Raw genomic sequence first — 576,716 nt, 5'->3', positions numbered from 1 at the left:
GAGTATCCTCTTTTAATGTGATGCAATACTTTAGAACATTTTTGAGGTTTTGGCTAGTGATCATTATATGGAATGATATTGCCTGGGGGTGGGGGGGGGGGGCAGTGCTTCGCATATATTGTATATAAGGATCTCACAGGCTCAGTGATGTAATGAGATTTATATTTCTCAGAAGCTTTATAGAATTATGTAACTTTTATATATAGAATTTATAGAATTATATAACTTTTATTACAGGCTATGTCTTAAACTCAACTAGTTTATGAAAAGATGAAGCTTTTAGCTGCCAGGTGTTTTGTCAAATTTTCCTGTCAGCTCTAACTGTGGCCTTTATCTGGAACCTAGTTATCTTCTCGGGTTACTGTCCATAGCAGCTCACTTCACCACTTGCACTGGCAACTCATTCCACACTCTCACCACCCTCTGAGTGAAGAAGCTTCCCTTCATGTTCCCCTTAAACTTTTCATTTTTCACCCTTAACCCATGACCTCCAGTTGTAGTCCCACACAATCTTAGTGGAAAAAGCCTGCTCAAATTTACCCTATCTATACTGCACATAACTATGATTACGCTTATCAAATCTCCTCTCAATCTTCTACATTCCAAGGAATAAATTCTTAACCTATTCGGTCCTTCCTTATAACTCAGGTCCTTCTGTCTCAGCAACGTTCTTATAAATTTTCTCCGTACTCCTTCAACTTTATTTACATCTTTCCTGTAGGTAGGTGTCCAAAACTGCGCACCATACACCAAATTAAGCCTCACCAAAGTCTTACACAACATCATCAACATAACATCTCATCTCCTGCACTCAATACTTTGGCTTAAATTTGCTGATCCAGTTAACCACATTATCATCCAGCTCACTGATATCGATTACAAACAACAACAGACCAAGCACCGTTCACTGCAGCACTCCGCTAGTAACAGTCTTCCAGTCAGAAAGACAACCATTTACTACCATTCTCTGGCTTCTCCCACAAAGCCAATGTCCAATCCAATTTACTATTTCGTCCTGAATGCTGAACAACTGAAGCTTATTGACCTCCCTCCCATATGGTACATTGTCAAATGCTTTGCTAAAGTCCAAGTAGACAACATCCATTGCTTGCCTTCACCACCTTTTCTGCTAATTTCCTTGAAAAACTCTATAAGATTGGTTAAAAACAATGTACCATGCTCGAAGCCATGCTGACTATTCCTCATCAGTCCATGTCTATCTAAATACTTACATCTCCAGTCCTTTGGAATACATTCCAATAACTTTCTCACTACTCATGTCAGGCTCACTAGCCTATAATTTCCTGGTTTATTTTAGAGCCTTTCTTAAACAATGGAACAATGTTCCCTCTAAGGTGTGCATGTGTGCGCGTGCACACCTCTTTTAAATGAGACCAAGATTAGGGGTGTAGTGGACAGCGAGTCTAACAGAGCTTGCAGCTGGATCTGGTTCTGCTGGTAAAATTGGTTGATTTAAACTGCGCACAAAAGATTGTCACCCTCTACCTTGTTGGCATGTTCAGTATCTTTCACAATCGTACACAATCACATTTCCTTTTCCTGTATCTGATGCGGACAGTGTTGACAACGTGGAGTTTGCAATGATTTGTCTGCAGATTTTAGAACTGGCTTACTTATACTGTCTTTATTGAAGAACCTGTTCAGTGCATGCATGTTGTTTTCAAAGAGCTAAAAATTGTACAGCACAAGATTTTTGCAAACACTTGTCATTTACAAATTAGAGGGAACATTACAGTGGAACATTATTAGCTATCTTCCATTCCTTTTGTACCTCACCTATCATGGCCCCTTCTTGAATATTGGGATTAGAGTAGATAACCTGTTAGTTCAAAACTCCAGTAAATCTGTACAAAAGCTGGAAAATTAGAAATACAATCTGCATAGAGAACAAATTTATTCACATTAGGTACTTAATCATTTTGTCCCAATTGTGGAAATAAATTCTTATCACTATGACAAATTCACCAATCAGGTATTGTCAGATATCTTCCCATTTCAGGCCTCACTAGCATACAGCACTGATAGCAATCCTGAGATCATAACCCTGGAGGTCGTACCCTTTAACTTAGCACTTAGCTCCGTGAGCTCACTTTGCAGAACCTTGCCACTCTTCCTACCTATGTCATTGCTTCCTACATGGATCACGACCTCTGGCTGCTCACCCTCTCACTTAAGAGTGCTGAGGACTTGATCCAAGATGTCCTGAACCCTGGCACCTGAAAGGCAACTTGCCATCCAAGAATCTCATTCTCATCCACAAAACTAACTAACAAATCCTCTATCACCATAGCCTGCCTCTTTTCCCCACTTCCCTTCCGAGTCCCAGTGCCCGACTCAGTGCCGGAGACAAGACCACTACGACTTTGCTCTGGTTGGTCATCTCCTCCAACAATATCCAAACCTGCTGTTGAGGGGGATGGCCACGGGGGTACTTTGCACTGGCTCCTTAACCCTTTTCCTCCTTTGACTGTCACCCAGTCTCTTGTGTTTTTTGACTTCTCCAGTGCGAGAAGGCTGTGTCCTGCACCTTCTGTGCAACTACATCTCCAATGCATTCAACACCATCCGCCCTGCTCTGCTGGGTGAGAAGCTGACAGTGATGCAGGTGGATGCTTCCCTGGTGTCATGGATTATTGATTACCTGACTGGCAGACCACAGTACGTGCGCTTGCAACACTGTGTGTCAGACAGAGTGGTCAGCAGCACTGGGGCTCCACAGGGGACTGTCCTGTCTCCCTTTCTTTTCACCATCTGCACCTCGGACTTCAACTACTACACAGAGTCTTGCCATCTTCAGAAGTTTTCTGATGACTCTGCCATAGTTGGACGCATCAGCAAGGGAGATGAGGCTGAGTACAGGGCTACGGTGGGAAACTTTGTCACATGGTGTGAGCAGAATCATCTGCAGCTTAATGTGAAAAAGACTAAGGAGCTGGTGGTGGACCTGAGGAGGGCTAAGGCACCGGTGACCCCTGTTTCCATCCAAGGGGTCAGTGCGGACATGATGGAGGATTACAAATACCTGGGGATATGAATTGACAATAAACTGGACTGGTCAAAGAACACTGAAGCTGTCTACAAGAAGGGTCAGAGCCGTCTCTATTTCCTGAGGAGACTGAGGTCCTTTAACATCTGCCGGACGATGCTGAGGATGTTCTACGAGTCTGTGGTGGCCAGTGCTATCATGTTTGCTGTTGTGTGCTGGGGCAGCAGGCTGAGGGTAGCAGACACCAACAGAATCAACAAACTTATTCGTAAGGCCAGTGATGTTGTTGGGTTGGAACTGGACTCTCTGACGGTGGTGTCTGAAAAGAGGATGCTGTCCAAGTTGCATGCCATCTTGGACAATTACTCCCATCCACTCTATTATGTACTGGTTAGGCACAGGAGTACATTCAGCCAGAGACTCATTCCACCGAGATGTAACACTGAGCGTCATAGGAAGTCATTCCTGCCTGTGGCCATCAAACTTTACAACTCCTCCCTCGGAGTGTCAGACACCCTGAGCCAATAGGCTGGTCTTGGACTTATTTCCACTTGGCATAATTTACCTATTATTATTTAATTATTTATGGCTTTATATTGCTATATTTCTACACTATTCTTGGTTGGTGGAGCTGTAATGAAACCCAATTTCCCTCAGGATCTATAAAGTATGTCTGTCTGTCTGTGTCCTGCACCTTTTATGTAACTACATCTCCATATCACCTCCCAGTCTCCTGAATGAACTGAGTTCATCCAGTTCCAGATCCAACTCCTTAATGTGGAATGTTAGAAGCTTGCACTCTGATACACATCTTGCAGGTGAAGTTGTCAGACACTGGAGGTTTCTCTTCCTTCCCACATCCTGTAAGAGGAGCATTCAGCTATCCTGCCTATTGTTCTAACTAGGCAAATATAAAGGAAGAATCAATAAATAAACTAGGAAAAAATCTACTTACGGCTTTTTTGCTTCTCTCACAAAAACCCCTCCTCGTTGAAGGCTGGAAAACCTAAAGTCTCAAATAACCACTTTAACAATGTCCACTCCAACAATGTCTGCTCCACTTGTCCATCTTATTTTTGTATGTTCTTGCCAATCACTCCCGATTGCTGATTGGCCACTGTTAAAAAACCAAACTGCCGCAAAATCAATGTCTTATGTATTCATTTGGCGAACCTGAGTGAACTACATCTTCTCACACTTCCGATCTCTGATCTGTCACTGCTCAAAAAGTAATACAAGTTCAGAAAGCTTGTCCATTCGGTATTACTTCTTTGCAATGGTTAGTCACTTATTGCTGAGTGAATGCTACACTGTTGATGACACATTTCATCACTTTGCTGGTAATTGAGAGTGCACTGACTGGCCAGGAGCTAGCCGGATTAGATTAATCCTATCTTTCTGTAGGCAGGACAGAGCCTTGTGATTTTCCATGTGGTGATGGGAAATGCCAGCATTGTAACTGTACTGGAATACATTGGTTAGAGGTGTAACCAGTTCTGGAGCTGAGGACCTCCATGGTACAACAAGGGTAATATCTTCTCTATTTTTGTTGTGTTTTTGTTCATATAGTCGTAGGATCATATGATCACACAGCACAGAAACAGACCTTCCAAAACACTGAGTTTGCACCAACTATCTTGCCGTAATTTACAGTAATCCTACCCCAACTCATTTCACCCTCCCCACATTCCCACCAACTTCTCCTACAGTATACCACTGATCTACAGGCAAAAGGAATTTGCACTGCTAAATTAACTAAACAACCCACACATTTTATAACGCGCAAAGAATCTGGAGCACATCAAGGAAGCGCACTCAATCACAGGGAAAAGTGAAAACTCCACACTAGCAACATCGGAGTTCTGGACTCAGCCTGAGTCACTGGGATTATGAGGCAGCAGCTCTTCTGGTTGCACCACTCTTCAGCTCAGTTCTCAGCCAGTATTTGTTATCACCTCACGTGAACTGAATTGGCTGGAGACTGGATTTTATAATGGAACAAATTCAGGAAGACTGTCAGATAAATCATTCACTTGGCACTTACAGTTAAACTTGTATAAGCTTTCTACTTTGGCTGTCCATTGATTTTCGATAATGACTCAGGCCTGGGCACAGTTGTATGGAAGACGTGCGGTTGCTCATGCTGCAAGTCACCCCTGTCCATGGCACTGATGTTGTCCAAGGGAAGGGCATCAGGACCCATACAGCTTGGCACCAGTGTCGTCGCAGGGCAATGTGTGGTTAAGTGCCTTGCTCAAGGATACAACACGTCACCTCAGTTAAGGCTCGAACTAGCGACCTTCAGATAACTAGACCAATGTCTTAAACACTTGGCCACACGCCACACTTATCTCATGCTGGGTTCTGCTCTAGTTCAAGATTCTAATTTCCAAGTATCTTCTCTTTCTATTTAGACTACAAGACCATAAGATACAGGAGTAGAATTGGGCCATTTAGCCCATTGAGTTTGCACCACCATTTCATCATGGCTGATGCATTTTGCTCACAGTCCCATTTCTCCTGCCTTCTCCCTGTATCCCTTTATGCCCTGACTAATCAAGTATCTGGTAATCTCTGCCTTAAATATATCCAATGACTTGGGCACCACAGCTGCCAGTGGCAAAGAATCATCCAAGTCATTGGCATATAACATAAAAAGAAGTAGTCCCAGCACAGTTTGTTGTCAACACCACTAGTCACTGGTAGCCAATCAGAAAAGATTCCTATTCATTTCTATTCTCTAATTACACTAGTATCATTCCTGTTATAACTTGAGCTCTTAACTTGTTAAGCAGCCTCATGTGTTGCACCTTGTCAAAGGAATTCTGAAAATCCAAGTAGACAACATCCACCAATGCCTCTCTCCTTTGTCCATTCTGCTTGTTAATTTTTCAAAAAATTCTAACCAATTTGTCAGGCAAGATTTTCCTTTTAGGAAACCATGTTGACTTTGGCCTATTTTATCATATGCTTCCAAGTACCCCAAAACCACATCCTTAACAATCAACTCCAACATCTTCCCAACCATTGGCCTATAATTTTCTTTCTTCTGCCTCTCTCCCTTCTTGAAGATTGGAGTGACATTCACAATTTTACAGTACTCCTGGACTATGCCAGAATCCATTGACTCTTGAAAGATCATTACTAATGCCTCCTCAATTTCTTCAGCCCCCTCTTTCAGAACATTGGGGTGTAGACCATATGATCCACATGACTTATCTACCTTCAGAACTTTCAGTTTTCCAATCACCTTCTCCCTAGTAATGGCAGCGTCACACAATTCTGCCCTCTGACACTCTTGAACCTCTGACATACAACTACTGTCTTCCACAGTGAAGACTGATGCAAAATACTTATTCAGTTCATCTGCCATTTCCTTGTCCACATTATTACTTCTTCAGCATCATTCTCCAATAGGCCAATATCTACTCTCACCTCTCTTTTACACTTTATATACCTGAAGAAACTTTTTGTATCCTCTTTAATATTATTAATATTATATTATTAAATAAAAGTTTCCCAATCCTCTAACTTCCCACTAATTTTTGCTCTATTATATGCCCTGTTTGTGGCTTTTCTGTTGGCTTTGACTTACCTTATCAGCCACGGTTGAGTCATCCTTTCTTTAGAATGCTTCTTATTCGTTGGGATGTATCTATTAAGTCCTTCCGAATTGTTTCCAGAAATTCCAGCCTTTGGTGCTCTGCCATCATCCCTGCTAGTGTTCTGTTCCAATCAATTATGGCCAGCTGTCTCTCATGCCTCTGTAATTCTCTTTACTCCATTGTAATCTTATTACATCTGACTTCAGCTTCTTTCTCAAATGCCCGGTGAATTCTATCAAATTATGATCACTAACACATGAAAGTCTACAGATGCTGGAAATCCAAAGCACCCCACACAAAATGCTGAAAGGAGTCAGCAGGTCAGGCAGCATCTGTAGAAATGAACAGATGTTTTGGCCAGAAACCCTTCTTCAGGGCTGGTTATTATGATCACTGCTCTTTATGTTTCCATTATCTTAAGCTCGCTAATCAATTCCAGTTCATAATACAACACCCAATCCAGAATAGCTGGATTGGATACTGTTGAGTGGGGTGACCTACCAGGAGAGCTGCTCCAATCAGCTCTCTGGAATTGAGTCTGGTGCTGCAGCTCAGAAGAGAGCAGGGTTGAAGAGGACTACCCTGGTGATGGGAGATTTGATAGTCAGAGGAATAGAGACAAGATTCTGAGGGTGCAATAGAGATATCCGGACTGACTGACACCAACTTACTGCCCTCTACTGTGCCTATTGTCTTGTTTATTGTTTATTATAATGCCTGCACTGTTCTGTGCACTTTATGCAGTCTTGGGTAAGTCTGTAGTCTAGTGTAGTTTTTTTCTGTGTTGTTTTTACGTAGTTCAGTGTAGTTTTTGTACAGTTTCATGTAGCACCATGGTTCTGAAAAATGTTGTCTCATTTTTACTGTGTACTGTACCAGCAGTTATGGTCAAAATGACAATAAAAAGTGACCTGACTTGACTTAAATTGTTCGCGACCATTCATGCCTCTACGTGGCAGTGCTGCAGGTATTTGAACTGATCTATTCGGTGTAAGATTGCATAGCTCTGTCTAGTGCATGCTGTTTCAGATGTTAAATCCTGCTTTGAAGCTTGGCACATTTAGATATGCCTGCTTTTGCTCCTGGAAGACACCCTGTACTCTTCGTCCAACAAGGTTGATTCCTTGGCTTGAAAGCAATGGCAGAGTGAAGGAAATACTAAGCCCTGAGGTTGTGCTGGTGTATATAACTGATGGTCCACAGTTCTGCCAGTTTTAAGATGCTAGATCTATTTTTAGTCTATCCCAGCTGACACTATTGTAGTGCCTCATGTTGATGAAAGAGGAGCCCAGTGTGAAGGAAGACAATGTATTCACAAGGAGAATGCTACTCTAATTTCTGCCAGTGATTGACAGATCTCACTGGCAAATTTGTGAGGATAAAGTCAAGTTGGTTTATTCCTCAAAGTAATTTGCATACTCCCCGCTGCAGACCTAATTTAGTAGCTACATCCTGATGGACTCTACCAGCTCAGTCAATAGTGATGCAGTGAATCTGCTCATAGTGATGGGGTCCCAGAGTACACTCTGTGTTCTTGTATCTTCCATGTATTGTTCAGCATGGAGGAACAACATGAAGAACAAGCGGAGGGACAGAGCATTCAACAATATGGCAATCTTTTACGTTTTTTTTTTGTCTTGAAGGTGTTTCTGGAATTGTTGGAGTCTGCGATTTGCAGCTTAGGGAACGTTTAGGAGATCCAACATTTTGCTGTCTCAGAGGATTCCAGCAGGCAGCAAGCATGAGCCTTGTGGTGAGGAGGCTGCAGAAAGGGGCACAAGCCAATATTTGAATCCATTGCACTGATTAAAGCTTCCATTTTTCTCCGATTAAGGCAACAAGGAGGATTGAAACATCCAGGTGGAGGGTGGGTGCCGACTTCCTGCCTTCTGATCATTGGTAAGATCACTCTGCTGCCGGAGGGGGGAGCCTGTGTGGCCAGTCACTGTGCCCAGAGGATGTTACCAAGATTTTCTGCACCTATGGATTTGGACTACAGGCTATGCACTTTTTTTCAGGCTTATAGGTTTTTATATTCTGTGTTTTCACCCATTCTTTCTAGTTTCTTTGTGCAGGGGAGGGGGTTCTGGAGGTCCTGTTCTGTTCTTGTTGTTTTTTTTTGTGTGGGAAGAGGAGTATTGAATATTATTGTTGAGTTTCATGCCAGGGGGAGGAGGAGTTGGAGGTTGATGATTATTTTGCCATTGTTTTTTTGTGCATGGGGCCTGGTGAGTTTGCTATTTCTCTTTGAACTGACTTCCATGGTTTTTCCTGGTTTTGTGGCTATCTGGAGAAGAGGAATCTCAGAGGTGTTTACTGCATGCACAATTTGATAACAAATGAACATTTGAACCTTTAAAACTTTGAATCAAGAGGAAGGTTATTTCTCCATGTTTGGCCTGAAGCCAATAGACTTCAAAGGGTCTGGAATGGATGCTGAAGATCTCCAGAGATAAGCCTTTTCAATATAATAGTGTGCATTTTCACAAATTAAATGGCGGAGGCGTTTTACGCTTAAGAAAAGCCGTAGCAACTCATTTATTGAACACTAAAAATTGGACACAAAGTGCATTGAAAGTCCTTTACATAATTATCTTATCACATCAGAGCAGCCTCTTATAGTGAATCCCAATCCGATGTCCCAAGCGATTCAGTACGCTTCCACCCGACACGCACCCCACCACAGCTTGGATGAGTTGCCCACCTCGGGTCTTGTTTTCCATGGGTGGGCAAATCGCAGATGCCTCTGGCTCGTGGTCAAGGTCATGTTATGATGGCAGGGGCATGGTAGCAGATTCCTCCAAATCTTGGTGGGCTGGTTTCAGGCAATCCACCAAGACACATTCACTCTTTTTTCTAATGTAGAAGTCTTTTTTTCCATTCCAAAACATGAAATGGAACATCATAAGGGGCCCTTAAGGGGTTGTTGGTGTGCATCATGATCCATGAGAACAAACGAGGCAGAATACAGGTCAATAGGAACTCAGGTGTGCTCTACACCATGCTGGGGGTAGAGGTAGGTGCAGAGTAATTGTATTTACTCAGAAGCGTGGATCCCTGTTGGGAGGCCAACCAGACGATCATGGCGTCAGGAATAACTCGTAATAACTCATAATGGCTGCCATATACCAATTAAGGCACGGATCGAAACAGAGGAACACAGAAAATCTACAACACAATACAGGCCCTTTGGCCCACAAAGTGGGCCGAACATGTCCTTACCTTAGAAATTACCTAGTTTTAACCATAGCCCTCTATTTTTCAAAGCTCCATTTACCTATCCAGGAATCTCTTAAAAGACCCTATCATATCCACCTCCCCCACTGTCACTGGCAGATCATTCCACGCACTCACACTCTCTGCATAAAAACTTACCCCTAACATCTGCTCTGTACTTAATTCCAGGCACCTTAAAACTGCCCTCTCATGTTAGCCATTTCATCCCTGGGAAAAAGCCTCTGACTATCCACACGATCAATGCCACTCATCATCTTATACCCCTCCATCAGGTCACCTTTCATCCTCCATCGCTCCAAGGGGAAAAGGCCAAGTTCACTCTGCCTATTCTCAAAAGACATGCTCCCCGATCTAGGCAACATCTTTGTAAATCTCCTCTGCACCCTTTCTATAGTTTCCACATCGTTCCTATAGTGAGGCAACCAGAACTGAGCACAATACTCCAAGTGGGGTCTGACCAGGGTCCTACATAGCTGTAACATTACCTCTCGGCTCTTAAACTCAATACCACGATTGATGAAGGCCAATGCACCTTATGCCTTCTTAACCACAGAGTCAACCTGTGCAGCAGCTTTGAATGTCCTGTGAACACGGACACCAAGATCCCTCTGATCCTCCACACTGCCAAGAGTCTTACCAGTAATACTATATTCTGCCAACATATTTGACCTACCAAAATGAACCACTTCACACACATCTGGGTTAAACTCCATCTGCCACTTCTCAGCCCAGTTTTGCATACTATCAATATCCCTCTGTAACCTCTGACAGCCCTCCACACTATCCACAACACCTCCAACCTTTGTGTCATCAGCAAATTTACTAACCCATCCCTCTACTTCCTCATCCAGGTCATTTATAAAAATCATGAAGAGCAAGGGTCCCAGAACAGATCCCTGAGGCACACCACTGTTCACTGACCTCCATGCAGAATATGACCTGTCTACAACCACACTTTGCCTTCTGCGGGCCAGCCATTTCTGGATCCTTAAAGCAAGGTCCCCTTGGATCCCTTATTTTATTTTCTCAATAAATCTTGCATGGGGTACCTTATCAAATGCCTTGCTGAAATCCATATACACTACATCGACTGCTCTACCTTCATCAATGTGTTTAGTCACATCCTCAAAAAATTCAATCAGGCTTGTAAGGCACGACCTGCCTTTGACAAAGCCATGCTGACTATTCCTAATCATATTATACCTCTCCAAATGTTCATAAACCCTGCCTCTCAGGATCTTCTCCATCAACTTACCAACCACAGAAGTAAGACTCACTGGTATATAACTTCCTGGGCTATCTCTATTACTCTTCTTGAATAAGGGAACAACATCTACAACCCTCCAATCCTCTAGAACCTCTCCTGTACTCATTGATGATGCAAAGATCATCACCAGAGGCTCAGCAATTTCTTCCCTCGCATCCCACAGTAGCCTGGGGTACATCTCATCCAGTCCCAGTGACTTATCCAACTTGATGCTTTCCAAAAGCTCCAGCACATCCTCTTCCTTAATATCTACATGCTCAAGCTTTTCAGTACACTGTAAGTCATCCCTACAATTGCCAAGATCCTTTTCCGTGGTGAATGCTGAAGCAAAGCATCCATTAAGTACATCTACTATCTCCTCCGGTTCCATCTACACTTTTCCACTTTCACACTTGATTGGTCCTATTCTCTTACATCTTATCCTCTTGCTCTTCACATACTTGAAGAGTGCCTTGGGGTTTTCTTTAATCCTGTCTGCCAAGGCCTTCTCATAGCCCCTTCTGACTCTCCTGATTTCATTCTTAAGCTCCTCCCTGCTTGCCTTATAATCTTCTAGATCTCTATCATTACCTAGTTTTTTCAACCTTTCAGAAGCTCTTCTTTTCTTCTTGACTAGATTTACAACAGCCTTTGTACACCACAGTTGCTGTACCCTACCATCCTTTTCCTGTCTCATTGGAACATATCTACGCAGAACTCCATGTAAATATCCCCTGAATATTTGCCACATTTCTTCTGTACGTTTCCCTGTGAACATCTGTTTCCAATTTATGCTTCCAAGTTCCTGCCTGATAGCCTGATATTTCCCCTTACTCCAATTAAATGCTTTCTTAACTTGTCTGTTCCTATCCCTCTCCAATGCTATAGTAAAGGAGATAGAATAGTTATCACTATCTCCAAAATGCTCTCCCATTGAGAGACCTGACACCTGACCAGGTTCATTTCCCAATAACAGATCAAGTACAGCCTCTCCTCTTGTAGGCTTATCTACATACTGTGTCGAGAAACCTTCCTGAACACACCTAACAAACGCCACCCCATCTAAACCCCTCACTCTAGGGAGATGCCAATCGATATTTGGGAAATTAACATCTCCCACCACAACAACCCTGTTATTATTACACTGGCCTCACACACACACGTCCTGTCTAAACCCCTCACTCTAGGGAGATGCCAATCGATATTTGGGAAATTAAAATCTCCCACCACAACAACCCTGTTATTATTACACTGGCCTCACACACACACGTCCTGTCTGTATTAAACTCAGGCAACCTACCTCGCCTCGATCCATTATCACCAAAGCCCTGTTGAGCCAAAGCCTTCCTACTGTGTCTCCCTCTACTCCTTCAACTGCTCTGTTAAGCTTTCTCTTTTTAAACTCTTCTTGCTGATCTCACTGGCTGATGTCCACTTGCTTGTGCAGTTGTGCCCCGATTAAGTGACTGCAGGTCCTCTTTTGGAGCTGTTCTGAGCCCCAGCAGGGCCCATGGGAGATGATCGTTCCAACACTTATCTGTCTGGGAAGCCCCTAGAGCAGCCTTTCAGGAGCAGTGACAGGCCATTGGCCTGCAGGTGATACGCCATGGGGTGATGTAGCTTAACTCGAGGTTCTGGACCATTGCAGCCCAGAGGTAAGGTATACATTGGGGACCGTGGTCAGGGGAAATATCAGATGGGGTGCCAAACCAAGAAACCCAAGAGCTGATGAATGCCTGAGCCACATCTACAGCAGCTGTTGATGCTAGAGGGATAACCTCTGGCCACCTGGTGGTATGGTTCCCCATGGTAAGGAGGTGCAGGAAACCATGGGGGGGGGGGGGGGAAAGAGGACCAACAAGGTCCACATCGACATGGTCAAACCATCGCTCAGAGACCTCAGTAAGCACCAATGGTACCTGGACAGAATGATGAATTTTTGAATGCTGGCATTCCAATCTCACATGTCTTTTCAAAGGCAGTGCCACACAAACTTCAGTGCAAACAGCCTGGATGTGAGAGGCTACATCTGGAGTTAAAAACAGTCTGCCTCCAGTTTGCAGGCACTACAAGACAAGGGTGACCAGCTGAGACATCGCACAGGAGAGAAACCCCAGTTTCCCTGAACCTAACGTCAGCCAACCGCAGGCCTGTGACTGTTGTTCAGTAAGCCTGGGCCTCTGGGTCAGTAGCTTAGTCAGCTGCTATGCCGGCGTAGTCAACTCCTATGTATATGGCCTCAATGGCTGGCCGTGAGAGGCCATTAGCCATGGCGTGTGTAGCCTCCTTTAGTTGACTGTGGGTACTGTTCCTCTGGTAGTCACTGAAAGTGGGTGCAAGCCATTTCAGAGCTGATATGGAGATCTGTCTGTTGCCCATGCAGTGCGACCCCCCTCTCCATGCTGATGACAGGTCCAAAGGAACGACGAACGTCGATACAGTTTGGTGCCAGCAGCGTCGCAGGAGTTGCCGTGCCGGTGATGGGCACAGCAGTCAGCTGCCTTTGGGTCTCCAACTCTGGATTTTTCCTTGGGGTTTACTCCCAAAGCCTTTCCCATGAGCGGGTACAGCTGCAAGGCAGCGGAGGTTTGAAATCAGAAGTTTTCCCTCTCCTAGATGAGCTACCATCCATGGTTAACGAGCCCCATCTGCCCGGAGCAACTGGTTTTAAGGCGCCAGTGGCCCACCTTTACCCCTTCTCCTGTCAGTGAAAACAGTTTCGCTGGGCATAAGAACTATGCCACATGTGAAGGCCAGAAGTTGGACTTGTTAGTCAGAGGCTGTTTGAGATACATGCCATGAAGAGCATTTGTTTAACAGTGGGAGCTTGTCCCCACTACAAGGGGGCATTATAGTACCCCTTGATATATTGTATATCAATTATGAACTTTGATACATGGGCCAGCTGGCATTGCTGCTGTGCAGACCAAGGATGTGATATTTTGCCCATCACGTGCACAAGGGGTTGGTGGTCAACGAACGCTGTGAAATTACGACCCTCTGGAAGAAAATGAAAATGGCAGACAGCCAGATAGAGACCGAGAAGCTCATGGTCAAAGGTGCTGTACTTCCTTTCAGGGGGACATAGCTCCCGGCTGAAGAAGGTGAGCAAATGCCACACGCCTCTGACCAACCGTTCGCGCACAGAATAGTCTGAAGTATCAGTAGTGATCGCTAAATGTGCATTGACAGTAGGCTTGTACTGGAAAAGAGCTTGTTTGGTATTATCAAATACCCTGGTCATGACTAATCAAGCACCTAACTAGGGGCATTGCCTTTAAGTGCACTATACAGGGGAAGCATAAGCTCAGATGCTTGTGGAATGAACTGTTGTTAGAAATTCACCAAGCCTAGAACTTCCTGTAGTTTTTTTTTAGTAGTGTAGGGTGGAGGGAAATCCATAATAGCAGTTACGTTACACTGAGTTACCTAATCCCAGTTAGGCCAATAGCTGAAACATTGGATAAGTCCCTAAACTTCCTGTTTAAAGCAACTGGGGTTTTACCAGGTTCCTGCAATTTAATGATCCTAATCAAAAGTGGTGACCAGTGGTGCCTATGGGATAATATCTCCAACAATCAGCCCGCATCTTCCAGAGCAGGGGTTCTCAAACTTTTGTATGCCATGGACCAATACCATTAAGCCAGGATTCTGTGGACCCCAAGTTGGCAATTCCTGCTCAAAAGAAAGGAAGAACAAAATTGTCAAGAGATTCACAAGTTCCAGAAAGCTGTGAAATAAAATATATTGCTTATTTCCACTGAAAGGCTTTATGTTATACAATATCCGATTAATTTAAGCCCGAAAAACTTTGGTTATCCATGATAATTAGGCTTTTCCAACTGCACTCGCATTGCTTTTTGGCAAAACCCACATTGATTTCAGAGACCTAGATGTATCTACAAAGCAATGCCACTATACTGTCATTGGTGCCAGTAGATAATCATTTTCATTTATTCAAATAAAATGAGATTAATATCATGCGCTACCAGTCAGCAGACTGCTTTACTGTTTCTTAGAATTCTGAGTATCTACACAATGGAAAAATTATTGGTCAATGTTAACAAAGGCAAGAAAAACTCATCTGCTATTAAATCGGCAGCAGGATAACAATATGTTGAAATATTTGCAGTTGTTTGCTGTTAGTTACTCCTCTGGGCACCATCCTTAATTAGTGAAAAAGATGAGTAAAAGTGGGAATGGGACAGTTTATAGATCTGAGAAAGCAATAGCAGAGTAATTTAATTTTCCAGATGAAGATTGCACAATGACAGAGTTAAACCTCCAAGTGTCTGATGATCCTAATTTGCTGTTTTTGTACCATAGCAACAGGAGATGTGAGAACCCAGAAAGCTGAAATCTTGTGAAAGGAATCAATGATCAAAAGCAGCCTATGATAAGAATTTTTTTTTAAATCTTAGATATCTGCTAATCTAATTCATTTTACAACTGTAAGCTGTGTCTGGAGACAGACAAGCTGTGTTGTTTCTAAGTGTGATGTAATACCCTTAAGTTGTCTGGCAGGAGTGCAATTTGGTTCATTTGGTGGTAGGCCCAGAGTGCTCTTAGCAACAGTATGACTCATCAATAAAACGTCTCCTAGCAATTATCATAGCAAAGGCAATGCAGAACGCCCACATTTCCTTTCTAACACTCATAAAAAGATTGTAACCTATCTGTGGAATTACTACCCAAATCTATTTAGTTTTTTTGGATGTATATATACCTCTGTTAATCTATAATTGCAGGATATAAATAGTAATGTTGATAAAAGTGGTGACTTATTGAAATTTAAATCAAACAGCATATTTTCAGCAACTTAAGTGAGCCAGTCAAATACTTCCATTAATTAAAACTGCTCTGTGAGAATTGCTATGATGATGCAGCCATTATATATACTACTACTATTACAGTACTAGAAAACTGGTTTCTTTTGGTTATTGATGGAGTAATTCATCAAGTGTACACTACTATCTCTTTTTGATTGACCATAAATCAGTGTAGACACCTTGTGCAGATGGACTGTCTTCACACAATGCTTTCAACGATTGCATCTTCCAAATCTTCATTTTCATTGTGACGTTCAAGATGATTGTCATCACCTTCAAATTCTTCATAGTTCCTAACCTGTTGAAGCTGTGGATTTGTTTCCTTTTCATTGACAACCATTTCTGGCATATCTCCAAGCCTTAATGCTTGAAACCGCAGTAAGCAAACCAGTTACATAATGTCTTACTGCTTATTCTCACCAACTATCAGTGACAAATAAATCACCATTTTTGAACACAAGCACACACAAATGATTCTATTTAAAAATTGTTTGCTCTAAGCACAGTGTAGTGTCTAATGGCCATGCAAGTGCACATGACTGAAACTAGTTAGAAACTACTCGACAACAAGCTCCTGCCAAATTAAGCGGCATAGTGTCCCACACAAATGAAGAGAATCCTGGCTATTTTCTCAATTAGATTTTGTTCTTTAATAGTTGTTCCAAATAAGCAGCTGCCTCAAATTAACTGATGGGCAAATTAACCAGAATCCACTTTACTTGCATGTTAAAATGCGGGAAGTGTGCAAAGAGTGAAGACAGAAATCTTAGCTTTTATGTCACAGTCTACTCTTCTTAGTGCCCAGATACTCACATAACAAAATGGTGCTTGTGTAAGATTCTGCTAGGATTGATGTAAATTAAACCCCATCTTTAGAAGAACTAGTATCATCAGTGGGAGGGAAGAATAGAAAGGATAAAATTTATTCTACCAACATCAAAAAATTGTCAGCACAGACATGATGGTAATTTGGAATTTTGACCTAACAGCCACATATTTATATGCTATCAACCTAACCAATGATAAAGCCAGGACACCATTAGTACATTAGTAACTAATCAATTGAAGTTTCAGAATATATAGGAATATCAATGTAAATCAAGATCTTATAGTGTTCAATCTATCATAGAATTGTCTCAAGAAATATCACTGTATTTACCTTTGAAAAAAATGAATGTAGCTTTGTGAAATAGCTAGTAATACAAAATGTGAAAGACCATTTAGTTAGGCTCATAGGTTTGTCAATAACAGAGAGGTTATTAACCAGCATTCTATTATTATTGAGAGGTCCGAATGAAATCCAGTATCGTATACTGTGAAGTCAGGGTACCATTTGTACATTAGTAATTATTGCTTCTTCATATGAAAGGGTATTCTCACAGTAGTGAAAAACTGGAGGAAAAGCAGGAAATGCTGAAATTAAAAAATTGGCCTTTATTATTGGATGAAATAATAGTTACATGCTGCTAATAAACCTTAGAATCTCTGAAAGTCAGAATTAGAAGCGAAGTAACGGGAGAGACATGTGCACACTTAAGCTTCACTTGTTGCAAGCAACTGAATGAGTACTGTAGGTTCTGAGAAAGCAGATGTTTATAGTAAAGCAAAAAAAAATCTTAATGGAATTTGCTGGACGTTCTTTAAAAGAAGGAAAGTATCTGTATTTCAGTGGGCTAATTTGGAATGGAAAGCTCAGATGTGATAGGATTGTTCCAGCATTTTTAGCCTGAAAGAAAAGCCAAAGAAAAAGAAAGGATTCCTCACTTGAGCAAGCTGTCTAACTGCCCGAGGCAGCCAAGACTGTCTCTAAATTAAGGCTTGCTTTGGATACAGAGCATGGAATCCGGTCAAAAAGATTTGCTACCATGGAGATCTGACATAAAGCCTGCTTAAAGATTTAAATTGGAAATTTAAATGTTTCTTTTATCCTGGGGTTGGCAAGGGGATGGGGAAGAGGGTGGCCTTTCACCTCTCGCATGTCTACTGGTGGAATGGAACAGTTAAACTATGGCACAATTATAAAATCAAAATATACATGTAATAATCACTATTTGAATGAACAATGGAGACAAGGCAGAAAAATATCAAATCTTTTTAAGTTTGGACTAATCAAGACTTGGGAGAATTTGTCTTAAACACAAGATGCTGGAATTCCAGAGAAATATACACAGAATGCTAGAGGATATTAGCCGATCAGGCAGCATTTATGAAGAGGAATAAACAGTCAATATTTCGGGCTGAAACTCTGTCTAAGACTTTGTCTTTGTTCACTGGGTCTGACTTAACAACACAATATCCAATCAATCCCCAACTAAAGGAATTGCCATTCTGCCCATTGTGCATTTAGAACTTCTTTGAAAGAGCACTCCAGCTGGCCTGTCACCCTGTTGTTTCCTCATCATTTTTCAAATGTTTCCTTTTCAAGTATTTATTTAATTCTCTTAGAAGCTGCCATCAAATCTGCTTCCACTGTCCTTATAAGTGGCTACAGAAAGAACGTTATCCTCATTTCTCATTCATTATTATTTTTGTCAACTATCTTAAATCGATGTTCTTTGAGTTACAAGCCTCCAATAGAAGACATTGCTCTCCATATACTTTAAATCAAATATCGACACAGAGATACCAGAAATTTGTAAATCCAGCCATTTTTAGTTGACTAATTAATTTTAGTGTACTTCAGTACAATTTCACATATTGACCAAAAGCTTCTGCTTTTGGCCACGCTGTACAATCTAAACGGAATTCACAATCAAATCATGTTTATTTTAAGAAGCTTATTCTCCATGATCTTCCATGTAATCTCATAGGCAATTCAGCAAGTACAAAATCTATCATTAAACCTAATCACTTGAGCAGAATTTTGTAGCAAAAGTACTCCTTGATTTGGTTAAGATGGCTAAGAATACAGTTATATTAATACAACTCAAAATGGATTTATTATAGTGAAAATAATCAGTAGACTCATTCACCAAGCATGATAAATTTGGTTTTTTAGTAACTGTGAATGACTCAAAAAAATTCTAGATTTTAATTATCTCAAAATAAAAATAAGCACATTTAGTTTGCATCTTCCTGCATTTACACATTTAAATAAAGTAAATTAACTATAAGTGCAAGTTGGTACAATTAGTGGAAAATAGCAATGGCAATTAAGCCATTTTCCCACCTTCTTACTCTGACTTCTCATCTTTTTTTTTCCAATCTTGATGAAGGGTCTCAGCCCAAAACATTGACTGTTTACTCTTTTCCATAGATGCTGTCTGACCTGCTATGTTCCTCCAGCATTTTGTGTGGATTGATTAGATTTCCAGTGTCTGCAGATTTTCTCACATTTGTGATTGCAATCAACTTGATTGGAGTGGTGGGCCACAATATTATGGAATTCAGGTGTTTGATCTTAAATTCTGCATTGGTTTGCCCAATAAATCTAAGACTCTTGTCACCACAAAATGCTGCATAAACTATGGTTATACTACATGATTAGAAGCAGAGTATATTACACTTTTATTCATTTTGCCTTGTAAGAAAATGAGCATTTTCTGGTTAGTAGTAGCATTTTCATTGCTATCATCAAGGAGGAAGTACGGGAGCCTGAAGGCGCACACTCAACGTTTCAGGAACAGCTTCTTCCCCTCTGACATCAGATTTCTGAATTGACAATGAACCCATGAACACTATCTCATTATTTTACTTTACTTTTGCTCTCCTTTTGCACTACTCATTTATTTCTAGAAATATACTTCTTATTGTACTACATTGTTTTTTATGATTATCATTATGTATTGCAATGTATTGCTTCCACAAGACAACAAATTTCATAACACATGCCAATGATAGTAAACCCCATTCTGATTCTGATTCTGAACCTCAAATCTCATTCATTACGAAAAGCAAAGAGGAATCAACAATGCTGCTGATCAGGAAGCAGATTATAAAACAGCATGAGAGTTCAATACAAAAAGGAAGTGTAAAATACAAAAAGAAAAGCCTCAGGGACACAGGATCAATTTCCACCCATTTTGGCACAAAACATACATAAATATTATTTTATGATGTTATAATGGAGCTGTCACAATTTCAGTTTGAAGTCATACCCATCAAGAAATAGCATGAAGGAATCATTTGTGCATGTGATGCCACTGTCACTGTGGCCAGTGATTGCTTCTTTATTACAACTGGTACCAATGCAAAGAATGTCAAGCAGTAACTATATTTTTCACACCCTCAAACAAGGAGCAAACTGCTTCATGCCACCAATTGAAAATGAGTATATCTGCTATGTCATCAATGCCCTTTATGTGTTAGGCACACTGATCACTGGTCTTTTTATTTAACAGACCATTTGTATGTGTGAGTGCCTGCAGATGTTTCTCTGTATGGAGATCTTTGAGAATCAGTGCTGTTTAGGGCCCTGATATACACATGTGGAAACAATTAAAGAAAAGAGAGAGTAGGGAAAAGGGGATTTTGTGCAGCCATAATGGAGATATGTATGTCCCCCTTCCTCAGTGCCTTCCATGGCAGCCTTTCGTATAATTACTTCAGATGCCAAGGAGAGGGTTCTTAAGAGTCAGCCATCTTCCCATAACCACCAGTAATAAAGCAACAGCTGTAATTTCTGTAATCACTTGTTGTTGAGCACCCTTCTGTGTACTTTTAACATAACAGGGTGTAAAAATACCCAAACATTGTTTTCATATAAAAGGTAAACTTCATCACATTGACATTTTTTGGTGTTACCAGATTGAACTTTCAGCTCACCAGATCTTACATTTAGCACACCAAAAGTGGGTGAAGTCCAATTCAAGCTAATATCTCTTAAAGTAGATAAGATTTGATTCCAAAGATTTGCAGAATAGTTTTAAACCACTCATCTTTTCCTTTTGTTAATAAATGTATTCAGTAACTTACTGTTATTCACATACATATCAAGATCACAGCTAATGATACCTTGTATCAGGTAAAATACATATCTCAATGCAGCTTGAACCATAGAAATGTTGCAAAGGTTTGATGGCTTTGTGATTGATCATGATACTGATGGATAACACTTAAATATGAACATCTGGAATACAATACACATGAAAGTTAAACAGCAGGATTGTCAAATAAAAAGTTTTTGCACCTGCCTATAATATGATCAACTTTTCTTTCTTCAGTTTCAGACTTAGATTTACTTATCACACGTACATCAAAACATATAGTGAAATGAGTCACTTGCGTTAACTACCAGCATACCTAAGGATGTGCTGGAGGCAGGGCACGAGTGTAGCCATACTTTCCATATCAGTGTTGTTCAACACAACAGAACACAACACACTACACAGAGCAACACAAGCAGTAGCAACAGCAAAGCAAGCCCCTTTTCCACCCTCTCAGCCCTCACACGCATCGGCCTCCAAACCCTTGCCAGGCCATCTCTAGTCCTTGGCTCCAGAGTCTTAAATTCACCAACACTGGGCCTCCAGCCTCCAGTCTCTGGTCTGGTCTTGCCCTCTACTTCCAGACTCACTGATGTTGGTCTTCAACCTTTCAGGATTCCAGACTCCCAGAGCTTTGGATTTTGACTTTGCCGACCTCTGGGTACAGACCCCAGAACTCAGCAGTCATGGGTTTGACCTTGGGGCCTTGACCTCAAGGCTCATCAATCATGGGTTTGATCTTTAAACTTCAACCAACAACCTCTGGGATACTTCATGATTATTATTCCCAAATATTTGGTTTCTTCCTCAATGGATATTCTTCCCATAAAGAGATTTAATAGCTATTATGCCATTTGGAAGATATTTAGAGTACTCTATTGCTAAGTTGGAAAGGAATATTTAACAATCTCGCTTTACATGGTCTTTAAGGAGAAAGTGACCATAATAACAGAATTTTTTATTAAGATAAAGAATGGAATAATGGACATGATCAGGGATCCTGAAACTGAACAAACAAAACTTCAAAGCTACAAGGCATGAGTTAGCTACAATAGATTGGTGAAATTTATCAACTGGGGACAGTAGGGATGCAATTGATGATATTTCAAAGATATATATGTGATTTACAATGATTTATTCCTGTCTGGACAAAAGTAAGTCAAAAGGGGAGCTCATCGGTGACCTACAAGGAAATAGAGAATAATATGACTTCCAAGGAGGAGACATAATATTCCTGGTAAAATTGGCAGTGTGAGGCTGTGAGTTATAGGTACTGAAGATAAGTGTAGGTTCCCTGCATTCCCAAATTGGGGAAAGCATAATTAGGAACAGAGAACAATTAAACACCTGTTTTGGTTCTATTTTTACAGAGGAAGGCACAAGTTATCCCTGGGATGTATCAGACAGCTAGGGATCTGGAAATGAAGAAGTTGAAAGAAAACAGTATAGAAATACTGGGATCTATTATAAAAGATGTACCAGAGCAGTAGAGCACAGGTACAAGTGCTTTGGCCTGCGATGTTGCACTGAATTATGTAAACTAATAACACCTAATTAAGCTGATATGTTCTGCCCACACATGGCCCTTATCCTTCCATTCTCTGCATAGTCATGTACTCTCTGAGAGTCTCATTAACGCCTGCATAGCATCTACCTCCACCACCAACTCTGGCAGTGCACTCCAGGCTCTCATCACTCTCTGTGTAATGAAACTTGCCCCACACATCCCCTTTGAACTTACCCCCTCTCACATTCAATGCATACTCCTACTATTAGACATTATAATCCTAACAACTGAGAATATACAAAGCATTAATGGGAAATCTTGCTTCACAAATCTAATGGAGTATTTTGAAAATGCAACTGGCATAATAAACATGGTAGAACCTGCGAACGTGCTTTATTTGGACTTTCATAAAACTTTAGTAAGGATCCACATAAGAGGTTAGTGTGCATGATTAATATATGTCGAATTGATGTAATATATTGGCATGGACTGAGAATTGGTTGACATTTAGGAAATAAACTGTAGGAATAAACAAGCATTTTTTTCTGGTGGCAGACGGTGACTAATAGGGTGGTGCTTGGGCACCAGCTATTTTCAAGGTATGTCAATGATCTGGAATGAGGGAACTAAATGTAACATGTACAAGTTTGCAGATGATATGAAGCTAAGAGTGGAATGGGAGCTGTGACGAGGAAACAAAGGAGCTCCAACGTGACCTAGACAAATTAAGGGAATGGGCAAATGCATGGCAGGAACAGTTTAATGTGGATAAATGTGAACTCCCTGGGCAGTGCACAGCAGTAAGAAAAGTTGAAGATATGTTGGCCTTTGTTGCAAGAGGGTTTGAGAGCTGCAGCTTGATGAAATTGTATCTGGGTTTTTTGTGTTCAATTTTGGTCTCCTTATCTGAAAAATGCTGTTCTTGGCATAGAGGGAGTGCAACAAGGCTTATAGATTGTTTTCTGGGGATAGGAGGACTAATATGGAAGGAGAACTTGGGTCAACAAAAGCAAGGTGATATTGCTGAGGCTTTATAAGTATTTGTCAGACCCCACTTGGAGCATTGTGAGCAGTTTTGACTCCTTATCTTAGAAAAGATATGCTGGTATTTGAGAGTGTCCAGCAGAGGCTCATGAGAATTATATTGGGAATGAAAGAGTTAACATATGAGGAGTGTTTTATGGCTCTTGGCTTGTACTGTTTGGAGTTTAGAAGAATGAGGTGGTGGGGGAGAGAATCTCATTGAAATCTATTGAATATTGGAAGGCCTATATAGGATTGGATGTGGAAAGGATGATTCCTATAGTATGGGAGTCCAGAGGACACAGGCCTTGGAATTAAGGGACGTCCATTTAGAACAGAGATGAGGAAAAAAATTTCTTTAGCTAGAGGGTGGTGAATCTGTGCAATTCATTTCATTAGGTATACTGAACATGGAGGTTTATAGGTTCTTGATTAATTGGGGCATCTAAGGTTATGGGAAGAAGGTTGGAGAATGGGGTTAAGAAGGATAATAAATCAGCCATGATGGAATGGTGCAGCAGACTTGATGAGCTGAAAGGCCTAATTTTGCTCCCATGTCTTATAGTCTTATGGTCTAATTAAATTGATGTTCACTGGAGTTAGGAAGAATGTGAAGGGATTTAATCAAAATCATAAAATGTTAACAGGATGAGACAGACTACATACAGCAGGATCTTTCTGATAGCAGGATGGTTAACCTTCACTGCTTCCTATGTAGAGAATTCCATATTTTTTCACCCTCTAGATGAAGGAATATCTCCTGCTCTTGGTTCTAAATGAACCAGAGGTCAAGATGTCAGGATGCACTTAGAACCAAGACCAGAAGCTATTTCTTTAACCATAGGATGGGAAATCTGCAGAATTCTCCAGCACAGAAAGCTGTACAGGCCAAGTCGTGGAGTATTCCCTAGAGAGAATGAGATATATTTTTAAAGCTAAAGAATCAGTGGATAATGGTGAAGAGGGTGAGTTTGATGGATATTCATTGTTCCAGACCAAAGAAAGCCCGTTCTTCTCTGTCAAGCTCAGCTTTCTAAACACTGGCAGCTGACACATCTGAAGATCAAAGTATTGTTTATTGAATAAGTTAAACTTCCAACTAATATTATTTGTTTAGCTTCTTGTTGAGAGTGGGAACCAGTCTTCAATTCTTAATCTAAGTAGAAAGGAGTAATTGGTTTGAAGTTAAAAGGGCAGTTTTTCAAGCAAGCACGGCCTATAAAACAGACTTGTTAGGTCCACAGCACCTGGTCTAACTGCTCAAGAGATGAGATGGAAGACAATGGGATATGTTAATTGGGTTTGATTCAAAACAACTAATGTTACTTAATTCAAGGAAGTTTGCAGATCAGATTGATATTACTACTTTGAACATCAATAGCTAATCTGTTGACAGTTGGAAGGTTTGTATGCTCTGAAGTGTCAGGTTCAGTGCATTCATTATGGGTACCTGGAACTCCAGAAGCTTTTCGATCACTTGAATTAAAAGGTATCTGAAGAAAATATCACATGTGTCTGAAGCCACTCTACTGGCAGAGAAGTAGTATAAAAAAAAGAGAGCAGTTCAGGTTTTTTAGGATTGGTCCAGGAACAAGAAAAATGATAGATACTAGAATCCATTCATCTGTCTTCAATTTATGTGATAGATATCTGGTTTGTCTGCAGCTCATGGGTATGTACTTCTAGTTTATAGGAATTGTACCTGTGTTTCGGAAATCCTTTGTGTTTTAGAAATGGTTTGTGATTTGGAAGTTTTTAAAAAATAAAGAGTTTTAAATGTGTTTTTAAGAATATTATTTGGATTCAAATGTATATCACTGAAAATAAATGAACTGTGTTCAAACTGCTTTATTAGCTGGAAGTATCTCTCCCTTGGTGGGTATTTGCAGCTAAACTCACTGTGGAGAATAAACAGGGAAATTGTCTAGCTTTTGAAGAGCAGGTGGTTGCAAAACAAACACAAAGAAATCTGCAGATGCTGGAAATCCAAGCAACACACAAAAAATGCTGGAGAAAATCAGCAGGCCAGGCAGCATCTATAGAAAAGAGTACAGTCGACATTTCAGGCTGAGACCCTTCAACAGGACCCTTACAGTATGATCCCCTTTAGTGAGGGTTCCTGTAGCTATCCATATCAGATAGGACTTAAAGCTTTGCTTGAGATTAGAACTTTGTGTTCAATACCATCACAGATTGAATTGAATGATGAATTATGTTCTTGCTGAAGGTGGGGCAGGTTCAAGGGGCTGAATGGCCTCCTCATCGTATTTTCTGCATGTTAAAAAAAATTACTTTTAACTATGCACAAATAGTCGCTATCTTCCACTGATCTTTGCAAAGAATTGCCAAATGCTTCCAGTTATTGGAGATTGGCCAATAGGATCAATATATTATCCACAGATCAAAAAGATACTTTTAAAAAATATTTTTCTTAACATTGTCACGATTATAATATTGTTCAGATGACCTCTGCTAGGTTACACTTCATTCTGTATTCTTTTTTACTATCCAGTTACTTAGGTAAACAAATAGCTGCTAGGCAACAATGTAACATCAGTGTCATTATTCCACATTGCTCCCAAGATGCCTGAAGAAAATCACAGCCTCCGCTTTTGGTGGAGATGAAAGTTCTTGTGGTTTAAGCTACATTTTTCGTCTGTGAAAAACTTTGTTAAAGAACTCCCCCAGACTTTGGCCTATTGGGTGATCTGTGACTCAGTCCATCAAGTCAGAATGAAGCCAGTTACTGAACAAAATACAAGAAGCAGCCAAACTGTGTAAGCCCTTTAGCCCTTCAAACCAGCTGTCTGCCTTATGGCCTTTAATACTCAGTGCATGCTTCTCACAATGGGAAATATTGTTCTTCTTGACTTCTATTAATGGCTAGAACTTAAACCTATGAATGTAAATAAATACCAGCTATTTTAATTACTTTGGATTGGCAAAAAATCCATTAATCAAGTCACTGCTGCATCTTCTGTTGGCAGACAGATTTGTTGAATCAGTAACTGCTCCATTAAGAAAAAAGGCTTTCAAGCACCTACATTAATAAAGGAAGTGATTCAACAGGCTGCAGTTCATCAGGTTAAGGTTACCTTCATTACATATTTGTCCACACTAAAAATACCTTCTTTCCCAATTATAGCCACATAGTATGTCTTCCAGTAAATATGTTTTTGGATACAAAACACAAAGTTCCAATACAACTCTATCTACCGCAGACATTACCACATACAACATTCATTCCACTACAGTATAATAACGAAGTTAAGAATACTAGGCTAATTTTAATGCCAAGATGAAGAGAAAAAACTGGTTGGTAGTGGCTGATCCATTAATTAAGCAACCTTCAAGAGGCACATTTGTGATTCATAAATGAATGTGATCTTATGGCATAAGGTTTAAGGAGATAAAATTCTGTAAGAATAACACCCAGCTCTACCTCACTGGTGTATAAAGGTTTGCCAAGGACTTTTACATGAAGTCAATCCCCTTCTGATATTTGAAGAAACTCTTGGATATGTTACACTAAATAAAAGCCTTATGTCATATATGTGTGTGTCCTTTTTACAGAATAGTTAGGAAGTACGTTCTCTTTGTCAGTTTTCCTTTAAATTTCATCTAGCGTGATCTTTAATAAAAAGATTGATTTACCATATATTTCATTAGCTGTTGTTTCTGTTTTCTAACCCTCAGGATGGATCTCTCTAAGCACCTCTCCTCTATTACACACTATTAACAGAATCCATATTGACAAATGATATACTATGGTGATTCAACAACTTGTGATGTTTACATTCTCAATTTATTATTATTATATCATGGTCACTACTGCAAAAGCACCAGAATCAAAATCAGATTTATGATCACTGGCATGTCATGAAATTTATTGATTGTTTTACAGTGGCACTACAGTGCAAGATATAAAAAATTACTATAAAGTACAAATTATTGGCAGGTCATTGTTCTGTCTTCTGCAGGTCCAGTTTCAAAAATAAACTGCCATTCCAATTCAGACCATAAAACAGGAGCAGAATTTGGCCAATTGGCCCATCAAGTCTGCTCTGCCATTTCATCATGGCTGATCTATTTTCCCTCTCAGTCCCAAACTCCTGCCTTCTCTTCATATCACTTCATGTACTGTCTAATCAACCTCTGCCTTAAATATACATAAATGGCCTCATCAGCTGCCTGTGGCAAAGAATTCCACAAATTCGCCAACCTCTGGCTAAGTAAATTCCTCCTCATCTCTGTTCCAAAAGGACACCCCTCTATTCTAAGGCTGTATCCTCTGATCTTAGCCTCTCCCACCAAAGGAAACATCCTCTCCACATCCACTTTATCAAGGCCTTTAAGGTAGAAATTCTTCCAAACAATCATGACTTTAACATAGAACCATAGACTCTGTTTCTATCTAAGACATGGTATTTCAAACCATCATCACTAAAGAATTTATAAAGCACTTTATAATGTTATAATTATTGAAAACAAATATTTGGGAATCTGCTAAGGTGAACTACATTGTGATGAAGTGTGGACCATACCTAGGTTGCTAAGTTTATTTTTTTCCTTTCATAAAGCTTTGAAATGAAGAGGCCTCAAGCCTACAAAATGAGCTCTGAACAAATGACACCACTACTCTCCTCAAGGGATGTAATTATAATTATGTACATGTCTGCTGATGAATCACCCCTGTGCAGTGCAAGGAAATGAGTTTAAATCTTCCAGTAGGATCATTGATTTCAAACGCTGAAGTCTAATCTTAATACAGAATAATTCCCAAAGAAGAACATTGTGAAAACTGTAACAAGAAGGCCAAATTGAACTATAATCTGTGGTGCCCAAAACCTGCAAAATGTCCTGGTGAGATCTATGAAGGCCATTGTGAGAGAGAAAAGGCAAATCAGTTTGAAGTTAGAAACACTATTGAATGCACAACAGCTGTGACAGAGTTTACAGGCTATGATTTCCTATAAGGCAAAACCTAACAACATAAGTGGCATTTTACTCACTGATGAAATCAACATCTTTTATGCACACTTTGAAAAGGAGAATTAACTCTCTACCTGTGAGAATCACCATAGCAACTGGTGCCCTTGTGATCTATGTCTCAGAGGCCAACATGAGAACATCCTTCAGAGGGGTGAACTCCTGCAGACTGTCAAGCCTCAATGGTGTACCTGGCAGGGTACCGAAAATCTGTGCAAACCAACTTGCTGAAGTATTCAGAGATATCTCAACCTCTCACTGCTGCAGTCAGATGTTTCCATCTGATTTAAAAGGGCAGCAATTGTAGTGGTGCCCAAGGAGAGTAAGGTGAGCTCCCTCAATGACTGTCACCTACTACCATTCTCATCTACTGTGATGAAGTGCTTTGAGAGGTTGGTAATGCCTATAATTAACTCCCACCTGAGCAAGGACCTGAACTCACTGCCATTTGCCTACCACCGCAACAGGTCTAATGCAGACACAATCAGACTGGCTTTCCACACAGCTCTGGAGCACCTGGAGAAGAACAGTACTTACATCAATTGCTGTTTATTGATTATATTGAACACCATCATCCTCTCACGACAAATCAAGAAGATTCAAAACCTGGACCCCTGCACTTCCCTCGGCATCTGGATCCTTGACTTCCTCATTGGGAAACCACAGTCAGTATAGATCAGTGACAACAACTCCTGCTCATTGACAATCAACACATGCACACCTCTAGGATATGTGCTTAGCCCACTTTTCTACTCTCTCTACACCTGTGACAGCTCAAACACCATCTGTAAAATTTGCCACTGTTGTTGGCAGAATCTGAGATGGCGATGAGGAAGTATATAGGACTGAGATAGAGAGAGATTGGAAAGTTGAGTAATGTCACAACAACAGCCTCGGACTCAAAACCTTTGTTGTGGACTTGAGAAACGGAAGCTGGGAGAATGCACACCAGCACTCAGTGAGGGGTGAATGTTAGAAAGGGTGAAGAGCTTTAAGTTCCTGGCCATCTCAGAGGATTTATCCTTGGCTCATCATGCTGATGCAATTATGAAGAAGGCAGGCCAGTGGCTATACTTCATTAGGAGTTTGAAGAGATTTGGTATATCACCAAAGATTATTGCAAATGGTACGTAATTTGACCACTAACTTCCTTCAGGGGCAATCATATTTAGTCCCTATGATTTATGGAATCATTTTGTTTAAAGTAGCTTTTTGTCACCAATCTCATAACATTGTGTGTGTAGCTGATTCCCCCCACCCCACCCGTATATTGTTTCAATGGCTCTACTTCAGAGGCTCAAGTACCAGTGATAAAATTACAGTAGTGATATATCGAAAGATCCAGAAAGGCATACTATAAATGCATATTCTTTTATGTAATTTGCACAGGTAGATTGTGAATCAAGAATTTAGCAGTTCCACTGGTCTGAAAGTGTCAAATTATTTGTTTAATTTGCCACTTCATTCCTTTTGACAATGCACTTGGGAGCAAACACCACAATAAACTCAAGCATGTAGTTACCTTTCACTTTTGAAAGCAATAATTGGCTCAAGGTGCCAGATGGATTGCCATGGACAGGGAGAAAGCTGCACAAGTAATTTTAAGCTGTAACCTGTGAAAAGTGTAATGGAATCCCTTATTCAAAGTTTACTCACTGGACTTGGTGTGGTTTCATCTTTGTGATCATTAAAAATGTTTAAGATAAAGCCAGATGCAACTTCCTTACATTTTTTTCATTTACTAAAAGGATTGAGAGTTTTACTTAAACTAAAGAGTCAGAACAACAAATCTTCTCATCTTACTGTAGTGAGGCGCTCACTTATGACGTAGTGCCATGATGATGTAAGCCATTCACATACTTTTACATATAATCCATAATGAATTTATTTAACCAAACAGAATGCTTAATCAATCAATATATTCACAATATTACTCAAATATTGCAGAAATATTTAATACACAACATGCCTCCTTGATTAGCTATAAACTTCAATCCAAATTAGAATGCATATCAACTTATAAAGATATATACACAGTGTACTATATGATAGAACTACTATACAGACATCCATAGTATAGCAAATTTAAATAGTCCCATTCAGGTTAAAAGACCTTGAAGGATAACATCTTTCTTGACAGGATGGGAGGCGCTCACTCTGCTTGGCAGCTGAGAATTGTGGTGTGAAACAATCTCAGATTCAGAGGCCTTCATAGGTGGTTGTAGGAGTTGACTCTGGGACTGGAGGAAGTGATTCTGACAGCTCTGGACACCTTTCTTCTCCAATAATTGACTTTGAATTCCTCAACTGATCAATGTGTCATATCCAGGTTACATCAGACATAATCTTCACTGTGCAGGAGAGTGGTCCATTTCTGTCCTTAATCTTTCCAAGTATCCACTATCAGTAGTCCCTCTCCAGGACTGTTTATGCAGGAGTTAAGCATTGAACCTCCTCATTTGTTAATCTGTGCATACTTTGGAGCAGAATTAGACCATTCAGTCCCTTGAGTCTGTTCTACAATTTCATCATGGCTGATCTTGGATCCCATTCAACTCCATACACCAGCCCCTTTACCATATCTCTTGATGCCCTGACTAATCAGGAATCTATCAACTTCTAATTTGAATATGCCAATGGATTTGGCCTGTACCACAGTCTGTGGTAGAGCATTCCACAGATTCACCACTCTTGGGCTAAAAAATTCCTCCTTTCTTCTGTTGTAAAAGGTCACCCCTCAATTTTGAAGTTATGCCTTCTAGTTCTGGATACACCCAACAGAGGAAACATCCTCTCCACATCCACCTTATCTAGTCCTATCTACATTCGGTAGGTTTCAATGAGGTCCCCATGCATTCTTCTAAATTCCAGTGAGTACAGGCCCAAAGCTGCCAAACACCCCTTCACTCCTGGTATCACACTTGTGAACCTTCTCTGGACTCTCTCCAATTGACAATACTCCAAGTGCTGCTTGACTAGTGTCTTATAAGGCTTCAGCATTATCTTCTTTTTTTAATATTCTATTCCCTTGAAATAAATGCGAACAATGCATTGCCTTCTTTACCACAGACTCAACCTGTAAATCAATCTTCTGAGAGTCTTGCAAGAGGACTCCTAAGTTCCTTTGCACCTCTGATGCTTGAATTTTCTCCCAATCGGATAATGGTCCACAATATTGTTCCTATTACCAAAATGCATTATCATACATTTCCCAAAACTGTATTCCATCTGCCACATTTTTGCCTACTCTTCCAATTTGTCTAAGTCCTGCTACAATCACATTGCTTCTTCAACACTACCTTTACCTCCAACTATCTTTGTCTCATTCATAAACTTTGCCACAAGTTCCATTATCCAAGTTATTGACAAACAATGTGAAAAGCAGTGGTCCCAATACTGACCCCTGAGAACACCACTAGTCATTGGCAGCGAACCAGAAAAAGCTGTTTTTATTCCCATTTGCTGTTTTCTCCCTCTCAGCTATTCCTCTATCCATGCCAGTGCCTTTCCTGGAAGTACATCAGATTTTATCTTGTTAAGCAGCCCCATGTGAGGCACCTGATGAAATATCTTCTGAAAATCTAAATAAATGACATCCACTACCTCTCCTTTGTCCATCCTGCTTGTTACTTTCTCAAAGAATTCTAACAGATTTGTCAGGCAAGATTTCCCTTGACAGAAACCATCCTGACTGACTTACTTTATCATTAGTCTCCAAGTACCCCAAAACCTCGTCCTTAATAATGGACTTCAACACTTTCACAACCACTGAGATTAGGCTAACTGGATTATAATTTCCTCTCTTTTGTCCTCCTCCCTTCTTAGAGTGGAGTGACATTTGCAATTTTCCTGCACTCCAGAATCATGCCAGAATCAAGTGATTCTTGAAAGATCATGACCAATGCATCCATTATCTCTTCAGCAACCTCTTTCAGGAATCTGGGATGTAGTCCATCTGGTCCACATGACTTATCCACCTTAAGGCCTTTCAGTTGCCTAGCACTTTTTCTTTTGTAATAGCAATGGCACTTGCTCCTGCTCCCTGACCTCAGCATACACCTAGTGTCTTCCAGAGTAAAGAGAGAAGCAAAGTACTTTAAATTCATCTGTCATTTCTTTGCCCCCATTAATACCTCATCAGCATCATTTTCCAATGGTCCAATATCAACTCTCACCTCTTTACTCTCTTTACTCTCACTTCTTTATATAACTGAAAAAAAAAATTTGGTATCCTCCTTTATATTATTAGCTAGTTTGTTCTCATATTTCATCTTTTCCCTTCTTATAGCTTTTTTAGTTGCTGCTTGTTGGATTTTAAAAGCTTCCCAATCATTCAAGCTCCCACTCACTTTTGCTATCTTATATGCCCTTTCCTTGGCTTTTATGTAGTCTTTAACTTCCCTTGTCAGCAAAGGTTGCCAAGCCCTGCCATTTGAGAACTTTTTCTTCTGTGGAACATATCTATCCTGCACATTGTGGATTTTCCCGGAAACATCAGCCACTACTCTTCTGCTGTCATCCCCGCCAATATCCCCTTTCAATCCACCTGGGCAAGCTCCTCTCTCATCTTCCATAGACATTTCCTGATTTGCTGAGCTCCTCCAGCATTTTGTGTGTGATGCCCAGGAATAGATCCCTGCAGTGTCCTACTAGGTATACAGTAGCTTGCCAGCCTTGGTAAAAAAAAAATCTGTTGAATCCCACTTTTTGCTTTCCTGTCTGCAACTAAATTTCAATTCATTTCAATATATTGCCTTTAATTCCATTTGCTCAAGACTTATTAATGAATCTCCTGTGTGGGCCTTAATAAAAGCCTTCTGAAAATCTAATAACACATCCAAGAGCACTCATTTATCTAAACTACTAGTTATATTCTCAAAGTACTGCAATACATAGGACAAATGTGATTTTCCTTTCATAAATTTATGGCAACTTGGCTCAAATCTATCATTCTTTACTAGGTGTTCCGTCATTCCACCCTCTATTATATTCCTACATTTTCATTACTCACCCTTAGGCAGTTTTTGAAGATCAAGGATGATTTGTCACTTACTAGTTTTGTGAGTTATATAATTTATAATGAGAACAATATACAAACATGACCTACTGTGTTGGGTTGTTGATTAGATAGTGAAGTGATTTTCTCCTTCAGACTCACCTTCTCTTGAAATCATCTTTTTATTAGTTCCTCAATATCTCTCGACCTTTGGTGCTCTGGTATTCCTGATAGATATTTTGTGACTCCTTCCATGAAGGCAGATACATATTCACCTGTTCCCTCTGCAATTTTCCCCAAGCATCTTGGTGACATTTATTCCTCATACATTTTCACCAGGTCAGGTTATACTGTCCAGCCTGATGGCTGCCCCCCACCCTCACCATTGCTGATAACAATTTCCCCATGCCCGCACTAAATTCCTGCACTCATGCCACTCCCAACCGAGACTTTGAAGTCACAGCCATTCTGCAGAGCTAAGTAGAGGCTATTCTATGAAAATCTACCAGGAACAGAGAAAGCCAAGGCCTGTTCACCATATCCTCTAATGGCTTTCCAATAGTTTGTCCTGTTGGAAGATTGTTTCATAGTTTTCAAAAATCAATAACCAAGACAGACAGCTGCAGTTCAAAATATATAATAAATTGTAAAACTAACGATAAGATTTATTTGCTTTCTGTGATAATGCTGTGTCCAGTACTGTATAAAATAAAATACTCAATAAATATTTTGCTCTGGGAAAATGTGGTACTGTAATTTGTCAGTACAAAAGGTATTTGTGTTTCACATGCTTCCTCCTGCACAATGCATGGATAAGCTCCCTAACAATACAAACAGGAAGAAAAACAACCGATCTCAGTGTTTAAGAGAACAAATGACTCACCAAGAAATAGAAAACAAACTTTATGGCTAAATGATGCATTAGGGCGCCAGACTAATTGCTATTCCTGATCTGGTAAAAACCTCAGCAGTGTGCGACAACATAGACAGTCCACAGAAAAGATTAAACCCATGTCACTGGCTTCTTTACATATGAAAATTTGTGTCTTTCTTTGCAGATTACTGTTTGGCATCAAGAGATGCTAAGATTTTATTTCTTGGGTTACTCTTCGGGGGGGGGGAGGCATCAGCATTTTTAGACTTTTTAATGGAGAGCTAGTATTATTGATTGCATTATCAGACCTGCTGTTGGGCATTGAGGAATTTGTAAGACACCACAACAGATTTTTCTTGGTAAAATATCCCAAGGAAATTTACACTACAAATCAAAATTTGACTATAAGCAGACTGGGGACATACTTAGATAAGAGACCACAGGTTTGGTCAACGAAAATGTTTTCATGGAATGTTTAAAGAAGTAGAGATAGCAAGAAGTGAGATTTAAGGAGGGAATTCCAGTGATTGTGGTTGGTGCAGCTACAGCCACAAATGCCGGTGATATGTGAAGGAAATCTTTGTGTAAGAAGAAACATGGGCAATGGTCTTAGTTATTGTGGTGGAGTGAAAAACAGAGATAGGGAAGAGTAAGGCCATGGAGAGAACTGAAGGTAAGGAATTTATATCTCTGTGTTGAAGAATTTATTATCTCTTCATAAAGGCTATTCTGTCAAGTGTGTTAGCACTTACACTAAAAGACTTGCTACTACAGTACTAAGGACTGCTAAGGTTACAAAAATAGATTTTCAGTTGAGATTTAGTGGCAATCTGCCTTCTATTTCGAGCCAACAAATCACAACTCGCTCTAAGCTGCGTTCTACTGGCATGGTGGCTCAGATGTTTCCACAGATAATTGCTGGCTTTTATCAGCTGTGATGTCAAATTACTGGCTGAGCTCCATTGGTGGACTCCAAAACTGAAGTAGAAACCCATTGAAATTCCCCAGTTGATGATAGAACACATGCTATAAGATCCCGTGCCACTCTACATTAAATCCATGAACCCATATACTTGAAAGAGAGTTACGCAGCTGCAAGGAAGAAAGATAAACAAATAAGAAAATGTTGTTATTATAAGTTGAGTATTCATCTGAATTATAATTATTTTTATGAAGGCAAACAGATTAGTTTAGTTGGAAATTGATTACTTACTTAATTAAGCACAATATTTACGGAGTGAAGGGCCTATTTCTGTCCTGTACTGTTCTGTAATCTATGTTGTTTATCAAATGCTGTATTTTAGTTGAAACAATACATGTTACTGTAGACAACAATTTGAAATTAAATAATATATTTTACTTGGTAAAATATCCTAAGGGACTTCATTGTACAAATCAAAGTAAACCACACTCAAACTGGAGAAATACCTAGCCAAGATATTAAATGTATATCATTTCATTTATAATAGTTGTAATGAGTCAGGGGAAATCAGGAATATTGACAAAAGGTCAGACTTGGGGATGGGCTTGCCACCTGGTAGTGTCTGGAAATATAGAGGAGGTTTGACCCAAAAGCAGAGTAATGCAGACAATTTAGTGGTAAATTGTATTTTATTAATAAACTGCAAAATAACAAGTCATGAGGGGCCAGAAAACAAGAAAGAATAGATACATAATACGACAAAACAATAAAATAATTGAAGGTGAGGAGTAACTGGTTGAGGCTTCTGGTTTGTTGAGTGAACAAGGATTGTGGGTGAGAGATAGTTTTAAATAGGTTGCAGGTGATGCTCTGGAAACGAGTGGCAGGGGACTCCTGTTAGTTTGTGGAGACCAGGATGTGTCTGCTGTGCAGGCCTGTCAAGTATAAATGTCCACTGGAGCTTTATGAGAAAGATTTATTCTGACTCATTGCATGACTCAAAATTAGAGGCTATTCATGACCTCAATTTTAATCTGCAGAAGTATCCAGTCCAACAAAATAAAATTTCCAAACCTGGAGCAGGAAATCTCAGCAGAATGGGGAACATGGGATATTGGGCTCCACCCTAGGTCAATATCTGACTTCCCAGCAAATAGTCTCCTTCATCTTTATTCTGTGCTACCAGATGCTACATGGGTAATAAGAAGATAGATAAATAACAACAGATACAGGTCATTGATACTTCATTATTAATTGAGAAATAAGCAAAATACTTAGTCAAAGTCAAAGTTCTGTTTATTGTCATATGCACAAATACATGTTTGCACAAGCACAATGAATTACTTACTAGTACAATCATCAGAGGCATAAAATTCACAAAAAAAACATAAACTGAACATAACTTATATAAAATTACATAAGAAAGGACTCGAAAAAAATCATGAAGTCCATTGTATTTACAAATTACTTCGGAGTTCAAAAACTATTGTAACTAAGGTGATTCTAATTGATCTATGAACATTTCACTCAAACCCAAGAGGATAACTGAAGAGGATGTCTCCATGAGAAACCTATGGTGTGGCACTGAGGACTGTCTACTGGAAACTGGGTACAAGACATCAGTAGACTGTTCATTTTCGATCTTAAAGATCTGTCTCCTTGGCACATGATGATAACTGTCCTAAACTGATAGATGGTATTAATTGAATTAAGTATTTGTGCACACATTACTAGAAGACAGATCAAACTTTCATTTGATGTTTATCCATTCAATTTTTTTTGGATACTTTTTGGTTGGGAACAAAATGGGTGGTACTGACTACTAGTCATTTCAGGGACAAGCTTGTTAAAATTTGGGTGGGTTTGTTTATTATTTCAACAATGGAAACACTGCTCCATTTTAAGAAGTCATTACATTCTTACAGTACTACATCACAACTATAAAATAGAATGACAGACTGAGTGTACGGCCGTGGCTTAGTGGTAGCACTCTTCCCTCTGAGTCAGACATTTGTGGGTTGGTGGTATCTCATGCCAGAGACACAAGCATGCAATCCAGTATGCACAGTGTTTAGAGAACGATGCGATGCCAAAGGTACAGTTTTTTGGATAAGGTGTTAAATCATAGCCCCAACTGTTTTCAGAGGTGGATATAAAAACTGCAGTAATAATAAAACTCAATTTTGATGACGTATAGGTGAATTTTTGCTGGTGTTCTGTCAATACTTCTCTCTCAACCAACCTCAAAAAATCAGGTCATCAGGTAATCACCACTTCTTAAAATTTTTTTGTTGGAGTTTGCATCAAAAGCATTTCAGATGTCTCTATTTACTATGGAGGAGGTCATGGAAACTAGGAAATTCAGGGATGAGAGCAGCAATGACCTGAAAGATTTCAAAATTACATTAAAAGAAATTCTGCCAGGCTGTAGCTACATAAGAATGATAAATCCCCAAAGCCTGATTAAATGTGTACAGCAGGTTGTGGTTGGCCAAGGAAGAAATTGCTGGGGCCCTAACAAAGATTTGTCTATCTTCTTAGCCAGTGGTTGATGCACCATCAATAACTCTTGGAGACGGGAGGCAAACGACAGGCTTTTATTAGCTGCAAGAGACCACCACACAACATCCTGGAGACTGAGGGGGGACCAGTGCCTCCAACCACCTTTATACAGGGGTCTGTGGGAGGAGCCACAGGAGCAGTCAGCAGGGGGGGGCGTGTCCAGACAGGTATATGTAGTTCACCACATTCACCCTGCCTTTGTTTTAAAAGAGAGTCCCCATGGGGCGAAGTTTCTTATAATTATATTTACAGGTTAAGTCTATCAGGCGGTCGAGTCTGTCGCTGCGATCTACGTAGCACCGGCAGTGATTGTACAGGTGCCGGTGGTGATTGCACCGGAGATGGTGGTTGTGCTGGCTCCGGCCTGACTTGAGGTGTCAGCCCATTAGGTGTCGGTAATCCTGCATGTGTGTGTGAAGCGCCCGGTAAGGGAGTGTCGTGAGGAGTCTGTGTAGGGCCTGGTGTGCGAGGTGTCTCGTAGGTATACACCTCGGTGGGTACAGGGTTCATAGTCACCGTGGAGTGTTCGGGGTAGGGGTCTGGTGCTCCTGCAGGCGCCAGGTTGCGGACGGAGACCGTGTCCTCCCGCCCATCAGGTAAGACCATGTAGGCATACTGGGGGTTCGCATGAAGTAGGTGAACCCTCTCGACCATCGGGGAGTATTTATTGCTCCTTGCATGTTTCCGGAGCAGCACTGGCCCTGGGGACGTCAGCCAAACCCGTAGGGTGGTCCCAGTGGCAGACTTCCTAGGAAAAGAAGAGTCGCTTATGAGGGGTGGCATTGGTGGACGTGCATAACAGGGAGCGGATGGAGTGGAGTGCCTCGGGGAGGACCTCCTGCCAGTGAGAGACCGGCAATCCCTTTGACTTAAGGGCAAAGAGTGTGGGCTTCCACACTGTGGCATTCTCCCTCTCCACCTGTTCAGTTCCCCGGAGATTATAACTCGTGGTCTGACTAGTAGCAATACCCCTAGCCAGCAGGTACTGGGGCAGCTCATCACTCATAAAGGAGGACCCTCTATCACTGTGGATATAGCAGGGATATCCGAACAGAGTGAAGAGCTGGCACAGGGCTTTTATGACAGACGTGGCAGTGGTGTCGGGGCAGGGGATGGAAAAGGGGAACCGTGAGTACTCGTCGATTATGTTGAGGAAGTAGACATTGCAGTTGGTGGAGGGAAGGGGGCCCTTAAAGTCGATACTCAGTCACTCAAAGTGGCGGGTGGCCTTAAGTTGTGCCTTTTCCGGACGGTAGAAGTGCGGTTTGCACTCAGCGCAGACTTGGCAGGCCCTGGTCAGCGTCCTGATGTGCACAAGGGAGTAAGGCAGGTTCCGGGCTTTCACAAAATGGTAAAATCAGGTGACCCCCAGTGGCAAAGATCTGCGTGGAGGGCCTATAGCCGGTCGAGCTGCGTACTGGCACACGCTCCCCAGGATAGGGCATCAGGGGGCTCATTGAGCCTTCCAGGCCGGTACAGGATATCATAGTTGTAGGTGGAGAGTTCCATTCTCCACCGCAAAATTTTATCATTTTTGATTTTGCCCCGCTGTTGGTTGCTAAACATGAATGCAACTGAGCGCTGGTCAGTCAGCAAGGTGAACCTTTTGCCGGCGAGATAGTGCCTCCAGTGCCTAATAGCTTCCACTATGGCCTGGGCTTCTTTCTCCACCGCGGAGTGCTGAATTTCAGGGCCCTGAAGGGTACGAGAGAAGAATGCTACCAGCCTTCCTGCCTGATTGAGGGTAGCAGCCAGCACGAAGTCAGAGGCATCACTCTCTACTTGGAAGGGAATGGTCTCGTCCACCGCATGCATCGTTGCTTTGGCAATGTCCCCTTTAATGCAGCTGAAGGCCGCGCCCTCGGCTGAGAGGGGAAATGCGGTGGACTTGACTGGGGGTGGGCCTTGTCTGCGTAGTGAGGGACCCATTGGGCGTAATAGGAAAAGAAGTCCAGGCACCTTTTGAGGGCTCTGAGGGTGGTGGGAAGAGGGAGTTCCAACAGGGGGCGCATATGGTCGGGGTCAGGGCCAATGACCCCGTTCTCCACGACATACCCAAGAAGAGCAAGTCGGGTGGTTCCAAACACATACTTGTCCCTGTTATAGGTAAGGTTAAGAGCTTTGACCGCTTGGAAAAATCGTTGGAGATTGGTGTCATGATCCTGCCAGTCATGACTGCAGATGGTGATGTTATCCAGATATGGGAACGTGGCTTTCAGTTGGCATTGGTCCACCATCCGGTCCATTTCCCTCTGGAAGACAGAGACACCATTCATGACACCGAAGGGGACGCGCAGGAAGCGATAGAGCCTGCCGCCCGCCTCGAAGGCGGTGTAGGGGCGGTCCTCCGGGTGGATGGGGAGCTGATGGTAAGTGGATTTCAGGTCTATGGTTGAGTAGACCTTGTACTGAGCTATCTGACTGACCATATCCGCCATGCGGGGTAGGGGATACGCGTCAAGCTGCGTGAACCTATTGATGGTCTGGCTATAGTCCATGACCATCCTATTTTTCTGCCCTGTCCGAACAATGACCACATTGGCCATCTAAGGGCTTGTGCTTGGCTCAATGATCCCCTCCCTGAGCAGCAGCTGCACCTCTGACTGAATGAAGGCCCGGTCCCCCGCGCTGTACCTCCTGCTTTTGGTTGCCACAGGTTTACAGTCGGGGGTCAAGTTGGCGAACAGCGGTGGGGGAGGGATCTTGAGGGTGGAGAGGCTGCAAGTGGTGTCGGTAGCGCGGCTGTTGGCATGGTGCTGGGTGGGATGGGCGGGTTGGTGTGTGTGGTCAGTAGCGGGGTATATGACGAAGTCCCACAAAACTGAGGATTTCTGACAGTGATTGGTGGGAGGGGCCCGTCATACTCCATTGTCACATTTTTCAGGTGGCTCTGGAAGTCGAGCCCCAATAGCACAGGGGCACACAGTTGAGGCATGACCAGTAACGCAAAGTCCCGATATTCTGTGCCCTGCACCACCAATGTCGTTACACAACCCACCCCCCCCAGATGTCTGTGGAATGCGATCCAGAAGCCATGGTGACCCTCTGGCTTACTGGCTGTGTCACGAGTCCACAGCGTTGCACCGTGTCCGGGTGAATAAAACTCTCAGTGCTGCCCGTGTCAAACAGGCAGCTAGTCCTGTGCCCCTCCACCAGGATGTCCATCATTGACCTTGCAAGCTGGTGTGGAGCGCTTTGGTCAAGGGTTATGGAGGCCAGAGTTAAACCGCTGTCTTGGTGTCTGGTAAGCACCCGTGGGTCAGAGGCGGGGCGAGGTGGCACCGACAAAGATGGCTGCCCCCATGCCTCACACGAGGCGGACAGGCAAGATGGTGACCCCCATGCCTCGCACGCGGCGCTGCTCGACTGCGCTCGTGGTTTAGACTTATAGGCCTTGGCGAAATGGCCTTTCTTTCCGCAGCTGGAACAGGTAGCTTCTCGGGCCGGGTAGTGTTTTCGGGTGTGCTTTTCGAGTCCGCAGAAGTAACACTGCACGGACTTGTGACTGGCAGCAGCCGTGGTCAATTCACCGGAGGGTTGCGGGGTCTGCGGTGTCCACAGGGCCGGCGGGAGATTGCGCAGCTGGACAGTGTCAGCGTTGTGCAGAGCAGCCTCCAGCGTGTTGGCCAGCTCGATCGCCGACTGTAAGGTAAGATCGGCGTTTTCCAGCAGCCGCTGGTGCACGTACACTGACCTGATCCCCGTAACGAAGGCGTCTCGTACCAGGAGCTCCGCATGCTGTTCCGCCATCAGACCCCTGCAGTCACAGGCCTGCACGAGTGTCTGTAGGGCCCGGATGAACTCAGCGCTCGACTCTCCGGCCCGCTGCCGCCGTGTCGCTAAGCGAGGTCTTGTGTAGACGTTGTTCACCGGCCGCAGCTACTGTCTTTTGAGGGCGTCCAGTGCCCCTTGGTAGGTCGGCAGGTCTCTGATGAGGGCGTATACCCGCGGGCTGTCTCTGGAGAGCAGAACTCTATGCATGATAGCAGGCTCAGTCACGGGAGTCTCCTCCAGGTACGATTGGAAGCATGAAAGCCAGAGTTCAAAGGCAATGGCTGCTTCGGGAGCTTGGGGATCAATGTCCAATCTATCCGGTTGTAAAATGCTCTCCATGTTTTAAAATTGCAGCTAATACAGGGGTCTGTGGGAGGAGCCACAGGAGCAGTCAGCAGAGGAGCGTGTCCAGACGGGTATATGTAGTTCACCACAGTGGTGATGACCAGAAAACTGAAGGCTGACTTATGTTGTAACTTTATTTAAGAAGGGCTACAAGGAAAAGCCAGGGAATTACATGCCAGTGAACAATAGTGGGTAAATTGCTGGAGGGAATTCTGAAAGACAGGATCTATTTGCATTTGGAAAGGCAAGGACTGACTTGGGCTGGTCAGCATGGCTTTGTGCATGGCAAATCATGTCTCACAAATTTGAGTGAGTTTTCTTGAAAAGGTGACCAAGAGGAATGATAAGGGCAGAATGGTAGACATTACCTACATGGACTTCCGTAAGGCTTTTGCCAGGGTTCTGTATGGTAAGCTGGTCAATCAGACAAGTTCACAGAAGATCCAAATTAACTTGGTTGAAAGAATGATTGGGTGGTAGTTGAGAGTTGTTTTTGGATTAGTGGTATGTGACAAATGATATGCTTCAGGGATTGGTTCCTTGTGGTTGATCTTATGCATTAACAATTTGAATGCGCATGAAGGTGGCATGATTAGTAAGTTTGCGGGATGACATCAAAATTGCTGGTGTGATCTACAATGAAGAATGTTGTTTATTTTTATTTTGATTTTTTGTGTAGCTACAGCACAAAACAGACACTTCTGCCACAATGAGCCACACTGGCCAGCGGCCTTCCTATTTAAAACTAGCCTAATAACAGCACAACTTACAATGACCAATTGACCTACCAACCTGTATGTCTTTGGGCTGTGAGAGGAAACTGAAAGACCAGGAGGAAACTCACACAGTCGCAAGGAGAATGTTCAAACTCTTTACAGAGAGTGCCGGAATTGAACTCTGAACTTTGATGCTCCAAGCTGTAGTAGTGTCACACTAACTGCTACGTTACCATGGTGCCGAATCCTGTTTAAGTTTACAACAGGAAATAGATCAATTAGAGCAAAGAAACAGCAGATGGACTTTAACTCAGATGAGTGAGATAAGTGCAATATGATGAATTGTGGGAAGTTAAACTAGTGCAAGACATGCATAGTGAATGACAAGATCTGTTGTGGGGGGGCATGGGTGTGGTTTGTTACAAAACAGGAGGATCTAGGGGTACCAGCCAACACAGGCAGACAAGATAGTGAAGAAGGCACATGGCATGCTTGCCTTTATTGGCATTGGACAAGGCACTGAATATGAGTTTAAGTGTGATATACAAGATGTTGGTGAGACCACACCTGGACTACGGTGTGCTGTTTTGGTTGCTGTACTATAGGAGTTGCCCCCAACTACAGCAGCTTCTGGGATTTAGACGCTCAAACTCCCCAGTGTACATCAAGCTGACCTGGCACCCTTTAAGGGTTCAAGATGGTCCTACTAATTGGTAATCATGTTTTGAGTGCAAAGGATTAAGTACTTAAGGAACACCCGAACAGTGGTTTGGTGCTTAATCAGAACCCTAGAAGTGAAATCACTTAGCATTTGTTTTGTGCTCTGATCTAGTTGGATACTGTGTCTCGAACCTTCTGACACCCCAGCATTGGGTCCAATCCATCTTCGTTAAGGATTCGCATCACAGTAACAATATGATTATTTGAGAGACAGTGCAGAAAAATTGCAGGAGGATCTTACTCAAACAGCTGAGCTTAACTTATGAGGAGATACTGAAGAGGCCTGGCCTATTTACAGACAAAAGTACATGCATTTAAAGTGAGAGGGGCAAAGTTTGACGGAGATGGGCGGAGCAAGTTTTTTTATACAGAGAATTGTTCTGCTGCTGGGGAGAGCGGTCGAAGCAGGAATGTAGTGGCATTTAAGAGGCTGTTAGAATACTGATGAATAAGAAGGGAATTCAGGGATATAGATCATGTACATGCAGAAGAGAATTATTTAAACTTGACCACGTTTGTCAGAGACATTGTAGGCTGGAGAGCCTGTTCCAGAGCTGTACTGTTCTGTGGTCTACAAAGGAGGCTGAAGGGCGACCATATAGTAGTTATAAAAGAATGAGCCCACGAGAGGATCAGCTGTGCTGGATTGGGTGTTGTGCAATGATCTGGAGATGATAAGAGAGCTTAAGGTTAAGGAACCCTTAGGGAACAGTGATCACAATATGATCGAGTTCATTTTGAAATTTGATAAGGAGAAACTAAAATCCAATGTGTCGGTATTTCAGTGGAATAAAGGAAATTACAATGTTGTGAAAGGGGAACTGGCCAAAGTTGACTGGAAAGGGACACTAGCAGAAAGGACAGCAGAGCAGCAGTGGCTGGAGACTCTGTGAAAAATGAGGGAAGTGCAAGAAAGATATATTCCAAATAAGAAGAAATTTTCGAGTGGAAGAAAGACCCTACTGTGGCTGATAAGTGAAGTCAGAGCCAAAGTAAAAGCAAAAGGGAGGGTATACAAGGAAGCCAAAGCTAGTGCAAAGATAGAGGATTGGGAAACTTTTAAAAACTTGTAGAAGGAAACTAAGAAGGTCATTAGGAAGGAAAAGATGAATTATGAAAGGAATCTGGTGACTTATATCAAAGAAGATACTAAAAGCTTTTTTAAGTATATATATTGCAATGAAAGACACAGACGGCCGAGGAATTGAATGCATATTTTACATCAGTCTTCACAGTGGAAGACGGTCTGCAGTATACTGGACATTTGAGAGTGTCAGGGCAGTGAAGTTAGTACAGTGAAAATTACGACTGAGAAGTTGCTCAGGAAGCTTAATGGTGGATAAATCTCCTGGGCCTGATGGAATGCACCCTCGGGTTCTGAAAGAAGTAACTGGAGAGATTGCGGAGGCATTAACGATGATCTTTCAAAATCAATAGATTCTCGCATTGTACCGGGTGGCTAGAAAATTGCAAATGTTACTTCACAATTTAAGAAGGGTGGGAGGCAGCAGAAAGGAAACTATAGACCTGTTAGCCTGACATCAGTGGTTGGGAAGTTGTTGGAATCGATTGTTAGGGATGAGATTACAGAGTACCTGGAGGCACATGACAAGATAGGCCAAAACCAGCATGGTTTCCTGAAAGGAAAATCTTGCCTGACTAACCTACTGAAATTTTTTGAGGAAATTACAAGCAAAGTAGATGCAGTAGATGTGGTATACTTGGATTTTCAGAATGCCTTTGACAAGGTGCTACACATGAGGCTATTTAGCATGATAAGAGCCCATGGAATTACAGGGAAGTTACTAGCATGGGTAGAGCATTGGCTGATCAGCAGAACACAGTGGGAATAAGGGACCCCAGTCTGACTGACTGCCAGTTACCAGCGGAGTTCCACAGGGGTTGGTGTTGGGACCACTGCTTTTTACGATGTATGTCAATGATTTGGACTATGGGATTAATGGATTTGTGGCTAAATTTGCCAATGATACAAAGATAGCTGGAGGAGCGGGTAGTGTTAAGGAAATAGAGAGCCTGCAGTGAGACTTAGATAGTTTAGGTGAAAGGGCAAAGAAGTGGCAAATGAAATACAATGTTGGAAAGTGTATGGTCATACACTTTGGTGGAAGAAACAAACAGGCAGACTATTATTTAGATGGGGAGAGAATTCAAAATGCAGATATCCAAAGAGAATTCAGAGGTTGAGTCGATGGTGAAGAAGGCAAATGCAACGTTGGCATTCATTTCTAGAGGTATAGAACATAAGAGTTGGGATGTGATGTTGAGGCTCTATAAGGCATTGTGAGTCCACACTTGGAGTATTGTGTGCAGTTTTGGGATCCTTATTTTAGAAAGGATATACTGACATTGGAGAAGGTTCAGAGAAGATTCACGAGAATGATTCCAGGAATGAAAGGGTTACCATATGAGGAACGTCTGGCAGCTCTTGGGCTGTATTCCCTGGAGTTCAGGAGAATGAGGGGGAACTCATAGAAACATCCTGTATGTTAAAAGACCTGAACAAATTAGATATGACAAAGTTATTTCCCATGGTAGGGGAGTCTAGGACAAGAGAGCATGACTTCAGGATTGAAGGACGTCCATTTAGAACAGATGCAGAGAAATTACTTTAGTCAAAGGGTGGTAAGTCTGTGGAATTCATTGCCACAAGCAGCTGTGGAGGCCAAGTCATTGGGTGTATTTAAGATAGAGATTAGTCAGGACATCAAAGGGTATGGGGAGAAGGCTGGGGAGTGAGGATGACTGGAAGAATTAGATTAGCCCATGATTGAATGTTGGAACAGACTCGATAGGCCAAATGGTCTACTTCTGCTCCAATATCTTATGGTCTTATACAGGTGGATGGTCACAGCCTTTTTCTCTAAAACTAAAGGTCATGGCTTTATTTAGAAGAGAAAGATTTATAGGGGAACTAAAGGGCATGTTCATCACCCAGAGGGTGGAAGAATCTGCCAAAGCTCTGGTAAAGACATTTAAAGGACATTGGGACAGTTTGTGGATTGGTATGTTTTACAGGGAAATGGGCCAAATATAGGTAAATATAACCAACTTGCTCAAGAAAGCCCCTTGGGCAGCATGGGAGAGTTGGGCCGAAGGGCTTCTTTCCATATGACTCGATGACATGTTTAAGGACCTGTTTCTGTCTGAATAGTCCATACCACACACAAATTGCCTGAAAGTAGCATTCAAATGCAATTTGTACACACTGGATGTCTCCTCTCATGTATAGTCAGTATTATGTATTCAAAGGCCTTTCACACACAGGGCACAGAAGCAAAGTTGCAAACTAGATGAAGCAAGTACATCTGAACGTTCCCTGAGGTGTTGGAATTATTGGCCAATAACTTAGGAAATGAACAAACAATAATTTTGGAGGTAAGATAGAAAGAGCACTGTATGATATAATGATGTTTGAAATATAGACGTAATATGTTTCAAGTGAAGTTCTTCTCTATACCATAATTCTTAAACAACTTATCTCTTTGGAAATTCTACTCCTAAGGATGTTTCTGTCTGATTTTCATTTATAGCCATATTTTGCATCACAGCACCGGAACTTCTTTTGTACTTTGGCATTTAAAGTGTCTATGGCCTATTGATATGTGTAAATGAGAAGAGAGAGCCAGAGAAGTAGACCAAGCATCCAGACACCACTTTCAGGAAATTCATTTGTACGTGATATAGTAAACAATGTTTTCACCTGTTTATTATTGATAGCTTATAACTAACATGGGTACCTTATAATGGATATCGGAAATAATAGGCTAAAATGTTTCGTCTCACTTCTCACTCATTGGAAGAACAGTACCATGGAGCTAGAAACCCAGAGGGAATGCTGGTAGTGACTATTTTCCAGAAACTCATCCTGTGATTTCCAGTAACGATGTGTGCAATAGTAGTGCAATGCTTAGGCAAGAGACTGCAGATGCTAGAATCTGTGGCAATAAGCAATCTGCTGGAGGAAGACAATGAGTCAAGCAGCTTGTGTGGAGAGGAAAGGACTGTCAATCTTCCAGCTCAGAACCCTTCATCAGCCCTGAGAGTGGAAAGGGGAGACAGCCAAAATAAAGAGGAGAGGTGGAGTGTTAAGAAAAAGGCCAGAGTTGACTAGTGGACTTAGGAGGTGTGAAGAAAGAAAGACAGGTGAAGCCTGGGCAGGGAGAGGGAGGGGTAGAGTTGGGAAGCCAAGACAGGTGGTTGGCAGGCGGAAGCAGACAAGGAAATTGGGAGGCAAATGGACCAGGTGGCAGGAGGGGAGAACGAAGGTGGGTACAGCTAGGAAGGTAAAAATTGGATCCATTTGGAAAGAGGTGAACAGCAGATGAAACCAGAATTAAATGAAGAAAAACCAGGACCAGAGTGTGAAATATGTGGGGAATGAGTGGATGGAAACAGGCAGGGAAAGTAGGTGAATTGGGTAATGTGAGATTAGACGAGGGTATGGAAAGGGATAGGATGATCAGAAATGAATTGGTGAAGGTTACCTGGAAGTAGAAAATTCAATGTTCATACCATTGGGTTGTAGACTACCCAGGCAGAACATGAGGTGTTGTTTCTTTGGTTTATGCTGATTCTCATTCTGGGAGTGAAGAAGGATGAGGATGGAGAAGTCAGCTTGAGAATGGGAAGAGGTATTGGAGCTTAGACATCAGGATGGCCATTATGGAGAGAACACAGATACTCTATAGATCAATTGCCTGGTCTGTGCTTGGTCTTGATAATGTAAAGTTTTTGGAACAGAGATTGTTCCACGTAGCCAAGAAAAAAGGCAGACATACCTAGGGGCCATTGATAAACCTCTGATTTGTAGTAAATGAGAGATTTGTTCAGGTTAAAAACATATTCATACGGGTATATGAGAGAGTTGGTGGAGGGGAACTGATTGTACTTTTAATACAGAAAGAAGCTGGGGTCTTTAAGACCTTCCTGGTTGGGGGAGTGATAAATGGAGGTGTATAAAGACTGGACATCCATTGAAGATGAGACAGGGGGACAGGGATTTGGAAGCTGTAAAAATGGTGAAGGGGATGTGAGATTCCCTGGATGTAGGTGGGAAAGACTGGTCAAGGGGAGTCTGTCTAGACTCCAAGTATAAGGAGATAATTTCAGTCGGGCAGGAGCAAGCAGAAGCAATGTACCTACCAGGATATTCCTGTTTGTAGATCTTTAGTAAGACATGATTTGGGAATAATCAGGCTGGAGTGTGCGATCAGGGTAACTCTTAATGGAATTAGATCTATGACAGTGTCCTGGTGTTCATTGCTGGGTTACGGTCCAGGAGTAGGTGTAAGGGGTTATCTGCCATTATGCTTTTGTGAAGTAGAGGTAAGCTTGGCAAACTGTAAAGGCACTGCTCTTGACTGTGGGAGCAGTGTGAAGTGAACGGAGGGCTTTGTCTTCAGAGGTGGTGAAGTTTGAGTGGGTGAGGGGAGAGGAGAATTTGAGCTGGTTGATGTCATGATGGCAATTAGAGATGAAAAGGTCAGGAGAGAGTAAAATGCTTGAAACCTTGGAACCATGAGAAGGGAATATTGGTGAAGATGTGTACTCTTTGTCAAAGATCAAAGTATAGAGGTGGAGTCGACAAAGGAAGAGCTCAACATCATGATGAATCTGGAGTGTTGAGATGTGGATGGGGGGCTGCCAAGGTAAGGCATCAGAGAGGGGCATGATGTGGAAGAGCAAAGATCCATCAAAGGTAGGAGCTGGGGCATAGGAAGAAGAGGGAGAAGAGGGTAATGAGAGAGGGTCTTGTAGGGTGAGGTAAGGGAAAGGGAGCTTAGGTGAAAGAGGAGGGAGGAAGAGGGAAGTGTGGTGTAGGGGCTGTGAATGGGAATACAAAGACAGAGTACAATTCTATTTCATTTTAGCATTGTAACAGAAATTACAGTGCTGTCAATCCAAAATGAAAACTACTGTTGTGGGTCATTTAGCAGCACACCAAACATTTGAGTGTGGCTTTAAATAGTCAAGACCTACACTGATTAATCACAGTTTTACTATTTAAAAGCACACTTATACTTCATTCTTTGCCTGTCTGCTCTGTGGCACTCTGGTTACTGGCTGCTTATTCTAGAGACCATCTATCAACACAGAGCATTTATGCCCCTCTGCTGACATTTATGATTTAAAAATATTTACCAAGACTGCTTTCCTGGTGTTACCACTACTGCTGTGTGACATTAGTGCAGAAACATTGGGGAAACACCACTCTGGGACAGGATCCACACAGGGGTTAAAACTCGGGAGTACTCATCATCAAACATCTATCCTACCTTGATTTACAGGAAACCACAGTCACAGCCAGAGTTAGTTCTCGTTCTCTCTCTCACTCTCACTCTCTCTCTCTCACTCTCACACACATTCTCTCCTTATGTTGAAACAACATGCAAAAAGGTTTTTCAATGCAGCCCATTTGAAAAAAAAATCATGTAGTGCACTATAGTCTTTCAGTGATGAAGTATCTTTGTTGTTAGCTGAAATTATTAATTATTTGCAGCAACAAATAAGAGGAGATGCTTAGACATGCAACATTGCTGAGAGTAAAAGGTCTAGCCTATAATTTGGTACGGTATGAGCACTGTTGTCCTTCTCTGCAGTTCCCAAAGTAGGCATGCTCCAACAGGATATGATTTTCTCATGTGTTTATTTCTTAACATGCAATAGACTAAGGTGATCTTTAGTTGCATTTAGAAACCATAATGTCAGTGAAAGTTTGTGCAGGTATCTTGATTAAAATAGTCCCAGTTGTATCTGTTTCATGCCTTCTCAGCAGGAATAATGAGCTGAATGCATACCCAGAAGATTATGATCTCCCTCAGCTCTGTCCTCATATACGAATTACCCATTCCAACAACCATCAGTCTGTAGATCCTCTCCTCCAGATTCAATAAGTAGGTTGGACGGCTGGGGGGGTGGGGCGGGGATGTGCACACACACAGGTTTAACTATTTATGTGCATTAATGAGGGATTAAAGAGATCAGGAAAAGGCGTTTCATGTAGGTGAGTGAGTTTGAAGGTGTGAATTAATCCATGAGTATCTGGTGAATTCATGAAGGGGAATGAGGATGGTGGTTTGAAGATATGCGTGTTTGGGATGGAAGGAAAGCTGGCACTACAGTGCTGCTGAGCTGTTACTGTAAAGACTGTAGACAGTATTAGGAAGTTTATTCTAGGTCAGTGCAATATGTGACTTGGAGGACTCATGTAAACAATTGGTCTGCTGTTCTTGGTGGCTTACACTGAACAACGATCTCCCTTGCTGCCTCCTTCTCACTCTGATCTGCTGGCAGGCAACTGCAACATCGAAGAGGACCAGTGCAAGAATGACAAGGCAGGTCCAACACCTGCAGGTTCCCCTCCAAGTCACATGCCGTGTTTCCTGGATTTAAGTCTTGGAAGCAAAAGCAGTGTGTAAACCATTGAGAGTTCATATTAAGTTTATGTTGATTTCATTTTTGAGGACTATAACAGGCATCTCACAGAGGAGCCGAATCTAATTAACAATTTCCTGATTTCTATAGAAACATAGAAAACCTACAGCACAATACAGGCCCTTCAGCCCACAAAGTTGTGCCGACCATGTCCCTACCTTAGAAATTACTAGTTACCTATGTTTATCTTCCCATGTTCACAAACTACACATTATTGAGAGATATCCACAGTAGTGACAATTTTGTTATCACTACAGCTGCAAGTGTCAAGACAAAGTCATAAATGTTGTTTGAACTTTACTTAATTAGTCTGACCTCCAGCACTGCCATCATGCTTAATATAAATAAGAGGTTCCCAAACCTTTACATGCCATGGACAAATACCATTAAGCAAGGAGAAGGTGGACCTCAGGTTGGGAACCCTGGATATAAATACAAAAAAAAATCTGTTGCATTTCTAAGCATCAGACTGATTTTGAAAAGTCAAGCATGAGCTGGAACACAGAGCCCAGGCCGAAAGCCTATCACCACAGTGAGGTATGACCCACTGCTTGGACAATTAAACGCCAGGCCAGACAGACTGAAGAGGCAGGGTGTCAGGACTGGAGGTGAGGGTCGAGGTTGGTTCTGCTCTGTGACGCTTAGTCCACTTTCCTTGGCACTGAGGCTAAGGCTGTCTCATGCTGTGGCTTCTCCAGGCTTAGTGTCTGTGAGCAGTGATTTGCCCCACTGTGTGATGAACTAGGACTGAGGCTACTGGCCTACTCCAGGCTTTGGATTTACGGACTCAATCTCATTCTGAATGCTCGTGCTTGTTTTATTGTTTGCAAGGTTTGTTTTTTTCACTCTCTCTGCAGATTGGGTGTTGGTCTTTTTTTTTAACTGAGTTCTTTCGAGTTTCTTGCTAAGTGGCTACCTGTAAGCAGACAAATCTCAGGGTTGTATCATTTATACATACATTGAAATTAAATGTACTTTGAATCTTTAGATTTTGTATCTGTATTTTTCACCCACTTATATCAACAGAAAATAATCCAATAACACAATTTCCTTATCCCAATGCAGTAAAATGAAATTTCAGATTAGTAGGTTGAACTTAAAGTTCATTGTTACTTGAACTCAAGTTTTAAAAGGCAAATTTCCATCCTCCCTTGTAAAATTCAACATTTAATAATAAGGTTATGACAGGAAGTGGTGATCATAATATGATTGAATTCATACTGCAAATAGAGAAGGAGAAGCATATGTCACATGTATTAGTATCCCAATGGAATAAAGGGAATTACAGAGGCATGAGAGAGGAGCTTGCCCAGGTGGATTCACCAGGGAGATACTGTAAGGGATGACAGCAGAGCAGGAATGGCTGAAGTTTCTGGTAATAGTTCACAAGGCACAGAATGGATATGTCCCACAGAAGAAATTCTCAAATGGCAGGGCTAGGCAACTGTGTCTGACGAGGGAAGTTAGGGACTGCTTAAAAGCCAAGGAAAGGTCATATAAGGTAGCAAAAGTGAGTGGTAATTTGGATAATTGGGAAGCTTTTAAGATCCAACAAAAGGCAACTAAAAAAGCTATAAGAAGGGAAAAGATGAAATATGAGGGCAAACTAGCCAATAATAAAGAAGGATACTAAAAGATTTTTCATTTACATAAAGAGTAAAATGGAGGTGAGAGTTGATATTGGACCATGGGAACATGATGCTGGTAAGGTAATAATGGGGGCAAAGAAATGACAGATGAACTTAATGGGTACTTTGCATCTGTTTTCACTGTGGAAGAAAGTAGCAGTGTGCTAGAGGTCCATGAAAGTCAGGGTGCAGGAAAGAGTGCCATTACTATTACAAAGGAAAACAGCACGCGGCTTACTGAAAGGTCTTAAACTGGATAAGTCACCTGAACCAGATAGACTACATCCCAGAGTGCTGAGAAAGGCTGCTGAAGAGATAATGGGTGCATTGGTCATGATCTTTCAAGAATTACTTGATTCTGGCATGGTCCTGGAGGACTGGAAGATTGAAAATGTCACCCCACTCTTTAAGAAGGGAGGAAGGCAAAAGAAATTATAGGCCAGTTAGCTTAACCTCAGTGGTTGAGAAAGTGTTGGAGTTTCGGGGTTCTTGGAGACTAATGATCAAGTAAGTCAAAGTTAGCATGGTTTCTGTGAAAGCAAATCTTGCCTGACAAGTCTGTTAGAGTGCTTCAAGGAAGTAACAAGCAGGGTGAACAAAGGAGAGGCAGTGGAAATAATTTACTTGGATTTTCAGAAGGCATTTGATAAGGTGCCACACTTTTGGCTGCTTAACAAGATGTTACAGGAAATATACTGGCGTAGATAAAGGAATGGCTAACAGGCAGGAGACAGTGAGTGGGAATAAAGGGGGCCTTTTTCTGGTTGGCTGCTAGTGACTAGTGGTGTTCCTCAGAGGTCAGTATCGGGACCAGTACTTTTCACATTGTTTGTCAATGTTTTAGATAATGGAATTGAATGCTTTTTGGCAAAGTTTGCGGATGATACAAAGGTAGGTGGAGGGGTAGGTAGTGCTGAGAAAGCAAAGTGATTGCAGCAAGACAAACAAATTGGAAGAATGGGCAAAAATGTGGCAGATGGAATACAGTGTTGGGAAATGTATGATAATGTACTTTGGTAAAAGAAACAATAGTGTGCACTATAATCTAAATAGGGAGAAGGTTCAAACATCAGAGATGCAGTGGGACTTAGGAGTCCCTGTGCAAGACTCCCAGAAGATTAACTTACAGGTTGATTCTGTGATGAAGAAGGCAAAAGCAATGTTGGCATTTACTTCAAGAGGAATAGAATATAAAAGCAAGGAGATTATGCTGAGGCTTTATAAGACAGTTTTGGGTCCCATATCTCAGAAAGGATGTGTTGTCATTAGAGAGAGTCCAGAGGAGATTCACAAGTATGATTCTGGGAATTAAGGGGTTAACATGTTTGGTCCCTATTTGGCCTGTATTCACTAGAATTTAGAAGAAAGCATGAGGATCTAATTGAAACCTACTGAATGCTGAAAGGATTAGAGAGGGTGGATGTGGAGAGGATGTTTACTATGGTGGGGGTATCCAGAACTAGAGGGCAGAGCCTCAAAGTTCAGGGGTGACATTTTAGAATAGAGGATTTTTATTAGCCAAAAAGTTGTGAATCTGTGGAATGCTCTGCCACAGACTGCAATGGAAATCAAGTCTGCAGGTATACTAAAGGCAGAAGTTGATAGTTTCCTGATCGGTCAAGGCATCAAAGGATATGGAAAGACGCAGGTGTAATGGGGTTGAGTGGGATCCGGGATCAGCCATGATGGAATGGCAGAGCAGACTTGATGGGCTGAATGGCCTAATTCTGCTCTTATATCTTATGATCTTATGTACTAAGACTATAATCAAATGTATTTTCTTCTGGCGATTAATATTTCTAAAAAATAAAGAAAAACAATTCAGCCAAAAAGTCAAGCTTTTTTGTTTTTTTTATTGATAAATTGCACAAATCTAAGCATGGCAATGCAAAATGTTACTACAATTAGCATTAAAATACAAAAGTAAATGATTTTATACCTTGCTTAAAGAATAAGTGTCTATTTAATCAGATGCATTTAACCCCTTCTGTGCTGGTTCTTAGTTTTTTTAGAAAATCTTAACGAATATATTTCTTTACATGATATACTATATATATATGTGTGTGTGTATGTTTTTGTGTGGGGGGGGGGAGGCATTAATTAATTAATTAATTGCACTAATTCAAATCCAACACTGAAGGGATTATAAAGAGACAGGAATATAAGCAATTAAGTATAAACAATGGTTTAGGATCAGAAGTATGAAATAAAAATATTAAAAAACATCTACAGTAATTTTCTAAAATAAAGATAACAACATCATGCTTTTGAAAACAAGAATAGATAATGAGAACTTTTTGGATATAAAACTATGCAGCAGAAATTTTTACATTACAAAAAATATAGTGCTGTCTTTAGAGAAGTTCTACATTCAAAAGGAATATACAGTATTGCTCTTAATCAATGGCATTACATTTAACAGTGCAAATCATTACTTTATCACATTCTTTCTGCTATTACACGTGGACCTCTATGAGTCAACTTTCCGTCGTTGACCTTTGTTAAGAACTTTGTTGGCTCAAAATCTACTTTGCTTGTTAGATCCTTAGCAAAAAATAAACAGATTTTTCTTTGAAATCTTTTACTTTACAAAGACCTTTGAAAAACAGGGTTGATATTTTTGGCATCCAGTTCTTTAATTTTTGTTTCAGTACAATGACAGGAAGGCGCTGTGGCAAACCATTTAGACAACTGAGGAAAGATGCTGTTTCCTAGTGTACAAACATAGCCACGGTAAACTAATACAAAATGTCCCTGCTTGTCAGTTTCTAAGTACATGCCATCTGCAGCCCTGATCATTTTTAAGGGCTGAATACTGCTGATGGAGGGATCCTGTGCATCACCAAAAACAGAATTGAAGGACTTGATAAAATAGAGCAATTAAAAAATTCAGTTGGAGATGACAATGTTCTAAAGCAAGATATTGTTCTGTAATAAACTGTACATAAATTACATAACACATACAAGAAACTGACTCAGTTAAACATTTTTCATTTAAATCAAATACCATCTTTCAACATGTATTTAAAAAATTGTTACAAGATGAATTTATAAACAAGAATTGAGCTATATTGTGCACTTTGAATGACCCAATAACACTTAACAGTATAAAAAATTCAAATATGGCAATGAATGCCATGTAAGAAACCTGGGGCCAATTTTATAAAACAAAATGTACATTGACCACTAAGTCTTGGAATCACAAAAGTAAATACAGAACTTCAAAAATGTATTAACTCAAGCTAATTTGTAAAATCTTTATAAGATTTCATTCTTGTAAATGTACACTGGATTGTGTATTTTTAACCTGCCTTTCTAATTTATATCTGTTATTGTCCTGTTACAAATGTGCTTATTTGCAGAAATGGGAATAATTTAAAAATATGAACAATTTGAGGTCAACAAAATAGAATTTGTTTTAAATTTACACAGATTTTATGAAGTTATGATACATTTTTTCATGTGTAATAGTTTCAATTTTGAATATGTATGAATCAGGTTACTAATGTAATTTATAAAAGAATTTACTGGTAGGAACATTCTTTCATCATTATTTTAACTCTGATATGAAATAAGAGATGGAGATTAAATGTAGATAATCAGGCAACAGCAAACTTAAAAGCAAAAAGTAGGAGTTGTGTTCTGTCTGATGTTCTTAAGTAATAAGCAGGAAAAATAACTTTAAAGTAGATTCTGTGACACAGATTTAATCAATGAACTAACTATCCTTTGATAGTAAATACATACGACTTTTGAAAGGGGAAAGAACATATTGTGTCTACAATGTAATATTAGAAGATGCCATCCCTATCTCTATATTCCATCACATTTAAAGACTTCTCATTTCAGATCCCTACATTAACAGATATTTATATCAGTTGGCAATATTCATGCTTGGTTGCATAATGCATGAAACACTGTCTAACAAACTATTTATAATTTGCTACTATGGAATGAAAATATGGTAAAAAGCATTCAGGATTTAAGCAAGCTAAATATAAGTTTATAACAAAACTAAAATAAGTTCATCTACATAAAAACCACAATTGGGCTTTCTACATTCAATACATCAATAAAACAATAAAACATTGATATTGATACTAAAGTTTACTGTACCTATTTATAAAGCAAATGAACATATGGTAAGATAATTTCTTATGATGTACCAGACTACAAACCAGTCCTGCTCTGAGGGTCTTCTCATAATAATTGCTTTTATATAGAACCAGAACACCTATGAATCTTTTCATAGTTTATCAAGTTGAAGGATATGAAAAGCCCTTTTTATATGGGAAGTGTGAAAAGTGAAACATTATGACACCCAAGTAATTTCCCATCTCCCATCTAATTTCATTTGACTTATAGTACCATAACATTGATAATACTTTGTAGCCCCACAAGGTGGCAGTTAGCAATAACAAGTTAATATTTATAATATTTAAATCTACTTCTGCCATGCATTTTCCGATGCCATCAATTGGGATTACATCTGACAGGCATAGCTCCAATTATGCAAGAAGTATTAGGAAAATTTTAGTAGCACGGATACAGAGACCTTCCCATTCATCAGGAGGAATATCTAATGTTCTTGTAACCTTGGGTGATCTGTGGTTTGCCACAACGAAGTGGGTCACTGGATTTATAAGTTTGGACACCAGTATGCCATCAGAGATATTCCAAACATTAAATGGTAACAGTCCTGTAAATTCAATAATAATTAATACTAAATTCTTAATCTTTATGCACATAACAGTCCACCTTTTCTTCAGGGAATTGCATTTGACTCTATTCCTGCTTTATTGTCTATTCATTAATAATTCTCATCCTCCACTGTAACAGAATTTTGTTCTAGATTAGAACATGGGTGTCAGGATATCTATCCCAAGAGTGATGTGCAGACTTGAATGCCTCAAGATGTGCATCACCCAATTAGTTGAGGGCAAAAGACTGGTTAAAGCTTTATTAATTAAAATCAACTGTATATCCAACTAAAATGGCTACAAAATGAACAATCCTGATACTGTGTAATCACTGACTAGTTATCAGGATAAAATTGCAACTATATGTCCTAGAATTTTAAAAAAATTATAATAATTTGATAACATGTAACTTGCTTTATACAGGCAGACTGTGTTGTGTCTTTCAGCAAGGCCGATTAAGGCATAAACGGTGGAATTTCACCTTGGCAGTAGAGAAGTTTGTATTCTGACCACAGTATTAAAAAAAATTAACAAACAACATGTACACCAGATATGTTGACATACATTTTGAGCTATCTTGATTCCTTTTGAAAACATAGTAAATGGCTTCATTCTTAGATTTAAAAGAATGGTAGAATCATTTGTAATCTAAAACTGCTATGGTATCATTACTTGACATAGCAAGAAGTCGTTCGTTATATGTGTATGTGGTTGAAATATTATGCTTTATAATGGGAAAACAAGTTATACACAAAAAACCGCCTTTTCAAAGCTTGAGATATTAAAAAATAGATCTTCAATGATCAAAGGTATTGCTTAAATAAATCAACATGCATTAGTTATTAGTATTAGTTATTCTTGAATTCTACCTTTGCCTTAACTTTGTCTTCTGAGGTTGTTTTATGTCAAAGTTATACTAACAGCATTCCAGAATATGTCAGAAAGAAACACTGAACTTCAACAGGGCATATTGATTCTAGTTATACTCTTTAAACTACTGGACATAAAATAACTTACATAGTTTGATAGAAACTTTATGCTCCTGCAGGTCATTTATCAGTTACCCAATATTCAATGCAGATCGTCAATTTTTGCACACAATTTAGAGTTGCAGCCTGGTAGATACAATTTAAAATGTATTTTATCTGAGATGTTAGAGTGGCATTGATGCACATTCCTACAGTTAAACTGCTTTTTCATACCAGAACTTTTCATTTTGACTTCTGTGAAAATAATTGCAAAGATACTTGTCACCTTTGTAGTTAAAGAAGATAATGAGAAGAGCTTAAAAATAGCTCAAAGTTCTAGTGGACTGGTCTGAAGTTCAGTCCTTTGAAAATTTGAGAGGAAATGGGTGTGATCTAAATGAAGAAAATTGTACAAGTATAAACTGAATATACAGTTATTGACCCCAATAAATACACTGAATGAATGGAAACAATGATGAAAATTTGCTAAGCTGAAATTCACAAGGTGAAAATTCCCATAGTGATTAGTCAGAGAAACCAACTCCTTGCCAGCATATTGTTCTGTTCAGCTGAATATGAACCTTACAGCTGACCTATTGACACACCATGGGTACCACTAGAAGTGCAGAAAGATTCCAAGCTTATGCAAGGAAGTGTCCGTTGTAAATCTGCTGTGTCTATGACTGGCTTCGCACAATGACTGCAGAAAGATCTTTTCTTATAATTTCATTAACTGCAAAAGAAAAAGAAATAAGGTGAGCATATTAAATTCCTTGGCCAGATGCAGAGTATCAAATTATGAAATTCACAAATTTTGTATATTAGATAAAAACAAATATAACATTGCAATGCCTCTACAGTCTTGACAACCACCTCTTTCAGAACCCTGGGGTATAGTCCATTTAGTCCAGATGACTTAACTACTTTCAGACCTTTCAGCTTCCCAAGCACCTTCTCCTTAGTAATAGCAGCTAAGTTCACTTCCGTCCCAACAATCTTGAATTTCTGGTACACTGCTAAGGGAGACTGACTCAAAATATTTATTAAGTTTGTCCACCATTTCCAGCAGTTCAATATCCACTCTCATCTCTCTTTTACTCTTTATATACCTGAAAAGACTTCTGGAATCCTCTTTTATATTTTTGGCCATCCTATCTTCATATCTCACTTTTATTTCTCTCCTGGTGCTCTCTTAGTTGCCTGCTGTTAGCTTTTAAAAGCTTCCCAATCCTTTAATTTTTGCTATATTTTATGCTTTCTCTTTTCCTTTTATGCTTCTTTGACTTCCCTTGACATCATTTAGAGATCATGCACATGTCTAAATCTCCTCCAAGAAAGCGTGGTGTCAAAGTAAATGGTGATATGATAAAATTCCTAAACTCACAAACTCAATCTGTTAAATAAAAAACACAATTCCAGGTAGATAACCAGAAGCAACAGACAATAAATTCATAAGGAACACTGGCACCTGCATAACAATTGGGAAGTGGTGTTTTATGAAAAACATGCATTTTCCACATGTTGAACACAACTCTCCAGTTATTGTATTGGGTCAGATTGTGGGCTGAAAACCACAATAAAAGCAAACCTGTTTACTCATCACTGTCTAAATAAAGTCACAGCTCAGATTTTGGCTAGAAACTTACAATATTTTGTATCAAACGTGACCATCAGGAATTAAGAGAATCAATAACCACAATGGAAAATGAATTAACTTTTTTCAAAATTCAGAAAAAACAAGGCCCCATCTACTATATTTTTGTTGATAGTTAATTCCATATAGAGTATGCCATTATTACAACTTCATTGATCCACCTTGAACTTCAAATATTTGCCAACACTATAATTGTAAAACAGAGAAACACAGAGTGGCCATTTACAGTATGACTCAGAAGGTAGTGAGTGAAAGTTTGGTGTTCCATTTTGTCTAGCTCAGAGTTCAGTGTGTTTTTTCTATAACTTCCTGCCCTTTGTGCTTTGAGTATATGGAAAGTTTGCTTGCCCCCTCAATCTATTAATAACCTGAAGATGAAAAACGTGGGTGAAAGTTCTCAGATGGTCTTATTTCTTCACCCGCAGTAGGTAAACATACACAGCCACTGAGACCTATTTTCAGCTCAATACATTTTGGTATTGGGGAGCTTCAAAGAAATTGTGTGAATTTTCTGGTACAAGTTTTTCAAAACTTTCATGAATTCAAGTGGACTCTACACACTTAAAAGATTTACAAAATATTGTGGGGCAGATGTATGTGCTTGTTGTGGAAGTGCAATTTCAACTTTTAAATAAAAGTTCAATAAATGGAATTATTGACATTTCAATCCATGATTTATCAACAGAATTACACTCTTCTTGTGGGAGGTTAGAATTCACTAGGATAGTATAAAGTTTCTGTTAATGTTATAGGAAACATCAATTTATTTGTGTGACGAGATTTTCAAAAATACATTTTTATGTGGGGCCTTTTGAAAAAATATACATAGAATATACAGGATAATGAGTGTCTGCACACCTTCAGGAAAGACACGTACTTTGTTATCTCACTTTAACTGTTGACATACCATTGTGTTAATTGAGAGGAGTTTGCTATTGTGATGTTTGTTTGGAGTCTCTGTTTTTGTTAGTCGCCTTCCTAAAAATTAATAGAAAGAATAACCCATAGGTATTGTGTCAACCAAGAATAGCTTGAATGAATGATTGCAATGGAATAATTATTTCTTCTTCACTCAGAGGGTGGTGCAAGTGTGGTACAAGCTGCCAACAGAAGGGAGGTCAATTATAACATTCCAGAGAAATTTGGATAGTACATGGGTAAGAGAGGTATGCAGGGTGATAGTCTGGATGCATATAGATGGGACTAGGCAGAAGACCAGGTTGGCACAGACTAGGTGGGCTGAAGGGACTGCTCTGGGCTCCATAACTATTAGATTAAGTTTCAGTTGTGTTGTTTCAAAATGTATTACTGCCTATTGTGGTAAAATGTTAAATAGTAGTACCAGTGTGTCTGGTACTTGATACAAAATGGTACTTTTGACTCTTGATACAAAATGAATATCATCGACTTCAACAGAATTAAATTTCAGAGGAAGCATACTATTGACACATCTACTTTGCTGCATGTGGATAATCTTTCGAGGCACAGATTGATTGCCTATTTATAGAAGAGATGCTGTGGTCTTTGCTTCTGTAGCAACATGGATACTGTCAGCAAAACCTTCTTATTTTGCCTAGGGATTCATAGTTGCCTTTTAAGTCACTAAACATACGCGTGTCAAAGTATCCAATTTTCTCTTATCTCAATTCTCCATTCATTAAACCAGCTGAAGTAAGCAAAAGAATCTTTTCCTTTCAAAATTCTGTATGTGCAGAGTCCTCAAACTTAGCCAAGGTTTATGACAGAAGTCAGGTGCTTCCTGCCAACAGGAAAATTAGAGGATGATTCACTTATAAGGTCTATAGTGCTGCCTGTCCTCATTTATTAATGGTCTTGGCAAAGGCAATGGAACATCAAAACAATTTACAATGTTCTAAGTAGATAACATCATTCAGTAAACAGTTATGGATAGGCCCAATCGTGCAAACACATTTTCTATATTGTCAAAATAATTATGAATTCATCACAGCATAGAGTCAGGCTCTCAATCACTAACTCAGTGCATTCATACAAATTGTCCTTGAGACTTTACACCAGAAATCAAAGGCTCAGCAAAAATGTCAGGATCCAGCTAATATCTGGAACCCAGCAGAAAACAGCATTGTTCTGGGATGCCTCTAGCTTTTTTGAACATCCATACCAAAAAGTCAACCTACTCTTTGGAAGGATATCTTCTCACGTACAAAGAACCAGATCCATGGTTCTCCATGCCAGACATCCTAGCTTCTTTGAAAAGTACCCCAAAAGGTCAGTTTCAGGGTTTATTTATCTGGCAATAGATTTGGAGGATTTTGTTGAGAGAACTTTGGCTGTAAGTCTCCAATGGTTTGCTGCGCCTGTTTTTTGTCTATGTTACTGAGTTATACAGAAGGACAGGGATCATTGTTGCTTCATAGACCATGAGCATTCTGGCATGTTTAAAGTCTTGATCTTTGAATTTTCCTTTTCTCAGACAATAAAAGCTGTACTGATGTACCAGAGATAGCAGTAAACTTCATCACTGATAAAGATCTTCACTGATGAGTGACTCCTAAGATATGGGAAGTTTTACTTAGAAGTGAAGTTAACAGGCCAGAGGAGTAGAGAGTTAAGCTCAAATTAACAGAAGGATCTTTGAGTGTGGATCCATGGACAGAGATTAATTGAAAGATTGTTGTAGATTGATAGAAGAAGCAATCCAGGGAAACTGATCGAGAGGTCCAGTTGCCAAACTGGTAGAGAATTGTTAATAGAGGGTGTCAATAATCAGGATGACTGAGGTTGGACGAGAGAAGACCAATCCTGGGGAATGGTGGTGTGGGAGGTAGGTGAATGGCAGATCAATCATTTTGAAATGAGTCAGGAGATTGGCAGTTGATGTAAGGAGTGAGTTGTTTGCAAATGGGGAATTACTCACAATGTTGGATGATGATGTTCGAGGTCAGGTTGGGTGTGGGAGGGAGGGGTTGTATACGTGTGTGAAAGAAGGAGGCCAAGTACAGGGTGGGGGGGGGGGCAAGAGAACCATGTCTCCAAAACAACCTCATGGTTTGCATGTATATTTTTACAATCCACATGATCAGCAAAGGCTTAATCACGGGAATCATGGCGGTGGAAAATTAAAAAGAAAAAGAAAGAAAAATGAAACTGGGAGAGGAAATGAAAATGAGTGAGAAAGAGAGTTAGGCAATACGAATCATTGTAATGGGAAAGTCTGAGGATCACGAGAGATTAGATTACTGGAAAATGAGTTGAATGGTTTAAGAAAGAGATGGAAATAGGTGAGTCAGAAAAAAGTGCAGATAAAAGAGAATATCTATTTTAAGTATGGAGGCATTGCCGGCATCACTGACATTTTCTATCCAGCTCTGATTCGCCGAGAACAAGAGAAGGCTGGGGCAAGATGGTAGGTGACATCCCCTCCTTGAACCACAATTCTTTATAATGATTTGTTCAATTAAGTAGCTTGCTAGCGTAGAAAGGGAACTGGAATCACATTCACACGGGACTGGATCAGAAGAACAAGTTAGCATCCTGACACAATATTACTGAACTAGCTGGGTTTCATGTACACAGTTGGATCACTTTATATTCCCTATGAGCCATAATGAACTATAACCTTGCTTCCCTGAGTTGCTTATTCAATAGAGTAACCACTATATGGGAAGGGAGAGAGAAGAAATGAAAAGGTATGTGTTAATTGAAAGGTGAGGATTGAAAGAGAAAAGGTTGAATAAAAATTGTAAGCAATGCATTTTGAACATTGTATTGATGGAACAGGTTTGAGATACATTGCTCACACCATTCTGTTAGTAATTTAGCAAACATTTTGTATACACAGTAACAAAAAAACAATGTATTTTTGCTCCTATGGCACTTCTTTTCTAAGTTTGCAATGTCACTCCGACTAATCTGATGCAACAATCGCTCACTTGGGTAAGTATTCACATGCATCATTTCTAAACAAAAACAAACAAAAACTCCTTCCTTAGAAGTGAGTTTATCATTTGAAATTCAAGCAAACATGTCATTTATATCAGCCCTACAGTAGCAAAATGCAATTGTCAAATCCTATGCAAAAACATTATAGCTAATTATAGTTATTTGCACCAGTTGTTCACAATTTTCTGCTGATGAGATTAAGCTGTACAAACACTACTTTTTTTCTTGATTACTGTGTATTTCTTGTAAAGCAATGAATCCAGCAGTAAAATCATGAGTTTATCAGTGACTGCATGAGGGGAGCTTGTCTTAGTCTGAATATCTGTACAGCTTCAGTTTTGTCATCCACTCTGTTTCTTTCTGCAATATATCTTCATTATCTAAAGTACTATAAATAGTCCTAAACTTGCTGTGGCTCTATTTGAAGCATGCTCTTCAAGTCTGCTCTAGGCCTTTCAATATTTGCTAGGTTTCAAAGAGATTCTCCCCTCATTCTTCTAAGCTCCAGCTTGTAAGGAGCCATCAAATACTCCTCATATGTTAACCCTTTCAGTATCTCTTCACAAACTCTACCTCAACAAATCATGATATATGAGCCACCATACCTGCTCATACATTGCATATCTCCTTGTTTCTGCTGCCTCTCAGGGTGTCTCCTTACTCCAATCCTCTCATTTATTTCCTTATAACCTACTCTCTTACACATGATCATGGCACATGGCAAATTGTCTTATAAATGGAAATGCTTTTGAACTTCAGGATTTTGACCCTTTAAATAGCTGATTTCTCTCAGTAATGAAAAATTGGAATGAGTAAATATGTTGCTTTGGCAAATTTTACACCTGAACATGACATTATAGCAACAAACAATCTGCTGAAAGAACTCAATGGGTCGAACCTCATCTGTTGGAGAAAAGGAATTGTCAATGCATCAGGTCAAAAGCTTGTTTAGCATTGCTCTTCCTCTTGTCCTGGAAGGTACACAGACATTTGAATGATAGGAAATTTATCTCATGGTGTTAGAGTAGAAGTTAGTTTTTATTTCATCCAATACATGTTCTATAATTTCTTTTGCTCTCAACAGCGATCTGGAGATGGAAATAAATGATAGTGATACACTTTCCTAAAAAACTATATCTATTTCGAATCAGAGAAAATGGCGTATGATGTGTTTTATGAAAATATGAAGCTCAGAAGTAATACAGGATAGTGACTCCAAAGCATGTTTTAATGGTTCACTACACAAAAACACAGAGGCCTTGTTTGTCTTTGTAGGTCATGTGAATAGATTATATTCTCAATGCTCCCACACAAATTTTAAATTTGTGATCCCATATATTTGCATATTAAGTTGCACCAAGAATTACAGAGTTGTACAGTATAGAAGGAAGCCAGTCAAGTATGTGTCAACTCCTAGCAATCCCATTAATCCTAAAGACCTGTTGTTTTCCCATAATGCTGTATGTTATCCTCTTACTAACCAATCAAATTCCCTTTTTAGAGCCCAAATGACTGTTTCCTCAATCCCTATAGCCAGTGAGTTTCAGATTATAAATAAATACACTTGGCATAAAAAATATTTTACCTCACAGCTTCTTTCAGTCTATTGGTTATAACTTTAAATTTGTAACACTGACCTTAACCATTTTCTTATAAGGATCTACCCCTTAATAATAATGATCAGAGAAGCACAGAGAGAATGTGTAATTACTGAAAAAATACCTTTATTTTCTCAACTAAACAGCACAATTTGCCAGCAACTCACTAACAGAAATAGCTTTCCACTATATACGCTATCAAAATCAGCCATGACTTTGTTCACCACCATAAAATTTCATCTCAGTTTTTTTTTCCTCCCAGACAAACACCACCAGCTTCTTCAGTCTAACTTAAAGCTAAGACTTCACATCCCTGGAACTAGTTTAATAAAACATTTCTGACATTTTCACATCTTCCCTGATGTTAAGTGTGCCAAATTGCTAGCAGCATCCAGTTATAGTTTAATCAGCCTTTGATATAAGCTCAATATAACTTCTTTGCTCTTACACTTTCTTCCTCTATGAACCCCAGGTTCCAAACATATAATAATATCAGGGAAAAAGATATGAAATATCAGTGCATGTAAAATTCAAAGCTGGAATACCAGTACTAAAGGGGTATGAGTGGTTCTTGGTCCTCACTGTGGATAAGCCTATTTTAGAGAAAACAGTAACTTTCATGCTGTAGCAAGCACGCTTGATGTGAGGCCTAATGTGGTAGTTTTGTGGTAAGGCTCCTTACTTAGTGTAGCAGTGCAGAGGGCTCCTTTTAAGTTCACTTCTTGTTTTTTCTAACTGGTCTTGTAATTTTACACCAAATACTGGTTTACAGAATACCAGATGGAACTTTATTTTCACTGACAGAATTTTAAAACAGTTGCTACTATTTCCTTACTGTTGTCCTGCATCAAGCATGAAATTATTTTGACAGGGATTGTGCAAAATAATAGAGAACTCATGTGAAATCACAGAAGTGGTGAATTAAAAACAATGAAGCTCTCCAACTTATTTCCTCATCTATAGCTTCCCAAAGGCTCAGAGAATTTTAAAATGGCAACAGTTTCACATAATCATTCACAGAGTGTAAACAGCATTTAAAAGCAACATCAATTATTTTTAGCATCATGGTGTTTTTAGCAAATACATAATTTATCTGAATGCTTCACCAGTTACTTTAAATTGTACAATAATGCTGAAAGTCAAAACTTGACATGAGACTTCCTGTACTGTTGGTTGGGGAAAGGGATCTTTTGCTTATCAGTCTCTTATCTGATGTAGATAGATTCTGCCTAAACTTTAAAAAAAAATCAGTATAGATTTGTGATGCAAGCATGCATAATCCAAAACAAGATGTTAGATAAGGACTTACCCTTCACTACAATGACCGACTGCACTAACTTTTAAAATGCTGTTTTAATTTTAGGAACTTTCCACTTCTGTGGCTACAGATTGCCAGAACTATTCTATAAATATTCAGCCTGCTTCGTTTAGTAATTAATGGTTGGCTTAGATGTAGACTCTGTTCTGCTGTAATTGCTACAACAATATCTCCCAGGTAGATCATCAACATATTTTTCAGATATAAAGCTTCTAATCTTTAACTGCTGTCAACTGCAACAAACAAAAGGATTGAAAACTTGGACAGTGTTAAGTAGTTGATTACAGTGTTCCTTCTCTGTTTGATATAAAATTGATAAACCAGAACTTTGTCAGATATGATACTAAAATGAACCAAAGAACCTGAGACTGAAATACATTTCATGCCTGAGCCAGCTTGTTGTAGAAAACCAATTAAGTTCAATGTTCATGAATAAGCAAAAAAATTAAAATACTTCATCCCTCGTTATTTAAATATTTACAAACAATGAAATATTATCACTCCTGCATTTGCATCACTATCATTAAATTTGAATGTAATGCAGGCTTTAAGAAATCATGCAAATCTAGAAATCCATTTGGATCCAGTTAACACGATTTCATCATTTGGTTTGTTACATTTTGGGCCAAGAGAATGATTTTGCCTACCTTAATAAAGTAAAAGCTACATACTCAACCCTTAAGGAGGAACAATTAATCAAAGAACAGTAATCACCTCTTTGGCTGGGGTTGCAAAGAAAGGAGAGCAAGCAAACTGTTTTCCCTTCTTTCTCAAGGGAATAATTACCTGGAAACTGGAGTAGAGGAAATTTACTTAGGCCTGTTTCGTAGGCTCTAATTCCACTAAGTGAGCAATTTCAGGAGCATTTTGTCGTGTCTGCACATATTTTCTGGTGAAATGCTATCCAATGGATTGGATACTTCCTGGCTCTATTTACCCTAATGCCAATACTACCTCCTTGTTGTATGTTGAACACGTAATGTCATCTACAATGCACTGAGCCGCTTTTGTTCAGTGGAAGAAATTAAATCAAAAAGCCAAGGTTTATGACTTGTGTTAGTAACACACAGTTTCCCAAAGAGCACATCACAATGAAAACAGTGTTACAAAGGGTCATCATGGGAAATCATCATAAAGACGTCACTCTCAGTTAATGAAAATTGTTTGCCATGCTTCGAGAATATGGTATTGCAGCCCTTTGATTCAGCCCTAGTCTCCTAATTATTACCCCTCTAGGGTCCATCTGGTCTGATCATGGCTCTCAGTTCCCATTGCCCGATCACAGGTATCCTTTTGCTTAGGTGATGTACCTAATAAAGTCGGCCAGTCCAGTTTCTGTTCCATTCTACCTTTCTTCCCAAAATCCCCACTCTCCATCTCAGTTTCCTATCTTTTCATGCAGCATCCCACTCAAGCAGTTGAGAAGCAGAGGCTTTAAGGGTATGTAAATAGTTTTCTTTTGGTTGCTCTAGTGGTGAAATTGTTTTGAGAATCTATTCAAGGGTTGAATATTTTCATCTGTCAGTCATATGTTCTCTCCTAGAGCAACCACAGGCCGGACAGCAGTGCAAACCATTTTGAAAATTGACACTGGTATCTGGTTCAAATTTTTGAGTTTTTTTGTTTCACAGTTAAATTGAAGATCTTCATATCTTTGTTGCCTATAAAATTTGCTTAAATTAGGAACTGAAACTAAAATTCCCACAGATAATTTAAATTGGGTTCAGACCCAGCAGTAGTCTTTCTATTAATATTTCATCATCATTCACCACCACAATGGTTTTAAATGTCAATATTCTATTCAGTTTGATTCTGGGCAAGCAATGCCATGGCAGCACCCTCTACTGAGTTCTTGCTACTGCATACACCTGCTGTGCCATAGGAACACTATTCTTACATCTTTCTTATGGAATTCTGCTGGCAACAACAACCCCATTGTCTTAAGAGGCTGGAAGGCTTAATATTTGTTTTTTTTTGTGCTGAGGTTTGGAACAATATATTTATATTATTTCTTTAGCTAAAAGAAGTTCTAAACTAGAAAGTTTCACTTGTATTTACCAACCTGAAAATAGGGAACAGCAACTTAAAGGTTGCAGAGAAGTAAAGGAAGCAGGCTCCTCTCATAATATACTGAATTAAGCTTTTTGAGTGTTCTTTTGGCAAAACACATCACCCTTGTACTAAATAGACAATAATTAATGGCTATAAATTCTAAATTCTAGATGGGTGCAGTAGAGGGTGTCAATGAAACTCCAGATCACTGATAAGCATTTGCAAATGTTCATTGTCCCTAATGCTTGAGGTTAAGCATTAGGACTCAACAGATGTGAGCTTAATAGAAGATTGTCTGATAGTGGGGAAGGGACATGCTAAAGGATGTGAAGTAAGTCAATAGGGCATTCAGTCCAATGTTGCAATAGAAAAATTTGAATTGTTCTGGAATTGCTGACCAAGGGGTTTCATCGCAATACCTAAAAGAAGCATTGCTGGGGATATTGTATTATTCTCTGCAACCGGTTGTGGAAATCACATCAGGGATGCAATGATGACTCATGCCCAGTACTGCCCAACTGAATTTCCAAAGTGACACAAAATCTCCTGGAAATGGTTATTATTGAAGTTCATTCTGGAAAAAGTTAATTTCCAATTACATAACACAAAAAATCGTTATGTAACTGAATTTCTAGGCATATATTCAATCCAATGTCTGTGCTGAATAACCCTTAAAATTGGGTTGGTGCATCCAGGCTCAGGAAGCAAAGCTAAAAAGCAAAACGTTTTCACCACTGATTGCTATCTGGTGGCTTGTGCTATGAAGCATGTGGATGAGGAGAGAACTAGTTTTGGCTTGATGCAACTCTGGTTCTTGAAACCTCAGCATTTATTATCAAGGCTGACAAAGAATGACCATTTGGCTGAAGAACAGAGAAAATGATGAAACTGAGAACATCTCTAATTAAAAGAAAAGTTTCATATTAAGGGAATTTTTAAATTTAAACCTAAAGAAAGCCAGCACCTATCACTCACTATCAAAACCTTCTTATTTACCTAGCATTGAAAATGATTAAGTTGTTAAGCAAATAGAATAATTCATATCATATGCGTTGTCGTTATCATCTGAACCCTTAGTGCCGAGGTGGCACATGGGGCCTCCACAAGGGTCTTCCATTTCTGCCGGTCTTTCGCTCTGCTGCTCGCTGCTACTCAGTTCATGCCTACTTCATTCAGTTCTGCTTCCACAGATCTTCGCCACGTCACTTTGGGCCTGCCCCTACTTCACTTTCCCTGAGGGGTCCACCTTAGTGCTACTTTTGCTAGTTGATCACTTGGTATTCTCAGTACATGGCCCAGCCAGCTCCATCGTCTTCTTTTCACACAAACTAAGATTGATTCCACATTACAAGATGTAAGCAAGTCTTGGTTTTTGATTTTCTCAGGCCAGAAGATCTTCTTGATACGTCGCAGACATTTTGTCTGGAATGTGTCAAGTTTCTTGCAGATGTCTTTCGTTATCTTTCAACATTCACTTCCATAAAGTAGCACACTTAGGACGTTGCACATATGCACAACATTCTAAAACCAATGGCTATTATCTACTTCTTTAAAGCTAAAAAAATTATTTAGAAGTCAGACAACAATTATAAATCCTGAGCAACACTCACCACAATTGATCAAGGAAGGAAGATAGCATGCCAGAAAGAAATAAAGCAAAAAAGCAAATAAAGCAACAAAAGCACTTACACTGCTTTGCAATTATGACATAGTGTCCTACAAAATAATGAGAGAAGGTTCTTGAAATCGGAGTTTGGAAGACTATGTGCGGCCAATTGCAGACAACAAAATTTATCTCCATATTTATTAACACAGTTCGGTAAAACAGAAGAAAAAGTATGTTAAATACTTTTTTTCTACCTGTAATAAAAATGTAAGTGTGAAGTGAGAAAAGGCCATTTGTTCCATCACAGCTGTTGTCTTCATAGAATCATACTGTTTACTGCATCTCAGACTGCCCTATTTAATTCTGTGAGGTAAATGATTTGCCTAATTTGTATATATGATACAAAACGTATGTATCAAATGCACAAGCATTGCCTAGAACATACAGAACACAAACAGACCATTCATCCCAACCAGTCCAGCCTAAAATGTATGCTTTACAAGTCTTATTTTCCCCATGAGAATCTACTATACCTTCCGTATCTAATATGGTTCAAAGTAAGACTATTGGCAAAAGTACATATGCATTACCATGTACAGTACTGCCCTATGATTTATTCTCCTGCAGGCATTCACAATAACTACAAAGAAACACAATAGAATCCCTGAGAAAACACAAGTAACAAAGACGGACAAACAACCAATGTGCAAAAGGCAACAAACTATACAAATACAAAATTTAAAAAAAAATAAATAAGTAGTACAAAATGAGAAAATGGGGTATAGAGTCCTTCAACGTGAGTTCACAGATTGTGGAAGCAGTTCAGTGTTGGGTGAATAAAGTTGATTGAAGTTATCCACTCTGGTTGAGGGATAATAACTATTCTTGAACCTAGTGGTGTGGGACCTGAGGCTCCTGTACTTCCATCCTGATGGCAGTAGTAAGAAGAGAGCATTGTCTAGATAGTGAGGTCCATGATGGTGGATACTGCTTTCCTGTGACAGTATTTTGTGTAGGTGTGCTCATTAGGGGTGGGCTTTACCTGTAATGGACTGGGCTGTGTCCATTACTTTTTGCAGGATTTTCCATTCAAGGGCATTGGTGTTTCTATATCAGACTGTAATGTAACCATTTGGTATGTTCTCCCCTGTTTGTAGTGGCAGTTGCTATACATGCTAGACCCAGGACAACTCCTCTGAAATGATAATGTTGATGAACTTAGGATTGCTGACCTTCTCCACCTCTGATCTTCTATTGAGGACTGGCTCATGAATCTCGGGTTTCCTTCTCCTGAAGTCAACAGTCCGTTCCTTGATCTTGCTAACAGTGAGTGAGAGATTGTTATTGTTGCACCACTCAGCCAGATTTTCAGTCTCCCTCCTATATGCTGATTCATCAGTGCCTTTGATTCGGCAAACAACAGAGAAATCAACAGCAAATCTAAATATGACACCGGAGCTGTACTTAGCCTCACAGTTAAAAGTATAACGTGAGTAGAGTAGGGGGCTAAGCACACAGCTTTGTGGTACTCCTGTAGTGATAGAGATTATGGAGGAGATGTTGTTGCCAACGCAAATTGATTGGGGTCTGCAAGTGAGGAAATTGAAGATCTAGTTGCACAAGAAGGTATGGAGGTCTGGGTCTTGAAGCATATTGAGTCATTTTGAGGGGGTGATAGTGTTGAGTGCAGAGCTGTAATCAATGAAGAGCATTATGATATATGATGTATGCAAAGAGGCCATTGAGTGTAGGTTCATGGTCATGCAGCTATAAACCATCCATTTCATGGCTCAACATGTTGTGCGTTCAGAGATGCTCTTCTGTATAACATTGTTGTAAAGTTTAGTAGTTATTTGAGTTATTATTGCATTCCTGTCAGCTTGAACCAGTCTGGCCTTTCTCCTCTGACCTCATTAACAAGACATTTTTGCCCACAGGGTGTTTTTGTAAAACTTTAGAGAATGTTGTGTGTAAAAATCCCAGGAGTTCGGTAGTTTCTGATACTCAGATCACCCTGTCTGGCACCAACAATCGTTCCATAGTCAAAGTCACTTAGATTACATATCTTCCCCCATTGTGATGTTTGGGCTGAACAACAGCTGAACTCTTGACCACATCTGCATGCTTTTATGCATTAAATTACAGATACCTGATTGGTTGATGAGATATTTGCAATAACGAGTAGATCTGCCTAATAAAGTGGCCACTGAGTGTATCAACACAACCCTCCAATCTTGTCTCCTTTATATGCTTATTTAGTTTTCCTTTAAAATGATACAATTTACTGTACATCAGCTGTGGTAGTGACTTGCTGTGCAAAAAAGTTTCTTCTACACCCCGTCTCGTTTTTGTGTGGCAATCTTTCATTGATTTTTTAGTGTTTGTTATTCTAATTCCAATTACATCTTAAATCATCTTCAATAGCTTACTATTTGTTTCTGATGATTAAGTCATCAAACACAGATGTAAATCTGATGTTTTGTTTCCTGAAATCAGTACAACAGTACTTGAATAAGCCTGCATTTGGAACAAAAATATGAAATAAATACTTCAAGCTGATAAAGTAGTTGCAGATGTCCTCCTCAATCCTTTTAAATAATACTGTACTCTGTTTAGAGGAGAGTGTGCATTTGTGTACGTGCATACATATGTCTATTTGTGTTCACTCATGTGCACCCCTTAAATCTTTTTACGATACTTGATTTACAACTCAGTTTCACAGACTTCTTAGTATAACTAAAACAAGTTACTACAAGTGTTACATTACATTTCAAAAACAGCAGCATCAGACAGCATGAGAAAGGAAAACCACAAAGTGTTAATGTGTCACATTGGCTTATTCGAATTTTATGATCATACACCGGCAATTTGGCTGATTGGAGAGAAAGTCAGTCGCTCTTTCCTGAAATAGCTTTCAGATGAACAGTAATGAGGGTCATATGACAAATACTTGCCATTAATGCAGCCTTTCATTCTCTGCAGCACAGGGAGCCAAAGAGTGGTATTATATTGCTTAGCAACATGACTAACAACCGTTTCAACCACTGTTGCAATGTTTTTGTTTACATTTTTGCATCAGTCTAACTTTACAGAGAGTTACAGTATACAGCAGCGTAGTTTAGAGTGTCTCCTGTGCAGCTGTGTTTCCTGCTCATGGTAGAGTGTTGACATCCCTAGGTAATGAATGAGGAGGAGGCAGAGTTATGCATTCTTCTTTCTCTCTGAAAGCCTGTTAATTTGCCATCTCAATATTACTTAACAATTTGGATCTCTCACTATATGGTTCTCCTTCCCATTTCAACTTTCTGATCTCATTCTTTCACTTAAAGCTTCTTTGCAGTTTGAAATAACATCTTGACTGGTTTCCTCTTGATTTCAGGAAGACAAGACAGTGAAGGTGAAGGGCCTCTCATTCAGTTGCACATTTGTTTGCCAGAGGTGAAGTGATTTTGCTTTGTTAAATGCCTCAGGTTATTTAGATACTAACCATTTTGACAGTATATTGGCATACCAAAGAAGGACCCACTGGAAGGGTCGAATACTAGGCTGACTCCACAGCCTACAAAGAGCTGTCCTTGGCAGCTATGTTTATAATAAGAAGCATTATGGAAGTTATTTTTTACTTCCCATCTGGGGTCGGAATATCAATACAGGGGTCATCATAGTTTTGGCTCTTTGCAGAGCTCTGAGCTGATCACTGGAGCATCACTGGTGCCACCACCCACTCTAACAATGGTTTGTACATGACTTCAAGGAAGAGGGAGAATGGACTTCAAGGAAGAAAAGAACCATACATAGAACCATAGAACATTACAGCACAGAAACAGGCCTTTTGGCCCTTCTTGGCTGTGCCGAACCATTTTTCTGCCTAGTCCCACTGACCTGCACCTGGACCATGACCCTCCATACACCTCTCATCCATGTTCCAGTCCAAGTTTTTCTTAAATGTTAAAAATGAGCTTGCATTTACCACTTCATCTGGTAGCTCATTCCATACTCCTTATATACATAAGAATTCATCAAGGAATTCAAAGCCATGTTGTATTGTAAGGCACCATTATGGAATTTTACAGTCAAAATATGTCAGAAATGCTATGCTACTCAGTTCCCAGTCAAAACCCTGGTGTTTGCACAAGTGCTAAGTGATGTCCATATACTTTGTTCCAAAAAGGTGTTTCAGTTGAAAGGTACAGTACTCTTGAACACTATCTGCTAGCAGATTGGGGAATTTGGGAAATGTTCACATCTTCTGCTTGCAGTTTACTTGTGGACAGGAGAAACCTCTCTACTTGCAAAGAAAAGTTTTCTGTCCTCAACATAAACAAAAGATGGTGTGGTTAATGACACTTCCTGATTTTTTTTTAAATTTCGGAAGTGACTACAGCCAAGAATTAGCCGCACCACTTACTCTTCAGAGCAGCTTTATACCCATTCAAGACAAAGACAAGCTTACACTATTGAATCTCTTCTCCAAAAGTTAAAAAGTTTGCCAAATCTGAGTGAGTTAGTTACTTGTGCTAAAAGAAGTAAATTTTGCAGTGGTGCACAATTTTATAAAGAAATACTGAGCCAGTGAGATTAACTGGATGGAACCATTTGCCATTTATCAAAGCACCATTGTCCATTGTTAACTACTCCTTCTCTTGGAAGCTATGTTTTATTTTATGAAGGGTATGATTCAGGCAAATTTTGAACAGAGAGATTGAAAATTTGGGCAGTGCTCACTTCTGCCATGTTTATACTTCCTATTGATTCCAAAAAGATGGGGGCAGTGGGGATTGATGAAGTGATGGAGGGGAACAAGTTTCTAGGGCAATACATGGAGGGAATTTCAGAAGTCTATAAGACCATAAGACATAGGAGCATATTAAAGCCATTTGGCCTATTGATCCTGCTCTTCCATTCAATTATGGCTGAGAGAGTATAATATCCCTCTCAACTCCATTCTCCTACTTTCTTTCTGTAACGTTTTATATTCTTACTAATCAAGAACCTATTAACTTCCATTTAAAATATACCTAATGGCTTGGTCTCCTCAGCCTTCTGTGGCAGTGAATTCCACAGATTCACCAACCCCTGGCTAAAAATGTTCCTCTTCATCTCTGTTCTAAAGGGACATCCTTGTAATTCCTACCAATTACATTTGATTACAAATAGTTCCAAATCTATAAGCTTTCTGCAATGGGACAGCATTAGGTCTCCAAAAAGTGCTGCTCAAGAAACAGCAGGAAAGAATGGACAGCTGTACCCTCAATACAATAGTAATGAGCACCAGATCCAGTAAAGCTGTCCCAGTAAAGTACATGCATTGGTGCCAAAGCTAATATTTAAGTGAATTTTCTTTCAGGTTTGTTTCATAGCCAATGCAGAAAGAGAATGCTAGGTGTGTTAATTCCAAGGCATAAATTTGTGGGTTCAATTTCCAGACCAGTCAGTTGACTAAATAAACTAGGCAAGAACCCAGTGAAGCTGTAAGGGAATACAGTACTGTTAAGACTAATGAGATAATAAATCAAGGCCTTGTCAACTTCTTTAGATGGGCGAAGAAATACATGAGAACTGTATCCTATGATTCAGTTTTAAAGAGGTGAAGACAAGAAATGGTATGCTATCTGGCTGTTATTATATTCCTGCTTGAGAGAGCTTGTTGTGTCTCAATTATGGCAACAGAGTAGTGACTAATTTAAATGCATTTAATTGACAGTAAAGCACCTTGGGATATATTGAGACTGTAAGTCATAGACAAATAAATGCTAGCTAGGATACTAGGAATAAATCTATTGGTCCTCTTCTAAATAAGACGCGGGATTTATGACCACGAGGCAAGGGTTAAATTCCCATTCAAAGGATTGCATATCTGACAGTCTCTTCAATGCTGTTCTGGCATTTAGGCCTGTCAAATGTGTTCAGTCCTGAGTACTGGGTTTTGAATTGAGAAACTACAAATATATAAAAGAATTGCCTACCAACTAAGCCGCATTTGACACTGAGCTGACATATCAATAGTGGTAGTATGTTTACAACAGGCTTTGGAAGAAATAGAAACTAAAAATAGCCAGACTAATTACCAGCTGATTGGAAATAGACCAGATAGAAGGCAACTCTTTGACTTCTTGCAAGCTTCAGCCAGCTACTTTTATCAACACATTGAAGAAGTCCAAGTGAATAGAATAGACTTAAAACTGTAAAAAGCATTCATCCAGGTTAAAATATTTATAGTACTGGAGGGATTAAAACTTGGCCATTCATGTTGTCAAGCCAGTAGCACAATTTAAGCATGGTTGATTTTTATCCACATATGATCGACATACCTTTATAACTAAATAAAAATTTGTTGCTCGGCTAAGAAAATTTTCAATACATAGAGCATCAATAATTTTTTTATTGCAAAGTGAATTCCTAATGTTTTCCACATTTATGTGGAGAAGGTGATTCCTGATTTCATTTCAACTTGACCTAAATTTAATTTTAAGTTTACACCTTCCTATCTGAGCCTTCTAGCCAAAGAAAATAGTCTCACCATATCTACTCTGTTCAAAACATAATAAATTTAGAACTAATAATTTAACTGATTCCATTCAGCTGTCCCTGGCTCTCCACCCCCTCATTGGAATATCTATTCCCACTGCAGCTGTTTACCATCCTATTTTCAATCCTGGACACATCCCCATGGCACCAACAACATTCCCAGCTTTCAACCATTTGATTTTTCTCTGATTGATTTACTTACTGAACATGTACAACATTTCTGCGAAACCACAGTCTTATAATACTTGAGTTGAGCGTTACCTGATTATTTGCTGTTGTGAATTAATTATTGACACGTTATTCCAGAGAATTGTGAACTTAATTAGACAGCAGTTAAGTCTGGTGCTGATTTGCTGTGGGTTTGCTGGCACACTCCCACCAATTCCATAAGCAAATTGCTGAGCAAAACCATATGTCCAGAGTTAATATGAAGCACAAAATGTCGCCAGACATTAAGCCAGGATTTTCAGTTTGAAATCTCTCAGCTCTATAAGAAATGAGTAAAATTAAAACAGGAACAGGACCCAAAAGGTAAAAGTTGCTTTGCTCAACTTACACCCAAAGCAAGTTTTAAGCCCTAAAGAGGTGAAAATGAGAGTAACCATTAGCACTTCACAGCTGAGGTCCTGATTTTCTTCAGTTTATTTTGCATCTTTCTTTATTTTATTCTCTTACAATGAATGTCTGTCAATTATTAATGCAGTCAGTGAGATTGCCTCTCACCTCATTTGGCAGAAGTGGGTGATTTCTTGCTGCCAATGAAACTCAAGCCTCTGCTGGGCACACCCGAATCTGACAGGAAACTAATTAATTTATGCAGTGTTCAGGATCTGTTTGGTGGACCATCCAATTAGTAAACTGGCCGATCAAGAGGAATAGGTCCCAAAATGCTGAGTCCATCATTAGATAGATAAGGCGAGCTAGATTCTACAAGAATAATGTGGGATACTCTGCTCAGCTTTCCTCCTTTGCTATGTACTTCCACTCACTTTGAATCTGACAAACCATGCCAATTTGCACAACGGCGCTGGTTCACATCAAACTATTGACCCGCTCCCAGATCCTCAGGTGCACCCTCAAAATGGATAGGGTATTCCACTGGAGTGACTAGGCGCAAACTTTGCAGGCTTTGATCTCTTAGCCTTCCTTCCAATTCACAAAATCGATGCAAATTTTCATAAGTGTAATTCCCTGCCGTTTGACAATTCATAAATTATTTATTGTGGCCATTTTTCACAGCTGTGGAAATTTATGATAATGTTGTACTGCCATGAACTTGAACTGAAAAAGGGATGAAAATGAAGCAAACACACTCAGATGATTACAAGCGATGTGAAAGACTGGCTGCACTGACACATACCAATTCCTAACTTGGTTACCACCTTACCTGATGCTGAAAACAACAAATTGGGATACATGGAGAAATCTGCTATGTACAAAAAGTCCTCTGTGTATAACATATTTACTTGGACAAAACATTTAGCGGCTCAAGAGTGATGACTAGATGAATGAGCAAAGGCGGTCCATTGAAATTGACTCATATCCTGCTTGAAGTCACCTTTAGCCCCAGTAAATAAATATCAAAGCACAATTTGCTTTTATTCATTTACTTCTGTTTAATTTCAGGAATCTGCTGCAAGTGTTTCTGGAATTAACCGCAACTTACCTTACAATGCCAAAATGGCAAAGTCCTTCAGCCAGCAGAAAAATAGATCATGAAACATAGTAAACTGGAGGAGTTTATGGAGGCACTTCCAGGGTGTGTATGACATGTTGAGTGAAGACTGCCGCTGAATAAGGAACAGAGAATAATGGGAGACATAGGAGGCTAAGGTCTGATTCATGGAAACAATATGTTGACATCTAGTCTAGAGAAGACTACAAATAAGGGACAGCTAAAGTTACATGGGATTCACCAAATGGAAAATGTCATAGTGTGTTTGGGCAGGAAGGCCAATGTGAAGCATATAAGTGATAAGTAAATAAAGTATTCTGGATATTTGCTGATAAACTGGGTAAACCAGTGCCATTTATTTTGGTTCTGATCATGCAAACCTTGAGTGTATCCACATTAGATCACACTTGCAATCATCTCCACGTGGATTCTCAATCAATGTCTCTGTGGTATCAGACATTGATTGTTTTCATAGCTGAACATGTGCTGTCTAGTACCCTACTGCAAAGTTAGGCTAAGGAGTTTAGCAGACACAAGCCTGATTAGATTTGTGCCATTTGGAGTAAGAGAAGTCTAACGTATGAGATGAGGTGGAAGGATGGAGATTGGGTGGAGTGGCAGGTGGGTATGAGTGAGTGGTGTGAAATGTGGCAGGGTAGGGGCCAGACGGTTTGACCCAACAGTGCCCACTGGCTGACAGATCACAGGAGCTGGAAGTTGGCCCATTGCTGGGAAATTGAGGGAAGTGGCTGGAGGCTAGCTCAGTCATGTGGGAGCTGGAGGTGGGAGGGAGCTGGAGGTTGATCCTGGTGCAGGATTGGAATTCAGCAATGGCCCGGACATCACTTGGCAGGAACTAGGGGTGGGAGAAAAGAAATTGGGGTCAGCAGCAAATTGTAAGCAGGGTTGAGGAAATTGCTGTGTCAGAGAACTGCAGATCAGGATGGGAGAAGGGTTTATTAGTGAAATCTGGAGGTCACAGAGTGATCAGGAGGGTGTGTTGATTATGGGAGTGGAACCAAAAGATTACCAAAAGGTAATTTACGTACCGCACAGGCTCTCAATTTGGTACTCCGAAATGCCAAATTCCCAGGACAATGTGAACCAAGTTTAACCTTATTCAAAAGGAGGGCACTGCGAGGGGAATAACCTCACCTCCCATGCCCTTGATTCCTTGATGCAGAAATCGCATCAGCCTCAGAAACATCATTAACAGCACAAAGGGTCTAGCTTAATTTTTGTCTAATTGGTGCAGTACAATCTGAAAATATTCAATATCATCTTTCAAACAAAAAAAAATGTTAGTTTCATTGGAAGATACCACAAAATGCAATAGAAGTTCTAGTCAAATATGTTTCACAAACTCCTGTTTCATGAGTGTGTATGAGGCTGCACTGACAAGACCCTCCCTCAGCTCCAAGTCACTCTTTCTGCTCCCTTGCATTAACTGGCTCTTCTTTTGCGAGTAGCTTACTTGTATGTTTTGTACAGCCAATTCATTTGTGAAAAACATTGTTCTTCTTCCTTAAATACTATTTTGGACATGGTGAAACAACATTCTAACAGATTCTCTGCCTTTTTTAAATTTGGAAAGTCCAATGAAGAAATAGTCTAATTTGAACAAAAAAAAATCCTTGGCAGCAAGCTCTAAATACTCAACATAGTAGCAGATGCACATTAATTCTGAATTTACTGAAGCTGAATTACAGATTCATTTCAGTATTACATTTGGTACACCATTATCACAGTTTATCATCCTCCTGTACCTTACTTATTCCACTATGCTACTTTAACTTAGTCTCATTATATTCATACACACGTAACTAAGCCGTATATAGGAACTATCCAGTTTTAAAGAAGTAGCATTCCATTAAAGAAAATCCACATTGTCTTAGTTGAAAATTTTTCATTATGCCTGGACTACCATAAAATTTACTTTGACAGTGAATGATAACTATAAGCCCAGAAAAATATATATTAAAAAATCTTTAAGTTTTAAGATTTAATACAATGACATTTTTAAGCAGCATAGACATTAAGAATTCTTTAGACTTTGAAGACAGGCCCTGTTTCAATTTTCTCCAGTGAGTGAGAATGAGGGCTTTCTTGCACTGTTTAAGAGACAGTAATAGTTTCCTGAGTAAAATGAAACTAAGAGGAGATATGTTAACGTTAACAGCAAAAAGTACCTTTGTCAGTTGAAAGTTTTCAGTATGAATACTATGAGATATTACACATGAATCCCTCCCCCACTGTAATCAGTAACACTTAATAGTTGGATGTTGAATCTGATACCCATTTTAAACTCTTTCTATATGTCAAGCAATTGCACACGATTCATTAGTTTAAAATATTTCCTTTATAGCAATAACTGCAACTTGTAATTCAATCTATCAAATAAATATAAGTAGACTGTAGGCACTTCCAAGAAATTTGAGCTCCCTGGCCAACCAGGTTAAAATTTTATAGCATGGAATCCAATCCCAAAAATTACCAGATATTACTTTATTTATTTTAGCAAAAAAAAAGTTATAAATTGAATTGTAAAGCATTTTAAGGTGTGAGTGAACAGAGAGGAATTAGGGGTCAAATATGGGGAGTGCATGAAAATTGTCAATCATGTGCTAACTGTTCAATAGCATGTGTATGCTACTGTACTCTGAAATACGCTTCTGCTGAAATCAATACATCTGAGAACAGCATATTACATACTCAGCATGTCTAACTGAAGAGTTTCTACCTCATAATTCCATGAACTTGTAGGCATGATTGACAAAGCCATGAAAAGCTCAAGACATTTTGGATTTTACAGGGAGGCATTAACCTGCTCTTTAGACTGGAGTCAAGTTATGTTGAAGAGTCTGTAGAAAACTTGAGAAAACCTGAAAACACATTTTTCCTGCATGTCCTGCAGAATTTACCTGCTAAGCCTCTCTATATGGGATTCCCCAACAGGAGCCAGTTCATTTAAAGGGAAGGTGGCCTTTGAGTAGAATAGTAATGACCAGGATTTGTGTGTGCAGGCAAGGTCATGATAGGGCAAAGGGAGCAGATGGTGTTTGTGAAGGAAGAAGTTGGCTCAATGATCATGTTGTCATGGGCAAGAGGTTATCTGTAAATTTGTTAGGCCTGGGAAATCCAAATCCCAGGAAACCTGGCTGCCATGGTCAAAATAAAAAGGTATTAAAATTAAGGCAGATCCCATTATATACGATTTAAATAACTACTTCTCTCCTATGGTCAGACTGACTTTCTCTCGACCCACAGTCTATGAACCACAGAATTTTGTTTTTGCTACAGATTATAGAGATTTCAACCTATCACATGCTGCAAATTCAACCACTTTTAGGAGATAACAGCAGAAAAGTAATTAAGTTAACGTACAAAAAAGTTGTTGGAAAATAAACTATAGCCTAAGAGCTATTTGTGTTCATAAAAGCTTTCACTAGCATACTGCCATTGACAGTAATCAGAGAGAAAATGAAGAAGAGGAATTTCTTTACTCGGTGTGGTGCTGCAGGACACAAAACTCAGCCACATGGTGTAACTTAGACAGAGATCGTTGCCTTTCAAAACAAAACTGTTCCAAATTTAATAAATCTCATAAATAACTGCCAATGCTATCATGCTTGTTCATTAACACTATCATACTGACTAGATTATACTTAATATATAAATGTAGAACCAGAAATTACCTCAAGTTCAAATCTATGAACTGCAAATGCCATTCTGCATTCCATATTTGTGAGCTGTAACAATCCATATTATATATAAGCCTATAAACTGGATTGGGCCAAAGTCAAAGTAAAGCAAATGCTTTTGGACATAAGATTGGTTGCACCTTCAGGATATTTTCTTAGACATTAAAATTGTCAGCTTGAGAATTTATTTTTGTGCTATCTTTCTGAGTAATTTCATTGGGATTCAGTCACATGAAGGGAGAAAATGGAGTCCAATGTACAATCTTGTTTACAATTACAGCTTATTAAAAATAAATTTGCTTTAGCATTATAACTGGTTGACAACTGATTCCAATCACATCAACTTTCATTCATTCATGATATTTAGAATAAGTTATATTTAGACACCAGCTTATCCCCAAAAATATTGATTCATAATTCCATAACTTACAAAAGTCAGCAGGAAAGTCCCTTCAGACTTTTCAATCCAATTGATACAAATCAATTTATTAGCCTCATTTGACCTTAAGATCCAGGAAGTCTATTCTTTTTTGAAAGATGATGGTGTTTATTCCGATCAGTTTTGCTTGCAACATAATTATGTCTCCAACTGCCTATATGTACTTTTCCTTCAAGCATAATAATGCACACATTACCTACTATAATCCACTTACCTGATCACTACTGCGTATAATGAGACAACAAAGTTACACAGCTTTAGACCCCTGTATGATTGAGACCCCTGTACGAAAGTCTAATTTCTGTCAACACAACATTATTTGCGAATTATAATGAAGCAACGTTGATTTCCATCACTTCCTAAATGTTCAGCAGTTACATAATTAAAATGATGAAAGCCAGACTCAAGCCACCACAAATAATGTTTCGAGGGAGGTGGGAAGGTGTTGGGAGACCAGCTTCCAAGAAGCAATCCAGTAATAATAACTTGCCATTAAGACTGCTTTGTCTCAGAGTTTCAGATTTAACGGCCGTGGGCAGGGTTTGACAGGAAACCCAGCGGATGGCGGTAGACAGCACAGCAAGGTTTAGCAGGCAAGTTCCTTTCCTTCAGTGTTACCTCCAGAATTGGCTGCAACCTCAACCCACCGTCTACGGGCAATCATAGTCTGTCAGATTGTGTGCCATTGTTCCCTATGGTTTTGTTTCTCACTCTTGAGACATGGCTTGTAGTATCTCTGGGAAAAGGGGAGAAAAGGATAAAAACATTGTCTTTATGCACATTAGAGCTCCTATGTACAGGCTTCCCAGAAGCTGTCATGGCAACACTCCATACAACCCTGGCTATGTTTCCATCAGCCAGCAAATATCAGGCCCTGTTCATTTCTCTTTTAATATTCCCTGTCCCTGAACATATTGTGGCTATGTTGCTATTTGACTGAAAGCACACAGCAATGCTGGACACGTGGGTGGTGTCTGCATGTTTTCAGGTACTCTGCGACATTTGTTACTGTGCGTCAGTTGCTGTGGTTTGAGAATTTTCCAGTACCAGAGCAAAATGCTGACAGTGCAAACACAACTATCACTGAACAACTTGCCTGTTGTCATCCGCTCTCTGTAAAAAGCCCTTGCCTTTGACTGGATTTTGATAGGCTACAAGTCACTATAAAGACATACATTTTCAAAGGTGCATATAAAGGAAAGTTTACCTTTCTGTCACAAGTGATTCACAGTGGAAATATTATCTATATTCTTGGCCAGCTGAGATTTATTCCAATTCCAGTTTCAACGACAAAAGGTTGGCCGCATGCCTTTAAGCTAATTCTGTCACTGATGCATCTTATCAAACGAATGAACTGAATGACTCCAGAATTGTATTGTTGCTTTAAGGTAAAAGTGCAGCTGTAGTGTACCTACCGACCTCAGATCTGCCTGTCTGTGGTTTTGGCTGCCAAATGCAGTAGACGGTTCTACACGAGTGCTTACACACACGTGCAGAACCTCCAAATCCACCAGTTCAATAAACTGAGCACACAGACAGCATTGTGCACACTCTCATGATACTTAAGTAAACTCTGAGCAACATTCTTCAGATAAATCTTCAAATGAAGTACTCCTGGCATGAGAACATGTCTGAAAGAGCTGCATATTTGGAATTTGCGTGTGCAGTGCCCGTCATTTCCCATTTATTCATTTCAGCAGCAAATTGGAAGGGGATTTCGCATTGTACCCTCTTATCAATGAGATATTCTAAGACAGGATCAAAGATTAAAATGATCACCACTGAGTCAGGAGTGTTCAATATGCTCCTTGAACATTTTGCAAACAAGATATGATGTCTTGTTACCCTCCATGTTGGTCAACTCCTGTAATCTGACTACTATTACTAGGCAGTGTTCTCACTCAAAGCGTAGCTTGGTATTAATAGGCTGCAACTTTCGACATTCTATATATATAAAAACAGAGTATGCAGTTTTCAGCATACACCTTTTTTTTTGCTTTTCACTTTGCATCTTTTTTGTTTTGAATTGTGTAATAATTTGAGCAAACTGGTTAGTTGCATTAAAAGGTGTGATTCAACAAAATGCAGACTTCCTGTTTCCTGTGAGCCACTCTGACAGCCCAAAAAGAAAATCAAAGTTTCATTTTATTGAGAAGATGCACCATTTTGGTGATAAAGAAATCATCTAGTTCCTGCTTTTGCAAGACCGAAAAAAAAATCAGAACTTTAGGTTTCTGTGCAGCTGCCTGTTGAGCCTTTTCGTTGTCACATATAAACATCCGTCCATGTCAAATGTTGATATCTTTGTAAAGATTTGGAAAATGCACACCCAAAAGCAAAGAACATCAGCCTCTGAATAAACAGCAACTTAGATAAGCTTGTTACCTTTTGGATACAAAAATTCCATTCAGCTGTGACTCATAGTAAATTCAGGAGCAACTATGTGAGAATTATGGGCTATGGGAAGTCTCAGTGAAAGCATTAACTTATCATTCACGATGCATTTGACAGATTGTGAACTGGGTAGAAATGTAATCCCCTTGGTTGCTATTTAGTGTTCTCCAGTCATCACAACAGAACCCTTTCCTTTTTGGCAAGTATATTATAAGAATCAGCACTCACTAAATAGAAACTCCAATGTGGATTTCATTAAGGAATAAAACACAAAACTGCTGAGTGTCAAAAGCTGAGGACAACCTGTAAACCAAGCCCTCACTATTTTTACTTTTAGTTGAAGAAAATGATCAAAAGTTTGAAATTTTGGCACTACAGTAGTGAATAATCAGTACAGCAGATAGCTGTGCACAGCAGTATACAGGAGCTGTTTATAGGGAGGGAAGCCTTGTTAAACCAATACAACAACCTGCCATGCGTGTTTAATTTTTTCCATTAACTTTTACCACTGCAAATGCTCTGTTTTTAGGTGATCAGATTATTTAGAGGCAAACAGCTGAAAACAGGATGGGGAGGGTGTTGTGGGGAGGTGTGGGAGTGGTGTTCTAACTTGCCAGATTGGCAGAGTTTCTGGTATGGAAAGGAATGCTCTCAAAGGTCCCCCGGCAGAATAAGAGCACGGTAAGCCAGCAAACCCTGCCAGAAATAACAAACAAAACGGCTTTCCCCATCCTGCCCGAGCAGCCAGCTCCAGAGCATTACAACAGTTGCCATAGAGCTTACTTTGCTATCATAACAAATTTGATATGTCCAGTTATAAAAGAGTGCACTGTATTTTGCAGACATGAAAATTTAATTTTTGTTGTTTTTTCACACTGCAGGCTTACTTCTGTCTGGGTGCTACAGACAGGGACTCCCTGAGTTAAAGCTGCTGTTTCCTTTCTTTCACCTCAAGTAAACTATTTCTGCTTCCAATCCCAAATGTTACCACAAATTATGTCCCCTGAATGTAATCACATCTCAGGTGAATGCTCAAAATCATTCTATGATACATTAATAAAACGTTTGTCCTACTTCTTTGTCAGGAATCAAATCTTCTCTACATACCTTATTAAAGTGCTCCAGCCTTTTGAAGAAGTCCCATGGAGTTTCTGTAAAAAAAACTCAGTTTCACTGGTGCAACTTAATTTGGTTGGCCCTCATATCAAAATTTGGTTGATTTCTATAAAAGATAATAACTTTCTTTATCAATTATCCCAACAACAATTAATCCAGTGCTTTCCCGTCGTACATGACAAATAAACTTTTCTCGGGCTTCCAGCCAGGTACAAGTATCAATTATAACCAACATTTCAATGACAAATTCTGCCACCCCAATGAAGATGGCAGAGCTTGTCATCGAATCGATGCCTGTACTCAGCTGGAAGCCTAAGAAAAGTTTATTCAACAATTAATCCATTATGAGAATGCCAGAATACCTAAATGGGAACATTTCCTCATCTTGTCCACATGGCCAATAAAGCAGGACCTTCTTTAGAGAATATAAATTAGGCCAGTTACGTACATATTGCAACCTGTGTGAAATACACTCTACGGACTTTAATTAGAGGTGTGGCCTTGATTGATTTACAAGTGGACGCAACTAGTTTGAAAGCTCCAATTTGGTAAAAAGCTGCATTAAATTCATTATCATAGATAAAGTATTTTGTCATTTGAAAAGTTAAACCTATAAGTGAATGAGATGTGAAGAGTCAAACCTTCAATCAGTGCTAAATGATAAAGGTGGCTTATGTTCACTTTAACAGCATAATGCCTTGCCCAGAGCAATATTCCCTCAGATTTTTTTACAGCTGCATGGACCTACTATTGCTCCGAGTAGGATATTCTTTCATGGCATGAAAACTATGTGGAACTTTAAATGACTTGTTGGTAATATTCATACTATGAATATCACAAATGAAAATAGAAATATCACATACTTTTATTATATTTATTAATTGAAGGTATAATGAAATCTAGTAAAACAGAGAAAATCTTTTGTGTTTTGTAAATATTTTCTAGCTGTGTCCAATTCTAGCTGCACACAACAAAGGCTACGTGCGCAGGAGCATTTTAGCAACTGCGTGGACATGCACTCACGCAACTTATAGGGAACTGTGGAGCCATCTAGCTTCATACAGCTGTCCATTCATTGATCATGGTTGGTCTGCTCTTGCAATAAGTATCTTGATATTCCTATCCAGAAAAAGATTAATAACTTCAATTGGCACACCACATTGAGGGGGGTGTATCAGATAACACCTACCACCGAGTGACAAAGTATTTGCTGATTCGGTCAGATCTAAGTTGTAGATTCAGTATTCTTATTTTGATTTCCTATACTAAAACAAATAATCTCAAGATCTTCCTTACTAATTTTCAGTTTAACTCCCCATCCATAGTTCTAATAAATCCTGAAAACCAGGTCTGCCTTTTTACTTGAAAGCAAAATTTCTCACTTTGCATTCCATCTTCTTAAGTTGTATGCCAATATTACTGTGCAGTGCTTTCCAGAAGCTCTCAAATCTACTTCCACAATTAATAGGGCCCGGATTTTTATTATGTAGCATACCATTTATCAGTACTACATGAAACAAGTTTACTGCAACGTGAAAGAGTGCCTGCCTCACAGTGAGTTCCATATGGTCAAACATGCACAGTAGCATCAACTGTGAAGGGTAAGTTTATAGATTATATGATTTGTTTGGCTTAGGGATAATGTGGCCTACTCATGTAGAAGCAAGACATCTGAGGTTTAATTTTGTGTCTTTGAGGAAATCTGCTGGCATGTTCTGATATTGGGAATCTCCCCCACTACAAGCTCTTCTCCAGATCCTCCAACATCACTGTCCCTTCCTCTCCTTCAGCCTTACTGTATTCTCAACTCATTGCAATGCCCCCGATTGTTGGCCCAGGTGCCTGTACCTCTCCAATCGCTGGTTAGAGGTTCTACAATGCTGCAAAATCTCAAACATGACTTACACAACCCCTCGACTTGTATCTGCACCCTTCACAATATGACCGTTGCTGAGTGACTCCCTACAACTAGCCATGTTATAAAGGCTGATTTCTATTTCTTCCCTTCCACTGATCGCTAGCTTGGCAATGTCCCATTAATCTGATCACCGTTAATAGCTAAGATCACCAAGCCAACCCTTGCCAACTACCAACAGCCATTTATCAATGCTATTCATTCCCAATAACCTGATTCTTTAAATTCTGATTCCTCATCTAAAGCCTCAGTCCTCCATGAGATTCCATTATACCCATGACATGAACCAAGGCTCATGACTTACATAACCTTTTAATAGTGGGTCTTAGTGGGCAGAAGTTGAGCAAGTTGTATTCTTCTACCTAATATATAGTAGAACTTTCCTAAAGTATTTTGATTGTCACACTGTGAACCATGATTATGGGCCAGATAACTTTTAGGCCTTAGTCACTTGTCATTATGAAATGACTACAATTATTATTTATAATATGTTCATTCCATACAAAGGAAGGCATTTCTGACAGTTTCTTTTGATAACAAGAATCTAGGACCTGGCCACTGTGTACCTTGAGCAGAAGCTTGATCTGAGTTTAGAAAGGAACATTATCCTTACAGAGTAACTGAATCAAAAGATAGAAACAGATCTCTAGCAGGTTGAAAGGAGCTGAATGTCACTAAAGCTGCTTGCCAGCCCCTATTAAAGAGGTCACATGGTATTTTGGCCGAAGAAACAGCTCACGAATAGCACCTGGTCTGTGGTAACACACACAAAATATGAGGAACTCAGCAAGTCAGGCAGCATCAATATGCCCATCTTATCCCATTAAATTCCATCAGCCATTTCTCACCCCATTTTTACAACTAGTTCAGTTCCCACAATTGGGATCAGTCCTCACTGTCCACTACACCCCCAATCCTCTTGTTACTCACAAATTTGCTGATCTAGTTTACCGCATTATCACTCAAATCATTGATACAGATGACAAACAAAAACAAATCTAGCACCAAGTTCTGCAGACTAGTCACAGACCTCCAGTCAGAGAGGCTGCCATCTACTGCCAGTGTCTGGCTTCTCCTGTGAAGCCAATGTTAAATCCAGTTTTGTCTTATCCTAAATGCCAAGCCAACGAACCTTCTTGCCCAGTCTCCCAGACAAGACCTTGACAAAGGCCTTGCTAAAATCCATGTATATAACATCTACTGCCTTTCTTTCCTCAACATACCTGGCAACCTCCTCGAAAAATTCTGTAAGACGGGTTAGACATGAACTATCATGCACAAAGCCATATTGACTCTCCTTAATTAGGCTTTCTCTATACAAATACTTACATAACCTGTCCATTCGAATACCTTCCAATAATTTACAAACTATTGATGTCAGACTCACTGGTCTATAACTTCCTGGTTTATCCTGAAAGTATTTTTTGAACAATGGGACAACATTAGTTATCTTCCAGTTCTCTAGCACCTCACCCATGGTTAAGAACATGTTATATACCTTGGCCAGGGTCCCTCTGATTTCTGCACAAGCCTCATACAAGGTCTGAGGGATTTATTAACCCTAATTTGCCTTAAGTTATTTGCAAATTAATTAGTAATGCCTGGTCTTTTTGTGTTATGCAAAATCATTCAGAAAATACCATGCATACATAAGCACAATTGGAACGGGGAATTGATTCCATGTTTTTCACAAGCATGCTGTTCCAAACATGAATGCAGTTGGGTATGGGGCAATGATGTCCAAAAGTATATCATGCATACTTAAGCAACACACAACGCTGGACGATCTCAGCAGGTCAGGCAGCATCTATAGAGGGAAGTAGGAAGTTGATGCTTTGGGTGAAGACCCTTTATCAGCACTGCTGCCTTCCCTCTCTCAAGCATAATTGACATTGGTGCAATGAAAAATGAAAGCACACAAACACTGATGAAACTGTGGGCCTCAAGTAGAAAAGCAGGAGGATAAAGTCCTGCTTGAATGTAATATAAAACACTTTCCTATTTAATCCACTGCAAGCTAAATGCCATGAAAGCTATCCATTGAAATTCCTAGGAGGGGCCAGATATCTATAGTCAGAAGTAAACACTTATCTTTGGGTCTGGGATCACAGGTATACTTTTCTTGGTTGCCTGCTCTTGCTGCCAAAAAAGCCCAGTTGTTCATCAGCGAGATGGGGGTGCTCACCGTGTCTCCTGGTCTTGAGCAAGTCATTTTAACCCCACAACTCGAAGGTCCAGTTCTTGAGATAACTACTTCTTTAAGTACTTCTCTCTGATAAGATCTCACTCTTACTCTTCATATAGGAAGTGTGAAATTTTGAACTGCTTGTATTATACATAAAGCCATTCAGCTTTAAAACAAAAAAAAAGACCAATAATTTCCCAGTGAACAGGTTACCGCCTTGGCTCAGAAATGAAAACCACTTCATGAAAAACATGCTCCTTTATCAAATAAAACACAGATCAAATTGGTTAACAAAATCTTTACATTTTTCAACAGGACAAGGGAAAAGAGTCGAACTTCATAATACACACAAGAAAATCTGCAGATGCTGGAAATCCAAAGCAACATTAAAAAATGCTGGAGAAACTCAGACGAAGAGCAAATTTCATTACAAAAGTATAATTTGGAAAAGCAGCTAATGTGAATATAGTCATATACGTCCAATTATATTAAAGGAATTTCAGGTTAAAAAAAACATGGGGAATGCAGATAGAAGATTTTTTCTTGCTGAGTAGATACTGGGGAAATGGCATAATTCATGGCTTAAAGGATGTAAGCCACAGAAGATATTTTTGTAAACTTAGCTATGGTTTTGTGGAATCTCCCAGAGATTCTTATCAAGGTTGCATTTAGCTTAGTGTTCCACAGTGAGGGCCAGAACTTGAGGTGGTAAGTCAAAGGTTGAAAGATTTCACAGTTTTATCAAGTAAGGCAGAATGAATGTCATCCATTCAGATATTAAGAGAGCCTTAAAGTATATTTCAGAGCAAATCACATATTTGCAGGCTGCCAAATTAAAATGACCCGAAGCAGCAGCTCTGATGGAAATGATCGCATATTCCTGTTTCAGCTTTCTACAGCTGAGAACCACAATTGCATCTAATGTCTGTACAATTCATAATGACGTTTTTATGCCACTAAACAATCTAGCACTAAGCTAAACTGACAGAAATAGACTGGACTGTGGTCGGCAGACTGTCCCCTTAAGAAGTCAGTGGAAACGAGGCTGTCACACTAGGCTAATGGTGCACTTGAAAAAAAATGAGACTTACGACTCCCAATACAAACTATCTTGCTGGCAAATGTACAGTCTCCGGTAAATAAAATTGAAAATCTCTGAAGATACTGTATCAGTGGGATAATTGGACCACTTGCCTATTTTGTTTCATAGAATCTTGGTTAACCCCTTCCATTCTGGACACAGCAATTCAGATTGAGGGGTTCAAAACACACTGCCAAGATAGGACTGCTGAGTCTTTTAAAGCCAAAGGCAGCGGTTTGCTTCATGATCTAATTCCTTGTGGTATACAAGCATGGTGGTTCTGTCCCAGTCTTGCTCAACAGACCTAGAACACCTTGCAATCAAGTTCTGTTCATTTTACCTGCCGTGGGATGATCATTTTGGAGGTGGTTTACATCCCACCACAGGCCACTGTCAAATAGGCCCTGGACACTAGACATGATCAATAGACATAAAACTACACATCCTGATTCTTTTCCCATCATTTAACCAGACCAGCTTGAAAAAGTCTCTAAGTAATTACTACCACCAAATCACTTGTAGCACCAGAAGAACCAACACACTGGACCACTGTTACATCACCATCAAGTGTGTTGACTGTGCCATCCCACGCCCACACTTCGGGAAGTCTGATCACCTGCCTGTACTTCTTCTCCTGAGTATAGGCAGAGACTGAAGACTGCAGCACCAGTAGTGGGGACTAAGAAGGTATGGACAAGTGAGGCCCAGGAGCTCTTACAAGACTGCTTTGAATCACTGGAGTGGACTGTATTCAGGGATTCATCACAGCTGTCGCCGACTTCACTAAAACCTGTGTGAATGAGCGTGTGCCTACGAGAACATACTATGTATACTCAAATCAAAAGCTGTGAATGAACCAGAGGGTTCGTAGTCTGCTAAGAGCTAGATCTGTGGCATTTAAGTCTGATGACCCAGGTCTGTTCAAGAAGACCAGGTATGACCAGGTGAATCCTCAAAAGCCAGCAGGCCCCAGTGGAGTACCTGGTAAGGCTCTGAAAACTTGTGCCAACCACTTGGTGGGAGTGCTCAAAGATGTTTTCCATCTCTCACTGCTACAATCAGAAGTTCCCACCAGAAGGGCAACAGTTATACCAGTACTCAAGAAGAGTAGTGTTAGCTATCATAATGACTATCAGCCAGTAGTGCTCACATCTATGGTGATGAAATGGTTTGAGAGGTTGGAAATGGCTAGAATCAACTCCTGTCTCAGCAAGGACCTGGACCATTTAAATTTACCTATCGTCACAACAGGTCTACAGTGGATGCAATCTCATTGGCTCTCCACACAGCTTTGGATCACCTAGATACAAATACCTATGTCAGGAAGCTGTTCATTGACAATGGCTCAGCATTTAGCACCGTCATTCCCACTGTCCTGATCGATAAGCTACAGAAACTAGGCCACTCTGCAACTGGGAAGACCACAAACTTGGTAATAACATCTCCACCTCAGTGACAATCAACACTGGTGCACCTCAGGAATGTGTGCTTTGCTCACTGTTCTACTCTCTCTACCCCCATGACTGTGTGACTAGGCACAGCTCAAATGCCATCAATAAATTTGCTGATGATATTGTTGGTAGAATCTCAGATGGTGATGAGGGGGCGTAAAGGAGCGAGATATACCAGGTAGTTGAGCATTGTCACAGCACAACCTTGCACACAGCATCAGTAAGACTAAAGACCTCATGGACTTCAGAAAGGGTAAGATGAGGGAACACACAGAAATCTTTATACAGGGAGCAGAAGTGGAGAGAGGGTGAGCAATTTCAAATTCCTGGATGTTAATATCTCTGAGAACTTAAGCTGATGTCAGCATATTGATACAGCTATAAAGAAGGCAAGACAGCATTTATGTGTCATTAGGAGTCTCAGGAGATTTAAAAAGTTACCTAAAACAATCTAAAGTTTCTACAGATGTACCATGTAAATCATTCTGTCTGGCTGCATCACCATCTGGTATGGGGGATGGGGTGCTACTGCATAGTATCGAATTAAGCTGCATGGAGTGGTAAAATTAGTCAGCTCCATAATGGGTACTAGCTTCCACAGTATCCGGGACAACTTCAAGGAGCAGTGCCCCCATCACCCAGGACATGCCCTCTTCTCACTGTTACCATCAGAATAGATGTACTCAGTGGCTCTTTCTCTCTGCCATCTGATTTCTGAATGGACATAGAAACCATGAACACTACCTCACTACTTTTTATTTATGTTTTTGCACAACTTATTTAACTATTTGATATACATGCATATACTTACTGCCATTCATTTCCTTTTCTTATATTATCATGTATTGCATTGTACTGCTGCTGCAAAGTTAACAAATTTCACGACACATACAAGTGATATTAAACCTGATTTTGGTCATTTAAAAAGCAAAGATCACATTAAAGGTAGGTCTTTGTTCTATAACTTATTGATATAGTCAGACTAAAAACAAGCTGTTAAAAGGAAAAAAGAGACCAGCATGGAGACCTAAGAAACAGACCTCTAGTATTAGTAATTTTTATCAACATATGGATTAAAAGCTGTGGAAAAGATCCTCCCCCCTGCCAAAAGTAAAGATCAGAGTTGGTGGAAGACTGGTGTAAAGCTTTTAATGTTTAAGAACATCTACAGTAGATAATGCAATAATAACTCTAGAGAAAAATTTTGCATTGGGAAACCTTGCAAGAAGTAGAACAAGCAAGGAAATTTGGAATACCAAGAAGTTAAACCTTATTGATAGTGTAATTCTAAAACCAATAGAATAATAGTGTAAAAAGTTTGTTTCTGAGAATAAACACATGCATATACTGCTTACAGTGTCTTTACTGAAAATAATTTGAGACTAATTCTAAAAAGTTAACATCAATATATGTATTTAAAATATTATTGAAAACTTTTAAAATTTTGTCTCAACTGTTTGAACTCCCAGTGCAAAAGAAAATGACAATTGCTCTGGATAATTGTGACATGATAGTGAAGTGAAAGGATTTCTGTAAATTAACTGTAAGATTATCAAAATCAGTTAATTTATATTACCGGACCAAGAATAGGATATGGGGAATCAAATGACATAACTTGTGAAATAGAAATGAATGCATCCTTTGTATGGGATCACTGCAATTAAAATAATATCACAAGATAAGGCCAAATAAAGACTGGATTCATGTAACCCTAACACAATTTTAACTTCTTAAAAGATGGGTAGACATTTATGGAAATATTTCTGAAATTCTCAGTAAAGATGTATTTTGCTTATAAATAAAAACTCTACAAGAAAGATGATAGATTTATAAATTTCTAAGCAAGTTAAGGATGGTATCAAATAGCAAAAAATAATGGTAGACGGTATTTTGAGGATTACACAGACTAGAAAACTGAAAATTTTAAAAACCTGCAAAGGATGATGTAGAAAGAGTAAAGAAAGAATAAGATGAAGAAGAAGGTAAAGAAGAGGGTCTCAAATATGAAAATGGGAGACAATTGGAACAACTAATTTCTATCTGTCTTCTATCACTAAAAACATTCTGCTTACAATAAAAATATAGAGGGAAATGGAAGGAAGTACTTAAAACAACCATTACTGACAGAGCAAGCTACAACGAAACTAGGGACTTAAAGGACGTAGGACTAGAGTGCAGGCCTTCAGCTAGGAAACTAATGGTCTTACTTTCCAGGACCTAAAGACCTGCATCCTAGGATCTTAACATGAGTGGGTGTGGAGTTAATGGATAGATTGCTCTTGGTTTTCCAAGCTTCCCTTGATTCCAGAAAGGTGCCAATAAATTGGTACATGCAAATGTTATGTCCTGCAAGCAGGAAGCCATGGGTTAGTTAATGTAACATACACATTGGAAAAAGTGCTAGGCTCCATTATTAGGGAAGTACAGTAACAGCAGGACAATTAAAAAATCATAAGCAAGATAGTTTTATGAAAGAGAAATAGTGTTTATCAAATTTATTAGAGTTCTTGCGGAAGGTAACAAACAAGATAGATATAGGAGATAGTGTGATTTAGATTTCCAAAAGGCGTTCGATAAGACGTCACATCAAGTTTATTGCAAAAGGCTGCTTTGTGGGTTTTTCATGATCGTGGAATGTCAATTGTCTAACAACAGGAAACAGAAAATCAAGGTAAAAAAATGTCCTGGTATAACCAATGGGGTGCATTGGGGATCAGTGCTGAAGCTTCAGCAGTTAAGTCTATAGAAGTGGAACTAAATTTATCATAGCCAGATTTGCTGATGATAGAAAATTAGATGTGAAACCATATTGTGAAGAAGATGCAGAGTGTCTGGAAAAGGATTTTCGATTATATTAATCAAATAGGTGTAAATTTAGCAAATGAACTACAATGTAGGGAAAATTAAGGAATTCATTTTTGATAGGAAGAGAAAATACATCTGTCCAGATGCCATTGTACAGAGCGATTTCTATTTTGAAATCTAGCCAAAATAAGCCCTGAAAATGGGGCACTGCAGATTTAAGTGCATGTACTATTACAATAAAACAGTAAGATTTACCTTCTTCTGTATACTAGCATTACCACAAGTCTTGTCAGACTATAAAACCCTAGGACCCTTGTAGTCAGCTTTACCACAAAAGCTTTAGTGGGATAATAACAAACTGTATAAAGTTCTTTGAACAGTGCCCAGATACAATACCACTTTGATCATTGGTCCAAGGAGAGAAGAAAAATGGCACTTTTAGTATCAATCTGTGGGCAATAATTATGCATAAACTATGCAAAGAAGTTTTCAATAATTTTTTGAAAAATTCCAGAATACAGTGGATTAAACCACTAGAAGTTTCAATACTCACTTTAACAAGCTATGCAATTTTAGTAAGGTGAAGTTAGAGGGTATGGAACGTATTAAAAATTCTCCTCCAAAAGAATATTTTGCAGTTATTTGGTAATTTTTAAAAGGGCATTTCTGCAATGATATAGGATTTGTAGACAAAGATAACAGAAAGAATCTTAGCCTCGTATGACTCCATTTTTATACCACTTCTAGGCAATCGTGAGCAGTGGATGTACTTAAAGTAGGTAAAAATAACATCCAATGACTCTCCCCAATTCCTTCCTCTTCCCAGTATGGCAATGACAAGACTCTTAACAATGAACTGGAGCTCAGAGAATAAAGGCAAATACTGGTATGTTTCACAATAAATTCACAAATCTCCCTCAGAAGATTTCACAAATCATTGGTAAAAGCCTGGAATTTATTTTTCTAGTTAGATCTTACATACATGATTAGAAATAACAAAGGATGGAAACATTTTACTTTCTATTACTACATGAAGAGCACAATGCAAATTTAAACCTGTTGCAAAATCATTTGCATTCCATCAAAAAAACATAAAGCTTATGGAAATTAAATAAAAATTATAAAATGTAAACAACATTTCCTTTACTCAATATGTCTATTGCATTATACTTAAAAGTAAATGTAGTAAATTATTTGAGATAAAGTAGTAATACTGCAGAATTCTTGACAACACAGAATCCTAATTTTATATAAGGTGCATGGATCAGACACCTTAAAGTTGAATTTAATGTTATAATTATTATCTCGTTGGCACGCAGCCAAGTGGTTAAGGTACTGGTCGAGTGATCTGAAGGTCGCTAGTTTGAGCCTCAGCTAAGGCAGCGTTTTTTGTGTCCTTGAGCAAGGCACTTAGCCACACACTGGTGCCAAGCTGTATCGGCCCCTTCCCTTCCGTCGGGCAACATTGGTGGCATGGAGAGGGGAGACTTGCAGCATGGGCAACTGCTGGTCTTCCATACAACCCTGCCCAGGCCTGCGCCCAGGAAACTTTCCAAGGCGCAAATCCCTGGTCTCTCGAGACTAATGTATGCCTATTATTAATTATTACCTCTCTATACAAAACAACTGCAAAATAAATAACTGTATCAGAGTAGAATGGCAGAATGGCAAAGACGCTATACTATTATCCAGAGGCCTAGAAAATTAATCTAGAAAGTTCAAAATCTACAGATTAGACTTTAGTTTAAATTATTAAGAAAATTTGAAAATGATGCTCAGCAATAATGATTGTGAAACTACTTGTTTGTCCTGAATTCTTCTGTGGATCACTGATTGCTATCAGGAATGAAATTGCTTTGCCCTTACCCATTCTAGTCTAGATGTGATTCCAGTTCTACAGTGAAGTGAGGGTAAATCTCAGCTGTCCTCCACAATGGCCACAAAAAAAGACCACTTAGGGATAGCCTATAAATGTGGCCATGCTAGGATATCCACATCCTGTGAACAAGTGATAGCCGAACTAAACTGGTGCACAAAGGTGTCATCAACCATCTTATGGAAACTACATAGGGCAAAGACCACAGCAGACTCAAGAGTCAATATTCAAGGTGGCTTAATATCATTTCCAGTACATAAGTGTAAAGGAGAATGAAATAATAGTTATTCCAAATCCAGTGCACCACAAAATGAAAGACAATAAGCTAAAGATAAAATTAATTAAAAACACAATAAACATAAATACATAAGATAGTTTCTATACATAGCTTCAGATATGTACATAAAGTGACACTAGATGTATCTGTACATGAGGTGACTCTGACAGGAAATGGTCAAGTAGTGGTGGAGAGGAGGGTGTGGGTTAGTGGGTGGAAGTATCGATCAGCCTCACTGCTTGGGGAAAGTGACTGTTTTTGAGTCTGGTGGTCCTGGTGGTCCTGGTGTGGATGCCATGTAGCCTCCTCCCTGATGGGAGTGGGACAAACAGTCCATGAGCAGGAATGGTGAGATCCTTTGTGCTACTCATGGCCTTTTTCTGACACTTTTCTGCATAAGTGTGCTAGTTGGCAGGTAGGCTGGTGCCGGTGATGTACAGGGCAGTTTTGACTACCTGTTATAAAGCTTTCCTGCCTGCCACAGTGCCGTTTCCATACTATGCAGTGCTGCAGCACATTGGGATGCTCTCTACTGCACATCTGTAGAAGGACGTGAGCACAGATACGCGTAGCCCGTCTCTGTTCAGCCTCCTCAGGAAGTGAAGGCATTGTTGAGCTTTCCTGACTGTGTAGAGAGTGCTCTGGGACAATGAGAGGTTGTGTGAGAGGTGCACTCACAGGAGTTTGAACCCTACGACTGCCTGTCATCGGCGAACTTGACAACATGACTACTCAGACGTTTGGCTGTGTAGTCAAGTGTGAGCAGTGGGTGCTGTGACGGACTCACTACATAGCCCTGTGTTGCGGATGATGGGAAGGAAGGAACAGCTGTGCATCCTGACTATCTGAGGTCCATTGGTTAGAAGTCCAATACCCACCCAGCTGCTCAGTGGCGAATTTAGATGGAGGACTATGAGTTTGCTCATCAAGGTCTGTGGGACAATCATACCAAAATCCAGAGATAGCACTCTGACATAAGTGTCCTTGTTCCCTTGGTTTGTCAGGGCCTAGTTCATGACAGATCCTATGGCATCTGTGGTAGAGTGGCAGGAATGGAGATTCTGATATGCACTATTACTCTATTTAAAGCACTTCATGATAATCAATGTCAGTGCCATTGGGTGGTGGTCATTTAGTTCTGAAGTTGAAGGGTCCTGTGGACAGGGATGATGGTGGCAGGTTTAAGGCATGTGAGGACAGCAGCCTGGATGAGTGAAAATGTCCGTGAAGACACAGTGAACTGGTGTGCACACTCAGTCTGGGATGTTGTCTGGCCTAGCCCTCTTATGGGGGTTGACTCTCTGCAGAGTCCTTCTCATGTCTGCTGCCATTGGAGACAGTGGCTGCTTACCTGGGGGGAGGGTTGATTTTGTGGCTGGTGTTCTGTTGCATACCTCAAAGCGTGCATAGAAGTGATTTTGAATGTCTGGGAGGGATGCATCACTGGTACAATCGATGCTGTTTCTCCTTGCATAGTCAGTAACGATGCCCAGCCACATACACCGACGACCGGTGTTCCTGAATTCTTTGTGCATAAGTGGTCTTTCCTCTCTTGATGCCTAAAATGAGCTTTCTCACGGCTGCTCTGAGTACTGGTATGTCTGCAGATTTGAAGGTAGCATCCCAGGCTCTTAGTAGGGAGCACAGCTCTGCGTCAGGCAGGGATTCTAGCTGAGTTGTGAGATGACTGTGGTTGAGGTACAAGCATCATCTAATCACCTACAGATGTAGTCATTGACAGAGGCATCTTCATCAATGTTTGAGTCATTTTCATTTATAGAAGCATTTGTGTATATTTACCAGTTAATCCAGTCAAAACAGTCCTGAGGCAGAGATTGCCTCAATAGGCCATACACTGATGGCCTCTTGACTCGTTTCTTCACAGCTCGATATGCTGTGATTAACATCATGGAGATGTGGTCAGAGAGGCCAAGATAAGGGTGTGGGATGACTTTGTAAGTGCTGTATCTGTTTATATACTGCAAACATGTAAAATTACGTAAATTAACGATCCCTGATGTGACATTGATGCCTCACTCCCAGCTCTTGGCAGACTCATCTCTCTATTTTCATTTCATATCCATAAGCACTGCAGTGAGTTCCCTCAATTATAACACCATTTCTGGCTTTAGACCTCAGTACAAGGTGTTGCAATGTTTGTCAGGTCCCTGCTCTCTGCGCTTTGCACTCTTACCTGGACAGCCTGCTCTGCCACTGTGTTTTCCCTTTCCCTTTCCTGAGTTCCAGCAACAATCCTCTTCCTGCTACTTGCTCCTTCATCACTTTTCATTTAAATAAGATTCAGATGCTGAATGACCAAGGACTGAGATTTAGCCAGGAAAAACATTTTACATTGCTGTTAACATCACCACCACTTGCTCCTCTCTCCCATTACCTCTGGATTAAAACTGCACCCTATGCTTTAGATTACAGGTTTTTTGATGCTCGGTCTGCAGAGAATTAGTTTTCATAGAGCAGGGTTTGAAAACCTTCAAATCCTGTACCATTGAAACGAGTGCATTGTAAGCAAGATCAAGTCACTTCAATGGATGAACTACGTGAGGCAGAAATATTGTAATTGTATTGAAAGGTGCTGCATTCATTTTATTTGTAATCATGTTGAACAACATTTGGTTTCATGAAATGTGTGCTTACATTATGACATTTAGCAAGATTTACTTTCCCAGAGGTAATGTCTGAACTTTCTAAGCAAGGAAGAAAATCCAGAAGAGCATAAAAGCAACAAGAGAGAAGACACAGGTCTAACTCTCTAGAAACCAATGCATTTAACTGAGCTAACACTGCGGATGGTGAGTTTAAAGCCCATTCAAAAATAGCAACCCAATTTTATGAAACTTAGTAAAGTGCCTTCATTTAGCAACAGAAAATAAAATATCTTTATCTTTTGGAAAATCTAGCTCTATAAAGATATAGGTAGTAAGGTTCCACTTGGCACCCAAAGTTATATTTTCACAGTGCTTGATAACTGAATTACATTGTTTTACTATGTTAAAACTGCACAATGAAACTGGAACATGAATTTTTTTACAGAAATACAATGTGCTACATTTTAACTCTCAATTTGTCGTTCAACATCAGTCTGAAATAGGTTCTCAAATGTAGCACGGAACTAAAAATCACAACTGTACATGATCTGAGGCCAAGCCAGTTGTGCCTTATTAATTTATAAATTAATGCTTTATGTATAACTTATTTATAAAGGAAGATTTATAAAGAGATCTTTCGATGCAACTTCCTTTAGTATTTATTGAAGATAAAATTTCCCATGTTGCACATTAATCACTATACTCTCACAGAAAAGCAGTAGCTGTTCTACTGTGATCTAAGCATCAGGACCTGCATCATGTTGTAAATTCTAGGATCTTATGAATGAAACAATTACTGAACATTGGTTGTTAGTGTAAAATATTGCAAATAGAAGCAGTAGTGCTTTTATTTTCCCTTTTGCAAAATGTGCTTTTGCAATAATATTCCTCTCCACAGCGGTTTCAGAGTCCCATAGGAGCCTAGATATTTTGGTAAATAAACTTTGAGAAATAAAGTGTATTTTTACCGGCCATTTAACTTTATTGAAATGTAGTCTATAATACATGCAACATAACATGTTTGTGTCTTTTTAATTCCAGTGGCTGGTTAATGAGTTGCTAAGAGGGGCAAGTTATGTTGGGTTCATTGCTGCTGAATAGTTTTAGAATTAAACAAAACTATTTTTTTAACTTTTAGCTAACAACTTTAATTCTCTTTATTCTTCTCTCAAGTCATTAGTTCATTTGTAAATGTTATTTATTGTCTCCATGGATATACAAATGTGTAGATTAAGAACATACAGCTGAGATTAATTGCTGTATTAAAATATCAATAATTTAAACAATACTTCTTACAAAAATGTCTGTGTGTTTTATTTCTTTGCCCAGTTACTTTGCCTTAAACATTGGAAATGTATCCAGAGAAATTAACTTTGAACAGAAAGAATAAATCCACCTGTTAAGAACATGTTGGATAATCTACTGCAATTTATAACATCTCAGTACTTCAATCTACCTCACTATGACAATAATTGGAACAGATATTCAGAAGGATCAACACGTTTTACTTCAAGTGGCACAAATTCACATACCAAGTTATTAAAAAATGGATGCTTTATTACATCCAAACTTTTTGTCTTCAAGGATAGAGATCTGCTTGGGTTTAAAATTAAAATCCAAGCCAACTCTGATCCAGCCACGGATAATGTGAATTTAGCCTGAAGATGTATAACCTTTTTATAGTTGGGGCTCCAATGGGGAACTAGGGTCTAAATATAGTACTGAGCCTTTGTAAGTTTGTTGGTAAACAGCTGATCTGAGGCTGTAGATTTAAATATTTTTGACACCCAACCCAATCTGAACCCTATGTTGTCATACTCCATTTGGTTCTAGTCAACAAACCAGTTCACTTCCTCTTTTTGGATTTTTTTTAAGATATATGCTATGGGCCAAATCTGGCTGAGATTTTAATTTTAAACCCAAGCAGATCTCACTGCTGAGGCAGTACTGTATCAGTGTTTTTTCATTAAAGCTCGGACTCACTGGGCTCATTCTACATGATACCCTAGCCATGATATGAAAAGATTTTCATTCAGTTGGAATGAGCTGGAGCCGAGATCCCAAAATATTAGATGTCACTAGCATCTGCTGATGCTGGAAATCCAAAGCAACACACACAAAATGCCGAGGAACTTGGCAGATCAGGCAGCATCTATGGAAGAGTAGACAGTCGATGATTTGGGCCTAAACACTTCTTCATGTCACTCTATTTGAACCACTATGGGACCTATAATATTTCAAAAGACTCCACTACACTATGCTGACAGATATTGGACATATTCTATAATATTGACTCAAGGAGTACATAGGCTGGCATAAACATGAACTCCTGACACCTCCCCTGTTATTACTGAGGGTTAGGTAGCAACTTCTGCTCCCGTCCTCTTGCATTCATTTAACACATTGGGACTAATGTTCTTCAGTACTGGTACACTTCCACTGTTGTCACTAACTTGCGCAATAATTATCTGTTATCACTCTAGCTTCTTCTTCCAGTTTTCTTCCTTTGTGTTCTTGCAAGAAATACAATACTATAAAGTTATTTATTCAAAGGGAAGATACAAATTATTTGAGATAATTTTATCCAAATACTGTAATGGTGTTTGATTTTGGCAGAAACTCTTAATAGTGGACACTCCAAAAGAGTATCAGCATTCTCCATATCTTCACCATAATATAAAGATAAGCAATAAAGAAATGGAAACAGATGTCCCTTTAAACCTTTACTGCCACTCAGTGGCATTATGGCTGATTTGATCTTGGCTTCAGCTCCACTTTCCTCTGAATCTTAATTCTTCTATCATCATCTACAACCTTTGGATGGGACAGCCTGCAGGGTGAGCATTAGGCATGCAGAGTGAAAAATTTGTTGCCCACCGGAACTTATGCACTCAAAGAAAGTGCCTAATATTTCTCGGCACAGGGATTTATATTTATGTTTGAGCTGGGGTTTATCTTTTTCAACTTGGAATGCTGGTTAAGCTTGTGGAGTCAAACTTAGGGTGTAATGTCCAATGTTGCAACTTTAAGGAGGTATTCACAGCTCAGACTGCTTCTATGTCAGCTTGGGCTGTTGCCTTGGTGGAATGGCAAGGCTTCCATGGATCACAAAACCATTCATTCTCTCTTTTGGGATAGCTGGATTTGTCTGCTTATCCTGCCTGCGGGCTGGATTATTACCACCCATGTCAAAATGCCAGGACTTCTTGCCTCAGATCTCCTCCAAAAGAATCTATAACCTTCTCCAGGAAATCATTGGGCCTTCATCGGTAGCATAACAATGGCAGAAACACATAGAAGATAGTCATTAAGTGAATACAAAATGTGAATAATACTGTGATATATAACATAAATTATAGACTTGGTTTACAAGCTTTATATTGTAGGGTTTTGTTTTTGCATCTTGGCCAAGCAGTGACAGAGATGTGGTGAAGGGCATTTAAATTGTGGTTTTAGGTGAGTTTTTGGATGTGTTCTTCAAGGACAGCCCAGAAAGAAAAGTATAACCTACACATCCTTTTGCCTTCCTTGGTATCTACTCCATTCTTCTCTTTTACTATCTCTCCTGCACATCATCCTCTAGCATTTGCTCCTCAGTTACCAATAACTCAGTAAAATTAGAGCCTGCATGCAGCAAATTACCAGGAATCTTGACACCTGCTTTGCAGTGTGTGGTCGAGAAACAAGGCTCCAGAATGACAATGGTCTGCTTCAGAACGTTTGGTTGTGCAATTTGCTTTTCACTGTATTTTTACCCATGTATAGATTACACAAGAGTTACTTCATCAGTGATAACTCATCACTTTCCGTTATGCCTTGCTGCTACCAGTCTAGTTGGACCAGCCAACTGCCACTGAGTAAAACTATTAATAGGATGGAAAACTATTAATAAAATGACTTGGGAAACCAGTGTAAGAACAGTGGAAATTTGCTTGCTGATCCTTCATCCTAATGACTTGCTTCTCCATTCTCTGTTTTGGCATACAATTTATTCTCCTCTATCTTAGGTTTCTGCTTAATAGCTGGGTTTCCAATTGAAAGGTAAGATTGAAAAGAGCAATTAGAAAGCCAATTGCTTGCAAGAGGAAGAGCAGAATTATTTTTTTCTTATCTAAGTTGTTATGAGGATATATAGAAACATAACTTTCTGTACTTAGCATACTTTGCTCCACATTCTTAACTGGCAAAAGCAGCAAAAAAGGATTAAAATCAGAAATGTGCCCACAACACTCACAAATATGTTTCTTACTACAATTCATATATCATCAATGCAAATTCCATTAAAAACATGTCCACATTGCATGATTTCTCTCCATGGATGTTGTAAGAATATGCGCACTGCAACCTTATTTATCTCATTCAATGTAATAAAATTTATAATAAGCATGCAAGCTGTAATGATCATCTTCTGAGTAACATCTGAGCACTTGTGTTACCAAGTTGCTATCTGTGGGTATAAATAATCACCTAAGATGTGACCATACTGTCACCTCTCAACATTGAAATCTCTTGTGAAGTAATAGCTTATCCTTCTCAGGTGGAATATTTCAGTGAAGTTTAAGCTTTGCTACAAATGAAATTTCAATCATTAATAAGGAGTGGTTTAATACAATGAACGTTATACAGTATGCTAACACAATGAGATCTGATTTTTGCATACATCTGCCACAGAAGTAATAGGCTTACTATTCACATAAGGTTTGTATTATGAGTGACTATGTAACATGTGAGCACCACGCTTGTCTGACTTTGCTATATTTCTGCTGCACAATTCTAGCTAACACAAGCTGTGCAGGGAACCTATGAGTTATAGTGGAGGTGGGGAGTTGGGGTGTGGTTGCAGTTGATTCCTAGAAAATGGTCTGTCTATGTAGCAATTTTCCACAACACTAAACCACATAATCTACACATGCATCAAGAAATGTGAAAATGTGAATTGAAAATAAAATATGTTCATTTATTTACTTTCTTTCATTTAAATTTTGTAAGAGACGATTTTTATACCATATGCAAGACTGTTTTGTAATTATTTTGAATTCTGTGATGGCGAATTTCTATTACCCATAATGAGTGAATTGCCTTTATACATAGAGTTGAGAACATAGAATGGTATAGCACAGGAGAAGGTTCTGCAACCCATGCTGCTGTGCTAGCCTAATTAAACAAATCCTTTCTGTCCACACAAAGTCCATATCCCTCCATTCTCTGCAAGTTTATATGTTTCACTAAGAGCCTCTTATACCCCTTGATTTTCATTTGCCTCCACTACCACACTAGGCAGCACATTCCAGGCACCCACAAGTATCTGCATGTAAAACTTTCTTGCACAGCTCCCAACTTACCCTCTCTCACCTTATACATATGCCCTATAGTATTAGCCATTGCAATCCTGGGAAAAGGATACTGGCTGATTATTATCTGCCTCTTACTAATTTATAAATGTCAATCACCTCTCCCCTCTGCTTCGACCTCTCCAGAAAAAGCAACGTTTTACTGCGGTGGTCACACCTAAAGTACCGACTTCAGATGGAAGGGTGGCTTTCAGAATATTTAAGGGCAATAGACAGTCAGTGCAGGATCCACACCACCCAAGGCAATTCACCTCAACAAGTTTACCCTTTTGGGTACTGCTAGGGGGTGGGGAGAGTGATCTATCAGTGCTTAGTCTGTGGAACTGTGGCTGGCTCTTAGTGGGGAAGGTTAAAATCAGGCAATAGTCAATAGTGGTAGGTGACTCAATAGTTAGTGGGACAGACGGAAGACGTTGTGATCATGAAAGAGATACCAGAATGGCGTGTGGTCTTCCAACTGTTAAAGTTGAAGATGTTTCAGAGCAATTGCAGAGTATTCTTTGAGGAGGATGAGTAGCCAGAGGTTGTGCTGCATATAGGCATCGAGATTTTGGTAGAAAGGGAATAAGTGGTCCTGTGCAGTTACTATAGGAAAGCTGAAAAGTAGGACCTTGAAGGTGAGAAATCTTTGGATTACTCCAGTGCCACATCCTAGTTAGGGCAGGAATTGAAAGATAGACCAGATAAATAAATGGCTGAGGAACAGGTGCAGGAATTTTTGGTTTTTGGATCATTGGTACCTCTTCTGGGGCAGGGGTGACCTGTACAAGAGGAATGGTTTGCACCCTAACTGACAAGGAACCTATATCCTGGGTGGGAGCTTCCCTAATGCTGCTTAGGAGGGTTTTAGGTTAGCTTGGCAAGGGAGCACTAGATCAGAAAATGGAGGGATTAAGAGGAAGATAAATATCATGACCAGTAAAACCAGGCAGAAGCAAGGTCATAAACATGCGATAGATATGTGTATTTTAAAGCTAAGAGTATTATGGGTAAGGGTGATGAATTTGGTCAGCCGGGTGAACTTGCAGTGGGAGAACAGTTAGGGAATCATGACTACAACTCCTAAATCTTAAGATAGATCTGGATAAGGATAAGGAAGGACCTTGTAGGAGAGAATTAAATTGGAGCAAGTCATGTTATGCAAGTACTAGGCAGTAACTAGGGAGAGTTAATTTGGGACAGCTATTTCTGGGCAAGTCCACATCTGACGTGTGGAGCTTGTTTAAAGACCAACTGCACAGAGTACAGGACGGGTATGTTCCAATAAGAAGGAACGACACAGACAGCAATGTAATTGAACCTTGGATGTCAAGAGAGGTGGTGTATTTAGTCAAGAAGGAAAACAAAATGCATGTAAGGTTTGGGAAGGCAATATTAAACAGAGCCCATGTGGATTATAAACAAGCCAGAAATAAGCTCAAAAATAGAATTAAGAAAGGCAGGAGAGGGCACGTCAAGTTCTTGCCAAGTGGGATTAGAGAGAATCCCATGGCATTTTACACATATATCAAGAGCAAGAGGATAGATAGGAATTGGGTAGGTCCACTTATGGATAAAGATTGAACATGTGTTTGGAGGCAGAGGAAGTGGATGAGGTCCAAAATGAGTACTTTGCATAATAATTTACCAATGAGAAGGATGTGGAGGATAAGTGCTGTACTGTTCTATGTTTTATGTTCAATTTTAGCCTAAGTTTGTCCAACCTCACCTCATAGTACATGCCCTCTTATCCAGGCAGCATCCTAGTAAACCTTTTCTGCACCCTCTCCAAAGCCTCCACATACTTCTTGTAATAATAATAGGTAACAAATATCCATTATTAACACTAGAATTTTTAAACTGCCTATTTTTATTTGTTCCTTCCGGTCGGATCACAGATGAGTGCCTCAGACTGCTTTTCTTTGTTTTTCATAATGATTAATCTAAAAAGGAAAATTGAAAAGCAAGAAAAATACAGAAGTGGTATTCTGAAATATAACTAGAAAATGCTGGATGTTTTTAGCAGTTCTGATGAAAAATCAACAACCTGAAAAATTAACTGTGCTTCTCTTTCCTTCGATGCTGCTTGACCTTAAAGCATTTCATCGTTTTGTTTTTTGTTTTTATTTTAATCTAGAATTTGCTTACAACTGAAGAAATGGTTTGATAGTTATTTTGAAGTCAATAGTTGCATAACATACTGTATATCTACTGTCAATTTCACATATTACACTGATAGGATGCTTTGGAAATTCTTCCCCATTGATTCCCCTCCATTGGACATTTTGTTGGTACTACTACAGTCTCGTGGTTCCATTTCTAACTACGTAATTGTGCCTGAAGCATTTTTTAATAATGGAGCCCCTTCTGGCACCTGTACTATTGTATTTGGACATTCCCTTGCCCATCTCCTCTGCCATATTGTCACTTGTTGTATATTAGTATCATCACTTATATAGTCTAATCTGATAAAATCCAGCTGTTCTCTCTTGACACTTTCTCTGCTCCTTTTATTATATTCAATGGCATTAAGTCCCGGCTAAACTGCAACTTCCTCCAGCTAAATCATAGTAATATCAAAGCCATTGTATTTTCCCTCTCTACTCCACAACTAATTGAACTTCCCTTCCAGGACACTGCTTCAAGCTGGCTAATGCTGATTGTAACCTCAGTGACTTAATCAGAGATAACTTTCAGACCCAGTTCATGATCTTCACTATGTCTGCTTCCTTCCTCTCTCGCCTCCACGTTAGTCCCATCCACCACTGAAATTCTCATCCATGCTTTTGTCACCACCACGCCGACTGAGTCCAGTGTTGTTTTTTGTCAGTCCAACATCTTGCATTTTATATCGGTGTTTGTCAATCTTCTCTGCTTGGTCATATTTACTAACGTAGAGCCAGTCCAAAGTTGTGCAGTTTTTTATTGAAGCAGATTACACAACATAGAAGAGTTAAAATTGCATCTGAGAGCTCTTTTGTTATCCTGTGATTGGATGAGTCATTTGGAGCACAAAAGGGCTTAACTCAGTGTAAGTATACAGCGTGTATCCTGGTTTCACTTGAATACAACTGGAAAAGTAGGCCAACTAAATCAAGGAAGGTTAATTCTCCTGAGTATAGTTCAGTCCTTTCAGCAAACAATACACCATGAGAGGAGCAGAAGGGAACACGACAGTTACTTGATGTTTCCATTGATCAGATTACTTCCTGACGATGATTCAAACAACGGTCTTCGTATCAATGGTAGCTGGAGCTCAAGGAAAGGTTCCAATGCCTTTAGTAGATAAGGGTTATGTGACAATTCACAACGAAAAATTAGTAAGAAAGTGAAAAGCAGCTTAACAATAAATTGACTGGAGGTGTGCAAATTATGTGCAAACAGAACTTGCTGCTATGCCAAATTCAACCAACATTTTAACTAGTCTAGCTTGGCACAAGCAAAACCAGGGCATAGATTGAATGCCCTATTTTCACCCGAGCAAACAAGACTAATATAAAAGAGAAATAAATGCGAAGTACCTGTGCATCACTCCAGTTAGGTTGTTATTGTATGGAGAGTCTATTAAATGGAGACTAGAGTCTGAATAGACTGAGAAATGCTGAGAATGGAGGAATTCAGCCAAAAGTACTTGGGATGAATCCAATAAGAAGCAAGTTAAATCCAGTATGGTTTTTTTTTGCCAGTAACCAACCTAACTCATCAAATGATTCCTTGGTTGAGATATTGCAATTTTCAGAAAAGTGTAGCATGTAGGAATTGTGACAGCTAAATGGCTTCCAGGAATCTGGGAATTAAAAAGCTCTCTATTATTCTTGGTGAGCATGTTTGTTGAGGATAAAGGTGCCTGGCTCCGGCTGACCACATGAAAGGCTCATCTGCTTGCAATTCTAAGTCAGCTTTGCACTAACATTTTGCTAAATAATGTAAATAAGATTTTATACTTTACTGTATCTGGAAGTTATATAATCATCTAAGGTTTCATAACCACACCCAATATTGTCCTCACCTGACAGCTACACAAAAGCACAGGAATAAAAAATAGATGGGACTTCAACTGATAATATTCTATACGTCAGAAGTTTAGGCACTTTGAGGGAATGCATTGTTCAAACTTAACACTTTGTAAATGATAAACTAACACAATAGAGCTTTCTTGTTATTCTCAACTACTTATAAGACAGCAAATCTAGCACGGAGAATCTTTTACGTTTCTAAAACTTTCCAGCAGAAGTTTTTGCCTTGAATGATTTTTTTTCTTTTATCTTTGAACTGTGTTATAAGCAAACCTTCCAATGTTTATATTTCATGTTTTCAGATTCTTTCATATGAGCTTCATGTACCTAATAAAACTGAATGTGTTTATGTATTTTAGTTAGTATTATCAAAGACTGAACACACACATCAGTTAAAAATATAATGCCTAAATGGCTAGACATAACACTGTTTTAGAACACAAGCCCCAGATTGATGAATTTATACAAATGCCAATTGCGGGGACTCAAAGAAGGATACTTAGAGTGAGCACAACTGATTATATTCTTTCAGTGCCACATATGGGAAGCTATATTAGGTTCTACCAGCAAGGGCTTAGCTGAGATCATAATCACCTACCACTGAATATTTCACACATGCTGGCAGTTTACTCAATGGTGTAGTTCAAAATAATTCTCCAGTTAATTTCATTTGAATTGGAAAGGTCAGGGTAAAATAACAAAACAACCAACTGTTTACTTACCTTCAAGCTTCTCAATACAGTTGTGTAAAGTCACAAATTAGTTTGTGGATATTGTAAATATAGATAAGGCACAACTCATTAAAAGGCAAGCACGGCTCTAAGGTAGGACTGACATATTTTATGCTATGAACATTGCACTACCATGACAAAAAAGGTAATATTTTGCTCTGAAAATTTCAGCCTCCGTAATTAAGTTCTGAATCTAACTGTGGCAAACTTTTTTGGTAGCTTTTTTTTCTCATTTCAAAATTAAGTCATTTTAAGCAGTCTTATTCAGTTCAAGTGAGAAGGTGTCGCAATGAAGGGGGAAAATATTATATATTCATGTTAGAAATGTTTCAAATATAAGGAAAGCTGATCTGGAAATTTAAATATAACCAAGCAGGTTGGAGGAGGCATCATCCTGTGATTAAGACATAAGCTACATTTCAGAAATGTGTAGTGAGCATTTTGCCTCACACTTAATCTTTTCACATCTTTGCTGAAAGCTGACAATTACCAAAAAAGACTGCAGAGATGGACTCAGTTTCCTAGCCTGGTAATACTGATATCACTCATCTTTACTGAGAATAAAATACTTGAACAGAATCTGTCTTCATCAAGGTACTTAAAGAATATTATTTATACTTTTATTATTATTAACTCTAGGGGTGGGTGATGATTTAGACAGGTCACGTCTTTAGTTACATCAATGTCTTTAAAACAAGAACTGGTGCTTACCATCATCCAGGTATGCCTGGTCCAGGTTCTGTGGTTCCTGCTTCACTGTGACTCCAATACTTGTAGTTTCTTTCTCCTGTTGATCCATTATCAATGTTGCAAGCTGACTTGGTGAGGGCCTGTTTTTGGAAGCCTTCTGGATTGTATTGGATGGTTGGTGCTGTTGTTGAATCACAGCAGGATATTGATTTGGACTATTTTTTTGCACATGATGTACTGGCTGTGGTGTAGTGGATCGCACAATAGGCACGTGGGCATCATTCTCTGAATACACTTGTTGCTGGTAATCCTGGTGGCTGTTGTATCTCAAAGGCTGGCTAGTAGGTGAATGATGAATCATTGATGATAATTGCTGATGGGTTGGGGAATGTTGTATCATGGATGACTGATGGCTGGTTGGAGAATTTTGGATCATGGAAGAAGCCTCACGGTTGTTTGGGGAATGATGAATTATCAGAGAAGATTGATTGGTAGGAGATTGGTGCAGCATTGAAGACTGGGCAGGTGACCCAGTATGTACCAACACAGATCTGTGTGCATCTGAAATTACGGGAATTGAAGGCACCATTACAGCAGAGGGTTGATAGCCAAGATGATTTGGACTGCCACCTTTAGATCTCTGATAGACTGCTCCAATTGGATTCTGCTGCTGATATTTAGAATCATGTGGAGAGAATCCAGAACGACAGGAAGTCATGCTCTCCCCAAGACATGAAGTAGGGTTAGTGACCATAACAGGGGTCATGACCTGCTGTGTATAATAAAATGGAGACATGGTTCCATGATGTACAGCACTGCAGAATATGGCACCCTTACACTCATCAATAGGTTCTGTTTTAATGACAGGCACTGAAAAAAATACACAAGAAACATAGTTAGCCTTGATATCATTAACATACTTAGCTTCCAAACAATCAGTAGTCTACAACATTCACTTAATATTTGGTTTCTCAAAACCAAAATATTTGCTTACATTCATCTATATCGGGCAGCAGAACTGAGTGAAGTTGCCATTACTAGAGAGAAGGTGCTTGGGAAATTGTAAAGTCTGAAGTTAGATGAGTCAGCTGGACCACATGGTCGAAGCCCCAGGGTTCTGAAGGTAGTGGCTGAAGAGACTGTGGTGGCATGAGTAACGATCTTTCAAGAATCAATTGATTGTAGCATGGAGGACTGGAAAATTGCAAATGTCACTCCACTTTTCAGGAAGAGAGAGAGGCAGAAGTAAGGAAATGATAGACCAGTTTGTCTGACCTCAGTGGTTCGGAAGATGTTGGAGTTGTTTGTTAAGGATGTGGTTTCAGAGTACTTGGTAACATATGACATAATAGGCAAAGGTCGGCATGGCTTCTTCAAGGGAAAAAACTTAACTGACAAATCTGTTGGAATTATTTGAAGAAGTAACAAGCAGGATAGGCAAAAAAAGAATCTGATGTGTACTTGCATTTTCAGGAGGCCTTTGACACAGTGCAACATGTGAGGCTGTTAGACAAACTAAGAGCCCATGGTATTACAGTAAAGAAACTAGCATGGGTAGAGCATTAGCTGATTGGCTGGAGACAAAGAGTGAGAATAAAGGGAGTTTTTTCTGGTTGACTGCTCCTGACCATTGGTGTTCCACAGGGGTCTGTGTTGGGACTGCTTCTTTTTACTTTCTACGTCAATGATTTGGATGAAGGAATTAATGGCTTTGTGGCCAAGTCTGTGGATGATATGAAGGTAGGTGGAAGGACATATAGTGTTGAGGAAACAGAGGTTACAGAAGGACTTAGACAGATCAGAGGAATGGGCAATGAATTGGCAGATGGAACCAGGTTTTGGAAAGTGTGTGGTCGTGCACTTTGGTAGAAGAAATAAACTATTCTCTGAATGGAGAGAAAATTCAAAAATCTGAGGTGAAATACTAATTTGTAGTTTGAGTCAGTGGTGAGTAAGGCAAATACAATGTTAGCATTCATTTCAAGAGGACTAGAATATAAAAGTAAGTATATAATGTTGAGGCTTTATAAAGCATTGGTGAAGCCCCACTTGGAGCAGTTTTGGGCCCCTTTATCTTGGAAAGGATTGCTTACATTGGAGAGGGTTCCATAGACGTTCACAAAAATAATTCTGGGATGGAAAGGCTTATCACACAAGGAGCGTTTGATGGCTCTGGGCCTGTACTCAGTGGCATTCAGAAGAATGAGTGGTGTCCTCATTAAAACCCATTAAATGTTGAAAAGCTTCAACAGAGTGGATGTGGAGAGAATGTTTCCTATGGTGGGGGAGTCTAAGAACAGTGGACACAGCCTCAGAATAGAGGGACACGCAATATGAGTGGAGATGGGGAGGAATTTCTTTAGCCAGAAAGTGGTGAATCTGTGTAATTTGTTGCTACAGATGGCTGTGGAGATCAAATCATTGGGTATATTTAAGGCAGATTCTTAATTAGTCTGGGCATGAAGGGATACAGGGTTAATGTACGTGATTGGGGCTGAGAAGGAAATGGATCAGTCATGATGAAATGATGGAGCAGACTCAATGGGCCAAATAGCCTAATTCTGCTCCTATATCTTATGGTCCTATATGGATAAGTGTGTAAAAGGCAAAGGAGACAAGGAGAAAGAATAAACATGAGGGGAGGAGATGACTTTCATGGTACCTGATGGTCATTTGTGGTTTTAATTTGGAACCAGAAAGAACAACCCTTCATTTCCAGCCTCCATGTTCAGCTACACATTTCTTTTATAATTTCCTTTTATGCTGGACATATGCAGTGTTTTTGTCTTGAATCACTACATGGAAGACCAGTTTCCAGATAACAGCTGGCCAAGTTCTGCCTCTGGTCAGGACAACCCAGCTGTGCATCAGGTCACTTACACAGGTCATCTGCTTTTTTTTTCCAACTGGAAGTATACTTGCGTCTGCTATGAATATAATCCCAAGCACTTTTATCTTTAATTACACTAATATTGGAGGCAGTGTATTTTACTTATGATATGATGATGAAATAGTTATTTCCCCATCGTGCTTACTGTCTGTAACATGGGAAAACAGTTTTCAATTTATAAAACAAGAGGTTTCACCTAAAGTATTAAGAGATTAATTTGTCATGTGCATATATTACTTCCAAGTTTAGAATACTCCTTTTTCATGATCAGTGAAAAGTAATAATACAATCCTTTCTTTAAGAACTCTCAGATTCAGACTGTAGGATTAAATAATGGATATTTGGTTTTGGCGATAAAAATTCTGTGATCATCCAGTGGGAGTATACTGGTGGAAGGAACACACCAGTTCACAGCCACCCACCCACCCAGGTATCTCATCAGACATCTCTTGCCCCACCAGTCAGAATCCACAGAACCAGACTGGAAACAAGTTCATCCTCATTCCTGAGATACAGTCCAAGTATTAAATTCCTCTCAAGTATGCAAGTATCATAAAATCTATAGCTAACTGTGCTTAGCTTCAAACTGCACAGTCCTGGTCACTTCCATAAATGATCTTTTGGTTACTTTGGCATTCTCGTGTACTTTCTTTTCTGCAAAGAAGTCTGGGATAAGAAGTTGGAAGTCAGTAGGTTGCCTTGGGTTCTGGTTTTTTTCTGCCCTCTGTAGAAACCTTTTCATAGTTTTAAATAGTAGTACTGGATTGCAATATAAGAACTCACATAATATATTTTACTCTCAGCTTTGTTATTTATTAAAAGGCAAGAACAGAAATGTATAATGCTGATGATGCATAATGTATGTACAGTTGTATGACAAAATGTTAACCAGTTGTGGTGTTGAGCTACTAGTCTGTATTCTGTATTCAGCTATAGTAGAAATGTCTGTATAAATGCAGTATCCCTGTTGTAATGTCTGTATAAAAGTATTCTTCTGCTTCTTGTAGTATTTCTAACAATGTGAACAAAAAGCCTCACTTTCTTTAAATGTTCCAACCATTTCAAAAGTTCAACTTCCAAAGTTCAAAGTAAATTTAATATCAAAGTACACATATGTCACCCCAAGGTTCATTTTATTGTGGGCATACTCAATAAATCCATAACAGAATAATAATAACCGTAATAGAATCAATGAAAGACTGCACCAACTTGAACATTCAACAACTGTACAAATACAAAAAGAAGTAATAATAATAAATAATAAGCAATAAATAATGAGGACATAAGATGAAAAGTCGTTGAAAGTGAGCCACTTGAGAACATCTTCAGTAATAGGGCAAGTGACATTGAGTGAAGTTATCAGTATGTCTCCAATTCATTCACTAAGATACTGGAGGGTAGCCAGTTAATTGAATGAACAAACAAAGGCCACTTTGTTTATAAAAGAAATTACTTTGCACAATGTAGTATTTCCCTTAAGCGTGGCTATTTCCTTCAGGCAGGCACCTCTCTACAGAGGTGGACAGTTTTTGGAAAATTCTATTCTAAACATTTACCACATGCTAAATTCTTAAAATGGTACATCCCAGTATTATATTAGTCACATATGCTACAGTATTGAGTTGTCCTGATGCACATTATTGCTGTTTTATAAACCGACAAGGGGATTATTTTCCTTTTTGTCCAGTGGAAGCCAGAAAGGCTTCCTATTTCACCCAACCGATTTAATGCTGATTGAAATTAAGTATTATTATGGGTTGCTATGCACGAAACTTTATGGAATAGATGTCCACAGACATCCTCCAAGTTATTTACCTGTTGGAAGATATGTAAATATTTGTGGTTGGCTTCTCTTCCTTTTCCCGTTAACAACACAGAAGGTTACTTTGGCTGGTGTGCGAATATGCTGGTTCCGATAACGTGGAATTTCAACAAAGAGCAAATTCTAAACAGAAAGAAACACAAAATAAAAATATTGTGATTATGTGGTGCCTTTCTCACATATCCCTGTGGCATTATGGAACTGCAAAAGACAACAATTAGAGTTATGTTTTAAAACATCGAACATAGAAATCTACAGCATATTATAGGCCCTTCAGCCCACAATATTGTGCTGACCATGTGACCTGCTCTAAAAACTCCTTAAAATTACCCTACCTCTATTTTTCTAAGTTCCAGGTACCTACCTGAGAGTCTCTTAAAAGACCCTGTTATATCTGCCTCCACAACTGTTGTTGGCAGTGCATTCCACGCACCCACCACTCTCTGTGTGAAAAACTTACCCCTGACAGACCCTCTGAACCTAAGCCTTAGGCTATCCACGCGATCAATGCCTCTCATCATCTTATATCATGTCACTTCTCATCTTCTCATCTATCGTCACTCCAAGGAGGAAAAGCCAAACTCACTCAACCTATTCTCATAAGGCACACTTTCCAATCTAGGCAACATCTTTGTAAGTCTCCCTCTGCACTCTTTCTGTAGTATCCATATCCTTCCCATAGTGAGGTGACCAGAACTGAATGTTTTATTGCATCTCTCAGCTGCCACATTTTTAGCAGATTCTTTCCATAGAGTGAAGTCAATGAATCAGAAAGGTGGAAGCTGAGTCGATAATCCTTACACATCCATCTAATATTGGGGACAAAGTGATTTGATTTCTTGGGATTTAGAAGTCAGAACATCAGATTCATGCACTTTATTCTCATTATCACTGAATTGATAAGGTTGTGAGACTGATGTTCCACCATCTTAAGAATTGATAGTGTAAGTGTTCAAGAAGATTGAGAAATTTTCTTTATAAAAATTCATAATGCTTAAAAACGCTTAACTTCAAAAAGCATCTGACTCTTAAGCAAGAGAACAATTTTTGGATGGACTAAATTATATTCATATTTTCCTTCATTTTCCACTATAAGAAAGCTTTGTTAATGGTGTAACAGGTGAAGATAAAACAAATTTATTCCATAATAGAATGGGCTAGTGCTTTATCATTTCTGATACTTTTCTTTCAGTTCACGTTTCTCAGCTGCAATTAGCATAACTTAAGCCATCTTTCCACTATTAAAGTTTTCTGGAAAATCTGCAGATGGGGAATCACTCATGAAAAGCACATCTGACTCTAAAGCATGTTTTCATCTTCATACTCACCGACTGGCTTTTGTCTTTATCTACTGTTGCCTCTACCTCCCATATCTGTTGTCCTTCTGAAAGAAATAGTTGAGCACAATTGAGAATGAATAATTACAACAAAAAAAATGTTCATTAAAAATATTACTATTTCTCTATTTCCCCAACTCAACGTCCAGTGCTGTTCTTGGACATCTGGTGACCACATCAAAATGAACTTACGACATATTGTAAAAATGGATTTATGCTTTGACCAGTTGTCTGTGTAACTGATGTCCCCTCTGCACCTTGTGGTGCATTGAGTGGCAATCTTGCCGCTTCTTTAGCATTCTGTCTGTTTTTTGCAATGCCGAATTGCTAGCTTGACGCTCAACCCAGCACTAATGAATAGCGTACAAGGAGCTGGCTGGATTCGAAGCCGGGGCCATTTGTCTAAAATTCCGGTGCTGATGCATCACCAGCCAATAATCAGTGTGATTACATGACTTAAATGCAATTTCATAATATTCCAAGTGTATTAAGTCTGCATAATATATACCTTGCATTCATACAGAAGCTTAGTTCCCATCATTGCCGACCGCTCGCCCAGTTAACCTTAACAGTATCAGTTAATGGGAAGACTAAGTATCAAAATGATAAGCGAAGGAGAATAATGGATTTTTTTACAAAGATAATCTTGTATTTTCCTCCATAGATTCCAGTGATTTAGAAAACATTACACTAGGCTCAAAGCATCAGTGTGTTAAAAAAAAAACTTTGGTGATAACATCCTTCCACATCCTTAGTGCATCTTAACAGTATTATCCAACAGCCTGTACTCATATAATGAAAGTGGCTTGCATAAAGCTCTTTCTAAAAAGGTATGAACACCTAATATTGTCTAAGTTTAATAATATATTTTGCATTTTCATATGGAAGGTCAAAGATGAATGTTGTCCATACAGTATATACTATGCAATACCACCCCAAAATAAATAGTAAATTAATTGCTTAAGATTAATCTCTGCCAAGTCACTTTATAAAAATGATTCTGCACTGAAACAGGCAGAAACTCTACATAAAGGTATCAGCATTATTCAGTGATCTACATCTAATTTGGAATCAGAAGATACTGCTGAGGTTGTACCGCGTGGTAGTATTCTGCATTACTACAGAAACGAAATGAAACTTTGCAAGACTGTCATCACAGTGATCCAAGTGCACTACTAGTGGGACCCACTCTGTTTGATTGATTGAGGGTTGTGTGTAATGGTAGAGGAAAGGACAGATGAAAAATTACATCCAACAATGGCTGAAAGGAGCTATCTGCTCTTATAGGAAAGTGCATTCTAGATATAGTCTAGGAGTTTAGGAAATTGTTTGAAAAATTGATAGGAAGAAGTTCAGACAGATTATCCAGATGTCACATTGCAGGGTCTCATTTAGAATTGGACGGAAGAGAGATTTCATTGGCCCAAATTTTCAGAAAGCTGGTGAAAAGAGGAGGTCAATATTTGGAGCTGGGGAATGAGCTCATGTTTGACCATTGCTGGAGTGGACTTGGAGGTGATTTGAAATGGCAGAACCAAAGCGAAGCAGAGTCAAGGTGTTGGGGTCCAGTCCAGAGGGTGATGGATGACTGGCTGCTTGGCCGACTTAAGCCCCAGGCCAGTTTGGAAATGTCAGGTATGGGCCAAATCGAACTGACAGGGCCCAGGCCCAAGAATGTATTGATGCAGCAGGGCCTGGGTCCTAGAGCAAGGAACGACCTGAGGTTTGACTGATTTAAACATTGGACCAGATTGAAAAGGTCAGGTTGTCAGGAGGTGAGGGACGGTCTAGTATTAGCTCACAGCTTCACGGGGTTTATTCATCTCTGCACTGATCTGAGACTGTGGCCTACAATTAACGAGCTCTTGGATTAGGTTTGGCTGGCTTCGTGGCTGCGTACTCACTTTTGTGAACTTCAGTTCTGAATGTTATCTGCTTACTTTTATTGTTTGCATGATTTGTGTTCTTTCTGCACTTTCAGTGTTTGACAGTCTTTTTTGTAATGGGTATCTTTGTTTAGAGGCTGCCTGTAAGGAGATAAATCTCAAGGTTGTATACAGTATATGTACTTCGAAAATAAATGTATGTTGAACTTTGAAATGCAAGAAATTCAAGCACCTTAACAGCAGCTAAAGTGAAAATATAATCCTTATATTCTCTATCAACACCTCCTGCCCTATTACTTGCACTACTTCCACCTACTTTCTACTTCCTCTCTCCTGCTCTACAAACCTTACATGATACTAAGACCATAAGACATAGGAGCTTTCAGTAAGCCTGTGGTGAACTATGTGCCTGTCTGGACACGCCCCCTTCTGACTGCTCCTGTGGCTCCTCCCACAGGCCCCTGTATAAAGGCGATTCAGGTCTAATCCTCTGCCTCATTCTCCAGGATGTAATATGATGGTCACTCACTGCTGGTTCCTTCTTCAGTCAATAAAAGCCGATATCTTGCCTTACGTCTCAGAGTGAGTTATTGATGGTGCATCAAAGCCATATGACCCATCATGGAATTGCTTGTACGTATTGTACAGATTATTTTCATAGGGATTCTGAACGGACCTGATTTTCCCAATCTAGGTGCATATTAAAATCCCCCATTGTTTATTCCTGAAAGACAGAGATAACTTGCTTTTGCAGATGCGTCCCCTTCTGCAAGTATAAACTCAGTTGTAATTATTGCTTTCCACTTTAGATATTGGAGACAAAATAACATGAGAACTTAAGAAATAGGAGCATGAGAGAGCCATCTGGCCCATTGAGCCTGCTCCTCCATTCAATCAGATCGTGGCTGAACCAGCCAAAAGACCCAATGTTCTGCTGTGTTACACTTAACTGCCTTATCCCATTTCTAGGTAACTATTTAGAGGATATAAACTGTAATTTCTTTGGTGAATAGATTTCTGTACTTTTAATCTCTAAGAAAGGTTACCTCAATTTACAATACATTCTGGCACTTGGCTGAAATAGAAAGCCAAGTCTTTCTGAAGCAACACATCAATTATTGAAATATTGCATTGAAGTTAGTTCTAACCCTTTTTATAAAAAGATGACTCATTTCAAATTATACACAACATGCTGTATATTTTAAGAAACTGCAATTAATTGAGCAGTTTGGGATTTTTGGAAATGCAACGCTTGATTTATTATTTGGCTACAAACAATTTTATTTAACGAGTACCAAACTCTGAGTGCAACCATTCAACGTTCAAATGAAATCTCTATTTTTATGTTCCTATTTGGGAAGTCTCCAAGCACAAGGCTGATCTTGTGAACCTCCTCGTGTATCTCGCAGCCATGTGGGTGGTTGCAGGCCCACCCCGCTAAGTTCAGCATTTGTAGCATGTAATTTTGTGGGGCAAAATGAGGCTGAAACAAGGATAAACACAAGCCTTATTAACATTGTTTAACTATGAAAACTAAGTCCATGTTCCACATTAATCTCACCCCTATAAAATGAGCACATTAGATGCCCTCTGATCTAGACTACTTGAGTAGACTGCTTATAAGCACACCACAGTTTCAGCTGTTCACTGAAAGTACTTGCAGTTGCAGTATGCTCCATATATTATTTGGTTTTGCTTTGCAGTCTACCACATTTTTGTTATTACCCTCTTCATTAACTTTTATCTTAATTCTTTACTGTTACTGAGATTAAAATCAATTGCTTAGACAAGGGTGAGAGTTGCAAAGAGCGTCAGCACAATGCAGCTCATAGAGGTTTACAGCATCGAAGGCCAGTCAGTAATAATTTGTGCACTAGCTCTTTCATGCAGCCGTTCAGATACACGCTTTAGTCTTCTTTCCTTTCCTCTTCACCTTTTTTATGTTCAAGAGTGTTTTCAATATCCCCATTAAAAGGCAATGTCTTCTCTATTAGCTAGTTTTAATTATTAAATATTCTAAGAACTTTCCATTAAATTAAATTTTTCTCTCTCCCTTGCCTCATTCAATCATTATTAATTTTAAATTGGTGACTACCCCTCAACATGGATTCCTCAATCATCAGAAATACAATTTTCCCAAACTACTCAACTTAATCTTTTTCCATTTTTTCCATCCAAATCATGTCAATTTTTAGCGTTGTGCCAGAGAAGCAATGTTTTGGATCTAATTCCTAGTCAAGGCTGCTAAGAACCCCAGGTCTGGAATCTATTACCACTGTCATTCTACTATCCTTATAGTTTACAGTTTTCTTCACTGGGCATAGGTAATGCCTCCAAAATGTCTTTTGTTAGTTTAGACATATTCCAATGAAAATGCAGTAGCCATGTTGCACAAGTATCATACTCCAATGATTTTTTTTTTAATTTTCTTGCATAAAGCTATGGTTTCTTGATCAGGAAGCTATCTGATACTCTCTACTGGCAATTATCCTTCAATTGGTACAAAGCCAAAAATTAGTAAAATCACTGCATGCAACTTGTTGGAAAAATACTTTAGATGATCTGCTTATTTTAAATCAGTGCAACACGTATCTTACTTCGCATCTGTGGAACACATTCAGTACATTTGCCTCATTAGATTTATAAACACTTAATTAAGCGCGATGAATATTTGAAAAGAACAAAATAATAAGAATGTAATACAAATAATACAATGTAAACGTTATTAATTAAAAGATAAAGTTTCACTAAGACATGTCCTCTCTCATTATCCTTTTATCTCGAAATGCAGCATATCAAAGAAAGATGCTACTTAGTTTCCTGTAAAAATAACTAATTAAAATAATTAATTCAGTTCATTTCAGCCTAGATTGTAACAGATGAATACCTGGATAAGGCTGGTTACCTGACTCAAACACAACTTTATTAAATGAGTTTGGTTTCAGTAAAGAGGGTATGAGAAAAGTATTTAGTACTTCCTAATCACCAGAAGAATTGCTGTCTCCCTTTAATCATCTTCTAAACCAGGGCTTCCGAACCTTTTTTATGCCAAGGACAAATACCATTATGCAAGGGATCCGTAGATCCCAGGTTGGGAGCCCCTGCTCTAAACTGTGCAAGGCATTTTACCCTGAGACTGTTCAATGCTGATAATGGGTAATAAGAATTACTACTCTCAAGCACTGGTGTCTTTGAAAGTGATAAAACAAGAAAATAATTGAAAGGTAAATGAAAATTTATTAGGAACAAGTGAAGCTTCTGAAAAAATACATATGGCATTATACAAGTAAAATTGCCATTAATGTAGACTGTATTCATATTAATATTTGATTAATTCAAATCTTTAAAAATAACCTTTGCTGGCAATTTACAGCTGGCTTGATCATTCTCCAAATTATAAGCAGTTCTTTGTCCAGTGTTGCTATGAACACAGAAACGACACAGTACAATAGATTCCATTAATATGGATAATCTACTTTCTTACTCATCAGGATCAATACTCAAATCATAGTGTACTGAATGGAACCACTTTTGTCTACTTAAAACTATAATTCACCTTAACATTATTGGAAGACTTTAGTGTGTCCTTGTGCAGTCACTACATTCGCAGTAGCTAAATTCTGGTACACTCCATTGTGCTTAAGGATAGCATCCAGATAAAGGTGGATTACAAATGAAATCTCAAAGCGGGACATGTAGTAAAATGAAACCATTAAATTGTAGCCAAATACAAAGCTCAGCAAAATATAAATTCTGTCCTGCATAAATAGTCAGCTCCAGTTTTAGAAAACACTCAATGATTCAATCTACACACCATTTGCTTCTTAAGGAAGTAGCCTAACTCCAAGTTCACAGTCACAGTTTAAGAATGTTGGGAACTATCACACAACAGTGTAAATCTGGATAACGTACTAATGATAAAACATTTTTTCATAACCAATGTACTAAAGATGCCTATCTCTATGACTGACTCCAGAGAACATTTTGAATTTAGATCTGTATCCTTTAGTCTGCTACATGTGGATAAGTCTTTATGTGTCAAGCAAATTTGAGACTTAATACTGCATGCTTGTTTGTCCTGTGCGAGTGTTACTCCCTGTTCATTATTGCTAAGACAGATTTAAAACTCTCACAGCATTGAGTACTGTATAATGTGACAGTCACAACATCTTTAACTCTACTTTTGCCCTTTTCACTCCTTTACTTTGATTTCTTTTCTCTATTCCATTAGTCTACTTTTTTTCTTTTTTGCTTTGCAATATTGAGCTGCGCAAGCAACAGGTAGGAATACCACTGCAAGGCCTAGCGGGCATGTGGATTACAGGCTAAGTTTCAGAAGCCATTCTATCTACATCCGTGAAGTGCAGCTGGTAAGGTGGTGCCACGCAAGTCCATTTCCTCAGTTTAAAACTTGATCTGTGATGTTGCCCATGTGGAGTTTGCATGTTCTTCCTGGAATTGTGGGGATTTCCTTAGCATGGACTTGGTGGTTGAAAGAGCACTGTCTTGTATCACTGTATGACTCCAAAGTTACTCTGTGTTGGTCCTCTGCAAAGTTTCTGGGACACGAGCACAACCGCATTCAGTATCAACAAGAGAGTGTGAAGCTTTGTAATGACTGCACTGAATGTATCAAAACTAAAGCTCTCCAAACTTTCCTTTACTTCCAGAGCTGAGGATAATGAGGATTCAACACCAAAAGGGGGAGGCCTGTAGCATAGTGGCTAGCATAATGGCATTACAGCACCAGCGACATGGGTTCAATTCTGCCGCTGTCTCTAAGGACTTTCTTCCCATGATGGTGTTGGCTCCCTCCAGGTCCTCTGGTTTGCTCCCACTTTCCAAAGATGTACAGGCTGGTAGATTAGTTGGTCGCATGAGTGTAATTGGGGACTTGTTGGGCTGGAAGGGCCTGTTACCATGGTGTATGTCTAAAATAAATAAGCATCCACTGTGCAAAAAAACATACGTAACACTTACAGATGAAGATGAAGTGGAATTTGGATTTTCTGGCTTACACAGTGAAAACACAAAATAAATTAATGTCTATTATTGATTTAAATTAAATTGTTACATATACTAACAAATCCTCTTTCTGAAGAGAATCGCACAACATTCACCAGCTCCCACTGTGAATGAACCTTGGAAATCAAGGACACTGCAGTTTCTACCTGGAAGAATGTAGTGAGTGAAAGTCAAATGTAGCCTGCTTTACCCTGTTTAACACACACACAGACAAGGAGCCTGCTGATCTCCTGCTCGAAATTCAAGCCAAAGTTTTTTAAAACAACCTTTCACATCATCCGATTTGAGTGGGGAACTAAATTCAGCCTTGTCTAGGGTTTGGAACATTTGGTTTTAGACTAATTGTCTTTTAGTGGATTTAATTTTATGCAAGCATTAAAGCTCTTTCATTTGCTCCACAGAAGTTTGGATTACCCTGCATTCCAATATCATTTCATTGACCTCATTTACTGGTAATCCAGTGTAGAAGAAAGCAGCATGAATTCTAAACTCAGCAGCCATCCAAAAACTAGTAAGGTTGTTAATGGAGCCCATGAGAAATATAGTATAACAAGTTTTCTTAACATTGTAGTAAAAAGGGAGTTGGCAAAAAAATGGCCCTGGTTTGCATTATTAATAATGATGTATTAAGAAGCATAGGTAGGCATGTATTGACTACCGATATATCTAGAGTAGTCCTAACACACTGACAGAAAAACCAGGCTTCTGTTTATAGTCACAAGAGACCTTTTACTTAACAATCTCTCATTCCCTAATCACAGGCCATGTCTGGAAATGAGACAAAAATAATAATGTGTATTTATATAGTGGTATTAACATAAAATGACTCTCAAGATATTTTGCAGACTGACATAAGGGAAGAGAGCACTGAGCTATGAGTGAAGATTTAAAAAGGAGACAAAAAGATGGATTTAAAAGCATTTTTAATGGAAAACTTATGGTAAGTATTCAGATAGATAGTTGAGGGGGAAGAAAGTGAAGGGTGGCATTAATAAAGAATGTTAATATGTTAGAAAGAAATAGGGTATGTCCAACTGCATCTTATAAATTTCATGAAAGGCAGAGGAAACAATGCCAAAACAGAGGGCACAGGTGTAGTCAAAGAAGAGGAAGTATCGTTGAGGTTTTCAGAGTACAAACTGATAAAAGCAGTGTTGTAGGAGCAAAGCAAACTTCACGGTTGAGAACATATTGGGATGAAAGTCCAATGCAGTTACTGAAGGCCTATTGAAAATATAGAGAAATAACAACATTGCAATAAACACAGATTCCAATCCATCCATGTTATTGCAAACTTTTCAAATGAATATAGTTTGATTCCCATTTACTCAATCTAATTCCTTTCACCTTTATCCTCTTTTCCTTCATTCAAGTTGAAGTTCATCTGACTGCACTTATATGCAATCAAATGAAATATTCCACCAGACCACAATGCACCCACAGTATGTATATCACACACAGCACATAAAACAAAATATTACCACAAATAAGTTAATAAAATAAAATTCCAAATGCATGTGAAGTGCACAGCTCAAGTAAAGAGTAAACAGATCCTAACCAATCTATCCTGCAATGTTGACAAAAGTAGAAATTTATTTTTGACATACTCCTGCCTCTCATGTAGGCAGCATGATACATTCCATTAGTTTGTGCATGTCAGTGGGCGTTCTACAGCACCTCCAGAGAAAACCAAAATGGCATTCAAGAGTAGCTTTCAGGAAATCCCCGGGCAAATCTTCTGCCAAATTTATTAATCGCCGAAATGAATTTAATGGTATTGTTAAGTTTTGTAACTCTATAAACTGATTGAAAGAAAAACACGGGATCCCAAGGATAAACATGTTCATGCTCTTTTATGATGTGGTGGTGCAATGATGTATGATATTCACATATTTTGTGCACATAATCCATAACAAATTAGGGAGAATAGGTCAAGAGGAGGGTCTTCTTTTGTAAACTTTCCTTTTCCAAGGGTAAAAGGAACACCCCATCATCATTTCCATGATCAGCTGTCTTGTTGAATTCGAACTTGTACTTGTGGCCTCTAAGAAGCATATCCCATCCCTGCTTACATGCTGTTGCTGTCAGTGGAACACCCTTCTGTGGCTTGAAACTGGACACCAGTGGTTGATGATCAGTGATGAGGGTAAACTCTCTCCCATGCAAGTACTGGTTGAAACGCTTTACACCACAAACCAGACTCAAGGCCTTTCTGTTAGTTTGTGCATAATTTTTCTGTGTAGTGGTAAGGGAACGTGATGCAATGGATATGGGGTGCTTACTTCCATCACTCATAACATGTGGCATGACAGCACTTCAACAGGTACGTACCAAGTGAACTCAGGTTCATTGTAAAACCTCCTTGTTATGTTTTGTAGACTAATCAAAAGAATAATGTGGGAGCTCAGGGATAAACATGTCTACTATATTTTATTTTAGTGAGGCACTCATTTATGATGTGTTGGCATAATAATGTATGTCATTTACATAATTCATACATATAACCCACAGTGAATTATGTAAACAATAAAGAATGCTTAATCAAACAGTATATTTACAGTATTACTGAAATATTAAATATGCAATAGATATAATTGAAAATCTTTCAACTAATGCAACTATCTATTGATTCATTGCTAAGCTCCCATAATTTCAATAATTTCTATAATACTACATTGTAAAACTGTTGCTCTGAGAAAACTTGAATTTTAAATCTTTATTGATGTTTATGCACTCCTTTAGCTTGAACCAAAAACTAGACAAAATAACCTCTAAGGTCTTTCTGAAGTCTGCTCTAAGCTCATCATTACCTCTTCAATTTTACATTCTACCTAATTTTGATTTTAAAAAACTAAAATGCCATTGATTTTGTTTCTCGGTGTTTCAGACTAAGGGTGTTACATTCGGCACCTATTAAAATGTGCTCCCTGCTCTTTTCCAGCACTGCCACCTACATCAGATTGTTGAAGTATTCTCCATTCAATGCAATGGTTCACTTTCCTGAGATTGACTTCTATCTGGCATTCTTAAATTAATCTCTAATTTTATCAATATGCATTATATTTGACCTTTAAATGAAGGAATAATTCATATAGCCTGGAAAGCATGACAGTCCTCTCCCTAACATTATTTTCAAATTAAACTTAACACAGGAAAGTACAGGGAAGAAATAAATCCTGAAGGAAATTATTACCTACCTCTAACCTCTCAGCAAACAGCACTTAATTGCTTCCCACTGTTTTCTCAAACTTGCACAATATTTTCTCCTGTTTTTCTGTCTCTCCTGCCAATCCATTTCTCTTAAACTCATCAGGTAATCTTCCAGGCCTCTGCTTTCAAGAGGCTTAGCCACATTTGATACATCGAACCTAATCTAGTAATCACTGTATGATCCAGCAGAGTTTCTGCATTTAGCTAAGTGAATAACAACTAGCTCTATATACATGGTATGAATAGACAGAATTACAATAAGACTTAGGCAGTCCAAACATTTTGAATGTGCATTTCGCTTCACTGGAAGAAGTAATAGCACTTTCAAAATAAATGTCATCAACTGTGTCAATCCCAAATAATGTAAATTCCCAAATAACTGTACTAAAAATTCAGAGATGAGTTGCAAGTTTTAAAAAACAAATTATGCTATTTTCTTAAAGGAAAATGAATTGAAGGCAATCACTTTAAAACGGCCAAGCTACATCGGTGGAGGAACCAATGTGGCCCTCATCTTCATGAAACTTTTCTCTGTAGTTATTGCAATAGGTGTCGTTTGCCATCATTTAGTTGATAGAATAGCACTGGGAGTTTATACAGCAGCTGCTGTATTTTTTATTTGAAATTTGCATTTTGCAATGTGTGGAGGTGAAACTGAACATTTGCCCAAGATGTGCTTTGATGCACAGCAAATTGCAAACATCAATAGGCTTAAGTGGCACAAATCATTTTGTATTGCAGGTTATATTCCGGCTGATTCTTTGGGTAATTCCAGGTAGGTGTCTCTAACTAACGGCTGTAATGTTACTCGGAGGATAGGTGAGATCGATTTATGCCTCTCTCTGGTTTTTTTGTTGATCTCTCGTTAAGTTATCAATAAGTGTGCAGAAAGTAGAAAATTAGGAGAAACAAATCATTCTTAATCTAAAATCTAATGTAAATTTGAAGATAAATAGAATAATAGCTAGATAATTGTTTTTGTCCATGTTCTTCTGTCTTCTCACTTCAAGATTTTTTGGCTACGCATTTTTCAATTGGCTCATGACCTTTTTATTTTATGAGTGAAAGGATTGTCAGTCAATTATTTCACCACCAGAACCATGGATCTAGCCATGTGAAGTTAAGTAAGGTGCTAACCACACAGAAGTTCACTGTTAGACGTCAGGGACCAAAATCAGGAGCAGATCCAAAACAGGCAGCCCAAAAAATTGAACAAAAATTAGTGGCAAGCTCATAGCTTTATGCAGTAAGTTTTGGTATAGCAGCAATTTGCATGGATTTGAAATAGACTATTTGCTTGCGTAATTTGAGTTATTCCCCAATTAGCTGTGTTACCATCTAAGGAAAAATACTTCCACGTCAGTCTCTCAATAGCGTATTTTGAAATTTGTCGATTTATCTATTTTAATCTTATTGCAGCCATTTAAGGCAGGTATTTTATCTCTTAAGGAACTTGATAATAGCATGCATAAAGTCCTGCTACATCACCACCCAGGAATCCCACAAAGTAACAGTGAAGCTTTATGAATCTCACTGCCAAAGACAGTAAGTTATTCATAGATAATTTTCTAGAGTTATTTTTCCTTAATTATCCTTTTTCTTTTGTTCTGTCATAATACACTTCCTTCCTTTCATTCTCTTTTGTCTGTATAAAATCTGACTCTGGATCACTCTATAAACACAAGAAAGATGTTGGAAATCCAAAATAACACACACAAAGTGCTGAAGGATCTCAGCAGGTCAGGGAGCATCTATGGAAATGATTCTTCAGAGTTAAGGATCTTAGCCCGAAATGTCATCTGTTTATTAATTTCCATAGATGACACCTGACCTACTGAGTTCTTCCAGTAATTTGTGTGTGTCACTCTAGGTCACTCCATTTACTTCCCTGTCATTGTGTCTTTTCTTAAGTTAATTTGAATAATTAATAACATGAACCATTGGCCTAATTTTTCTGCATTTTCTGCAAAGTTGCTGCTTTGAGCCATCAATGCCATGACCTATTCCTATTTCCTAAAATTTGATGTGTAAAAGAAATGTGATCAAAAGATTGAAGTTCAAGAAAAATAATCAGCAGGAAGAACACTTTTGCTTCTTAAACATTTAGTTTCTAACCCTGAGAAACTAACGTTGATTGGAGCACCTCAAAGGTATCATGGCATGATCAGCAGACTTTCACTGGTCAGGAATTGATCATGTAACATTATGGTTTACAAACTCAGCAGCTGTGCTTTATTACACAGGCCACCAAGCACAGCAATTTCTTTCTTTTATAAACATGTAGATCTAAAGTTTCAGCTCGATGGCCCTGGTTTCTTTCAGAATAATTACTTTAAAATCAGAAAACAAATATGCTGACAGAAAAATTGAGGAAATTCTACACAAAGTATATCCAGCACAAATTGAATTTTCATGACCTTCAGCTCCAAACGTATTTTAAGGCATATTAATAAAATTGCACCAGATTACCACACAAACATGGAAAGGAATTTTGCCAATTCTTTTAAAATATGACAAGCAAAAGACTCCCTGATCATGATGATTCATGATAGAAATTCCATGCAGTAATATGCACATGAATTTGAGCAGAAATTTGTATCAAAAATCCCTTCTCAAAATGTGTAATTTTAAGTACAATTTGTACCCATATTGCTCTTTGCATTTGGGGCAATTTATTTTTGGCCTCAATTACATAGAACTTTATACTGGTAATTACATGCTTTTCCAAGAATCCTATTTCCTTCGAACATATCAAGAAGACAAAATGAGTAAAATTGAAAGTGACTTCGATGATCTGCACTAATTAATGAACTGATAGGCAAGTCAACATCAAATGTATGATAAATATATTTTAAAACTATTACATGGAAGTAAATATTAAACTTCAATTTTTATCACTTTTACCTGGCTACGATGGCAATGAATATCATGTTTTTAAAGCTTTATTTAAAGGAGCTACTTAATAATTGTCTGTTAGAATCCATGCTTTTTCAAATAAATTACAACTGATTTCATTACTATCTAACATGTAGGGATGCCACAGGTGTTAACATAATTTCTTACATTCATTTAGAAAATATCATGAGAAGTGCAAGAAGACAGAGCATTCTTCAAACATAAACCATAAACCAATGCCCCACTGTAACTACAGCACCATACAAAGACAGCAGCCAGTGTAAACATGATGGAAATGGTTTCCTTTATTAAGTTTAAAGGCTATAAAATTCCAGATTGCTCCTCTTAGTATGGAAATCATCCAAAATTCCTTTCACAGAACTATGAGCATTTACCGACTTAACTGTTTGGTTGATGAGGGTTATATTGTATAAAATTATAAACACAAGAGATTCTGCAGATGCTGCAAATTCAGAGTGACACACACAAAACATTTTGGAGGAACTCAGCAACCCAGGCAGCATCGGTAGAAAGGAATAAAGAGTCTGTGTTTCAGTCTGAAACCCTTCATGATCAAGTGTCTCAGCTCAACTCTTTTCCATAGATGTTGCCTGACTTGCTGAGCTCCTCCAGCAATTTGTGTGTATATATAAAATTGTTGCAATGATTATGAAAATATATTTTGCTCATTTATTTATGCTAGGAACCCAGCCAACATGAGAGTAATTACTCAGGAATTACATCAGTATAGAAGTGTGAAAGTGTTCATTAAATCAAGAATGTGCCGTTATATGTTGGGATATCTGCTGAGCAGACATAATTTTCCTCAACAGCAATGATTACATGTGAAATCTCCTCCAAAAGAGTTTAAGACACTATCAGCCCCTACTGCATGCTTCATTTGGATGGCCTACAGCCTACAAATTTCAAAACAGTCAAAATTTTAAACAGCAAGTTCAGGGATTCAAATAGGGTGAAATATAGTTCAGAAATGAAGATTTGTTAAGCAGCAGAAACAACGCTTTTCTGTTTTGTGATGTACTCACTCTAGTCACGGGTTGACATCTGCTTGGTCCTGCGGCAATGTTTAGCATTCTAGTGCAATCAATTCCAGCATTTCAATAACTACCATCAATTAAAAGAATTTGAGGTTTTAGAATATTCCACAAAGTCTCACTAATATCAAAATATAATTCTGAGTATTAAAATAAGAACTGCTAACTGATAATTTATCATATTATCATAACATGGAATGTGCAAGTCTTTTTTGCTTTTCTTTCAGAAATAAAGATAAAAAAAGGAAAAGTGAAGTTTAATTTGAGGTTAAGATATGGGCAAATCTTGGGGCTGACATATAATATATGCCCTTTTAGAATTAACAGGATTAAGTCTAACTCATTGCAGAAAGATAACAAGAAAATAAATAAGTCAGAAGTTGGGGTGGGGGTGGGAACAGGATTAAATCATTAACAGGAGAAATTAAATTGTCTTGAAGCTCAAAGGAAGGGACAACACTTTGGGCTATCAGAATAACCCAGCTTTTCACCTGCACTTGCCTCTAGTCAGTTTGTGCTTTCAGTCAACGGTGATCCACAGGATGTTTATGATCAGGGACACACTTCCTTTTTGGGGATGGCACTGCTTGTTGGGACTAGTTCTGCTTTTGCCATTTTGTGGTATAAATGCAACTAGCCACTTTTCAGTGCATGCTTGATCCTGGAATGGGCTGTTTCGTTTGGTGAGAAGATGTGAAAGAACTATGTGTAATGATTGGAAAAACTTATGACTTTATGATGGCAGTAAATCTTTGATAAAATACTCAAAGATTGTTCAGCCCAGGCTACTGCATTCAGAAGCTCTTTCAGAAATGTCATACAACTGGGATGATTGACTTATAACAATCAAAACCAATTTTCTTTATGTGAGGCATAACTCCAGTCATTGGCATGCAGTCTTGAGCACTACAGTTGGGACGTTTCTGGTCTCATAATCCTTGCTAATTCCAATTTTCTTAGCCATTTCTTCATATCTATTGGAGTAAATTGATTAGGTTGAAAAGTGGTTTCAGTAATGGTGGGGATTTCTGAAGGAAGACAAGATGGATCAACCACTCTGCAAATCCTTAAAAATGGTTCAGCTTTGTGTTTAATACATACAGGTTGGGCCCACCATATTGAAGATAGAATAATTGGAGCTTCCTCCACTTATAATAGTGGAATAACCATTAAGCTAACCACCACTCATGATTTGACATGGCAGGACTTCAATTTGATCTGTTGGTTATGAAGTTGGTTGGTTCTGTCTAATGCCTTTTATTTTCACTGTTTGGCTTTCATAGATTCTTGTTTTGCATTTTTACCAGGATGGCACCTGATACACCCACCTGCACTCCTCGTTTAATCTTGATTGATTCCCTAGCTTGAAAGTTATATTAGAGTGAGGCATATGTCAGACTGTAAGGTTACAAATTTGCCAGTGTACCTAACTGCTGCTGCTGTTGCTGATGGTCCACATTACCTCATGGGTGACCAGTTCAGATCTGCTCACATCTGATTTAAGTTTATTCCATCTAGCATGGCTCTAGCATCTTACAATGCAATGATGGGCATTGTTAATGTGCAAAAAGGACTTGGTCTCCATTAGGGCAGTGAACTATCACCATTGCCTTCTCAGACATTTGTATCTCCACAGACAGATTGTTGAGATTTGTCCCTTTTGTTGTTTCATTCGCGACACACCACAGGCATAGTCCTTCATGACACAGCTAGCTCGACTAGTGGTGGTCCTAACAAACTAGTCCCTATTGTACTCTTCAGTGGTGGTCTGAGTATTGTTCAAAGTGGAGGAGCACTACTTTCTCCCGCAAAGGGGTGGGAGGCAGTGCTTGACCTGGTGCTATGAGTCCTGGTTGAGGACTCCCTAAGTTGCTCCCTCATGTCTGTACACTGCTGTCTTACCCTTTCAGTGGGCCTGTACTGCGAGTGGGACAGGATATAAATCAGAATTGTTCTAATTGAGCCTGGCATGTTGCTGGTAAGGCATCGGTGTTTGAATATGATTTGTCAGCAGCTGATCGAATATTCTGTGGGAGAGCTTTCCTACCTTTGACACCAGACTGCAGCTGATTATGACTAGGCTGACATCTACTTTCTATTTTTATATTTAGCCAATGCCTGATGGTCAATCAGTTTTATTATTTTTCAGTCTGGTGACACTAGATTCTATTTTAACTCAACCGCATTTTAGTAATTCAAACTTCACTTTATTGCCCAACTATCTAATACTCAAATCAACTGTCATTTTTGTTAAAACAGTCATGATATTTTGGACGTGCATGCTTCCCTCTTGTACTTTCTTCCACGTGTTAGTTACATTTCCAATTGTTTAAATTTACATTAAGGAAAAATACATAAACCAAACCCTGTTCGATGTTGTTTTATCTGGTTCAACTTGAGTTAAATTACTCTCATTCTATCAATCATGGGCTGAACTGTATTTTGCTTTAGATAGAACTGCGAAATGTATTGAAAAGGAGATTTGTTTTAAGTAGAATCAGACATGAATTAATTTCCATCAGCTCTCTCCAAGAATAGATTTTAAATTAAATAATTATAAATGAACTATTCAAGATGAAACTTCAGAGTAGCCAATATTCTGCATTACAATACTGTAAAATCTGTGGACAAACATGGAATCTACAATAGCAGAATACTGACCTAAAGCTCCCTAATTTCAATTATTCATTAGCACTTGAGAGCGGATTTAATTGGGACAGGGAGGAAGGCAGAGAGGAGGGAACTTCAAATCACCTTCAGCCAGTTCAGATTCAGACTAATTATTGGGTGCATTTTCATCAGAACCTTAAGAAGGCAAATTTATTGCACCATTGCCCAGTTTCAGTGATGTACTGTACTTTAAGGTATTTCAATCAGTAAATTATTGGGATGTTTAGTGCACTGGAATAAAACCACATTTTGACCCTGTACACTCAGGACAAAGCAGAGAATCAAATGCTCAACCAACAATTTGATAATGGCTGCACCCTCTTCTGTTAGTGACAGATTATTTTTTAACAAGTCCAATGCTTTTTAGTTACATATTACTGGTTTTAAAATACATTGGAGCATTCTGAAATTGTGAAAGATGCAAAATAACTTCAAATTTTTCTCTCTCTCTGTTTAACTTCTCAAAGGCCGCACACGCTGACGTCATTGATCCTGTATGTGTGAACTACTCAAGCAAACATTCATTGGAAACTGTCTGGTGTGGTGTCAGGTTGTTGTCATTTGGCACTGTGTCTGAGTAAAGTTCAAAAGTTCAAAGTAAATGTATTATCAAAGTACATACATGTCACCATATACAACTCTGAGATTCAGAGGCACAATCAGTAAATTCAAGAACCATAACAGAATTAATGATAGACCACACTCAACTGGGCAGGCCAGCAACCAAAGTGCAAAAAAAACAACAAGCAATACAAATGCAGAAGAAAAAAAGAAATAATAATAATAATAATAAAATAAGCAATAAATATTAAGAACATGAGATGAGAAGTCCTTGAAAGTGAATCCATAGGTTGTGAGAACAGTTCAGTGACTGGGCAAAAGAAGTTGAATGAAGTTATCCCCACTGGTTCAGGAGCCTGATGTTTCAGGAGGAATAACTGTTCCTGAACCAGGTAGTGTGAGTACTGAGGCTCCTGTACCTTCTTCCTGATGGCTGCAGCGAGAAGGGAACATGAACTGGGTAGTGGTGGGGGGGGGGGGGGTCCCTGATGATGCACGCTGCTTTCCTGGGTCAGCATCTCATGTAGACGTACTTAACAGCGGGGAGGTCTTTAACCATGATGGACTGGGTGAAATTCGCTAATTTCTGTAGAATTTTCCATTCAAGACGTTGGTGTTTACATGCCAGGCTCTGACACAACCAGTCAATATATTCCCCACCACACATCTATAGAAGTGTGTCCAACTTTTAGAGGCATGCCTATCTTTGAAAAAACACTAAAGAAGCACAGGCTTCCGTGATTTCTTCATAATTGCTCTTATGTGCCAGGTCCAGGACAGGTGCTTTGAATGATAAGAATGAGGATTTTAAAGTTTCTGATCCTCTCATTCACAAACAGGACTGGCTGATGGACCTCCTGAAGCCAATAATCAGCTCTTTGATCTTGCTAACACTGAGAAATAGGTTGTTGTTGTGGCACCACTCAGTCAGATTTTCAATCTCCCTCCTATATGTTGATTCCTCATCACCTTTGATTTGGCTAATGACAGAGGTGTCATCAGCAAACTTAAATAAGGCATTGGAGCTGTGCTTAGCCACACAGTCATAACGGTAAAGCAAGCAGAGCTGGAGAATAAGGACACAGCCTTGTGGTGCACCTGTGCTGATGGAGACTATGATGGATAACATTGTTACCAAATTGAACAGACTGGGCTCTGTAAGTAACAAAATCACAGATCCAATTGCACAAGGAGGTATTGAGGCTAAGGTCTTGAAGCTTATTGATTAGTTTTGTGGGGTTGATAGTATGGAATGCCAAGCTGTTGTCAATAAAGAGCATCCTGATGTATGCATTTTTGCTGTCCAGAAGTTCCAGACTTGAGTGAAGAGCCAATGAAATGCCATCTGCTGTGGACTTGTTGTGCAGGTAGGCAAATTGGAGTGGATTCAAGTCACTTCTCTGGCAAGAGTTGATGTGATTCATCACCAACCTCTTAAAACAATTCATCACAGTGGTTGTAAGTGCTACTGGGTGATAGTCATTGAGGCAAGTTACCACATTATTATCAGGCACCGGTATAACTGAAGTTTGCTTGAAGTAGGTGAGTACCTCCGACTGTCGAAGTGAGAGGTTGAAGATATTGGTGAACATTCCAGCCAGTTGATCAGCACAGGTCTTTAGTACTCAGCTTGGTACCCCATCTGTGCTGGATGCTTTCTGTGGATTTACCCTTCTGAAGGATGCTCCCATGTCCATGGCTGTGGAGTTTGTGAAGGTTCCTCCATGTTCTGACAGTCAAAGTGAGCATAGAAGACATTGAGTTCATCTGGACGCAAAGCCCTGTTGTCATGGATGTTGCATGATTTCATTTTGTCAGACATAATAGCATCAAAGCCCTGCCACTGCTGTCAAGTATCCTTCATTTATTCAAGTTCAGTCCAGAATTGTCACTTCCCTAACAAATGGCTTTCCAGAGATTGTACCTGGGCCTCTTGTATCTTACTTGGTTGCCAGACCTGAATGCCTCTGATTTAGCTCTCAGCAAACAACAGATTGAGGTTAGGGGAGGTGATGGGTTGGTGTAAGTAATCTTATGTGCATGTGATTTCTTACCGATGCATAGGGATGAATCTCAATAGAACAAATATATTCATAGTCCCCTCTAGAGCAATTAAATTCCTTCAAACAAAGCCATTCCACTACAGATTAGACAAACAAGTAGCTTTAGATTTTTACTGGCAATCAATAAGTAATATTGCCATATAAAACATAAGTGGTAGTGTATTGTGATATCTTAATGTAACTACTTCCATTAAGAGAGTGACAACTGGTAAGTGGGACCTACCTGCAGTAACTGTCTGCCCTTTTACATTTCATTGGTGTGCATTTGTTTCAGATCCTGTTCTTGGTTTCAATGTTCTCAACTTTAAGCACCAATTGGCATAGTGCACAAATTCAGCAGCAATTTTGAAACACACATTGCATTTAACAATGCTTACTTTTCTGTTTCCTGCTACTCTAATCTGACCACATCAAAAGCACCAACTTGAGAACCTAGGCATTGTTTGTGCAATAATAGCAAACTACATTATCTAGTCTAAGAACACAAATAATTTCATTAAAGCACACAAGAGCAGATGTGGCCTGTTTGGCCCACTGAACCTGCTTCAAAATTCTTCAGCATCATGGCAGGTCTTCTACCTTAACATCTTTTTCCCTACTATATCCATTTCCCTTGATTCCCTTAATATCCTGAAATCTTCTGATTTCTGTATTGAATGAATTCAGTGACTGAACATTCATAACCATCCAGTGCAGAGAATTCCAAAGATTCACCAGGCTCTGTGTAAAGAAGCTTGCCCTCATCTCTTTGCTAAATGGCCTACTCCTATATTTCAGACTGTGACTCTTGGTTCAAAAGTCCTTAGCTGAAGTCCATCCTGTTGAGACTTGCTAAGAACTTTGTGATTTTCCATGAGGATATTTCACTTCCATATATTTTTCTTTAACACAGGCTTAATCTAATCAACTCTCTGCATGCAACAAACATGCCATTCCTGGAACCAATCTTTGCTGCACTCCTTTCATGGCAAGTGTATCATTTTTTAGATGAGAGATCCAAAAATGTACAGAATTCTCTGGGTGCTGTCTTATCTATATCAACTGTAATATTCTTAGGTTTGAAATAAACAGCAATTAAACTGTGAAGAAAAGCAAATATTGCACAACTCCAACATTCAAAATAGTACGTATGTTGATGATGAAAGACCAACGATCAAGATATAAGTGAACTATTAGTATCCTGTATAAGCAAAGCAGTATTGAAAAATCCAACTATTCAACAGTGATTTTAATCTGTTTCAGCAACATGCTGTAGTGTCATATAGTGTTTATAGAAAGGGTGTGAAGAGATAATTTTCAATGAGATTACTTCTTAAATCAGGTATTATTTCTAACTTCAATGTTATAATTCATTTGCAATATAATTTGCAATCATCAAACACAGAAAGGAATTGCAGAGGCCAGGCAGCATCTATGGAAAAGAGGAAACAGTCAAGGCTTTGGGTAGAGACCCTTCATCAGAAAAAAGGCAAGGAGTCAGAGTAAGAAGATGGGGAAGGGAGGGAGGAAGAAATATAAGGTAGTAGGTGATAGGGGAAACCAGGAGGGGCGGGGTGAAGTAAAGAGCTGGGACGTCAACTGGTGAAAGAGATAAAGGGCTGGAGCTTAGGAGACAATGGTGCCTAACGGCAACTCCTTTGCTTCCATCTTTGGGAACAGCTCGATTTCCATATTTAATATCTCTGTTTCTCCCTTTCAGGGTTCTTTTGAAGACCCTGACCTGAAGTTACACGCTGACTTCAGTTCTTTGCCGGAATGGGACCCACGACTGGCTGTTATTCGACACGCCAAGGGTGTGACCTAAGAGCTCAGTTCGCCTTCGGAGGGCCGAGATCTCATGGAAAGGGAATAGGGAATAGAGAGGGAGGGGCATTACCAGAAGTTTGAGGAATCAAAGTTCATCCCAACAGTTGGAGGCTACCCAGACAGAATACAAGGTGTTGCTCTTCCAACCTGAGTGTGGCCTCCTCAGTGCAGTAGAGGAGGCCAAGGACTGTCATGTCGGAATGGGAACGGGAAGTGGAATTGAAATAGGTGGCCACTGGGAGATGCCGCTTTTTCTCACAAAGAGGCCACACTCAGGTTGGAGGAACAGTTCAACAGCAAACTATTCCTATTTATTACTGTCAACCAAACTTTATCTAATCCTATCAGTTCTGAATTCAATTCTTTTCCTAAACAAGAGGAAATCTGCAGCTGCTGGAGGAACTCAGCTGGTCAGGCAACATCAGTGGAACAGCATAAACAGACGACGTTTTGGGCTGAGACTTTTCATCAGGACTGGAGAAAAAAGATAAGAAGTCAGAGTCCAAGGTGGGGCATGAGAGGAAAAAATACAAGGTGTCAGGTGATAGATGAAACCAGTAGGGGTGGGAAGGGGTGAAGTAGAGCTGGGAGGTTGAATGGTTAAAGAGATAAAGGGCTGGAGAAGGGGGAATAATTTTATGCTAATAAATAAAAACATTCTCAATATTTAAGTGATTAACAAACAGATGTACATAAAAACATTTTTACCCTCTGAATACAAAGTTACCTATCATGTGCACATTTGGAGGGAGAGATCGATAGCTTCCCCACTGATAATTATGAGTAACACTGTAGTATTGAGGCAGTGGATGTTGTGAACAGGAAAGGTTTCAAACCTGGAACTCACACTTCTAAAAACTACTCCACAATTCAACATCTTACAGATAACACATTTTATACAGCCATCAATACTACAGCAGTGGATTGGAACTCATCCTTATTCTGTCAAAAAATCTGTATCAATCACAACCTGATAAGATATCTAAGGCCTTGGTTCAACTAAAGTTTCTTTGTTTTCTCACAGGAATATTAATTAGTCCATCAATGTCATCCATGGTGCAAGAATTTGTCAACACAATTTGTGCAAAAAAAATTGGAATCCCTTTTACAGATTTAGTTAGCTAGTGCAGTGTAAAGCAAACTGTGCCTCTTTATCATGTCTCTTCAAGTGAAGATGCCAGAACAATACTGATGCAATGGACTCATCATTGATATTTAAGATCTGGGTTCAAATAAATCGCATATTGCTGGTAACTAAATCTCTTCTCCTTATTCCTTGAAGTAAGATCAAGAATAACAGCCCAGAATCTAGTATCAACATGTTATTTCTGCTCTTCGTGTACTACTAAATGATGTACAACTGATGATCGCATTCTTAGAATCCAAAGATGATAGAATGAAAGAAGACATGGTCAACCAATAGGAGTAATACACACAAAAATGCTGGAGAAACTCAGCAAGTTAGGCCACATCTACGGAAAGGATTAAAGAGTCAACGGTTTAGAACAAGGCCCTTCATCAGGACTTGATCTTGTCCTAAAACATGGCTGTTTTTTCATTTCTATAGATGCTGACAATCCTGCTGAGTTCCTCCAGCATTATGTGCATGTTATCCTGGATTTCCAGCATCTGCAAAATTGTGTTTATGCTCAACTAATAGAAGAAGCTCTTCCAATTTTAAAGATGAAACATGGTGTTAAGACAGCATAAAGACAACTTTCCTTTGCTTCCAGCATTGCTTCATTTCCAAATCTGGGAGTGATTTTTACTCATATGCCTGAAATAGGAAATTTTCCATTCTTTGATCAATGGTATAAACAGGTACACTATTTCTAATTAAACAATTACAAACTGTTTTGTAACAAAATATAAGTTCATAGTACAGAATTACTTTGAAATGATGCCACTTCATTCCAAGGATCACAAAAGAGAGAGAGAGAGAGAGAGAGAGAGAGAGAGAGAGAGAGACAGACAGACAGACAGACAGACAAGAACAAATGTTATTGCAGAGAATCTAGATCAAGATACACAAAATGCTGGAGGAACCCAGAATGTCAGACAGCACCTATGGAGGAAAATAACCAGAAACCTTTTGGGCTGAGGCGCCTCATCAGTCTTGATGAAGGGTCTCAACCCGAAACATTTTCCTCCATAGATGTGGCCTGACCTGTTGAATTCCTTCAGTATTGAAACAAAAGATGTATTGATCTAATACATCATTAGCACAGTGAGTCATGCTCTTGAACAAGTTGCACAGATAGGTCAATGTATGGGAAGTTTGGTACTTCACCTACAACTTTTACTATGCCTGAGCAGAGTATTTGTGTTATTATGGGTTGTGTCATGAAACCAGGGTCACATATACAATGAAAAGAATGCCATCTTTCTCTAAAGAACCTTAAAACACAAACCAGAGAAAGGTGGAGCAATGTACTTCACTTTTCAGATTTGATCAGTAATACAGTTCACTCTGTTTTCACCAAGACTCAAAAAAGATCAACATGACTTACCAGGAGTCTTCTCTGTGAAAAGCACCTTTGACTCATTCGTAAAGTTTTGACCATTGAGGATCATTTGCTGGCCACCTGTGACTAAACAATTATCTGTGCTCTGCTTTTCCACCCTAGGTAGTTCATGGGCTGATCTCTGAGCTGGAAGAATAAAGGAAAATACATTAATACAGTAAATTTCTGCTGATAGTTTCAACCATTGCATTGCCACAGCAATGTATTAGGATTCTTCCAAGACACCCTGGGCAGAAAGCACTAAAGAACCTGATTCGTTGCATGGGTTGAATAGGATACTGTATCATTGATTATCCCCTCATTTACTTACCTAATTAGCTGCAACAAATACAGTATTCTCATCTGCTTGTTTCATAATGAAGCTGTATCCAGCATCAGGATCAATGTTTTCATATATGAAGACATTTACCTGTCTTCATATTTAATGATAAAATACAGTTTAAATGCTCTCTCCAGTTCAGAAACAAATAGCCACTTTCTACAGCAACTTTTATATGCTCAGCTCAACTTAAAGAGCTTTCCATCCAATGAAGTAGATTTGATATGCAGTCTCAGATACAATATGGGAAAAATAACCTGTGTTTAGGTGTTCTATATAAATCTACAGAGTCCACTTGCTTTTCTTTGTGTGTAAGCAAGATTTTCCAGATGTATTAAACTCCAAGTCACCCTACACCTTTAATCAAACTATTTAAGAAAATAATGACCTTTACAAATAAAGGCTGAGTTTTCCCAAACCATTTAAAACTATACTAATTTGTGCATACATGAAAAGCTTTGAGCATAATGTTGCCAAGGTACTGCCAATTATTAAAATGATGGTTTCACCAGTACTTGAAATGTAACTTAATGATGCAAATATCACTTTCCATCTCTTGCGAACTGCTTATGAAAACAGCTGGATTGTGGCTGTACCTGTCTTTCCTCTCTTGCTAAACTAAGGAATCCATAAAATAATGACACAATGAGTTGGCTGGTTTCTACCAAGAGTAGTTAGTAAACATTCAATTGTTAATGCCCCGTCCCATTATTGCCCTTCATCTTTTCTCTGTCAGCAGAATATATTTTCAAAAGCCTATGCATGATTTCACTTCACAAAGGATTCTATTAACAAGTACTGATATTCCTCAGCTATTCTCATTGTTATATCTCACCGCACTGCCAATACACATAATGAATTCCATTTCTAAGTTTAAAATAGAACATGCTAGCAATCATAACTGTTTAACAATCCAAAAATAACCAAACCAGATGAGTGAAGAATGCACATTGTATTAGAATTGAAACAGAACTGAGCTGACAACTTGCAATGGAGTGATTTCATCAGAAGTGGTATTCAATAGAAAACAGGAAAGTTAAATAAAAAACAGTTAGTTTCTCATGTTACAGCTGGAGTTAAGCTGTGCCTGCTCAATGCACTTACATTATTACATATTATAGTCTTTTTAATATTATGTTCGGGAATTGGGCTCAATCATCTAGCCTTCTGTTTGAGATTAGGAAGTGATTATATGAATTTCTGTAGCACCATTGTTATAAAAGTTCCTTTAATAATGAAATCATCTTCAATTAACCATTGCAAAATTAGGAAGATGTAAAAATTACAGAGGAACTGAGAAACCTCTGTTCTAAAGCATGCTTAATAGTTCATGCAGAATCTCTAAGAGAATTGTGAATAACCTCCAAAGTGGCTGAGTCCTATCTGAGTTCATGTTCTACAGTTGTGCTCAAATTACATTCTTCATAGGTGATGGGTACCCACTCTTCGGAACTCACCAAGTGGCCTGCCCTTCAGTATCTCCAGGAGTACTAGTGAGAGAGAGAGGGCCTGTTGAGATATCAAGGTGTTGGGATGGGCAGTAGGTTTTGATGGACTCTAGATCATGGTGTCTGGGAGTGTGCTATTGTTTGCCAATATGGTAGGTGGTAGGGGGAAGCAAGGTGAGGTGGAGGAGAGGGGTGGGTTAATGCTTTTGATACCACAAGGGGGCTTTGGGGTCGGAATGTTTCTTTTTCTCTCATTTATTCTTTGGGTTTTTTCTTCTCTCTGTTTTGTGGATGTCTGCGATGGGTAAGAATTGTAGGTTGTGTACTGTATGCATACTCTGATATTAAATTGAACCATCGGACAATTAATATAATGGTATATCTAGCGCGTAACATTGTGCCAACAAGTACCATTGTCCGTAACTTCTTCATGAAATTATTGTTGAAAAGGTTAAACAAAATGTCTAAGGCCTCACATTTGAGTGAGTGCTCCAGAAGATTTTTTGATTGTTCAGGGAAATACAATCTTACTCAGAGATCAATGGTAATTTTCCAGATAACACACTGCTGGCTGTGAATTTTAGTCTATCTTGCTTGAAAGTAATTTCATGTCCTTTGAATAAGTGCACTGGACATTCCTTTAAAATGTCTAATTGACTGTCTTAGTTATGATGCAGTTGGATGAAATTAAACATCTAGGCAGAGATTTGTTTTCTGTTCCCAAATTATAGGCCACATTGAAATGCTGTATTTATTACCTGTCTATAATATTTCTGTATGTATATCATAATGAAAAACTGCATGCAAAAATATTAATGGAAATAGTTGGATGCAGTTGTAGGTAGCATTACATAAAAGTTTCTGACTTGCATTAATAATTTGTGAACTTTAAATTCTGGAAGTCAGCTTCACAAATCCGTGTTGGAGACACTGCGATATCTTTATTTAGTAAATCGAAGCAAAAAGCAGGGGGTTGAAAGGCATTGGAAAGGTGTTAAAAGATAATACCAGCACTAAGAAAATATGATAGACTGAACAATTTGGACTCCTCTTTATACAAAGGACAAGGCCGGTGGGTGACCTCACAGTGGCTTTTTTAAGATGATAAAATGGTTCTAAAAGGTCTTAAGGAGAAAACAGCTTCAAATGAGGAGTTCAAGTCAATAAGTGAGGGAGTAGACCATAAAATTATATACTTATTATTAATCTATTGAAGAATTCAGGAAATGCATTTTAATTCAATGAAACTTTAGAATATGCGATTCACTGCAAAGAGGCCCAAAAAATATTGTTAAGTTGAAATCAATAGGAAGAAATTGAGTAAGAAGTGCATACTTAATTCTGTCCAGAATACACGAGACCAAGAATAAATTTCTACTCCCGAGTATTCTGTTTTATCATCACTGGAAGGATGCCATTATTTGAGAACAGATCAATTTATGTTTGTGTGAGATGAATACAATGAGTCAATATGAATAAATTTTGGGGAATATAATCGGTGTTGGAAATGGCTATTCTTAAAGGGTAAATTGACCATTTTTTTTCAAGCACCGAATGAAATAGTCACAATTTCCTCTAATAAACACTTACGTACTAACAAGACATACTTATTTAAAAGCAATAAAAAACTTACAGCATTCAATGGGATTGGAAGCAACCTGCAGTGAGACAGTCCTGCCATTGGGCTGAGGGATGTGCACTCGAAAAACCAGCCTCACTCTGGTGTTCTTCCTGCCAATGTCCGTTTCTCCCTTTCTCAGCTCGATATCTGCATTTCTCAGCTTCAATATTCCAGCACAATCAATCCTAGAATTTAAAAAAAATGTACCTTAGTGCTAAACAAGACATAATTCAGGGTTACATGACAAAAAAGAATATAAATTCAGTTTAAAAACTTCAAATAAAGCTGGAATCGGTGAAATGTGACCATTGTGCTGTCAAACCGCCACAAAAACCCAACTGGTTCACTATTATCCTCTTGGAAATCTGACACCCTGTTCCAGTCTGGGAATTATAATCCCCCAGGTTTAACTCCCTCAACATTTGCATGTCATAGTTTGACAGGGAGTTGAATAGTAAATGCACTTTTGTAAATGATACCCAAACCCTGCGAATGAAATGCACCATAAACTAAAAGATTTGTTGAAGACTTTGAGGAACAAGATTCAGTTTTAATCGGAAGATCTGCTATGAATCTCTAGAAGTTTAAAGTGATTTGTTCCTTGGAATGCAGGAGAATGAGTGGTGACCAAGTAGAAATATTTAAACCATTGAGAGGCATAGATAAATTGAACGGTCTTAGCAGTCTCTGTGGTTGGGGAATCCATAACCTGAGGGTATATAGATTGAGAGTGAGAGGGGAAAGATTTAAAAGGGACATGAGGAGCAAATTTTTAACGCAGATGGTGGTGTGTATATGGTATATGTTGCTGGAAGAAATGGTTGAGTCAGGTACAATAGTATCATGTAAGAAGGACTTGTATAGGGGATAGGGCTTACAGGGATATGGGCCAAATACAGGAAGATGGGACTAGCTGGCACTCTGGTCAGCATTGACTCTTTGGGCTGAAAGGCTTGTACCTCACGTTGTATTTCTCAATGACTCTTTGCTTGGTCACATTGCTAAACACTTCAAAACCAGAACAAGTGTGATAAACTCTTAGTTAGGAAACTACTCTGTATCTTATGCTCAACGTCAGCTTGAATAATATATAGAGCTTCATCTGTGGATATGAAAAGCAGAGTTTGTAGAAAGCATAGAATACTTGGTGTGAAATTCATATAACAAGTGAATGTAATTCCATATGGAACTGCAAAAAGGTAAACACTGGCAGACTCACTCCTTAGTTCAGATATCAACACAGGTTATGGAGTAAGCCACAGATCCCTTGAGATAAAATACCTCCTCCACACATATTTATTTCACTTAATGGTGTCAATGTTCACTATTGACACCAAATTGGAAGTCACTGATAAGATCCCAAAATTAGGACATCCTTGTTGTAGGAAAATGCAATTATGGTTTACTCATTTTATGAAATGCTATAACCATACAGGAGTAATAATAATTAATAGGCATCCGTTAGTTTCGTGAGACCATAGATTTGTGCCTTGGAAGGTTTCCAGGGCATAGGCCTGGGCAGGGTTGTATGGGAGACTGGCAGTTGCACAAGCTGCAAGCCTTCCCCTCTCCACGCCACCGATGTTGTCCAAGGGAAGGGCACTAGGAAGCTGCTTGGCACTGGTGTCGTCGCAGAGCAATGTAGTGTTAAGTGCCTTGCTCAAGGATACAACGCGCTGCCTCAGTTGAGGCTCGAACCAGTGACCTTATCCACTAGGTCACGCACCAACACAGTAATAAAAGTAATGAAGTCCATTAAAGTCGGTTCTCCATGTCTGCTTTAGAGGGGCTGAGGAAGAGGAGGCAGTGTTAGCAATAATTTGGAAATGGGAGCATAGCTATACGATGGAGTGGATAGTCTCCAGGTTAGACACTTCCTCACAACCAAGAATGAAATGGGATTATGGTGCCCTCCAGCACTGGTTAATCTTATGATCAGTGGCAGACAGTAGAGTTACAAATTGAGAGTGCTGTGAGTCATAATTTTCAATTCACTTAAGCTGCTATCTATACTAAGGACCAGTGGAAGCAAAATTTTCTCAGTTACGATTACATGGAATGAACTTTAATGCAAAACTATGATATTACAGGAAAAACTTTTAAATCAGAGTTCACTGCTATCAACAAGATGTGCTGTTCAACTGAATTAAATGTAATGTACAAGCTTTTGATCCCATTTCGATAGGATAGTAAGTAATGGGCACTATGTATTTTATGGTGCCATCACATGCAAGAAATAAGTTGAAGCAAGATACTAATACCAACAGGAATTGACTCAGGAAATGCCATGTCCAAACTACTAATGGATGGGACTTCAACAGGAAATAAGCACATATAAGCATAAGTACTTCAAAACACGTTCAAAGTTACATCCTACATGTGCTGAAACATATACAAGGGTACAAGTGATATTTTCTAATCCAATTTTTAGACTAGAGATGTGTAATTTTGTGTGTTTTGTTCCTGTTAGTGTTGATTTATTTGATTTATTCTTCTTGCTTGTTATTACTGGTTTGCTTCTGGGATAGAAAATTAATTTGCAGTGTATCAGATATAGTGATTTCTGGGACCAAATTAAGGACCAGTCCTACCCAAACCCAAACCCAGAGTTTCAAAAAACTCAGTTCCTGTTCCTAATTATCAGTGATTTCTACAGGAAAATGTGTGTGTGTGTGTGTGTGTGTGTGTGTGTGTGTGTGTGTGTGTGTGTGTGTGTGTGTGTAAATATCAACCGAAAACAGTCCAAATATGAACAAGTTACCATCTTGGCTCACACTTGATGCCTGTCACTCAGATAAGTATCCAGACAACTGAAAAGGCCAACACATTAACAAATAAAGATTTATAGCCATCAAGAATTGAATCTACGAATATCCTTTTACACTTACTTCTATTTGCTCAGGGCAACTTGTCAGGATTGCGGGGGAAGGAGAGGGATATGATGTAATGACTCGAACAGTTGTAACTCTTCTGGATGTAAACTTGACCACTTAGGAATCCATTTGCCTGTTATACCAAATATACATTCTTTCACAATATTATGTAAATACTTACTATAGGTGAACAAAATGTGCTAATTATAGCAAGCCATTATGTCACAAGGCAAGCAAGCACAATGAACTTAACCTTGCTCTGTGTGAACCAATGACGGAGCTTGTCACTTTATAAATCCAGCCCCCTGTGCATTACTCATAATACACGGAAATACTGAAGACCAAACAGGTTCTTCTTCTTTTGCAGAAAACACCACAATAAGGTTAAAAATAACCTTTTTGTTGAAGAAAGCTTCTTTTGTTAAGATTAATTTGCTCAATTAAGGTGAACTAAAAATAATGACACAAACAACCCTGACGACATATCGTCAAACTCTGATTTTCTAGAGTCTGTGATCATCTTTATCTCACAAATGTATACTTGTTGAGCACATTTTCGCAAAGCCATTCCAAAATAAAATGCTGGAAATGCTCAGCATGTCAGGCACATCAGTGACAGTTAACACTTTAGGTCAAAGTCCCTTCATCAGAATTATGAAGCGATTCTAAATCCTAGACAAGATATTTTAGATTACATAATGATCAAGTGACAGCCTAGATGAAAGGACTAACAAAATGATAGCATCAAACTAGGGCGGGATAAACAAATGAGGTATTGGAAACATGAGTGTCCAATTTTTGCAACTATAAGTGACTTTAAATTCCAAAATGGCATCTAAACTGTGCATCATATCTGAACCTCCAGTGATAAAAGCATTAGGATTGAAACCATTGACTTTTTAGCATGCTGCACTAATACTCTCTCATAAGTAGAGATGCTTTGCTGGCTTATTTTTTCTAGTTATTTGTCAAATGGACAAGGACTCAATATTTTCAAAAGTTATTCCATGTTACTAAAAGCTCCAGAGTCTGTCGTTGTAAATATTGGAGAATATTTCTATGATCTCAAGGCTTCTGTTCAAAGTTCAAAGTAAATTTATTATCAAAGTATATACTGTATATGTCATCATATACAACCCTGAGATTCATTTTCTTGCAGGCATTCACAGTAAATATAAGAAACACAATAGAATCAATGTAAGACTACACTCAACAGGTCTTGTAAACAACCAGTGTGCAAAAGACAACAAACTGTGCAAATACAAAAGAAAGAAAAAAGGCAATGAATATCGGTAGATAGCAGTATCTGACCATATTGCAACTTGTGATTCCATTGGCCCATTTATAAATTGAGGAAATTTAATAGGATAGATGGAAAACTATCCACATTAAAATGAAAATCTTAACCTTAGCAATGCATGCAAAATGAGGAGGAACTCAACAGGCTAGGCAGATCCATGGAAAAGAGTAACCAGTCAATGCTTCAGGCCGAGACCCTTCATCAGGACTCGACTGTTTACTTTTTTCCATAGATACTGCCTGGCCTGCTGAGTTCGTCCAGCATTGTGAGTGTATTGCTTAGATTTCCAGCATCTGCAGATTTTCACTTGTTTGTGATTGGAATCTTATCCTTAATTTAATTCTTATTCACAATGTCTGCAAGCTGAAAGCACTTTTTAAAAAATATTTAAAATTTCCCTTCTTACTAACAGTAGCTATCAATAAACCAAAAACTGATCTAATTAAAAAATATAAAATAGGAAATCTGAAGGTACTTCACTTTCAATTTTTTCTTTAAACTTTTTAAAAATAAGGCAAATATAATTAAATAGGCAGTTAGATAAGTTTGAGCTAACAAAGAAGCATAAAAAAAGTCATTTTATTTAATCTGATTGAAATTTTGATCAAATCACAAATAAGACGGACAGAAGGAATGCAGCAGATTATAAAACTGAAGTCTGTGAAATTAAAGAGCTAGTTGTAGTATGAGCATGAAATTAGTTTCACTAAAGAAAACAGAGTGGAGAGTAATTGGCAGTTATTTTTCAAACATCAAGAATGGCAGATATTAATATTCCTCGGGTGTCGGAGCCGAGGCCCTGCTCATTTTGAGATGGGTATCCAGGGTAAAGCTCAAACCTTGATAGTGATAAACTATAAGATGACATGGATAGGCAGAATATGTACATAAATGCTAAAATCTGAAACGATAATTGTGAGATGATACTCCTTGGCGTCTTTATCTCCCCGTTTTCCGCTTTCCATACTCTCCGTGACTTCCTTGTCCTAGTCCATTTGTCCCTCCCAATTTCCCCCTGCTCAGTCACTTCTCCCCTCACCACTATTCAGGGCCCCAAACAGACCTTCCTGGTGAGGCAACATTTCACTTGCAAATCTGTAAGGGTTACCCACTGTATCTGGTGCAGCTTCCTCTACACTGGTGTGACCTGACATATATTGAGGACCTTCACTGCATCCACAACAGGCAGGAGTTCCTGGGAGCAAACCACTTTAATTCCACTCCCTTTTCCATTCAATGGCCTCTTCTACCTTCACAATGAGGCCACTCTCAAATACCCCAACTGGACATGGATAGGGTAGCCTCCAGCCTCCATTGATTTCCCTAACTTTAGGTAATTTCACTGCTTGCCCCTTCTATCTCTTTCCATTCCTCATTCTGGATCCCCTCTTACCCTTCCATTTTTGTCACGTCTATTACTTCCCTCTGGTCCCTCATCCTTCCCTTTCTCCCATAATCTACTCTCTTCTCCTCTAAGATTCCTTCTTCTTTGGCCCTTTATGGTTCACTTCCTAGCTTCTTATTTTACCCCGCTTCATCCACAACCTACCTTCCGCCCAGCCTGGCTTCACCTATCAGCTGTCAGTTTGTATTCATACCCTCGCCCCTCCCATATTCTTATTCTGGCTTCTTCCCCCTACCTTTCCAGTCCTGAAGAAGGGTTTCAGCCCTGACCTGCTGAGTTCCTTCAGCATTTTGTGTGTGTCACTCTGGATTTGCAGCATCACAAAATCATTTGTATTTAGGACACAAAGCAGAGCATTGAGTCTATTCATGATCACCAAATGTTCAGACATGAAGGAAAAAAGACTAGATGTCTGTAAAGCTGACAAGATTTAACTGGATTCCAGGGAAGTAAGGTTAGACTAGATAAGCTGCCTTAACTTCGCTGCCTGGAACTCACAAGCTATAGGGATAGTGGAAGCAAAGTCAATTAGAACTCTTATAGGAGAATTAGATAGGCACACAAGAGAGAGAAAAATTGCTAGTCCATGGTAAAAGAATAGGGCAAGGGCTCTGATGGTCATGCTCCTTTTGGAAATGGTCAAAGAGTCAATGGGCCAAATCATTGCCTTCTGTGGCATAAGAATTCTATGAAGCTACAATTTTTGCCTGGACTTGTTCGGCACATGAACAAATGCTCATCATTACTGGGGCCTATTCAATAAAAAAATAGCAACAGCTAATTCCTTCAGAGAAAATGGGAAAGGTTAACATTAATGTATCATTTGTTAAATAATTGAAACAGTTACTGTTTTATATTGCAAGCTTCAGCTTGGAAAACAGTTATCATATTTCTTATCTTACTCTGCCAACATAAAATCTCACATATCAGCAAACTGTGGGGTATAAACCACAAAATTTCATCTTGCCTCGAGCCTCACGGTACTGTGAAAATATCCAGAGAGGACAGTTTAAAACTCTTGGAGGTTAACACTATATCACACTTGGACTGCTAAACCACACTGAAAAAGCTTTGGTGTCCTAGATCTCTATGATACCTAAGCCAACCTAGAATTCATGAAAAAAATAGATGTTGTTTCTCAGTCTCATAAACCTTTCAACCTTTGTATTCTGAACAATAGCTTAAATTAGTCTTTTGAGCATTTAGCTTTAGTGAGTGAACTGAAACATTTTCCAGTTCCTGCTTAGGGGTAACTGGAAAACATTTCAGTTCACTCACTAAGGCAAAATGCTTAATAACTCTGCCAATGAATAATCAGGTTCAATGCTACACTCCATTCTATTTCATTTCGGTCACACAAGAAGCCCAGCTACTATTTCCTGTAATTTTTCTGAATGTGAATTACATGACTTTTTGATAGTTAAAAAGTACAGCCAAATACCAACAAGTGATATTGTCTTTTCCAGCTGCTGCTCGTTACTCTGATTGAAAACATTTTAAGAACTAGTGTAAAATAAAACCAAGTTCTATTTAGCAGCCAGAGATTTGTAGATGTAGGAATAGAAAGAAAATCAGATTAGCATCAACCTCTGCCAATTCATCTTTTAAAAAATAATAACTCTCTTAATTCAGTTTAAACCACTTTACTTTAAACATTAATTTATTTAAATGTAATTTGATATATCAAATCATATGCAATTCACATGTCTGATGTTTACGTGGTCATTTGAGATCAACTACAATGGGCAACCTATTTTGAGCTATATGTTGTCATGGGAGCAGCCCCAACCGGCTAGGAAGAAAGGGCATGAATAACAAACTGACTCTAATTATTTTTGCATTAAAAAGTCTGTCTTAACAAAAGAAAATTCATTTTGGCCAACTAGCAGCAAGACTTTTTAATCTGCAAAAGGACCTTTCTCTTGATCAATAATAGTAAACACAAGTGAAAACCCAATCGTCTGTTTAGATGTTTGCAATACAGACTGATTTCTCGAATCAGAGTTCTCATTTGAAAAGCAGGGTTTGTGCAAATTTATTGTGTTCATGGAGAACGCAATTGAAACGACATTAGTAAGAGATTAAGGACTAAAGGCATGAAGAGATACCCTTCAGAGCTTGGAGCTTATTGTCCGAGGATACACATTTTATCAGGAATGCAGAGCGAGTAGTAAAAAAAAATGAAATCATATCATCAGAATGAGGTGACATAGGGTTGGGTGGTGTGGAATGATTGGGGCTAGAGCCAAGTAATTCAAGGGGTAAAAAGACCCTGAAGGGAGTCATATACAGCTCCCAAACAGTAGCACAGATGTGGTCTACAAATTGCAACGGGACATAGAAAATGCCTACCAAAAGGGCAATGCTACAATAGTCTTGGGGGATTTCAATATGCAGGTAGACTGGGAAAATCACATTGGTGCTGGATTCCAAGAGGGGGAGCTTGTAGAATTCCCACAAAATGGCTTTCTAGAGCAGCTCATGGTTGAGCCCGGGGGGGAAGGGAATCAGCTACTTTGGATTGGGTGTAGTGCAATGAACCGGAATTGATTAGAGACCTTAAGGTAAGAGAATCCTTAAGGGAAATTAATCATAATATGATTGAAATCACCCTGAAATTTGAGAAAGAGAAGCTAAAGCCAGATGTATCAGTATTACCAAGGAGTAAAGGAAATTACAGAGGCATGAGAGAGGACCTGGCCAGAATTGATTGGAAAAGAACACTGGCAGAGATGATAGCAGAGTAGCAGTGACTGGAATTCTGGAAGCAAATTGGAAGGCACAGGATATATACATCCCAAACAGGAAGAGGTATTCTAAAGGAATAATGACACAACTGTGGCTAATGAGAGATAAAAATAAACATAAAAGCCAAAGAGAGGGCATATAATAGAGCAAAAATTAGTGGGAAGTTAGAGGATTGGAAGCTTTTAAATACCAACAGAAGACAACTAAAAAAGTCAATAAGGAGGTAAAGATGGAATACAGAAGTAAGCTAGCCAATAACATTAAAGAGGATACCAAAAGGTTCTTCAGATACATGAAGTGTAAAAGAGAGATGAGAGTGGATATTAGACCGCCTGGAAAATGATGCTGGAGAAGTAGTAGTAAACGGCAATAAGGAAATGATGGACTAATTGAATAAATGTTTTGCATCAGCCTTCGCTGTTGAAGACACTAGCTGTATGGTGGAATTCCCAGGTGTCAGAGGTCAGGAAGCTTGTGTGAAGTTTCCATTGCTAGATTTTTGGGAAACTGAAAGGTTTGAAGATAGATAAGTCACCTGGACCAGATGGTGTATACCCTAGGGTTCTGAAAAAGGTGGCTGAAGAGATCGTGGAGGCATTGGTAATGATCTTTCAAGAATCACTAGATTCTGGAATGGTTTCAGAATACTGGAAAATTGCAAATGTCACTTCACTCTTCAAGAAGGGAGAGAAACAGAAGAAAGGAAATTATAGGCCATTTAGTCTGACCTCAGTGGTTGGGAAGATGTTGGAGTTGATTGTTAAGAATGTAGTTTTGGAGTATTTGGCAGCACATGCTAAAATAGACTGTTGTTAACATGGTTCCCTCAAAGGAAAATCTTGTCTGACAAATCTGTTGGAATTCTTTGAAGACATTACAAGCAGGCTAGACAAAGAAGAACCAGTTGAAGTTGTGTACTTGGATTTTCAGAAGGCCTTTGACATGGTACCACCATGAGGCTGTTTAACAAACTACAAGTCCATAGAATTACAGGAAAGATTCTAGCATGGACAAAGCAGTGGCTGATTGGCAGCTGACAAAGAATGGTAATAAAGAGAGCCTTTTCTGGTTCACAGCCAGTGACTAGTGGTGTTCCACAGGGGCCTGTGCTGTGACCGATTCTTTTTACATTATATGTCAATGACTTGTATGATGGAATTGATTACCTTGTTACAAAGTTGCAGATGATGTGAAGACTAGTGAAGGGGCAGGTAGTTTTGAGGAAATAGAGAGGCTACTGAAGGGCCTTGACAGATTAGGAGAATGGGCAAAGTGGCAGGTAGAATACAACGAGAGGAAGCGCATGGTCATGCACTTTGGTGGAAGAAATCAAAGGACCGGCTATTTTCCAAACAGAGAGAAAATTCAAAACTCTGAAGCTCAAGGAATCTTGAAAGTCCTTGTGCAGGACTCCCCAAAGGTTAATTTGCAGTTTGAGTCTGTGGTGAGGAATACTAAATGTGATGTTAGTATTCATTTCAAGAGGAATCAAATATAAAAGCCAGGATGTAAAGTTGAGATTGATAAAGCACTGGTGAGGCCTCACTTGGAGTATTGTGTGCAGTTCTGGGCCCCTTATCTTAGAAAGGATGTGCCAAAATTGGAGAGGGTTCAAAGGAGGCTCACAATAATGATTCCAACTGATTCCAGGTTTCAAAGGCTTGTCATATGAACGGTATCAATGGCTCTGGGCCTGTATTCACAGGAATCCAGAAGAATGAGGGGCGACCTTATTGAAACCTGTGAAATGGTGAAAGGCCTTGACAGAGTGGATGTGGAGAGGATGTTTCCTATGGTGGGAGAGTCTATGACCAGAGGACACTGCCTCAGAATAGAGGGGCATCCTTTTAGAACAGAGGTGAGAAGGAATTTCTTTCACCAGAGAGTGGTCAATCAGTGGAATTTGTTGCCACAGACAGATGTGGAGGTCAAGTCCTTATGTATATTTAAGGTAGGGGTTGATAGATTCTTGATTGGTCAAGGCATAAAGAGATACGGGGGGAGGCAGGAGATTGGGGCTGAGAGGAAAAATGGATCAGCCATAATGAAATGGAGGAGCAGATCCAATGGGCCAAATGGCCTAATTCTGGCTCCTATATGTTATGGTCTTATGGTTTAATCAACTGAAATCATGGAGCTTCCAGGAAGGCTGTTAAATTTCCTCTATCATGTCTAACTTCCCTGGAATGGTCCAACATATGTATCTTTTTACATGCTTATTCTCGAGTGGACCAGCCAAAAATCATTATTCAGTAGTGCAGGAAAGAATATGTACTGGTACTTCTCTGACTACTCCACTAATTGCCTTCTGTGCACTATTGAGCAAACTGGTGGAGCTTCCTTGATCGTAAGAATGAGGCAAGTCTAAGTTCAGCACCCAGAAATGGAAGCAAGCAGGCAGGAAATAGCAGGCTTCATGTTACTGGTTCATAGGAAAGACAAATATTCATCATCTTTATTACCTCAACACAGAACAATTGTGGTATTTTATCTCATTTTATCAAATAGTATCTCAAAGCTATTGTAAGTAAATGTTTTCTTCAGATTTGTTTTTGAAGTTGTATTTGTATTACACCACACAGGATAGGTAGTACCAAACATTTTTTTTGTTTCCATTATAAGCTGCTGTTGGGTTATTTTGCTACTAATTTTTATGTATAATTAAGATCAGTTCAAAGGACATGAGATTGCTTAAATTGCATTGCTTGCTATGGCAGTTGGACAAAGTAGGGTGAGAAAGCCTGGATGCAAATTACACAACTTTTCTGTGTAAGCACTAGTTAGGGGTACACTTAAAAGTTTAAATGTTTTTCACTTAAGTAGCAACATAGAATGTTTTACCAGACTTACCACCTAACAAGTATAGAAGCAGGTGCAAACGAGGATACTAAGTTGATACTGCAGCGCAGTACCAGTGACCTGCAATGGCAAATGTAAACTTCTATCCATTCAAAATCTATCTTGGAAACTAACAGTTCAACTGATATCACAGTACTTTCCCATTAGTATTCTTTTAATGTCAAGATCTTACAAAGAAGCCAAACTAAGTGTATTTGACTAGTTTGCTAAAATTCCCCAAACACTCTGAAAACAGAACCAGAATGTCATCTTTTTTTGTAATTGTGCTAGTCACTCTTCCAATGTGCATGCAAATATTCTGTAAGTAAACATGTAAAGATCCAAGGATAAAATTATCAGTAAAGCGCAAAATCTTTTTTACAGTTCATATTTTAGGTGAAATCAAGATGGCAATAATGTGAAATATCAAGTCCTGAGACTTTTTTTTAATTTAAAAAATTCAGAGTCTAAATTGAGCAGTTGGGTTCATACAAAGTTGGACACAGATATGAACAACTTGCATCATGACTCAATAATTCACCACAAGGTTAATCTCAGAGAAAAAACTGCCCACCATATCATCGTGTAACTTAAATTCCCAGATTAAAAATCAGATTAAGAGTAGGGCAGCAGAAATGCATTACTTTTAACACCAAGTTCGTAGAAATGATATCAATAGCAGAACAAACAATTTAAAAACTTTGCTAATGAAGTAAACTGAGATAATCAAATATGTCAACCAACTCATTCAATGTAGTGTAAAGTGATATTGCTTTGAGGCTAACAGATACAGTCCAGCCAAAACTTTACTGTAGACGAAAGCTGCCTTTACTGCTGCTGGCAAGAGGCTTTAAGTTCATTATTCTCAATGGGATTTAACCAAATTGTCCAATGTAAAGGAACAACAGTAACATGCCATTATCCAGCTCATTCTCTTCAGGGGTAATATTTAACAAAAATATTTTAAAATTATATAACAGTCAGCAACACTTTAACTAAATTAATATTCTTACACTGCTTTCATGTTGTTCTCTGGCAAAAGAGGGATTTCCAGGACTTTGGTATTGCCACATATTTTCTCATAGCTGGTGGTTGAGACTGTTTTGCCAGTGATGCGATGGACTTGATAAAAGGCATGTGGCCTTAGGAGTCGCTCGTCCGCTGTTCCAATAAATATGTGCAGGTTTAAAGGTGTGTTCTCCATGTAGCCATGCAGCTGATAAGAGACAAGATAACATGTTCAAGATAAAAACTATACTAAATCCTTACAGGCCTCAACATGAAAATGAAGGTAGGCTAGAAAAGCAGTGAATCATAATTCCTAATATATCAATATTGTTTTTAAAACAACAGACCATTCTCATTTAGAATGTACAGTTTGTATTGAAATACAATCACACATTCCTTCACTTCAGAGTTTTCCTATAGTAACTTGAAAGTACTGATGTGGTGAATTCAACACTTCTTTAAATCCTTCCATTGATTCATTGGCAGGATGAAGGAACCAACATCAGTATCCTCTCTCAGGCACACATCTCTAGCACCAAGGCTCCTATTATAGACAGTGAGTTCTGATGGACAGGCTACCTCATTCAAAAGTCCAACAATGAGAATTCTATATCAAGCACCATCATAACAAGAGATAACCAGATGGTAACATGAGGAAATCTAATCACTCCTGGCCTGCTCTCCATCCCCCTCTGGTGCTCCCCTCCCCCTTTCTCATTATCCCATGATCCTCTTCCTTCTCCAGCTGTGTATCCCTTTTGCCAATCAACTTTCGAGCTCTTTGTTTCGTCCCTCCCCCTCCTGTCTTCACCTATCATTTCGGATCTCCCTCTCCCCCTCCCACTTCCAAATCTCTTACTATCTCTCCTTTCAGTTAGTCCTAACAAAGGGCCTCGGCCCAAAACGTCGACTGTATTTCTTCCTATAGATGTTGCCTGGCCAGCTGCATTTCACCAGCATTTTGTGTGTGTTGCTTGAATAACCAGACGGTCATGGGTTTTATCAAAGCCAGCTTGAAAAAAAAGTTACATATTCACCTACTTCCTGGGAATCATTGGCCTGTGAAGGAACATTTGGGAAGCTGAAGATGTGATGGTTCTGAGTTCCATATCCACAAATCTCTAAACTCAAAATAGGATTTTAAGCCCTAACTGATATAGGTATTTACAGGTATCCTCACTATACAGACAGTATACCGTATCAACCTACTCTTCAAAGACTAGCTTACTTTCCTATTGACTCTCTGCAGTGAGTTCTAGCTGCCAATACCCACTGCTTGAGTGGTGGGTCCACCGCCCCCTACCCCACAAAGGAGGAGTTTAAAAAGTAGTTTAAACACAGTTAATTTGATTTTCAATGATGTACAAACGGTTTGTACATTTAAATTTAAACAGATAGTTCTTAACACACATTTAAAGCTCACAGAGGATTTCTGATTTATAAAAGATTTCAGAATTACAAATTATTTACAAACTATAAAGGAATTTCAAACACAGGTACAATTCGCACAAACAAAAAGAAAATACTAACAAGTTGAGCACAAACAAATCACCCGTCGCAGAAACCAAAGGATGAAGAATGAATTCTAGTTCTTCTTTCCGTCATCCCGTATTTCTGTCATTCTTCTTGCCATTCCCAATAATCCCCAATGCTTCCAAATAACTACTATTTTGATAATAGATAACATAGTTTGCATATAATGTTTTATGGGACAAATTTCCACAGATGGCCTAAAAGCTTCTGTGGACAATGGTACAAGTAACTTTCCTGTAGTTGTCTGCTTTAGTAAAGGCCAATTAACATAGCGCTGTTGTCTTATGTTTAGCTAATGCAGACAAGATATCTCATTGTCACTTCACTTTGCAAACCACATCTCTTAGCAGCCAGACCAAGTGTCCTTTAACTTCAAACAAGTTACAGATTGTAATTTACATTAAGAACGGAAGACTGATTCTTGTTTACAAAAAGCAGTTGAGCAAGGAATATGTGTTAAAAGTTTAACTTTGTCACAAACAACTCTGACCCTTTGGAAATATTACACTGCTGTAGTAGGAAGCTGAGGTTAGTTATAAGCTTCTTGGACCCTAGAAAGTGAATATTAATCACAATGGCAATCTCAAATAATTAAAAATTTTTGGAAACACTCAACAGATCAGGCAATATCTGTAGAAAGTGAAATAACTAATGTTTCAGGCTGAAACCCCTTTGGCAGAACTGGAAAGGAACTTAGTTCTAAAATGTTAACTCTGCTTTTCATTCTACAGGCACTGCCTAGCTTTCTGTGTGTTTCCAGCATTTCTGTCTTATTTTATATTTCCATTTTTCATTTACTAGTAACCTCAAGTCTCACCAAACTACAACAAAGTGAATAATCTTATCAATTACAATATATATCCACTGACTCCTTCTTGTCTGGCCATTGAACCACGGAATTGCTCTAGAACAGAAGATACCATTCAACCTATCATGACTATCCTGACCTGCTATAATCACTTTTGTCAGATCCATTCACTATTCCGTCCCAGCAACCTTCTTAACTTTTTCTTGAGTGTTTACTCAATCGACTTTTAGATTATTAATTGATTCTGTTGCCGTCACTCATACAGGCAGTGAGTTCCAATCACAATCACTCTCCTTACAAAGATCTTCCCCGCATCCCTTGTTGATCATTAAATCTATGTCCCTAAAACCATCTAGTTTTAGAGGGTCTAGTGAGATGGAGGAACTGAGGGAAATACACGTTAGTAGGGAAGTGGTGTTAGGTAAATTGAAGGGATTAAAAGCAGATAAATCCCCAGGGCCAGATGGTCTGCATCCCAAAGTGCTTAAGGAAGTAGCCCAAGAAATAGTGGATGCATTAGTGATAATTTTTCAAAACTCCTTAGATTCTGGATTAGTTCCTGAGGATTGAAGGGTGGCTAATGTAACCACACTTTTTAAAAAAGGAGGGAGAAACCAGGGAATTATAGACCGGTTAGTCTGACATCGGTGGTGGGGAAAATGCTAGAGTCGGTTATCAAAGATGTGCTAACAGCACAGTTGGAAAGAGGTGAAATCATCAGACAAAGTCAGCATGGATTTGTGAAAGGAAAATCATGTCTGACGAATCTTATAGAATTTTTTGAAGGTGTAGCTAGTAGAGTGGATAGTGGAGAGCCAGTGGATGTGGTATATTTAGATTTTCAAAAGGCTTTTGACAAGGTCCCACACAGGAGATTAGTGTGCAAACTTAAAGCACACGGTATTGGGGGTATGGTATTGACGTGGATAGAGACTTGCTTGGCAGACAGGAAGCAAAGAGTGGGAGTAAACAGGACCTTTTCAGAATGGCAGGCAGTGACTAGTGGGGTACCGCAAGGCTCAGTGCTGGGACTCCAGTTGTTTACAATATATATTAATGATTTAGACGAGGTAATTAAATGCAGCATCTGCAAGTTTGCGGATGACATGAAGCTGGGCGGTGGTGTTAGCTGTGAGGAGGATGCTAAGAGGATGCAGGGTGACTTGGATAGGTTAGGTGAGTGGGCAAATTTATGGCAGATGCAATTTAATGTGGATAAGTGTGAGGTTGTCCATTTTGGTTGCAAGAACAGGAAAACAGATTACTATCTGAAAGGTGGCCGATTAGGAAAAGGGGAGATGCAATGAGACCTGGGTGTCATTGTACACCAGTCATTGAAGGTGGGCATGCAGGTACAGCAGGCGGTGAAAAAGGCAAATGGTATGTTGGCATTCATAGCAAAAGGAGTTGAGTACAGGAGCAGGGAGGTTCTACTGCAGTTGTACAAGGCCTTGTTGAGACTGTACCTAGAATATTGTGTGCAGTTTTGGTCCCCTAATCTGAGGAAAGACATTCTTGCCATAGAGGAAGTACACAGAAGGTTCACCAGATTGATTCCCGGGATAGCAGGACTTTCATATGAAGAAAGACTGGATCGACTAGGCTTATACTCACTGGAATTTAGAAGATTGAGGGGGGATCTTATTGAAATGTATAAAATTCTGAAGGGATTGGACAGGCTAGATGCAGGAAGATTGTTTCTGATGTTGGGGAAGTCCAGAACGAGGGGTCACAGTTTAAGGATAAAGGGGAAGCCTTTTAGGACCGAGATGAGGAAAAACTTATTCACACAGGGAGTGGTGAATCTGTGGAATTCTCTGCCACAGGAAACAGTTGAGGCTGGTTCCTTGGCTATATTTAAGAGGAAGTTAGATATGGCCCTTGTGGCTAAAGGGATCAGAGGGTATGGAGAGAAAGCAGGTACAGGGTTCTGAGTTGGATGATCAGCCATGATCATACTGAATGGCGGTGCAGGCTCAAAGGGTCGAATGGCCTACTCCTGCACCTATTTTCTATGTTTCTATCATTTGAAGAAACAGCTTCTCTATACTTACCCTTTTCAAACTTGTTAGGATCTGGTACATCTTTAACAAACGTTCTTTTCCACTTTCTTTCTCCTAAAAGAGCTATCTCATCCTAACATTATCCTCAAGAAGGCAACATCCATCACTGGGAATCCTCACTATCCAGGGCATGCTCTCTTCTCATTATTGCCATCAAGGAGGAGATACAGAGCCTGTTTTAGGAATAGCTTCTTTCATCCACCATGAAATTTCTGAACAGTCTATGTAACCGTCAACACTACCTCATTATTTTGCTCTCTTTTTGAACTATTTATTTATTTTTAATATATACCTTACAGTAACAGTATTTTTTAAATGTATTTCAGTGTACAACTGCCACAATATAAGAAATTGTATGACATATGACAGAGATAATAAGCCTGATTCTAATTCTGAACATTATCACTAAGATTTCTTATTCCTGTAATCACTTGATTAAATTTCTTCTGTACTCTCTCAAGGAATTTTGCACCTTTTCTCAATTGTATTATCTTTTTGCAGACTTTTTTTACATGCTAATTGCTTATTTTCTTTCAACCAGCCACTGTACATCAGCAATTTTAGTTATGTTATATTCATTCCCATTAATTTTTTCAGCACATGCTCTTTACTAGTATTATTTTTTAATTCCTTAAATCCATTGGTTCACTATTTATGGTAATGTCTGTTTTCTGCTGTGAATTAAATTCAGTGTTACCTAGTACATGTTTAATCACTCTTGTCTTATACAGTAGAAGAATCTCAGGGTTGTATGTGGTGATACGTATATACTTCGTAAATAAATTTTACTTTGAACTTTTGAACTTTGAAAATTGCTGTCAGAAATACCTCACCACAAGCAGTATGGAAATAAATGAGTATCATTAATCAATAAAATTAATGTTTTCAATGTATGTTTTGATTTCTGCAAATAAGGGCCAATATTTTAATTTGTTATGCCAGCTGCTGGTATAGTGTCATCAGCACCGGACTTTGAGGCAAATGATCCTGAGTTCAAATCAGGCTAGTACCTTGTATGCTTACCAGCCATGCTGGGCTGAGCATCGAGCTAGCAACTGGGTCACAAAAAACAGTCAGAGGCTACAGAAACAGTAAAACTGCCACCCGATGCACCATATGCCGTGAAAAGGAACAACAACAACATTCTGATTTGGTATTGTATGTTAGCTGAGTTTCAGAGAGCCCTCGTAATACATTTTAACACCAGGAGTTTAGGTGCATTCCAGGTGGCTAAATTGGATTGGAAATATCTCTGGTAATCAAATTTTAACTGAACAGACCTGAGCCATTCAGATTGCCTGCTCATTTCTTCTCTCAGTATCATACAGATACAGCAAATTGCAATGCAGAAACAGCCTGTTGAAACCACCCAGATTCTCAAAATGTAATCATTAGCTTGTCCTCCATCTGCCTTCAACAACTTAAAATCTGAAAGGTTTATGGACCTGCTTCAATAACCAATCTCTAATTATTTTTTCTAATCAACTGCTGATTTGTTGAACTACTAGCAGCTTAGCATCTCAGAAGCTGGAATTTATTCCATATTTGTCTTAACTTTAGTTTATTCACTGCACGTACACTGTAGATATTGCTGGAAAGGTTTGATGATTTAGCTAGTTATAGGAAATAGACAATGTTGCACCAGGATTCTTTGCTTCTCTTGAGGAAAAGAAATCTTATTATTGGAGGAACCCAATGGATGGATCAGAGTCTCTTGAAGGAAATGGATATTCGGCATTTTGGGTTGAGATCATTCGCCTGGACCAGATGAAGGGTCTGGACCTGAAATGTCATCTGTCTTTTCCCTCTATAGATATTACTCCACATGGCTGAGTTCCTCCAGCAACTTTTTTGTGCTTCAGATTCCAGTACCTGCCGTTCATGTCTCCACTGTGTTGCCTTGAACTTTTTAGGGATGGTGAACTATTTTTGATACAACCCAGTGGATTTCTAGGCCATTACAGAATACGACTAAATGTTCAGTCATCTTGAAAGGAAAATGAGGTGGGATTCAACCCAGATTAGGAAAAGATGGTTTATTCTCTTCCCTAAAGGACTTCAGCAAAATAACTGGGTAAAGATGAAAGTCTTCCTCACCACTTTTGTAAGTGCCAGCTTTTAGTTTACAGTATTTTTAAGTTAAACTTCAATTCTCAAACAGCCGTTGTGAGGTTAAAACAAAATTTGTTTTACTAACAGAAGCCATTTAAATTAACAACTATGTGAAAGGCAAATTAAATGATCTGAAGTTGAAATATGTTGCAGTTTTTCAAACCAGTACAGATGAGAAGCCAGTCATTTTATGGATTTGATTTGAATTTGGTTACTATATGTTTCAAAGAAATGGAAGCAAGGAGTTACCGAAGTTCAGGGACTGACTTGCTATACAAGGGATTTGTTTGGGGAAGAAGAACTGGGTCAACTGTGAAACACAAAAGGTCCATTTACAAAGAAAAGTATTTAATGTTGCACCTGTTTTCCATTGGAGAGAAAATGAATTAGAGGAACATCATCCAGACTTTAATGACATAAGGAAGTACTGCAGTTTTTTTTTTAATTGAGCCAACAAGAGCTGAGACAGAAGACATGTTTGGAATCAACAAGGCTTAATAAATGCTAATGTACATAGCCTAGAAGTTCAAACTCTGCCCTTGCAACCAGTTACCGAAGAAGGTAACAGGGAGACAATTTCCCAGTAAAGACAGGATAAATACAGGCTGGTAACCTCAAACTCCAAAAAAAAAGACTGAGAACCTGATTCACCTGTACATGAAGGAACTTCTTCCCTCAGATTTTCACTCCTCAATGAAAATCAACATTTCTGGCATCAGCCATCATATTTTTTTCCTCTCTGGGGCCCACAATGGAATCACTGTCAATATACGCAGCTGCAGATACCAATCCAGAAATAGCTTTGCCAATCAAGGCTCATCAGGTGGAATCTCTAGTAGAATCCACATGTACCCCAGGAAGGTCCACAAGCCACTTTATTAGTAGCATGAGAATAAACAGAATTGTCTGTTATAAGAAAAGCACGCCACCGCAAGCTTTCCATACACTTTATTTGCACATTAAGTTAAAATGGGCAGAAGAAAAGAAGATTTGTGCTTTGATCATTTTCTGCACCATCACTCAAAGAATATCTCTGTTTAGTTTCATTCTGAAGTTAAGCCATAGTTAATTTTGTTTATTGGAAAACAGTGAGAAAAATCTGATAGGTAGAGTGTCAAGCATGAAAATAAAATCACCTGAGTTGTGTACAATTGTATGCTATAAGTATAGCCTAAAGATAAATGCTTTGGGAAAATGTATACAGTGGTAAATTAAAGATATCCATATGGCCAATTACATTCACACATCCATTGTCAAAGAACCATCAAATTAATCCCTCTTCATGATCTTTCTGCTTTGCCTCTGTCTTTTCCAGAGATCTACATACTGTATACAAATAGCATTATAAATTTGTCACACATGTTAAAGCTTATAGCTTCACTAATGTGCTTTAATTGCAAAGTTCAACATTAGTTAATTCTATATTTACAGCTACTGACTCCATCTGAATGTGCAAACTTTAATTACACCATTGCACACATTTTCCAAAACCATTTATCTCTAAGTCATTCTTACATTGTTGCAGTATTCCATCAAGTAAATTATTGGCTTTTATCGTCCAAACTTCTAATTAAAACGGTAGCAACATTAGTTGATTCCAGGCAATAACTGCACATTAGTTGAAATTATATATAGTCAGAAATAGTACAGCAGAGGAGGGGGCATTTGGGTCAGCGACTCTGTACTGATTCTTCAAATCATCTCATTCTGGTCCATGGCTCTTTGGCCATACCTGACAATTTGTCGTCCTTCAAGCAATTTTCCAAATCTTCTTTGAAAGCCACTCATTACACATGTGTTAGGAAGATGTTGCCTGTTTTTTGCATCAATCATTTTGTGGAAATTCAGTTATTGGAAATAATTTTGTCTTCACGCACTTCTGTCAGTCATGGTTCTAGCCTTGCTTCTGAATTCTAAGGGTATAGTCTCAAGCCCAACACCAGAGAGCTGAGTACAGAAACTGAAGGGATTAACTTTCAGATGAAATAATAAACCAGAACCCCACTTGATTTCTGCTCACACGAGAGAAAGTTAATTCACTGATAGATCTTTTATTGAAGAAGCATAGGGATTTACTCTTTTTGTTCTGGGTACTATTTGTCCCTAGTAAGCATTATTAAAATACTTTATCTTCTATTTGTGTAAGCTTGCTGTCCACAGATTGCCTGTTAAATTTCCTCAATTACAATGTCAACAATTCATAAACATCTCATTGTCTCTGATTATGATTGGCTTCTTTGTGCTAGGAGCATTCTGCAATTGAAAAACATGCTACGTAAATCCAAGCCACTTCTTTCTGTCAAACCTTCTCTGATGCCCCCTCTCTTCTAAGATTAATATCCCCTTCTTTTCCAGTTTGTTTTAAACTGGAAACATCGTGATAAATCTTTTTTATCACTTCTAGTGCCCACTCAAAGGATTTTAACTCTTTCCTAACATACGTTTTCTAGAGTTGAACATAATACTACAGTTAGCTCAGGGTAGGTGATGCCTTAGTTATGCAAAAATATTATGCAAATAATTTGCAAAAAAAAAGCCACATTTATTTTTATCTACTGCTGTTGTATTCTGTTCCTCCCTAAGGAACCAGACCATGTGAAAAAAGAACAAATGTGCAATACATTCAGACTGAGTTTAAACATTAGGTGTTGCATTTCCCTTGATTAATTACATTGCTGAATATCTTGGCATAATAGATCTTATGTGGAAGTTGAGATAAAAACACCAATGTCCTTTGAATTCTTAAAACTAATATCTGAGTAATGTCAGTACTGTAGTTTGCAATTATTAAAAATAAAATATGATCAGGATTTAATTTTAAGGTCTAACAATCATATACATTCAATAGCCATTTTATCAGGTACTCCTGTACACCTCATTGTTAATGCAAATATCTAATCAGCCAACTATGTGGCAGCAACTCAATGCATAAAAGCATGCAAACGTAGTCAAGAGGTTCAGTTCAAACATCAGGATGGGGAAGAAATGTGATCTTAGTGATTTTGACCATGGACTGGTTTTTGCTGCCAGGTAGAATGGTTTGAGTACCTCAGAAACCGCTGAGCTCCTGGGATTTTCATGCACAACTGTGCCTAGGGTCTACAAAGAATGTTGCAAAAAACAAAAAAAAAACTACCAGTTAGATGCAGTTCTGAGGAAGAAAATGGCTTGTTGATGAGAGGGGTCAGAGGAGAATGGCCAGACTGGTTCAAGCTGACAGGAAGGTGACAGTGACACAAATTACCATGCATTACAACAGTGGTGTGCAGAAGAGGATGTCTGAACACACAACACGTCAAACTTGAAATTGATGGGCTATGGCAGAAGAAGACCACAATGGCATCCACTCCTGTACCTTATAAACTAGCTGCTGAGTGTAACTCTTACTCAGCATTCAAAAACACTCTTTTTTTTTGCTTTTAATCCCCCATTAGCTAAAGAAGTCTGTGGATTAATCTTTCTTCAATGGCTAAATCCTCCTACAAATCGTAGAACATCTTGGAAGTTCATCAAGTCATTAATTTTTTTTTGTAAAGTTCTTCCATTTATATGACACATCTCTTGTAATGACATCCAGGGGTTTTGTTGGAGAGATGAGGCATGAAGGTGGAGCTGGGATATTTCACAGGAGTTTGGGGAGAAACAGGTGCAACAAAAGAAATGACTTCCAAAGAAGTATTACCCAGTAGGATATAATAACGTGGTCACATAAATTCCAAGAGAACTCCTTTATTGATAAAGAATGTTTATGGCTTTTGTCTTTACATGACCCAATGGTATAGCTGTAACATTGCTATTCGACAAACCAAAACAATTTCTCTTGTAAAATGCAACCTTGAATGCTTCATCAGAGCAATGAAGCTGAAATAGTCAAAGTTATGCCAAAGCAAAATGTTCTTTCTAAAGTATAGGTGGACTTGAGCAAAGTGACAGTACTGAGGTGTGACTCATCATCATTGTCAATATTTTCTAGTTAATATTGACAAGGAACTATAAATTAGATAGTACATTTCTAATTTATTTTCATGATACTTTGCTGAAATTGAACTTTGGACAGAGTGAAACAAGTTACCAATTATTTATCTTCTATTCTTAATCTTCAATAACCCCTGTATGGAACTAAATTTCCAACTTCATCACCTCATACCCTTCTGAATTGACCTAAGGATGGACAAATCCAATGGCGGAAGTATCTAAAGACCCCGATTCATAACAGCCAAAACTCAACAATGCCCGCACTTAGATCTCAAAGGATCCTGTCACTTCGATTTTCACAATGGAGGCCCAATCCCCGACATTCCACCCCCAAACTATCATTGCAAACACCTTGATTCTGATTATTGACCTGCTCTTCGGACATCTAACCTGTTCCTATACAGAGACCCAACACTCTCAGGCCTCAATCAGGATTATTATTGCCATTCTCCTTTCCTCTCACCTGAACAGACAGCCTTAATCTTGGACATCAAGTTTTCCCGAATGACAAAGTGCACTGTGACAGGTACTCCTAATGCTTGTAGCATCAGACTAAAATGGTCATCGACACTCTATGCAATAATATAATATGGTGTACCAATACTGACAGGCTATTCCATTCAAGATTCAAGATTGTTTAATGTTGTTTCCTGTTCTCAAGTGTGAAAAAAAACACAAAAGATAAAGCACACAATAATAATAAAGCACAATAAATATAAATACATAAGATAGCTTATACACATAGATTGATTGTATGTCCATAAAGTAACACTAAGTTTATATAGGTGAATTATGGTAAATATCAAAGTAGTGGTGCAGTTAGTGAATGGAGGTTTTGATCAGCCTTTACTGCTTGGGGAATGTGACTGTCTTTGAGTCTGGTGGTCCTGGCGTGAATGTTATGTAGCCTCCTCCCTGATGACAGTGGACAAACAATCCATGAGCAAGGTGGCCCTTTTCTGGCACCTTTCTTTATGTCTGTCCCTGATGGCAGGAAGGCTGATGCCGGTGAAGCATTGGGCAGTTTTGACCACCCATTGTAGAGCCTTCCCATCCGCGGCAGGTGTACCTTGTCAGGATGCTCTCTATTGTGCATCTGTAGAATGACGAGAGTGTGGATGTGCAAAGCCCAGCTCTCTTCAGCCCCTTCAGAAAGCAGAGGCGTTGATGGGCTTCCCTTACTGTGTGTGTGATGTGCACTCCCAAGAGTAAGACCCTGCTTGCAGTTTCCACTGCTGTGCCAGTGATGCAAAGATGGGTGCAAGCTGTGTTTTCATGCTTTATCACAGAATAGCAACTAAGGGAAACGGCACAGAAGCATTAAAGATTAATAGACTAGATTAGATTGTTTTGATGCAATGTGACACTATGATCTGGAATGCAATGCCTATAAGAATGATGACATAGAATCCATAAAGGATATTTGAAAAGTAATTAGATAAAAAGCTATGGGAAGTGAGCAGGTAGGTGGAGATAATTAAACAGCTTTTTTATAAAGCAGGCGCAGTCAATATTGGCTAATCTGACTTCTGTTGAATTGCTTGATCTGACATCAGCAAAGTTCAGATTATCAGCGTTTGTTTACCATCGGGTCTCAATCATCTTCTATTTAAAATAACTGCAGATCCTCGGCAGCCTTTTTTAATTATATTTCTTAAAGGAGTGAGTATTTTATAGTTGGCTATTTAAACAGGCCTGCATGCCGGGGGCTCTGTCACATCCCTCTGCCCTTCATGGCCCATTATTTGTGAGAATCTGGTGTATGTGGTTTCCGTAACATTAACTTGACGTTGGTGATAATATTCACACAGCTTCAAAGAAACTAATCTCCAATGACATGTGTCTATAAATGCCCTATGAACAAATTAGATTTGTGGGAAAATATGAATTCAGCAATAGCTACTTGGCTCCACCTTGGGCACTGAGACAAAAATAACTTGCTCGCTTTTTTGATGAAACCTAAAGGTAATAGTCCCCAGCTTCTCATCTGACTTTTCTGTGAAACAAGTTATTCTTTCAGTGAAGTTTGTTAGTGAAAGGCTATTGTAAAGTGAAAAAAATAAGGCTTTTGCTGCATGAACCGCTCTGAAGATAAGTAAGCCAAACTCAGAATAATGAAAATATGTTTTTTAAATAGCCTTATGTGGATTATGAGGGAGCCAGATTATACTTACAGTAAATCACCTGTATGATACATAAATTTACTCCAGGAATTACTTCCTATATGTACACCTGTGACCCTGCCAGACACCACCAAGTGGAAGGCAGTTGCTTTGCTCAGGAAAGAAAGAAAAAGTTTGGGGATTGACTGTTAGGGGTCTGCCTGCCATACTCCCAAACAATTGGTTCCAGAGCAGCTATAGTGGAATTTTGGGCAGAGGTATGACAGGTATGGAGAGCAAGCTCCAAACAAAAGGGGGAAAAAGACTGATAAAATCTGCATGTCATATAAAAAGTACACTTTTCTTCAGTTTGTTTTGCTGGCAACATCAAATGCTGTAGTTCCCAAATTAGTTATTTTAAATAATTCATTGTCAATTAGTCCAAGCATGAGGAAAGGTGAAATAATTTTATTTTCCCTTCCATGAACTGGAAAATGTGAAAGGAGTCATTTTAACTAGGGTCTACATTGTTCCATCTCAGGTTCCTGCTGTTCATTTGCTGTAATCATAACTCCAGCAGGAAAATATGTGGAAACTTGATCGATGTTAACACTGAACTCAACCATGCCTTCAATGCAATTGAAGCCATTTCTAGGTTTGGTTTTAACACGCAGCATGTCTTCTCACCATAACAAAACCTGCTCTAGCATGTATTAAACTGCTACAGGAATAAAGCAAAGCTCAGATGGGTAAAGAGTAATAAACTGCAGACAATGGAAATCTGAAATAAAAACAGAACATGTTGGAAACACAGATCTGAGGAGAGTTAATATTTCAAATATGCACTGTTGAAAAGCCTCATCCTGAAATGTTGACATGTTTTCATTCTGCACAGATGCCACCTGATCTGCTGAATATCTCTAGATCTCCAGCTTTCTTTGTTTTTATTCAAGGAGTGGTAAGGAGATTTACATTACAGCACAAATAATAAACCTAAACCTGGGGGGAGGGGCTGGGTGGAATTGTTGAGTTAAAACAAAATCAAATTACAAATTACTGTATATTCCAAATGATCAGAGGAATTGAATATTGCTTCATATCATCCCTTCAGCCAGTTAGGCCCCAGACCTTTAACTTTGTTCCTCAAAACTATTCTACTTCATTGTCCCTGCCCAAGACTCCAGCATTAACTAAGCATTTTTGGATTCCTACTCCAATTTCTGGGTCAAATTATGGCTAATTCTGTACCCGGGAAGCACTTTAAGATGTTAAAAACTCGGCAAAAATACAAATACTTTGTAGGATTTTGTTATGAAAACTGTATTTAATTCTTATATGGCTATTTGTTATAATGGTATATTGTTCTGCCAAATTATCAACACAAGCAAAGTGTTGTCATACTTGTCCTTTGCTGAATTTTTTTCCATTGATTGCTCTTAATGCCAGAAAATAGCAAAACAAAAGTCAGAAGGCCATTATTTATTATTTAAGATTTACTGCTTGTCAACTTTCTTTTAATTTTATGTTTCTACATTCACGCACTCTTTCTGCCCTGAATGCTGCTAGTCCTGTTCCTCACCCCTTCATTGACAACTTCCTGTTTCACACGTGACCTTACCACCTCTTCCCCCAACCACGACACTTCACAAATGCAAGTTTGGGCACACACCGCCTTCATTTTACCAGGAAATGTGATATTTCTGTTGCCACCCATTTTCATTGCTCAGAGTGAAGAGTTTTAGAAGTAATTCAATAATAATCCTCCTACACATTGAATATTTGTTTTTTAAAGAAGGCTTTAGGTGGTAATTATGATAATATTGTTTTCAGTCCTTTAGAACCAATTGCTAGTTTGTTGCCAAGATGACACATGCCTTGTGTTTGCAGAAGGCTGTGACTTCAGGCCCGAACCAAAAGTTAGAGGAAGACGTGACAAGATAAAAAAAACCACAGATCACAGTTCAAGAACATAAACCCAGCTCATGTGTAGCCCACAAGCAAAAAAGAAACCAAAGGGCAACTAATTGCTATACAAAACTTGGTATTAGAGCGGTCACGGAAAAAACGAAACATTCTGCTAATGGATGAACATTATCGTTCAGGGGCTCAAATCAATGGTCTGCTATGCAGCAGATTCCTGTCAGGTCCTGTCACAATGCAACAGGCTGTCACTGCTCATGACTCGCTCTGCCAAGTGCTGCTGATGTTCTTCTCTGTGGCCCAGTCGGCAGTGTGTGTGGAAACCCTTTATTATTTGTTTGTCATTTAAATATGTGTGAAGTGCACTTGGAATGAAAGGTCATTTGACCACTGGACTACCCCTGTTGTGTCATATTCACCTCTGCTTTGCAGCTTGAAAGCTGAGCCACCGAAGGACGAAGACATGAGGACCATACAGCGCATTTGTCGGCAGTAGAGGTTGTTAGTGTGGTGAAGGTGGCATATGGGAAACCTGTCTTCACTGGCGGAGGAGAGAGTATAATAACAAGAAGATTTTTGATACAACTTTATAAAATATTATCTAGTGCACAGCTGGAAGATTGTGTACAATGATTGCCACAGTGCAGGAAAGGTGTGATTGTATCAGAGCAGACACAAAGAAGGTTCACCAGGATGTGGCTGGGGAAGGCGTATTTCACTGGACAGTCTGCGTTTGTTTTCCTTGAAGCTGAAGAGGCTGATGGGCTACCAGACAGAGATATACACATTTCTGGGAAGTATAGATGGGTAGATAGTAAGAAACTGTGGCAGAGGCATATAAGACCAAAGAGATAAGTTTAAAATGAGGTGTAAAAAATTTAGAAGGTATTGAAGTAATCTAACCCAGAGAATATTTGCAATCTGGATAACTGCCAAAGAAGGTGTTGGAGGCAGTTCTTCTCAGAACATTTAAGAAGCATGCAAAAAAGCAGTTGTGGTCTGCAGGCCGAGTGCTAGTAAAGGGGATTAATACAAAGAAGTACCTGACAGTTGACATGGACTTAGTGAAACAAAGGCCTGTTCCTCTGCTGTTTGACCCTAGGAAAATTGTGCCTACCACCAAGCAAAATGCAGTAATGCCTACTTTCAAGTAAATTCAAGTCACTCTGGAAATTCTCCTGGGCATTTTCATGTTAGGCGTATCAAATTTAGATCATTGCTAGCAATAGTCAATTCGACCTTCATAGTGTAATCCTGCACTGTGATCCTATTAAGGTAGCCCAACACTGAACTGTTAACATTCAATATCCCTGCCATCCTGACCTACCTATTATGATTCCTCTGGAACAAGGGTTTCCAAACTTTACTATGCCATGGGTGCTGTCTGACATTAAGCAAATTGTCTGTGGGTAACCAGGCAGTTAAACTGTTGACCAGACTAGTCCTGAACCTTGTTTCCCAAGCCACCCATCTTCCTCAGAACCTCCAATCAGTGCGGGCTCTGTGTGGGGAGCCAGAGTCCTAGCCACAACTTAAAAATCAATGTTGAAAACATGTTTATTAATAATTATTCCTAGTTCTCACATCCAGATGTAATAAACATTCTGAGCTTCTCTTCTCCATGGGTGCTGTCTGATCAGCATTTTATTTTTCTGTAGCTTAAAATGTCCCTTCATCTTTCAGCCACAAAAACAAGAGATAATATAAATAGTGGCTTCAATCAAAATTCTAGTTAATCTGAAGTGAACCTGGTCATTTGCCTTTTCAGCCTCCTTCAACAAGACCATCGCTGATCTTACAAGATCATTAATTAATGATCTTCATTAATAGCTCTATTTTCCAAGTTCAAGTTTATTATTGTCAGTGGCATACACACGTGTGGTATAAATGCCATGGAAAAATAGCTTTTTGCACCTGCAGCACTATACATTACAAGACAAAGACAAACATATAAAATTGAATTAATATAAATTATACATTATACATAACTTACATGAATCTGTGAATTTATTGATCTCCATTTTGAATATACTCATCAACTCAATATTCACAACACAGGCAAATAGTATGTCTTAACTGGGAACTCTCTTCCAGGTACCAAATAGAATCATCTTTCATAATTACCTGGACCACAGGATGACCACCATTTGGAGCCTTAACTGCCCCGCGGCTTCCTTCTGTTTCATAGTGAGCTCGGTGGTGAGGTTTAGGCTGTATCTCGATCTGCAATTCATACTGTCCTGATAGACTTGGCAATTGCCACTCCAGAGGTGGTAGAGAAGGAATGCTGTAAAATAGGACATCATTTTTATAATTACTTGCATCAAAAAACAAAAGCATGTTCACATATTTGGAACTTATGGATTAAGTTCGTCTAGGTTCATGATTTGATCTCTTCCTTTCTTTAGACATTACATTATAACCCTTCTGCTATGAGTTATTTTCATGGGCACCTTTTCCTAAATGAAGAACCTTGTCTTCAATTGGTGTATCCTTTTTACCACCAATGAACAACATATATCTTGACCCTGGTAAGTTCAGGTGATACTGGGGTTGATTCACCACAGCAGACAGGAATTTAATATGTTAACTCCCTATCTCAGCTTAAACTATTTTCTATCTGTCAAATCTTTATGCCAGTTAGTCAGTATGAAATATGATATTAAAATAGCAACTTCCATTTATGGATCAACGGTCATGATTTCAGGTCATTGCTAAACATGTTACAATCAGTGATATATGTTGAAAATGTAGCAATTGATACAGAGACACATCAGAACATGTTTTTGTAGAATGCAACTGATTGACAGTTAACCATTTGTTACACAAGAACTTGACTGAATGTGTACAGTATATCAGATACAAGAAATATAATGAAGTAAATAAAAGTTGTTTTCGCATTCTACTAGTAAGGAAAACAAAGTTTAAATTCATTATAATTGTAATGAAATCCTAGCCTCGCCTTTCCTTTAATTTTCACACATGCGCAATATAAAGTCAATCACAGAGAGCTGTGCTAGTATTCATGCTATGCCTCCAATGAAAATAGTATAAATACTGAGGACAATATAAGTTAATACTTCCTGCAGTAAAATCTAACTCACATATAACATGAACAGGTAAACTAAATTGCCAATGAGACTGATAATTTAACAAAGCAGTAAGGAAAATTATACAAACTATTCTCATCATCCAAATCTTCTTTCACTTCTTTATAATCTTCCTATAATCAGATTAAGTAGTTGAATGGGATTTATTATGCTTTTCCAGATGTTAATCACTCTCATAATCAGCTAACTGGTCCATTTTACAAAATATAATTTTATAAATTCTAGTAATTTGCCACTTCTCAACAACGGATATCTTTACAACATTCTCCTGGCTGTATTGTTGACATAGGGTGTAATCCAGAATAGCAGAGTGGAGGCTAGCATCAGTACATTTCTGAATGTTGTCAGGCTGGAATGGGCTAAGAAGTTCAGGAATATCATTATGAGAATCCCTGTGCTTAGAATCAACCAAATCCACAGCATCGTTCTCAGTTCCTAACCACCCACTCCAAAAGCAGGAGCGGTATCAATCATTCATTGTTCCTCTGACACTGGAGGCTCTGGAGTCTCAAAATTAAAGGCAATTTTAGTTGTCAATAGAGCAAAATGGATTCCATTTCTGTTCATTGAAATGTTCTTTAAAAGTGTAGGCTTCTCAGTACCATTAACTGTGGTGTTATCTGTTCAGGCTAACAAAATGGCTTCTCTGTAATGTTACTTCATGCTGTAATGGGTTTCTGTTGCTGGAATGTTTGGGTTATAACTGCAGATAAGGGGGGAACTAACCAATCGAGAATTGTTATGCTATCCTGTGTGTATGAGCTGAGCAGGAATTCACGGTCTTTTTTCGGAAGACGAGCGAGGAGGACAGACACGTGAGGAACAGACAGTGGTTCCAGAGCGACGGATACTGGACCTCAGTGGTTCGGATGGTGGCTGAAGGCTCAGAAGGTCGTTGTGGATGGAGCTGGATGCGTGAGTTCCAAAGTAATAAAATATTATGTGCACAAACTAATAAACTTACTGATTTGGTGCCTTTAGGTTATCTGTTTCTACTAATCCATTACTAAGGAATAACTAAAAAGTTGTAATTATTTATTAGCCTTTGGTGTGTTGCGAGCATGTACTGGGGGAGGCATTGCACCGTATTTACACTGAAGTATTGCACTGTTGGCGGGGCAACGGCAGATCACCCTTGGCGAATGGGGGTAAACTGGGGGCACTGATGCTACAAAAGCTTCATAAGCATTCTAAAATTCTTACATCTATTTGCAACCTAAATCACATCATACTGGTTTTCACACTGCAGTATCCTAAAGTGAACTGTATGCAGTTCATGTTAGATTTTGGTAGGAAAATAATTTGGTGATAAAATGTCTCACTTTTTGTGTACATTGTATCATCATACATTGCATTAAAGCTTTTTTATCCACTGGACTGTTTCCTGTTTTACAATATGTCATTTCTTTTCAAATTCATGAATGCAAGTGCGACACTGTTTGACTCAACTACAAACATCTCTAACAATCCCATCTCTTGATCTGATAAGACAAAGCTACCAATCCTTTTGGCCTGTGAAGCTCTGTAAAAGTGTCATCATCATTGTGATCACAGAACTTTTAAATGACTTTTAAACCTTTGGAAGAGTGATTGGAACCTCTTCCTAATTCTTTCTCCACAGTAGTTTCACATCCAAATAGTTTTGAATGTTATTTTTTAATCTGGTTCCTCCAATTTTTCAGACAATGTGTTTCAGAATGAACAACTACCTGAATAAATATATTTTCTTTGTATTACCTCTTATTTTTTTGACAATTGTCTCCAGATTTCCTTGGATGAAACCATTCCACTACTCGAAACAGTTTTCCTTATTTACTCTTCTAAAACCTTTTAGGAAATCTCCACATAAATGTTTCTGTTATACCAAGAGCACCAATAGTTCTCCAGTATATCAGGAAACTGGAGCCCTTGACATTATTTCAGTAAAATTTAATTTGCAGTAAAATATAATTTAAAATATAATATATATCTGTTAATATTCCTTTAAAAAACCACCCCAGTGCTATCTAAGCAGTGTAAAAACTAACGCAGCCAAGTTACAAGCAGCAAGCTCCTGTAAACACACAAAAAAATTAGATTTTTGGTATTGGTTGAATGCTAAATGTTAGTTAGGGCACTCCAAAATTTGTCCTGCTCTCCCCTGACCAGTATCATTCAATGTTTTACATCAACCCAGGAAAGCAGATAGATTTTGGATTAAAGTTACATCTGCAAGAAGATAATGTAGTATCCTTTTAGTACCTCACTGATTGCAAGATTCAAATAATTGTTCAAATCTTTGATGTGGTATTTGAACCCATGACCTGACATAGAAATGAAAATTCAACGTTAAGCCATAGCTGACTAATATGGATGGAATATTTTGGAAATAAGTTTGAGGTCTCTCTATACTATTCCATCCTTCTTCAAAGAGAATCATTAGATTTTAAATATAGCATTTATAACCAACTAACTTCCAAAATGTCATATAATTTAAATCTTAACAATATTCAAATATTTTTAATATATTTAATTCTGTAAAATTCAATGAAATGTGCAGTATAAATAGCTTTGGAAAACTAAACCATTGAACTTAGCTTTTCACTGTGCCTAAATTATTGCCAAACTTTTAACATTTTACTTTCTGCAATCAGCATAATAAGAAAAAAAGTTAACGTATAATGATAATTGTGGGTTAGTACTCTGCCACCAAAACAAGACACGGATTATTAAGATTAGTGCAATAAACTTCACTTCAATCTTTTCATCATTATAGGCAATAGACAATAGGTGCAGAAGTAGACCATTTGGCTCTTCAAGCCTGCACCGCCACTTTGAGATCATGGCTGATCATCTACTATCAATACCCAGTTCCTACCTTGTCCCCATATCCCTTGGATTCCCCATCCATAAGATACCTATCTAGCTCCTTCTTGAAAGCATCCAGAGAATTGGCCTCCACTGCCTTCCAAGGCAGTGCATTCCAGACCCCCACAACTCTCTGAGAGAAGAAGTTTTTCCTTCTTCTCCCAGAGAACTCTGTCCTAAATGACCTACCCCTTATTCTCAAAACATACCCTCTAATACTGGACTCTCCCAGCATCTGAAACATATTTCCTGCCTCTATCTTGTCCAATCCCTTAATAATCTTATATGTTGCAATCAGATCCCCTCTCAATCTCCTTAATTCCAGCGTGTACAAGCCCAGTCTCTCTAACCTCTCTGCATAAGACAATCCTGACATCCCAGGAATTAACCTTGTGAATCTACGCTGCACTTCCTCTACAGCCAGGATGTCCTTCCTTAAGCCTGGAGACCAAAACTGTACACAATACTCCAGGTGTGGTCTCACCAGGGCCCTGTACAAATGTAAGAGGATTTCCTTGCTCTTGTACTCAATTCCCTTTGTAATAAAGACCAACATTCCATTAGCCTTCTTCGCTGCCTGCTACACTTGCTCATTCACCTTCACTGACTGATGAACAAGGACTCCTAGATCTCTTTGTATTTCTCCCTTACCTAAATCTACACAATTCAGATAATAATCTGCCTTCCTGTTCTTACTCCCAAAGTGGGTAACCTCACACTTATTCACATTAAACGTCATCTGCCAAGTACCTGCCCACTCACCCAGCCTATCCAAGTCACCCTGAATTCTCCTAACATCCTCATCACATGTCACACTGAACTTGATGTCATGACCTGGTTCCCAAGGGATGATGTATTAGAGTGTTCAATTTAATCAATTCTTCAGTGTAAAGCCCTTGAGGAAATCAGCTGGTTACAATGAGCCAAGATGTGCTTTCATTGATATATTACTGGTCAAGATTGTAAAAATAAAAATAATATTGGATTGAGAGAGTCCTTAAATTCATTACTTTAACCACATATGCCAGCATAATTTAAATCCATAATTTGAATACTAATTTCCCCACACATCTCCATTTTTAAATTCAGAGACTTTCTCTTCAATTTGTTGTGTTTTTTGTTTTGCTATCAATGCACTTTCTAATTTCTAATGACTACATTAACTGAATCAGTAAATTGGCTGAAGAGATATTGTGATAAGATTGCAATAATGGATGAAAGAAATCCTTACATAGTTGTTGGGGGGTTAGCTGAAGCCAAAGTGAAATAATCCTTCCTGGTTGATTTTAAATGAAAATGCATCAACACTCACCTGCACGTAGGTTTGGGTTTTGTCCACTGGAAAGGATGAGGAGGCATCAGTAGAAGTGGGTCAACTCCATAAATATCTTTCTTTAAATCTTGACAAGGCCCTGAAAACTCAGCATAGTTCAGTGTGGTAAAACTAACAGGTTTTTCTCCTTTACACATGTCAGCTTTAAGGGAGGATGGCGGAGTCAGATCCATGATACGAGCCTTCATTGGATGCATTTCAACCAACTCATTGTTGGAATCAGTGGTGAGTGTGCTCATTGCATCTGCAAGACTTGCAGAATTTGCAAATTGGTGCAAACCGGGTTCATCTCTTGCAATGACTCTTGGTGAAGCCTGTGGAGAAGGAGTTCTGGAGCGGTCACAGGAATATCTTCTTTTTCCACAAGGTGATGATGACCTTGAAGAAGGCCGGGGCATGGGGGATGGTGATCGGGCATTCTGCCAGTTTTCATTATGAGTTGAAGGAGAGTTGACAGGAGATGTTCTTGGAGAATGGTGAGCACCCTGACCTTGATATTCTTCTGCACCGTTTTTTGGGGAGACACATGGAGATGTTATTGGTGAGGTCTGAGGTGAGATGCCATAATGGGAACTTGACTCATGAGACACAACTGATTGCCAGCTTGTTGATGAAGCACTACTAGCTGGACTGTTTGGGTCCCTATATACAATGTTTTCAGAACCTGGCACAGGTAAAGTAACTCTTGGAACTGCTGTGGGAGAATGATATGATTGCTCACCACAGCTGGTTACATGTGGAGTTACATGAAACAATCCAGGTGATGGTGTGATCTCAATTCTTGGGCTTTCTACACCAGATGATGCATTTGGCTTTGCAACTTCCAAGTAGTACTTGAACTCCCTGTTGTCCACTTGGCCATATTCACTCATGTGTTCTCCAGCCAACACAGTAGACACCATTGAGCTACACGATTGAGATCCATAGTGGGAGACATCCATAGTTGGGAAACCAATCCCAGTAGTAGCAATGCCCTTGTGAGAAGCAGCAACATTTTCTGCCTCTGAAAGAAAGAAATACCAAGTTATTATTACACAAGTTTATGACATTGTAATTGGCTAACAGATGGTGGTAACTGTATTTTACTGCCTTTCAAATAACATCATGTTCTCAAGCCTCAGCTGGTAAAAATAAACTGATAATAAAATCTCTAATTTGCCTCTAGTTCAGATTGAAATTATACATGGGGCTAGAAAGAAATTTAGTAAGGAAACAAGGTACAAGCAAAAATATTTTTTATATCTCCAACAGATAAATCTGACTAAGTTTAATGACACAAGGCTATACTGTCCATTTCTTCATTCAATGTTGCAAATCTTTGCTCTGCCAGAATATCTCTACTGCAAGAAAATCTTTCTTAAAATATATTAAAATTTATGGAATACAATCAACAGAACGAAAACTGATCCAATGCTATCTTTGTGTATTTAACTCTCCCACTGTATGATTTATCTTCAGTTTTCAATGTATCATGTTTGCTGATGTACAGAACAGGTTTTTTTTTACTGAGATCGAATGAAGACAGGTGCATAATAATATTCAATAACACTCCAGAAAATGGCTGAAGAATGTGATATTTCATTCACCATTGTCAATTCAGTAACATACAGATATTTCTCACTGCTCACTTCCTTGTTTATGCCATCCAGATGCAATGTTATTGGCTGCATGCTTCAGAAGTACCTGTTTAAACTGGCCAGCACTTCTTAAAGGGGAAATGAAAAACAAAACAAAAATTGGAAGAACCGAACAGGCAACACCCATAAAGAAAGAAATGGTCATCATTTCATGTTAATCACTTTTCATCAGAACTAGAAAAGTGAGAGAACAAATGTTTATGCAGCTGCAGAAAGGGGAAGGGGTAGAGAGAACAGAGAAAATATCTGAGAAAGGATACAGATCAGAATTTCCCACTCCTTCCTTTCTGCAACTTATAATATAGTTATCTAGTCACTTTCCCAGATCCAATGAATGGTGATTGACCTGAAAGGTTGACTCATGCCATGAATTGTGCCTGACAAATTCAGATCTCTCTACATTTTCTCTTTTTGTTTTGGATTTACAACATCTGAGAAGTTTTTGATCCTTTCATATGGACCAGATGGAGCTGGATCTCGTGAAGCTGAAACTGACCTGGACAATGGAGAGACTGGCATAGCTTAGGACAGAGAAAGTTTGACGGAGTCAGATGGGAAATCTTATGGAGGGGATCTCTTTAACTACAGGTGGCCAAAAAACATGTTAACGTGGCACTGTAAGCACATGATTGTAGAATTCAAAGCCAGAAGTCAGATCTATGGAACTAGATGCATTGTTGCAGTAAGTTCAATGACTGGCCTCACAGATGTGGTCAAGGGCTATGAATGCACTTTCAAATGCTGCATCCTGGCAACCACAACAGTACTCTTGGGGGATCTCAATGCAATATATCCTTATCATTCATCAGCAATTGTTCATAAGCTATATATAAAAGCCATATGTTGCAATGCAGCCTCACCAGCATAGCACTACTGGAAGATCCACAGGAATTAACTGGTGGCCCTTGACTGAAGGAAGGTCAGAACTGCTTCAGTTGCTAAATCAAACCTATTATTCACACAGTTACCCCTAAATAACAGCCTAGTTAGCCTAATCACGATTTCTGGAACCAGGTCTTCTCCCTCACAGTTTATATCAATGATGCACTCCATGAGGAGCACATAATTGGTGTAGCCTATGCCAACGTGTCATCAGGCTAGGATGGAGGCTAGATCTGAAACATACAGGGACCAACCCGTTTTCCTAACACCACAGCTAATATAGATGATAGTTCCACATGCACACGTGTGATAAAGTCAGGAGAAGTTTAGTTCAATAATAGACTGCCATATTTGAAAAAAAAACTACATAATGAAGAAGCAAGATTTTTGCAAGGTTTATCAACTGACTTCAGGGCTCACATTTGCAATTTTCAATGCCTACACATCTAATATCTCACCAATGGAGTCATACAAATTTGGATATACAGATGGACCTACAAAAATAGCTACCACAAACACATTGAATCCATCCTGAACAAGAACTTTGAGGTACTAGAAAAATATCACCAGATTTGGAAGCTCAAACCAAATCTTCAGAAATGAGTAGTGATTTTTGCTTTCATTTTGAAAACTTCAATTAATGGATTTGCCAACAAAATATGACACTTGGATACCCAGATCAGTAGGAAAGTGGGGAAATAGGCTACAAAGGGTTAAATGTATATATTATGTGAATGGGTAAAGATCTCACAGCATTGGAAAATACACAATGGCCAATTTGGTAGGTAAAATTTTTAAAACCCTACTATCCAAATGGCAAGAAATTGCAAGCATCTGAGAGTAAGTATTCTAGCTTCACAAGAGTACAGCACAGAAACAAGTACTTCAGTCCAACTTGCCCACACTGATCAAGTTGTCACCTAATCTAGTCCCCTTTACCAGCAAATCACCCAATATCCTTCTGAAGCTTTCCTATCCATCTACCTGCTAAAATATCTTTTAAGTGTTGTAATTGTATATGCCTCTGTCCCTTTTTCCAGCAACTCATCCCATAGACCCACCACCCTCTGTCTGAAAAGTTATACTTCAAATCCCCTTTAAATCTTTCTCCAACATTTAGCTGTGCTCTAGTTTTAGACTCCTCCACCCTGGGAAAATAACTATGACAATCTACCAATCCTTTCTCAACCTTCTTGGCCAGAAGAAACCCTTGAAAGAACTTTCAGGTCTCAGGAAATCCCTGCATAAAAATGATTATATCTACAGCTCAGTACGTTAACGTGATCAGTAAGTTGTAGACATTTTAATCCAACAATAATTGTCAATGCTCTTTTGAGTAGAGAATTAATTTTTAGCCAAACTTTCTTGAAAAAAGATAGTTAAGCTTACTTGTCATTCTTAAAATTAATCCCTTTCATAAAGTTTTAAAACTCATAAGGCAAACATAATAAATTTCTGTTAAATAACTGGCTTAAACTAAAATGTGATTTAATTTTTCTAAAGATAGGCTCGGTAGATTTAATTTAAATAAAAGTTGTAAATTGATTTTAATTAATTCTACTTACAGCATGAAAATTTATTGACTATGTTGAAAAGTAAAATTACTAAAAACCATAAACCAAAGCAATATGAATAAAAATACAGCCCAAGATACAATTTTATATAAGACTTTGAAAAAAACCATTTTCTAACTAAGCAATATGATCAGGCTCAGATATAACCCTAGCATGTGAAATCTGTGCATGTTTTTTGCTGCACCAATACTGAATTCTGGGTCGAACATGAGATAAGCACACATGGATTTCACCTTCAACTGAAATGACATGATTTCTATCCTTACTCTTGATGCTTGCTAAACAAGAAGAAACTTGCTCACACATGTAAGAAGTTGAAAACTACAGCAAAATGTTCATTGCTTTCCCACGAATGGCAGGACGCTCTTCTTTCACAGAAATCCAGAACTTATCTAGGGCAGGTCAGTAAATCTCATCTCAAGTGTATGACCAGATTCTATCCTATATATGCCCCTCATGACTTAATAAACTAATTAAAGGTCACTCCTCCACCATACACTGTGATAGTCTAGTCCTTCAGAATATCCAATATAACTGAGAAAGATACACACACCAATACTTGCTGGGATCTTACCAACATTCCCTGCCATAGTCTGAAGCCATGCTAGCCCATTTGGATTTGCAAACCTTAGCTTAATATCCTGTGCCCTGATGCGCTTGGAGGGCTGAACAGGTCACAAGAGGAAACAATGTGAAAGGTTAGATAAGTAAGAACTCTGATATTAACCTCCAGCTTAGGTCAAGGTCATCATTAAATCATATCCATGCTAGTTGCTGAAGATGCAGACAGCTGACGTACAAACAGAATCTCACCATTCTATGATTATATGGTCAGGAAGAGGTTATGAATTACTTAACAAGCCAATGTGCAATTAATAAAAGCAATATGATATGATACACCCTGAGATGGAATTTTTTGATTTCAACATCCAAGCAAAAAGTGATCCGTTACTGTTCCACAACCACATGTAAGTAGGGCAAAGGGCTGTGGAATGGGGAACTGGGATTGTGATCACTGGAATTTTATGGATGAATTATGAAAATAGGAAATGACTTTATTACTACTTCCCTTCTTCTTCCTCTAGATGCTTCCTCTCACTCTGCTGTTACAACCACACACCAGTTGGTTACTGTTTTATTGATATCAAAGGGTCAGGATAGCAAGGTGGTGCAGCAGGCAGCAGACTACCATGGAGAATGGCACTGCACCATTGAGGACTGAAGCCCTTCTTTTGTGTGGTCTAGGAAGTGGTCCACTTTATCTTACTGTACAAGATAACATGTCTTTTCTTTTGTGCTTCTTATCCAAATCCATAGGCAGTGGAATATTCTCATCAGCCAACTCTTGCAAACCCATAATCCCCTTTAGTTTGTCATGGTGCTTAAATAGAGCTGGCAAATTGTATTACTGCTGAACAAAATCATCATAAAAACAGTAAAAGTATGGCGCATGATTCAATGCCTATGGTCACAGTTCAGCTGGACCTTGGGGGAACCTTGTCCAGTTGCAGAGTGGGGCAGAGTTCTCAAGTGGTGATGATACTATACGAGTGTTCACAACAGCATCACAGATTATGGGGAACCCTACCATCTTTGTAAAGTCATAAACTCTTTCCTTCAACTAGTGCCCAGCATGAGAAAATGGAATGCAGTCAGCCATCATTAAAGCATGCTACTAGTCTGTTGTGCAAAGTGATCTTGGTTCTCCTAGCTGAAGAAGTTAGCTGTGCTCAGCTAATAAAAAAAAATATTGTTGTTTTCTTCAGATCTGTTTTACCTGGAATGGAATGGACATCAGCCATTTCTATGTTGTATTTCATCACTCTGGAAATTCAACTGGATATTTCAGAACACTAGTTTTGTTTCCAGTCCTGATGAAGGGTCTCAGCTGGAAATGTCAACTGTTTAAACTTTTACATAGATACTGCCTGGGCTACTGAGTTCCTCCAGCATTTTGTGTGTGCTGCTTGGATTTCAAGCATCTGCAGATTTTCTTGTGTTTGTGATTATACTAGTTAACCTAAAATGCTTGACAGAATTTCCTTGTCCGATGGTGTCATTTCCCATTTAACATTCCTTTTGGAGCATTGTGGGTAACTGAGGCTAAGCTACCAATGGAACAACCTTTGCCAGTATTGCATGAACAAGTTTAACTTCATAGGGCAGTGCTTGGATTGAATCTTCTGTCCATACAAAGCTCATTACCTTCTTTCTTTTTTACCTTCCTCTATAATGCACCAAATTCCAACTCTCTCCATCTCATCCACTGGTGTTTGTTGTGACCTTCCCAAGTTTAAGACTCTCAACTTGTAATGTTCCTGAGTCCACAATCATAAAGGCACCCGTGTTTCTCCAATACTTTCCCAAACTTTTCCCGTAGACCCTGATCTCTCTGACTTCTGTGGCCAGGAACCTAATTGCCCATCTCCATGGTCCTCAACCTTTCACATCACACCTATACCCCACCAACCTCAAGGCCTAGATGACCTATTTCATAGCCACTCTGACTACAATCAAATCTGGTCTAAACCCCCTAGGTGTGTGCACAAGAATTTCTGGGAACAACTGTGAAACTGGCCTGAAGAAAGAAGAAAGATTCAAGTTTCAAATCTCTGATGGATTTATTGACATCATTGGCCTCACTGTGCTATTGAAACTATCAGTGGAGAGGATCAGGTCCAAAAAAAGTGCAAAAATTTCAGATGTATATTTATTATCAAAGTATATATATGTCACCATATGCAACCCCAAGTTTCATTTCTTGCGGGCTTACTCAATACATCCAACAACCATAAAGAATCTATGAAAGACCACAACGACTGGGCATACAACCAATATGCAAAAGACAGCAAAATATGCAAATACAAAAAGAAAGGAAAAATCACAATAATAAATAAGCAATACATATCGAGAACATGAGATAATGAGTCCATTGTAACAGATGAACCAATGAACCTTTGAAAGAGAGTTCATAGATTGTGGGAACCTTTACCAATGTCCATTCAAGGGCATTGATGTTTCCATAGCAGGCTGTGATGCTTCTAAAGTCAAATAGCCCGTCAGTGCTCAATACCAGGATCACACATTAAGAATCATTCCTCGAGGAGCATTTTAGTCAGCACTCAAGGTAAATACCTCAGCAAGTATGTTCGGTGATGTTAAATATTGGGGGGAAGGAGCAAAGCGTCTTTGCTAATTACAAAATGGGACCACCGATTCTCTCTGTTAGGGAGATATCATAAGACCAAACGAGAATAAGTTTGCTTGCTTAGAGATTATAATCACTTTCATCAGCCTTATGGCTAATATTTTGGTCATGATAATTAGTGTTAGCTCTTTTGTTGAATAGCTATCAAACTTGCTTACAAATAGGAACAATGTGTTACAGTAAAATTAGTACAGTAATATCCAAAAAGGAATTCTGGTTTTAATAGACAATGTAGACAGAAGCTATTTTTAATTGGAAATCCATTCTTTAAAGTAAACGCAGGATCTCAGCTATCAATCTTCTATTATGTCATGCATTGCATTTTATTTAGACTTAATTTCTAACAAATGTTTTACAGTCCCATCACCTTTTGCTTTGTGATGTATGCTTAAACTCTCTTACTACAAATGTGGCACATTAACAGATCTGTTCCCAAAAGTGAAAACCAATGTTGCTAACCACAAGGCAACCAATGTCTTCTAGCTGTGTAATGTATATGTAACCATCAGTGAGGAACTGAACTAAAGACAGCAAATCTTGAAAGGGCTAAAACTTCACTATGAGTCTGCCATAGTACATCATGAGAAACTGCCCCATATCTTCTTTCAAACACCATTTTACTAATGCTGGCAATCAGCATAGATGATATAAAGGAACTAGTAGATTAAATCAAAACATGTGATTACTTGCACCATTGCAGCTCAACATCAGTAAGACAAAGGAGATGTTGACGGACTTTAGGAAGACTAAGCCTGCACTGCTCCCTGTTACTGTTGATGGTGGTGTATTGTGGATGTGCTGAGGACCTACAAGTACTTGCACCTGGATGACAGACTTGAGCAGAGCACCAACACAAAGGTTGTGTACAAAAAGGGCCAGAGACACCTCTACATTCTGAGGAGACTCAGCTCCTTTGGAGTATGCAGACCTCTCCTTCACATATTCTACCAGTCTTTTGTTGCCAGTACAATCTTCTACGCGGAGGTGTGCTGGGACAATGGCATCAACACGGGTGATGTCAACAGGCTCAATAAAGTTATTAGTAAGTCTGGCTCTGTTACAGGAGTTAAACTGGACACACTGGGAAGCTATGGTAGAACAAAGGATCCTACAGAGCATCCTGGCAATTCTGGACCCTCTGCATGCCACCTTGACTGAACAGAGGTGCACTTTTAGTAAAAGACTAAGACAACTGTGCTACTCCAAAGAGTGCTGAATTAAGTCATTCTTACCATCAGCCACTGGCTCTACAATGAGTCACCCTATAGCTAGGGAAGTGATGAACCCCTCCTGTTAGACTGTTTGAGGTAACTTCTTTTATTCTTTCTTACTTCTCTTCGAATAATTGTATTTTTGTATATCTACTCTGACATTGTAATTTCCTCTGGGATCAATAAAGTATCTATCTACCTACTATTCAATGTCTTTAGATCATTAGGATACATTCTAAAACTGACATATAGTGTTAAATATATATTTTTTAAATATATTTAACATCTGGTCTCATTGTTGCTTTCTATAAGAACAAGTACGCATTGAATAAATGTTTGCTAAGATGACAAATTATTTTACAGAATCTTCTCAAATAGGCAGTTACATGAGAATTTTACTTTCTTTGCTGCTCTATCTTTATATCAGACATTGAAGCAACAAAATATAATTCTTTAAATATATTTTTTTTTCTACAATGCAAGATAAATAAAGCTTACAAACCTTTTGTGGCGAAGTCCTCATCGTGGCTATTGTCGAAAAGTACCGAAAAATCAAACTCCTCAGGGTCGACCTGTTGGCCTGGGTTGTTATAAATGAAGCTCATTTGTCACCACCTGCTCGACGCAAGTTATGGCACACTGATTTCACAAAGCTAAAGTATTTACACTTTTCTCCCACGGTAAAGAACGAGGTGCCTTTTTAGAACGTCAGATTTTATTGCTAATGTACGGCCAAACTGTCAATGAAGGAATAACTGCTTCTAACCCCAAAGCAATAAAAGCCACTACGCATGTGGCAAATTTCAGCTGTGTGTCTTTCCTCAGGTTGCTCAATGACAGAACTATCAAATTGTTAAGTTCAATAATAGCTGCTTCCTGTTACAGTTATAATGTTCAGGAAATGGGTGTGTTCTCTGAACTCAACTCAGTCAGTGTTAGCAGAACACGCCTCCTAATGACAGGCACTCGCATTAAAAATAAACAATACCAAAGTAAGTTTCTACATGTGTGTTTGGAAGTTGTATTGCGTGGATGATTTTCAGTCTTGATTAAGGGACATATAATATACGGGCGTAATAATCTGCTTGTCACTGAAATGGCATACGTGAAACTGTAAAATATCACTTGCTTTTCAGAACCTGCTGCAGACCATCAGCTTTGTCTAAATATACCAAGTGTAGTTCCTTTTATGGTTTTTTTCTGTCTGCTGCACATATATGCTGAAGGCAATTTGATTAAAGCAACATATACAGTTATAGTCAGTTGAAAAATACAGAGATTTTTATCTTAAGAACTGCACTTTAGTTCAATATCTTTTAACCGATGAAATAGTTCTCAGAAACTAGAATAGTTTTCTACCTGAAAAAAATGTTCATTACAGCCCGAGGGAACAAACATTTCCGCTGAACTGAAAAGCACTCTTGCTGAAAAACTCACTTGCACCCAACAGACACCCCTAGCATCTAACTTTTGCTGCTTCATGCTCTTTTCTAAGGCCTGCTTTGGCTGATTGTCAGGCACAGACTGATTTGGTTTACTCTGGGACTGTGGTGTTACACCAAGCATCAGAGCACAGCACTTTAAGAAGGGGGTTGGGCGAGTTTCAATTCTGAGTTGATTAGGAGGGAGACATGGGCCAGCAGAATCAGTCTGGGGTAAGAAAGAAAAGATAAGAGATTGAACCAATATAGGATATGTGGCAGTTTGGGACCTGAGACTCAGTGATTGTAGGGCTAGGGTTTACTGTGGATGCTAGCAAGAAAATTAATCTCAGGGTACTATATAGTGGCATATATGTACTTTGATAATAAAGTTACTTTGAACTTTGAAAGGACAATGCATTATGGGGAGGGATGGGCAAAAAGGATTAATTTCCTTGAAAACTATCTTAGTCTAGCACTGCAGTATTAAGACCAATTGTGCCAGGAGCTCCCAATGATGGACACCTCCAGGATAATACATTTCAACAGATTCATTTTAGAAGGTCCAATTTGAAGGCAGAATATAGCATTAAATGGTATTAGATGGCACCATATACGATGCTCCTTTAGTTGACATCCCCTGGCTAGATTGTGGAACCATCTTTTTCACTTCTTTGATGTCTTTTACACTTGTTTCTTTTCTTGGATGTGATTCTGGAACTGTTGGGGTGTGTGTTTTGCTGTCTGGAGATCATTTAGGTGCTTCAACAGCAGTGTCTGCGAGGCTTCCAAGAGGCAGAGACAGTGTGTGTGAATCTCGCGGTGGACCTGATGCAGGATCTTCGGCTCCATTTCGCCAGTTAAAGGTTCCATTGTTCACTGACTAAAGCGACGAGGCTGATTGAAGCATTGAAGCGAGTGCAGAGGGTGATAACTGGCTGCCTGTCTTTTGATCACTCTTCTACGCTACCAGAGAGGGGAGAACCTGTTACTGCAAAGAGTGCTTCTTAGGTGGATGTGAACTTGGAGTATAATATCTTTTATTCAGTCTTATAGCTTTTATATTCTGTATTTTTTTCACCCGAACATCTCGGTTTTTTTTGTGTGGGGAGGAGGGATTTGGGGGTTGAAGTGCCCGTTCCATTTTTGTTCATGTTTTTTTGCACGGAGGTGGGATTTGGGGGTTGATTATGGTGTTGCCTTTCGTTCTTTCCTGTTTTCATGGCTACCCAGAGAACTGAAGAATTTCAGAATTGTATACTTTGATTATAAAATGTGCCTTTGAACCTTTAATAGCAGAATTCTTGGCCTTGCGGTGGAACAGAGGGATCTTGGGGTCCACGTTCATCACTCTCTCAAAGTTGCTACACAGGTTCATAGAGTTGTTAAGAAGTTGTATGGTGTGTTGGCCTTCCTTAGTTGGGGGATGGAGTTCAAGAGCCACGCGGTAATGCTGCAGCTCGGTAAAACCCTGGTTCCACTACACTTGGAACATTGTGCTCACTTCTGGCCGCCTCATTATAGGAAAGCTTTAAAGAGGGTGCAGGGGAAATTCACTAGGATGCTGCCTGGATTAGAGGGCATGTCTTATGAAAATAGGTTGGGCAAGCTAGGGTTTTTCTCGTTGGAGCAAAGGAGGATGAGAGGTGACCTGATAGAGGAGATCAGGGTGAAAACAGGGATAGATAGATGGATAGTCAAAGACTTTCTATCAGGGTAAAAATGGCCAACGCAAAGGGTCATAATTTTAAGGTGACTGGAGGAAAATAGGGAGGATATCAGAACACAAGCAAGAGAAAATCTGCAGTTGCTGGGAAGATTTAAACTGCCGAAGGGTTTTGGCCCAAAGCATCAACTGTACTTTTTTCCATAGATGCTGCCTGGCCTGTTGAGTTCCTCTAGCATTTTGTGTGTGTTGGAGAATATCAGAGGTAATTTTTTTACTCAGAGAGTGGTGGGTGTGTGGAAATCTCTACCAGGGTTGTGGTAGAGGCTGATACATTATGTTTATTGAAGAAATTCTTCATAGGTGCATGGACCATAGAAAAATGGAGGGTTTTATTGGAGGGAAGTGTTAGATTGATCTTACAGTAGGTTAAAAGGTCAGCACAACATCAGGGGCTGAATGGACTGTAATGTTCTATTTTCTATGTTCTAAGCTGCAATGCAAAGCTCCAAAAACAATGTTATATAGAAACTGGCGTTATTCTGTGATAAAAGGGGGCCTTGCATCAGGAGGAGCTCAGTGAAATTTCTGAAGTGCCTCCATATGACCTGAAAGCACTTGTTTTCCTTCAGGAAAAAAATATTTTTATATGCATAACACTGAAAATAAATAGCCAGTGAAGGTTTCTGTAAAGTAATTTATATTAAAAATATCTTTTAGATTAGATTCATTGAATCACAATATAAAAGTTAAAGAATATTTAAGCTCATGTTCTTCTGGGGTTAAGGAACCTCCAAGCTGGCCAAGATGAGGTCGGAGCTAATATCTAATACTACATAATGCAATTATCTACTACATGTGCTCAAAGAAAGAGCCCCACCAATACAAACGTACAACTTCAATGTCACATCATTTTAGCTTACTGAGTGCATGGCATCATCCTGAGGCATGGTGGCGCTGCATTTAGTGCAGTTGTCTTACTGCGCCATAGATACTGTTTTGATCCTGACCTTGGCTGTTATCTATGAAGTAGTTGCGTGGGTTTCTCTCATTCTTATTTTCTCCCATGTACTAAAGATGAGCTGATTGGTGAGTGGCAGGAAAATTGAGTGAGACACACATAATGGAACAGAAGAGGAAAACAGTGTGTAGATGGATGTTTGATGCTGAGCATAGATGTGGTTTGTTAAAATACTTGCTTCTGTGCTATATCTATCTGCAAGTCCATCTTGGTAACGCAGATATAATGCCCACTTGGCAGCTGATTCTGAAGATGATTGATTATCAAGTTGCTTGTCAGTGAGATTAAAGAGACAACATGCTATTCTGATGGCTGGCATTTAAAGTAACATCACATTTTTCAAAAAATCAACGGAAGAGTCAGATTGTCTAATTAGGAAAGGTTGGGCAGAATAGGCTCTTATCCACTAGAATTTAGAAGATTGAAACATGTAAGGTCCTGAGGGATCTTGACAGAATGCATGTGGAGAGGAAATGGCCTTTTGTAAGAGAACATAGATCTAGGGTGTCACTGTTTTATAAAAAGTGGTCTCCCATTTAAAATGAGGCTCAATTTTCAGTTTCCATGAGTCTCAGTGAGCCCCAGGCCTCAAAACTGAAAGCAGGTGTTTTGAGTATGTTTTAAGGCAGTCATATTTAAAGATTTGTTAAGCAAGGTATTGAAAGATGCCATGGTTGGATGTGAATCTGAATTCATGTCTATCTGTACCTGCAACTGGCTGAAAAATTGTAGAAAATTCTATGTTGAGATCCTTTAGCAATATGTAAAATTACACTCATGCTCTCAATGTTTTCCTTGTTTCTGGCGACATTTTCTTGTTTCTGACCTTTCAATCAAATCAAGAGACACTGCAATACTATAACAATATCTTGTCTGGAAACTTCCTGACAACTTTACTTCTTATTATACAACCCTACAGAATTGGACAATTTATAAGAGTAAACCCAGAGAAAAGGCAATTTTTGTTCATGGGAAATTTGTGCTGCTTGCAAGAGGATTCAGAGGAAAATGGGGACAATGATGTCAGCTTCTGCAGAAGGGAAAAAAAAACAGAAAGTGAAGGCAAAGGTGATTTTCTTTCTTCTGCAAGATTAGATCATCACTCCTTCCCTTGTTCTCTACAAGACATCAGATTCCTGGAATTTCCCTCACTAGTCCCCAGCCATCTAGAGATCTGCCATTAAGCATCAATCTGTTCATCCCGTACCCTCGGATGAAGTGGGTGTGTGGATCCCAGATGCACTGCTTCACAAGACCTGCAATTTAAGTGTTAAACTAATAGCTGCCTGTTCTATCATTTTCTGACTTGTTCAATTATCGGTAACTAGACACAAAACCAAACTTTCAAATTGGTGCTTTTCTGTCCAATTTCTGTCCAGTATCAGTATACCCAAAGAGCTGCTATCAACTATAGGAGGAAAAAACTAGAGGTCCATGAGTGACTCCTCATTAGAGGATATGAGGTGAAAGAAGTTCAGTAACTATAAATTCCTTGGTGTTATCAAATCAGAGAATCCATCCTGGGACCAGCATATAACTTCATTACCTCTATTCTGAACTGATTTCATAACCTATGGTCTAACTTTCAAGAACTCTACAAGTGATAAATTCAATATTTATTTATTTGCACTGCTTGTCTTCAATTTGCTACTCATTGGTTTGTGTGTACTTTTTCATTGACTCTAATGTATTTCTTTGTTCTGATGTGAATGTCTGCAAGAAAATGATTCTTAAGGTAGTACATGATGACATACTGTATACATACTTTGACAATAAATTTACTTTGAACTATGAATCTTCTGTCCAAGATAGCATCTCTCCTGTAATACCATAGGCTCTTAACTTATTTAGCAGCCTCACATGAGGCACCTTGTCAAAGCCCTTCTGAAAATCAAAGTAACATCCTCTTACCTTCCTTTGTTATTTCCTTAAATAATTCCAACAAATTTGTCAGACAAGATTTCCCTTTGGATCCATGCTTAATTTGACCTATTTTACCATGTGCCTCCAAATGCCCCCCAAAGTTTCATCCTTAATAATGGACTCTAACATCTTGTCCAACCACTGAAGTCAGGCTAACCGATCTATGATTTCCTAACTTTTGCCTCACTCCCTGCTTAAAAAGAGTGGTGGAACATTTGCAATTTTCCAGTTCTCCTGAAGCATTCCTGAATCTAGTGTCAGGGGAAAACCTAGTTAGAAACAGGGTCTAGAATAGACACTATGAACTGTGCTGCTATTAAGAGAGAGAGAGGGAGGCGTCCAGCGCAATGAGAGAGAGAGAGACAGAAGCTGCTCGAAAGATTGATGTTATGGTTTCTCTGCCAGCTTGTTTACCATTTCCCCGAGGTCACTTGCCTGCTGGTAGAGTTCCTGCAGAGAGAGCAGGGCAGAGCAGGTTGATGGACAGCTGGTGTCCAACATGGAGAGATAAAAGCCAGGTCCGCTGTTACACAGACAGACATACCACGAGACATAGGGTTCGGACACTGAATGAGCTTGTTGTACCCACAAAAGGCGGGGATTTTGGAGGATCGATTCGGGGAAATCGATCAGAGGCTCACAGTGTGAAAAGGTGCGACCGGTGGGGAATTATTTGTGTGTCCACCCTCGCCTCTGTGATAATTCCACCACTGAAGAACGGTCGTATGTATCATGGTCATAGTCGGTGACCACAGCAGGACTTTGGGAGACAACGGGAAGATCGACGGCATCAGCTCACCTCTCACCTCTCTCTCTCCAACGTTACTCAACTAACTACCTCGAACTGAACTGAACTCTCTTCATCACATCGTAAGACTGTACCCATTTACCCCTAGGATTGAAAGAGCCTAGTTTTGCTCCTATTTCCAATACACACGCACAAACATATATATGTTCATTATATTTGCATTTATATTACTGTATTGCTTAGTTACTAATAAACACTATTAGTCTATGGCAATACCAGACTCCAAAGTGTTTTCCATTTCTGCTGGTTCTTTAACCCGGTCACGGGGTACGTGACACTAGTGATTCTTGAAAGATCACTACTAATGCCTCTATAATCAGCTAATTTTGGTCTGTGCTACAAAATGTTTATCTGTATACATCAAGAGGTATTATATTCTTATGCCAGATATTTTAATGTTAAGTGTATCGTAAGTAAAATTCGTTATTCATAAAAAAGATAATTCAGACTGCCAGATTACATATAAATAAGCAAGATTTGTCCTACTGCTTCAGAATTTTAATTGAAACCCTTCATACAATTTACACCCACAAAGCAAAAAGAGTTTCAAAATCTTCGTTGATTATGGTAACATTCATGGTTTGAATTAACAACATTTAATTCAGTACTAGATATTGCAATTACATAGTTTAAAGTTTCTTTTTCTCGATTTATTATTGCTCCTATTATTGGTATTTGGATGTCCACAACATATATATTGCTCATTTAAGACAATAACCTATAATTATTATCAGATCAATTTCAATGTCAACAGCAATAATCATTTAACAGTTTAGCCTAGTTAGTTATCATCTAGGTGCTAAAGGGATACTAATTGTTATTTTATTATGACAGCTATTGCCTAAAATCAGAAAGTAATATTGCCTCTGAACTGGAACGTGAAGCACTGTGCTTTTGGACACCATGTGATTCAATTTCAATGAAAAATCGTTCACGAAGGAAAAAGGTGGAAATAATCTAAGTTTCACAAGACTGTGATTTTCCTTCCTGTGATAATTCAGTTGCTTGGTAATTGATAGAGCCTCGTACTTTTTTCCCCCTACAATGCAGTTGTAGATATTATGGAAAGCTTTACTGGAAAATATGAAATTGCAGTCTAGGTCGGGTTTATTGACACCCACCAATCCACTCTGGACACAGATACATAGAGGAACCCAGATGGGATGCATCCAATGGCATGCATGCTTGATTGCTACTTCCAAGATTTTCCATTCACAAAGTTGATGGCTGACTGTCCTTCATAGAGCTTCAAAATTGAGGGGCACCTTTTAGGACAGAGGTATGGAGGAATATTTTTTAGCCAGAGAGTAGTAAATCTGTGAAATACTCTGACACAGACTGTGGTGGAGGCCAAGTCCATGCATATATTTAAGGTGGAAGGTGATCGTTTCCTGATCATTGGGGCATCAGAGGATATGGCGAAAAAGCAGCTGTTGAGTGGGATCTGGATTAGCCATGCTGGAATGATGGAGCAGACTTGATGGGCTGAATGGCCTAATTCTGTTCCTATATCTAATGGACGTGTTCAATGAGGAAATAAACAGGGTTACTTTGGAGCTGCAGTTGTTTTGTTAATTCATATTTGTCTGACAATTGACTAAAAAACTCTATAATCCTTCTATTTAGATCCAAAATGAAGAAAAGCTTTATCCAATACTTAAAGAAGAATTCCTTGAGCAGATGGCAGGACAGGGTGTCCAGCACAGAGATATATACCTTAGATTTATTAAACATACTTACTAATCAAGAATTCCTCACATGGGCTATCATACACACATTCCTTAATTGGCAATATGCTCACCTGCTGTAGTCCTAGTCCCACCCAACTCAGCTCTACCCAAATGCTCTTTTGCCATTGCCCTACCTATGTGTGGGCATGAACCAGGATCAGACTTCCCACTTGACACCCAAACTCATGCCTCCTTTTGACACCTCTTCCAAGCTCCCAGAAGACCATTGCACAATTTTCAACTCCATGGTGTGTATCTTTCTACTAATTCTCAACAGCCAGCCTCAGCCCCGATTCACCTACTATCACATTCCTGTGTTGACTTTTCATCTTTTAAACCAATAATTACAAAAGGCTAACTTCAGCAAGAATACCTCATGCCTACAACCAATTAAAATGTTTTTTTTCTTTGGAAGATTACTCAGTAGGATATTAAACTGACATTACAAACTCAGAGATCTGCAGCAGGTTTGCACTGCTAATCTTATACAAGGTACACGACTATAGAACTTACTGTAAAATTTCCAGATCGGGGAATTCCTAGGTTTTGATGTTGGGAATATCTGATATAATTAGATTAATCAGATTAATTGTTAAAATGTCAGTGGCTATAGAAAAATGGGTTATAATTTCATCCTTACATTCACTTCTTTCTATCTTAACGGAACTGAAAAGTAGAAACATAGAGATCAACTATTATATATTTCATACATATAACCAAGAGCAAATTTCTACCTCTTTATGCTTTAGCATGATGATATCACCAAAACCATTTCTTTGCTGTATTTACATATATGATCCCATAATCTGATAAAATAATGAAACAAACATGAGATTGGGGGCTAATAATGAACATCGATTTCTCAAACTTGCCCCCTCCTCACCACTCCCCCATTCTCGTTTCCCTCTCCCACCTTATCTATTTACCTGCCCATCACCTCACTCTAATGCTCTTCCCTTTCTTCCATGGACTTCTACCCTATCTCCCTTCTCCAGCCATTTATCTCTTTCTCAGCTCTTTACTTCACTCCTCCCCCTCCCAGTTTCACCTATCACCTACCACCTCGTACTTCTTACTCCCCTCCCCCACACTCTGACTTCTCATCTCTTTTTCCAGTCCTGATGAAGGGTCTCAGCCCAAAATGTCAACTGTGCTCTTTTCCATAGATGCTGCCCGCCCTGCTGAGTTCCTCCAGCACTTTGTTTGTGTTGCTAATACCGAAACAGGTAGGTTATACAGAAGTAACTGTTATTTGTGAGGAAACTACCTAACCATTGGAGTTTGATGATTTATAATCCCAGATTTGGAGTACATACTAGAATATCATATGTTCTTGGGAAAATCAGGTTGGTGTCGGATCGCAAGAGAGGGAACTTGTTGAATGCCTACAAGCTGGCTTTTTAGAGCAGCTTGTGCTTGAGCTATCTTAGATTGGGTGTTGCGCAGTAACACAGATCATATTAGGGAGCTTAATGTAAGGGAACCCTAAGGAGGCAGTGATCATAATACGACTGAATTCATACTGTAGTTTGAAGGGAAAAGCATAAGTTACTGTAGCAGTATCACAATGGAACAAAGGGAATTACAGAAGCATGAGAGGGGAGCTTGCCCAGGTGGATTGCAGGTGGATACTGGCTAGTATGACAGCAGAGCAGAGATGGCCAAAGTTTCTGGGAATAGTTCTCAAAGCTATGTCCCACAGAAGAAGTTGTTCTCAAATGGCAGAGGTAGGCAACCGTGGCTGACAAGGGAAGTTAAGGACTGCATAAAAGCCAAGGAAAGGGCATTTAAGATAGCAAAAGTAAGTTGGCAGTTGAATTATGGGACACTTTTAAAATCCAACAAAAGGCAACTAAAAAAGCAATAAGAAGAGAAAAGTTGAAATATGAGGACAGACTAGCCAATAATACTAGCAGGATACCAAACGCTTTCTTGGTTATATAGAGAGTAAAACAGAGGTGAGAGTTGACATTATGGAAAATGATGCTGGTAAGGTAGTAAAGGCAGATGAACTGAATGGGTACTTTGCAACAGTCTTCAACGTGGAAGAAGCTAGCTGTATGGAGGAGGTCCATGAGAATCAGGGAGCAGGAGTGAGTGCCATTGCTATTACGAAGGAAAATGTGTGAGGCAAACTCAAAGGTCTTAAGGTGGATATGCCACGTGGACCAGATGGACTATATCCCAGAGCCCTGAGGGAGGTTGTTGAAGAGATAATGGATATATTAGTCATGATCTTTCAAGAACCACTTGTTTCTAGCATGTTCCTGCAGGACTGGAAGATTGCAAATGTCACTCCACTTTTTAAGAAGGGAGGAAAGCAAAAGAAAGGGAACTATAGACCAGTTAGCCTAACCTCAGTTGTTGGAAAAGTGATAGAGTCTATTATTAGGGATGAAGTTTTGGGGTACTTGGAGACCAATGATAAAATAAGTCAAAGTCAGCATGGTTTCAGTAAAGGGAAATCTTGCCTGACATAATCTCTTAGAACTCTTTGAGGAAATAACAAGCAGGGTGGACAAAGGAGAGGCCGTGGATGTCATTTACTTGGATTTTCAGAAGACATTTGATAAGGTGCCACATTTGATGCTGCCTAACAAGATAAAATCCTACAGCGTTATAGGGAAGATACTGGCATAGATAGAGGAAGGGCTTACAGGCAGGAAGCTGCAAGCGAGTATAAATGGGGCCTTCTCTGGTTGGCTGCTAGTGACTGCTGGTGTACCTCAGAGATCTGTATTGGGACTGCTATATTTTGACATTGTTTGTCAGTGATTTGGATAATGGAATTTATTGCTTTGTGGCAAAGTTTACGGATGAGAGGAAGATAAGTGGAGGGCTAGATTGTGCTGAGGAAGCAATGTGATTGCAGCAGGACTTAGACAAATTGGAAGAATGGGCAATAAAGTGGCAGTGTTTGGAAATGTATGATAATGCATTTTTGTAAAAGGAACAATAATGCAGACTGTTATCTAAATGGGGAGAAGGTTCAAACATCAGAGTTGCAGAGGGACTTAGGACTCCCTGTGCAAGACATCCATAAGGTTAATCTATAGGTTGAGTCTGTGGTAAAGAAGGGAAATGCAATTTTTAGCATTTATTTAAGGGGAATAGAATAAAAAAGCAAGGAGAAAATGCTGAGCCTTTATAAGACACTGGACAGGCCGCACTTGGTGTATTGTCAACTGTTTTGGGCCCCATATGTCAGAAAGGATGTGTTGTCATTGGAGAGAGCCCGGAGGAGCTTCATGAGGATGATTCCAGGAGTGAATGGATTAACATAGGAGGAGTGTTTAACAGCTTTGGAACTATACTTACTGGAATTTAGAAGAAGGCAGGTGGGATCTTATTGAAATCTACTTAATGTTGAAAGGACTAGATAGGGTAGATGTGGAGAGGATATTTCCTATGGTGGGGTTATCCAGAACCAGAGAGCACAGCCTCAAAACTGAGGGGCAACCTTCTCGAACAGAGGTAAGGAGGAATTTGTGTAGCCAAAGCATAGTAAATCTGTGGAATGCTCTGCCACAGACTGTGGTGGAAGCCAAGTCTGTGCGGATATTTAAAGCAGAAGTTGATCATTTCCTGATCGATCAGGGCATCAGGGAATATGGCGAGAAGGTATGCTCAGCCATGATGGAATGGTGGAGCAGACGTGATGTGCTGAATGGCCTAATTCTGCTCGATGTCTTATGGCCATATAGTCTACAGCATGAAAATAGGTCCTTCAGCCCATCTAGTCCATGCAGGTCATCTACCTAGTCCAATCTACCTGTACTGAGACCACAGACCTCCATTCCTGTCTCATCCATGTTCAATCCGAACTTCTCAAAAATGTTTCAACTGAATTGCAATTTAAATTGAACATGTGGGTTGGTAGATTAGTTGGCCTGGGTAAATTGCCCCGGTATCTCGGTGAATTATATAGTCTGGTGGTGGGGGGGAGCAGGGGTTGTTGTGAATGAAAGAGAGTTTTTTTTTTAAACAGGTTTAGTGTTTGAATGGACAGCATAGACTTAGAACTTTAGATTCACAGAGCATCGAATCAGACAATTTGGCCCAATAGGTTCATGAAGACCAGGATTCCCATCCAGGCTAGTCCCATTTACTTGAGTTTGGCCCACATCTCTCTAACCTCCTATCCATGCATCTGTCCAAGTACCTTCTAAATGCTGCTACTGTCCTGCCCCTCACATAAGTTTCAGAGTGATATCCTGGAGTTACATTTGCTCCCTGTTATGTTAGCAGACTGGTCAGAGAGCAAGAAATTATAATTGTGATAGTGATATCAGTTTCTGCTCACGAAGTCACCGAAAGCCAGAAGGGTCAGCATACAAGAAGGAATACACTTTGGAGTCTCGCACTGAATGAAGTTTTGGCATACATGGATTTCCATACATTTCCCTAATACTTACTTTGGACTTTAGAAAAGATTTATTTTATTTAAACTGCATATATTGGGCCATTTTCTGTTTCCTTTGGAATAGTTTATTGTGTCTTTTTATTTATTCCCTCTTTTTTTTGGCCTGGTGGTGGAGCTGGAATTCTGGATACTTGCATCCTGCTGTCAAACCTCACTGAAATTAGTGTCTAGGAGGCAACAGGGAGTTTGGCAAGTGTCAAAGAGAGGCATTTGCTTCGGTGTCAGGTGGGAGGTCTGATCCTGGTTCAGGCTGAAGATGAACTTTGGGTGGTGGTTGAGTTGGGTGGAATTAGGACTGTGAGAAGGGTGTGAGGTGGAGTTTGCAAATTAGGGGAAGAATGGAGTGAAGATCTCTTGTGCTGTAAGTATGGTTCATTCACAAGTACTATCGGAATGGCTTCAACTATTAAAGTTTAAGAGTAACTTGAGGCAGGCAATACACACTGCTTTGCCTGTTTAAAACTCATTGAGGTATGCTACAGTTTCTAGAGCAGCCAATCAGTAAGTAAGCTCATATAATCTTATGACATAGGTGCAGAATTAAGCCATTTGGTCCATTGAATCTGCTCCACCATTGCATCATGTAAACACCACACAAACCTAATCGCTGTGATACTAAGCACTTGCAGGGTTCTACTGTTGTTATGGTTTTTACTTAATTCTCTTCACCTCTTTATACAATCTCCCCTCTAACTTTCAGTCAAGATGAAGAGTCCCAGCCCAAAATGTTGTTAGTCTATTTCCCTCCACAGATGCTGCCTGCCCCACTGAACTTCTCCACATCTTGGATTTGCTCTGGATTCCAGAATTTGTCTTGTGTCTGGGCCTACCATCAGTCTCATCTGATTTATGCTAATCTTTACATTGAAGTAAAAGGGAGATCACAATTTCAACTGATGTACATGTGCCAAGAAGGAGTTAAATCTGTTGAAGTTAACCTTTGCATTAATTATCTAGTGATTCTTGCTGACTAAATAAGAATCTCATACCTAAGCGGGCTTTCCCAATATTTTTTCTCTCCTGGAGCCAAGGGGCCACACAAAGGCAAAACATTCTGTGGTTCATTGTTCCAAAAATCTCCACCCATTTCTGTAATTTTAGCATCTATCCAACTGTATGACACATCTGCCCACACAAATCTGGGTGGTTGCTTAGAATAAGGCTGCAAGCATTACAACCATCATCATTATTGCTTTAACAAAACTAGCCTCGAGTCATCACTAAATGGAACAAGAATCCGGTGTCATCAGGTGACAGAAAGTTGAGAGATAATGCACCAAACAAAGAGGCAAATTACTGCCCCTCTTGTGCTGGCTTCCCATCTTCAATTAATCCTAACTTAATCATGCAAAATAATGCACTCACACTCCACTGTTCGAGCACTTACATCACATACAGTCCTCTCACGTGTCCTGGCAACACAAATAAACTAAAAAGAACTGGAATCATGTAGAGTACATATTGAATAGTTTCTGCAGACTTACTGGTGAAAAGTTTCTGTAAATTTGTTTGTACTTTAAAAGAAGCGTATATAGTTTACATAAGGCCTAGATAGAGTGAACGTGTACTGAAGAGGAAGTTTTCTATAGAGACTGAGACTCGGACCAGAGGACACAACCTCAGAATACAAGGACATCCCTTTAGAACAGAGATCAGGTGGAGTTTCTTTAGCCAGAGGGTGGTGAATATGTCGATCTGATTGTCACAGACAGCTATGGAGACCAAGACATTGAGTATATTTCAGGAGGAGATTGATAGGTTCTTGATTAGCAAGGGTGTTAAAAGTTATGGGGCGAAGGCAGAAGAATGAGGTTAAGAGTTCAAAGTTCAAAGTAAATTTATAATCAAAGTACATATGTGTTACCACATACCATCATGAGATTCATTTTCTTGTTGGCATTCACAGTAAATATAAACAATGTAAAATCCAAATGAGAGTAATAGGTAAGCAACCAATGTGCAAAAGATGAGACACAACACACACAAAATGCTAGAGGAACTCAGCAGGCAAGGCAGCATCTATGGAAAAGAGTATAGTCGGCATTTGGGAATAAAACCTTTCATCGGGACTGGAGAAAAATAAGATGAAATGTCAGAGTTAGAAGATGGGGGTATGGGAGAAGAAATACAAGGTGGTCGGTGAAACCGAGGGGGGGAAGGTGAAGTAACGAGCTGGGAAGTTGATAGGTAAAGGAGATACAAGGCTGGAAAAGGAGGAATCTGATAGGTGAGGACAGAAGGACAGAAGGTCATGGAAGAAAGGGAAGGGGAGAAGCACCAGAGGGAGGTGATGGCCAGGTAAGGAGATAAGGTGAGAGAGGGAAAGGGGAGGGGGCAATACCCGAAGTCTGAGAAATCGATGTTCGTGCCATCAGGTTGGAGTTGTTCCTCCACTGCGACAGGAGAGGAGGCCATGGACTGACGTGTCCAAATGGGAATGGGAAATGGAACTGAAACGGGTGGCCACTGGGAGATCCCACTTATCCTGGCAGGTGCTGGGCGAAGCAGTCTCCCAATCTATGTCGGGTCTCATCCAGGCCACACCGGGAGTACTGGATACAGGAGATGACCCCAACAGACTCCCAGGTGAGGTGTTGCCTCACCTGGAAGGACTGTTCGGAGCCCTGAATGGATGTGAGGGAGGCGCTGTAAGAACAGGTGTACCATTTGTTCAGCTTGCAAGTGCCAGGTGGGAGAAGATGACAAACTGTGGAAATACCAAAATAATAAGAATAAGAATAATATATAAGCAATAAATATTGAGAACATGAACTTAAGAGTCCTTAAAAGTGAGTCCATAGTTCAGAGCTGTGTGAGTGAAGTTTTCTCCTCCGGTTCTACAGCCTGATGGTTGGGGTAATAACTGTTCCTGAACCTGCTGGTGTGGGACCTGAGGTTCCTGTACCTCCTTCCTGATGGCAGGAAGAGAACATGACCTCCATGAGGGGGTATAATAAATCAACCATGATGGAATGGCATAGCAGACTCGATGGGCTGAATGGCCTGATTCTGCTCCTGTGTCTTATGGACTTGTGATTTTAACAAGTTTTCCTATTTGTGAATGAGACTCGTATCAATCTGTAGAATAATTACTGGGTTTTACTTGCAAGAGAAATTGTTGATAGGTTTTTCATTTTATAGGGCTTTTCAAATGTGTCACTCAGTTTGAAAATCACATTGCTGCTGTTGTTAGTCAAGGACTGTACGGCAACAGAATTCAAAGGGTTACTGAACATTTGTCTAGAAGGCGGCGGTTAGTGGGGAGGCATATTTTCAAGGATTTACAAAAAACGGTGCCCAGTTAGACGCGCAGCCAGAGTAAGAGAGGATCAGGGAGTGTGAATGAGTCAGAGGATCCGAGGGAGGGGGACTGACAGACGGGGTGAGAATGACACGGGGAACCTAAAGGCGGAATGTGAGAGATTGCGGAATCAGAGGAGGGCTGGGGACGGAGCGTGTAGGCGAGGGAGGGAGAGAGAGAAACTGAGGAACAGTCAGTGCGGGAGAAGCCTCGGATTGGACAAGGTCGAAGTTATGACAGCCACCACCCACCACGTTGCCGGCAGCCACGCTGAAAAAAAAGTTGGAGCAGTGAAAGTGAGCAACAGATTGAGTCCCAGTGGTTTCACTGTGAGAGACACCACACATTTTTTGTCCAAGCCCATATATCAAAATAAATTAATTGGTAAGTAAGCAAATATCTATAGAAAAAAATAACAATTCCTGTGCGTGGAAACATAACAACTCGACCAAGCAGTGTGCAGAAAGCGCAGATGTCCGGAGACGGCGACGCTTTTTGGTGCGGGCATCTCTTATTTTTTTCTTTCCGATGGTGTCATGCACAGACTATTTATTTACCTAGTTTCACGAAAGCCGCTAGTTCTATATATTCTACGCGGTCCCATCCGAAAGGAGCCGAGGCGTCTGCAGTGAGTAGCCTCACGTCAGCACTGCCTAGGAAGGCTCCGCATCTGGAACTTCTTACAGATGTTTCCAAAATGTGCAGTTGCATAATTAAACCGACAGTTACAAAAACTTCCGTTACATTTCATATATACTGTATATAGCAGGCTAATAAATAGTTTGCATTTTAAAACTTATCTTAATTTTGAGTGCACAGAAAATGGTATATTCGAAACTCATTCATCGTCTTATTGAAAATAATATTTCCATTCAATGCAAGATGATATCACGTTATAACAACATTCGCATTAATGTCATTGGCTGATTTCTATATTTAAAATACTTTGACGATTTTAATTAATTTTAGAGTTTCAAAAAATACAGAATACAGTTTATTCCAGACAAGGGCCCATACCTTGATCCATAGATCTCATGATGTGATAGGGCACCACTCTGCATGCAGCTTCTCTGAACATTTGCAGGCAGATCTGTTAGCATCAGTGTCTCAAGCTGAGCTTTGAGTTGCGGATAAGAGTTTCTGTTGTGTATGCAGGGCAGGAGCAATCCAACAGTGCAGTCGAGTCCCGAGCTTTCCATGCAATGCACTGACTTTCTTCTGTCCTAGATCTTACTCACTACAGAGGGAAAACGCCACTTCCTTCCCAAGGATCAGAGTGTTTATAGTTTCGCTCCAGTAAAATAACGGGATTCCCTCTGTGTTTCCTCCTGTTTAGTCCGTTGCCTTGACCACCCTGGCACCCGTCCCGAGACTGAACTAAGGGGTTTCCTGCAAACTCGTAACTCCGGAATCCATTACGTCGCCACTGATAAATGCCAAAGAATTTTTTGCGGGTTTCTTATTCAGAAATACAAGTACTTCATTGTCAAATATATTTCTCATCTGAAGAACAAAGAAATTAGAAGGCATTTTAAAAAGGCCAGTCATATACAATTTAATAGACCGTCTCTTCCTATTGGAATTTGGAAGATATCGCCTTGCCTTTTACACAAATCTTTTATTTGCGCATATATTCATATACCTCTCCCCTTTCTAACACACGTTTTTATATTATTTTACCCTGCTCTGAATAAATTCTGATGTCATCTTTTTAAACTTTGCAGATTTTAGACATTTTGAACAACATGTTGAACCCCAGGAGATAGTTTGAGGAAAGAGATAAAATAATCATACATCACAAGTCTTTCATTTAGGAGAGAATAGATGGGCCTGAATTTTGTTTCAACATCTAATGGAGCATTAGATGTAGAAAGGAGATGTCAGGGATGAGGTTTTTTTTACACAGAGAGTGGTGAGTGCGCGGAATGGTCTGCCAGTGGTGGAGGCGGATACCACTGGGTCTTTTAAGGGTCTCTGGGATAGGTACATGGAGCTCAGAAAAACAGAAGTCTACAGGTAACCCTAGGTAATTTCTAAGGTAAGGACATGTTCAGCACAGCTTTGTGGGCTGAAGGGCCTGTATTGCGTTGAAGACTTTCTATGTTTCTATTACTAGAGACATTATGATCCAAGCATATTTCAATCCAATACACTGATTTAAAGGAAAATGCAGAATGTATAATTTGGACTAAAAGCCCAAGACTAAAGGGAGTGAATATTTGCTTGAACTCTGTTTCAAGAGCGAAATTTGGTGTGGGGATTGAACTAAAGATCAACAAGAAGAGATTGGGAATAAGCAGGACGATTTAAGATTGGGAAGATTTAAGAGGCAGCTGCCGCAGGTCCTGGCACTGTTACCCTTGCTATTATCAAGCTATATTGATAATACAGATGAGGGATCCAAGTAAAACATTCAATTTTACTTTATTGGCAGTGCGAGGAGGGTGTAGAGAAGCTTTTAGAGTACAGATAATCTAAACAAATGTGCAAGGACATGAAGTTGGAAGCTAATTGCATTTGCTGTTGGAAAGAGAGACTGTGGGCGTTGTTTACTTGGATTTTTAGAAGGCCTTTGACAAGGTGCAGCAGTGAAGCTACTGAAACAAGATAAGACCCTATGGTATTACAGGAAAGACACCAGCATGGCAGATGATTGGCTGACTGGCAGAAGGCAAAGAATGGGAATAAAGAAGGCCTTTCCTGATTGGTTGCCAGAGGATAGCCTCACAGGGGTCAGTTTTGGGACCCTTTCTTTTCACATTAAATGTCAATAATTTGGATGACGGAATTGATGGCTTTGTGGCCAAGATATAAAGGCAGGGGGAGGGTCAGGTAGCGTTGAGGAAGCAGGATGTCCACAGGAGCAGTGAAGCAGGAGGTTGTTGGTCCAAGAGCTCTGAAAAAAAAGGAAAATTATATTTGGGTTTAATCCATCGTTAGCTATTATTCTGATAAAATGGTGGCACGTTTGGTCACAACAGCCTCTCAGAGGCAAACAAAGGTGTTCTTTGCTTTGTTAAATGCATTTTTTATGATCACAAGATTATACTGGAGTCCAGTGGCTTCAGGTTAGCAGGTCTACTGCATCAGTGAGCTGCTCATTGATCAAAGGAGCCGACCGATGAGGTGGCCAGCAGATCAGAGAAGGAGCTGGCATACTCGAAGGCATCAGAGTTGGTGTATGACGGCAGCGTGCAGTGAAACGGTGAGTGGCTGTCTTCATTAGTTCACTTGCAATCACAACGCCCTGTTGGATATCAATGAAGTAAGATGGCACAGGCCTGGTTCCATTTTTTTTTGATGATGAGACAGGCATAGCCTCAGTTGTAGCGAGGACTGGGCCCCATGCCTCAGGTTTGCCTGCTGCTGCAGTCCGGGTGAGGAGATGGCGTAGTGTGATATCCATGCACAGCTGGGGACAGGTGCCTCCCATTGGTGCTGACATCCAGTATTCGATCAGTGGAATGACAGGCTGGATTACCGGAAACTGTACCATCAATTTGTGGGGCATGTCGTTCAGGGTCATGGAGTATTTATGTGTTTTCCTGCATGACTATGTAAGTGTATTCTTTTGCTCACTATTTTGAATGTGCTGCACTTTGGCCGCAAAGAGGAATGCTGTCTCATTCATCTGTATCCATGTATGGTTGAAAGGTCATTAAATTTGTTTTGATTTGATTGTGATTATTCAATGTTATCAAAAAAGTTAAATTATTAGTTATTCTCATGTTTGTGTTTTGTGAATTAGTAGTTGTATTTGTTTAATAATGTTTCCATTTAATAATGTGCATTGGCTATATAGTACTTCAGATTGCGCAAGATGTTGTGTACTCCAAGTTCAGCTTTTGAAAGTCTGTCTTGCAAAAATTGAAATAAAGTTTGGCACATGTGCTGAATTTTGGTGATTTAAAATATTATTTAAGGAGTTGTGGAAATACTGATAAGTCATTCGGTTTGCAAAATCACTTAAAACATTACCTGCCAGTCCTCACAGGCAGGCACCGCCTAGTCTTCACCCAGCCAATAGGAGTCCACCCTTCATGTCCAACTCATCACCAGCAGCCTTTTTAAACCCAGCTCTACTCCGCAGTACTTTTCACCCATTGAACCAGCCAGCCCCAAAAGTTGCTCCAAGCCTTCAGTTACCTTGTTGCCTGTGAGTTTAGTATCTGTTCTCCCTTGTTTTATGGCCTCTCATGCCTTATTATTTTGCAGTTGATTATTAAATCTTTGCTTACTATTAATTCATCTCTGCTGCTTTTGTTCTGTGTCAAACCACCAATTGACCCAGCAGAGTACACTCACTTAAGAAAGTTGTCCATCAACATAAACACACAATCTAAAAGCAGCAGCAAGCAACCGACCATCTGCTCGCCACTCTCGTCCAACTCTCCATCTCAATACAAGAACTCCAGAACAGTCAACCCCTTCCCTCTGAGCCCTGGATACTAGTGCTCAAGTGCATTGATGGATCCCCAACCCAATCCTCCCAATGCTTCTTACACTCTGAGCTCCTGACAACCCTGTATTCTACTGACCGAGCCAAGATTGCCTTCATCATCTCTCTCGTGAATGGGTGAGCTCTGACCTGGACTGCCACTAACTAGGACAATAAAACCACCATTTGCAATAAATATGAGGAATTCACCACTGAGATGTGCTGGGTTTTTGACCATCTGGGAAGTGGAAGGAGTGCAGCAGATCAGTTACTTTACTTGATTCAAGGCTCATGCTCAATGCCGCATAACACCGTGAAATTCAGAAGCCTCTTGGTGGAGTGCAGCTGGAGCAAGAAGCGCTGCTGGTCTGTTACCATCACGGTCTCAGAGCATTTGAAAGATGACCACCAACCTATGAGGCCTCATCACTCTGGCTCGTCACGAAGCATCTCATGAAACAACACACCGGATCATCAGGCACAACCCCAGTTCCATTTCCAGACCACTTCAGGTGGCAGAACTTTCATCATCAATACCTTCCAAACCCATACAGTTAGGATGAGCTCCCTTAACCACTCCCTCCCCACTCCCCAAGTTACTAGTATGACGTCACTGATCACCCATCCATCTAATGCCCATTGCATCCAAAAAAACAGCGCCACCAGGCTGAAACAAGAGGCCTTCAATCTCCCTGGACTTCTGTTCCAGCACCTGAGCCTGACTCACTCTCTCTGTCCTACACCATGTCCTAACAACTGTGCGCACACAGAAGACACTGGAGGATTCTAGATTCCAACTTTCTGGACCAGACTTTGTATGTTCCCTACTGAACCTATATTTCACTCCTTTCACATCACGGCCATTGACAGATGTCCTTGGGGTCTGGGTAAGCGCACAGAGCATCGGAGAGCACCACTGGTGCTTTCAATTCCCTTGATTTACTCACTCAACAATCCTCTCACTTTGGGTACCCCTGATCATGATGCTCACCTCACCTGATCATCCAATTCACTGCTGAGTTGGGGACCCAACTGCCAGCCCAGCTACCTGCAACCTCAGCTGACTTTAGCCTGTAACTCCATGGAGATGGAGCAAACACTTGACCTTACAAAACTCCAACAACAGCTTAGCCATCACCTCCAGTAAAAGGGAGGCTGCTACCCTGCCATCTCACAGACCACACGACTACATGAACAACCTCCTTCTGAGTGGTAGCCCTCCCTGAGGACACCTGTTCTCTCTCTCTCGCTCTCTCTCTCTCTCTCTCCCCACGAGAGACACAAAAACCCATGAGTGACTGCATCACTGAATTTGTACAGCATGGATTCATTTGACCATGGTGCAGGCTTCTTTTTTTGTCAAAAAGAAATATGGGGATCTTTGTCCTTGTATCAACTACATGGATTCAACAAAATCACCATTAAGAACCACTACCATCTCACCTTGGTGCAATCAAAACACTCTGTGAGGCCCAGCTCTTCACCATTCTGGATCTATGGAGTGCATACAGTCTCAGAATCAAAATCAGAATCAGACTTTAATCGCCAAGTACCTGTGCACATACAAGGAATTTACTTCCAGCAGATGTTGTCTTTCTGCTCATAACAATAATAATGATAAATATAAATGAAAATATAGATTATACATACAGGTAGTGCAATCCAAGTAATAGTAATCACCAGGAGAATGAGTGGAAGACAGTGTTCATAACACCCAATGACCACTACGAACACTTAAGGATGTTCTTTGGACTTTCCAACAATCTAGACATTTTTCAGCCTCCAAGACAGACTACAATAGGTATGTATTCACATCCTTGACGACATCCTCATCTTCTCCAGTGACTCCTAAGAACACATCTGGTACATCTGTTCAGTCCTTCAATATCTCCTCAAAAATGAGTTATCTGCAAGTTAAAGAAATTCCAGGTCCATACCCCGGTCATTTCCTTCCTGGGTTATGTCCTTTCACCCTAAGGTATAACCATGGACCCAGAAAAAGTGTGCACTATCATTGAATGATGACATCCGAGCTCCCTCAAGTAGCTACAGTACTTCTTAGGCTTCTCCAACTTCTATCTCCATTTCATCAGGAACTACAACCAAATCGCCACTCTTCTCACCTCCTTCACAAAGTCAACTACCTCACAGCTAACCTGGACTGTTCAAGAGACACTTTCATCTGGAACTCCCTGGGCTGTCAGGTGCTAACAATGGGTGGGGGCAGGGGGAGTACTGGCCATGGGGGAAGATTCTGTCAAGCCTGCACAGGCAAGCACTTCCCAGGCTCCAGCCAGCTAACAGGCATCACCTGCCACTCATTTCCATCTCATCACCTGCAGCCAATTTAAACCCAGCTTTCATTCAGTCCATGTTCACCCAGCCTCAACCAGCTTCTCCTAGCCTTCAGTTACCTTGTAACCTGTGAAGTTCTCTCTTACTATGTGGCCCCTCATGGCTTGTTATTTTGCAGTTGATTATTAAAGTTATTGCTCACTGCTAAATCATTTCCGCTGCTTAGCTTTTGGGTCAAGCCCCCTCTACATTTTCTGACAATGATTAATTATGTTATGTTCTCAATAATATTTATGAAGAACAGCAATTACTGCAATGCTTTCTGCCATTGAATATTTGTTTAACAGACCAATTGCCAAGGTTGGGCTTGTTTATTTATAATTAAAAACAGTTTAGCCACATATTTCCATAACTTCTGTTTAGGATGAAATACTATAATTTTGGTTAATATTGAACTGTCCAATTGAAATTGTGATGGCAAGTTTACATTTTGAATGTATCAAATGGTCATAACATTGTAGTTTGGTGTTTTTTTTTATATTGTTTGAGATTTAAGTTAATAGCCTGTGAGTACACTCTATAGTGAAGCTATGTGTCATTTTTTATCATACTTTGACTGATTATTAACTCCCCAGTGGTGCTGTAGCCTTGAAACCTTCAGCTGTCAGATTCCGAAACTCAGACTCTTATCTAACTTTAAGGTGCTTCATGAGAACTATGGACAAAATACACATGGAGATCTGTGCAATTTTTTATGCAGAATGTGATTGTGATCTGTAACTCACTTCCAATAATGATAGTAGAAACAGAGTCAAAGCGAAACACAGTTGGTATTTGAGTGAAAATAATTTGCAGGGCTTGGAAGAAACAGGAGAGTGGAACCAAACTGGTTTACCCGACCAACACACAATAGGTGAAATGACTTCCACCCACACCACAGTGATGCTATGTGCCCAACCTCAATCTCCCAATATGAGCTCGTTTTATCTGTCTTCCAGAAAATCATTAAGTGATGTTTAACTACCTTAAAGATATAAAATAGATACAAGCTATAATGGTTCGCCATTTGGTCAAAAGTTCACAGGAAGAGGAAATATTGTAAATCTCTACTGGAAAAAAATATTTTAAGACAACATTTGCTTCAGCTGTGATAGCGTCCATGGTAACTACTTTGCCTGCTGACAGCTCGTCTAGCCCATAGTTTACAAGGGCTCCCTCTAGAGACCACAGGATGAAATCTGGATTCCTATCAGTGCACCTGTACTTCCAATAGATTGTTCCAAGCATGATATTGTTTTTGCCAATACTAATACAAGAAGTTTTCTCCAGTGATAGTATTGTTTCCCTATCAGTGTCTGATAATGTCTTTTGGGAGTTTGGGCACAAAGAGCTCTGTGGAACCATATGAATATTTACCGGGGATTTCTGACAGGAAAGTTTGAAAGTCGTTGGTCGAGTTTCACTCGTGAAGAATTGCCACATGGTTAGCTGAGAACTATTGCCAATGCTTGTGGAATATTGCACTAACATGAGTCACTCACTTCAGAAGAGGAGGAAGAAAGTTGGAACTGAAAAAGAAAGTGTGGGGGGATTTTTATTGCTTGTTTTATGATCCAAGTTTACAGATTATGAGCTATTTTATGCTAAAGTTTTCCCTTCCCTACCATGGATCAGGCTATCCTGTCACATTTATAATTCTTGGTACACCGTATGAGGAGCCAAAACTAATCTAATGAACATCTGGTTAATGATTAGTTGTAAAGCCCTGATATAAATAAATCTTGATCTAGCTCAGATGTTAACGACCCATTTCTGAAATAGCCATTTGTTTTTAAATAAGTTTTTTCTTAATTTTGACATAAAACTGGATAAGTTAGCAGTGTCCATGGAGTAAAATAACACAGGGGTCCCAGAACCTGGGAGTTTGTAATATCCACAAATATGTGTCCGTCAATATATTTCTGAATGTTTATGTACTTAACAATGCATAAACACTTCAATGTGTTGCAGCTTAACACTTAAATGCAATATTAGCACTGATTCCCCTTGACTGGCTTTCAGTCTTCTGGAAAGTGGGGCAGGAGGAATCTCCAATGTGCATATTTGTAGACAGACCCCTAAATCGTAAGGTTTTTGAAGTAATTTGAATAGCATGAAAGTATAGATGTATGTAAGCAAAAGACTTAATGTGTAGTTATTTTCATGAGAAAGATCATTGTGGTTTAAGTGTTTTCATTGGAAAACTTGAGTGAATTGTAGCAGATATTTATTTAACAACATAAAATTGAAATATGCTATTAATCCCAACTTGTTTTGTTCCCTCCAAACACACTTTTCTTGTTACCAGTGGAATCATTTGTAAAACTGGAATGGGGAAAGCCTGTAGATCGCAGTATGAGCTTTGAATGCTGAAAACCACTATGTATGTGCCAAGTGGTTGAGACTGGAAATATGTTAAACTGATGTTTGTAACCACGTGGAGATTCCCAAAACAATAACAGTTGTTTTGCTTTCTCTCTATGCACATCGCCTTGTTCTCAAGGAGAATGATTAAAAGAATCCTTGAGGGAAACAACACTTGCCATAAATAACATCCACCTACATAGCAGTAGCCCACTAATGCTGGAAACAGAATGTGCAGACATTGGAGAGATCCACAACAAACAGATGATGTTCTCCAAATTTAGATCTTATACCAACGTTTGTTTTAAATTGCTTTACAAATTAACTGGTGTGATTGATGGCCAGTCAAATTTGATCTGCCCTTGGAAGCCACAAGTCTCCTCATTACACCAGGGGGTGGAGTGTGGGTGTTCATTGTCAGTGACCATTTTTATCCTCCCATTCTGCCAGAATATTACTCTTGAACTGAGAATGGTGCTTCTGTTGTTATGTAACCATTGCATGATTATTTTCGCTGATATTCAGCAAAAATCTTTAAATAATCCTGGCGTTTAAATAACATCTTTCAAGTTGGCAGTCCAACAGAGCTTTCCAAAGCCTAGAAGAATACTAAAACTCATCCAGCAAGTGAACCTAGTGGTCAAAGGAGGGTGTTAAGGAGAGAGTGTTAGAGAAGTTGAGAAATTTCAGGAGGAAATGGGCAGCCAATTTGTGAGTTGGCTGAAGGGAGAAGGGAAGGACAAAATGCTGCAGTCAACAGGCCAAAAAGCTAAGGGAAGGAATGGAGGCAGAATTATAGGGCTCCAAAAACTTCTAAATCCACAGGAGAGATGAAATTTTTTTTAAAAAGAGGAAAACACAAGAACATTGATTTTAAGTTGCAATAAGGCAGACATCGTATGAATGAGTGTAACCCCTGTTCAATCTTTATATGTGGTTAGCTTTACATATTCAACATTGTCTGGCTTGACATGGAGTGGGCATTAACTGCCTTTTACTCAACTGGCATTCTCTAATGCCAGTCTGGATTGTGGATCCAAAATCTCGCAATCTATCATAAATTGTGTATTTGAATATGACTCATCTTGGATCTACTTAAGCCTGAAATTCAAGGATCAGAATCAGTTATGCCTTTAGGAGACTTGCACAAGGGAACATTATCACTACTAAAGGTCGTAGCAGTAGAACGTCCAATATATCCTGCCTGCTGGCAACCGTCTACTCACAGAAGTGTTATGGGAGCATGTTCACCAGAAAGGCTACAGTGATTCAGGCAGGCTCCTCACCAACACCTCCTCACGGGCATTAAAAGTTGGACAAAAATGCTGCCCTTGCCAATGATGTCCTGGTCCTCAAAAAGAAATTTATAATAAAATAGGCATCAAGAAAGTAATTTTTCTTAAGTAAAAATAAATTTGATGATGATAAAGCCATTTTTTTCCTGAGTGCCCCTATTCTGTGGCACCTTAACAATGAAAAGGGAAAACAGTGTTATAAGGATAGTTTTTCCACATCATGAATATAAGGTAAGTAAATTAAGAGCATTTATATAGCACCTTTTAAAACATTACAACATCCAGGGTAAGTTAAATCCAGTAAAGAACTTTTGAACTTCAAGCATTAGATTATAATATGCTTAACATGTCCAGTTATATATATGCTTATATATTAGATGTTCAAGATTATACGGAAATGCAGAAGTAAATTTTCATCTCTCAGGTGACCATAACCATAGAACAATAAGGATACCATACAAATCTGTGGAAAATGTAAAGAGAGTGGGCCCATACATTATAGATCTCGGTCAGTTTTCCAATTTCTAGAGCTCAGGAAGCCTGCTTGTGAATTTGAATGTTGGGATGAAGGCAATAAAGAGTCTATTTTCTCCTAGGGGACATGGAGGACAACTTGGTTCTCCAGCAGCAGTAATGCAGTTACATTTACAGCACAAATTACATGACTCGAAGAAGGAGCAGCAAGCTAAGTTGATTTCCGCTCAATTCCCAAGATAAAAAGCACTGAGGCCAATTTTAATTCATGACTTGCCAGATGGCTAAGATCAGGAAAATCAAAACAGATTAGGGGTTGGGCTACATGGGTCAGATGCAGCCTATACATTTTCACTTAGCATCTGTTTAGTTTTAAATAGGTCTGGCATATAAAATAAATTATTTTGAAGAAAAATGCTTAATTTCTGTTTCTAATGGGTTAGGTTTGGTTTCAGCTATACAATTTAAGAATTCAAAAGTCATAGATAAATATTTTAACAAGATCATTCAAAGGAGAAATGATTTGAGATGGAGTAATTTGTTAGCATTCAGACCTGCTGAGAACTGTTTAGATAAGAGATTTTTACAAAATAAAACTGTGGAACAAATTATGCTACGTATGGTAAGGACAGAGATTCATAAGATACCACATTGCAATACATCACTTCCTTTAGCTATGGGTGAACAGAAGCCATAAAAGTATCTGAGACAAACACCAAGAAGCATGCAGATATCCAGAGATAACAATGAATCCGCACACCTCAACAATTCATCCATATACATTCACATAAAATATCCTGCTTTCAAGTCTTGTTGCTAAAACTGGACATGTTAAGACTCCTTCAAAAATCCACTGGTAGTTTATAGTAAAAATCAGAGCAAATTCTTTTCATCTAACATTATAACTTCACCATATGGATCTGAGTTGCAGAATAATATATCCTGAGAGTATGATATTGGACAATGATAGTGCCTCGGATAAGATCAAAGTCAACAAGGCACCTGGCCAGCTGTCGAAAAACCTCTGTCAGAAGGTTTTGGCCAATGAAGTATGTATGTTTTATGTGGCAACAGCAGGGATTTGGAAGGTGAGAACTTAGCCACATACTGTGAAAGGAGAAGTAGCAATGCCCATGGCTGAGGATGAAGTTGGGATTAGAGTAAAGGTGAATGGGTGAGAAAATTTTTGTGGGGCCAGTAGGAGCGTAGGTGTTCAACAAAAGGTAACGAATATCCTTTTGCAACCATCCCTTTACAGACCCTCTTACTCATTACACTGTACCTGTTTCCAGAACTCACAAGCTGCACTTACGTAAATCAAAATTACAATCAGAGCTTCATAACTCTATGGTGCATTCAGATTATTTTAATTATAAAGATTTTTGCCATATTTGGGTAAGATTATTGGTAATACTCAAAAAGATGATTTTAAAAAATGAATCAATAAGGCATATGCATTGAAGTTGTATCAAAATTACGCACCTGATCTTCCTTCAACAGTCTCCTTCAATGAGAAAAGGCAGTTGACCTTGATATCATTTAAAGGAAACTGAGTGGGATTCACACTGCCTTCAGTGAATTGTTGATGGATGTCAATTTTTTTGATAATTTCTAGAATTCTATACAGATGTTAGAGTCTGCAGAAATCATGTGGTAAATGCCAAAAGAACTTTGTCCTGATTCAACACTCTTCTGCATACCCAGCTGTTACTAATTTTTAATGGTCTTCTACATGCCCCACAATTCATCATGATGAGGACACAATCTTAGGCACCAGCTACATGGTGAGGAGAGAAGCGGAAGGGCAAGAGGAAGAGTTGGGGGGTGGGGGAGGAAGTGAAGCAGGAAGTGGAAAAGGAAGGACTGATACAACTACTACCTCACCAGTCAGTGAAAGAATATTGATTGTAATGCCATTAGATGCAAGCACAATTTAAAGATCCAAAATTTCATTTTACCAGGATGTTGCCTGGTTTAGAGAGTATGGATTATGATCAGAGATTAAGGGAGCTAGGGCTTTACTCTTTGAGGAGAAGGAGGATGAGTGGAGACATGGTAGAGGTGTACAAGATATTAAGAGGAATAGACAGAGTGGACAGCCAGCACCTCTTCCCCAGGGCACCACTGCTCAGTACAAGAGGACATGGCTTTAAGGTAAGGGGAGGGAAGTTCACGGGGGATATTAGAGGAAGGTTTTTCACTCAGAGAGTGTTTAGTGCGTTGAATGCACTGCCTGAGTCTGTGGTGGAGGCAGATACACTAATGAAGTTTAAGAGACTACTAGACAGGTATATGGAGGAACTTAAGGTGGGGGTTATATGGCAGATACGGTTTGAGGGTCGGCACAACATTGTGGGCCGAAGGGCCTGTAATGTGCTGTACTATTCTATGTTCTATGTTCTATTTTATTATCAAAGTATACAACTTTGAATTTCTTCAATTCTTTAATTATTGACAAACACTTCACCATCTCTTATTGATCATCATCACATCTGTTTGGCCTCATTACAAAACAAGCTAATAATAACATAAAGGACTCAAAGCAAGATCATAAATCATTTGCAATCATATTACATACAGATGTTTAACCATCACTTTTAGTGCTTCCTTAATTGCTTACTTTTATCCGGATATACACAGCCCACCTGCCAGCAGTCGGCAGAAGGCTGCGTGTTATCGTACCACAGAGGGTCGAGGAGAAGGGCGTCAAGATGCTGCAGACCTAGTCTGCATCACCTCTCTATGTTAGGTTGGACAGTTGTCAAGGAACAGTGAGATTTGACAGGAGGATGATTATTGTTGTTTTGTGAAAGAACACCGCATTCTGCTCCTCACAATCATTCCAACTCCTGGACCAACACAACAATCCAGAGATCTGCTGGAGGGCCACTTCTGGATGACTGTGACAATCTATTTGATGACCAGTAAGTAAAGTTCTGTTGGCAACATTCTGTTCTTATGACAGAAATATGCAGGGGTCAAACATGTTTCTGTATATACTGCAATGAATTATGCAATAGTGACCAACAATGTACCATCATTGTGCTCACAATTGCACTAATGGAGTTGCCTACCAATCCCACATTGAAAAGGATGGGTTGCAAGCTATGCAAGGTCCTGGGCAAAGTTTGCAGTGCTCCTTGACATATTAACAGACTTTCTATAAAGCCCACATTTTGATTGTTCTGACTCTTCTTTTTCAACCCTCCCCATTAAAATCTTCTCTTAATTCACTTCACCAGAATGTATGTTCTGGAGAGATTGCAAAAGATCATAAGAACATAAGAAAAAGCAGCAGCAGTATGTTATCTGGTCCAACAAGTATGCTCTGCCAACCAATATAATCCTGGCTGATCTGGCCATGGACTCAGCTCAACCTACTTGCCTTTTTCCTATAACGTGTAATTCCCCGGAAATACAAAAATCTATCTAACTGTGTCTTAAATATATTTAATGAGGTAATCTCCGCCACTTCACTGGGCAGGGAATCCCACAGATTCACTACTCACTGGGAAAAGCAGTTTCTACTCATCTCCATCCTAAATCTACTCTTTTGAATCTTGATCCTACATCCCATAGTTCTAGTCTTACCTGGCAGTGGAAACAATATTCCTGTTTCTATCACATATTTCCCTTTCAACATTTTATATGTTTCTATAAGATCCCATCTCCTTCTTCTGAATTCCTAGGAGTATAACCCCAGGCAACTTGATCTTTCCACATAGACTAACCCGCCATTCTCTGGAATCAACATGGTGAACCTCCTCAATACTGCCTCCAAAGCCAGTACATCTTTTCTCGAGTAATGAGATCAGAAGTCAATGCAGTACTCCAGGTGCTGCCTTGACAGTATCCTGTAGAGTAGCAGCATAACTTCCCACTTTTAAATTCAATCTGTCTAGCAATGAAGGCCAACATTGGATTTGGCTTCTTGATAACTTGTTGCACCTGCAAACCAAGCTTTTCCAATTCATGCACAAACATTCCCGAGTCCTAGCTAAATCAGTATGCTTACACCATTTAAATAATAACATGATCTGTCATTTTTCCTTCCAAAGTGGATGAATTCAAATTTCCCAACATTGTATTCCATATGCCAGACCTTTGCTAACACATTTAACCTACGTATATCTCTTTGCAGACTCTCCGCATCCTTGAAAAATTAGCCTTTCCACTCAATTTAGTTCCATCAGCAAACTTAAAAATATTGCACTTGTTCTGCAATTCTGTTGTTGATTGCCCTTGTCCTCTGATCTGGCCATAGGGCATTCATCCCTAGATTCCTAGTTTATGTTAATCCTAAATTACATACAGTATTGTGTCATTAGCTGAGTTGATATCTGTGAGTGTCTAAGTCTTCATTATTGCATTGTCTTGCATTTTTCTCTTTTCTGATTGTCTGGCTAGTTTAGAGTTCTAAAGCAAGCTATGTGCACTAGATGAAATACTTTTCACAGTGCAGCATAAAGCAGAATTTAACAGCAGTAGAATTTCTCAATACACCCTAAAGATGGCCATATACCAGATATTGCTTACAACAGCTCCACCCCAAACATATTACAGTAAAACAGGAGAACAGCCTTCTTCTAATCTCACATCATTTTGGCACATATTAAGAAATGACCATTAATATCCTTTTAAAACAGAAGAAACTGTCTCGCATCAGCTGTGCTAAATAGGTAATTGTCTAGTTCTTGATGCATATAAGGAATTTTGCTTTTTGAATTGGTTTTGCCCAGTGATGATTCATTATATCCAACTAAGGACCCAGGTTTAAATTGCAAAACAGAAAAAAAAATTCAAGAGACAAAGTACAGCCAATAGTTGTTGAAGAAACAACTAGAATTCTGAGCACAATAGTGCCGACTTTAAGCTCGTCTGCTGCCTTGCTGCAGGAGCTTTCTCTCTGGAAATTCAAACCTGAACAATGTGTATATGTTTAAGTAATATCAGATCAACTCCAAATGTAAAATGACCGTGAAATGTGATCACGATTTTTAACACATTGAAGACATAATGTGATATTTGCTTGACTATTTTCTTGCACACTGAAAAATTAGAGCTCACAAATTGAAGGCAATCCGTACGCAACACTGAATACTAAACAGTCAGACTTCTTGTGAAACTGAAGTGACTATAAGAAACAGGAACAGGTACAGCCCATTTGCCCATCTTCCCCCCCCCCACCTCCATTGCCTTCGATTCCATTTAAGAGGCTTATGGCTGATATTTCATCTCACCATCATTTTATTGTTATTAACATGTAGTGTTAATGATGCATAGGAAAACATGGCTTCACAGCAGAATGTGTCCTGTACCTCATAGTAAATGTATTATCAAAGTACGTATATGTCACAATATACAACCATGAGATGAATTTTCTTGTGGGCATACTCAGTAAATCCATAATAGAATAATAACCATAAAACATAGGGAAAAACATTACCTTTGGTGGAAGGATAAAGCGCCAAAGGAAATGAAATGAAGGTAATTGGCAAAGGTCTGCAAGTGTGAGGATCTGCCAGAAGCTGGTTCAGTTGTGGCTGTGGCAGTGCTAGTGAAACTAGCTAATTTGCTCTTATATAGAGCTTACATGGACTTCATGGGTAAAATTACCTCCTTCTATGGAAATAAAACATCTAAATTTGCTGTAAAATTCAAATAAATCCAGAAAATGCTGGAAACACGTAGCAGGTCAGAAAGTATCTGTGGAAAGAGAATCAAAGTCAATATTTCAGGCTTTGGACCTTTCCTGAGAGTTTAAATTCTGACAAAAGCTCCTTGACCTGAAATGTCAACTCATGGTTAAACTGTGCAGCTGGCAGCTTTGGGCCAAATGAAGCAGAACTTCAGATAGTTTCTGTAATTGCACTCTCAGGGTCAAGTAGTATTTTTCACTGCTATTAGCAATCGTCATTGATTTTGGGAGTAGCAGGGAAAGCTTCATTGTAGCCTAGGCTTTGGGATGGCTTAGCAGCCTGAAGAGGAATGGAACTAAGCTCAGCTCAACATAGTTTGCAATTTCACTGCTGCAGCTGGATGACTGGTTTAGATTATTTTCTGGTGAAGAATGACTCACTCTCAAAGATTCTTCATCTCGTGTTCTCGATATTTATTATTATTATTTCTTTCTTTTTGTGTTTGCTCATTTTGTTGACTTTTGCTCACTGGTTGAATCCCCAGGTTGGTGATTCTGACTATCTGTGAGCCTGCCAGACAGCAGATCTGCACAGGTCTTGCTGGAAGATTCACTCCATTGTGATTAATTGCTTCTCTAAATAAATATGACATAAAAACAAATCTAAAAGCAAATTACTGCAGTTGCAATGTCTTCCACAATTCATTCTTTTATCCAAATTGCTTCATTTAAAACAGAATCAGATTTAATATCACCAGCATGTGTCGAGAAATTTGTTAATTTAGCAGCAGCTGTGCAATGCAATACATGATAATATCGAAAAATAAGTAATTCAAATACAGTAAATTTTATATATATATGTATATTAAATAGCTAAATTAAAAATAGAGCAAAAACAGAAATAATCAAAATGAGGTAGTGTTCATGGTTCAATGTCCATTTAGAAATTGGATGGCAAGGGGGAGAAACTGTGAGTATGCCTTCAGGCTTCTGTACCTCCTTCCTGATGGTAACAATGAGAAGAGGGGATACCCTGAGTGATGGGTTCCTTTAAGATGGACACTGCCTTTCTGAGGCACTGCCCCTTGAAATAATGCATCTGGGCTCCTTTCTGGGCACATTTACTGAAGCACCAAAACAAGGCACGGATGCTGGAGATCTGAAATGAAACACAAAATAGTGGAAATATGCAGCAAGTTGGGCAGAAGAGAAACAACATTAATGTTTCAGGCAAGAACTCTTAGATTTAAGAACAAATTATCAATCTAAACATAAATTTCAACTCCTTCCACATTTTCTGTCTGGGTTACATATATGATTGATGTAGTAAAGTTCTCATGCATCTAGTGTGACACTCAACAAAGAAACAAAATTACAAATCAAATAAACAATATTTGGATGGTGGATAGAGGAGCTAATGGAATAAATATGGTGCTTTACAAGTTTAAAGGTATCATATTGAGGCAATTCAATTTGATCCTGACCAAGAGAATGGAGGCCAAAGTAAGCTGGGAGATTCAGGATCTAGTTTTGATGTGGTGGAAAATGTTGCAGATGTTTTCTACGCTGGGTATAATAATGGTAAATTCACGATTATTCCAGTGTTGGATTTCTTATTCCTCATTCACAGTCTATCAAGAAACAACGGTTATTTGAAAACCACCATTCACAATGAGATTGGGAACATGATGAAATATGAACCTTCCCACAGATTGGTACAGTTTCATTATTCAAGCAATTGTTTATTTTTCTGAAAAGCTATGAAAATTAATCACACCAATGATGAACTGGTTACCAATATAAAACTGTGTAACTAAACTAATAGTATTGAGATGAATATAGTTAAATACTAAACATCTCACACAATAAATAAGAATGATTCTATCAACTAATTTTCACCAGGAAACAAAGATTCAGGTTCATACTGTGGTATGAAGGGTGTGCTGTATTGATGGATATAAAAGAGCTCCTGAAAATACTTTAAACAGAAGGGGAGTTATCCTTGGTATCTTGAATGATACATCTATAATAATACTAAAATGTCATTTGTTCAGAAATATTATGTTTTTCAGCAATAAGCATTTGAAGATTAATTCCCCTCTCTCCCTATCATCTCCCTACTCACGTCCACCCTACAGTAGAATGCTTTGGTGTACATTTCAGATTAAATTAATGATCTTAACTGCACACCACTGTGCAAATCAAACTTGTGCATCATATACAACTTTCATGTCAGTACCAACGACTGGGCTCTCAGGAGGATGTACAGTACCCGTTTTTAATACCAGGGCAAGACACAAAGCAAAAAATGGCACTTTTTTGTTCCTCCCTTTCCAAGGTACCATCACACCCAGTATAATAACTTTCCCCCAGTCAGCCGAGGTTCCAGCAACCTATTATCTAGATACCCAGTCCTCTGATCCCCTGATTTGGTCCTGACATTACACTGCCACCATCAGCACAAGATGTTGGTTTCCAAGCAGACACCACCAAGTAATCACAGGCACCAACTGTGTCCCCAATTATCAGCTTTCTCCTGCCCCAGCTTCAGCTCAATGAATGAATTGGTTATTGGTGTGCTGAGTAATGACCCTGTTTAATGATTTTCGGTGGAGCACAAATTGCCTGACACGATTGCAACTCACACTACATAGATTGGCTGACATACTTTCTACATGGCAATCGTGACATATTTCAGCAAACTTTCCATTAGCTCAAGGCCTTTTGCTTCATTCTTGAACAAGTGCAGCATAATAGAACCTATTGTTGTGACCACTGTGTCAGATGATGCCTGAGAAGCTGACCCATGGAAAGTGATTTCCATACCATGGTTTGGCAACATGTGCCAACTTCTCCCCTACAGAATGAGTTACTAAATGAATTTTATTTATCCTCTGAACACAGCTTGCAGCAGCAATTTACCAGTTGTGCAAGGCACAATATAAATTTGTGTTTTGTTTGATAAAGAAATCATTTCAAACATGCTAAATTATCATTACTTGCCATAAGAACTTATATGTAAATATCGCTTCAGTCTTAAAGCATTTATCAACAATTTTCCAATAGGAAATTGAATAGATTGTTAGAGTTCAGGGCAAAAGAAGCAATGCTTAAATTATTTGAGACCATTTGGCCCATCTAGAAGGCCATTTGGCCCATCGCGTTTGTTCCACCATTTGATCACGGTGGATTTATTTTCCCTCAGAATCCCATTCACCTGCTTCTCCTCATAACCTTTGAATCACTTCTAATCAAGAACTTATCAAGTCTGCTTAAGATATTTATTCCCTTTATTCCTTTGTTATTTTTACCTTTAGTCCCACTCTTTGCTTCCTGCCAGTCAGCCAATCTTCTATCTGTGCTAGTATCTTTCCTAAAATACCATTGGCTCTCATCTTATTTAGCAGCCTAATATGCATCACCTTGTCAAATGCTTTCTGAAACTACAAGTAAATAGTACCCACTGACTTTCCTTTGTCTAACCTGCCTGTAACATTCTCATTGTTCATTCCTATAATTTCCTGCTTTTTGCCTCTTTTTGGGGATATATGATCTCCAGGCCACTGTGTGCTAACAACTGCAGGAAGTAAGCTAAAATTGCTCAGGTGAGGCTGTCAGTTGCTCTGTGGAGCCAGTTCATCTTCCAACCCTGGAGCAATTTGGTGGTAACCCAGGTTCTTGCCACAGCTTCCTCGTCCAATACTCATTAGCATTTGAACTCCAGCCATCCCATGGAAAGGTGGCCTTCATTATCTCTCTTCTGACTGGAAAAGTCCTGGCCTGGGCCACCATGCATCGGGAACATAGGTCAGAGATTTTCTCAGATTCAGGGCCACCATGAGGAAGCTGTTTCATCACCCAGCCAGAATCAGACGAGCCTTGGATCGCCTGACGAAGATACGACAGGGGAGATGGTCAGGGGCCAACTATGCCATCAAATTTCGGACCTTGGCCCAAGAGAGTGGTTGGACTGGGAAGGCCGTTGCCAACGTTACACAGCCATAGACTCAGAGGTGAAATGAAGGGTGCCCTTGCCTTGGAGGAGGCAGCAGAGAGCTTAGAGGTTCTGATAGACCAGTCTATCCATCTTGATAATCATCCAGTGACAGTGGGACCACATCAAGAGGTCAAAGAGAGTTGGTCCAAGCCCAGTCCCTATGTATTGCAGTTTCCACTTTCAAACCTCAGACTATGACCAGCCTGTAGCCTTAACAAGATCCAGTCAAACCCATGCAGGTAGGTGGCACTGGACTACCGGCCAATGAGAGGTCCCAGCGTTGGAGTCAAGGTTGTTTCTTTTGCTGCGAGGAAGCAGGTCACCTGTGGGCCGAATGTCTGAAGCTGCAGCCACGTAGAGAACTGCTAAGACCATCCAGTGTGTGGAGGACTGTGATGCCAGCAGCCACTAGGTGGAGATTACCTGGGTAAGAACTTGAGGCAGGTGAAGGCTCTTGTGGACTCAGGGGTAGATCGGTTTGACATACCGCTGATCTTTGAAGCCCATTCCCATCAACAAGGACTTGGAGGAGGTCTTCTGCAAAGGAAAGGCCTCGATTCTTGCTCTGCACTGACCCTACGACTATGCCATAGACCTGCTACTGGTACCTGTCCTCCGCAGGGTCATTTGTACATGCTCTCATGCCCAGAGAGAAGTGCCATGGATGAGTATGTAAAGGGGGTTCATACTACGGGCTTCATTCAGCTCTCCACCTTATCCACCAGTGCAGGCTTCTTCTTCCTAAAAATGAAAGATGGGAGCCTGCGGCCACGCATTGATTACAGGGATTAAACTGCATAAAGAATTGCTATCCCCTTCCTCTAATGAACACAACTTTCAAGATGCTTCAAGGGGCGAGGGTATTCACAAAACTAGACCAACAGAGTGTCTACATTCCAGTCCGTATCAGGGAGGGCAATGAGTGGAAGACAGGGTTCAATACACTAACTTGGTATTATGAGTACCAGGGTACGACCTTTGGCCTTGAAAATGCCCCAGCCATTTTCCAACCCTTCATTGCAAACCTGCTCTGGGATATTCTCCATAAGTATGCTTTTGCCTATTTGGACGATATTCTAATCTTCTTGAAGTCCATGGAGGAGAACTTCATATGATTCTCTTCTTTTTATTCACCTTGATGTGTATTCCCAATCAGGGCTGACTTCTGTATTTGTTTTTACTTGTTATTTATTAATCTTAATCTTGCTTCAAATGTAATTAATATATTTTTTAAATGGTGCTGGAATCATTTCAGTCTGTTAAACTGTTTAAATGGAAACTTCCAGATCAGGTGACCCAGTAACATCCAGAATGTACATCTGGATCATTCAGAAGAATGCACCACTTCCTTCAACAGAGCTCTGAGGAATGTCATGGCCAAACTCTTCTGAGAATCAGGAAAAGTAATGACAAGCAGCCTAAGTCTGTCTACTGCTCCAGGGTACAGGGAAAGCAGATGATCAAGTATGTGTATTTAACCACATGGCTGTTGCAAAACAAGAAGCAGCATATTGTGTTCAGACTGGTTGCTATATCCGAGACCCATGAGCCAACCATCCTCTCTTGCCAATCTCAGTTCAGTCCCTGAAGGCATAATGTACCCAATATATAAGGGTTTTTTTTTTCCTTTTCTTGCCAATACGTTTTAAATTCAGTAACCTTTCCTCATTGAAAGGTTCCACCCAAAAAAGCAACCAGGCTAGGAGCACTGATGTTTTATTTAGATAGCATGAATCATCATTAATTTCAAGGTGGACTATCCTCTCTTTGAAACTAATGGGAGTTAAAGATAACTAGGAAGTCAGGTACTATAATTTTGAGGATAAGAATATTACACCATTTAACAAACGTAACATTGTGGAGCCAAAGTGGAAAGCGATATGGCTGGCCTGTCCCTTTAAGACAGGGGTGCCCAACCTTTTTTATGCCATTGACCCCTACCATTAACAATTGGGGAGCCCCTGCTTAAGATGATACAACCCAGTCACTATAAATAGAAGTTTCCTGGAAGTTGTGCCACCACTGGTGGATTTTCTTTTGCTTGCTTATTCTTAACAATTATCTGATCCCATCAATTACTTTTGTATTAGCATTAATAGGCATTATGTTGAATGTCTGGTATATGAATTACAAGCCTCTTTCAAAACCATTATTGTGCATAGATGAAGACATTTAAACAAGACCTAATTACTCTGGTCTTTGCATATGTCATTCAATTCCAGGATATTCTCAAAAACCTCATCTAGACCCTCTCCTTTTGACAATGCAGATTCCTAGTATAACTCCTGCCATTATATAAGAACAATTTTATGTGTAACACCATCCATCATCTCAGTAAGAGGCAAGAATGACTAATTCAGTCTTTCCAAATTGAAAATGTGACACCTTCTAGCTGAGCAGCAGTCAGTACTCGGTTATATTCATCAATCTTCCTCTCACTGGCAGCTTAGGTGGATACAAGAAAATGAATGGAGGGAATAGTTGACTAGAAGTGAGAAAGGAGGATGAGTTAATCAAAGTAAATAACCACATTTTCAATGTTGGAATCTAAGCATGATTGTATTCCAACATATTGTAGTACATTATATAGAAACAATATATTGTTTCTTAGATACAATATTCCTTTATATACAATTATATATTTTTATATATATTCCTTTGCATCCTTCAGATACAAATTCCTTTAATGTTACTTCAAATTGAGAAACACATCAAAACATTACATGAGATTTTATTGCCAACTTGTATTAAGACAGACAACCTAAAGTTAATTTGGTTGGAAGATATGAAATAATTCATTCTTTTTCCATGATAATAACAGTCCTTCCGCTAATTCACAGCTCCGATGCATTTGAACCCTAGAGAGGCTGGGTGAAGCTCTCTAGATCATTTCTGTCCATATTAACTTGAAACAAGTCAGAAGACAATGAAGGATGATATATATTTCAGTCCGATACATATTGAAGATCTGTTCTGAATATCTCTGCTGTCCAATCAAGACATCAAACTAAATTTGAATGGAAGATATTTACATTTTACTCTCAGTAGTGGCAGAGCAAAATGTTTGCACAGTGGATCCCCTACTGAAAATTGTAGAGTTGCAAATATATTGGTATAGAAAGTGGTGTCTCCTGAAGTGATGTTCTTTATTTGTTTCTAATGTCATTGTTGTTTTTTCCTTTCTCTGATGCCTCTTGGAACAAGAAACCACAGTAATTCTATGAAAATTCCTTAGTGACCATGAAAGGATGAAAATACCAACCACATTGTAATTGTCTTTTTCCACACAACTGGCTTCACGGAGAGTTGAGCTGGCATCAGAACAAGGTTAAGGAGCTCTCAACCATTATGCAGCCCTGCAGTAATAACAAATGGTGGGATGCTTAACTTAGTTAAATTTAATAGATGTTGCGATGCTTCTTGATTTAGTGAACTTCCATACTAAACTGATAAAAAAAATGAAATTTTGAGGTGCTTTTTCTTTTACAACATTCTGCCCTTTCTGGGCATCCTGTTGCTCATTGAAGAAGCTAGAGGGTTGGTGACTCACAAGAAAATAGAGCTTTGGCCATATCACTCAGAACCTACCATTAGGTAGAGTGCCAACGTGATGCTGGAATCACTCCGTTTCCATCTAACCTCCCTCCCACCTTTAAAGCAGCATTACTAAGTTTAGGAATCCAACAACACGAGGAAAACAAACAGAACTGATCACTAGTGCAACACTACACATAAGTGCTCCAGCATGCTGCACTTAGCAACCAAAGTCAAACAAGACATCAGAACTGAACTGTCATCAATGAAACCCCTGTGTGAAAGCAACTGCAATTCTTACTGCTTTAGTTATAACAAATTGGGCCTGTTTGAATCCACATAACAGTTGGCTATATTAAAAATCTCTCAGTAATCTATATCTGCTTCCTTCCATAGAGAGAAGATGGGAAAGAAGCTCAAAGGGGCAAGGACAAATAGACCAGTCCAGTCAGAATCCAATCAGATACATTATGTTAGGTTAACATAGACAAATGAAGGGCAAATTATCTGAGGGAAGAAATGCATTGAGCATTACTGGAAAAAGAAGCCAAAAATTCTACTCACTGCTTCCTTTTCAGTCCACGTCATATCTAATCAACTTACATCACATTTAATTAATGAAATGAGTTTACACTTTTGGACAGCTGGAAGGTACTCAAGAGAAGGTATTTATCTCGATCTCAATGATTACCCATCGTGGATTGGGTAAAAAGTGTCTCTGAAATTAATCCATTAAGGAATATTGGAAGAAAAGGAAATAAGAAAATATGTGAGATGATGAAAATTCTGTGATTGCAATCTGAATACTGTGACATGTTGCAACCATTTCCATAAGCTGCACAGTTATAGCACAACATTGCCACTAAAACAAATTAATAAGTCAGCAAATTAAATTAATATTAAAGATCAACCATTAGTTTATTTACAGGTTTCTACAGTATAATAAGTTGTTCATCTTTTAACACCATCTACTGGACAATTGTCCAGTCAGACATGGGCTGATCATGCTAAGCCATTTGGTCAAAGCAGTCTACACCTCAACTGACAGACTAACCAAACAGAAATACAAATGAACGATAGGCATTTGTAAGGCTGTTCATCTTTACATATCCAAAGCTCATCCCCAGGTTATGAAAGTTTAATGTATGGACAGCTTGTGCATACAAAAGGTTTGGAAGACCAGTTGGATGAATAGAGCTGGGTTTGTCATCTGCTGTGGGATGCAGGCGTTTTCTTTTGGTGCCAAAGTAATCGAGGGTTGGGTCATGCTGACCGGAGCTTAGAGCACTGTGCAGACTCACTCACTGTGAGTCACTGTGGGCTTACTCACTTTCCCCCTGGGTTATGAATAGTTCTCCGGAACAGAGAACACTGTTGTAACCCAAGAGCTGTCTGCATTGAATGATTGCAAATTGTTTGGCTTCTCTGCTGTAGCTGAAAGTAGTGATTTCTCTGAGTGTAATGAAGTTGACATTCTCAGCAATTCTTTCGTTGCTTTGTATCCAGTGACCTTTGAAATGTTGCCCACCTTGTGGTTCCAGAATTAAAATTTTGAAATAGAGAAACTGGGAGAGAAAGCATCTGGCCTAAATCTCATCAAAGTTAACTGATTGACTTCACTAACTTCAATGGAAAGTAAATAAAACTACAGATGTTGGAAACTGAAACATATGCAGAAAATGATAGACAAACTCAGCTCATCAAGCGGTGCCTGTGGAAAGAAAATCGTGTCATCTCTTCAGGTCACGGAGCATTCTTCACTAACTTCTGCTTGATTAGGCAAACAAGGTTGACCTCTAGACATTGTGCCCTCAAACTGCACAGTGGGAGTGACACAGATTCACCTACCCCACATTTTATTCAAAATTTAAAGGGGCTAAAGAGTAGTTGGAATATAAGGGAGCCTGAAGGAGTTGGGAAAAAATGCAAGAAAGCACCCAGATTCAAATATGCTTCCTTTGAACTGCAGGGTTGCGAGGGAGAAGGGTTGCAGTCATAAGCAAGGTGGATATCTTGTTTCCTTAGCAGTGGGAGTAAGAACTGCACTTCTCTACAATATGGCATGGACTGTGGAGATGAGCACATAGTGCCTGAGTCCTGTATAATTGCACAGTGATTTCATGGTTTGTCTTTTCGAGGGTCTCAGATAATTCACTGAGCACTGAGGTAATAATGCTTCCCCTTTCACTCTGGCTTGCTGAGCCCATTTCAGCAGATTTCCCCTTACCACCCACTGTCCTGCTTCTCATCCATCCACCCATCATTGCGACTGGAATGGATGAAGAACTGTTGAACTTAAAAGAGAGGATCGATATTGGTGCTAGTATTGCTCCAACCTAACCTTCTAAACTTGCTTGCATCTTCAATACACAAGAAAATGGAAAGAGGAATAGGCTACCAGGCTCATTCAGCCTGCAGTCATTCAATATCCTCCACTCTTCCAAAGGCTTACCTGCCTCAATATAAATTCAATGGCCTCGATATACCTAATCAGCCAATCATGCGGCAGCAAATCAATGCAAAAAGGTATGCAGACATGGTCAAGACGTTCAGTTGTTGCTCCATCACAGCAAGAGTTTCAAAGATGATCTTAAATCTTCCTTGGAAAAGTTAACACCCGCTCTAAAAGGTGAAGGCCCATGACAGCTCAGAATGCAGAAGGACAATTTGAGGTGGTATAGAGAACCTCAAGTCCATTCAGAACCTTGCTGCCTAGTAAACTGCAGAATGGACACAGAACCTCTCAAAACACCCATCAGACACCTCATGAAGCAACTTACTTTGCTATTCATAAATTCTTGCGGTTCCCACTGCCTCACCAATCAATTCAAAGCCCTCTGTTGGTCGAAGGTCAACCATGGATGTTGTGTCCCAGCTGTTGACGTGATATACAAGCCAATTTGCAGGCCAGGGGATAGCACAGTACGGAGAGCAAGCTGTTGTCCAGGTAGCAGGCGGCTCCCCTTCTCCACACAACTGAGAAATCCAAAGGAACAGCAAGACTGATACCATTTGGCACCAGCGGCATTGCAGGAGTTACTAGTCAGCATTGAACTCAAGGCAAGACCAGCTGCAGATGTTTTCCTCCAGGTTTACTCCAGACGTCTTTCCCATGAGTGGGCGTTGCTGCAAGACAGCAGTGGTTTGATATCAGAGCCATCCTTCTCCTAGGTAAGCTGCTATAACCAAAGCTGACAAGCCCCATCGGCACCAAGTGACTGGTTTTAAGGAGCCAGTAACCTGCCTTTGCCCCTTCTCCTCAGTAGGAATGGTTCCGCTGCGCTTAGAAGCTAAGCCACATGCAAAGGCCGGAGATGGACTTGGTGCCTCAGGCAATTTGTGAGCATTTAATGGAAGTGGAAGCTTATCCCCAATACTACCACAACCTTAAGGAGCCCAATCAAATCTAGATCTAATAGAATTGTGGTCAAGCCAGTCATCCTTCATCACAAGGTGGGGGGGATGTGGGGGGGGGGCAGTGGGTAGGTGCATAGGAAGGGATGGCATAGAGGGGATAATATAGAGGGGGAGGGGTTGGTGAGGCAGGGAGTCAGAGTGGGATTGTGAAAAGCTGAAGAGAGAGCAGGAGCAAGAGGGAGTGAATAGGGGAAAGGGAAAGGAAGAAAGTCAGAAAGGGGAGAGAGCAGAGTTTTGTGAAAATCGGAAGGGGTGGAGAGCAGATATAGAAAGGGAGGGTTAGAGAAGAGGGAGTGGAGAAGGTGAGAGGTAGGAGAGTGAGAAAAGAGAGAGGAAAAAGAGTGCAGGAGAGAGAAAATCAAAAGGAACGAACTGAGAGAGTCAAAGGGAAAGACAGTGATAGATGGAAGGATGTGGAAGAAGGAAGGGGAAAGGGGAGAGGGAGAGACTAAAGAGAGAGAGGGAGAGAGACAGAGCAAAGAGATGTAAGAGACTGTGAGAGGAGGGATAAGAGAGTGAGGTGGTGAGAAAGCAGGGAGAGTGGTCAGAAAACTGGTGGAAGAGAGGTAGGAAAAGGAGCAAAGGGAGAAGGGGAAAGAGAGCGAGGAGAGCGTGAGGGAAAAGAAACTGGTTAGAGAGGGGATAAAGAGAAGGGTACAGGAAGGAAATGAGAAGGATAAAGGTTGAAGATGGTTAAAGAGTAGAAGGAGAGAGCTTCTCAGCTTCCTTCTTCACTCTTCCTTTTTGCTACCTATGTCATTGGCATGTGCCATGACTTCTGGCTGCTCACCCTCCCTTTTCAGTTCCCTACCCTTCTTAGCCACCAGGCCAGACCCAGTGCCAGAGGCACTGTTGCTTCCCCCAGGTAGGGCATCCCTCCCAACAGTACTCAAACAGGAGTGCAAAGAAAATTGGAGAAGCTGGGGGAAACCCACTGCTCACATGAAGAAGGGTCAAAATCCACACATATAGCACTGGAAATTATTGTCACAGGAACTGTGAGGCAGTAGTTCTACCAGCTGCACAGTGCTCCAAGGTCATTATAGATTCATAAGATTTACATAGCAGAGAGAGCGGCCCTTTGGCTCAAGTCATCCATGCTGACCAGAGAATAAATATTCATAAAATATTAGGCATACAGTATTTCTAACTTTTACCTGTAGTTGTTTGGTTCCTACACAAATTGCTCGTGTTTCCTAAATCCTGCCTATGCATTTTGAAAAATCCTTCTGGCTGCTACTTTTGTTCCTCAAAATACTAAAAATTCTTCAAAATATGTTGCAAAAAGATATTTCCAATATCAATGCCAACCAAAGTTGCAATAATGTGATTAAATATTCATTAGAATTAATGTTATTTCTACAATTTCATTCATGTCTGAAATCTCCCAGCCAAAGAAAACACAAATTTCAGAAAACTATTATGCTGAATTTCACTACACTTTTCAGGCTGAATCTGTTAAGGGTAATTCCCAGAATTTCTAGAAGATCTTCTGTGTAAGCTGTTAAACTGGCTCATTCCTTCAGCTAGAATCTAATCCTAAGATTATGTTTCAAATTATTATGGGGAACACTAAAGCTGTCTATTGTACCATGGCAGGAAAACTACTTTTTTTTTATTAGTTTAACAAAGCAAGTGAGAAAGAGCATGAGAGAGAAATTCTCTGAAATCTAAGTAAATGTAAGTAGATACAATTGTAAACAAGAGAAAATCTACAGATGCTGGAAATCTGAGCAACACACACAAAATGCTGGAGGAACTCAGCCGGCCAGGCAGATTCCACGGATAATAGTATTGACAATGTATCAGGCAGAGATCCTTTGGCAAGACTGGAGAGAAAAAAAAGCTGAAGGGTAGATATAATTGTCTTTGTTGCTCTCCTTAGAAGTGGTCTTCAGATACTTTGTTGGTGATTTGCTTGCAATCCACTGTGAGGAATGAAAGACATCTGTATGTGAATAGTGGAAAAAGCACATCCGCTGTTACACAGTTTTATAGAATGAGTTTGTGGTCCAGGAGACCCAGATAATTAAGCCAGTGCTCTGCTATACACAATGCTGCATGCATTGGCAAGTGTATACACATACAGAGACACACACACAGACACGTGCACATGCAGGCATGAACAAGCCCACACACATTAGTGCACAAACATACACAAAATATATAAATGTACATATCTTGCTGAATCACCGTTCTCAGCCCCTTCTCTCATCCTTCCAGTACACTAGTTACCTCCTTTCTTCAGTCACCCTACCAGTTCCCCAACTTCTGCCCTTGGTCCTCTTTCCTCTCCCTCAATCACTCATCTACCCCTAGTCCACCAGTCCTTCCTTCCATTTCTGTCCCTCGTCAACTGTCCCACAGTCTGAAACTCCAATTCCACATCTCCACAGTGGCCTTCTCCTAATCTCCAGATACTCATTGTCCTAAGTGAGGCCCATTCCCAAACACTGTTTGCCTTCTTCAAGACGACTCTGCAAAGAACAAACACCTTTCCTCTATACTTGCCCCACAACACAAGCTGTGGTCTACCGTCTAACACAAGCCCCTTTTCTGGAGAACTTTGCAAGGAACTTCAATTGCCCCTTCATTTGTTGTCTGCAAGGGCTGTTAATAAGGGCAGATTCATTCAATGGGAGCCTCTCATCTGGCTGTTGACATCACTCCCTGTATACAGAGATCTGAAATGCTTCTTTCCCATAGTCAGAGCACCAATTCATTATTTGTTACTTCCCTTTACCTCCTGCCATTCCCAATTTTGAAGGATATCAGGGCATAAAAATGGAAAGTAAATAATATATCCATAGTACTGGTTAGTGAACCCTTGATGGAAACCTAACTTTTTACAATACCTATTAGGCACATCATTTAGGTCCATGAACTTTTCAAATTCTAAGATTTACTTGTTCAGATTTGGGGCATTTTTGTTGTTTTGGACAATCAAAACATTCAAGGATTTTCAGCATGCCAGAGGACTCTGATGTACTGTCTTCATTTTGAACAAAATGAGTCTGTTTTATCTTTAAAGCATAGGATGTCACAAATCTGTTAAAAAATACCACAGAGCTTACTGGTTAAACAGCACTGTTTCTAGCAAATCTTCAGTAGAGCATTAGATAAAATTTCTGGAAACACATCTAGCTCATTTTCACTGAAATTTTAATAGACTATTGACTGTTTTTACACATGCACAGCACCAACAAGTGAAATGGTGGTTTAACTGTCGTTTTTTCTTCTCTTGTTATATGAAATGCACAATAGATATGCAAACCAGAGAAAGGACTCAGCTTACCTGCACACCCACATGAAGTAAAGTCCTTTGAGACTATAATGATTCACTCAGTTCTCAGAGATGAAGATTTCCTTTGATAGGCACCCAAACTGACTAACTAGAGAAGGAGTGGATGAAAGGGAAGGAGCTGAGAGGGATGCTGACTGAAGGAGAGAGATTGGGATGCAGGAATTGAGGGAATAGGTAGGGAGACTGAAGGAAGGAGAGGGTCCGAGGAGTTTGGGGGGTTTTGGGAGGTGAGCAGAGGAAGAGGATATTGGTAAGATCACATGATAGTAAGTTTTTCCTCAGGTGTAGCTGTATGGATAATTGCAAGTGAACCTTTAAGAATTAGCAAGGTGATGCACCATCAATAACTCACTCTGAGACGTAAAGGCGAGATATCGGCTTTTATTGACTGGAAGAAGGAACAAGCAGTGAGTGACCACCATACTACATCCTGGAGACTGAGAGGCTGGGCTCAGGCCTCACGAATGATGTCTCTGTCTTCCAGAGGGAAATGGACTGGATGGTGGACCAGTACCGACTGAAGGCCACATTTCCCTAACTGGATAACATCACCATCTGTGGTCACAATTGGTCAGATCACGACGCCAACCTCCAATGATTTTTCCAAGTGGCCGAAGCTCTGAACCTTACTTATAACAGGGACAAGTGTGTGTTCGGAACCACCCGACTCGCTATCCTTGGGTATGTCGTGGAAAACGGGGTCATTGGCCCTGATCCCGACCGTATGCGCCCCCTGTTAGAACTCCCTCTTCCCACCACTCTGAAAGCCCTCAGACAGTGCCTGGATTTTTTCCTATTACACCCAATGGGTCCCCCATTACGCAGACAAGGCCCGCCCCCTGGTCAAGTCTACCACTTTTCCCCTCTCTGCTGAGGCCTGCGCGGCCTTCAGCTGCATTAAAGGGGACATTGCCAAAGCAACAATGCATGCGGTGGACGAGACCATTCCCTTCCAAGTAGAGAGTGACGCCTCCGATTTCGCACTGGCTGCTACCCTCAATCAGGAAGGCAGGCCAGTAGCATTCTTCTCTCGTACCCTTCAAGGCTCTGAAATTCGGCACTCCACGGTGGAGAAAGAAGCCCAGGCCATAGTGGAAGCTATTAGGCACTGGAGGCACTATCTCGCCGGCAAAAGGTTCACCTTGCTGACTGACCAGTGCTCGGTTGCGTTCATGTTCAGCATCCAACAGTGGGGCAAGATCAAAAATGATAAGATTTTGCGGTGGAGAATAGAACTCTCCACCTACAACTATGATATCCTGTACCGGCCTGGCAGACTCAATGAGCCCCCTGATGCCCAGTCCCGGGGAACGTGTGCTAGCGCACAGCTCAACCAACTATACACCCTTCAAGCACATCTTTGCCTTCCGGGGGTCACCCGATTTTACCATTTCGTGAAAGCCCAGAACCTGCTGTACTCCCTGGAGGACATCAGGACGATGACCAGGGACTGCCAAATCTGTGCTGAGTGCAAACCGCACTTCTACCGTCCTGAAACAGCGCAACTTGTCAAGGCCACCCACCCTTTTGAGCGACTGAGTATTGACTTTAAGGGCCCCCTTCCCTCCACTGACAGCAATGTCTATTTTCTCAATATTATCAACGAGTGCTCGCGGTTCCCCTTTGCCATTCCCTGCCCCAACACCACTTCCACGTCCGTCATAAAAGCCCTGCGCCAGCTCTTCACTCTGTTCGGATATCCCTGCTATATCCACAGTGATAGAGGGTCCTCCTTTATGAGTGACGAGCTGCTCCGGTACCTGCTAGCTAGGGGCATTGCTACTAGTCGGACCACAAGTTATAATCCCCAGGGAGATGGACAGGTGGAAAGGGAGAATGCCACAGTGTGGAAGGCCACACATTTAGCCCTTAAGTCTAAAGGGTTGCCAGTCTCTCGATGGCAGGAGGTCCTCCCTGAGGCACTCCACTCCATCCGCTCCCTGTTATGTACGTCCACCAATGTCACCCCTCATGAACGCCTATTCTCTTTTCCCAGGAAGTCTGTCACTGGGACCACCCTACCAGTTTGGCTGATGACCCTAGGGCCAGTGCTGCTCCGGAAACATGTGAGGAGTAATAAATACTCCCCGCTGGTCGATAAAAGCCGATTCATCGCCTTTACGTCTCAGAGTGAGTTATTGATGGTGCATCAATTTTATTGACTGGAAGAAGGAACAAGCAGTGAGTGACCACCATACTACATCCTGGAGACTGAGAGGCCGGGCTCAGGCCTCAATCGCCTTTATACAGGGGGCTTGTGGGAGGAGCCACAGGAGCAGTCAGCAGGGGGCGTGTCCAGACAGGTATATGTAGTTCACCACATTCACCCCCCCTTTGTTTTAAAAAGAGTCCCCATGTGGCGAAGTTTCTTACAGGTTAAGTCTATCAGGTGGTCGAATCTGTCGCTGCGATCTACGCAGCTCCAGCTGTGATTGCACAGGTGCCGGTGGTGACTGCACCAGAGACGCAAGTTGTGCTGGTTCCGGCCTAACTGGAGGTGTCAGCCCACTAGGCGTCGGTGATCCCTCTCGCGTGTGCGAGGCGCCTGGTATATACACGTATGAAACGCCCGATATATGAGTGTTGTGAGGAGTCTGTGTAGGGCTGGTGAGCACGGTGTCACCTCGGGTACAGGGTTCATAGTCACCGTGGAGTGTTCGGGGTAGTGGTCTGCTGCACCTGCGGGTGCCAGGTCGCGGACGGAGACCGTGTCCTCCTGCCCATCAGGTAAGACCACGTAGGCATACTGGGGGTTCGCATGTAGAAAGTGAACCCTCTCGATCAGCGGGTAGTATTTATTACTCCTCACATGTTTCCGGAGCAGCACTGGCCCTGTACCCAAGGTGACACCGTGCTCACCAGCCCTACACAGACTCCTCACAACACTCATATATCGGGCGTTTCATACGCGTATATACCAGGCGCCTCGCACACGCGTGAGGGATCACCGACGCCTAGTGGGCTGACACCTCCAGTTAGGCCGGAACCAGCACAACTTGCGTCTCTGGTGCAGTCACCACCGGCACCTGTGCAATTACAGCCGGTGCTACGTAGATCGCAGCGACAGATTCGACCACCTGATAGACTTAACCTGTAAGAAACTTCGCCACATGGGGACTCTTTTTAAAACAAAGGGGGGGTGAATGTGGTGAACTACATATACCTGTCTGGACACGTCCCCTGCTGACTGCTCCTGTGGCTCCTCCCACAGACCCCCTGTATAAAGGCGATTGAGGCCTGAGCCCGGCCTCTCAGTCTCCAGGATGTAGTATGGTGGTCACTCACTGCTTGTTCCTTCTTCCAGTCAATAAAATTGATGCACCATCAATAACTCACTCTGAGACGTAAAGGCGATGAATCGGCTTTTATTGACCAGCGGGGAGTATTTATTACTCCTCACATGTTTCCGGAGCAGCACTGGCCCTAGGGTCATCAGCCAAACTGGTAGGGTGGTCCCAGTGACAGACTTCCTGGGAAAAGAGAATAGGCGTTCATGAGGGGTGGCATTGGTGAACGTACATAACAGGGAGCGGATGAAGTGGAGTGCCTCAGGGAGGACCTCCTGCCATCGAGAGACTGGCAACCCTTTAGACTTAAGGGCTAAATGTGTGGCCTTCCACACTGTGGCATTCTCCCTCTCCACCTGTCCATTTCCCCGGGGATTATAACTCGTGGTCTGACTAGTAGCAATGCCCCTAGCCAGCAGGTACCGGCGCAGCTCATCACTCATAAAGAAGGACACTCTATCACTGTGGATATAGCAGGGATATCCGAACAGAGTGAAGAGCTGGCGCAGGGCTTTTATGATGGATGTGGTAGTGGTGTTGGGGCAGGGAATGGCAAAGGGAACCACGAGTACTCGTCGATAATATTGAGAAAAGGTCAGACAGACTCATCTCAGGATTAGAATTTAGCTCCTTCAGTATATAGTTGGAGCAAAAAAATGTTCAGGAGAGCCATCACTGAGTCTGTGGGTCGCACTGAAGATGAAATAGTTCAGGCAACAGTATCATCATTCTTAATTATCAGTATTGAGATCTACTTTTGCATCAGCTGGCAATCTCTTACAAACTGGAAATAGTGTAAACATGGATCTTTCATAAACCCCACTCTCCTCAATGTTCTCTCACACAATAGCAGGCTTTTAAAGATCAGAGGCAAAGATAAAGCAAAATCATTTAATTTTTGTATTTGTGTTTACCAAGTCAGATATGCACAGGCATTGAAGATCTGTGCTTGGTTAGAGGGCAAGCATAAGTGATCTGTGGCAAGGGTAGGAGCAAGAACAGAGTATGTATCAACACACGAGAGTGGAGGTTGCACACAATCCTGCCAACAGCAGCTCAGGTGAATGAGGAGATGAATCAGGTTTACTGTCACTGTCTTCCTTGGCATGAATTTTGTTGTTTTGTGGGTGCACTACAGCACAAAGACACAAAATTACTATAAATTGGAAAATAAATAATACTAAAAAATGATGTAGTGTTTAAGGGTTGACGAATCATTCAAAGATTTTATGGCAGAATGGAAGAAGCTATTCCTAACTCATTTAGTGTGGATCTTCAGGGTCCTGCACTTCCTCCCTGATAGCAGTAATGAGAAGGGGGCATGTCATGTTGGTGAAATCCTTAATGATTGATGCTGCCTTCTTGAAGATGTCCTGTGGTGATGAAAATTGTGCTTATGATGGAGATGGTTGAGTCTACAATCCTCTAAAGCCCTTGTGATCCTGTGCAATGGATCTCCACACCAGATTGTGACATGATCAGTCAGAATCCTCTCCACCATACATTTATAGAGATTTGCAAGAGTCTTTGGTGGTATACTGAATTACCTCCAGCTTCTAATGCAGTATGGCTGCTAGTGTGTTTTTTTTATGATTGTATCAATATGTTGGGCCCAGTATAGGTTCTCCAAGATGTTGGCACGAGGAACTTAAAGCTGCTCAACCTTTCCACTTTTTGTTTCTTGCTCCTCACCTTCCCTAATCAGTTAGTGGCCACACTTACGATGACTTGATTATTCAGCCTGCAGCTTACTGTTTGACTTGAAACCTGTCCAGGTACTGGAACAGATTCTAAACAGTTTGTACATGGGATGTACTCCAGAGATGAGTCATGTCATCAGGCCTTATCACTTAACAAATAACCTTTACTTTGCACACATATTTCACAACAAACTCCCACTGAATAAAGACATCAGAAGCAACTTGACTGCCATCACAGTATAAGTGCAAAGTTATGTACATTATATGGTACTTACGGACACCCACCAGCCAGATGCTGATGAAGTAAAATCGCTTCTGTTTCCAATACTTGGTACAGTTGACTGGGGCATTTGAAAATCCGGGTGTAAGTCATCAATGGCATCCTATAGCAAGCAAAACCTGCAAGTCTCTTTGGTTTCCTCTGGCAAGAGAGAATGAAATTACTTTTCTTTAAAGCAAGCCTTGGTAAATTTAATGATGCAGCAATTATCAGCAAACTGTGAGATGTTGCTAATATGTCAGGCACTTTTACCTTGATCGTAAGGCAGCGGGGTCCTGGCTTTGTTGACATTACATTGTGACTCAACATAATCCCAGAGCTTGCTTCTCCCCGAGATTTAAGTTGGGTGAAGAATTGCTCCCTGACATTTGAGTCCACATGGCCTCCTTCTGTGGACACTTCTCCCCCCAAACCTCCTCCCATCCCTCTTCCTACACTTTGGTTTGTATCTGTTTATCTTCCCACTTTCCCAGAAGGAAGATCAGTGAATACAAAATATACCTCGTAGAAGTTTTAAATCCTTCACTAATACGTAAAAATGGAATAATTTCCGAAAACACAAATTTATGTAAAATTGTAGCCAGAACAAGTTAAGAGCAGCTAATCATCTGGTCCTTTTAAATAATACAAGTCAGTGTGTTCTTTCTGATGCTTAAACTCACATAAGTGTACACACATTTAGGTGTCACATGTTAAACTGCTAAATGCAACATTGATACCACATCAGTATTGGTATGGCTTCACAATGGCCTAGTCAACTCTATCCATTCCAATCTATTACCAAGACAGAACTGACCGTACTTTCCATTCGAAATGTCAGTCTGCACTGTGGAATTCCAGGGACATTCATGGTGCCATTTTCAGTCATACCTTAAGTCGCAGACAGCAAGAGAAAGTTCTGAACAGATGTTACAAAAACACAACATCCAACATAGGTAGAATGCACCTATGCTAAGCCATTCAATTTTATCAACTTTGCCTCCAATTCCTGCACTGCCCTTAAATTTACTTGGTCCTTTTCTGATGCCTCCTTCACTTTTCTCAATCTCTGGAGACAAACTGTTGACCGATATCTTTTATGAACCTATTGATCCCCACAGCTATCTTGACAATACCTCTTCCTACCCTGTCTCTTGTAAGAATGCTATTCCTTTTTTTTTCCATTTCCTTCGTTCCCACTGCATTTGTTCATGGAATGAGGCTTTCCTTCCAAGGACATCAGAGGTATCCTCCTCCTTCAAAGGACAAGGTTTCTCTTCCTCCACCATTAATGTTGTCCTCACCTACATCTCCTCCATTCCCCAGACATCCACCCTCACCCCATCTGCCCACAACCTTAACAGTGAAAGATAGAATTCCTCATCCTTACCTATGGCCCTATGGGCCTCCATATCCAACACATCATTCTCCGCAACTTCTTCCATCTCCCAAAGGATCCTACCATGAAACACTTCTTCCCACACTTTGCTTACTGCAGGGAGTGAGTTCTCCATTATTCCCCTATCCATTCACTCCACCCAGCACCAATCCCTGCAAGCAGCCAAAACGCTACACCTGCCCATTCACCTCCTCTCTCACCTCTATTCAGGGCCCCAAACATGGTGGGGTCATCTATTGTATCCAGTGCCTCTGCTGCAGACTCCTCTACATTAATGAGACCCATCGTAAATCGGGGACCGCTTCATCGAGCACCTCCACTCCAGCTGCCAAAAATCGAACTTCCCAGTGGCCAAATTCCAATTTCCATTCTGATTCCAACATGTCGGTCCATGGCCTCGTCTTGTGCCATGATGCCAGGGTAGAGGAACAACACCTTATATTTTGTCTGGGTAGCCATCAACCCTTTGGCATGGATATCGATTGCTCCTTCTGGTAAAAAAAAATTCCCTCGTTTCTATTCCCCACTCTAGCCTCTTACACCTTCTCACCTTCTTAACGCATCCCTTTGGTTCCACTCCTCCTTCCCTTTCTCCTATGGGTCACTCTCCTCTCCTATCAGATTCCTTTTTCTCTAGGCCTTTAACTTTACTACCCACCTGGCTTCACCCATCACCTTCTAGCTATCCTCTTTCTCCTCTCTAAAACATTGACTGCTTGTTCATTTCCATGGATGCTGCTTGACCTGCAGAGTTCTTCCAGAATTTTTTGTGAGTTGCTTAGAATGAGGGATGATGTTCTTCAAAATGAGTATATAGAACTAGGTAAGAAGCAGGATCTTAGGTATGGTGAATATTCTTCTTCCAGGGCTCAAGAGACTTGAACTAACCTTAGCTTTCTACTACAGCAAGATGGCCTTTCCAAAGGGTCAGAGTTGTTTGTGACAAAGTTAAACTTCTAACAGATATTCCTTGCTCAGCTTCTTGTAAATAAGAACCAGTCTTCTGTTCTTTAAATTGCATGCTTTGCAAATAGTTACAGAGCTGCTGATGCACAGTGGGGAAAGGGGGTGACACTGGCTGCTAAGAGATGTGGTTTGTAAAGTGAAGTGACCATGAGACTTTTTGCCTGTGTTAGTCAATCACAAGACAATGGGGTTATGTTAATTGGCTTACCAACGGAAGGCAGAGCTACTGATGATGGCGCCTAATGGCAACTCTTTTGCTTGCAATTTTGGAAACAGCTCTATTTCTATCTTTAATCTCTCTCTATTTTTCCCTTTTCGGGGTTCTTTTGAAGACCCTGAACTGGAGTTACACAATAACTTCGGTTCTTTGCGGGAATGGGACCCACTCTCAGAGCCTCACGACTGGCCACTCTTCGATATGCCAAGGATGTGGCCTGAAAGACTAGCGCACCTTCAGGGTGTCGGATTGTCGTGGCTCTTGAGGTGGGCGGATTCAAGGCTGGTGCCGCCGCCTGATGTGTCGTGGGAGGCGGAAGATGGAAAGCAGCGAGCTGGCTGTGTGTGCACAGAAATCAGAGTTCTTTGGGCAGAGAGCTTGGAAAAAATGATGCAACAGCCTCCTAACACCATAAATCGATGGGTTGTTTTGTTACGTCTCTGCTGTCACTGTGAAATGGGGACACCTCTTTTTTCCTTATTAGGGAGAGAGCAAGCCTGTGTTATGTTGAATTACCCGGTGAACGAGTAGTCTTTGGGGCACTGGAAGTCTGTGTCTTTATTGATGCTTTGCTGCATGCTTGAGTACTCGGTGGGGGGTGCAGATGCTTTTTTTGCTGGTGGGGGGTGTCATTGCTTTGCTGCTGCTTCTGCATGTGGGGGAGCTGGGGGGTCCTTTGGGATTCTAATACTTAACTGTCATTCATTCTTTGGGGCACTCCTCTGTTTTCATGGATGTTTGCAAAGAAGAAGAATTTCAGGTGTATATTGCATACATTCCTCTGATATTAAATGTGGCTATCGAAACCGATTAAACCAGGCAACTACAGCTAAGTTATTTGCACCCTTGTCCCCAGAAGCTTTTCGACCATCTGTGTAAATTACTTTGACGCAGCAAAGGTATCTGGAAAATATCACATGCAGAAGTTGTCATCTGGTAGCAGAACAGTATAAATGTTCCAAGCATTGGGGGTTGTTAGGAATGACAGGAACAATGACAGAAAGACAAAGAAGAACAAGTTCATTTGTTAGCTTTCGGGTCCTGTGATAAATGACTTGTTCATTAGTAACCCACTGGTACATTCTTGTAGATCATAACAATTATAATGTTTATGGAAATCCTATATAAATCAGAAATCCTCTGTGAGTGTTAAGAAATATTTGCCTAAATTTAAATGTGTACCATTGAAAATAAATGTTTAAACTACTTCATTAAGTTAGTCCTTGAAGAATAGGTGGATACAGTGAGGATAGCGAGGATACCCATAGATACCTATATCAGGGAAGGTTTATAATCTTCTTTTAAGTTTCGGGCTTTGCAGAGAGGAAAGTCAATACTATTGCAGAAGGTAGTGGTCCAGGGATTACTGCCAGCGCCACATGCTAATGAGGTCAGAAATATAAAGACAGGCCAGGTGGATTTGTGTCTAATGAGCTGCTGCAGGGATTCAGTTTCTTGGACTGCTGGGGTTTCTTCTGGGGTAGAGGTTACCTGCGCAAGAGAGGTGGGGCAAGTACTTTTGCAGGGAAATTTGCTCGTGCTACATGGGAGAGTTGAAACTACTTTGGCAAGGGAGTGGAACTCTGAGCAGGAGTAAGTCCTGGGATGAAGCAATAGTCAGCGAGAGGAAGACTAGTAATCAATATAGCCAAGGGGCACAGGTAGGAAAGGAATATTAAGTTAAACTGTATATATTACAATGCTGGAAGTTTATAGCCATAACAGAAACTCAACTCACAGAATGGAAGGACTGGCAGCTCAGTATTCCAAGATACAAATGCTGTAGGTTTGATAGAGTTACAGATAAGCAATGAGAGAGTGTATCCTTTTTGATAAGACAGTGCTCAGAGATGACATTCTTGGTGGATTGTCCAGTGAGGCCATATGGATACAATTGAGAAACAAGAAGGGGAGTGCAACACCAGTGGGACTACATTATTGACCCACCCAGCAGGCAGGAACTTAATTAGCAGATGTGTAGAGAAATTGCTCATAGTTGTAAGAATAGTAGTGTTATGTTAGTGGGAGATTTGAATTTCCCTGCTGTTGACCAGGCCACCCAGTGTGTTAAGTAACCTGGACATGAAGAAATTGTGAAATGTGTCCAGGAAATTTTCCTAAGTCTCCATAAAGAGGGACCTACTTGGGAGGGAGCAACATTCGACTTCCTCTTTGGGAACAAGGTATAGGAAGTAACTGAAGTGGTACCTCAAAGCTATGCTTCACCATTTGCACCTTGACCCTAGTGACCAGAATAACATTTCTTTAAGATTGTATTGGAAAAGAATGGGTCAGATCTCCAGGTTAGGGACCCAAACTGGAGAGGACTCAACTTGGGGGAATTAGACAGGATGTCACAGAGGTCAATAGGGTGAGCCTGTTTTAAAAGAAAAGAATGAATGGCAAGTGGGAGGCTTTTAAGTATGTAGTAGCAAATGCTTGAGTGAAAAGTAAACCTGGCAAATTCAGGGAACCTTAGCTGTCAAGTAATATTGGTAAATAAAAATAAATAAGTAGTCATGCACTCAGAGGCCACTTAATTAGGTACACCTGGTTGTTAATGCAAATACCTAACCAGCCAATCATATGGGAGCAACTCAATGAACAAACACATGCTGGCATGGTCAAGTAATTCAGTTGTTGTTCAGACCAAGCATCAGAAAGGGAAAGAAATGAGATCTAAGTGACTTTGACCATGTTGATTGTTGGTGCCAGATGGGGTGGTTTCAGTATCTCAAAAACTGCTGATCTGGGATTTTCACACACAACAGTCTCTAGTGCTTACAGAGAATAATGCAAAAAACAAAACCTCCAGGGAGCAACAGCTCTGTGGATGAAAACACCGTGTTAATGAGTAAGTAACTCCAATAACAACACATTACGACAGTATGCAGAACAGGATCTCTGAAAGCACAACATGTTGAACCTTGAAGTCGATGGACTCCAGCAACAGAAGACCACAAACATACACTCAATGGTCACTTTATTAAGTACAGCAGTATCTAATAAAGTGGCCACTGAGCTTACATTAGGTTTAGGAGGTTGGAATCAAACAAATCTCTTGATGACTATAAAAAGATTAAGAATATTCTTAAGAGGGCAAAGAGAGTGTATGAGAAGGAAAATCACATGTAGTAATGTAGCTATATTAAGAGTAGAAGAACGCTAGGGAGAAAATGAGGCCCCCTAGAGATCCGCAGGGGTGCCTATGTCTTGAGCTGCAGGAGATGGGTGGAATTTTTAATGAATATTGCTCCCCACTGTTTACTGTGGAGAAAATCATGGTTACTGAAGAGACAAGTGAAACAAGTGGACATTTTAGAGGACACTCATATTATCAGGGGGTTAGGCAATGACACTCTTAGTACATTACAGGTCCTGGCTGAGTGCATTCTCAGTTTTGGTACAAGTCCTATGTCAACAGTGTAATGGAACAGCAGTGCCTAGGATAGATTGTTGAAGGCAGTATCACAGGTAGACAGAATGTGGAACAGGCATTTAACACAAGGGCTTTCCGTCAAGGCAGGAGCTGAGACATTATCTTGCAGACATATCAGCCATTGGTGAAGTTGGGAGGGCTGGGTACAGTTTTGGTAATGATTTTATAGGAAAGATATGGTTAAACTGTAAAGAGTGCAGGGAAGATTAATGAGGATGTTACCAGGACTCAATGCCCTGAGTTGTGGGGTGAGTTTGACCAGGTTATGTCTTCATTCCTTGGAACACATGTGAATGAGGAAGAATTAACACATATCTTGGCCAACCTTTCCCTGTAACTTATAGAAATGTTTAAATTTATTAGAGGCATAGATAAGGTGGATGGTAACTGTCTTTACCCAAGAGTTGGGAGACTATAACGAGGAGGCATAGATTTAGAGTGGGAGGGAAAAGATTTAAATGGGATCCGAGGTGCACCATTTTAATGCAAGAAGTGGTAAAATGTATATGGAACAAGCTACCAGAGGAAGTGGTTGAGGCAGCAACAATGGTATTATTTAAGAAGCACTTGGATAGATATATGGAAGGGTGGGCTTATAGATGGACACGGGTCAAATGCAGGAAATTGGGATGAGCTGGGTGGTCACTGTGGCCAACATAGACTCATTGGACTGAAGGATCTGCACCTGTGCTGTGTTATTCTATAGAACTGAATCAAATTTGAAAGCATGCAAATCAATAGTAACATTCTTAAGAAGTGTTTCATGCTGATGAAGAAATCTGATTGTCGGTGAGAAAATGAGTACCAGGCAAAGGGTACTTAAAATAAAATCTGTTTGCAAATTTTCCACCCACATAAATAGTCAAGTGAATCTGCATGTTTGGTTCAGTGTGAATTTTCCAAGAACTATATTTGGCATTTGAAACCACAGAAAACAGAGTATAACATTGACAGCTCTGTGCAAATCCAGTACCACCAACATCCACAAAACTTATAAAATATCAGTCTAATTTAGAGGCAGGTGACTCACTTCCTCTCCCACATCCGGAGAGTGGGCACAATTGTCTTTTGAATTTCCCTTGCTTCCTAAGAGGAAGTACTTTCACAGAAAACAAAACTAAATCTCAATGTTACAAAAACAAAATAGTTGAGTCAAACCTAACAATGGGGGGAAAACAAAACATTGAATAACTAACTAGGAACCTACATGGAGAATGGCCAACAATTTCTGACCTTCCCTAGTCTTAATTATTATAGATTCAAGAAAGGGCTTAATTGCTGAAATAAACAAGAAATTTTAGAGGCAATTGCCTAAATATGAAAAAAAAATCAGGAAGAAAATCTGTAAGATGCTGAAAATTGTAAATAAAAGTAGAAAATGCTGAAGAATCTCAACTAGTTAGATAGCTTTTGTGGAAACACATTTCAGAACCATTGTAGTGCTCTGGGGGAAACGCCTCTCTTAAAGGTCATTTGCAAATTACCCCAGATATTTTTTCTTTACCTGCTAAAGCAAGAGTGTGATGTGAAAAATTCAAAAACCATTTGATGCTGTTGATGTCAGATTTTAAAATACAAACAGGTATAGCATTCATAATTGACAAAATGTTGAGAAAAACTGAGAGAAAAAACAAAACAGATGTGTACCGTTGAGTTAATAGAAATTGCCAGTACTTACTGTGACAATGACCAACCAGGCATGTGTGCATTCCAATTCACAGCACATTCAATGTATACTCAATCTTTGGTTGCATGTTCAAAGGGGGAAATTAACTAAATGCTACACAACATTCATATTAGCTTATTGTCATATACACCATGGTGCATGGAAATTCCTTCCTCAGTTGAAGCTCACAGTGTAAATAGTATATATAATAATAAATATAACAGTCAACACTGTGGCAGGCAGAAAAGCAATTGGATGGTGTAAAGTATAGTAGTGCAAACTGAGGTCATCCAAAACAAAATACTAAATAACATTAACAAATGTGTTAGAATTAAGGACATGTGTTAGAATGTGTTAGATAAGTATGCATTATAAAGAAATTGAGGAAAAAAATGAACAAAGTATACGTATACGCAAAATTCAAATTTAATTATAAAATAAGTAGAAATTAGTCATTGAATACAATTATTAGTGATGCACCATCAATAACTCTCGGAGACGGGAGGCAAACGATAGGCTTTTATTAGCTGCACGAAACCACCACACAACATCCTGGAGACTGAGGGGGGAGCAGTGCCTCCAATCCCCTTTATACAGGGGTCTGTGGGAGGAGCCACAGGAGCAGTCAACAGAGGGGCGTGTCCAGACAGGTATATGTGGTTCACCACAATTAGTTCCAAAATATTTTCATTTTGGTATTCTACCATGATGTAATTGGCTACCAAATATATTGAACTTGTAATGTAGTAAAGTGCAGCAACATAATGAAGCAAATTTAACACTGAACCATGGGTGGAGAGGTTATGACAAATAACTAAACTAAATGGCTTGTTTTAAGGAACATTTCAGAGATCAGGGAGAATTAGAGAGATATCAGTGTTGGAACCAAGCATGCAGACACCAGTGGTAGAGTGATGACATTCAACAATGGTTAGAAGGACAGAATGGGGAAAATGCAGATAAGGTGGAGTCTAGAGTTGGGGGAGAAAACAGCAGAGGACTGTGAATGAATTTGGGGACAAAGGTGAGAATTATAAAACAAGATTCTCTATCCATAATCCAAGTGAAAGATAACTGGGAGTCAGGTTGTAACATCAGCTGGAGGATGACAGTGATACAATCAAATCTGGAAATAACTGAAGTATAGATGCAGATTTCAGCAAAGTTCTGGAGTTCAGCAAATGTAGCAGATATTAATTAAAATAAGAACTAGCCTTCAGTTTTTATTGTACGGTAAATGTAAATAAGTTCAGGAAGCTTGCAATTAGTTGCTTTTTGTTTTTTGGCTGATTGCTAGCAGCAAATTGAAGTTAAAAGCACAGGAACTCCACAGACTAAGATTGCATATGCAAGAGCAAAACTTTAAAGCAATGGGATTGTGTGAATTGGATTGCATCAACCCAGGCAACATGGCTAAATTATTTGAACCATTGTGGCCAACTTCAAACTGATAGACCAGATGCATGCTGGCACTTATGGTACCAAGCTTGATCACAGATATAGGCAATCAATAGTTTTTGTGTACTCAGAGATGGCCCTGGCAGCATTAATTTTGGGTGTTTGGGATTTCTACCCTCAGTATCTTTTGGACTATTTGTGTGAATTACTTTGTGATAGAGGTGTTTGAAGATTCAGGAGTCTCTGTCACTGTTGTTAACCCAAAATATTGAAGGAAACAATGACATTATGACTATTGAAATTGTATTGTATCAGCTACTGTTACCTTTTATCTTAAGGGTATAAAAATGTGATGTATCTTTGGCTTTGTGAGCCTCTATCCAGAGTGTCTCCAGAATGATGTCTGCTTGCTGTGCTGAATAAGGACTTCTATATCACCAGCTTCACTGTCTCTCTGGTGACTTCGATCACAGTCACAAGACACATCCATGTTACAGAGTGGGAAATATGCACTTGTAATCATCCAGGTCTGTGGTTAAAAACTCATCATGGATCAGATATCAGATTTAAGCAGGCTGCAGAGAGGGGGATGGAATTGTTGACTAGGAAATAAAGCTTGTGACAGGAACTAAAGCAATGGCTTGTCAATATTTAGTTGGAGGAAACAATGACTCATCCAATGCAGCATGTCAGGCAAGGAATCCATTGATGTTGTGGAGGTGGGTTGAGAGAGATAGTTGTGAGATAAAATATTAATGAGAAACGAATGCTGTCAGATAATGTCACTAACAGCAGTACATAGACGATAGGAGAACCACTTGCAGATACTTGGAATAATAGACAAAGGCCATGCTGGCACTCTCAACTTCAACTCAAACTAGAGGATTCTAATCCTGTTCCAGGGACTTGAGCAGAAAATTCATGGCTGACACTTCATTGCAATATTTTATGGTACTACTGAACTACCTTTTGGATAAAACACTAAATCAAGCCAATTACTACCCTCTTAAATGGTTGTATAAGAATTCAGTGAACTGTGTTGAAAATAAACACAGGAGTTATTTCTACTGTGGCATACATCTCTTCAACATTTATTCCGTCATTATTACATTGCTCTTCATACTCTACATTATAGCAGTGATGATATTTTAGAAGTACTTAATTGGCTGCAAGGCATTTTGGGTGCCACACAAGAGACAATTAAATATCACCTTTCTTTTTCAGTGAGCTAATAGTATATTTAACTCAGGAAGTACACTGATAAATAAGAGACCCTAAAGTTTAAATGAAATCACATTTATATTTTGAAATAATTATCCATTTACAGCATCCAGGAAAAGATTCTAAGGTAAAAAAAAATAGACTTAAAACTTAAAATATAAAATATACCTAGCCACTGCAAATAAAAATAGAAAATGCTTAAAAGGTTCAGCCAGTCAGCAACATATGAACTGATGAAGGGTCTTTGACCTGAAACATTAACTGTTTCTCTTTCCACAGATGCTGCCTGACCTGCTGAGATTTTCCAGCAATTTATGCTTTTATTTCAAATATCCAGCATCAGCTATTCTTTTTCTAATTTTCACTTCATGTTTTCTGCTTAGACAGGGAAAAATTAGTGTAGCTGCTATTTTAATTAATTTGCTTCTGAAATTAATTTCAGCTTGCTTTCATGTAAACAAGAAAATAAATATATGTTAGGTCCCCATGGCTAAGGTATGACATTGACTTCAGGCCCTCTTTTCCTGGTCAAGGTATGTCTTCAAAGTGGTGCAATTCATGAAAAGTCTGAAAGCCACCAGGAAAATTTCCCCACACTAGCTTACCATCTTGATTTCCACCCCCACCACAAGGCCAGCCCTTACTGTTGCCCACTGCACTCCCTGTTTCAGCAGCCGACCTACAAGTACAAGTGAAAGGTTTTGCCTCCAGCTTCTGCAGCTGTGATACAATGGTACTTAAGAAATGGTTGGGTGGAGGAGGGGTGCTTCTCAGAAGGTGGTGGGGGGAGAGGAAAATAAAACTGATAGAGAGGGGAAGCAAGAAGGGAAGAGGGGACTGTGAGAGATGGGAAGAAACAGAGTGAGAAGAGGGAGAGGGAAGGAAGAATAGAGGAGGAGGAGGAGGAAAGACAGAAAGGGAGTCCAAGTGAAAGGAGTGGTATGGAAAAGGGAGGAGGGAGAAAGAGAAAGAAATGTGAAGAATGTGTGAGGAAGGTGAAAGTGTGGAAGAATGAGTGCAGAGAAAGGATGTACAGAAAAGAGGATCAAGAGAGATAGGAGTGAGAAAAGGGAGAAAGAGCATGAAAGAAAGAATATGAAGGACAAGAAGGAAGAAATGTATAGGGGAGTTGTGATGGCCTGAAGTCAGGACTTGGTCTCATTCTATTTTTCATATTTTCTTACAGCACAGGAGGAGGCTATTCAGCTTATCAAGTCTATGTCAGCTCTGTGAAAAACCCCATCTGCTTCTTGTATATAATCTGTTTCATAAAAGTACAAAAAATATAGAAACAGAGCATAGCTTTCTTTACATTCCTTGTGCCATCGGCTTTCCCTGCAAGTGGCCATGCAGGTAAATAGGGTGGTAAGGCATATAGCATGTCATTGAATTTCGAGATTAACTTGGAGACAGTTATTATTTTGCACTTTCTCACACAAATGATACTTGCCGTTTACCACACCATACCTGAATATTAGTTGCGTTTTGCTGAATGCAGCTTTGGACTACTCTATTTAATAAGTTGCAAATGTATTTGCTGTCATCATCAGCAAACATTACAAACTTTCGCCCTACTCTGGTTGGAAGATCCTTAATGAAACAGCTGAAGATATTCAAGTCAAGGACCTCCTGCAGTAATGTTCTAACTTAGATGATTAATCTCCACCAACACAATCATCTTCCTTTGCGAAAAATATGTGTTCAAGCATTTGTTGTCCTTTATTCTTAATCCCCAGTTACTTCAGTTTTACCAGGACAGGCTATCCATATTTGGTGCCTTAGTGTTGCCCTACTCGAGACTTTCTTTTTGGTTCAGGGAGGGGTAGCCCCTCTGCTGGAGGGTATTGTTGTCTCTATTTCAGGGCAGCTCACTCACCTCTGGTCCCACCGGCACCCAGCTCTCACCTATGGCTCCAAGTAGCAGTTTGCATGCAACAGTGGCACACCGCTTTGACCAGCAGGCTAAACCAGAAGGTGGCTGGTGGCCTTGCACACCAGTGAGTTAGAGACACCCCTGTCCTAACATACAAAGTCATCTCTGGCAGACTGGGTGGATAAGGTCTACAGTGAGATCCAACGGCCAGTAAGGCGGTACTGTAATGCTCCGTGGACAGTGTAAAAGGCATGACAAGGCACCGAAGACATCATGGTCATCCACTGCGACCAAGGAAGACCTCAGTTTCTGATGCTTGTTTGTACCACTGTACCTGGACATCTAAGATTGAGGACTGCCCCAGTGCAATGGCTTTTCCACTTTAAAAACTCCTCCGCACAGACTTCCTGTCATTGTCAGACACAATGGTCAACCACCAAAGACCATGTTTGAACCAAGCCAGATCTGGAGTTGAATGGCTCTAATGAAGTGAGATTTCATTAGTGAACATGCTGACATTTTTCTTAGCGTTGACCAGAAAATGTGTTTTCATTTTGTGGGCTATTGACCCAAACTGTGTCTTTTCATGTGATAAACCAGTTTAGTATGTAATGCACAGATTTTCAGAAGCTTTGCAGTCAATTTACATTGGTAGTTAATTTCCATGCTGGCCTGTTACTCTAACCCTGCCTGGATATTAACATGTGTTTTTGCTGAATTCACTAGCTCTTTTCACTCTGTAAGTATGTTCAAAGTTAACCATTTATTCAAGCCAATCAAACGTTCAGGCCACAGATTGACCCTTAACACACAAATGGTGACAGAAACTTTTGGTCACATGAAACAACTGACATTACAAAAGATCAGGATAAGGGATCATCATGGCAAGTAACTACATTCCTGCTGCAGGGACTAAATTATATGGAGGCAACCATTCACCCAAAAAAACATACAGCTGAAAACAAGTTGTCATGAAACTGCTTTTTATTGTTTGTATAATACTTTATTTTTTTTGCTCTTAAGAGCATAGTGTTCATAGCATAGAAACCAACAATAAATTAACAACATGTTCACAAGATATTCATTCCTCTTTTATGAAACACATTTTAGACAAAGGTCAGCCCTTTGAGGACTAAATAATGATTTTGTTCCTCTTATTTATCAAACGGCAAAGCCTAGGTCATAAATATTGGGCAACCAAACTCAGTTGTACCACCAACCGGAATCTAGTTCTAAAGCTAATACCAAACCAATTTTAGGCACTAGAATTATACTTATACTTCTGAGAAATATTTATTTAAGTATTGCCACCCCAGCAACTACCTGATAAACCCAATTAACCCTAAACTAATCATGGGACAATTTGCAATGACAATTAACTTACCGGATACGGCTTTGGACTGTGGGAGGAAACCGGAGGACCAGGAGAAACCCACACATTCCACAGGGAGGATGTACAGAGACTCCTTACAGAATGGCATCGGAATTGAACTCTGAACTCCAGAATGCCCCAAGCTGTAAAAGTGTCACACTAACTGCTACACTACCGTGGTGCCCATTTGCAAACTTAATTTTGAAGAACACACTAGAAATCCAGCACCAGACTAAATTAAATCAGCTCTTATTGATAAAACCTCCATTGGCGAGGGAAAAAAATCCCACATAGCAACATAGTCCAATTTTAGTAATAATTTTGGACAGAATTCCAAAAATAATTTTTGGTACACTCTACCGGTACTCCATCTCTCCAATTCTCCACTAATTGTAAATAGTGAAATAGTAAATACTAACTATTCACATTTGTAGTGTCTTTTCCTTTTAACTTTATCACACTGACCTACTCTTCTTGCCCAACACCCCAACCACATTCCCCCATCCCCAGCTACAAAATTTCAGCAATATAAAATAACATACAAATCCAACAGTGAAATTAAGCCCAAAGCTTGATATTGATCGATACATATTAAAAACTGAGGACAGCATGCCAGGAAGTAAAAAGAACTGTTGTTCATGATTCATGCAGGTCCATTATCCTTTTTAAAGATACCTATTTTTGTTTTAATCAGCCCAATTCAATACTTGGCCAGTTGAATAACAATATAGATATAATAATATTGAATAAATACACCTGACAAAGCCATTACAAATTTGTGCATTACATCTTATTGCAGGTATACTTTTCACATGATTAAAATTTGGACACGATGATGGTGATATAGTTCAAGAAGGTTTTGAGAATAAATGAGATTGGGCTGGAGAGACATGCAATTCCTACTGAAGTTCTAAGGCAACTGAATGGGTTGGAGGGTAGCCGATGGGCCACCTGGAGAATAACGGATTGGCCACTGGGAAGATTAAATCACAAGTAAGTCTGCTCTCTATTCACTTAAGAGTATTTTTGCATCAGAAATTTGCTCACAAAAAATATATATAACCTGGGATAATCAATAAAGGATATTCAGTGCACATTTTCTGGGCAGAACAGTTTCTATTTTGGGGTAACTTCTAATAGTGGATTAGACCATTTTAAACATTTTAGTGCTTTAGTACATCTTTGAGTTGCCAGTATGGCAAAAATATGCTTGCATTACTGTAGTCTAGGCAGACATCATCAATTTTTATGAGTTAATCCCTTTGACTTCCAGGCATTCCATATTTAAGAGATGCATACTGTGCAATGCTAAGGACAATTGCTCCTACTAAAGTAAGATCCAAATATGACTCCCCAACATGCATTGCTTTTCTTTTAGGAGCCATGGAGAAAAAAAAAGCCTTTTCATGCAACAGCAGCCCAAGAATTTTGCAGTCCAATTCTGTGCACATATACTGCATGCAGATTAATAAAATGCAAGTAATTTCAGAGGCTTACAGATGCCATCTGTTACCTTACAGCTGCACTCATTGAAGAACAGTACTAATTTTGCAGGTGCAAACTGAGATTGCATATACATAATCAAAGATGAAACTCATGATTTCAGATAAACAATTAATGAGTCAGCTGTGATTAAAAACATGCATATTTATCTTCAACTTAATTTGTCTTTAGAGATTTAGGATAGTTTACCACAGAAATTATAAGCATACTCTTTCTAAAATGTTATAATCTTTCCTCTCTACCAGAGAATATAATCCAAAGGCAAGATGTCCTGATCTGGTATCTCATTAAAATAAACAGAACTTGGCACGAGGTGCTTTTATCACTTCACACCCCTCACTAGTTCCTTCTCCTAGGATATGCAAATTGAGCCTCAACAAATTGGTTATATCATCTATCTTATCAAAAAAAATGTACTTTTGAAGGGTTATTCCATATTAACAAATTTCATTCAAAGCTGATGACCTGCATATCTCAATCAGTAACTCCTGAAAATGTGCATTTTAAGGGGTAGTCTTTAGTTGCAGGATCTAAATATCCAATATGGAATCTTTTTCATTAACTTCACTGGCTCTGGTAACATTCCTTCTTTCCTAGTTGGCAAATGGAGTTCTTCCACAACCTAAGGTGGTCTGATTTTGCATCAGTAAAACGGAGAGAGATAGAGAGGGGAAAAAAGTGCTTAGCATCTACTAAGTACATTTCAAATACTTGTGAAGCATTTTTGTCATACCCAATAGATGTTTAGAATTCTAGGTTTCTACTAAATTTTATCAAAATCTCATCATTCTAATTCTCAGAAGCCTTCTAGCTGGAAATGCATAGGATCTACACATCCAATAAGATCTTATTTTGCAGAGTACTTGTCATATCCAAATATTTTTATTGGATTTAGCAGGAACAATGGCATGCAAAATAGTGCAAAGCTTCAGCATGCTAACAATGAGCAGGAAAGCTGTGGCAGGATACAAGAAATTCAGGAGGACAAGTCACAATAATCAACACATTGACAGTCTACAGAAACAATGTCTACACTTTGCTACCATACCCTCAGATCCAAGAATATTAAGGCAAGATGACCAGAAAAATCTGATGACGTCCACACAATATAGATTTCCAGGGCAGATGGCCCTGGTTACTCCAGATCTTACTTTGTCATGGAACTATTCAAACTTTTCATTTCCATTGTTATATTTTTCTTACAATTTTGGCAGACATTCTAGTCCACTAAGTCCATGCCAACTCAAGAAACAAATTATCAACCCATTCCTCCACTTCTTTCACTATTACCGAACATCTCTCAGATACCTCTTCCCATAATTTTACTGCCACCCATATACAAGGTGGGCAATTTACAATGTCAACTTATATAGATGTCATTAGCATGCGGAAGGAAACTCAAGCACCCAGCGAAAATACATACAGTAACAGGGGGAACATGCAATTCCATACAGTCAACAGCTAAGGTCAAGAATGAATATGGGTTGCCAGACCTGAACAGAAAAGCACCATCTTCTTCAGGATAGTGTCATGGAATTAGTGTTACCCCAAGACACTACCCTTCAAGGCATTTTGATGAATCGGTTATGGGTATAGGTCGTTTTCAAAATGTTTCTGAAGAGACCAACTGCAGTACATGTAGAGAAGGTAGGGAGAATGGAGAGATGATATAGTCATGATCAACAAACGGATGGGATTCCATAAATGGACAGAAAACTAAACCCTGTGGTAGGGCACGCAGGCAGATGGACAGCAGACACACTTCCGGTGTGACTTAGAATGAGATGGAGCTATGAACGAAATGGAACAATAAATAGTGAACACATTAAAGCCACGACTAACAACAAATACAGGCTGAAAATATGATAAAATGACAATAATTAACAAAAACATTTTTGATATTCTTTGCGTTCAATCATAAATAATGCTTTACTGTACAAAATCATGAAGCAAAGACTTCAGGCTGTTACAGGAAATGAATCAGCATGACGTTCTCTGAAATTAATTGTTGATTTTTAAGTACACTCTCAATTTATTTATCCAGTTCTTTCGCTCTTTTTAGATACTGAGGAAGCCTCAAACATTCTCCAAGCCTCTACCAAGGCTCGGTAAAAATAATTCCTAATAGTAACTCGCACAGCAGGAGAAATTATGTCCATAGTCAGGTCTCTCACTTTCAGAAGTGCTTCTTCAGAACTTATAAGAAATCAGAACTCATGGTAAAGTGACTGCATTGCCGATAACCATTTTAAATTACTGGCTGGTATTAGATGCATATATATTCATATTAATTTGGCCCACAAAATCATTCTTAGTCTCTTTGCATCCTTGCTCAAAGAGAAGGCACATAATCTAAATACTGACATCCAGACTTTAAATGTGTCAAGCAAATCCTGATTTCTGAGGATTAACCACAAATTCAAATTATCCATATAAATGACCATTTGTTCAGCACCTGCCAGTGTAAGATGGTGTACAGATTGAAAACACAGTTAATAGTTTACAGCATTGAGCTGAATGCTAAGGTCCAACTGGTCTTTTCTCAATCACAAGAATACAAAGTATACACCTTAACCACCACCATTCAAATGAAATTAATGAGTTCATTCTTGATGCAGCAATATATTAAAAATACAAATCATGTGATTTATACTAGTCATACTTTGTCCAAATCCACAAAAGCTTCAGAAACAACACATTAAATACAACTATTAAAATCTTCACCAGACATATTAGATGTAAATATCATTTAAAAAGCATTGACACATAAACTACCTATATTGAACACAAAAATGTTTTTTTTTGTAAACTGTATTGCCCTCAGAGAAATCAAGTCCAAACAATGGAGCAAAGCTGGAAGTTTAAAACTGGAAATCAAATGCCCAATTACAATTAGCTGACACTGTGCAGTTAATGGAAGCCATCAAATCAATCCTGCTGTTTTCTTTTAAGTAGAAGTGCAGTTTGATCCTGCAAGCCACTTAAAAAGATTAAAAAAGTGACCAGATGCTACTGATTAGTTCCATCAACATGAATTTTATTATGAATATAATAATAAAGCAAAGGTGATTCCCTTGCACATACCAATGTTATTCAATTTTACTGATCAGAACTATGGCTTGAACATTCTTCACTCTGTCTCCAACAGATGGAGTGAAGATTTATCTTTAAATATCCAGCATCCACATCTATCACCTTAGTTAGTTCAAATTTTTAAATAATAATGAATCCTAATTAACCTCAGCAATGGCTTTTAAAAAGCGGCTTTTGTAGCAAGAGAAATTAAAGCAGGAAAGTTGCACTTCTCCAAGCCTGTATCTTTAGTGCTATCTTTGACTAAACATTCATAAACTTTGTTAAATGATGTGAAAAGAAATTGTGGCTTAGCATTCATTTAGCACACAGGACACTATTACAAACCCAGATCCTCATTTCACTCACCAAAGTATCAGTGAATTGAGCTGGGAGAAAAACTTCAAAAAGTTCTATCTGAACATAGGATAATAAGTGCGGGTTGTTATCCATTTTACTGCAGGATCATTTGGCAGCTTGTGTTACCTCTAAAGTGCATGTTTAGGTTGTGATATGTTTCAAACACATTTGAATGCATAAAATAAATTTACTGTTCAAACTATCAAATTTAGATGTAGCTGAAGAACATGCCCAAGTGTAATTAGGTCACAAAGAAAACAAAGGGATAATTGAAAAAACAAATATTATAGTTACTTGTATCAGTGGCTCAACAGGTTTACATGTTTGTGATCTCATTATCTCCCATAGATTCTTTTATGTGCCTCTGACTATTGTACAGTGTATACAGTAGATTCCCTTTTTAACTGGTGTCATTCAATCCTATAAACTCTGAAGGTTGCTTCAGATTACATACCTCTGAATTCTGCAATCAGGATAAAAACACAAAACTTGGCTTGCAATACCCAAGGTGAAGATTGGAGTTGTTAGTTGAAAGACTTAAGGTATTAGTATCATTCTAGGTGATGGGTATAACCGATTACTAAGTTTGGAGAATGGAAAATGATCAGTAAGTGGAACTTGGAACCCTAGTGAAATTTGGGTACAAACAAAATAAATGGATGGCTAAACAGAAGTCATACTTTTCAATAGTAGCACAATAGCTGTAATCGATTGTTGATCCTTTTACCTTCAGTGGATTCTTTTCTAGCCTCTTGGTATTGAGCAGTACACTGATTCCTTTTTGACCAGTAACTCATGACTCTGAAGTAACAGGTCGTATCTCTGGTAATGTTTGCTGCCCAAAGGATTTGCACCAGTTTTGTCATTACTGTTACAGTAGCATTTTAGTTCATCAGTAGCACTTGAAACTGTCAAATAAACTTCGTAAATTGTTGGCTGTGACTCCCAACTAGAGCGGGCTCACTATCTATGTTTTAGAGTCTATGAGGTAAGTTTGGAGTAGTTTGGTGGTGAAAACCTTCTTCTCAGGTACTTCAGTATGTACAGGGGAAGGCAGCTGATCAAGGTGATTACTAAGACTTTCCACAGGAAGGACAATGTGATGATGAAGTAGACATCTGCAAAACAAAACCAAGCTGGGTATTAGTTACAAATATATCTGGTTCTATCCTGCTGTTTTGTATGAGTTACACCAAATTGCCTCAATGGATTGCATTTATGAATTAGTAACAAAAAATCAGTTTTAAACCAGGAACATATTGGCTCAGAACATTTACCTTGTCAGACAATGATCAGATATCCAAATGTTTAACCTTACAGAATTTGTCCAAAGGCTTCACGATGGGAACATGCAACCTGGCCATTCTTCCAAGTGCTACTGGAATTAATTGCCCAAGGGGCAAAAAACTAAGGGAAATCACCATGTTTGGCAAAAAACTGAGTAAAGTTACCAACTTTGGCAAAGAACTAAGGAAAGCTTGTCTGACTAGAGATTCGAAACGCAGCAACTGATGAATTATGAGAGGAAGTTGGCGACTAATTTCAAAGAAGATACTAAAAACTTTTTTAAGTATATAAAAGGTCTCTTTATATATAGTTGAGGGTAGATAAAGGACCAATAGAAAATGACGCTGGAGATATTGTAACGAGAGATGCAGGGATGGCAGAGGAACTGAATGCATATTTTGCATCAGTCTTCACAGTGGAAGACATCTGCAGTATACCAGACATTCAAGAGTGTCAGGGAAGTGAAGTTTGTGCAGTGAAAATTACAACTGAGATGATGTTCAGGAAGCTTAATGTTCTGAGAGTGGATTAATCTCCTGGACCTGATGGAATGCATCCTTGGGTTCTGAAGGAAGTAGCTGGAGAGATTGCAGAGAATTAACAATGATCTTTCAAGAATTGACAGATTCTGGCATTGTACTGGATGGCTGGAAAATTGCAAATGTTACTTTGCTACTTAAGAAGGGTGGGAGGCAGCAGAAAGGAAACTATAGACCTGTTAGCCTGACATCAGTGGTTGGGAAGCTGTTGGAATCGATTGTTAGGGATGAGATTACGGAGTACCTGGAGGCACATGACAAGATGGGCCATGAAAGGAAAATTCTGCCTGACTAACCTATTGCAATTTTTTGAGGAAATTACAAGCAGGTTAGACAAAGGAGATGCAGTAGATGGATTTTCAGAAGGCCTTTGACAAGGTGCCGCAGAATAGGCTGCTTAGCAAGATAAGAGCCCAAGGAACTATATGGAAGTTACTAGTGTGGGTGGAGCATTGGCTGATCAGTAGAAAACAGAGAGTGTGAATAAAGGGATCCTATTCTGATTGGCAGCAGGTTACCAGTGGAGTTCCACAAGGGTCAGTGTTGGGACCACTGCTTTTTGCAATGTATGTCAATGATATGGACTATGGACTATATGGATTTGTGGCTAAATTTGCCAACGATACAAAGAAAGGTGGAGGAGCGGGTAGTGTTGAGGAAACAGAGAGCCTGCAGAGACTTAGATAGTTCAGGGGAATGGGCAAAGAGGTGCCAAATGAAATACAATGTTGGAAAGTGTCTGGTCATGCACTTTGATGGAAGAAATAAGTGGGCAGATTATTAATAAGATGGGGAGAGAATTCAAAATGCAGAGATGCAAAGGGACTTGGGAGTTCTTGTGCAGGAAACCCGAAAGGTTAACCTCCAAGTTGAGTCGATGGTGAAGGTGGCAAATGCAATGTTGGCATTCATTTCTAGAGGTATAGAGAGCAGGGATGTGATGTTGAGGCTCTATAAGGCACTCGTGAGACTACACTTGGAGTATTGTGTGCAATTCTGGGCTCCATATTTTAGAAAGGATATACTGACGGAGAGGTTTAAGAGAAGAATCACAAGAATGATTCTAGGAATGAAAGGGTTACTGTATGAGGAATGTCTGGCAGCTCTTGGGCTGTATTCCGTAGAGTTCAGGAGAATGAGGGGGGATCTCATAGAAATATTCTGAATGTTAAAAGGCCTGAACAGATTAGACATGGCAAAGTTATTTCCCATGGTAGGGGATTTTAGGACAAGAGGGTACAACTTCAGGACTGAAGGACGTCCATTTAGAACTGACACATGGAGAAATTAATTTAGCCAGAGGGTGGTAAATCTGTGGAATTTGTTACCACAAGTGGTTGTGGAGGCCAAGTCACTGGGTGTATTTAAGGCAGAGATAGATAGGTTCTTGATTAGCCAGGGCATCAAAGGGTATGGGGAGAAGGCAGGGGAAGGGGGGGTGACTGGAAGAACTGGATCAGCCCATGATTGAATGGTGGAGCAGACTTGATGGGCCGAATGGCCTACCTTGCTCCTATATCTTATGGTCTTATAACTGTAAAATATCACACAAATTATAGTCACTGATCTTACATGAAGAAATTTTCAAACTGATCATTTCCAATTGTCTGACAATACATCAACTAATTACATTGTATGTACGACAAGCAGATTCATTTCTGGAATATGAAATGAGCTCAAAATAAAGGAATGCAATTTCTTACTCTGTTGGGTGCAAGGGTTCAATAAAACATGTTTTTTACAGCATTAGCGAAAATAGATTTAGGATGATAGTGTATAAATTATTCTGACGCAAGGTTAATTTGCTATTTATAACATAGGGTTAACATGAAAAGTGAAGTGAATTTCATGGTGTGTATAGCTGAGTGTACAAAAGATGTTTTGTTTAAAATTGTATTTGCTTATTCATTTTCAATCCACCATTATGGCCACCAAGCTCCTGGACTGTTTGTTCCACTCCTGTCAGTGAGGAGGCTGTGCAGCATCCATGCCAAGAGCACCAGACTCAAAAAAAGTTGCATTCCCAAAGCAATAAGGCTGATGAACTCTTCCGACCACTAACACACCCCAGCAGCATTACTGTATCATTTCCTGTTTTCTCCGTAGATTGTCACCTTGTTGTAGTGGAGAAGCTTGTGTGGTCATAAGATCCCGAAGATGCCGTCTGGAGCTATGTTTCTGGTAGGGTCACCCATGGTGGTAAGGTCGAGGATGAAGTCCCTGACAAAGAACAATCCAACCAAGACCTCTACGGTGGAACAGGCGGACAAAGTTACTTCGAACTCAACGGCTGTGAAGGTGGATGAAGGCTGCAACTATTCCATCAACTCCAATCATCGTGGTTTCCATGCCATTGGAATCAGTTGGTTGATTTGTGAAGTATCGTGTGCTTCTTGGAGTGCAACATCAAGTACACATTAAACAAATACACGCACAGATGTCTTCGCTCTGTGGGCCTTAAGATTGGACTCATAAGCCACTTGAGAGCCCATAAATAGATCAATGGAACGAAGACCATCATCCTTGACCTCGAGGGATAGTTACGACAACGACGATGATCATTTCCTGTCAGAGTCACCTTATGCACAGACACTCCTGTGCTTAGCATCACTTTATGTACATACAATCAACATACATAAGTTACTTTATGTATTGTTATTTATCGTGTTCTTTATCTTATTGCATTTTTTTTGTGCTGCATGTGATCAAGTAATGATCATTTCATTCTCCTGTACTGGAAATGACATTAAATAATCTAGAATCTTAATTGCTAACTTAGTTCATACAAGTAGGTCACTACACATAAAGTATTTCAATATTTCTGAGTCTAGCCATGGAAAGCTTTATATTTGTATTTTACTTCCTTCTGTGTCGAATGTGAGATTTATAGCATATGCTCAGAATTCAAGGTTTTACATTTTTCAGTTCCAGCTCCATTCATCATAAGGATCCACTAATCCACAAAACAAAATCTAACCGTCATCAGTGAATGATGTTTCAGAATTAATCATACTACATTTCCAACTATCCAAACCCTGAGGCGGCACCTCCAGTTCCTCTTCCAAGTGCAACTGGCTTTCTTTGCATAAGTGAAAGATCCTGATCTCCTCTTCATATATTCTCACAGACTTATTTTAAATTTATTTTCAGTGATCTTCAATAACTTATCTTCAGTGATGTTCCAGTCATTCACCCAAGTTGGAACTGCCAATTTTTCCTCACTCTCTTTACTTTGTCATTTCCTAAAATTTACTTCCTAACCAGCCTTTCATCTTCCAAATGATACTGCTACAATAAAGTCACAAAGCACGGCAGCACAGAAACTGGCCCTTCATTCCATCTAGCCTGTGCTAATTATTCTGGCAAGTCCCATCAAACTGTACCTGAACCCCTGCCCTCCATACCCTCCCATTCAGGTACTTACCAAAGTTTCACTTAAATGCTAAAATTGAACCCACAGCCACCACTTCTGTTGGCAGCTCATTCCACACTCTCACCACCACATGAGTGAAGAATTAATCCCTCATGTTCCCCTTAAACATTTCACCTTTCACCCATAACCGATGGCCTCTCCTGGTGGTCTCACTCTGCCTCAGTGGGAAAAGCCTGCTTGTATTTACCCTATCCATACCCCTCAGAATTCTGTATAACTCTATCAAATATAGAGGTACTGGCTGGTTTATAACCATGTGCTGGGGTGATTTGGGCAAGATGGGTGGATTGGTGTGATGTGCAGGGTTATAAACACTTAATGTTGATCTACCAGAATCTCATTCTACTGGGCTAGTCCCTTTCAAATTATGTCACATATTTAGTGATGACTTGCATTCACATGAATGATTATGTATACTCTGGGTCACACACATGCCAGTGAAATATATGTTGTAGCATCCAAAATACAGGCAGCACGTCTGTGTGCCAACTTGTAATTATAAATATCACATGTCAAGATTCAGAAATGCTTCATGCATGGCAACCAATTTGTTTGAGTTGCTGGAGTCCAAACGTCAGTAGATGTCAAGTATGGAAGTCACAATGTCCAGAGATATGTGGAATCATTCAGATTCAATGCCTTTACATCTATCTGAAGGATGGATGCTAAAGGATCTTATCTTTCCACAGCTGCTGCTTGCACACTGGAGATCAATATAAATTAGCTCTTTTCAAAAGTACAGGAGATGAAACTGGAAGGAGAAAAAAAGGATCAGCTGTACAAATCTCCCACTAAAAAGAAAAAAAATATATACAGGTGTTGAAGATCTGAAACAAAATTAGAAAATGCTGGAAGCATTCAGAAGATCAGGCAACAATTGGTGTCGGGGGGGGGGGGGGGGGGGGGGGGGGGGGGGGAATTAAGTTGAAGTCTTTCCCAGTTCTGAGGAAGGGAAGATGACCAGAAACATTAACTCTTTTTCTCTTTTCACAGAGGCTGCCTGACTTGTTTCTAGAATTTTCTGTTTTTGTTTCAAATTTCTTACTATTATTGGTGTATGTTGCAACAAGTTATTCCAAATGGTATAGTTTCAAATGATCTCCTGAAGTAATCTACCTCTGAAATTGGTACTTTCTGCTTTCTAACTGGGTAACCAATTACACTTCAAACAAGGGGGAAAACCAATTGTTTTCCAAACAGCATTGGGATGATGGGCATGTCAAAAAACAGCAATTCATGCATTGTTTTTGTTCCACTCAAAATAAATTTGCAACATACAGTACATCTTAAATTCATTGCTTACAAATCTAGTCATTCTGCTTTTCAAACCTGCTCTGCCATTTAATAAGATCACTGCAATGTCAGTTCCACATTCCTGTTCCCTTGGTAACTTTTTGCCTTCTGCTTTAAAAATATTTTGATATTTTTCCTGCTCCCACTGGTCTTGGAAGAAGAGAGTACCAAGCAACTCAGCCTTTTGAGAAAAAAAAAAGCCTCATTTTGTCTTAAATTGGTGACCTTTAATTTTTACACAAAAATGGTGGAGGAATTCAGAAGATCCAACTGTGGAAATGAATAAAGAGTTAATGAAGAATAAAGAGTTGATGTTTCAGGCTAATTCCCTTCACTGGCCCAGAACATCGACTCTTTATTCTTTTTTATAGATGCTGCCTGACTTGCTAAGTTCCTCCAGCATTTTGTGTGAGTCTAACTTTTCAGCATGTGTTTATGATCTTTTATTTTCCTTATTTTTAAACAACGACCCTAGAAGCATCCCCTACAAATTACCCTGTTAAAAACCCATGGGATCTCATATTGTGCCAACTCATTCAGTTCAATTTAATTGTTATCTCTGTCAAATTTGCTGATATTAGCCCAAAGAGGCAGTCGTAGGAAATTGACCTCACAGAGTTGTGTTGAGAAGGGTGATCCTAGCTTCAATTCCAGATAAATATCCTGAAATATTGAAAAGTGTATGTAAGGGAGAACAAACTTTGAAATGTCTGAATTTACTTGTCAACTAACTAGACATTAAGAACAGTGACTGGGATGTGATGCCAGAGTAATGTTCCAGCTGGATCAGGACTTTCAAAGGAAAGATGGAAGTTGCAAGATGAATGGCAAAATTATTTAAATTGTAGAAACCTGACATTTAATGTACTTTCTCATCAAATTGAGATGGAAGACTCCTGGAAGCTGTAGTAAAGAATGGGAAACCATGTAAAATTACAAGTCATATCAATGCACTTCAGTTCATTAGGGAAAAAGGCTACACAACATCCTCATCCTAAAGGTGGGATGAGGTCCATAATGATCAATAGATCAACAGAGAATCAATAGATATGTTGGAACCATGAATGCAGAGCTCCCACACATTTGCCAACTAGCCAGTGACGTCATGAGGGCAACATCCCACTCTTAAAACAAATGCATTGCAGGGTTAATTGCCTTTCAATAACATTGGTATGGCTTGTAAATACCTGGCCACATTGGTTTTTGTACAATAGTTTCACTGTCACAACAGTTGGTGTGGTAAACCCAATTCCCCAATGAAACATTAATTCGTCACAATTATTTTGTTTTCCATTCACTATGACAAATAAAACCGCTTCCACTTACGTGAATACTGAATAATTGAAAATTTCAGCAAATAAACAGAAACTGAAAAACCAGAATAATTTTCCATTTCCGCTCAATGTTTAAATTTTGCTAACGTTATGACTTTAGCTCTGAATGTGTAAATATATTCACAATCACTACATTTAATAAGTAAATAGCTATATTTTGCAATATCATTCACTTTAAACCGCAACTGTTGATAACTGAGAAAACAAAAACATTAACAATGGCCGGGGAGAGGGGGGGCAACAGCAGTACAGGATCAATCTGAAAGTCACTGGTCGCCTTCAAAATAGGTTATCATGACTTCAAACTGCTTCACATGGCCGTAGGATGATGAGGATGCATTTAAATATACTACCTTTTTATTTATTTACCTATAGGTTGCATTATCAATCTTCCAGGCCTTATTACGTTAAAGGGCTTCTTTTTTAAACGTGAGCATTAATTGACAAGCCAGGATACAATTTCCAATGTAAACTCCTACGGCCGTAAGAGTCATTGAGTCGTACAGCATGAAAACAGACCCTTTGGCCCAGCTCATCCAAACTAAATGTGTTGCTCAGCAAGTTGGTGCCTGCCTGCATTTGGCTCAGAGCTCTCTAAACCCCTCCTATCCATATATGCAACTAGATGGTGCACTATTTCTGGCAGGTCATTCCAAATATGCACCATTCTCTGATCCCAAGCCTGTGCCCTTTTGTTTAGGTACCACTTCTCTGGGGAAAAGGCTACGCTTTCACCCTGTGTATACTCCTCATGATCCTGTAATACCTTCATCAGATCACCCCTCAATCTCTTACAATTGAGGAAATAAAGTCCAGTCTGGTCAACATCTTGGTAAATCTTTTCTCTCTAGTTTAATGACACCTTTCCAATAAGAGTATTAGCAAAACTGTACATAATATTTCAGTGTGGCCTCAGAAACATCACTTATAACTGCAACATAATTTCCAGACTTCTACACTCAGTGCCTTGATTGAAGGCCAGCATGAGGGAAGAGCTCAATGAAACCTTTCAAATGTTGAAAAGCCTAGACAGAGTAGATGTGGAAAGGACATTTCCCGTGGTGGGAGAGTCTAGGACAAGGGGGCTCAGCCTCAGGATAGAGGGGCACCCTTTCAAAACAGAGATGCAGAGAAACTTCTTTAGCCAAAGGGTGGTGAATTAGTGGAATTTGTTGCCACATGCAGCTGTAGAGGCCAGGTCGTTGGGTGTATTTAAGGCAGAGATTGATTGGTTTGATTGGACATGGCATCAAAATTTACTGGGAGAAAGCCAAGAACTAGGGTTGAGGAGGAGATAGAAAAAAGGATCAGCCACGATTGATTTACCCAAGCTTCACAGCCATAAAGAATTGTGGTGACACAGACTGCTTGGTATACAGTGACCTTTGTGGAGGGACGAAGGCTCCTGTTCTGAAAGACTCTACGTCGAAGTCTCCCAAAGGCAGCTGATGCCTGTTTAATGCGGCTCTGAATGTTGTTGTCAATGCCGCTATCCTCAGAGAGAATGCTTCCCAGATATTTGAAAGATGGCACTACTGACAGCTTTTCATCACCAACAGTGAAGGCAGGTAGGGTGGGTGGGACACTGATACTCCATTGGCAAACCACTTCTGTCTTGGTGGTATTGCTAGTCAGCCCCATCCTGCTGTACATTCTCACCGCCACAGCAAGGACAGTCTGAAGATTCTCCAGAGAATGGGCCACAAGAGCACAGTCACCTGCACACTGCAGCTCCAGGGTCCGTTCTCTATAGAGTTTGGTGGTTGCGTGGAGTCTCCTGATGTTAAAGAGGTTGCCATCTAATCTGACATCCACTGCCACACCGCTGCTGTCCTCAATCTCGTTGTGGAGAAGCTTGGTAACACACAGGAGGAAGATGTTAAAGAGCACTGGCGCTAGCGCACACCCGTCTCACCCGTGTGTAAAAGGAAGGGCTCGGACTCTTGTCCTCCTATGGTCACCCGAGTAGTCATCCCATCGTGGAACTGGCGTAGGATGGTAACAAATTTATTGGGACATCCAAACCTGAGGAGAACCTGAAGATCTCTCTTTGCACAATGTCAAGTGCTTTGGAGAGGTCGACAAAGGCCATAAACAGGTCGTGGTGTTGCTCCCGGCACTTTTCCTGAAGCTGTCGGGCTGTGAAGATCATGTCGATCGTGATCCTGTTCTTCCTAAATCCACACTGCGATTCAGGCAGCATTGACTCGGTGACGTTGCTGATGAGCCTCTGAAGCATCACCTTAGCCAGGATCTTTCCAGCAACAGAAAGGAGTGATATGCCCCGACTATTGCCTTGTCACCTTTGTTCTTATAAATGACAACTATGTTTGCATTTCTCCATTGCTGTGGGATGTTCTCATCAGTCCAGGCCTTGGTGATGTACTGGTAGAGGGTGCACATACACACCTACCCTCCGTTCTTCAGTAACTCAGCAGGAATATTGTCAGTGCCAGGGGACTTACTATTCTTAAGGGAGTGGACAGCTGATAGAACCTCCTGGAAGGTCGTGGATAGGAGGAAGTTCAGGCAGTCCATCCAGGATGGTGGGGTCTGCGTCAGAATCCTGAATAACCAGGGTGTTAAAATGCTCACCCCACTTCAGCAGAATGGTATTCTGATTCTTCAGAAGTGTTTGACCATCTGCTTTTTTCAAGGGAGTAACGCATTGATTTATTGGGCCACAGATGGTTTTGACAGCATTGTAAAAATTATGCATGTTATTATTATCGGCAAAGGACTGGATTTCATGTGCCTTTTCAGTCCTCCACTCATTTTGTATGGCCCGTATTGCCTGTTGCACTTTCCTCCAAGCTGCCTGCCAATGCTGCCTGATGCTGATGAATGAAGGGTTATATAAAATTGCCCGGTGTGCCTTGTGCATGTCCTTAAGCAAGTTGTGGTTCGTATCTGAGTTATCGTCAAACCAGTCTTGGTGGTTTCTGCTCTTATGGCCGATGAATTGGGCTGCTGCCTCATAGAGCGGAGAGCTGATATAGGTCCACTGTTGTTCCATGGTATTTTCTGAACTCACACAAGGTTCCAGTTCCCTTAGTTTCTCAGATAGGATGCATCGAAACTCACTTCTTGCTTCTGCGTTTCTCAGGCGGTTGCAATTTAGCCGCTTTTTATTGGGTTTTTGCAGCCGCGGGGGGGGGGGGGGGGGCGCACTTTCATATGGAGCTTGGCCACAATCATACGATGGTCAGTCCAGCACTCTGCACTTCTCATGGCACGGGTGATGAGAACATCCTTGATGTCACTACATCTCACAATGATGAAGTCGATCATGTACCAATGGTTAGAGCGAGGGTGCAGACTCGATGGCCAGATGGCCTAGTTCTGCTTCTATGTCTTAAGGTCTTATGCCAAACACAATCTTCACCACCCTCTCTACCCAGTTTTAGCGAACTATGCACTTGCACTTCTGGTCTGTATGTTCCATGAGATTCCACTCTAAAAGTCCTATCCCAGTTTGATCTCCCAAAATGCAACACCTCACATTCATGGATTGCAATTAATCTTCAGCCCACACACCTAGCTGTGTAGCACCAAAAGATTCCCCTGTAAATTTTCATAAGCTTCTGCACTATCTGTTTTAGTATCATCTGCACTTACTATGTTTTGAAATTTCACAACAAAATCATTTATATAAATGATAAACTACAAAGTTCCTAGTGCCGAACCAATAGCACAGCAATAGACACACACCTCCAGTTTGGGGAAGCAACCTTCAACCATCATTGTTCTAACTACCGAGACAATTATAAAGCCAATCTGCTATCTCCTCATGGTTCAAAAATGCTTTAGCCTCCCAGACACGCCTGCCATGAGTGATCTTATCAAAGGCCTTACTAAAGTCCAAATTGACAACATCCTCTGTCCCACCCTCAGCTATCTTCTTGACCTCATTGGAAAAACTCCAAAGGTTTGTTTAATAGGATTTCCTATGCATTCAGAAATTCTAGCTTTTGCAGCCACTGAATTACCCACCTGTCCCCTTAAGTATTGACTCTCCTATCAATAACATCCTGCATGACACCTCTCTTACCCACTGATCCTCAAGCTAGTCTCAGTGCTACCACAAAGGTCACTACCCACCCCTTGAGCTGTATCCAAAGCAGTTGCTAAGGGGAACATGCACAGGGGCAGCCCTGCACTGTCTGATTCTTCCCCTTGCCTCTCCCATGTAGTCACCCTATTATTTGCAGCCTGCACCTCGTAAAGCTCTTGTGAATGATGCTCTCGCTAAGTATGCCCTTCTCCAGTACAGAGAGAACCATTAGGAAGCACTTGGTTAACAGAACAACCTGGTAGAAAGGTCAATTTTCAGACTGTTCTAAGACTGTCAGGTTTACCTGCCTTTAGTTTTTTTCATATTGCTGTTTAGCCCACTCTCCAAATGGGAGCTAAACCACTGTATAAAAAACTAAAGTTTCCTATAATTTATAAATGTATGGCAAAGTCCAGCAGCTAAAAGCTGAACAAAAAGTAGTTAAGATTATTTTTTAAAAATCAAATTGATTTACCAACTCTGGCCAGAATATGACCTCTTCCTTAGCTTAGATACGTAGAGTCACTCAACACAGAGAAAAGTTATTTGGCTCATGTCACCTGCTGCACCATCAGCACTAAATCACAATTGCCTGCATTAGGTCAATAGTCTTAGGCATTCAAATATTCATCTAGAAACTTCTAAAATGTGAGAGCATATGACTCTACCACTTCAAGCACTGTATTCTGGGCAACAGATACTCTGTGTGTGGAAAAATTTCCCTTCAGAACACCTTTAAGCTTCCACCTCCCACATTAAGCTACATCTCCTCTATTAGACACCCACACTTACCACTAGAATTCATGTTTTAACTACATTGCCATCTATCCCCCTCAACACGTGGCATGGTAGTGTAGCAGTAGCACAATGCTTTACTGTTCAGGTGACCCGAGTTTCATTCCTGTTGCTGCCTGTACTTTCTCCCTGTGACCACATGGGTTTTCTCTAGATGCTCCAGATTCTGTCCACAGTTCAAACACGTACCAACTGGCAGGTTATTTGGTCATTGTAAATTGTCCCATGATTAGGCTAGGGTTAAATAGGAAGTTGCCGAGTGGTGTGTCTTGAAGGGCCAGAAGGGCCTATTCTGCATTGTATCTCAATAAAACAAAATAAAAACAGTTATACACTCAGTGGCCACTTTATTAAGTACACCTGCTCATTAGTACAGATATTAATCAGCCAATCATGTGGCAGTGACTCAATGCATGAAAGTATGCGGACGTGGTCAAAATGATCAGCTATTGCTCAGGACAAACATCAGAACTGGGATGAAATGTGATCTAAGTGACTTTGACTGTGGAATGATTGTTGGTGCTACACAAGAAGGTTCAACTATCTCAGAAATTTCTGATCTCCCGGGATTTTCATGCACAACAATCTCTAGAGTTTACACAGAATGGTTTTAAAAAACATAAAAATACAGCGAGCAGCAGTTCTGGTTGTAAAAACACTTCGTTAATGAGAGAGGAGAATGGCCAGACTGGTTCAAGTTGACAGAAAGGCAACAGTGACTCAAATAATTATGAGATATAGTTGGGCTGTGCTGAAGAACATCTCTGAATGCACAACACTTTGAACATTGAAGTGGTTGGGCTACAGCAGCAGAAGACCACACCAGGTTCACTCATGTACTTAATAAAGCAGCCACTGACTGTATATTTCTCTTTCAGAACACCCTTCTGCCTCTGCCATTCCAGAAAAAAAACAAGCCTATCCTGTCATTTCCTACAACAGTAATGTTCAGATCCATGCAAGGTCCTGATGAATCTCCTCTGCATCTTCTCCAGTGCAAATTCTTCCTAAATGCACCAAAAATGCACAGTAACTCCAGGTGAGACCTAATCAATGTATAAAGCTGTATTATGTCTCCCACCTCTCACATTCTTTGCCACAGCTAATAAAGAAAAGATCTCATATACCTTCACCAACTTATCTGCTTGTAGTGCCACGTTTAAGAATCTACTGACCTATACCTCAAGGTCGCTGTTCTTCTACAAACCCAAGGCCACTAACTTTTACTGTCTGTCCTATCCTTAATGGCCATCCCAAAATGCACTTCTCAGATGAAATTCCACTTGCTGTTGTTCTGCTTAATTTTCCAGCTGAACAAATGTCATTCAATTGCCTTAGACAATCTTCCTCAGACACCACCACCAATTCTTGTATCATCAGCTTCCTTTGACATGCTCATTCCCATTGAAACGCAGTTTAGTAGATACACCAGCAGCAAGTTAATACATTAAATATGCTGAGCTTTTCTCCTTATTTTGTCAATCAGACACCTAAATTATCATAACGGAACGTAAGCCACACTATCAGGAATCAATGGCCACGACACAAAGTGTAAAGTAAAAACTGATGCATAGACAAAAAAAAGAGCATTGCTGCAATTTGCTACTAGATAATAGATTACATGGATAATATTGGTTTTTCAATACAACATTCGATTACTGCAGGAAGCTTTTGCAAATTGTGCAAGAGCTGAACACACAAATAACATACAGACCTGGCAGATTATATGGCATCCAATTTCCTTTGCTATGGGATTTATCCTAATGTGTCTGAATGCAAGTAGACATTAATTGGGTATTAATAAATCCTTTAGCTTTGAGTAAGAAGGTGGCCAGTGAGTTAGGTTGTTAATCACAAGTGCTATCTGGTGCCTTGATGAGGAAATGAATGCAGTTTTTTGGTGAGTACAGGGAATGATCCTGACGCTTCCTCGTCTGCTCAATAAACCTCAGGTACCTTTGCCTGGTCAAGTCTTGAATTTGAGTAGGGCAAGATGAGAGGACTAGTACATTCTGGAAAAGAAACTACAGTAATTTTTGAGAGGAAGGTTGCAAATAAACAATGAAATTTTTTTGATATTGACCTACCAATAAACTCATGCAAGAAGACAAGAGAAGCAATGTAACAGCTGAGACTGAGAAGCTCTGCCACGATCATGAGCCAGTGCCAGGTCTGGATAGTGAGTGCCACCATCAGCAACTCCGTGAGAATGAGAGAAGTGAAGGAAATGGCCACGGCATGTACAAACTCCGAATCAAACAGCAGAAGAGCTCCGTACATTATTATACCACCTAGAAAAACAAAGTGAAGTGTGAATGTCTTTTAGCATATGGCAGATGAAATCAGTACACATTACGTACATGACAAGAGACCGAGTCTTAATCCAGACCACCTCTCCAGTGGCACTCCATTGACAATGATGGTGACTGAGACTGATACGCATGCTTTCTCAAGCAAATGCAAACAAACTGCTGAAACTCTTCAGAGAATGAAGGTCATCCCTATACCCCAACCAACAATAACACATAGAAGTCCACGACAATGAAGTCATAGAGACACACAGCAGGCACTTCTGCTCAACTTGCCCATGCTAACCAGATCATCCTCCCTGCTACTTTGGAGGGTTGCCTGCAACCCTCCAAATTCACCCCCTCCATGTACCTATCTAAATGTTATAATTGTTAGGACTATGGCAGCTCAATTCAGTTCATCACTACCTTCTGTGTAAAGAACTTGCCACTCAGGATTCATTTAAATCTATCCTCTCTTATCTTGTAACTGTGCTCTCCAAATTTGTACTCCCCAACCATGAGGAAAAGACAATCACCTTCCTCCTTATCCATACTCCTGATCATTTCATAAACTCACATTCTCCTATGCTCCAAGGAATAAAGATCCAGTGTGGCCAACCTCTCCCTGTAACTCAGGCCCAACATCTATAAATGTGTGATGTAAAGTGTATTGACTGGCTGCATTATGGGATCACCAATACCTTTGAGGGAAAAAAACCTGCAAAAGATAGTGGATTTATCCCAGTATTTTATGGTAAAAATCTCCCAGCTATTGAGCACATCTCCATGAAATGTTACTACAGACAAGCAACTCCATCATCAAAGATCCTCACCACCCAGGCCATGCTCTTTTCTTGCTGCTGCCATCAGGTAGAAGATGTAAGTGCCTCAGGACTCATACTACCAGGTTCAAGAATAGTTACTACGTCTGAACCTTCGGGCTCTTGAACAAAAAGGGATAACTAAACATATTCTGTTTCTGGTGTTCCCACAGCCGATAGTCTCACTTTAAGGACTCTTTATCTTGTTATTTCGTGCTTATTATTTATTGCGATTAATTTATATTTGCATTTGCACAGTTTTTTGTTCATTAATCCTGTTTATAGTTACCATTCTGTAGATTTGCTGAGTGTGCCCACAGGAAAAAGATTCTCAGAGGGTTGTGTAAAGGGGGGTTTCTACTTTTTCCTTTGTTACTGTGTATGTAATCAAAATGGCTTCTTTGTTTTGTTAAAAGCAGGAATGCTTCTTTGTTGCGAGAGAGTGCTGGAAGCTTGTTTGGGTTAAAATTTACTGATAACGAGAATTGTATTCCTTTGTAAGCCAATTGGGATTAATGTTGTTCTTTCTTCTGAGTCTGTAAGCTATTGTTGGCGGGCTTTTGGGGAGATCGGCGCGAGGGGTTGAGAGAGAGAGAATGTGATGCTTTAAACTGGGCGAGGAACGGACCCCAAGCGGGAGTCCGAGGCCAGGAGGTACTCCGAGGAGAGGAGATGAAGCTAGACGTGCTTGGTTGACCACTTTGGATGGTCCTGAGCTGCGAGTCGAGGAGTTCGGAGGGGATTGAATGGTGGCCGGAAGACTTCAGTAATTGAGCTCCAACGGTTGTGGACGAAATGGTTTGGACTTTGATAAGTTTGGCGCCTTTTCTTTATTTTTTCTTCATATATACTTCATATATATATATATATATATATATATATATATACACGTTATTAATCACTTAGTTATAGTAACCTTTATAAATTGTACTCATTTAATCGCTTATGGTGTGCTGTCTGTTTTTGGGCGAGGCGGGGACATCACACAGCATCCACACCAGCTGATTACCCAGTTTGGCGGGGCTGAAGGCTGCTCCCCCTAGATGAGAACGAGCTGAGCGAGCCTGAGGTGACCCGGGGGTTACAGTTGTATGTGGTGACGTACATGTACTATGCTAATAAATCTTACTTTGAACTTTGACCACACCTTAATACAATAATCCAAGTGAGGTTTAACCAATGACTTAGTTATAACTGCAACATAATGTCCCTACTCCTGAACTTTTAAAGACCAGCATGCTAAATGCCTTCTTCACCACCCTTTTTACTTGCACGGCCACTACCAGAGAACTGTGCACATATACTCCCAGGTCCTTCTGTCAATATCCTGCCATTCACTGTTCTGGTGTTACTCTACCTGAATGCTCAATATGCATCACCCCAAACTTATCCAAGTTGAAATTCATTTGTCATTCCGCTGCCCATCTCCCTAAATGATTAAAATCTCTTTGTAATTCACTGCAAGTTGCTTCACCATCAACAAGACCACTAATTCGGTATCTATGCAAATAAGATATAACTTTCCAATGTCTAAATTTCCAGTGTACATAACTGTCTATAAAGTGATTTGAAACATACTAAGGTTGTGACAGACATTAAATTAAGGCATTGACAGACATGGAAAATATAAATAAGACAAGAACGTAGCATTGAGACAAATCTTACTGAAGAGCTGGAACCACATTCGAGGGGCATTACAGTGACTTCAACTCCTTATGTTTGCATTTAAATACAAGGATTTTTCAATATTTTATTTCACACACATTTATGGTAAAATCCCACGTTCATACCTTGGTATATGCTAATCAAAACCCAAACCAAAAATGTTTTGAAGGAGAGTGGTCGACCCTGACAGAGAAGAAGGAAAGAATGTGTTAGAGATATTTTCACACTTTACGTTTAAAATTCTATTTTAAGACAGTGTTTCAATATCCAGAACATGCAGCTTTTGCTATGGAGATTAAGTAACAGAAAAACTACTTCTTAGTTTCATAGAGGAAAGCTCACCAATTATTTTAATGTAAAGTTCTTTGAAAAGAATCACTTGACGCATTTAACAAGTTATGTATTTTTTGCGTATTTGGACTTTTTAAAGTAGCACTAAATTCTTGGAACTGCTTCTTGTATTGTAACAGCTGCAGCATTAAGTTTCCACTGCATCTTTGTTCATTTAGACTTGGACTTTTGAAATTTGTCAGCACTGATGCAAAGCTGTGCTTCTCAAATAATTGCTGAAGCATTCATTTTCAAAGCTGGTAAAGTGCCTCACAAACATTATCATCCAAAGACATGGAAATGGATTCAACTACTTTAAAAAATGTAAATCAAGAATGTAGAAGTCATTTTCATTAGTGCAAGTTAATTTTGCTGTTCATTTATTACCTGAAACCGACTGCACGAGAATCATTCCTTGGTGTCCCTGCAAAAATACTTCAGATTCTCTTGCTGTTGTGTGCACTTTCAAATGTTGAAGGTCAGAGAAACAGTTGTGGAGATTGCGAGTCCTGATCCGGATGAAGGGTCACTGCCTGAGACCTAGAGTGTTTATTCCTCTCTATAGATGCTGCCTGACCGGCTGAGTTCCTCCTGCTTTTTGTGTGTGTTGCTCTGAATCATGGAGATGGTTAGTTGACCTCACTCACTTTGATCATGCTTCAGATGGAGGTTCGTTGCATCACTAGACAACCTCAAAAATGTCCCACCTACTGATCACCAATCTCAAATCAAAAGCTGTGGCTAGCAGGTCAGAGTGACTGGTCTCGCTTTAGGCAAGACCACAAAATTTTAGTAAGTATAAGATTAGCTTTATTTGTCTCGTGTACATCGGAACATACGTCGTTTTGGCATCAGCGACTAACACTGTCCGAGGATTGTAATGGCGAAAGTCCATTATGTAGGTGTTGCATGCCTAAAACCTACTAACCATAACTTTTATGTCTTTGGAATGTGGGAGGAAACCAGAGTATCGAAAGGAAGCCCTCACAGGGAGAATGTGACTGCATGGGTTTCCTCTGGGTGCTCCGGTTGGGAACTGAAGCCCAGTCAGTGATTGCTGCAAAGTGACTGCACAAACTACTATGCTACCATGCTTCCCACAACCATTGGACCTCTGGGCTGACCACAATATTTGCAAAGCAAACTCTCCTGATGATTCCAGGTGTAAATATACTGGAGCACGAAAGACAAGATTCAAGCCCAAGAACCTCGTAAGTGGAAACCATAAAATGAGTTGCTCTCAACCTGGGAAACGTGGGGACTCAATAATCTCTAAAGAGGTCAGAGGGAAAGAATGTTCAGCAGAGTTTGCTGAGGAACGCTCGCAAAATGCAGGAGGAACTCAGCCTCTATGAAGATGAATAAATAGCCAACATTTCGAGCCGAGACCCTTTGTCAGGACAGGAAATGAAGGGGGAAGATGCCAGAATAAAAAGGTGGGGAGAGGGGAAGGAAGACAAGCTAGACGGTGACAGGTGAATAAGCCAAAGGAGTGGGTGAAAGGTAAAGGCCTGGAGAAGGAAACTGATAGGAGAGGAGAGTAGACCACAGAAGAAAAGGAAGGGGGAAGAGGAGTTGATACGCAGTGAGGAAAAGAGGTAAGAAGCCCGAATAGGGAATAGAAGAGGAGCGAAGGGGAGGGAGGAAAGAAAAGTAAAACTGAAAAAAATTACCAGAAGGAGAAATCAATGTTCATGCCATCAGATTGGATATTACCTAGATGGAATATGAAGAGTTGCACCTTCATCCTTTGATTGGCCTCATCATGGCAGACCAGGTGGCCATAGACCAATATGGGAATTGGGATAGGGTCACCAGCAGCATATGGAGTAGAGTTTGCTGTTTTGGTTAATATTCTTTTAAACTGCTTGAAAGTGGATGTGAGAATATTAAAATTATATCAGTCATATACATTGGCTTTCCTTTCATTGTTTGTACTCAACACATTAAGAAAGATCTGTGTGGGGTAAGTTACTTGCCAGCTAATTTGTGCAAAAGTGTCAGAAATTACAAAGTGAGAAATAAAGTAGAAAATAATTGACTGTAACCGTTTCACTTACCTGGTCCAGTAGCCATGCAGGTCATTGAACAAAGCAAACGTACTAATCTAAACTACGCCTCTCACTTGTATCACTTAGATTACAATTTCTAATTTTCATTCTGGCTAATAGAATGTTTATTGTTCTATTTTGAGGATACCGTTCCTGGTCTACTTGGAGAGTGGAAAGAAATTAGAGATTGGATACGTTTGAATCAAATTTTCCACTGTCTTATGATGCAAGTAAAATTCTGCCAATTAAGGGACTAGAATGACTTCTCCTGCCCTTCACTACCCTTATGCAGACCTGACTGTGATAAAGGCAGCAAATGCAATGTTGGCATTTATTTCAAAGGAAATAGAATATAAAAGCAAGGAGATAATGGTGAGACTTTTTAAGACACTAGTTAGGCAGCATTCAGAATCAGAATCAGGTTTATTATCATCAGCCTGTGACGTGACATTTGTTAACTTAGTAGCAGCAGTTCAATGCAATACATAATATAGAAGAAAGAAATGAGTAAATCAATTGCAGTATACGTATATTGACTAGACTAAAAATTGTGCAAAAAACAAATACTGTATGTAAAAAAAAAGTGAGGTAGTGTCCAAGGGTTCAATGTCCATTTAGGAATCAGATGGCAGAGGGGAAGAAGCTGTTCCTGAATTGTTGAGTGCGTGCCTTCAGGCTTCTGTACCTCCTACCTGATGGTAACAGTGAGAAAAGGGCATGCCCTGGGTGCTGGAGGTCCTTAATAATGAACGCTGCCTTTATGAGACACTGCTTCCTGAAAATGTCCTGGGTACTTTGTAGGCTAGTACCCCCAAGATGGAGCTGACTAGATTTACAACCCTCTTCAGCTTCTTTCAATCCTGTGCAGTAGTCTCCCACAACCCCCCCCCCTCCATAACCAGACAGTGATGCAGCCTGTCAGAATGCTCTCCATGGTATATCTATAGAAGCTTTTGAGTGTATTTTTGACATGCCAAATCTCTTCAAACTCCTAATGAAGTATAGCCACTGTCTTGCCTTCTTTGTCAATAGAGTAGTGTCAACATTTTTAGGGGCTCATATCTCAGAAAGGGTGTATTGTCATTGGAGAGTTGGAGGAGGTTCATGCGGATGATTCTGGGAATGAAGAGGTTAATATATGAGGAGTGTTTGACAGCTTTGGGCCTGTACTCACTGAAATTTAGAAGAATGTAGGGGACATCCTTAGAGCCTACTGAATGTTGAAAGGACTAGATAGGATGGATATGGAGTGGATGTTTCCTATGGTGGGGGTATCCAGAACTAAAAGGCATAGCCTCAAAATTGAGGGATGATTTTTAGCCAGAGAATAGTGAGTCTGTGGAATGCTCTGCCACAGACTGCAATGGAAGCCAAGTCCGTGGGTATATTTAAGACAGAAGCTAATAGTTTCCTGATTGTTCAGGGCATCAAAGGATATGGCAAGAAGGCAGATGGATGAGGTTGAGTGGGATCCAGGATCAGCCAAGATGAAATGGTGAGGTAGACTGGATGGGCTGAATGGCCAAATTTGCTCCTCTGTCTTATGGTCTTATGACTGGAGAAAATAGAAATTCATCAAGAATATATCCAGCTCACATCAATTTGTCCTGTATCTTTATAAATATACTCTTCAATTATGTCTAGTAATACAACTCTCATACCACTGTCTAATCTTTAAGCAGTCTTTTCTTATTAATAAGTACTATAAAACTATTGTTTTTACTGAATATCAGAAGAATTGAAGCATCTGAGATATGGAAAAATGCTCACAAATGTCAAATTTATTTGAATTGAAAATACATTCCACCCTCTTTAGTAAATGAATTGAGGTACATCAAATCAGAACCACAGAGTAAGGTATATGTTACTTTCATCCTGCCTTATTGGAGAAAGAGTTGCAATAGACTTCGGAACAGATGAAGTTCTAATAATGGATTTAAATTATGGTTTTAGTAACTTGTGCTCTTTTAATAAATTTGGCATTTTATTGTGAGAAGTCAGAGGGTGGTTGATTAAAAATAGAAACATTCCATTGAGAAAGTAAAGCAATTCGTGTGGGACTTGCACACACCACTGGGGATACGAAACTTGCTCAGTGTCTAGTCTTTGTTGTGCTTGACCCTTTTACAAAAGCCAGAAGCAAATAATGGCGAGTAGGCCAATCCCCATCACAGACCATCTTTACTGTGGTGGGCAATATCTCATTAAAAGGACTGCAGCTCCAGCATTAACCACCATTAATTCCTACTTGTGTGTTTTGTCTGGCAATAATGAAAGGCACAATGAAATTATTGTTATTGTTCTTTTGTTATGAATCCAAATACATGTAAAATACCCTTCAGCATTCTGGCATCATCGGAGGTTGACTGGTGCTGTGTAAATGAAACTTCTTTTTTTGAAATACACCATATTAAAAATGATAAAATGCAATTTTCAATTTTTTTTAGAAAACATTATACATATTGTATTTTGAAAATAATCTATTTTGATTAATAGGTTTAAGTATAGATGAGTTTAACTGGATTTTACAAAATTCTAAAATTAGATTGAAAAATTTATAATGTATTAAATGCACCTTAGTAAGATCTTTATAGAGCTCTGGATAAAGCATTGCAACTTCCGATTTGACATCTTTGTCCAGAACGAGAGAGAACACTGGGAACATGGTATAAATTGTGGAATACCTAAGGAAGAGAAAGATATCAACACTTTTCTTCTTTGATACAACTGAGGTAACAATTATTTTTAATGGTTAATTCTGTGACGTTAAAAAATTATTGATAACAAAAACCTATATTTATTGCCTCTCTGTGGTTAGTCTTGTTATTAAACTTTCTGCTGCTGTACTGCTGCTTGTACTGATGGTGTTCGGTAGAAAATTTCTAGAGATTCACAGATAGTGAAGTCATGGCAGTAGCTGAAGCAATCAAAAAACAAAGATACCGGAAGCCCAGAGTTAAAACAGAACATGTTGGATGCACTCAGCAGTCAAGCAACATCAGTGGGGAGAGAGAGAGATGGTGTTTAGGGTCAAGCCTCTCACTTCTTAAGAACTATGGGAGAGGAAATGTTATAGTCTAGGAAAACAAAAGCCGCCTCTTTAGCAGAAAACTGAGAAAATGGAATGGAGTTGTTCACAGGAATTAGGATGATAGGAGGCCTGCATGAAATAGCTGTGGCAGCCAGTGGACTACAACAGATGTTTATAGCTGACCAAGATGGAGGATGGAACATTAAGAAAGGGAAGGGAAAAGTACTTTAACCACCAGGCTCCTGAATCAGCGTGGATAACTTTACTCACATCAACAATGAACTGATTCTACAACCTATGGACTCACTTTCAAGGGCTCTACATCTCATGTTCACAGTATTATTTATTTATTATCTTTTTTTTTGCTCATGCACAGTTTGTCTTCTTTTGCAGATTAGTTGTTTGTCCATCCTTGAGTGTAGTTTTTTTACTGCCTCTATTGTATATCTTTGTTCTACTGTGAATGCCTGCAAGAAAATGAATCTGACATATATGTACTTTGATAATAAATTTACTTTGAAATTTGAACTTTGAGATATGGACTGTGTGAAAGTGAAAATCAGGGTAGAAATTGGCAACAGAGATAATGATTATTTGGGTTCAGTAAGAGTACAGGAAGACATACCAACGCAATCATCAACATAACATAAATAGAAATGAGAGAGCGGGCCCGAGACAGAATGAACCCAGCAATGTTTCACATATCAAATTAAAATGCAGGTAGAGCACAAACCAACCAAACTATGGAGCAGTATATTCCAAAGACTTATCATTCTGCCAAAATAACTCCCTTTAAGTCACTGCTGTCTTTTGCCTTTTACTGTAGATTTGTGCCCTTTATTAATCCGTTTGCTATTGAAAATAATATATTTTTCAAAATAAGCATGATTTTATTGTCTACACCTCTATCATACATGCCCTTGGATTTTTCTGTCACAAGAAGCTTCTCAGTGTATTCACATAACTGTATAACCTGGAACCATCCCAACAAGTCAGTCTACACGAGTGAATCTGCAGATGCTGGAAATAAATAAAAACACAAAATGCTGGCAGAACTCAGCAGGCCAGACAGCATCTATGGGAGGAGGCAGTGACGACGTTTCGGGCCGAAACCCTTCATCAACCCTCCTGATGAAGGGTTTCGGCCTGAAACGTCGTCACTGCCTCCTCCCATAGATGCTGTCTGGCCTGCTGAGTTCTGCCAGCATTCTGTGTTTTAAGAGATTTCACATGCTTTCTCATGTACTGCTTATCATTTCTGTGGTATCGACACCAAGGGCAGAATTTAACGTCAATATTTATTTGTCATTGAGAAGACAGCAGAGAGCCATCTTCTTAAACAGTTTCTTTTTGACAATGGATATCCAAGTTCCCCACCCAGAATATTCTCTTTGCTGTGCAGAATTGGACTTGCTGCATTGTACTCTTGTTTTAAATAAAGTTAATACAAAACTTATGTATTTTGTATGACTATTAAGTATATGATCCTATATCTTCCATTAAACATGGTGTTAACCTGTATAACACCTTCAAAAGATCTTTACACAAGAAACCTTTCAAAAACTGTAACATATCTATTGCATGCCACCTGTTCCCATGTTTTCTACCAAATGTTCACATTAATCACTTTTCATCTGTCAAGCACGTGTCATTCCACAATCCTCTCTACACCATGATATTACTATCTTCTCCACTGGTTACTTACCTTTCAACTGTCATAACAATCGCAACAATCGTTGAGCTCTGAAACTGAGCTCAATTCCCAATTGACTTACAATCAAACACAGCAGCTCTGATGCCAAGCAGTGGGAAACATTCTTGTTTCTTCCTTCTTCCTGACTGAATCACTATTTACCATGCTCGCTTATTAATCTCACAGATAATTTTGAATGCTTGTTCTTTCTTTGCTTTCTATCCCATTTTATCATTATTTCCTTAGTATCGTGGGATGTATATCACCTGGACCTCACAATTCATTTATATTGGGCATCATCATGGCTTCTGACACCTCCTCCTTATTCTCATCCCATCTGGACTCTCAACAATCCCCAATGATCTTAACTTTTGCTACAAAGAGAGTCAGAGTACATACACAGTATCTTAGCCACACTCATAACAAACTGAAGATATCTATAAAGAAAGGTCCTGTATTGATTCTGTAATTTCTTTGATAACTATTTTGCTGTTAATATGCCAATAAAATGATTTTGCTGTTTTGTGTGACATTTAAAGTTCTAAAGTTCAAAGTAGATTTATTACCAAATAGATAATTTATCTATGCAATTGTCCTTCCTATTCTTATCTGCTACTGATATAAAAATTTAATAAAAGCAATAGAGCTGATATGGCCAAGCACAGATTTATTCCAACAATTAATGCAAAAATAATTACAGTCTAGCATGCTATGTACAAATTATTTGTAAAGAAAACAGGAGTTTCCCAGCCAATATAAAATGTATATTAACTGAGATCACAATGCCCCAGCCCAATACTAACAAATATGTTTAAACAAAACACTTATTTCCTCCTAACTTCTTAAAGTCTTATTATAATAGCAGTTGCATTGAATTTTACATAACGAACATGCAAAATCTTACCCTATAACCAGGAAACCTTGATACAGAGGAATCGACGCGAAATAGAACACCGAAGAGAAAACAGCCTGTGGAAAGACAGCAGATAGAATCAGTTTAACAGGCACAGTGATTTACTGCGGCATTTGAAACAAACTATTGGAGAAAAGATTAGTGAGCTGTTGATGCAATTATATCCCAAATATGATCTTACATAGTTGGTTCTAACTTCCAAACAACTGTCCCAAGAAGCATGCAAATAAAATTAAATAATACAAACTCTAGTACCACCAAACAGTTGAAGTCAAAGTAATGAAAGGAGAAATAAAACGTGTCCTTCCCCTTACTATTGACTGAGCATTAGGAAGAGAAGGTCAACAGTGACAGTATTTAAAAGACCACTGTAAGTCTGTTTCATCAATGGCCAAGATCCAGAACTCCCTTAACTGTTTAACAACACACTATTAGTTTTCATGAACATTAACATATGGAGTAGGAACAAGTAAAAAAATTTCTCTTTTCCAACTTAAATTGTAAGATGTAGCACGTCTAATAATTCATGAATGAAAATCAAAAACCTGCAGCTGCTGAAAGACTGAAATAAATTTTTTTTTAAATGGTGGAAACACGCAGCAGGTCAGGCAGCATCCGTGGAGAGAGAAACACATCAGCACTTTAGCTAAATAGCCAGTCATTCCAACTGGAGTTGTTACAGAACTTGCTTCCATCTTCAGGAGACCTTAAGTACTGTACAGCAACATCTGAGAATGGATAGAAGTGAAGATCAAAAACTGGGCCGGAGCTTTCAACCTTCTTTTAAAAAAAATCAGTGAAAGATTTTTTTTTAATACAGAGACGTACACCTCATACTGTAGATTGTACTCCACCTGCTGGGTGTTTCCACCATCAACTAGCTGATGCAATCCTGTTGGTTCTTAAATATTTCCTGAGCTATATTAAATTAAATATTCCTCTTTAAGAATGTAGGAGTTTAGTTACCTGCATGGTGCTGATGCACAAACTCCTGTGGATCACAAACTGGCTCAGGGCAGCAGACCTCTTGTAGCTGTTGCGTCCATGAACCATTAGCAATCTCCCAAGGTGCTTAAACTGAGTTATGGAGAAATCTGATGCTAAAGATGCTTGCTTTCCTTCCTAAAGGATTTTTTTAAAAAAATATATTATCTTGTTGATAATACAATTCTAAGTAAAATGCAAAATAAGAAATATACTTTCTATCAAATTTCTTAACATTTGGATAATTAGGTTCAAAAACCATAAGAAACTTAAAAATAATTAAGGCAATAAAAGAACCCATCTGCATTCTTACTGTATAAATTCTACAGAGATGAAAGGACTGTGTGGTAAGCCACTAAACTATTCTGTTCCATGAAGATATCCCATTCCAACATATAGAGAGAATGACTAGAGAAGATGCAGTACCGGCCATCCTGAGAAATGGGGCAAGTGGCTGGAGTGTTTACTGCCCAGCAGTTTGGCTCCAGTGACCATAATTCTATTAGTTTTAAAATAATTACAGAGAATGACATAACCAGTTCAAGGTTAATGTCCCAAACTCAGGCAGAGCACATTTTGGAGCCATTAGGTGGTTAATTAGGTTATATCAATTGCAGGGAAAGGAGCGCCTACCAAGTGGAAGGTCTTTAAAAATGTTATGCCAAGAGCTCAGGGACTATATGTTTCTGTTAGGGTGAAGGGCAAGACTGTCAAGTTGATGAATCCTGGCAGACGAGAACTATTGAGGCTCTGATTATAAAGGAGGAGGGCAGTTACTGCGCATAAGCATTTGGGATCTAGTGAATCAGAGATACCTCAAGGATCAGACTCAGGTTTAACATCACTGGCCCACGCCATGAAATTTGATGTTTGGCAGCAACAGTACATTGCAATACATAATTATTTTTTTTAAATCTGTAAGTTACAATAAGTATATAAACTAAAAAAAAACTAAGTAAGTAGTGCAAAAAGAGAGGAAAAAAATAGTGAGGCAGTGTTCATGGGTTCATTGTCCATTCAGAATCTAATGGCAGAGGGAAGAAGCTGTTCCTGAAATGTCGATTGTGTGTCTTCAGGTTCCCGTACCTCCTCCTTGATGGTAGCAATGAGAAGTGTAAGAATGTATTTCAGAGCAACATAGTTATCTATGTGTGGACCCAAAGGAAATGAGTAATATTTCACTTCAATTTTTACTCTAGAGAAAATTACGGAAGCTAAAGAAATAGGCTAAGTCAGTGGCCTTAACGTGCATTCATGCGGATTACACCCAAGGGCCTGATCTAATGCATTCTTGGACTCTGTGGGAAGTTAGAGAAGAAATCACTATGGACTTTACAGTGATTTTTGCTTCCTCTTTGATCACAGGTGAGATTCTGGAGTACAGGAGAATGACTAAAGCTGTACCACTGTGTAAAAAAAGTAGCAAAAGCAAGCCAGGAAACTAGAATCCGGAGAGTCTCCAGTCAGTGGTCGGTAAACTGCTAGAGAGGATTCGGAAGGCCAGGATTTACCAGTATTGGGAGTGGCAGGGTCCAATTGGGGACAGCGAGCACAGCTTTGTGTGTGAGAACTTGTGTGTGACAAAGTTCTTGGAGTTCTTCAAAGAAGTAATCAAGAGGGTTGATGAGATTAGGGCAGTGGATGATGTCTTTATAGATATTAGCAAGGCTTTGACAAGGTCTCTCATGGTAGGATAGTCTGGAAGGTTAGACCACATGGGATCCAGGAGGAGATAGCAGATTGGATTTATAAATGCTTCATTGGTAGGAAGCAGAGGGTGATGGTCGAGGATTACTTATTGGGCGAGAGGACTGTGTCTATTAGTGTGCAGAGACCTTTACTGTTTGTCATTTATATAAATGAAATGGACATGAATGTACAAAGCATGGTTAGTAGGTCTATGGATGTTACTAAAACAAGGGTTTTAGTTGTGTGTGAGGTCATAAAATACAACAGGGAAAGCTTGACCAGCTAGGTATGTGGGCTGAGAATCGCCACTTTTTAAAAAAGGATGTAAGCAAAAGAGGGTAACTATAGGCCAGTTAGCTTAACATATGTAGTCGGGAAAATGCTTGAAGCTGTCAATAAGGAAATAGCGAAACATTTAGAAAGGAGTGGTTCCATTAGACAGATGCAGCATGGATTCAGAAAGGGCAGGTCCTGTTTGACAAACTTACTGGAGTTCTTTGAGGACACAATGAGTGCAATGGATAGAGGGGAGCAGGCGGATGTCATATACTTGGAATTCCAGAAGGCATTTGGTAAGGTGCCACACAAGAGACTTATAAATAAGATATGGATGCATGGAGTTGGAGGAAGTGTATTGGCACGGATAGTGGATTGGTTAACCAATAGAAGGCAGAGAGTTGGTATAGATGGGTGTTTCTCCAGTTGGCAGTCAGTGACTGAGGTGCCGCAGGGGTTGGGGCTGGGCCTGCTGCTGTTTACCATTTACATTGATGATTTGGAAGAGGGGGCTGAGTGTAGCATAGTAAACTTTGCTGATGACACTAAACTGAGTGGAAAAGCAAATTATACAAATAATGTGGAGAGTCTGCAGAGGGATATAAATAGGTTAAATGAGTGGGCCAAGGTCTGGCAGACAGAATACAACGCTGGTAAATGTGAGATCATCCACTTTGGAAGGAATAATAGAAAAGCAGATTATTATTTAAATGGTGAAAGATTGCAGCATGCTGTTATGCAGAGGAGCTTGAGAGTGCTTGTGCATGAATTGCAAAAAGCTGGCTTGCAGGTACAACAGGTTATTAAGGCAGCAAACAGATTGTTGGCCTTCATTGCTAGAAGGATTGAATTCAAGAGCAGGGAGGTCATGCTGCAACTATACATGATACTGGTGAGGCAGCATGTACTGTGTGTAGTTCATAATTGAGGAAGGATATACTGGCTTTGTTGGCAGTGCAGAGGAGGTACACCACGTTGGTTCCAGAGATGAAGGGGTTAACCTATGAGGAGTGATTGAGTCGCCTGGGACTATACTCTCTGGAATGCAGAAGAATAAGCGAGCATCTTATAGAAACATACAGAATTTTGATAGGGATAGAATTAGGAAAGTTGTTTCCATTGGTAGGCGAAACTAGAACCAGGGGACATTAAACACAAAGTACACTGCAGATGCTGTGGTCAAATCAACACATACAAACAAGCTGGATGAACTCAGCAGGTCGGGCAACATCTGTTGAAATGAGCAGTCAACGGATGCTGCCCAACCTGCTGAGTTCATCCAGCTTGTTTGTATGTGTTAACTAGAGGACATTGCCTCAAGATTCAGGGGAGAAGATTTAGGATGGAGATGAGGAGAAATTGTTTTTCCCAGAAATCTGTGAATCTGTGGAATCCTCTGCCCAGGAAAGCAGTTGAGGCTTCTTCACTAAATATATTTAAGATACAGTTAGATAGATTTTTACATAGTAAGGGAATTAAGGGTTATGGCGAAAAGGCAGGTAGATGGAGCTGAGTTTACAGACAGATCAGCCATGATCTTATTGAATGGTGGGACAGGCTCGATGGGCTGGATGGCCTACTCCTGCTCCTATTTCTTATCTTCTTATGTAAATGGCTTTCAATCAAACTATAGTGCCTATAAAAAGTATTCACCCACCTCCTGGAAGTTTTCATGTTTTATTGCTTTATAACATTGAATCACAGTGGATTTAATTTGGCTTTTTTGACACTGATCAACAGAAAAAAAACTCCTCCATGTCAGTATGAAAACAAGTCTCTACAAAGGGATCTAAATTAACAACAAATAAAAAACACAAAATAATTGATCGCATAAGTATTAACCCCTTTAATACAGCACACCAAATCATCACTGGTGTCGCCAAATGGTTTTAGAAGTTTCATAATTAGTTATATAGAGATCCGTTTTTGGAAATCTGTGTGCAGTCAAGGTGTTTCAATTGATTGTATTAAAAATACACCTCTATCTGGAAGGTCCAACTGCTGGTGAGTCAGTATCCTGGCAAAAAATCACACCATGGAGGCAAAATAACACTCCAAGCAACACCGTGAAAAGGTTATTGAAAAACTCAAGTCAGAAAATAGATATAAGAAAATTTCCAAGTCACTGAATATCCCTTGGAGCACAGTTAGGTCAATTATCAAGAAAAGGACAGAATATGGCACAAATGTAAATCTGCCTAGAACAGGCCGTCCTCTAAAACTGAGAGACCGTGCAAGAAGGGGACTAGTGAGAGAGGCCATCAAGAGACCCATGACAACTCTGGAGGAGTCACAAACTTCAGAGGTGGCGATGGGAGAGACCACACATACAACTGATGCCTGAGTGCTTTACCAGTCACAGCTTTATGGTGGAGTGGCAAAGAGAAAGCCATGGTTGAAAAAAACCTCACATGAAATCTTGGCACAGAAGGCACATGTGGGAGACTCTGAAGTCAGCTGGAAGAAGGTGCTATGGTCTGATGAAACCAAAATTAAGCTTTTAGGCCATCAGATTAAACGCCAGGTTTGGCATAAGTCATATACAGCACATCATCAAAAACACATCAGCTCTACCGTGAAGCATGTGGTGGCTGCATCATGTGATGGAATGATTCACTGCAGTAGGCCTTGGAAGGGCTGTGAAGGTAGAGGGTAAAATGAATGCAGCAAAATACAGGGAAATCCTGGAGGAAAACCTGATGCAATCTGAAAGAGAACAGTGACTTGGGAGAAGATTTGTTTTCCAGCAAGACAATCACCCCAAGAATAAAGCTAAAGCTACATAGGAATAGCTTAAAAGCAGCAAAGTTAATGTCCTGGAATGGCCAAGTCAGAGTCCAGACCTCAATCCAATTGAGAATTTATGGCCGAACTTGAAAATGGCTGTTCACTCACGATCTCTATGCAATCTGACAGAGCTGGAGCAGTTTTCTAAAGAAGAATAAGGAAAAATTGCAGTGTCCAGATGTGCAAAGCTTTTAGAAACCTATTCACACAGACTCAATTTTTGCCAAAGGTGCATCTACTAAATACTAACTTGAAGGGAGTGAATATTTATGCAATCAATTATTTTGTGCTTTATGTTTGTAATTAATTTAGATCACTTTGTAGAGATTTGTTTCACTTTGACATGAAAGAGTTTCTTTTTCTGTTGATCAGTGTCAAAAAAAGTCAAATTAAATCTACTGCGATTCAATGTTGTAAAACAATAAAACATGAAAACTTCTGGGGGGGTGGGGTGGGGTGAATACTTTTTATAGACACTGTAAACATGAGGTATAGCATTTTGGAATATCCAACCAGGGAAGAACTCATACAATGAATGGTTAGGCCCTTAGGAGTATAATGGAGCAGAGGGGCCTAGGAATCTAAGAGTGAAAGTGGCATCTCAGATTGATGGGATGGCAAAGGCAGCAACTGGCAAGCTGGCATTTATCAGTTGGGGCATTAAATATAGGAGTTCAGAAGTTACATTGTAGTTATATAAGGTATTGATGAGATTGCACTTGAAATATTGTGTATGGTGTCAGTGGCCCAATTACAGGAAAGATGTTAATATATTAACCTAGAAAGAATGCAGAAAAGAGTTAGCAGGATGTGGCTGAACTTAGGGGCCTTAAGACATTATTCCTTGGAATCTAGAAGGTTGAAGGGTCATCTGATTAAGGCATATTTGATCATAAGGAGCATAGACAAGATGACAGTGCAATCTCGTTTCACCAAGCAAGTCGGTTAAACAGTATGGCATAGATTTAAGGTCAGAGTCAATAGATTTAAGAGGGACATCAGGGACAGCTTCTCACACAAAGACTGGTATGCATTTTGGAATGAGCTGATAAAAATTCTTCGGCAGTTTGAATGGGGCACAACTGCGCAAGCGCATGAAAGTCAGCCTGTGAGGCAGAGGGAGAGTTTAAAAAGAGCGGGCGACGGAGTAGAGGGAGACAGAGTAGTAAGGCTTTGGCTCGAGAGACTTCGGCAAGTGGCGGCTGAGGACGAGCTTGCTCCCAGTGAGGTAAGGCCGGGTAAGCTCCTTTAATAACTCTAATTAACTTAGGAGTAGATAATGGAGTCAGCAGTTAGGGAAGACGAGGGCTCCAATTGCAGTAAGTGGGAAGTCAGAGCGAACACAATTGTTCCTGATGACTACACCTGTAAAAGGTGCATCCAAGCTGCAGCTCCTGACAAACCGAGTTAGGGAACTGGAGCTGGATGAACTTTGGATCATTTGTGAGCCACAGGCAGAAATAAACAGGAGCTACAGGAAGATAGTCACCCCTAAGAGTCAGGAGGCAGGTGGCTGGGTGACTGTCAGGAGAGGGAAGGGGAATAGACAGCATGAGCAGTGCACCCCAGCAGCCATTCCCATCAATAATAGGTATACCATTTTGGATACTGTTGGTGGGGACAACCTACCAGTGACAAGTTGCAGTGGTTGTATCTCTGGCACCGAGACTGGACCCTCAGCTCAGAGGGAAGGAGGGAAAATAGGAGAGCAGTAGTGACAGGGGATTCAATAGTTAGGGGGACAGATAAGAAGTTCTGTGGAAGAGATCGAGAATCCCGGATGGTCTGTTGCCTCCCTGGTGCCAGGGTCCATGATATCTCGGATCGAGTTCTCAGTATTCTCAAGAGGGAGGGTGAGCAGCCAGATGTCGTGGTCCATGTAGGGACCAATGATGTAGATAGGAAGAAGGAGGAAGTCCTGCAAAGAGAATTTAGGGAGTTAGGCACAAAGTTGAAGGACAGGACCTCCAGGGTTGCAATTTCAGGATTGCTACCCATGCCACGTGCTAGTGAGGCTAGAAATAGGAAGATAATGCAGCTAAATACGTAGCTAAGGAGTTGGTGCAGGAGGGAGGGCTTCATGTTTCTGGACAATTGGGCCTTGTTCCAGGGAAGGTGGGATCTGTTCCGATGGGATGGGTTGCACCTGAACTGGAGGGAGACTGACATTCTTGTGGGAAGGTTTGCTAGTGCTGCTCTGGGGGTGGGGGTTAAACTAAAATTGCAGGAGGAGGGGAACAGAGTCTTAGAGCAGATAGTGAGGTGGAGGAGGATAAAGGTCTTGCAAGAACTGCAAGTATAGTGTATGGAGTAAAGCCAGATCTAGCATATAAAAAGGCTTTGAGGAAAGAGAAACAGAATAAAGGGTGTAAAGGTAGTAAGGTAGAAGGGCTAAAGTGTGTGTACTTCAGTGCAAGAAGCATCAGGAACAAAGGTGATGAACTGAGAGCTTGGATACATACATGGAATTATGATGCAGTGGCCATTACAGAGACTTGGCTGGCACCAGGGCAGGAATGGATTCTCAATATTCCTGGATTTCAGTGCTTTAAAAGGGATAGAGAGGCGGGGGAAAGGGGAGGAGGGGTGGCATTACTGGTCAGGGATACTATTACAGCTACAGAAAGGGTGGGTAATGTAGCAGAATCCTCTTTTGAGTCAGTATGGGTAGAAGTCAGGAGCAGGAAGGGAGCAGTTACTCTACTGAGGGTATTCTATAGGCCCCCTGGTAGCAGCAGAGATACTGAGGAGCAGATTGGGAGGCAGATTTTGGAAAGTTGCAAAAATAACAGGGTTGTTATCATGGGTGACTTTAACTTCCCTAATATTGATTGGCACTTGATTAGTTCCAAGGGTTCAGATGGGGCAGAGTTTGTTAAGTATGTCCAGGATGGATTCCTGTCACTGTATGTTGACAGGCTGACAAGGGGAAATGCCATACTAGTGTTTGGTAATGAACTGGGTCAGGTCACAGATCTGTCAGTGGGTGAGCATCTGGGGGACAATGATCACCTCTCCCTGGCCTTTAGCATTATCATGGAAAAGGATAGAATCAGAGAGGACAGGAAAATGTTTAATTGGGGAAGGGCAAATTATGAGGCTATAAGGCTAGAACTTGCGGGTGTGAATTGGGATGATGTTTCTGCAAGGAAATGTACTATGGACATGTGGTCAATGTTCAGGGATCTCTTGCAGGATGTTAGGGATAAATTTATCCCGGTGAGGAAGATAAAGAATGGTAGGGTGAAGGAACCGTGGGTGACAAGTGGGGTGGAAAACCTAGTCAGATGGAAGAAGGCAGCATACGTGAGGCTTAGGAAGCAAAGATCAGATGAGTCTATTGAGGAATATAGGGAAGCAAGAAAGGGGCTGAGGAGAGCAAGAAGGGGGCATGAGAAGGCCTTGGCGAGTAGGGTAAAGGAAAACCCCAAGGCATTCTTCAATTATGTGAAGAACAAAAGGTTGACAGGAGTGAAGATAGGATCGATTAGAGATAAAGCCTGGAGGCTGTGGAATTGAGTGAGGTCCTCAATGAATACTTCTCTTCAGTATTCACCAATGAGAGGGAACTTGATGATGGTGAGGACAATGTGAGTGAGATTGGTGTACTGGAGCATGTTGATATTAAGGGAGAAGAAGTTTTGGAATTGTTAAAATACATTAGGACAGATAAGTCCCGGAGCCTGACGGAATATTCCCCAGGCTGCTCCACGAGGCAAAGGAAGAAATTGCTGAGCCTCTGGCTAGGATCTTTACGTCCTTGTTGTCCACAGGAATGTTACCGGAGGATTGGAGGGAGGCAAATGTTGTCCCCTTTTTCAAAAAAGGTTGTAGGGATAGTCCAGGTAATTATAGACCAGTGAGCCTTACGTTTGTGGTGGGAAAACTGTTGGAAAAGATTCTTAAGAGATAGAATCTATGGGCATTTAGAGAATCATGGTCTGATCAGGGACAGTCAGCATGGCTTTGTGAAGGGCAGATCGTGTCTAACAAGCCTGATAAGAGTTCTTTGAGGAGGTGACCAGGCATATAGATGAGGGTAGTGCAGTGGTTGTGATCTACATGAATCTTAGTAAGGCATTTGACAAGGTACCACATGGTAGGCTTATTCAGAAAGTCAGAAGGCATGGGATCTAGGGAAGTTTGGCCAGGTGGACTCAGAATTGGCTTGCCTGCTGAAAGCAGAGGGTTGTGGTGGAGGGTGTACATTCGGATTGAAGGGTTATGACTAGTGGTGTACCACAAGGATCGGTTCTGGGACATCTACTTTTCGGGATTTTTATTAACAAGCTGGATGTGGGGGTAGAAGGGTGGGTTGGCAAGTTTGCAGACGACATAAAGGTTGGTGGTGTTGTGGATAGCGTTGAGGATTGTCGAAGATTGCAGAGAGACATTGATAGGATGCAGAAGTGGGCTAAGAAGTGGCAGATGGAATTCAACCTGGAGAAGTGTGAGGTGGTACACTTTGGAAGGATAAACTCCAAGGCAGAGTACAAAGTAAGTGGCAGGATACTTGGGAGCGGGGAGGAGCAGAGGGATCTGGGGGTACATGTCCACAGATCCCTGAAAGTTGCCTCACAGGTAGATAGGGTAGTTAAGAAAGCTTATGGAGTGCTAGCTTTCGCAAGTCGAGGGATAGAGTTTAAGAGTCGCAGGGTAATGATGCAGCTCTATAAAACTCTGGTTAGGCCACACTTGGAGTACTGTGTCCAGTTCTAGTCGCCTCACTATAGGAAGTATGTGGATGCATTAGAAATGGTGTATCATGATCAGAGATCAAGGGAGCTAGGGCTTTACTCTCTGGAGAGAAGGAGGATGAGAGGAGACATGATAGAGGTATTCAAGATATTAAGAGGTATAGAGTGGACAGCCAGCGCCTCTTCCCCAGGGCACCACTGCTCAGTACAAGAGGACATGGCTTTATGGTAAGGGGGGGAAAGTTCAAGGGGGATATTAGAGGAAGGTTTTTTTTACACTGCCTGAATCAGTGGTGGAGGCAGACACATTAGTGAAATTTCAGCTACTACTAGACAGGTACATGGAGAAATTTAAGGTGGAGGGTTATATGGGAGGCAGGGTTTAAGGGTCGGCACAACATTGTGGGCCGAATGGCCTGTACTGTGCTGTATTGTTCTATGTTCTAAGATAATGGTTGAGGCAGGCACACTGGCAACACTTAAAAGCCATCTAGATAAGTACATTGACGGGAAAGGTTTTAGTGGTAGGTAGTACTGGCTTGCATGGCCGATTTAGGTCAAGGTGCTTTTTTCCATGTTGTATGATTATGATTTCAGCATGTACCAAAATAGATCTGACTTTTGACCTTTAATACTAGGAGTTTGCAAGAATGAAAATCTAGCCACAAATTCCATTCAACTGTATGTCATACCAGAAATGCAAATAAATCAACGTAAACTAAAAACATTACTAAGTGGTTAGTATTTGTTTTCTGACTGTTGGTGTATCAGAGATAATTATTTTCATAATTATTATAATAGTTGCATGAAGGATCACAAGCGCATGAAAAGTGACACAGAACATCTCAGCAGGCCAGCAGCATCTGTGGAAAAGAGTACAGTCGACATTTTGGGTCGAGACCATTCTGCGGGACTGCAGAAAAAAGCTGAGGAGTAGAGTTAAAAAGGCGGGGGGAGGGGAGAAAGAAACACAAGGTGATGGGTGAAACCAGGAGGGGGAGGGATGAAGTAAAGTACTGGGAAGTTGAATGGTGAAATTGATACAGGGCTGGAGAAGTGGGAGTCTGATAGAAGAGGACAGAAGGCCATGGAAGAAAGGGGTAGGAACACCAGAGGGTGGACAAAAAGGTAAGGTGAGGGGGGAGAAAGGAGATAGGGATTGGTGAAGATGGGCCATACCAGGAAGTTCAAGGAATCTATGTTCATGCCATCTGATTTGAGGCTACCCAGACAAAGGCTTCCTCCAACCCAAGTGTGGCCTCATCATGACAGTGGAGGTGGTCATGGACAGACATATCAGAATGGGAATGGGAATTGGAATTAAAATGGATGGCCACCAGGAGATCCTATTTTTTCTGACAGACAGCGTAGGTGCTCGGTGAAGCAGTCTCCCGATCTACATTGAGTCTTACCGATATACAGGAGGCCATTCCGGGAACCCTGGACACAGTAAATGACCCCAAAAGACTCGCAGATGAAGTGTCGCCTCTCCTGGAAGGACTGTTTGGGGTCCTGATTGGTAGTGAGGGAGGAGGTGTAGGGTCTGGTGTAGCACTTGTTCTGCTTGTAAGGATAAGAACCAGGATGGAGCTCAGTGGAGAGGGATGATGCAAGGAAAAGTGTAAGTGAAACGTGCTATTTAGTACACTTCCACAGAGTTTCTGGCACTGGTAAATGCATATTCCTTAAACCGATTTCCAAACAGCATTTCAGATTTCCGAAGGAATATGCCTCTGCTTATGTGCTTCTGCCAAATTAAAATTACTGATCTCCTTTCCTCCTTGAAAGTGGCCTCTGACGATCAGTCTTTGTCAGTTAATTCCTGTTTCTTGTGACCTCTCAGTCTCTCTGGACTGCGCCCTTTCACTTTGAAAATAATTAGCTCTTCTGTTTGGCTCAGAAATCAGAATTCTTTAATATGAAATATGAGCTGTGCAATATATCTACACATACAAGCCTTCAAAAATGTTTACCTTGCAGTCAGCAATGTCGCCTGTCCTGTTCACTTAATTTCCTGGAATTGCTTCATTTTCAGTGCAGAGTCATGCACTTTCAGATGGCTTATCGCGTCATGCACCTTCCTGCCATGATGTTAACAGCTCCTGATGCTGGGAGCTGGTAACTCTAGATGCCATCTCTAACTGGCTGAGACTCCACTTAAATTGAAGGCAAACACCACCAAGAGAAGCTGTGGTACAATACAACAGCTTACACTACAAAACCAGAACATTCTGGAAACACTCAGCAGGTCAGGCTGCATCTCAGGCTCTTTTTTTCCCTCTCTCTCGCTGACAATCCAAGATATTCAGCAGACGCTGGAAATCTTGGGCAACAGTCACAAAATGCTGAAGAACTCAGCAGGCCAGTCTGCATCCATGGAGGGAAATAAAACAGTTTGGGGCCGAGTCCCTTGTTACGTGTTTTGAGTATTTTGTGCTTTTGTTTCAGATTTCCAGCACCCACGGTAACTTTGAATTTTATTGAGCACTGCAAAGGAATCTTTATTATTCTTTGTCTCGGAGGTTATCTCACATCACTTGCACCTGTCACATTGGTTTAACAAATTTCAACTCCTTGGAGCACTTTACATGATTAATTATTTTTTTCCATGAGTGCTGCCTGTTGATTAGGTAGTGCTCTGTGTATATAAGATAAATCATAATATAAAACTCTGCAGAAATACATTAGGGCTGTAGTCAGTAAACATGCAACATGGACACCAGCCCACTCTAGGAATTCGCCAGAAGAAATGGGTTGAATGCAAATCAAGCAGCTTGCTACAATATGAGTGGAATTGTAATCGTCAAATCTGCTGTGGACTGAGGTGAGACTTCTTTGCCAGTACAGCAGACTTATGACAACACACTCGTCAGAATGACAATAGCACGGCCTTGCTCATAACACGCATCAGCACTGGTACAAGAACGACATTCCAATTCCACCTCAGGGTATTTAAATACAAGTTGAACACATTGCATTCGATGGACTCCAGAGTTTCCTACACTGTTAAGGGCAGGAATCTGGACCATGGGAAAGTAAGAAGTACTTCCAAACTCATTGATGCAGCTGAATTTGGCTGAAAAGGGGCAAAAGGACAGCAACTTCTCTGCTGACAGGAGGGAAGGTGCCTCGTTTTGACTCAAAAAAATCCCCAACTCTGGCCAAAGAGGAGGCTGCAGAAGTAAGTTGCAGGAAGGTGGTGCATGTAAACAGATTTTATCAGATGAGGAAAGGCACGAACACCACATTCACCTACATCCTGAAGTCTGCACTACTCAGACATGCTGCCTTGTTAATTCTACTGCAACACCACATCTTATCGTATCTTCTTCCTTATTCTCCTGGGTCTGGTCTTAAGTGCCTTTGTCTCCCCATTACAGCTGTCCAACCTTTAATGCTAGACTGTGAAGCACTCAGCAGACTACTGCTAATTTTAACATCTTGAAATAGTCTAGCAAGCCTCTCAATTCAAGGGCAATTAGGAATGGACACTAATGCTCCCCTGCTAGAGATACTCAGATCATGCAAAATGAATAAAGATGAAAGCCCCAGCAGAACAATCATGGAGCTGTAACTGAGCTGAAAGGATGTCAGTTAGGACTGTTCATTCAGATGCAGCCTAACATGTGGAGCATTGACAGAAGTACTGTGTCAGATGTACAGATCCCACAGTGCAATTAAATGTCAATTACCTGCTTTCTGACTATTTGGAAATTCCACTGCTTTGGCTCACCCACTGAATTTGCTCTGCACCCTTTCAGTTCACTGGGACCCTGATTCCTGCTCTCCCTTTTGATTTGCTGCGGTCCCATTTCCCCTGTTCTTTTTAAACCAACATTGTTCACTAAGTAAATGGTAATACTGTGTAACTGATTTTTTTTTAAGTGAAGTCAAGGTGTATTGGCATATTAGTAAGAATAAAGTGCAATGATTCAGAAAATCTGCTCCTCTGGCACTGCCATAATCCTGAATGTACTGGACTTTCAGTTTTACTGAATTTTGCTTTTGTAAACTGATGTATTTATTGCAAAATTGGAGTCACTTCCCACCCAAAAGTACTCCAAATCAAGCTCTTTTCACTGCCAAATTCTGGAGAATTTGGCAAACCAACGTGGTCTGAGTTAAATTCCAAGACAATAGGTACATTTGCTCATGATAAGTGATTTACCGTAGATTCCGGACTACAGAGCGCACCTGATTAAAAGCCGCACGCTCTAATTTTAGAAAGAAAATCAATTTTGTACTTGTACAGGCCGCACCGGATTTTAAGCCGCAGGTGTCCCACGTTGTAATATGAGATATTTACACAGAAAGATATTACACGTGAGGATTTTTTAACTTTTAATTAAATCTGTATGGTAACATAAACAAATATATATTGCAAATGCTTTTTTTCGAACAGTGCCTGTAACACAGCTACTTTTAAATATACATACATATCGGTAACACACAAATTACGTTGCGTATACTTTTTTACTGAACGGTGCACGAACAACATTCCAATATCTCCTAACGACTGGTAAAAAAATATATATATACTGCAGCCTACCAGGAAAAGTTATTGATCGCCTTTTTCATCTTCCTCCTGCGCACTAAAACCATCAAAGTCCTTCAGTGTCCGAATTGAACAACCTCAGGATCTCGTCACTCACTTCAGTCTCTTCGTTGTCGCTCTCACTTGAGCGCACGCGGTCCTCTTCATCACGCAGCAGTCCAGCCTTTCGAAACCCGCTGGTGATGGTGGATGTTGTGACATGGCTCCACGCATTTAGGATCCATTGGCAGACTTGAGTTAAAGATGCTCTTCGCATGCGTCCTGTTTTGGTAAAGGATTTCTCGCCGCTCGTCATCCAAGCCTCCCACTCAACGCGCAGCGCCACTTTAAATGCCCGGTTCACGCTGATGTCCAGTGGCTGCAAATACTTTGTGGTGCCCCCAGGAATCACAGCTGGAATTGAGTTTGTACTCTTGATGGCAGCTTTCACTAAACTTTCATTGTCAGCCGCTTAAAAAATCACCATCAGTGGAAGCTTTAGTCTGGATGCTGTGCAGCTCAGAACACAAGTAAAATGCATTCTCTCATGGCCATTGTTTTCAGTGTGATGGACGAGTCACCTTTTTTATTAACAGTCCAAGTGAAAGGCAGGTCAAACGTCAAAGGTACTTCATCCATATTTATGATATCATCTGGCCCGATGGAATTCTCCGCTATCTTTGTCTGAGTGAATGTGCGGAAGTTAGCAAGTTGTTCCTCGTGGTCGGGAGGGAGCTGCTGACACAAGAGTCGTGCGTACCCTGACGGACAGGCCTTTTCGTCTCATAAATCTAAAACACCACGATGGCCCACCTCTAAAATCTTTGATTTTCATTTTGGTGGCGATTGCTTTAGCCTTCAGTCTGATCTGCACGGTGGAAACACCGCGGCCACCTGCTCTCTGTGTGTTAACCCAGTCTTCAAGAAAGTTTTCAAGTTCGGGCCATCTGCTATGATTACCTCTGAAAGCTTTTGTCGTCTTTTTGCATTGACTCAGTTCTTCACGCTGGCGTCTTCACTGTCTCACCATCGATTCATTTATGCCAAGATTATGTGCAGCAGCTCGATTTCCTTCTTCAACCGCCAGATTGATCGCCTTTAACTTAAAAGCTGCATCATATGCTTTTCTTCGAGTGTTTTCCATGTTGATGAGGGTGAGTACAAATGACTGATTTACAATAATTTAATTGTGAAAGTGCGCTTGATTTATCGTACAATTTCATTGGACCTCTGTGAACTACTCATCAATTTTATTGGTCTACTGTTACAAGGCAAAATGTTTTTGGCGGCATGAAAAAAAACATGCATTAGCCGCACCGTAGCCGCAGTGTTCAAAGCGTGGGAAAAAAGTAGCGGCTTATAGTCCGGAATTTACGGTACATAATAAGTTATGGGCCTACCTCTCCCACAGTTCCAGAATGCTGCCTGTGAGGTTTTGGATAAATTCAGAAGCTAATGAATTGGCTGCATATTTCCAGACTATAGTACAATTCTAAGAATTACTAACCCCACCTGATGGCTGCAAAACCCACATTCTGAGGAGGTAAAACCCCTTCCTCGTGTCCAAATAAATCAGGATATAAAGTCAGTCCAACAACTGAGTCTCACTCACATCTGCTCCTCATGGCAAATCTATTTGTAAATCATTATTTAGAATTGATTGATCCTACATTAGTAAATTCAACCAATCTAACGGAACAGTACATTGTGTATTTCTGAATCCTTACCTTGCCTTCAATGCCCACTCCACAGTCTGCAGCCTGGATCATACTCACATCATTTCCTCCGTCCCCTGTAATGAAACATGTACTCGTCAAAGCAAGAGCAGTTTTAAATCTAGCATGTCTTCAGATTACGACACAACATGAAACACACCTCTGAGTCTCCAGTGGCATAGTATGAATACTGAGTCATATCGTTTTTACATATTACCAGGATAGGCACGAACTTATATTGGATCATAGTGGATTAATGTTAAAGACTGAGGAAAACTCTCATATATCGTGCTTTGATATCTGCAATCACAGACTCAGCAGTAAGAGTTGCATTTGCAATAATGGGCAAATATTGCTGACTGCAGACCTCAGATCTGATTCAAACTCTGGTCACAGTTGATCTTCCACACGTGCACTGTTGAGCAGAGGAAGGCCACAACTTGCAGACAGCACCACAGCCAATGTACTCGTCACTGACTTCACATAGTGAGCTGTGTCCTACTGGATTAAACCATCTCTCAGGTTTCCAAGGATTTTCATGCGCATTTAATTTTAAAACATTATTATTTTACTTTTAATCATTTGATTTTAACAGTTTTTTTTAACTTAAAATATTTAACAATCTTGACAGAAAGCTCTCTCTTACTTCTCGACAAAACTCATGATGCACCTCATGCGGCCAATGGGCTAGATAAAGCCTGAGTATGTATTCCTTTGATCCATCTGCAAAAGCCCTGTCCACAGTTCCTCAGGGTTTATTTCTCAATCTTCTGACCAAATTGTGCTGCCTGCTCTGGTTGTAGGACTACAAACAGACTGATATCCGAGAGGGAAATATCGATCATTGAAAATAATCCCAATTTTCGCACAAAACCAAGAGGTTTTGGATAGTAATCTCAGACTAGCCCCAACTTCTTAACAGGAGTAGTCAGTAAAATAAGCAGGCATTTGTTCACAAGGAGGAACACTGTAGAGGCAATAGTAAAGGTTTGAGGTTAGACACAACAGCTCTGACAATGTAATGTTAGGCTCAGATCCTCAGGGCTTACCTGAGCCCACACTAGACATCAAACCTGGCCTGGCACCAGTAACAAGGGAACGAGATATCAAAGAAACAGGGTATCAGCTAACAAAATGCTGGAGGAACTCTCAACAGGTCAGGTAGCATCCATGGAAATGAATAAACGGTCAACATTTTGGGCTGAGACCTTTCATCAGGCCAGGAAAGGAAAGGAAAGACGGCAAGATGAAGATGTGGGGGGAAGGGAATGAGAACAAACAAGGTGATAGGTGAAGCCAGGTGGTTGGGGGAAGGGGGTGAAGAAAGAACTGAAGGGGTGATAAGTGGAAGTGGTAAAGGGCTGGAGAAGAAGGAATCTGACAGGAGAGGAGAGTGGACCATGTGGGAAAGGGAAGGAGGAGGGGCACCAGGGGGAAGTGATAGGGTAGGCGAGGACAAGAGAATAGGTAAGGTGTACGGGCCAGTGATTAATTGAAGAGTGAAAGGGGAGGTGGAAAATTATCGGAATTGGAGATATCATGCCATCAGGTTGGAGGTTACCCAGACAGAATATGAGGTGTGGCTCCTCCAACCTGAGGGTGGCCTCGTCAGTGCAGCAAAAGAGGTCATGGACTGACATGTTGGAATGGGAGTAGGTATTGGAATTAAAATGGTTGGCCACTGGAAAATCCGTAATCACAGGTGAAGTGTTGCCTCACCTGGAAAGACAGCTTGGGGCCCTGAATGGAGCTGAGGGAGGTGGTGAATGGGCTGGTGTGGAACTTCTTCCACTAGCAAGAATAAATGGCAGGGGGGAGATTAGCGGGGAGGGATGAACGAACAAAGAATCACAGAGGGAGCAATCCCTGTAGAAAGTGGAGGGTGAGGGGGAGGTAAAGATGTGTTTGGTGGTAGGGTCCCGTTGAAAATAGCAGAAACTGCAGAGAATGATGTGTTGGATATGGAGGCTCATGTGTTAGTGGGCAAGAACAAGAGGAACTGTACCCTTGTTAAAGCGACGGGAAGGTGGGGTGAGCACTGAAGTCAGGGAAATGAAGGAGACTGACCACTATTGACGCTGCCCTCACCCACATCTCCTCCATTTCCCAAACATCTGCACTCTTCCTGTCACCTTAACAGGGACAGAGTTCACAGTACCTTCATACAGTACTGGAAGGTGCTTCTCCTTGACACTAACTACAATTCCAGGACTGCCCTTTCGAGTAGCTGGTACAATCGCCCCTCCCAAGACTTCACTCCTGGGGTTTGTTCCTATTAGTGTCAGCCTCCTGTCATGGAAGATAAAGCGGATGCTGCACAGCAGTGGTCACTGGGGGAGGAAAGGGAGGAAATGCATCCAGTTTCCTGACTTGAGGGAGTGGAAAATGTTTGTTCTCTGAGGTTAAAGTGTGAAGAACCTCATAAACAATATTTTGCTTCAAGGCAATGTTTCTGAATGACTTGGAGAGCACTTGTTATAGAAAGCCAACAACGGTAAGAGCTTCATTTCTGCATCAGAGGATCCACCGAGTTCTGGTAACTGTTCAGATGTGGGTTCATCAACGTGGAAAGTCAACTTTAAATCTCTCTTGTCAGGTGCTGCCTCACCTGCTGAGTACTCACAGTGACTTCTATTTAGTGGAAGGTGTTTGTTTCATTGGCTAAGTGCAAAGGAACAGCACAGATATGGTGAGCCAGGGCAGAGAGCTTGGCACTGAGGGTGTGGAGAGCGTGACAGCAAGGGACATACAGTGCGTCAGTGAAAACAAGGATATAGTGTGTGATGCTGCTGAAAGGCCATGAATAGAGTTGTGAGAGTACAGCAGGGAGTGGATCAATTCTGCAGAGAGAGGAGAATGGGGCAGGAAGAGACCTGAGAACTGGAGACACAGCAGCTGGTGGCTACACTTTAATGCTACTGGAGGTAGAGAGATCCAGTGGGGAGAGGGCCCAGGGGCAAACCCAGTGTCACTTTGTCTAGAAAGAGTGTGCCTGTTCCATAAACAGTTCACACTTTCTATTGTGGACTGGTGTGCAGGGCCTCACACTAAGCACTTAATGTCACAGAACTGCCAGAGGAATGCAACAGCAAGTCAACTTTAGGAGCAGATGCTTGAGATTGGCTAAAATAGGAAGGTCCTTCTTACGTCACCTTTAGTTCCACCTGGGCACTCACAGTTACCACCAGTTATTGCCCTTCCACTCAAGTCTTTCAGTTAAACTTGCTGTGAAGGTTTTTTTTCCCATTCCTGTCAATTACTCTACTAGAGAGAACGATTGTTTTCTAGACGTACAAAAAAGCTGTTTCAGGTCGAAATGTTGACTGCTTCTTTCAACGGATGCTGCCCGACCTGCTGAGTTCATCCAGCTTTTTTGTACGTCTTGATTTGACCACAGCATCTGCAGTGTACTTTGTGTTTACAATTGTTTTCTACCCTTGTGCATCACCTATATACATGCTTTCAAAAGAATTGCACCACTTTTTACACAACTGTACAGGCTGCAGTAAACCAGGCTTGCTGTGGCACTCCCCAAGAGTGTGTGTTTCCAGCTGCAGGCACTTCACAGCCTGTTTAAATAAGAGCAGGCGAGTATGTCCTGCTGATTAGCAATATCAAATCAGCTTGTATTAGGCAACAGTGTCACCTAGTGTCTACTGAAAGAAGTGCACTGTCTGTGGTGTATTATTTGCTTTGCGCTGGGCACAGCTATTGATCGTATAAAGGATCATCACTATTCATCAAGGATCACCCGCGAAGGCGGGTCCTGGCGCCTTAAAACCAGTGCTTTGGGTAGAGGGAGCTTGCCAGCCTGATAAAACAGTCCATCTAAGAGAGGGAAAACTCTGATTTCAAACCTCCGCTGCCTTGCAGCCATACCCACTCATGGGAAAGGCTTCGGGAGTAAACCCTGAGGACAAATCTGGAGCTGGAGTCCCTAAGTCAGTCCGACGATGCCAACCTCACTATGGCAATTCCTGTGATGTCACTGGCGCCAAGCTGTATTGGCCCTTGCCCTTCCCTTGGACAACATCGGTGTCGTGGAGAGGGGAGACTTGCAGAATGGGCAACTACCAGTCTTCCTTACAACCTTGCCCAGGCCTGTGCCCTGGAGAGGATACTCCAGTAGACTTTCCAGGTGAGACTAATGGATGCTACCATTATTCACTATGCAGATATAGGAATTTGCTGTTATGTGTGTGCTGGTTCTATCACAAAGATGAGAATGATTCCAGGCTGCATCCTGGGCCTGAGTTGAGATGGCTGATCTCGACAGGGTAAGGTGTGAGGGATATGATGATTAGCATCATTGTCCTGAGCTAAGAAGGTGTGGCAAGGTTAGATCAATAGTTGCCCTGTTGCTGGCTGCCGCATGTGTTTTGGGAAGCTTACAGTGGACAGGATTAGGGGAGCGATGATCCACCAAATGTAGTAGCCTACTGATGGCAGTGTTCTTGCCACGTGCCCAAGGAAACTCCTCTCTGTGAATGTCTGCGACTGCGAGCAAATGCACAACTGCATACCAGCCGAATGATGATGTCGAAAGTTTCGAAACTCGAGTACGGTTGGACTACTTGCCCAGAAATTCTCATGCATTCCCGCCACTGCCTGTAAGGAGTTTGTCCATTCTCCTTGTGACCGCGTGGATTTCCTCCAAGTGCTCTGGTTTCTTCCCACAGTCCAAAGATGTACCAATTGGTAGGTTAATTGGCCACTGTAAATTGTCCCGTCCCATGGTTAGGCCTGGGTTAAATTGGGGGAAAATCGCTGGGTGGTGTGGCTCGAAGGGATGGAAGAGCCTGTTCCACACTATATCTCAACAAATAAATACAATGAGGCCCACCGCTGCCAACTGCAACAGCACTGGAACCCAAGCTGGGAGGTCAGGTGTTTGACATACGGATAGAGACAGCTAGTTGGGCATGGGGCAAAACTGTGTGAGATGGGAATGGAAATGTGTGGTCAAAGGATCAATAACCTAAATACGGGACATAGTTTACAGGTCACAAACATGGAAATTCTTGACTATTGTCATTCCAGGAGAGCCTAGCAACAAGTATTTATGATATAGTATGATCTAAATTTCTCTGTAATGTTTCAAAGCGAGCAATGCATGGGAATTTCATGGAAGTGACACTGGGGTGGAAGAGGGAAAGTCACTCCTGGAGATTTTCACTCACATTTTCAGAGAATCAAGAAATACTGAGTTCATGCAGAAAAGAGGCATAGAGGTAAAAGTTCAAATATCTTATTGAATGGCAGAGAAGGGAAGAATGGCCCATTACTGTATTACCTTGATTTTTTAAATTCTTAGACTGACTTGTGATAAAATACACTCACAGCACATTCAGTTATCCTGTATCTATTTTATGTAAAGATAAGTTTACTTGATTTAATACAAGTTATCTATCTCTAATCTTTTATTAATTTAATACAAGTTAAATACCTCTAATCTTTCCTCGCCTAATACTATTTTTCTCTATGCTAGCGCCGGCAGTGTGTCTCACATGCAACTAAACCTCTTTTCTACTAAACTCTTCTTAAAACTTCTTTCTTTAACAATTGTTTTTGCATTTTACGTGTTTTAATACCATATAGTGTTTGCTAGCACTTGGGTCATTTTACTAACTTCAAGATGCTAAAATGTTACTGCCATTGAAGTTCATAGGTTGAAATTCTGAGTTAAACAAAGAAAAAATCTAGAAACACTCTCTAAGATAATATCAATGTAAGACATTTGAGACTTCTCACCTACTGCACATGTTAACTTGCGAGTCCGCTGCTGTAACAGGCGTATAATCTGTGCTTTCTGTGTGGGGGCACATCGACAGCAGACTACAGCAGGGCACTGACAGGCAAGTTCCATGAACTCATACTCATAAAACTTCAGGCATACCTAAAAATCAAAGGAACAACAGTGAGGTACAGTCAGCCTTCCTTATCCGCGAGGGACTGGTTTTGGGACCCCTCGCGGATACTCAAGTCCCTTATTTAACCTGTATCAGAGCAGTGGTCTTTAGGACAATAGACAGTAGGTGCAGGAGTAGGCCATTCGGCCCTTCTAGCCAGCATCACCATTCACTGATAATACACCATCAGTACCCCGTTCCTGCCCTCTCCCTATATCCCTTAACCCCGCTATCTATAAGAACTCTAACACTCTCTTGAAAGTATGCAGAGAATTGGCCTCCACTGCCTTCTGGGACAGAGCATTCCACATATCCACCACTCTCTGGGTTTAAAAGTTTTTCTGCATCATTGTTCTAAATGGCCTACCCCTTATTCTTAAACTGTGGCCTCTAGTTCTGGACTTGCCCATCAGCGGGAACATGCTTCCTGCCTCCAGTGTGTCCAATCCCTTAATAATCTTATGTTTCAATCAGATCCCCTCTCATCCTTCTAAATTCCAGTGTATACAAGCCCAGTCGCTCCAATCTTTCAACATATGACAGTCCCACCATTCTGGGAATTAACCTTGTGAACCTACACTGCACTCTCTCAATAGCAAGAATGTCCTTCCTCAAATTTGGAGACCAAAACTGCACACAATACTCCAGGTGGGGTCTCACCAGGGCCCTGTACAACTGCAGAAGGACCTCTTTACTCCTATACTCAATTCCTCTTGTTATAAAGGCCATCATGCCATTAGCTTTCTTCACTGCCTGCTGTACCTGCATGCTTGCTTTCATTGACTGATGTACAAGAACACCTAGATCTCGTTGTACTTCTCCTTTTCCTAACTTGACTCCATTTAGATAGTAATCTGCCTTCCTTTTCTTGCCACCAAAGTGGATAACCTCACATTTATCCACATTAAATTGCATCTGCTATACATTCGCCCACTCACCTAGCCTGTCCAAGTCACCCTGCATTATCATAACATCCTCTTGACATTTCACATTGCCACCCAGCTTTGTGTCATCAGCAAATTTGCTAATATTACTTTTAATCCCTTCATCTAAATCATTAATGTATATTGTAAACAGCTGCGGTCCCAGCACCGAACCTTGCGGTACCCCACTAGTCACAGTCTGCCATTCCAAAAGGGACCCGTTAATCGCTACTCTTTGTTTCCTGTCAGCCAGCCAATTTTCAATCCATGTCAATACCTTGCCCCCAATACCATGTGCCCTAATTTTGCCTACTAAGCTCCTACATGGGACTTTATCAAAGGACCTGGCAGAGGTCTGAATCCGCAGTGTTACTGTTCACAAAAATAATCGCAATCACAATTGAAAATAAAGTGGAAATAATGAAGTGATCAGAAAGAGTTGAAACACCATCAGTCATTGGAAGAGTGTTAGGCTACAGTCGATCAAGGATTGAAACAATTTTAAAGGATAAAGTAAGAAAGGCCCTGCCCCGATGAAAGCTACGATTATTACTAAGCAACGCAGAGGTTTAACTATTGAAATACGTACGATTCTTAAGTGTTTTATATGCACAAAAAAGGTAAAATATACATTTTCTAAGACAAACATTTGACTAGCTGATGCTAAATAATACTGGATGTAGCTGTTCCGACTTACTTATTAAGAGAACTTCTGATTTTTTTCAATCCCAATCCACGATGACCTATGTAGATCCTCCCGTATACTTACACATTACCCATAATATTGGGGTATACATTACCCATAATACCTAATACAATGTAAATTCTATGCAAATAGTTGTTATACTGAATTGTTTAGGGAATAATGACAAGAACAAGTCTGTACATGCTCAAAGAACGAGTGCTGGAAGAGCACTTCTGGGTTTTCTCGATTTGCGGTTGGTTGAATTCGCGGATGCGGAACTCGCGGATAAGGAGGGCTGACTATGCAATATTTATTAGATTGCACACACTGTCTAAAGGTGAACAATTAGTATTTACTTCAGAGCTCTTCTCTAATACCAGTCTAAAAGAAGCTGCACATTTATAATAGTTCTAATTGCGCAAGTCAGATATCATCTCACTAACATCTGACCTGCACAGCTGACAAAGCCAAACACGCTTAACTGTAGAGTCCCAATGAGTCACTCTACCTTATGAGATAGATCAAAGGGGATTTTACCTTGTCACATGCTTTGATGAAAAGGCCCAATGATAACATGACTGTTGAGGGTTCCATAAGTTTTGATTGAAATCCACCATCTGCAAATGATAGTGTATGGCTCAACTTAACGTGATCTGAAGCTGCATGTACTTGACTGAAATCAGTACTCACCTCCAATGAGTCTCCAGATATGACCAGAGCACAATCATGTTTTCTTCTGAAAGCATTAAGTTCCAAGTGTGCTTCTCCTCGATTGGTTATCTATAAGTGAAACACTTAACTGTACAGATTAACCTGAAATATGAGGCATGCGCTGTATGTGCACTAGCAAAGCACAAGTAAATGAGGAACAGAAACAGGAGAACACCAGAGGCACAGAATGCCATCTTGGTTGAAATTAACACCAGAGGGGGGAAAAAACTGGGAAGAAGAGAAAATGCTAACAAAATCATGCAATGATTTTTAAAAAATCATTACTTGATCCACATTTACTCAATAATAGCTGTGTACTGGAAAGTACAAGGAATTACCAACTTAGTACTAATAATGAAATATTTCCCATATTAGCAGCAGCACTCATCTTCCTTGAAGACTGAACATCTACACAGATTTAATTTGCTTGTTAATAGGGAATTAGACTTCAGCTAAAGAAACAGACAGGTTACAAAGCAGGTACAGTGTATTAATGTGAGGAAACTGGAAGAGAGAACAAAATCAGAAAAAGATCATGCCTATGATCAGTGTATTCACCATTATATTTCCAAAAATTGAAAACAAGGAGGTTTCAGAGCTAAGCATCTAAAAAGTTGGCAAGTTTAAAGAAGGACTGTGATTAACTTTAATTGTTTTTTTCTTTTGTATCCTTACTATAGCAATAGAGAATAAAAAATAATCATTTTATGTTACCAAATTGTATGACATTGGCTTATTGTATGCATCTTACTGAAACTACAGCTGTATCACCCAAACAACTCCTGAAATACACCCAGTTTACATTACCCCCTCAGTGCTGTGAAATGAAAGCTCACCCTTGAAACCCTGAGCTTTGAGTACCACTGTACCAAGGCAATTTAAATTTAAGAGGTAATATCATTAAGATAACAATATTGTGATGAGAAAACAATGAATGTTGCTGCCCTTCCGCCGGCAAAATTAGAGGGAGAAAAATCAGCTACTGACAGCACTCTACTGGGAGGAGAAGCCGTACAGGATAGTTTCCAGGGTAAATTTTTTTTACAAAATCACAACTTGGGCAAACATCAGTGGTGATTATCACTATTCCTGAAGTGAAATCTGAGGAAAGGAAAGCATCTCCAAGACTGAACTGCTTAAAATCATCATCTGCAATAACATTTACTGAAAGATGTGCTGGTGTCCTTTTGCAGGAAATGCATGTTTTTAAAGATTCTACTGTTCAATGTCACCCAATTGTTAGTCCAGCAGTAACAATAAAAACAAACAAAAAAATCAGGACGCAAATACTTACTGTTCGGAAAATGTGGATATCTTGATTCCTTGTTACCAGATGTGCATTTTTTGCTGTACACGTTGCTGTTTCAAGTTTGTCTCCAGTAAGCATCCATACCTAAAAGGTGTAAAATTGCCCAGAAATTAATGATATCAGAATTGATGCAACATGTTATGATGTGTGCATAACTTTGTGAGGGCTACAGTAATATGGGAGATGACCAAATGCACTGACATCATTGGATTTGAAAGCTACGTCTGCGGATAGCTCACACCAGGTACAAAGCACGTCAGAATTCCAGTAGAGTTTGCCCTATGCCAACAAGAAGTCAAGAATGAACAAGGGTAGGCAAGTCAGAACTCTGGGTTTGCTTGCTCTTGGACCAGTGTTTCATACCTTTATCCCAGCATTTCTCAGCATCTCCAGAGTAGGCCTGACATCAGCCTGCAGCTGGTCCTCCACTCCAGTCAGGCAAAGCAGCTCCATTTCCATCTCCAGACTCTCAATAACAGTCGCAACTTTCAATGACCGATCATGTACACTCAGTTTTGCTTGATTATAACGGTTCTATAGAGACATACATTACATTGATTAATTCACGCATTCTCTCATGCAATTTCATAATGTATTTATTTGTAAAGTTTGATACTACTCTGTCAGTGAAAGGTGCAGTAATTGTGACAAAATGGCAAGTATTCTATTCCCCTTTCAAGAGTACAGATGTATGGATGAACCCTGATTCTGACTAAAAGGATTTTAGTCTGGTGTGCTGATGTTGAGCAGGCAAGCCTTCGTCTTCGCTCAACATGCTCATTTGCTGCAGTGATTGCTAAAAAGTATTCAGCAGCTAGAAGCAGGGAGTGGGAGGAGCTAATGATGGCACCAGAGTTTTTTGTGGTCCAGGGTGACTTTTTCCAGTTCATCTGTGAAGCTGTTTAAATCTCCTGTTTTCACGTCTCTTTCCCCCCCCCCCCCCCCTTTTCAAGATGGCTGGGCTCCTGATCATGATCTAAAGCTGTACTCAAACTATGTTCTTCATGACTCGCTGGGCGACCTAATGTTTTGATATCTCCAGGTGCAGCCTGGAAGACGTGCACCTTGGGGGTACAGCCTTGCGGATGATCAGAATCCTTGCCAATGTCGCCAACTGAAGCAATGTGGGAGGCTGAAGCAGCGGGTGTGGCTGTCAGAGGCCTCTGCACTCAAACTCTCTCTCTCTCTCTCTCTCTAAGGCAACAGAGTTTGCTGATTCTTGAACCAGAGGAACTCTAAGTAGCAATGGGTGCAGACTGCAACACTAAAACAGTGAACTGGGCAGGAGCGATACCACTCTCTCCCTTGTTAGCGAGAGAGAGAGAGCTTGCTGAGGTGTCAAAGTGTTGGATGGACGATAGTTTTCGATGAACTATCACAGTCTCTGTGGGCTTGCTATTGCTTGGTGGGTGGTGGGGGGCTGACGCTTTTGCTGTAGTAAGAGAGGGGAGGGTTGATGCTTTTGGTGCTGTTTCTGTGTGGGAGGGTAGAGGGTGCTTTGGGGTTCTAATTTTTTTTTGTCATTCATGATTTGGGTTTTATCTCCCTTTCGTGGATGTCTGCAGAGAGTAAGGATTTCAGGTTGTATACTGTATATGTCCTTTGATACGAAATTGAACCTTCGGAGCTTTTTTTTTCCCTTCAAAAATAAGTCAAGTAAAAAAACAGAAAGTAGTTCATGATTCCTTTAAGTGTTGCCGTTGAACATGGGTTCAGTTATTTAAGAAAATGAAGTACCCTGAACATCTAAGCATCACAACAACAGCATCATCATCTAATCAGTGTGGGTGGTGATTATTAACATTATCTGGCTGCTAGTGGGTATGTTCAATATCTAGAGCTATACACGCTCCAGTGTACATCCAAAACAACGACCATATGCAATTGGTAATGGAACAGCATCTACAGCAATTAAATGATTGCGCATTATGGATTAAATATTGATCCCCAGAGACCCGAATTGCTCTAATGCATAATTTAGGATCAACTGAGATTTTTGTCTGAATCACACTCTGCTTTTGATACAAGAATTAAAACAGTCAGCTAAGTCACCTCAAAATCCTGGTACTGCTCCTCCGTCAGTGACTTCTTGGCAACAACGAGAACTCTAAGTCCCTCTCTGGCCATATTGCCACACTGTAAACAAGTAATATTCAGAACAACAGGAACAAGTCAGATTCTTCATTCATTATCCGTAATCTGTCTGGAAGTATAAAGCTAGAATGTATGGTGACACTTGCGAGCTGCCCTAGCAAATCCTTTGGTTTGTTGGTTGTTAATGCAATGGCCGATTTCACTGTGTGTTTCACGATAACATATAATAAGTAAATCCAAATCCAAAAGCACTTTGAGCTATTTGAGATATACTATCCTTTATATTCAATAGTTATCTCCCAATTAGATAACTTCATCTACATATGGACATTCCTTCCAGGAAATCAAAAATCTGCATGAATTCTTGTACTAGGATTAGGGTTATGATGAATACTATATAACACTATTACTGAATGCAAATATTTTATAGAAATGTTTGATTCTTGCTAAAGACCTGTTAAGTGATATTTTCCATAGATACAGGTTTAAACATGATAATACTGGGCTGGTTGGGTTTTAATGCTGAACACTGGTTTATCCATCTCCCATATAAACCAACATTTCCCTTCTTAGTTAGTGGAGTGGGGCAGAATTTTGGGCACTGGAGGATGTCACTGTGAACACACAGAAAGTAGATCCAGATGGACAGGAATAAATCAGGTAGGGCCCAGGCCTATCACAATCAAGGGACAGGAGAACAAAGGCCTAGCATGAAGTCAGTCAAATATTCCCTTATGGAGTTTAGAAATACACTCCTCTCACACGGGGATAATTAAAATTACTAATGCTTCTCGGTGTCTTCTGGCCTTTCCCCCAACGTTGATCAGTTACTATCAGCAGTTCCTGCAGCAACCAAACTTAACATGGTATAAAGGTCCTGGAATCCCAGTTTTCTATATTTATGAGACCCTTGTCTACACTGCAAGATTCAAACTTCATGAGGCAGTGACTATGAGCACTATGCCAAAGCTATTGCCTCAGTATTAACCCCCATTCTCATCAGCTGCTGAAGTTAAAATCTTGTTCACAATGTAAGCTGCTTGTCTTCATGAATATTGAGAATCCTTTCTTTTTAAAAAAAAGAACAATGATTATTTCTGTTCAATGTTGAAAAATATATCAGTGTCCTTTTACAAGAAATAACCTATGACACTGATGTTGTAAATGAGGAAGAATACATACCTCTTCTTCAAGCCAGTCATTGTACTGAACAATTCCCATCATGACAACATCAGCCCCTTTCATGTAGAACGTAATCTCTCCTGAGGATTCATCCTGAATGAGAAACACAATTACAACATGTTAGATACTTAAATGATCAGCTGGAATCACTGCCAAATTCGTGCAGTGACCAAAGACCCTAATGAGCTTCATATAACCATTCTTGCCCTTTCCAGCTCTTTCCCAATTATTAAAGGGCAACTTCTTACATTGCAAATACATTAACAACTTCCATTAAAACGATTGCTTTAATGTCAAAGAAAAGTGCCAGTGTACTTCAAGAATGAATACATGGGGAAAAAATATACCAACATGGTGAAATTGAAATAAAAGAAATTAATTTAGTTCAGTCAGTACAAACATAACAAAAAGCATCATTTACATCGATAATTTCATAGGACAAAATTACAACAAAAAACATAGATATTCTTTAAAACAGACCGAAACAGTGTAGGCTGAAGCTACAGCTTATAAAACCTACCCCTCTTACTTATACAACAACATATTATGCGTCAATCATCACATCAAAAACAACAAATTTCATAATCTTTTAACACAAAATCCAACTCCAAATATCATTTAATAAAAACACAAAATGCTGGCAGAACTCAGCAGGCCAGACAGCATCTATGGGAGGAGGTAGTGAGGACGTTTTGGGCTGAAACGTCGTCACTACCTCCTCCCATAGATGCTGTCTGGCCTGCTGAGTTCTGCCAGCATTTTGTGTTTTTATTTATTTCCAGCATCTGCAGATTCACTCGTGTTGCCTCCAAAGATCATTTATTTACATTACTCCCATTCATTTTAAATCATGTATTTTATTTGTTCATTAAATAATTTTTTAAACTTGTTAAGTGTAGTGCTTGTTTTTAAATTCTTATAACTGTTCTGTAGATTCACCCCTTACTGAAATACAATGATTTTTTATGTTTGTTCTTATCCTGTGTTTTTGAAATACACATGTTCCTCTCAAATCATGTTGACTTTCTCTCATTTTAAACAATCTTTGGATACTTTGTGGTAGCTGTCCATTTTTTACTTTATACATAATCTGTATCATTTTAAAATCTACAAAATATCTGGATTTTAAAGTATTTAGTTGAATAAATAGTGGACTGAATAGCTCATAATAACTTGTCTTACAATTTGTAAAACTTTCTTTTGGTGTAGAAAAAATGAATTTGTATTTGTTTTGTATTTCCCCATACTTCTACACAGTAAATCATGTATGGGACTGTAAGTGAACAGTATAATGTATACAAAGATTTCTGATTTAAGAAATCTTGTGCTTTGTACAGAATTGCAATAGATTTTGACATTTTTGCTTTGGCATAATTTATTTGTGGTTTCCAGCTTAATTTACTATCTATTACCACTCCTAAAATTTTGTTTCTGATACCTTTATCAATTTCGACATCATTTATTCTAAGTTTACTCTATGAGTTTGGTACATGGTTTCCAAATATTATGCATTTAGTTTTACTTAGATTCAGTGACAATTTGTTAGTATCAAACCATTTCTTTATAATTTTTAGTTCTTTCTCCACTGTATCCAAAAGTTGCTTCAGATGTTCTCCACTACAAAATATAGTTGCAGCATCAGCAAGTAATATATATTTTAATGTCTGAGAGACCATGCATATATCGTTTATATACAAAATAAACAGCAATGGACCAAGCACTGAACCTTGAGGGACCCCACATGTTACCCTCAAAAGTTTTGAATTTGAGTTGTTTTTATGCACATACTGATATTTGTCTTCCAAATAACTACTTAACCAGTCATGTGCCACCCCTGGTGCGTGAAAGAAGAGGCTGAACTGGTGAGAAGTTGGAGGATTAGTCAGGAATGGATTTTTGGGAGGGGAGTAGTGATGAAGATAATGGATTTGAAGTGATTTTAAAGAGGCAGTTTAGGAAACTTATTTTACCAAGAGCTGAAAAGCACAAACATAATCATTTAAAAATTTGTCCAAGTTAACACATGAACATAAAAAAACAGTAGTCTCTGTCGCAAAAAGAATGACAGACGTTTGCCAAAGCACATGAACGAAATTCTCCAGGGAGGCCTCACAAATAAACACAAATCATATCTGAACATTTCCTCAGGAAGAGCTAGTTATAAGGAAAAAACACAATAAGAATTCATCTTTGTGCTATATGCGAGCATATCCAAGAAAGTGCCCTTCATTAATTATTCTATTCCTGAACACATATTCAGCTGAGGCAGCAAAGAATGAAATGTTATTTTAGAATAACTGGACTACGTTCAATCTTCTAAAGAGAAACTTTCAAAAGAAAACCATACTTTTATACTTTAATAGAAAGTTCTGAGAAGCATATTAAATCTGAGATCATTATAACTCTTCAATATATTTCTGGACTTTAAAAACACATTCCTAGTAAAATGTACATTTCTACATACAGTGCTCAGCTTTGACAAGATTATCTAACACTATTAAAAAGATAATTAAGCAATATTGAACATCCATTGGTTACTTTAGACCAGGGGTCAGCAACCTTTACCACTGAAAGAGCCACTTGGACCCGTTTCCCACAGAAAAGAAAACACTGGGAGCCGCAAAACCCGTTTGACATTTAAAATGAAATAACACTGCATACAACGTTTTTTTTGCCTTTATGCTATGTATAAACAAACTATAATGTGTTGCATTTATGAAATTGATGAACTCCTGCAGAGAAAACGAAATTACATTTCTGCATGCAACAAAAACATTTTGAACTCCGAAAAAAAGACGTTGGGTTGAAAGTTACTTTTAAGTAAAATACTCAATGTCTATTTGAGTCCTTCTTGTATTTATGAAAAACGCCGAACTTAAATTTTCCGCCAGCAGCAAACCAAAAATATCATCAGCCAGCTGTCAGCCTGAAAAATAAAAGGACTATTTCACTGAACAATGAAAAAATATGAATATACATAAAATAATAGGCAATTAAAATATTTATCATACTTGGTTAATGGGATTTCTGCTCCTGGACCTCAGCGCACAGCGTCTGCACATCAGGGCTGTATGACGTCACCTTCATCTTTACACAGGATCGCAAGCTGTCATCTGTGAAGCATGCGCGATGTTTGTTTTTAATAAAGTTCATGTTGGAGAACACCTGCTCACATACATATGTGGATCCAAAGATCGACAGGACTCCAAGCGCATACTTTTTCATGTTTACATAAATGTCGGGCACAGCATTCCATGTTTCAATCACAAGTTGGTCCGGATTTGGAAGGTTTTCAATATCACTCCATTTGTGATTCTGAGCAAGAACGGCCTTCTGACGGGCAACATCTTCAAGGTCTGCTGTCAAGCGTCTAAACTTGGACACCCATATGTCTTTGTCGGCTATGTCGGCCAGTTCCATCTCAAGATCAGGTTGACTCACACCTGCCAATGCAGTCGTATTCAGTAGGGAAGGATCGATGCTTAAGGGAGTGACCGGGAAGGATAATGTGTTTTTTTCCTCTCTGAACTCACAGAAGCGTTTCCCAAACGATGTTTGCATTGCGATGATTGCAGAATGTAAATACTCCGAAATTATCATGTCGTGACCTTGTTTGAACTCTCTCAAATTGGGGAAGTGAGACAAAGTGCCTTTCTGTAAATCTCTGGCAAGCACTGTCAACTTGCGCTCGAATGCCAAGACATCCTCCAACATGTGCAGGGCTGTGCGTCCTTTCCCCTGAAGAGCTGTGTTCAGCGTGTTCAGGTGCGCTGTCATGTCTACCATGAAGTGTAGCTTTTCCAGCCACTCTGGCTGTTCCAGCTCAGGAAAGTTGAGCCCTTTGCTGCCCAGGAAAGTTTTCACTTCTTCCAGACACGCGACAAAGCGTTTCAGCACCTCCCCTTTGGACAGCCACCGGACTTTGTTGTGCAGCAGGAGATCAGAATATGCGCTTTCCATCTCGTCCAGTAACAAACGGAATTGACGGTGATTTAAACTTTTTGCCATTATTTTATTGACAATCTGAATGACAACATCCATTACTTCTGTGCATTCCGGAGGAAATGTTTGAGCGCACAGTGCCTCTTGGTGCAAGATGCAGTGAAAAGTCAGCAGCTTTCTGTCCAGCGACTTCTGCAGTAAAGCCACAAATCCCTTGTGCTTTCCCGTCATATTCGGAGCCCCATCAGTAGCTACTGACACCAGATGGGTGGTCTTTATTCCTTTGGCTCTTAAACAATTCAAGACAGCCTCACAGATGTCCTCCCCCCGTGTTTGGTCTTTTAGAGGTATCAACTCAATCAGTTCTTCCTGTGGCCCGGCAGAGTTTACATACCGGCAGAACAACGCTATTTGTTCAATATCGCCTTTGTCTTTAGACTCGTCACAGGCAATCGAGTAGGCCACAGCTGAATTGATGTCTTTAATTTGCTGTCTTGTGATGTCTTCTGCCATTTTTATGGTTCTGTCTTTGACAGTCTTTGCAGAGAGGGGCATATCCCTGATTTTCTGCACAATTTCACTCTTGTTTTTAAAGTCCGTGAATAGATGTTCTGAAATCTTAATGAAAGATTCTTTTATATATTCACCATCTGTAAACTGCTTCCCGTGCCTGACTATTTCCTGAGCGGCAATATAACTGGCGTAAGTCGTTGATTTTCCTGACTTCATCCATTTCTGGAAATGATTTTTGCTCAGATCAACCTTCCGCATCAGTTCCGAAACGGCTTTTTTTCTCTCATCTCCATCCGGATATTTTTGAGCAAAGGCTGCGTGTTTACTCTGGAAATGCCTTGCGACATTTGACTTTTTGTTGTTTGCTAGTTTCTCATTGCATATTAAGCATACCGGTAAACCAGTCTCGTCAACAGTGAAAGCAAATGAATCTGTCCACGTATCATTAAACGTTCTGTTTTCTTCAGTCACTTTTCTTTTTTTAGAATTCTCCATAGTTGGCTTACCTTGGATCGAAAAATTAAAGAAATCGCGCACTGGCGGGTGTCAGGTATTGGCAGTGGTGACGTATATTAATAGCGATAAAAACACGTTGCAGCGGTGTGTTCAGGCAGTCAGTAAACTGCAGTCGAATAACTTTATTCGAACTAAACAGCCTTGCTTCTAAGCCTCCCTCAACCCAGCCCCCATGGACGCAGATGCTGCAAAAGACACGTACTCACAAACCCCCGTAGGCAATCTCCCTTAGCCGGAATGCTGGCTAATTGAGAGCCGTTTCGGATGTGTCAGAAAATGTGTCGCCACACTTACATTGTACAAGATCACCATAATCTTCAAATTTAGAATTACATTTCAAAAGCTAACAAACTAACATAAAATACATTTTAATTAAATACTGACCAATTATTTCCCAAAGCCACAGGGAGCCGCAGCACAGAGGTGAAAGAGCCACAAATGGCTCGGGAGCCGCAGGTTGCCGACCCCCGCTTTAGACTATCCCTGCTACGTATCACTTACATCAGTGGTGGGGGGGGGGGGGGGGAAGGAAGTGTTACTACAGTACCACGTTAAACTGCTGTTGGCTGACATTAAATATAGAACTACCATTATAGTTGCTTGTTTCAGAATTTCAACTGCAGTCAATTAAGTTATGTTATAAACAGTCTTTATTTTTGTGGAACTAGAATTTGAAATATAATTCCAGATTGATAAATTTTAATTAAATTGCTTCCCAGGAACAAGCAGATATATAATGCATTTGATTATAAAAACAGGGCATCCTGTCATGTTAGAAGCAGCCTCTGTTTATAGATACTGATGTAGTTTTAGCAGTTGGTACACGTTTAGTTATTTTCCAGGCTGAGCTGAGCAGAACATTGTTACATTGCCGAGGTGTCTAAAATGTTGCCTCATTGTGTACAAGTCTGACAAAAAAAATTAAACACAAGGAAGCAGAGCAGGTCGATTGTAGTGGTCTGTGTCTGCTTAACGCATAAAAATTCTAGAAGGACTTTGACAATCTCTTCTAACACAAGATGGAAATCGTGCAGCGGTGATGTGCAATTTTACATCATGAGGTGATAGGAACAGACTCCGGGAGATGTAAAAGTCAATCACTAGTGTCTCTGTCTTGAATGAATAGCTCAATTATCAATCTGTCCTTTATTATTTCAGGAGCAGAATCCTCAGGGCTCGTGAGAATGCATTTCCATAGATTGAAGCAATCTGCTGCTCACAACCTGGAAACTGAATGTCAAAGGAATTAGGTAGTTGGGAAACAAGGCTCTGTACCTGCTCACAGTATGTTGAATAGGCATCTTTAAATAGTAACACACAAAATGCTTGAGGAACTCAGCAGATCAGGCAGCACCTATGGAAATTAATAAACAGTTGGTGCTTCAGGTCGTGACCTTTCATCAGGACTGGAAAGGAATCAGGAAGAAGCTATTAGAAGAAGGGGAGTGGAGAAGAGGAAGGGGGTAGAGAAGGGGAAGGAGTACAAGCTCGAACGCAATAAGTAAAGCCAGGAGGACGGGGGTGAAGGAAGAAGTTAGGAGGTGATAAGTGGAAAAGATAAAGGGCTTGAGAAGAAGGTATCTAACAGGGGAGCAGAAGGCATCTAACGGGAGAGGAGAAGGTATCTAATGGGAGAGAAGAAGATTTGTGACATCAGGTTAGTGGCTACCCAGACGGACTATGAGGGATTGCTCCACATCTGAGAGTGGCCTCATCATGGCAGAAGAGGAGGCCGAGAACTGACATGTTGTAACGGGAATGGGGATAGGAATTAAAATGACTGGCCACAGGAAAATCCTGCTTTTTGCTGGTGGAACAAAGATGCTTGACAAAGCAATCCCCCAATTTATGTCGGATTGCACCAATATAGAGTTTGGAGGATCAACACCTTATAATCCAAATGGATAGCCTTCAACCTGATGGCAGGAACATCAATTTCTCCAATTTCCAGTAATTTTCCCCCTCCCCCTCACCTGCCTTTCACCTCACCCTGGTGCCCCTCCTCCTTCCATTTTGCCCATGGTCCACTCTCCTCTCCTAACAGTTTCCTTCTTTGCTGGCACTATATCATTTCCACCTATCACCTGTGCATACAGGGAGTTGAGTAGTGGGCTAACAGTGCATCTTTAAGTTACACCACAGTTGGTTGTCAGTGAGGAGGAGATGTTATTTCCCATTCACATTGACTGCGGTCTCCTGTTGAGGAAGTCAAGGATCCAGACGCAAAGGGAGGTATAGAGGCCCAGGTTTTGGAGCTTGTTGATTGGAACTGAGAGGATGATTGTGTTGTGCTACAGAAATGTCTAAACTCAGCCAGCCCCATCATGGGCATATCTCCCCAGCATTGAGGATACCTTCAAAAGGCAATGCCTCAAGAAGGCAGCATTCATCATTAAGGAGTCCCGTCCAGGATCCAGGATGTATCCTATTCCCTTTGCTACAATCAAAGAGGAGGTACAAGAACCTGAAGGAGTTTCAGGTTCAACATTTCAGGAATAGCTTCTTCCCTTTTGCCATCATATTTCTGAATGGACAATAAACTCATGAATACTCCCTCATTACTTTTGCTCTCTTTTTGCAGTACTTAAATAATTTTATATATATTTTATTGTAATTTATAGATTTTTTATTGTGGATTACAATGTACTGCTACCATAAAACAACAAATTTCATGACATAACACAAAATGCTGGAGGAACTCAGTAGATCAGGCAGCATCTACGGAAGGGAATAAACAGTCGATGCTTTGAATGAAATACTTTCTTCAGGACTAGAAAAGAAGGATGAAGATACTGAAATAAAAAGGTGAGTGGAGGGGAAGGAGCATAGTTTGATAGTGTTTGGTGAAGCCAGATGTGTGGGAAAGGTAAAGGACTGGTAAAGATTTAATCTGATAGGAGAGGAGAGTGGATCATGGAAGAAAGAGGGGCATCAGAGGAAGATGATCAGCAGGTGAAGAGAAGAGACCAGAGTGGGAAATAAGGTGGGGGGAGGGGGAAATTACTAGAATTTGGAGAAATCTACGTTCACGCCATCAGGTTGGTGGCCGTGTAGACAGAATACAGGATGTCGCTTCTCCACTGAGATTTGCCTCATCGTGACAAAAGGGGAGGCCACAGACCAACATTTCAGAATGGAAACCAGGAGCATTGAAGACCCCTTGTCCTTCATCTCCATTCAGGATCTCAAACAGTCCTTCCAGAAGAGGCAACATTTTACCTGTTTCCAATGCAGCCTCCTCTACATGTTAACTGGGGGACTGCTTTGCCAAGTACCTCTGCTTCATCCACCAAAAGCAGAATTGCCCAATGGTCAACCATTTTAATTCCAATCCTCATTTCTGTTCTGACATGTTGACCCATGACTTCCTCTTTTGCCATGATGAAGCCATTCTCATGGTGGAGGAGCAATACCTCATGAAGTCTACATAGCCTCCAACTTGATGGCATGAACATGATTTCTCCTATTGGCATTCTTTTTCCCTTTTCCCCTCCCCTTCTCTCTTCTTCTCTCCCCCACTTTGACCTTTTATCTTTTCTCTCCACCTGCCTATCACCTCCCCCAGTGCTCCTCCTTCTTCCCTTTCACCCATGTTCCACTCTCCTCTCCGGAAAGAGTCTTGGCCAAAAACGTCAACTATATATGGACTTCCATAGATGCTGCCTGACCTGCTAAGTTTCTCCAGCATTTTGAAAGTATTCTTCTGGATTTTCAGCAAAAACTATCATCCAAATATTTAAGAAAAACAAGGTAACATACCTTAATGACTACCACCGAGAGACTCTGACAATAACTAACGTGAAGTGCTATGAGAGTTTGATCATGATGTGTGTTTACTCCTACCTTCCAGGCAAACCTGACCCGCTGCAATTCACCTACTGCTGAAACAGGTCTATAGCAAATGCCACCTCCAATCATCTCTAGAGCATCTGCACAGCAAGCATCTACAATGGATTATTGTTTATTGACTACAGCTCCACCTTCAAAATGGCAATTCCAAGTAGACTCATCTCCAAACACTCAACAACTTCCTTTGCAATTGGATCCTTGACTTCCTGATCTCTTGCACGACTATCATTGACACTGATGCCCCACAAAGCTGTCTCTTCAGCTCCATACTCTACTCTCTACACAATCACAACTGTGCAGCTAGATTCTGCTCTAACACCATCCAAGAGTTTGCAAATGATACCACTACCCTAGTGTGCCAATCTCGAGTAACGATGAGTTGGGAGTACAGGAAGGAGATAGGGAGTATAGTGACATGCATCATGACAATAATTTTTCCCTTTAGTGCCAGCAATACAAAAGTGATGGACACTGACTTTAGCGGGGTGGGGGAGGGGGAAGGAACGTAGTTCACAGGCTCCTGCTTACACCAATGGGGCTGAGGTCATGAAAGTTGAATGCTTCGAGTTCTTTGAAGTAACATTACCAATAACCTGTTGATTTCACAGTCAAGAAACCTCACAAACATCTGTACTTCCTGAAGAGGCTAAAGAAATCTGACAAGTCCCCTTTGATGCTCACCAGTTTTTAAATAGATGCATCACAGAAAGCATCCTATGTGGTTGCTTCATAGCTCAATCTGAGAATTGCTCTGCCAGGGACTGCAGAGTGTTGTAGACACAGCTCAGAAGTTCATGGAAACTAATCTCCCCTCTATGGACTCTGTCTACACTTCTCACTGTCTTGATAAAGCAGCCAGCATAATTCTTTCTTTTCAAATCTTTTTATTATTTTTATTCAAAGATAACACATGTACATCAAAGTAACAACACTTACAATGCCTCAAAAAAATTATCTTAAAGATTGAAAATGTTTGTGAATAAAAAAACCCTACTAAGAAAAGTGAGAAAAAAAAACCAATTGGGGGTACAACCCCCAATTGTATGCGTCATACAGAGAGCTTCTAAAAATAAACATCAAACCACCAACAAGAAAGAAAGATATATCAAAAAGAATGTACACTTAGATCATGGAGGAAATCTATCAGTTAACTGAAATGATAATAACGAGCAAATGAGTCTCATCTCTTCTCACAATCAAATAAAGGTTCGAAGGTTCGACTTCTAATTTTCTCTAAGCTAAGACACAGCATCACTTGAGAGAACCATTGTGACAAAGTAAGAGCTGATATATCCTTCCATTTGAACAAGATGGCCCTCCTAGCTATCAATGTAACAAACACAATAACATGTTGGTCAGACACAGAAATACCATGGATATTTTGAGGAATTATTCCAAAAAGCACAGTCAATTTATTAGGATGTATATTGATTCTGAGTGCTTTAGAAATGTAATTTTATATTAGCACCTCTTGCTATTGCTCTTCATGAAGCCAAAAATATTCATGGGATTTTTGTGAATGAGATCATGCACAAGATCTCTCTTTATGCTGATGATTTATTGGTATATATATCTAACCCTGAAGAATTTATTCCTGCTTTGCTAAAATTATTTGACAAATTTGGAGATTTTTCAGGATATAAAATAAATTTTAGTAAAAGTGAATTACTTTCTTTAAATGAATCTGTCTCTATATATGTTAATATTCCTTTTAAAGTTACGGACTTTTTTAGATATTTAGGTGTCATAATTACCAAAAAAATAAGGATCCTTATAAAACCAATTTTCCTCCTTTGTGGAGTACTCATGAAGTACTCATTTAGTAGATGGAGCCCACTTACATTTTCACTTGTTAGTCATATTCATGTAGTTAAAATGACGATTTTACCAAAATTTTTATATTTATTTCAGAATATTCCTGTTTTTTGACTAAGAAGTTTTTTGATCGGATTGATTCTATTATTTCATCTTTTATTCAGGATAATAAAAGAGCAAGAATTAGTAAATGTTATTTTCAGCCAGCATAATTAAAGACCCCAGCCACCCTAGATATTTTCTTCCCCTTTGCCCCATTGGGCAGAAGACACAAAAGCCTAAAAACACACATTACCAAGCTCAAGGACAGTTTCTATCTCACTGTTATCCTACTGAATGGTTCCCTAGTATAAGATAGACTCTTTGGCCTCAGAATCTACCTTGTATTGTCTTGCACTTGATTGTCTATTTGCATACAGTATCTTCTGTAACACTTTGTCATGCACTATTATTGATTTATCTTGTACTGTCTCAATGCACTTGTGTAATGATTTCATCTGTCTAAAGAGTAAGCAAGACCATAGTATGCAAGGCGCATGTGACAATAATAAACTAATATACCAATTTACTCATACATCATGATATAGATAGGTGCATGGTTCAGATCTCAACCAGATTTGAAAAGTCGATTTTAAGAATGCTCAAAATATCCTGTGGTCTGCAGCCCTCGTTATCTCCATTCCATTCACTGGTGGATATCACAATTCTAGCCATCTGCTGTGAAGCTGTGCCAACACCTCACACACAATTTGACAACCTCGAGAATCAGAACAAAACTAGCAAGTACCGCTCTTTTCTCAGTGCACAAATAACACGAGAACATCACTCAAAAATCTGTTGTAAGCTAGCTGATAGCTTTCCATCATGGTAATTGGGTAACAGATGGAAACTTTAATTGGAGCACTGCTCTGCAAAGATCATTAAAAACACACACACAAATCCTCTGGGTAAGCACAGAAACCCTCATGAGCAGAGCTATCTCAGCTCTGATGCAAGGTATCACTTGCAGGACTATCGGATTTCTAAGTGCAGAAAATTCTTATCAATGTATGGAAGAGGTATCACGAACAAAGCGGATGAGTTCAGAGCATGGATCAGTACTTGGACTATGACGTTGTGGCCATTTCAGGGACTCAAATGGCTCAGGAGCAGGAACAACTACTTACAGTGCCAGGCTTTATATGTTTCAGAAAGGACAGGGAGGGAGGCAAAAGAGGTGGGGGTGTGGCACTGCTGATCAGAGATAGTGTCATGACTGCAAAAAAGGAGGGATTATCTACTGAGTCTCTGTGGGTGGAAGTTAGGAACAGGAAGGGGTCAATAACTCTACTGGGTGTTTTTTTATAGACCACCCAATAGTAACAGGGACATCGAGTACACAAGGAAACAGATTCTGGAAAGGTGTAATAATAACAAGGTTGTTGTAGAGAGAGATTTTAATTTCCCCCTATATTGATTGGCATCTTCCTAGAGTGAAGGGTTTAGATGAGGTGGAGTTTGTTAGGTGTGTTCAGGAAGGTTTCCTGACACAATATGTAGATAAGCCTACAAGAGGAGAGGCTGAACTTGATCTGGTATTGGGAAATGAACCTGGTCATGTTTCAGATCTCTCAGTGGGAGAGCATTTTGGAGATAGTGATCACAATTTTATCTCCTTTACCATAGCATTGGAAACGAATAGGAACAGACAAGTTAGGAAAGTGTTTAATTGGAGTAAGGGGAATTATGAAGCTATCAGGCAGGAACTTGGAAGCATAACAGATATTCTCAGGGGAATGTATGGCAGAAATGTGGCAAATGTTTAAAGGATATTTGCATGACGTTCTGCATAGGTACGTTCCAATGAGACTGGGGAAGGATGGTAGGATACAGGAACCATGGTATACAAAGGCTGTTGAAAATCTAGTCAAGCAGAAAAGCTTATGAAAGGTTCAAAAAACAAGATAATGATAGAGATCTAGAAGATTACAAGGCATGCAGGAAGGAGCTTAAGAATGAAATTAGGAGAGCCAGAAGGGGCCATGAGAAGTCCTTGGCGCGCAGGATTAAGGAAAACCCCAAGGCATTCTACAAGTATGTGAAGAGCAAGAGGATAAGATGAAAGAGAATAGGACCTATCAAGTGTGACAGTGGAAAAGTGTGTATGGAACCGGAGGAGATAGCGGAGGTACTTAATGAATACTTTGCTTCAGTATTCACGACAGAAAAGGACATTGGCGATTGTAGGGATGTCTTACAGTGGACTGAAAAGTTTAACCATATAGACATTAAGAAAAAGGATATGCTGGAGCTTTTGGAAAGCATCAAGTTGGAGGATGAGAGATGCCCTGATAGAGGTGTATAAAATGATGACAGCATTGATCATGTGGATAGTCAGAGGCTTTTTTCCAGGACTGAAATGGCTAACATGATAGGGCACAGTTTTTAGGTGCTTGGAAGCAGGTACAGAGGGGATGTCAGGGGTAAGTTTTTTTAAGCAGAGTGGTGAGTGCATGGAATGGACTGCCGGTGATGGTGGTGGAGGTAGATACAATAGCATCTTTTAAGAGGTTCCTGAACAGGTACATGGAGCTTAGAAAAACAGAGGGCTATGGGTATTTCTAAAGTAAGTACATGTTCGGCACAGCATCTTGGGCCAAAGGGCCTGTATTGTGCTGTAGGTATGTTCTCTATCACTTTTCTATCTATCTATAGTTCAAGATATAGATTCAAGACTCTCTATCACAGTTCAAGGGCCAGACACCTAGCTTGGTCAGCTTTGTGCAGCCTTGTTGGGGTCAGTTGTTCCTTTTTATGTTATAGTTCAATGATTTGGATGATGGAATTGATGGCTTTGTGGCCAAGTTTGTGGATGATACGATGAAGGGTGGAGGGGAAGCAGAGAGGGTACAGGATGACTTAGACAGATTAAGAGAATGGCCAAAGAAGTGGCAGATGGAATACAGTGTCAAGATCATGCACTTTGGCAGAAGAAATAAAAGGAAAGGCTTTTTTCTAAATAAAGGGAAAATTCAGAAATCTGAGTTACAAAGGGACTTGGGGGGTCCTAATGCAGGATTCCCTATAGATATATTTGCAAGTTGAGTCACAGGTAAGGAAGACAAATTCAGGGTTAGCATTTATTTTGAGAGGACTAGAATATAAAAACAAGGAAGGAGGTGAGGTAAAGAAGCCTGAAGACACAGACGACGATTCAGGAACAGCGTCTTCCTCTCTGCCATCTGAATGAACCCATGAACACTACCACACTAATTTTTTAAAATTTCTGTTTTTGCACCACTATTTAATATACATATATCTTACTGCAAATAAGTTTTTTTCTATATTTATCATGTATTTCATTGTACTGCTGCAGCAAAATTAACAAATTTCATGAAATATTCCAGTGATATTAAAACTGATTCTGATGGAAGGTTGAAGCTTTAAAAGGCATTGGTGAGACCTCACTTGGAGCATCATGAGTGGTTTTGGATGTGCTGACATTGGAGAGGGTTCAAAGGAGGTTCACAAAAATTATTCTGGGACTGAAAGGCTTGTCATATGATGGTTCTGGGCATGTACTTACTGGAATTCAGGAGAATGAGGAGGGGGACCTCGTTGAAATTTATTGAATGTTATAAGGCCTCAATAGAGTGGATGTGGACAGGATAGTTCCTGTGATGGGGTAGTCTAAGAATAGAAGTCATAGCCTCAGAATAAAGGGATGCCTCTTTACAATGGAGATGAGGAGGCATTTCTTTAGCCAGAGAGTGATGAATCCATTGAATTCTTTGCCAGAGGGTGGCTGTGGAGGCCACGTCATTGGGTATATTTAAGGCAGAGGTTGATAGATTCTTGATTAGTCAGGTCATGAAGGGTTACAGGGAGAAGGCAGGAGATTGGAGCTGAGAGGGAAAAGGATCAGCAATGATGAAATGGATCAAATGGGCTGAATGGCCTTTTGGAAGAACAGTTCCATTTTCAAAGCACACAGAATGCTGAAGGAACTCAGCAGGTCAGGCTTCATCCATGGAATTGAACATTTCAGGCCAAGATGCTTCTTCAGGACTGGAAAGGAAAGGAAGGGGAAGAGGTCTAAATAAAAAGGTGGGGGAAGGGGAAGGAGGATAGATAGAAGGTGATAGGTGAAGCCAGACAAATGGGAAAGGTAAATGGCTGGAATCTAATAGGAGAGGAGAGTGGACCATAGAAGAAAAGGAAGGTGGAGGGGCACTTAGGCAGATGATAGGCATGTGAGAAGAGGCAAGGTCCCAGAGTAGGGAAATAGAAAGGGGGGGGGGGGATTTTTTTTAACCAGAAGGAAAAAAATCAATATTCATGTACTCAGATGGAATAAAAGGTGTTTCTCCACTCTGAGGGTGGCCTCATCTTGGAAGAACAGGAGGCCATGGACCATGTTATAATGGGAACGGGAATCAGAACTGAAATGTTTGGCCACTGGGAAGTTCCACCTTAGATGGATAGAGTGGATGTGCTGAATGAAGCAATCCCTCAATTTATGACGGATCTCACCAGCGTAGAGGAAGTGGCATCAGAAGCACCAGATGTAATAAATGACCCCAAAAGATATACAGGTGAAGTGTTGCCTCACCTGGAAGGACTGCTTGGGGCTGTCAATGGAGGTGAATGGACAGGTGTAGCACTTTGGCTGCTTGCTGGGAGGGATGAATGGACACGGGAATCACAGAGGGAGCAATCCTTGCAGAAAGTGGAGTGGGGAAGTAAAGATGTGTTTGACAGTAGGATCTCTTTGGAGATGTCAGAAATTGCGGAGAATGAATTGCATGCAGAGGCTCATGAGGTGGTAGATAAGGACAAGAGGAACTCTATCACTGTGAAGTTGGCGGGAAGAAGTGGTGAGCACAGATATTCAGGAAATGGAGATCATGCAGGTGAGGGCAGCATCAATGGTGGAGGAAGGGAAACTCTGTTCGGTGGAGGAGAACATCTTCAGCATCCTGGAAAGGAAAGCCTTATTCTGGAAACAGATGTAGTGGAGACAAAGGCACTGGAAAAAGGGCATAGAAATTTTACAAGGTGGGAAGAGGTATAGTCCAGATAACCGTGGAAATACATAGGTTTATAAAAGATGTGGTCAACAGTTTGTCTGCAGAGATGGAGACAGAGAGATCAAGAAAGGGGAGGAAGGTATTGAAAAAGGCCAAGTAACATTTAAGGGCAGGATAAAGGGGAAATCAATGTTTATCATGGGTGCATGAAGCAGCACCAATGCAGTAGTCAAATGTAGCGAAGGGAAGTGTTCTGGAGTACTACCACAGAAGGCTTGAAAGATAGCCAATGAAAAGGCAGGTATAGCTGGGGCTCACATGGGTGCCCATAGCTACCCCATGAGCTTGGAGAAAGTGGGAGAAGCTGAAATTGTTTAGTGTGAAGACCAGTTCTGTCAGACAGAGGAGGGATCTTTTGTTGAAAAATAAGTAGAGAGCTTTAAGACCTTCTTGATGGGGGATAGAAATGTATAGGGACTGGACATCCATAGTGAAAATGAGGCAGTCAGGGCCAGGGAATTAAAAGTTAGTGAGGAGGTAGAGAGTGTGAGAAATGTTGCAGATATAGGTGGGAAGGGCCTGAATCAAGGGGGATAAAATGGAGTCAAGGTATGAGAACATGAGTTCAGTGGGGCAGGAGCAGGGAGAGACAATGGTCCCACCAGACAGTCAGGTTTGTGGATCTTGGGTAGGAGGTAGAAGCAAGCAGTCCTATTTTACTGCAGGAAGACAATCCATACACAGTAAGGTCCCACAGAGAGAAATGCAACAATCATCAGATTATACCAATTATTTACTTAATAAAAGCCCTTATAGATTCATTTACCACAATTGCATGATTTGAGTCATGATTTGATTTGAGTATATTTATGTCCATGGTTAAAATGATGCATATATTTATAATGTTGCTTACTTTGTTTGTAAATGTCAGGTACCAATTGGCCTAAAAATTAAATAATAGAGTTCAAGAATGGGTTGAATACAGAATTTATTCAGTTTCAGTCAAAATGTAGTAAACTAAAAGCAGTTTATGTTTAGACTAATGTTCCAGAGATTAAATAGATTAATTTTAATGTATTTTACCACAAAGCAGTACAGGAAATGGCAGCTAAAAATAATAACATGTTCATATAAATGTCAAATTTGCAAGTTCACTTTTGCTGCTAAAATGTCTTGCTGTGCACAAGTTGCAATATTGGTGTTCTTGGTTATGGGAGGGGGAAATAAACTGCTGGGAATTCTCCATCAGCAGACTGGACTATGTTCAAATCTCAAGCTATAAATAGGATCATCAATATTGCAACACCTCCTGCACTCAAACAACTCACTGACTTTTCAGCATGTGGGAATTTAACAAGAATATGCTAGAAATCAATTCTGTCAGCATCTATCAAGAGATAAACTGAGTCAATATTTCAGGTTACTGACACTTCTTAAGGTCTGACATTTAATACTGTTTTTCTGTTCACGTCAACAGCATTTCCATGGTTTCTATGTACTTTCAACACTAGCAATCTCCCAGTACTTTTTCCATTTAAGTTAATAATGATACCTGGGTGAGATCAGCGAATCCAGTGGAATAAGTTGCTATTCTCCCATCAGGAAAGCCCCAACTAAAAAGATCCAGCCCTGAACTTCACTGAATGGCATGGGATAGTACTTCTCCCAGAGTTTCCCAAACTCCAAAGACACTTCCCTCCTAAAGGCTCTCCAGACTATTGCAATGCTTATGTATTCTGTCAGAAGTTCCCTCCAAGCCCAAACACCTCCATTTCACATCAATAACCCTTCAAAGACAGTTCCGTACTGAGAATCGTCTCGATACATGCCTGTTTGGAATCAGTTGTTCAGAGGTCAATGCTAATTGATAGGCATCATTAAGGAAATAAATCGCCACCCACTTTATCAATCACCAGTGGGTAAACAAAAACCAGGAGGCACCAGTGAGAGGAATAGAAGCAACCAAAAGAAATAGAGAACAAGGCTTGGGGTGATTGTAGAGTGAGTGGAGGTAACAGAATTACCTTACTTCAAACCAAGCTAACGTTCCTGGCTTAAACACTGCTGCAGTGTCAGGAAAACCATCTGAAATAAATAATACTGGCCAAGCTTTCATGCTAACCAAAAGCCTAATCACTCATCACCACTTTGGGAACCAGGCCATAATACATCCCCGGTAACTGCTCCACCACTCCAAATTTATATCATTATCGATAGTCATCTTTCATTATTTCAAGAAACTGATTAGACTTCTGTGGAATTTGGTTCCAACATGACCTTCAAGGATAATGGAGAAAGCAAAATTTATGGATAAGGGAGGAAGATTTGGATCACATTAGTTAATACAATTCAAAACTTACTTTGACAATGATTCCCATTCGTTTGCTCTCATAGGTAAATGGGAACACCTGCAGGATAGTGAAGTTCAGAATCTGTCCTCCTGGTGTCCTCAGCTGCATGGAAGATTGGTCCCTGCCAACAAGAGTCAGGCCCACACACTCTGTCCACTGCACGAGAGACACCTGGAGTGCAAAAGGAGGAAAAACATCAGCTGTCATGCCAGAGTCGAAGTTCAAACCTCACTCAACTGTAGAGCTGCAGTGAAAGAGACAACTTACTGTTAAATTGAAGAAAACCTAAATCAACTGCCAGGAGCAAGGCAACACAACAAGCAGACCTTGTAACGCAGCAGGACTTTGACAAAACAAAAAAAAGTCAACAATCAAGTTCAAATTAATCAAATGACAATATCCTACAAACTTAAAGTGTCAACTGCACTCAAAAAAAAGATGACTATATCAATACTTTCTTTACAGCACTTCTGAAAACTGATGCTTCAATTTTCATATCAGTTATTAACTGGCAGAGGGCAGAAATTGTCAAACAGCCTCCAATGACAGATTCCAACTTCTCCTGGAACATGCCTCGACCATGTTCCAACTTGGTTTCGCACCCGAATGCCTCAACTCTTGGATCAGCCTCGCCTTTGCTTATGGTGATCGTTTGCCACAATTTGCCATGTAAAATATTACTAATAAGTATTTAGTTGAATTTCTTGATTTGAAAACAAACAGTAAGCTGTCACTTACAAACAGTAAGTGTTCAGTGGCACCATCTTAAACCGGAAATACATTACTGAAATCTAATTGACTCTGTCTAGTAACATGTATAGCAATAAGCTGTGTGGGCTATGATTGTCCATGTCAGCTTTTACTGTTCAATGTCAAACTCATTCATCTGCCCACATTACTTTCAGTCACTGATGACTTTTCCAATACAGACATGCAGCACTAATACAGCATTGTGTCGCCATACAATTTTCTACTGGAGATACAGGTAGAAGTTTGGGGAAGATGGAAAATGTGAGTGTATTGAAAAGGGAGTTTTAAAATGGGTGAATCTTCTGCTTGATACAGTGATCTCAGTGGATGAGATAGACCTTAGTCAAGATGGACATCAGCTCAATTATAGCATACTTCTGGGACTGCATTGGGAGTTTCCAAAATTACGTCAGTTGAGAAACCGATAGAAATTCACTCCAAAGTGTGTCCCATAATCATTGTCAATATGTCAGCAAAAGGAATGACTAGCTGTAAAATCTAGAAAAGCAGTCGTTGGCATCAGCTGGCCAGGGAATTGTTCCCACCTGGCAAACAAGCAAGATTAATTTAAGCAAATTTCCAATCTCAGTTAAGGCTAGGTGGCAAATTTACCCTCCAATGGCAGGTTTCAGGATTTTCAGGATTCTGACTAATGGCAGAACTAATCCACTGTCTTTACCATCCTTATCTACAGGGCATACCCCTTAGTTCAATTTCTTTTGAATGAGCAAATGATCTGTAATAAATGATTTATACATGCTTCAAGTTGCTGGTGTCCACTTCTGGCAGAAGTCACACCCATTGAGAAACTGGACAACACTGCATAGTGCCTCACTTAAAAGCAGAAATCACACCTTCTCATTACTTTATGCAGATGATCGAGTCATCAACACGTCTGGCATTCAAAAAGTAATCATGTTGGATCAAACAGTTGCAACCTACGACATGCCTTTTCAGTCCTCAATAAAATGAGAAATACATCATGTTAAATATATTAAACCCGATGGCCTACTCCTGATCCTACTTTCTTGTATTTTCTCTCAATACCATACATGCCCAAACTCTCCCCATTCTTTCTAATGCTGTAGATTGATTAAGTTGGATTGACTGAGGATACAGAAATATTAGATTCATGTATAGTGGCATGTTCGCAAAAAGTTAATTAGTAATTTATATATTTACCATTAATATAGTTTTTCAAAGTGAAAGTAGTGTTACATATAATGTACATACACCCACAATATTTAGTTTATGCACTTTATCTATTCATTTGGAGATTTAATTCCTATTTTCCTAAGTTATTGTGTGTTATGTGTTCTTCTGTGCTTTACACCCTGCTCTGGAGAAACGTAGTCTTGATTGGTGGTATACATGCATATAGTTAAATAACAACAAACCTGACTTGACTTGATTAGAACTGTATCCCATAGGGTAAGATTGCTCATACATTGGCATATTATTGTCAGATGTACCAAAATACAGTAAAAAGGTTGTTTTGCGTATTGTTCATACAGATCACATCATACATGGCAATCAGATCATTATGTTGTGCAAACAGTAACAATGCAGAATAAAATGCAAAAGCTACAGAGAAAGTGTAGTACAGATAAGAAGTACGAGATAATAACAGGCATACAGTTTGCTGCTTTCATGAAGGTAATACAGGAACATTTAGAACCAAAATTGTTATTGATTGCAGAATGCTATAGGTGTTCTAAGTGGAATCAAAAAGAAAGGGAGTCCATTTGAACTTACATGGCTGAATTGAAGTTGTCTGAGGATTGCCAGATGCGGCAATCTTACAAGAAAGCAATCACAAACAGCTCCCAACTGAAACACAACATACAGTTGAAATACTGTACCAAGATGCAATTGAGTTGCAGCCAGGAATGAAAGTGAGTGTGAAACAAATTGCAATGTCTAAGCAGAAATTGGCCTGACAAAACAAGTCCTGTTATCATTGCGTCAGTGGCTCACAGTCACCAGACCAATCCAGATTTGAAGTTGAAAATGGCAAAAAATGCAACGAAGTAGCACACATGCAAAGAACACATCGGGCAGACAAAAGGAAATGGACTGCACAGGGAAGAGCAAATTAACAATCGACAAGCAATATGGTTTACACCAGAAATGGCAAAGTAAGTAAAATGGAATTTGACACTGGCTCGACTGTGTCAGTCACTCCACTAAATTAGATTGAACAGCATTTCAAAGATACTGAACGGAAGTCTGCAGATATCGATTTAAGAACTAGTACAGAAGAAAAGATAACCCCTGTGGGAATGACATGTGTAATAATGAAATACAACAACCAACAAGCCACATTGGGCTTGTATGTGGTAAAAACAGGAGGGCCAGCATCGTGGGAGTGTGAGTAGCTGAGACAAGAACAACTTGATTGCAGTTCCATCCACCATTTGTATCCCACATCCCCTAAAATAGAGTTAACTGAAAGAGAATTAGAAAGGGTACAAGATGATGCCACGGTAGTGCTCCAGGGTGGCACTGGAAAACTCAAAACACATCACTGGTAAAATAATGCTCCAGAAAAATGCCACACCTAAGTTTTGCAAGGTCCTTCTGGTTCCTTATACTATCCATGATAAAATGAGCTAGATTGCATGGAAGCTGAAGGAGTTCTTTCCAAGGTCAAGTGAAGTCCATGGGCAGCACTATTAGTCCCAGTAGCCAAGAAGAATGGGCCTTGTCAGGATCTGTGCTGATTTTAAGTTCATCATCAACTCAGTATTGAAAGTAGCTCAAGTGCTCTGCACAGGATAGAAAATATCTTTATGGAGGGAAACACTTCAGCAAAGTGGACATAGCTGAGGCCTACCTACAGATAGAGATGGAAGAAGAATCCAAAATACTTCTCACCATAAATACTCAAGAAGGGCTTTATTGCAATAATAGGCTTACTTTTTGCAGTAGCATCTGCACCTGCACTCTAGCAGAAAGCTATAGACAAGATGCTGCAAGCTGACCAGGCACTTAGTCTCATCTGGATGACATCACTGTTACTGATATGTATGACAAAGAACATCTCCAAAATCTCAAGACAATGTTAAAAAGATTGTAACATTATGAATTCATAGCATGACACATGCAACAAATGTCAACTCTTTAAACCAAGCATCACTTACTGTGGTCACACCATTGACACAGAGGAACTACATAAGTGTGTTGAGAAAAGATGCCACAAGCCCAAAGGATGTGCCACAGTTGTGTTTTTTTTTGGGATTTATCAATTACAACAGATTTCTGCCAAACCTGCCTACTGTGCTCCACTACTTGAACTCATTACTCATTAGTCTAGAAGAAATTGCAACAGAAAAAGCAGTGAGATGTAGCTTTCAAAAGGTAAAGGAAATGGTGACATCAAATACTGTACACACATGTTATGGTCCATATTGAAAGTAAATGTCCCATATTCTTTGTATCACATTCCTTTACCACTGCAGAGAAAAAATATGCACACATTGATAGAGGGTTTGAGTCTGGTTTCAGGTGTAAAACATTTCAACCAGTACTTGAATGGAAGAGAGTTTACCCTCATTACTGATCATCAACCACTAATATTCATTTTCAATCTATAGAAATGCATTCCACTAACAGCAGCACAAATGCAGAGATGGGCTGTGCTTCTAAGTGGACACAATTACAAGATTGAATTTTAAAGGACAATTAATCATGGAAGTACTGACGGATTGCACCATTTACTTCTGGAAAAGGAAATACCTGAAAAATTTACATAAGAGAACACTCAACCTGATGTGTTCTCCCAAAGGCAAATCGAAAGTCTCCCTATTATGGCAGAGATAATCCAAAGGGAAACCAAAAAAAACCCCAGGCTGTTTCAAATCTACGTGGCAGAATCCCTAGTTCTTCCATTTTTACCAGTGCTGAGATGAACTTGCCTTTGATGGGGATTGCCTTCTGTGGGGATTGAGAGTTGTTGTACCATCCAGGCTGAGAGCTACATGCTGGTCATCTAGGTATGGTCAAAGTGAAAGCTTTGACTGGTGACCTGGGATAGATCAGCAGATCAAGCAGCTTGCTATACACTGAGATGCCAAGATGCCAACACCAGAGTTCTTCATACCTGGGAATAACCTGCATTTCCCTGGCAGAAGATACATGTGGATTTTGCAAGACCATTCATGGGCACAAATTTCTTGATAGTAGTGGATGCAGCCAGGAGTGTTCACAATAGCCTGCACCACAGTCTTGCAGACTGATGTGTTGAGAAGTGTCTTCTCAAGGACTAGCACTGACAGTCAGACAGACATACCTGAGGGAAACTGGGTTTCGTTACAGTCGCACCAAGAATAGTGTAGAAATATAGCAATATAAAGCCATAAATAATTGAATAACAATAGGTAAATTATGCCAAGTGGAAGTAAGTCCAGAACCAGCCTATTGGCTCAGGGTGTCTGACACTCTGAGGGAGGAGTTGTAAAGTTTGATGGCCACAGGCAGGAATGACTTCCTATGACGCTCAGAGTTGCATCTTGGTAGAATGAGTCTCTGGCTGAATGTACACCTGTGCCTAACCATTAAATTATGGAGTGGATGGGAGACATTGTCCAAGATGACATGCAACTTGGACAGCAGCCTCTTTTCAGACACCACCATCAGAGAGTCCAGTTCCACCCCCACAACATCACTGGCCTTAGAAATGAGTTTGTTGATTCATCACTGGCCTAATGAATGAGTTTGTTGATTCCAGAACACTTAGTTAGTGACATTGTACCACGGAACACTTACAGTTACAGAACAGTTTCAATCATTCCTGAAAATGAATAAGATCTATTACATCTGCATCGTATCACTCAGCTATAAGTGGCTTGGCACAAAGGTTTGTTCAGTCTAAAGAATGCACTGCAAGCAATGTCAGCAGAAAATACTGTACTGATAATCACCCGTTTCTTCATTGCGTATAAGAGTTTGAAGAGATTTGGTATGTCAACAAATACACTCAAAAACTTCTATAGATGTACCATGGAGAACATTGTGACAGGCTACATCACTGTCTGGTATGGAGGAGCTACTGTATAGGACTGAAAGAAGCTGCAGAGGGTCATAAATTTAATTGGCACCATCTTGGGTACTAACCTACAAAGTACCCAGGACACCTTTGAGAAGTGGTGTCTCAAAAAGGCAGCATCCATTATTAAGGACCTCCAGCACCTAGGACATGCCCTTTTCTCACTGTTACCATCAGGTAGGAGGTACAGAAGCCTGAAGGCACACACTCAGCGATTCAGGAACAGCTTCTTCCCCTCTGCCATCCAATTCCTAAATGAACATTGAACCCCTGAACACTACATCACTTTTTGAATATATATTATTTCTGTCTTTGTATGATTTTTAATCTATTCAATATATGTATATGGTAATTGATTTATATATTTTTTTCTTTTTTCCTTCTATATTATGTATTGCATTGAACTGCTGCTGCTAAGTTAACAAATTTCATGACACATGCCGGTGATAATAAACCTGATTCTGTGCAGTGTACTTCACAAACGACTATGCTGTTCCTAAGTCTTCCCTTGCGCTCATGCTTTCATCTCCTCAAACCCATTTTCAGAAGAAGTATGCAGGACAAACAGCTGAGGCAAATTGAAGGCTCCTCTAAAAAGAGTTCAATGCTTCATCTCTGAACAAGCAGTGCTGGTGAAGAACTACAGAAGTGATCAAAATTGGTTACTCAGAAAGATTAAGGACAGAACTGGACCCCGCTCCTACATGGTGGAGATTACATTTGATATCATCTGGAGGTGATACATCGATCCGTTGAGGAGAGCAGCGTCAGTTGTTAGAGAATAAAGATGGCCTGACCTGTCAAACCACATCCTGCAGTCCCAGAGTTAACTCCTACAACCACCACAGAGGAAACCCCAGAACCTGAGATTATTTCACAGCCACAAGTCTCACCTGTCAAGCAGAGTTCCCCCTGTCAGGAGAGATGTTATCATACAAGAGTAAGAAATTCTCCACAGCGAATAAATCTTTAAGCCTGATTGGGACAATTTAAAATTTACTATGCTTAGGATATCTATATAGTAGTTGTATTATACAGTGAAATGTGTATGTATATAAACTGAGATGCATTTTATACTGAGTTGGAGTTTAAAGCTAAGTAGGGAAGGGTATGTGTTATTTAATATTTCAGTAATTTTGTAAATATATTGTTTGACTAATCATTCTTTGTTTTGTTTAAATAATTCATTACAGGTTATATGTAAAAATACACAAATGGCAAATTTCATTACATCTCCACATCATAGGTGTGTGCCTCACTAAAGTAAAAAACGAGCATACTCGAGTTATTTCCGTGATTTTCATGAATGAATGAATGAATTGACTTCATTACATACATCCTTCAAATAAATGAATAGTAAAAATCTTTACGTTACATCTCCATTCAAATGTGCAATATGCAATTATAGTAATTTATAATCTTTTGATTAGTTTTATGTTTTGGAGTTACAGAACATAACACAGATTTTATTAAGACAGATTTTATTTTTGCTGAGCCTGTCTGTTGCTCACTAGAAGTCATATTCCAAATAAAACCTGACATTTGTCAAACGGAACAATCTCCAGCCTCCAGCTGACACTCATCAACCACAAAATGACAAATCCAGAACTACATCAAATGAATTGTAACATTTCAACTTTATAACTAAGTAAATATTTATTACAATGGACATAAATTTCAGCTCTCCATAGTTTGATGTGACCTCTGAGGGGCTCTCTCTCAATGAAAACCAGCAGTGCTACATTAGATGAAGTCACCATTGTAGCACACTGGGCCTTTCATGATGTTCCAGGTCATTTAATCATTTGCAGCTGTGTGAAGTAATAAACAGCTCACCTATGTAAAACACTGAACAACTGAGCTGTAATAGGAAAGCTGAAAGCATGTTGTTCAATTCTCCTCTGCACACAAATCATCACCTGGTGAAAAGTGTTCTAATTATTTCTAAATAACAACATGTAGTAACTAGGTTCTTTAAGATGGATCTTCTTGCCTCTCTCTTTTTTCACAAAAGCTCTCCTCTGAATCAGAGTGCACGTCAGATCACATAACCCAAAATCCAGCAAACTCAATCGCTTCAAAAGATTAGCAGAAAAGAGAATTAAATTAAAATTATTAAAAAGTTATTTTTGATATTCACTTCAGTTTCATCTTTATTTTCAAAATAAATGCATAAAGGAAGTAATCTACTCCTGAGCTTTTCAATACTAGTTGTTTAAGAAGCTGAACCAATGAACTATCCTGCTGGTGAATGTACAGTCTCTGGAAAATAAAATTGAAGTTTGCAGCACAGAAACATGGCAAACCCCTGCCATCTGGGACACAGCACTGCAGCCCAATGGCTTCATACACCGTAACGACAGGTCAGCTCAGTCTTTTAAAGGGAGAGAAGGACATTGTATGCTTCACGTTTATCTCATCATGGTACAGAAACATGATGGTCCTGTCTCAGTCACGCTCACCTGACCTGCTATATCTAGTGGTTAAGTGTCGCCCATTTTATCTGCCGAGGGAATTTTCCGCCATCATCCTGACAGTGGTGTACATTCCACCTCAGCCCAACATCAGGCAGACATGGGAGAAGCCGAGCACAGAGGTCAGCAGTCACAAAACAGTGCATCCTGATGCCTTCCTTATCATTGCAGGGGATTTCAATCAGGTCAGGCTAAAGGAGTCTCTGAACAACCATCACCAACGTATCACCCGTGGAACAAGAGTAGCCAGCCCACTTCACCACTGCTATACCACCACCAGGAATCCTTACTCTGCCATCCCATGCCCACACTTTGGAAAGTCCAATCAATAGGCACTACTTGGCCCTTTGTATAGGCAGAGACCCCAAAGACTGCAGCACCAGTGGTGAGGGCAACAAGGTATAATCAAGAGAGCAGAGAAATCTTATGTTGGTGAGCTGGACAATATTCAGGGATTCAACTTTGAATCTGAATGAATACGACAGTTGTCACCGACTTCATAAAGACCTGTGTGGATGAATGTGTGCCGTCGAGAACATACCAGAAATATGCAAACCAAAGCCATGGATGAACCAGGAGATTCATAGTCTGTTGAGAGCTAGATCTGTGGCATGCAAGACCAGTGATTCAGATCAATGCAAGATGCCCTGGTAGATCTATGGAAGACTATTTTACAAGTAAAAAAACAACGCAAATTGAAATTAGAGAAGTAATCGAATGCACGTCAGCTCTGGAAGGTTTGCAGGCCATTACTTCCAACCAGGCAAAAGCTAACATCATGAATAGCAGTGGTGCATCACTCCCAGTTGAACTCAACACCCTTTATGCACACTTTGAAATAGAGAATAAAACTACACCTGTGCGAATCCCTGCAGCATCTGGTGAGCTTGTAATTCCTGCCTTGGTAGCCCATGTTGGTACATCTTTCATACAAAAGTGAACCCTCGCAAGGTGTTAGGCCCTGATGTTATTCTTTGTATGGTACCAAAAACCTGTGCTAACTGGTAGTAGTGCTCAAGAAAATCTTCAATTTCCCACTGCTGCAGTCAGAGGTTCCCACTTGCTTTAAAAGGGCAACGATCATACCAGTGTCCAATAAGAGCAGGGTGAGCTTCCTAAATGACCATCACCCAGTTACTCCACAGTGATGGAAGTGCTTTGAGGTTGGTCATGGCTAGAATCAACTCCTGCATAAGCAAGGGTCTGGACCTGCTGCAATTTGCCTATCGCCACAGTAGGTCTATTGCAGATGCAATCTCAATGGCTCTCCACTTGGCCTTGCATCATGTGGGCAATAGCAATACCTACTTCGTTCTGCCGTTTATTTATCACAGCTCAGCATTCAGCAGCATCCCACCCGCAGTACTAATTAATAAGCTCTGTTACGAAATCCCGTAACTGGATCACTTACCAGCAAAGATAGAGAGGTCAATTGAAGTCTGATGGTACTATTTTTAAAAGTATTTATTGATAAAAGGCACAAAAATAAGATTAATGCGAACATACAGATAATATACGTCGTCAATACTAAATCTAAAGCGCGGGTATAATAATAACCAATAAGAACTAGCTCTATCATTGTCTAGGGGATAATGTATTGTCCGATGGAAAGATAACAGTCACTATCAGTTCGTTCAAGCTGCAGCGTTGTTGGGTTTAAGAGCGATGCGGTTTAAACTTGCCCAGGTCTTTTATGATGCCAATCCGTTGAGTCAGGGGAGCGAATTCCCCCGTTGTTAGCTAAAAGCTGTTTTCCGTGGTTCCAGCCACGGAATTGAATGCACGTGGCCTCCTTCAGATGACTTCCTGCTGTTACGTGGTCGCTTAACGTTTCTTCTGGTGCATCTGAGGGACTGTTCCTACAGACCCTCTTTTATCCTAACTCACAGGGTCGTAGATGTCAATCAGGTTGGGGGTGTGCACTCTCTCTCTCAACCAGCCCACTTTGCCTGAGGGCTTTCACGTAGTATGGTAGCTCAATCCACAAATTGGTCTCCAAGAGACAATGGCCATGTCCTGTAGCTTTACATCGCCAGGGAAATGAGGCATTTTGCATGTCTCTCTCTCATTTCCTGGGCCCCTTGACCCAACCCAACAGTGATCTTGCGATTCTCACAAAGGAGGAGGCTACGGATGTAACAGCTCCAAAATCCGAGCCTCTGCGCCTCCCTCTGCAAAAGGATTCTTGACTTCCTCACAGGTAGACCACTCAGTGTGGATCAGAAATAACATCTCCTCCTTGCTGGTGCTCCTCAAGGAGGCATACTGTTCGTTCGTTTGTGTTCATTCATTCTCTCTCTCTGTAGATATAGATAGATATATACACACACACTATGATGTGTGGCTAGACACAGATCAAACACCACCTATAAATTTGCTGATAACAACTACTGTGACAGATTTTCTGATGGTGATAATGAGATGTACAGGAGTGTGATAGAGCAGCTGGTTGCGTGCTGTCACAACAACAAGCTTGCATGCAATGTCAGTAAGACCAAGCAATTGATTATGGACTTCAGGAAGGGGAAGTCGAGGGAACACACACACCAGTCCTCACTGAGGAACCAACAGTGGAAAGGGTGAACAGTTTCAAGCTTCTGAATGTCAATATCTCTGAATATCTATCCTGGGCCCAACATATGGATCTAACTACAAATTTCTGAAAATGTATTATGGAGAGCATTCTAACTGATTGCGTCACTGTCTGATATAGAGGGGCCACTGCAAAGGATGGGAAAAAGCTGTAGAAAGTTGCAAATTCAGCCAGCTCCATCATCGGCATTAGCCTCCCCAGCATTGAGAACATCTTCAAAAGATGATGCCTCAAAAAGGCAGCATGTGTCCTAAAAACCACCATCTCCCAGGTGTTATGAAGGTACCACAGGTCTGAGGGGCCGAAGGAGCGGGAGCAGCCCCCTCCTTCCAGAGAATCGCAAGATCGCTATTAATTTGGGACTCGGAAGTGAGAGACAATGCAACGGTTTTGACCATTTGTTCTTAGAGGCACCTGTGTGACGTGCAAGTCCCGGCTACGTGACAACTACCATGAACCTGAACACCCTCGGGCCATGTGGGGGTGGAGATTGCATCCCCCTACTTTGATGGACAGCTACAACTCTGCAAGTAAAGATAAAAGCAGACTGCAGGAGGCAGTACCCTAGCGAAGCACCAGAGGAACTTGCTTGCTCAACGCTCCCGGGAGAGCTGGAAGCCATTCAGCGCCACGTGTGCTCCTAACTCCTTTGCCTGGGGAGCGGGTGGCTGATACTACCGAGAAGGACTTCAAACTAACAACGGGGAAACCAATGCTCCCCTGATTTTAACGGAGTGGTCAAAAAGATACGGGCAAGTCTTCTTTTCGTTCTCACCGATTCTTCTAAGACACGTGACACCCAGCAATTCCTCGAAAGACTTTTGAATGACTCTTTAGATTTCCAATGGACAGAAAAATATTATCCCCTAGACAACAGCCGAGATTAATGATGATTATGACTATATCCGGGCTTTAGATTGCGTATTGGTGATGTGCATTATCTGAATGTTTGCATTAACCTTACTTTTGTGCCCCTTTATAAATAAAAACGTTTGAAAATAGTGACATCAGACTTCAACAGACCTCTCTATCTTTGCTGGTAAGTTATCCAGTTACAGGATACGTAACACAGGACATGCCCTCTTTTCATTGCTATGATAATGGAGGTGGTACAGGAACCTGAAGACACACACTTAACATTTTAGGAATAACTTCTTTCCCACCACCACCAGAATTCTGAATGGACAATTCTTTTGCTCTCTTTTTGCACCGCTTAATTATATATACAGAACTGTACAAAAGTCGTAGGCACATACTGTACATACTGCTCGGATGCCTGCTGTTGTGTGAATAAAGTCACTGGAGAAAATTACTGGTAGATACAAAGTAGCTTCTTTATTTGACAAAACAAAGTACAGCAAATATCATATGGAGATATTTTTTGGTCAAAAGATCTTGCTGGCCAATGTGAGGCTTGATACTTTATGTACCAAACATCAAAGGACAACTTGATATTTTCAATGAATGGGCAATGTTTTCTTTGAAACTGCACACAACCTTCACACCTCCCTATTCGCATTTGCACCACTGATATCCAAATGAGTTTTAGGCTACATCCACACTATGCCAGATAAATTCGTAACCGAAGCTTTTCTCTTCATTTTTACTGTCCATCCACACTAAAACAGCATTTTTGTCTCCTGAAACCGGAGATTTTCAAAAATGCTTTCCAGGGTGGATATTTTTGAAAACGCTGCTCGGGCAGATCAGTGTGGACGGGGTAACTGGAGACTTTTGAAAACGCTATCAGACGGCAGGAGCGCTTTTTCATTGTTTTCTTGAATGCAACCTAACAATTTCAGGACAGACGGCAACGAGACTGAAGCCAGAAGAGTTAGAAATGTACTCACCAAATGCTTTGACCCATACCTTAACTGAATAAATAAGTATACTGCACTCACTCTGCCCTGTTTTCTGTCCTTGCTCGTCTGAAGGTGGTTTACCTATTTATGCAAGTACTTCTCTGACAATAGATGTGTAACAGCCTAATGTAACATTGTATGGAAATACAAGAAAATACTATTAAAAATGCTAATAAAATGCATGTTTTATACATTTAACAAGGTGCTTTATTAATGCAACAGAGTTAGTCAGTTTTTCAATGTTCATCGTCAGCCGGGTCAATCTGTCCATGAACTCCCTGTCAGTTGCCACCGTATGCTCCAGTATTATATTTCTTTTAGTTTTAAGTTCTCTTGCTCGAGAGCCAACAGCTGTCCGTCATTTTAAATTTTTCTAGTCCGCAACTACACAAACGCGCACTTTTACGGTGAGATTTGACACCAAACATGTCGCTTGTTTTTGGAAGATGTGTCCTGCACATGCGCAGGAGGAAGAGATTCACCAAAATCTCCGTTTCAGTGTGGATAGAGATATTTTCAATAACGTGTAGTGTGGACGCCTATCGTTTTTACATGAAACCGGTGTTTTCAAAATTATCCGGTCTAGTGCGGATGTAGCCTTAATGAGCATTGCCTGGTCTGGGTTTCACAGCTTTCAGGAACCCATTGTTCAAAGCTACACTCCAAATTAAAAACACAATACATTTTCAAATGTGAAGACTGGCAGCCAAAGTCAGTTGCTAAATGTCTATGTCCTAAAGCCAAAAGTCACTCAATAGTCCCTCCTCTTGGCCTTCCCAAATAAAAATAAATTTGTACCATGAAATGCCAACCTAAAGGAGAATCTACTCAAATAGGTCAGCAACAAAAAACCTGACTCAGAATTCCCCCTTCCAATTACATTGTGTGCATCTACATCTACCTTATCATCCCCAGTCACTACCTACAAAATGCTCAGCAGAGAGATTGTTCCAGAAATTTGAACAACAGTCTTTAGAAATATGGCTTCGATTGTACACCTACTGGCTCTTCCCCTGCTAGCCTCTTGCAGCTTAATTACATTCGTCATCTCTCAGTATCTCCAAAACACCAGTTATCACCCCTAAACAACCTAGTTCATCCATCTTTAGCAGGTCATCTGCATATTGTAAACTGATCAGCTCGTACGGCGTTAAATTGAGCTTTTCCAAAGCCTGCATGATGACCTTATGAGAAATGGCTGGACTATTGTGGAATCCCCGGAGGAGTCTGGTCAGTGTATACTGCTGCCCACCCAGGGTGAAGGCAAATAGTTCTTGGGACCCAGGTCCTAGATGGAGCCCCCAAAGTCCATCAGTAATATCCAGTTATGAAAAAAGCTTTATGTTCTGGAAACCGGCCATTCAGGATTCTTGTAGGGCTCGCACCAATGGAATGCAATCTCGGCTTGGTTTTATTAAGTGCGGTATACAGTCGGCCCTCCTTATCCATGGGAGATTGATTCCGAGACCCCCTGCGGATACCAAAAAATGCAGATGTTCAAGTCCCTTATTTAACCTGAATCAATGCAGTGGTCTTTAGGACCCAGCGAAACCTTGGACTTTATTTAACATGTTCAGTGCGGTGGACATTAGGACCCGGCGTAGCTCTCAATCCATGGTGTTTCTGTTCATGAAAATAATCACGATCATGATTGAAAATAAGGTGGGAGTAATAAAATGATCGGAAAGAGGTGGAAAAGCGTTAGGCTACAGCTGGTCAACAATCGGAACAATTTGAATGGAGCATGTGAAAGGCCCTGCCCCAATGAAAGCTATAATTATTACTAAGCAACACAGTGGTTTAATTATTGAAATACGTATGTTTCTTAAGTGTTTTATATGCATAAAAAGGTAAAATATGTACTATATACCAAGAAAAACATTTGACTAACTATCACTAAATAATACTGGATGTACCTGTTCTGACCTCAGATCCGACTTAAAGACGGACTCATGAATGGAACTCATTCATAACCCGGGGACTGCCTGTACTTTTAAGTCATTTCTAGATTACTTATACTTATTCTAGATTACTTGGGATTTTGCAAATAGGAAACCACTTGGGTAATTTATACTGATGGGATTATAATTCAAATAACCCACAGCTTCAGAAGCTAGAGTGCAGTATTAGTGAGGATTCCCATTGCATTCAGACTGGGGTTTTAACACATTTTAATGAATTCCAATACATTTTAAACTCATTATTTAAAAAAACATGTATATTGATCTTGATCCGACTCCATTCTGGCTATGAAATAAATCTGAAGTCAAACCAACTCACTATACATGAGGTTCTCAGGAAGAAGTATGACAAAATGTTGTACTCAGTTTAAGAAGGAACTTCAGTCAGAAGCCAATTCGGATTTGAAGTAAAATACAAGGGTTGAATTGACGACAGCATTTTGGAAAAGTAGAATAAGATTTACCAGCAGGTAAACAATAGTAAATGGTAAAAAAAAAAGTATATATATTTCTTAACAAATGTTCCAAGGGAAAATTACACACTTATGGCTCATGGGAGTGAGCAGGGTTAACATCACACAACAGAAGAACAGAACAACAGGAATTGGCCATCAGGACATTCAAGCCAGCTCCTGCATTAATATAATTGAGGCTAATCTATCTTGGGTTCAACTTTTGTGCCATTTCTCTACACCACTCCATTCCTTAATCTTTATCGCCTCCACTATACATGCTTCTAATGATTCCATTTCCAGTACTTGCTATGAGAAAAGAATTTGACATAGCTCATTTATAAATGAAAAGCTCTTTATTCTGTAGTTATGTGCCCTTGCTTGTGAATCTCCCACTTGTGAAACATCCTAATATCAACCCACAAGCTCCCATAAGGTCTTGTACAATTAATAAGGTTGCTCTGTATTCCATGGAGCTTAGAGTAAACTATTTAGTCCCTCTTTTTAGGGCAACCCTCTCAATCCAGGAATTAGTCTGATGAATCTCCTTTATACTGTGACCTTATTAGACCAGCTGGTTGAATATATGCCACTGTTCCTCTACAGAATTGTCTTTTTCCCAATCCACTTTAGACAATTCCTCCCTCATACCATCATAAGTGTCCTTATATAAATTGAAGACACTATTTATGGACTTCATCCTCAAACTTTATTTGAAATTCAATTATTTCCTGGTCATTAATGCTCATGGATCTTTAATCATAACATCCCTATTAACTCTTGGTCATCACATAAGACCGAATCTAAAATAGCACACTCCAGAATGTACTGCTCTAAAATCCAATCCATAAATCCTTCTTCTATGATACCTTGATAATTTGATTCACCTAAGCAATATGCAACTTAAAATCTCCCATGGGAGTAACATTATCAGATAAATGTTGCAAAGAGTAGAAAATCAGAGGACAGAGTTGAATGATAAAATTGATAAGGGGAAGCATATAGAAATCAACAGAAGACTTAAGAAATCAAGTGTTTTGTAGTCGTGCAAGTAAAGGAGAATGACAAAACCATGGGACAATTTACAATGACCAATTAATCTACCATCCGGTACGTCTTTGGACTGTGGGAGGAAACCCACACTGTAATGGAGAAATTGTACAAGCTCCTTACAGACAGTTGTAGGAATTGAACCCAGGTCACAGGCACCGTAAAGTGTTTTGTAACCACTGCACTACCATTGCTGAAAAGATACTATGAATTTATTATGTGCCATATTGTATGATGTGGGCAATCATAATCTTGACCATGATTTTTCTTAACAAATTTTTCTACAGAAGTGGTTTGCCATTGCCTACTTCTGAGCAATGTCCTTACAAGACGGGTGGCTCTAGCCATCGTCAATGCTCTTCAGAGGTCGTCTGCATGGCATCAATGGTTGCATAACCAGGACTTGTGATGTGCACCAGCTGCTCATACAACCATCCACCACCTGCTCCCATTGCTTCATGTGACCCTGATTGTGGTTGGTGGGGGGGGGGGGGGGGAGTACGTGCTACATGTTGTCCAAGGTGACCTGCAGAACAGCGGAGGATAGGAGCACTTTACACCACTTTGGTACAGATACATTTCCACACACCATCCAGGAAAGATACTACAAAGCTGCTATTAACATTGAAACTACCAAATCAACTGAGGAAGAAGTTAGCCATGAAACATCTGTAAATATAAACATTATCTTGTGTCAGAGGAAAGGGTCAGAATCAACACTGTGTCTATATCAGTTATTCACAACTTTCTGTCTTAACTAAAAGTTATGTCTGTAGCTGGTGTAAGACTCAGGCGCACTCATTACTTCCATTCCTTATAATGAGGAATGTTCTGTCAGCACGTGAGTGAGCCAGTACTGTGCAGAGGTCAGCTGGTTCAATTTAGCAGGAAGTTACAAGTGACACAGGCGATACACTGGACCATACATTTTAACTGGAATACGAGACCTCTGAGAAATGATCAAACCACTGTGCATCTATAATTAGATCTCTCTTTTGTCTATTAAACTACTCCTGTACTCCAGACAAATTTTCTTCAACAGGAGGAGCTTTCCTTTCTTCGACAATCATTTCATTCCGATTCTCGACTTGGTTCCTGAAGTATGCCAAAAATCCGTAGGGGATATCCTGAAGCATGCCCATCTCAACAGGGGCTCATGTACTGCAAAGATTGGAAAACAGTGCACTAATGACCCAGGGCTTAGCAAAGTCTGCCGCCCACTCTGCACAAGAACAAACAGACAAATTAAGAGCAGGAGTGCACCTCTCAGCTCTTTGGGACTGCTCTGCCATTTAATAACATCATGGCTGATCACACTTGAGCTACAACTCTACAGTCCCACCTCATGATGATTTTACACCCTCTTGCTTACCAAGAATCTGCTTGCCTCTGCTTAAACCTATTGAAGGACTTTACATCCACCCAATGAATATGATCAAAGAATAATGGGTGACAGGCATTGGGTGAAAATGTTCATCGTACCGAAGAACTTCAGTAGATAACAAATTAAAGGTTCTCCCATTGTTATCAGTTACAATTTGACACTGCATCATAAAATTTGTGAGCAGTTTTAACATATGCCAAACTCAGAAATCATAGTCTGCTCATCAATATCCTTTTTAAGGCTTTCATCAAGAAACCTGAAAACATAGAATTGAAATACTGCAATGTAACAATAATGCAAAATTATGGATAGAAAATCCGAATAAAACTTTAACCAGGAACCTGCTTGATGTTAATGTACCCACCATCTTAAACTCGAACTTCCGATCTGAGAGGTACGCCATGTTGCAGTATGCATCAGCTACAAAACACACTGCTGTTACTTACCCAGCCTCTTCTGACAGCACCTCCCACAACCATGACCTCCAAATACAACAACAAGCTCTCCTCCAAGTTACATGCTATCCTGACTTGGCAATATATCCGTGTTCCTTCAATGCCACTGAGTCTAAGTCATGGTACTCACTTTCTGCTAGTAATAAAAAGGACTAGGAAGGAAATAGGACTTCTCATTAAAATGACTGCAGCAGTTCAAGAAGGTAACTCACCACCACCTTCTTTGGGGCAATAATTGCTCGCTGCGCTTTCGATAACCAAATCCCATAAAGTGAATAAATAAAGAAAATTGAAATTTGCAGAAAAAAGGTTCGTTGATAACTGTTAACAATTAACCACAATCGCATCTAATATGATAAACCACCCACTCCTATCATTACTGTTTCAGCTAGACTACTGATTCTCAGGACGTTGCTAGCTAGGCCTTCATTTTATGACTCAATATGTACGGTTGGGTGGATGGAGAATTCTGGAGGTGTTGTGATTCCAACTCTTGCTGCTCCCCACATACCTTCTGGGTTGCAGTTTCCCTCTGACATTCTTACATAGGCTCCCCTCCATTAAACACTTTGTGTGGGTCACATTATAAAATGATCTAATGGATCAGATCATGTTGATGGCCTGCCAGTGGAGAAGCAGCACCTAATCGCAGGATTTGCCCAGAGTCAGCAGAGACCATTCACACTGAACCGTGGGATTGGACTCAATTTGTATCTGACCCTGCCACCCTCTCACACCTTTTATCTGACACCTGAAATTAGGAACAGTGGAAAAGGCCCTGTAAGAACACAAGCTGTGTAATCAGGGCACAGTCGGCAATGCTCGAGGCCTGGTTGCTCCTTGTGGGCTTCTTCACCTTGTGAATGATGAGAAATGTCAGACTGTGAAAGGGAAGAGTGACTGCTGACATCCTATGGAAGTAACACGACTTGAGGCTTATTCCTTATTCCTGTGAGATATGCAGCAAGCCAGTAAGACCACAAGTCGTAAATGAAATCTACAACCATACTCAAGACTGGACAGGTTTGCATACTCACCCTTCAAGACATTATAAACCACCCATTAAGTTCCAGACGGCAAAGGGAACATTACCACCAAAACTCTGAACGTTTCTTTTACTTAAATGAACAAACTGGGTCCAGTTACATACCATGGTCACTTTTATTTATAAATAAATTAGCCCACTTTGCTTACATTTTTAACCTTTAGCCTATAACCTGACACATACCTAACCCCAGATACCACACCAATCCAATAAAGGCAGACTTGTGCAATTGTGCTGACAGATTGAGTTGCTTGCTGGAAGTACGACTAAAATAACAACATCCACACACCGTCATTATCCTTTCACTCAATAACAAGTCAACCACTCTAACACAAACATACATTCAGCTCCGTTGTAAGATGTGGCATATAAATATAAAAAAACCTCTTCAACTACAAATCTTTAAAAAGTTAAAAAAATAAAATTAGGGAAATCTTCAAGGATATAAAGTTTTAACTGGCTGCTTAAATGACGTTTTCTGAGGCAAAATTATATGATTGAGGTTGGTTATTCAAAAAGAAAAACAATTTCTTTTAGCAAATGAATTGAACACAATGCAAGCCTGTTCTTAATGGGAGTCTCATCAAACAAACTTGCTCTTGGTGCTGCATTCACCCAGGAAAGTAGAATGATATTAATTCATTCCCTGACTTGTAACATGGTGATAAGAAAGAATCAGGTTCAGTTAGCAACTGCTTTCAGAAGTTGTTAGTACATTATACAAACTAAACATTGACCTTTATTGCTACAATTGGAGTATGATATTTTCCTATTGTTTGTATTTATTTTGGGCAGAATACATGAACTGACAACATTGTACTGAAGAGAACAGCAGATGCAGCAACTGTGGGGCGTTTAATTTTGGGAGAACAAAATCTGGGTAGAATGTACAGGGCATTGCAGAGTACAGTAAAACAGCAATCTGGGAATACAGATCTATAACTCTTTGAAAGTGGCTTCACAGGTAGATAGGATCTTAAAGAAAGTTTCTGACACAGTGGCTTTCATAAATCAAAGTACTGAATACAGGAGTTGGGATGTCATGTTGATGAAGTCTAATTTGGAATATTGTGTACAGTTCTGGTCACCTACCTACAGAAAGACCTCAACAAAATTGAAAGAGTACAGAGAATGCCTGCAAGAACGTGGGCAGGACTGGAGGACCCAACTTATAGCGAAGAGTTGAAAAGATTAGGAATTATTCCCTGGAGCATTGTTGAATGAGGGAGATTTGATAAATGTATACAAAATTATGAGGGGGTTAGATATGGTAAACACAAACAAGCTTTTTCCACTGACAGTGGGTGACATTAGAAAATGGGTCATAGTTGAAGGGCGAAAGGAGAAATATTCAAGGAGAACTTCTTCACTCAGAGGGTGTTGAGAGTGTGGCACGAACTGCCAGCGTAAGTGGTGGATGCAGGTTTGATTGAAAACATTTAAGAGAACTTTGGATTGATGCATGGATTGGAGGGGTATGGAGAGCTATGACCCAGATGCTAGTCAATGAGACTAGGCAGAATAACAGTTCATCATGGACTAGATGGGCTGAAGGGCCTAGTTCTATGTTGTATGATTCCAAGAGATCTGGTTCCCAAGTAAAATCAAAACCAACATATATCTCTTTTTGTTAAGCACTGAGATTTGGTGTTTGGGAAAAGCCAAAAGAAATATAAAGAGTGAATTATAAGCAATGAAAAGAGAGATTGAATAAATAGAAGGGGGAAATAGAATACATAGCAAAGAGGCCAATCCTTTCAAACTGCCTTTCTCTTAAAAATATTCAAACCATGAAAGAATGATACAACTATAATTAGTTCTAGGTGCTAGGGAGTTTGATAGGCAGTCATTGTCAACTATGGTGTAATTCAAAGGGGGTTTGATGACTCCATCTCTTTTTTATCTTGCAGATATACCTCCATGAAGACTCCTTCAGTTGGTAGCTTACCCGAGCTATACGAGATTAAAACAGGAAATTTTCTTCTGCAGTTTAACGGGGGCACGACTGTGCAAGCGCGTGTAAGTCCGACAGTGAGGCAGCGGGAGTATTTAAAGAGAACAGTAGACGTTCTCAGTAGCGGGCGACAGAGTAGAGGGAGACAGAGTAGGAAGGCTTTGTCTCGAGAGGCTTTGGCGAGTAGAGGCTGAGGACGAGCTTCACTCCAAGTGAGGTAAGGCCGGGTAAGTTCTTTTCAAAGGAGAACGTTTCAAAAGTTGAGGTAAGTGTCGGGTAGGTCATGGCAGCTGAAATTGGCCCCATGGTTTGTTCATCCTGCAGCATGTGGGAAATCAGGGATACTTCCAGTGTTCCTGATGACTATGTGTGCAGGAAGTGTGTCCAGCTGCAGTTTCTGGGAGACCTCATTGAGCGCCTGGAGCTGCGATTGGATTCATACTGGAGCATCCGCGATGCTGAGAAAGTCGTGAATAGCACGTTTAGTGAGTTGGGCACACCGCAGGTAAAGGCTACACAGGCAGAAAGGGAAGGGGTGGCCACTAGACAGCGTAGCAGTAGGCAGGTAGTGCAGGAGTCCCCTGAGGTCATCTCCCTCTTAAACAGATATACTGTTTTGGATACTGTTGGGGGAGATCTCTCATCAGGGGAAGGCAGCAGCACCTGAGTTCATTGCACCATGGGTGGCTCTGCGGCACAGGAGGGAAGGAAAAGGAGTGGGAGAGCCATAGTGATAGGGGATTTGATTGTAAGGGGAATAGACAGGCATTTCTGCAGCCGCAAACAAGACTCCAGGATGGTATGTTGCCTCCCTGGTGCAAAGGTCCAGGATGTCTCTGAGCGGCTGCAGGACATTCTGGAATGGGAGGGTGAACAGCCAGTGGTCGTGGTGCACATAGGTACCAACAATATAAGTAAAAAGTATATAAGTAATATATACTTTAATATAATATATAAGTAATAAGGAACAAGTGCAGATACAGAGGGGTGTAAAATGAGGGTAGAAGCAAAAAGTAGTAAGGTAAAAAGTAAAAGTGGCAGGCAGGCAAATCCAGGGCAAAAAGCAAAAAGGGCCACTTTTCAACATAATTGTGTAAGGGCTAAGAGTGTTGTAAAAACAAGCCTGAAGGCTTTGTGTGTCAATGCGAGGAGCATTCGTAACAAGGTGGATGAATTGAATATGCAGATAGTTATTAATGAATATGATATAGTTGAGATCACAGAGACATGGCTCCAGGGTGACCAAGGATGGGAGCTCAACTTCCAGGGATATTCAATATTCAGGAGGGATAGACAGGAAAGAAAAGGAGGTGGGGTAGCATTGCTGGTTAGAGAGGAGATTAACGCAATAGAAAGGAAGGACATTAGCCTGGAGGATGTGGAATCGATATGGGTAGAGTTGCATAATACTAAGGGGCAGAAAACGCTGGTGGGAGTTGTGTACAGGCCACCTAACAGTAGTAGTGAGGTTGGGGATGGCATTGAACAGGAAATTAGAAATACGTGCAATAAAGGAACAGTAGTTATAATGGGTGACTTCAATCTACATATAAATTGGGTGAACCAAATTGGTAAGGGTGCTGAGGAAGAGGATTTCTTGGAATGTATGCGGGATGGTTTTCTGAACCAACATGTCGAGGAACCAACAAGAGGGCAGGCCATTCTAGATTGGGTATTGAGCAATGAGGAAGGGTTAGTTAGCAATCTTGTCGTGTGAGGCCCCTTGGGTAAGAGTGACCATAATATGGTGGAATTCTTCATTAAGATGGAGAGTGACATAGTTAATTCAGAAACAAAGGTTCTGAACTTAAATAAGGGTAACTTTGAAGGTACGAGACGTGAATTAGCTAAGATAGACTGGCAAATGATACTTAAAGGCTTGACGGTGGATATGTAATGACAAGCATTTAAAGATCGCATGGAAGAACTACAACAATTGTTCATCCCAGTTTGGCAAAAGAATAAACCAGGGAAGGTAGTGCACCCGTGGCTGACAAGGGAAATTAGGGACAGTATCAAGTCCAAAGAAGAAACATATAAATTAGCAAACAAAAGCAGCACACCTGAGAACTGGGAGTAATTCAGAGACCAGCAGAGGATGACAAAGAGCTTAATTAGGAAGGGGAAAAAAGATTATGAGAGAAAGCTGGCAGGGAACATAAAAACTGACTGTAAAAGCTTTTACAGGTATGTGAAAAGAAAAAGATTGGTCAAGACATATGTAGGTCCCTTACAGTCAGAAACAGGTGAATTGATCATAGGGAACAAAGACATGGCAGACCAATTGAATAACTACTTTTGTTCTGTCTTCACTAAGGAGGACATAAATAATCCTCCGGAAATAGTAAGGGACCTAGGGTCTAGTGAGATGGAGGAACTGAGGGAAATACATGTTAGTAGGGAAGTGGTGTTATGTAAATTGAAGGGATTAAAGGCAGATAAATCCCCAGGGCCAGATGGTCTGCATCCCAGAGTGTTTAAGGAAGTAGCCCAAGAAATAGTGGATGCATTAGTGATAATTTTTCAAAACTCCTTAGATTCTGGATTAGTTCCTGAGGATTGGAGGGTGGCTAATGTAACACCACTTTTTAGGAAAAAAAAGGAGAGAGAGAAAAACCGGGGAATTATAAACCGGTGAGTCTGACATCGGTGGTGGGGAAAATGCTAGAGTCGGTTATCAAAGATGTGATAACAGCACATTTGGAAAGAGGTGAAATCATCGGACAAAGTCAGCATGGATTTGTGAAAGGAAAATCATGTCTGACGAATCTTATAGAATTTTTTGAAGATGTAACAAGTAGAGTGGATAGGGGAGAGCCAGTGGATGTAGTATATCTAGATTTTCAAAAGGCTTTTGACAAGGTCCCATACAGGAGACTAGTGTGCAAACTTAAAGCACACAGTATTGGGGGTATGGTATTGATGTGGATAGAGAATTGGTTGGCAGACAGGAAGCAAAGAGTGGGAGTAAACGGGACCTTTTCAGAATGGCAGGCAGTGACTAGTGGGGTACCGCAAGGCTCAGTGCTGGGACCCCAGTTGTTTACAATATATATTCATGATTTAGACGAGGGAATTAAATGCAGCATCTCCAAGTTTGTGGATAACACGAAGCTGGGCAGCGGTGTTAGCTGTAAGGAGGATGCTAAGAGGATGCAGGGTGACTTGGATAGGTTAGGTGAGTGGGCAAATTCATGGCAGATGCAATCTAATGTGGATAAATGTGAGGTTATCCACTTTGGTTGCAAGAACAGGAAAACAGATTATTATCTGAATGGTGGCGGTTTAGGAAAAGGGGAGATGCAACTAGACCTGGGTGTCATTGAAGGTGGGCATGCAGGTACAGCAGACTGTGAAAAAGGCAAATGGTATGTTGGCATTCATAGCAAAAGGATTTGAGTATAGGAGCAGGGAGGTTCTACTGCAGTTGTACAAGGCCTTGGTGAGACTGCACCCAGAGTACAGTTTTGGTCCCCCAATCTGAGGAAAGACATTCTTGCTATAGAGGGAGTACAAAGAAGGTTCACCAGATTGATTCCTGGGATGGCAGAACTTTCATATGAAGAAAGACTGGATTGACTAGGCTTATATTCACTAGAATTTAGAAGATTGAGGCGGGGGGGGGGGGATCTTATTGAAACATATAAAATTCTAAAGGGATTGGACAGGCTAGATGCAGGAAGATTGTTTCCGATGTTGGGGGAGTTCAGAACAAGGGGTCACAGTTTAAGGATAAAGGGGAAGCCTTTTAGGACCAAGATGAGGAAAAACTTCTTCACACAGTGGTGAATCTGTGGAATTCTCTGCCACAGGAAACAGTTGAGGCCGGTTCATTGGCTATATTTAAGAGGAAGTTAGATATGGCCCTTGTGGCTAAAGGGATCAGGGGTCTGGAGAGAAAGCAGGTACAGGGTTCTGAGTTGGATGATCAGCCATGATCATACTGAATGGCGGTGCAGGTTCGAAGGGCCAAATGGCCTACTCCTGCACCTATTTTCTATGTTTCTATGAATTGCGGAAATGACACAGGTAGTCAGGAGACATTCTGTGGAGAATCTTTCTGCCACAGAATTGGAAACGTGAGAACACAGGCACAATAAATTTTGCAGACAGATGTAAGGGAATATCTTTAACAGAGCAAAGATCAAAATTGTTTAGATGACAATACTTCTGTGACTTTCTAGTTCATAAAGAAAATAAAGATGGTCGTAGTCAAAATTTAAAAAAAAATCAAGAGAACATGTTGGGGGAGACCAAAGCAAAAAAATATTGAGAAAACCCAGAGCAGATATGGCAGTAATGGAGAGAGGAAATCGGAGTTATATTCAGAATTAAAATGCAGTTAGACTTCAATGGACGAGTATGGAAGGCTAAAAGCAGAGAGCAGAAGCTGGGTAATTAATTCAAGTACCAGATAACTCCAAGTGGAGGAACTCCCTTTTGGATTGAACAAGAAATAGACATACTTCTTCACTTCTCCATTAAAGTCATTGATCTGAAACCTTACCTCGATTTCTCTGGCCATCAGTGCTGCCTAACCTGCTTAGAATTTCCTGTATTTCTGTTTATATTTCAGATCTCTAACACTTTTGACTTTCACTAATTATTTAGGCTGCCCTGTATATCATCTTGGGGGTGCACCTGAGCCTTGAAATTCACCATGTATGCATTTTGAAAGGGAGTTTGGACCCACTTGTAGGTCGTGTGCATTGTAAAAAAAAAATCAACCTACATGGTATACTTGCGTTTAAAATTCTGAAGCTGTGGTCTCCTAATAAGACATTAACATACAGACCGCTAGTAGCAGACCCAAGATAGACACATAACGTAGGTCACTGGCAGGCACATCACTCTGCATCTGTGATACTGAGGTTAGCTCTTCTTCAGACTTACACAACTTAACTACTCCCACTGAAGAACAACTGCACATGATCTTGTAGCATCACCACAGATGCTGGAAAGCCAAAACAAAACAGTGAAATGCTGGTGGTCAAGCAGAATCAACACTTCTGATCCTGGTGGCTCCACTAGTGCTGGAAAAGGACGATTTAAGTTGTGGTGGGGGAGGGGTAAGTAAAGCAGTGAGAACTCGGGATCGGCTGAGCATTTCTGGTATTGCCCATTTTTAGTTGGGCTCATTTGCAAGTACTTTTCTTCCAAATTAATAGACTGTGTGATCAAGTCCTGCTACAGATTTGAGCACATAAATCAGACACAGACGCGCTAATGCAGCAGAAAAATATTTCATGGCCATCTTTGTGGTAGATGTTTGATGAGGGGCTCATCAAGTAGATTTGACAAAATCCCACTTGTTCCAATTAGGTGTTCATGGATGCTGGTTAAACACCGTTGGGAGCCGATTCCCGTTCATTGTCCTTGTGGACAAAAATAGCTGCAATCCTCACGTTGCAGGTTTACTATGGCAAACGTCTGTGTTAATGGCTTTTACTTACAGCACAGCAACAGTCTGTGCCATCGAAGGAGTGAGACCAAAAGGGATAGAAAACACACCACACACAGTACTGTGCAAAAGTCTTAGGCACATATATATAACTAGGGTGCCTAAGACTTCTCCACAGTATTGGAAGATTTTTTTTATGCTGGAGTTTAGAAGAATGGGGGGGGTGGGAAAAGGATCTCTACTGAAGATTGAAAGGCCTAGATAGAGTGGATATGGAGAGGATGTTTCCTATAGTAGTGGAGTCTAAGAGCAGAGGGCACAACCTTAGATTAGTGAGACATCTATTTTGAACAGAGGTGTGGAGGAATATCTGTAGCCAGAGAGTAGAAAATCTGTGGAATTCATTGCCACACACCGCTGAGGAGACAACTTCATTGGATATATTTAAAGCAGAGGTTGATAGGTTCTAATTACTCAGGTTGTTGAAGTTTATGAGGAGTTGGTAGAAGAATGGGTTTGAGAGGGATAATGAATCAGTTGTGATTGAATGGCAGGGCAGGCTCGATTAGCCGAATCGCCCTAATTCTACTCCTAAGTCTTATGGACTTGGTCTCCACAACCCCTCTGTGACAGCAAATTCCATAGGTTCACCACCCTCGGCTGAAGAAAGTCTTCCTCAACTCTGTTTTAAAGGAATATGCCTTTATTGAATGTGCCCTCAGATCCTAGACCCATTAATGTCCACTTAAACCCCAGTCTTTCAGTATAAGAATTTCTTTAAGCTGATGACGGTTGAAATTGTCGACACACAATGCTTTTGGCAAGATTTTGGAGTTGAAAGCATATTCATATTGGGCAAAATGTTTTCAGATTTGTTAATGAAGTGGGAAACTGGTTTCGTCACGAGAACTATACCATATCAACATTTCCACTTTACTTTGGATTGCAGTTCATGAAGTATTACTTACTGTATCTGGGGCTGTAAATATCACTGGAGTGCACCAGTGATGCCACCCTCTCTGGCCACAGATGAGCTGAACAGGATCCTAGCCAGTGTAAACCCAAGTTAAGCTGTGGGCCTGACAACATAACTGGTCGGGTGCTGAGGGACTGTACAGATCTGCTAACAGAGGCCTCAACAGACATCCTTAACATCTCTTTGAAACGTTCCCTGTCCCTACAGACTTGAAGGCAGTCACCATCATTCTGGTGTCAAGAGGGCAACAGTAACAGGCCTAAAACATTACTGCCCAATGTCACTGACTTTAATAATCATGAAGTGCTTTGAGTGGCTGCTAATGGAGCATATAAAATGCCATCTTCTAGCTACATTGGACTTTTACCAGTTTGTCTACCACTCAAAGGGATCCACTGATGATGCAATTACCCCAGCCCTCTATTCCTTCCTGTCCCACTTAGAACAGGATGTTGTTCATTAACTTCAGCTCGGCACTTAACACAATCATCTCTCAGAAGCTGGTGGCTAAATTGTCCTTGTTGGGACTCATCATCTCCCTCTGGAAATGGATATTCGACTTCTTAATGGAAAGACCCAGTCAGTCACATTTGGGAGCAACATATCAAGCTCCATCATGCTGAGAACTGGTCCCACCCCAGGCTGTGTGTTCAACACATTGCTGACTCACAGCTGCATTGTCAGATTCAGTTCAAATCACATTCACTGATGATACTACAGTGTTTGGCCTCATCGGCAACAATGAAGAGTCAGCATACAGAGAGGAGATTGAGAGGCTTGTCCAACAGTGAGAACAACCCGCATCTTAATGTGAACAGGACAGAAGAAGTGATTGAGTACTTCAGGAAGAAGGCTCAGGTTGACCACTCTGCTTCGCACATCAATGGCTCTGCCGTGGAGGAGTGATGCTTATCTGCCTCCCAATTCAAGGACAATTTGGTCTCCAAATTTGAGGAAGGACATTCTTGCTATTGAGGGAGTGCAGTGTAGGTTTACGAGATTGATTCCCGGGATGGTGGGACTGTCATATGTTGAAAGACTGGAGCAAATGGGCTTGTATACACTGGAATTTAGAAGGATGAGAGGGTATCTGATTGAAACATATAAGATTATTAAGGGATTGGACACGCTGGAGGCAGGAAACATGTTCCTGATGTTGGGGGAGTCCAGAACCACAGGCCACAGTTTAAGAATAAGGGGTAGGCCATTTAGAATGGAGTTCAGGAAAAACTTTTTTCACCCAGAGTTGTGGATCTATGGAATGCTCTGTCCCAGAAGGCAGTGGAGGCCAATTCTCTGGATGCTTTCAAGGAAGAGTTAGACATAACTCTTAAAGATAGTGGAGTCAAGGGATATGGGGAGAGGGCAGGAACGGGGTACCGATTGTGGATGATCAGCCATGATCACATTGAATGGCGGTGCTGGCTCGAAGGGCTGAATGGCCTATTCCTGTACCTTTTGTCAATTGTCTAATTGTGTTGGATAAGAAACACTGACACTGCCAGCAATGGCTACAGCCTAAGAACAAAAACCATCCCAGATCTGGCTCATACTGCCAACTCTACTGCACAGGCAACACATACCCGGCTTGCAATGACGGCTGCATTCGATGCTTAGGTGACTGAAAAGCAGAACAATCTGCTTGTTAGGTTAAGATGTCATAGGGTTATTACACAACCTGTATGCATCCATATACACAAAGAGATACATCTTTCAGCAGCAGAGTTTAAGGTATAATAAATGATTGACAAAGCATTTTTTTTGCTTTGATAACTAAATTTGATTCTATGGACTGCAATGGAACTGATTTTCGAAAATGGTTTACAATACACAGTCAACGTACTATTGCCTCGTTAGCTCAAGCCACTAAGAATGAGTATGTAGATGAAAACAGGCTTTTCTTCTGCACATAAACCTGAATTAGTTTATCTGGAGGATTATCCAGATATCCCTGGGTTAACTGCTGATTATACCCAGGTCGTTAGTTAGAACAGGAACAAGTAGTGGAATCTCCTTTGATGCTCATTTATTTAAAAAAAACCATTGATTCAACTTTGGCTTTTGTTCCATAATAAAATTAATATTCAATGCCACAGCCTTTTATTTTCTTAATCAAGAGTTACAGTGTGGGACAGGCCCTTCCAATCCATGCAGCAAACCACCAATTTAACCCTAGCCTAATCACAGGACAATTTACAATAACCATATAACAATTACAGCACGGAAACAGGCCATCTTGGCCCTTGTAGTCCATGCCGAATGCTTACTCTCACTTAGTCCCACTGGCCCGCACTCAGCCCATAACCCTCCATTCCTTTCCTGTCCATATACCTATCCAATTTTACTTTAAATGACAATACCGAACCTGCCTCTACCACTTCTACTGGAAGCTTGTTCAATTAATGATCAATTAATGGCAAGTCTTTGGACTGTGGATGGAAACTGGAGGGAACTATTGCAATCATGGGGAGAATGTACACGATCCATACAGGTGGCAAGAGAATTGAACTCCAAATACCGACTCCCTGAGCTGTAATAGTGTTCTGCTAACGGGTACCCTACTATGGCACCATTGCATGAATGACAGCTTTCTAAGGAAGACACAGAAGGGTGAAGAACAGCAACAAGATGAAGGTAATATGTTTAGAGAAGTAGGGGGATGGAGTAGTGAAAACTGGTGGAAAATAACCTTTTCAAATCAAATATCTCCTTAAATTTTCCAAAGGTATTATGGTGGCAAGGTATCTTCCCAAACTGTCCAGGTAGTCCTCAATTAGGCAGGTATTTATATTCAAATGCTAGGTATTCACTCACCAGAGCAGAAAATAAAACTGGCAAAAGTGATGTGAGGCTATACTCCAAAATATAGCCTAATGGTCTGCTTTGGAATGCACAGTATCCGGTTGTCCCTGTCCTACTGAAGGTGTAAATTACAGAGATACTAGAAAATGGGGAAGATAAATAAGGTGCCTTAATGCAGTAGAATAATCTGAAAGTTTTTAAGTGTATCTTGGATATTTATGTTCTTCATTAATGAAGTGAAATGAAAACCTCAATGTTGAGCATCATACTAATCACATCTTCCTGCATTAATCAGGAATCTGTCTGCAATTGGTTTTTATGTAGAAAATGGTTGTTTTCTATGATTAAATTATCATAAAAGATCAAACCAGACTCTCACCTTTGACCTGGCGGTGCCAAAGATTTGAAAAGGCACTGAATACTCAATGACCTTATACAATCCAGTTCCTGACCTTTGACTCCCAGGGCCATTTACACAACTCCTTCCTGCCTGGTCATCTATCACTGGAATCAAGCATTCTTGCTAAATGCAAGTTTCCTTCAAGCAAGAATGACATTATTATGATTTCACTGTAATTTAGCTGGAACACGGGGGAGATATTATATTCCTGACCTCTGACACTTCTGGATGGTTAAAACAGCTTCTATATTCATTGTCTGTCCTGGTATGTGAACAACTAACTCTTCTCATCTTCCTGAAATAACAGACACTTTACTACAATGATTTATGTCCAAATGGAGGGGGTTATACCTGCAAATGAAGATTTTTATTTTCTTGATAAATTTAGATGTGATAGCCTATTGGTAACAAATTAAAGAAAGAAGTACCAATTACCCAGCTCACCCTTTCGCTATGACACCTTTAACAATTTCTCTCTGGAGGCTTTTGCAAATTACATTACTTTGGGGAAAAGATGTACAAATAGAAATTATTTTCACATTGTCCATTACGCTAGGTGGCCTGCAATAAAAGTAATCAGCTTGTCTCTCAGCATGTGTTTGGAATTCCAGTTTCAGTGAAGGGTCAGATCTTGATGTGTGGCGGGGGGCGGGGGAGGGTGGAATTAAGGGTTGATGAGTAAATAGGAAAAAACAGGTAAACTCGGCTCCAGGAACCACATATTCAAGTAAGTGCCAGAAACAGCATTTGGACAGAGGGGCTCATTTGTAACCTTAGTGAGTTTATGTCACACCACAGCCATGTTATACAGACAGGAAGGTTTAAGGTTAGAACCATGAGTCAAGCAGGAGTCACAAGATAAATATCTGAACCATGCAGCATAGTTTATCTACTACTCATCCTATAACTATTCTCCACTGGTTGAGATCCATTCAGGGAGGAATCTGGCACTTTTCTAGTCCGAATGCACAGTGGCATAGATGGGGTGTAATAATATCTGGAGTGAAAATTACTTTACAATTACATGTGCTTGAGGAAAGTATAACATTAACTCATTGCTTAAGGCAGCCATACTTTTCCTTGTGTTCCATAATACAGAGTGGTCAATTCATTAGGTTTTTCCTGTACCTAATAAAGTAGCCACTGTGGTCTTTTGCTGCTACAGCCCATCCACCTCAAAGTTCAATGTGTTACACTTTCACAAATGCTCTTCTGCACACCACTGTCGTAACGTGTGGTTACTTGAGTTACTGTTGCCTTCCTGTCAGCTTGAACCAGTCTGGCCATTCTCCCCTGACCTCTCTCATTAACAAGTTGTTAACAATGAGTTGGAAGCAGCAGCTCTTTTTATTAAAACCACTAAATGTGACTCATATCAACTTCAATAACGGATTGGAGGATAGAAAAAGAGCATGAGGGATGGAAAAAAGCTTCTGTTGTAAGGGTCATGGTCAATAGTATATACATAATTCATATACAAACTGTTACATTTGATCAAAAAGAACAAACTATTATTTCATTAGATCAGATAGCCTAGGAGGCCCCAGGGTGTTGCTTTTGTTGCCTTCCTTTATCTGTTTAATAAAATATTTGTTGCACATTGCCAAGAATACATGGAGCTCCTGAGAACTGAATGTGGCATCCTTCAAGATATTGGAATGGAACAGCAGAAATCAATCATTAAGAAATAATAAATGGTGGATTTCTATTTTTCATTAAAAGGCAAGAAATTGTGGTGGAGTTAATTATTTGAACAATTTTTTCTTCATATTTGCAATTTATTTTTCAATCCCATTTTGTTATATTTTAATTTTCATCTCCAACAAGAGCAATACAGCAATAGCTCTGCTTATATAAGAACATAAGAAATAGGAGCTGGAGTAGGCCATCCAGCCCATCGAGCCTGCCCCACCATTCAATAAGATCATGGCTGATCTGTCCGTAAACTCAGCTCCATCTACCTGCCTTTTCCCCATAACCCTTAATTCCCTTACTGTGTAAAAACCTATCTAACTGATTCTTAAATATATTTAGTGAAGAAGTCTCAACTGCTTCCCTGGGCAGAGAATTCCACAGATACACCACTCTTTGGGAAAACAGTTTCTCCTCAAGGTAATTCAAAGGAATTATCTCATATGTCCATACCTGATTCAGGGGTGCTTAAAATGGGGTGCATTAAATTTGGGTGATATTGTCCTTAATCACCTTTTAGTATGCCAGAGGCCAGTTTGTTTTCTTTTTAAAAAAATAAGTTAGCGGAATTTGCTGAGTAACTGTAAAATTTATTACATCAATTTATTATTTCCCAGAGCTGAACTTATCTTCCACATCTCTATAACACATTTAAAAGTTTAAAACAATTCCTTAGTACTTCAGAAATGGAAGACAAGAGATGTGAGCCATTAAGAAAGGGCATTGAAATTCTGTTTGATGTGATGGGTTTGAAGAAGGATTTAATTAAAGGACTTTTATAGGAAGGAAAATGTAATCAATAAAAGAGACCAGGATTAATCCATAAACACCAGTAAAGTAGTAGATGGGGCAAGGGAGAATATTACAAAAAGCAAGGACTATAGAACCACAGGTCCAAGGAGCAGAATTAGGCCATTCGGTCCATCAACCCTGCTATTCCATCATGACTGATTTGAAATTGTTCTCAACATCTTTCTGCTGCCTTCTCCCTATAACCTTTGACACCATTACTAATCAAGAACCAACCGATGTCCGCTTTAAATGTGCCGAATTACTTAGCCTCCACAGCTCTGTGACAATGAATTCCCCAGATGCACCTCTTCAGCTAAAAATGCCCTCACATTTCTGTTCTAAAGGGATGCCAAAGCATTCTGAAGCTGTACCCTCTGTTCCTAGATTACCTTCCTCTCCACATCCATTCTCTCTAGCCTTTCAAGATTCGATAGGTTTCAGTGGGGTCCCCCTTATTCTTCTGAATTCTGCTGAGTGCAGGCCCAGAGTCATCAAACGCTCCTCATCTGTTAAACTATTCATTCCCATGATCATTTTTGTGAACCTCCTCTGCACATTTTCCAACGCCGGCATATTCTTTCTTGGATAAATAAGGGGCCCAAAACTGCTCACAATACTGCAGGACCAGCTAGAGTTTAGCTTCTTTGTCACCAGCTGAATCACACAACAGGACTCTTTCGCAAACGCACCACCCCAAATTAGCAGAATTTACATCAAGTCAAGGGACATGAACTCCTTTTCATGCAAAATACAGAACAATGGAACAAAGAGCCATATTGTTTAAATGTTAATCACATTAATCACAAATCAATTCAGCAGCACTTCGTGCACTGGGTTTTCTGACTCATCATTCAATACAATATAGAGAAAAGCTCTTAAATACTCGGCAGCAAAAAAAAACAAAAATAGCTAAATCAAATCAAAATAATTAACTTGTAATATTTCACCCAAAAGATAAAGATTTCACTGATAATAATTCATGAAAATGTCACATTCAGCTCGTTTAAGAATAGGAGATTGACAGAAGAACACAGTTGATGGTTCAGTGAGCAGGTGCTCAGAACAGGCAAATCAGAATGGATTTTTACACCATGCAAGAAGTAATCTGCAAGAGAATCATTCTGCCAGACAGAAAGCAAAGTGCAAAACTGCCAGGTGTTGCTGAGACAAGCATAACAAGAAAACACTTCCATCTCTGCTGGAAATAAAGATGTGACATTGCAAATGGTTTCAGGTTGTAATAAGGGAAAGTTAGCACAAATCCCAATTTACTTCTTTATCCAAGCAACCACCTCTTCTCGCTGCTGCCATCAGGAAGAAGGTACAAGAGCCTCAGGAGTGGATGTGGAGCCAAGTCATTGGGTGTATTTAAGGCAGAGATAGATAGGCTCTTGATTATCCAGAGTATCAAAGGGTATGGGCTGAAAGCAGGGCAGGGGGATGACTGTATGAATTGGATCGGCCCATGATTGAATGGTGGAGCACACTCAATGGACTGAATGGCCTACTTCTGCTCCTAAATCTTATGGTCTTATGGACTTGCCCCAGCAGGTTCAAGAACAGTTACTACCCCTCAACCATCAGGCTCTTGAACAAATGGGAATAACTACACTTGCTCGCCCCATCATTGAAATGTTTCCACAGCCAATGATCTCATTTTAAGGACTCTTTATCTCATTATCTTATTTATTGTTATTTATTTATATATGCTTTTGCAGTTTGTTGTGCACTCTGGCCAATCTTTCATTATTCCCGTTACAGTAACTATTCTATAGTTTTGCTGAGTATGCCCACAAGAAAATTGAATCTCAGGGATGTATGGATGTATGTGGTGACATACATGTACTTTGAACCACCTGTAAACGTACAAAATTGCATCCATCAAATAGGGAGCATGTTTTAATACATTCTGACAAGGCAATATCTATGGGAGGGTAAGGTCAGGAGGGACTGAATGGCACAAGTGATGGTGGTGCCAATGTTTTATAGACAGATGTGAAGACTGTCCATCACATCTCATCTGGCTTTTCAAACGTTGAAATAGGAGATGAAGGGCAACATACAAAAATAAAATCAACTAGTAATATAACAACAAACTAACCTCATCTGGACTGGCTGCTTGGTAAGTTCGACATGCATCTTCATAACTTTGTTCGGCTTCAGCTCGGTCCGGTGAATCAGGCCCACGAGACTCATAGACGGGTGTAACATTGTGGCACAATGAAATTGCTTTCACTGCCTCGTGAACACGAATGGCGACAGTTTTACGCATTTTAGGCGTAGCTGAGGAGGATTTGTCTTGTGAAGCAGGTGGAGGCTGGGGAACAAAAGAATCCCAGTTTATTTCAGCATTAATAATTACATTCATCATCATCAGGATGGCATGGTAATGCAGTGGTTAGCATAACAACATTACAGTGCCAGCGATCGGAGTTCAATTCCCGCTATCTGTAAGCAGTGTACTCCCTGTGACGGTATGTGTTTCCACCCACATTCCAAAGACATACAGGTTAGAGCTAGTAAACTGTGCGCATGCTACCTTGATATTGGAAGCTTTGTGATGCTTGTGGCTGCCTCCAGCACAAATTTGGACTGCGCTGGTTGTTGACACATTTCACTGTATGTTTCAATGTACATATGACAAATAAAGATCATCTTTCTCTTTCTACATCACTACAAGAGGAGAGAGAACAACACAAACCAAGGGGATGAGACAGCACTATTTCACAGTTCAGATCTTACCTTTCGGAACAACTTAAATAGAAGTAGGGAAATATAATCTACTCACTAACTCTTCAGAAATCAACGCTGCTCAATAATTTAATTCCCTCACGAATGATCTAATTTGACATTATCTTTATCTACAAGATAACTAATTAAATAAAAAGGTTTCAAATGCAAATTTAGCATTATAAGTCCTTCTAAGGATGTAGAATCCTGACCACCTTTGGGGCTCTATATCTGCTGTGTTGAGACGATGACAGATAATTAAAGTACTTGTGCCAACAACACTGAACAAAATAAAGACTTATTGCATGAATGGTTGACATGGAAGTGAAGTTAATATTCTCTGTTACAAAATCAAAAAGAATTGCAGCATGGCTTTAGAGGAAGCCTTTGTTGCTTCTGAGAGGTATAATAGAATACAAGATGCATGTGAAAATGCATTGTCAAGTTGTTTGGGTAAAAATCCTCAAATGTTCCCAGCAGCTCAGAAAATCTGCTGCATTTAGTAATTTGTAAGTTATTGCTCCAGACTTGGAAAAAAGAATGGAAGGAAAGCCTTTGTATGCATCTTCAATTGTGTGTCTAAGTGTCATGTATAATAGAACTTGACAGCAAGCAAATGTAAAAAATCAAAACACCACTCATTCTCGTACGTCTGACTTTCTAGACTATAGTTTTATGTGTAATGTACACTTAAGCTTGACTATTTTACTTAGGTATAGACAGAGCGTCCTCAAATATCCTCAATTTCCAACTCCTCCATCACCCCCTCCACTCCTAATCAGAGAGATGAAAACCAGTGAGGCTTTTTAGTTTTTGTCAAGTAACTCCAACTTGGAATCATTCATCATGCATTTGTGCATCTTAGGTGGAAGGTAGAATTGGAAGGCTTTGATTTTTCTGCAGCCAAGAAAGCAACCAGAACTTACCATTAACACTCATCAATAATAGCTAACCTCACACATCACTGTATGTGAAAGTGTACTCTCAAATCCATAAGCTAGCATGGATTTAACACCTTCAGCTGAAGGGGGCGAGAGAGAATTGTTATAAATATTAACAAAAAAATGGACAATAGAATGGAAGTTTAGATGCTTGTAACAGAAGAATATACAGTACTGTACAAAAGTCTTAGGCACATGTGGTATATATAGCCAGGGTGCATAAGACTTCGGCAAAGTACTGTATTTGTCAACATGGAGCAGAGAGCGAATTTGTAAAACTGGCAGGAGCAACGGATATTGGGAAAAGGCGCCGCAGGACACAAAACAAGGTCATCTGATTCCAAACAATTTGTTTATTGATCATTAGAGAATGTCTCTCTGATGCTTCCCACTCCCTCCCCTCTCCATTTCCCGATTATGGTTCCCCTTCCCCTGACCAATCTTAGTCCACAATCAAGACCCATATCAGAATCAGGCTCATCATCATTCACATATGTCATAAAATTTGTTTTTTTTTGTGTGGCATCAGTACAGAGTAATACATAAAATTACTAGAGTACTGTGTAAATATCATAGGCATCCTAGCTATATATATGCACTCAAGGCTTTTGCACAGTACTGTAGTACAATGATTTTGTCAATGATTAAGTAAAAATTTACACACTTGCTTTCAGAGGATATGTTCGATTCTGAGGCACATCGTATTTTGAGAAAAATACTATTTTTCCTTTGGGGTGGTAGGTTGACAATTAGTAGCAACAACAGATTAAGTTACCAGAGTTTCTCTTTAACTGGGCAAAGATATCGCAACCAGTTCACTGGCAGTCCACAAACATGAATCTTCTTAGATGAGGGTTAAACAAATCCTTGAAGAAAAAATTACCAAGAGCTGGTAACAATGAAAGGGTAGACTGGGAAAATGTCTATTAACTGGAATAGATCCTAGCGTTAATAGGAAATGATGAAAAGATTAAACAGAAGGTGAAAATTTATTTCTATGTCATATATTCAATCATTTTCTGGAATCCTAAATAATAAATTCCACCCTTCTGCCAGAGATTCACAGCTAGCCACAGTTTCACAGATGCCAAACATTTCACTTCACTTTTTAATATGTGAACCAAGGCAAACAGTATGATTCAATACATCACTCAGTTTTGAATCATCATCCATTTGGCACAGAACAATGCAGTGATTAGCTTTTTTTAAAAAAAAACACATCCTTAGCCAATTCATGCAAGATGAAACTTTACTGTTCACCAAGGAATGGTTTATCGTTATCAGAGGACAGCATGTAATTAACGTTTAAACAGAATCAAGGTAGAGTTAATATAATTAATTCGACTGACCAGGCAAAATACAATTCTGGTTGTAAATCTTCCAAGTAAATTTAACAGGTTAATTTGGATGTTGAAACTTGGCAATAAATTAAAGATTAGCTTTACCTGTACGTTGAAAGACACAGTGAAATGAGTCATTTGTGTCAAATCAAATCAGCAATGATTACGTTGGGCAGCCCGCAAAGTTTGCCAAGCTTCCTACACCAACATAGCATGCCCACAATTCATTAGCCCCAACTATATACCTTTGGAACATGGGAGGAAATCAGGGCACTAGAGGAAACCTTCACAGTCATGCGAGAACATACAGACCACTTATAGACAGTGGCAGGAGTCAAGCCCCAATCTTACAGCTGGTACTGCAAGTGTTGCACTAACTGATATATTACCATGCCATTCTTTATAAAAATAAATATTTACATTTATTTGTGATGCACCATCAATAACTCTGGGAGACGTGAGGTGAGAGATAGGCTTTTATTAGCTGGAAGAGAGCAGTCAGCAGCAAGAGACCATCATACAACATCCTGGAGACTGAGGGAGGAGCAGTGCCTCCAATCGCCTTGGGTTCTAATGAAGCAGCCGTTCCTGGAGTGGGGAACTGAGGCTTTGACTCAAGAGGCTTCAGAGCTAAGAGAAGTGAAGGCTAGGATGAGGTTTCTATCAAGTTTCTCTTTCTTTCTTTGTGCCTGGCTAGAATGGTGAGAATGGATCCCAGGGTCACGTGTGCATGTCATGCAAGACATGGGAGATTTCAAGTCCTCCAGTTTCCCCAACTGCTACAATGCATATAAAAAGTATTCAACCCCCTTGGAAGTTTTCATGATTTATTATTTTAAAACATTGAGTCACAGTGGATTTGATCTGGCTTTTTGACACTGATCAACAGAAAAGACTCTTTCATGTCAAAGTGAAAACAGATTTCTGCAAATTGGTCTAAATTTATTACAATTATTAAACACGCAATGATTGATTGCATTATTACACCCCCTCCCCCCACCACCCCACCAAGAAGTCAGTATTTAGTAGATGCACGTTTGGCAGCAATTACAGCCTTGAGTCAATGGATAGGTCTGTATCAACTTTGCATATCTGGACACAGCAATCTTTCCCCATTCTTCTTTACAAAACAGCTCAAGCTCTGTCAGATTACATGGGGATCGTGAGTGAACAGCCCTTTTCAAGTCCAGCCACAAATTCTCAATTGGATTGAGGTCTAGACTCTGACTTGTTTTTAAGCCAATCTTGTGTTGTTTTGGCTTTATGCTTGGGGTCATTATCTTGCTGAAAAACAAATCTTCTCCCAAGTTTCAGTTCTCTTGCAGACTCCATCAGGTTTTCCTGCCCTGTATTTTGTTGCATTCATTTTACCCTCTACCTTCACAAGCCTCCAGGGCCTGCAGCAGTGAAGCATTCCCAAGCATGATGCAGCCACCACCCTGCTTTATGGTGTGTTTCTGAAGATGTGCGGTGTTTGGTTTGTACCAAACATTGCGTTTAGTCTGATAGACAAAAAGTTCAGTTTTGGTTTCATCAGACCATAGAACCTTCTTCCAGCTGACTTCAGAGTCTATCACATGCCTTTTGGCAAACTCTAGCTGAGATTTCATGTGAGGTTCTGCCCCCCCCCCCCCCAACAGTGGCTTTCTCTCTGCCACTCTCCCATAAAGCTGAGACCAGTGAAGCACCCTGGCAACAGTTGTTCTATACACAGTCTCTACCATCTCAGCAACTGAAGCATGTAACTCCTCCAATGTTGTCATAGGTCTCTTGGTGGCCTCCCTCGCTGGTCCCCTTCTTGCACGGTTACTTGGTTTTTGAGGTTGGTCAGCTCTAGGCAGATTTACAGCTGTGCTTTATTCTTTCCATTTCTTGATGATAGACTTAACTATACTCCAAGGGAAATTCAGTGACTTGGAAATTTTTTTGTATCCATCTCTTGACCTGTGCTTTTCAATAACCTTTTCACAGAGTTGCTTGGAGTGTTCTTTTCTCTTCATGGTGTAGTTTTTTCTGGGATACTGACTCACCAGCAGTTGGACCTTCCAGACACAGGTGTATTTTTACTACAATCAGTTGAAACACCTTGACTGCACACAGGTGATCTCCATTTAACTAATTATGTGATTTATAAAACTAATTGGCTGCACTTCTCACAATAAAGAGAAAATCTGCAGATGCTGGAAATCCAAGCAACACTCACAAAATGCTGGAGGAACTCAGCAGGCCAGGCAGCATCTATGGAAAAGAGTATAATAAACGTTTCAGGTTGAGTCCTCTCAGGCCCGAAACATCGACTGTACTCTTTTCCATAGATGCTGCCTGGCCTGCTGAGTTCCTCCAGCATTTTGTGTGTGTTGGCTGCACCAGTGATGATTTGATGTGTTATATTAAAGCAGGTGAATTCCAATGCAATCAATTATTTTGCGTTTTGTATTTCTAATGAATTTAGATCACTTTGTAGAGATCTGTTTTCACTTTGTTACGAAAGACTTTTTTTTCTATTGAGCAGTATCAAAAACAGTCACATTAAATCCACTATGATTCAATGTTGTAAATCAATAAAACATGAAAACTTCCAAGGGGAAGTGAATACTTCTTGTAGGCACTGTTCAGATGCGAGAAGTACATCTCAGTGTAACTTGTTAGGAAACTGAAGCTGCAGCTGGATGACCTATGGTTAATTTGGGAGAAGGAGAAGGTGGTAGTTACAGGGGGTAGTCACACCCCAGTTGTAGGACGCAGGTAGCTGGGTGACTGTCAGTAGAAGGAAAGTGCATAGGCAGATAGTATGGAGTACCCATGTGGCTGTTCCCCTCAGTAATAACATTGTTTGGATTCTGTTGGGGGAAAGCCACAGCACGCAGCTCTTTGGCAAAGAGTCTGGCTCTGTGGGTCAGATGGGAAGGGGGGGGGGGGGGTGGGAGGAAGAGAAGATCAGAGTGATAGTTAAGTGAACAGACAGAAGGTTTTCTGGACATGAAATTCACCAGCGGATGGTACTCTGCCTCCCAGGCTCCAGCATTAGAAATGTTTCAAATCAGGCTCACAGCATTCTTAAGGGGGGAGGGTAAGTAGCCAGAAGGTGTAGTATATATTGGTACAAATTATATAGTTGGAAAAAGGGATGAGGTCCTACAGAGGAAATACAGGGAGCTGGGTAGGAAGCTGCAAAGCAGGACCTCAGGGGTAGTAATCTTCAGATTGCTGCCTGTGCCATATATCAGTGAGGGTATGAATTGATGATACGGCAATTGATTGACTGATTGGTGCCTTCTTAATGCAAAAGGTGTAGATGAGTCAGAATTTCTTCAGTGCACCTAGGAAGGATTCCTAATACACTATGTATTCAGGTTGACTTGAGGAGAGGCCATACTGGATCTGGTGCTAGACAATGACCAGGTCTCGTTTCTTAGTGGGCAAGGTCACGTGATACATCTGTCAGTGGGTGAACATTTTGGAGCTGTGACCACAACTCCCGGACTATTAGCATAACCTTGGACAGAGATAAAGAACAGACAGAAATGAAAAGAATTAAAATGGGAAGAGGATCTTGGGAACATAATTTGGGAATGGATGCAGTCAGGGAAATGCACAAAGGAAATGTGGAGGTTGTTTAGGGAGCAGTAGCATTGTGTTGTGAAAAGATTTATCCTAGGTAAAGATGTTAGGGCGAATGAACCATGGTTGACAAGAGATATGGAACATCTAGTCAAGCGAAAGAAGCTCTCTTAAAGTTTAGGAAGCAATGAACAGAAAGGGCCTTAAAGCATTATGAAGTAACCAGGAAGCAGTTGAAGAATGGACTTAGCTAGGAGGGGACATGAGAAAGCCTTGGTGAGTAATATTAAGGAAACTCCCACAATGTTCTACATATACATGAGGAACAGAAAGATGACAAGTGACTGTAGGATGAAACAGGGATAGAAGAGGAAACATGCATCTGCAGTCGGAGGAGGTAGGGAAGATCCTTAGTGAATACTCTGCTTCAGTATTCATCAGCGAGTGGGAACTTGATTAATGCGATGACAGAGGGCAGGCTGCAATGCTGGAACATGTTGATGTTGAGAAAGAACTGTGCTGGAACCTTTGCAAAGCAATAATATAGATAATTCCCTGGGGCTGAACAGGATTTACTCCAGATTACCAAGGGAAGTGATAAAAGAAATTGCTGTCCCTTTGTCAATTATTTGGTGTCTTTGCTGACCGTAAGAGTATTACCAAAAGATAGGAGAGTGGCAAATGCTATTCCTTTGTTCAAGAAAGGGAGCAAGGATAACTCTGTGAGTTGTAACCAGTAAGGCTTACTTCAGTGATGGTCAAGTTATTGAGGGAAATTCTTGGACAGGATCTATGAGCATCTGCAGATACATAGCCTGATTAGGGTAGTCAATGTGGCTTTGTGAGGGGTAGGTTATACCTGAAGCCTGATTGAATTCTTTGAGGATGTGACAAATCACAGTGATAAGGACAAAGCAGTGGATGTGGTGTACATCGATATTAGTAAGACATTTGAAAAGGTTCCCCAAGGTAGTCAGAAAGTCAGGAGGAATGGCATCCAGGGAAACTTGACTATATAGATTTAGAATTGGCTTGCCCGTTGAAGGCCTAGTAGATGGAGCCTGTTCTGTCTGGAGATCAGAGACCAATGGTGTTCCACAGGGATCTGCTCTGGGACACCTGTTCTTTGTGATCTTTAGAAATGATTTGGATGAGGAAATGGAAGGGGACTAGTAAGTTTGCAGATGAAACAAAGGTTGGTGGTGTTGTGGACAGTGGGAAAGGATGTCATAGTTTATAATGGGATATTAACAGGATGCAAAGCCAGGCTGAGAAGTGGCAGATAAAAGTTCAACTCAGAAAAGTATGAAAATTTAATTTGAAGGCAGAATACAGGATTAATGGCAGGATTTTTAGCAGTGTTTAGGAACAGAGGGAACTTCACATTCATGTCCATTGACCTCCCAAAGTTGCTATATTTAATAGGGTTGTTAAGGAGTATGGTGTGTTGGTCTTCATTAGTTGGGGGATTGAGTTCAAAATCCATAAGGTAATGTTGCTGCTCTATAAAACTGGTTAAACCACACTTGGAATGTTCTGTTCTGTTCTGTTCTGGTCACCTCTGTACAGAAACAATATGGAAGTTTTAGAGAGAATGCAATGGGGATTTGCCTGGAAGTGGCCAGAATTAGAGTGTATATCCAATGAGGATAGGTTGAGGAGCTAGGGCTTTTCTCTTTGGAGCAAAGGAAAATGAGAGGTGATTTGATAGAGGTGTACAAGATGATAAAAGGCATGGAAAGAGTGATCAGCCAGCACCTTTTACCCAAGGCAGAAATAGCTAATATAATAGGGCATAAATTTAAGTTAATTGGAAGAAAGTACAGGAGTGACATCAGCGGAAGAACTCTTTTTTCTCCCCCACACAAAGAGTGATGACTGTATAGAATGCGCTCCCAGAAGTGTGCTAGAGGCAAAGTTGAAAGAAAAACTGGAGGGTTATGTGGGAGGGAAGGATCGGTTTGATCTTATAGTAGGTTGAAAGGTCAGCACAACAACATGGGGCTGAAGGACCTGTATTGTGCTATACTATACCATGCTCTCTGTAGCATTTAATTGCCCCTTCACTCAGTCACACCAGAAATGATTAGTTTGGTCACACACTTACCTGCGTATATGCACTAAAAACATGGCTTTCTACTTCATCCATTGAATCCAGTCCATAGGACACTGTACCCAAATGAAGACGCCTGAACTGCATCTCATTTTTGGTCAGGGTTCCTATGAAAAAGGGAAAAAAAGGGCAAAGTTACTGAACTTTGTAACTTATCAAAGGACATTTTAGTCACATGACACTATTGCCTCTTGAAGGGCAACACCATTCAACCGGATACATTTCTTTAACTTTTGACAAAGACTGGAATTTGCCTTTTCTGCCATGTACTTAATGCAACATGTGGTTGTGGGTATTTATTCTATCCTATGGGATTTCACTTTGTGTGATAGTGCAAAATTCACAACAGCAAATAGGCAACCTATTTTGTATTGCAGTTAGATTTTAACTTCCAAAATAATAAATCGGGAGAGATGCAAAAGAAAAAGTGGCTGCTAACCTCTAACCACAAGTTTGATGCAAATAAAAAAAACATAATCATTGCAACAAGTTCTCAGCAGGAATTATACAAAAGTTGTTATTGACCACTCCAGAGTGTGAGTGCACTGAAGACGTTGCATCTTACTTCATTTTCCCAGTTTGTGCATTATAGAAACCAAATCTAGCACATCAATTAGCAACCTAGCTAAGATTATCCAGCTGTAACACCAGGGGTTTTGATAAGGTGGTGTAGAAACCATTTTTCAAAATGATCTAATTTCCTTTCAGGAAACTCTTAACTACAAATATTTACACACATTTTCAAACTAAATGCGATACTAAGCATAAAATGAGATATTTTGTTGCATTACAACATTTGTACTAAACAGTTTAAAAAAAATATTCTTCAAAGTTCACCTCTGACGGGACCAAGGACTCAGACCATAAGACATTCCAGCAGAATTAGGCCATTTGGCCTATTAAGTCTGTTCCACCATTTGATCATGACTGATCTATTTCCTCTCAACGCCATTCTCCTGCCTTCTCTCCATAACCTTTCACACTCTGACTTATAAAGAATCTATCAACCTCCGCCTTAAATGTACTCAATGACCTGGCTTCCACAGCTGTCTGTGGCAACAAATCCCACAGATTCACCACCCTCTGACTAAAGAAATTACTTGTCATCTTCATTCTAAATGGATGTCCCCTCTATTCTGAGGCTGTGCCCTCTGGTCCATGACTACACCACTATAGGAAACATCCTTTCCACATCCATTCTATCTAGATCTTTTAACATTCGATAGGTTTCAATGAGATCTCACCTTATTCTTCTAAATTCCAGTGGGTACAGGCCCACAGCCATCATTTACTCCTCATATGATAAGTTTTCTATACAGGAATCATTTTCATGAACCTCCTTTGAACCCTCTCCAATGTCAGCACATAATTTATTAGGCAATGTGTCCCAAAACTGCTCTCAATACTCCAAGAGAAGCTTCACCAGTGTCATATAAAGCCTTAAAGCCTCAGTATTATATCCTTGGTTTTATACAGTCGGCCCTCCTTATCCACGAGGGATTGGTTCCGGGACCCTGCGTGGATACCAAAAAACATGGATGCCCAAGTCTCTTATTCAACCTGTCTCAATGTGGTGGACCTTATTTAACCTGTCTCAGTGGGGTGGACATTAGGACCCAGTGGTGGAGCACTGAATCCGTAGTGTTTCTGTTCACGAAAATAATTACGATCACGATTGAAAGTAAAGTGGAAACCACAAAGCGATTGGAAAGAGGTGAAATGCCATCAGTCATTGGAAAAGTGTTGGGCTACAGTCGGTCAACTATCAGAACAATTTTAAAGGATAAAGTGAGAAAGGCCCTGCCCCGATGAAAGCTACAATTATTACTGAGCAACGCAGTGGTTTAATTATTGGGCTTTGGGGTTTTGGGTTTCTGATCCTCCTAATCAACCCGCACGGATGGACAATGCACTTGGGGGCGATCGGTCACTGGATCGCCCAGCGCTGAAACATATGTTTCTTAAGTGTTTTATATGCATAGAAAGGTAAAATATATACTATATACTAAGACAAACGTTTGACTAACTGACGCTAAATAATACCGGATGTACCTGTTCCGACTTCCTTAGTAAGAGAATTTATGATTTTTTTTCAATCCCAATTCACGATAACCTACGCACACCCTCCCGTATACTTTAAATCATCTCTAGATTACTTACAATACCTAATACAATGTAAATGCTACGTAAAATAGTTGTTATACTGCATTGTTTAGGGAATAATGACAAGAAAAAGTCTATACATGCTCGAACGACAAGTGCTGGAAGAGCACTTCTGGGGTTTTTTTCTCGATTCGCGGTTGGTTGAATTCGCGCATGTGGAACTCGTGGATAAGGAGGGCCAACTGTATTTCAGATCTCTTGCAGTAAAAGCTAATATCGCAACCTAGGTGTAGTGCAAAACATTTGCTTTTGTTGTCCAAGTCTGTTTTACAAAATCTAGGCTTTAACAACTTGTGCTCCTAGGTTAATAGCTGGAGTATCTAAACCTTTCTGTGTTTCCACTTGTGCCTTTATTAAAAGGCATACATGTCCTCTACCACTTTGCAAGCTAAAATTTGAAAGAGCTGTATTATTTTCTAAGTGATAAATGACTACCATTTTTTACTCCACCCACAATTCCCCTAAAAAACAAAAGGTAGTGGGCAAAAGACCTCTGAATCTCTTTCTTATGCATGGACTGAAAGAAGCCACCAACACAACAATTTTGAGAATTTCCAGCTTTCTATAAAAGTACCACTCCCTTTCAAGTTTACAAAATCCACTATGGGTTTACAAAGGCAGACAGCTTGTTACTAGAAAACTGTTAGCTGACTTTTCCTATAACAGAAATGCTCAGAATGAATCATAAACTTTCAACACAGCTAAGGCCATTAACTCATTGGACCTTAGGTAACATTTTAATAGTCAGATTCAGATTCATTTACTTACCACAAAACATACAGCGCAATGTGTCATTTGTGTCAACAACCAACACCACCAAAGGATGCGCTGGAAGCAGACCGCTAGTGTTGCCACACTTTCCAGCACCAACATCACGTGCCCACAACATTCAGAACAACACAAGCAATAGCAACAGCAACAAAAACAGCAAAACAAACTGCTTTCCTCCTGCTTTCCACCTACTCACGCACACACACAAACAGGCCTCCAAGCCCAGGACTGGCCACCTCCAGGCCTCCAACATCCAATCCCTAACCCGGATGACCTCCGACTTCAATTATCCTGTTCCATTCCTATATCCTTTTTAAACAGTTCTCCTTCAAAAGCCACCACAGATATTTTCCATTACTTCAGATACAATATTTCTACTCTAAAATCACTTTCAACTTTTTCCTCTCTTTTGACAACGTTCTTTATTTGATGATCTCTGACATGGACTTACTTGCATTATACAAATGCAAGTTCAACCTTGCTTTTTTTCATTATAACGTCCCTTAATTCTGAATGTCTTCGATTTTCCATTAACTTTCTATAAACAAAACCCTCCAGTTTTGAATAACTCTCACAATGAGGCCTCTTTTTTCTTGTTATCCTCCTTATGAACCCTTTCCATCTTCCTTTACATCTTCTTAACTTTGACAGCCTTGGAAGTACTCTGAGATAGACATGTACACAAAACACTAACAAAGAGGAATTACCCGTCTTGTCTGTTAGAACATAGGAAATTCTTCCAAGCTGTTCTGGAATGGTGCTAGCCCGTACCACTGTGCCAGGAATTTTATCATCTTTACGAATCATCAAACTGTAGACCATCTTTCCCATGTCCAGATTGACACGAATACTAGATAAATTAGAAGAAACGTACATAAGTTGATGGCTACGCTTACCTTGGGAACAACTAAGTACAGACTGAAGGAAATGAAGTCAATGAGATTTCTTCAGGTAGGTAATATAAAGATTTAGCCCATTGCCTTATGGCTATAAACGTAAAGTATTAAAAAATGATCAGATTCGATCTGTTATTGCTCATATGAATACAAGTTGCAATAATGTTAGATATTTGAAAGGAAACAATATTTTTTTGCTGCAACATCTTGACTTACAAACATTAGATTTCAGAATTTTTGTTGCAATACCCTCAACTCTTAAGGGTATGTTTACATTTAAAGCAGTGTATTTGCTATAAGATAAATTGAACTTAAGTATCAATTATGTATTTTGTCCAGCCTTTCGATTTAACAAGATTTTCTAAATGAAATGCTTTCCTGAAAAATAGACCTTTTGTAGATCAAGGAATTATTGTACAAAAAGTAACTAGTTATGCTAAGCATTTCACCTGACATAAAGGCAGCCATTCTGCCTATCCATGGAGAATTCCTATCTGTTCCCATTCCACCACATACTTCTCTGTGACCTGTTACTAACTCTCACATTTCCATCAATTTCCCCAAGTCTCCTGCAACTACATACACTGTGGGTAATTTACTGTAACTCAATATAGAAACGATTAACAAGGTCAGCTGAAAATTGCTCAGGATTTTTTTCTCTTCATAGGGAAAACCGTTTGAAGGACCTCAGTTCGGTTCAATTTGCTGCGTAATCTTTGCTGATATTGTCTACTCTGACAACATCTGTGCAGACTACTGTGCATTTTTTCACTTTCCTCTCAGTTTGTGGTTGGCAGGCTCCTCTGAAAGGAAATAACAATACTAAGTGTTGAAAATACTCAGGTAAAGGAAGCAACATCTACAGAGAGAGAAACAGAGTTAATATTTCAGGACAGTGACCTTCATCGGAACTAGATCTTCAATTGCTCCAAATTTACTCCAATCAATGTTCAATATAACTGATCATCTCCTGCTTTTGTATGTTATTCCTGTAAGAATGAGAACATAATGCTTTGTTTTCATCCTCTTATATCTCTTCCCTCATCACAATATGCATCAAATTTTGCAAACCTCTTGGCTCTAATATCTCATTTAATTCCTTACTTTCCAAAACACAAGAAGTCTCCTTGTTCCTCTTATTAAAATTTTATGGACTGAATTTAACTTGTCAATTATCTGCTCATTTTGCACACCAGCTAGACATTACAGGGACAATCTTCCACATCATAGTGACTCTACAAACTTGGTACTTTCCAAAACTATACCTCACCTGTGGTACATGAAACTTAAAAAAAATTACCACTTCCAAGTGTCATCTGTTCATTTTATAACAGACCCTGAAAAATCCTTCAACTTCAGTCTTCTGATTTGCAACTTTCTTTCAATTCATCGTTACCCAATTTTGAGTCATTCAAAAGTCAATTAAGCACATGAAAAGAATTTGAACGTTCATGTGGACTACATGCTCTTTGAGCTCCTCATTTACTCCAGGCTTCACTGCTCGGGTCAATGTTATTCACCACATGGACAAAGGAAATAAGTCCAGACACTGGCAATATGGCAGCAAAATGTACAGGGTATGCTTTATAAGGTGGGGAATCCAAAATGGAGATGGAAAGCAAACGACATTAGAAAAAAAATAATACTCTTGCAGGGAAAATGAGAGCAAATTCAATTGCTGTATTTACCTGATTGGAACTATGTGAGAGAACAGAAGGAAGAAGCGAAACAAATGGAGATACCAACGTCCCCTGAAATGCTGCAGGGCCACCATCACAAGGGATAATGCCACCAAAGCAACGAACAGGACCTTCATTAAACAGTTCACCTCCAGGTCAAACAGCCCCATCTAGGAGGGGAAAAAAAGGTTAAAGAATTACTTTTCCATACACATCCAGAAATATAAACTGTTGTAATGTGAGTATTATTAAAAGTAAGTTAAGACTATCGGGGTTGGCAGGATCTTTTTACTTCGGATTGTGGTGGTTCCCCATGAGCCTGCGGTGATAGTTCAATGGTTCAAGTTTCACAGCCATGTCCGGAAGCCAGGTCAGTCTGTGGGTGATTTTGTGGCCGAGCTTCGGCGGCTGTCAGAGCATTGCGATTTCGGAGCCGTGTTGGATGACATGCTCCGTGACAGATTAGTATGCAGCATTAATAATGCCGCCGTACAACGCTGCTTGTTGGGGGAAACCCCACTGTTGACTTCCAAGACAGCCCGAGAGATTGCTCAAGGCATGGAGTTGGCTGCTAATAATACCAGGAAAGCATGTCCACCAGTGACTTTGCCAGAGGGAGACACACGGCAGAGGGGGCAGAGGATGGACCTTCTCACACGGACACACAGACCCCTCTCGTGTCCCCAACACTAGATCCACCCAAAACATCACCAGCGGTGCCTGCTGGGTCACCGGGGGTAGTGCGTAGATCTCAGCACCTTTGCAAACCTCCTGACAGACTGACTCTTTGATTGGATAGTTTTTGTTGAATTTGCCATGTTTTTTTTTGTGTTTTGATATTGGTTACCTGTTGCTAATGATACCACTGTTTTTATTTCCCAGTTCTTCTATATTTGGGGAATGTTGGATTTTAAAGGGGGAGAAATGTTGTAATGTGAGTATTATTAAAAGTAAGTTAATACTACTGGGGTTGGCGGGGTCTTTACTTCCGCTATTTTTACTCCCAGTATGCACTGTATATAGTTCCTCCACCCAGGCCGCACGAGGTACCTGGAAGCCTCTGTGTTGTAAATATCATTTCCCATCCCAGATAAAGATGCTCTTTTGACCATTAAGTTGTCAAGTGGTCTTTTTGTAAAGTAGAAGTTGCCACAAACTTTTACTTTTGGTGTAATTTGTTCATCTGGGACATGATGTAATTCCTCTACTATTACCAGAGAACCAAATTCATTGAGTCACAGCTCATGAAAAAACAAAATGGAACTCTTCATTTTAGAGTAGGCAACTATGTGTCAAATCTGGCTCTTGCCCAAGATTACAGTGAATCCATTCCAAGGTCTGTTTATACACTCATTCACCAGTTGATGCTACCCCTGCTGCCACCTTGTGGTAGGTAAAATTTATTATCAGAGTACACACATCACCACATTCTGTTTCCTGCAGGCATATTGAGCAAATCATAGATAAACAGGATCAATGAAAGAACAAACAGAGAGCAGAAGACAACAAACTCTGCAAATGCATGGATGGATAGATGGATAGCAATAAGTAACGAGAGCATGAAATAACAAAATAAAGAGCCCTGAAAGTGAGATCATTGGTATTGGGAACATCTCAATAGATATCTTTTGTTCGAGAGCCTGATGATTGAGGGGTAGTAACTGTTCTTAAACCTGGTGGTGTGAGTCTTGAGGCACTTGTACCTTCTACCTGATGGCAGCAGCAAGAAAAGAGCAAAGCCTGGGTGGTAAGGATTTTGGATTTCTACGACAGCGTTTCAAAGAGAAGTGCTCAATGGCTGGAGGGTTTTACCCTGATGTACTTCTGAGGAAGATAAGGCCATCTTTAAAAACACTGTAACCATTGCAATTGCATACCCTAAACACTCTGAGGCAAATTGCTGGCTGTAGTAATTTAAGGTTGGTGCCTCAGGTTAGGGTGCTTAACAATAGCAGTCATAACTTATATAACAGGATGCTGTATCCTTTTTTTAAAATGTATAGATTGGAAGGGACATGTGCAAGTCAGGCTGCATTGTCATTCCCATAAATGATTCATAAATAATCTTTTGTCATCATTTTAAAGCATTAATTGTCCAATTATGGACAAGTATTCCAATGTACCTCATTATATAAAAGAAAACAGCCATTCTTATCAAGATGGAGGGTGTGGGTGGAGAGGAATTACTTGCTACTTATTTTAGAAGTTTTGTGTGAAAAAAATGAAGATCTGCTGAGGTCATGGCAAAGGACAATTTTTATTTTATTTTTTTAAAAACACATATATCCTGGCCCAACCCTACCCAAGAGTGTGATACCAGTAGATGAGTTACCTTCGCCCAGTTCTGAAAGCAGTGGTCCTCTAAGGCCCTTCTTCACTCCCATGTCTGCAGGTACCAAGAGCTAGACAATTTTGAAGCAGGAGCTTATAAGAGTTGTCAACATTCATAGAAACTGTGGCCACAAAAGCAGGTCATAGACTGGTATCCTGGAGAAAATGGCTCATATCCTCACACCACAATGTCTTTCCACCATCTGCAATCCAGTTTCACAATTGACCACTGGAATGAAGTGCTTTGAGAGATTGGTCATGAAGCATATTAACTCCTCCTTGAGCAGCGACTTCAATCTGCTCCCATTTGCCCATTGCCACTTCAGGTCATTAGGCCATTTCACTGACCTTTCTTTCTTTTCAAATCTTTTTATAATTATTATTATTCAAAAATAACACATGTACATTAAAGTAACAACACTTACAATGCCTCAAAAAAATTATCTTAAAGATTTTGAAAATTTTTGTGAATAAAAAAACCCTACTAAGCAAAAAAAAGTGAGAAAACAAAGAAACCCATTGGGGGTACAACCCCGGAGCCATGCGTCATACAGAGAGCTTCTTAAAATAAACATCAAACCACCAACAAGAAAGAAAAATATATCAAAAAAATTTACAATTAGATCATGGAGAAAATCTCAGTTGACTGAAATGATAATAACGAGCAAATGAGCCCCATCTCTTCTCAAAATCAAATAAAGGTTCAAAGGTTTGACTTCTAATTTTCTCCAAGCTAAGACACAGCATCACTTGAGAGAACCATTGTGACAAAGTAGGAGCTGATATATCCTTCCATTTCAACAAAATGGCCCTCCTAGCTATCAATGTAACAAATGCAATAACATGTTGGTCAGATACAGAAATACCATGGATATTCTGAGGAATTATTCCAAAAAGCAGAGTCAATTTATTAGGTTGTAAGTTGATTCTGAGTGCTTTAGAAATTGTTGAAAAGACTGACTTCCAAAACTGTTTTAATATAGAACATGACCAGAAAATATGTGTCAGTGTAGCTATCTCAGTTTTACATCTATCACAATACTTGTCAACATTGGGAAATACTTTAGAAAGTCTCTTCTTCGTCAAATGGTAACGATGTACAATTTTAAATGGAATCAGTGAATAACTAGCACAGATCGAAGAAGAGTTAACCAGCTTCAGAATCCGCATCCAATCCTCCCAGATAAAAGTCAAATTGAGTTCCTTCTCCCAATCCTGTTTAAATCTTAAGGACATTTATCCCATTGCAATAATAAATTATGAATTCCTCCAAAAGAACCTTTCATTGAAGGATTCATATTCATAATAGTATCTAACAAGTCAGCCTCCAATATGTAAGGAAAATTACTTAAATATTTTTGTAAAAAGCGTCTAACTTGAAGCTATTGTAAAAAGTGTGAATATGAGAGAGAATACTTATCAGCTAATTGTTCGAAAGACATCAATCTGCCTTCTTTAAATAATTCCAAAAAAGAATTAAACCTTTATTTTTCCAAAGAAAAAAATTGGATCGCTCAAGGAAGGTTTAAAAAAGTAATTATGATAAATTAAACTACAAAGTTTAAATTTTTTAAGATTAAAAAAATTGCAGAACTGGAGCCAAATTTGTAAAGAGTGCTTAATCACAGAATATAGGTTTAAATTAGCAACTTTAGCTAATTGTATAGGTAGAGCAACTCCTAATAACAAAGTTAAATAAAACTGTTTTACAACTCCCAGTTCCAGGTCTACACAAATTGGCCGATTATTCCTATCAACCCAATATAACCAAAAGGACATATATCGCAAATTAACAGCCCAATAATACATTCTTAGATTAGGCAAAGCAAGACCTCCATCCTTTTTCAACTTTTGTAAATGACATTTACTAATTCCTGGTCTTTTATTATCCCAAATAAAAGACAGAATAATAGAATCAATCTGATCAAAAAACTTCTTAGTCAAAAAAAAACAGGAATATTCTGAAATAAATATAAAAATTTTGGTAAAATCATTTTAACTACATGAATACTGCCAACAAGTGAAAATGTAAGTGGGCTCCATCTACTAAATGAGTACTACATAAAGTCCACTGAAAGAGGAAAATTGGCTTTATAAAGATCCTTATTTTTTTTTAATAATTATGACACCTAAATATCTAAAAGGATTGTTTTGGATTCACTGAGCTTTCACTCAATTCTGGAACACTTAGACAAGGAAGATACATACATCAGGATGCTCTTCATTGACTACAGTTCAGTATTCAACACTATCATCCCCTCAAAACTAATCACTAAACTCCAAGACCTAGGCCTCGATAATGCCCTGCATGATTGGATCCCCGATTTCCTCACTTGCAGGACCCCAGTCAGTAAATTGGCAATGACATCTCCACAATCACTATCAGCACAGGGGCACAAGGTTGTGTACTTAGCCCCATGCTCTGTTGACTATACACTTATGACAGTGTGGCTAAGTACAGTTCCAGTGCCATATTTATGTTTGCCAATGACTCCACTGTCATTGGTAGAATCAAATGTAGTGATGAATCAGCATCTAAAAGGGAGATAAAAATCTGCCCATAACAACCTGTCACTCAATGTCAGCAAGAAAAAGGAGCTGATTATGACTTCAAGAGAAGGAAACCAAGAAGTGTAGGAACCAGTCCTCATCAGAGAACCAGAAGTCAGCAACTTTAAATTCTTCAGTGTTTTTATTTCAGAGGATTGGTCTTGGGCCCAGTACGTGAGTGCAGTTACGAAGAAAGCACGACAATGCTTCTACATCCTTAAGAGTTTGCGAAGATTTCGCATGACATTTAAAACTTTGACAAACTTCTATAGCTGTATGGTGGAGAGTATATTAATTGGCTGCATCACGGCCTGGTATGGAAACACCAAAGTCGTTGAATAAAAAATCCTACAAAAAGTAGTGGATACAGCCCAGTCCATTACGGATAATGCCCTCCCTACTATTGAGCATATCTACATGAAATGCTGTCAGAGGAAAACAGCATCCGTCAGAGACCCCCAGTGACTATGTATTGGCAGCAAACAAAACAAAGAAAATGACTAAATTCCTTATTAATAATGATCACCACTAACAATGGAAATGTGAGCAGAGGCGAGGCAGAATTGACCCAAGACTGAGGAAAGTATGTTACTGAACCTACAAGGGAACGTACTATCTTGGATCTGGTCCTGTGCAATGAGACAGATAAAATTAGTGATCTTGTAGTTAGGGATCCTATTGGAAAGAATGATCAGAATATGACTGAGGGAGCAATAGTTTGATCAAAAATCAGTGTATTATGCTTAAACAAGGGAGACTACAACAGGACGAGAGAGGTGCTGGATAGGGTGGACTGGGAACACAGGCTATATGGTGGGACTGTTGAGGAACAGTGGAAGACCTTCAAAGATATTTTTCATGGTGCTCAACAAAAGTATATCCCAGTTGAAAATTGTGGTGGGGAGAGCCAGCCATGGGTAACTAAGTAAATAGAGGAATGTATCAAACTAAAAGCTAGTGCGTACAAAGTCACCAATAGTAGTGGGAAACTGGAAGATTGGGGAAACTTTAAAAAGCAGCAAAGAACCACTAAGTTTGCAATAAAGAAAGGGAAGACAGATTATGTACTGTAAATAAACTAGGATAATATAAAAATGGACGGTAAGAGTTTTTATAATTTATAAACAGAAAGGGGTGGCTAAAGTGAACATGGGTCCCTTGGAGGTCGAGAAAGGGGAATTGACATTGGGTAATGAGGAAATGGCTGAGGTTTTGAATGACTACTTTGTGTCTGTCTTCACAGTGGAGGACACATCTAACATGCCAAAGAAAGATGATACAGAAGGATTGGCAGGTAAGGATCTCGATATCACTAAAGAGGTAGTACTGAGGAAATTTGTGGGCCTAAAGATAGACAAGTCCCCAGTTTTGATTCAATGGATCCAGGGTAGTGAAAGAAGTGGCAGAGGATATAGTAGAGGGTTTGGTGACAATTTACCAAAATTCTCTGGACTCTGGGCTGATCCTGGTGGATTAGAAGACGGCAAATGTCACACTGCTGTTCAAAAAGGGATGTAGGCAAAAGGCAGGTAACTAATGGCCAGTTAGTTTAAAATCTGTAGTTGGGAAAATGCTTGAAGCTATCACTAAATAAACAACGATCTATCAGGAAGATGCAGCATTGCATTAGCAAGGGCAGGTCCTGTTTGACAAATGTACTGGAGTTCATCAAGGATATAACATGTACAGTGGATAGAGGAGAATAGATGGATATTATTTACTTGGATTTCCAGAAGGCATTTGATAAGGTGCCACATAAAAGACTTTTCCATAAGATAAGGTTGCATGGAGTTGGGGGTGATGTATTAGCATGGATAGAACATTGATTAACCTATAGAAAGCAAAGAATTAGGATACGTGGGTGTTCCTTTAGTAGGTGATCAGTAGTGAGTGGTGTGCCTCAGGGGGTCAGTGCTGGGCCTGCAACTGTTCATAAGATACATTAACCACCTGGAGAAGGGGACTGAGTGTAGTGTTTCCAAGTCTGCTGATGACACTAAATTGAGAAGAAAAGCAATTTGTGCTGAGGATACGGAGAGTCATCAGAGACATATAGATAGGTTAAGTGAGTGGGCAAGGGTCCGGCAACTGGAGTACAATTTTGGTAGATGTAAGGTCATCTGCTTTGAAATGAAAAATGCACAATCAGATTATTGTTTAAATGGTAAAAGATTGCAGCATGCTGCTGTGCAGAGGGACTTGGGAGTGCTTGTGCACAAATTATAAAAGGTTGGTTTGCAAGTGCAGCAGGCTATCAAGAAGGGAACTGGAATGTTGGCCTTCATTGCTAGAGGGATTGAAGTTAAGAGCAGGGAGATAGTGCTACAACTATACAGGGTACTGGTGAGGCTGTGCCTGGAGTACTGCAGTTCTGGTCTCCTTTCTTGAGGAAGGATATACTGGCTTTGGAGGCAGTGAAGAGGAGGTTCATCAGGTTGATTCCAGAGGTGAGGAGGTTAGACTATGAAGAAAGGTTGAGTTGCTTGGGACTGTACTCGCTGGGATTCAGATGGATGAGAGGGGATCTTGTAGAAACATATAAAATTATGAAAGGGACAGAGAAGATAGAGGCAGGAAAGCAGTTTCCTCTGGTAGGTGAGACTAGAACTTAGGGCCATTGCCTCAAGATTCGGGGGACTAAATTTAGGACAATGACGAGGAACTGCTTTTCCCCCGGGATGCTTGTTGGTCTTTTTTCCATGGGTTCTTTTGGGATTTCTTTGTTTTGTGGCTGCCTGTAAGGAGACAACTCTGAAGGCTGTAAAATGTATACATATTTTGATAATAAATATACTTTGAACTTCTCACTGCTGCCATCAGGAAGGTACAGGAGCCTCAGGACTTACATCGCCAGGTTCAAGAACAGGAATTACCCCTCAACCATCTGGTTCTTGAACAAAAGGGGGTAACTTCATTCAACTTCCATTACCTTACCATTGAAATGTTCCCACAATCTATGGACTCACTTTCAAGGACTTTTCATCTCATATTCTTGATATTCATTGCTTATTTATTATTTATTTATTTTTGTATTTCTTAATAGTTTGTTGTCTTTTGCACTCTGGTTAAAAACCCAAGTTGATGTGGTGTTTCACTGATTCTGTTGTGGATTTATTGAGTATGTTTGCAAGAAAATACATCTCAGGGCTGTATATGGTGAAATGCAGTTTCAAGAAAAAGCTTGTGAACCCTTCGCAATGACCTGGTTTTCTGCATTAATTACTCATAAAATGTGGTCTGATCTTCATCCAGGTCACAATAATAGACAAACACAATCTGCCAAAACTAATAACATACAAACAATTGTACTTCTTCTCATCAATACTGAGTACACCATTTAAACAATCACAGTCTAGGTTCAAAAAGAGTGTGAACCTTTGGAGTAATGCCTCCCACAACAGCTATTTAGAGTCAGGTGTTCCAATGAATGAATGCTGAAGGAGATGAAAAAGAACCCACACGTAACAGCAAAAGACCTGAAGAAATCTCTAGAACTTAATAAAGTCTCTGTTCATGTGTCCACTATAAGAAAAACACTGAACAAAAACGGTGTTCATGGAAGGACACCATAGAGGAAACCACTTCTCTCCAAAAAAACACTTCTCAGGTTTGCAAAAGACTACATGGATGTACCATAATGCTTTGGGGACAATGTTCTGTGAACAGTTAAGACAAAAGTTGAACTTTTTGGTAGAAATGCACACCGCTATGTTTGGAGGAAAAAGGACACTGCATACCAACACAAAAAGCCTCATCCCAAGTGTAAAGCATCGTGGAAGGAGCATCATTGTTTGGGGCTGCTTTGCTGCCTCAGGGCCTGGACAGCTTGCAATCGTTGAGGGAACATTTTATTCAAAACTGTATCAAAACATTTTACAGGAGAGTATCAGGGTAGCAATCTGTCATCTTAAGCTTAATTGAAGTTGAATGATGCAACAAGACAATGATCTGAAACACAAGAATAAAACAACAACAGAATGGTTGAAAAGAAAATTTGTGTTTTGGAATGGCCGAATGAAAGTCCAAACCCTAACTCAATTGAGATGCTGTGGCATGACCCGAAAAGGGCTGTCCATGCAAAGTATCCCAGAAATATTGATGAACCAAAACAGTTTTGTATGGAGGAATGGTCTAAAATTCCTCCCTGCCGTTGTGCAAATCTGATCAGCAGCCTCAGGAAACATTTGGTGGAGGTTACTGCAGATAAAGGAAGATCTACCAATTATTAAATACAAGGATTTGCATATTTTTCCAGCCTGGACTGTAAGTGATTAAACAATGTGTTCAATAGAGATATTGAAAGTACAATTCCGAGTTATTAGTTTAAGCAGATTGTATTTGTCTATTATTGTGACTTAGACAAAGATCAGGCAACATTTTATGAGTAATCAATACAGAAAAAAAACAGGCAATTGCAAGGGTTCACAAACTTCTTGCAACTGTATTTGTAGTTTGATGATAAATTTACTTAGAACTTTGAATTTCTTTACTTTCCTGTAAATGCTCGGAAGAAAATGACTTTCAAGTTAGTCAGGGTGACATATACATACTTGGATAATAAATTTATATTGACAGCCAGGAGCATGATGGAAATCTCTCAATGTGCCTAGATGAGTATATCTCTAAAAACGCTTAAGAAACTTGGCACCATCCAAGACAAGGCAGCCTGCTTAATCACCATCCCATTCACCAATGGTGTAATATGACCAGTGTTTAGCAACGACAAAATGCATTGCAGATACTTATCTGGGCTCTTTGACATTATCTCCAAAATCTGCAATAAGAACCACAAGAATTTTGGGCAAATGAAGACATCACCATCTACAGGTTCATCTCCAGGTCACACCTTTATCAATCAAATTAAAATATATTTCTTCATCATCACTGGGTTGAAATCCTGGAATTTCCTGTCCAACAATATTCTGGAATTACTTTCAAAAGAAGAGCTCCATCCGTTCGAGAAGGTGGCTCACCACCACCTTGACGGTAACAAAGGAAAGACAATGAAGGCCAGCTCACACACCAATAACTCAATAAACACAGTTCCCCATAGAACTATTACAAATCAACACAAATGAAATGTTCATCTCATGACTTGGGCAATCTGTTGTCTAATCTGTGTATTAGTCCATTTACTTTAACATTGCTCAATTACCTGTTAATCTGATTATACCCAGAGTCTGAAATCCACGTAGCAACAATCAAAGATCTTAATAACATACAGCCACAGAATTTTTTGTAAGCAAACTACAGGTAACTGGTCACGCATAACACTGACTAAAAATATTACATTAGCACTTAAATGTCACCTATTGGCTGTCAACATCAGTGTATAAATCTAGTCTGAGAAAACATATTTACATCCTTTGCCTTTCAGCTTGTGTCATCTTTGAAAAGATACTGTGAAAATAGTTCTGAATGTTGGAATTTAGAATGTGACATAACTCACGGTGAAAAATTTATTGCTCGTTACATTTTTGTTTAGAATGCAATTAAATTAATTAAATAAAACAATAGGCTATTTCCCGTAGTACCTTTTTCAATATTATACTCTGCAAGAAGTAATTATGATATTTAATGCTAGTTACTTTCTTGGCCATGGCTGTCAAAATATACCTTGTTCTTTGGGTGTGAAGTATTCATAACACTCCTCATTTCTTTTCCTGTGTAGATAACAACACCAACTGCTGTGCCTTGAATGGAAATAACATAAAAAACATTACAAAATATTCTGATTATAGTTTAAGAATAACACAATTCTCAAAGCAGAAATCATCTCTTTAAATCTCAGGGGGTTTTTGTACCTATTACTTAAAAAATACATAGGAAACATTACATTATTATGGTACAGGGACAGCTAGACTGGAAGTCCGAGCTTTGAGCACAGGCTTGTGCACAGTTAACCAAACATATTTGGCAGGAGAAAGGATGTTCCATTAGCCACAAAGTTTCCATGACTTAGCAAGGATGAATAGCACAGCAAACACATTTGGAAAGGTGGTCAAAAGGGTATGAGCGGAAAGGAAAAACAGAGCAGAATAGTATGTTAATTTTAAAATGTTGTAATCCTGGTGATTTCAAGAGTGCTGGTTAAGAGAATGCTACTGGCTTTGTCATCAGGAAACCTCACAGCAGCTTAGACAAAGAGGCATTTCAAGAGTTGCAAAGCAGAATAAAGCAATTACCCTATCACAACTGGCACTGCAATCTGACAACTACGGAAAGAAAACCACACAGCCTGCACTGTCTTTGAACACAGTTATGCTACAAGAGAACAGAAGGTCATTATTAAAATCCAAGCTTTGACATTCTGTTAACATAATTCCAACACCGAGATGTACCATCTATACTGTATGCAGCAAACAAAAACATTGCATGGTTGATTTTCAACCAGAGTGCTCAATGGGTGAGTAGCCAGAGAAACATAAGCCTGGTGGCTAGAGAGAGATGAATGGTCAGACCTCTCACTGAGTCAGACAACATACAGGAACATGTGAATGATATAACTAACAATCAACAATAATGGTATTTTCTATAACTAAATTTTACATAAAATGTATTAAATATGGCTGAGCTAGACAAAAAATATGAATGAGCAACGAACACCTTGCTAAATGGCTGACTTAATTTTTATAGGTTGGAATTATTTAGCTTATATTAAATCTATGAAGTTGTTAGAATCCATAACACACTCAAGAAAACCAGGTTTACAAAAACTGGAGGGAACTGTCCAAAAGTGATTTTGCCATTCTAGTTTTGGCCAAGCACATAAAAGGCAAAGATGACAAACTTGAAAGATCACTTTGGAACAAAATAAAATTCTAGCATCATGCTGCAGCTGTCAACAACAGTGGAGAGACAGGCCAGGAGATCCCCCCCCCCCCCCATTACTGAGTAATACAGTACAAAAACTGGACGTCTGGGCCAATTTGTTCTGAGTGACCAAGTAGTCAAATTGAACTTGTCTCATTTGCCTGGGTTTGCCCCACTTCCCTCTAAACCTTTCCGATCCATGAACCCGCCAAAAAGCAGAATTAGGCCTCTCAGCCCATTGAGTTGGCTCTGCCGTTCTATCATGGCTGATTTATTAACCCTCTCAACCCCACTCCCTTAACCGAATGCTGCTTCTATATTTTCTGACATAGTTGCGAATCTTTCCCAAAAAACAAAATGCCTTTAGCTGAATAATTAGCAGATATGATGCAGCTCCAAAGTGCAGCCCAGATAGCTCCATCAATCTCTGCTTCAACAAACTACCAAAGGTGAATAAACGACATTTTCTCTAAACAGCACAGGAGTGAATCCCTATCCTTCTGTTAAGATGTGCTTTCCTTTTTGTTTCATTGTGATAGATGAATGGTCCAATTTGCCTGCAGATGCACCAAAGGTAAATTAAATGATGACAGGATTGAACGCTGCACACCCAATGTCTACTAGGCACACACATATGAATCAATTTCGAACCCATTTTCTCCATGAAACTAGCTGACAACCCGTTTTTGGATTTGGGATGAAATTAAAATGTGCATTACTGCATGTCAGTTATTGTCATACCATCATATAATTCAACAAATCACTTAGAAGCAACAAAAATTCTGTTAACAGAGTCTTCTCCTCGTCAATGTTTTTATTTACACAAAATTTGTTTAAGAGCAAGCAGGTGAGAGCAGTCTGAAAAATAAAAAATTGAGAACATCCTTTTTTGAGAAAAAAAACCTTACCAGAAGCTATAACAGTACTGGCCCACAATGTGTTCTCAATGCTTAAACTCTCATTAATTGGTGGGTCACTATCCTCCTGAAAAGCAAAAAGAAATTATTTGATTTGATGTAGCTACAATAACTTTGTGGGGTTCTGCTGCTTATCTGCTTGCAAAACTGTAATTATCACATGAATCAACAAATTAAAAATATCTTTTCAGTGTGAATACATGCATTTCTCACATCACCCTTGTGATTGCTTCATTCTCATTTGTGAGTCAAGGTGACTGTCCTTTTTGTCCCCCAATGCCCTAAATCTCAGTTATTAACAAACAAAATTAACTTGCATTTATCACCCAATCAGAACCCATCAAGTTAAAAACATAACTCTCCTTTACCCTTGGCTCTGATACAAAATTTGTAATCCACAGTCCTCAACCACTTGATGTTCATGCATGAATTCTCCTCAGTCAAAACAGAATTGTAGTTAACTGATTTAATTGAGCAGTATGCCAAGTACTCTGTCTCTTTAGTTAAGAAATAGGAGTTGGAATTTTATCCCAGAATCTTCACACTTTTTTTTTTACTTAAAAAGGAAATATTATCAAGTCACGCATTCCAAAAAGAAGGACAGATACAAAATGAAGCAACGTTCTCTCAACAAAATCAACTCACCCGAGTGAACGTCCCCACAAAACTGTGAATATCAATGTTTGGTTCTTCTGCATAAACATAAGATCGTATTTGTAGCAAATCCTTAAAAAGAAAACAGAATAAGAAATGAACAATTCTGTTGCAGCAATATCTGACACACTGATTTATTGGAATATTGTCACAAATCACTGCCACAGAAAGTTATTTCTTGTCTCACAGAAAAAATTCTGGCCAACAATCAATTCCTTTAATGTTGCACTCATAATAAATCCTGATAAGATCTGTCCATGCTTGTTGAAAATAAAGGCAAACTAGTTTAACAATTCCAGATCCTCACTGCAAACACAAAGCCGTTGTATGTAAATATGACTTGTACATGGACCTAGACAATCACTACAGCACAAATGCACAACCTTTATCTGTAAGAGACAATTTACACGGTCCAATAACTAATCACTTGGACTCCACTGCAGTTATTCCATTTTTATTCCAGATTCACTATTCTCAGGCTAAAGAAATTCCCCCTCAACCCTGTTCTAGGGGATGCCCTTTTATTCTGAAGCTGTGACATTTGGTCCTAGTCTCCTCCACTATTAGAAACATCCTCACAACATCCACTCTATCTTCGCCTTTCAATATTTCATAGGTTTCAATGAGGTCCCCCCTTCTTGAAAACTCCAGTGAATACAAGCTCAGAGACATCAAATGCTCCTCATACGTTAACCCATTCATTCCTGGAATCATTCTCGTGACGCTCCTCTGAACCCTCTCCAATGCTAGCATATCCTTTCTTAGATAAGGGCCCAAAACTGCTCACAATGCCCCAAGTGTTGTCCAAACAATGCCTTATAAAGCCTCAGCATTTCATTCTTGCTTTTGCATTCTAATCCTTTTAAAATTAATGCTAACATTGCACTATTTTTCCATACTACCAACTCAACCTGCAAGTTACCTTCAGGGAGTCTTACACTAGGACTCCTAAGTCCCTTTGTACTTGTAATTTCTGAATTTGTTACCCATTTAGAAAAGAGTTTACACATTTACTCCTTCCACCAAAATACATGACCATACGCCTCCCCACACTGTGTTCCATTTGCTACTTATTTGCCCATTCCCCTAATCAGTCCAAGTCCTTCCTCAACACATTTGGCCTCTTCATCTAGCTTTGTATCACCTGCAACCTTGGTCACAAAGTCATTGATTCCATCATTCAAATTGACAAATAACGTGAAAGAAGCAGCTCTAAAATTGACTCCTACAGAGCGTCACTAGTCGCTGGCTGCCAGCTAGAAAAGACTCCCCCTTTATTCCTACTCTTCGTCTCCAGCCAATATTCTGTCCATGCTAGAAGCTTTCCTCGAATACCATGGGCTCTTATCTTGTTTAACAGCCTCATGTGCGGCACCTTGTCAAATGTCTTCTGAAAATCCAACAAATCCAACAAGGTAGAGTCTCCCTTCTCTATCCGGCCTGTTATTTCAAAGAATTTCAACAGATCTGTCAAGCAAAATTTCCCCTTAAGGAAACCATGTTGACTTCGGCCTATTGTATCATGTGCCTCTACATACCACTAGACACTAGAACACTAGAATACTACAGCACAGTACAGGCCCTTCAGCCCTCGATGTTGTGCCGACCCATATATTCCTTAAAAAAAGTACTAAACCCACACTACCCCATAACCCTCTATTTTTCTTTCATTCATATGCCTGTCCAAGAAGCTCTTAAATACCTCTAATGTTTTAGCTTCCACCACCATTCCAGGCACCCACAACCCTCTATGTAAAAAAACACTTACCTCTGATGTCTCCCCTAAATTTCCCTCCCGTACCTTTGTACATATGACCTCTGATGTTTGCTATTCATGCACTGGGGAACAGGTACTGGCTATCTACCCCATCTATGCCTCTCATAATCTTGTAGACCTCTATCTTGTCATCTCTCATCCTTCTATGTTCCAAAGAGAAAAGTCCCAGCTCTGTTAACCTAGTCTCATAAGACTTGTTTTCCAATCCAGGCAACATCCTGGTAAATCTCCTCTGCACCCTCTCCATAGCTTCCACATCTTTCCTATAATGAGCTGACCAGAATTGAACACAATACTCTAAGTGCAGTCTCACCAGAGATTTGTAGAGTTGCAACATGACGTCTCTACTCTTGAATTCAATCCCCCTATTAATGAACCCTAGCATCTCACAAGCCCTCTTAACTACCCTATCAACCTGTGCAGCGACCTAGAGGGATGTATGGATTGGAACCACAAAGAGCAGGGGTCCCAGGACAGATCCTTGTGGCATTCCACTAGTCACCGATCTCCAGGCAGAATACTTTCCTTCCACAACTACTCTCTGCTTTCTTCCTGTAAGCCAATTGTTCATCCAAACAGCCAAGGTTCCACTTATCCCATGCCTCATGACTTTCTAGATAAGTCTCTTGTGGAGGACCTTGTCAAATGCCTTGATAAAATCCATGTAGACCACATCTACTGCCCTACCCTCATCAATTTGTTTTGTTACCTCTTCAAAAAAAAACTCAATTAGGCTTGTGAGGCACAACCTTCCCTTCACAAAGCCATGTTGACTATCCTTGAGTGGACTGTACTTCTCCAAGTGCTCATAGATCCTATCCTTAAGAATCCTTTCCAATAGTTTGCAGACCACCAACTTAAGATTCACCAGTCTATAGTTCCCAGGATTCTCCCTAATACCTTTTTTAAATAAGGGAACTACATTTGCCATTCTCCAATCCTCCGGCATCTCCCCTGCAACCAAAGAGGATTCAAAGATCATAGTACTGCTCCAGAGATCTCTCCTCTCACTTCCCACAGCAACCTGGGCATATATCACATCTGGCCCTGTGGATTTACCAATCTTGATGTTTTTAAGAAGTTCCAACACTTCTTCTTCCTTAACCTCCACATTGCCCAGCATACAGGCCTGTTCAATTTCAACCTCACCATGATCAAGGTCCTTTTCACTTGTGAATACTGAAGCAAAGTATTCATTTAGGACCTCCCCAACCTACTCTGCCTCCAGGCACATGTTGCCTTGTTTATTCTTTAGCAGCCCCATCTTCATTCTTGTCATCCTTCTTCACATATGCATAGATCACCTTGGGGTTCTCCTTAATCCTACATGCCAAGGCCTTCTCATCTCCCCTTCGAGCTCTCCTAAGTCCTTTCTTAAACTCCTTCCTGGCTACCCTATATTTCTCATGAGCCCCTCCTGCTTGTGAACCCTTAAATGTCATCCTTAATAATGAACTCCAACATCTTATGAATCACTGAAGTCAAGTTAACTGGCCTACACTTTCCTGTCTTGTGCTGCCCTTCCTTTTTAAAGAATGCAGTGACATTTGAAACTTTCCATTCCTTTGGAACCAATTCAGAATCCAGCGATTCTGGAAAGATTTTCCACTTCCTTACACAAAGGTGTTCCTACCAACCAAGGCGACCATACAGCTGCTTTGGTGGAAATCACTCAGCTCGGTGGAGGCTGAAGAACAATTTTCAATAACTAACTAGTTAATTCTTCAGTGAAAGGCTGACCAGTAAAAAAAAAAGTAAATTAAAAATTTTCCCAGCATCATAAGCCATAGGAGATTCAAATTGTTAAGTTGTAATAGGAGCTTTAAATCATCAGCGGTAATACTTCTTCAAAGGTAATGGCAATACGTCTGTGGGAGACAGAGTGGTGTAGCGATTTAAGAGCTACTCCCTCACAGAATCAGCAACCAGGGTTTCAATCAGACCAATGATGCTGTCTGTCTACGTGGAGTTTCCACATTTTCTGTTACCGTGTGGGTCTCCTCTAGGTGCACAAGTTTCCTACCACAACCTAAATATGCAGAGGACAATCTGCTGCTGGAAATTGCTTCCAGTATGTAGGTGAGTGACAGAATCTGTGGACGGGGGTTTCAGGGTGGGGTGGGAGTTGGAGGCAGAAGTTGTGATGGGAGGATGGAAAGATCAAAATGGGATTTGTGCCAATGGATGACTCGTGACTATCACTAATGGAAACGAAACCTTCACCCAAGCAAGTCTGTGCTGACCATCAGACACCCATCTACACTAATCCCATATGATGGCTTGTACAGGTTCAGAGGGCCCAAGTGCATGCTTCCATGATGTACAATTCTCTGATTCTCTGCAAAGGCAATAAGAGCAGCAATTTTAGCAAAAACAAACTGGAATTATTCAGCAGTTTTTCTGGTACTTACAGCAGCAATGGGCAATCTCTGAGTACAGCCAACAGGCAATCGCATCTTCCAGTCAGTCTCACCATCCAGCTGATCAGTGCGGATAAAACAGGAACCTGAAAACACAAAGTAGTTTTGAAAACTTAAGCAATAGGTGAAGAGTATTGATATGTTTGCTTCACTATAGAGCAGCCTTTCTCAAGAGGAACTCTTGAAATAATTTTCAGGTCTCAGGGAATCTCTGCACGGAAATTATTATATCTACAGCTCATGGTAAGTTAAATTGTAGATATAATAGTCCAAAAATAATTGTCAATGCTCTTCTGAGTAGGAAATTAATTTCTAGCCAACCTTTTTTGAAAAAAAAAGATAGTTAAGCATAGTTTACCTTTCTTGAAATTAATCTTTTTCTTTCCCTTTCACAAATTTTAAAAACTCATAAGGCAAACATAATAAATTTCTCAATTCTGGGTTGAATTTGAGATAAGCACACACAGATTTCACCTTCAACATAAAGGAAACAATTTTGTTCCTTGTTCTTAATGCTTGTTAAACATGAAAAAGCCTGCTCACACATGTAACAATTTGAAAACTGCAGCAAAATGTTTATTGCTTTCCTATGAATGGCAGAATACTCTTCTTTCACAGAAATCCAGAACTTGCCCAGGGGCAGGTCATCAGAGTACAGCTCACAAAGTTCTTCCTCTTCTCTCAGAGTCAAGTTCTCAGCTAAGCAGAAGATTCAGAGAAAGGGTCCCTCACCCAGTCATACACTTGTGTTGAAAGGGAGGAAAAATACCATTCAGTTTTGTTCGGCAGTTCTTCCAGGTGGTTTTCAATAAGACTCGAGACTTTCTGATATACCTTCTCCACTCTGAAGCCGAAGCGGTAGTGGAAACATTTCAAGATTCAGTTTCCTTTTAAATCCAAGAATCTTGTCACAAGAAGTCAAAAACATTTTCTCCAGGACCCTGCACAGACTTGTTCAATTAGTTCATACAGTGAAAAATGTCTACTAAGTAGGCTAATTTCTGCAACCATTCTTCATATTCAAGGCACTTAGCAGAATCTGGCCTACTAATTTCTAGAAAATCCTCCTGCAATTCACCTGTCAAACACCCTGTTAAGAACTACTTCTCTGCTAAGGCACCAGATTTCTGCAGGCAGCAGGAGGTTGGTGTGCTCGTTGTCCAGGTTTTCACAGTTTTTCTAAAAACATTTGAGTGAACTGGTCTCAAAGCTACTAAATAACTTGCTTCCTGGATCCTTTTGCTGAATGTGACTTTATTTTCAAAAGTATAAAACTGCTTGTTTTGAGATTCCAATAGTTGTTTAAAATAATCAGCATTTTACATGTCATATGTCAGTGATTTGTGGTTAAGGGTCTTTTCAATTTTGCTGGAGCCATTACAACATTTATAAGTTGCTTGCCACAGACTAGGCACAATGGAATAGAACAACTTGGATCACCAGTCCTTGTAAAACCCACTATTAAATAGCTTCCATTGTAGAAATGGAATTTTTTTTTCTGTCTGTTGTTGCACAAGTGCAGTGAAATGACTCAGATTATAATTCATCATTAATCTTAGTAGAATTGTCTGTAGCCCTAGGCCTACAATCCTCCTCTTCCATCTCACACCTCCTCTTCAAAAAAAAAGTGCCACACTCTGGACTGCCTTTAGAATGAAAATTTCCCTCCAATTTTCTACTACACTAGTAGCGTTTGTTCGCTCCCATGAATCATTTGGGAAGTTAGGGGAGTTAGTTCTGGAGGGAGAAGCTGACATCATAGCCCAAGGTGGACAAGTTCATTCAATGCTCGCAAAACACAGTTCACGCTCATCAGCCTACCATCCTCCCCTCCATGCAATACAGCACTCCCCAGTTATCAACAGATTCCCCCATCTTTCATCAAAAACTGTGAATGGACTCAACAAATAAACAGAGTCCAACTGCGCACTGTCACACTGGGCTGAGATTTTTAGCGGGGCTGCTCGGTCACTGCTCACCACTACGAGCACTAGCATCACGTGTTGCGCAAATTCCAAAACGCAATTTGTTTTTGAAATCACAACCTCTCATGGAATCCAGCTGTAGAACAAATGGCTGTGGACTTGTCAAAGTGAATATGGGGAATGCAAAAAATATTCTGTTTCTGAGCTTCAAGAAATGTCGGCTAACTGGCAGAATGAGGGGATTGGGGGATAAGGTATTTCTTGCTTTACCAAACCAACGTTCTAACAGAAGACAATTATACAACTTCCAATCAAGGGTGAAAATACACCACATGGACTGGTTTGTTGTGTGGGTGAGAAATGGTCAACACTATGCCTGCAATACAACTGTACTGGGAAAAAATTTGCATGGTCATATCAGTATGAACTCCAAATTATTTTCATTGCTATTTGCATCTTTAAACTACAGCTTTTTCCTTTGAGAAGCAACCCAGATCCACCAGCAAATCAAGCCCCACATAGTGTCAAGTAAGACACTATCATTATTAAAATGTAATCCCCCCCCCTTTCTGAAAGGAAATAATGAATTCTTTCTCCCATTGATCACTACAGCCCCCTTTAGAAATGCCCATTAAGGTTTAGAAGACAATACTTTTTGACAGGTGCTGCTCAGTCAATTCCAATCCTGTAGCTCAATAAACGAAGATAACTTAGAAGAATAGAGTGTTGTAGATATGGTGCCATACAGCAATATAGCACAGAAACAGGTCATTTGGCCCATCTAGTTCTTGCTGAATTGTTATTCTGCATGGTTCCTTTGACCCACACCTGAGCCTTAACCCTCCAAGCCCCTCCGATCACGCACATCCAAATTTCTCTTAAATGTAGAAATTGAATCCATACGCACCACATCTGGTGGCAGCTCATTTCACACTCTCACAGTTAAAGAGCTCCTCCCAGGCTCTCCTTTAATATTTCACCTTTTACTCTTAACCCATGACCTCTGATTCTTGCCCCACCCAACTTTAGTGGAAAGGCTCACACAAAATGCTGAAGGAACTCAGCAAGTCAGGCAGACTCAGTGGAAAAAGCCTGTTTGCTTTACCCTACCTCCATCACTCATAATTTTGTATACCTCCATTAAAACTCCCCTCACTCTCCTATACACCAGAGAATAAAGTCCTAACCTATTCAACTTTTCCCAGGTCCTCAAGTTTTGGCAACATCCTTGTAAAATTTCTCTGTACTTTCAATCTTACTGATACATTTCCAATAGGTAGCTGAACAGAACCACACACAATACTCCAAATTAAGCCTCACCAACATCTTATAAAACTTACAACAAGCTGGAGGAACTCAGCAGGTCGGGCAGCATCCGTGGAAATAAGGATGCCGCCTGATCAGTTGAGTTCCTCCAGCTTGTTGTACGTGTTGCTTTGACCCCAGCATCTGAAGAGTATTTTGTGTTTCTTATAAAACTTCCCAAGTCCTGCAATCAATGCTTTGATTTATGAAGGTCAATATGCCAAAAGCTGTCTTTATTACCCTATCTGATAATGATGCCATTTTCAAAGAATTATGGATCTGTATTTCCAGATCCCTCTGTTTTACCGAACTGCCTTAGTGTCCTACCATTCACTGTGCAAGTGTGAACTGTCCTCCAAAAATGCAGCACCTTGCACTTAACTGCATTAAATTTCATCCTTCATTTTTCATCCCATTTTTCCATCTGGTTCAGATACCGCTTCAAGCTTTGACAATCTTCTTCATTTTCCACTATGACCCCAGTCTTGGTGTCACCTGCAGGATTTGCTGATCCAGTTTAGCACATTATCACCCAGATTGTTCATATAGATAACAAACAACAATGGATCCAGTGCCAATCCCTGTGGCGCACCACTAGTCACATGCCTTCAGTCAGAGAGACAACCATATACTATCATTCTGGTTTCTCCCACTAAGCAAATGTCAATTCCAATTTAGTACATCAATCTGAATGCCAAATGATTGAACCTTGTTGATCAGCCTCCCATGCAAGACCTTGTTAAAGTCCTTGCTCAAGTCCTTGGAGACAATTTCCACTGCCTTGCCCTCATCAACTTTCCTGGTAACTTCCTGAAAAAACTCTAAGATTAGTTAGTCAGAACCTATTGCGCACAAAGCTATGTTGACTATCCCCATCTCCCACTTCCTCCAAACCAAAGGTGTAGCCATGGGCACCTTTATTTACTCTCACAGCTACCTGGACTATTCCTCTTCCTATCTTGCAAAAATGCCATCCCCTTGTCGCAATTCCTCTGTCTCCGCTGCATCTGCTCTCAGGATGAAACTTTTCATTTCAGGATGAAGGAGATGTCTTTCTTTTTTAAACAAAGGGGCTTCCCTCCCTCCGCCATCAACTCTGCTCTCAAACGTATCTCTCTCATTTCATGCACATCTGCCCTCACCCATTCCACCCGCCACCCCACTCGGGATAGGGTTCCCCTTGTCCTCACCTACCACCCCACCAGCCTCCGGGTCCAACATATAATTCTCCGTAACTTCTAACACCTCCAACGGGATCCCACTACCAAGCACATCTTTCCCTCTCCTCCCTTTCTGCTTTCCGCAGGGATCATTCCTTGCGCGACTCCCTTGTCCATTCATTTCCCCCCCCCCCAATCCCTTCCCACCGATCTCCCTCCTGGCACTTATCCTTGTAAGCGGAACAACTGCTGCACCTGCCCTTACACTTCCTCCCTCACCACCATTCAGGGCCCCAGACAGTCCTTCCAGGTGAGGCGACACTTCATCTGTGAGTTGGTTGGTGTGGTATACTGCGTCCGGTGCTCCCGGTGTGGCCTTTTATATATTGGTGAGACCTGACGCAGACTGGGAGACCATTTCACTGAATACCTACGCTCTGTACGCCAGAGAAAGCAGGATCTCACAGTGGCCACACATTTTAATTCCACATCCCATTCCCATTCTGATATGTCTATCCATGGCCTCCTCTACTGTCAAGATGAAGCCACATTCAGGTTGGAGGAACAACACCTTATATTCCATCTGGGTAGCCTCCAACCTGATGGCATGGACATTGATTACTCTAACTTCCATTAATACACCCCTCCCCTTCTTACCCCATCCTTTATTTATTTATTCCCCCTCCTTTTTTTCCTCTCTCTGCCCCTCTCACAATCACTCTTTGCTTGTTCTCCATCTCCCTCCAGTGCTCCCCTCCCCCTTTCTTTCTCCTGAGGCCTCCTGTCCCATGATCCTTTCCCTTCTCCAGTTCTGTATCACTTTCGCCAATCACCTTTCCAGCTCTTAGCTTCATCCCACCCCCTCCGGTCTTCTCCTATCATTTCACATTTCCCCCTCCCCACACTACTTTCAAATCTCTTACTATCTTTCCTTTCAGTTAGTCCTGACGAAGGGTCTTGGCCCAAAACGTCGACAGTGCTTCTTCCTATAGATGCTGCCTGGCCTGCTGTGTTCCACCAGCATTTTGTGTGTGTTGCTTGAACTTCCAGCACCTCCAGATTTTCTTGTGTTTGGATTATTCTCATTAATCTGATTAATGTCAGCATCCCTTTTCTTATTCCTCAGTTTCACCCATATAGACGCAGTAGATGAGCCCTCCAGTCTGTCCTGTCTGAGCACTGCTTTGACATTTTCCTGGACTAATTATGCTATCCCTCCCCCTTTAACCCCTCCTGCTCTATCACATCTAAAGCATCGGAACCCCAGAACACTGAGCTGCCACTCCTGCAACCAAGTCTTACTAATGTCTACCATATCATAAATCAACATGCTGATCCATGCTCTAAACTCATCCGCATTACCTGTAATAATCCAAGGTTCCTTAAACCTTGTGTTTTATTTTAACAGGAACATACAAACACTGTTCTCTCAATAATACATTTTTCACTATGTTATTCACACCATGCTAAACCTTTCCATTCCTGTCTTTGTATATATGCTTATTAATATCTTTCTCCACAACCAGTTCGCCATCTGCCCTGGCACTTTGGTTCCCATTCCTCTGCAATTCTAGTTTAAAACCATGTACAGGACAAGCAAACCTCCCCAGAAGGATATTACACCCCCACCCCCCCACCCCACCCCCAGTTCAGGTATGTTTGTACAGGTTCCACCTTTCCTGAAAAGAGGCCAAATGATCCAAAAATCTGAAGACCTCACTCCTGCATGATCGCCTTAGCCACGTGATAACTGCATTATCTTCTGATTTCTGGCCTCATTAGCACACGGCATGGGTAGCAACCCTGGGATCACCACCCTGGAGGTCTTGTCCTTTAACTTTGCATGTAGCTCCCTTTGCAGACCTCATCACCCCTCCTGCCTGTCATTGGTACTGATGTGAACCACGACCTCTGGCTGCTCAGCCTCCCGCTTTAGAATGCAGTAGTCATGTTATTTTTCAGATCAGTAAGATTGTAATAAAGCCAAACAATTTTCCATTAACTGTACCACCTATTGTTTAACAGACACTCTACTCAATGACACAGCAGTGCACTGAAACCAAGGGCTTTTTAAAGGGCTTTGAAGTGTGTCATTGAACCGAGCTCAGCTGCTGATGGGATCGCTCGGGGTCAGGACATACTGCTTTTGGCACTCCCCTCTGCAGCTGGCTTCACCGAAGTTGTTGGAAGGGGGAAGGGTAAGGCTGCAGATGAGGAACACTGTTAACCAGCTGGTTCGGTTCTAACGCAGGTATGGGTGGAAAACAAACACAGCACTGAGTCAGCAAGTGACGCAACAGGTAAGCACAGTTACAGCTGAACTATTCTCTGGTATCAAACCACTGAATTTAGCATAGGGTGAATGTAATAATTCAGATTTCTACAGATTTCTGAAGGGCTTCAATATACTAAATAACAACCAGCAGCAGGAAATGTCTTCTTGCCATAGATGTATTTAATAGGCTGATCACTGTTTACTAGTAATGCACTTCTGCAGTGCTCAACTAATGATAGTCATACAACTCCAAATAATGAAAAAATATAAACTACAATAAATGCTAAAACAAAAATAAACAACTTTATAGAAATAGGGCAATTTATAGAAATAGGGCAATTTTAAACCAGTTACCAATGTCACAAACAAATATACTGAATAGTTAATTATATGTACTGATCAGCAGGTAAGTGAGTGAGACACTAACCCCCTTTGTCTGATGTTCGGAGAAAGATCATGTCGGCAGGTACCCTTTGATTCTATGGAAATGAAAAGGAAACAAGTTACTAAGCAGTAATAGTAATTGGAAGCACGACAGAATTTATATAAGACTACGCACAAATATCATTATCTCATCATATAGTAATGCTTTATTTTGAAGTCAATTTGCCTCCATTTTCTCACCGTCCTACAGGGCCTCATCATAGCTTGAAAAGCCTTTACATTTCTTTGCTTCATAAGAGAAAGGGAATACCACTTATTTGGTCTCTCTGATTATTATACCTTCTTAGTTTTGGAACAATATTTATACATCCTTTTGGCACCTTTACTTTAATTATCTGAAGACCAGACTACACAAGTGTAGTTAAACTGTTTTTCAGTGTAAATCAATACAAACTCCTTCTTGCCACTGCATTTTACACTTACCCATCTTGAAAACCTTTTGCTCCTTTATCACTCTGAAAGTTTGTTAATTGACCCTTTTGTTTCTTTTCACAGTTTCCCACCTTCAGCCACATATTTTGCTTTCAATTTCAAAGTCCAAATTATTTGTTTGAACAATGGGCATCACGGAACTCTATGAAATGCATTCCACAAGCCTGAGTAACCACAGTTAACCCCTGCTCTGTTTGCTTTATAACCAGATGGCAAACAATCATCTTCTGATTCTACATGCAAGAAGGGATCAGGAGACCATGATGTAGTACTTTGATTAAAATACCTTTTGCAGATAGTGCATTTAACTTCTGTTCAGTCATTCAACACGTGCAATAAAATTGATCAAATACCAACTTCCTTTTGGAATTCATGTTGACTAATTAAAATTTAGCCAGATTTTGTTTTACTATTATGTATTTGATAAATTCTAATATATTATCACACTGACTTTACTTGCAAGGAATTATTTTAATATTTAAAGGAATGTACAAACCTTTTCAACAATAATTAAATCCCCCACTTGAATATTTGAGCTCTTGACAGTCACAATACCTGTAGCCACAAAGGGAAAATGCACTTCAGCACAGTTTCAATAATCACAGATTATAATTTAAATTGAGTAAAGGCTAAAGTTGATGAAAAATAAATAAGAGCGGACAGCTTAATAAGTTCAATATCTGTTAAGTTTTACAATGACACTTCCAGCACATTAGATGTAGAGATCTTATTTAAGTAAATCCAAAACAAATCTTTAGGTTTACACCTGCTTCTGATATTAAACTTCTACACCAGAGAAACCTATTACCATTGTAACTATCACTATCAATTTAAATAAAACACTCAATGAATGATGGATTTTCAATGTTAAATCTGTTAATTTTTGCACATCTGATCTGTTAACTATAAACAAATCAGATGGAAGACCAATGATGGACACTGAATGTGGATAGGTTAGCACCTAGTTGTGTGTTGTTATACTTCATCAAGAAATTGTCAGATTGGTTTAAGGCCCACAAATAGTGGCCACAGAAAAGCTCCAAGAAGCTTTGGAATTGAAGCCTGGTCAATACTGTTTGCAAGTTGCAGTAGCAAGAAAGTGAAGTTACTGCAATGTTATAGTATTACAATATATCCTTCTGATATGTGCAGACTTGTTTTATGAAACGTATAATTAAAGTTCATTAATCATCCGCAGTTTGAACACAAATCTTCTTTCCCATGGTGAAAATGCTGGCAAATTTATTCAGAAAGCATAAAAAATGCAAAAAAAAACCCAACAAAGAACATGACTTCACATTGCTTCCATCAGGGAAGAGATACGGGAGCCTGAAACCCACGTTCAATATTTTAAGAACCATGTCTTCCCCTTCACCATCAATTTCTGAATGGTCCATAAACACTACTTCATTATTTGTCTTCAGTACCATTTTTGTAAACCATTTTGTACTATACCGTTGCTACAAAACAACATTTCATCACATATGTCAATGACAAATAAAACACCAAAACGAATTTTTACATATTCAGTTGACATTTTCTTAATGCATTTTAGTTTGAGGTGAACCTTAAGACTAGTTGCAAAAATCATCTGCAATATGTTAGTTATCGCTGGACTGATAACCAGTACAAGGAAGAAATCAGCAGAATTAACAAGGGTTACATTGCCTTTGTTTATTTCTCTTACAGAAGTTACTTTAAAATTAATAACCAACTCAGCTTCCTATCAGTCAGGCAAACTACACCAGTTATTAACAGTTCTGTTATGAGTGTGATCGGTCAATGGAGAGCCATTGAAGTTGGTGATATAGAGTCAATGACAAACACGAGAATGTCTGCAGACACTGAAACTCCAAAGCAACACATACAAAATGCTGGAGGAACTCAGCATATCAGACAGCATCTATGGAAAAGAACAAACAGTTGATGTTTCAAGCCAAGACCCCTCTTCAGGACTAAGAGAGGGAGAAGATGCCAGAATAAAAAGGTGGACAAACTCAGCAGCATAAACTGAAACATGAGGAAATCTGCAGATGCTGGAAATTCAAGCAACACACACAAAATGCTGGTGGAATGCAGCAGGCCAGGCAGCATCTATAGTCAAGACAAGTCAGCCTTATTGTCATTTCGACCATAACTGCTGGTGCAGTGCATAGTAAAATTGAGATAACATTTTTCAGGACCATGGTGTTACATGACCCAGTGCAAAAAACTAGAGAAAGCTACACTAGACTACAGACCTACACATGACTACATAAAGTGCACAAAAACAGTGCAGGCAGTACAGTCGACATTTCGGGCCGAGACCCTTAAAAGGTAGTAAGAGATTTGGAAGTAGGAGGGGGAGGGGTGAAATTAAGAGCTGGAAAGTTGGTTGGCAAAAGGGATACACAGCTGGAGGATCATGGGACGGGAGGCCTAGGGAGAAAGAAAGGGGGAGGGGAGCACCAGAGGGAGATGGAGAACAGGCAGAGTGATCGTAAGAGGGGCAGAGAGAGAAAAATGGAGGGGAATAAATAAATAAGGGATGGGGTAAGAAGGGGAAGAGGACATTAACAGAAGTTAGAGAAATCAATGTTCATGCCATCAGGTTGGAGGCTACTCCAATATCAGGTGGAATATCAGGTGTTGTTCCTCCAACCTGAGTGTGGCTTCATCTTGACAGTAGAGGAGGCCATGGATAGACATATCAGAATGAGAATGGGATGTGGAATTAAAATGTGTGGTCACTGGGAGATTCTGCTTTCTCTGGTGGATAGAGCGCTGGTGTTCAGCGGAACGGTCTCCCAGTCTGCATTGGGTCTTTCCAACACCCCTCCCCCTCCTGTCTTCTCCTATCATTTCGGATTTCCCCCTCCCCCTCTTACTTCCAAATCTCTTACTATCTTTTCTTTCAGTTAGTCCTAACAAAGGGTCTTGGCCCGAAACATCGACAGTACTTCTCCCTATAGATGCTGCCTGGCCTGCTGCGTTCCACCAGAATTTTGTGTGTGTTGCAGAAACTGAAAATCTAGTTACTAATATTCTTTAACTTGAGGAGCACATCATTTTTTAAAAAAAAGTGGAGGTGCTGCCTAACCTTCAATGAAAAAGAAAAGGAAGGGTTTGTCCTGGTAATGGTATTGATACCACAAAACTGAGCCAACTTATGCTTGTAGCAAAATATGCCAGTCAGCAGTATTTTAGTCCTGGACTGCTCACTGCATTGAAGCAAGTATTAAACAGACCTCTTGGCATCCTGTATCAAACTGACAATCATCTGATAGAAGTTGATTTTTGTATCAGTGTGTAGCCCTGCTAATAACTCAGAGCATAGGGCCCTGTGCTATGCAGGTTGCTCAGGATAAACCTCAGCATCTACTACTATTATTTATTTATTTACTGGGATACAGCGCGGAATCGGCCCTTCCAGACCTTCAAGCTGCGCTGCCCAGCAATCCCCTGATCACAGGGCAATTCGTAATGACCAATCAACCAACCAATTGCTATGTCTTTGGACTGTGGGAGGAAACCGGAGCACCAGGAGGAAACCCACGCGGTCACAGGGAGAACACACAAACTCCTTAGCGGCAGCGCTGGGAATTGAACCCCGTTCGCTGGTACTGCAAAGCATTGTGCTAAGCACTACGCTGCAATGCCACTCTTCTGTCCAGAACTCCTTTGCAGAGAGTCCAGACTCAGGTTGGGAAACGTCTCCACTGAACCATGTCCAACACACCAGATGCAACTTTAGTGGTCTCATTTATACACTTAGGAGAAAGTAAACAAATCTTCTTAACTAACTTATAATCATATAACCATATAACAATCACAGCACGGAAACAGGCCATCTTGGCCCTCCTAGTCCGTGCCGAACCCTTAATCTCACCTAGTCCCACCTACCCGCACTCAGCCCATAACCCTCCACTCCTTTCCTGTCCATATACCTATCCAATTTTACCTTAAATGACACAACTGAACTGGCCTCTACTACTTCTACAGGAAGCTCATTCCACACAGCTATCACTCTTTGAGTAAAGAAATACCCCCTCGTGTTTCCCTTAAACTTCTGCCCCCTAACTCTCAAATCATGTCCTCTAGTTTGAATCTCCCCTACTCTCAATGGAAACAGCCTGTTCACGTCAACTCTTGTGGTGAACTATGTGCCTGTCGGGACACGCCCCTGCTGACTGCTCCTGTGGCTCCTCCCACAGGCCCCTGTATAAAGGAGACCTGCGGCCTGACGCTCGGCCTCAGTCTCCAGGACCTTGTATGATAGACACTCACTCCTGGTTCCTTCTTCCAGTCAATAAAAGCCGATATCTCGCCTACGTCTCAGAGTGAGTTATTGATGGTGCATCAATTTTATTGACTGGAAGTTTTAAAACATGGAACCCGTTTTGCGTCCGGACCGGTTGGATTTGGACCCTCAAGACCCTGACGCAGCTCTCGCTTTTGAACACTGGCTTGCATGCTTCCAATCGTACTTGGCGGAGCTTCGTGCGACTGAACCCGCCGTTATGCACAGAATCCTACTCTCGAGGGTCACCCCCAAAGTTTACTCCTTTATCCGGGACCTGCCGACCTACGAAGGGGCACTGGACGCCCTCAAACGACAGTACCTGCGGCCGGTGAACACCGTCTACGCAAGACATCGCTTAGCTACCCGGCAACAGCGGCCTGGCGAATCGTGCGCTGAGTTTCTCCGAGCACTACAGACACTCGTCCGAGCTTGTGACTGCAAGACGCTCACGGCAGAACAGCATGCAGAGCTGCTGGTGCGAGACGCCTTTGTGACGGGACTGAGGTCAGTGTACATGCGCCAGCGGCTGCTGGAGAACTCGGATCTTACCTTAAGCTCGGCGATAGAGAAGGCCAACGCTCTAGAAGCTGCGCGGCATAACGCCGACGCTGTCCAGTCGCGCGATTCCCCGCCGGTTTCGTGGACGCCTCAGACCCCGCCACCGCCGGCTCCCGGGAGCGAATTCGCCAACGCCGCCGCCAGTCGCCATTCCACGAGCTCCCCGACCCAGACCACGGCTGTGGCCCGTAAGAAACTCGGGCCTTGTTATTTCTGTGGCCAAAAGAAACATCCTCGACAACGCTGTCCAGCGCGAGAAGCGACCTGCTCCAGCTGCGGAAAGCGGGGCCACTTCGCCAAGGTCTGTAAGTCTCAACCTCGAGCGGAGTGCAGCGCTGCGGGTGAAACGTGGGGGCCGCCATCTTGCATGCCGGGATGTGGGCGGCCATCTTTGTCGACGTCAGCACGCCCCGCCCCCGACCCTCCGATGCTGACCGGGTACCCCGACGGCGATCCAACTCTGGCCACTGTGACTCTCGACCAAAGCGCCCCACACCAGCTTGCAAGGTCCATGATGGACATCCAGGTGCAGGGGCATTGGACTGGATGCCTGTTTGACACGGGCAGCACTGGGAGTTTTATTCACCCGGACACAGTGCAACGCTGCGGACTTGCTACGCGGCCGGTCAGTCGGAGGTTCCATTTGGCCTCTGGGTCGCAGTCCGCAGACATCCGGGCGGGTTGTGTAGCGACTTTGGTGGTGCAAGGCACAGTATATCGGGACTTTGAACTGCTGGTCATGCCTAATCTGTGTGCACCTGTGCTATTGGGGCTGGACTTCCAGAGTCATCTCGAAAGTGTGACTATGGTATACGACGGGCCCCTCCCACCACTCACTGTCAAGAATCCTCAGTTTTGTGGGACTTCTTCACATACCCCGCTACTGACCACACACACACACGGACACACACATCCCATCCAGAACCAGGCCAACAGCTGCGCTACCGACACTTGCAGCCTCTCCACTCTCAAGATCCCTCCCCCACCGCTGTTCGCCAACCTGACCCCCGACTGTAAACCTGTGGCAACCAAAAGCAGGAGGTACAGCGCGGGGGACCGGGCCTTCATTCGGTCGGAGGTGCAGCGGCTGCTCAGGGAGGGGATCATTGAGCCGAGCACAAGCCCTTGGAGGGCCCAGGTGGTTGTTGTTCGGACTGGGCAGAAAAATAGGATGGTGGTGGACTATAGTCAAACCATCAATAGGTTTACGCAGCTTGACGCATACCCCCTACCCCGCATCGCGGATATGGTCAACCAGATTGCTCAGTATAAGGTGTACTCGACAATAGATCTGAAATCCGCTTATCACCAGCTCCCCATCTGCCCAGAGGACCGCCCCTACACCGCCTTCGAGGCGGGCGGCCGGCTCTATCACTTCCTGCGCGTCCCTTTCGGTGTCACGAATGGTGTCTCTGTCTTCCAGAGGGAAATGGACCGGATGGTGGACCAGTACCAACTGCAGGCCACATTTCCCTATCTGGATAACATCACCATCTGTGGTCATGACAGGCCAGATCACGACGCCAACCTCCAACGGTTTCTCCAAGTGGCCGCAGCTCTGAACCTTACTTATAACAGGGACAAGTGTGTTTTTGGTACCACCCGCCTTGCTATACTTGGGTATGTCGTGGAAAACGGGGTTATTGGGCCTGATCCCGAACGTATGCGCCCCCTGTTAGAGCTCCCTCTTCCCACCACTCTCAAGGCCCTCAGACGGTGCCTGGGGTTTTTTTCCTATTACGCCCAATGGGTCCCCCATTACGCAGACAAGGCTCGCCCCCTGGTCAAGTCTACCTCGTTTCCCCTCTCTGCTGAGGCCTGCGCGGCCTTCAACTGCATTAAAGCGGACATTGCCAAAGCTACGATGCATGCAGTGGACGAGACCGCTCCCTTCCAAGTGGAGTGTGATGCCTCCGATTTCGCTCTGGCTGCTACCCTTAATCAGGAAGGCAGACCAGTAGCATTCTTTTCTCGCACCCTCCAAGGCTCTGAAATTCGGCACTCCGCGGTGGAGAAAGAAGCCCAGGCCATAGTGGAGGCTGTTAGGCACTGGAGGCACTATCTTGCTGGCAAAAGATTCACTGTGCTGACCGACCAGCGCTCGGTTGCGTTCCTGTTCAGCAACCAACAGCGGGGCAAGATCAAAAATGATAAGATTTTGCAGTGGAGGATAGAACTCTCCACCTACACCTATGATATCCTGTACCGGCCTGGCAGACTCAATGAGCCCCCTGATGCCCTATCCCGGGGAACATGTGCTAGCACACAGCTCGACCAGCTGTACGCCCTTCATGCACAACTTTGCCATCCGGGGGTCACCCGATTTTACCATTTTGTGAAAGCTCGGAACCTGCCGTACTCCCTGGAGGACATCAGGACGATGACCAGGGACTGCCAAATTTGTGCCGAGTGCAAACCGCACTTCTACTGTCCTGACACGGCACAACTTGTCAAGGCCACCCGCCCTTTTGAACGCCTGAGTGTTGACTTTAAGGGCCCCCTTCCCTCCACTGACCGCAATGTCTATTTTCTCAGTGTTATTGACGAGTTCTCACGGTTCCCCTTTGCCATCCCCTGCCCCGACACCACTGCCACGTCCGTCATAAAAGCCCTGCGCCAGCTCTTCACTCTGTTCGGGTATCCCTGCTATATCCACAGTGATAGAGGGTCCTCCTTTATGAGTGAGGAGCTGCGCCAGTACTTGCTAGCTAGGGGCATTGCTACCAGTCGGACCACGAGTTATAATCCCCGGGGTAATGGCCAGGTAGAGCGGGAGAATGCCACAGTGTGGAAGGCCACACTTTTAGCCCTTAAGTCCAAAGGGTTGCCGGTCTCTCGATGGCAGGAGGTCCTCCCTGAGGCACTGCACTCTATCCGCTCTCTGTTATGTACGTCCACCAATGCCACCCCTCACGAACGCCTATTCTCTTTTCCCAGGAAGTCTGTCACTGGGACCACCCTACCAGTTTGGCTGACGTCCCCGGGGCCAGTGCTGCTCCGGAAACATGTGAGGAGCAATAAATACTCCCCGCTGGTGGAGAGGGTTCACCTTCTCCATGCGAACCCCCAGTATGCTTACGTGGTCTTACCTGATGGGCGGGAGGATACGGTCTCCATCCGCGACCTGGCACCCGCAGGTGCAGCAGACCACTACCCTGAAGGCTCTCCGGTAACTGTGAACCCTGCACCAGAGGTGACACCGTACGCACCAGGCCCTACACAGACTCCTCACGACACTTGTATACCGGGCGTTTCGTACGCGTTTATACCAGGCGCCTCGCACATGCATGAGGGATCACCGGCGCCTAGTGGGCAAGAACACGCGCAACCCCCGTCCCCTGTGCAATCGCCAATGTTGCCGGCACCTATGGGGTCACAGCCGGTGCTACGTAGATCGCAGCGACAGATTCGACCGCCTGATCGGCTTGACTTGTAAGAACCTTCGCTACATGAGGACTTTTTCAAACGAAGGGGGGGTGAATGTGGTGAACTATGTGCCTGTCGGGACACGCCCCTGCTGACTGCTCCTGTGGCTCCTCCCACAGGCCCCTGTATAAAGGAGACCTGCGGCCTGACGCTCGGCCTCAGTCTCCAGGACCTTGTATGATAGACACTCACTCCTGGTTCCTTCTTCCAGTCAATAAAAGCCGATATCTCGCCTACGTCTCAGAGTGAGTTATTGATGGTGCATCAACTCTATCTATCCCTCTCAAAATTTTAAATATCTCGATCAAATCCCCCCTCAACCTTCTACGCTCCAATGACATAGACATAACTTTCTTTAAATGATTTTGGTTTTCAAAACGCGTTCAAGAGAACTCAAGTGAAAATTTAAGAGAAAGAATTTCAGGTGAAAATAAAGCTGTGAAGGCTATCAGGACTTCCTGTGCTGGGACAATACCTTTGCCGCACTATGCAATACCAAGTACACCAGGCTTCCAGTGGGAAAAATCCACGCACAAACTTGCTGTGTGAGAAGGGAAATGGAAAGTCTGCCCAGAATTTATACTATACAGCCATCATTTGGTGAGAAATTGAGTCTCATCTTAAAAGAATCTGTTTCACACCAGCTTGAAGCAGCAGAAATACTGAGATTATCAGTGCAAATTAATAAAAGCAGATTGTGCTCAGTCCTCTAACCCAAATTTACACCGCATTTCAGATTGGATTAGTTCCACTACATTGAGATTTCATGGCAGTGTTATGGCTTTCAGTCAGGGTTAGACACAGCAGCCATCTCAAGGGGAAAAAAAACTCTGAAGCCTGTCAGTGTTGTGCATCTTGCGGAGAGTTTGCTCACCTGTTCATGTATCTACCCTGCAAATCTTTTCAACATTCTTCCATTACAGAAGTAAAAACTTACATTCAGTGTCATAAGAATCTGCAATAACTCAAAACTTTAATTTCTACGGTAATGATTTCAATAAAGTTTTTAAAGCAACTGATTCATTGAAGCTATATCTTATGAAACTCTAACCAAAGATACACTGACCCAGTCCATACAATACTTCATTTACAAGCTTCAGCAATAATTCAAGTGTTTTCATCTGCCTCTCCTTCAGTTTGTAAAATCAAAATTAGTTCTAATTCTCCAAGTTTTTGCCCTATGCCCAAGTTACAGAAATAAAGTCACAATGTATTTTATATAATCTTGAGGTAGGTGGAGAATGGAGATAAAAGTCCACAATTAATTAAAAATATTCCATTAAAGGGCTTTAAAACAATAAATCCCAAAGCTAAGTCCGGATTTAACAGACTTTTACTGAACTTCCTTGGATATGCAAATAGGAGATGCATCATAAATCTACAGGAGTCCTCCAAATGGTGGCTCAGTTACAAAGCCTATATAGCACTGCGGAAAGACATATGCTCACCCAGTACAAAAACCTTTGATTTTAAATCCTGTTCATTTATGTTAAATCCTACTGTTTTAGCAGCTGGCAACAGGATACAAGAAGCAGGAACTGGGCCCTAGAAGCTGACCTCTGGCTGTGAGCTTGCTGTAGATCTGGGAGTTCACTTCTTTGTCTCGCATGTAACATCGGATCTCCTCCACAGCCTCTCTGATGATTGTCACAGCCAAGACAAAACCCTGCAAACCAAATGTAAAAGGAAATTCTTTATTATTAATGCATATAACAATTTTATTACCACAATTTGCTGTCAGCAAAAGTAAAGCCCTAGTAATGATTAATTAAATTAAAATAAGGTTTAGTCTCAGGTAATTGATGCATATCAATCCAAGATAGTAAAATGCAAGGTCCAGCTGCCCTGTAACAGCAGGATAGGTCAAACAGCTGCATTTTGAAGTCATTATAATAGAGCAAACTAAACGGAATCTGTGCCCGACCAAATGAATGCAACTTTAAAGAACCATTTCATCATTCTAGCCTCCATGGTTAAATTACTTTCAACCTGATTAATGTATAGAGGGTTTTAAAAAGTCAAATCCTGAAACTGGATTGGGTAACTCCTTTTTTTAAAAAATGCATGATAGTGCAGAAAATGTGATTCTGCACATTTTGAAGTATTTGTACCCTTTTACACTAAACTCCTGCCCATCAGAAAATATGACAGGCATTTTCCAATTATCTTAAAGCCAGATTCTTTTCCCACATGTGATGACATGTGTACAGTATCCACTAATTACTTTAACAACAGTGGATCAAAAATTGGTATTTGAAAACAACATAGTTCAGCAAGAGGTACATCAAAAACAAAAAACAGTGATATCTGCCTAATTTGAAAGGGATATCACAAGGATGTGGATTTTATATTCAGTTACTCACATCCTACTTACTCTGATATTTGATTAAAAAGTCTTCAACCCAAAGCACAATGTCTAACAACTGCCCACACTTATCCCTGGCCCACTAGAGCCCGGGTTTCCAACTCTCATCTCCTACTGCATTCTCTAACAGATTTGTTGTGATGTGCTTTTGTGAGACCTGCCAAGATAATGAGCGATTTGTTATACACATGATCTGATATAATCAAAGTATTTAATTCTACAGATGTTCCAACCTTATTCCTCAGTGGATGTCTGTATATATAAATGTGTACATAAGAAAATCAGTCAGTCTTAGGGAGAGCTTTAAACAGAAGCTAGGCTATAAACTTTGTACGCTTCCCAAAGATGATTTACTTAGTTGTTGCACATGAATTAATAGAACTCACTAACCACAAAGTACAGTCATTAATCTAATTGTTCAGTGATGAAAATGAGGAAAACAAGACAGCATTTTCTTTGCACTGGAAGGCAAGTACTTGAAGCTCCAAGACTTCAAAGCAGTCAACTAAGCTTATGATCTATGAAAAAGAAGTGTTCCCATCTCTACTGTATGCCAAAACCTGGATAATTACAGTAGGTAGTTTGAAACACTAGTAAAATTTCAACTAATTTCCACCACAAAATCCTCCAAATCCATTCATAATATTCTCCTCCTCTCAGTCCAGCATCCCCAGCTATGAGCCTCGAAATATGGTTAACCCAGTTCAATGGGAGAGCCACAACATTTGCAACCCTGACACCACACTACCACCAGCTATGTCATAGTAAGTGACTTCCAGGAAGGCAGAGATTAGTTCAAGGATGTTCTCCAAACCACTTTTTAAAAATTCACTAGAAAATCATAGAGATCACAGGCCGAAGACTGCGGGCAACCATCTGGAAAAGCAGTGAGAACTTAACGAGTCTCTTTGGGAACTTGCAGAGGCCAAGTGTGAACAGTAGAAGATGCACACACTCGGGCAATCAACCACACACCTGCCGTACAGAGTCCACCTCCGCTCCCTCATGGGACTCATTAGTCATCCCCGAACCCACAGTGGAAACAAGTATAATATGAAGGAATGAGTCTCTATTAAAAGGCATCCAACAAGTTTGCACATGAGCTTTACTTCTGAGTACGGCTGAGTGGACCACAGTCTGTTCCCGGAATGAAGGCTTAAGATAATTCATTATTAGAGCCAACCTATGTAGAGACAGTTAAATGGGATAATCTAATCATCGTACAAGGTAACTGCAATTCTTTCAAAACCTGATCCCATTTATAGCATCCTGATGGCTTCAAATGGCTTAAGTCAACCAAATATAAGTATCACAAAACTAAACCACTGCGTTATACTCCATTTAGTGCATCATAGAATTAGAAATCAAGCAAGTGTCAAGCACTTGCGAGATTTCACTGTTATTTTATAATACAGAGATATTAACTGACGTCTGGCCTGTAAACAGATTCTCAACTGTAGGATACACTGGCTTGCTTGCAATTTATTCTGGTATTATATTTTAGACAAATATTAAGAAACAAAGAATTTCAAAAGTATGGATGACAGGAGAGTGCTGAACAAGAACAGTACTCATTCAGCTAAATTAAGAAGATTGGGCTGGCACGGTAGCAGTGGTTAGCATAACATGATTACAGCGCCAGTAACACAGGTTCAATTCCTGCCACTGCCTGTAAGAAGTCTGTATGATATCTCTGTGACTGAGCAGTTTCCTCTGGGTGCTCCGGTTTCCTCACATTCCAAAGACGAACGTGTCAGTGGGTTGATTGGTGTAATTGGGTGTGGGGCATGCTCATTGGGTCCGAAGGGATGACAACGCTGCCCCTATAAATAAATAACTAAAGATTGGGTCCCTGATTGCTCTAATACAATTTGTAAGAAGTTACTTCTCCATAATGTTAATGGCAATTAACACAGCATCTCTGCAAACAAATCCACTCAAACCAGATTCCAGCTGCTCTGTTGAAAGTTCATCCTCACTTGATTAAAAATGTATACACAGTTATCTCCAGTTCAAGTTTCAAAATAAAGCTAGATTTAACAGAAATGGGTGGAACGGAGCCATAACATTACACACAATTTGGAGTTTGAATTAAGAAATACATGTAAAGGTGCACATTAAATTTCTAATACCCAGTTCCAATTCACAAAAAGATCAGCTCATCTTAAAACCGGTCAACACATGCCAATTGCTGGAGAAACTCAGCAGGCAAGGCAGCATCTATAGAAGAGATCTTTTTCCACAGATACTGCCAATACTGCTGAGGTCCTCCGGCATTTTGTGCGTGTTGCTTGGATTTTCAGCATCTGCAGATTTTCTTGCTTGATCAGTGCTCCATTTTCACAAACGTTTTCAACCATCGTGAAGACTGGTGACAAGGCAGCCAACTACAACTGGAGAGCGAGGGAACCCACACTGCTTATGGTTAGTCATAAACCCAAGAAAGTCAGCAAATGCTGAAACTCCAAAGCAACGCACGCAAATTGCTGGAGGAACTCAACAGGTCAGGCAGCATCTAATGAAATGCATAACAGTAGACTTTTTGGGCCAAGACCCTTCTTCAGGTCTGAAAAGGAAAAGGGAAGATGCCAAAGTAAAAAGGGTTGGGGGGGGGGGGGGGCGGGGGAGGAGGAGGAAGGAAAGAGGGAAAAGAATAGCTAGAAGGTGATAAATGAAGCCAGGTGGATTATAAAGATATTTGAAGAAATAATCTTACAGGAGAAGTGGTCAAACTCTAAGGTCTTAAGTGCCACGTTGATTTTACCTGGGCCTGATGGACTATATCCCAGAGTCCTGAGAAAGGTTGCTGAAGTGATACCAGATACATGGTTCATGATCTTTCAAGAATCACTTGATTCTGGCATGGTCCTGGAGGACTGGAAGATTGCAAATGCTACTCCACTTTTTAAAGGAAGGAAAGCAAAAAAACGGAAATTATAGGCCAGTCGGCCTAACCTCAGTGGGTGAGAAAGTGGTGAGTTTATTAGTAAGGAAAAGGTTTCGAGATACTTGGAGACTAATGATAAAAGTGATATCAAGACGAATTATTGTTAATACTTCTTGTTAAAGTCAATGAGAAGTCAGCATGGTTTCTGTGAAGGGAAATCTTGCCTGACAAATCTGTTAGATTTCATCAAGAAAGTAACTGGTGGACAAAGAAGAGGCAGTGGATGTCATTAACTTGGATTTTCAGAGTTTGATGAGGTGACACAAGGCTGCTTAACAAGAAAAAAATCCTGTGGCATTACAGGAAATATACTGGCATAGATAGAGGAATGGCTGCCAGGCAGGAGGCAGCAAGTGGGAATAAAGGGGGCCTTTTCCGGTTGGCTGCCAGTGACTAGTCATGTTCCTCAGGGGTCAGTATTGGGACCGCTACTTTTCACATTGTTTGACACTGATTTAGATAATGGAATTGATGGCTTTGTGGCAAAGTTAGTGGATGATATTAAGACAGGTGGAGGGGTAGGCAGTGCTGAGGAAGCAATGCAATTGCAGCAGGACTCAAATTGGAAGGATGGGCAAAAGAAGTGGCAGATGGAATATAGTGTTGGGCAATTTATGATAACACATTTTGGTAAAAAGAACAGTATGCAACTATTATCTAAATGGGGCAAAAGTTCAAACACCAGAGGTGCAGGGTGGCTTAGAAGTCCTCATGCAAAGCTCCCAGAAGGTTAATTTACTGGTTGAGACTGTGGTAAAGAAGGCAAATGCATTTATTTCAAGGAAGTAGAATATAAAAGCAAGCAGATAATGCTAAGCATTTATAGGACACTAGACAGGCTGCACTTGGTGTATTGTCAACTGTTTTGGGCCCCATATCTCAGAAAGGATGTGTTGTCATTGAAGAAAGTCCCGAGGAGCTTCACGAGGACAATTTCAGGAATGAATGGGTTAAATACAGGAGGAGTGTTTGACAGCTTTGGAACTGTACTCACTGGAATTCAGAAGAACGTGGAGGCATCTCATTGAACCCTACTGAATGTTAAAAGGACTAGTTAGGGTGGATGTGGAGAGGATATTTCCTATGGTGGGGGTGTCCAGAACGAGAGGGCACAGCCTCAAAATTGACAGCATGATCCTTTAGAACAGGGGTAAGGAGAATTTTTTTTTCAGCCAGAGAGGAGTGAATCTGTGGAATACTCTGTCACAAACCATGGTGGAGGCCAGGTCCATGTGTATATTAAAAGCTGAAGTTGATTGTTTCCCGATTGGTCAGGGCATCAAAGGATATGGTGAGAAGGTAAGTGTATGGGGTTGAGTGGAATCCTGGATCAGCCGTGATGGAATGGTGGAGCAGACTCAATTGCCTGAATGGACTAATTCTACTCCTATGTCTTATAATGTTGTGGTTTCAGAGAGTGGACCATTGGAGAAAGGGAAGGAGGGGACCCAGGGGAGGTGATGGACAGGTGAAAAGAGGCAAGAGGCCAAAGTGGAGAATAGAAGGGGGGAGGGGGGAGGAAAAACATTTTTTTGTTGCTGGAAGGAGAAATCAATACTCATGCCATCAAGTTGAAGTCTACCCAAATGGAAAATAAGGTGTTGCTCCTCCACCCTGAGGGTGGCCTCATCATGGACAAGAGGAGGCTGTGGACCAAGATGTCAGAATGGGAATAGGAATTGGGTATCAGTAGCATTCACATCGACAGTGATGAAACGCTTTCAGAGGTTGGTCATGACTAAACTGAACTCCTGCCTCAGCAAGGACCTGGACTCATTGCAATTTGCCTATCACCACAATAGGTCAATGGCAGATGCAATCTCAATGGCTCTCCATGTGGCTTTAGACCACCTGGACAACACAAACACCTACATCAAGATGCTGTTCATCAACTATAGCTCTGCATTTAATACCATCATTCTCACAATCCTGATTGAGAGGTTACAGAGCCTGGGCCTCTGTACCTCCCCTCTGCAATTGGATCCCCGACTTCCTAACCAGAAGACCACAATCTGTGCGTTTTGGTGATAACATATCCTCCTCGCTGACGAACAACACTGACACACCTCAAGTGTGTGCTTGGCCCAATGCTCTATTCTTTATATACACATGGCTGTGTAGCTAGGCATAGTTTAAATACCATCTATAAATTTGCTGACAATACAGCCATTGTTGGTAGAATCTCAGGTGGTGATGACTGGGCAGACAGGAGTGAGATATGCCGACTAGTGGAATGGTGTCAGTCTGGCACTCAGTCAGTAGGACGAAAGAGCTGATTGTGGACTTCAGGAAGGGCAAGACAAAGGAACACATACCAATCCTCATAGAGGGATCAGAAGTGGAGAGAGTGAGCAGCTTTAAGTTCCTGGATGTCAAGATCTCTGAGGATCTAACTTGGTCCCAACATATCGATGTAGTTATAAAGGAGGCAGGAAGAGCAGCTATACTTTATTAGGAGCTTGAAGAGATTTGGCATGTCAACAAATATACTCAAAAACTTCTACAGTTGTACCATGAGGAGCATTCTGACAGGCTGCATCACTGTCTGGTATGGAGGGGCTACTGCACAGGACCGAAAGAAGCTGCAGCAGGTTGTAAATCTAGTCAGCTCCATCTTGGGTACTAGCCTACAAAGTACCCAGGACACTCAGTGTCTCAGAAAGCTAGCGTCCATTATTAAGGACCTCCAGCACCCAGGGCATGCCCTTTCCTCACTGTAACCATCAGGTAGGAGGTATAGAAACCTGAAGGCACACACTCAGCAATTCAGGAACAGCAGCTTCCCCTCTGCCAACCAATTCCTAAATGAACATTGAACCCTTGGACACTACCTCACTCTTTTTTTTAAAATGTACATTATTTCTGTTTTTGCACATTTTTAAAATCTATTCAGAAAACTGTAATTGATTTACCTATTATATTTTTCTCTTCTATCTTATGTATTGCATTGAACTGCTGCTGCTAACAAATTTCTCATCACATACCAGTGATAATAAACCTGATTCTGATTCTGAATTAAAATGTTCGGCCAACACAAAGTTCAACTTTTGGTGGATGGAGCAGAGGTGCTTGAAAAAGCTGTCCCCCAATTTACGATGAGTCTCAGCAAAGTAGAGGAGGGTTCACTAGGGGGCACTTGGCACAATAGATGATTCCAACAAATTCACTGGTCAATTGCTGTCTTCACTGCAGCCCTATCTGGGGCTTTGAACAAGGGTAGTGTATGGGTAGTTGTAGCACTTAGACTGTTTGAAGGGACAATACAAGGAGGTAAACTAGTGGGGAGGAACAAGACAATCGTGGAAAGAGCAAACCCTATTGAAGGGGGGTGGGGGTGAAGGTAAAGATATGGTGGTAGCATCTGTTTGGAGATGGTGGAAGTTGTGGGGGATGACGTGTTGGATGCAGAGGCTCATGGGGTAGTAGGCAAGGAAGATCGGGTGAGTGCTTAAGGTTAGTGATGAGTTGGGAGAGCAGCGGCCTGAACCAACCTATATAACTATGAGAAGGGAAAGGAGGTCCTGGGCTCACAAGGCCCAAGAGTACCTTTGTGTTCCAATTTCAGTCATTTTTCACCAACATCACCGAGATCTTTACCTACAGCTCTTCAGCCTGCTGATTACTTCTTCCAGCCACAATAGAAACAGATGCCGTAAGTCATGGGATTTATGGAACTGCCTTGTAAAAAATCACACACCTAACTTCTGCATTTCACATGAAGCTCCCACCTGTCTGTCCACCTATCCAAACCATGATTGTTGAAATGGTGTTACATACAAACACAATTCCTTGTCAATAAACCCACAGATTCAAAATATTCTTCTTCCCTGTACCAGATTTCTGAACGATGCACAAACACTACCTCATTACTCCATTATTTGCAATATTTGTTCATTTCATATAGTAATTTTACATCATTGCACAAAACAACACATTTCATGTTTATACAAGACAGGAATAATAAACCCAATTGATTAGCTGCCTCTTCTCCCACTTTTGAAGTATTGCCACTGTTGTGTTTCATTTGAGGCCTCCTGAAACTATGGAAGATAACTACAATTCTTTTTCTACCAAAATAACATCTCTTTGACCTTTGGATTTTAAAATGAAGCGAACAAGCAGAGGACTTACCAATGGAGCCCAATAGGTGTACAGAGCACCAAGTCGCAGATCTGGTACAAACTGGGAACATGCCAACAGGAGGAAGTACAGATTGAAGAAATACTTAAACTGATTAAATAATACCTAAAACAAAGAGGAAACAGTCCATAAGTTCTAAGTTAAAGAATCAAACAGGAATGAAAATCAGCCCATTTGAAAACATAGGACTTTTAGGAAACTGAATTTAAGGAGCAGATACAGTTACTTCTTGCAATTCCCCATTGTACCAGACTCTCATAAAATAGAGTTTTCTATAGTACAGTTTGCCTTACTGTAAGCTCTGAACTTGATTGAGCTGTAACTGGAATAAAGTGATAAAGTTAGTCTTTGGACACAAACTTAAAACTGGATATAAACTATATTTGAAATCATGTCAATTTTCAGAGATGAAAATATTCCAGTTTCTACCTAAACAGAAATGTACCATCTTTCAGGCAACACACACAAAATGCTGGAGGAACCCAGCAGGCCAGGCAGCATCCATGGAAAAAAATAACAAGTCGATGTTTTGGGCCAAGACCCTTCAGCAGACATCTCTGCCCGAAACGTCAACTGTGCTTTTTTCCATGGGTGCCCCCTGGCCTGCTGAGTTCTTCTAGCATTTTGTGTGTGATATTTGGATTTCTAGAGTCTGCAGATTTCCTCTTATATGAACTTACATTGAACTGGAAAAATAGGCAATGTAATAGAACATATGCAAATCAGTTTCTTGTGTAAATTAAGTATTTTGTAGTTCCAGTCTTTTGAAACGTTTTTCCTTGTGACTTTGTATCTTTAATAATTTTGCTATGGAGTTTCCTTGAAGGACTGCAAACAGACACAAAGAGCGAACATAAGCCATGATGATTAACTCATTTTCAGAGCATGGTCCATTTTGTTCGCCATGGGAGTCTCCCACAGAGGCTTTTTTAAAAAATGATAGAATGTGAGAATTCGATTTATGCTTGAAATAGCTTTTGCTTATAACTCCCCGTTTTATTTTTAAACACTAATTTGAAACAAACTGAGCTGGTAAAATGATCACAAATTAACAGAGGCTTTCAGGTACAATGAAGCATGGTAGCTTGGGAACAATCCCCTAAACAAGAAAGAGTTACTTTTCGCTGAAGAGATCAAGAACTGGTCATTTGCACAGCAGTAGTTTATTTAAAATTAGCTTGTACTTGTATGCAGTGTGTGCATAAAATAAAAATCAATTTATAATGCTCTAATAGTTATTTTGAAAAATTGTAAGTAAATGATTTTGGAAGGCACATTTGTTGCCTTACAGATGCAGGTAACCAGGTTTGATCCCAACCTCCAATGCTATTTGTAATGACATCCCAAAGATAAGCTGCTTAGTTAACTGACCGCTGCAAATTGCCTGCAGCATGCAGGAGAATCTGGAGAGGATTGACGTGAACATGGGAAGAGTAAAATAAAAATGGGATTAGTGCAAAAGGGTATTTGATAGTCAGCACAGTTTCAGTGGGCTAAATGGTTTGTTGCTGTGCTCTATGACCACATGTGTTCAATTCACATGGTTTACCTTTGTTTCTTTGTACCTTTATTCTTCACCTCCCTTGTATGCTTTGTTATTAGAGAAAGGTTCTATAGGAATCAGTAACATTGAAGTATCTAGGATACTGTTACTCCGCAGGCCAGGCAGCATCTATAGGGAGAAGCGGTCAACTTTTCGGGCCGAGACCCTTCGTCAGGACTAACCAAAAGGAAAGATAGTAAGAGATTTGAAAGTAGTGGGGGGGGAGGGGGAATGCGAAATGATAGGAGAAGACCGGAGGGGGTGGGATGAAGCTAAGAGCTGGAAAGCTGATTGGCGAAAGTGATACACAGCTGGAGAAGGGAAAGGATCATGGGACGGGAGGCCTCAGTAGAAAGAAGGTGGGGGGAGAGCACCAGAGGGAGATAGAGAACAGGCAAACAACTAAATATGTCAGGGATGGGGTAAGAAGGGGAGGAGGGGCATTAACAGAAGTTAGAGAAGTCAATGTTCATGCCATCAGGTTGGAGGCTACCCAGCCGGTATACAAGGTGTTGTTCCTGCAACCTGAGTTTAGATTCATTTTGACAATAGAGGAGGCCATGGATAGACATATCAGAATGGGAACGGGATGTGGAATTAAAATGTGTGGCCACTGGGAGATCCCGCTTTTTCTGGCGGACCGAGCGTAGGTGTTCAGCGAAATGGTCTCCCAGTCTGCGTCTGGTCTCACCAATATATAAAAGGCCACATCGGGAGCACCGGAAGCAGTATACCACACCAGTGGACTCACAGGTGAAGTGTCGCCTCACCTGGAAGGACTGTCTGGGGCCCTGAATGGTGGTGAGGGAGGAAGTGTAAGGGCAGGTGTAGCACTTGTTCCGTTTACAAGGATAAGTGCCAGGAGGGAGATCAGTGGGAAGGGATGGGGGAGGACGAGCTCCCTATGCGACTCCCTTGTCCATTTATCCCCCCCATTCTTTCTCCTGAGGCCTCCCGTCCCATGATCCTTTCCCTTCTCCAGCTCTGTATCACTTTCACCAATCACCTTTCCAGCTCTTAGCTTCATCCCACCCCCTCCGGTCTTCTCCTATCATTTCGCATTTCCCTCTCCCCCCACTACTTTCAAATCTCTTACTATCTTTCCTTTCGGTTAGTCCTGATGAAGGGTCTCGGCCCGAAACGTCGACAGCGCTTCTCCCTACAGATACTGCCTGGCCTGCTGTGTTCCACCAGCATTTTGTGTGTTGTTGTTGTTGGAATTTCCAGCATCTGCAGATTTCCTTGTGTTTACTGTTACTCCATTCATTTCCTTAACTATTTACTCCGGGAACAGTGCACACAAAGTGCAAACATCACAGTATCCCATTAAGAGTCCTCAACAGTATCTCCCATATCTTCAAACTGTGACACTTAAAGATTAACAGACAAATAAGATTACCATTATCTTCAAGTTCCCCTCCATGTCCTACACCACCCTGAGCTATAGCTATAAAACTCCCATTTTCCCAGGTGAAAGGATAGAATCCATCTGTAAAATTAGTTGTAGCAGCATACACAATGTCAATGCTCAGGATTATATTGGAGATGTAATTGTAGGAAAAGAAGTGAAAAGGAAATGGGATGCTAAGTAGATCTACGGCACCTTGTTTGCACAAAACACACACACTGACCAAGTTGCTTCGTATGCCCGGTTTCTAATTTTCAAATTCCCAAAGAACCATTCTAAGACAATCATCTAAATAATTATTATACAGATAAAATCTACACATTTCCTTAGCAGGTAAAGGAATTGAAGGAAGCAAAGAAGGTTTCTTAAAGTTCTTTCAACTACCTATTAATTAATAACCCAAGGTGACATCCGGAACAAAGTCAGGAATGGGGTTGTACAAGGCATAGTTGTTGGAAATGCAAAAATGTGTTATCTTAACACCAGATTAGAAAAAGAACAATGCTTCCTTCTTGATGCAAACTGAAACTATTTAGGAAGATACATTTTTGAAAGAATTTAATTGTCTGCTGCATAAAAAAGTAACTAATACAAATTTTCACATACATGCTTAAAATAGCTTTACTAGGTAGTTCTTTGAATGTTTTTTCAGAACTTATTTCATTACATACCCCTGGAAGAAAGGTAACGATGTTGTATTTCTGATTATTGATAATATTTTTTGGATATTTCTGTTCTCTTTTCTCTGGATGTCCAAGCCACACTGTGCGAGGTTTGAAATCTCTTCCTCTACAGCACCAACCACAACATCTTTAGGAAAGAAATATACATTTAGAACATGCATTCATTAAAACAAATGAAGTAACAAGGTATATACAAATAAAACTGTTGCTTCATTTTAAATGACAGAAATTATATTTTTATTCACACTCCAGTCAGAGTTTAAGGAAATTAGTGCAAGTGAATTATAAATTAAATTGTTGCACTCAATTAAAATCAGCATTATTTGTAGCATTTCTACTAAATTAAATAAGGTCTCAGGGATGACTTTGGGTATATTTATTAGACATGAGGCGCAAAGCAAATTGTTTTGCATTTCTTATTCATTTTCTCAAGCAAGACGGACAGTTCCAAGCTAAAACTTTACATTCAAGTGCATTATATAGACAATTGCCGCTTTCTGAATCATTCACATATGCACTAATTATAAAATACATGTTACTTATGTATCATAAGCCAAAAGTAAATGTGTTCCAAATGACAGCTTATCTGATAAGAACCCTTACATTAATTCTGAAAATTTTAAAAAGTCATAATGGTGTCTCTATAGTGAGCGCAACAATCTGCATCAACTGAAGGAGCAATGGGGAATCTTGTGTACTGTCTATTGTTCATCCCCCAAACTACCTCAAAATTAATTTATAAGGGAAGTCATTTTATTGCTGCTTTTGGGACACTCTTGGCTTGTCCTACAGCCTACAGTTCAATGTGATTAGCTAGAAATAAATTTATATTAAGAGATACTTTGGTAAAACTGTCAGAGAAAGTCCTAAGTTTCTATCAGGATGCACCAGCAATTAATCTTTGTGTGTTGAGAGGGATCCAAGGGAACAGTGCAGAGCTGTAGGTAATTCGCCTCATTGATATTGCATAGACACATGATAGGCCGATGAACTTTACCAGCAAACAAGTTGTTGCCTTAGGTAGGATATAGACTTTGTTAACATAATACAAACTTCTTGTTACTCAAGTTTGCTTGGTTGAACTCTGTTGAGACAGCCAATTACAGTCATGTATTCACATAGATGAGGCCTATGTCCCCATGTGAATGGCATTTGCACTTATTAAACAAACAGTTTAATATTAACAACTGCAGAACAATTTAGTTTACTTCACACTCAAGAAGTATTCTGAGTATTCCAGTCTCAATAAAAGGATAGTGTTCTAGCAAAATTTTAAATAAATGTTCTCATTGACAAACTTCCGAGTAATTTATGACTAACAAAACTCCACCCTTTGAAATTCTCAGATGCATTAATACTGAGTGCGGAAAAAAACGTGTTTCTTTGTTGCACACCTGGAGCCAGATCACCCTCATTGTGGCCTGCTGCCAGCACTCATCCCTGTTTCTCATACACCTGCACTCACTTTTTGTATTTCAGTGTGTTTGACTGAGCTGCAGACAGCCCATGATTTTGGTGATAGGTCCTAGGTGGCAGATCCCGAGATCTCATCCCCAAACTGTCCTGGTGAACTTTTATCATGGCCCTTTGAATATCTTATTTCACTATCTCCGATTATCAGATTTAAATAATTCAGTAAACTATTCTAAGAGCTGGAAATTAATTAAGTCATTATGATTCAATAAAAAGGTAAAGACAAATCATTTATTTCTACTTAGCTTTTCAGTCAACACCGATTACTCCATTCAACCGCTCCACTGTACAGTCATCATGACATACAACTGAGTGGCCAGATGCCATGAGCATCAAGCCTCTCAGCTCAATGCGTCACCCATGAGCTTAAGTGTCTAGTCCAGTTCCATAAAGAAAGTCAAATGAGCTGCCATCTGACGTTCAGTCCATTTCTGAATTTTGTGTCACACTGTGCAGAAGTCAGGAATGAACTGCTGCACGCCCTGCAATCACTTGAGAATTCTCAGCAGTTCCACCCAGTTCCACCCGATATGATGAGGCCCATAATGCTGCTCGGTATCCTAGCAGTAGGAAGTATTATTTGCTTTAGTTCAGCTTCTGAGTGTAATGTGGATAAGGGTTTGAGTACATGTCAAGAAAAATGTTTAATATTCAAGACTTGTGCCTGTGTATTCAGAAGTCATATTGGTTCCCCACACACAAAATGCTGGAGGAACTCAGTGGGCTAGGAAAAGAGTACAGTTGGTGTTTTGATCTGAAACTCTTTGGCAGGCCTGGAGAAAAAGCTGAGGAGTAGATTTAAAAGGTGATGGGGAGGGGAGAGAGGAAGACCAGGTGACAGGTGAAATCTGGAGAGGGGAAGGATGAAGTAAAGAGTTGGGCAGCTGATTGGTGAAAGAGGCAGAAGGCCATGGAAGAAAGTAAAGGGGGAAGGAGCACCAGAGGGAGGAGATGGGTAGGCAAGAAAATAAGGTGAGAGGGGGAAAAGGGGAATGGGAAAAAGTGAAGGGGGTGGGGAGCATCACTGGAAGCTTGAGGTGCTCAGCGATGTAGTCTTCCAAGCTATGCCATGTCTCACCAATATACAGAAGGCCATTCCAGGAGCACCAGACACAGTACAAGACCCCCAACAGACTCACAGGTGAAGTGTCGCCTCACCTAGAAGGACTGTTTAGGGCCCTCAATGGTAGTGAGGGTGGTGGTGTAGGGGCAGGTGTAGCACTTGTTCCACTTGCAAAGGTAAGTGCCAGGAGGGAGTTGAGGGAGGAATGGACAAGGGAGTCACACAGGGAGCAATCCCTGCAGAAAGCAGGAACCAAGTAGAGAGTATTGTTCCAGCAAACAGCTGGGGGTATCAGAATTACATGGATCAATGATTGCTAGTGTTTGTAACAAATAACGCTTAAAGACAACAAGAGTTACATCTTGGAAAATCTAGAAGGATACAAGTTAAAAGAAAGATTTTGAAGTTGTTAATCTATGAGAGTGAGGAACAATTTGCCAGCAGAAGAGGTGAACACAGGTACAATTTCAACATTTAAGAGAAATTTGGATAAAAATATGGATGGGAGGGGTATGGAGGGCCAGGTGTAGGATAGTGGGACTAGACAGATGAATAGTTCAGCACAGACTAGAAGGGCCAAAGCACATGCTTCTATGCTGTACTGTCTATGACACTACGTTGATCTAGTGAGGTAGATTTAGAAAAATCATTGCAGGATGTGGAGGTGTTTCTACTTTAGCAGCCATTATCTCAAAATTTGAGTCAGGCAGTGCAGAAACACATTTGCTGCAAATACGGAGAGAAATGTGGAACTCTCACTGCAAATAATGACTACTTGTTAATTTTGAACACAAGAGATTCTACAGATGCTGGAAATCTACAGAAATACACACAAAACACTGGAGAACTCAGCAAGCAACATCTATGGAAAAGAATAAAGTGTCAACATTTCAGGCTGAGACCCTTCATCAGGACCCGTCAACTCTATTCATTTCCTTAGTCGTTGCCTGACCGGTTGAATTCCTGAAGCGATTTATGCGTTACAAGTTAATTTTGATTCTGATAAGCTTTATTAAGCAAAATCATGGAAGGAAAAGGTATAAGCAATGTATAAAGTTGGATCCCAGATCAGTCCCAATAAGGTTTAAGTGACTAAATACTCTCCCTGGATCTGTTCCTTTACTTTTGATCAGCATGTAGGGCACAGTCTAATATACAAACCTGAAGATTCCATAAACATTTCAACATTGTAAATGGGTTGTGAGAGAGCAAAAGATATAATAAAAAGCACCAAAACTGTAAACTGGTTACATCTTATTGCAAGTAACAAAGATAAACTGCTAAAATTATCCAATGGATCAGGTGGCCTCTATGGGAAGTGAGACTGCATTAACGATTTTAGTCATCAGATGGAAAGACTTCCTGCAATCTGATCCATGGGCTATTTCAGGATTTGAGATGAATTCAAGTTGCTGGATTCTTGGGGAATATCTTTGTTCTAACAAGTCTTCAGCTTGTCTGATTAAGTGTATTTCTCTCTCCCCAAAGATGCGACCTAGGCTTTTAGGTATGTCCCACATTCGAAATTTAAATTTCAGATGTCTAACAGCTGTAGGTTTTGAATTGCCTTTCACAGTCCCCGTGAATGTTACCCTCCATTTCTTGTCCTTTACAACATACAAAAAGTTTGAAACCAACTTCTTTTTGTGTTCCTGTACATAAACAATTTGCCAGGTCTCTGTCCATGATTCACAATGCCTTCATAATAGTTTATTTTCTTGCAGCACCTATGTCATTCACAGTCAGAGTTTCTGCTAACTTATTTCCTTTTGGTTCTGTTTCTATTCCCTTTTGTTTTGAAAAATCCAAGAGGCTGTGCATCAGAGGATCATAAGACATAGCAGCAGAATTAGACCATTCAGCCCATTGACACTGCTCCACTATTCTATCACGGCAGATTTATTATCCTTCTCAATCCCATTCCCCTGCCTTCTCCCCGTAAGCTTTGATACCCTGACTAATCAAGAACCTATCAACCTCCACTTTAAATATACTCAATAACTTGCCCTCCACATCCATGCCAATATATTTCACAGATTCACCACTTCTGGATAAAGAAATCCCTCCACATTTCTGTTATAAATGTAAGTCCCTCTATTCTGAAGTTGTACTTCTGGTCCAAGAGTAACCCACTATAGGAAATGTCTTCTCCACATCCACTGAGATCAATGACAACCCTCCTCATTCTTCTAAACTCTGAAGTACAGGACCAGAGTCATCAAATCCTCTGCATGTGTTAACCCTTTCATTCATGGAATCATTCTAGAGAACCTCCTCTGAGCCCTACAAATGCCAGCACACCTTTTCTTCAATAAGGGGCCAAAACTGTTCAGTACTCTAAGTTCAGTCTTACCAATGCCTTATAAAGCCTCAGCATTACATCTTTGCCCTTATGTTGTGAATGCTAACATTGCAATTGACTTCCTCATCACCAACTCTACCTGCAAGTTAACCTTTGGAGAGTCTTGCACAAGGATTACTAAGACCAGTTGCACTTCTGATTTTGGATTTTTCCCCCATTTAGAGAAGAGTTTATGCCTTTATTCCTTCTACCAACGTGCATGACCACACACTTCCCTGCACTATATTCCATCTGCCACTTCGTTGCCAATTCTTCCAAGTCCTTCTGCAGACTCTCTGCTTCCTCAACACTATCTATCCCTCTACCTATCTTTGTATTGTCTGCAAATTTGGCCATATAGCCATCAATTCCATACTCCAAATCATTGGCATATAACATGAAAAGAAGCGGTCCCAAAACTAATTCTAATCACTCACTAATCAGTGGCAACCAACATGAAAAGTCCTTTTGGCTCCCCTTTTTGCCTCCTGCAAGTCACTCAATCTTCTACCATGCTGGCATCTTTCCTGTAATACCATGGGCTCCTATCTTATTAAGCAGTCTCATGTGTACCACTGTCATAGGGCTTCTGAAAATCCAAGAAAACACCATCCTCTGACTCTCCTTTGTCTATCCTGCATGCTATTTCCTCAAAGAATTCTGATTTGTCAGGCAAAGTTTTCCCTTAAGGAAACCATGTTGACTTTGCCTATTTTATCATGTGCCTCCAAGCACTTCAAAATCTCATCCTTAATAATGGACTCCAATATCTTTCCAATCACTGAAGTCTGGCTATTTGGTCAATAATTTTCTTTCTACGGCCTCCCTCCTTTCTTAGAGTGGAATGACATTTGCGATTTCCTAGTCCTCCTGAACCATTACAGAATATTGTAATTCTAGAAATATCATTACTAATTCCTCCACAATCACTTCAGCTACTTCTTTCCAAATCCAGTGGTGTATTCCATCTAGTCCAAGCGACTTATCTACCTTCAGACCTTTCAGCTTACCAAGCACCTTATCCTTAGTAATAGCCCTCCTTTTGCCCTCTGATGCTCTTGAATTTCTGTCATACTGCTAGTGTCTTCCACAGTGAAGTCTGAAGCAAAATACTTATTAACTTTGTCTGCCATTTCTTTGTCCCCTGTTACTACCTCTCCAGCGTCCTTTTCCAGAGGTCCAATATCCACTTTTGCTTCTCTTTTTACTCTTTTATAAGACTAAAAACTTTTTGTATCCTATTATATTATTGGCTATTTTTATCTTCATGCTTCATCTTATCTCTCCTTATTTTTTTTTAGTTACCATGGTTTTCAAAAGCTTCTCAATTCTCTAACTTCCCATTATTTTTTGCAATATTATATGCCATCTCTTTTGCTTTTATGCTGGCTTTGACTTTCATTGTCAACCATGGTTGCCTCATCCTCCCTTTAGAATATTTTCTCATCTTTGGGTGATCTATCCTGCGCCTTCCAAATGGCCCTCAGAAACTCCAGCCGTTGCTGTTCTGTATTCATCCCAGTTAAGAGTCCCCTTCCAATCAACTTTGGCCAGCTACTTTCTCATGCCTCTGTAATTCCCTTTACTCCACTAAAATACTGGCACATCTGACTTTATTTCCTTCCCTCTCAAACTGCAGGGTGAATTCTATCATATTATAATCACTGTCTCCTAATGGTTCTTTTACCTTAAGCTCACTAATCAAATCCAACCAGAACTGCCTTTTCCCTAGTGGGCTCACCTACAAGCTGCTCTAAAAAGCCACTTTGTAGACATTCTACAAATTCCCTCTGTTAGGATCCAGCACCAACCTGATTTTCCCAATCTATCCGCATATTGAAATCCACTATGACTATCACAACATTGCCCTTTTTACATGCCTTTTCTATCCGCTATTGTAACTTACATCCCAAATCCTGGTTACTGTTCGGAAACTTACATGTAACATCCATGAAGGTCTTACTACCCTTGCAGTTTCTTAACTCTACCTACAAGAATTCTACATCTTCTGATCCTATGTCAGCTCTTTCTAACAGAACTACCCCATTCCATTTGCCTGTCCCTTTGATACAAGGTGTATCCTTCAATGTTAAACTCCCAACTATGATCTTCTATCAGAGATGCCCACAACATCATACCTGCCAATCTCTAACTGTACTACATGCTCATCTAACTTATTCCATATACTGCATACATTTAAATAATACCTTCATTTCTGTATTCATCACCCTTTTCAATTTTGCCTATGTTACACTTCACCCTACTGACTGCAATTTTGCCCTGGCATCTACCCGTCATTCCTCACATTCACACTATACAATGCATCAACTCATATACTAAGGGGTCAAACTGCATCCTTCTGTATGCTAGCTATCTTTTGATAAATATCTTATATAAAATGATGCCATTTGACCCATTGCGGGGCATTCAGCTCCCAGAAAAGATCATTTATTTGGCCAGTTTTCCCTCTGTTTTCTTACATTTCTCTCTCTCTCTCTCTCTCTCTCTCTGATACCCACACGCACACACCCGCATCAACTCCTTTGATTGCCTTGGCCTGTAACCTCTACTAAATGGTAATCAAAAGCTGCCAATTATACATACTTGGAAAGTGAGCGGAAATTGAACCACCCAACGAAGTTTCCCCCGAACTCAGAGAGTGTGGAAATTCTTCAAGGACAGGCATTTGAGAGGAGAAACAAACGCAGGTCCCTGGACGGAGGTGCCAACAGCCATTACTGCTGCTCCACTGTATCACCCAATAATACATTTATATTCCAAAATAATCCAACATCATAGAAAAAACATCACATACTCTTCAAGATTACTAGCATTTAAGTTGTAAATAATATGGAAAAGTCCCATGGATCAACTTGCAAAATTCCCTTTCCACAACTATTTTCTATCATTCCATGGTGATGAAAGCTCTGAAATTCCATTCATAACAGAAACTGATCTAAATAGAGAACTGTGAATGTAAAATGTTACTTTGTAATGAATGGAAATTATTGAGTCTTAATAGAAAATTTCTTCAGAACTGTCCTTCATTTAACTCTTATGACTTTACTTGTTGACGTGTGAACCTTTAAAGTGTCAATGGTTGTAACAGTAACAAGGTTATGGGTGGACCAAATATATGTACACCTCAAAATGCAAAGAGTCTTTTCTTGAAAGTAAGCAAACTGTAACCTTTACAAGAACAAGCACTTATCAAATTTCACTATTTTCTTTCTTTCTTGTATTCACTTCAGTTTGATCTAAATTCTTTCCTAAAACTACATTTATTCCTACTCATTCGCTCATACCCATCTTAATATCTACTCCCAATTACTTAGTTTAAAAAAAATTATAGTATTTCTGTGGTGTGTCGAATGCCGGCTGTCCAAAAGCAGATTCTAAAACTCTCCAAGTATGCCACTGCAATTTAAATTCCAATAGAGGCCAAAATGAACCAATTATAATTGAGTGCATGGTAAAAAGGTGCTCTCTTTAAAGGTGCATGGTTCTCTAATTTACCGATACGCAGGAAACTGCTAATGACATCCGTCAAAAATAGTTTGATCTTTACAGTGAAAAAAAGTAACAGTATTTCCCGCATTCGACTCTAAAGTGCGGAATCAGCATTCTGAAGGTTGACATGATTATCAAATTGGGCATTTTTAGAGCTGATATTGATGAGCATTTTTTAAAAGCTGAGAATGAGCGTTGAAAGCAAATACCTTGCAGAATATTCTGGTTACCGACACGTGTAAAATTTGACGTTTATTTCAATAAAGTTGAATAATGCGATTTACAAGAAACTGTTGCTGCTATTCAATTTATTTCAAGATCCGTGTGTTTAATGAGAACACATCCCAGCTTCTGCCCGAGGACTGAGTTCCGCGTGTGATATTTACCAGCGGAAAGACACGAAAAACACAATATTCACGCTTCTACGTGCGCAGGTTACATTTGGCCCCTCCCTAAAGTAGGCGAGCATGACACCAGCATTTGTTCATCAGAGAAGGGTGTCATCTCACTTTCCTTTCTTTAGACTGAGCCTACAGATCAATAGACAGATCATTTTCCTACTGGAACACAAGCATTCGAAAATACAGTATATTCGATTGTCTGTCTGCGAAAACATTTTTAATCCGTCTCACTTGTTGGCGATGTCGGGAAATCGGATCGCCTTCCCGCAATCACCGAGTAAATCCTAAAACAGGAAAGACCGACAGCACTCCCCTTTCCCTCGTCACCGTTCCTAAGGCGAGACAACTCCTGAACTCAGGTTAAAACAAATGTACACACAACAGAAATAACCCGTTTCCCGATTCCACCGCGCTACATCCCTTCCCACAAGCTAAACACTCGTACGGTGCTTCCTGGCTAATGAGAGCGCCTCTTGCTTATCAATAAATGAGCCGTCGGATACCTCTCCGCCTGTCCGGCCCTCCTTCCCTCCCTCAGACACCTGTCACCGCGGGGGCACCGGGGAAGCGAACCCGCGGATCAGAGCTCCAGGCGAACAGCAACAAGGTCCATCTTAAATACCGCACTAGTCACCAAACCAACGCTTCAATATATTAAAAAAAAATCGAGAAATAACCCGCAGCCCCCACATCCTGGTTAATAATAGCACTGCCTGTCCTCCATCTCAGGACAAGGCAATTGCAGACAGCTATTCAAGCTTTGGTGTGCTGTGGTCTGTTCTTTGTCTCTTACCCGCTCCTCTGTTTGGAATCAAGCATTTTCTTATGGCGGACAGGCTGCAGCGGGATACTATCCGACATGTTTCCTGGCTTCTCTCCCTCTGAAATTGGGTGGTGCGATCTGCTGTCTACCCAGCAGCCTCTCTTTTTCTCTCTCGTTGTTTATCAGACTGTTAGATCTGCCTGCGAGGGTCAAAGGTACAATATGGGCACAGTCATGGCAACGGCTTGAAGGTGTTTTATTGATACGAGAGGCAATCGCACAAAGACGGATCTGCCACGCGTCGCTTAGATGTAATGATACTCACAACTGCATAAAAACTCACAAAATTCTTTCTCCATTACCTGCCCCGGAGGAAATGAACTGTTTCGGGAACTTGGTCCTTCTAATACTAATAATAGCGAAAGCCCGTATATCAGTTAAATCCAATCCGTTCCTACAGAAGGTCGGTATGTGTTTCCAAACAGACGTCTTTTAAATGCCAGTCAGAACAGGGAGTACTCCCTGACTGCGTCCCGGCCTTGTTCAGGCCACGGTCTTTTGATTGAAAACAGACACATTTTTATACTGCCTTGCTTGGTAAGGCTTTGCTCCACAATATATGACGAATTTATTCGCTTCAAGATTGTTTTGACTTAAACAATCCCTCGTTCAAGGTGAAATTTCAGACATTAGACTGAGTTGATACAAAAAACATGTTTAACATTACTCTTTAAAAATTCACTACTGCGATAGGCAAAATTGAAAAGGATATCAAACACAGTAGCTTAATTAATGAATTGTTTTTAAATAAACTTTCCTTCAGCTTTCAAATATATTTGTAACATGTCAGGTTCATTAATCATAAACATCACCCAACAATTCACAAGTGTTCACAGTTTTGAAAACAATGAAATGAAGGTATTTTAATTTGAAACGGGTTCTTGTTCAGATTTTGAAAACACGAATATACAAACTTGTCACAAGGAATGCCTTGTTTACAGTGCTCTTTAATCAATTAACGATCAGGAGTGAAAATAAAAGACTGGTGATGCCTTGAAAGGCACACTAGAGTTTACAACGAGGAGTGAAGTGATTTCTTTTATTTGTGAAAGGCATAAACAGTTCCCACTTAAAAGTAGCTAGCACAGCTGGAAGCATTTTTGTTGCCATATCCCAGGTTTGCATGTTTATACACCATGGAAGTTAAAAGTTAAAACCAATTTACCATAGTTTTTAAAGGAGTGATATTTTTAAATGCACATACAAGCCCTTTGTTAGGACTCAATTGCTGATGTAAATTTAGACTGATCCAAACACAAACACACACACTATGTGTGCATAATTACTTTTAGATTTAAAACTATCATTTTAGAGAGGTCTTTACTTGTTATTCATTCATCCAATTCTGAAGTGATTTTGAGATGCTTAATTGTTCTGAGATACTTCATCATTTTCAGATGCTGAACAAATTTGAGGTGTTTATTGGTTTGGCAGGTTCACAGTAGCCTACCAGAAAAGATGCTTTTTCTGTAATTACATAATTTAGCAGGGTGCAACTAAATTCAAAGGATATGACTGATGTTGATTCACCAATTTGAAAATATAAATGATTAAGTATGGTGAACTACAAATATCAGAATGACAAACTTTAAATGCTATGCTTCTACATTATAAAGTTATACACACCAATAAATATAATTCCCTACAATTCCTGTAAGCACAAGCTTAAAGATTAGACTTTCACTTTATGATCAAGACTTGCTCATTGTTTTAGAGAGGAGGGAAACACCTGATCAGTTTGGTAGCAAAGAGTCAATAGGGGGAGGTTAAATATCTTTGTGATTCATTGTATAAATTCAAGTCCTCCTTTCATATAAAAAATGTCAGATATCTATTCCAAGTGGGAGACAAGATGATCCTCCTGGGTGACTTCAATACCGCGATGGGAAGGGTTGCTGCTCTCTGGCAAGGTGCAGTTGGACTGCGGCCTTGTCAAAGTGTACACCTTCAGAGGGACAAGCTCTAGTGGTCAGTCCATGCAATGGCTCCCATTCATTACTTTATAATCAACCATGTGAAAGGCCATAAAGATGCCCACTCCAAACATGAGAGGTGCTTATGGTTGTATAACTGACAACTGTCTAATCCATCTTTATTTCCACCCACCTTGCCCCAAAATATCAGTGCCAATATTTTGCTGCAGGAAGATTAATATACAAGCTTTCAAAGACAAGTTTTCTTAGGCAGCATTTCATTGTAAACTCCCAGTCTGCAGGAGCTGCAAAGTTTATGGGCTACCATAATGAGGAGTCTCAACTTCTCTGCTAAAAATAATCAGGACCAGTTTGATGAGAATAGCACAGAGACTGAAGAGATAATTGTATAAGGCATTGGTGAGGCTGAGTTTGGAGTATTGTGTACAGTTCTGGTCACCGAGTTATAGGAAAGGCGTCAACAAAATAGAGTACAGAGCAGATTTACTAGAATGTTACCTGGGTTTCAGCATCTAAGTTACAGGGAAAGGTTGAACAAGTTAGGTCTTTATTCTTTGGAGCGTAGAAGGTTGAGGGGGGACTTGATAGAGGTATTTAAAATTATGAGGGGGATAGATAGAGTTGACGTGGATAGGCTTTTTCTATTGAGTAGGAGAGATTCAAACATGGGGCAAAAGTTTAGGGATAACACGAGGGGGAATTTCTTTACTCAAGAGTGGTAGCTGTGTGAAATGAGCTTCCAGTAGAAGTGGTAGAGGCAGGTTTGGAATTGTCATTTAAAGTAAAATTGGATAGGTATATGGACAGGAAAGGAATGGAGGGTTATGGGCTGAGTGTGGGTCAGTGGGACTAGGTGAGAGAAAGCAAGAAAGCGTTCAGCACAGACTAGAAGGGCTGAGATGGCTTGTTTCCATGCTGTAATTGTTACATGGTTATGATCAACAATATACACAATGCACTCTTGAATTAGAAGTATCACTTTTATTCAAGGCAAAGGAAACAATTCTATACGTATATACTTGGGAGGTTCAGATCCAGCAGTAAACAAAGAACAGTGGCTGGAGGGAGCTCAGGAGATTCGCAAGACTCAGTGACAAGTGTGGTTCTCCAACACCGTAAAAGCCACCCAAGTCCCATTTAGCAAGAACTTAAAACAGTACAACACAGGAATGGCCATTTTGCTAACACTATTTGTTCCACTCATAATGCCAAATTAAATTAATCCCATTTCTTGTAAATTCGGGTGCTTTATCTAAAAGTCTCTTAATCACTATTACATCTTTTCCCACCACCACCTTTAGCAGTGTGATCCATGTACATAACACTCTCTAAAAATTATAGGCATGAACTCAGAAACAGATGTGGTCCAAAATGCCATTCCATGAGCATTTGGAAACATTTCATTGCAAATACAGCATTTGAAAGGCCTACTACAATATTCCGAAAATTTGTAGACACAGCATAAATTTTCTGTCATTTGGAAAGTTCCTGTGTTGTGGAAGTTGAGGGTCAATATGACCTTGGTCTCTATGGAGAAAACAAGTTCAGCTCAAGATCATGGCTTAGAGTCGCCCTGCAGATGGTCATGTATGTTAGTGATAATTGATGTTCACCTGAGAGGTTCAAAGGACATGGCACCTCTGAATAATCTCTATAAATGCTTTCTCCCTCCTGCTCACTGATCCAACAACCAACCAGAGTGGCCAGTCACTGCTATAATGAATAGTAAACACAAAGTACACTGCAGATGCTGTGGTCAAATCAAGATGTACAAAAAAGCTGGATGAACTCAGCAGGTCGGGCAGCATCCGTTGAAAGAAGCAGTCAACGTTTTGGGTCGAGACCCTTCATCCGGACTGGCAAAGGGTCTTCATCCGGACTGGCGAAGGGTCTTCGTCCTGAAGAAGGGTCTCGACCCGAAACGTTGACTGCTTCTTTCAACGGATGCTGCCCGACCTGCTGAGTTCATGCAGCTTGTTTGTACGTCTCTGCTATAATGATGCCTCCAGTAAGACAAGCACCCATTTAATGAGCATCTCAATACCTAAATATTGGATGTTCAATGTCTGTGTGGAGATTGGAAGATTTTTGAGCACTATGCGGTGACCTCTGAAGGCCAGTTAGACCTTTGAATACTTTTGATTTGGGTGACTTTAGAAAAAAAGATTTAAAAAAAAGAGAAAAGAGAATCTAGTACTAGTAAGACTGTTTAATATCTATTGTGGTATAGCTAATAAGGAGCCATTTATGGTGTTCCAGTGTACATAACACATCATTTGATAGATACACTCAATGGCCACTTTATTAGGTACACCTGCTTGTTAATGCAAATACCTAATCAGCCAATTGGAAGATACTCTATGCATAAGAGGCATATAGACATGGTCAAGAGGTTCAGTTGTTGTTCAGACCAAACATCAGAATGGGGAAAATGTGATCTAAGTGACTTTGACCATGGAATAACCGTTGGTGTCAGACGGAGTCATTTGAGTATCACAGAAACTGCTGATCTCCCGGGGTTTGCACCCACAACAGTCTCTCGTGAATACCGAGAATGGTGCAAAAATACACCAAAACTTTCACTGAAAGTTCTGTGGGAAAAAGGGTGTTGTAAATGAGAGATTTCAGAGGAAAATGGCTAGCCTGATTCAAGCTGACAGGAAGGTGAAAGTAACTCAAATAGCCATGCATTACAACAATGCATCTCTGAATGCACAAAACATCAAACCTTGTAGTGAATGGGCTAAAACAGCAGAAGACCACAAACATACTCAGTGGCCCCCTTTTTTTAAAAAAAAAGTACTCTGTGGTACTTAAAGTGGCCACTGAGTGTATAATATTATGGCAATCACATCTGGCATAAATTACCCAGAGTAAAGTGCTTTAGATAATTTCTAGGTGATGTTAAAATCACTCACTAAGCAATTTACAACAATATCATGCAATCCATTTTTAAACTGATAATAAAGAAGTACTGGAAATATTCAGCAATTAGCAAAGCTTCCATGGAAACAAAGAAGTAATGTTTCAGATTGATGACCTTTCAGCAGGAAAATACTGAAGTACTGATTAAGGGCCAAGACATCAAATCTTTTGTTTTCTCCATTATCACTATCTCAGCATCTTGGTTTTTCCATCACTTTGTTTATATTCCACAATTACAGCATTTTCATGATTTCTTTGCTTTCTAGTTGGAATGTGTATGCTCAGCCCTAATCAAAATGAAGAGGCAGACATTAAAATATTTAAATACAATGCCTAAAAAGCAAAAAGGTACAGATATGAGAGTGGTACCATGGCAACTTCTTAATATCTGCGAAACAGAAAAGTTGGTTGTTGATGCAGGAAGCCAGGCACAACCCTGTCTGTATCAATGATGCTTTGGTGTATATGGCAGAGAGCTTCTAGTTCCTAGCTTGTCCTAGTCCAACCATATAGATACTACGACAAGAAAGCACAACACCTTTATATCTAGCAAATTCAGCTCGATGTCCCCAATGACCTTCACCAAATTTTATAGCTACACTACAGATCCCATCAAGATGCTTCATGCTTGGTATGACAACTGCTCTCCCCGGGATTGCAATAAATTTCAGAATTCAGAGCCTGATTTATCACAAGAACCAGTTCACTGTCCACCAACTCAATTGATATTTCCTGCTGCCTCAGGAAAGCAATTAATGCAATAAAATAAATTCTCACCACAGTTAGTCATTCTCTCTCCTCTCCCCATCAAATTGGGCAGAAGATTCAAATGCTTGAAAATACATATTACCAGTCTCAAGGATTGTTTCCATCCCTGTTATACTTGAAATGGACCTCTTGTACAGTAAGTGTGAATTTGATCCCTGAATCGACACCATCATTGGTATTTGCATTTTATTTGCCCACCTGCTCTTCACCTTCTTTGTATCTGCAACACTATGTCCTGCATTTTGTTATTGGCTTTTGTGGAACTCTGATGTACTTCTGTTGAATAATATTTCTGGATGGTATGGGAAACAAAACCTTTCACTTTACCCTAGTATATCTGACAATAATCGACCCATTGCAAACAAATCATGATCAATAAACATAGAAAAAGAGCCTTCAACCAAGTCATCTCTAAAGAATAAGCAAACTTAAGATTTTTTTTTTGAGGACTCTACCAGGAAAGTTGGTAATTGAAAGGCAGGGGATAATGTCTATGCAAGCTTTAAGAGAGGCCTTTGACAAAGTTCTGCTTTGTAGGCTAGTCCAGAAGGCACACTTGGCATTCAGGATTCAATGTTGGCTTAGAGGGAGGAGCCAGAGTTGTAGTTTGCTGACTGGTGTGCTGCAGGAATTGATGCTGGGTCTGTTGTTACTTGTCACCTTAATCAATGATCTGGATCAGCAAATTGCAGATGACATCATATGAGGCGTTTCATTCAGGGAGGATGCAATCGACACATTTCATTGTATGTTTCCATGTACACATAACAAAGCTAACTCTCTCATCTTTACAAAGATTGAAACTTACAATGATACTGCTGGGACTTGAAGACCAGAGTTATAGGGGAAGTGAATAGGTTAGGAAATTATAAAGTCTCCCCTTATTCTCCTACACTCCAGGGAATAGAAGCATATGAAATTATGAGGGCTCTAGATATGGTTAATAAGTAGGTTTCTCCCCCAATGAGGTTGAGGGAAATTTGAAATAGAGGTCATACATTAAGGATGAGAGGCGAACTATTTAAGGGGAACAAGAATGAGCTGCAGGCAGTCATGGTTAATATGAGTTCAATTGCAGCATTTAAGACGAGTTTGGATAAATACACATATGCCAGGGGTATGGAAGGCCCTCGTCCAGGTGCAGGTCAATGGAAATAGGCAGAATAAGTCTAGCATGGACTAAATAGGGTGAAGTACTTGTTTCTATGCTGATGCACTCAATGAATAATAATCTCATTAAATACTATATTCTTAGACACTACATTAATCTATGGTGATTTGAAACAATTTATAAAACTCCTTTTTAAAAAAAAAATTGCAACTTTAAAGCTGCTGGGACATAAATTTGCAAGTGGCCGAAGAAACTCGATTAAGTATTTAGTTTAAAACCAAGCCTATATTTCTAGGCCTAGGAACAGATTAAGCGCCTCCCCGCCACCAAAAACAAAATGAGCAAAAGTGAATAGCGTCATCCACTCACTGCCTACATTGGTTTTTGACACTGTTGGTTAAATTACCAAACACCTCCTAAAAATTAGGTATTCTGTACCCCAAAAAATGACACTAGTTCAGCACTTCAGATTTGCTGGAGATTCTGGTGGAGAAGGGATATTCTTGTTTACACCTTTATTAATGACTTTCAACGCTATTCCAGTGCCAGAAGGATCATGTAGATGCCTACAGTACCAAGAATGAATAACTATACTCAATATATCATTCATTATTGACCGACAGAGTTAATGGCAAAATTATATACAATAAGTTGGATTTATGGCAACTTAAAAAATATTAATTCATTGAAATAAACAGAAACATGGCATCAGTCAAAAGAATTGCAATATTTGAAAATAGAGCATTATTTTAACTTTTATGGTACTTTTAATTCAACATATTAGGGAAAAAATTTTCAATTTGCAGGCAATGATAAAATTCATACTGATCTTAAAAAAATTGTTCAAAGTGAAACTTTATAAAATATCCCTTATTTGTCAAAAAATAATTTTTAAAAAATCAAACTACACTGATTTTAGTTTAGCATCTGTTCAAGTGCAACATAAACTGTATTAACGACCAGGATGATACAGAAAAAAACTAAGAATTTAGTCGCTATGATATACAATCAGAACTTCATACATTTCCAACAGAACGTACGCTTCATCCCAGTAAACAACACACACAAAATGCTGGTGGAACACAGCAGGCCAGGCAGCATCTATAGGGAGAAGCGCTGTCGACATTTCAGACCGAGACCCTTCGTCAGGACTAACCGAAAGAGAAGATAGTAAGAGATTTGAAAGTAGTGGGGGGAGGGGGAAATGCAAAATGATAGGAGAAGACCGGAGGGGGTGGGATGAAGCTAAGAGCTGGAAAGGTGATTGGCGAAAGTGATACAGAGCTGGAGAAGGGAAAGGATCATGGGACGGGAGGCCTCGGGAGAAAGAAAGGGGGAGGGGGGGAGGAGAGCACCAGAGGGAGATGGAGAACAGGCAAACAACTAAGTATGTCAGGGATGGGGTAAGAAGGGGAGGAGGGGCATTAATGGAAGTTGGAGAAGTCAATGTTCATGCCATCAGGTCGGTGGCTACCCAGCCGGTATATAAGGTGTTGTTCCTCCAACCTGAGTTTGGGTTCATTTTGACAATAGAGGAGGCCATGGATAGACATATCAGAATGGGAATGGGACGTGGAATTAAAATGTGTGGCCACTGGGAGATACTGCTTTTTCTGGCAGACCAAGCATAGGTGTTCAGTGAAACGGTCTCCCAATCTGCATCGGGTCTCACCAATATATAAAAGGCCACACCAGGAGCACCGGACGCAGTATACCACACCAGCCGACTCACAGGTGAAGTGTCGCCTCACCTGGATGGAGGTGAAAGTTGGAGGCAAAGTTAATGAAGTCGACGAGCTCAGCATGCGTGCAAGAGGCAGTGCCAATGCAGTTGTTGATGTAGCGAAGGAAAAGAGGGGGATGGATACTGGTATAGACTTGGAACATGGACTGTTCCACAAAGCCAACAAAAAGGCAGGCATAACTGGGACCCATACGGGTGCCCATGGCTACACCCTTGGTTTGGAGGACGTGGGAGAAGCCAAAGGAGAAATTACTGAGAGTAAGAACTAATTCCGCTAGACGGAGGAGAGTGGTGGTAGAGGGAAATTGGTTAAGTCTGGAATCCAAAAAAAAGCGAAGAGCTTCGAGACCATCTCTGTGGGGGGGTGAAGGTATATAGGGACTGGACGTCCATGGTGAAAATAAGACAGTGGGGGCCAGGGAACTTAAAATCATCGAAAAAATTCAAAGCATGAGAAGCGCCACGAACATAGGTGGGAAGACATTGAACGGGGGGGGGGGGGGCGGGAAGATAAGACAGTGTCAAGGTATGCAGAAATGAGTTCAGTGGGGCAGAAGCAAGCTGAGACAATAGGTCTACCTGGACAGGCAGGTTAGAAGCTGCCTGGCCTGCTGTGTTCCACCAGCATTTCGTGTGTGGTGTTGTTTGAATTTCCAACATCTGCAGATTTCCTCGTGTTTGCTCTTCATCCCAGTAATTCATTTTCTTTGTTATCTCACTAAATAAAGTAAAATCTTTATGCAAAAGAGATTTGGATTCTGTAAAGAATGGCTCAATATCATGCATCAAAAGAGTAATAAAATAGCCAGCTATCATAGAATAAACAGTCATGCATTTTCTACAAGTAACAATCTTATTTACTCTTCATTTCTTCCTTTTTGCAGTTGGCATATTCTATTGATGCCCTGAATAGAAGCATTTACCTGCATGATCACTGTTCACCGATTAAGTGTTCAGGTGAGATTTCACCTTCACAGGAGCTTGGAAAACACAGCAGTGTAATGGTAGAACAGTGGAAATGCTTGATTTTTATTTCAGCCCCCAACCCAGAGATAGTGAAATAAACTGGAGTTCTCTCAAAAGTACTAAAGAACAGCTAATATGAGGGAGCAAACACAACATTTTCTGTTTTAAAACAAAAATCACCATCAGGTCATAAGATTATTGGTGACTGTTTTGAATGTTCTAATTTAAGACTTAATTATTGCACACAAAGATAACAACACCTGTGATTGTGACAATGCTATTCTGCATTTATTCCCATATGCCAGAAAGAATCAAGTTTACATTCAGATGTACTAAAGAAAGTTGCTAAAACATTCATGAAAGACAGCATATTCAAGACAACATGATGTAACAAAAAATCCATTTATCATGTAAACCATTTAGATTCTGTAGATTCACTGTTACCCTTATATCAGTCCTCTACCCATGAAAGCACCATGAAACTGAAATCAAAATAGGCCAAAAGTGAAGCAGTCATTTCAAATCTTCCAAAGAAAACACTGCACTGAAATGGTAGCATACTCTTCCACATAGGCAATTAAATTTTACTCAGTCTTCTAAGTCCCAAACTATTCCATCTGTAAGCCAAAAGGCAGTGTCCATTTTGTTCAGCACTCCAGTTGTACATTCAGTGTTAAACTATAGCACGCAGAAAAGGTCAAGAGAATTTCATTAAAAAATGTTTCCAATCTGTCAACAAAAGAGAACAAACTTGGTCCATTTACTGGTTTCCAACTGCACAAGGCATCTACTCAAAGCCAGTTCTTGTTACAAAAATTGGTCATAGTCTACAAAAAAGTAATCAGCATGACCAAAACAAAACACAAAAAATAAACACACACAAAACAAGTAAATTAGAAAGTGAGGTAGTTAACAAAATTACTTCAAGTTCTGGGGCCCACCCTCCCCACTTCCCTCATATGCTACACGTGGGTCTCCTTTGGCTAAATCACAAATGGTGCACCATCCACAAATCAAACAAGTTACCTGGTTTTAACCAGGATGTTATTAAATTAATCAAGAATGCACTCTTGTTTTACTCACAATTAAACAGAAGGAAAAGGCAAATTCAAATTTAAACAAGTTGGATATTTCTAAATTTAGAAATCATTTGCATTTCCCCCTCCTACGTATATGGGGGTATACATCATTCTTCGTAACGAACACAGGTAGCTGCCAATTCTTCCATATCAAATTACCAATTGGAAGGTTTATGTCAATGCGACTTTGTTTCTATGGAGTTTCACTTCTTGCCATATCCACCCAGCAAAAACATACCAAGACCAAATAACTATTATTTTATCCGTCCATGTATTATTTTCATATAGAAATGAATATACACATTCATTTAGAAATCATATTGATTAGCTTCAAAAGTTTCAGTCCTGGACAAGATGTGTGTTTTTCTATAAAAATTTTGCCTTTGTCTTCTCCCAATGCCACAACTTATGCCAGATCCTTATTCTGTAGATGTCTACAAACCCTTGTGTCATTGGCATCTTTACTGGATAGCACATGCAAGTTAATTTTCTGGAGGGTATCACAGCCAAGCCCAATTCTTCCCTCACTCACAATGAACAAGGTTACTGAAATATAATGCTGTACTGATCAGGATTATTCTGCCACTCCAGTTTACACACAGTGAGGTGAATTGTACTACTGAAACTGTTCCTTCAGCTTGGAAAGAAAACATCATTCCTATCACTTAACTCTCATGTTGCTCAGTTCCAAAAATACCAAAATCTCTCTAGCTAAGTGTCAGAGAATTTGTTTAACTGGTTATTATAATCTTCGACTAGTAATCCAAAGAAACACAAGGAAGCTTAATTCACCAAATACATAACCCTATAAACACATCTTTTTTCTAGTATTTTATTTAAAACAAGAGTTCATTCAAGATTTTTTGATAGATCAGTTGTCAAATTGTAGACAGGTGGCACCAAATGACATTCTAGAACAGTTACCCGCATAAATGGTTAATGTATAAACAGCAAAATACAAATACACACATTCTCAAAGACATATCTATAGTAGTTTATGGAAACAATTCATTTCAATTTCTACTAATTTCAAAACTATTACTAGTTGCAGAACTTATTTCAATCTTTGGATTCATAAGGAATTTGCAGTAAAAATTCATGAGAAAGAGGCTGTACACTTCAAATATTGTAAACTTAAGTCATATTGTAAACGCTTCACTTTGCAAGACCCGCTTTTTTTTTTAAAGATAAATCCCAGAGAGTTTCATATACTAAATTTGCAAAGCAATGATTGTACTCATAACACAAATTCAGGGAGGTACCCAGCAGTTTTGTTAGAGACAGCTACAGTAAAAAAACTATTTTACATATTTGAGGATTATATGAAAATAGTAGCCATATTGAGGTCTGTGGTTGTTATTTTTCATAAAACCTAAATCTAAAACCTACTCTACTCTGCACATTTGCTAGAATGTCTTTATTAATTAACAGCTATTTTGCTTTCTTCCACAAAATGTGGGAAGTGAGGTGCTGAAACACTTTCAGAGCTAGGTTTTTCCTCATCAGCAATTGCTGGGTTGATGCCAGACTGGGATGGATCCATTTTGGAAACTGCAGAGCTGGTGCTTTCAGCAGAACCACTTCCGACGCTAACTGTGATGGGAGGGATGCCACCATTCTGAATCACTGAGATCTCATTGGTTTTCAGAGCTAAGCCGTTAGTAAGCACAGTGGTGTATTGGTTCCAAACGGATGGTTCAATATTCATTGATGGGGCCATTAGATCCTTCGGGAACATCTCAGAAATCTTCTTTGGGTCATTGCCGATCAGTATCATAGGACTATCCAGTGAAAGTCGTCTCCCACGTCTAGCTGAATTATTCCACATGTGAGTTCCAACGTGGACCTGCAAAACAAAAGTGCATCTTAGTTATTAAGTGACTAATTTGTACAAGCTAGTTGCAAAGTTCCAGCAGCAGTCACTTTCTAATTAGAATCAAGGCGTGTTAAATACTTAGCTGCTGACTCTGCATCTAACAGGATGCGATTTTCCCTTCCTTCTAATAAGATGCATCGGAGATGCTTATCTAATGACAGATTCCCATATTTGTTCAAAATGGCAGATTTGAGAACAGTTCTCGTCAATGGTATGAACTTTCCTCAATTTACTGAAGTTCAGTTCATGACAATGAGAAAAGAGGGAGATCACAACACAATTGAGAGTTAGCTCTTCACCCAACATGAATTTATTTCTGTACTCTTTGCTGCAGAGTGTATCAACTGTAAAAACTGCAATATTTACCCCTCTACTGGAGCAATAAAGCAAATTTTACCACCTCTGTATTGAGATCAGTTAATTCACCACAGACCAGAGATCAAACCTGTTGTAACTTGTGTCCATGCTGCCCACCTTAGGTAGCACATTTACCCTAAAATATTGTTGGAAATCTCCCCAAAATTATTTTTAAAAAAACATTTCATCAAGATGCAGATTAACTTTGCCCAAATGATATCTGTTTTGATAAAATGCTGGGACCATCAGCACAATCTGTTGTACAAGGTAAAATCTGTCAGCAAATTCTATGGTATGCACATGTTCAGTTAAATTCAGTGATCCAGTTATTGATAAAACAATATCCTGCTTCTTGCAGGGCTGAGCCAATAGACTCAACACTGCAATACATCGTAATGATGTGAAATCATTGATTTGATATTTTGGGTACTTGCTTCAAGCTGTCCACTAGCTCTGCCATAAAACTGGCAACTGTCAACTCGGGAGGAAGTGAATTTTTAAACAGCATAACTGTCAAAGGAAAAAAAAAACTAACTACCTGGGGAAATAAAATTTTAGAATGAATTCATTCTTTGGTTCAAGAAATTAAAAATTAATTAAGCCTCTATCTTTGTAATTTTTATGCAAGGTTCCTCTATGATTTATTATTAATTTATGCTTCCTAATTTATAGTTCTAGTTTAGATTCCATGCCTCTTAAAGTGACTAGTTGAAGAGCCTTGCTGTTTCTTGTCCAGATGCCAAAGGTCCCCTGCAGAAGCTGCTGGACTGGATGCCAGATTAGTACAGATCAGCCCCAGAAACCAGAGCAATCTATGTGGAGAGGCGTCAACCAGGTGAACGACAAGCAATGTTTCTTTGCTACTGACCAGAAAATCCAGGCCATTACTTAAGACTTTTAACATGCACTGAAGCATTTTTCTTCAATCTGAACAAGTTACCTTGAGATTTCCTTTCGTTGTAAAAGCTCTTCCACAGATGGTGCATGCAAATGGCTTTTCACCAGTGTGCGTGCGTTCGTGAATCTGGAGAGCACTTGCTGAGGAGAAGCTCTTTCCACAAGTAGGACAGTTGTGTTGTTTAGGTGTGCGACGGGGTGGAGGTGCCAATATAGGTGGCATGATTGAAGCCACAGTTGATGGGGTAAGAAACTGTGCAGTAGTTCCTGCTGGTCGTTCTCCATGGTCGCTTACTTCCACTTTAATCAGACAAGGAGGAGCCCTGATAAAGGAACCTGCAGGAACTTGAACAGCACCTAAAAACATACAACAGTTTTTCACTGTTTAGTCTAACATGGGTTGTAAGTTATACATGGTGGATCCCTTACTGTAGCCAATCCTTGGTTATTATGCTAAATTTTCCCTATCTTAGGCCAGAACAATAAAGCTTCAGCAATAGCTAGGAGAAAGAGGAAAATAGCCAATTAGAAATATACATGCATTGACCCAAAAATGTTAACTTATTTCTGTCCCCAGATTATGCCTAACCTGCTGAATATTTAAAGTAGTGTTCATTTTCATTTCAGAATTACCAGAACCTGCTTTATGGAAGCATAAACCATCCCAAGTTATCTAGAACCAATGTTTCTAAAACAAAAAAAAGACAACACTAATGTACAAATTTAAAGATCCAACTCAGTTGTGCAATTCAAGCTCATTTGAACAGTACAAGAAAAACTCCCTGTTTCTCCAAGATATGGCCTACTTTATAATTGCAGGTTAACCATTAAATTAGCAAGAACATGTAAGCATTCTACAACCCAATTGAATAATTGTACTCAGATTATTTTTACCCATTTTCCAGAGCATCTGTATAATTATGATAAGATATTTTTTCAACTTCTACCCTCTTTTAAAATCGGTTTACTAAAAGCAGGGAAATCACAGTCAGCCATACTGATTTTCTTGTTATTAAAAGGGCAGATCTCATCATTCAAAAACTAAGTTTAATAATATTTGGGTAGCAATGTGAAAGATGGTTCACCCAACCACAGTGCCATACACACAGTCTTTAATTCTGGGTCATTAATTTATTCTGAAAATGGGAGTGGAAATCAGGAAGGTGCATATCATCACAAACAGATGGCCAACATCGTGCTATGGGCAGAGATAATTGTAGCAACAAGTTAATGGAAACCGCCCTGAAAACTAAACTCTATAATATGATTAAGAAAAGCAATATGCCCAATATCCCTTTCTGGACCAAAACTGATCAATAAGATCCTCTGATCCGGTAGAAAATAAAGAACACGTTGCTTAAGTAACCCAGAACAGTGAAGTTCACAACTAACTTTGCAACTGAGTTTAGTCACAGGGATCAAATTTTAAGTAAAAACTTTCCTGGTGCATGCTGTGACAAAATTGCTACTTTACCAATCAGCTTCTGAAAAGCTGCTTGAGTCATGTCACAATCTAGACAGCAAAAACTGTCCCAATTGCAATTCATTTAAAGAACTAGCTGGTGGTGTATTATCTAACCAATATTAGTTTAAGTATTTACAACTTTTCAAAAAAAAAGTTGCTCCGCCTGTACATCAAAAGGAGGTTTAAACCAGTGACACAGTATTTGAAGCAATTAAACTGTGCAGAAACAGCAAACTTGACGGTGGTAGACCAATGAGAAGTAGTGGGAAGCATTGTAAGGAAGATTTAGGAAGCAAATGGCAACTAACTTTGAGAGGAGGATATCAATACTGGCCAATTTGCTTTTAAGATTTGAATCCTATAGGTTTAATGAGAAACAAGTTCTTATAAAATGACCCCCCTTCCAGAAATGGATAAGGATCTTCCAAAATGATATCTGTAAAAAAAAACTGCAACGTTTAACCTGCCTTTTTTTGACAACTTAATAGACGAGCAGTGATAGAAATGTTATCAATGGTGATGCATAGGGTGTAGATGCAAATAACTATGCCCAATTCTGCGCTGGTCTATATATTATGTCCTATAAATAGTGTATGATACAGGTGCAGACAATTTCTTGCCTGGCTTGTGTTATATGTCCTATAAATACTATAACTCCTGGGGGCAGAAGGTGTAGAATCATTGTTGGTGAAGCCAAGAAACTGCAAAGGTGAATAGACCCTGATGGAAGTTAAAAACAGACCTCCAAAAAGTAGCTAAGTTGAAGGCTACAAATTAAAGAGGGAGATAGAAAAGGACTGTACAATAGTAATGGGGGATTTTAATATAGAAAAATAGAAAACCTACAGCACTATACCACAAAGCTACACCTAACATGTCCTTATCTGAGAAATTACCTAGGGTTACCCATCGCTCTCTATTTTCCTGAGCTCCATGTACCTGATTCCTCACACTGCCAAGATTCTTGCCATTTCTAAAGCGGGCATCGGAGGAGTGGGTGACAGAGTAGAGGGAGACAGAGTAGGAAGGCTTTGGCGATAAAGGGTTGAGGCGAGTTAGGTTATCTGTGTAGAATACAGACAGGGAGTATGTATGCGAGGCCAGTTTTCTGTGCTCGGTGTCAGACGTGGGAGGTCCTGGAGTCTCCCAGCCTCCCACATCTGCACCAGGTGTGTTGAGCTGCAGCTCCTTAGGGACCATGTCAGGGAACTAGAGATGTAGCTCAATGGCCTTCATCTGGTCAGGGAGAATGAGGAGGTGATAGTGAGCAGCTATAGGCAGGTAGTCACTCCAGGGCCTGGGGAGACAGATAAGTGGGTATCAGTCAGGAGAGGGAAGGGCAAGAGGCAGATGCTAGAGAGCACCCCAGTGGCTGTCCCCCTTAACAAGAAGTACTCCTGTTCTGAGTACTGTAGGGGGAGACAGCCTACCTGGAGGAAACAACAGTGGTTGTGCCTCTGGCAGAGTCTGGCCCCGTGACTCAGAAGGGTAAGGAAAGGAAGAAGATGGCAGCAATGATAGGGGACTCTACAGTTAGGGGTCAGACAGGTGATTCTGTGGACACAGGAAAGAAGCACAGATGGCAGTTTGCCTCCCAGGTGCCAGGGTCCGGGATGTTTCCGATTGTGTCCATGATAAACTGAGGTGGGAAGGAGAATAGCCAGAGGTCGTGGTACATATTGGTACCGATGACATAGGTAGGAAAAGGGAGGAGCTCCTGAAAACAGACTATAAGGAGTCAGGAAGGAAGTTGAGAAGCAGGACCTCAAACAGTAGTATTCTCAGGATTACTGCCTGTGCTGTGTGACAGTGAATATAGGAATAGTATGAGGTGGAGGAAAATGCATGGCTGAGGGACTGAAGCAGAGTTAGGAATTCAGATCTCTGGATCATTGGGACCTCTTTTGGGGTAGGCGTGACCTGTACAGAAAGGACGGGTTGCACTTTAATCCTGGGGGGCGAATATCCTGGCAGGGAGATTTGCTAAGACTATTGGGGAGAGTTTAAACAAGAATTTGCTGGGGGTGGGAATCAAACTGATGTGACGGAGGAAAGGGAGGTTGGCTTACAAATAGAGAAAGTGTGAAAGGGAGGATAGGCAGGTGATAGAGAAGGTACGCACTCAGACCGATGGCTTGAGATGCGTCTATTTTAATGCGAGGAGTATTATGAACAAAGCAGATGAGCTTAGAGCGTGAATCAGCACTTGGAGCAATGATTTTGTGGCCATTACGGAGACTTGGATGGTGCCGGGGCAGGAATGGCTACTTCAAGTGCCAGGCTTTAGATGTTTCAGAAAGGACAGGCAGGGAGGCAAAAGAGGTGGGGGCATAGCATTGTTGATCAGGGATAGTGGCACAGCTGCAGAAAAGGAGGAAATACTTCAGCCCTGGGAAAAAGCCTGACTATCCACACAATCAATTCCTCTCATTATCTTGTACACCTCTATCAGGTCACCTCTCATCCTCCGTCGCTCCAAGGAGAAAAGGCTGAGTTCACTCAACCTATTCTCATAAGGCATACTCCCCAATCCAGGCAACGTCCTTGTAAATCTCCTCTGCACCCTTTCTATGGTTTCCACATCGTTCCTGTAGTGAGGTGACCAGAACTGAGCACAGCATTCAAGTGGGGTCTGACCAGGGTCCTATACAGCTGCAACATTACCTCTTGGCTCTGAAACTCAATCCCACGATTGATTAAAGTCAATGCAACATATGCCTTCTTAACCACAGAGTCAACCTGCTTAGCAGTTTTGAGTGTCCTATGGACTCAGACCCTGAGATCCTTCTGATCCTCCACACTGCCAAGAGTCTTACCATTAATGCTGTATTCTGCCATCATATTTGACCTACCAAAATGAACCACCTCACACTTTACTTGGGTTGAACTCCATCTGCCACTTCTCAGCCCAGTTCTGCACCCTATCGATGTCCCGCTGCAACCTCTGACAGCCCTCCACACTATCCACAGCACCCCCAACCTTTGTGTCATCAGCAAACTTACTAACCCATCCCTCCACTTCCTCATCCAGGTCATTTATAAAAATCACAAAGAGAAGGGGTCCCAGAACAGATCCCTGAGGCACAACATCAGTCACCGACCTCCAAGCAGAATATGACCCATCTACAACCACTCATTGCCTTCTGTGGGCAAGTCTGGATCCACAAAGCAAGGTCCCCTTGGACATGACCCCATGCCTCCTTACTTTCTCAATAACCCTTGCATGGGGTACCTTATCAAAGGCCTTGTTGAAATCCATATACACTACATCTACTGCTCTACCTTCATTGGTGTGTTTAGTCACATCCTCAATCAGGCTCGTAAGGCACGACCTGCCTTTCACAAAGCCACGCTGACTGTTCCTAATCATATTACACCTCTCCAAATGTTCATAAATCCTGCCTCTCAGGATCTTCTCCATCAACTTATCAACCAGTGAAGTAAGTCTCACTGGTCTATAATTTCCTGGGCTATCTCTACTCCCCTTCTTGAATAAGGGAACAGCATCCGCAACCGTCCAATCCTTCAGAACCACTTCCGTCCCCATTGATGATGCAAAGATAATCGCCAGAGGATCAGCAATCTCCCCCTTCACCTCCACAGTAGCCTGGGATACATCTCGTCCAGTCCCGGTGACTTATCCAAATTGATGCTTTCCAGACACTCCAGCACATCCTCTTCCGTAATATCTACATGCTCAAGCTTTTCAGTCTGCTGCAAGTCATCCCTACAATTGCCAAGATCCTTTTCTGTAGTGAATACAGAAGCAAAGTATTCATTCAGTACCTCTGCTATCTCCTCTGGCTCCATACACTTTTTCCACTGTCACACTTGATTGGTCCTATTCTCTCACATCTTATCCTCTTACTCTTCACGTACTTGTAGAATGCCTTGGGGTTTACCTGAATCCTGTCTGCCAAGGCCTCCTCTTGGCCCCTTCTGGCTCTCCTATTTTCTTTCTTAAGCTCCTTCCTGCTAGCCTTATTTTCTAGATCTCGATCATTACCCTAGTGTTTTTTTTAAACCTTTCGTAAGCTCTTCTTTTCTTCTTGAAAAGATTTTCAACAGCCTTTGTACACCACAGTTCCTGTACCCTACCATCCTTTCCCTGTTTCTTTGGAACGTACCTCCACGCAAATAACCCCTGAACATCTGCCACATTTCTTCCATACATTTCCGAGAACATCTGTTCCCAAATTAGGCTTCCAAATTCCTGCCTGATAGTCTCACATTTCGCCTTACTCCAATTAAATGCTTTTCCTAACTTGTCTGTTCCTGTCCCTCTCCAAAGCGAAGGTAAAGAAAATAGAATTATGACCACTATCTCCAAAATGCTCTCCCACTGAGCGATCTGACACTTGACCAGGTTCATTTCCCAATACCAGATCAAGTACAGCCTCTCCTCTTGTAGCCTTATCTACATAGTGTCAAGAAACCTTCCTGAACACATCTAACAAACTCCACCCCATTTAAACCCCTCACTCTAAGGAGATACCAATCAATATTTGGGAAATTAAAAACTCTCACCACGACAACCTTGTTATTATTACATCTTTGCAGAATCTGTCTCTCCATCTCCTCGTCGATGTCCCTGTACTATTGGGTGGTCTATATAAAAAAAAGCACCTGGTAGATTTATTGAACCTTCCTGTTCCCAACTTCCACCCACAGAGACTCTGTAGACAATCCCTCCATGTCTCCCTCCTTCTCTACAGCCGTGACACTCTCTCTGATCTAGTATGCCACACCCCCACCTCTTTTGCCTCCTTCCCTGTCCTTTCTGAAACATCTAAAGCCTGGCACTCTAAGTAACCATTCCTGCCCCTGAACCATCCAAGTCTCTGTAATGGCCATCACATCATATCCCCAAGTACTGATCCACGCTCTAAACTCATCCGTTTTGTTCATAATACTCCTTGCATTAAAATACACATCTCAAACCATCAGTATGAGCACATCCCTTTTCTATCACCTGCCTTCCCTCCCTCTTGCGCTGTCTCCAAGCTTTTTCTATTTGTGAGCCAACCACCTCTTCGTCCATCTCTTCAGTTTGGTTCCCAACCCCAGCAATTAGTTTAAATTCTCCCAAATAGCCTTAGCAAGCCTCCCTGCCAGGATAATGGTCCCCCTGGGATTCAAGAGCAACCCAACAATGCAGGTAGATTGGGAAAATCAGGGTGATGGTGGGTCCAAAGAGGGGATATTTACAGAATACCTACAAGATGGTTATTTAGAGCAGCTCATGTTTGAGCCCATGAGGAGAATCAGTTATTCTGGATTTGATGTAATGCAATGAACAGAACGGATTAGAGAGTTTCAAGTAATGGAACCCTTTATGGGCAATGACCATAATATGATTGAATTCACCCCTGCAAAGAGAAGCTAATGTCAGATGTATCAGTAACGGAGTGCAGTACTGAGGCATGAGAGAGGAGCTGGCCAAAATTGATTGCAACAGGACACGAGCAGGGACGGCGGCAGAATAGCAACGGCTGAAGTTTCTGGGAGCAATTTGAAAGATGTACGATAAATGCATCCCAAAGAAGTAGTATTCTAAAAGCAGAATGCAACCATGGCTGACAAGAGGAGTCAAAGTCAGAGTTAAAGTCAAAGCCAAAATAAAAACCAAAGAAAGGGCATATAATAGAGCAAAAATTAGTGGGAAGTTAGAGCATGGGAAGCTTTTAAAAACTAAAAGAAGGTAACTAAAAAAACCTTAATGATGGAAAAGGTGGAATATGAAGGCAAACTAGCCAATAACATTAAAGAGGATACCTAAAGTTTCTTCATGTATGTATGAAGAGTAAAAGAGGTGAGAGGTGAGTAGATATTGGAACACTGGAAAATTATGCTCAAGAAGTAGTAATGGGGGACAAGGAAATGGTGGATGAGTGGAAGTACTTTGCATCAGTCTTCCCTGAAGAAGACACTAGCAGTATGCTGAACATTTCAGTGTCAGGAGCAGAAGTGAGTGAAGTTGCCATTACTAGGGAGTAGGTACTCAGGAACTGAAAGGTACGAAGATAGATAAATTACCTGATCTAGATGGTCTACACCCCAGCGTTCTGAAAGACGTAGCTGAGGTGGTTGTGGGTGCATATTTTGTCATGGTTTCCGAGGACTGGAATGGAAAGAGGCAAAAAAAATTTAACTATGGGCCAATTAGTATGACCTCAATAGTTGGGAAGATTATTAAGAATGTCTCAGGGTACTTGGAGGCACATGTTAAAATAGGCCTTAGTCAGTATTCCTTCCTCAAGGGAAAATCTTGCCTGACAAATCTCTTGGAATTCTTTGAAGAAATAGCAAGCAGGATAGTCAAAGGAGAAATCAGTTGATGTTGTGTACTTTGATTTTTAGAAGGCCTTTGACAAATTGCCACACATGAGGCTGATTAACATGTTAATAGTCATGATATGATATTACAGGAAAGATACCAGCATGGATAAAAGATTGGCTGATTTGGTTTCTGGTTGGCTGCCAGTGACTAGTGTTTTTCCACAGGGGTCTGTGTTGGGGACTGTCTATTTTCTCATTATATGTCAATCATTTGGATGATGAAATTGATGGCTTTGTGGCCAAATTTGCTGATGATATGAAGATAGGTGGAGGGACAGGTTGTGTTGAGGAAGCAGACAGGCTACAGAAGGACTTAAGACAGATTATGAGAACGGGCAAAGAAGTGACAGATGGAATACAGTGTCCGGAATTGTGTGGTCATCCTCTTTGGTAGAAATAAGAGAAATGGTAGACCATTTTCTAAATGGAGAGAGAGAAAAAAATCAATAATCTGATTGGAAAAGGACTTGGAAGTACTCATGGAGGATTCCCTAAAGGTTGAGTCGGTGGTGAGGAGGCAAATGCGATGTTAGCATTCACTTCAAGAGGACTAGAACTTAAAAGCAAGGATGACATCCTTGCTTTTATACGGCACTGATGAGGCCTCACTTGGGAGAATTGTGAGCAGGTTTGGGCCCCTTTATCTTGGAAAGGATGTACTGACATTGGAGAGGGTGCAAAAGAGGTTCACAAAAAGGATTCTGGGATTGACAGGCTTATTATACTAGGAGCATTCGATGGCTTTGGGCCTGTATTCACTGGAATTCAGAAGAATGGGGGGGGAGGGGGGGCAGGTAGGGAATCTCATCAAAACCTATTGAAAGCTGAAAGGCCCCAATAGAGTGGATATAGAGAGGCTACTTCCTATGGCAAGGAGTCTAAAACAAGAGGGACGTCCATTTAGAATAGACATTAAGATGAATTTCTTTACCCAGCAGATGGTGAGCCTGTGGAATTCATTTTCACATGTGGTTTTGGAGGCCAAGTCATTGTGTATATTTAAAGCAGAGGGATTCTTCATTAGTCAGGGCATGAAGGGTTACAGGGAGAAGGCAGGAGACTGGAGCTAAAAGGGAAATGGACCAGCCACAATGAAGTGATGGAGAAGACTCAAAAGGCCAAATGACATAATTTTGCTCCTATATCTAATGGTCTAAAATATCTATCATGACAGCACAATTGTAACCCCACCACTAGTGGACCAACAAGTATCATCCTGAATTTGAGTTACATGAGGAAATTGTAAAAATGTTGTAGTTAAAGGAGAAAGTTTAACACACAAACTTCAAAAATATGTTTGGTAAATTTTAGCTTGTGGCATTACCAAGTCATGTGTAAAATCTGCACTCCAAAGATTTAAATATTTAAGCACAAGTGCTATCCTGCTATAGTCAGAATCACTTGGGCAAGACTTCAGTAGCTTCTACTTCAAACTCTGCAAGAAGGTAGAAGATTCCATGCAACTTTTGAATAGGAATGTAGGTTTCAATATTTTATCCATCAACTAATTCAAAGAGTTAGTCAATATACCCACAAATTGAATTAATTGTGATAATATGAATGAGAGGATTAAATATATCCAAGTTTTACTGATAACTGGCTAAGAGGCAGTGAATTATGATAACTGTGCAGAGAGGTCAAGGGTATATACAGGCTAAACAAACACATAAACAAAGATATGACAGACAGGACATTATATGAAAGATGGTGGTATTCAGAAGGAAACTTGGTGTATTTACACATGAATCACTGAAAGACAGCCTGCTGGTACAGCAAGCAACTAAGGCAGCAAATGGTCATTCATTACAATAGGATCTGAACACACAGCTTAGATTGCTGACTTATTTTACCCTTTGAATTATTAGGCCCCTTCTAACCTTGTTGCAAACAATACATCTCTCCATACACAAACTCTAAGTGAATGCCAGGGGCATCCTCAACCTGGGAATGCATCCTGCATACCACGTGTACAAGAGTAGTGTTGTTTTACTGTCTGACAACAGCATTTCTAGAGTACACATCTGCTCTCCTCACTTCCTTGCACCATACAGCTGTAGCAAAAGGTTCATCAGGTTTACTCCTGGACTGATGGCTTTGTCTTACATACATTATTGATAGCTTAGAAGAATGAAAGGAAAATCTCAAAACATGCAACATTTTTCCTGAACTGGACAGGGAAATTGCAGAGATGATATTTCTCCATCTCTACTAGAAGCGATAATTTCAAAATAAGTAACTGGTCATTCAGGACAAAGATGGAAAGAAAATCACTTTATCCAGAGGGTACTGATCTTTGGAATTCTCCATCCACAGGGGCTGTGCAGTGGAAAAATGTAGTTATGTTCATATTGACGGCAGGTCAGGCATGATCCCACTCCTGCTTCTAATGTCGACATGCACAGATTAGCTACTGCTTTTCATTCAAATACAACAATAAATGCATGTTTAAAATAGTTTGCAACACCCTGAAATTGGGGAAAGTAGTCATTTTGTTTCAATAATTTGGGAGTATGCTTAGAGATTGCCTAAAAAGTGGAAAGTCAATGGTGATAAATACAAGACCCTGTCTATTGAACCGCATCCCTCACGATGGAAGATTACCAATGTCTTCAGGATGATGCAAACCAAATAGATAATAGAACTTGAGAGAGATCATATTAGGTAGGGATTATATCGCTCAGAGTTTACATATAGTTATACCCAAATGAGAAGTGCTGTTTTCCTGGAAAATGCTTCATTAAGTAAAATTCACAAAAATGCTTTAATGCAGTTTTATATTTTGGTGCATTGTATTCCAATGGGCAGAAAGCAACACTATTTGCTAGAGTGAAAAATAAGATTCACAAACTGAAGTCACACACCCCAAAGGGGGTAGAGTAACACATAGTTCAATGAATAACTGCATACTTGAAGATCAGTTGTTTGACAAAAAAAATCCTTGAGTTCAAAATCAGAAATGACAACAGTGAAAACATTTAGTTTGTGCCTTTCATGAACGTGGGACTCCAAAACACAATTTTAAAAGTCAAATATCTTTGTAGTGCTAAATTTGTACAAATTATTCATTTAGTTACAATTAAAATGTTGTTGCCATTTTGTGGATTTTACTTTAAAAGAACAGGGTCAAGACCAGGAAGGAGTTGTGAAAAAGATATCCACCTTTAGATATGAAAACACCTGGCGGGGCAGGGGGGAAGATGATCCAATGAGGAATTTAACAGGGCAGAATGAACTAAAGGGAACACCAAGTTGCCAGCTCCATTTCTATGGCGTACATTTCTATGAATTTTAGATTCCAAGAACCAGTTCAAGAAAAGCTGAAGGGTTCAGTTGTAGATACACTATCAACTGAACGCATCATTCTCCAAGAAACAACACAGAATGGAGCTTACAATATTGGAATGCAAATAAATTACTACTGATCATTCATTGTCATCAACATTTATAACCAAAGTTTAAGCAGTGGTTAACAACTGTTCCCCCCACACCCCCAATCTTGAGGGTGGTCCTCAATATCAGGACTATTTTTGCTATTGACCTACATAAATGACCTGCACATGTGGATGGGAACCACAATTTCTAAATGCCTGGATGACACAGAACTTGATAGCATTGCAAACTAAGAAATAATTGCAGCAGGATAAAAGAGCCTGGTGGAGTGGCAGATACATAGTAGATGGTATTTAATGTGGAAAACAGAGAGATGCTGCATTTTGACAATATAAAATAAAACTGTTTAAAACAGGTGTTAGAGGGAGAATAAGTATAAGAGTTCACATGCGATTGGAAGCAGTGTCACAGGTTGAGAAAATGATAAGGCTTACACAATTTGCATTTTATCTATAGAGGCACAGAATATAAAAATCAAGCTATTATGCTAAAACTTTATGAAAAACTGGTCTGGAATTTTCTGTTTATTTCTGGTCACCTCATTAGAGGAAGGATAAGATGACATTGGAGAATCCCAGAAAAGGTTTAAAGAGAATGGATCCAGGGTTGAGGAATTACAGTTACAGAGAAATTAGGAAGGCTAGGACTGTTTTCTATAGAAATATCTGAAGGGAGATTACAAGTATTTCAAGAGATTTACAAGTATGTAAATTGATCAAGTTTCTGGACAAGGTGGGCATTGGGAAATTACTTCCATGGGGGGGGAAGGTGGTTGAGAAGTTACAGATTATATAGTGAAAGATAATTAATAGTGATTTGATGAATGTTTTAGAAACAGCCTGAGATTTGATACTACAAGGCACTACTTGCAGCTGAAATACTGACATTCAAGAGGGAGAAAGGTAAATGCACTGTGAAGAAACTAAATGAGAGGCTAAGGAGAAGGGGCTAAGCAGTGTAATAATGGCTTAGCAAGGAGCTGATCCAGGTTTCAGGGCCAAATGCTACAACTGTTCTATGGTTATATTTGCATAGTGCCATTGCTGAACATATCAAAGCTATTCTGCTCCCAAGGTCATCGATTTACATAGCTATCAAATACTACAAGGGAAAAGATATACAAACGTACAGAACTAACTGGATACATTGATGAATCTAGATCAAGAGCAATGATCAAGCAGGGCATGATGTTTTGTAAGATGAATATCGAGGACACCAAAATCATCTTTTGAAATCTGCAAAATCAAGCAACAATTTTCCAAAGTCTTTTTGTAAAATGCAAACCAATTTACATCATCAAATATTCAAAGAAATGTTCTTCAGCCAAAACTATAATATATAAAGGATGATAATCCAATTGTCTCTCAAAAGGGAAACAAAAAAATGATTTGAAAAACTCTTGCATATTTTTTTTTAAAGTGCCTGTACAAACATGTATACTGTTCAATTGCTTATCATTGCATCTTTCAGGCCATCAATACATCGCATATCCCCCAATTTAAATTTCTGTTGCACTATTCAACTAATTAATACATTTCCACTACAGGACTGCAGTTCAATGTAATCACCATGAGCATATACTACTAAAACCAAACAATCTATTGTATCCTTCATCAAACAGGATGATAATCTATAGGACACAGCAGTTAAATAGGTTCAACCAGTTTTAGGTCAGAAGAGCAATTCAGTGTTTTTTGTAGACATTAAGCTTGCTGGGGATTCTTAAAACACAGATACTTTAATAATGGAGTTCAAATTAACGTTCAAAGTTATTAAAATTTGGGCAGAAAATTAATTGGAAAAAGGGACTCAGTGCTTTCCCGGCGTACATGACAAATAAATTCTTCTCAGGCTTCCAACATAGGTACAAGTATTGATTATAACTGATACCTGTACCCCACTGGAAGCCTGAGAAGAGCTTATTAGAAAATTAATTGTTATTCTATTAGGGAAAAGTGCCAGCACTTTTCCCAAACAAAGTGAGATGATTGGACAATTTCCATCAATTGTAGTTGACTGCTTAAGTGACATGATACATTTTATCTTGGACTTCCTCACTTGCATTTTGGACGTCTCCACTTTCTTTCCAGTCCTGAAAAAAAGTCTCTGCCCATAACGTCGACTGTTTACACTTTTCCATAGATGCTGCCTGACCCGCTGAGTTCCTCCAGTATTTGTATGTGTTGTTTATGATACATTTTATGTCTATAATCATAAGACAATCATAATAACAATCTTTCATTCACTTAAAGTATCTGACATTTGTTACAAATCTTGTTCTACAATATAGCACTACCCTGACACTCAATACCTGCAGTTCAGAGTGCATTGACGTGCCCACAACCATCTCTCTGATGAAATGCTGTTAATAGACACCTTATTTAGAAAAGTTCTCAGGTTCAATCTCTGATCTCAAAACCACTGATCTCAGCTTGACCAGTGCTAAAGACAGTTTTAAAGCTGCTCCATAACTTCTTGAAATTGGTGGTCAAAAGGGAACTAAAATCAGTTTCCTCTTCAGCAATAATACAGAAATAGTCCAGGATTAGTTACTGGACAACAATCACTGCCCAAGAAGCAGACAGTAGCAAGAGGAAATAGAACAATAGTTTTCTTCTTCCTCTTTATTTGACAGAAGGGTGGGAGACCAGTCATCACTTGTCTTACACCACGAAACCACTTCACTTATCTCACCAGATCTCAGCATAAAGTCACAGCATACTTTAAAAGTGCTGAGATTCACTTACACACGTTTTATTTCTGTACAAAAGGTTCCTGTTTACAATTACCAAGGCCTATTCAAATGAGCACCCAATTATAAGCTACAATGTTAATGAAGCAGAGTCACAAGAAGAATAGACTGGAGACCATACCAAGATTAAATAGCAAAGTTTAAACTACATATATTCTTTCCATACTTACTGCAATCCCCATTGGTAAACGGAACATTAGTGACTTCTTCCTTAACTTTCCGATGAATATTGCCAGATGTTAAATCTAGCGCAGCATCATTTGTCAGTTCAGATGTCTCAACAGGCTCAGTTTTTGTTGCTACGTTTTCATTAGGGAATCCTGGCGACTTGGACACGTGGCTGCCATTAAAGCTGTTAGCAGGAGACGAAGCTTGAAACAATGCTGATTCGGCCGCACCTGGGCTCTGATTATTCTGGTGTTCTTGATCTACTACCGAAAGAGAATCATTAGCCATTCCTTCGCTTTCAGGAGAGCCATTCTCACTGGATTTTAAACTGCTCTGCCGCTGCAAGCTTACATTAGAATTAGAGTTAATCATTTTCATCTGACTTTCCAAAGCAGCTATATTGGAGAAAACCAGCAGAGGAGAGTTGGCCGGTAAGTCACTGTAAGGCAAAACTGGTTTTGAATACTCACTTGCTGGCACCTTTGCACTTTTCTCCCCATCCAACTCAGATTCATCCATATTTTCATCAGTAAAACTGCTGTCAAGTTCAGCATTTTCATCAGCTAAAGCTGGCTCTGGATCAGAACCATCATAGTAGCCTTCAGGCAGAGGGGTGTTTGGGATTTGACCTCCCATGTGCATTCTAATGTGCTGCTGAAGAACAACAGCATTAGTGAACCGCTTGTGGCAAATCGGGCACGAGTGCTGTACCCGCAAAGGAGGTTTTGCCCTATGAACCCCATAGTGAGTCTTGAGGTTGCCTTTTGTGGAAAAAGCTCTGCCACAAACTTTACACTTGAAAGGCCTTTCCCCAGTGTGGGTACGATAATGCATTTTCAGTGAACTCTGGCAACTTAGAATACGATGGCAAACAGCACATTCATTTGGGTCAGCTGATGTTTTGTCTATATTTTCCACTAACTGTTGAAGCTTGGATGTCTCAGATGTTTGGCTGTTATCAAGTACATTACCAAAAGGTTGCTTGGGCTTTGAGGTTTCAGACATTATGGAAGTAGGTGGATTGCCATTCTCATTTGCAGACTTCGCTTCAACATTCGACTCGTAACTGCTGATATTCGATGACAAAGACGCAGTTTCACTTACTGCTGGAGATCGCCTTCGCAGAAAATCACTTGCTGGTGCTTTATCTGAAGTGTCCTCAAAAGCAGTCGACAGATTCAATCCAATGGAATTGGGCAACGTTTGCAAGACAGGTTTGGTGTCTGCCCAATTCGCAGAAGTATCAACAGGTATAGACATACCATATGGAATCCCACTGCTGGTTGGAACATTGTCCAAATGTTCAGGAACAGGATACGGATTCATTCGGATATGTGGGTACTTCTCTTTGTGTCGCTGGAAATGAACCTTCAGATTGCCTTTAGTTGTAAAACGATTGCCGCAGATGTTGCACTTGTAAGGTCGCTCACCTGTGTGAGAACGGATGTGAATCTGCAGGGCACTGTCATTTCCAAACACTTTGCCACAGAACTTGCACTTGTGTTTGAAAAAGGACTCTTCAGAATTAGACTTTGTTTCAAAAACGGCAACGTTTGGAGGCTTGCCTTTCTGATTTCGTGCTGCTGAGGCTGCAGACAGTCCAATCAGCGGGCTGTGAATAGTTGCTGTATTTGGGGACCGAGGTAGCAGGGGATTTGGAAATCTTGCAACCGAGCTGGTAAGGTTGCTGTGCTTAAGCCTGGCTGGATTTTCAGAGCACAAGATGGAATCAGGCTTGGAAGTCAGCGAAGTCAGAGTGCTCGTTGTTTGGAGAGACACCGACTCAGAGGAATGGTGCAAGCCTTTGCTAAAATGAGTTGAACCAACAGAGGAATGAGGTACCTGTACTGGCTTAAAACCTTCTATTGAGTAGCTTTGGCTACCGACTTTCTGCCCAATTAAAGCAGCAGCAGCAGAAAGCTGCTGTGAAAGGTGTGCCCCCAGTGCCTTAAGGGGGTCTGCAGCTGCAACGATAGATGGATGAAGAGAATGAGGTGCCATCGTTGCCACCTGGATGCGGATTTGCTCGGTTAACTGTATCTGTTGGAGTTGTTGCTGTTGCAGGCAGACCAACTGCTCCAGCAAGATTGGAATGACATTGACGCTTGCAGTCGCATTAGGGTTGCTGGCAGAAGCATCGTCCGGAACGTGCTGAGTCACTGCAACTTTAGTGTTGTGAATAGTCTCCAATGTGACATTAGTGTTTGGTATCTTAGACTGGGAAACATAGCTAACATCAGAGGCTGGATGTAAACTTGTAGCAGCATTAGAGGCACATGGTTTTTGAGATTCTACATTATCAACATTCATTTCAGCAGTTTCACTCTCCTCACGCATTCTTTCTTCGGGGCTATCGTTACTTTTAGATTGATTGTTCATTTGGCCATTCGGAAAGTTGTCTGGACAAGACTCTGGGCAGTCCTTAGGAGGCATTTCCTTCTCGCCTTCATTCATAATCAAAACTGGTGGGTTTTTAGTGCAATTTTTCCTGTGCTCAAGGAACTTGGAAAGATCAAAGAACTCAGCACAACATTTCTTACAGATGTTGGTTTCTTCAGTCCTGCATTTCTTTGCGCTCGTTTCCCCAACTCCGTCGTTTTGACATACTTGAGAACCTGCAAAGCAATAACAGAACAGTAACTGCTTAGTATCAACACACACCCATCATTCTTATAAACAGACTTCGCATTGCGTCCTTTAGACCATTTCCCCTCACCACCACCCTGGTAATGAAATGAGCCCTCCAGTTAACAGAATTATTAGATTTAACATTACTTCTACAACTGCCAACTTTGACAAAAATAGACAATATCAATTAAGGAAGTGCAGCATCTCTCAATTGCTTAATCAACTGAACTCGATGTTTGCCCGGAGGCTCAGGTATAGGGCCAAATCAGAAAGGTTGGTTACGGGCTGAATCAAGGCGGCAGCGTCCAGACACCAGAGTGGATCGGGACTATTGAACCCGATGTTTTTGGACAGAGGTTTAAGCACAGGGCTGAATCAAGGCAGTGGAGTCCTGGCCCCACAGCGTATCAAAGAGGTTGCACCTGATGCTTGGACATCGACTTAGGTGCTAGGCCAGGTTGAAAAGGCCAGGGTGTCGGAGCATCAAGGCGAGGGACAACCTGGTTCAGATCACTGTTCCGTCACTCAGCTCGGCACTGAACTATCAGATGCTCTTTGTGGTCTTCAGTTCAGAACGCTATTTGCTTGAGGTTATTGTATGCAACGATGTTTTTTTCCTCTGCACACAGGGTATTTTTATCTCTTAAAAAATCTCTTAAGGGTATCTCTTAAAAAAGACACCCCCCCCCCCCATGTTTTATGGTTGTCTGTTAGGAGACAAATCTAAAGGTTGTATAATGTGTACATACTTGTCAGTAGGTGCAATTTGATGGAAAATATACAATTAAAATGCAAGTGCAAACCGTAATGAGTTATCATTTCATTTAGTCTGTTTCATTTTGGAAGTGATAAAATTAGACATCTGGCTTCCAGTACTATGATAAGTTACTCACAGATACCAACAGCAGGATTCCCAAAAAGACTACAGTCTCCTATTTACAAATACCAGTCACCTACTGCCCAGTTAAATCACACATACAATATGTACACACATACAATGAGTGAACATAGATTTAAATAGTGCTCTTAAATAAAAACATTATTATTTCGATCATCAGTCAAGTTGATTCTATTCATTTACAATCACAGTGAAATCTCTGGAGCTGTTCTGTGAACTTCACGTAGCTTAATATTTCATTAAACACAATGGGCAGAGTGGGTGGAACGATTTCCTCCAATCGTGTTTTCTTTAAACCTGCTGCAAATGGCATTCTTCCTCAATTTCCTCACTATTCTCCCCATATCAGATCAATTATGGTTAACAAATGCAAGCAAGCTAAAAACAAAACTCCATTTAATCAGGTGACTAGATTCAGGCAGAAACCAACTTCTAAAATAAATTCAAACACCGTTTCTCAGGATTTATTTCCAATTTTGATACTGTAAAGAAAGAATCCTTCTGTATTGTACAAATCCTGACTTCAGAGTTCAATTACAGTCGGCCCTCCTTATCCGCAGATTCCGTATGCGTGGATCGGGAAAACCTGGTCGTTCTCTCTCCAGCACTCGTTGCTTGAGCATGTACAGGCCATTTTTTTCTTATCATTATTCCCTAAACAACACAGTATAACAACTACTTACATAGTATTTACATTGTATTAGGTATTATAAGTAATCTAGAAATGACTTAAAAGTACAGGTTATGAATGAGTTCCATTCCCGAGTCCGTCTTTAAGTCGGATTTGAAGTCGGAATAGGTACATCCGGTATTATTTAGCATCAGTTAGTCAAATGTTTTTCTTAGTATATAGTACCTTTTTACCTTTCTATGCATATAAAACACTTAAGAAACATATTAAACCACTGCCTTGCTTAGTAATAATTGTAGCTTTCATCGGGGCAGGGCCTTTCACATTCTCCATTCAAATTGTTCCGATTGTTGACTAATGTTTTTCCAATGACTGATGGCGTTTCACCTCTTTCCGATCGCTTTATTACTTCCACCTTATTTTCAATCACGATCATGATTATTTTTGTGAACAGAAACACTGCAAATTCAGAGCTGCGCCACCAAGTCTTAATGTCCACCGCATGGAGACACGTTAAATAAAGTCCAGGTTCCACTGGGTCCTAAAGACCACCACAATGATATATGTTAAATAAGGGACTTAAGCATCCGCCGGGGGTCCTGGAACCAATTCCCCGCGGATAAGGATGGCCGACTGTACTCAAGTAGATAGTATCAAAGCCAGTTGGATACTACTTATTATGTTTAACAAGCCATGCCATTACTCATACTTACAAACTGCATCTTCTTTGGAATTTTAACTGCAAATTTAGAATTCCAAACAACTTCTGAATCTGTTTTTAACAGGACAGTTTCCAGTATGACCAAATGCAATTCAGTTCTTTCCACCCCTTCTCTTTAAATGCTCCCAACTGTTCAACATTACACACAATCTCTCCATTTTACCTGAGACTTCAAGATTGTGTCAACAGAAGTTCAATCCCAATGAGAAAAGATCCCAGGACAAAAGATCTTACAAACTCCCAGGATTCCCACAATTCTGTTGCATATACCTAGATGTGATGTGGCACATAGAGGTAAATAAGATTCAGTCTGCAATGAAGTACAAAATCCTATGAAGTAAAAATGCATTTTTAAAAACTAAACTTGTAGAATGTGTTTCCTCTTAAAACAGATGATTACTTCGTTTACAGCATTTAACCATGGCCTAGAATTTCATCATAAGGAGGACAACATGCCTTTAAATGGAAGAAACTAAAATTAAACCACAAACAAATCAGTTTAATTACTGCCAGTTAAATCCATTAGGAAATGCCTTAAGGGATTGTCAGCAACACTAAATCACCATGCTAAATAATCACTAAACATCTGTGTATTTAAGATTAGAAACAGGGTGATCAACAGCTTTGTGCTCTCTTCTCACCTTCTTCCCCCTTTCAAACACACAAGTAGTGCCTTTAATTTTAAAAGTTGTGTAACCATATTACCTTGACGAGATTTAGCTAACTGTAGAATAAACATTCTTTTACTGGTAAATGTGCAATATCCATTTTTTTAAAATCATTAGTTTACTATGTTACACTGCAGTTTGATCAATCGTCAGAATTAAATCCTTGATCAAATCACATGAACAAAAGACCACAAGGTTGAAAGTGAAGCAATGGAAATAAATTAGTTGACAGGAACAGTTTAATGAGACCCAGGTTATAATGAATATGTGCGCTTGGCAGCAATGACAGGTGAATAAACAAACACAAAAATTAAGCAACAACACAAAAGAAACAGGATGAAGGCCCTGTTTTTATACAATTCAAGCCTCTTCTTGCAAAGAATTTTGAATGCACAAATTTTTCATGAGCTATTTTAACTCTAGAGGGAGCTCCAACTCATTGCAATCCTTAAACTTGCACAGCTAATAAAAAACAGTTAAGTGCAACAAAAAAAAAATGCTGGACATTCTTGAAAGCAAATTAAACAATAAGTAGTATAATCCTGCAGCAGCATCAGACCCCAAAATAAAGAAAATGCAAGCCGTATTCCTGAATACAAAATTAAGATAACCAATGCTTTGAAGAAAGATGTACCCACTGACCATTATTAGCAGCTTAGATGTTATCTAATAATAATGTACAATTAGTCCAGCTTTTTACACCATATAAACTTCAATTCATGCAAAACTTTTGTCATATATATCCTAACTTCCACTAAGTGCCATTTTATCAATACCTCATATATTCACTGGTCTACCCTCCCAACTGGTCCATTCATGCCACAAATTTAAAATCACCTTCACTGGAGGCAAGAAAACACAGACGCTAGAATCCGAGGCAAAATTAAAACTAAGAAACCTGCTGAGCTCCCCCAGTTTTTTTTTGGCTTAAAATCTTCATTCTCATTTCCAATTCCCTCCGTAGCCCACCCACCCCACCTCATCTCAATCACTCCTGTCAGCTTGAAAACACAGCATGGTATGTATCCACGCTGCTCCTTTGCTGGCTGGCTGCACACCCTTACTTTCACAGCCCCTGCAATGATTGAATAGGCCCCCCAAGTTATAGACTTTCTTCCTCAAACTTCAGCACTGGTGGTCTCCTTTAAAAAGGTGCTCCTTAAAACCCTCCAAAGTTTCTGACCATCTTTGTGGGTCTGTATCAAGTTTTATTTGATAACACTCCAATGATCTTGGGAAGCTTTATCCTATCGAAAGACCATACAAGCAAAACTTTTAAATTAATGAAAATAACGGGAAATTCTTCACTTCTTCCAAGGTTGCAAAATTCAAAAGTAAATGTATATATGTCACCCTGAACTACCTTGAGATTTATTATCTTGCACAAATTCACAGTAGATCAAAGAAATACAACAAATCAATGACAAACTACAAAGACCAACAAACTAACAACCAATGTGCAAAAGACAAGCTGTGAGATTACTAAATAATAAACAAATAATACTGAGAACATGATTTCTAGAGTCCTTGAAAGTGAGGTCATAGTTTGTGGAATCAGTTCAGAGTTGAGATGAGTGAGTCAATGAGATGAGACAGTAATAACCCAAATGGTGGGGATATTTAATGATGGATGCTGCTTTCCTGTGCCAGTGCTCCTTGTAAGTGTGCTTAATATTGGGGAGTGGACTGGACTGCATTCATCACTTGTCTGTAGGCTTTTCCTGTTCTAGGCATTGGTGTTTCCATACCAGGCCATAGAGCAACCAGTCAGGTTATTCTCCACCGTTTATCTATAGAAGTGTGCTAAAGTTTAAGATGACATGCTGAATCAGCACAAACTACCCCATTCAATTTCACACTCAAATCCATGAAGTACAGTATTTAAGGCAGGTTCCTTGAACAGAAAGTGAATCAAAAGACTAAGCAAATCAGATCATTCACCAACTAGACAGTGGGAGGGGAAAAAACACAGTGGTAGATTCCAATCTGGCTCTGAATGACGCAACACAATCACGACACAAAACTCTCTACAGCAGGGTTTAACTGGTGCCCATGAGAAGTTGCAAGGGGTTCCATGAGATATCATGATTAAAAAAAGAGAAATAAACAATTATATTTTTTTTCTTTTTAAAAAAAACTTTGTGTAGTGTGCAAGGCTAGTGCCTGCACTGGTAGGCAGTAACCGAGCAACCCTGCTAGCAATTTTGTTAGAGGTCTCTCGGCCCAGTATGGCAGTGCGCAGCAGGACCACGTTCATTTGGTTTATTTTATTCCTAGTTTGTGACGCAAGATGGGGAGGTCTTTGATAATTGGTGAGCACTGTATCACACAAAGGGGAGGACAGCAAGTTGACGGGAAGTGTGAAATTCGTTTTCCAAGCATTGACTGGACTCACTCAACTTGGGCTGTGACGTCAGCTTCTCCCTCCCGAACTACTACCTCAACTAACTTCCCCTCACGCGCCGCTAAATGACTTATGGTAGCAAACAAACTACGAGTGTAGAGAAAATTGGAGGGAAGATTTCATTTTAAAGGAAAATTTATTTATTTATACATGCCACAGTTCAGCTGCTGGCCTGCCACTTTGCTGTTGTTGTGAATGTTACAAGAAGGTTGATTTCGTAGATTAGAAGTGAATTGTATTGTGAAGTTTTCAGTTTTTTTGTGGTTTTCTTGTTTAGATAATTATTATGCCATTCTTTTTATTATATTTTATTAACCCCTGTGTTTTACAGACATGTCTGGCTGTCCAGTGTCTGACAGTACAATCTTCTGTGTCATTTCATTGCATTAGTGCAACAACAGACATTTAAAAAGCCCATCATTACAATGAAAGCTACTGATCAATGGGGTTTTTTTTAAACACAGACTAGTGATCCAAGTCATTCCATTCCAATGTGCCTAGCCTGTGGCAAACCACTTGCAAATGTAGCAATGGCTCCAGCCAAACTGAAAAGACACTTAACTACAAATCACAGCCATATGACACATAGAAGTGCTATTTATTTTAAATGACTGTTGGGAATCTCAAAACAGAGTAAAGCTTTTGTTAATGATTTCACAGTCAGTAAAAAGATTGAGGAAGCAAGTTATTTAGAAGCAGTACTTATTACCCAGAAAAAGGTGGTGGGGGGGGGGGGGGGGAGGGGAATCACAGTTGGTGAGAACTTAGTAATGTAAAATTCTAGGACAAGATGCAGTACACAAAATTGAAAAGATTTCACTCTCAAGCAGTATGATGTTGATGAAGTGATGACATGTCACATGATGCTGAAGAGGTTTTGTGTGATAGACTGAAAAACAATAGCTTCTCTATCCAGGTTGATGAGTCAATAAATTTTACCTATAAATGTCATGTTGTAGCATTTGCAGAATGGTGAAATTAAAGAAAACTTTGCTTGTTTCCGGTAGCTGTTTGCAACAGAAAAAGGCCAAGATATATTAAATGCTTTGTCTTCATATCTGAAAGCAAAAGGTCTGCCTTGGAGGAGATGTGTGGCTTTGGTTTATGGTTTTTAGTAACTTTACCACTCAGCATTGTCAATAAATTGTCATGTTGTAAATAGTATTAATTAAAATCAATTTACAATTTGTATTTAAATTAAATCTACCAAGTCAACCTTTAGAAAAATTAAATCCAATTTGTCTTAAGCCAGTTATTTAACAGAAATTTATTAGGTTTGCCTTGAGGTTTTTTTTAAAAAAAGAGAAATAAAGATTAATTTCCAAGAATGGTAAACTAAGCTGAACTACCCATTTCCCCCCCCCCCACCCCCCAAGAAAGGTTGGCTAAAATTTCATTCTCTACTCAAAAGTGCATTGACAATTATTTTTCGATTATTATATCTACAACTTAACTGATCATGCTAACATATGGCGAGCTGTATAGATACAATTTTTTTTCATATAAATGCAGCGGTTCACTGAGATCTGAAAATTATTTCAAGGGTTCCTCCAGGACAAAACTGTGGAGAAAGGCTGCTCTACAGTCAGGAATTCAATGACTACCATCACACCAGGTAAAACACAACTGTATAACTCAGATATGAGAAAAGAGTAAGAAAGTTATGTATTAGTGTCCTTGAAAATATGTCTTCTTCAAAAAAATTCAAGGGAAATTGTAAAACAAACATTTAAATAATGTGCAAGATTAAACACACTCAACATCTCAAGAGTGCTTCATCACTCTGAAAAGTCACACAACCAAATATCAATTGCTTGTGTGCAGATGCCAATCAGATGCCAGAGTGCATGTTCATCAGATGCCAATAGCAAGGGCTCCCAATCTTTTTTATGCCATGGACGCCTACCATTAACCGAGAAATCTATGGACTCCCAAGTTGGGAGCCCATGACTTTAGAAGAATGGTGACGAAAGCCATTGTATTACAATTTCCAACTCCAATTCTAAATGCAAATCCAATCAATCAAATCAAAAATATAATGTTCACAATAGATAAAGTATCAGAAGTCCAGCTTTTTGTCAAATTTTGAAAAAATGCTACTGACTCAAGACATTGAATTATTTATGCTTCATTTATGTTGAAAAAACCATAAACTCTTCAGACATGCAGAGATATTATTTCATTTCCATGCACAATGTCAGTGAGCGAAAGCAAGTTGAAACAATCAGACAAGTTTCAGTCACTACAGGCAGTGCCCAGGTTACAAAGCGGTCCCATTGCTGAGATCTGTTTATAACACAAACCGTCTGCAAGTCGGAAATGAACAAAAGCAGTGTGTGGGAAAGAGTCACAGAAACAGCTGTGATGGGGGAAAACAAGCAGCCATGGGAACAGTGGCCAGCAAATGTCTTCACAGACTCAGTCAGTGAGCTAGTGAGTCTCCTCAACATCCACAGCCTTAGAAGTTGCAGCTCACGGAGGAGTGCTTCCCCCTCCCCCCAAAAGCCTGGACGAGGTGAGGCATACATTCCCACTGCCAGATGCCTACACCCCCAAAGAAAATCCATTCCCCCCCCCCCCAAGTCACTTTAACGCTTGGTAATGTGTACGGAGCTTTGGCAAATCAGGTATTGGTATGCATCACTGCAGCTCATCACTTTCAAGATACTTGAACAATAACTGTAGCTAAGTAACCACAGAAGAGCATGGAGAGGCCGCTCAGCTGTTAGAGCAGTTCACCTTTTCAACAGTCTCCATTGCACTTCATATCCATTTTTTTTTTGCTTGTAAATCTTTAATATACTTTATATATATGCACCCACAGCTTTCAGATTCACATAATGCCAGCTACTCATTAATAAGAAAGGGTAAATATCTTCTAAACAGTCAGCCTCCAGTTCAAGGCTTCAACCCCAACTCTCATCTCCCTAGCCAATTAAGTAATCCCCTCAGAATCACCTATTTATTTAAATACTGGATGAGATTAAGTAACCTCTGGAGAAATCCTTCAACAGATGCTTCCTGACCTGCTGGATTCCATCAGCATCTTGTTGGTCATTCTCTTTCCACACATACTACATGATGATCACACCATCATTCCCAACTGTGGATCCCACAAGAACCAGAACTCAGCTACAAGTGTGGACAGGTGTGCGTAAAGAGATGCGGGGGTGGGGTGGGGGCGGGGGGGAGAAGATGGGCTGTCTGTGTGCAGGCAAAAAGAGGTCAGGGAGCCAGTAAAGGGCAAGAGGGAGAACTCCAGGTGTGAGGCTTCAAGAGGATGTGAAACAAGGAAGGAGGCAGTGGATACAATCTACTCTAGGTCCAAGCTTGTACATGAGTGAGAGCAAATATGCATAGCACAATATGCATGATTGAATACAGCTACTGAATTAACAGTGCTTAAAACAGCTATCATATTGACGGTTTCCATTTGCCAAGATAGCTGCTCTACCTATAAAGCTGAAGGATCACTGCTTTGGGGAGAAAAACAAACTTCTTCTCTTATCATACTCTGATACCGTGTCAGCAATACCCAACACGAATTCTACAAGACTTTTTTTACTTTTGAATTCCAATCCCATTACAATTCAAAAGGTTAACATTACTGTTTTTCCTATTTCTAGAGATATTTCATGTTAGCTTGATTCATCTACAAGATCATCCAACTGCATCAATATTTCAATCTTACTTTTTGAAGAAGCATTTTTCCCCTTTAATCAAGATGCAAAACTTCCCATTACATTTCATCAGCCACGTTTTAAATTACTCATTTCATCCATTAACATTCTTGTGTATTTTGGTCAGTCTTACCACATAGAAACAGGCCCTTTGATCCACCAGGTCTCTAGCAACCATCAAGCACTCATATACATTTATCCTTTTTTATTCTCTCCACAGGCCCATCAATTCTCTCTAGACTCTACCACTCACCCCCAGTAGTAGGAGCCAATCTACAATGCAGTTTAATCATCTTTGGGATGTGAAAGGAAACCAGAGCACCCAAGTGGAATCCAAGAGGACATGGGGAGAAAGAACATCTAAAACTGCAGGAAGACAATATCAGAAATCAAGATCAAAACTGTGTCATGGGAAATGAGAGACATCTGATCTACCAGCTGCACCAGCTTGAGCACCAATTTGCTGTTAATAAAGCCAAATGTATACCTCCTTCTACGCCATTTTGAATAGAGGTCCAGGTAACACATAATCAGTGTCCCTGTAGTTATCATCTGCCAATTCAAGCCCCCCCCCCCATTTATTCCTATTGTTTATCATCGAACTGCTGGGATTGGGTGCAAAATCCCATTTCGTTCACTCAGGGGCAAAAGAGAAATATGTCTCCCTTGCTCAGTGTACTCACATGCAACTCCAAATCCACCAACATCACTGACTCTTAAAGCCAACAACACAACATATTCTGTTTGCAAAACAGAATGTTTTTAAAAATCCATAATAATATCAATCCCATGAACTCTGGGAGTTTTAAATGACATCTGTATCATACAATTTAAAAACTCCTGAGTCATCAAAATAACATGTTCATAGCTCACTTACATGTTCAAAAGTATCATTTATAATTTCTTATTTTAAGATCTACATCAACATCCTTATTTTTAGAATTTAATATTTCCCCCAACTAATAAGAGGCTGACTGGTTTATAGTTCCAATCCCCCCCCCCACCCCCATCTTTAATTGTAGCATTATACTTCTCTTCCAATCCATGCAGAATATTTTAAAATCTTGGGCATTTTGGAGAATCATAAACTAATATACTCTGCAACTACATCTCATTCAAAATACTCCAGCATGTACTGTAAATGTGGAGGGATTTTTGAGATCAGTTTGTTTTCTAATGCCATTACACTTTGAAGTTATTTTAATGAGAATGCGAAACTTGCTAAAAAAGAAATTCAAGTTTCTAATTCATTGCAAGGACAAAAACATAAGTAATGGAAATATGACATAACATCTATATTCTTCATTTACCAGTACAAAATATCTTCTTCAAAAATGGATTGTGTCTTCTTTTGCTAACCTTTTCCATACAAATTGGAAGTTTTTATTTTCCTCCTCACTAAATGTCTGGTCATCTTTTGCCAAATTCTAAAAATTTTCAAGCTTGCCTTTTAACCAAATCTAATTAAAAACTGTATTATCTTAACTTTGATAATCATACCTGTTCTTTTACAATATTTACTAGCTGTACATGCATACTCAGTACTAATTATGATTTTCTTAGATGTGGGCTATTAGCTACCAGATGGTACATTAATAGTTTCCAAGTCTATCTTAATCACAATCACTATATCCCCTACATTAAATAATTTATCCAGATGTATGACTTGCTTCAGACCAAGAGGAGAAAAACCAGTCAAACCCATTACACAATACTTCATCAAAAATACCCTCTTCCTTGGCTGGTTTACTTATTTAGAAAACTCTCCTCATTTACCGGACTGGAATCAAAGAAGAAAATGTGACTTCCCTGCAATTAGTGTGTTTTAATTTGAACCAAACCTTTAAACTCCCTCAAAAAGAATGTCATTATGGTTTTCCCTTCACATGCTTCTGTCTACATGATCCAAGATAACTGATCACTACTACTTATTTAGAAATAAAGCATGGAACAGGCCCGTCGAGCCACACCGCCAAGCAACCCCCAATTTAACTCTAGCCCAAACATGCGATAATTTACAATGACCAATAACTGATGAGTCTTTGGACAGCTGGTAGGTCTTTGGCTCCAATGGTACTATATTTAAACATGGTACAAGGCAGACAATACACCCTTTGGAACTCTCAGTCCACTATTGCCAAACACCAACTGCAATATCCGCCATAACACATCTGTTCCTGCTCCCATCAACTTGCGTGGCCTACTCTACTGATCAATATGCTCATTTACTCTGTAAACTTTGCTCTTATCCAAGCAGTAGGCAAGAATTTTGGGAAATGGTGAAACCAATGATTCTTGACATTTAACCTCACAGTCACAAACTTGTAATCCCCATTAAGCCACATTACCAAATACAGGCAACATGAAAACAAATGAAGTGCCATTTACTTCAAATGTTGGCAGAAACAATATCTCATACTTTCTATTTCAATAAATAAGACACTCAATGAGATCTGAAATACATTTGTTAACATTCACAAACAGTATGTACATGAGACAAAGGGTCTGCATGAACAATACTGAACAGAAAACAGTTAACCAATCCAGAAGCATGGTCATAAGCGCTTAAAAGAGGGCTCCGAACCATTCAGAAAAAAGTACGCAAAAAGCTAGTCATTGTTTATCTCTCAGCCTGAATGGTCACACTTTCTTCTCAGACAGCAGACATCTTCTACTCCCCTAAACTAAGAAGCCTAATTTAATTCTTCTCTAGCCTTACTCAAAAAACATCCTCCTTCTTGGCATCTGATTGATCAGGAATCTCTTAAGTTCACATATACAAGGCTTTCTACAACAAAAGAGAAACACTGAGGCATTGCCAGAAATTCCTAAGAATCTTGCAGCCCATCCCATTGGTGCCAATTCTTTAGGAGCTCTTTAATAAAAATTGCAGTCATTGTCAATGTAAGGAGGGAGGGCCCCTACTGTCTCAAACTGGCATCAGGTGGGTCCTTGAACTTGCATCATGCAAGAACAGTCTTTGCCTCTTGGCATTCACTCTTCTTGGTCAGAGGTGAACTGTATGATGACATCATCAGTTACTCCTTTAAGGAGTTATATCCAGCAGTTCCCAACAATGTCTCTACAGAACAACTTGCCTTTCAATTGGGTGGTGTGCGGGTGGATCTTAAAATGGTACAGGGTGTGTGTATTTTATCAGCCTCTGTACAGCTAATTACAGAAAAGACTGACACACGTACATAAAAATGTTGTAGGTTGCTGATCCAAGATCTAAACATGATGCATAATTGCTTACTAGTGCAAAAGTTTACTTCACATTTTTTAAAAAAAAAGAATTGCTCATTATCAAATTAGACCCATTTAGACCCCACCGAGCATTGTACTGCAGAAGCATCCAATTCTTCTCTCCACACATTCGCTACCAATTGAAGGAAATTACTTTGTTCACATTGTTTAATAGAAAAGGTGTTTTATTTTTTAAAAAAACAAACGAGCGCCGAAATGTCCTTAAATCATAAAAGCTAACTTAGTTCAAGAATGCATTTTTCCATTAACATATTGTGAACTTACTAGTTTTACTCAAGGACCACAGAAAACAACACGCTGTCCTTTAATGCATATACACGCAGAAGGCCGACTACCAAGAACATGTCTTTGTATCTCAAACATTCTATCAAACCAGTGTGATTGGAAAAGACATTCATGAAATCTCTTAATAACACAAAACACCAATTGTATGTCTGTTTAAGCACAAAAGAAACACAAAAGTAACCCTTGCCAGCTCTTCTGGCTTTATTTTTAATGAAGTTCAGTGACAAGATATTATTCCAACACCAATCTAAAGCCCAATTGCATCTTTATGGAGTAAACCCTCAACAGTGGAAAAAATGCAACACATCTTGGCATTAAATAAAACTGCCAGGTTGTTACTGCACCACTGTTAAACAGAGGACAACCATGCCAAGCCATGGGGCTTTGAATTTTACATGCTCAGTAACTAGATTATATCATTCATTTTCACTGAAGATTCACCATAAACTCACATCAAAAAATTAGGATAAAATCTTTCTTCAGAACAGAGATCTAAAAATTTCTCCAGCAAAGAATTAAATCCTGTGAAGGCAATGCAGTGCACACCATGTCAAAGACATTTCTAGAGTGCCATTGGTGGAGCTTGGAAGATTTCCACCCATTCAATGTTTATAGTGAAATTGATTGAGCAGAGCTCTCCAATTTCTCTCATGCAGTATCTGCAAAAGCACCACTCATAGTACAGGTCGACCTTCACTAATCCAGCACCATTGGGACCTGTGGAGTGCCGGATTAGTGAAAATGCCAAATTACATAAGGATCACGTTAAGCATTAGCTAACTGCCTCATCATACCTTTAAAATATCATGCAAATCAGTGCAAGTTAGATAATAATGAAACAGAAATATTAAATGAGTACCAAGTGAAATTTTAATAAAATAATATACTGCACAGGCACAGATAAAATAAAGGGTACAGGAAAAGGTAGAGGAATTAACTTATACAGAACAGTTGAGCACTTCTGCTTCTAAAGTGAGACGTTTAATATACCTTCAGGCAAAGTTACATGTCTGCAAGTGTGAGGTTGTCAGGATCATCAACATCTTCATCTTGAAAAATGAGTGAAGCATCAAGAACTGGTGCTGAAACTGGCACAACAGTTTCTTCAAAAACTGTTGATGTTGGTGGCAACACATCTGGGTGAGCAGAAGCAGAAGTTGGAGAAAGGAGGACTTCTATATGTCACCTTTCATGCGACCGCCAGGCAGTCAGGGATTTGGCGCTGGGCTCTTCCCTCTTTACTCGCAGTTACTGAGGGAATCCTTATTAGTTTCTTTTCCTCTGCTTAGTAATATGCTTAAATACAGCGGGTCACCATGTCTGATCTGAGGTCATAGGCAGAAGAGAACAGAGCGTTGGCTGGGCGACGCCAGAGGGCAGAGCATGACTGCCAGCAGGCGGGCGAGAAAGCCAACCGACCCAGCGCATGCCAGCTCCCCCGCTGCAGGCAGGTGAGATGGGCTGGTGCCGGGCGGACACGCCTCACACAAATGATACTAATAAATGCAGGAAAACAAACAGGAATCACCGGTCTGTGTTTATAAGAGTGCACCAACATGTGAACAGATCTAGCGCAACCAAAACAATGTGCAGCAGATTGGTATGGTGGCCCAGGAAATTTGATATCTCCTCTGTACCTACTCCCTAGCACCTTAAACTTGTGTCCTCTTATGACAACCATTTCAGCCCTGGTAAAAAGCCTCTTGACTATCCACATGATCAATGCCTCTCATCATCTTATACACCTCGATCAGGTCACCTCTCATCCTCCTTCGCTCTAAGGAGAAAAGGCAGAGTTCACTCAACTTGTTCTCATAAGGCATGCTCCCTGTTCCAGGCAACATCCTTGTAAATCTTCTCTGCACCTTTTCTATGGCTTCCACATCCTTTCTGCAGTGAGGTGACCAGAACAGAGCACAGTATTCCAAGTGGGGTCTGACCAAGGTCCTATATATCTGCAACATTACCTCGCGGCCTCTAAATTCAATTCCACGATTGAGGAAGGCCAATACACCATATGCCTTCTTAACCACAGAGTCAGCCTGCGCAGCTGCTTTGAGCATCCTATGGATTCAGACCACAAGATCCCTCTGATCCCCCACACTGCCCAGAGTCTTACCATATATTCTGCCATCATACTTGACCTACCAAAATGAACCACTTCACACATCTGGGTTAAACTCCATCTGCCACTTCTCAGCCCAGTTTTGCATAATATCCCTCTGTAACCTCTGACAGCCCTCCACACTATCCACAACACCTCCAACCTTTGTGTCATCAGCAAATTTACTAACCCGTCCCTCCACTTCCTTATCCAGGTCATTTATAAAAATCATGAAGAGCAAGGGTCCCAGAACAGATCCCAGAGCCACACCACTGTTCACCGACGTCCATGCAGAATATGACCCGTCTACAACCACTCTTTGCCTTCTGTGGGTCAGCCAGTTCTGGATCCACAAAGCAATGTCACCTTGGATCCCATTCCTCCTTATTTTCTCAATAAGCCTTGCATGGAGTACCATGTTGGCGAATAGTGTTGGTGTCTTGTACAAGAATCACTAAAGATTCAGCAAACAATTAAGGCGGCAAATGGTATGCTGTCCTTTCTTGTGGGAGTACAGACAGATTGCTCCAATTATATATAGCCCCAGTGAAATCACATCTGGAATGCCTGCCCAGCAAAGGAAGAAAATTTTCAATAGCCCAAATGTACAAAAGTTTCATTAAAAGATTGGATCTCTTTAGCAATTATTTTATGAGAAGTGATAAAACAGGTTGGGGCCGCCCATAAGCTCTAGGAGTTTAGAAAAATGAGTAGTGAGAGAAAATTGTTAAAAGTAAAACAGAAAAGCTTGAAACACTCAGTGGGTCAGTCAGCATCCATGAAAAAGAAAATTTCAAGTTCAGGCCCTTTGTCAAATCTGGATTTTCATAATTCTTAAAAACAAATTGACAGAGTAGGTATTTTGTATTTTTAAGGCTGGGAGGTCCAGTGATTAATCTCTCAAAATAAGGGTGAGTAGCCATTCAGAACAGAGCTGAGAAGTTATTCGTTCTCATGGAATGCAATGAATTATTGGAACACATTGGAAAGGGCAGTAGAATCCAACTTTCTTGCTCTTTTCCATAGATGAGGCCTGAACTGCTGAGTTCCTCCAGCATTTTGTGTGTACTGCTTTGGATTTCCAGCATCTACAGATTTTCTTGTGTTTGCAGAATCCAACTTCCGCAGTACATTCAAAACACCAATTATAAGATTATATTTGATTGGGGGGGGGGTGGAAAAGGAGGGTTATGGAGTTTGTGACTCAGATCAGCCATGATCTTACTGAATGGTGCAGCAGGCACAAAAAAAAGACATGCCTCTGCTCATGCTTAATCTCTCCCACCCACCCCCAGATCTCTTTTGTCCTCACGCCCTCACCTTTTTCTCTGCCTTTGAAAATACTCTCCTTCCTAACTTTTGTTTTAAGAAATTCTTCCAAACTAACCCCAGGCCCTTCAATAGTGCCTAAAGGCTGATTTATACTTGTGCGTATGGGCCACGCCGCAGCCTACACCGTAACCCTGATTTTCTCTTCTGCGTTGCTCTACGCTGTAGTGAGCATGCATTGAGGCGCGCCAAAACACTAGTTGGCGGTGCGGTTTCTATGCCACTGTGTTGAGTTTCTTTGTGAGAGACGTGGACGAGGAAATGCATTTCAAACATTTTCGCATGTCGGTAGGTAGCTTTGACGATTTGGTTCATCTATTTCGTATCGGTGTACGTACAGCATACAAATGTGGTAGAGAAGCAGCAACCAAAATGCGCAGGAGGAAATGTGATGCTACCAAGTGGACCAATCACAGTTGCTGCAGTCTGTAACTTTTCTGGAGAGGTGCACTTTACTGCATAGGGTACACGACATGTACAGTGTAGATGCAACACACAAGTATAAATCAGCCTTAAGTGCAGTCACTGTTGTAATGAAATAATTTTAAACAAAGTAAGATCTTAAGCAAAATGAGGCAATTAGCTAAGTGAATCAGCCACTAATTTTGCTAAGAGAGCAGTAAGCAAAATATTTGACAGATCTTGAATTTCTGAGAAACTACACCTCTGCTATAATGATTCTGAGTCTATGCCAGTTATAACACAGTAATCTTACCCATCACATTGCCCTGCTCTTTCTCCATTGCCCAATTTATTCGAAAGCTATTGATTGATTCGGTTTTTAACCACCTTCACTGGCAGAAAATTTGAGTAAAAAGATTACCCCGCTTCCCCGTTGTATCTACTATTCAATATTTTTCAATCTTTCCCAATGTCTGAACTATCTCCCGTATGAGCTTTAATGTTAAATTCACTCTCAATATTCGTTGCTCCAAATGGAAAAATCACCAATTTCTCCTTTAACCTTAAAGTACAGAGCTCCCAAAGCTCTGCTATTTACAACTTGCATGTTAGCAGATACATTCAATTACACTTGGTCACAGATTAAATCCTGATCTTTACAGACCACAACAGTAGACTCCACTGCAAAACTACCTTTAGGACATCCTAACATTGTTAAAGGCACAATAAAATGGAATTATTTTTCTTACAACCGCTGACACTGCATCAACCTTGCAAAAACATCTCTGAACCACTCAAGATTAAATGTGCTTGTTTAACTCTTTATTAATTCCATATCATGCCAGCCATACTGCCATAAAATACAAGGTTCATTTTCAACAGAGATTACAATATCCATAATCTTCTGCAGGCTCAGTGATTACATTAAATGACACAAGATGGCTTGAAGTTGCTTTCCGTCAAGTAAATGATAACATTAACTTTAGTTTCTCTGCTTTATCCTAGTGTAAGAAAAACCATAAATCAGGCATCATCACTGCCCACTGATGCTAAATAAATTGCCCCGGACATGCACATACATAGACATAGCAAGAGCAGAAAGACAAACTACTCTCCTGCTTTTTGCATTCATATTTAAAATATATACCATCTTGACCAAAAAAAACCTATGCATGTTCCAGAGAACTTCTGGAACTGAATGCAGCAATGCCCTCAATAGTGTCACAAAAAATTAACACACCATAACAAGGAAGCAAGACAGAAAAATTTTACAAGACTTCTCCAAAATAAAGTCACGGACATTGTACATACAATTGCCATAATGGAAAGGTATTAAACAAAATTTTCTAGCTATATTTTAAATGAGAAACATGCCATTTAGACACGCGAGAGATATTCCAGTCATGGCACTAACAGCACTCCTTCCCCACCCTAAGTGCCGACCCACTCTGCAAAACTGTACCATTCAATAGCAGTTAGCACATAGCTGTTCACTTCACTCATGCACAACACTAAAGCTGACCAGTAAAACCCACTTCCTGTTAACCTCTTGTAACAAGATACCCTATTCAAGTCCTTAGTTCCCCAATATATACACTTACAAACAGAGCCAAGAGGAAAGCAGCTGAACTCCATAAGCAAGTTAAAAGCCTAAGAAACAGTTGTCTTTGTCTCATTAGTTAGGCTCTCTGAATTTCCTGTACAGATTGTAATCAGTGTTCTTGCCCTCACTAGAGGCTGCTGTTCACATCCTTGTTAGCTCCGATTTCTTAGATAAGGTCAAATAAATTAAAGCAGTTCATTGATTTGGAAACAGTTTAAGTAGAACAAATATTGTGGTCTTTTACAGTAAACTCAACTAGTACATGGTGAACAGCAGCAGGTTTCTCAATCAAAATCTCACTTACAATCAAGATGCATCAAATACTGAAGCAATTAAAACCTGGAGTTTAGAAAGCTGTATTTCATGATGACAAATTGTGCAAGTAGCGTAAAACAATGATCCAAAACCTTTGAAATGCCATCATCTGAAACCACTGGAAATACACGTGCAGATATTTTAGGCATGATTCTGACAAATTTAATATTTTGCTCGGCATCCATAGCTACAATGATTATCTATAAGAATAGCTTTCTGAAACATACAGTAAAATGCATCATTTGGATCAATCCAAGGATGTGGTGGGAGCAGCCTGCAAGTTTCACAATGCTTCCACATTGCATGCCCACAGCTTACTAATCCTAACATGCCAGTCCTTGTAAAGTGGAGCAGCTAGAAGAAACCTGTGCCACCACGGGGAGAATGTACAAACTCCTCACATGCAGCAGCGGGAAGTGAACACTAATCGCTGGTGCTGTGATGCATTACGCTACCTTCATTCTGCTTAAGCAATTGCTAAGCAAGCTTACTTTGCAGTTATCGCAAGCTTAAACTTTACTCGCAATTACAATTAAGACAACCAAATGGATTCAAGTAAACCAGAAGCAGAGAACACTTGCTGCCATCATAAATAACATTTTTCTTTTTATGGATGAGAGCAGCAGACACAGCATAGCACTGACTAGTGTTTCATGCTCTACTTCACGGAGAGGCCAAACAGCCTCTAATAATACAGGTTGCTTTCAGAAATGCATGCCTGCCTGGCTTTAAACAATTAAGCAATATTGCAACTTTCCAATAACAAGCAAAATAACACAACTACGGTTTAACAATTAAAAATCCAGAATGTATTATCTCTGCCTAACATCAATGTTTAATCAGAACACTGAGGGTGGAGAACAACAAATCAAAAAGACATTCAAAAGAAAACTTCATTGTTCCCACTTCATTCTTTTATCTAGATCCTAGAATTTCAAGAATGTAATCTCCAAGCATCCTGTAATCCAATAAATGTTGGGAATGCACCAAACTCAGCAGGGATTTGAGATCCAAGTGCTGCCAAATGGTATTAAGACAAAAAGCACTAACTGATTTCAACCCAGCCGATGCGAAGATAAGGGCAGCTTAGTCAACTTAGTCAACCAACAGACAATTAAAAAGTTGTTCAAATTAACAGTTTAAATACCATACACCTACACTTCATGTGGAAACAGAACACTCTAGAGAAAAATTATTTGCAGGGCTGGAGGAAGTTAAACGTTTCATACACAGCAGCACATAACCTTGATAACATTCAAGCTTTTAAATTATTAACAAAAGCATCAACTCCTCAAGCATTTCTAGTTGCTTATTTAGTAGCTTGTAAACAGTATTTCTGAAAACATTATGGTTGAAAAAAAATGGTCCTTCAATTAAATCTCATGGAATCAAAATAATGCCAAAAAAATCAAATTCCAGATGGAAGTGCCAGCACCCCCCCCCCCACCCCCCATGTGAGACTTTGTCACCATCTTCCCCAGTTTAGACTAATTTATGTTTATGATAGCTGTCATATAACCTATATTATTTTACATCAGGCAAATCATGACATTTGATTCAACAGAATTATATTCAACTTCTCTTGCATAGTCATGCAACTCCCCTTCAGCTTTTTAAATACCTGTTTTCTTTTTAAAAAAAGTCAAATGAATACAGAAAATACATATCACAGTTGAAAAAGCCATGGCGTACAAGATAAACATTTAGCTCCAGTGCCCAAATCAGACCAATGCATTTTCTATCTTGAAGCTTTAAGTTTCATACTGTGCTAAAATACTCCTCAAAAATCAACGCTGCCAGTATTTAAATATCACAAAGTAAATTTGCACTTACATCCCATTTATTCAATCAGTGCAAGAAGTGCTTAAAACACTGTTAACTTAAGGAAACAAAATTAAAAGATTAAGACACAGTTGAAAAGCAAAGTTAATCTCAAACTGTGACTAGATCACCTGCTGGGTTGGAGAATGCTGAAAGCCCTCCACAGTAAACATCTGTTCTACTTGTACATGACTTGCACAATAACTGCAACTATTAAGATTAACACAGGAGGGCACCCAAGTCAAGCAAACAGCACCGAAGTGTCTAGAAGTATGAATGAGAACACAAAATTAAAAAATACAACTTGATACACTTTTACAACAAATTCCACTCATTTTTAAATCAACACCTCAATGGAACTGGATGCAATAAGGTGACATCTCGATTTAGTTTCTAGCCGCAGTAGGAAAACAGAATAGACTATTCCTCATGAAATCTTCACATGCATGCTGTGTGGAAACTGGAAGCTCCTTGGACTGCAACAAATTGCATATTTGGGGAGGATACTCTTTTCTGCTCCTGTCCCAAAACTAGAAGTACTTCCTTTCTACAACCATTACTTCAATCGCAAAAATTTGAGCAGCAGAACACAAGGTAAATTAACAAACGGTAATGACAATCATTAACAGCCTTAATGTTGTTAATAGGTTCCAAAGCACTTTACATGGGGAAAAATGCTGATATCGTTCCATAAAAAGACAGGACAGATGGTCACAAACATGGGCAGAAGTTTATAAAACCTCCTTAAATAGAGGCAACGACATGTTGCATTCCAGTACATACGTGCCCTCACAGCTAAAGACACAGCTGTCAATGGTGGAAAGGTATGGCTCAAGATGCTAGAATCTGTGTGATATCAGGGGTTGTGGGACTACAAAGATTAGAGATAGGAAGTGGATTTTAAAGGAAAGCCAAAAATTAAAAATAAACAATTCCCTTGCTGGCAACAGCTTGATAGAGATCAGAGTGATGGATGAACAGGACTAACAAGTTTGGATTTTGGTAGCAAAGGTTTTGCTGAACATCTTGGATTTGCTTACCTTCTCTGTTGGTGAAGTTACTCCAGCAGAGATGGTCCATAGCTGCTAGTGGGGTCTAGTCTTCTACTTTAATCAAACGTAGCATTATTCATACGTGAGTGGGTGAAGAGAGGGAGGGTCACGAGCCATTTATCCACAAGATGAGTATCCATCCATATTTAGAGCAAAACTTATGAAAAACACCAGGTCAAAAAAAAAACTATAATTTTAGCACCTTTAATATAGCACTGATAACAGCACTGACCAAGAGTCAAGCTTGGGACTTTCTGGTCAGTATAGTGCAGCTGATGAAACATAGCATGTATTGTGTTAAGGTTGTTTTTGTATTGTCAGTCAGCTAGTTCTGCCAGCTCCTGATGCATGGGCCTCACAGTGAGAGGCAAACAAAGTAAAATCTATCATGGCTATGACTGGCAGGAGAGAAACAGCCTCTCCACCAGTCAGGTTTGATAGTGAACGTAGCTAGTTCATGTGAGGTTGCTACTGTTAGCTCTTATCCAAATAAAAAAAAGATGCACAATTCAATAAGAGTGGCTGTGAATTATTTGATGCAAATAAAACCAATCACAAACCACAGTTACTACATTGCCATTTCTATAATAGCACAAAAATATTATTAACTGTACAGAAAGTCACAAAAGTACAACAAAAACATGCATTTTTTTAATTACTCTTTAAGAATTAAGTTAGGATTAATCAATAAAAAACCAACATTTTAATGTTTTACTCAAAATATTTCAAGTTTCAGAAAAGCTTGAAGGTCAACTGTTGCATACTGTTATTCAACTCAAGGCAATCAGTTACTTTTTAAGTTCAAAACAATTTGGAACCCTCCCTTTGTAGAAACTTACTTTAAAATGTGGCTCAAGTTAATTTTTTAAATAATTAAGAGAACTATTTTCCCTTTTAAAGAAAACATCTGATAGATACTGATCAACCTGGCAGAATACTTCTGAAAAAAGGAATCGAAAACAATGAAACCCCATCCCATCCCCAACTTTTGTTCTAAGGAAAAGTACTACTCACAAAAGATTAACGAAGCGAAAATAAAATTGGATGTTCCTGGTAACCATATCTAATATAAATGTATATCCACCAATAAGCTTTAGTTGGTAAACAGCCTATTTATAGTCATGCTTAACACTACCATGGTGTTAACAGTAAACTAAACAACGCAAAACCCTGCTGCCAAGGTCAATTGCTTGGGAGCCCTAATTGTTAGCTTGACATCAACTTGCCACCCAGCCGGCCTAAGAAGGCAAAGGTTACATCAGCAGTTTCTTGAAGATGTTGGTGCTCTTGCAGAAATCTGCTGTACTGTATGTCATTGAAAGGAAAACAAAGGCATGCACAAGATTTGCCTACTACTCTGCTTCAGCAGAAAACAGGCCTATCAAACTACAATTCCCCATTTTTGTGGGAACAGCTGAATACTAATTCTCCTTCCATATGCAGACAATATTAAAATACAAACTATACATATCCTTTGAAAGAAAATCTTTTGCACACTCTTTTGGGAATTGTCAGTTGTAACAATTTATAGGCTCTGCATTGACCAATTCATTTTATAGACCATTCTGTGTACATCTCCATGGCAATTAGGGGTTGAAATATACATAGGAAGCTATTGGGATTGGTTTGGAGCTTAAAGATCATTCATGTCACACATCAAAAAAAAGACATGAACAAGCATAACTATAGGCCTTTAATAACTGCAGCAATCCATGCATCTTTCCTCATTAGAGATCCACAAGCTGACTCATACAGATTACTGATGTCTCTTTTTTATAATTAAAAATTTCCAGAATGGAAAATGGAGAAAACTTATCTGTTCTTAGAAGGCACTACCAGCCAGTTCAGCCTTGAATGAAAGCAAAGAAATGCATGTTGATAACAAAACCTTCTGCCTTTTTTTCCTTCCCCCCTCACCCATAGATGTTTCACAGCCCACTAGTGTTTTTGAACACAATTTATTTTATATTCAAGACAACACGACATTAAGCTTAAGCTAAAGTGCAAATCTTTTAGATAGTTATTGCCACTAGAAATCTCAAAACCTCCAATCTTTCAAGAAAAGTTTTAAATTTTACGTTTGCAAGAATCTCTTTACTGGTTGGCTACATAGAGAACAACACAGGTTGAATTATCTACAATCAATATTTTAACTCCACTCAGAAGTCAGAAATTGTATCAATAGCAACAACTTTCAATCCAGTATAATACTTCACATTTCATTGAGCAAGATAAAAATGGAATAATCTAGAAATCAGTTCATTTAGCAGATTGATAACATGCCACCATATTTAGAAAGTCTACGAAAGTCAAGTTTCTATGCTCTTTGCATCTTCTAATTGTATTAATGCAGCAGAGAGAGAATTTGTAAATATTCTCTTATTTAGGTTTGAAGGGGGAGAAAAGTATCAGTGTTGAGTTTTGTATTTTTGGCAGCCGACTTCATTTGTTCCTAAGTCAGCAATGTCCATTACTCCCCATATGATTCTGAACAAAGTCAATGATGCTTTTCCTATTTGTTCACATTTTCAGTAATCCTCTGGCATGAAGACTCCTCTAATGTTGATGCAACTAGAAGCTAAACCATACATCATAAAATAAAAAGAATTAAAATAGGACAAAGTCACTATCCATCCTGGTAACTGAAACTGTTAATCACTGTCCAGGTGAGAGAAGAGAAGGGATACACTACTGCACTGGTTTCCTGGGTGTATTGATTACAAATACAAATCTAGAGAAACCACACACAAAAAGAAATTTGATAACAAAAAGTGATCACCAATAAGTATTCCTGCCTGTGCAAATTTTCAGTCCATATTGAAGGGAATAAGAGCTTTAATATTTCAATTTTTGTTATTCTCTTTCCTAAAAGGGAAAAAAAGATGCCTTGCTTACTATATACTGTACCTCCTAATATACAGAGCAAATAAATAGTTTAGAAGGTCATAATATTTTAAACCCATCCTTAAAATTTTTCCCAAAAACCTATCGCTACCTCAACTATAGTATGACCAAATGTTAAATTGGTCATAAAAATATTTATGTATTGTTCAACAGTGCACTCTAACATCTCTTTAATACTAAAGGCAGTAAGATATTTTTAAAAAATGACAAATTCACTAGAAATTTCTAATTTCAGAAACAAATGCATGCTGGGTATAAATAGACGTGTGATGTACAAAAAGCATAGCATTTTGAGCTCAGAAGCCCAGGGATAGAGAAAAAAATCCCCTTCCTATTGTGAGCAGCAGATTAGTCTCAATTACCTTACACACCTCAAATTTTCAAACACTACCATAAATATAGAGATATTTCAACACAAATCCATTTATTCTAGTATTTGCACATTCAACTGTAACAACTTATCCAACAAAATTTCTGGGAGACATGAGGTTTGATGTGTTGGACAATAGCTTTTGTTCCAAATTATATTTGTTTAAAACACAGATCACAATGAACTAAATAAAACAAACAGCTTTAATAATGATCCACTACTGAATAGTTAGTTACAGAGCAGGATTTTCTCTTCTTCACTTGGTTTTATGTGGTAGCAAAATATTCTCTTGAATAAATGAATTACAGAATTTAATTCCGTTTACACACAATTGATTAATAACATTTAAGTGATTCTAGCAAATACCCATTTGAAAGAAATTTATCTTTAAAAAATCCCACAACATATTCAACCCACTGAAAAATACTGCACCCTAGTCTGAATGTTTATCTACCTCCCTCCCACTTCATCCTGCATAGAACAATGTTACTTTAAAACACAAAAACAAACTTCATATGGCCCTCCTTTAATTTCCCAATAATACAAATATTGTTACATTGGTTATTTTTAAAACTACTGTAGTTAGTGCATTCACTTCAACTGATGCACTTTCTTCCAAAGGATAACGATGCAGCTTTAAAGTACTTATCACAATGGCAATGATTAACATTTTGTAAATTAGAAAACAATTCACAAATGTACCACACTAAGAATGTAAATGGTCATAATTCATACTTTTGGCTTGTAATGTGCATAACTACAGACCAGCACAAATCAATATTCATCAGACATGTATGCTTTATTTACACTCAAGTCTTCCAAAGTTAAACAATGAATTCCATATGTAGTATATGCCAAGCACATATCAAGAGCATAAATGGGACTGACATCTAAAAAGTAGCTGAAGATTCATTAAGCACAATTCCAGAAAACTTAACACTTTCAAAAGCAGATAATCCAATGCAGCACTCAGATGCTGTCAAAACTGAGTGTTATGCTGCTAATCTCAAATTAGACATCTGCACTGTTATTTTCATTTTGCACTTTTCATTTTCATCCTTGACAGTTAACAAATAATAATTAGTATACAAAACAGAAGCAAAGTTGTAATACAATATTAACAGTTTTGCTCCATTTATGTTTTAGGTTCATTGAACAAATGATCATGTTCTGTGAAGGTATAAATAAGACAGCATTAAGTTCTGTCAATGCACTTACTAGTGACAGCTTTACCCTCACATCTATAAAGAAAGTATAATCACAAATTGGAGAAAAACATTTTAATTGTGGATTTAGCACGATCTCCAAATAAAGTTGTATTTGATTTTAAAAAATCAAATTTCTTACACGTGTGTGCGTGGGGTGGTGGGGCTAAGTATACAAACAACAAGACTGAAAGGAATGACCACTTAAACCACAACTCATACAAGGCTCCCACTTCCTTAACAATATCCCTCTCCTCCTCAAAAGTATTGTGTACACCAGTGGTGCCCCCTCCATATAGTGGGAGAAGGGACGCGGCTCCTGTCTTTAAAGCTAGTGTGCAGTAAGCTTCTTTGTGACAGAGAAGTCCAGGAGGTTTTCAAGTTTTTTTTGTGTGTATATAACACACACACACACCCCCCTTCCATCCCCCCACCTGAACATAAGATGCAAAGCAATGGAGAAGTTACAGAATGGTTCTTCAGAGCACATTAACATTCAAAATGCTTCTTTAAGGGATTTGCCACTGCAAACAATGGGTGGGCCACGGGATAGTTAAGCATTTGGACAATAACAAATGTTTGGAGGTGGGGGGGTGGAGGAGAAGGAAGAAAGAGTTCCACCACCAGCAACTGTTGTGTAAGTTACAATTTACTTTTACAAGCAAACTGATTAAAAAGTGTGTTAGTGAGTCTGGCCATCCTTGGCTCTTGCTCACAACAGCAATTAACTGCAATACTAATGGGCTCCAGCTGTATTACATTAGAGAGATATAAATAAACCCCTTTACAGAGGGGAAAATAGGGGCAAATGTGGCAATATTTTACAGCTGATGAATTTGTCAGGAAAAATATTCCTTGTGCAAAAGCTTTTGGGAACAATATTATGGATACAACACTTCACCACCAAGAGTCCTGCCATTGAGATAATTAACAGTAAACGTGGCTGAGAGGTTTAATGCTAGGATATGTACAAATGCAAAAGTGCTCCACGTGCTCCGAATTAGACCCCCATCAATCATTTATAATGCAACGCATTTTAAAACAATCTGCAGTTACAATTCTGAAAATACTAATTTATAAAGATTAAAACTTGTATGGACGATAAAAGGCACAAGAACCGCCACCCACACTTAGGTATGGGAAGTGTATACAATAAAGTAGTGCGTGTGCGCTTTTGGAATAATTTTTGATATTAATTCAGGCTGATTTCACACCAATCCAATAGAATCGATCACTTTGTTGTGAACATCTTATAAAAAAAGGTCTTACAGTGTTATGAATTAAAGTTTAAATATCGCACCATGTAAATCCAGATTGGTAACCAGACTGGAGGTAGCGCAGGTCTCATTATTTTAACGGTTAACATTTAACCGGGACATCCATTGCAATTTCAACTGCAACTTCTGTGACATTTTTTAAAACAGAACAAATGCGTCCATTGAGTGGCTGTAGGAAGTCGGAAATCAAAGATGGCTGTAGGTCACGGCTCGGAGTCCAGGGTGATCGCGATCTCGCCCTATCCCTCAGCGCGCACACACATACACAAACATACAAAGCTACAGCCACCTTTGGTATGAAATGCAACGAAACGCTGAAGAGCGCCAGAGTGAATCAGGGAAGCAGGAAAGTTTTTTTTAAGTTTGCGAAACACTATTTTTAAAACGAAACACAGCCATTTACAACTTTTATTGCAAACAAATTTGAAGAGTACAATCGTGTTAACCTTTTCCTTTGAACAAGTTTCAACATCAACTGGTCGCCAACCCCAGGAAGCCTAAATTACTACATAAATAAGGCGAATAAAGAGAGAGAGGGGAAAATGAAATTTGAAACATAATTGTGACAAGATAAGATAGGATCTTCTTTGTGTTACATGTTGTAACTATTTATACCTACCTCGATCAATAGGAGTGAGTCACGCTAAGCGTGCGCACCAGACTCGACCAATAATTGGGTCAAACACCCCCAAAAATAATCCTTTTACAGTAAAACTAATCCCAGCGATCACACACAGAGAAAACGGAGTTCAATCTCATTTATGTACACAGAATGAGTGGGGTGTTATTGGAATTTTATTCGAGGAGTTTTCAATCGGTCAGTGGTCAGAGCCCGGGTCCTGCTCCCTCCGGCCATGGCAAGGGCACAAGCAATGGTCATTTTTTCCTTCCTCCCCCTCGCTCTCTCTCTCTCTCTCTCTCTCTTCCCCCTCTTCATCTTAACTTTAGCCTTTGAAACGGAATTCATAAACTTTTTTTCCATCTCACTCTATTTCATCCCAGGGTTGCCCATGAGAGAGATAAACCTAAGAAATTAATCCGATGCTTCTGATATTTGCTGCTTTCACATCTGATAACCAGTTCAAAGGGACATTAGGATCTGAGCGAACGCGGAGCGGACCCGCACTCCCATGAATGAGAAAACATACACACGATTTTTTTCCCCTTTATAATCTGTTGATTAATCAAATAAACTATGAAATATGAAGTGGAAGGTCTTTTATTTGCACCCCCCACCAGGCACTCACCGTTTCCAACTATTAGCTGTTCATCCGAGTTGATGTGCTGGGGTTTCGCCTGCTTGCGACGCGACATGGTAGATGCATCAGTAACAAATACAAAAAAAATCAAACAAATTCTTGGAGTTGCCAAATTGCTCCATTAAGTGGAGTGCGCATGTGTCATGGTAATTATGATTATCAATAATGCATTGCGATTTATCATAGGCTCCTGACAGCTGATTGGCTTGGATCCAAGTGCTCTCAGATTATTCAAATTAAAGGGAGCGCGCAATCGCGCACGCGCCTGGGGCAGTGCACTCTGGGGACTGTAGTGCTGGGTGAGCGCAGCTGCCTCTCGCTCCTCCTCAAATTAGCAATAGCATAACTGCTAGAATTACATTAATGGCAGAATAAAACACTTACTTACCTTACCTTGACTTTAAATTTTATTGCAGAGAATCTCTGCTTTGATTATTAATTTTATGTATATTTTGCCCTGTGCGTGTAGTATCATTGCTACCAAGGGAAAGTCGAAAGTGATGCATTCATGGCTCTCAGGGACTTGATCAATTAAACTCTAATTAGTGCAAAATATTTTAATTTTTGTGAGTCAATAAACACTAATTTAGTCTCATGTAAAAACACAAATTAAAGTGTCAGCAAGTGTCAGCTCCTCTTCATAACTTGAGGTATACTTAACAGGGGAGGGGATAGAAAAGGTCAGATATGATGAAGGGCCACTGCTTTAATAATATTTTGGGATCAAGAACAATTTTTTGAATGATTACAGTGATAGTACGGTTGAAATAATGGCAACATTATTGATGCAGAGAGAATGGATGGCTTTGGGCCATTGGATGCCCATGAGCAGAGAATGTACACAGGATAGAGAGATTTGACAGCAAGTCTGGCCATCTTGATGTCAGTCAGTCAGTCAATAATGGAAAGAGCTGGGATGGTTAGGACTTTAAATGAACATAAAACATGATTTCTGAGATTAAAGATTAGCTTTGATTTATCATATCTAAATACAGTGAACATACTTTTCTCTACAGGTAGAGAATATTGAATTAGGAACTCATTTCAGTTCAAATCAGATCATTATGTTAAATTTCTGGCACAGATTTAAAATGATCTGAAGGCACTACAGAGTAACAATATTATTAACAATATTATTTTCATTAATGAAGCAAATCATTTGAGGCATTTTACTGATAATATGATCAGACAAAATTTGACACTGAACTACATCAGAGAAGACAACTATAAAGAAGGTCTAGAAGGTAGATTTTAGGAGACATCTTGAAAGAAGGAAGAGAATGGTTAGGGGGAGATTCCAAGGCTGAAGATCTTGATAACTGAAGGAACTGGCACAAAATATAGAAAAGTTAAATTTGGTGTTTTGAGGCAGATGGAGACGACAAATTTAAGGATAGGATAGCAATAAAGCATCTGGAAACAAAAATGGGAATTGTACAACTGAGATGTACAACCCAATTGGAAGCCAATGTTGGCTAGCAAAGACTGGGGCAATGGGTTCCCAAAATATGGTACAGGTTACTACATTGTAAACTGTAATTTCTACACCTCCTAAATTTAAGATGAATTCAATTTTACGTGGTGTAGAAAGTTTGACTTAAAGGCACATTGGAATGGTCAAATCTAGCAGCAATAACAGCATGGAAAAAAATATCAAAATAATTAAACTAGGGTTATCTACACAGACCAAAGGAGCTGGTGTACGTTTTCTCTACAGAGTAAACACAATAAAAAGGAGACTTAGAAGGATCAGAATGGAATGGTTCTATATAATTATTAATTACTCCATAAAAAGAGAAACAACTTCCAGTGTCAAGAGGGTGATTGTCAGCTTTGACAAAATTGGCAACATTTCCAGGAGAAAAGATGATATTTTGAAATAAGTTTTTATTATGATCAGACATGCACTTCTAGCAAGGGTAAGTGTATCCGATTCATCAAAGCCTTCTGAAAGATAACTGGACTTATACTGTAATTGAAAATGAAAAATCGTCAGAGTTCCGAAGAAAGGGTGAAAGGATGGTTTGCTCCTTCAAAGTTCTGGCATAACTAAGACACAATGAATGACATTCTTGTGTGTTATGAAAGTCCATGGTTTCTATCATTCACATTATTTATATTTTAGGAAAGGAAGAGATGTATTGTGAGCCCATTAGAATTCAACAATTCCTGCCTTTTTGTTTTCTTTTATTAATTGATCCCAAGTGTTATGTGATTAAGTACAGGACCTGTTGCTTATTTTTCTTATAAAGGAATACTATAAATGAATGATCAAGTGGAGTTTATACCTCAATGAAGTCATGCCTTTTACTTTGTTGTCCCCTGGAAATAATTCAACATTTTTCTTCCCTACAGTTCAACAGATCAGCAACGTTTCATAGAATTGAACATTAAACTCTTTCAAATTGTTGTCTCATGCTCTTCTCTTTTCAGATAATATATGATTCATATGAAAACACCTTTAGAAAATGTCCAGTTATCAATCAGGACACATCTTTTTCTCTCTGTCATTTATTGTATCTCATTGGCGCTAATAATTTGGTGAAAATATATGTGTAATACAGTGTTAAAACTAATGAGTATAATTTTAGTCAAAGCTTGCTAGAGACAAATTAAGCCCAGATCATGTCACATGATGTCATCAGAATTACATCTGAATTAAATATAACCAATGGAAAAAAAAACTTTGCTGCTTTGCACAGTTATACTTCATATGTGGTAAAAGTTGTGGTTATGACTTTGGAACAGTAAATATAAATTAAAATGCAGTGTTCTCAGTGATGGTAAAATAACTGAATTAAGAAGCTTAATAAGAAAAGACAGTACATTAAATATCAGGGCTTGGTTTTAGATATTCTGGAGGCAATATTTTACTAAGGTACTGTTACATTTAAAGCCAAATTTCCATTATTTTTGATGACTAGAAAAGCTCCACTCTATTAGGGGTAACTAAATCCATAATATAACAATGTGGCCTGAGAGGTTACAAACCATAATGACTTTAATCAGCAATATCACATCAGCAAAAGTACTGTACCATACTATTGTTGCAGAAATTGTGGTACTTGCAGCTTTTTAATTTAGCAAACTACAGTACATCAGATGACAATTTATTTTCCATTGGCTCTGGTTCATGTAGTTCTCAATCAGGTTACTAATGAAAAGATGGATTTTTCATGCAATAACTGACCAAATATTTTTCATAGTTGTGAGATAATGTAATAGTGGACACTTTGTTCAAACTGCACACCTGCTTTATATAAAATATAACCAGGAAACACTGCAGACACTCAACAAATCAGGTAGCATCTGCAGAGAGAAAAAATAGAGTTATCTTTTCAATTTAATGACTTTTCATCAAGTCTCCTTATTTAATGCAAGAAGACAAAGAAATTCTCAAAATGTTATTATCAAATGCTGGAAAAAAAATACTAAATGAAGATGCATAATGTTCATTCCAGTAACTTTATCTTAGTATGTTGATCCCTATTTTGTTTGTCAGGTTTATAATCTGTTAAAATCTGTATGCAGGGTGCTAGTCCTCATAAATTAGGTTAGTGCCATTATTTCCTGGAGCTCAATTTAATGGTGTCATTGTAGAGAGACAATTAGTCATTCCTGAAGCAAAACAGGAAACTATTTTGGTTGGTTTTGTAATTAACTACAAAAGAAATTTGTTTGTTTCATATTTTTTATATTTACTTAAATCTATTAACCATTAAGAAAGGTATTGGTGATTTTTAAAAATCCATTATTTTAGTTACAATGCTTATTTAATCAAAACTAAAAATGATAATAGTCTAGTTTAAAAGTCTGGTTTGAGCTTTTGTTACCAGCTAGAAGCAAACACATTGCCAACCAGTTTAATGGCCATTTGAAGATTAATAGCACTTCTTTCTTTTTTCATGCAAATTTTTTCTCAATTGTACTCCGCTTGCATCTGTTATTTCCTCAGTACATTGTAAAATGTCCACTTGTCACATGCAAACCCTGATGATACGTGCTAATTTACCATTTAATTATAGAATTCTAATTACAACAGCGTTTATAATTTATTGACCCTTTATGATATTCTGAGGTCCTATAGAAATGAAAGTTGTATCTTTATATAGGTTACCACAGCCAAACCTAATACTGTTTTCCCTAAAATCAATGGATGGATAATCTAGTTAATTACCTTGCAAAAACAAGGTGCTAATGCCACTTCATGGATGTTCATCACTAATCTAGCTGACATTAATTTAACCAGCAAAACTGGGCATTAAATCTTAAATGAAAATCAAATAATCACAAATGCTGGAACTCTGAGACAGTTAACAGTTCAAGTGGAAAACCTTTTGTCAGGATTTCAACCTGAAGCATTTTCAACTTGAGGCAACTTGAACTATTTCTCCTTCCACAGATGCTGTCTGACCTGCGGAGTATTTCCAGCATTTTTTCAAAGATTTCAATTGAGCGTTATTAGATAACGATTATCAAATTAAATGCTTAGCTGTTCAGAGAAGTCACACACTATCGAGAGTGTTTTAAACGTCATCAATATAAACTGCAAATAAAGAATAAAGGTTAACAGTAACACAAATGCATTTCTATTGACTGGATTGCCTTTATCTCAGGAAATATAAGATTTAATTAAAGCCATACTAAGTATCAAATAATAGAAAAATGATATTCTGGTTATGATGTACCATATCCTGACAATCAAACATGAAAAATAAATTAAGTTTCACATCATGGATTGAAGCACTAAGACACTATATCAGGGGTGGGCAAACTTTTTGACTTGTGGGCCACAAAGGGTTCTAAAATTTGACAGGGGGGCCGGACCAGGAGCAGATGGACGGAGTGTTTTGGTAATACACCTCATAAGAGAAAATAAAATAACATGGGATATGTAGAAAACATGTGCTTTAATTTCAATTGAAAATGAACAAATGCATTACAACAAAATATCTGTCTTTGAAGTCCCATGGTATTTAGCTATTTATTGAAATGACTTTTAAAACACTGAAAATTAAATGAATAAAATACAGCTTTTTTTAATAGTAACAGTTATTATTTTAAAGCACTGAAAATTCTGTTATCCTTCAAGATATTATCATCATCACTCTCCTCCTGACTGTCTTTATTTCAAAAACGGTAGGAGATGCAGGTCTACTTGTCCTGCTCCTTCTTATTCAATTGTCCCCTGTGCCAAAACTCAACAATGACCAGCACAAAGACAGAACAATGACAGCGCGCCAGTATGCGGAGCGCGTTATTTGATCTGGAGCGCATTTTTTATTTTGAGAACGTACGTGCACCTGCGCACTACTCATGTCCATCACTTAACAGAAATGACATGTAACATGTAAGGCTTGTTGAAAAAAATATTTTCAAATGCATTTTTTACATAGCACAACGAAGAAACTTATTTTTAATTTCAGTGGGAACAGTGTTGTTGGTCTCCCTTTTTAGCCAGCGCATCAAAGTCTGGATTTAGTTTTGTTGTGGCGATTCTCAGGATGGATCTGAGGTGTTGATCAGTTAACTTGGATCTGTGGCTGGCTTTGTTGATGTTCATGACGCTGAACGCCTGTTCACACAAATAGGTCGAGCCGAACAAAGAGTAAAGCGCAAATGTGGAGTAATACGCTGCACCTCAACAAAGGTCAATGTATATAGAGTGCGTCATCTATTGGGGAAAACGCCAGAATTGCGGGGAAAAAACGTTAACAAGGTTTATTAATATAATTTCATCAAGTTCTGCGGGCCGGATTAAAAAGCTTATGGCCCGCGGGCTGTAGTTTGCCCATGCCTGCACTATATACTGTAGAGCAGTGGTTCCCAACCTTTTTTTGGCCATGCCCCACCTAATCACCTCTAAAATCCTGATGCCCCCTGTGGTGATATATAATTCTTATTATTCAAAAAGTGAACTCCTATCCACCTGGAGGAAGCCTAAAAGACCATTAACTTGGTTTAAACAAGCTTCCAAAGAACATGGCATTCGTGAAAGAGAAAAATAAAAGAACCAAAGGACTGTTAATGTTCTGAGGAAGAAATTACCAAGAAATTGTAAAAAAAAGAACATTAAGTGATATTAAAATAATAATAATGATAGATATAATAAAACAATGCTGATTCGTTTCTACAGCATACAAAGACAGATACACCATTTAAAAGAGATGACGCAATGTACACACCTTCACACCACCAAGAACCGAAAGCTACTGCAGAAAGCAGCATTGGCGCGACCTCGTAAGAGTTTCTTACGCGTTTGGACGTGTTCATTCGTTCCTTCCTACATCAGTCAATTCATTAATTTAATTATGAAAGCCATTTGATGGTTGTAATGATGGTGATACACTATATATACAGTACATACGCAATTACACATGTACATATACACAAGTATCTTTATGTATGCATACTGTATATACACATATGTATTAACTCACACACACACTCATACTCACACAGACTTACTAGAAAAAATTCACTGTTAATAACTCATTCTCGAATTGCCCCCCTTAAAAATCAAATTACCCCCCTGTGGGGCGTACGCCCCACGTTGGGAACCACTGCTGTAGACAATGTATGAACATAGCTTAAGTTAAAAATCAGCATGAAGATGGTTGAAGATGTTTTGTATGCACTAAATAATCACTAGAGGGAAAAAATAACTGAATTACAGGTAAAGAATGATATTTGTAGTATGAAATGTACAGTGAATGTGATATTTACGTCAACTGGCATCGGTCCATCCTGTATATCCCTTCAAATATTAACAATGAAAATTTGTATTATGTATATATTATTATTGAGAACGTGAATTGAATGTTTCCTAGAAAAATTCTTATTGGATTTAGTCTCTCCTATATTTAAACAGGTAATCCAATTCCATGTTTAGTTCCCTTGATTATTATCTTTCATTTCCCCACAGTAATTTCCCAATTGTGCAATTACTTTCCCAGTCTATTTAGATTCCTTTGGGAAAGCAAAAAAAAAAATGCTACAGGTTGTGGAATTCTGAAATAAAAGCATAAAATATTGATGTAATCATGAGGTTGGTCATCATAATGTAGCCAGAGAAGTGGAGTAATTGAGACTGACGAACTTCCGCCAGAACTTTTTCCATTTCTTTGGGAATGTTCGCCATTGTCAGAAGTGTTTTCTTTTAGATAAGGGAAAAAATCAAGTAGAAAGACAGAATGCAGAAAATAGGAGCAGGAGACACAACAGCCTGCAGTTACTGGAATTTGGAGCAACAACAATCTACTGGAGGGACTCAAAGGGTTGAGTAACATCTGTGGGAGTAAAGGAATTGTCAACATTTTGAGTTCAAATAGGATCAGAAGTAGGTCATCAGGAGTACATTCAGCAAGAGACTCATTCCACCGAGATGTAACACTGAGCGACATAGGACGTCATTCCTGCCTGTGGCATCAAACTTTATAACTCCTCCCTCAGGGTGTCAGACACCCTGAGCCAATAGGCTGGTCCTGGACTTATTTCCACTTGGCATGATAACTTATTATTATTTAATTATTTATGGTTTTATATTGCTATATTTCTTCACTATTCTTGGTTGGTGCGACTGTAACGAAACCCAATTTCCCTCGGGATCAATAAAGTATGTCTGTCTGTCTTTAAGCCTGCCCAACCTGTTACCAGTCAATGGTTCACCCATACTGGTTTCAACTCCGCTTTAGTGTGATTTCTTCATATATTCCATTCCTCAGCTTATCAATTATTGATCCACCACCACTTCAAATGCTTACTAGGCTCCTACTTCTGCCATCCACTGGGGCAGATAGTTCCCAAGATTCACAGTCTTTTGCATGAAGAACGTATCTCAGTTTTAAATAACCAGCCCCTTATCTTGTATGTATTTCCTGTTGACACCCTGTTAAGATTCCTTAAGAAATTAAGTTTGAATTAAGTCACCCTTTATTTTCCTAAACTCCAAGGAATACAGCCTAAACAATTTAGTCTCTTATAGTAGGATATCTCATCCCAGGAACTTGCCTGGTGAATTCAAAGTCAAGTTTATGTTTGGAAGCTCAGGAACTATCAAAGGTTCTTTGATATAATTTAAAGAGCATGGACATTTTCTTGGCATCTATATAACATTTCTTATTCTTACCATTTTGATGCTGTTCTTTGGTGATATCATAAGAGATTTATTTAAATTTTCAAATTTCCATGTTGACTTCACCAACATTTTCATGACCACTTCTGCCTCTGTGATATCCAATGCATTTCTAATTCTTGAAAATAAAACCCACATCAATGATTTCATGCTTCATTTCTCACGAGCCTTTAGTTTCACCTTCTGCCCTCCTCATCTCATCCAAAATGCTGCCATCTCAACTTTATCCCCTCAGTAGGTCCCAGTCATCATTACCTGGGCACATGGTGGCTCATTGTAGATCTTATTTCCAATACATACTTATCTCAATCTTATATTCAAATCTCAATCTAACCTTTACACATCAATAAGACATTCCATTCCCTTGACTGTGACTAAAAATCTATTTACCACTTCTCTCCCCAATGAGTTCTGACGAAAAGTGTTGGATCTTTCCACAGATGCTGCCTGACTTGCTGAGTGTTTCAATATTATCTCCTTCTTCAAAGTTCAAATGCCCATGGGTTGAATTAAAGAGGTAATGCTAGGATGCAGTGACCTGCAAGGACCTGGATGCAGTGGTAAATAATAACCTCATATGAAAATCAATTGATAAAAACTCAGGTCACGAGAACTACAGCTGCAGACACATTTGCTGCTCAATGACTATATGGCACAATCATTTAGATACGGAAGAAAACCTCCATCGATCATTGTTATTAAATTAAATTAGCAACATGTATTCACACATTTACCATTATTCCAACACTTACAAACATTTCTCACACTTCACAAATACAATTGATTCTGGTTAATTGAGCCATTGGTTAATCAAGGCAGCCACTTATTTAGGACAACACTTCAAGAACAAAAACTAATAGAGAAAACAGCCGGGAACCCCTTTGTTTATTTGCTTCTTAACTAGGGCAGGAGACTGTTGCCGAACAGCTTCTAACAAGTGTCAGACACATGCACTTGTGTAGCCATTAAGCACTGCGCTATGCTTAGAGTGCACAGTTTTTAAATTGTGCCAGTTGTGTGTGCTTGTGTTCATACAGAGGTTTTTTTTTGACACTGATAGTTGGTGATAAGTAAGCAGCAAGACAATTCAGAACTGTTTTGCTCACTGCAGCTTCAAGGATTCAGTTTGGAGATGCCAGAAATGGCTGGGAGTGAAAATGAAACTATTTCACTACTTCAACAAGTTAGGCACTATGAATAATTTGAGGTATCAGCAATCATCTAGAATGTTACAATGAAAATGAAGATTAGGAGGATGCAATCAATAGCATTTTATGATGGCATTTCATTGTCTGCACTGATTTTGTTCATTTACAGTCAATCAAAGGAACATGGCACAATACTCTGTATGAACTCCTGTTGATAACTATTAGGAACCAAAAGTTTTATAGTATTATAGTAGCACTGATAGTGTTCTAACATATTTTAAATTAAATACATAATTTGTTACTCAATTGAACCATAGCTTGTCATTTTTATACTTTTTTAACTATTTTCCAAAGTCCCACCCAATTAACTGAATCCACTGTATTGTCAACACACACAACAGACACAAAATGGTGGATGAACTTAGCAGGCCAGACAGCATTAATGGAAAGAGTACAGTTGACGTATCAACGATGTTTTGGCAGGACCTGCAAAGGGTCTCAGTCTGAATTGTCGACTATACTCTTTTTCCATAGATGCTGCCTGGCCTGCTGAGTTCCTCCAGCGTTTTGTGTGTGTTGCTTGGAATTCTGCAGATTTTCTCTTGTTTGCCACTGTATTGACAACTGTTTAATCAACGCAGACATGTCACAATGCTGAAGTTGAAAATTGGAACATTATCATGATCATCTGTATCAGATTAGCATTGGGTAAACACAGTGTTACTGTTCATCACTACGATGACCAATATAGAGATCGTAATGGAGCTGATTCAGCTGTAAGCATCCAACTGATTCTTTACAGTATCTTACAGTGACTGTACCTTGAAACTTCCCTCTGCTGCTGAGGAGAAATAAACTGAAGGTAAAGAACAATCAGTTAAATACTGGTCATATTCTACATGAACGTTAAAGTAGTGATCGATTTCTCAGTTCAGAGTAGTTCATGATTTATTTCTGATGTTGCATCTGTCTGCTTAACTGCTATATTTGCATATTTGCTATCGCTGAATAGTGTGCAAGCTTTTGACATTTTCAATCTTAAGTCATAAATGCAGCACTCTCTCTTTTTTCAATTTTCTCCGACCAAAGTCAACAACATCTCATTGCATCTCATGCATTTACTCAATTTGTCTTAAGCAGCCTTGAACTTTCTTTGCATTCTCCTCACATTTCAGTATCCAACATAATTTCATGTCTGCAAGTTTTAGGAGTGCTAAGTTCTGAATGAGGGTTTCAGAAGTAGAATGGGATAATGATCCAGATCTTATATATTTCAGTTGTATCAAACTTTGACAAACTTTAGCCTTCAAATACATTGGTTGTCAAAGGAGTGCAAGTACAAGCTTGTAGAATATAGTGCCTCTGATGATTTACTAGGAGAAGTCTCCTCACTGATGAAAATGTTTCTGCCATCTACCCCAAGAACCTTAACTCGACTTGATTGGCAAGCCAGGGCTATAATAATGGTTCCAGTATTGGAACATTAACAGTAGTTTTGGTGCAGAAATACCCTTTGAATAAGTATCTAGAACACAAAATTCTGGAGATAACACTCTCTGCTACAGTGGACTTCAGAAGAGCAACAAGTTCTGAAATTCTCCATTAAGTCTCCTGATATCAGCGGAATGCACCATTCAGTATGAAGAATGTAATAAAGCAAAGCAACATGCTTCAATTTCTTTTTTTCCTCAGCAGTCATCGTTTGAACCCTTGAGATCTGTTTGCATCAGCATGGGCAGGAATGGTCATTGCATTTGATAAGATGAAGGCAAGAAGCAGAAATTGAAGTTATGATCTTCTTCTGAAATTATGCAAATAGATTGTATCACCATAATTGAAATACCACCACATAATCCTGTATATTTATCTCATGAATCTATAATTACAATACTCCTATACTCTAAATATTTAGAATTAGTTTGAACCAACTTCCACTGGTTTACTTGGTCTTGCAAAACCAACATTAACCAGTGGTAAGAAGGTGGTCAAAGAGCTGGAGAATAGTGAAATCCACAGAGGGTGAAAAGTGAGAGAGTATCACAGGACTCCTATTGGAGAGAGGAAGAACATTTCTTTAATTTTGACACATTTTGAAGAGACTTTGCAGAGAAGTAGTACAGTCCTGATGCAAGGTTTCAACTTGAAATATCTGCAGTTCCTTTTTCTTTCCCACAGAAAGAAAATCTGCTGGAGGCTGAGCTCCCCCCACAGATTCCAGTATCTGCCATCTCTGATGTTTTCAGCATTGAGCGTTAACCACTTGATGAACAGTTTTTGAGCTAAAACATTAAATATTTCACTTTCCTTTGTTGTTCTCTGATCTGCTGACTATCCTTTTCTGTTCCTATTTCATATTTTCAGTACCCATTAATATTTTTCACTATTCAATAAACTCCTTTGTGCAATTCTACTCTGAGCCTTAACCCATATTCATCCCATTAGAAATATTGCTTATTTCAAATATTATGGCATTAAACGTTTAAAGGTTTATGGGCCAAATATTGACAGATGGTACTAGCTCAGGAAAGCACCTTAGTCAGCATGAATGAGAAAGGCTAAAAAGAATGTTTCTAAGTTGTAGTACTCTATAACTCTACATCCCTAGGATCATGTCCACTATTGCTAAAGCATATTGCCTTCTAAACAATTATCCACATATTTATTTGCCTCTAAACTTAACCTCTCCCATGATACCAGATGATTAATGTTAGATGGTGTTTCGTCATTACCCAAAACCTTGTTCTGGTCCATAAATGGCTTTTCCCACACTGTTTATGCAACAGCATCTCTTTTTTTTTTCCTTCGCATGTTTCATAACTTCCTGACTCTCACTTCCAGACGTCACACTCCTTCCAGCGCAGAATTTTAGGTTTCTATACTTAAAAGTTTTATTTAAATCTTTACTTGACAAAGGAAATGGTCACAATCTGAATTCTGAACATCAGAATGTTAGTGTACAAAAAGCATGTTGTTACAGCATCATAACTGCATGTCTGTTTGCATCTGAGTTTGAGTTGAAAAGACATTGATGAGTTAGGCACCAGTATGGTTCAGGGCCATCTGGTGCTGTAGCGGCATCAGCATTGGATTTCAAGGCAGATGGTCCTGAGTTCAAACCCAGCCAGGTCCCAACCTGGGCAGCAGCAGAATCTGTGAGGAAGAAAGGCCTGGCAGTCGACTTCCATATCTTGCCTTGAAAACCCTGTGGTCCATGACGTCATGAAGAGTCGGACTCAACTTAACAGCTGAACAACAAATGGTTTTGTTAAATTGTCAACCTAAAGCACAGCTAGAAAACTGACTAAAACTTGTAGATTACCATAACATTATCCACTAATTGCTAGACACAATGTAATTACTAATTAGTCCTGTATGTGATTTCTTCCGATGACTTCACAATGGCAGCAATGGCATGTAATCTCTTCAAGAAACATTTCAATATTTCTATATAATCTGTCCCTTGCAGTTGTGTATGAATAACCCGGAGCAACACACTCCAATTACCTCTTCCTGTCGCTTCACAATGTGAATGAAAATGTTCACTCTCCAGCTAATATCCAACCTTATACTGAAAAATTGGCGTGACATTGAACAATCTATGGCTCATTATTTCAAGGTATTCACTTCTTCACTTAGTTCACTTAACTATGTACTAATTTGTTTTTTCCATGTGTTTTTGGATAATTATTACCTTTATTTTCATATTGCTCTCAATCACTTTGTATTCGGTGCAGGGGTTTGCCATTACACATGTAACTACACTAATCTAATTTTACTATCTATTACTGTGTAGAATTAATGTGATGACTGTATGAAAATTCAGTCAAATTTGAGAACTATTTTCCTCCTGAGTCATAAAATAAGGCTGTAGGGCATTTTCAGCAACCAACACAAATAATAAAGCCATGGCTGTCGATGTCCTATAACTTTTGTGCACCTGTACTGCATTTTTCTGTGAATTGCTCTCAAGTTTCTTATCAGTTAAGTTAGAAATGGAAAAATAAATATGTTATAGATGTAGCAAATATATGATGGTAGAAAGCAAATTGTTAAAATCCATGTTCAACTATAACCTTCCAGAGTCATAAAAATCCTATGCCTTCTTTGCATGAAACTTATACTTAAGTTATGGCAGGGTTCCATTCAGTGCTGAGTACCCATTAGTGCCTATAGCTTAACAGTGGCAGATGGTTTCATCAAGATAGGAATTATGGCAGAATTACATACTTCCAAACCTGGAACAAGCAAGTATCAAATCTGAAGTCCAGCAAGTTGCTGAAAATTATTCAAGCAACATCAAGGAATTGTTACACCAAACACAATCTTTGCTCAAGAATTATCTATGCTTTGGTCAAACTATTCCAGTGGATCTGCCCAACCATCTGCAAAATTGCTGAGATATGTTATCTTCACAAAAAAGAAGAACAAATACAATCCAACTAATTACAGCCAGTCAGTCAAGCTAAGTGATGAAAAATGTCATTAATAGTACTATCAAGTGACATTTACCAATAACCGGCTTATCAATGTCCATTTTGGGTTCACCAGGATCACTTGTCTTCAGACTTCCCCACAGCTTTATTCCAAATCAAATATTTATATCAAATAAACAAAAGTTTTCTACCAACTATGAACTCCAGAGATGAAATTAATGAATGTTCTTTACATCAAGCCTGACTGTGGATTCAGGGAGATCTGGTAAAACCGCTGCCAATGGGCATCAGAAAGAACTCACTCTATTTGGAGCCATACTTTGCACAAAAAGTGTTGTGGCTGATTCAAAATGAATCATCTTCAACCCTCAGACATCATTGTAGTGGTCCCTCAAAACAGTATCCTGGATTCAACCACCATCAACCTCTTCAAGGAATTGCTTGCTTTGTCAAAAGTTCAGAAATGGGGCATTTGCTGATGAATGCATAATGTTCAACTCCACTGCAAAGGAAAAAGGGCATACCTGTATGACACAGGTCAACATTCAGGCATTGGCTGACAGATGACAAGCAGCAGCTGATGATCATTATCATCAACAGTTACTCTTGATGTTCAGTAGCATTACCCAAATACCCCATGATGAGCACCCTGGGGGTCACCATTAAAAGGAAACTCAACTGGACCAGCCATGTAAGCTAGTCATAGATAGGTATCCTCTTGACACCACAAAACCCTTCTCAAGGCACATGGCAGGGGTATAATAGAGGTCTCTCTAATACCTGGATCAATGAAGCTCCAACAGCTGCTAACAAGCAAAATTGTCGCTGACAAAACAGCCTGGTTTAAACAACGTTGCAGCAGTCTTATGTTATCTAGAAAATGCAAATCAGTTACTTGTTCCAACAGCGCCTCCTGAATCTGAATGCTCCACCACCAAGAAAGATAAATGCATCGGAAGTAATGGAACACCTGTAGATGCCGGTTCTCTTCCAAGTCATCATTACGAGGGCCAAGTCCTGGAACTTCCCACTCAACAGCACAGCAGGAGAATGTATGTCAGAAGTACTGCAGTGATTCAGGACATCCAAATCCTAATAGATGGATAGAATGATTAATAAATAATCAAGGAGTCTGGTAAAACAGAAATAGGAGTTAACTGAACCAGCTGATTAATGGTTGCAACTGCAAGTACGGGTCAGAGAGCAGATCCCGAAGCTTGTTATTCATTTCCTTATTTCCCACAGCATCCCCACTATTAACAATGGAGTGTAACAAGATACTCCCCAGAAGCATGGATAGTTCAGCTCCCATAATTATCAAGATGTTCCACGCCATGTAGTTCAATGCAATGCATGTGTCCAGGACCCATCACTACTCCTCGCTACACCTCTACAAAACACATTTCATTTGCTTCAATAAGGTTACTTCAACTTCACCTCCCAATTCACAACCTCTGCTAAAAGCACAGGGCAGAAAGTGCATGAGAAAACCTTATGTCAAGATTATCCCCATTATCAGTGCTGGTAAAAATCCTGGACTTTTCCCTTCAATAAAAAGCATGGTACTGTGCTTGCTGTACTTCCAAAGCAAGTTGCAGTCAATTTTCACGTTTATTCCAATCCATGATGCCTCATCGCATTTCAACCAAAACCAGCTAACTTACTGTAACCATTCCCCCAGAAGAGAGTCTGGCTCAGCTGTACACAACACAATTCTGCTGAGCTATAAAAAGAATAACAATAAATTAAAAATAAAATAACATCGCAAGTAAATATAACAAATATTGTAAATAATAAGAGAAAGAACATGCATTTTTGTAGCATCATTCTTGATCTCACGGCAATGGAATCTTGAAAGCCAAAAAAGTAAGTTTGATAAGTAGCAATTATCATTGTAAAATAGATTAACCCCTTATGCGATATAATCCTGACGACTGTCCTCTTAATGTCATTAGTTGTTCATATCAAGAATTTGGTTGTAGCTTAAAAAGGCTCCGTTATACAAAGTATGCTGCACTGGTTTACTGTGTTAACTGCTTATACAGTATTTCATTCAAACTTAGATGACAGAATAACTGTGACATATCAATTGAACAAACCTTATAGCAGAATAGCACGTGTATGAATATTCCATTTTCTCTTTCACTGGGTAGAAATTCCAAAGTAACGAACATTAAAAATCATTTGGTTATGGATAGTGATTATCACTGCTTCCTTCAAGTGATTATTCATGGGTTCATCTGAACTGACAGGGTACATAGGTGTCTACCTTCCTTGATGTAAACTTGTTCTGCAATAGATTGCTCCGTGTCATCATGTTAAGTATTTCTAAATGGGGAGCTTTGACCATCGGGCACCAGTATTGGTATCTGTACATATGGGCCATCAGTTCATGAACTACAGTCATTTAAACTCAGCACAGTTTTAATTATGCTCTCTTTCACTCAGAACCACAGTTTGCTCTTCACATTCTGTAACTCATCATTCTCTTGGTATCTATGTCCAAAGGTTTAGTGAAGAATCGGAAGTTAAAGCAATTTTTATAATGCCAGGATATTGACCAGAGCACCTGAAACGTCTGGTCTATCCATCAAATGGTTTGGTGAACAAGGCACACAAGAGAATCAGAAGCAGATTTTTTCCCTTTATAAAGGTGGTTAAAACAATTTCTACACTACAATATTACAGTACTTCTTGATACACACTAATCACAGTTTTAAATTATAACACTGTCATCATTATCTAGAATACACTCATGCTCCTGTGCTGCTGGAAATCTCCCAATGTACCTGTGGATACTGAGTGCACCTTCTCCATGGACAAAGGCATAATTCAGCTAAAGGGGCAAGCAACTGGCTCAGGTAGAACACTTGACGGTCTGCTACATAGACCGATGAATGCCCCTGATGAGAGAAGAGGGAGTACCCTTGGCAGTGAGGGCCCTTAGTGATGCATGCCAGCTTCTTAAGGAACTGCCTCTTGGAGATATTCTCCATAGTGGGGAGGATTGTGCCCGTGATGAGGCTCACTGAGTTTACAACCCTCTTCAGCTTCTTGTGATCCGATGCACTGGAGCATTCATTACCAGATTGTGATACATCCAATCATATTGCCCTCTGCTGTACACCTATAGAAATTTGCAAATCTTTTTGACATACCAAATCTCCTCAAACTGTAATGAAGTAGAACTGGCGTGACTTCCCCATAATTACAACAATGTTTCAGGCCCAGAATAAATCTTCTGAGATTTTGATGCCCAGGAACAAGAAACTGCTCTCACCCTTACTGCAGCTGGCCCCTCAATGGAGATGGTTGTGTGATCTCCTGACTTCCCCTTCCTGAATTCCACAATCAATACTTTGGTCTTGCTGATGTTGAGTGCAATGTTGTTGTTGTGAAACCGCTCGACCAGCTAATCTATCTCACTCCTGTTCAGCTTTTCGTCATCATCTGAGGTTGTGCCAACAACAGTGGTGCCATCTGTGAATTTATATAGATGGGCATATTGTTACCTCTCCCCTCTTGCTTTGGTCTCCCAATAGGGAAAACAAGAATCCATCTGAATCAGGAAGCACTGAAGATCAGGTTTTGTAGCTTATTTATTAGTATTGAGGGAATGACAGTGTTGAACACCATTCTGTCATTAATAAACAGCAGCCTGATGTATATCTTGCAGTTGTCTAGGTGCTCCAGTCCAAACTGGAGAGCCACTGTAAACCTGTTGAGGCAGTACGCAAATTGTAATGGGTCCAAGTCCTTGCTCAGACAGGATTAATTTTAGCCACAGCCAAGCCACATCAGTCACCAAGTGTTGATCAAAGCACTTCAGTATGTTAGATGAGAGTGCTACTGGAAATTAGTCAATGAGACAGCTCACCTTCTTGCACTTCTTGGGTGCCAAATTGATTGCTGTTCTTTTGAAACAGGTGGGAACCTTTAGTTACAGCAGTGAGAGGTTGGAGATCTCTTTAAACACTCTAACCAGTTGGTTGGCATAGGTTTTCAGTTACCAATAAGGTACACTGTCAGAGCATTCACCCTCTTGAAGAATGCTCAGATATTGGCCTCTAACGTAGAGATCACAGGGGTACTGGATGCTGTGGGGATATGCATAGGTATAACGTTACTCTCACATTCAAATCATGCCTAAAAGGCATTGAGTTTATTGGCCATTATGAGGTTAGCTTTCATCTCATAGGAAATAATGGCATGCAATCTCTGCAGAGTTGTCATGCACCTAATTTTGTCTATAGCTTCATTCAGATTTGCCTTTTTGTTCTCATGATGGCCTTCCATAGGTCATAACAGGACTACTTGTAGGGTTCTGAATCGCCAGTCTTAACACCTCATATTAAGGCCTCAGCAGACTGTGAATCTCTTGGTTCCTCCAGGGCTTCCAGTTCGTGTGGCAGGAATCAAAGAGGTATGGGAGTGCATTAGCAAAGTCCATATAATGCAGATTTTATGGATATGGATTGTACAATGCACATATAATTTTATTTTATTCCATTGAATCTCAACTATTGCTGTTCAAAGTGAGTCTGAGGAAATTCCCACTCCAACAAGTCCAGATCCCTCTTAGATGCCAGCAATATTCAGCAATGATCCTTGGTTGCTGGGCATAAAATGGGAGTTCTAGTTATGAATTTGGCAAGTCCATGTTCACAGGGAATATCCAGTGTTTTGCCTGAATATGCCATTCCATTTATCTTGAGGTCTCTGTCTCTTTATCTGTGCATCTAGTAGAGGTAGCATCTCCCTGGCCCTACACTTACCTCTGGTGCATCTGGACAGTAAAAATACATATGTCGGACTATTGTTTATTGACTACAGTTCTGCCTTCAATACTAATATTCCAAGCAAACTCATCACTAAACTCTGGACCCTAGCAATCAATGCCTCTCTCTGTAACTAGATCCTTAACCTTCTAACCTACAGACTACATGCAGTAAGGAGAGGCAGCAACACCTTGGCCACAATAATTCTAAACACTGGTGCTCCATAATCCTCAGTCCCCCTACTCTACTCCCTGTACACTGTTGACCAAAGTCAGATTCTGCTCTAACTTCACCAACAAGCTTACGGATGACACCACTGTAGTGGGGCATATCTCAAATAACATTGAGTTGGAGTACAGGACAGAGATAAAGAACTTAGCGACATGATGTAATAACAACAACCTTTCCCTCAAAGTCAACTAAACAAAATGGCTGATCATTGACTAAAAAACCTGGCTGTGTACATCCTCCTGTCTACATCAAAGATACTGAGGTTAAGAGGATTGAAAGCTTCAAGTTCCAAGCAGTGAACTTCACCAATAGCCTGTCCTGGTCCAACCACATTGTTGTGGCCAAGAAAGCACACCAATGCCTCTACTTCCTTAGGAGTCTAATGAAATTCAGCATGCCCTATCAACTCTTAGCAATGTTTATCGATGCACCATAGAAAACATCTATCTGGATGCGTAATCGCTTTGTATGGCAACTGTTCTGCACATGACCACAAGAAACTGAAGACCTTTGGACATAGAACAGCACATCACAGGAACCAGACTCCCCTCTGAGGACTCTATCTATACTTGTTGCCTCAGTAAAGTAGCCAACATAATCAAAAACCCTACCAAAGCTGGAGATTCTCTCTGCTCCCCTCTCCCATCAGGCAGAAGGTACAAAAGCCTGAAAGTACACACCACCAGTCTTAAGGACAGCTTCTATCACACTGTTTTCAAAGTCTTGAAAGGGTCTCACCCACAATAAAATTGACTCTTTATTCTGCATTGTTATAGTTTTGTTAATTATAACTGAATGCACTACACAACGATTAAATCTGAATGAACATAATGCAAGACAAACTTTACACTTCATCGTGGTATATGTGATAATAATAAACCAATACCAATGTCACTTTCTCTATGAGCTCTATCGAGCTACTTCAGAAAGTGGTGAGGTAGTGAACAATAATTTTAGCTTTGTGGAAGTTGCCTGTGTAAAGGTAGAGATAAAAAGCAGCTAAGTTCAACCGAGATAGGCATGGAAAAAGCAGCAAACTGGAGAAAGGTTCTGGTGCAAGTGAAAAGTACTACAGAAGTAATTGTCACACTGACAGGAAATGCGTCACTGTAGAACAGCATATTTTATATGTATTTGCAACCAGTAAGTAGGAGCTTTTATTAAGAAAAGTAGCTTTTAGCGAGTTATGAATGGTGGGAACTGGAATAGGGTTGGGATGGGGTCATGGTCTAGCAGTAATAGGATGATGGCTCAGGAAAAGCAGTACTCATGAAAAATGGCCCAGACTCTCAGGGAGAGGCCACTTCCTGTAATTTGGAGGCAATGGAAGAAAAGGATGTCTTTGGGATATGGTAACATTGCAAAGATAATTCATTGGAGTGAATGTACTGTGGGTAGCATGGGTTCAGGATGGAGAGCTGATGTGTGGTGGTGGTAGTGGGATTTGCTGGCATCAGGAGTGGTATGAGATTTGCTGGGATCTGGTATGAAGATCTTTTGACCTGAAGCATCACTCTGTTTCTCTTCACACTGATGCAGCTGGACCTGCTGAGTGTTTCCAGAATTTTATGTTGTTATTTTAGATTTCCATTTTGTTTAATTTACTTGAATTTTGCGGAGTTCTGGAAACTGGTAGTAAGTAGGGAAGTAGATTGTAATTCATACAAAATGCTGGAGGAAGTCAGCAAGTCAGACAGCAACTAAGGAAATGAATAAAGAGTCCATATTTTAGGCTAAGACCCTTCTTCAGGACTGAAGGATATTGTAATTGCTGGAATCTACAGCAATAAGGGTATTGCTGTGATCAATCATAACTTGATGACTGTTTGGGACTGGGTATGGGTGATTGACACTGGAACGTGTTCATATTGGTATGGAAAGGTGAAAGGGTTCAGTAGATCTGGGCGATAATGGGAGAATGCTTGGATTTGGAGTATTGGGTTGTTGGAAGGGTCATTATGATCTGGAGGAAGAGTGGTTACTGACATCTGGCAGCAAAATCTGTGAGTAAGGAATCCAGGAAAATGAATCCAAAAGGCCTGTAACTTCTCTTGGGGCATTAAATTAGAAACCCTCTTGCCTCTCTCTGCCTGCTTATTAAGTGGCTTCCTCAACTCATCCCAAAGCCCTTTTAAATTGTCAGTTTCCCTCCACCTAAGAGCTTTCCAGAAGTTTATCAGCTCCAGTTTTAAAGTATTTATACACAAATTGCTGAGAGTGCAACTGATAAAATCTTAAACAAATATAAACATCCATAAAGGAACAAAGATGACCTCATCATATGCTCAAAATGTGCACTGTTTATAATGTTGCTCAGTTTATAAATGTATAAAAATACTTTTAAGCCCTAAAACCAATGCACAAGGGAAGGATCTTAAGTTAATTTTCCATCAAGAAAGCCAAACTTTTTGAGTAAGGAAGGTTAAAGGACTAGCTGTTGACAATCACTGGGAATGGAGATCCATATTATTAGGCAAAAAAAAACCTGTGGGGGATACTTGCATCTGTAATATAAATCCAAGACACATACCTACTGTGAAAATGTACCTCCACACCGTTCAACATGGAGGTTCCTGGCAATTTGATCCTGTAACTTCCATGCAACCTGGCCAATGGCCATCGGACACAAAAACAACTTCCTGCAGTTTATTTGGGGTGGTAGATACTGACCAATAGGCCTAAGCAGAGATCAGTACTTAGGTACCAGCTATTCTCAATACATGACAAGGACTTGGATGACAGAAGCACATTTCTAAGTTTGGCAAAGATACAAACCTTAGTGTGAATGTGAGATGTGAGGAAGATGCAAATGCTTAAGTCAGTTCAGACCAATTGAATGAGTGGGTAAATATATATGACTTATGCAGTATAATGTGTATAAACCTAAAGTTAACAATTTTGGAAAATTTGAAAGATAGAGCTTTGATTAAATGGCGATAGACTGGAAAATGTTGATTTACAAAGATATCTAGTTGAGCTTGTATCACATCTAACACAATCATGCAAGGGAAACAGGAGGTTTAAACAGAAATATAGAAATAAGAATGTCTTTCTTCATTATATAGGGTCTTGGTAGAGAACTGTGTGCAGTTTTAGTCTCCTTATCTAAGGAAGGAAAAAAAGAATATCCTTGTCATTAAACAGTGCATTAGAAGTCCTCTAGACTGATTATTGGGAAGCTGTAATATGAAGAGAGATAGGGTTATCCAGGCCAGTATTCCCTAGAGCAGGGGTCAGCAACCTTTACCACTGAAAGAGCCACTTGGACCCGTTTCCCACAGAAAAGAAAACACTGGGAGCCGCAAAACCCGTTTGACATTTAAAATGAAATAACACTGCATACAAATTTTTTGCCTTTATGCTATGTATAAACAAACTATAATGTGTTGCATTTATGAAATTGATGAACTCCTGCAGAGAAAACGAAATTACATTTCTGCATGCAACAAAAACATTTTGAACTCCGAAAAAAAGACGTTGGGTTGAAAGTTACTTTTAAGTAAAATACTCAATGTCTATTTGAGTCCTTCTTGTATTTATGAAAAACGCCGAACTTAAATTTTCCGCCAGCAGCAAACCAAAAATAACATCAGCCAGCTGTCAGCCTGAAAAATAAAAGGACTATTTCACTGAACAATGAAAAAATATGAATATACATAAAATAATAGACAATTAAAATATTTATCATACTTGGTTAATGGGATTTCTGCTCCTGGACCTCAGCGCACAGCGTCTGCACATCAGGGCTGTATGACGTCACCTTCATCTTTACACAGGATCGCAAGCTGTCATCTGTGAGGCGTGCGCGATGTTTGTTTTTAATAAAGTTCATGTTGGAGAACACCTGCTCACATACATAAGTGGATCCAAAGATCGACAGGACTCCAAGCGCATACTTTTTCATGTTTACATAAATGTCGGGCATAGCATTCCATGTTTCGAACACAAGTTTGTCCGGTTCTGGAAGGTTTTCAATATCACTCCATTTGTGATTCTGAGCAAGAACGGCCTTCTGACGGGCAACATCTTCAAGGTCTGCTGTCAAGCGTCTAAACTTGGACACCCATATGTCTTTGTCGGCTATGTCGGCCAGTTCCATCTCAAGATCAGGTTGACTCACACCTGCCAATGCAGTCGTATTCAGTAGGGAAGGATCGATGCTTAAGGGAGTGACCGGGAAGGATAATGTGTTTTTTTCCTCTCTGAACTCACAGAAGCGTTTCCCAAACGATGTTTGCATTGCGATGATTGCAGAATGTAAATACTCCGAATTTATCATGTCGTGAGCTTGTTTGAACTCTCTCAAATTGGGGAAGTGAGACAAAGTGCCTTTCTGTAAATCTCTGGCAAGCACTGTCAACTTGCGCTCGAATGCCAAGACATCCTCCAACATGTGCAGGGCTGTGCGTCCTTTCCCCTGAAGAGCTGTGTTCAGTGTGTTCAGGTGCGCTGTCATGTCTACCATGAAGTGTAGCTTTTCCAGCCACTCTGGCTGTTCCAGCTCAGGAAAGTTGAGCCCTTTGCTGCCCAGGAAAGTTTTCACTTCTTCCAGACGCGCGACAAAACGTTTCAGCACCTCCCCTCTTGACAGCCACTGGACTTTGTTGTGCAGCAGGAGATCAGAATATTCGCTTTCCAGCTCGTCCAGTAACAAACGGAATTGACGGTGATTTAAACTTTTTGCCATTATTTTATTGACAATCTGAATGACAACATCCATTACTTCTGTGCATTCCGGAGGAAATGTTTGAGCGCACAGTGCCTCTTGGTGCAAGATGCAGTGAAAAGTCAGCAGCTTTCTGTCCAGCGACTTCTGCAGTAAAGCCACAAATCCCTTGTGCGTTCCCGTCATATTCGGAGCCCCATCAGTAGCTACTGACACCAGATGGGTGGTCTTTATTCCTTTGGCTCTTAAACAATTCAAGACAGCCTCACAGATGTCCTCCCCCCGTGTTTGGCCTTTTAGAGGTATCAACTCAATCAGTTCTTCCTGTGGCCCGGCAGAGTTTACATACCGGCAGAACAACGCTATTTGTTCAATATCACCTTTGTCTTTAGACTCGTCACAGGCAATCGAGTAGGCCACAGCTGAATTGATGTCTTTAATTTGCTGTCTTGTGATGTCTTCTGCCATTTTTATGGTTCTGTCTTTGACAGTCTTTGCAGAGAGGGGCATATCCCTGATTTTCTGCACAATTTCACTCTTGTTTTTAAAGTCCGTGAATAGATGTTCTGAAATCTTAATGAAAGATTCTTTTATATATTCACCATCTGTAAACTGCTTCCCGTGCCTGACTATTTCCTGAGCGGCAATATAACTGGCGTATGTCGTTGATTTTCCAGACTTCATCCATTTCTGGAAATGATTTTTGCTCAGATCAACCTTCCGCATCAGTTCCGAAACGGCTTTTTTTCTCTCATCTCCATCCGGATATTTTTGAGCAAAGGCTGCGTGTTTATTCTGGAAATGCCTTGCGACATTTGACTTTTTGTTGTTTGCTAGTTTCTCATTAACAGTGAAAGCAAATGAATCTGTCCACGTATCATTCAGTCACTTTTCTTTTTTTAGAATTCTCCATAGTTGGCTTACCTTGGATCGAAAAATTAAAGAAATCGCGCACTGGTGGGTGTCAGGTATTGGCAGTGGTGACGTATATTAATAGCGATAAAAACACGTTGTAGCGGTGTGCTCACGCAGTCAGTAAACTGCAGTCGAATAACTTTATTCGAACTAAACAGCCTTGCTTTTAAGCCTCCCTCAACCCAGCCCCCATGGACGCAGATGCTGCAAAAGACGCGTACTCACAAACCCCCGTAGGCTATCTCCCTTAGCCGGAATGCTGGCTAATTGTGAGCCGTTTCGGATGTGCCAGGAAATGTGTCGCCACACTTAGATTGTACAAGATCACCATAATCTTCAAATTTAGAATTACATTTCAAAAGCTAACAAACTAACATAAAATACATTTTAATTAAATACTGACCAATTATTTCCCAAAGCCACAGGGAGCCGCAGCACAGAGGTGAAAGAGCCACAAATGGCTCGGGAGCCGCAGGTTGCCGACCCCCGCCCTAGAGTTTACTGATGGTGAAAAGGATGAGCAGCTTCACGTTCCTAGGCATCAACGTCTCAGGGGATCTATTGTGGGCCAACACAGTAATGCAATCATAAAGAAGATATGCCAGTAGTTACATTTCTTGGACACGCTAGCAGATTTCTATAGATGGAGATCATTCTGGCTGGTTGCTTCACTGCCTGGTTTGGAGGTTCCAATGCGCAGGATCGAAAGATGCTGCAGAGAGTTTTGGACTCAGCCAGCTCCATCACAAGCACAGCTGCCCCTATCATCAAGAATATCTTCAAAAAGACGTGAATCAAAAAGGCGTCCATTATTAAAGATGCTTCTTGACTGGGAAAAGCCTTACTCTCATTGGTACCGTTGGGAAGGAGGCACAGGAGCCTGAGGACCCACGCTCAATGTTTTAGAAATAGCTTCATCCCCTGAATCCATAGACACTACGTTACTGTTCCTCTTTGGCCCTATTTATTGTGTGGATGCTCATGCCACCATTGGAGCAGTATGCTGCCCGGAAGGCCTTATAGTGAGGGACAAAAATCCATTTAAATTAGACTAGGGTCTACACTGATATATATTGAGTAACTAGAGTATTAGATAGAGCTGTGTGTCAAATGGTTGTTGTGATACATCTAGCATGGTAGTGTAGTGGATAGTATGAGTTGCTCTCACTCTCAGCTTCTACCGCCGGCTAGCAGTCTTGCAAAAATGGAGAACTGAATGCGTAAGTCACTCCCTGCCAGTATATAGCCTTTCCAACAACAAGCCTCGTATAGTGACTCCTCACCAGTGACACACGGAAACTGAACTCCTTTCAGACTCAGGCTGAACTACAGAGGACAGTGAAGAGATCTGGTCCCTGAACATGTAGCAGGCAGGCCCTCCAGCATGTGGACACGCCCTGGAGCTTGTGAACAGGATCCTCAGCTGTGGGTAACTAGTCCCACTGCCTTGTGGTCAGTAGATGCGGACAGAAAATCTGGAGTGGAGTCCCTAAAGTGGCTGGATGTCACTGACTTCAACAGCTTCGCAGCCAAGCTGGTGCCAAACGTATTGCTTAGGTTTCCTTTGGACTACAGCAGTGAGGCCGAGAGAGGGATCTTGATGACTCAGCTTCCCAGAACCTCCATACCTTCCACCCAGGCTTGCACCCTTGAGAGGTCATTCCAGTGCCACCATCAGTCCGTTGTCCTTCAAGACAGATAGATATCGTCATCATCATTATCAGAGGGAAGGTGAAATTAATAAGGTAGAGTGACGATTCAGATCGAAGTGAATCTAAGTGTGAGAAGCAGCTTAGATAAAATGTGGTTGCTTGGACTCAGAGAGGACAGAGCAACTAACAATAGCAGTAGAGCATTAATAACTATTAGCACAACAGGGAAAATAGGAAAATGGCTAAAATTAATTGTTAGAAATGAATGCAAGAAGAACTTGTAACAAGTTTGATGATTTAAATTGCACAAATGGTTTGAATAGTGGGTTTGACAGACCAACCATTATTGTCACAGAATTGTGCAGGCACCAGATTGGGAACTAAATATTCAAAGGTATTTGACTTTAGGATAGTTAGTAAAAAAACAATGGATGTTATGGAAGCCTTAATAGAAGAAAATACAGATCAGAGGGACTTAGTCCAGAAGATTCCAGTGTGAATTAGTAAGGGAGGAATTAAAGAATAATAAAAGAATAGGAAACACTGTGAAAGTAGATTATGAGATGCGTAAAAATAACTTGATGTTAGATAGAATATACAATTAAAAAAATGGAGGAACAAGTAACAGTGATAATTAACCCCGCATCCAATCCCTTCACTTGCAAAAATTCTCTCAGTTCATCCATCTCTGCAACATCTGTTCTCAGAATGAGGCTTTTCATTCCAGAAAATGATGTCCTCCTTTTTCAAAGAATGAGGTTTCCCTTCTTCTACCATTGATGCTGCCCTTATCTGCATGTCCTCCATTTCTCTCACTCCATCTTCCTGTGGCCATTACAGAAATAGTCTTCCCTTGTCCTTACCTTCCATCATTCTCCATGACTTTCACCATCTTCAACAGGATCCTACCAGTAAACACATCTTTCCCCCGAGCCCCACTCTCTGCTTTCTACAGGGATCACTTTCTGCAGAACTCCCTTGTCCACTTGCACCTCTCCGTTGATTTCCCTCCTGGCACTTACACTGCAAGAGGGATAAATACTGCACCTGTGAGTCTGTTGGGGTCATGAATTGTGTACAGTGTGGCCTTCTCCACATAGACTGAGGAGTCCTGATGAAGCGTCTCAGCCCAAAGCGTCAACTGTACTCTTTTCCATAGATACTGCCTGGCCTGTTGAGTTCCTCCAGCATTTTGTGTGTGTTGTATAGACTGGGGTACGGCTTTGTCCAGCAAAATCGCTCCGTTTGCCACAATAGGCCAGCCTTCCTGGTAGCTACCCATTTTAATTCTACTTCTCATTCCCATTCCAACATGTCAATCCATGGTATCCTCTACTGCCATGATCCAGCCATTCTCAGGTTGCAGGAACAGTCCCTCATATTCCATCTGGGTAGCCTCCAATCTGACAGCATGAAAATTGATTTCTCTAACTTTAGTAATTTGTCCCCTTTAGTAATTTAGTAATTTAGTAATTACTTTAGTAATTTCTCTCACTTCTCTTTTTCATTCCCGATTTTGGCTGCTCTTTTTTCTTCTCATCACCTGGCTATCACCTTTCTTTGGTGCTCATCCATCTTCCCTTTCTCCAATGGTCCACTGTCCTCTCCTATCAGGTTCCTTCTTCTTTAGCCCTTTACCTCGTCCACCTATCATCTCCTGGTTTCTCACTTGAAATCCCTCCCCCTCCACCAACCTAGCTTTCCCCTCACCTGGTACCACCTAACGCTTGCTAGCTTGTTTACCTTCCTCTCCCTCACCTTCTTATTCCGGCTTCCACCCCCTTCTTTTCCAGTCCTGATGAAAGGCCTCAACCTGAAAGGTCAGCTATTTATTCCCTTCCAGGATTTGAGTGTGTTACAATGCTAACTTTAACCTAAGTGACTTTAATCTTCCCAGAGTCTGGGCAAACTAAATTGGCAAAAGTAAAATGAAGTAAGTTAAAGTAAAAAGCAAGGAAGCAAGATAGGGACCAGGGCACTTTGGAGACATAGATTTGCAGCAGGGAAACAAGTCTGCTAACCCACTGAGTTTGTGCTTATCATCAACCACCCCCATTTTTATACAAATTCAAACTTTATCTATTTTATTCTGTCCACAATTTTTCCCTCAGCTGCCCACCCACCCCACCCCCAACCCCCAGGACTACCACTTACCAACACTCTAGGGATAATTCTGACCAATTAAATCCACTAACCTGCATATGATTTTGGGGTGTAGGAGGAAATCTGTGCACCTACAGCAAAGCCAGTGATCACATAAAATCTCCAGACTGCACCAGAGATCAGGATTGAATCTGGTTTGCTGAGGCAGAAGCTCCAGCAGCTGTACCACTGTGGTGCCCTCAAGTTACCCCTGATCTGGTATGAGACAGTTATTAAAAATATTATTTCCGGTTTAAGATGGCACTGGTGAAGCTCACTGACTACTTGCCATCAGCAAGCAAAACAAAAAAAAAATACTAACTGCTTTATTAATCACACTTTTTCTGGTAAATGATCACTGCAATCAATTGCCTGTAACTTTCCTTCAAGAGATGAGCTTTTGATCTGTCTCTACAACCAGGCATATTTGCAGTGTGAGCTGACGTCTCGAAGGTGCAAGATAGTTGTGGTGTGGCAGGTACAGACTGAATTGAGGCAGCTTGACACAGGCATGAGAGCAGGAAATGAGCCAATGTTTGCCGTAGCTGAAGTGGACATGGAGGCAGTTTGATGTGGCAGAACTGAGGCAAGGTGAGGGGAGGCGAGGCAAAGTCGAGAAATAGTCTGGGTCTAAGTGCAAGGAAAGACATGAGGTTTGGTTGACTTTAGCACCAGGCTGAAAGGTTGGGTATGGGCTGAGCTGAACAGGTGGGGCTAGAGCCTGAGAACATATTGAAATGACAGGGCCTGGGTACAAGAGAGAAGAATAGGTTTGGACAATCAAAGTGCCGAGCCAGATTGAAAAAGTCAACGTTTCAGGGCTGGAGGCAAGGGATGGGCTGGTTTCACTCGCTGCTCTGTGAAGTTGACTCTTCTCTGTGTTGAAATGAGGTTAGGACCTGCAACTAACTGGGTCGGCTGCTGCCAGTCACTGGACTCACTTTCATGAATTTCCGTTCTGAATATTATTTGCTTATTGCTTGCACAATTTGATTATATTCCTCTGCACAATGGATCTTCTTTTTTAAAATGGGTTCTATTCGGTTTCTTTGTTTTGTGACTGCCTGTAAGGAGATGAATCTCAAAGTTGTATGTAACATACACACTTTGATAATAACTGTACTTTGAACTTTGAACTGTGAAGAATGATCACCTTGGAAGCAAATTATGATAGGATTTTATATGATTTTTGAGAGTGATGTCCAAAATTAAAAGCTGAGTGAATTTCACAAACAAGAGATGTGAATTGGCTGAGGTAAATTAAGAAATTATCTAAAAAAGTATAATGGTAAATAAGCATATGAAATTGCAAACAAAAATACATAATTCTTACCGATCATCGCATCCTTCTGGAGTTTATTGTCCAGTGGCACTATGATGAAGTGTTTTGGGAGGATGGGCATGAAATATATCAACCTCTGCCTGAGGTGTGATTTGGATTCACTCCAATTTACTTACTGTCACCACACTGCAATGGCAGATACCATTTCGTTTTCTCTTCACTCAGCCCTGGAACATCTGGACAGTGAGGGTGCATACATTGGGATGCCCTTCATTAACTGTAGTTCTGCATTCAACATTATCATCCCCTCAAAACTAATCAATAAGCTCCAAGACCTAGGCCTTGATACCTCTTTGTGCAAATGGATCCTTGCTTTCCTCACTTGTAGACCCCAATCAGTTTAGAATGGCAACATCATCTTCCCCCCAATCACCATCTACACACATATGCTTATCCCCCTGCTCTATTCACTTTATAATTATGATTGTGAGGCTGAGTAGCGCTCCAATGCCATATTCAGCTCAGCACTGTTGTTGGCTGAAAAAAATCAGTTGGTGATGAATCAGCATGTAGGAGAGAAGTTGAGACTCTTGGTGAATGGTGCCGCATCATTAACATCTCACTCACTGTTAGCAAAACCAAAGAGCTGATTATCTACTGCAGGATGAAGAAGCTAGAGGTCCATGAGCCAGTTTTTATCAGGGGAATGAAGATGGATATGTTCAGTAACTTTAAATTTCTTGTTGTTATCACTTCAGAGGATCTGTCCTGGGATCAGTATGCTAGTGTCATTACAAAGAAGTCACGAGAGCACCTTCTTATATATCTATGCAGATTTGCCATGTCATCTAAAGTTTTGACGAACTTCTATAGACGCACAGTGGAGAGTCCTCTTTCAAGGACTCAACAATTCTTATCATCAATATTTATTTATTTATTTGTTTATTATTATTATTATTATTGCAGAGTTATTTGCAGTCTGTGTTTGTTTTGCATATTCATTGATTGTCACCCTTTCTGTTTAGTCTTTCAATGATTCCATTGTGTTTCTGGATCTTCTGTGATACGCCTGCGAGGAATTGAATCTTAGGGTAGCACATGGTGACAAATAATACTTTGATAACACAGTTTGAACTTTGAATACAGACTTTCTAGATGACAAAAAATTTAATTTTGTAACATGTGTGAAAGACTAAAAAGGTTTAGATTAAAACACGATTCCCAACAATAATAGTAAAATAGATAACAAATAAATATCATAATTTAATAGGCATGAAAAGAATAATGACAAAGCAGACTTCAGTAAGCTAATAATAAGCAAGACAAAGAGATCATTAGAGTTTAAGAGTGTGAAATAAGGAAGGATCCCGTCAACAGAAAAACAGAATATTATAATGAAGAAGTACAAAATGGCAGACATGATAAACAAATGTTCACCGTAGAAGACTTTTTTTGGAAATTGTGGTGATTACTGTCCTAATGAGTATGAAGAACATAAAGTGATTATCATTACCAGAGGTCGTATTGAAAATAACTGCTAACAAAGCAAAGTCAGGTGGATCAGATGAGCAATGTGCTCATATCTTAAACAGGGTACTGGATGTATTGGTTCTGATTGTTGAATTCACTAGAATCTAGAACAGTATTCAGGGATTGAAAGCAGGATGTGTTAGAAATTTCTGAGAGGGTATTTCCCAGTGTAGATCAGAAAGACTAGTAGATGCTGTATATTTGGTTTTTAGAAATAATTCTATTACATGACTTCTTGAGAATATCGGCGTGCAAAATTTAATACTGGGCCAAGTGATGGGTGAAATGTTACCTTGTCTGGTGTGTTCAGAAGAACACAGAGAGCTAAGTTAAATTTGCCATGGTTGCACAGGATATAATTGTGACTTGGACAAAAGCTATTTCTGATGAGGTTGGATCTGACCGGAATGATTCAAACATCGAGAAAATGGACTAAAGACTGTAAATAAGCAGTAAAAGTGTTAGTTTTGAGATAGCATTGTGGAAAACTGTACAAACTTCAAAGTTCAATGTTCAAAGTAAATTTTATTATCAAAGTACATATATCTCACCATATACAACCCTGAGGTTAATTTTTTTGTGAGCATACTCAATAAATCTAGAGAATAATCATTACAGAATCAATGGATGACTGCACAAGTAGGGTGTTCAACCAGAGTGTAGAAGATAACAAATTATGCAAATACAAAATGAAAAAATAATGATAAATAAATAAATAAGAATTAAATACCAAGAACATGAGATGAAGACCCCTTCAAAATGAGTGCTTCGGTTGTGGGAACATTTCAAAGATGGGGCAAGTGAAGTTGAGGGAAGTTATCTTCTTTGGTTCAAAAGCCTTACAGTTGAGAGATAATAACTATTCTAGAACCTAGTGGTGTGAATCCTTGGGCTCATGCACCTTCTTCCTGATGACAGCAGCAAGAGGAGAGCATGCCCTGGAGGGATGCAATCCCTGATGATGGATGCTGCTTTCCTGCGACAGTAATTCATTTAGTTGTGTTCAATGGTGGGGAAGGATTTACCTGTGATGGATTGGGATGTATCCATTACCTTATGCAGGATTTTCTGTTCAAAGTCATTCCGTACCAGACTGTGATACAGCCAGTCAATCTGCTCTCCACTTCACATCTATAGAATTTTGCCAATGTCATGCAGAATCTTTGCAAACTCCTAAGGAAGTAGAGGTGCTGTCATGCTACCTTCGTGATTGGTACTTATGTGCTGCGACCGGGACAGGTACTCCAAAAGATAACTCCTAGGAATTTAAAGTCGCTAACCCTCTCTATCTCTGATCCTCCAATGAGGACTGGCTCATGGACCTCTGATTTTCTTCTCTTGAAATTAATAATCTCCTCCTTGGCCTTACTGACATTGTGTAAGAGGTTGTTGTTGCGACACCATTCCATTCAGCCAGATTTTCAGTCTCCCTCCTGTATGCTGAATCATCAACACCTTTGATTTAGCCTATGACAGTGGTGTGATCTGCAAACTTGAACATGGTAATTGAGTTGTGCTTAGCCACTCAGTCTTGAGTGTAAAAAGAGTAGAGCAAAGAAATAAGCACACAGCCTTGTGGTGCATCCATGTGGGTAGAGATCATGGAGGAGATGGTGTTGCCAATCCAAACTGACTGGGATCTACAAGTGAGGAAATCGAGTATCCAATGCACAAGAGGGTATAGAAGCCAAGGTCTTGAAGCTTATTGATTAGTTTTGAGAGGATGATAGCATTGAATGCTATGTTGTATTCTGGATTGGACATGTTTGCTGTCCAATGTGTGATATCTGCTATGGACCTGTTGCGCCGGTAGGCAAATTTGTGCATATCTAAGTTGCCCTTCAGGCAGGAATTGATATGTTTCATTACCAACCTCTGAAAACACTTCATCGCAGTGGATCTAAGTGCTACTGGGCGAGTGTCATTGAGGCAGGTCACCACACTCTTCTTGGGCACAGGTATAATTTAAGCCTGTTGAAGTAGATGGGTACCACACACTGCCAAAGCAAAAGGTTAAATATTTTTGTGAACACTCCGGCCAGTTGATCAGCCCAGGTCTTGAGTACTTGCCTGGTACCCCAGCTGGTCTGGATGCTTTTCACATGTTCAGCCACCTGAAGGCTGCTTGTCCATCAGATTCAAAGACAAAAATCATAAGATTTTTGGGTGATGCGAAAGTTCGTGATAGTTCCTCCATGTTTTGACAGTCAAAGTGAGCATCAAAGCATTGAGCTCTTCTGTGACTGAAGTCCTGCTCGCTCCTGTGTTGATTGATTTCATTTTATAAGGGATGATAGTATTCAAGTCCTGCCACAACTGTCAAGCATTCTTCATTGATTCAAGTTTGTTCTGGAATTGCCATTTCACCTGTGAGATGGCTTTCCATAAATAGTACATGGACCTTTTGTAAGTTTCTTAGTCTCCAGACTTGAATGCCTCTGATCTGGCTCTCAGCAGATTTTGGATCTCATGGTTCATCCAGGGCTTCTGATTGGGGAAGTCTCTGAATGATTTTGTAGGGACACACTCTTCTACAGCTGTTTTAATAAACTCCATGGTGTATTCTCTCAGTTTCCCAGATAAGTTTTTGAATCAGCCCTGTACACTAATCAAAGCAATCCTCTTGACCACCTCTTTGTTGTCCTAATCTCAGGAGCTTTGCTCTTTAGCCTCTCCTGTATGCCAATAGGAGAAGGACAGCCAAATGATTTGATTTACTGAAATGCGGTCTGGGCATGGGATGGTAGGAATCCCTAGTCTTAGTATTATAGTGGTCAAATATGTTAGGATCTCTGGCGCTACAAGTTATATGCTAATGTTAATTGGGCAGTTTACTTCAAACAAGCTTGGTTAAAGTCTCCAACTATGATTTGAAATGTGTCCTGATGGACTGTTTCTTGTTTGGGTCGCAGATGTTTGATTATAGTTGGCCACTGGTGGGATGTGAACTGCAGTCAGAATTATGGAGGCATACGCCCTATGTAAATAGAATGGGCAGCATTTGACTGTTAGTTGTTCCAAGTTGGGGGATCATGAGTTTGACAATACTGTCACATTGGAGCACACTCCAAGTTTATCATGAAACACACACCTCTTCCTTTTGCCTTTCATGAATCAGCAAGTCAGTCCACTTTGTAAATCGAGAAGCCTTTGGATCTGATCACTTTATCTGGCATGCTTGGAGAAAGCCAAGACTCAGTCAAACATAGAATACAACAATTTTTCATTTCTCTCTCTTTGTGTTTCATCCTGGCTTCGACTACTCCCCTCCCCCCCCCCCCCCCACCCCACCTTGGTTTCCGGCCATGGCAATGAACCTTTGTCTACTTAAGAGTGCCCTATCTGCCTGGTCAGACAAGTCCTTCAGACAATCATGAGCTCATTAAGTTGATTTAAAAGTTCATTGCTTAGAGGGAAGTTAGTTGCTGCAGATTGCAGTGAGAGAAATTCTAAAGAGGTATATATAAAAATACGTTTACAACTATAGTCTGCAGCCCATAGAAAGTCATTGACGATCACCACACCACCTTGGTTGGCTTTGATGATTGGCCATTACTTATTTACAATTACATTAATGATCTAAATGAAAGGAACTTTGTTGGTAATACCAAGACCAAATTATGCTGCAATGATGGGTCTATGACAGATTCAACGATTATTCAGAAATGTGGCAGGTAGAGAATAAAATAAAAGCTAAACATCTGAGCAAATGGAGAAAAAAATGAGAGCTAAATAAATGTTGGGACCATGAATGATTTGGATGTCCTATGTGAAAATCACAGTCAACTTAGCAAGCAAGAGGAAACAAATAGTATCCAGATGGGGAGAGGATGTGGCTATCAGAGTGCAAGGGTAACAAAATCTTGCTGAGAATTTCATGAGAATCAGCAGTCAATAGGAAGAGTTGCAATGAAAAAAGACGGACAAAATCAAAAAGGGTAAATACTGGCCTTAAGGTGTTAATAATTAGCTTGCCATGTCTTCATTTCCTGGTCAGCAATTGTCGAGTATAGTTCTAAAAGAATTAGTCTGAACTTTAGAGTAGCCCATTAGTGAGGTCAAGTCTGAACTCTGCTGTGCTGTCTGTTCCAAAGGTGAGCATTTGCCATGGTTCTTTGGCTCTCCTGTTGTAAAATATGTTTGTAATCCTCAATAAAAACTGACAGCTATGGACTAATATGTAGAGAGTCTCCATTGGTCAAGGTCTGTTTACTCATAGGGAAATATAGTCAGACTCATCCACATTTGTAGCCTATTTGAGAAATTGATTTAATCTCATCACTGGACAACTAAAGAAAATAGATCTATACTTATTATCAAATCATGAGGAAAATACAGTTCTTTATTTCCTTATGGTTTTTCAGGGATTATTGGTTCTATTCCATGGAGTTTTAATGGACTATACTCCTCAGTAATCTGACAGTGAGTGCAATGAATTAAAACATTGATTTCCTGAGATTGAAAGTAACTACAATTTTATTCACTATTAATGTTCATTTTCTCTCTTCAGAAAGAATAACACTTTTCAAACAAAAATAAGTCACTCCAAAAATATAGGATTAAATATAAAAGCTCTCAAATATGCAAGGAACTGCTCAGGTACAAACCATCTCTAATAATCAGGACATAAACCTACTTTTTATGTACATTTTCCATTACACCTTCACATGTTAACACTATTTGGTCTCACTAACATTTCTTACAATTTCTACATATTATCAGCTATTTAACCATAACAAACACATGGTGAAACAGTCTCTAACACACTTCCTGTTTTCCTTTAGGATATGCATAGCCAGCTGAATAGAAAGGGACAGTTTTTATGACACGAGGAGAGGGATTATTGTAGTGGTCATCACAGGGCTCATTACTAAAGGTAGGGCTGACTTTACAAGTTGACAGTATTATCCTACTTTGCCTCCTTTCTCCCATTCCCTCATTCTTTTCTTATTCTCTGATCTTTTCTAAACAACTCTCCCCTTCTCAGATTGCCATGAACCGGACCCGAGCCAGGTGAAGTCAGAGGAGCAAAAAGAGAGTGCAGAACGAATATATGATTACTGCTTCTGGAGTACAGTGCATTGACTATTGTGTAGTATTGTGTGTCACACGTCAGATGCACAATCATGGAATCTCTTCCAACTGAGGCTTTTCTCTGAGGTGATACTTTCAATGTGCTATGAATGCAGCCAGCTGGGGAGAACATGCATTTCTGGCAAAGCAGTAACATCACTCAATCTGCTGCAAGAGAGAGTGAAATATATTCAGTTGCCCTTTACAATTATCTATGTATAAAGCACAATGTGACCATCAGAAACTTTTGGACTGAATTGGGTTTGATGATTTTGCTCACTATTTTGTGAATCTATGTTTCTGTTTTCTGCTGTCCACTTGCCAAAGTTTCTTCTGGGCTTCACCGAAGTCATTGAGTTATTCTGGCACTCACGAGAGCAAGGCAGGATTTCTATGCTGGGATGAGCACCACCAATAGATAGAAGGTTGGTATTGTCACAAGTTCCAAGGTACAGTGAAAACTTTGTCTTTCAAAACATTGACGTATATCAAAATTATTACAAGTGACCAAATGCAATGAGGAAGAACAGAGCACAACAATGAGAAGGCAGAATAAAGTGTAACAGCTACAGAGAAAGTGCAGTGCAGGTAACCAATAAAATGAAAGGTTGGAGGGGAAAATAGTGAGGTAGTACACGTGGATTCATTGTTCATTCAGTGACCTGATGGAAGAGTGGAAGAAGCTGTTCCCAAAATGTTCATGCTCCTGGACCTTGTTCTTGATGGTAGCAATGAGAAGAGGGCATGTTCTGGATAATGGGCATCCTCAATAATGGATACCGCCTTTTTGAGGCATTGACTTTTGAAGGTGTTCTTGATGCTAGTGCCCATGATGGAGCTGGCTGAGTTTGAATCTTTCTGCAGCTTTTTTTTGTCCTGTGCTGACAGTGATGTCACCAGTTAGAATGCTTTCCACTGTACATCTGTAAAAATTTGGTGACACTCCAAATCTCCTCAAACTCCTAATGAAATAAAGCTGCTATCAGGCCAATGTAATTGCATCAATATATCAGACCCAGGATAGATCCTTTGAGATGCTGACACCTAGGAACTTGAAACCACTCACTTTTTCCATTTCTAATCCCTTAATGAGAACTGGTATTTTTTCCTCTCAATTTCCCCTTCCTGAAATACACAATTAATTCTTTGGTGTTGCTGAAATTGAGTGCAAGGTTGTCGTAACACCACTCAAATCATCTGAGCTATCTCATCCTATACATCTCTTCATCACCATCTGAAATTCTGTTAACAGTTTCGTTATCAGTAAATTTAAAGATGACATTTGAACTGTACCTCATCACACACTCATGGGTGTAGAGAGAGTAGAACAGTGGGCTAAGCATGCATCCTTCTGGTGCCCTGGAGTAGATTGTCAATGAGGAGTTGTTATTTCCAATCTGCACTGACTGTGGTCTACCAATCCAGTCAAGGATCCAGTTGCAGAAGGAGGTCCAGAGGCACAGCTTTTGGAGCTTGTTGATTAGTAATGAAGGCATGATGGTGTTTAATGCTAAGCTGAAATCAATAAACAGCAGCCTAACATTGATATTGCTATTGCCCAGGGGATCCAAGGATGAGTGGAGAGTTAGTGATATTGCATCCGCTGTAGACGGATTGTAGTGATAGCCAAACTGCAGTGGGTCAAGGTCCTTGCTTAGAGAGGAGTTGATTCTGGCCACAACAAATCTCTCAAAGCACTTCATGACAGTAGATGTAAGTGCAACTGCGTGGCCATCATTGAGGAAGATCACACTGCTCTTCTTGGGCTTTGGTATGACTGTTGCTCTTTTGAAGCAGGTGGGAATCACTGCAGCAGTGAGAGTTTGAAGATATCCTTGAACACTCCCACCACTTGTTTGGTGTTTTTTTTTTGTAACTCCAAAACATAAAAACTAATAGCAGGAAAAAGACGGGAGCCCAAGAGATATGAGTCTTAGTTTGTTCTTTACATTAAGCAAGGCACGCATGAATCCTATGTTGGTGCGATGACATATGCCATATAAGTACTTTTACATATAAACCATAATGCATTTTGTAAACAACAAGGAAGGCTTAATCAAGTAATATGTAGACAATATTACTGAAATATTAAATACATAATACTCCTCCCTGCTTAGCTATAAATTCCAACTCAATATATAGAGTGCACTTCATCTTATACACACACACACGCACGCGCGTAGATACAGTATACTTTTCAGATATCCGCAGCATAGTAAATTTTAAATTGTCCCATTTTCAGTTTTGAAGATGAGTCCCTGAATATTGTTGAGTCCACTGATTCAAAACTGTCCCATTAGCGCTCCTCCATCTCCCTTGACCGTACCTTCTTGGTCCTCACCAATTGTGCTGTGGTCTTTAGCTTCTGCCTGTACACCTGAAGTGGAAGTACAGCCAGGAGATCAGAATTTTCGAAGTGTAGATCTGGTAAGTGCTCTTGATAGTGGTGTACCAGTGGTCTAATATGTTGGTTCCTCTGGTTCCGCAGGTGACATGTTGGTGGTAGATAGTCAGAGACTTCCTCAAGTTGGCCAGATTGAAATCTCCTGCAATGACTGAGAAAGCATCAGGGTGCACTGTTTGTGACTGATGATCTTGGTGCTCAACTCTTCCAGTGTCTGCCAGACATTGGCCTGGGTTGGAATGTACATGGCTACCAGAATCACAACAGAAAAATTGTAGTGCACAGATGTGGTGGCTCTGTCTCAAACCTGCTCATCCAATCTGGAATACCTAGTGGTCAAGTGTTGTCCATTTTATTTGCCGAGCCTGATTTCCGGGTAGCCATGTACATTCCAACCCTGACCAACATCAGCAACTGGAGGAACTGAGCCCCATGATCGGAAAGTCCACCCAATGCCTTCCCTATCATTGCAACATTTCCCGCTGTAACTTGCCTATTGCCAGAATCTCATGAATTCTCCAGTTGGCCTTGAATCATTTGGACGATACTGAACTGAAGCTCTGTTTATTGATATAAACACAAAATGCTGGCAGAACTCAGCAGGCCAGACAGCATCTATGGGAGGAGGTAGTGACGACGTTTCGGGCCGAAACCCTTCATCAGGAGTGAAGTAACATGGGATGGTCGAGGGGGGATAAGAAGTGGGGGGAGGGATGAAGTAGAGAGCTTGGAAGTGATAGGCTGAAGGGAAATGGGCTAGGGGAAGGTGGAAAATCCAACGTATAATCCTCCGTAACTTTAGCCACCTCCTACGGGACACCAACAACAACCAAATCTTCCCCTCCCCCCAACTCTCAGCTTTCCGCAGGGATCGCTCCCTATGCGACTCTCTTGCCCATTCATCCCCCCCATCCCTCCCCACCGACCTCCCTCCAGGCACTTATCCCTGCAAGCGGAAGAAGTGCTACACCTGCCCCCACACTTCTTCCCTCACCACCATCCTAGGCCCCAGGCAGTCCTTTCAGGTGCGGCACCACTTCACCTGCGAGTCAACTGGGGTGAGATACTGTATCCGGTGCTCCCGATGTGGCCATTTATATATTGGGGAGACCCGCCGCAGACTTGGAGACCATTTCGCTGAACACCGGCGCTCAGTCCTCCAGCAGTGGCGGGATCTCCCTGTGGCCACACACTTCAATTCTGCAGACCACTCCCACTCCGATATGTCTGTCCATGGCCTCCTCTACTGCCAAGATGAGGCCATGCGCAGGTGGATGGAGCAATACCTTATCTCCCTCCTAGGTAGTCTCCTACCTGCCGGCATGAACATTCAACTCACAGACTTCCGTTGATACTCCTGCCCCATCCCTATCTATAATTTTGGTCTGGTTCTCTTTCTCTCTCTTTTCCCCCCTCACTATAATCTCCTCCCAGTCCTACCTTTCTTTCTCTTTTATTTCCCATAATTCTCTGTTTATTGATTACAGCTCAGAGTTCAACACAGTCATACCCTCAATGCTAATCAACAAGTTTCAAAAGCAGGGCCTTTGTATCTCCTTTTGCAACTGGATCCTTGACTTCCACATTGGGATTGGAAATGACATCTCCTCCTCACTGACAACCAACACTGGTGCACCTCAAGGATACGTACTTACCCCACTGCTCTGCTTTCTCCACACCCATGACTGTGTGACCGGGCACAGCTCAAATACCATCTATAAATTTGCCAACGACACGGTTGTTGTTAGCAGAATTTCAGATGGTGATGTAGTGGCTTTTGAGTGTATCTGTTGACAGGCCAAATCCTAATAAACTATAGCCACTGTCTTGCCTTCTTTATAACTACATTGATATGTTGGGACCAGGTTAGATCCTCAGAGATCTTGATACCAAGGAACTTGAAGCTGTTCACTCTCTCCACTTCTGATCCCTCTATGAAGATCAGTATATGTTCCTTCGTCCTACCCTTCCTGAAGTCCCCAATCAGCTCTTTCGTCTTACTGATGTTGAGTGCCAGGTTGTTGCTGCAGCACCACTCCACTAGTTGGCATATCTCACTCCTGTATGCCCTCTCGTCACCACCTGAGATTCTACCAATAATGGTTGTACCATCAGCAAATTTATGGATGGTATTTGAGCTATGCCTAGTCACACAGTCTAGCCTCACAGTATATAGAGAGTAGAGCAGTGGGCTAAACACACACCCCTAAGGTGTGCCAATGTTGATAGTCAGCGAGGAGGATATGTTATCACCAATCCACACAGATTGTGGTCTTCCAGTTAGGAAGTTGAGGATCCAATTGCAGGGGTAGGTACAGAGGTCCAGGTTCTGCAACTCCTCAATCAGGATTGTGGGAATGATGGTATTATTTGCTGCACTACAGTCGATGAACGTCGGTGTTTGTGTTGTCCAGGTGGTCTAAAGCCATGTGGAGAGCCATTGAGATTGCATCTGCCATTGACTTATTGTGGCGATAGGCAAATTGCAATGGGTCCAGGTCCTTGCTGAGGCAGGCATTCAGTCTAGTCATGACCAACCTCTCAAAGCATGTCATCACTGTTGATGTGAGTGATACTGGGTGATAATCATTGAGGCAGCTCACATTATTCTTCTTAGGTACTGGTATAATTGTTGCCTTTTTGAAGCAAGTGGGAACTTCCCTCCTTAGCAGTGAGAGGTTGAAAATATCCTTGAATACTCCCACCAGTTGGTTGGCACAGGTTTACAGAGCCTTACCAGGTACTCCATCGGGGAATTCCGCCCTCCCACTGTTCCTCAAGAATCTTATATTTGTATCTGCTCTTACTTACTTTAAATTTGCACTGATGTTCAGCAAACCATTTGGGAATAATTTGAATGGTATTACAACACATCTCTGCAGCCCTTTCTAGTACCCTTTATGTCTTCCAACTAAATTTTCAGAAGGAGGGTAAATGTGAGTATTTCTAACCATGTTTAATGTGGCCTTTCATGCAATAAATAAACACAAGACCAGTTATTAGTGTATGGCAGCTGTGGATTAATGAGGAACATACTTCAGAAGGAAGCTCAAAGCCATCTTTAAGTAATGCAACATCCACACTGATTCCCAGTCATCTCTGGCCTATGAGCAATCAACTGGAACAGGAGCATTCAGGATAACATTGGGAACCTTAAGTTCATGCACCAAGGTTCTAAGTTCAAAGTTAAATTTTTATTAAAGTACGTACATGTCACCATACATATACTATCTTGAGATTTATTTTCCTGCAGGCATTCACAGTGGAACAAAGAAATGCAGTAGAATTAATGAAAACAAAGACTGACAATAAAAACTGCAAAAGAAACTGTGCAAATTCATTAAATAAATGAACAAATAAATCAATAGATAGATAGAAAGATAAGCTGATAGATAGATGATAGAGCATGAATTGTAGAGACCTTGAAAGTGAGAACATAGCTTGTGGGATCAGTTCACAAAAATACAACTGCAGATGCTGTGGATCAAAGAATACGTACATAACGCTGGAAGAACTCAGCAGGCAGCATCCGTGAGAAAAGAGTAGCCAACGTTTCGGGCCGAGACCTTTCATCTGTGGGCTGTGGGATCAGTTCATTGTTGAGGTGAGTGAAACTATCTATGCTGGTTCAAGTGTTTGATGGTTGAAGAGTAACTATTATCCCTGAACCTGGTGATGTGTGACTGAAGGCTCACGTATCTCATTCCCAATGGCACCTGTGAGAAGAGAGCATGACCTAGGTGGGTGGGTGGGGGTCCTGTGTGATGGATTCTGCTTTCCTGTCGCAGCACTCCCTGTAGACATACTCAGTGGTGGAGAGAGCTTTGCCTGTGATAGACTGAGCTGTATACACCTCTTTTTGTAGTCCAGGCCATGATGCAAACACTCAGGATACTCTCCAGTGTGCATCTATAGAAGTTTGTCAAACTTTCAGATGCCTTGATGAATCTACACAAACATCTAAAAAAAATTTAGAATCGTCGTCATGCCTTCTTTCCAATGGCACTTGTGTGCTGGTCCTGGGACAGATCATTTGATATGATAACATAAGGAAATTTAAAACTACTGCCCCTGTCCACTCTGATCCCTTAATAAGGACTTGCTCATGGACCACTGGTTTCTTCCTCCTGTAGTCAACAATCAGCTCTGTGGTTTTGCTGATGTTGAGTGGGAGGTAGCTGCTGTGGCACCATTCACCCAGGTTTTTGGTCTCCCTGTTATATGCATCAGGTAACACAAAAACTCTGCGAAGGTTGCAAAAGGAATGCATCAGCTCAGAAACACCACATGCCCATCCCTTTAACAACCTTCTGCCTCATTGGTATGAAAACTACCATTCCCACTTTGGCCTCATTAGCCAACTCAAAACTTTCAAAACTGGTATGTAAGCAAATAATCCTCAATTCAGATGTATTGCTTGGGGTTTTATTCTCTTCTTAAGACTGTAATATTATATATGTATTAGATCAGTGATGGACCATTTACCTTAGGGAAGTTTAAAGTTGAATATATAATACTGGTCCAAAGGTAACAATTACAAATGTAACAGTATTTAAGTTATAAATATATCTGTTAACTTCATTCTCTTGAAGCTGAATGATTTTTAACCCAAAAGGACATAAAATACATGTTTTTTTAGTATAATAATGCTGTTAAGCTCTCTGAAGCATTTAATATATATGTTATTTGTGACCTAGAGAAGATGAAATATCAAGCAGTTGACTATTAAAAACAGTGCATTTGTGTTATGGTTAGGAGTGTTTCCCTTCTCTCAAAGTATCAAATATATGGCTGCTTACAAATTGTGTTGCTGAATATCACAGTCCAAGTTATATTTCTTTAATTGTTGTTACTGACTTATTATCAGTGGTTTATAGCATTATATCCAATAATACATACTAATATTTCCATAATTGATTAATAGGTTGACACCAATTACAGTACATAATTGATTACAGCATACAGATCTGACGAATCAGCATTGTAAGGGAATCAAAGCTTGGTCTACAGAAGTTAGATAATATACCTCATAAAGACAGCTGTGGTTACAGGCTGTAGAAACCCTGAATCTTGAAAAGCTCTACAAATATTCAAGGCTGTCAAACAAAATTGAATCCATCAAGCCTTAATATTTCCTGTGTTGAAATCACCATTCTTGGCAACTCAGTTAAAGGGTCAATTCCTGATTCCCATCCAGCTAAAGTTACCTATAATCATAGATCTCTCTTAGCACACCCTACATTATTACTTTTAATCCATTCATGGTCAAACAGATATGAGCCTATTGTTCACCTTTGAGAAAGGCTTGATTTACTCTTTAATAATTGCACTGTTGCAGGAAATAGTGAGTTGTGCTCAATTGTACAAGATTTAAGTTTTTGAACAAATTGATTATAAACTTCTGTGAACTCATAGAAATATATTTTGTAATTTATGCCAGTCTGTGAAACTCAACTCCTTACGTAGGTTCTTTGTTACTGTATCGTGACAGCTTAGCATTTTGTGATTTTTTAAAAATCTAAAAGAAATTGCTGAGCCATTTTACTTGTATGTATAATTGGCTTTCAACTTGTAAATTGTACAAACTTAATGAGGGTTAATTGATTTTGCTGTCCCATCCCTTATTTCTAAGTCCATGCAATAACATGATAGCTCAGTATTTTTCCTTATGAACAGATGGACAAAACAGGCAAGAAAACTCCCAGGTTATAAACTGGCATGTGCTGAAATCGCTGGCATAAACTGACACAGAAACAAAGGCAAAACTGATTCAGTTGACTTTGGAATTCTAGATTGAAGAAATACTGGAAGTAAAGAAAAGTGACCAAATAATTTTATTCCAGGTGTCACAGACAAATTTCTTGGCTCATCTATTATAATGCTTTAAGTCTCAAGTCTCAAATTACCTTAATGTAAAATAAAGAATCCCAATCCATCTATGATCAATTAAGGCAAAACTATTTTCCAGTCAGTTTAATCCCATGCTTTCAAAATATCAACATTATAGGATCATATTCTAATAAAGTAAATGGAGGAAATTTCTTGCATATCCAGTTGATTTCCATGTCCAAGTTGTCACTACACTTTTTGAGTATATGCATTGTTCAGAAGTGGAAAATCAGAACTTATTCCTCTAACTAATAATATCATTAATGTTATCCCGCAGAGTTGCCTCATCTAAACCTATTGCTAAAGTTGCCTCTAAAAAACGATTAACTGATGGAATTTGCCATTTACAAGACTATACCATGGTACTTAAGTTCCAAAAACTGCTTACTTATATTCATTTGGTTCTTGGTAGACTACTATTCTTTAGGCACCATTATAGTCTTAATGTAAATATAGACTAAAAGCTAAATTCTGGCAGCAAGTTACTGCGATGGTTCTGGATATGTATTATGCAACTCTAGTAAAATAGAAATTCATCTGTGGCAACAAATTGTGTACAGAGAGGTGTGAAAAACTGGAATCACAGCAATCTCAAAGGAGATTCTGGAGGCTGATTATTTTGGTTGATTACTACATGTAGGTTGGAGGAACAACACCTTATATTCTGTTTGGGTAGCCTCCAACCTGATTGCATAACCATCAATTTCTCAAACTTTCGGTAATGCCCCACACCCCCACCTTCACCATTTCCCATCCCCTTTTCCCTCTCTTACCTTATCTCGTTGCCCACCCATCGTCTTCCTCTGGTGCTCCTTCCCTCTTTTCTTCCATGATTTTCTGTCTCTTTACTTCTCAGCTCTTTACTTCATCCCTCCCCCTTCAGGTTTCACCTATCACCTTTTGTTTCTCTCTCCCCTCCCCCCCCCTCCCCACCTTTTTAATCTACCCCTCAGCTTTTGGCCTGAAAAGCTGAATGTATTCTTTTCCATAGATACTGCCTGGCCTGCTGAGTTCCTCCAGCATTTTGTGTGTGTTGTTCAGATTTCCAATTTCTGCAGATTTTCTCGTTTGTGATTGGATTACTACATGAATTTGTTAGGATAATGTTTTAGTTTGTGCCATTTTTATTAGCATTGTGCAATGTTTAAGTAAGGAAGGCGTGGAGAGCTTTGATGCCAATTATTTAATGTTAATATCCACCTTAAACCCTTGGTCAATTAAACATTCTTTACTTGGCATAATCTTGCTAATATTTAAATTTGTTTTAATAAGCAGCCTTCTGAAAGAAAACACACACACACACACACACACACACACACACACATTTCTGTCTTAGACATCCTAGATCCTAGACATCACAGATGACACGAGTGAATCTGCAGATGCTAGAAATAAAAAAACACAAAATGCTGGCAGAACTCAGCAGGCCAGACAACATCTATGGGAGGAGGTAAAAACGACATTTCGGGCCAAGACCCTTCATCAGGAGAATCACAGATGAATTGGCTCTACTTCAGTTCTGTGTGTTCTGAGGTAGAAAATGCCCATTTGTGCATTAATTCTGTATGTTCTTGTCATTAGAGGTTTGAGACAGTTATTGTCATCCCAAATGCTTTTTTTTCTCCATTTTGACTCAACAGAGTATGAGGATGCCCAGGGGTTATATTTTTGCAAGTGGATTTGGAGAATATCCGTGAGGCAATGTTCCTGTGCTCCCAGAAATCTCACAATAGAGTTTGAAGTCGAATGCTTGTTTTGGAATTTTAGCACAAGGCTTATGGATGACATGACCCGCCAACAATCATGCTGTGGATATTGGCTTAGGAGAAGAGGCTGACAATGATTCCCTTCTAATTAGTTACTAAAATTTTGTAGAGGTACAGTTTCTTTAAAGAGGTTTTGAAATTTTCTCAAGCATGCAGAATTGCTGTTACTTGCTAGGCAATATTAGAATTGAAGTTGAAGAATACAGTTTCCTAGCTGGACAAAGGCTGCACTCATCACTAGAAATAATGTGATTTTTTTTGTCGCATTTGGCTGCCTTTGCTGGGAGCTGCCTTCTGAGATATGGAAACCATTCTGCCTTATTCAGGAAACACACTCAAACTGCTGGAGGAACTCAGAAGGATTTTAAGTTTTCCAGGATTTTGCTCTGGACCTTGTATTCTGGGGAGGCAATGATGCACTGTGGAGAACATTGGTAGAAGACTATGTTTCCTAGATATTCGGTATTAGGCCTATGCTTTACAGGTTTCACTGAAGAAGTGAATGGTTGACTTGAAGCCTGATCTCGTATTCAGAACCTGATTTTCAATTACTATAATGCTTCTTTACAAGGAAGTACCAAACGTTTTACCAGTTACGTTGCGATAATGCTTTTCTTAGTTAACTAAGCAATATTTTCAGAACTTTTGCATAAGTCCCTGTGAACAAAAACTCAGTTTAAAGGTTTGGGTATCAAAGATCTTCCACTTGCTGTGATTGAGAGAAATTTCAAATTGTGATTAATTCACTTTAGTAGGTAGTGTGATTTATTTCATAGGTAGGCTGTTTAGCAGCATGATTTAAAAAGCAGGGCCGAAAAAAAACTTGCAGAAGCCTGATTTATGCTGAATGTAATTTGCATCTGAAGTTCTACAACAGTTTCTGGTGCATAAACCAGCTTGATGCAAACACACACACACCCCCCATCCCTTTGAGCACAAACAACACAAAAAAAATTGCCTGCTGAATATATTGTTCTGTAAAAATTACTTAAACAGATAAGCAACTAGTTTACTATTTATTAAACTTAGAGCATATTTTCCTGGCAATCTTTTAAAAGGTGGAAAAACAGTACTGGCCTGGAATTTAATTGGTTTCTTTTAATAGCACATCTGCAGTTTGCTCTATTATTGTAGCAGCTAAACCCCAGGATATCATGGTGTAAATATTTCAATCTTCACAATAGAGAATGGAAATGCAAATTAGTTGTAAATATAGAGGCCTATGATCTGTAAATGAGTTAACACATTACGGAGTCTGCACATGATTTGCTGGCACTTCTGCACCGCTCCATTAGGTCCCCGCCAAAACAGTGAATACTTAATTACACGACGCTTTGCCCATCCCCTGTCCCAGTGTTGAAGTACCTGGAGATTGCTTATTTGGTGTATGGGATGCCTTTTCTCATACCTTTAAAGGATGATGCTGTTGACTTAGCATGTATTACTATAAATATTTCCAAATTTTCTCCTGTACACAAGTGTAAGGAGAAAGAAATAATTGTTACTCTGGATCTGATGCAGCACAAAAAACATATGATATAAATAACACAATACAAGTAATAAATGCACAATAAATATAAATACATAAGGTAGATTATTTATGTAGATTGATTGTATGTCCATAAAGTGATGCTAGGCTGTACATAAGGTGATTGGTGGGAAATAAAGTAATGGTTGAGTTAGTGGGTGGGGATGTTGATCTGTCTTACTTCTCGAGGAAAGTAATTGTCTTTGAGCCTGATGGTCCTGGTGTGGATGCTGCATAGTTTGTTCTCTGATGGGAGTGGGACTAACAGTCCATTAACAGGGTGTGTGGGATTCTACATAATGTTACTGGCCTTTTTCTGGCACCTTTCTGTATATACAGTATGTCCTTGATGATGGGTAGGTTGCTGCTAGTGCTGTATTAATTGTACCTCATTCACTAAAGGCAATTGGGATGGCAGCAGCTAGCAACTGGGTTTGTTCAAAGGGATTTGGTCTGTTTTCTTTTGCTGGCTTTGATTGTAAATCATTCTTCTTGCTGTGATCTCTGTTTTGAAAAGCTGACTATCATCTTCCTTTCCCTGTCTCTAGTACATTCCTGTTTCTTGCTTGTTCATACATTTACTTCCATGAACATTCAAATCACTTCTTTGCATTAACACCAACCCCTAAGTTACCCTGACGTCTGACCGACCACTTTAAATTCAATTACATTGACGCCTTTATAAATCACAAATTCATTGAAAATTTCATCAGTTCTTCACTCTGCATTTTATTACCTATTCATTAAAAAACTCAGCATGTAGTTTCTCCATTTTCTTCTATGCTGACTTTTTCAGTGGATTTCTCCCAGTTTTTCCTCCAGGCTGTGTGCCAAGATATTTTGTTTTATATAAAAGGGAAATCAGGAGACCAATATTTTATTAAATTAAGGTCTTACACAGGTATTTGATTCAGGAAAGTTGATAATCCATACTTGATGCTTTCATTTTCTTTGTTGTCCTTCCTCAAGTTGTTAACTCTATCTGACTCATTTTCCACTGGAAGCATATTGTTTTTCTGGGAAATTACTCATGTGTCTACCTTTCAGCAACTTGTCAGGAGGTGTTACCCGGAGATTAGGACTGAGATACCTGACTAACTGTTTTATCCCCATCTGTGATGTGTCCAGCTATTACAGCTGAGCTCAGCTCAAAAGAGTTAAATTAGCTCAGACCAAATATCATTGTTTAAATGTTCCTTTCACTGAGATGCATTTGCCAGCAGGGAATATACAAATATATAGGCATTGATATTTAAATGTTACTATTTTTAAGGAACCATAATTTTTAATGAGGAAAGATAGTTTCTAAATGTTTCGCTCAAATGATGTGATAATAGCCTACAAATGATGTGAAATTGAAGTGTTTTTATTTCAAATGCTGGAATTTGATATATCAAATTGGTAAATTCATTCTTTTCAGTTGTTTTGTACACACAGTTTAGATTTTAGCATATGAAAGAGAGATAATGGGTTTGGAGAATCCATGCTGGAATTGTATTTTTCCAGGGTTTCACCTTTAATAATTTATCTGTTCTCTGTTAAACCAATCGTGTTTTTTATCTCTCCATTTATTGACTTTGTGCTCTGTTTAATTTATTTTGACCTCTGCAAGGGAACAAAGGTAAAGACAAGCATTGTAAAAATGAGATTCACCCATATGATGAGAAAAAAGAATACTATGAATGAGTAGTAGGATGATGTTAAAAAAAGATACAGTAATAACAAAGAAGCTTCCAAAAAAATAAGCAAATTTGAAATTCTAGGAATGAACAGAGGCCAGGCCTTAGATTTCTAATCAGTACTGGAGATGAATACTTTTTTAAAAAAAGTTAATTCGTAACTGTCAATGTGAGGACACTTATTTGTGGCTAATGTTGATATCACAGTTTACATTTGCAGTGCAGAAAATTCTGTACAGTATTTCATATTGATTACAATCATATGCTTTTTTTTGTATCTACCAAATAGCACAGTGATTTATGAGTAACATAATTTCTATTATACAAGAATCTAAAATATAAAATACAAATGAAATCTTCCCTTTTTACTAAGTCTTCATATAAATTATGGCTACCATCAAAGTGAAAACATGTTTTGCAAAGGCTGATGATTCTGTAAGCTTACTGATAGCTGTATTGTTAGCTTTTGCTAGGTAAATTCAATTTTGTGAAAGAATCATCTGTATAAACAATGTGAAATAAATGGATTAAAAAATTCTTTGAATTCAGTAACTCAATGAGTACAATAATTTTAACTTGACTTTTGCAAATATTTGTTGTCTATATAATTATAATGAATATGATTATTAGGTCATTGGTATTAAAAGGTAGTTTAATATTTCCTAATATAATAATTTCAATAATTTTTACAAATTTCACAACATATGCCAGTGATAATAAACCTGATTCTGATTCTGATTAATTCTTGACAATTTAGGTTTGCAAGTTAGCCATTCAGTCCTATATTTTTTGACAACAGAGAACAGATAACTCTGAGGGAGCTATTACACTTTGAAAAGGAAAATAAAACTACACCAGTGCAAATCCTGACAGATTTTGGTGATCTATAATTCCTGTCCTGGAAGCTGACATCAAGTGGGAGAATCCTCATAAGGTGTCAGGCCCTGGCAGAGTACTGAAAACTTGTGCTGAACAACTGGCTCGAGAGTTTAAGGATATTGTAGCAGTGTGCTACATGCAGTGCTAAAATTACGACATGGAGTCGGTAACTGCAGTTGAAGGAAAAACTTTATTCGAAATCCTCAGCCTCACTTTTAAGCCTCCCTCAACCTGCCCCCCGTGGCGCAGAGGCTCCAAAGCTCTGTGCTCACAAACCCCCGTAGGCTTTCTAATTGTGAGCCGGTTCAGATGTGCCAGGAAATGTGTCGCCACATAACACCACCCCCCCAGAACCGGCGATTCATCCCCCAATGTCCACAGTCTGGGCCGGAACCTGCTTGGGAGGTCGGCCTCTGTGCCGAGGTGCCGGAAACTCGGCCGGTTGCGCCAGGTCCACATGGGCCGGTTTGAGTCGGTCCACCGTGAAAACCTCCTCTTTCCCCCCAACGTCAAGCACGAACGTGGACCCGTTGTTCCGGAGCACCATAAACGGCCCCTCGTATGGCCGCTGCAGCGGCCGATGCCCGCCCCTTCGTACAAACACAAACTTACAGTTCTGCAGGTCTTTGGGTACGCAGGTCGGGTTCCGCCCGTGCTGTGAAGTGGGTATGGGGGCCAGGTTACCGAGCTTCTCGCGTAGTCTGCCCAGGACTGCTGCGAGATCTTCCTCTTGCCCCCGTGGGGCTGGTAGGAACTCCCCGGGGACGACCAGGGACCAGGGTATACCAACTCGGCCGACGAGGCGTGCAGGTCATCCTTGGGTGCTGTGTGGATGCCGAGTAGGACCCAGGGAAGCTCTTCCGCCCAGTTGGCTCCTCGCAGGCGGGCCATGAGGGCTGACTTCAGGTGACGGTGGAAACGCTCCACTAGCCCGTTCGACTGTGGGTGGTAGGCAGTTGTGTGGTGCAGCTGAGTCCCCAAAAGGCTGGCCATAGCTGACCACAGGCTGGAGGTGAACTGGGCACCTCTGTCGGAGGTAATGTGGGCCGGTACACCAAAGCGAGATATCCAGGTGGTGATCAGGGCTCGGGCGCAAGATTCGGAGGTGGTGTCGGTGAGCGGGACCGCCTCTGGCCATCTTGTGAGCCGGTCCACAATAGTCAGGGGGTGCCGCGCTCCGCGCGACACTGGCAGGGGGCCCACAATATCCACATGAATGTGGTCGAAACGTCGGTGGGCGGGATGGAACTGCTGCGGTGGGTCTTTGGTGTGCCGCTGCACCTTGGCCGTCTGGCAGTGCATGCACGTTTTGGCCCATTCACTGACCTGTTTGCGGAGTCCGTGCCAAACGAACCTGCTGCAAACCATCCGGACGGTTGTCCTGATGGAGGGATGCGCCAAGTTATGAATGGAGTCGAAAACACTGCGCCGTCAGGCTGTCGGGACGACAGGACGGGGCTGGCCGGTGGCGACGTCACAGAGTAGGGTCCTCTCACCCGGGCCTACGGGGAGGTCCTGGAGCTGCAAACCGGAGACTGCGGTTCTGTAACTCAGAATCTCCTCATCTGCCTGCTGCGCCTCTGCCAGTGCCTCAAAGTCTACCCCTTGGGAAAGGGCATGAACGGTAGGGCGAGAGAGCGCATCCGCCACGACATTGTCCTTACCCGAGACGTGCCGGACATCCGTCGTGTATTCAGAGATGTAGGACAGGTGGCGTTGCTGGCGGGATGACCAGGGGTCGGACGCTTTCGTAAACGCAAAGGTAAGCGGTTTGTGGTCCGTGAACGCGGTGAAGGGCCGACCTTCTAGGAAGTACCTGAAATGCCGGATTGCCAGGTAGAGCGCCAACAGTTCACAGTCGAAAGCACTGTACTTGAGCTCGGGTGGCCGCAGGTGTTTGCTGAAAAATGCCAGGGGTTGCCAGCGACCTGCGATGAGTTGCTCCAGCACCCCACCGACTGCCTTGTTAGATACGTCCACTGTGAGGGCGGTAGGGGCGTCCATTCTGGGATGTACTAGCATTGCGGCATTCGCCAAAGCTTCCTTCGTTTGAACGAAAGTGGCGGTGGACTCCTCATCCCAGGTAATGTCCTTGCTCGGACCCGACATCAGGACGAACAGGGGGCGCATGATCCGGGCAGCTGAAGGGAGGAAGCGGTGGTAGAAATTGACCATACCTACGAATTCCTGAAGGCCTTTGATCGTGGTGGGTCGGGGGAAGTGGCGGACCGCATCTACCTTAGCGGGCAGAGGGGTTGCCCCATCTTTAGTAATCCTGTGGCCCAGGAAGTCAATGGTATCGAGTCCGAACTGGCATTTGGCGGGGTTGATTGTAAGACCGTACTCACTCAGTCGGGCGCAGAGTTGACGGAGGTGGGACAGATGCTCCTGACAACTGCTGCTGGCTATGAGGATGTCGTCCAAATAGATGAACATGAAGTCCAGGTCCCGTCCCACCGCGTCCATTAACCGCTGGAACGTCTGTGCGGCATTCTTCAGGCCGAACGGGGTGATGAGAGCCGTTTTGGGGACGTTGTCTGGATGCATCGGGATTTGATGGTACCCTCGGACGAGGTCTACCTTGGAGAAGATCCGTGCGCCGTGCAGGTTTGCTGCAAAGTCCTGAATGTGTGGCACAGGGTAGCGGTCCGGTGTGGTAGCCTCGTTCAGCCTGCGGTAGTCGCCGCACGGTCTCCAGCCTCCCGTCGCTTTGGGCACCCTGTGCAGGGGGGAGGCCCATGGGCTGTCGGACCGCCGGATGATCCCCAATTCCTCCATCCTCTGGAACTCCTCCTTCGCCAGTCGGAGCTTGTCCGGGGGAAGCCGCCGAGCGCGGGCGTGGAGGGGTGGTCCCTGGGTCGGGATGTGGTGCTGTACGCCGTGTCGGGGCATGGCCACTGTGAACTGCGGTGCCAGAACCGATGGGAAATCCGCCAGGATCCTGGTGAAGTCGTTGTCGGACAGCGTGATGGAGCCGAGGTGAGGGGCTGGCAACTGGGCTGCACCCAGGGATAACGTCTGAAAGGTCTCGGCGTGTACCAGTCTCTTCCTGGGCAGGTCGACCAGTAGGCTGTGAGCCCGCAAAAAATCCGCACCCAGAAGAATTTGGGCTACGGCGGCCGGTGTAAAGTCCCACGTGAACTGGCTGGAGCCGAACTGTAGCTGCACCTGACGGGTGCCATAGGTCCTTACTGTGCTGCCGTTCACGGCCCTCAGGGGGGGCCCCGGTGCCCTGCTGCGGGTGTCATAACTCGTCGGAGGTAAAACGCTGATCTCGGCACCAGTGTCGACCAAAAACCGGCGTCCCGACCTTCTGTCCCACACATACAGAAGGCTATCCCGATGGCCAGCCGCCGTAGCCATCAGCGGCGGCTGGCCCTGGCGTTTCCCGGGAACTTGCAGGGTGGGCGACAACGGCGGGCTTCTGCGCCCCTCCGCTGGTGGTAGAAGCACCAGTGTTCATTGGGCCGGGGGTTGGCGGGCTCTGCGGCTGGGCCTGGACTGGTTTGCTGCTGGGAGCGTGGCTGGGAGATCCGTGCGATGGACGCCCTGCTCACCTTTTTGGCGTTCCACAGCAAGTCTGCCCGGGCTGCCACCTTCCGGGGGTCACTGAAATCCGCGTCGGACAGCAGCAGGCGTACGTCCTTGGGCAGCTGCTCTAGGAATGCCTGCTCAAACATGAGGCAGGGTGTGTGTCCGTCGGCCAGAGACAACATCTCATTCATTAAAGCCGAAGGAGGTCTGTCGCCCAAGCCATCCAGGTGCAGTAAACGGGCAGCCCACTCGCGCCGTGAGAGTCCGAAAGTCCTGAGGAGCAGGGCTTTGAATTCCGTGTACTTGCCGTCTGCCAGGGGCGACTGTACGAACTCCGCGACCTGGGCCGCTGTGTCCTGGTCGAGAGAGCTCACCACGTAGTAGTAGCGGGTGTCTTCTGAGGCGATCTGGCGAATGTGGAATTGGGCTTCGGCTTGCTGGAACCATAGGTTTGGTCTCTGTGTCCAGAAACCCGGCAGTTTCAACGAAACCGCATGAACAGAGGCGGCGTCGGTCATTTCTGGTCCAAAAATCGTTTGGACTGTCGGGGTCACCAATTGTAGCAGTGTGCTACATGCAGCGCTAAAATTACGACATGGAGTCGGTAACTGCAGTCGAAGGAAAAACTTTATTCGAAATCCTCAGCCTCACTTTTAAGCCTCCCTCAACCTGCCCCCCGTGGCGCAGAGGCTCCAAAGCTCTGTGCTCACAAACCCCCGTAGGCTATCTAATTGTGAGCCGGTTTGGATGTGCCAGGAAATGGGTCGCCACAATATCTTCAATCTCTCACTGCTACAGTTGGAATTTCCCACCTGCTTCAAAAGGGGGTCAATCACACCAGTGTCCAAAATGAGTGGGGAGAGCTCCTTAACAACTATTGTCCAGTTGCACTCACATCTACTGTGGTGAAGATCTTTGAGAGGTTGATCATGGCCAGAATTAACTCCTGGCTGAGCAAGGACCTGGACCTGCTGCAATTTGGCTCCTGCCACCACAGGCCTACAGTAATGCAATCTCATTGGCTCGCCACTTAGCTTCGGACCACCTGGATAACAACAATACCTCCAACAGGCTCCTGTTTATCAATTCTAGTTTGGCATTCAACACAATCATCCCCTCAGTACTAATTAACAAGCTTCAGTACCTCTCCCTGTACTTCCCTATGCAACTGGATTCTTGACTTTCTCGTCAGGAGACCACAGTAAGTATGGATCAGTAATAAAATCTCCTCTTTTCTTATAATCAACACAGATTCACCTCAGGGGTATGTGCTTAGCCCACTGCTCTATTTTCTCTAAACTCACGACCGTGTGGCTAGGCTCAAATGCTGACTACAAATTTGACAATGTCACCACTGTTGTTGGCAGAAGCTTTGATGGCAAATAGGAGGCTTACAGGAGTGGGATCGATTGGCTGGCTGAGTGATGTTGTGCCAACAACACTTCACTCAACATCAGCAGCCCCAAGGAGTTGATGATGGACTTCAGGAAGGGGAAGTCGGGAGGACGCACGTCATTCCTCATCAGGAGGTCAGTAGCAGAAAGGTTCAGTGGCTTCACGTTCCTGAGTGTTAACATCTCATCGAATCTATCTTGAACCTAACATACTGATGGAAGAACGCAGAAAGCACACCAGTGGCTCTATTTCATTAGAAGCTTAAGGAGACTTGATATGTCATCAAATACTCTAGCAAATTACAACAGATGTATGGTGGCAAGCATTCTAACTGGTTGCTTTATTGCCCAGTATGGAGGCTTCATGCATAATATTTCAAGAGGCTCCAGAAGGTTGTAAATTCTGCCAACTCATGGCATAAGCCTTCTTACCATCGAGGACATCTACAGGTGGAGCCTGAAAATTATGGCATCCACCATTAAAAACCCTTAAAACCTGGGACATGCCCTCTTCTCTTTACTATCAGGAGCATGAAGACACACCCTCAAAGGATTAGGAACAGCTTCTTCCCCAAAACCAGATTACTGAATGGACCATAAACCCATGATCATTACCTCATTGTTCCTCTTTTGCACTGTTTATTTATTTATGTATTTGTTTAAAATTGTAATTTATAGTATTTTTATATCGTGTACTGTACTGCTGTCACAAAACAGCAAATTTTACCACGTATGTCAGTGATAATGAATCTGATTCTTATCTAATTGATTTTCTAGCTTGCTATAGCTACGTGTAAAAGTAGTGTTTCTGCTTCTGAATGAGCAGATGATAGGTTTAGAACCCTCTGAGGTAGTACACTGGGTGGCCACTTAACTGCACCAGCTCATTAATGCACATATCTAATCAGCCAATCATGTAGCAGCAACTCAATGCGTAAATGCATCTAGACATGGTCAAACGTTTCAGTTTTTGTTCAGACCAAACAACAGAATGGGGAACAAATGTGTTCTAAGTGACTTTGACCATGGAATGATTCTTGGTGCCCAATGAGGTGGTTTGAGTATCTCAGAAACTGCTGATCTCCTGGGATTTTCATGTAAAATAGTTTCTAGAGTTTACAGAGGATGATATGAGAAACAAAAAAAAAAATCCAGTGAGCAGCAGTTCTGAGGGTGAAAACCCTTTGTTACTGAGAGACGTCGGAGGAGAAGGGCCAGGCTGTCATGGTCCTGTCTGGCAATTCCCCATCTTGCTATTACCTCCTTAATTTGGCCTTAATCCCATTGTCTGATTTCCAATCACTCCCAGTTCCACTAATTCCAGTACGCCTGGTTCCCATTAGTGAACGTAGGATGAAACTTGGGTCTCACCGCCCTGCTTTGCCAGTTTGTTGGTTGACCACAGTGCGAGTAAACCTTGTTTCCTGATTCCTTAGGACTATCAGTTCTAAGCTCTGCAGCGTTTCCTGGATACTCTACATAAACCTTGTCTCTGTGTAAGGACTCTCCTGGATACTGGTTCCCTGTTCACAACGGTGTTAACGCCTCACGACTCTGCCTCTGCGCCTGTGTCCTGCACTTGGGTTCGTCCTCAGCCTCGTCCTTGCCACACAGGCTGGTTCAAGCTAACAGGACAGCAACAGATCTCAATATTTATTCTTTATTTATTTACTATGATTATTTTATTTCTTTTTTCTTTTTGTACTGTATTTGTATAGTTTATTGTTTTTTGCAAATTGGCTGCTTGTTTGTTTATGCATGGTTTTTCATTGCCTTTATAGTATCTCTTTGTATTTACTGTGAATGCTCACAAGAAAATTTCTCTCCTGGTCCACTTCCCTCTCCTATCAGATTCCTTCTTCAGGCACTACCTTTTTCACCTATCACCTCCCAGCCTCCCATTTCATCCCCTCTCCTCCAACCTCCTACCTTCCCGCTCACCTGGCTTCATCTATCCTCTTGTACTCCTTCCCATTCCCCACCCTCTTACAGCCTTCTTCCCCCTTCCTTTCCAGTCCTGATGAGAGTCCTGGAACATTGACTCTTTATTCATAGATGCTGCCTTACCTGCTGAGATGCTCCAGCATGCATTGCTCTGAATTCTGCAGTTTATTTTTAATTCATTAAATGTAGAAGTTATGATGGTTAATTTTAATAAATGTTCATTGGAAGATTATGCATGTTACTTACATTAAGAGTAGGAACAGATTGAATTTTCGATGGTTTCTCAGAGAAGTACAAGTGTCAGGAATACGTTGGCTGCTGATATTAAAGTTACCGGATCTCTGCATGTATTGAAAAGGGAGCTTGAGCTGATCGGGGTAGAGAATAATATTTGTAAACAAGTACGTACTGTTATTGGTGTCCAAAAATGATGCTAGAGTGGTATGTTAATGGCTGTTTCAGTTTTGGATCCCCTCAAGGTACCAAATGAGTTATATCTGCTGCAGAGGTCTTGAAGGAAAATGTGCCTCTGGGGACTGAGACCACATCTGGGGAGGTTGGGGAAGAGAGGACTAGGTCAGGGTGATAACTGGAGGGAAGTCAGGAGTTAAGTGATTGGGGTAGGATTTGAAATGTGACAGGTTGGGTGATGACCGGTGGGCCTCAAAGTAGGAATCTGGGGGATTTGGGCCTGGGGAAATGGAAGGTTTGGGAGCCAAAGTTTGGGAGCATTGAGGTCTAAACTGATCAGGAAATTCTGTCTTAACTGCTGGTGTGAATAGGTGCTCACAACCAATGTTCCCTCTAAGATATGTGCATGTGCACACATCTTTCACTACTAGCTCACAAAGGAATTTAAACTGTGCAAAGAAGGTTGTCACCCTCTACCTCTTCAGCATGTTGAGTGTATTTCATGCTCGTACCCAATCACATTTCCTTTTCTGGTTTCTGATCTAGATGGTGTTGACAATGTGGAGTTTGCTTTCAGGTTTTAGAACTGGCTTATTTATACTGTTTGTACTGAAGAAATCGTTCTTTGTGTACATGTTGTTGCCATTGGGCAAAAAAATTGCACAGCACAAGATTTTTGTGCACATTTGTCATTACAAGATAGAGAAAACATTTCTCACAAATTCACAACATTTCGCACTGGTCAGGGTTTGACAGAGATAAAATTTAAGGGCTCATGAATGGATTTGATCAAGAAAAGTGAGGTTGTGGGATTGGCGGAAATAAGAATTTGAGATAATTGTTTGGGAATGTCTGTACATGGCCAGTTCAAATGGATGAAAGGAACGTCCTTTAAAGAGTTTCTGTCCAGTGCTACACAATGTAATTATGGTCTTTCAGAGAGTGGACAATCATAGTTGTTTCCAAGACAATGTGAATTAATTTCCCAGCATTGTATGGGAAATGATGTAATTCAATGTGATTCAGCATCTTGCACTTATGGGACATACAGGTACAATTCAGGCTGGTACTTGTCCAGACAGATTTTCTAAACGAGATTGTAACACAAAGGAATGTTCATCATCCTGTTACACTCCTGTGGCACTGAAGATAACCTAGTTCCAAGAGTAATTTTACATGTTTTCTTTACACTGTGCAGGACCTGCTTTATCTCCCAACATTCTCAGAAGAATATGCAGCCTTAAGCTTGAAAATAAGGTGGGGTGTCTGAGCTAAGGAGATGAGATTGTAAGAGGAAAGACCTGTCTGGGCATGATGCTCCACCACCCTTGTTTGATGGAGAAGGTGGTGTTTTTCATCCTGCCAAATTGTAAGTTATTCCGTAACAGAAATTTATCTTCTGGAGTCATTAAAATGGAATTTTACAGCAACAGCGGAAGACTGTAAAGTCTGGTGTTTATTGTCAATAAACATCCATGTCAGACAATGACCATTTTTATAGGCCTGTTATATTACACATCTTGACGCTACACGGATTGAACAAAGCATAAACTGTGTGAAACCTATTTGTACTGTGGGCTCGTCTGCAGTAGCTGCTCAGATCTAGACAGTTCTAATCATCTAGATGAAAATTGGTTTTCCTAACCTGAGTAGTTTACTGGCACATATAAAAATTGATCATAGGGGTTAGTCTGTGACATATTTAACAGAAGAATACAATATCTGCAGAAGAAGGGAACAATTGGTTGCACCAAAATGTGAGGGATATGGACAAGAGGCCTTCCTGAGGAATTGGAAGTAATATTGGCAGATATATATTGAAGGAGAGAGGCCTGATTTTGAGATGAATATTGTACAGACTAACAATGTAGGTTAATGCCCTGCAGCATTTAAGCAAACTAAGTCAGTAAGCAAGTAATTTGTTATTTTACCTATTTGCAAATACAATATTTACAGGCATCATAAAGAAAGAGCCATAAAAAGACAATTAGACTCTTCACATTTGCATGTTTTACTTGTTGGGAGTCATTCCACATCAAAAAATTATAGCTCAAGTCATTAGAAATAACCATTATGTTTTAGTGTAATCTGTTGCAAAGGTGGACATTACAGTTTTCCTGTACTTTTAGGATACTTTAGGAACATTTTTACTTTTAGGAAAATGTCTGGACTCTCTTCAGCACCAACCGCATGGTCCAGGACTCAGTAATTCATCACATCCCACAACAGCCAGAGAAAACAGAACTGGACAAGATTCCAACCCTCAAAAAGATTGTCAAGGCCAAGGAGCAGCTGAAAAGTGGCAAGGCAGCAGGAGATGATGGAATCCCACCAGAGATTTGGAAGCATGGGGGGCCCAGCGTTATACACCAAACTCCATGAGTTCTTTGTCTGCTGCTGGGAACAAGGCAAACTACTACAAGATCTCCACGATGCAGTCATCATCGCGCTATACAAGAACAAGGGGGAAAAGTCCGACTGCTTCAACTACTGGGGGATAACTCTGCTCTCCATCGCAGGAAAAATCCTCACTAGAGAACTCCTGAACAGATTGGTGCCCATCGTTGCAGAAGAACACCTCCCAGAGAGCCAGTGTGGCCTCAGAGCCAACAGGAGCACCACCGACATGGTATTTGTTCTCAGGCAGCTCCAAGAGAAATGTACGGAACAGAACAAGGGACTGTACGTGACGTTTGTCGACCTTACCAAAGCATTCAACACTGTGAGCAAGGAAGGTCTGCGGCAAATCATAGGATGACTGGGATGCCCTCCCAAAGTTCCTCAGCATGGTCATCCAGCTACATGAAGATCAGCGTGGCCAAATTAGACATAACAACGACCTCTCAGAACCCTTCTCAATAGACAATGGTGTAAAGCAAGGCTGTGTCCTCACGTCAACTCTTTACCATCTTCAGGTGATGCATTAAAGAACCATAGAAGACCTTGATGACGAGGATGGTGTCTACGTTTGATACTGCACTGATGGCAGCCTGTTCAACCAGAGGCGACTACAGTTTCACACCAAGACATTGGAGCAACTCACCCGAGAGCTACTCTCTGACGATGCTGCCCTCATTGCCCACACAGAGACAGCCCTGCAGCGTATTCAGACTCAGCAGAAAGAAGCTGATTGGGCAAACGAGGTCAGGTGACCAAGTAGTTTGAAAAGCTCAAACAAATAAATAGAGGGTTACCTCAAGCGGAGCGGCCTGTGGAAAGTGACCAGTGAGTGAGTGTGCCAGTGAAGGAGTGGAGATTTGAGGCTTTGACTCGAGAGATTCTGGCAGTTTTGGCTGTTGGACTGTGCAGTCAAGTCAATCAAGATTTGAATAACTCAGCAGAAAGCTGTTGATTAGACAATCAAGATTTGAATAGCTCAGACTCATCAGAAAGCAGCTGATTGGGCAATCGAGGTCAGGTGACCAAGCAGTTTGAAAAGCTCAAACAAATAAATAGAGGGGTAGCTCAAGTGGTGCAGCCTGTGGAAAGTGACCAGTGAAGGAGTGGAGATTTGAGGCTTTGACGAGAAGAGGCTGAGGACGAGCTTCACTCCAAGTGAGGTAAGGCTGGGTAAGTTCCTTTCAAAGGAGAAACTTTCAAAAGTTGAGGCAAATATTGGATAGGTCATGGCAGCTGAGATTGGCCCCATGGTTTGTTCATCCTGCAGCATGTGGGAAATCTGGGATACTTCTAGTGTCCCTGATGACTATGTGTCCAACTGCAGCTTCTGGGAGACCACATTGAGTGTCTGGAGCTGCGATTGGATTCATACTGGAGCATCTGTGATGTTGAGAAAGTTGTGAATAGCACATTCAGTGAGTTGGCCACACCACAGCTAAAGGCTACACAAGCAGAAAAGGAAGGGGTGGCCACTAGACAGCGTAGCGATAGTGCAGGAGTCCCCTGGGGTCATCTCTCTCCTAAACAGATATACTGTTTTGGATACTGTTGGGGGAGATGCCTCATCAGGGGAAGGCAGCAGCAGCTGAGTTCATTGCACCATGGGTGGCTCTGTGGCACAGGAGGGAAGGAAAATGAGTGGGAGAGCTATAGTGATAAGGGATTTGATTGTAAGGGGAATAGATGGGTGTTTCTGCATCTGCAAACGAGACTCCAGGATGGTATGTTGCCTCCCTGGTGCAAAGGTCCAGGATGTCTCTGAGCGGCTGCAGGACATTCTGGAATGGGAGGGTGAACAGCCAGTGGTCGTGGTGCACATAGGTACCAACGATATAGGTAAAAAGTGGGATGAGTTCCTACAAGGTGAATTTGGGGAGTTAGGAGATAAACTAAAAAGTAGGACCACAAAGGCAATAATCTCTGGATTACTACCAGTGCCATGTGTTAGTCAGAGTAGAAATAGGAGGATATTTCAGATGAATACATGGCTTGAAAAATGGTGGAAGGGGAGGGATTCAAATTTCTGGGGCATTGGAACCAGTTTTGGTGGAGGTGGGGCTAAACAGGACAGTCTGCACCTGGGCTGGACTGGAACTAATGTCCTAGGAGGAGAGTTTGCTACTGCTGTTCAGGAGGCTTTAAACTAATGTGGCAGGGGGATGGGAACAAGTGCAGAGAGACAGTGTTGTAAAAACAAGACTGAAGGCTTTGTGTGTCAATGCGAGGAGCATTTGTAACAAGGTGGATGAATTGAATGTGCAGATAGTTATTAATGAATATGATATAGTTGGGATCACAGAGACATGGCTCCAGGGTGACCAAGGATGGGAGCTCAACATCCAGGAATATTCAATATTCAGGAGTGATAGACAGGAAAGAAAAGGAGGTGGGGTAGCATTGCTGGTTAGAGAGGAGATTAACACAATAGAAAGGAAGGACATTAGCCTGGAGGATGTGGAATCGATATGGGTAGAGCTGCAGAACACTAAGGGGCAGAAAACGCTGGTGGGAGTTGTGTACAGGCCACCTAACAGTAGTAGTGAGGTTGGGGATGGCATTAAACAGGAAATTAGAAATGTGTGCAATAAAGGAACAGTAGTTGTAATGGGTGACTTCAATCTACATATCAATTGGGTGAACAAATTTAGTAAGGGTGCTGAGGAAGAGGATTTTTTGGAATGTATGCGGGATGGTTTTCTGAACCAACATGTCAAGGAACCAACTAGAGAACAGGCCATTCAAGATTGGGTATTGAGCAATGAGGAAGGGTTAGTTAGCAATCTTGTCGTGTGAGGCCCCTTGGGTAAGAGTGACCATAACATGGTGGAATTCTTCATTAAGATGGAGAGCAACATAGTTAATTCAGAAACAAAGGTTCTGACCTTAAAGAAGGGTAACTTTGAAGGTATGAGTCATGAATTAGCTAAGATAGACTGGCAAATGATACTTCAAGGGTTGACGGTGGATATGCAATGGCAAGCATTTAAAGATCGCATGGATGAACTACAACAACTGTTCATCCCAGTGTGGCAGAAGAATAAACCAGGGAAGGTAGTGCATCTGTGGCTGACAAGGGAAATTAGGGATAGCATCAAGTCCAAAGAAGAAACATAAATTAGCAAAAAAAAGCGGCACACCTGAGGACTGGGAGAAATTCAGAGACCAGCAGAGGAGGACAAAGGGCTTAATTAGGAAAGGGGGAAAAAGTTTGAGAGAAAGCTGGCAGGGAACATAAAAACTGACTGTAAAAGCTTTTATAGATATGTGAAAAGAAAAAGATTGGTCAAGACAAATGTAGGTCCTTCACAGTCAGAAACGGGTGAATTGATCATAGGGAACAAAGACATGGCAGACCAATTGAATAACTACTTTGGTTCTGTCTTCACTAAGGAGGACATAAATAATCTTCCGGAAATAGTAAGGGACCGAGGGTCTAGTGAGATGGAGGAACTGAGGGAAATGCGTGTTATTAGGGAAGTGGTGTTGGGTAAATTGAGGGGATTAAAGGCAGATAAATCCCCAGGGCCAGGTGGTCTGCATCCCAGAGTGCTTAAGGAAGTAGCCCAAGAAATAGTGGATGCATTAGTGATAATTTTTAAAAACTCCTTAGATTCTGGATTAGTTCCTGAGGATTAGAGGGTGGCTAATGTAACCCCACTTTTTAAAAAGGAGGGAGAGAGAAACCAGGGAATTATAGACTGGTTAGTCTGACATCGGTGGTGGGGAAAATGCTAGAGTCGGTTATCAAAGATGTGATAACAGCACATTTGGAAAGGGGTGAAATCATCGGACAAAGTCAGCATGGATATGTGAAAGGAAAATCATGTCTGATGAATCTTATAGAGTTTTTTTGAAGATGTAACTAGCAGAGTGGATAGGGGAGAGCCAGTGGATGTGGTATATTTAGATCTTCAAAAGGCTTTTGACAAGGTCCCACAGGAGATTAGTGTGCAAACTTAAAGCACACGGTATTGGGGGTATGGTATTGATGTGGATAGAGAATTGGTTGGCAGACAGGAAACAAAGAGTGGGAGTAAACGGGACCTTTTCAGAATGGCAGGCAGTGACTAGTGGGGTACCGCAAGGCTCAGTGCTGGGACCCCAGTTGTTTACAATATATATTAATGATTTAGACGAGGGAATTAAATGCAGCATCTCCAAGTCTGCGGATGACACAAAGCTGGGTGGCGGTGTTAGCTGTGAGGAGGATGCTAAGAGGATGCAGGGTGACTTGGATAGGTTAGGTGAGTGGGCAAATTCATGGCAGATGCAATTTAATGTGGATAAATGTGAGGTTATCCACTTTGGTTGCAAGAACAAGAAAACAGATTATTATCTGAATGGTGGCCGATTAGGAAAAGGGGAGATGCAACAAGACCTGGGTGTCATTGTACACCAGTCATTGAAGGTGGGCATGCAGGTACAGCAGGTGATGGAAAAAGGCAAATGGTATGTTGGCATTCATAGCAAAATGATTTAAGTACAGGAGCAGGGAGGTTCTACTGCAGTTGTACAAGGCCTTGGTGAGACCGCACCTAGAATATTGTGTGCAGTTTTGGTCCCCTAATCTGAGGAAAGACATTCTTGCCATAGAGGGAGTACAGAAAAGGTTCACCAGATTGATTCCTGGGATGGCAGGACTTTCATATGAAGAAAGACTGGAGAGTCTAGGCTTATACTCACTGGAATTTAGAAGATTGAGGGGGGATATTATTGAAATGTATAAAATTCTAAATGGATTGGACAGGTTAGATGCAGGAATATTGTTTCTGATGTTGGGGGAGTCCAGAACAAGGGGTCACAGTTTAAGGATAATGGGGAAGCCTTTTAGGACCGAGATGAGGAAAAACTTCTTCACACAGAGGTGAATCTGTGGAATTCTCTGCCACAGGAAACAGTTGAGGCTGGTTCATTGGCTATATTTAAGAGGAAGTTAGATATGGCCCTTGTGGCTAAAGGGATCAGGGGGTGTGGAGAGAAAGCAGGTACAGAGTTCTGAGTTGGACGATCAGCCATGATCATACTGAATGGCGGTGCAGGCTCAAAGGGCCAAATGGCCTACTCCTGCACCTATTTTCTATGTTTCTATGTATAACATCCTGCTTTGCAGAGCCTGCCGAACTCTTCAGACTGGAAGTCAACAACGATGACAGAAGTTCTCCATCAGCCCGCACCTCAGGAAGATTACCACCCTCCCCGGTTCACCATCGGCAAAGCAGAGCTGAAGACAGTCCACCAGTTCAGCTACCTGGGATGAGAGCGAAGATTGGCAAAGGCAAACAGAGCTTTCGGCAGGCTGTACAAAAGCATCTGAAGAAAGGCACAAAGATCAGTGTGTACAGAGCCGTTGTACTGACCACCCTCCTGTACGGCTCTTTGTGGTCACCTACCGTCACCACCTATGACTCCTTGTGCGTTTTCACCAGTGCTGCCTCCGCACCATCCTTAACATCCACTGGAGAGACTTTGTCACCAACATTGAAGTCCTTGAACAGGCCGAGGTCACCAGCATCGAGGCCATGTTGTTGAAGACGCAGCTGCACTGGGCAGAGCACGTCTCCAGGACGGAGGATCATTACCTGCCCAAGGTGGTGCTGTAGAGCGAACTCTCCACTGACCACTGTGACAGGGGGGAACTGAAGAAGAGGTACAAGGACTCTGAAGAAATCCCTTGGTGCCTGTCACATTGACCGTCGGCAATGGTTTACTTTAGCCTCCAATCACAAGGTCTGGCGACACGCCATTCGCCAGTCTTTCTCCTCCTTCCAGAATGCACACAGGGCTGGCCTTGAGGACAAAAGGAGGAGGAGGAAGAACTACGACACAGCAGCACCAAACCCAGAACAGATCTTCCCTTGCAGCCACTGCGGCCGCGTCTGCCTGCCCCATATTGACCTCATCAGCCACCAGTGAGCCTGCAGCAGACATGGGCAGCCCCCTTCCTAAATCTTCATTCATGAAGCCAAGCCATGAGCATATACAGACCTTTAATGATATTACCTTCAGGTCAATGTGCAATGAAACCTGTTGCAGATTAGCCTGTGAATGGCATCAGACTCCAGTTAGCCTTGCCATATCTAGTTTATGCAGTTAGGTCCAATGGAAGTGAATATTGCAATATAAAGTTCAAAATTAAAAGTAAATTTCTTATCAACATCACTATATGTGACCTCGAGTTTATTTTTCTTGTAGGTATTCACATCCGAACAAAGAAATGCAATAATACCAATGAAAAACTCCACACAAAGACTGACAAGAAACCAAGGTGCAAAAGGAGACAAACTGCAAAAAATAAGAATAAAAATAACATAAAGTAAATAAGTAATATTGAGAACATGAGTTGTAGAGCACTTGAAAGTGAATCTATAGTTTTGTGGAATTACTTCAGTGTTGAGGTGAATGAAATTCACCATGATGATGGTTGAAGGGGAATAACTGTTCCTGAACCTGGAGGTGTGGGACCCAAGGCTCCTGTACCTCCTGTCCAATGGTAGCAGTGAGAAGAAAACTGAATGGCCTGATATATAAATGGCCTAGCTTAAATATGTGGATGCATAGCTGCTGCTTTCCTTGAGCGTTTTATGTCTGAAAAGCACTTTTCCCCAGAGTGGGAATGGGATTGTGATCATTTCCTTGAGCTACTACTTAAAATGAAAAGCAACACACACACAAAATGCTGCAGGAACTCTACGGGCCAGGTAGCATCTACGGAAAAGAGTAAACAGTCGACGTTTTGGGCCGAGACCCTTCATTGTGACCTAAAATTAAAATACTTAAAATTAAGTTGAATGTCTCTGTTTAGGAATCAACCTTCCACACCTGGTGCAAGCATTCATGCCAGATGGACATCAGATGACATCAATTATTGTGCAATATCCTTTCTGCAGTGTTGATGGGAAAATTGTGACACATTGTTTTGAGGTGAATGTGTCACTGGAAATTCCAAAAATAGCCAGCCTTCCATAAGGCTGAGAGTCTGCACACAAGTGTTTGTGGAGTGGCTAGTTCTAAACTTGGCCTGGCTTCTTACTGGAACTCATGGCTACATTGTCCTGGAAGTGTCACTTCCCAGATTATCCTGTGAGGCAGAACAGTTCACAACTGACAAGTATGCCTCGGGCAGCAGACCTGGATCTGGCACCATGGTCTTCTGACAGCTCAAACCATTAGAAGGCATTTTCCACTGCTCAAAAATGTCCCCAATGATCAAAGGCATTTTGATTAAAGAATAAAAATAATTTCAAATTTCAAATACTCATAAAAATTCAGCCCAGGCTGCCTCGTTGTTTCTTGGACACTCTTCTCTTTGGGAAGAACATGTTGCAGCTGCCTCTGAGCCATCAGCTTTGGGTACAAGCAGGAGAAAACTCAGCTGACTGTTGAGCTGAGGAAGTCCACCGGCCCGCTGGTGAAGAGTGGCAACACCTCAATCCATGCTGACTCAGCTTCCTCATCAGGGCAATCTATGACACCTTGCCCTGATCCTAAAATCTTCACCAGTAGTTCAGCAGTGAGGATAGCTGCATCCTGTGTGATACCACCAATGACAACCTCCAACACATCCTGGCAAGATGTAAGACTGCGCTGTCACAAGAGCACTACAGATAATGGCACAACCAGGTCCTAAAGAAACTGGCAGAAACCTGCATGTGGGATGCCAGAATCAGCCTTTCCCCAGTGGGATCCCATTTCTTAAGACTGGTAAGAGCACTGAATACACCTGCCCAAGAGCTCCTTCAGGACTCCTCTCCACAAGAAGACTGGTAGATAGCCATAGTTTCCCACATCTCTCCACTCAGACATAGTACTGTGGTCTACGGCTGCCAAGACAGTTCTCCTCATTGAGTTAACCAGCTCATGGGAGGAAGGAGTGGAGGCTGCCCACGGGTGGAAGAGAGTGAAGTACTCAGACCTGGCAAGTTCCAGCCCCTGATGTACAATCCTGATCGATAAGTTACCGAAGCTGGACCTCTGTACCTCCCCCAGCAATTGGATCCTCGACTGCCCAGCTGGAAGACCACGATCTGTGCAATATCTCCTAGCTGATGATCAACACTGGTGCATCTCGAGTGTGTGTGCTTAGTCCACTGCTCAACTCTCAACTCAGTCACCATGACTGTGTGGCTCGGCATACATGTAATACCATCTATAAATTTGCTGATGATACAACTATTGTCGGTAGAATCTCAGATGGAGATGAGAGGTCGAACAGGAGTGAGATATGCCAAGTAGTGGAGTGGTGCCACAGCAACAACTTGGTACTCAACGTTAGTAAGATAAAAGAGCTGATAGTGAATTTCTTGAAGGGGAAGATGAAGGAACACACACCAATCTCATAGAGGGATCAGAAGTGGAGAGAGTGAGCAGCTTCAAGTTCCTGGGTATCAAGATCTCTAAGGTCCTAACCTAGTCCCAACATATCAATGCAGCTATAAAGAACACAAGACAGTGACTGTACTTCATTAGGAGCTTGAAGAGATTTGGTATTTCAACAAAAACATGCATTCAACAAAAAAAAGCATTCTGACAGGCTGCATTACTGTCTGGTATTGGGGGGGGGGGTGCTTTTGTACAGGACCAAAAGGAACTGAAGAGGGTTGTAAATTTAGTCAGCAACATCTTGGGTCCTAGCCTTCAAATTATCCAGGGCATCTTTATGGAGCGGTGGCTCAGAAAGGCAGTGTCCATTATTAAGGACCTCCAGCACCCAGGGCATGCCCTTTTCTCACTGTTACCATCAGGTAGGAGGTACAGAAACCTGAAGGCACGCACTCAGTGATTCAGGAACAGCTTCTTCCCCTCTGCCATCCAATTACTTGATGAACATTGAACCCTTGATAATCATTTTGTGTATATCATTTCTGTTTGTGTATGCTTTTTAATCTATTCAGTAACTGATTTAATTATTAATTTGCTTTTATTTATTTTTCCCTTCTATATTATGTAATGCATTGATCTGCTGCTGCTAAGTTAACAAATTTCATAACACATGCTGGTGATAATAAACCTGCTTCTGGATCTGACAAGGGTGGAAACACCTTAAATGAAGGGATTTGATTGGGAAGCTCACGCTTCCCGCTCCTCAGCTCACTGTTAAGGTCTGCACAAGTGATATTTATGTGAAGCAGACTGTCATGGTCATGGATTCCCTTCCTCAGGAAACTGCCTGATTGAATTATGGCCAAAGATGCTCTTTTGCACACATGTTCTAGAGGGGCAGTTACAAACAAGAGATGCTGGAAACCCAAGTAACACATACTGCACAAAATGCTGGAGGAACTCAGCAGGCCAGGCAGCATCTATGGAAGAGAATAAACATCCAGTATAATATTTCAGGCTGAGACCCTTCAGAGGGACAGTTAGTATGGCAAGGTCCCACAGAAAGAAATGTTGCATAGTAACAAGGCCAGCATTATTGTGTATTGGAGACGGGTAGAACATTAGCGCTGTGCTCAGCTTTATATAGCCACACCCAAAGATAATCTGACATCATAAATCCATAAGGTATAACCAGCAGAATGAATAGCTTTTAAGGCACCTTATATTACCTGTACTCAAATTAAATAAAAGCAGACAGTGCAGAGAACACTCAGCAAATCAAGTAGGATCTGTGGAGAGAGGAACAGAATTAATATTTTAAGTTTCGATTTATAGGGAGGTGTAACTCGCTGTAAGTTCATTCTTCATCAGTAAGTGCAGATCAGTAGCATTGAAATCAATGTTAGTGAATTTCAGAGACTGAGTACAATGTCCCATAGCACACTTTACATCTCTGAAGAGGCTGAATTTCTTGGCAAACAAGTTTTAAAATGCATGGAGGGGGGAGGGGAAGACAAACAAGAAATGCAACACCTGCCCATTCTCCTCCTCCCTCACTTCCATTCAGGCCATCCAGGTGAGTCAACACTTCACCTGTGAATTGTTGGAGTAATCTGTTGAATCCGCTGCTCCTGAGGCAGTCTCCTCTGCGTTGGTGAGACCAAACGTAAATTAGGGAATCTCTTTGTTAAGCATCTCCAAGCCATCTGACGGAAGCAGAATTTCCCTATGGACAATTATTTTAATTCCTATCCCCATTCCCATTCTGATGTCAGACCATGACCTTCTCTTCTGCAATGATGAGGCTACTCTTGGGTTGAAGAAGCAACACTTCATATTCTGTCTAGGTAGCTTTCAATCTGATGGCATGAAAATCAAATTCTCCTACTGGTAATTTTTTCATATTTCTATTTTTCTTTCCCTTTCACCCTTCCCTCTTCTTCAATTCTCCACTCTAGCCTCTTACCTCTTCTCCCTATTTGTCTATCACCACCCTCAGTGATCATCCTTCTTCCCTTTCTCCAAAAATCCCTTCCCGCCTCCTGTCAGATTCCTGCTTCTCCAGCCCTTTACTTTTCCCAACCCCTTGGCTTCACCTATCACCTTCTAGTTTGTACTCCTTCTCTTCCCACCATCTTTTTATTCTGGCATCATCCCCCTTCCTTTCCAGCCCTGATGAAAGGTCTCCACCCAAAATATCTACAGTTTATTCATGTCCATAGATGCTGGCTGACCTGCTGAGTTCCTTCAGCATTTTGAGTGTGTTGCTCCGGGGTTCCAGCATCTGCAGAATTTTTTGTGTTTAAGAAAGGCAGATGAAGGGGTGAAGGCAGGAGAGTTTAAATGACAAAAGCACTACTGGTGCAAGACACAAAGGAATTACGTTTTGTATTGGATAAGTGAGCTATTTGGCTCAATCGGTTCACGCTGTACCCTATGCAGCACTGAAATGCTTTTCTGTCTTTCCTTATCTAATTCTTTTCTCCCTCATATTTTGTCAAGACTACCTTTGAGTTTGTCGACACTGTTCCAGCACTTTGAGCCCTGTCACCCTCTGATTTAATCCTAGTCTAATCACAAGGACATTTACAATGATCAATGAACCTACCAACTGGTACGTATTTAGACTGTGGGAGGGAACCAGAGCACCTGGAGGAAACCCATGCAGTCATGGTGAGAACGTATAAACTCCTTATGTGTATTTCTGGAAATTGAACCCAGGTCACTAGTACAGTAAAGTATTGTTCTAACATCTATGCTACCATGCCTTTCACATCAAGCATGTCATGTGGTAGTTAGTGGCTTCTCTACTCTCACCACACCTCAGTGAAGAATTTTCTTCAAAATTTCTACATGGCTTTCTTCAAGATTACAGTACCTTACACTGCAGTCGTGCTCTTCTCCGCAAGAGAAACCATTTATGTGGAATTCACCATCAAAATCTTCCAAGAATTTAAAGAACTCAACAAGGTGATTGCACAAGAAAAAAACTCAGTCTACTCCTCCTTTCCTACAATGAATATTCTTCCACTTCTGTTAGCTCTCTAGGCTTTTGCTGCACTCCCACAGTATATCTACATCCTTTCAATAACACAGTGACTAGTCCTATAGACAGCAATTTATGCAAACATGAGGAAATCTGCATATGCTGGAAATTCAAGCAACACACACAAAATGCTGGTGGAATGCAGCAGGCCAGGTAGCGTCCATAGGACGTTTTGGGTGAGATCAGTCCTGACGAAGGGTCTTGGCCCGAAATGTCGACTGTACTTTTTCCCTATAGATGCTGCCTGGCCTGCTGTGTTCCACCAGCATTTTGTGTGTGACAGCAATTTATGTGTGGTCTAATTAAAATTCAGTATAGGTTTACCGTAACTTTCCTTTCTTGCAATTCTTTCTCTTAAAAAAAACTCTTGGGCCTGGTATATCCTCTTCTATAGTCTTGTTAGTGTGTGGCATAACTTTTAATGGTAACAAATCTTTGCTTTGAAGTACTTTTCCTCTTATGTTGAAAAATTGTGCTTCGTTCAGGTCTGCACACTACAGGAAATATATGATTAAACCAGAAAGTGCAGAAAAGATTCACAAGAATGTTGCCTGGATTGGAGGACTTAGTTTTAGCAAGATTGAATAAGCTGAATTTGTAGTATTTTCTCTGGAGGGAAGCAGACTGAGGAATGACATGAGAAAGGTACAAATGTGACAGCAGGGTTTCGCTTCCAGATGAGCTCAATGCCTTCTATGCTTGATTTGACTGTCAAACCCTGGAGGAACCATCATAAACTCCTGATGATCCTATGGTTTCCGTCTCTGAAGCTGACATGCGAGCAGCATGCAGGAGAGTGAACTCATGGAAATCGTCTGGCCAAGATGGGATACCTGGCCAAGTACTAAAGACTTGTGCTGATCAACTTGCTGGCATGTTCACTGAGATCTTTAACCTTTTACTTTGGCAGTCTGAGGTATCCCCCTTCAGTTATACCTCCATCGGCACAGATGCGCCACAAGACTGAGTGCTTAGCCCCCGGCTCTACTCGCTTTACACTTATGACTGTGTGGCTAAGCACACCTCCAATGCCATATTCAGGTTTGCAGAGATGACACCACTGTTGTTGGCCAAATCAAAGGTGGTAATGAATCAGCACATAGGAGGGAGATTGAAAGTATGATTGAGTGGTGTCACAATAGCAACCTCTTACTCAATGTCAACAAGATCAAGGAGCTCATTATTGACTTCAGCAGAAGGAAACTAGAGGTCCATGAGTCAGTCCTCATCGGAGCGTCAGAGGTGGAGAGGGTCAGCAACTTTAAATTCCTCAGTGTTATTATTTCAGAGAACTTGTCCTGGGCCCAGTACATAAGTGCAATTATGAGTTTGTAAGGATTTGGCATGACACCCAAAACTTTGACAAACTTCTACAGATGTGCAGTGGAGATATATTGACTGCTTGCATTATAGTCTGGTATGGAAACACCAATGCCCTTGAACAGAAACTCCTACAAAAAGTAATGGATACAGCCCAGTCCATCGTGGGTAATGCCCTCTCCACTTCTGATGAAATGCCGTTACAGGAAAGCAGCATCCAAAATCAGGGACCCCCACCACCCACGACATGTTCTCTTCTTGCTGCTGCCCACCAGGAAAAAGGTACTGGAACTCACACCATAAGGTTCAAGAACCATTACTACCCTCAACTATCAGGCTCTTGAACCAAAGGGGATAACAACATTTGCCCCATCATTGAAATTTTCACACAGCCAATTCACTAGGAGGAACTCTTCCTCTCATGTTCTTGATATTTATTGTTTGCTTGTTTGTTTATTTATTTATTTATATTTTTTAAATTTATCATTTCTTTCTTTTTGCATTTGCACAGTTTGTTGTCTTCTGCACATTGGTTGAACACTCAGGTTGGTGGGGTCTTTCATTGATTCTGTTGTGGTTATTGTTCTATACATTTATTGAGTATGCCTGCAAGAAAATGAATTTCTGGGTTGTATACGGTGACATACATGTACTTTGAAAATAAATTTACTTTCAACTTTGAACTTTCGAACTTAACTTTATGAAAGGCATGGATAGGGGAGATAACCAGAGTCTTTTTCCCATAGTAAGAGTGTCTTAGATGAAAAGGCATATGTTTCAGGAGAGAAGGAGAAAAGTTAAAGGGGATCCAAGGGTCAATGTTTCACACAAATATTTGATATGTGGAATAGAAGATGTGGGATGCAGGAACAGTAACAACATATAATCGACGTAGTTGCAGAGGGCTGAAGCACCTGTTTCTACGAAGAACAATATGTGAAATGTTGACACCTGAAGGCTTTTGCGAGGCTAGTCAAAACAACGTGACATTTATTGGACTTCATTAGCACATTGATTGGTTTGAATTATTATTGTCTCATGTTACAAGATACAGTGAATGTCTTGTCTTGCATACTGTTCATACAAACCAAATCATTATGCAGTGCATTAAGGTGGAACAAGTTAAAACATTAACTGTAAATGCAGTGCAGATAGACAATGAAGTGCAAGATGATAACACGGTATATTGTGAGGTTAAGAGTCCATCTTGTTGTACACGATGGCCATTCAAGAGTCTGAAAACAATGGGAGAAAAGCTGTCCTTAAATCTGGAAAAATGAGCTGTCCATCTTTTGTTTCTTCTGTCTAATGGGAGAGGGCAGAAGAAGAGAGAGTATGCCGGGTAGGTGGGGTCTCTTGATTATGCTGGTAGCTTTACTGAGGCAGCGAGAAGTATGGATGGAATCCATAGAAGGGAGGCTGGTTCCTGTATTTTACTGAGCTATGGTGTGCTTTTTCTGGTACATCAATAAAAATTTGTAAGAGTTGATGGGGACATGCTGAATTTCCCCAGGTAATGGAGACGTTGGTGAGTTTTCTTGGTCATGACATCATTCTGGTTGGACCAGGACAGGCTATTGGTGATGTTCATACCTAATCTTGAAGCTCTCAGTTCACTCAGTCTCAACAGCGTATGAGGTACGTGGTCCATCCCCTTTCTGAAGTTAATGGCCAGCTCTTTAGTTTTGCTGACAATCAGGGAAAGGTTGTCATAACACCTTATTGCTAAGCTCTCTATCTCCATCCTGTACTCCAACTCATCATTATTTGAGATATGGTCCCATGGTAGTATCATCTGCAAGCTTGCAGATGGAATTAAAGCAGAATCCAGACACACAGTTATGAGTGTACAGGGTGTAGAGTAGGAGGCTGAGAATGCACTTATTGTGGAGAATCAGTGCATAGAATAATCTTAGGAGTGATGTTGCTGTCTATCCTTGTTGACTGCAGCCTTCTGGCTAGAAAGTCAAGGATCCAGTTGCAGAGGGAGGCATTAATTCCCAAGATTTGGAGATTGCTGATAAGTAGGCTGGAGTTACCAATGGCAGAGGGCAAAGTGCAAGTGAGGATGAAGTGGCCAGAAGTTCAAGGTCACACTTCTGGGCTTTTTGAAAGTTTTCAGGATAGTGACATCCTGTCTATAACTGATTGGCCCATTGTAGCCTAGACCATCTCCAGGGAAGACTATATACCAACTCTGAGGAAGGTAATTGATGAACGTGATTAAGGACTGGGCCAAAGTATTGCAGAGGGAACAGTTCCTTTGGAATTCTGAAATGGAATAGGAATTTGTAAGAGTTATTTGGTATCTTGCCATTGGAAATGGCACAGTATAATATGCGGAGGTGAAGGATATTGGGATAGAAAATGAATATGTGCTGAATCCTTCATGACTCTTATGATGAAGGGAAGTTTTGAGAGCAGAGCTGTGGTAATAGAATGCTGGAAGAAGGGAACATGGGGAAGTCTATCTCTGACTGGATTGTGGCCTGATTTTTAAGTGAAATATCTACCCTCCATTTACGTTATTCAGTCAAACTTTAGAGCACTGATGATCCTCAACATGAAATGTTAATTTTTTTTTAGCTTTTCACAGATACTGCCCATCTTTCTGAGTCCTACCCCGAGATTTTATGATCGGAGAATTATTTAATTACAGCAGTCTTGAAACTCAGTGTGAATTGACTGGAATCATCCCTACAGTAGGGCACTTACATATGGTGCCCTGTAGTTTGGGATGTAGGAGGCAAATGTGACTGTTTACTAAAGAACTTTCTTAACCCTATAACAAACAAAGATGTACAGTTATACTTAAACAAATCACAATATATAAAATAACCTTTAATTTGAATTTCAAAAGTCTGAAACATTTCACCAATTGTCTTTAAAGATGGAAAGAATAGATTACAGGGAAAACTAGTAGGGAATGGGATTGAGCCAGTGTAGACTCAGAAGGCTGAAATGACCTATTAAGTGTAGTAATAAGATATAGAAATTGCTGGTGTATGCATTTTTAATTTTTTGGTTTTCCCCAACAAGTTTTACCATTTTTATTCTGAATTCTGAATTTGTTGGAGCTAGCTTTACACCTGCTAACGACTTCTGGTAACTTAAATAAATTGTTTTTCAAGGGAGATTGGACTCCATCCATCAGGTAACTCAATCACTGAAGACAATTTGCTCTTCAACTGACATTTATACAGGGGTTCACAATGGCTCTGTTGCAGCATACTCACAAGTGGGTCTGAAGGTTTTAAGTCAATGTCCTCGTCTACAGAACTAGTGAAAAGATCAAGCTGGTGTTCCAGTGCAGTATGAGAAAAGTGCTGCATTCTCATTTGGATGTGATGGTAAACTTAAGATCTGTGTTGTGGGCATAAATGAGATCCCAAACTGAAATAGGAAAAAGCAACACCTATATCAGAATGCTATTTCTGGATTTCATTTTGATATTCAACACTATTGTCCCACAGTCCTATTCCTTAGTCTAAATACACCACCATGCAACTGGCTGTTGGACTTATTAATGAATAGACCTCATTTAATCAGGATACACTACTGTTTCTCCCTCCCCAGCATCCCCAACACAGGTGGTCCCCTAGGGTTGTGTGTTGAGCCCATTGCTGTACATGACTGCATGATCAACCACTTGAACAATCATATTGTCAAGTTCACAGATGACATAACCGTAGTGGAGGAGCTCGAGGCCTGGTACCAGGGAAACAGCAGTTTCCTTGATGGGCATAAGACAAAGGAGGTGGTTATCGACCAAGGAGAACTAGAACCACTCACACCCCTCTTTACATTGGCGGTGCAGCAGTAGAAACTGTGAGCGGTTTCAGACTTGTGGGAGTGCACATCTCACACAGCCTCTTATGATCCCAGTACACTCGCTACAGAACCAGGAAAGCTAACAACGCCGCTACTTTCTGAGGAGGCTGAAGAGAACTGGATTAGGCACACGTCCTTCTACAGATGTGCAATAGAGAGCATCCTAAAAAACTCCATCTCTGTATTTCATAGAAATTGCATTGCAGTGGACAGTAAGGATCTACATTGGGTACTCAAAACTGCTCAACATATTACTAGCACTAGCCTACCTGCCATCAAGGACATATACATAGAAAGGTGTTGGAGAAGTAGCAATAATGTCATGGAGGATCCTACCCTACTTGCTCATGGACTGTTTGTCCCACTCCCATCATAGATGAGGCTACTTAGCATCCACACTAGGACCACCAAACTCAAAACAGTTACTTTCTATAAGCCGTAAGGCTGATAAACGGCTCCACTCACTAACCAACCCCTCAGATCTCCAACCACCACTACTTTATCATTTCCTGTCAGTCACCTTATGTACAGACACCACTGTGCCATGTGTCACTTAATAGACATACAATCAATCTTTGTGTATAAGCTATCTTAAGTATTTAAATTTATTGTTTTTTTTTAAATTATTGTATTCTTTGTCGTATTGTCCTTTTTTTGTGCTGCATCTGATTCAGAGTAACAATTATTTTGTTTTCTTTTACACTTGTGCGCTAGAAAAACCATTGAAATATCTTGAATCTTGAAATCTTAAATCTTGGAATAAACGAGTTTTACTGTTTGAAATTAGCTGGTCTCTCTCTCTCTCTCTCTCTCACACACACACACACACACACCTACACCTACACCTACACCTACACCTACACCTACACCTACACCTACACCTACACCTACACCTACACCTACACACCTACACCTACACACCTACCTACCTACCTTTGTGGAAACTTACTCTGTATTCACCCATGTTTTTTAACACAAAGCAGTGCCTAAATCTCATTGGTTCTGAAACACTTTGGGTCTTGGTTGAAAGGACACAAAAAATCATTTTATAACTATATGTTTCTAAAATAATAACTGGTTAATAAGAGCCCTTACCCATATTTTTATTTCCCTTATCCCAAAACCAACTAAATTAGGGGACTGGTTTTCTTTTGTGTGGGGACAGACTAAATATCTTTATATCAGATTCTGTGCAATTTTTGCTTATTCTTAACTTGCAACTTTAATAGTAAATGTCAAACTTGATGATAAATTAGATCTGTTATAATGGTCCCTGTTATAATGTTATAACCGGTAGCATGAATATCTTGAACATATATCCAGAATACTGTCTATCTACAGCTGGTAATAGCATTTACATAGTCAAGTCGATATACATACAAACAGAACAGAAGCATAGTACTTAGTCCCAGGATTTTGGGATCTTGACTGGGATACTTACTGTGACCTTTTTTTCTAAGAGTAATGTGTTTATATCAGTTCATATGAGAGGTATTTACTTAAAACTTAGATAAGAAAGTTAGATTCTTTGCAAAGATAATGGTAGAAAGAACAGAAACATAGTTATCATCCAGTCTTCCAAATATATATTAATACACATTGAATGACGATGCAACTGTCCTTTAAGATTCAAAGGATATGTGCTGCACACATATTTCAATATTATAATATTTCAGATATTTTCATAGATCATTTCCATTTACTTCAACACAAATGAAAGCTGGGAAAAGCATAGAGGTTTATACTTTAAGATCTCTTAAATATACTCCTCAATTTCTCCAGCTCCGATGAAAGGTTTTGGCCCAAAATGTTGACTGTTCTTTTTTTCCACTAATGCTGCCTGGCCTGCTGAGTTCTTCCAGCATTTTGTTTGTGTTGCTCAGATTTCCAGCATCTGCAGATTTTCTCCTGTTTGTGAACTGAATCAGTATTACTTGTTACAGTATGCCATTGTATTTTGCTTAGATGAGGTTACTTTCTTGATTAGAAAGTATGGACTTGCTTTATCCATTTGCTTTGTTGTCAAATTTTGCTTTCAGTTATATTTAATTATTATTCTGCTAATCAAGTTTTAAAAAAGTAAATGTTGATCACAGGATAAATTGATCTAGTTTTCTATAAAACCTGTGTAGGCTCTTAGACAATTGATAACAGGATTAAAATACTAACTAAGCAGCTTAGTCAAACAGAATTGCAGCTGCTAGAACAAGTTTGGCATTCTTCTACTTGATGAATTACAAAGCCACAAGATTTTTCTTCTTCAATTGGTGATGATACAAAATCCTTCACCATCATCTCCCACCACTACTCTAAGATTGTAATATACTCCCTTATGCAAGCAAAATTCTGAAGCACCCTTCAGTCTTTCTGTTACCTTTATATTACAAGTGTGTAAGTATATTAGAATTGTAAATGAATGCATCTTTCATTCTTCTATTGTATTCTAAATTTGCTTATATTCCAAATTTAATAATTATCCATAAGTGCTTATTATTACCCAAACACCTCATCCCAGCTCCCCAACCCCATAGGTTTTTGACATTATTTCCAAAGGAGCTGATCCATTTTTTCTGGTGATAAATACATGTGTAAGAAACAGTTATGATTTGCAGTCTTGTATGTTCATTATGTGCTAAAAATTTGCCCTGTAGTATGGCTAGCAAATACATTTCCAGGATCTGCACCCAAAACATATAAATATAAGGACTTGAAACCAGCTTAAAGTCTTTCTTTATGGTAAATAAGTTGATCTCAGCTAGGACAATTGTAATTAGCTTCAGACCTATGAGGGAAGGGATACTGTCTTGGCTCCCTGCTTCCAATTATCAGCCAAGGGAATTTTCATTTCACCGATGCACTTTCCAGAGGCATATCTAAGATAGGATTGCAGTTCAGTTTTTCAGTTACCTCCCTTGTTTAAATAGCTAAGGCTAGTTTTAGCATCAAATAATCTACAGGGAAGATTTGACCACAAGTTTTACAGGTTTGTAGAGCATTGTAATACAGTTGGGTAGTTCCTTTATCTGTCAGACCCTCAGGCAACTCTTCCATTCATTTGAAATTGTGCATTTTTAAGTTCATACCTAACCACGTATTTCTGTATTTCCACTCTAAAACCGCCTTTGTTACTCAGATGAATGGCATGCGCATGCTTCTGTTTCCCAATGACGGCGAGCACAGCTGATTTTAAGGCTAGCTACAGGAAACAGTCTTTTAGATGATTCAGTAGGGGGGCTAAAAATTAGCAAGTTTCTTTTGAGGGCAATGGCAGCTTGTTACAGAGTAAATTAAAGCTTGGCCTAGCTGAAAGATGTTCAATGTGAACTGTTAGAATCAGTTCATGGAAACCTAGCTGTAAACTACGTTTAGACTTGCTGAGCAATGAGAACATAATTGCACAAATATACAGAAACCTAACAGTTTGGAAATGGTTGGACTGAAGTGCCTACTTCCTGCGCTTGCTGCTGCAGACTAGTCAGATTTCATGGTAGCTTTCCTTTATTAAGAGATACACTTAATCTTTGTTGTTTCCATTTTGAGATTGTTGGAATTCATAAATGCATCCGAACTCAACAATTTAAATGTGCAAATATTTCACAGACTATAAATTACAGAAACCAAATCAAAAACAGAATCAGATGCATTTTTTATGCAGCCTTTTTTTAGGGGGTGCAATTCTAGTCGTTAAAGATAAATTTGGTAACATTTTGTTCCTGTGGTAGAGAATCACCCAGCAGGACATTGAACTGGGAGTGGAACCCAATACACAATATTGCAATACCAAAGAACATGTCTGAAAAGTCTAGAAACACCAAGAAATGATTTTAAAAAACACAAAATGCTGGCAGAACTCAGCAGGCCAGACAGCATCTATGGGAGGAGGTAGTGACGACGTTTCGGGCTGAAACCCTTCATCAGGAGTGAAGTAACATGGGATGGTCGAGGGGGGATAAAGTAGAGAGCTGGGAAGTAATAGGCTGGAGGGGAATGGACTAGGGGGAAGGTGGAGAATTATGGGAAATAAAAGAGAAAGAATGGTAGGGCTGGGGGGGGGGGAGAGATTATAGTGTGGGGGGGGAAGAGAGAGAAAGAGAACCAGACTAAAATAATACATAGGGATTGGGGTAAGGGTGGGGGGCAGGGGTATCAATGGAGGTCAGTGAGTTGGATGTTCCTGCCGGCAGGAAGGAGGCTACCTAGGTGGGAGATAAGGTATTGCTCAGACTGGCCTACGGGTTAGTTCCCCAATTTGTGCTGGTATGCTTCTTTACACAATTAACTATACTTCATTATTTTAGCAATTTGGATAAAGTAAAGTAATGCCTGTGTGCTGGTTTCTTGTTTCCCTTTATTTGTAAAATCACCCCTTTAGGTGGGCAGTTCTAGTATTTTAATTAGTAATAATTAGTATTTTAATGATGTAAATATGGTCCCATGCTCGAGAATGAAGAAACAATAGTATTTAAAAGAATGACACCAAGAGCATCAATCATATTGCTTTTAGAGGCAGAGAATCATAATTCACAAAGCAGCCTCTCTGACTCATTGTGTGTAGGACCAATACATCTGTTCTCCATCTCAGAATTGGAATTAAGATTTAGTATCACTGGCATGTGTTGTGAAATTTGACAACTTTACGGCAGCAGGACAATGAAATACATGATAAATAAATATAGAGAAAAAACTGAGTTATATTAAGTTATATGTATAGTTAAGTTAAAATAAGTAATGCAAAATAACAGAAATAAAAAGCAGTGAGGTAGTGCTCATGGGTCCAATGTCCATTTAGAAATCAGATAGCAGAGGGGGAAGAAGCTGTTCTTGAATCACTTAGTGTGTGCCTTCAGGCTTCTGTACCTCCTACCTGACAGTAATAGTGTGAAGAGTGCATGTTCTGGGTGGTGGGGATCCTTAATGGCTCCTTGAAGACGTCTTGGATACTACAGAGGCTGTTACCCATGACAGAGCTGACAAATTTTTCCATTTCTGCAACCTATTTTGATCTTGTGCAGTAGGCCCCCATACCAGACAGACTGCTCTCTCCCGTACATTTGTAGAAGCTTTCAAGTGTTTTATTTGACAAACTAAAATATTGCTGCTCTCTTGCCTTCTTTATAGCTGCATCAATATGTTATGTCCAGGTTAGGTCCTCTGAGGTATTGACATCCAGGAACTTGAAATGGCTTTCTCTCCACTTCTGATCCCTCTATGAGGATCGGTTCGTGTTCCCGCATCTTACCCTTCCTGAAATCAACTCTTTGTTCTTGCTGACGTTGAGCACAAGGTTGTTACTGTGACACCACTCAATGAATTGGTATATCTCGCTCCTGTGTGGCCTTTCCTCATCGTCTGAAATTCTGCCAACAGTGGTTGTATCGTCAGAAAATTTATAGATGCTGTTTGAGCTACGCCTGTCACAGTCTCTGGTGTAGAGAGAGTAGAGCAGTGGGCTGAGCACACATCCCAGTGGAGCATTAGTGTTAATTGCCAGCGAGGTGGAGATGTTATTTCCAATCCCCACGGATTGTGGTCTTTTGTTTAGGAAGTCCAGTTGCAGAGGGAGATACAGAGGCCTAGGTTCTGTAACTTATCAATCAGAACTGGAGGAATGATGGTGTTAAATGCTGACCTATATTCAATAAACAGCATCCTGACATAGGTATTTGCATTGTTCAGGTTGCATTGTACTCTATGTTGCGTGTATATTATGTTTATTATTATTCCATGAGAAGGGGCATGGTAAGAGTAAAGGGATTAAGTTACGTCCTCATGCTTTGTTCACTGCAGTTTGTAGTTGGGAACCTGCGGATGTCGTATCTCTTGCCGACTGCTCAATAACACTCAAATATGATTAGCTCACAACATAGAACATAGAAATCTATAGCACATTACAGGCCCTTTGGCCCACAATGTTGTGCTGACCATGTAACCTACTCTAGAAACTGTGTAGAATTTCCCTATCGCATAACCCTCTATTTCTATAAGCTCCATCTACCTATCTAACAGTCTCTTAAAAGACCCTATTGTATCCACTTCTACCACCTTCGCTAACAGTGCATTCCATGCACCCACCACTCTCTGTTTGAAAAAC

General features: G+C 40.2%; 3 protein-coding genes across 8 annotated transcripts; all 3 read right to left on the bottom strand.

Moving 5' to 3' along the window:
- Positions 1-54,193: 54,193 nt before the first annotated feature.
- Positions 54,194-187,400, bottom strand: nfatc2a (nuclear factor of activated T cells 2a). 2 transcript variants are annotated; one of them, XM_059980486.1, is made up of 11 exons: positions 187,116-187,400; positions 178,081-179,104; positions 172,936-173,098; positions 156,304-156,506; positions 144,139-144,311; positions 140,724-140,864; positions 117,034-117,089; positions 115,699-115,828; positions 111,015-111,863; positions 86,022-86,065; positions 54,194-58,761 (listed from the first exon to the last, which is right to left on the bottom strand). In XM_059980486.1, the coding sequence occupies exons 1-11, from the start codon at positions 187,216-187,218 to the stop codon at positions 58,747-58,749; spliced, it is 2,901 nt and encodes a 966-aa protein (XP_059836469.1). In that variant the 5' UTR covers positions 187,219-187,400; the 3' UTR covers positions 54,194-58,746. The 2 variants fall into 2 exon arrangements, with proteins under 2 accessions (XP_059836469.1, XP_059836470.1); XM_059980487.1 differs by lacking the exon at positions 86,022-86,065.
- A 64,692-nt stretch (positions 187,401-252,092) lies between these two features.
- On the bottom strand, positions 252,093-435,830 carry LOC132399762 (probable phospholipid-transporting ATPase IIA). Of its 2 annotated transcripts, XR_009514065.1 has the most exons (29): positions 435,674-435,830; positions 426,081-426,219; positions 422,450-422,563; positions 414,564-414,672; positions 405,237-405,295; positions 404,292-404,343; positions 397,191-397,285; positions 392,994-393,074; positions 392,340-392,415; positions 390,235-390,311; positions 379,747-379,907; positions 377,870-378,012; positions 374,223-374,335; positions 365,645-365,860; positions 330,463-330,624; positions 312,459-312,551; positions 311,235-311,318; positions 309,546-309,716; positions 309,168-309,266; positions 307,853-307,942; positions 305,397-305,541; positions 299,658-299,722; positions 283,930-284,085; positions 282,955-283,019; positions 279,902-280,010; positions 275,071-275,128; positions 272,256-272,459; positions 258,161-258,551; positions 252,093-255,791 (listed from the first exon to the last, which is right to left on the bottom strand). XR_009514065.1 is itself a non-coding variant. In XM_059980485.1 (28 exons), the coding sequence occupies exons 1-28, from the start codon at positions 435,739-435,741 to the stop codon at positions 258,415-258,417; spliced, it is 3,141 nt and encodes a 1,046-aa protein (XP_059836468.1). In that variant the 5' UTR covers positions 435,742-435,830; the 3' UTR covers positions 252,093-258,414. The 2 variants fall into 2 exon arrangements, 1 of the variants encoding a protein (XP_059836468.1); XM_059980485.1 differs by having other exon boundaries at positions 252,093-258,551.
- A 9,587-nt stretch (positions 435,831-445,417) lies between these two features.
- On the bottom strand, positions 445,418-494,418 carry sall4 (spalt-like transcription factor 4). 4 transcript variants are annotated; one of them, XM_059980481.1, is made up of 4 exons: positions 494,286-494,418; positions 463,477-466,089; positions 449,404-449,717; positions 445,418-448,076 (listed from the first exon to the last, which is right to left on the bottom strand). In XM_059980481.1, exons 1-4 carry the CDS (start codon positions 494,350-494,352, stop codon positions 447,651-447,653), a joined length of 3,420 nt encoding a protein of 1,139 aa, XP_059836464.1. In that variant the 5' UTR covers positions 494,353-494,418; the 3' UTR covers positions 445,418-447,650. The 4 variants fall into 4 exon arrangements, with proteins under 4 accessions (XP_059836464.1, XP_059836466.1, XP_059836467.1 ...); XM_059980483.1 differs by lacking the exon at positions 494,286-494,418 and adding an exon at positions 487,271-487,379; XM_059980484.1 differs by lacking the exon at positions 494,286-494,418 and adding an exon at positions 486,243-486,347.
- Between the last annotated feature and the right edge of the window lie 82,298 nt (positions 494,419-576,716).

This window comes from Hypanus sabinus, chromosome 9 (assembly GCF_030144855.1).
Source record: "Hypanus sabinus isolate sHypSab1 chromosome 9, sHypSab1.hap1, whole genome shotgun sequence".
In the NCBI taxonomy this organism is placed as follows: Eukaryota; Metazoa; Chordata; class Chondrichthyes; order Myliobatiformes; family Dasyatidae; genus Hypanus; species Hypanus sabinus.
The sequence above is the reverse complement of the archived record's forward strand: the minus strand, read 5'-3'. Positions and strand labels throughout refer to the sequence as shown.

Excerpts from the sequence above, each read along its gene's own strand:
- nfatc2a (XM_059980486.1), bottom strand. The coding sequence starts at position 187,218 with ATGAGCTTCATTTATAACAACCCAGGCCAACAGGTCGACCCTGAGGAG. Across the intron at positions 156,507-172,935 it reads GTGGTCATCCTGTGGTCCAG|CTGCATGGCTACATGGAGAA; the intron begins GTAATTATGAAA and ends GTCTCTTATCAG. Across the intron at positions 86,066-111,014 it reads CCAGGCATACCTGGATGATG|AAACTCCATGGGACTTCTTC; the intron begins GTAAGCACCAGT and ends TTTTTTTTACAG.
- LOC132399762 (XM_059980485.1), bottom strand. The coding sequence starts at position 435,741 with ATGTCGGATAGTATCCCGCTGCAGCCTGTCCGCCATAAGAAAATGCTT. Across the intron at positions 378,013-379,746 it reads TCTCACATAGTTCCAATCAG|TATTCGTGTCAATCTGGACA; the intron begins GTAAATACAGCA and ends TAATTTATCTAG. Across the intron at positions 312,552-330,462 it reads GAATGGGAATCATTGTCAAA|GATGAATCCTCAGGAGAGAT; the intron begins GTAAGTTTTGAA and ends TTTCTCATTCAG.
- sall4 (XM_059980481.1), bottom strand. The coding sequence starts at position 494,352 with ATGTCGCGTCGCAAGCAGGCGAAACCCCAGCACATCAACTCGGATGAA. Across the intron at positions 449,718-463,476 it reads GTTTACCAATGGGGATTGCA|GTGCTGTTCAAGTTCCTGCA; the intron begins GTAAGTATGGAA and ends GTATGTTTTTAG. Across the intron at positions 448,077-449,403 it reads CAACGAAAGGAAATCTCAAG|GTCCACGTTGGAACTCACAT; the intron begins GTAACTTGTTCA and ends TTTGTTTTGCAG.